Below are 576,716 nucleotides of genomic sequence, written 5' to 3' on the forward strand. Positions count from 1 at the left end.
CTTTTCCTGTCTGGCCAGTTTGAATCTCATTTCCTGTTTGGACATCGTGGCGAGCTCAGCAGCACTGGCAGCGATGCAGAGCTCTCCAGCAGAGGAGTCCATGCAATCTCAGAATAGAAAGAGGGCCCCAGCATGGACTGACCGGGAGGTCTTGGATCTGATCGCTGTGTGGGGCGATGAGTCTGTGCTTTCGGAGCTGCGCTCCAAAAAACGGAATGCAAAGATCTATGAGAAGGTCTCCAAAGCCATGGCAGACAGAGGATACAGCTGGGATACAATGCAGTGCCGCGTGAAAATCAAGGACCTGAGACAAGGCTACCAAAAAATCAAAGCGGCAAACGGACGCTCCGGATCCCAGCCCCAGACATGCCACTTCTACGAGGCACTGCATGCCATTCTCAGTGGGTCTGCTACCACTGCCCCACCAGTGTGCGTGGACTCTGACGATGGGATAGTGTCGACGGCCGGTTCCTCGGCGATGTTCGTGGACGGGGAAGATGAGGAAGGAGATGAGGAGGACAAGGCAGTCGACAGCGCTTACAACACTGATTTCCCCGACAGCCAGGATCTCATCATCACCCTCACGGAGATCCCCTACCAATCCTCCCCGGCCGTTAACCCGGACCCTGAATCAGGGGAAGGATCAGTCGGTAAGTGCTTTAAACATGTAAACATTTATTTTTAATGGAACAGGAATCTGAACTATGTGAAAAGAAGGTCAATATATATGGGGATAGAACAGAAATCCTCTTGGGAGATCTCCACGAAGCTCTCCTGGAGGTAATCGAAAAGCCTACGCATGAGGTTCCTGGGGAGAGCTGCCTTATTGGGTGCTCCGTGGTAAGACACTTTTCCGTGCCAGGCTATCATCAGGTACTCTGGGAGCATTGCCTCCACGAGCATGGCAGCATAGGCCCCTGGTTTGTGCTGGCTTTCACGCAGCATGCGCTCTCTATCTCTGTCAGTGATCCTCCTCAGGGTGATCTCGCTCGGCGACTCCTGCATTGAATTAGGGGAATTAGGGTAATGTTAGTATTGGGAATGCTTCACTGTTCCTTTGCATAACAATAAGCGTCGGTTTACAGCCACGTGGTGGAGGCTGCAGAGGGGCAGCATACAGGGATCTTTCCCGGGGACAGCCGCGAGGGGGTGGAACAGGGGCAGAGTTCATGCTTTCCGGATTGCCTGCAGCAGGAGGGCACTGCTATACATTAAGTTTTAAGCAGCCAAAAGTCTACGGCTTACCATGCCTGCCTGCTCCACGGATTCTGCTGTCCTTCCCCGCTTGTCTGATCTCCAGTGCAAGACCCCAGGCAATGAATGCGAAGGCCGAAAATTCGAACTTGTCCTGAGTGTGCATGAGATAGGTGCTGTGCATGGTCTTGTTCACAGAGACAGACTCACTAGACTATGTTCATTGTTCGCAAAAATGTATCTTTGTAAGGAATTCACTCCCTTTTTCCCATCAGACAGCTTCGACTGTCTCCAGACCTGCCCCAGCATCCCCCTCACAGAGGCTGGCAAAGATTAGGCAGCGAAAGAAAAGGACACGGGACGAGATGTTCGCTGAACTTATGGGCTGCTCCCGAGCCGAGGCGGCCCAGCAGAGCCAGTGAAGGGAGAACCTCTCTCAGTACCAGCGCTCACACAGCGAACGGGAGGACAGGTGGCGTCAAGAGGACCAGCAGGCGACTCAAACGCTGCTTGGACTAATGAGGGAGCAAACGGACAGGCTCCGGCGCCTTGTGGATGTTCTGCAGGACCGCAGGCAGGAGGACAGAGCCCCCCTGCAGTGTATCTGCAACCGCCCTCCCCCGCCACAAAGTCCCATACCCTCCTCACCCAAAGTAACAAGAAGGAGGGGCGCCAGGGGCCGTGAAAACTGTCACTGCACCCCAGCAGAGTGCTCAAGTACCCAAAAGCTCTCATACCCTAAATTTTGAGAAGTCCTTCCCTTCCTGACTCACCCAAGCCCCAATCCCAGTTTCATCCCCTAACTGTCTAGTTGATTATTAAAAATACTTTGCTGTTAATTACTGTTTCCATCATGTTCTTGTACAGAAGACTGTGTTTGAAGGGGGGAGGAAGGGGGTTGGTAATTGCATAGGACAGTCACCTTTACCAGGGTACAGACACGGGGGCAGGATCAGCAGCAGGTCACACACTCAGTGCAGTCAGTAGGCACCCTGGTTGGTCTGGGAGGTGGTTTTCATGTTCTGTGTGGGTGGGGGGTACGTGACTTTGTGGCGGGGGAGGGCGGTTACAGATCTTATGCAGCGGTCCTTGTCCTGGACCAAAGAGCCACGCAGCAGGGGAATCTGTAACCGTCCTCCCCCGCCACAAGGTCACATAGCCCCCGCACACAGAGTCCCAAAAAGGAGGGATGGCAGGCTCCATTGAAACAACCAGTCCAGCACTGCAGACCGCTCTAGGAGCAGGAGCCTGTCATTCCTCGAGTTTAGAAGCGGTCTTTACATCACTACACACCCTACCCAGCACAGTCTGCGTCCCAGTTTCAACCCTTTAACGCGAAGTCATTAATAGAGAAAACGTTGTTAATTAACAATGTTCCATGTATTTTATTTTTAAATGTGTGTTGGAAGGGGGAAACGGGGTGAACGGGGTATGTAACTGCAGAGGATAGTCAACAGTAACTGGGTAAAGAAACAGGGGCAGGCTCAGCTTCTCTGTAAAGAAACTGAATAGTCACAGGTCACACTGCTCGCTGAGGAACCTAGCTTTCAAAGCCTCCCGGATGCACAGCGCTTCCCGCTGGGCTCTTCTAATCGCACGGGTGTCTGGCTGAGCGTAATCAGCAGCCAGGCGATTTGCCTCAACCTCCCATCCCGCCATAAAGGTCTCCCCCTTGCTCTCACAGAGATTGTGGAGCACACAGCAAGCTTCAATAACAATGGGGATATTGGTTTCGCTGAGATCCGAGCGAGTCAGTAAGCTCCTCCATCTCCCCTTGAGACGTCCAAAAGCACACTCCACCACCATTCTGCACTTGCTCAGCCGGTAGTTGAAGAGTTCCTTGTCACTGTCCAAGGCGCCTGTATAGGGCTTCATGAGCCAGGGCATTAGCGGGTAGGCTGGGTCCCCGAGGATCACTGTAGGCATCTGCACATCCCCAACAGTTATTTTGTGGTCTGGGAAAAAACTACCAGCCTGGAGGCGTTTAAACAGACCTGAGTTCCTGAACACACGCGCATCATGAACCTTGCCCGGCCACTCGACGTTGATGTTGGTGAAGCGTCCCCTGTGGTCCACCAGTGCTTGCAGCACCATTGAAAAGTAGCCCTTTCGGTTAATGTACTGGCTGGCCTGGTGGTCCAGTCCCAGGATAGGGATGTGAGTCCCATCTATAGCCCCACCGCAGTTTGGGAATCCCATCGCGGCGAAGCCATCTATGACGACCTGGACGTTTCCGAGAGTCACTACCTTTGAGAGCAGTTGCTCAACGATTGCATGGGCTACTTGAATCACAGCAACTCCCACGGTAGATTTGCCCACGCCAAAGTGGTTCGCTACTGACCGGTAGCTGTCTGGCGTTGCAAGTTTCCAGAGGGCTATGGCCACTTGCTTCTGCACAGTCAGGGCTGCTCGCATCCGGGTGTCCTTGCGCTTCAGGGCAGGGGACAGCAACTCACAGAGTTCAAGGAAAGTGCCCTTACGCATGCGAAAGTTTCGCAGCCACTGTGATTCATCCCAGGCCTGCAGCACTATGCGGTCCCACCAGTCCGTGCTTGTTTCCCGGGCCCAGAATCGCCGTTCCACAGCATGAACATGACCCATTGCCACCATGATGTCCACGGCGCGGAGTCCCGTGCTTTGTGAGAGGTCTGTGCCACTCTCACACTTCATGTCCTCACCGCACTGCCGGAGCCTCCTCGCCCGATTTCTCAGCATCTGACTGTGGAAGAGGTGGACAATAAGGTGCGAGGAGTTGACAACGGCCATAAGTGCAGCGATGATCGCAGTGGGCTCCATGCTCGCAGTGCTGTGGTGTCCGCGCTGTCACTGACCAGAAAAGTGCGCAAACAGATTTCCCGCCGGCGCTTTCAGGGAGGGAGGGCGGGAGTGACGGTTGAATGACGACAGTTACCCAAAACCACCCTCAACGCATTTTTTCCCCCCAGCAGGCATTGGAGGCTCGCCCCAGAATTCCAATGGGCAGTGGGGACTGCGAGAACTGTGGGATAGCTGCCCACAGTGCACCACTTCCAATGTCGACGCTTGCCCCGTTAGTGTGGACTCACAAAGTCGAATTACTGTCCTTAGTGTGGATACACACGTTCGACTTTGTAAGGTCGATTCCACAAATTCGAGTTAAGTTAAATCGAACTACTCTGGTAGTGTAGACATACACTAATTCTTTTGCGTATAGTTCAGAATCTTATGTGGATACCATAACCTTTACACTATAAATATGGCAATCACTTTTGTTTATTTTCCAAATATAATTGTAATGAATGTTGTCTGAGTTGTTTACAGTTACTCCAGATTTATACTCAAGTAAACAAGAACAAAATTTGTCCCCTTTTCTATTAACATAATTAGTCCCCGGTGGGTATGGTTGCATCTTCTGTTTAAAAAAAGGATCAACTGCAACTTTAACATAGTGTCAATAAAAAGAAATAACTAATGAAACCCATAAAAAATTACTGTCCCTGAAATTCAGTGCTTTCTGATCACACAACCACTTCTTGTTCTCAAACAGTTCCTTCTGCAGTGGTTTATTCAGCTGTTGGAGTGGATTCATTAACTTGTCTTGAAGGCTGCTTTACATTACACTGGCTGCCAGCATTCCTTGTCAGGTGTTCTAATAGGTAGGCAGTGCCAGGATGTAGGGATAACCTGACTATACACCCTCCACTGGAAGCAGGACAGTGTAGGAGTTACTATAGCAGCATCCCATCACCTGAGTATTTACCTGCCTAGAGATATAGTGTGAAGGCTGTTTTCACCAAGTGTCCAACTGCTTTGCACTAGGAGGCCAGAGCAAAGCTGACAGTGCATAGGAGGATTGGGACTTACTATTGTATTCCGCAATTCTATCTGGCAGAATTTGTCACATAATTCACCCCTGGTGGAAGAATGATGTACCAGAATCATAAGAACATAAGAATGGCCATACAGGGTCAGACCAAAGGTCCATCCAGCCCAGTATCCTGTCATCTGACAGTGGCCAACTCCAGGTGCCCCAGAGGGAATGAACAGACCAGGTAATCATCAAGTGATGCATCCCCTGTCACCCATTCCCAACTTCTGGCAAACAGAGGCTAGGGAAACCATCCTGCCATCCTGGCTAATAGCCATTGATGAATCTATCCTCCATCAACTTATCTAGTTCTTTTTTGAACCCTGTTATAGTCATGAGCTTCACAATATCCTCTGGCAAGGAGTTACACAGGTTGACTGTGCGTTCTGTGAAAAAATATTTCCTTTTGTTTGTAACCTGCTGCCTATTTCATTTGCTGACCCCTAGTTCTTGTGTTATGAGAAGGAGTTAATAACACTTCCTTATTTACTTTCTCTACACCAGTCATGATTATATAGACCTTTATCATATCCCCCCTTAGTCATCTCTTTTCCAAGCTGACAAGTCCCAGTCTTATTGATCTCTCCTCATATGGCAGCCGTTCCATACCCCTAATAATTTTTGTTGCCCTTTTCTGAACCTTTTCCAATTCCAATATATCTTTTTTGAGATGGGGCGACCACAAAAAAGCGAACAGAATGATGGGAATCATTAAGAAAGGGATAGATAATAAGACAGAATATATCATATTGCCTCTATATAAATCCATGGTACGCCCACATCTGTATGAAGTATTTAAGATGTGGGCATACCATGGACTTATATAGAGGCAATATGATATATTCTGTCTTATTATCTATCCTTTTCTTAATGATTCCCAATATTCTGTTCGCTTTTTTGACTGCCGCTGCATATTGAGTGGATGTTTTCGGAGAACTATCCACAATGATTCCAAGATCTCTTTCTTGAGTGGTAACAGCTAATTTATATGTATATAAATTATTTTATCATTTTATATGTATAGTTGAGATTATGTTTTTCAATGTGCATTACTTTGCATTTATCAACATTGAATTACATCTGCCATTTTGTTGCTCAGACACCCAGTTTTGAGAGATCCTTTTGTAGCTCTTTGCCATCTCCCTGGGACTTAACTATCTTGAGTAGTTTTGTATCATCTTCAAATTTTGCCACCTCACTGTTTACCCCCTTTTCCAGATCATTTATGAATATGTTGAATAGGACTGGTCCCAGTACAGAACCCTGGGGGACATCACTATTTACCTCTCCCCATTCTGAAAATTGACCATTTATTCATACCCGTTGTTTCCTATCTTTCAAACAATTACCAGTCCATATGAGGACCTTCCCTCTTTTCCCATGACCGCTTTCTTTGCTTTAAGATCCTTTGGTGAGGAACCTTGTCAAAGGCTTTCTGAAAATCTTAGTACACTGTATCCTCTGCATTCCCCTTTGTCCACCTGTTTGTTGACCTCCTCAAAGAATTGTAGTAGATTGGTGAGGCATTATTTCTCTTTACAAAAACTATGTTGACTTTTCCCCGACAAATTATGTTAATCTATGTGTCTGACAATTTTGTTCTTTACTATAGTTTCAACCAATTTGCCTGGTACTGCAGTCAGGCTTACCAGCCTGTAATTGCCGGGATCACCTCTGGATCCCTTTTTAAAAATTGACTTCACATTAGCTATCCTCCAGTCATCTGGTACAGAAGCTGATTTAAATGATAGGTTATGGATTATAGTCAAGAGTTGAGGAATTTCATATCTGAGTTCCTTCCGAATTCTTGGGTGAATACCATCAGGTCCTGGAGACTTAATACTGTTTAGTTTATCAATTTGTTCCAAAACCTCCTCTAATGACACCTCAATCTGTGACAATTCCTCAGATTTGTCACCTAAAAAGAATGGCTCAGGTTGGGGAATCTCCCTCATACACTCAGACATGAAGACCGATGCAAAGAATTCATTTAGTTTCTCCGCAATGGCCTTATCGTCCTTGAGTGCTCCTTTAGCATCTCAATCGTTCAGTGGCCCCACTGATAGTTTAGCAGGCTTCCTGCTTCTGATGTACTTAAAAAAATCTTTGCTATTACTTTTTGAGTCTTTGGCTAACTGTTCTTCAAATTCTTTTTTGGCCTTTCTAATTATATTTTTACACTTAATTTGCCAGAGTTTATGATCCTTTTTATTTTCCTCACTAGGATTTAACTTCCACTTTTTAAAGGATGCCTTTTTGCCTCTCACTGCTTCTTTTATTTTGTTTGTTTAGCCATGGCGGCATTTTTTTGTTCCTCTTACTATGTTTTTTAATTTGGGGTACACATTTAAAGTTGAGCATCTATTATGGTGTCTTTAAAAAGTTTCCATGCAGCTTGCAGTGATTTAACTTTTTGTGCTGTACCTTTTAATTTCTGTTTAACTAACTTCCTCATTTTTGTGGTGTCCCCCTTTCTGAAATTAAATGCCAAAATTAAATCTGAACATGTTTCTTTCTTTTTAAAAAAATTAAGCTTTCAGCTGTTCTAGTTATAGAGAGACCATGAAAAAGTGAAGGATTGTAAGCCAGTGCCATGTTGTCTTGCTGAGCTGGCAGAGAGCCTAAAACAAGTTTTAAGAGGTATGAACTGCCCCATTCATGGCCCTTTGGGCTTCATGATTCCACAGCCTCAGAATTCAGCATTTCTGCAATGGAATTTGCCATATGCTGCAGGCATCTCCTTGCCTTGCTGGGACCTGCTTACTGTTCTCCTGCTCTGCAGCTTTCCCCACAAGGTGCAGCTAATTAGATTACTGTGCATGACCTACAATTCCATGGTGCAAGGCAGCATAGGGGGTCATTTGGGAGGCAAAGCGGGAGTTCAGCTTCCAGCCGACCAGCCAGGGAGTGGGTAAGTGTCCAAAGTATAGGCTGGCCATCTAGCCTGACTGAAGAACGCCGCAGCAGCTGTGGGCTGGCAAGCTAAGAAAATGAGCTGTTAAAGTTGGCTAAAGGCTCCCCACTTTCCTTTTCAGGGCTGGGCCACCTAAACAGCCTTGCAACCACCGCAGCCCTTGCTGCTGGGCCTCTGGAGAGCATAACAAACAAATGTCAAACAATCATTGCATCAAGGTATTTTACATCAATAATTAGTTTTCACTATGAGCTACAGTTGCATCTGTGTTTGAGGACGGGAATGGTGGATATTTAGAATAAATTAACCTTCCCGTGGAATTTAGGGGTTCTTGCTGCATAATTTGGTTCCAGTGCATTGTGGAGTAGATGGGACCCTTCCTATATATCTTAAATTGAGTTTAACGTTGGAAATAAGAAAAGCAAAATACCCTAGTCCTTCCTAGCTGCAGCTTTAAAACAGAGGATGAAGAGGGGATCTGACTGGTCATCTTTGAACTCAGGATTTCAAGATTTAGCTTAGAAAAAGAGATCCAGTGCCTCTTTTTAAGTGTGCCCAATTTTCCTCAATTAAATGGGTGTCTAGTAAAGCAAATTCCAGAGATGAAGGTCTGCTTCTGCAAATACCCTGTCTCTGGGTCCTACAAGCATCAGCCTGAGGATACTGAATTCTAGCACTCTGGATGAACACAGGTTCTAGAAAAAGAGGCAATGTTTATGGTAATCTGGACCTAATCCATTTGGGACCTTATATATAATGACCAGAATACTGAATTTCAACCAGTCAATTGGCAGCAGGTGCATCCTACTAAGAAGGCAGCCAGCTGTATTCTGAACTGGCCAATGCTCCTAAGTGGTTTTCGCAGCTAGTCCTTTACAGTAGTCCATTTGAGGATTATAGAGGTGTGAAGAACTGAAGTGAAATCTACATCTGAATTTAACAGTAAATAGTTTATGCTCTTTGCTGTCACAGTGCATGTTTAATTCAGACCAGTTTAGAATGATGTGCTACATTTTAATTTTGTACTAGATTTTATAATATAAATGCTGATGAGGGAAAGAGAAATCTCATGTTTAACATACTCCACAGGAAAATGTGCTAATATGCTACTGTTAACATACATAAGCTATTTTTAGAGTAGTCTGGAGAAAAACATAAATTATTAATGCTAATTTTCTATCACTAGTATGATACCAGTAGAAAACTTTAGATGTGGTGTCTACTGCAGCTGCCATTGAAGATTCACATTTACCACAGTTAAGTCCAGTTCTAAGGGTAAAACAATACTGTGGTATCTTATACAACTGTGAGGTAAATCTTGGCAAATACTGACTTTATAATGGTAACCAAAGTATCTGTGCAAGTTAAAGAATGACACTGAAACACAAGGGCCCATATCCTGGTCTCAGTAACAGTGGTGTAAATCAAGGGTAACTCCATTGAAATAATTGGAATTACATTGGTGTAAATTCAGTAGTACAGAGAAAAGTAGTATTAAAAATATGGGGGACCGAGTCCCCTCTCACTTCCACTGGCTTCACATTCCATTGACCCTTCGTGGAGTCACTCATGCTTTACACCAGTGTAAGTGAAGGGAGAATCAGGCCGCTAAGCTATTACTGGATAAGTGCTGTTTATTCAACATCAGAGCGAAAGATGAAATAGGTCAGCTAAAATGCTGATGATGCAAAGAATATAATAAATAGATGAGGCACCAAGTGTTGCAATAAATAGGTACTTCTTAAGGATGAGCCCAATTCTGCTTCCATTACAGTCAGGAGTGTTGAAGACTTTGTGTATTAGCAGTCATTTATTTGACTAGTGCACTAAGAGTTACAACACTACTCAGAAAGGACTAATGCATAACTGTAGTTTTAAATTACTCATGTATGTGTTTGAAAAGATTATGATTGTCTCGATATCACAGAATGCACCCACTGAGAGATGCCATCACAGACATGAATAATATGATAGATGTCATACTTCAAATTAACAGCAAGTATTTTTATTGCACCTACATGAAACCCAAGAAGTTAATTAGGTTTGTCCTGCTAAGTGCCATTGGCAGCTCATAGCTCTGTCACTATTTTTTAAAAAGATGACAGACGTGATTTGCCAGTAACTTTCAGCTTGCAGGCCACACAGAAATTATTTTTGTTAATTTAAAAGGTTTTTTTTTTAAATATAAAAACGTATAGTTTAAACAGAGTGTGTATCAGTGAAGAGTTGTTAGTACAAGTAGTTTCATTCATTTGGGTTTATTAAAAGCAGATGTTTCTTCCCCTTATGGGTGTCCCAAGATCAATTTAGATCTCAGGACTTATGTGGGTATAGGAGGCAGAAACCACCCTCCCCCATCATTTCCATAAAGGGACAAACCTAGCCCCATTAATCTCTTTAATGAGTGAAGTGAGAGGAAACTCTGTAAGTAAAGTGTGACCTGTGATTTGAAAACATTGGGCCTGATTCTACAGTCCTTACTGAAGCTAAATTCCTATTAATTTCCATAGGATTTTTATCTAAGTAAGCCCTTAAAAAAACAAAACAAAAAAACCCCCAAAACTTCAAGAGGTTAGCACTGATAATAGCCAGGTAGTTCAAGGTTACAACACCCAATATAAGAATAAAATTAAAAGCAACTATTTTAAAATCAACATAGCCAGTCTGACTTCCAAGAACAGTAGGAATGATGTAACTGCCAATGAAGAATTCCTCATAATTAAATTGTTTTATTGTAAAATCCAGAAATAGTTCTTACATACACAGCCCGCTCTTGAATTTCTTTTAACAGATAGGTTAAGAGAAAAAGGGAGGTAGTGGGGAAAAGAAAAATGCATTGTCTCTATTTCAACTAGATCTCATTTTTAAAGAGAGGTTTACCTAGTGCTAGATAAAAATGAGATATTGAGAATCTCAACAATCTCCAAATTATCTACAAAAAGGGGCTATTAAAATTATGATAGCATCTGAAAATACTGAATATCAGTATGAAGGAGGACAAAACCTAGCAAGATAATATAAGTAGAAGGATTTTTAATATATAAGACCGGGCTCCTTAATCAGCACTCACCACTTATTTTACTACTGGTGTGTTTCTGTGCATGAGAGAAAAATGAGAGAAGAAAAGAAATAAAGTTGTTGGGGAAAGATGAAGGCATGACCTTACTAAATAGAATAACAATAATGAGACATTGTTCAAGTATATCAGAAGGGAAGCCTGAAAGAGAGCCAATGCATCTGCTGGACTACCAGGGACTAAAGAAAGCAAATAGAATCTAAGGAGGATGAAGACATTGCAACAAAAATCTTAATTTCTATGCTTCAGCTTTCTTCAAAGGATGCTGGAATGGTACCTACCCGAGTTCTACTCTTTTCAGGTAATAAAGATTAAATACTATCACAGATTGAGGAGTCAAAAGAAGAAGTTTTGGAACAAACTAACAAGTTAAAAGACAAGACACCAGGGTCAACTAATATTTGTAAAGAACATAAGAATGGCCATACTGAGTCACACCAAAGGTCCATCAAGCCCAGTATCCTGTCTTTTGACAGTGGCTAATGCCAGGTTCCCTAGAGGGAATGAACAGGTAATCATCAGGTGATCCATCCCGTCATCTATTCCTAGCTTCCAACACCATCCCTGCCCATCCTGGCTAATAGCCATTGATGGACCTATCCTCCATGAATTTATCTAGTTCTTTTTTGAACCCTGTTATAGTCTTGGCCTTCACAACATCCTCTGGCAAGGAGTTCCAGAAATTGACTGCGTTGTGTGAAAAAATATTTCCTTTCGTTTCTTTTAAACCTGCTGCCTATTAATTTAATTTGCTGACCCCTAGTTCTTGTGTTATGAGAAGGAGTAAATAGCACTTCCTTATTTACTTTCTCCACACCAGTCATGATTTTAGAGACCTCAATCATATCCCCCTGAGTTGTCTCTTTTCCAAGCTGACAAGTCCCAGTCTTACTAATCTCTCCAAATAAGGAAGCTGTTCCATACCCCTAATCATTTTTGTTGCCCTTTTCTGAACCTTTTCCAATTCCAATATATCTTTTTTGAGATGGGGCAACCACATCTGCATGCAATATTCAAGATGTGGGTGTATGAAGGATTTATGATATTTTCTGAGGCAATATGATATTTTCTGCCTTATTATCTATCCCTTTCTTAATGATTCCCAACATTCTGTTCACTTTTTTGACTGCTGCTGCACATTGAGTAGATCTTTCCAGAGAACTATCCACAATGATGCCAAGATCTCTTTCTTGAGTGGTAACAGTTAATTTAGACCCCATCATTTTATATGTATAGTTGGGGTTATGTTTTCCGATATGCATTACTGTCAACATTGAATTTCATCTGCTATTTTGTTGCCTAGTCACCCAATTTTGAGAGATCCTTTTGTAGCTCTTTGCAGTCTAGAGTAGATTTGTATTATCTGCAAATTTTGCCACCTTACTGTTTATCCCTTTTTCCAGATAATTTATAAATATGTTGAATAGGACAGGTCCCAGCACAGAACCCTGGGGGACACCACTATTTACCTCTCTCCATTCTGAAAACTGACCATTTATTCCTACCTGTTGTTTCCTGTCTTTTAACCAGTTACCAAACCATGGGAGAATCTTCCCTCTTATCCCATGACTGCTTTCTTTGCTTAAGAGCCTTTGGTGAGGGACCTTGTCAAAGGCTTTCTGAAAATCTAAGTACACTATATCCCCTGGATCCCCCTTGTCCACATGGTTGTTGACCCCCTCTAAGAATTCTAGTAGATTGGTGAGGCATAATTTCCCTTTACAAAAACCATGTTTACTTTTACCCAACAAATTATGTTCATCTATGTGTCTGACAATTTTGTTCTTTACTACAGTTTCAACCAGTTCTGATGGAATTTAAGAAAGAAATGAGTGAGCAGTTAACAATAATATAAAATCTCTCTTTGGCAAGCTCGATGCAAAAAGGTCCAGTAACATCTTTGGAACTTCTTAATAAGATTTCCTCTGCCTGGGGTATTTATTTAGGCATTATCTAAAAAGACAGCCAAACATGCCCATAGTACAAAAAACTATTCAGGCGTTCTTCAGAGGTGTCTGCTTCAAACGATCATTATCAAAGGAAGGCTTACAAAATAAAATATATACACATACAGAGAGTGGGTTTGCTTTCCTTTCACTTATTTGGAGAACTCATCAACCCAGTCTAACTTCCTCCAAGTCTCTCATCATCTATGGAAAGATAGGCCTTCGATACTAACATTGATTCCCAGCATGTCTTGCTCTAGGCTAAGAATATAGCATAGCTCTTCTGGTGGACTACATTTCCTAGCCTGTTCTGATCACCAGGGTTAGAGAGAGAAAAGAAGAGAACAGGGGAGAGCTGGCTTGCTCCTTTACCATTAAGAGGAAAAGAGGAGTTCTAGCCCATCTTGACCACAGAATACTACACTCAGACCCCAAAACTAAGGTTAGCAGCCTGGACTGCATTATAAACCCCAGATTGTTTTCTCAAGATAATTTTTCTATGAGGCCTGGTCTACACTACGCGTTTAAACCGAATTTAGCAGTGTTATACCGATTTAACCCTGCACCCGTCCACACAATGAGGCCCTTTATATCGATATAAAGGGCTCTTTAAACCGGTTTCTGTACTCCTCCCCGACGACAGGAGTAGCGCTGAAATCGGTATTGCCATGTCGGATTAGGGTTAGTGTGGCCGCAAATCGATGGTATTGGCCTCCGGGAGCTATCCCACAGTGCACCATTGTGACGGCTCTGGAAAGCCATCTGAACTCGGATGCACTGGCCAGGTAGACAGGAAAAGCCCCGCGAACTTTTGAATTTCATTTCCTGTTTGCCCAGCGTGGAGCTCTGATCAGCATGGGTGGCGATGCAGTCCCAAATCCAAAAAGAGCTCCAGCATGGACCGTATGGGAGATACTGGATCTGATCGCTGTATGGGGAGACAAATCTGTTGTATCAGAGCTCAATTACAGAAGACGAAATGACAAAGCATTTGAAAAAAACTCCAGGCTATGATAGACAGAGGCCACAGCAGGGACTCAGCACAGTGCTGCGTGAGAAGCGTAACGGAAAGCCAAAGAATCAAATGGACGCTCATGGAGGGAGGGATGGGGAACTGAGGACTCCAGCTATCCCATAGTCCCCGCAGTCTCCGAAAAGCATTTGCATTCTTGGCTGGGCTCCAAGTGCCTGAAGGGTCAAAAACATTTTCCTGGGTGTTTCAGGGTGTATGTTGTAAATTTATACCCTTCTCCCCGCCAAAAGAAAAGGTAAAAAATCATTTCTCGCCTTTTTTCAATGTTATCCTATGTCTACTACATGCTGCTGGTAGACGGGGTGCTGGAGCGCTAAACAGCAGCATCCTCTCCTCTCCTCTCCTCTCCTCTCCTCGGTGGCAGACAGTACAGTGCAGAAGGGCTGGTATCCGTCCTCGTCATCAGCCCATGAGTGCTCCTGGCTGGCCTCAGTGAGGTCAGCCGGGGGCACCTGGGTAAAAATAGGAATGACTCCTGGTCATTCCCAGCAGATGGTACAGAATGGCTGGTAACCATCCTCATCATAGCAACTGGGGGCTGAGCTCTATCAGCCCCCCTCCCCCGTCATGTCTAAAGAAAAGATTCTGTACTGCCTGGACTATCATAGCAGCTGGAGGCTTCCTCCCCCTCATTTTATCTCACTAAAAAGTCAGTGTTTCTTATTCCTGCATTCTTTATTACTTCATCACACAAATTGGGGGACACTGCCACGGTAGCCCAGGAGGGTTGGGGGAGGAGGGAAGCAATGGGTGGGGTTGTTGGAGGGGCACCCCCTAGAATGGCATGCAGCTCATCATTTCTGCGGGATCTCTGGGGCTCTGACACAGAGCGGCTGTGCTCTCTGGTTCTCTAGTACACTTGCCCCATATTCTAGGCTGGACTGACTATTTTTAGACAAAACATAGGAAAGGAATGACCCAGGGAGTCATTCCCATTTTTGCCTATGCGCCCCCGGCCGACCTCAGCGAGGCCAGCCAGAAGCACCCATGATAGCAGCAGACGGTACAGAACGACTGATAACCGTCATCTCATCGCCAATTTACAATGGCAGATGGTGCAATATGACTGGTAACCGTCTCTGCTATCTTGCAAAGGCAAATGAATGCTGCTGAGTAGCAGTGCAGTACCGCGTCTGTCAGCAGCATCCAGTACACATACGTTGACAGTGACAAAAGGCAAAATGGGCTCCATGATAGCCATGCTATGGCGTCTGCCAGGGCAATCCAGGGAAAAAGGGTGCGAAATGATTGTCTGCCGTTGCTTTCCCGGAGGAAGGATTGAGTGATGACATTTACCCAGAATCACCCGCGACACTGTTTTTGCATTGGGATCTCAACCCAGAATTCCAATGGGCAGGGGAGACTGAGGGAACTATGGGATAGCTACGGGATAGCTACCCACAGTGCAACGCTCCGGAAATCGACACTAGCCTCGGTACATGGACGCACACCGCCGAATTAATGTGCTTAGTGTGGCCGCGTGCACTCGACTTTATACAATCTGTTTTACAAAACCAGTTTAAGTAAAATCGGAATAATCCCATAGTGTAGACATACCCTGAGAGTGCATTTGAGATAAAAGACAAAACACCCTATCAGTCATGGGCAAACACTTTTCACAAAGTGATCACTCCATATCTGGCCTCTCGGTCCTTGTCCTCAAAGAAACCTGCACAACACCTTCATAAGACAAGCCTGGAACTTAAATTCATAGCTCCGTTAAACACTATGTACCTAACAGAGACACAGGATCAGCTCCAGGTTTTCTGCCATCCCAAGCGGGGAAAAAAAAAAGAAAAAAAAAAGCCCCGCAGCAGCACGATCACGCTGCTCCACTCTTCTGCGGCAATTCGGCGGCAGGTCCTTTGCTCCAAGAGGGACTGAGGGACCCGCCGCTGAATTGCCGAAGACTCGGACGTGCCGCCCCAATAGCGGCCGGAGGGCTGCCCCTTGGTATTGGTGCCCCAAGCACCTGCTTCTTTAGTTGGTGCCTGTAGCCGGCCCTGCAGGGACACTGATTTTATGGTCCATGACAACAATATGTAACATACCATACTGCCTGCTAACCCTTAGTTGCCCACTTTGTTTTTAAGTGATCTCCTACAGCATGTGTGTCTTACATTTAACAATCTGTTCCACCTTGCATATAGTTTGGACACTCTTGCTATCTTTTCCAGACCTGAGGAAGAGGTCTGTGAAACTCGAAAGCTTGTCCTTTCCATCAACAGAAGTTGGTCCAATAAAAGATATTACCTCACCCACCTTGTGTCATATTGTGGGACCAATACAGCTACAACAACACTGAAAACATAGATAAAACAAACAGAGGGCAACTGTAAAGAAAAAAGTCAAGTATAAATACACTTACACTAAGTAGGAAGCAGGCACCTTGCTTTTCATTATCTTTATTAGCTTCAACTGCTTCATCTGTATCTTTGTCACCATCAAATACATCAGTATCTCCTTCCTCTTCATCTGATGAATACTGAGTCATCTGTCATTTTCTTCTCTAATCTTAAATTGTGATACATGGTCACCAGCTTCCCAGCAGAGGTGTTCAGTCAATTTCTGTGTTTTGTATGGATGAGTCCCCAAACTGACCACTTTTGTTCCACACATGCGGTAGCACACAGAAGTGTAAAAAGAATGTCTGCCAATGTGAATAGAATACAAGGTGGACACAACCCTTTCCACCATGATGAAGGAGCAAGCTCTCTTGATCCATCTGCTGGAACAGCACTTTACATTGTTTTATGACTGAATGGGCTGCTTCTTGTTTTATAATGTCAGAATTGTTTGCTCGTTTGTATATCCTTTAAAATTTGCAACAGCCACTGAGAGGTCACAAACTGAATCAAATCAATCATTTGGCTCTTGGTCCTGGAAATGTGGATCAAGAAAGTAGGCAGCATTATGTGTGGGAGTGATCACTTGATTTTTCCGTAATATTGTTTTGTCTGTTATTATTTTCTTTTAATCTTTGGAAGTGGATTGTGTTCAATATTCTCACAAATATGTTTCTTAACATTCTGGAACTTGTTCTTGGCATCAGACAATGTAACTATCATTTTATTTGTTCTGAATGGACTGAAGTATTGGTTCAAGCAGTGAAATGAATTTTGAGTTGTGCATCCAAAAGATATCATCATCATCATCATCAAGAATGTCAGCGTAGATTACTCAGAGGCGATGCTGAGCCAACCCTTTTTCAACAGAAGCTAACTGAAGAGCCTTCTTGCATATCTGAAGACCTTTGAGACATTTAATAGAAGATACCTATCAAGTACAACAAGGCTTATCCAGGGGGGATGAAACTGAGTACTGTACTAAATAATTCTGAAACCTGGTTTCTGGTATTTGTTTGTTTTTGAGAACCTTGGCAATGCTTTTTATTATTGACATGTCTTTGAGTCATAGAGTTGAAGGCCAGAAGAGATCACCAGATCATTTTGTCTGACCTCCAGTATATCACAGGCCTGCAACAACATGTTATCAGAGAGTTGTCAGATCTTCAACATCACCAGTGAAAAACGTCATCATATGGGAAGCACACCCATAACACAGAAGGTGTGGATATTCATTAATCAACAAAAGCCAAGCAGCATTCATATTAGCTGTGTTGTCGATCACAGTTCAAATAAACTTCAGTGGACCCAATTCATTGATTATATTTTAAAACTGGTCAGCAATATATTGGGTTGTGTGGTGATGCTCAGTTCTGCAACAGAATGAGTAAGACAGGGGCTGTGGAGTTTTTACTATGAAGTTGATGACACCTCACTGTGAATATTGCTCCATCCATCCAGACACTAAAGACGCGAGGAGCCTGTGTAATAAGAATACGAATTCTCCTTTTCTCATACTCCACTTCAGCATTCAGAAGACTTCCTGCAAGCCATTTCAAACTTTATAAATTGGACACAATTTATGAAGAAATTCTAGAATATAATTATTTTTGACTATATGAAATGGTGTATTGCTGGCACAAATACCTCCAGATAAATGTTTTTCTGGTCATGGGATATTCTATCCAAAACCCTCTTCATACCAGTGTGATGAACATCTGAAGACTTTCTAGGAGGAGTTTTCGATGCTGAAGCAGATGGAGTAGCAAAACTCTTATTTGAAGATGAAGAAATTGAATTTTCACGTTCACTGTCACTCATATCACCATCTCCATCAAAAGACTCCATTCTTCATGATGATTCTTCTTCATAAAGAAGCAGAAGTAGAATGCACAGAAGAAAACAAATTATGACGGAGTCCAGTTTTCCTTTCTTGCTGTTTGACTTCAGTAATCTATATTTGACAGTAGCTGGACACATATTGCAAGAATTCAACATGTTTCTATCTACATGTGTCACATAATCAGGAGAACAGAACTTGTATATAGTTTTAATAGTTTTTTCCATGTTCATGTCTAGAAAAAAAAATTCCATACAAATTATCTTGGCTTTCCTCAACTCTGCATAATTTATTATGTCAGTGTCATTAATGTCTCACTACTACTGGATGGCTCTCTAGATTATGAAGTATCTTTTGTATTTCAAATCAACCAGTAGCCCCATTCTGTTCCATCTCTAACTGCTGCTGTTGCAGAACATTCCAGACAATCAAAATGTTTTTGGCCATGGTGCCCCCTCCCTCCCAGGTCCCTTACAGACTCCCAGATCACATGGAAGGGGAAGGGAGTAGGTGGCCCCTCCTCCATGTAGCAAATACAATGGACTCCTAATCAGCAGCAGGAGGAAAAACAGAGCAGGAAGGGAGGGATCTCTACTGAAATGTGATGTCACATCCCCATTAGTGTAGCACATTTGGTATTTATCAGTGAGGTTTGGGTGAGGATAAGTGTATATGGGGGGGCTACAATGGGGATTTTTGTGGAGAGCAGAGAAGTGGGAGTTTTTTTACACCAACATTTAATGTGGGTTGTTTGCTTGTTCAGGTGAAGAAGGTGTTGTCGTTGTGGGTGCTGGGGGTTAATAGCTATGATATTTTTGTTTAAGGGTGAGGTTTAGTCTTTTTTCTGTGTGTTGGGAAAGATTTAAGGACTGTGAGGCTTCCTGTCTTTCCCCTACTCCCTTCTGTGTTAATTTCTGTATATTTGTATAGTGAGCGTAGACTGTAAGATGGGGCAGGCGAACTTTTTGGCCTGAGGGCCACATTAGGTTTCGTAAATTGTATGGAGGGCCAGTTAGGGGCAGGGATGGCTCCAGGCACCAGCCCAGAAAGCAGGTGCTTGGGGCTGCCAAGGGGAGGGGGCGGCACATTGGGCTCTTCGGCGGCAATTCGGCGGCGGGTCCTTCACTCCGAGAGGGACCTGCCGCTGAATTGCTGCCAAAGAAGAAAGCGGCACGGTGGAACTGCCGCCAATCGCAGCCTTTTTTTTTATGCGCGCGCGCTGCTTGGAGCACCAAAAACCCTGGAGCCGGCCCTGGTTAGGGAAGGGGGTCGTGGCCCGGCTCCCACCTCCTATCTGCCCCCCCAGGACTCCTGCCCCATCCAACCATCCCTGTTCCCTGATGGCCTCTCTGGGACTCCTGTCCTATCCACCCCCCCCCCCCGCTCTCTGTCCCCTGAATGCCCCCGGACTCCCGCTGTCCCATCCAACCCCTCCTCTCATTCCTTACGGCCCCCCCGGACCTCTTCCCCATCAAACCACTCCTTCTCCCTGTCCCTTGACTGCCCCCGGAACCCCTGCCCCTGACTCCCGCTGCCACCTCATCCAACCCCCCGCCGCCCCATCCAACCCCCTCCTTCCTGACTGCCCTCCCGGGACCCCTGTCCCCATTCAACCCTGTTTCCCCCAACCACCCCGACCCCTATCCACAGCCCCACCCCCTGACCACCACCCCGGACTTCCCTGCCCTCTATTCCCCACCCCCCCATGCCTGGAGCACCGGTGACTGGCGGCGCTACAGCTGCGCTGCCCGGCTGGAGCTGGGTCTTGCTACCGCCACCACCACCACCATGCAGGACAGAGACTCGGTCAGGCCAGGCTCTGCAGCTGTGCTGCCCCAGGAGCTCACAGCCCTGCTGCCCAGATCATTGCAGCGGCAACGGAGTGAGTGAGCTGAGGCTGCGGGGGAGGGGGGACAGTAGGGAAGGGGCTGGGCGCTAGCCTCCCAGGCCAGTAGCGTAGGGGCTGGGCAGGACTGTCCAGTGGGCCGGATGTGGCCCGCGGGCCATGGTTTGCCCACCTCTGCTGCAAGATCTTCAGGGCAGGGATCATGTCTCTTAAGGGCTGGTCTACACTGGGGGGGGGGTATCGATGTAAGATACACAACTTCAGCTACGGGAATACCGTAGCTGAAGTAGAAGTATCTTATTCCAACTTACCTCCCATCCTCACCACAGGGGATTGACGTCCACAGCTCCGCCGCCAACTCCGCTACCACCACTCGCTCCAGTGGAGTTCCGGAGTCAACGGGGAGCGCGTTCGGGGATCGATATATCGCATCGCATCTAGACACAATATATCGATCCCTGATAAATCTATCGCTACCCGCCGATACGGTGGGTAGTCTGGATGTACCCTAACTTGTTACTTTGTAAACCTCCATGGCCTGGTATACAAATAAAGATATACATACAGTGTTTGTTCTATCGAATTCCAGCCAATTATGAGTCTCAGCTTTCAAATACTTCACAATTTCCCCGCAACGGGTGGCATTAACATGTAGTAAAATGAGTGATCAAGACTTTTAAGTAAGCTTGCAAACAGATGGCACCACGGTGCAATCAAAAAGCTAGGCCGCCACCTACATCAGGACATTCTTGCTAGAATATTTGACTGTGGTCAAATAATAGGCAGTCAGATGGCATTGACTGCTCAATTAACCAGCTTGCCAAGCCTATTCTAAGGCATCTGGTAGTGGTCATTGTCAAAGGATACTGAACTAGATCAACTATTGGTCTTTTCCAGTATGGCAATTCCTATGTTCCTAAAGAAGCAGAGCTTTGGCGACACAAATACTGATTGGGTGGAAATGGGGGAGAGGGGGAAATGATGTTTCTAATTGAAAGGCCAGGTACAAAAAAAAAAAAAAAGAATGAATAATGTACCAAGACTCTGAATTGTAAAAGTGCTATTTTTCATACATTTAATGTTTTCCCCTCCTGTTACAGGTAAGTGCTTGCACACTTGAGACAAAAGGCTTACAATTTTTCCTTCATTTTTTTCTCCTATAATTGTTTGTGAAGTTACTGTCAGGATAGTGAAACAATGATTTTGAAGATAGTGTAAATAATTATATGGACATGGGACCTAACCTCTGGAAATCAGTCTTTCCACTGAGCTTTGGATCAAGATCATGATGCAGAGAAGCTGGGTTCTCATCCCAGGTGGAGTGGGTATGTACATGCAGTTAGGAACCTTATCTCTTCTCCTCAGCTGCATGGGATTCTCCACACCCCTGAGCTACATAGTTCTACCAACATACATTTGTAATGTAGACCAGGGCTCCTATGATCCAATTTAGGTAACCCCAAGTAACTCTTTTAGAAAACTTAGGCAATGTACTGAGAAATGAGGTTGTTTTCTGCTGTTAAACATGCCATCAGCTCAGGTTATTTTAGGCTTAAGTCAGAAAGTTTTATTTCTAATGCTTTTTTTATGTGACTTGTTCATTAAAACAACTCTTGCCAAAAGGCCCTACAGAGTTCTTAGTTGAGCCAGCCTTGAGATGCCCTCCTCACAAGAAGCCTGAGGCACTCAAAGCTGTGACTGTTGCACAGAGAGGATGTGAAGGAAGTAAAAATGCATCTATTCTTACTGTTGCACTGACTGTTAAAAGCAGAGTAAGCTCATTTGCAATGGGTTTATGATTTCCTTGGCTTCAGCAGTTAAGGGAAACAATCAGAACACATAGACCCTTCAAAGCTGTTTTGCTTCAGAATAACTATTTTCCCTCAGATAAATATCCAGGGAGGGAGAGGTAAATCTTTAGGTTATGTTGTGCTATTAAGAGGCTGCGGATGTATGTCATAGTTAGAGGAAACAACTGGGAACCTGAACAGAATCAGGCTGAGCTATTGTCTCATTGTGTGACTTTGTGGCAGCAGTCACTTGACTTTTGGGGGAGGGAGAAAACTTAGCCAGCACATCTGAAAAACTGAAAATAAATCAGGATTGCTTTGAAAACCAGATGCTGCATTTGACCTGAAATTTTCAAGATAAGTAAGTTACCCATTCCAAACAAAGACCCTTTCAAAACACCACTTTGATTCTGCCCAAATGCATAACTTTCTCTCTCATAGCAAGGTTTCTGTAATGTGGCTTCCAGTTACATTAAACCAGACTTGTACTCTTAATAAGAACTCCCGTTTAATATTACTCAGAATGCCTAATTGACATTATGCACGTCATGTTATAAGCCCTGATGATGGCACTTCCATTGACTTCAATGTATGTAGGATCAAACCTATAAAAAGGGTTGAGTTCTATATTCTTTCCTTTGATTCCTCCAAAATATATTTCTTAAGTGGTTGAAAAACAAGAACTATCACTTAGCCAGAGCTGTTAGCCAATATTTGTGGTCTTGCTGGGTTGTTTCCATGAAAAAAAGAAAATAATATGAGTCAGGTATTCTGGTGCAGTCCTGTTCATTTACAAAGAATGTCCATAAAGTCCTATTTCTCTGAACACATTAGGAATCAAACAGTGGAAGTCAGCTTTCTTACTCACAGTTCCAACCCGGCCTTTTCAGCCATGCCACAAAAGCTCTGTCCCCTGGCTTTCGGCTTCTTCACCCACAGACACACACAGCTCCATCAGTCAGTCCTCAGGCCCTGCCTTTATTCATCCTCAGGGATACTCCTCAGATTGCATGACCCAGCCTCTTCCAGGTCTTGCATGTAGTTTAGTCCTGGGGCAGTGGTTTCCATTGTTTCAGATATCCGCAAACAAAAAGGCAATTAACTGCTGCCTCATTTAGCCAGAATGAAAGGCAGCTAGCATGCCCATCAGCTTCAGCATAGTCTGTGACTTCCCATGGATCAAAGACACACTTACTAGGAATCACCCAATCTCCAATATAGCAATTATTTGAAGGAAAGGTTTATGGATTAGCTGGGAATTATAAATAAATGCAGACTACAGAATTAAGAATGCTGATAATTTACAAAAAGAATGTTGTGAATTCTAAGTACTAATATGCCTCTGACCTCTTCCCCAGAGAAATGCCCATTGCAGGGGGAAAATGACTCATTCCACAGGGACAAGGTGGGTGAGGTCATATCTTTTACTGGACCAAATTCTGTTGGTGAGAGACACAGGGCTTGGCTACACTCGAAACTCCAAAGCACTGCCGCGGGACCGCTCCCGCGGCAGCGCTTTGAAGTGCGAGTGTGGTCACGGCGCCAGCGCTGGGAGAGAGCTCTCCCAGAGCTGCAGGTACTCCACCTCCCCGAGGGGATTAGCTCCCAGCGCTGGGGCACTGTTTACACTGGCGCTTTACAGCGCTGTAACTTGCTGCACTCAGGGGGGTGTCTTTTCACACTCCTGAGCGAGAAAGTTGCAGCGCTGTAAAGCGCCAGTGTAGCCAAGGCCACAAGCTTTTGAGATACACAGAGCTCTTCTTCAGGTCTGGAAAAGTTACTCAGAATGTTACAGCCAACACAAGGTGGTACAGATTGTTTAGCATAAGCAGGTTAACGTATATTCTAAGGGACTATGATGCAATGTTCACCCCCACACTGGCCTGGAGAGCATTAATGAGACTGAGAAGGGGCCAATTAACTGGATAGGCCACACATGAGAGGAATTTGTTGGTCTAAGCAACCCTTGATTGATGATGGCACCCATCTGAAAAGGAACAGGCAGGGCTGGTATAAAACCAGGAGGTTGGCGGTAGAAAGTGGGTGGTGTTGGGCCAGATATGATGCAGATGCTAGCCAGATTGCAGGGTGGCTATGTAGGCTGGCAGAGGCTGAGAGCTTGGGCTTGGGCCTCAGGGATGGTTTGGGCTGGTGGCTGGCTAGCTGTGCAGTGCTATAAATACAGGCAGAGCGAGCGAGCGAGCGAGAGAGAGAGAGGCTGGAAGCTAGGTCGGAAAATGAGAGAGAAGCAGTAAGTGATAAGGAATGGCTTTCAGATTAGGAAGAAGAAAAAAGAATAGAAGTATCTGTATCTGAAGAAGTGGGAAAAGAAAATGATGGGGGGGGAAGTAAGGAAAAGAATCACCATCTTACAATTATCAAAGCTGAAGATGTAAAGCTAGGGGATGTTAATCCCTTGAACACAGTGGAATGGATTAGGTGAAGTATCAGATACGTTAAGAGTTCAAGGAATGCAGGGTGCAGATTTATTAGTAGAATGTACACATTAGGAACAGGCTGAAAAACGTCTTACAACTACTAGGGAAAATAACAGTAATTTGCCAGCTACCTAAATGTATGTCAGAAGGAAGAGGGGTAATGTATGGGGTGCCACTTGGTATGACTGAGAATGAACTTAAACGGGGTATATGTGAGGAACAAGTGCTGTTTGTTAAGTGACTGATTAGCAGGAAAGAGGGAGAATATACACCATCCACTACCATCCAAGTAACGTTTAAAGGTGCAACACTACCTGATAGTATTAATAAAGGATATCAACTCTCTTGGGTTAAACCATATATCCTGGCCCCTTTGAGACATTATTAATCTCAAAGGTTTGGGCACATGGCAGCTATCTGTAAGGGGGAAATGAGTTGTAGCACATGTGAACACTCATGAGAACTGTATGGAAGGAACAGAACTAAAATGAAACAAGTATGTGCATAAGCACAGTGCAGCATACAAAGGCTGTGTGTGGCAGTGGAATGAACTAGAGAGATACAGAAAATTAAAACTATCCATAAAATGCCCTGTGTAGAAGCTAGCAAAAGATATTCACAGCTGAATGTGAAGGAGGAAAATGCCAGTGAGTGAAAAGAGCTACTAGTACAACAACAAGCAGTTCAGGGCAGGAAAGAAAATATAAGGGGAATAGATGACGATGTACTGCTTGCAGGCAAAGAGAAATTTAAAGCATTTATTATAGAAGTGCTTAATTCCATTTTAGAGACAGGGAAGAAGACTAAAAAAATAAAAATTATAACAAAAATGGCAGAAAAATATTTGCATATCAGCAATCTCTTGATAGACTGCATTCATGCCATTTTAAATGAAGGTAATAATGCAGTTTAAAAACCATGGTTCTAGTGGTTGGTTTTTTTTTTTTTTGTTTTTTTTTGCTGAAACATACACAGTTTAATAGCACATGGTCAGGAAAACTGTATTTTGAAATGGAAAACAAACCTGATGTGATGTGTACAGGAAACATGGTTAACGAGAAAACATGTTTAGACTTCCAGGATATGATGTAATCAGATGTGATGGAGAAATAACAATTTACAATAGAAGGTCTTAGTTACACTGACATAGATGTGCGGAACTCAAGTTTTGAGTACAATGCTGTTGAGATTCCTCTGCAGAATAATAGCACCTTTATATGACTTTATGATGTTTACAACCCATGTAAAAAAACCCTAGACAATGTAGAATTAGAAGAGTTAGTTAAAGGTGTCAAAGACCTGTATATTATTTGTGGAGACCTTGATAACCATAATGAAGTATGGGGAAGCCGAAAATCTGATTATAATGGCAAATGCCTGTGTAGTGTGGTGGCTGCCCCACTCCTGCAGAAAAGGGGTTAAAAGCAGCCCTGGAGAGGGCTGCAGCAGGGAAAGGGATTAAGAACAGCTGGGGGAAGCTGACTGGGTAGCTGACCACAGCTGTGGCCAGCTCAATCAGGGCCCAGCTGGCCTTATAAGAGGGCTGTGGGCCCACAAGAGTATCTTTCTAGCTGTAGAGAGAGAAGGGCCTGGCTGCCTGGGAGCTGAGCAGGGTACCTAGAGTGGAGCAGGGCTGGGGGAAAGCCAGAGGAGCTGGGGAGCTCCAGCCTGAAAACCCCCCAGGTTGCAGGTCTTGCTAAAGGCCAGGAGAGGTACTGGGGCTACGGAAGTGTAGCCTGGGAATAGGCAGAGGCAGCTGGTCCAACCCCCCCTTGCTGATGATGAGTGGTTTACAGACTGCTGTCTGCCCCAGTGAGTGGGGGCTAGATGGTGACTGGCAGTAGCCACTGAGGCAAGGTGAGGATAGAGGGTTGGGGGTTCCCCTGGGTGGGGAGACCCAGATGGTGGGTCACTGCTGGGGGCAGAACCCTGATGGCACCGGGGTCTGGGAGGGACACAGGGGCCAGTGGCAGGTGAGACACTGGCCTGCAGAGGGCTCTCCGGGCTGGAAGAGCTATTTCCCGGGATGACCAGCAGGAGGCACCGTGCTGGTGAGTCTTCGCTTTGCTACAGCCTGGAACAGTTCATTGACATGCATAGCTGGTATTGCTTAATACTAGAGCACCTACTAGATTTAATTCAGTGGATGTAACCTTTTCATGTTTAGATTTGGGAATTGCAGCAAGCAATATAGAAGACAAAATGGGGGGAAGAATTTCCCTATGATAATTACATATCAAGAACAAGGTAATGTTGAAAACACTGAAAGAATTCCTACCTGGAACCTTAGAAAAGCAAACTGGAGACTTTAAGAGTAAGTGTGCTGAGTACCTAAATATCTAAATAATCTATAAGAATTTCATGATAATATAATAAAAGGAGTTGTAGCAGCAGCCAACCTAGCTATATCCTATGTGAGACATCAAATTGCCACAAACTCAGAAATTCAGTTCCCTGTGGAATGAAGATTGTAAAACATCTATGAAAGAAAGAAATAAGGCATACAAGCAAGCAAGCAAAAGTACAATGAATAGCAAGGTGAGCTATAAAGGATATAAACAGTGACACAAAGAATTATCAAACAGGCAAAGAGAGAATTGGAGGAAAACATTGTGGGAAAATTAACAAAGATTCCAAGGTTTCAGAGATATATAAATAAGTTAAAAGAATAAATGGGATACAGCGTACAAACAAATTTATACCTGGTCTTATAGCAAATGATAAAGTTGAAAGTTCTAACTTAGGAAAAGCAGACATTTTAGCAAAAGAGTTAAAAAAAATTAGTAATGATACACAACAAAGGGCTTTATGAACAAAGAATGTTCACTGTAGAAAATTGTGAGTGTCTGTTACAGCTCCATTTTGTTTCTTAAAGCTGTCCCCTTACTCCATTTTGTTCTTGTTTTCCTCCTGTGGCCGCCCCTCCCTGGCTGTTAAGTTGTTTACCAGGGCCTCTGCCCTTCTCAAAGGGATGGCCACTTGTGCTAAGTGGGACCACTGCCCTGTTCAAAGGGTTAGTCCTGTTATCACCCTGTTAAAATCTGGGCTTGGTGTAGGGTAGGCAATGTCCAGAGCTGCAAGACCTATTGTGTTTTTAAGATCCCGGGCATGAGTCATAGACCTCATGTGCTTTTGAGTCACCTATTGCACAGGACTCTGCCCAGACATGTACCTGCAGTTTTTCCCTGCCTGCTCTCCTCCCTGTAAGAAGGGGAACCAATCAGAGTTACTGGTGGGAAGCTGCCTAGGTTTGCCTTTATAAACAGACATTTTCTGAACAGACTTCAGAAAGATTCCTGCATTGCTGCCTGGTCTGATCAGCCAGGGGTTCTGGGGGTTCCTTTCTCCGCTCTCATTTTATTTTTGAGCGTACCCCTGTTTTTGAACCCCCCCCCATGAAGAACGAATTGCTGCCTGAGAGATCTCCTGATTATCTAGACTGTACCAAGCCTTCTGATGTTCTTGCTGCTTCTGCCTCTGCTGCTGCCTTGGGGGCGGGTAAGAATCCCTCTGTGTAACTTTCTATACTTTTGTTTTATTATTTTAGCTGCTGGCTCTGTCTCCCCAGCACACAGACTCAAGCTAAACCTTGGTCTGTGGTTTAAAACCTCTCTCTTAAACTCTGTGGCACTCTACCACTAAAGTAAGTTTGTGCTGCTGCTAAGCTCTGCTCCTGTGGGCTTTGCCTTGGACTCACTGTTTTCAGCTGTATCCACTGCTGCAGCCACCTCCCTTGGCTTCCTTGGGGGCTGCCTTGGGAGCTGTATTCTGGGCACATACCACTCTGCCCTCTGTAACTTCCCCATAGCATAAGGTGCACCATAGATTTTTGTTTCTTTAGTTTAATAAATCATAGTTAAGATTATAAAGCTTGTAAGTCTCACCTGCCTTGCTATAGTTCGTTGTTTTGTTGCTCCATATAGCTGCTTGTTGTAGTTTGCTTAGAATTGTGATATTTGTTGTTTTGCCTAGTCATTGGTTAAGATAGATTTAAAAAGTCATTGCCTGATTGTATTCTGTACCTGTTTTGTTACTTTGTAGAAGCTGCTTGTCATTTTATCTAAGTTTAATTAAGTTAGAGGATAGATAAGGTTCTTGCTGCTCCAATCTCCCCCTCTGAACTTCCCAAACCCCTTGCTGCTTTTTTCCCCTGTGTGTTATACCAATAGGAAAACCTGATTTCAGAATGGGTAAATACTTGGGGATTTAAGTTCTCCCCTCAGCACATTTTCAAAAAGTGGTGCCTGCCGGGCCGGCGCTGGGAGCAGCACGGCTGGAGGAGCCATGGGGGTGGGGGGCGGCAGGCGCTGCTGGAAGAGCGAGGGGGCCGGCTCCTCGGCCATCGCGCTCCACACTCAGCACGGCCCCAACATCACTGCAGCCACCTCCTGTGGTGGCGGCTCAGGGCTTGGCGGCCAAGCACTCCCCGCCCCTTGTTAATGCGGTGGGCGGGAGGAGGTGGGGGGAGGTGAAAGGGCCTCTGCGCCTTTAAGGCCGCCTGGCTGGCAAGCCCCGCATGGAGCGCACCAAGCGCTGGGAGCAGGCCGGGGACAGGCAGCGGCGCAGGATGGAAGGTGAGCGGTGGGGGGTCCAGTGCCTTGCACTGGGGAGTCTGGGCAAAGGGCTCCCCGGGGCCAGGCCCGCAGGGCAGGGGTGCAGGCTGCGCTGTCTGGATGGGGGGCCCTGGCGCAGGGCTGGAGCCTGGGGCGGGGGGGGACGGGACCTCACAGGTGGGGCCAGGCGTCACAGCCCAGCGGGGGACACCTGGTCCTGCAGAGCGCACTGGGCAGGAGAGACTCTCCCGGGACCTTGGGAGGACGGGGGTATCTGCACCCTCTGGGAAGCCCTCAGGAGTCCTGAGCCGGCCCCAGGGTTAATCTGGGGAGGAAATGGGAGGAGCCGGGGGGGCATGGCCAGAGGAGGAGCCAAGGGGGGGCACCTTTTTTATGTTTGCTCCCCCCTACACTTAGAACCTCGCTACGCCACTGATTGTTGTTAATAAGACCAGTTGTAGGTTATGAATGCCAAGCCTTTACTTAATCTTCTAAATCAACACTAAAAAAAAAATTAGAGCTGATCCAAGACTAAGTTCTGTGAATCACATGCATATTATCACTCCATTGTGTGTGCTGCAGGTAGCAACTGGAGAAATGCCTATAAATTTAAGGATTAAATTGTTAGATTTAACCTTTTGGGCTAAGGTTAATGGAAATAGGGAAGGTAAGAGTATTAAACGAACACACGGGCGCTGTTGGGAATTAAGTAGACAAAAAGTAACTGGTGCCACAAACTTCCACATGCTAATAGGGTCAAAAGGTGAGTGAAGAACTTGGGTGAAAAGGAAGGACTGGAAGAAATTAAAATATTTAGTCATGGGAAATCAAACTATAGCTGGCTAGTTGTCTCTCCAGTTGTTGATTTCTTGCATCATAAAACATAAAACTCCAAATGTGACAACTATGATTTATGAGTTTATACATGGCAAATGGGATCTGCATTGCCAAATCTATACTGATGGCACCAGAGATAACACAGGTAGAGTGGGAACAGCCTTTTGTATCCCCAAATTTGGAATTGAGAAATCTATGAGATTATATAATTTATTGTGGCTAAATTACGGGGAATACTGTTGGCACTGACCAGGATAAGGGATGTATGCCCAACTATGACTATTATCCTATCTGACTCTTAATCAGGTATAATCATAGTTAGAAAGAGAGTCTCGGAAAGAATGAATGACTTTCTCAGTGATGAAATATTTTTCTTAACTACAGAGCTAGTACTGGGTATACATGCAGTAATAGTATGGATTCCGGTGCATATTGGAATAGCGGGCAATGAAACAGCAGATAAATCAGCAAAAAATACCTTTAAAATGAGGTTGAGATCCCTTTGAGTAAACAAGACTTCAAAAGTATGTTGAGAGAGAACTTAAGAAGAAATGGCAAAAACTATGGACCAAAGAGAAAAAAGGACAAAGGTTCTATGAAACATGTCCTAAACTTGATGATAATGGTATACTTAATAGCTATGACAGAAGTGAAGTAATTATATTTAGAATCCTAACAGGTCACTGTGACCTGAATGGTAATTTATATTTACTAGACAAGCACAAAGACTGGTTGTGTGACACATGCAAAGTCCAAGAAACAGTTGAGCATCTGCTGTGGCAATGCCGGGAGAAATACACAGACAGATTCTTTTGTAGAATTGAGACTCCTCAAGGTGAAAAAATATAGTCTAAAGCAGGGGTAGGCAACCCCTCTGATTTTCAGTGGCACTCACACTGCCCGAGTCCTGGCCACCAGTCCGGGGGGGCTCTGCATTTTAATTTAATTTTAAATGAAGCTTCTTAAACATTTTAAAAACCTTATTTACTTTACATATAACAATAGTTTACTTATATATTATAGACTTATAGAAAGAGACCTTCTAAAAACATTAAAATGTATTACCAGCATGTGAAACCTTAAAGTAAAGTGAATAAATGAAGACTTGGCACAGCACTTCTGAAAGGTTGCCGACCCCTGGTCTAAAGGGATTGGTGAGTGTACCATGAAAGTGGGATGGCATTAAAAAAGGATTAGTTCATTTTTTGTAAGGATACAGGACAGGGTGAGAAGATACAGACTTTTGCTTAAGCAAAAACTGCAGTAGGTGGTTGTCATAGCCTCACATACTGAGACTGCTGCACCATAATTGACAGGAAAAGAAGCAAAGGGGGCTGCAGTGAGGAAGCCTGCATTCACTTTCTGGTCATTAAAGAAGGAGAGTAGAAACCCCCGGGATCCAGGCCCTGAAGGAAGGATGATGGAGTACAAGTGTGAGAATGGTGGAGTAGGCAAAGGCTCAGAGAAACAGCAGCAAGGTGGGACCTAGGTTGCTGATTAGAGGGTCCCTGAGCTGGAACCTGGAATAGAGGGCGGGCCTGGGTTCCCCCTGCCAGCCACTATGGGGAAGTGGCACAATCTGGGCAGTGGATGTGAAGACTGCCTGGGATAGTTCATCCTGTGGGACTTTGATACTCCAGAAGGGGGAAAACCCATAGTAACCTGGCTGGAGGACCGAGCCATGAAGAGAGAGCACCCCAAATCACAAAGAGAGAGCAAGGGTCTGCGGGACATGTGAAAAAGCAACAGAAGGGAGCATTGGGCCTAGAAGGAGCTAATTCGCAGAGCAGCCAGGACAAGGTGCCCTAGTGGTGAAAGTACCTTGTGACAGAGGCCACTCAAGGTGAAGTGGCCCACTAACCCCCCTGCAGTCACAGGACAAAAAAAGGGGGATTAGTAGGTTACAGATTTTTGTAATAAGCCATAAATCCATTATCTTTATAAAGACCATGATTTTTAGTGTCTAGCAAAGTGACACTCATCCTTTGAAGGTGTTGTGCAGGTTTCCTTTGAGTATGAGGACTGAGAGGTCAGATATAGGGTGATTGCTTTGGGAAAAGTGTTCATCCATGAGTAATAGGGTGTTTTGTCTTTCCTGCATGAGTTCATTCAAGAGCATAGTGTTTTCACTGGTCTGGTTTCACCCACGTTGTTGTTGAGGCATTTAGTGCACTGGATAAGATACACCACATGTTGTGGTAGGAATGTGTAGGACCCATGGATCTTGAAAGGTGCGGTGTGTGTGGGGGGGGTTACGTCTGCGGGTTTTGCATCTGTTATTCTGACAAGGTCTGGTGCCACTTTGAGTTGGTGTGTCCTGGTCAGTGTGGAGCTTGCTTCTGACAATGAACTTGGAGAGGTTGAGGAATTTTTTGAAGTCCAGAAGAGGGGTGTAGCAGGGCGGTTACCCTGCTCCTGTGATAAGATGAGTGAGAACAGCTGAGGGAAGCTGACTAGCTGACCACAGGTGTGGCCAGCTCAGTCAGGGCCCAGCTGGCCCTGATAGGAAGGCTGTGCGGGAGGAGCTGGATCAGAGTCTCACTCTAGCCCTGGAGTGGGAAGGGCTAGGTGCTTGGGAGTAAGGTACCTGAAGTGGAGCAGTGCTGGGGAAGGGCAAAGGGAGTTGGGGAGCTTCAGCCTGTGAACCCCCGGGCTGCAGGCCTTGTTGAAGGCCTACAAAAAGTACTGGGGCTGCAGAGGGGCAGCCTGGGGATAGGCAAAGGCAGCAGGTCCTACCCCCTTGCCAATGATGAGTGGCCATTATAGACTGCAGTCTGCCCCAGGGCTAGATGATGACTGGCAGTAGCCACTGAGGCAAGGTGAGCTTAGGGGCTTAGGGGGGTCCTCTGGGAGGGGAGACCAAGAGTGTGGAGGTACTGCTGTGGGCAGAACCCCAAGGAAAAGGGCACCAGGGTCTGGGAGGGACATGGGGCCTGAGGCAGGCAAGACACCAGCCAGAAGGAGGCACTCTGAGGCTGGAAAGAGCTAATTCCCAGGATGACCAGCAGGAGGTGCCATGGCAGTGAGTCTGTGATCTGCTACAAGGGGGTTTGGGAAAGATTTCTCTCAGGATGTGGTCCCCATCAAGTATGGCCTGTAATTGTTTAATGATGCCACGTACAGGTTCCAGTGTGGGGTGGCAGGTGACAACTAGGGGTGTGCGGTCAAAGTTTTTTTTTCTGGTATTGAAGCAGGTTCTCTCAGGGTACTTGAGTGGCCCATTCCATGATACTTGTCTGGTGGAATGTCCTTGTTTGGTGAAGGCATTTTTAAGTGTGTTAAGGTATGTATCCTAGGCTTTCTTCTTGGAGCATATTCTCTGGTATCTGATGGCCTGATTTCTTGGTGTGTTACTAGATCTGTGAAGGTAGGTGTGGTGATCTGTGAGTTTCTTGTATGTAGTTGTCTGTAGGGTTCCATTGTTGAAGATGATCATGGTGTCAGGAAGTTGATGCTGGTGCGGGAGTTTTCTATAGAGAGTTTGATTGATGGGTGATGGTTGTTGAAGTTGTGATGGAAATTTATGAGGGAGTTTAGGTTGTCTATCCAGAAGATGAAAATGGCATCAGTGAATCTCCGGTATATCACTGGTTTTGTCTCAAAGCAGCCCATGAAGAATTTGGCGTATTGGGGAGCCATCCTAGAACCATGGCTGTTCCCATGGTTTGGACAAAGTGTGTGTTGTTGAATGTAAAATTGTTATGGATGAGGATGAAATGGATGAGTGTAGCAATGTGTTTGGGGTGGATATCTGAGTGCTGTCCACTGTCTTGTAGACATTTGAGGCAGATAGCGATGCCATCCTTGTGAGGAATGTTGGTGTATAGAAAAGTGACATCTGTGGTGGCAAGGATGGTGTTCTGAAGTAGGTTGCTACGGTTGTGGAGTTTCTGGAGGAAGTTGGTTGTATCCTGGCAGGAGCTGGCCCTTTGTGTGGTGAGTGGTTTCAGGATGGCCTTATTCCACGGCGTTCACGATATACATTCCCACTATACTAGCTCCTCAGGAGAGAAGGGTTTGCAGCTACTTAGGTGGGGAATGGCATATTGTATCCAAACCACACCCCAGCTGCCCCAAGATCAATGAAAACATCAATTTCCATGCCCATGGATCTCATGGCATCTACTTGAAGTGGCAGCTCATCTTCCTGCTCCACATCACCCTCCTTCTAGAATGTGCTGCCATTAACTCCATGATCTATTGTTGTACCCTACCCCCACTCTCTGAGATGGCATGCAGAGGCAGATGTACTCAGGAGGAGATGTCAGGGATAGATTTACCTGTGTCCTATCCATTTAAGGATTGAAGGTCTGGTGAGGTGGTCAAGAGGAATAGTTCTGGTTGCAGCACCAGAGTTGTGTGTGCTCTAAAAGGAACGAGAAGCAATTTGTTTGGGGCTTTATATTCAGTTCCCAAAAGTCAATGCAGAGTTTTACACTACCATCCCTTTTTCTGGACATACACCACTGATGATGAATAGGATGCCTTTGATTTTGTAATCCATCCCCTGTTTAGGAGATCTTGCAAGTATTTCTTTGCGCGCGTGCGCACGCACTCACACTCGCTCTCTTTTTTTATATATATATATGTGTGTGTGTGTAAATCTTCTGGGCAGGTTGCTGATTGTAGAAATTGATATGCATCTGCAGTTTAGGGATCTATCACATGTCTCCATCTCTAGAAACAACTTTAGACTCTTTCAGTATCTGCTGGGTCATTTCCCTTTGTATCAGATAAATGGGTCAGGTTCACTCTGGGTTCAGAAGATCTTCATCATCCCCACCACTTGGAGGATGTTCTCTTTGTTGGCTTAGTCCTTGATTCTTGGTACCACCTTCTTTCTTTTGACACTGATGCCACCCGTAAGGATTTTATCTGCCGACTATCCACTTGAATTTTAGGTTTAATCTGCTGTGACTTTCCGAGTGGAATTTGTCTTTTTAAAATGTCATGTTTTGATGGGTTACTTACAGGGATATTTATCTGGCTAGAGATGATACTTTAGTTATTTTGAGGCATGTTTCTTCTATGGCCAAACCCTCACACCACTGAACAACAGCACTGTAACAGGGTTATCTGCCACTTTAATAGTATGGGGTGGGAGTGACAAAGAGCAGACAATCCTGCCCCAGAAAGAAGCCCAGCAGAAAAGGTTCTGGAAATCAGCTTACACAGCTGATCAGCACCTTATGATTGGCCCACACTCTCAGTCTGACAATGTAAAGGAGAACTCAGCTCCATGAAGGGAGGGGGAAACCAGGAACATAAGAATGGCTGTACCGGGTCAGACCAAAGGTCCATCTAGCCCAGTATCTGTCTACCGACAGTGGCCAATGCCAGGTGCCCCAGAGGGAGTGAACCTAACAGGCAATGATCAAGTGATCTCTCTCCTGCCATCCATCTCCATCCTCTGACGAACAGAGGCTAGGGACACCATTCTTATCCATCCTGGCTAATAGCCATTTATGGACTTAGCCACCATGAATTTATCCAGTCCCATTTTAAACATTGTTATAGTCCTAGCCTTCACAACCTCCTCAGGTAAGGAGTTCCAGAAGTTGACTGTGCGCTGCGTGAAGAAGCACTTCCTTTTATTTGTTTTAAACCTGCTGGCTATTAATTTCATTTGGTGACCCCTAGTTCTTGTATTATGGGAATAAGTAAATAACTTTTCCTTATCCACTTTCTCAACATCACTCATGATTTTATATACCTCTATCATGTCCCCCCTTAGTCTCCTCTTTTCTAAGCTGAAGAGTCCTAGCCTCTTTAATCTTTCCTCATATGGGACCCTCTCCAAACCCCTAATCATTTTAGTTGCCCGTTTCTGAACCTTTTCTAGTGCTAGACTATCAGGAAGTCTATTCTCTGGTAACCAGAGGAGGAGGCTGCAGGTCCAAGGTTGAGTTAGCTTCTATGTTAGCACCAACCATTCCTGGGGTTTGAGAGGAAACTACCAGGCAGTGCCAGAGGACCCCAGACTGTACCCCTAACCAGACTGATGTTTGTGTTACTTTTTTACACTTTTCTTTCGTTGTTTATGAAGACAATAAATGGAGCCTTGAAGAAAGAGACAGAAATCAAACCTGGGTGTGGCTGCATCTATCTATCCCTAGCTGGTGACTTGGCCACCAGTGTACATGCATCTGGCACAAATATTCTGTTAAACGTTCAGTATCGAGGCCTGCATGAACCCAACATGTTACATTAGTGGTTTTTCCTTTGGGGATAATTACATCCCTTCACCCTGCTTTAAGCAAGCACAGGTAGTCTGAATTGTTTTGGATGATGTACACAAAAGCTTCCTTTTTTGCCATGCCAACATGAGGAAATACACATTTCATATTGTTTATGAGGTTAGGTTCTTGTGCCTCATCAGGTGAATGGCAGCAGTGGTGTTTTACTATCTCCTTGATAGCATTGTAGCCAATGATCAAGTTAATTAATTTGCAAGGACTGACCCTCACAGGAACAGTGAAGGTGCCATCAACTTTGTTTAACTGGAACTGGACTTCAATGGATCCTTTGTAAAGGATTTGGCTTCCACTGGCAGCTTTAAGATCAAGCCATTTTTCTATTTCCAGTAACTCTTCAAGTTTTCCAAGTAGGGCTGTCAAGTGTTTTTTTTATTAATCGCATTGTTAAACAATAATAGAATACCATTTAAATACTTGTGGATGTTTTTTACATTTTCAAATGAATATATTTCAATTACAACACAGAATACAAAGTGTACAGTGCTCATTTTATATTTTTATTACAAATATTTGCACTGTAAAAAACAAAAGAAATAGTATTTTTCAATTCACTTAAAGAGATTGCGCTACAGTACTTGTATTATCATGAAAGCTGAATTTACGAATGTATGTATGTACAAAAAAAAACCCCCGCATTCAAAAACAAAACAATGTAAAACTTTAGAGCCTACAAGTCCACTCAGTCCTATTTCTTGTTCAGCCAATCGCTCAGACAAACAAGTTAGTTTACATTTTCAGGAGATAATGCTGCTTGCTTCTTGTTCACAATGTCACCTGAAAGTGAGAACTGACATTAACATGGCACTGTTACAGTCAGTGTTACAAGATATTTACATGCCAGATGCGCTAAAGATTCGTGTGACTTTATACTTCATTTGCCATTCCATGTAACAAATAAAAATCTAAACTGTATTTGTAAGTTGCATTTTCATGATAAAGAGAATCCACTACAGTACTTGCATGAGGTGAACTGAAAAGTACTATTTATCATTTTTACAGTGTGAATATTTGTAATAAAAATATAGAGTACTGTACACTTTGTATTCTGTAGTGTAATTGATTCAATTACATTTGAAAATATTTACTAAATTTCAGTTGTTCTACTGCTTAACAGTGCGATTAAAACTGCAATTAATCACAATAAATTTTTTTAATCACATGAGTTAACTGCGATGAATTGACCGCCTATTTCTAAGGCATGTCCCCGGAAGATTATCTTTCATCCGGTGACTTGAGTCCATGCACATCTGTGCTCTAGTGTCACATAGGACTTGAGTTTTTACTTTGTCGAGGAAACAACACGCCACATACCTCTTTCCAATTAAAGTTGCTACTTTGGTTTGCTGCTTTGGTGCTAGATGGCAAATGTAGGCTGCTCCTGGTAAATCAGATATAGTGTCAGCTTTGTCTCTGCTCTCTAGTGATTTTCCTGCCTGGCATCCGGATGGGTGGTAATCGTTATTGCCACATCTTGTGATCACCATTTCAGTACTGCCTTTGCCAGATTGTCTGCAGCTGGCACATCCTTTTCTCTGGAGTTGCCTGTCTGCATGACTACTCGTATCATTACCAGTTATTTTTTCAGGTGCCTGGACAGTTTGCTTTAATATGTTAATTTCAGCTTTCACACCTTTGATTTAATCATTACTAGCCTTTAATTCCCTTATTCATCAGTTTGTCTCTTTTGGAGACTCCTTTTCCATTACTCTTTGACAGGGCCCAGGTAAATAAAACCCTGACATTCCCTTATGTGTGCTACACTCCCTCCTTGTAAATGTTATGTTGTTCCAACATTTCTATAAATAAAATATAACATACAGCCTATCCCTTTGACTTAGTAGTAGTAGTAGTAGTAGTCCATGAGTTCCACAAACTGATAACTGTCATTCTCAAGTGAGTTTTGGGGTCTTTTCTTTATCACACGTTCTGGTATTGATAGTTGAAGCGTCTGCATCTCTCTTCAGTGTATTTCACGTTAAGCAAAAAGTTTCTGCCATAATTTTAGTTCCATTATCCAATTACAAATCCAATAACAAACTATCCAGAACTATAAAACCACTGCATTTAGAGCAATATTCAGACCATAAGTCAATATCACTTTATATACTTACATCTTGGAAAGAATGCAGGATAAGATGCAGGAATAGGTATTTGGTATGGCATGTGACAAACATGAGAATAAACCCATGGGGCAGTCACCACTCCAATAGCTGGATTTAGACACTGAGTAGGTGTCCCTGACTTTTATATATTAGTGTCTATGGGGCTCTTCTCTCGAATCAGATGACCTCACACATCAGTGAATTGTCTTGGTGATCTCTCCTCTTGTGCACTACTGGTCCCAGGTCCCATGGTCTCATTTTGGCATTCATGCCATTCTGTGGCAGCTGTAAATACCACATTAGTCTGATCAGCAGTTTCCAAGTTTACAGGATCGGCAACATCCTCATTTCCCAGACATGGATGAAATGTTTCTGCCTCTGGATTCAGAGTCTCTGTAGCATGGGCAGTATCTGGTACCATCACATAATGTAGTTCATCTTCACTCTCATCAGAATCACTGGAGTCTAAATTGCTCTCTTCATTTTGATCTCTTATTGCAATAGTTTCTTGTTCTCTGTTTTCCACTGTGGTGGTTTAGAAGGTGGTGTTATAGCCAAGGGTTAGATGTCACAGGGAAGTCAATATTGAAGAAGTAAAAGAACTTTAACACATCCTTTTCCATCTTCTGCTTTTACTTCATAGACTGGACTATCCACTTTCCTTTCAAGTACTACATGAGTCTAATCTTTCCAGTAGGATCTTAATTTGCCTCATTCCCCTTCTCTGAAAGATTCCAGACAATTTCTGAGTCACCTGCTGTGAAGGCAGCACCATGCACTTTCTTGTCATTTTCAAAGTCTGCCCTTTGGTCATGATGGATTTTTTTGGGAAGCCAAATTTTAAGAGAGTCCTCAAATGTCTTGTCTTCTACAGTCTTGCCTGACCACTTATTGGTTGATTAGGCTTGGATAAACCTAATGAAGTGATTCACTGTGACTAAGATGTATTCACATCCTCCCTTCCTTTTGTCTAGATGCAAGAAGTCTATTGATACAGGCTCCAATGATTCGGCTGTAACTGTTATTCAGTGGAGCTCTAGTAGTTTGGTGAGGTATCTTTTGCTTGAGCATTCTGTCACTAGAGTCTGTACATGAGTCAATGTGTCTCTTCATCTATGGGCAATAAAACCAACCTCTTACAAGACTGATTACTTGTTCTGCTCCTAAATATATGGGATGTCTCTTCATGTACTCCTTGATATACCTGTCTTTTATGTTTTTCAGGTAATGCCAGATGATTTTGTAACTTGGTTTTACAATAAAGTTTTCCATCTGTATCCAAATGCAACAGATACCATCATGCATCAGGGCAGAGTTCTTACCACATCTTCCTGTGTTTGCTTGATTATTTGATTTGTGCTCCAAGGACTTATAATGAAGAATTTTAGCAATAGCTTGATCCTTCTCTGAGCTGCCAAACTGTCTTCTCATGGAATAGGCTTTATAGTGGATTTAATACCCATGGAAAAGTCTTCTATTGCTAAGGGGTTGGTTTCAATAGCAGCTAATCAAGATGCCTTGTCATCTCTTTGGATTACGCCCATCTACCGTCCAGGGCTCTTTAGTTCGAATTCACTACTTAGTTCGCAGCCATCAGCCGACTTCCTTACTCCCCACGCCGCGGTGTGCACTAGCAGGATGCAATTCAGACTTAGTGGAGGCGGGCTAGATTCCGGACACCACTCTGTATGAGGCTAGCAGTCGCAGCAGAGCTTGGACTCTCCCCACTCTGGCACTGACTGCTGTCCCGCGAACATGAATCCACTTTCCTGGCGTGAATGCACCAACTCTGGGCGGTTTAAAAATTTGAATTCATTTTGCATCTGGGCTTCGACGCAGACGGAGGCAGCAGAGCAACGCATTCCCAGCAGCAAGAGAATCCATGCAGAGCAGATACAAAGAGGCAGTCCAGGATCTGATCAGCGGCTGGGGTGAGGAGCATGCTGTTCCCGGATGCTGAAAGTCAAGTCTGTGCAGAAAGCGAGCGCAGAATGGAGTGAGCCAGCTCAGACAAGCTGAACAAGAAGAAAGCCAAAGACAAAGGGATGAAAAGCGGGGGAAGGTGAACAAGAAGGCCAAGCGGAGGTATCAGGGGACATAAGGACGGGGGCAAAACGCGGACAATGCCGCTGCAGCCCGGATCCATGAGGCCCCCAGTGCCGCACCAGTGACTCCAGACCCCACCAGTGACGCCCAGTGAGTCTGCCTCCAGTGTGTTTCAGTTCAGGGAAGATGAGGAAGGGTCGGGGGAGTGGATCCAGGGGAAATGAGGAAGGGGCTCTCTGGGGGCGGGCCAGGATCAGGTCCTGACCCCACAGAGATCTCATCCCTTCCCCACCATCTCTGCCTCTGAGATCAGCTCAACTTCATCACCTCCCAGATCACTCGCTAAGTGAAACAAAGATTAATAAATAAGACTCACAAACAGGAAGGATTATAAATATAAAACCAATACTATATAAAAATTTTTAATAAAAAATATATATAAATAAATATAAAAACATATAAACAAACTTTCTAAAGGGACATATAGGGATGGAGCAAGGCACCTCTGGGGATAGAGAAAATAGTCCTCAGAGAGCAGAGGAAAAGCCTCAGAGAGAGGTTTCTTATTGGCCCCTCCGCTGAAGCACAGAGGTCCGCACTCCGCCTGCCATCACCTCAGGGGGCATCGCGCCGTACAGCACAGCAGCAGGCATGGCAGCTGGTCCTGCTCTGAGGGTCCTGGCTCCTGCAGGGTGTCTTCTCTCTCTGCCGCCTGTGTGCTCCTGACCTGACACGAGTAGTGTGCGTTGTGGAAGTGCTGCATCTAATTAGTGTTAGTGTACTGTTACCATGCAGCATGGTACTTTGCATAACAATGTAAGAAGCCAAGCAGCACGTGTTGCATTGCAGGCCTCCTCAGAGGAAAAGCAGGGTCTTCTGCTCATAATGCCATCTTTTCTGCTTTGCACATTTTTTCTGCTTTGGTATTGCCCTAAGCAAGAGAGCCAGCTAACTACTAACTGTAAGGCTTACCAGACTGGCTGGCTTACCAGGACTTTGTGGAGGCTGGCAGCGCCTCTCTCTCAATCGCGCGCCAATGTGCTGAAATCTCGCGAAATGAGCGTATTCAAATCTCTCTCTCGGACGAGTTCTCTTCTTGTCTCTTCTCTGGTTGGTCTTCTGTTCTTAAATGAAAAAGACTGTGTTTTTCTTTGGCAAAACAAATTTTGTTCAAGGAAATCACTCACTTTTCGCTTCGCACACAGCAGCCTTTCTCCGACTGCCCTGCATCATCCCACGAGAAAAAGGCAAGGATTAGACAGAAGAAAGAAAAAGACAAGGGAGCAGCTCCAGAGGCAGGCCATGGCCAGAGCCAGAGCGGAAGAGAGCAGAGCAGACACAGGGAGAGAGGGAGAGCAGGCGGCAGGCGCCACAGCAACACCAGGATAGGAGGACTGGTGGAAGAAGAGCAGAGGAGACGGGCAAGCGCAGCGCGCTTCTGCTCCAAGACCGCAGGAGGGAAGAAGAGCCCCCTGCTGTTCTGCTGACCGCCAGAGCAAAGGGAGAGCCCCCCCCCCTGCCCTCCACACAACGCCGCCCAAAGCCAAAGGCCTGTCCCCTCACCCAAAGTGGGGCGCGGAGGGGCGGTAGGGGCCGTGAGAACTGTCCCTGCACGTAGCACACATTTCCTTACAGCATCAACATCGCGCTAATCAGTTCAAAGCTCCTCCAAGTTCCAATCCACCTAAAAATTACTCCAAGTTCAAACCCCACTATTTACTTATTAAAAGCGGTTGGTTTAGTTCTACTGTTTCGTGAGGTCTGTCCTGTCAGTGCATTTTCTGTTGTTCTGTGCAGTGGACTTGGCTGCAGGGCTGCACAGCAGACTGTGCATGGGCACACTGCACCTGCAGGTGGCAGGCACCACACACACTGTGTGGTCGGTCATGTGCAGCACATGTTGTGGTGTGTGGTCCTCAATGTCCTGTCTCCTGTTGTGTTGTCCATGCTGTCTCCTCCTGGCCCCTGACATCATGAATGCACAGGCCCCCACTCACATCTGGATCTCACCGATCTCCCCGCTCCTCCCTCCCCCAGAGACCCCACAATCCCCACCCTCACCCCTCTCCCACCCCCACCCTTCCAGCACCCAAACCAACGCCACCCACCACGCACCCTCACCCCCCACCCATCTCCACACTCCTCTGCACACACCCAATAGCACACACCATCGCACAACAGACAGAGCATGCAAAATGCAAAAATGTGAAATAAAAGATTTTAAATAAGAAACAAACATGTTTTTTTTTTAAAAGATCCTTAAAAGCCTTAAAACTTTAACGTATTTGAAGGCTGGTTTAAAGTCTTGGCTTACAACAGGTCTTAACCCTCTCTGAACGAGGAAACTCGCCTCCCTCTGCTTGCTTTGCTCTCGCGTCAGCTCGCTATTCAGCATCTGCCGCTTCTGCTCTCGGGATATTCTCAGGCGCGGGTGTCTCGGCCAGCAGCCAAAAAAGTCGGGCCCAAGCCTTGCTCTCAACCTCCAGAGAGACACAAGGCAGAGATTGTGGAGCACACAGCAATCAGAGCACAGTCCCAGGAGCACACTTATGTCGGATTCTCTCCCTTGAGTCGTCCAGTCTTGAGCACACCACAGCACACCACTGGCTCAGCCGCCACACTCCACCGGTAGTAGTGGAAGAAACTTTAGTTGTGTCCAAGCCTCAATAGGGGGGCGCCTGTCCAGGCATTAGCCGCGAACCAGGGTGGTAGAGGGTAGGCCGGGGCATCTGCGACATCTGCAACCGTTATCACAACCCCCCTGCCTTGTGGTCGGAAAAAAGCCTGCCAAACAGGCCTAAACAGACCTGAACACCTGAACACACCCCACACGCCATGTTGGTTGCCCCCCAGTTGATGTTGTGTAAATTGTCCACACCACCAATGGTCCACCACAGCCTGCAGCACCATTGAAAAGTAGCCCTTTCGGTTAATGTGCTGCTGGCCTGGGTGGGCTATGCCCATATAGGGATGAGTCCTCCCATAGCCCCCCCCACCCAGTTGGGAATCCCATGACCGAAGACATCGACATGATGACCCTGACATTTCCGACAGTCACTACCTTTGAGAGCAGTTGCGATGCGAGCCTACTACTTGAATGATTTGCCCACCCCAATCCCCAGTGGCCGCAGCAAGTCGCTAGCTGGCTGGACCGGGGGCTGTCGGCAAGTTTCCTTCCCCTATGGCCATGGCCTTCTGCACAGTGGGCAGTCTGTCCTCCTGCTTCAGGGCAGCTGGTGGGCAGGGGACAGCAGACAGCAAGTCACACAGTTCAAAGTGCCCCACTCACGCCTCTGAAGTCCTTCATCCCAGACTGTGTCATCAGACCTGCGGCACTATGCGGTCCCACCAGTCTGTGCCGGTTCCTCCCTCGCCGTGCCCACACCCCCACCCACGACCACACCCACCACCACACCCATTGCACGCGCGCGGCGGCACCCTGCTGCGTCTCTGCCTCACCCTCCTCACCTCCGCCCCCTCCTCCCTCCTCCTCGCGCATCTGGCCTGCTCGTGAAGGTGTGCGAACGAAGAGGAGGAACCATACCGAGGCCGCAGGCAGCGATGGCTCGCTGCTCGCATGCTCCGTGTGTGCCGGTGTCGCTGAGGCGTACGCGAAGAAGAGAAGCGCAGCCATTTCGGGCCAGATTTTTCAAAGAAGAGAGGGCGGGCGGACGGAGGGGATTGATTTTTTTTTCCCCAGCATGCATTGGGGGAAATCCAATTGGGGAAATGGGCAGGGCGCAGTGCGGGGGACGGGAACTGTGGGCTTCACAGTGCACCGCCCTCAAAGTCGGCTGTGAATGTGGACTCAGAAGTTTAGTTATGTGTGTATTTAGTAGATACACAAATTCGACATTATTAAGCGAATCCACACAAAATAATTTAAGTAGATTCGAAATAGTCCTGTAGTGTAGACAAGCCCTTTGTATATCTGTCACCCGCTCAATTTAGGACACCCCACCTATACCCTACCGAGGGCTCAAGGCCTGACCAAATCAATTTAGGCACCTCCACCCTTTCCCTTCTGAGGGCTCATGGTGTAAGGCACCTATCCTTACCCAGGGGGCTCAGGAAGAAACCTGGTCAGTTTAAATACTTGCCCTTTCCCTGGGGGCTTGGGGCTCTACAGGTCTGCAGATGCTTTTCCAAGTGAAAGAGCCTTACACAGTTGTGCTTTAAACATCTATTTTTAGCAACACACACAGAATACAAATACCAACCAAATCTCTTATGCTCACCACTCCCAATATACAGACAAAATTTCACCCAAGGGCCAGTCAGGATTCATTCATCAGGGGGTTCCAGGCCATGCCTCTGCACATCCTGGTCATGAAGTGGGATCAGAGTTCCAGCAGCTTGATGCTGAACTGCAGTAATGGTTCCCAACAAGTATTGTGTTTCATTTACATTGTATAGGTAAAACTAGCTCTCTCCTTCAAATTTACTAAACTGATCACATTATCCCACACTCCTAACTAACAAAAATTTTAACCAATTATGCACTGGCACCTGTGTGTCCCCCTTCCTGCCCAAGTTCTTTACATTTTATCTTTCATGCCCACATTGTAACTTAATTGTGACTTCTCAATTTGTGCAGATGGTCAGCATAAAATGCTGGTCAGAGCTTATCTTATCATTTGTTGAATCATAGACGCATAGGACTGGAAGGGACCTTGAGAGGTCATCTAGTCCAGTCCACTGCACTCATGGCAGTACTAAGTATTATCTAGACCATGCTTGACAGGTGTTCTAACCTGCTTTTAAAAATCTCCAATGATGGAGATTCCACAGCCTCCCTAGGCAATTTATTCCAGTGCTTAATCACCCTGACAGTTAAGAAGTTTTTTCTAATGTCCGACCTAAACCTCCCTTGCTGCAATTTAAGCCCATTGCTTCTTGTCCTATTCTCGGAGGTTAAGAAAAACAATTCACCTCCAGGCTGCATCTGTCTCTGCGTGGGCCCCTACCCTTGATCGGAAGGATTGAAGAGAACACCACCTGCACTCCAGACTCCTTCACCCTTACTCCCAGAGCCCTGTAGTCACTTCTGATCTGCTGAGGGTCATACCTTGCAGTATCATTAGGGCCCACGTGGATGAGTAGCATGGGGTAGTAGTCAGAGGGCCAGATGATCCTCGACAATCCCTCTATAACATCTCGGATATGGGCCCCTGGCAGGCAGCATACCTCCCAGGATGCCATGGCAGAGCAACAGATGGATGCCTCCACCCCCCTCATAAGAGAGTTACCAACCACCACTACCCTATGTTTCCTCCTGGATCAGTGGTTGCGATCCTCCCAGCCTTGGGGGTACATGACTTCTCTTCCTTCTGAGTCTTTCTGTCTTCCCTAATTTCCCAGCGTCTTTACAACCTAAGTGGTTATAACTCTCGATAGGGATATTCCTGAGGTGGGGATGCTTTATCAGCAGCATAACATTCCTTTTTTTCAGTCTTAGAGATGAACTCCCTTAGTTTCACCCAAGGCTGGTTTAATATGCGGGGGGTGAGGTGGAGGCGGGGTGGTTGATCTACACATCCAAGGACTGGAAGATAGCATTAACAATGCCTTTGCTTGACTCTTCTGTACATTTTGTCATATTTTTTCCATATTAAGTGGCATTCTGAATAGTCTTGAATTATGTTAATTTAGTATGTTTTTTTCTAAATAGTTTGCCATATGCCCACGTAGAGATACATGGAGATACCATTGATCACATAGGAGATGTGAATATCTTTGGGAATTTAAGGTGTTCAGAACTGACCATTCAGTTGGACAGTGGAACTAAAATTACCACAGAAACTTTCTGCTTTATGTGAAATAAACTGAAGAGAGATGCAGAAGCTTCCACTATCTGTACCAGAATTTGTGATAGAGAAGACATCCAAAGACTCAACTGAGTATGACAGTTATGAGCTTGTGGGACTCATGGACTACTGCCAATATGTTAAATGGATGGACTGCATGTTATAGTTTATTAATAGCAATGTTGAGACAACATTACATTTAAAGGGGAGAGTAGGAGTCATGTTCTGCTGAGGATATCAAAGAATACCTCTGGCTGCAGCACCACTGATGGGTGTGCTGCAAAAAGGACTGAGCAGCCATGGGTCCTCTGTAAGCTGTATTTGTTTTATTATTATTATTATTATTATTGTTTTTTGGGGGGAGAGGAGGGGTTATACCTAGTTTAATAGAACTCCAGATTTACAACTGTCCCTGGTGTGGGAGTGTAACGTTGACCAGAAGTTATTTGGTTCTTCAGCAACAGCTAATACAAATAATGCAACTTTTCCAAGGAATAATACTACATTGAAGCTAACTCAACCTTGTACCTCCCTCCCAAATCTCAAACTGCAGAAGCCGCTCCAAATGAACACCCAGGGCCAGATCTTCAGCTGGTGTAAAGTCCTCCTAGATGTGGTGTTCTGTCCCATCTAGTGGACCCAAGACCACTTAGAGACAGAGACATTAATGAGGTTGCTTTACAGCCTAAGCTACCAGCCAGTTGGCTTTTAGCTCACGCAGTAGAGGCTCGTGCCTCTGGAGCTTAGTGCCCCAGATTCAATCCCACCTGCCAACGACCAGAGTCTTTTGGTGTTACAGTAGCACAAGACTTCTTTGTATGAACCCCTTGAGAGGATGTCCAAACTTAACTGCATTATGGTCACCATTACAGAGTGGCTCAACTGCATTTACTTCTGGAACTAGTTCATGACAAAGTCAAGTGGCTTCTTTCTCAAAAGATGTACATACAGTAGCTGAGGTAGATTTTAAAGTTGTTTTATTGACATTTCCCTAACATTAAACATTTACAATTCAAAAATAATATGTTAAGAAATAAAACAGATTTCTAGCTGAACTGGAAAAAAAAGGAAACATTTATAAAAGCAATGTTAACAAAGTTCATGGCTTTCCTATGTACTATGGCATTCTCTACAAGCTTAATTTCAAAGCTGAAAGGTAATGTTGCATAAACCTAAACATGAAGGTAAATAATATAAGGATCCTCCTTCTTAAAATAGGCTATGAACTATTCTCATCCAATCAGACCAGCAGAAGGACCCCAAATAGTGTTAATGTTTAATTTGTTTGTTTTTATGAGCCGATTATATGATGGGGTATAATCAACAAGCCACATGCTAGTTGTAGTTCATCTGTATGCCAAGAAGTATTTCTATATTCCAGTGTTCAGACTGTTAGAGTGTTTGCATTTCTCTGTTGCACCTTTCCACCTTCTCAGTGCCAATTTAAGAGCTGTTATTCTCAGCTCATACTAATTGTGAGAAAATAAAATCTTATCTGTTTCTGCCAAAAGGAAATGTAATTAGAGAATCAACAGAAAACTCCACTTGCTAGACATCATTTGCTACCACTTATTGCCTTGCTAAAGGAAGTCATGTTCAGGTGAGTTGCACAAAGTAACAACCAGTAAAGATGACAAGTGCCCAGGACTTTGATTTAACATCTCATCTCAAGAGCAACACTTCCAACAGGACAGTGCCATATCCTTTGCACATGTAAACCTCATACATACGAGTTCTATGCACATACAGTGAGGGCAGGACAGGGATCTTAAAGTGAGTTAATAGCATAAAGCACACACTTTTCATTAGGATTTAAAAATAAAGATAGCCAGTGAATAGGCACTGCTCCTACAGTTGCAGAGCATTAACAGCTAAAATCAGACCTAACTTTTGCAATCACTGAGAGCTTGGGATTGGCTCAAAGTAGGGTGACCAGATCACACAGGTGAAATATTGGGACGCGGGGGGGCGTAGCAAAAAAAAAAGGCTCCCTGCACCAGCATGCCTCCGCTCCATCTCCACTTCCTCCCCTCCCTCCAGCGCTTGCGCCACCATACAGCTGATCAGCGCAAGCCTGAGAGGGAGGGGGGGAGGAGGAGGAATGCGGCCTGCTTGGGGAAGAGGTGGGGCCAGGGTGGGAATTTGGGGAGGGATCCAATGGGGGAAGTAGGAGGTGGAGTCAGGGCGGAGGGGGCATGAGCCCCATCCGGGCTCTGCTCCGCCTGTGAGCGGAGGCAAAATATCAGGACAATTCACATCCCGACCGAATGCAGGTCAGGATGCGGGACAAAAGAGCAAATATCGGGAGAGTCTGGATAAAATCAGGACGTCTGGTCACCCTAGCTCAAAGTGAGAAAATTGAGAGGTTTAGCCTGGACAGGCATCAATTGTTAAACAATCTGTAAATAAGAGAACCTTGAAATAAACGTGCAATTCTACCAGATACCAGTGAAGAGATGTATGGGCAAGAGTAACGTGTTAGAAGAGGCTGCCTCAGTGGGAATTCAAATTGTGTCAGTCTGTTTTAATTACAGGCTATAAATAGGGCATTCTGGGACATTTGTAAATAAATTGCAGTAGCAAGCAGAGCCATAAAACCTTTATACCAGTATTTGCAGGACTCTCTCATACAAACATGGCCTCAGTCTGGCAATATTTCCTAGCCCCCTGCAGCACTTGTCTGGCTCCTTATCTGCCTGGCAGAGCCCCAAGGGCTTCTCCCTGTAGCAGTTACCTCTAGAATCTCTGCCAAAGTGCAGAAGGGGAGTTAATACAATATTATGCAATATGTTACACAGGAATAGGAGGAGATGCACATCCTGCTCTGTGCACACCCTATGTATCCCTGCACCACTGAAGACAAGGAAGTTTTACCATTGCCTTTGAGAGCAGGATTAGACCCCATGTGCACATCCTTGGAAGGAAGGGGAGAAACAGTTCAGCTGGGGCAACTGCCTCTCTCTCCAACATAAGCACATAGAGCCAAGAGAGGCAGATCTGCATGCAGAGGGTCTCTTCTAGATTTGTGCCAATAAGTGATTTTTTTGTTTCATTGGACAAACTGAAAAATTGTTAGTGGAAGTAATTTCAGATAAAACCAAACAGTAAAGGTTTGAGCATTGGCCTGCTAAACCCAGGGTTGTCAGTTCAATCCTTGAGGGAGCCATTTAGGGATCTGGGGCAAAAATCTGTCTGGGGATTGGTCCTGCTTTGAGCAGGAGGTTGGACTAGATGGCCTCCTGAGGTCCCTTCCAACCGTGGTATTCTATGATTCAACCCTGTAAATTCTTCAGTTTTCTCACTGAAACAAAATAAAACAAAAAAAATATAGTTTCATATTGAATAAAATTTTGTGTTTTGGTTTTGGGCTTTTTAATCACTATTTTTATTTAATTTTTCAGAAAAATCCTTCACAGGCCTGAAAGAGGAGATGGTGTTGTCCCTACCCTGGCCTGGTATTAGGGCACTCACCTCTAATATGGGACACCTAAGTTCAAATCCTTGTTCTGAATCAGGCTGAGTGGGAACGTGAACCTAGTTCTCCCACATCCCATATAAATACTTCAACTGCAGGACTATAGGGTATTCTGAAGTGGGAATCTCACCTATTGAAGCTGTTTCACTTTGTATAGATACTTAAATATTAATGGGGCCAGAAAGAGAATGATTCCATAGCCTGGGGTTAGGGGACTCAGATGGGAGGGAAAACAGCTGGGGTCTAGTTCCTGCTCTAATTACCATTTAATTATTTATATAAAGTGAAACTGCTTCAACAGGAGCAAGCCCAACCCCAGAATAGCCAATAGGGGTTAGGGCATTAATTTCTAATGTGTTTTGTGGGAGACCCTAGCTCAAATGGCTGCTCTTCCAAAGGCAGAGTGGTGACTTGAACCTTGGTCTCCCACATCCAAGTGAGTGCTGCAATCACAAGGGCATAAAGGGGAGCAGCAGCACCACTGTCCTGCTGCCCCACAAAATGTTGGATCCAAAACTGTTTGATGAATTCGTGAATAGTTTTGACTGACCTGAACATAAAGCTGGGCAAATATCCCATTTTTTTGGTTTGGCCAACAACACCCCCTCCCTCCACAGAAAAAGTTTCATTTCAGATCAAAATTGAAACACAACATTTTTTAATTTCTTGGCAAATGAAAAAAGCAAAAAAAAATCATTTGGGGTCAAACAAAAACATGACTGTTTTGTTTTGGAGTGTTTGTAATTTTTACAAAATAAAATTTAGGGAAATTCCAAAATGAAAAGTCAGAATGTTTCATTACAGAAATGCTGAAATGGTGTTATGCATTTTCCAATTTTTGGTACAAAAACTATTCATTGAAATTCACTCAAGTCCACAAATAGTTTCAGTCACCCCGAATCTGCAGTTTTCAGTGAATAAACTATTTGCATGAAAAATCTGGCCCAGCTCGAGTCTCTTCCCTCCCCCCAGATCTAGGGAGTACAATCAGAATATTGCTCATTAATCATTGGGTTTTAACTTTATTTTGGGGTTTAACATTTTAGATAATGCTTGCTGGGAATAGATAACCCATGATAAAGAAAACCCAATATAAATAAACAATCTAAATACTTCTAATTATCCTTTCAATCTCTTCCTACCTGTTTGTCTGGGCATTTATATCATCAGTACTGTGAAATCTGAGCAACTAATAAAACTGTCAGTCCAATAAAGATCTTATCCTTCCCTTTTGCAATAGATAAACGGAGTTCATTCCCATAATCAAATGGAGGACAGGCTAAAACAAAATCATTGAGAAATAAAAATGCATGCAAACAAGTCACAGAACATTAGTCATTTTTTTTAAATATGGAGACATGTGGATGACTGATGCTCAGTCACCAACTCTATGATCATAGAGCAAACGTTTGCAAAGGTAAAAGTTAAAAAACAAAATAAAACACCTACCTTTATACTGTTCAGGACCGAAAAACACGGAAGACATTAATGGTTCTTCTACTTTCATTCAGTAGATGTCACTGTAGTACAGGGATTTACCACATTACCTTAAAATAGCTTGAAGATAGAGAACCCGCCTCCCCCTGCCCTTCCTCCTCCCAAAAAAAGCCCAACCCACAACAATAGCACCAGCAGGAACTAGAGAGGAATCAAAACTGGCAACTCAAACTTAACACCTTCAGATTTTGAAGGAGGTAGAATTTCAATCTCCAGATCCAAACTACTCCCCGTGTTTTGCTGTTGGTTGGGTCTAAAATCAGTAAGGAACTAAGTTCTGGTTTGGGTTTGATGCAATTGAACAGCTCACTTTATGAGATAAGATGTTTTTAGCTCAAGATGATGGATGAGGGCAGCTTGTGCAATTTCAACACTGGTGAAGCTGAGCCTCAACCGTAGCCCTGATTCAGTCTCAAATCAATACCCCTAACCTAAACCTACTTCAGATCCAGATCTGAATTCCTTCTCCTTAGTCCATCTTTGGTTATACCCATGAAAACTACGTGTTTAGCAGACAGACTTATTTAATTTCCATGTATTTTAAAATGTCCGTAAGCCATGTCCTGAAGGCTTGTACAGGAAAATATACGTGTGTGTGTGTGTGTGTGTGTATATATATATATATATATATATATATATATATATATATATATATATAAATTTAAGAACCATTGTCAATATCTCTTTGGCCCATAATTTAAATAGTTTAAAAACTATAATAAAAAAAGAAATGTTTCCCAAATTCCCAATTAAAACAGTAGTATTTAAACAACACACTTCTTCCCCTGAAATGCCTGAAAGCAAAATATTGTATTACAAAAACCTGAAAGCAAAAACAACATGAGAGTTTCAATTGCCCAAACTTAGAGGTATGCAAGAGGAAATAGCATATTTACATATTTTACAGAGTGTTAAAGATTATTTCACTTTTAATAATTTCAGTTATTAAAAACAGGTGAAGAAGTGTGTGTGTGTGTGTTTTCAATGAGACTTTCAAGGCACCCTCTAACCAATTAAATAACTTTTCAATCCCTCTTTCCACAATCATTCATATAAAATCAGTAGAACTCACTCTCTTAAACTATATAGCGCCTCTTGTCTACTAACCCACTCTCTTCTCAAAAGTCTGAAGATTTGAGATAAGTTTCATAGCAGACTTAACAGGTCAGACTCAGGCTTTGTATGACCAAAGATGGATCCAAATTTCAGAGTCAAGGACCTCTTGTTGGGAAATATTGGATAATTTTTGCCACCCTACACCAGAGGAAAGTCAGTTGAAGAAACCCAGCTCATCTCAACTGCTGGGGTATTATATGAGGAAAGAAGCATATTTCAGGGAGCCAGATCCCAAAGCCAAACCATTATACTGTATGTCAAAACCAACACCTTGAATTTCACATGGCAGTAAGCAGGAAACCAGTGCTAAACACAGAGAACCGATATAATTTTCTTCCTGTGAGACACCCTGCTAAGCAAATGGACTGACACATTCTGCCCTAGGTGAAACTTCTGTGTGGTCTTCAGGCGTGACCATGTACAGTGAGTTGCAGGAATCCAAACATGATGTGATATAGGCATGGAGAAGTGGCAAGGTCTGCATCAAAAAGAAAAGGTTGCTACTTCTAAGCAATGCTCACTTGAAAAGCAAAGTCTTGGTCACTGCTGATGCTTTGACATTCAGAAGCAGCTGGAGTACCAACAAAATTCCTAGGATGAAAACCTGCATCACTATTGACAGTCAGATTCCTCCAATAATGGAGCTGAAATAAAACAGTCCTGACGATTGCTTTCTCCAGTCTACAAGCATCACTTCAGTCTTGTCCAGGTTTAATTTCAGCCCATTCATGCCATAATCTCTGTTAAATGCTGAGTAAGTTCTCAGTTGTACCAACCAAATGTGGTGAGATGGAGATACTATATAAAATTGAATGTTATCTGCATATTGAAAATACTAATTACTACTATTTTATTATTACCTACTAACCCTCCCAAAAGACATTTGCTTTCAAATCAAATACTGATTCTAAGAAATCACTGGAAAATGTTAAGGCTGAATTATGTCTCATATTCTGAGGACCACAAAGGGAGTAGTGCAGGGGCACACTGCCCCAACAGAGTCTCTTTACTGTTATTACCTATGCATGCACAAATTCACGAAGTACTTTAGTTGTTATTTGCTAGAGGGAAGGTGTGGAAATCTGACTGGGATCATGACTAGGAGGTTCTATCTAATCTCTCTCCATACTATGCTCATCACTGGGGTGATGAGCTCATCTGCTACTATGCTCATCTAAGCACTTTGAGAGGTTGGAAGAGGAAGTGATCCAGTAGGCTATAATGGTGCATCTCTAAGGTTATCATATTGTGATAATCTGAGGGCTGCAACTTTGTTGGTCTATGCTGCACTATGAAAAAAGTTGAACTGTGTACGTTTGGTCTGAGGCTATGTCCATTTTGCCAATTCACTTTCAGATGTCACAACCTCCACTAAGTAATGGTTAGAGCTGTTTAGCAGTCTGGCTGGCTAGCACAGATTCCATTTAATGTAACTAAAAAACCACCTCAGTAGCTACATACAACTAAAAATAGTACTCTGTTATTAGGATTGATTATAATGTAACCCAGGTTTGACCTTGTGGAGTTACGTCAACAAAAAGACTCACTGTATTTAATGGACTGGCTGTGTCAGGGAGTAGCGCTGGAACAGGAAGTCTTTTATCTCTCCGGTAGGTCACTGGGTCAAATTCCACAAAAGTCAGTACTAACCAAAAATCATTGTTGGTGGCTGTTCAGTGATCTATGTGAAATGAGTATCTCAATCCAGTTTTTAGTCTAGGTGTCCACACTTAGCAAGAACACCAACAACTTTTACCTTTATTAAAGGTCTTGATCCTTCAAGGTGCTCAGTGGCTGGGGCCCAGGCTATCAGAAAGCTGGACTAGAGTTCTGGGATAAGGACTGGGGCTACAAGGCCTGCTTCATAGGCACAATGGAATGTTCTACCCCCAGAGTAAGACTAGTCTGTATAGGAGGCAGAAATTTCTTGGGGGCTGGTCCCAGACTGAGGAATGAACATCATAAACCTCACCACTTTCTGCTCCAGGTGCACTTCTTTGGCCTAACCTTCTCTAGCAAACACAGAGCACCATAAACACATTTAAAATACCCCCTACCAAACCAGAACACTACACTGCATTTGTGAGAGGATGAAAGAGCCACATGTGACCAATGTTAGTCATCTTTCTTAATGTGCTTAAATATCGTGGTGTTGAAGGTGGTATAAAGACACACATTGAATAGAATGGAATTGTTGCGAAGTCTCAGTAGAGAGGCCAAGGACTTGAATAAGACTGAGCTGTCCTCTCACTCCTCTCACTTTCCAGAAAAATGAAGGGCTGTTGGTAAAACAGCATAGTAAAGCTTGTGTGGGCCACCCCAACGTGAATGTGCTCTATGGATAAAGAGCGGATTTCACTTTCCAAATACTCAGTGCATTTAGAAAGAAATAAACCTGGTTGTACTTACTGAAAAGTACACGATTGATTATTTCAAAAAGGAAGTTCATACATATGAGACATATTCATTGCCTACTCCCCTCACTTCTGCTTGCAGGACTGAGGACACAGGCCTGGAGCAGGAATTCAGTGGTGCTAAATGACTGCAGTGCCCACTCTGCTGGGCTAGGGCTACTACTAACTGTCCTCTGGAGTGAATTTCTTCTTGGGACACAGCTGGCTATTTAGCCACAGAGGATGTATACTACACCCTACTCCAGTGGTTTTCAAACATTTTTTATGGAGACCCAGTTGAAGAAAATTAATTCCCGTGACCCAACAGAGCTGGGGATGAGGGGTTTGGGGTGTGGGAGGGGCTCAGGGCTGGGCAGAGGGTTGGGGTGCAGAGGTGAGCGCTGTGGGATGGGGCCAGGAATGTGTAGTTCAGGGTGTGGGCTCTGGGCTGGGGCAGAGGGTTGGAGTGCAGGAGGGGGTGAGGGCTCTGAGCTGGGGGTGCAGGCTCTGGTGTGGGGCCAGGGACAAGGGGTTTGGGGTGCAGGAAGGGGCTCTGGGTTTGGGGGGGCTCAGGGCTGGGGCAGGGGATTGGGGCATGGAGTTGGGGTGTGGGCTTACCTCGGGCAGCTCCCAGTCAGTGGCGCAGTGGGGGTGCTAAGGCAGGCTTCCTGCCTGTCCTGGCACCATGGACCATGCTGTACTGCGGAAGTGGCCAGCATCAGGTCTGGCTCCTAGGCAGAGGTGCTTGGAGCCGGGGCAGTGCGCAAAGCCCCGTGCCCCCTATCCCCCCGCCTAGGAGCCAGACCTGATGCTGGCTGCTTCTGGGATGCAGCACGGTGTCAGAACAGGTAGGAGCTAGCCTGCTTTAGACAGGCAGCACCACTGATGGGACTTTTAACTGGTACTGGGTCACAACCCACAGCTTGAAAACCACTACCCTACTGGATCTGTAAGAATGAATCAAGTCCATTTCTATAATAACTAACTTTATTTCTAAAATATATATGTGACCAGGGTCCTAGTGGGAGCCAACTATGGTCACTCAATTAGGGTGAACTGCAAAGAATGGGGCAGACAAACCCCAAAAAGCTGGTGGATATTCCAATACTTACGTTTACCAAGCCAGCATAATACAGCTTCTTTATTACCTTACTGGTTACTCAGAAGTCCAAACAACACAGTTCCCTTAAAGTGATCCAGCCTCAGGCCTCCATCCAGGTACCGAAGTCAAATATGATGATTTCTGAAAATCTTATTTCATCATATAAAAGAAAAGGTTCTACCAGTCCTAAATGATCAGACACATTACCTCCCAGGTTAATGAATGTTTCAGATCTTAACCAAATACACGCTACAGCCAATTCTTATTAACTAACTTTTTTTAAAAAACACAAGATAGAGAGGATGGTTAAAAGATCAATATGCATACAGACACGAGTTCAATCCATTGAGGTTCAGTTTCATAGCATAGATGGTGAGCTTTTTAGCTGCAAAGAGTTCTTTCAGAAATGGTTCATAGGCTATAGTCTAATGTCCAAATATCATATTCGGGGCGTACCAGCATAACTGGGACCTCAGTTTTGTGACTCAAACTTTCCCTGATGAAGCTTAAGCAGATCTGAGATGAACAGGCTCAGGACCCAAGGGTCTTTTTATACAGTATTTCAGCATCCACTTGACCACACTGTCCTGGCTAAACAATATGCTTTCGATGTAACCTTTTGCTTTCTAAACACCACCAGTAATTAGTTACACAAATTAACATAGGGCAATTTATCCATTAGGCAGTTTATTACAAACTTCAAAGAGACATATGGACAATGACATTATTTTACTCAACATTCATCCAAATATAACATTCCCTTTAGATCTCGGAATCAATAGTTATAGTGACAGACAGGAACTGTCTGTTTACGGGTAGCATCTAAGATACACATAATTAGTATTACTCCTAACAATACAGGTTTGCATTTCAAAGTTCTAGCCTGTTTAGCATGAATGGCCCTAATTTTCTACCATGACTTTAAAGGTGGGCTTTGGATCATTCAGCTGGCACATTGTTTAACTCTGTCTAGCCATGCGTCACAATATAGCTTTTAGAATTGTCATATTATTTAAGATTACAAAAGAGTCTGGAAACAAATGTTGGAGCTTCATCCCTCAAACTCTTTTCTTCATGAAATTAATATATTGTTTTGCATTCAGAAGCACTAACAGAGCAATCCAATTACTATCTGTATTTCTGTTGGAAATATCAACTTTGGTAGGAGATGATGCAAATTATGACTTACATCCCTGGGTAGTTCTCATCAGATCTCAGTATGATAATATTTCCTAAATACTACACTGTAGTATTACAATAAAAATTATAAATTACAAGAAAAAAAGTAGGTTGAGGTCAGAGTCAATAGAACTACAACTGAACAAAATAAATCAAAATATGAAGGCCCAAATGCTCCTCTATGCTTCTGCAACTCAAAACATACCCACATCCTTAGGGAGATGGTGCAAATCCTGAATGGTGCATGGCCTGGCTCTATGGCATCACAGCTGACGCTTCTTCTATCCTCCTTCTAAAGATTCAAGAAATCTAGATCCATGGATGGGCCAGAAAACAGTCACTCTTCAGAGCAACATTCACTTCCCTTGTCCTACAAGTCCCATAGGACAAACCTGGAAAATACTGTATGGCTGAATGACTCAGCATTATTTTGCAAAAGTTCTTCTTTCATGCTGTGAAACCTTTCCCCACCAATAAGTGCCATCCTGGCTTGGAAGCTTAGCAGTCTGTCAGTGGGCTATAGGGAACATCTGTGCAGAAAACCCTGGCCTCTCTTGGATCCCTTTCAATCCAGTCAGATCTCAGGAATGTGCAGATCCTGTGGGCTGAATCCCTTACCATTTTGCCAAGTGTGGGGGACACCTTCTCCTTACCCATCAGTAAAATAATGAGGAATTAACTAGTTTCTAGACATCTGTGTGGAAATAGCCCCCTTGGGAGACATGAGGCCAAGTTCTTTGATCAGTTCTATCATCACAATAAAATGACTCAATTCAAAGAATATATGCAAATAGTGTATTTTAAAATACGTATTTTGAACAGAAATTTTTAAAAAGCTCAGGGATTTCAGTGGAGCTATGCCACTTTATACAAGCTGAGGATCAGGCTCTCAGTATTAATTGCATATACTACATACATTAAAAGTCTAACAATGGCATGCAAAAAGATGTTGAGTGCTTTTTATAAGAGTGCTTGCCAAATTAAGGGCCTGGGCCCAGTGAAGGCAGCAGTCAGAACATAGAGAATAAGAATAATAAGAATCTGAATTCCCTAGAATATTTACAGAAAATTTTGTGAAGAAGAACAGCAAGGGTTGAAATTACATGAATGATGTATTGTGATCGATTACTAGCTAGTATTCACCACTTCCACTGGGTAAGATCGAAAATTAAAGTCATATTCTGCAACTAAAGCTCATGTCTTAAAAGTCTGTTAGTTCATCAGGGTGCCACTGAATTCTTTGCCGCTTTTATTTATTTTCTTTCACTTCTGTTTCATTCTGTTATATTATTTTGTTCATATTCTTCACAGCAAGACAGTGTAGTGTGACATTTCTAATGATCATAGTGAATAATCCATGTTTTTATTTGATTTTTAGGGATTTTCTTTGTGTTTGATTCTATGTCTTTTTAGGCATTTTTGAAACAATGGAATCATTATGATTGTTCCTGTGAATTGTGGCTCTATACATGTAAAATTTAAAAAAATGCTATTGATATCTAATGCCCCATTCATTGATTCATTGACTAGTTTTGTGCATGGAGGTGCCCTGAGGGTGGAGTGTTTTGCTGCAAGCCTTGGCAAGAAATTGCAAGCCCCGTGTGTGTGTGCCTGCTCGCCCACGTGTGGCAAGGCTGGCCTCGCCCTAGCTACTCAAAAACTGCGCCTATGCCTTTAGTGCGCCCTACTTTGCAAAGACTTAAAAAACTTGACAAGGGCTTGACAAGGGCCCAATGGGCCAGAAACTCCAGTCTGTCAAGGTGACTTTGTACTGATTTTGTGGCACAAAACTTCATGAAGTTGGTGGGAACATTCAGTGGCAAGGGTAGAGCAGTTATTTATTCCTCCTCTAACTCTCCTGGCCCCATTGGCCCCATTGACCATGGCCCCCACTGACAGGGCCCCAGTTTTTCCTTACACCAGCCCTGACACTGGGTCCTTAATGTACACTGGGGCAAGTGGGGGCACTGGGGGCAAGGGAAGGGCAAGGATAAAAGGCAGCAGCCTTTCCCTAGTTTTCTGGTTTTGTGCTGTTTTTTCTGACTTTCTGAGGTCTGCATCTGCATTTCTCCAAATGAAAAAAAAAAAAAAAAAAGACTCAATTTCAAATTCATTTTTCCTCAACTTTCTCAGGAGAAGAGAGAAGAAAAAAAAAAAAGGAAAAAAAGGAAATTCTTCTACTTCTGTATTTTCTACTTCTGTCTGTATTCAGAGTCACTTCTTATTATTGACTAAATTTTGTTTTTACTATATTTTTTTCGCAGGTACTGCTATGAAAGCCATACTCTGTCTGTTCTGGAGCTGTGAGCTTCTTCATATTCACAGTGCTAATAAAAAAAGGTGCAAGTGTAAAAAATGGAAAAAACAAACTGCTGCAGTGAAACTGTATCACACTGCATTTTCAGAGTATAACACAGAAATGAGGAGAATATGCTCTGAAAAAATATTGAAGAAAGCCTAAAAGCCATTCAGTTATAAGCTTAAACCTATGATGCATGGTTTGGTTGATGGCTATTTATGTTATGGCCTGATCTTTTTGGTTTTATGATAGCAGCTTACACTCCAATGACATTGAAGTTTTCATAAAAGCACATTCTCTCTGTAAGTACACATTTTACACTTTATATATATAATATCACACAACACACAAACATTAACTAAAAAAAGTAAAAACACATAAAAAAAATAATTAAATAAAAAAATTATCACAAATAAAAACACAAATAATCAAATAATTGAAAAATTAAATAAAATTTTATTTTATTTATTATTATTTATATAATAAATATTTATTTTAATTTAAATTGTATATTATATTATTTTTGTATAATTAAAATCATTTAGTAAAAAAAAAAATAAAAAAAAAAATTTTTTTTTCAGGTAGTACTGTAATGCAATGCAATAATCTCTTATTTTTTGTGTGTTTGTTATAAAAAGTTTTTTTTTTTTAACAACTGCACTCAAAACAAAACAAAACAAAAAAACTTCAGAGCACCTACCACCACCACCTACTTCTTCTTCTTCAGCTAATCACTAAGACAAACAAGTTTGACAAACATTTACACTCTTATTGGAGGCTCTGATTCACATTTCTTATTCACAACCACAGCAGTGTAGACATGGCATTTCTTGCCATTTTTGCAGCATATATTATAAAGGTATGATATGCTAAACATTCTTATGCTCTTCATGCTTTCTTCATGCCTCCCATGCTTCAATGACATGCATTAATAATGAAAATAATAATTAAAAAAAAATGTTAATTCAATTTAGTTATATGTCCCTGCTCCCTTTTATTGTCCCTCTCACCTATTTCATCTTCTCTGCCACATGGATGTTGATAGTCATGTCTTGGCCCTTGAGGTGGGGTAGGGTGTGGTGCTTTTGGGTTTGAGTCAAAAAGGGGGCCCGTGAGGTGAATCCTTGAGGGGGGACTTTAATCTGGATCTGGCGCAAAAGGCAGGGGCTAGAGGGCTGGACCTTCAAGGGTCTCTTTCTCTTTCTCTTCCTCTTATATCTCCATATATCTATTATTATGTATTTATTTTTTTATACTTCAGTGATTTGACTTACACACACACAGAAGATAACACACACTGAGAAGTCTACCACACACACAAAGCAATTTTAAGAATGTTTACCCAATCCAAAAGAATCTGAGATGCCTTGTGTGGGCATGGAGGAGTGGTCTTGAGCATGCTTTCACAACAAAAAGAGCAACAACAAAAAGAAAAAACCAAAAACCAAAAAAAACAAAAAACTGCTGCATGGCTGCATTTGACTGCAGAAATGAAATGAATGAAAGTCTGTCAGTCCGCACTGCTTTTTGGATTCCCATCATCAGCATCATCATCAGATCCATGGAATGTCCTGGAATGTGGGTTGAAGCATGAAGGACATATGAAACTTCTATAGTGCAAATAAATAAAATATAATAGCTACTGCAGCTACACTGTGCCAAGGAACACAAGAAAAACAAAGCAGGCAGTGTTATTTTCCGCAGAATGCAGAGAGACTTGTTTCTGTTTGTCTGAGCCATGAACAAGAAGAAGAGTGGACTGTTGACTTGCAAAAATTTCTTTTTTTTTTTTTTTTTTTTTTTTTTTTTTTCAATAATTCTACATTATTTGTAAGTTCAGCTTTCATGATGAAGAGAGCACTACTGTTCTTGTATGTATTGAAAAAAAAAAAATATTTTTTTTTTTTTTTTTTACAATGCAAATACTTGTAATAAAAAATAAATATAAATTGAGCACTGTAGACTTTGTATTCTGTGCTGTAATTGAAACCAATATATTTGAAAATGTAGATAACATCCAAAATATTTAAATAAATGGTATTCTATTATTAACAGTGTGAATAATTGCATGATTAATTTTTTTTAATTGCTTGACAGCTCTTATATATATAAACCTATCCAAAACAAGCCAGGGCCCCAATCCTGAATCAGTTTTGTGCAAAGTACTCCCCCTGCCCCCATAGGTCTCCAGAAGACACAAAGTGGTACCTGGGCACAGTTCATTGCAAGATCAGGCAATGTTCATTGCAAGATCAGGTTGGCAATGTTTACTGTAATCATATTTGATCTTTACCCCTAAACATGAAAATTCACTTCCCTTTGAGAAGCATCTGATTCTAAAAATAGAAATTATTATTGTGTAGATAACTAAGCACAACAACAAATAACAGTTCTCCACTCTGTTTTTGGGCCCCAATCCTGAATCAGTTTTGTGCAAAGTACTCCCCCTGCCCCCATAGGTCTCCAGAAGACACAAAGTGGTACCTGGGCACAGTTCATTGCAAGATCAGGCAATGTTCATTGCAAGATCAGGTTGGCAATGTTTACTGTAATCATATTTGATCTTTACCCCTAAACATGAAAATTCACTTCCCTTTGAGAAGCATCTGATTCTAAAAATAGAAATTATTATTGTGTAGATAACTAAGCACAACAACAAATAACAGTTCTCCACTCTGTTTTTGGCTCAGTAGTGTATGGCACTCCATGACTATTTACAAGAATTCACAGTGACTGTGCTATTACACTTATAATCAGGCCTGGTATTAAAGAGAAAATGAAACATAGTAAGACAGAATATTTGTTTTAATTATAAGCATATGTCACAGGAAACTCATTTACTTCTTTTAAGAATTAATGTACATCACATTCATTTATCACCATTTTCAGTGGTGGCAGAAGCATCCTGTATCCTGGAATCTGTAGAGACATTGAGATAATAAGGGTTTATAAATATACACCAATAGAGTCCAGAGTAGCAGATGCTGCAGCATGTGTACAACTCTCTGGGAATTAGTTTCATGTTTTTGCTTGAATTTCAGTTCAGATTATGTTCATGACCATGGATAATGTGATCTATCTCTGATACTGCAATACACTGTATGTTTCAGGGTGGAGGACTGTGTATGATGACGGTTATATCTAGAACTGAACAGTGGCTAATGCTGTTGGATAGGGGATTCCCCTGTTCTTGAACGGTTTCTATTGATTGGTCCATTTAGCTAGGTAATTATAAGGCCCTCATCTCTATAGTATCTGAGTAATTTCCTTTTTGCAAGTGTTTGTAAGTTGCTGTTAAGCAATACCACAAAAAAAAAAAAGATGAATTTCTCTTTATCTGCTATGTTGAATCCGCAAACATAATTCAGTCCCAAGATGACTCTCCACTAATGATCTCTCACTTAGGTAAATACAATTACAAGATACAGTATGAGAGAGGGAACTCAAACTCAAAGATAAACAGCCTTACTCCTCCATGTTGCATCTCCAGGAGAGTACCTGTTGCCAGCCCTTGTAATTTTACCATTATTCTTGTAATACTTTATGAGTTTTTTTTGATAGCCTTGGCTCCTGGAATCATGTGAATCTGTGATTTTCTCAGCTTCAGTGTTTTTAAGAGTACATTTCTAGCTCAGATGGTTTGCAGAGAAAAGCTGGAAAAGGTGAATCAAACAGCAGAAGATATGTTAAAAGGGCTGGGAGTATTATTATTTTAAAGAATCTCATGATTTTTAAAGCCGACTCATGATTTTTTTTGTTTTGAAACCGACTCATGATTTTTGAATGCTAATGGATTGGCAATACTGGTATTTTAGGATGGGTTTTCCCCGTTTGAACCATTTGACAATTGAGCTGAGGAAAAGAGGGGGATTTAACCACAGACTGTGCTGCAAATCCAGAGGGATGGGAATCTCCATCTCAGCCCCCCAGCCTCTCTTCTTGCCTTTCACCACACCAGTGATTCTTGCAGCTCTATGCGTCTCTGTGTTACGCGTGTAATAGTTCGCCTGCAAAAACAGATGTAGTGCAACGATTTCAAGAGAGCGGGGAGAGATTAAAACCCCTTCTGAATTAGACAGCCCTCAGAGAGGGCTCTGCCTCCCCACGAGCAGCTGACAGCCAGCCCCTAGAAACAGTCCTAGACAAACCCACTGCTGCCTCCCCGAAGATCACCGCCCTTGGCCTCCACCTGTCTGTGTCACAGGGATGCTGCATGTTGCATGCTCTTGACAGCAGCTGCTTCCCCCTCTTCGCAATCAGGGTCTCCCTCCCCTCGCCCCCCCTTGTTGCTGCTGCTGCTGCCGCCGCCACCGCCTCCTTCCTGTCACGACCCCCGCTGCTGCTCCTCCCCCTCCCGCTCCGGCTCGGACCCTCCCCCCGCCCCAGGCTCCAGCTGTCAGCCAGCCGCCCGCACCCCGGCTCTGGTTGCTCGGGAACTGCAGAGTCAACCCAGCTTGTCCGCGCGGTGGGCGGGGTCGAGAAAGGAGAGCGAGCGGGCGGAGGGGGTGGGGCCCCCAGCCCCGCCCGTGCGGAGGAATAGCCCGCTCCTATTGGCCGCTTGGTGGGGGGCGTGGCTTCCTGCCAGCTTGCTCCCTCTCCCACTGGTGGGGGGCGGTGTCAATGCAGTCCGCGGGGGCGGGGCGAGGCGGGCAGCGGGCTAGGCTGAGAGCGGAGCGGGGCTAGAGCGAGAGAGGGGGCGGCGAGCGCTGCCGGGTGTAACGAAAACAGCGGCGGAGCCGCAGCTGCCGGAGCCGGGTGAGTGCCGGGACCGCGCGGTGAGGGGGAGCCCCTGCCCCACCTGTCACCTCCCCGGGCTGCCCGGTAACGGCGGGGCCGCGCCCCTGGGCTCCCCCGCCCCGGGCAGTGAGCGGCCGCTGCGCTGCGGGGCGGGCTGGGGCTCCGGGGCGAGGGTGTGTCGGGCTCCCGGTTGCCCCTGAGGTAATCCAGGCCGAGGGCAGTTGGGGGGCGGGGGTCATGGCCCGTCCCCGGCTGGGACGGGTCGGTGCTGGCGGCTGCCTCGGAAATCCTCCGCGCGTCACCCGGGGTAGGTTTGTGGCTTCCCCCGCTAGGGAAATGGACCAGTTCCTCCTAGGCAGGGAGCGCCCCACAGGAGAGATGCGGGCGGGGAGCATCGGGGGGCTCCAGGCGCAGCCCCCCGCCCACCCCCGGCGGGGAGAAAACCCGTCCCCAGTTTCAGCTGCGGGGGGGAAGGCGCAAGGATCCCGGTCGCGGCGGGGCTGTCCCTTGACTCTGCCCCAAGCCTCCATCTTTCAGATCAGCCTCTGGCTAGTGGATGTGCAATTACATATGGATTTCCTTTGCCCCCCGCCCCCGCCCCGGTCCTGGACAGCTGCAAGGGAGAGGGATGTTCTGAGTGGGACGCTTATGGCTCACACTTCTAACCTGCCCTTCAGAGCCTGTTACAGGCTGCAGGGGAGGGGGCTGCGTTACCCTTTTAATTCCTGGTTCCTGGCTTCTGTGTAGAGGATGTGTGGGTGGTGCTGCTGCTTAACTACTTCTCCAGCCTCTGGCTTTTGGATCCTCCTTCTCCTGTCTGCATAGCTCCATTGCCTACTGTTGATGCGGCAGGTAGCTTTTCCAAGCTGTAGCAGGAAACTGCTATAGTGAAACTGACAAGAATCAGTGAATTTCTTCCCACTGTTGCGTGGGGAAAGCTATAAACAACACCAGGAGCATGAGGGGTTCTCTGTAGATTAGAAAGACAATACTACATGGTCTACATTCACATTTGGAAAATTAACTTGATGCTCCACAGATCAGATTGTGAGTTAATACAATATAGAATAGGATTTGGGGGATAAGATAAACTTGTTTACTCAGTACTGGCAAGTGAAAGCTTTCCCTGGAGAGGCCTAAGCCATCAGGTTATGCAGTAACTAAGGCCAACATTTTCAAATAAATTACTGTGTTTTTGTTGTATGTTTGTACAGCACCTTGCACAGTGTAGTCCTTGTCCATGATTTGGGCTCCTGGGTCCTATGATAATTCAAATAATGGCCTGATATAAAAATAAAAAAATTAAGACCTGCTGAGCACCTGCAGCTCATGCTGAATGTGAATGACTAAGTTCTATAGTACCCATTGTAGTAATGGTCTTTTGGCTACAGTGCTTGATTATGGGGTAGCCCAAGTCCGTAAATCCTGCCTCTCCTTATTGATTGTGTGAAACATTTTAAATGAATTGTTTTCATCTGTAATTAAACATAATATGATTGAATTTACATTCCGTAGTGCATTTTGGATTTGCCAAAAACCAAAATAAACAGCTATTTTTTTAAAGTTTCAGTATGCATATTACCTGAATAGCAAAGAAATCTAGTTTTCAACTTTAATGTCTGTTACAATGATGCTTTGTGCTTCTATTCAAGACAAGTACATTTTATAAGAAACTTGCATTTTTTCTGCTGTTGTAATTTTAGCCCTTTTATGGCTTAACATAATTTGAGACTTTTAATCAGATAAACTATTAAAAAGAGAGGGGGAAGGGAAGGTGGTAGCCTTGACGGTTTCAAAAATCAATACTCAGATTGCATGTTAAAGTGATGTTAAAGGTCAAGTTAAACTGATGAAAACAGGAGAATTTAAAGATGGGGTGGAAGACTTTATATGGAATCTGTTTTTTTTGTTTAAAATCCTCTGGGAAATATGATTACATTTCTAATACCTTTATATTACTTAAATTGAACATTTAAAAAAATCACATTTACTTCTCCCTATTTTGTTGTTGTTTGCATTATACTCATTTTGGCAATGAATAGAAATTTGTCACCTGCACTCTTGGCAAGTTGTTCTGTGAGGGCATCTTTTCTGATTATGTGTAACATTTTAAAAACAATCCCAAAGTACTAATTCTTCAAGGTTTTTAGAACATTGTTGTCTCGAACAGGACATTTTTCAGATCACTTTTGTTTGACCTTATTTACTGTAAGAACAATGTCTTACAATGCTGTTAGTATTGCATATAATATTGTACAAGAATCATATATTTTTATCTTCAGCTTAATTGAAATATTCAAAATTTCTTTTGATCACTACTAAAATAATATTTTCACCTTAGTTTTAAAGTAGTGACTATATTTCCTTGTAACGCAGAAGAAAACACACTTTCATATCTTAGTATGTAAATACTAAAAAGTATGTACTGTGATGCTGTATAATCCTAACAGTAAGCCATCAAGGAGTATTCATTTCCATAAATCTTGATGGTTGGCAAAGTCACTGCTACTGTGTCTGTTCACTACATTGACTAGATAACTTGGTGGATATATACTGCTTCATGAGAGAGCTTTATAGATTTTTGAGCTACCATGTCAGATTCTACCACTGGAGCAATGGTGTATTTATCTCTAGCACTAGTGTAGTTTGACAGTCGCAGTGGCTATTTCTGTTAATGCATGGAGTAGAGTGGGTGGGTGGGAGGAGAATCAAAGCTCCAAGTACAGGCGAGTCTCATCTTACGCGGGGGTTCCGTTCCGCGGTTAGTGCGTAAAGCGAAAACCGCGTATAGTCAAAATTACATTGAGTTGAATGGTGGGCGGAATTGCCCACACTATAGATACAGTATTAAAATTGTTATTTTTCTCTTTTTTGTTTTTTGCTGAAAATTGCGCATGTTAAATGCGTGTAAGATGCAACAGACCTGTACAAAGTAAAATAAAAAACATTCCCATCTACAAAAAAGTCTAGTTCGAGGAAAAACAGTTCAACTCTGTGTTTATATTAAAAAAAAGAAATTTAGTTGAGATGCTGTCTACATAGGGATACCATTGAAAATTGTTCAGATGCTTCAGTGCCAGTGCTTCTCTATGAAGCATATTACACACTGCTCTCAGACTTCAGTAGCTATCAGTTTTTCTTGGTGGAATTGCAGTTGTTGCTAAAACTCTATATAACATGGGTTCTGGCTATCTCAGAGACCACTTTCTTCTCACCTTCTGCCATGGTAGTTGGGGATTACCTGTGAAACTTTTCTGAACACTTATCATACTGAATACTGGAGATCTAGAAGCAGAGTATTTTTAATGAAGGATTGTCATCTCTGGAAATTAATTTCCCCAGTGGGCCAAAAAGCCCCTCCCCCCTTTTTTTTGGTTAACATTTACAATGTGCTGTGAAAGTTCCCATTGGTCTTTTCTTGAGAATGGTGGCTTGAGCCGGCAAAGTTCTAGAGTTTTAGGGTATGTGAACATATCACACTGAGCTTGGGCTCTGACTCAGTCCTCCTTTCGTATGCACACGCACGCACACACCCTTACTTGGCTTAGCAAGAGCACAGGATCCAGTTCTTAGGAACCTGCTAGGGGGATGGACTCAGAGTCCAAGTCTCACTGTGGCTCAGGTTCAAGCCTGGTAATTTTGCAGCATGGATGCTGCTCAAGCTGTAGAACGGAGTCAGAAGATCTGTGTAGTGCAGTATGGATGTGTTAGCATAGCTGTGAGCCCTAGGTCCAGCAACTGTAAGCATAGGTTTGCAATGCAGTGTGGATGTCGAGCAAGGGCTTGGAAACAGTGTCAACAAGCCGGGTTTACAGTGCAGTGTAGACATACCCTTAGAGCAGGAGTGGCCAAACTTACTGGCCCTCCGAGCCACATGAGACAATCTTCAGAAGTTTGAGAGCTGGGGCACACCTGCGGGGGGTTGGGGCTTCAGCCCCACTCCTGCTGAAGCCCCGAGCCCTGGCAGGTGATCCTCGCAGGGCAGAAGCCCTGAGACCCTTCCCTCCACACTGGGTAGAAGTCCCCATCACCCCACCCTGCTGCAATCCAGAGGTCCTGAGCTCCCCCCACCACATCTGGTAGGTGGAGAATGAGAGGTGTGTGGGGGTCTGCGAGCTGCACTTTAATAGTAAAAGAGACTCATGTGGCTTGCAAGACACAGTTTGGCCACCCCTACCTTAGAGGCTTATTTGAATTGCTACTTGGACAGTTTTTTGGTTTAGAGGATTTCTTTATATTGGCTATACAAGTTTCCCAGGGTTATATCTTATGCAAATTAAAAAAAAAAGTCAAGAAATAAAAGGACACCTTAGGAGAAGGTTGTGATGGGAAGATAGTCCAGCTCATTCTGTCATTTCACCGTTTAAAAATAACAATAATCTTTCATTTGTAATAATACCTTCCATTTGAGGATTTCAAGGTGCTTTATGAGCAAGCATAGAATCATGGAAATGTATGGTTGGAAGGGACCTCAAGAGGTCATCTAGTCCAACCCCCTGCTCTTCAGGCAAGATCAAGTTTATCTAGATAATCCCCGACAGGCATTTTTCTAACTTGTTCTGCAAAACCTCCAGTGATGGGTATTCTACAACTTCCCTTGGATTCCTATTCCAGTGTTTAACTCTCCTTATAGTTAGAAAGGTTTTCCTAATATGTAATCTAAATCTCCATGGCTATGGTTTAAGCAGATTACTTCTTGTCTTGCCTTCATTGGACATAGAGAAAAATTGATCAGTCCTCGTTATAACAGCTCTTATCATATCTGAAGATTATCATCAGGTCCTCCCTCAGCCTTTTTTCATGACTAAACTTGTCATTTTTTTTATCCTTTCCCCACAGGTCAGTTTTTAAAAAGCCTTTTATCATTTTTGTTGATTTCCTGTGGACTTTCCAATTTGTCCACATATTTCTGAAAGTGTGGCACCCAGAACTGGACACAGTACTCCAGCTGAGGCCTCACACTTGCTAAACAGAGCAGGGCAATTTCCTTCAATGTCTTGCATATGGCACTCCTGTTAATACATTGCAGAAGGCTAGCCTTTTTCTCAATTGCATCAGTTTGTTGACTCATAGTGGATCACAAATGGAATATAACTGCTGGATCCTTTTCATCAGTACCACTGCCTAGCCAGTGATTCTCCATTTTGTATTTGTGCATTTGGTTTTTTCCTTCCTAAGTATAGTACTTTCCATTTATCTTTATTAAATTTTATCTCTTTGATTTCAGACAAATTCTCCCATTTTTCCACGGTCATCTTGAATTCTAATCCTGTCCTCTGAAGTGGTAGAAATCCTTCTGAGTTTGGTATCAAATGCAAATTTTATAAGCATATTTTCCACTCCATTATCCAAGGCTTCAATGAAAATATTGAATAGTACCATACAAGGATAGACCCCCTACAGGACCCCACTAGATACATCACTCCCAGTTGGACAGCGAACCATCAAGAACTACTATTTGAGTGTGATCTTTCTGCCAGTTTTGCACCCACTGTGACAGATATGGCAATGCATGCAGTATCCTGGACAAACTTTACTGAATTAAATTTAAGTATCTTTGGAGTCCATTGTATTAAAAATGCAAAGTTTACGAATTATTGTGGTGTCTTATGTAACTTTTTTAGGGAAGAGACATGGCCAGTGTAAACCTGGGGAAATGTTATAAACTTCAAAGAGCTGTTTTAAATAATGTAATAGAAAAAAGTTAAGTGGGGTTCCTAGGAAATATGTGGGAGGGGGTGAATGCAAATTACCTCCTTCAGTTATGCAAAGACCCAACCTTTTGAATTTTACCTTGAGGAAGGGACGATTGACTGATTACCTATTCATGTATCTGCAGATCAAAGACCCAAACTATATAAAGGAGTGATTCGCAGATTCTTGTGTGTACTTGTTCTTTGGTAACTGCTGTTATCAACTTGTGACCGGGAGGGGGGAACTCTTGGTGGGGTTTGAAGGACGGATCACTTGCTGGAGCCCTTGTTGGAGTTGGCAGGGGGGTGATCACTTATAAGCTTAGTTGCATGGGTGTAGGTTCTTGTATTGTTTTTAATATGGTTTTGCTGTAATGTTTTCACCTTAAGAATAAATATGCTTGATTAGGAAAAGCTGTGTGGTAACTCATATTTGTGGGCAATAATGCTGTTTACAGTCTCTATGGAAAAGGCAAAACAGAGGCCTGCTGAGGCCGTCTGACTTGCTGGGGAATTCACAGTGTAGGCTGGGAACTGTGCAGCCTGGAAAAACCCCGGTCAGAAGGAAGAGAGTTGCAACTCTCTACCCAAGACAGTTGATGGATGAGGATCCTGGAGTCTAGAGTGAATGCCCTCAACTGGACCACAGGGGAGTAGTAGAGGTGCAGTTGCCCTGAACTGTGATACCCATGTTATAGTAATTTCATCAAGATCACACTTCCCTAATTTTCTTATGAGGATGTCATGTGGCACTGCCAAAAGCCTTATTAATATTAAGATACATCACATTTACAGCTTCTCCCCTATCCAGTGGGCCAGGAACCCTTTCAAAGAAGGAAATTAGGTTGGTTTGGTATGAATTGTTCATGACAAATCCATGTTGGCTATTACTTATAACCCTATTATCCTGTAGCTACTTACAAATGGATTGTTTAAACATGAGCTAAGCCTAGCAATACCCCTGTGAGTTAGGTGTTATCTGGATTTTACAGATCGGGAAATCAAGGTACAAAGAAGGTAGGTGACTTGCACAGATATGCAGGAAGTATGTGGAAGTAACTGGGAATAGTCCATATTTCTGACTTCATGTCTTATATTCTAACTGTAATACCACCTTTTCTATCTGCTAAATCTTGCTATCTTTATTACAGCAGCTTATATGGTGTAATCTCTTTCCATCTAAAGTTTTCAGTACATGTGAAACATGGTATATTTTCCTTTTAAAAAGTGGTACGAATCAATTTCATATATTAAAACATAACATAGTAAAAATGATGAGAGAACTATAGATCTAAAATGGTCTACCTACAGAGCCTATTCAGTTTAATAATATTTAAACTATTATATTGACAAATCTAACGTCTTAGAGTTAATAAAAATCTGTTATCATAATAAGCTTTTAGGCACAAGCCATCCTTATGCAAAATTTCATAATATTAATACAATATTTTCCTTCACTAAAATTGTTTTAACTATTTTTGTTAAATAGTAAATATTTTGATTAACTGAACACTGAGAGAATGGAAAATAGAAATTTTAAAATAAAAATCCACCCCCAACAGATTTTTATCTTAATGCCTTTGAAATGTTATACCTATACTTTGTCTTCTAAGTAGACAGTCCGTAACATCTACATGAGTTTTCCAGGGATAAACTAGCCACTTTAGGGCTTCAATACTGTTACATTTGCATTCACGAAATACATTTCAGACCAAAATAAAAATCTGAATATGAGGGCTGTGGAATTGGTACTGCTTTATTCATACCAAGATCTATACACGTACATTACTTCATAATTATGAGACTTAATTTAAACCTTTGCTTTGTCAACAAAAAAAGAGCAACAATATCCTTAGAGTTTAGTTATAAACTTTGTCATATATATATGGCCCCCATTAACATTTTTGTATATAATATTGGAGTTTTTTAGATATCTCTAAAAAGGCTAAAATTTAAAGTGTGTTGTAGGCAGTGTGGGGCATTCCTCTGACCAGCTTAATCCTGTGTAGTGAATGTTAGTGTTTGTTTTCACCTTGGCTTCAAATCTCTAGTGTGACTCTGAATTGGTGCTATTCAGTTTATTGTCTTATGTTGGAATTACCCCTTGATATCTCAAATTAACTCTTTAGTCAATGGTACTTTGAAAACTGAAATAAATGACTTATTTTAACACTATGGCATGTTGTTCTAACTATGTCGGTCTCCAGATATTAGAGAGTCAAGGTGGATGAGATAATATCTTTTATTGGACAAAATCTCTGGTGAGAGAGACGAGCTTTCATGCTTACACAGAATTCTTCTGGAAACTCCCAGACCCGAAGATAGCGTGACCAGAAGGAAATGTGAAAAATCAGGACGGGGGTGGGGGAATAATATGAGCCTATATAAGAAAAAGACCCCAAAATCAAGACTGTCCCTATAAAATCAAGACATCTGGTCACCCTACCCAAAGACGAGCTCTGTGTAAGCTTGGAAGCTTGTGTCTCTCACCAACAGAAATTTTGTATAATAAAAGATTACCTCCCCCATCTTCTCTCTCTTACTTTTAACACTGATGTGAATGTATTTTTGGGGGGAGGGAGAGGAAAACATCTTAAAATTGGTGGCAGGCACACAGATAAAATTTGCTGACACTATGTGAAAGTAATGAATAAATCCTAAGAAGAAATGTGAGTAAAGTTCTAAATATTTTTTTTAATATGCCAGCTAGAGAGAGCTCCTGTGTTTTGGTGAATAGTAGTACTGTCTCCCTTATTTTGTTCTTAATAGTACAGATGACTAGAGAAATACAGATGTTAACACACTGCTTCATTCATTGGTGAAATGAAGGGGGAATGTGACTGTCTGATTACATAGAACCAGATATTCATGAACCTATTTCTGCATGAAAGTATTTGAAACACAAAAAAATAAGTTTGGACCATAAGTGCAAAGTAAAGCTGGCTTTTTTTTTCACCAAAACAACCAATATTTAAAAGCAGTTATCTATTTGCTGAGGTTTTACAAATATTAGAAGTTGAAGAAACGATTATCATTTGGTGTATTTACAAAAGAATTTTTTTTAAGCTAGTTCACTGTCCTCAGTAATTTGCTTCAGTTCATCTCCTCAAATGACATGGTTATTTGTGTACCAATTATATTTGTACTTTAATTCAAAATATCACTTCATTTTCCTGACTCATGCAAAATGATTTAGACATCTTAAAGTGGACTGTGTAATCAAAAACAAGATCTATGGTGGTCTAAAATACAGTGACGTGTAAATCTTCCAAGTATATTGTGTATTTAAATTGAGTTTAGCATTTGTGAAATGAATAGTTTCTCAGCCATGGAGATTGATGTCCTGCGTATTCACAGAATAGGTAGATAACGGCAGTGTATACTTCAGTTCACTGCCTCACTAGTGTATCTCAACTAGCTCTGATCTTGAAAGATTTGTTCGCTCTGCCTGTTCCTTACTTGCCTGTAACATGCTAATTGTGGGGGTTTTTTACATATGGAACAGAAGTCATGTAGGAATTGGACTTACCCAACAGCCTGGCTAAACAGCTGTCAAATGGTAACAGATTTTTATTACTATTGGCTAGGATGACCAGATAGCAACTGTGAAAAAACAGGACGGGGTGGACGGTAACAGGCACCTATATAAGAAAAAATCCCCCAAAACGGGACTGTCCCTATAAAACGGGACATTTGGTCACCCTACTATTGGCCTGCTGTTGAGTTTGTGACCAGGACCTTGAAGTCAGAGTTTCCATATCCTATCATCAATCTCCTGAACCATCAAGCTTTCCTTTCAAAGGCAGCTTTAAGGTATAAAGATGGTTATATCTGTATCATTTTACTAAAATAATCTTATTTTAAAATGCAGGATCTGTTAAGCTCTGTACTGTTAAGGTTAGAGGTCAAGAGATGATACAGATTAAAATGGCTTATTTTTTTAACATCTGAGATGTCCTATGGCCGTTACGTACGTGCATGCTTAGATTAATCGACTTCAGTGAAATTACATGTATGAGTATGGGTTTCAGGATCTGCTCATATAACTGTAGAGGTTGTCTTTAGAAGGCAAACTTATAAGTACTGTTTTGATCCTCTTCACACATCAGGATATTTCCTGTTATGGCATTCTTCTTTCCAAACCTTTGTCTTCACAAAACAACACTTTTATCTCCTTAAAGTAGGTATTTACAGTAGATAAACTCAAGAGAAACTTGCTATAAGGTATCCTGTCATTGTAGCGTTAACAGTAATAGCTACTACAAAGAATTCTTATTAATCTTGCAGTAACTTACTCCTTATACTGGACTATATTAATCGCTAGTTCCTGAGAACAGTTGCCTGAAGGTAGGTATGTGTTTCATACCATACAGCACCTTTATTAGTTGTGTGATGGTGGTGTGTGTGTGTCTGTCTTGCCTACCTGATGTACTAACAATCGAAGAAAATGAAAATCTTGGTTAGCCTTCCTTAAAGGGTCACCTTCAACCCAAAAATCACACTTCTGACTTTTTAAATTAACTATTGTTTTAAGCAACAGTTAAGAATAGAGATGAAATATAGAAAAAAAAATTCCTTTTATGTGTGGTTCTCTTTTTCACTTTGTACCTTTGATAGCACTTTGTGTATAGTCAGTTGTTTCTTTCCTGTCTGTAATCTAATAAATGCCTATTCTTGCAAATAGTTATGCACCTGTGTGGTAGTACTAATGAAACTTACTCATTACTCAGCTTTATGTGTCTGCAGGATTGGGGCCCATGTCAGTTACCCCTAGGGTGACCAGATGTCCCGATTTTATAGGGACAGTCCTGATATTTGGATCTTTTTCTTATATAGAGGCCTATAACCTCCTACCTCCTGTCCTGATTTTTCACACTTGCTATCTGGTCACCTAGTTTCCCCGTTTGGGTGGGTCTTGCGCATAGCAACAGGGGGGAAGGAGAGATTGCAGTGATATTGTGAAACCACAAATTGGCAGGTGGGTTAGTAGCACCTGAAACTGTTTTTGTGGGGTGTTTTTAATTGACTGGATTTCAAAGTGACTGTGGTGCTATAAATGAATTAGTGGAATAAGATTTAGCAATCTGCAGAACTTTTAATTATATTAGAAATATTTTTAGAGAGTGGAAGACTCATTAGGCACAGATTTGTAATGATGTAGAATGAGTATCTTTTGTTCTCAACTGAACACTTGAAATTATTCTATGCTATCTTGCTTATAGGTTGGTTATATATAGAATGCTTTAACTTTTTTTTTTTTTTAGGCTTGATACTTTCTTTAGGTGAAACAAGTTGCTAGTTAAGGAGTGGGCATACAATCCTAGTAATTACACTCAATGTTGTATGTGAATCTTGGAAAGTTAGAATGAATTGATGAACATAAACAGTAATATTCTTTTACTTGCTATGACTGCAATAGATTTTTACTGGAGTGAGGATATATCTATACCAGTGGTCCCCAAACTTTTTCTCTTGTGCCATCCCTTACCTGTAATGGAAGCAGCACATGCTAAGGGGCGGCATTCTGTCTATTCTTGGGGCGGCACGGTCCGAGTGCCCTTTTTTTGCTTGTGGCGGCAAAAATGGTAGAGCTGGCCCTGCCACTGATCTATATAATATGTATAGAACGAACTATATTAGGTTTTTGTGACTTGTCAGTGAGAAAATTAACACATACTGTCTTTTATTTTTAAAAGTTCCAGTTGAGGTGGGATTCTTATGAAGATAAGTTTCCCTGTACTAGTTAGACTCTACTCTGTTTCTACAACTAGACAAATTTAAATTAAACACAACACAAAAATTGTGAACCAGTTCATGCATGCCTTTTGTTTAATTACTTTGAACAATAGCTGCCCCTGGTGATGGTTTTTAAAAAATCCCACTCATATACTAGCTTTAGATGAAAAGACAAGCTTTTGTCGTAACCGTTAATTGAAGATCATTTTAAATGTACATGAAGTGAAAGTCTAATAGGAAGTAGGTATGTAGAAGACACCTTTTTGTCATACGCTTTTGCCATTATCAGCAACTCCCTTCCCTTTGATACTTTCATGACTCCCTGAAATGGTTCTTCTCCAATGACTATCCTCCCTGCCCTTGAAGAAGCCTTCCGGTGGAGCTCCTGCAGACGTGCCTGCGGAGGGTCCGCTGGTCCCGCGGCGCCGCGGGCCCAGCGGACCCTCCGCGGGACCAGCGGACCCTCCGCAGGCACGTCTGCAGGAGGTCCACCGGAGCCGTGGGACCAGCGACCGCCAGAGCGCCCCAGCGGTGCGCCGCCCTGCTTGGGGCGGCGCAATTCCTAGAGCCTCCCCTGGCTGGAGAGCCATGGCTGCTAGCTGGGAGCCCAACTGTGAAGGCAGATCTATCATCACCAGCAGTGCAGAAGTAAGGATGGCATGGTATGGTATTGCCACCCTTAATTCTGTGCTGCTGCTGGTGGTGTGCTGACTTCAGAGTGGGCACCCAACCAACAGCCACTGCTCTCCAGTTGCTCAGCTCTGAAGGCAGCATAGAAGTTAGGGTGGCAATACCATGACCTTACTAAAATAACCTTGTGATTTTCCCCCCCCCCCCCATAACTCCCTTTTGGGTCAGGACCCACAATTTGAGAAACACTAGTCTCCCCTGTGAAATCTGTACAGTATAGGGTAAAAGCGCACACAATATCAGATTTTACAGTCTGACACATTTTTCATGGCCATGAATTTGGTAGGGCCCTTGTCATGACTAAGTGAAGTGTGGCTTATTCTCACCTTTAGTTAAATGTGTCAAAGACCAAACTGCTGCTTTTGGGTTGGAAGAGCATTCTCTGTTGCAACTCTCTCTCATCTTTCTTTTCTTGTCTGGATTATTGCAACTCCTTCCTCTGTGGTGTCCCCAAATCCAAACTCTCTAGAGTTACATATGCAACATACTGCTGCCTACTTTCTCATATGTATATAAAATAGTGGCCAAATAATCCTCGTGCTTAGAACACCTCCTCCCCCATTCGCTTAAAAAATGTGATGTCTTAAACTCCAGCCTACCTTATGGACCTCTTCATACTACCCTGATCCATCTGTTTATCTAATACAGCTTCTTCTCTCTCCCTTTACTCTGTTTTATGGCTGGTGGTATGTGAACATTCTTTGCAGCTCTTTAATCTGGAATAGCCTTCCATTACCTCTCTGTATCTTTTTATATTTCCTTTTTGAAAACTTCTTTCCCCTTGTGTATGCCTCTTAACTCTTTTCCCTCTTTTATTAGATTTATGGTTGACTGTTTTAATTCACATATTATTGTAATATTGTTATGCAACTGTAATCTGTCCGTTTATCTGTGAAACTAGTTTGGATACAGTTTGTATTAGAGAGAACTATTTATGAAGTGCTATTGATGTATAGTGTGTTGATCCAATGAGAGATCATAGACTGAAGGCACAGTTTGGTGCAATACAGTATGTTACAAAACAGAAGAAAACAAAGTAGGGGGCGGTCAATGCAGATGGAAAACTTCACAGAACAGGGTGGTTTTAAAGATATTTCCACCACTCCCCTCTTTGAAGGAGAGGGAAAGGGTTGACTATAACTTGAAAGGGTGTTCCACTCAAAATTGGGCATGGAAAAAACCAAGAGAGCAACCGAGGGCCAGTGGGATCAATCAAGAAGTATGGGTGGTGTGTAAAGCATGTTATGGGCTGTAGTTTGGTAAAAGGCTGTGTAGATCTTCCAAAGTTAGGACCAGGAGCTTGAACTTGGTGAAGAGTGAGAGTGGAAGGCAGTGATGAGAGACCTCCAGGGCCGCCCAGAGGATTCCGGGGGCCTGGGGTCTTCGGCGGGGGGGGCCCTTCCGTTCCGGGACCCGCCGCCAAAGTGCCCTGAAGACCCGCGGCGGGGACCGCCCCGCCGCCGAATTACTGCCGAAGCGGGACCTGCCGCCGAAGCGGAGCCCGGTCTTCGGCGGTAATTCGGAGGCGGGGGGCCCCCGCCGTGGGTCTTCGGGGCACTTCGGCGGCGGGTCCCGGAAGGGAAGGGCCCCCCGCCGCCGAATTACCGCCGAAGACCGAGCTGAACTTCGGCGGCGGGTCCCACTCCGTCTTCGGCGGTAATTCGCCAGCAGGGGGTCCTTCCGCTCTGGGGCGGAAGGACCCCCCGCCAGCGAAGACCGGGAGCGAAGAAGCTCCTGCGCCCGGCCCCGCAAGAGTTTTCCGGGCCCCCCGGAGCGAATGAGGGACCCCGCTCTAGGGACCCCAAAAAACTCTTGTGGGGGGCCCCTATGGAGCTCGGGGCCTGGGGCAAATTGCCCCTCTTGCCCCCCCCTCTGGGCGGCCCTGGAGACCTCTAAGTACAGAGTTGTCTGTAGACTAGAGAAGGGGAGGCCAAAGGTGAAGGATACTGTGGTAACTGAAATGAGAGACTTGAAAGTACTGTATGATGCTTTTCTTAAGACTCATAAAAGATACTCCAGTGTGGGCTAGTTTAGGGTTCCAAGAACTATTATAGTGCCTTTAGCAGTAATGATAAACTAGCCGTGTGTGTGTGTGTTTAAAAAAACCACTAATATTAAAGTGAAGGTATAGGATACACGTAGTAGTAGTAGCAGCAGTAATAATAATTGAGAAGAATCTTCCAAGTCAATCAATGAATCTTGATCCTGTTCTTCCTAATTAGACGTCCTGTGGCTCTACCAGTTGGAAACTGTCATTATATCGCTTTTTTTGTTTGTAGCATATTTTTTACAGATTATGTAACAGGACTCTTTGGGTTGCTCATAACTTGTTTTCAGATGCACTTTTCTGTTCAATGTGTCTTTACTCATGTGATACTAATTTCTTCAGCTGCCTCTGCCAGTTCAAATTAGCTTATTGTATTTCACAAAAATGGTCCATCTGAACTTTTAATTTATTTATTTGAAAAAGTCTTATGCATCAGCTAGAACTCTGAGAGCTATGAGAGATTTGTTCTATTCGGGCTTTTGCTGTTGTCTTTCTTTTACATTTTTGTGCAAACTAATTGAATTTTTAGTGACTCATCTAACCATACTTTACAATGGAAAATATTTTATTAAAATGGTGGTAATAAAAAGTCAATGCTTACTGAGAGACAGCACACAGTGAAAGCCTAGATTGAACAATATTTTCCTATATTTACAACAGCTACTTCCTTTCTTTTCTAAGGTACATTTGTGACAAAGTTGATATGGGTAAGGATCAGAACTAGTACATGGCTTTGGGGACATGGTGGGACATGTACACGTATTCCACTTTCATAAGTTTAGGGCATGATCCTGAAAGATATTGAGCAAATTCTGGAGGTCCTGAGTGCCTCCAATTCTCACTTAGGTCAGTGGGAGTTGAGGGCATTCAGCACCTGGCAGGATCAGCCTAGTCTTCAGATAAGTAATTATTGGGGGAAAATGTTAAGTCCTCATATTATAGTTTAATACAATACAGCAGCTATTTGTGTTTATTGTGCACACTGTGTGCTAGGTATTGTACAAAGAGGAGAGGCATGGTTCCTGAAAACACTGACTTCTGCATTTCTCATTTTGTGTGGGAGAGGAGAAATTCTTCCATAACTAACCTGCTTATAAGAATTACAAGTGCAACTGAACCTAGCTCATGCTATTCTGTTTATATTAAACCCTCCATTACATAAGTGAATAAATGTAACTTTTAGAAGTAGTGGGTCATGTTCAACTGTGTTTTCTTAAAAATAACTTTTTGGATGAAAGATAGTGTTTCAGAATTTTAGATGTAAAACATGTTAATCTTATTCTTTTACAGAATTGGCAGAGATTTTTATTAGTGACATCTGGAAGATTCAGAAAATGAGTGAGATTTTCTTTCAGATGGTCCCAGTTATGTTCTTTTGTAAGAGTTTCACACTTGAAGCTGTTACTGTTAGTTATTTCACTAGTGGTGAAAAGCTAGGATGTGCTAAAAGAACATGGTATTTTTCAGAACAATGAATTGAGGAAAATATACTGTCCGCTTAAATAATTAGATCCTATTACTGCTTTCAGTAACACATTGAAGACAGTAAAGTATGGAGAACATGCAAGTAAGTACAGTAATATTTAAATATAGTTAGGTTTTAAACATTTTTGTATTATAGTAACTGTTTTTAATATCTCAAATTTAAAAAAGTGGTGAAGAATAGTTTTTAATTTTCATTTGGCAAATATTGTGATTTCTTTCTTTAACTTTTTCTAATTATGTTTGAAACTTACATTTTTGTTGTTGTGACCAAACAAGGAATAGAACTAGATTTATAAGGTGTTATATGTGGAAATAGTATTGTGCTACAGGTGAGACACCACAAGGAGCATGGGTTTTTTTATGTACAGTAGCTTACACAGCTGTAAAACTAAGCATATGGATAAATGTTTGCACAGTTAGGGTATGTTTGTGTGTGTGACTGTATGTTTTAAGTACTTCAGGGTAGGGACCATGTCTTTGTATTTTTGTGAAGTGCTTAGCACAGTGGTGCCCCGTCACAGTTATTGCATCACAAATAATTTAGATTTTGTTTATATTTTTGCCTGTTAAGTGGTGAGTTCTTTTTTTAAAAAAAACCAAACTTTAAAATATTCAGTACAAGGAAAAGTATAAGTAATAAGAGTATATTTTAACTATGAGGTGGAAGAAATTGAATTGAGATAGTAATATGGAGAGGAAGAAGGTAACATAATTTCTTGGGTAGTGCCATCCACTCTACTGAGGATATGTAGTGTATGGCTTTGTTATAACTTTAATTTGTGGATCAATATTTACTTAGCCTTTCATTAATCACTTATTTTACAATGAATTTGGCAAAGTATAAGTAATGAGGATTAGGGGTGAGTGAGGATGAAATTCACCCCTCCTCACCAAACCATGGTAAATGTTGGATATGAATAGTGGCACCTGTGCCCTCTTCTCATTCCCTTCCCATCTTCTTCCTCATCTCCTAGTAAAGTTGAGGGCCAAGTGAGCCACTGGTCACATCCCCTGCCCCCATGTCCTCTCATCACTCTGCTCTCAAACCGCTTTCGAACTGCTGCAGAGATTGCACACCACAGCCAAATTCTGAAGTGGCTAAGGGAGATTCTTTCAGGCTGCCATCTTCCTTTTGTGCAGTAGAAAGACCTTCATTATTTTTATACGCTTATTATGGGGACTAGTGGATTTCACTTTTGTTTCTCTCTTATGTAGTGCTTTAACTCTCCCAGATGAAGAGGAATGATAACATATAACCTCTTACTCAGAATCTGTAGGACAGATTAAAAACTTGGAAATTGGTCAAATTGGAAGTTGTAGCCTATACTTCTAGAGTGTCCCTTTATAAAATATATTTTTGGTTAGAAATATTTGACTAGGAGGTTTTCATGTTCATTACATGTAGCTCGCAGTGATGGCAGAACTGCTCTTCACAAAAACCAAAACAAATCTGAAGATGTGTGTATTCATAGATTCTAGGACTGGAAGGGACCCCGAGAGGTCATCTGGTCCAGTCCCCGGCACTCGTGGCAGGGCTACACGACCCTTGCTGCAATTTAAGCCCACTGCTTCTTGTCCTAACCTCAGAGGTTAAGGAGAACAATTTTTCTTCCTCCTTGTAACAATCTTTTATGTACTTGAAAACTTAACATGTCCCCTCTCAGTCTTCTCTTATCCAGACTAAACAAACCCAGTTTTCTTAATCTTCGCTCACAGATCATGTTTTCTAGACCTTTAATCATTTTTGCTGCTCTTCTCTGGGCTTCCTTCAGTTTGTCAACATCTTTCCTGAAATGTGTCACCAAGAACAGGACACAATACTCCAGTTGAGGCCATATCAGCGCAGAGTAGAGCAGAAGAATTATTTCTCGTGTCTTGCTAACAACACTCCTGCTAATACATCCCGGAATGATCTTTGCTTTTTTTGCAGCACTGTTACACTATGGACTCATAGTTAGCTTGTGGTCCACTATAACCCCCAGATTCCTTTCTGCAGTACTCCCTCATTCCTAGGCAGTCATTTCCCATTTTGTATGTGTGCATTTGATTTTCTTCCTAACTAGAGTACTTTGCATTTGTCCTTATTGAATTTCATCCTATTTTCTTCAGACCATTTCTCCAGTTTGTCCAGATCATTTTGAATTTTAATCCTTTCCTCCAAAGCACTCATCCCTTTCTAGCTTGGTATCGTCCACAGACTTTATAAGCGTACTTTCTATACCATTATCTAAATCATTGAGGAAACTATTGAACAGAATTGGACCCAGAACTGATCCCTGTGGGACCACACTCCATATGTCCTTCCAGTAACTTTTAACTTGTTCTTTTCCTATTTTAGTTTCTGATCCTACCTCATTTTCACTGGCATTCACTGTTAGATGTCCATTTGCTACTAACCTTTTTGGTGAAAACTGAAACAGTCATTTAGCACGTCTGCCATTTCCATATTTTCTGTTGGTCTCTTCCCCTTCCCCCTCCTTCGGTAATGGTCCTACCCTACTCTTGCTTCTAAATGTATGTGTAGAATGTTTTCTTGTTACTCTTTGTCTTTAGCTAGTTTAATCTCGTTTGGTGCCTTGGCCTTTCTAATTTTATCCCATAATACTTGTTTGTTTGTATTCATCTTTTGTAATTTGACCTAGTTTCCACTTTTTTTTCCTTTGAGCTTCAGATAATTGAAGATCTCCTGGCTAAGCCGGGGTGATCTCTTGCCATACTTCCTATCTCATACTTATATTCTCATTCTTTATCTATAAACATTTGTCTTAACAATACAGAAGAAAGAAATGCATAATGAATTTGGCAGGTATTACTAACACCAGTTGAGAAATTTTGACTTTGAGTAAATGGTGATGACAAGGTTATGGGGGAAGGCAAGTGTAGACAGCTGGAGATAGAACCCTGTAAGCAGTTATACTGCAATGCAGGAAATCTTACGGGAACCATATACAAGAAGAACAATTCCCAAAATGGTAACCAGTCACTAATGGAAAAATATTGTGCACGTTCTAACCTCATCCATATAGATTAGAGTTCCAATCTTGCAAGTGATGGCACGTGGGCACAGTGCTGTATGAAAGTGGCTATATGTGGATACAGCAGTCTGCCTGTACGCTATCAACTGCAGGATCGATGCTTGGAGAAGTGAGTTTTGATGTATAGCCACTGGAAAAAGTGTATGGACCCAATAAATAAAATATTCCAAAAATTCATATTAAAAATCACTTTCTTCCATTGAGTACATCTTGATTTTGAATTCGGATTAAGCCATGCTATCAAAATGGATCTTCTACCCAAAAAGTCAACTTCAGAAAGGAGTTATTAGGGTTGGTACCAAACTTGATCTTCAATATTTTATTCTGAAAAATATATTAAGATTGCTTGCCTGTCTGTAAGCCTACCTACTAGTGTTCTTTGAGAAAAATCTTTAACTACAGTTACTATAAAATGAAAGACGTGTCTTTCATGGTAGCACCTTTGGGACACAGTTGGTATAAATTTAAAAATTTAGATAATATTTTTTATGTATGTGTTCTTGACTCTCTTGGTACCCATAGCATTACAATAATAGTACTATTTTTAAATTTTGTATAGGGTCTTTGATAATATACTCTAGGTAATAAGACTATATATTACACTATAAATAACTGAAAGCAGTTGTGTAAATACATTGTGTGGGGAGTAAATAAATACTTGATAAAGTAATGACGACTATGAAATTTGAGGCATGGTCCTACAAATCAGGGTTATACAAGGAGTTGTGCTGAGCATGACCAGAAATAATATGCTCAGACAGGAAAGAGATTAAATTGCTTTTATTACATTTCTGTTGACACCACAACAAGTCAGCTCTGACTCTCTAAGGCATTTCAGAAGAAGTCTCTGAAATGCTGGGGAAATACAGGTATCTAAAAAAAAAGTAGTCACAACAAAGCTTTAATGCAAAGGTTATCACTTCTGTCGGTATCTGCTGATTTCTCTAATTGTATCTCAATTACTGTGTGGCTTTCAGCTTCACTGCTCTGTTCTTCAATGAGCAAAGCAGCATCTTTGTTGCTTTCTAATCTACAGCTATTTAAAAGCCAGCCCTTTCCAGTAGATGCAAGTGCTGTACCATATTGTTACCATAGTTTCATATTCTAAATGGAAAAACGGTTATCTTGTTCACCAGTGTGTGTGGTGACAATTTCTAGGTGCAGAATATATAATAGCAATGGTTGAAGTCCTTCATAAAATTACTTTATCGTGATTTTTACCTTCTGTCCTTTCTTTGCACATTGTAGAATGGCTGGTACTGTAAACTACTCTGTACTGTGCTTATTGCAATGAAGCTACAACCTATTTGAGGCCTCTAGGCACAAAGACAATATAGGAAAGACCTATCATTATATAAGTTGTATTCTAAGTAAAGCTTAAGTGAGGGTGAGTTCTTTCCATGAGAATTATTGAAAGGAGGTATGTGGTGTGGAGTATGCCCCTCTGAATAATCAATAACCAAGAGGGAATGTTGTTTTTTTTTTGTGTGTTTCTCCTGGCCAGTAACTCTGTCCTGCATGCTGCACCCTAAAGGTGTGGTAAATTTTTAAGAACTGCGGTGGAGGAAACTTAGAACTAGGAAGTTATGAAGGTTTTTTTCCTCCTTTTTGAAATTCCTTCAACTGCAGACTACCTTTCGGGGGGATGTTGCAGAACAGGTTTATTTTTTTTCCTCTCTGTTCCAGCCCTACAACTTCATCTGTGTGTGTGTGTATTTTTTTATTAATATTTTAAAGAGCTGGAGGGCAGGCAGTGTGTTCCAGGGCTCTTTCTTGTGCCTGGGACTAGTTTTAGATTTGTTCTGAATCTTGCAGCCTTTGTTGTTAATTATGATCATGGAATTTGCCTGACCCCAGCCCTTGCTGAAAAACCACTTGTAATTCGTATGTTCTCTTGCCTGTGCTTAATGATCCATGCTCCTTTTTATCTAGGCTTTTTATATCAAGACTCACCATTGAACTTGAGTATCTTGCAGTTCTCTGGCAGGGTCATGGTACATGTGGAAAAGTTGCAGAACATATAACTAACTTTTTTTTTTTTTTTGCAGGGGGAGGGGAGGAAGTGGGGATGGTAGAAAATCTACTGCACAGCTTCTATTTTTGGTTTTTTCCCATAGAGAGTAGTAGGGAGAGTGTTTTTAGTGATATCAGCTTTTCTCCTTTGCAGATATTTTGGAGTAGATGGGAGATGAAGCTTGCTTACTCATGACAATTTTTAAGTAGAGATAAGGAAGGGTTAAACTCTTTCTGCCCTTCTTCCATTCTTATGGGGTTAATTGTGCTCTTAATATTGGCTGCAAGCAGGACTGAGTCAGTTTGGGGAATGCATTGGTGACAGTGTCTCCCTGGGGAATGAACAGGCATGCAATATTGGTCCCTTGGAGAGAGATGTTTCTATTTATGATAGTTATGTTTGGTTAAGGTGCTTCTGAAAGGTATCTGTGTAGGGGAGGGAGAGAGCCCCTAGAATCATGTATTTTACTCTGGAAGGTGGAACAGTAGACTGCTAGTGGTATTCACACAATTCTCCATCTTCAGAGGAGTGGGGCCACCAGTGGAGATATTTTAAAAAAATCTCTACTATACCCAATCCTGGTGGAAATCATGGTGAGAAGTAGAGATCATCTAGAACCATTTGCTGTTTTATTTGCAATATTTGATTGATAGTGCTGGCTCCTGACCCCCATCCCTGTTTCTCATATACTAGTATCAGAGGGGTAGCCGTGTTAGTCTGGATCTGTAAAAGCAACAAAGAATCCTGTGGCACCTTATAGACTAACAGACGTTTTGCAGCATGAGCTTTCGTGGGTGAATACCCACTTCTTCGGATGCACTTGCAAGTGCATCCGAAGAAGTGGGTATTCACCCACGAAAGCTCATGCTGCAAAACGTCTGTTAGAATCCTGTGGCACCTTATAGACTTTCTCATATACTACTGTATGGTAGATATGTTCACAGAATCAGTAAAATTGACTTCTATGCTTTTTCTAGGACTTAAATCTCAACATTTGCAAAGTATGTGTTTTTTTTCTGATTCCACTGAGCTAATATTTTATGTAGATTGGTTGTTCATTAGTTTTCATTGATTTATTTTTCTTAGTATCATTTAAATTAAATTATACTAACCTTTTGTGCTAAGTCTGAATAGCGTTGTCGCCTACTGATTGGGCCTTACTATAATTTGAAGGAGTCCTTTTTGCCAAATTCATGATTTTATCAGATGTTTTTATTTGAGGCAGGTAGGAATTCTGTGGATGAAAATTTTCTCTTCTTCTTCTAGGAGCTATGTTTGGCATAATACAAAACATTAATGGAGGTGGGGAAACCGGGAGGAGATGGAGTTAGAAATCTGTTCTATGCTCTCTGCTAGCGTCAAGGTAAAATTGCTTTAACAGTTCCAAGTTAAAGTAACGTTGAGTCAGATTTACAAAAGAACTTGTCTCTGGTGCCTCTCTAAAATTATAACTCATTATTAGAGAGGACACACAGTTTTTGTAGTTAAAGAGCACAACAGTTTTGCAAACAGCCAGGTACCCAGTTGGCAGTTAATAAATGAGAGGCTAGAATTCAGATATCCTAATTTCTATTCCCAGACTTCCTGTATCCTTGGGCAAATTATTTAATCTCTTTGCCTCAGTTTTCCCAGTCTGTAGAACGGGAGTAATTTCAACTTCACAGAGGTGTGGGAGTATTAACATTATAAAGTGCTTTGAGATCCTTTCTATAGAAGTGCAGAGCTTTATTTTGTTATGTTGGAACCTGTTACCGATTAGAATATTTTCCTGAAAAGGTGGAAGCATTTCTTCTGTGGTAGAATATGCACTTTTACTAACTTAATTGCTTAATCTGTTTTTCTGTGACATGCAAATTGTTGGACTATTGTAAGTACATGAAGAATGGAGATATCCTTACCATAATGACATTCTCGTGTGTGTGTGTGGTGGGGGGGGGAATCATGATTATGAAACGTGAGTGGTTCCACAATATTAATGCATTTTTATCAGATAGCACAGCTTCGTTCTCATAGTTAGGATAAAAAGAAACATTTCATAAATTTGACAAGTAAGGTTCTGTGTGTGGGAGTTGCTCGCTTTCTCTGAAGCTGAAGTATAATAGGCAGACTTAAAAAAAATATAAGCAAAAAGGTCAGCAGGGCTTAGTTACTAAAATTTTATATTTTAGGCAGCCTGTCCAGAAATAAATATATTTATTTTTAAAAATCTGTTAATTCCTTTGTGTTCCAAACGTCCTATCACTGTGGTTAGAAAATATGTAGACAGAAGTGAAAACTTAACAGCAGTACTTGATTAACTAGACCAGTGGTGGGCAAACTTTTTGGGCCTAGGGCCACATCTGGGGGAGGAAATTGTATGTGGGGCAGGGGGTTGGGGTATGGGAGCGGGTGTGGTGTGCAGGAAGGGGCTCGGCAGGGGATTGGGGCAGAGGAGGGGTGCAGGGTGTGGCTGGGGGCTCAGGGCAAGGGGTTGGGGTACAGGAGGAGTGTGGGGTGCAGCAGGGAGTTGGTGGGCAGGGTGCAGAAGGGGTTTGTGCTCTGGCCCGGCGCCGCTTACCTAAAGGAGCTTCCGGGGTGGCAGTGGCGCGCACCGGCACCAGGGCAGGCTCCCTGCATGCCTGCCCTGTCCCCAGCCCCGCGCCACTCCAGGAAGCGCTGTGGCCCCTGGGGTAGAGGGGCCAGAGGGCTCCACGTGTGCTGCCCTTGCTGTGCCTCCAGATACCACCCCTAATGCTCGTATTGGCTGCAGTTCCCCATTCCTGGCCAATGGGAGCAGTGGGGGGGCGGAGCCTGGAGGCAAGGGCAACACATGGAGCCCTATTTGTGTACTATGGTACTCATTTACAGCATGCTGTAGTCCAGTTATAATGGACATAAGAAAGTCAGACTCTTCCCTGCACTGTACTAATTTTTATCAAAAGGCCACAAACTCAAATTCGATCTCTACCTTCCTCTTTGTGCTTGCCTGCTCTGCTCAACATCCTCATCCATCCTTGCATCTACTGTTAACTAATTTAGCACAATATTGACTGTCATATGTTGGATTGATTATGAGTTTGTTCTGTCTAAGAATTTGTAAGTTATCTCCTTCTACGGTATGTAGGGACCATTACATAGACTTAAAAAGAAAAAAAAGGTAGACATAAACTCCTTCCCTGAAGGATCATGGTTCATTTGTGCTTATAATGGTTGGTATATGACATTTGCTGTCAAAATGTGGTGTTGTAGCCATTTTGCATCAGGGTTGTTAAGGAACACCTTCTGAAAGTGATGATGATCGAAACCTAAAACCAGTTGTAAAAAGGACCTATTAAAGCTAATCAATTAAATATTTTTGTAAACTATCATTTATTTGCTACTTTCCATATATATTTCTTAGAGATTGATATAAAAGCCACAACATCCTTTGTTGTAATAACTTACATTAATTCAGATTCTACATTTCATAGTAAAATATATTTTGATAAATAATGAAGTTAAGGTGAACCACTACAACTAACATTAAAATAATTGTGTTGACTGAAAATAAAACTACCCTTAGTTGACTGTTAAAATTATAGGTATAATATATGGCTTTCATTTTGAAAGGTTCCAAAGCACTTTGCATGCAATATATGTTTGGGGCATCGCTTAGAATCATAGCATATTAGGGTTGGAAGGGACCTCAGGAGGTCATCTAGTCCAACCCCCTGCTCAAAGCAGGACCAATCCCCAGACAGATTTTCACCCCAATTCCCTAAATGGCCCCTTCAAGGATTGAACTGACAACCCTGGGGGCTTGGCTACACTTGAAAGTTGCAGCGCTGGGAGTTACAGCGGTGGTCGTGCAGCTGTGCAGGAACAACGCTGGTGTGTGGCCACATTTGCAGCATTTGCAGCGCTGTTCGGAATGATGCATTATGGGCAGCTATCCTAGCGTTCAAGTGGCAGCAACGTGCTTTTCAAAAGAGGGGGGTGGAGTGGGGTCTAGTGTGACAGGGAGCGGGGGGAGAGAGAGAGAGTGGATTTTTGGAGCCAACACTGTGTGTTATCTTCCTGCCTTGAAAAATCAGAAAATGTTTCCAACCCCTTAGTCTTAACTCTTAATTGCAAACAGCCTGCATCCAACACGATTCCCCGCTGTTTCACTCACTCCCTGCCTGCCTCCCATTTGATTGTTTACAGCCAGGTACAGATTGATCACAGCAAACAGGAGCTGTGTTTGTTTTTTAGATAAGCAGCACTGGCAACGGAGCTCCCCGCGGAGCTCCGAGTTCACAACAAAACAAAGAGTAATTTAGTTAAAAGCATTCTGGGATATCTCCTAATACCCTGGAGGCCAATTAAAGCGCTGGTGTGTGGCCACACTTGATGAACAGCGCTGGATCACCCCAACCAGACCAGGTGTACAGCCGGAGTTGCAGCGCTGGATGTGCCTTGCAGGTGTGGACAGTTACTAATTGCAGCGCTGGAAAGCCTCCACCAGCGCTGCAACTTTCAAGTGTAGCCAAGCCCTGGGTTTAGCAGGCCAACCACTGAGATATATCCCTCCCCCTCAGTCTGCCACTGAACTACCACCATATTTCAGCTGGCAAGTGTCAGCTATTCTGCAACTATACTAAAAATTATCCTTTTAGGGAGGAAATATTAAACTATAATGACTTAATTTGGCATAAAGAATTTTGAGAAACTGTAACTGATAAACTGGAATTTTGGCCAAGACATCAGGATTAACAATCTTACTCTTACCTAAAGAAGCAAATGCTGTTACAGTAGACATGAATGATCAATTCAAATACCATATTCCCCCAAATGCTTGCTTGTAACCAGCAGGAAAATGAAATTTCTGAACTGTTGCAAGTTGCTGGTCAACAAATAAGAAGAGGAATTTGTTGCAATGGTAAACCACCTTTGTATGCAGAAGAGGCATTGCAGCTGTAAAGTATGTATTTTCCTTATCTGGACTACTTAGGGTGACCAGGCAGCAAGGGTGAAAAATCAGGACAGGGGGTGGAGGGGGATAATAGGCAACTATATAAGAAAAAGCCCCAAATATCGGGACTGTCTCTATAAAATCAGAACATCTGTTCACCCTATGACTACTGGCATTTGAGAAACTGATGAGACTAATCTCGTTCCTGGCACCAAGCAACAACTAAGAGAGATTTCAGGGAGGGAGGGTAGGGGAACCCCATGAGTCTGGTGAAGTACAAAAATCTTGTCTCCCACAATCACCAAGCTAATCACACTGAGATTTGAATATTAGCAGCCACTCTGTGGCCCAAACTATAACTATCTACTCGGTTTTGTTGATGCTACTTAATAGCCTGAAGCACCAGGCGTTAGATGTCATGAATCCTGCTTTGATGGCAATTTCCTACTTTAGATACACAAACTGAAATTTTCATTCTCTTGAATTGACTGTGACTTCAATCTTAGCACTGGAGATGACTGTAAATTTGAAATTAAGTTGAAATTTAAACTTGTTCAAAACTTAATGAAACTCCTATTTTCATTTAATTTTGTCTGATAATGAGAACTCATATAGTAGGGTGACTCTTCTTTCTTCCATCCCCTGCTCAGTAGCAGTAACTTTAATGGTCATTTCTGTACTGGAACTATTATGTTGTAGGTCAGTGCAATGACATGCCAGAAAAGTTAATAGTATATGAATACTTGCTTTACATCAAAGCATCATACTTGCTCCATCCCCATGTTTCAAGTAGATACTGTTTACTTCAGACAAAACTTGGTAGTGTGGATTGGCTGTTTTAAAATGCAAAGATGGTTTACCAGTGAGTGTGGGGGGCTGGATTATTGAGTGGTTCTAAGTGGAAAATAAACTGAAATGCAACAATATTTAGACTAGAGAAATTGCTGGAAAATTGCTCTTCGTCTTGCTCTTGTTTACCCAAGAACTTTTTTTTTAAACCATGAATAAATAAACTAGATGGCATTTTATAGAAGAGGAGATAATCTGTTTGTCACATATTTAGCCTACACTGTTTAAATGCAAAGCCCTATGTTCTGGTTCAAATTTATAAAACACCAATTGAGCAATATAGTTTCTGCTATCATTAGAATCATGACTCTGGATTGCTCATGTCTAAACATCACAACCAAAATACTAAATGCAAAACAAAAAAGTCCTAGATTCAGTTTCCTTCCTTCCGTTTAAACTTAGTGAAAGAGGCAAGAGGGGTGCTATGGCCTAACTTGAATATGTGGTGATCAGAATGCCCATTCAAATTTGTGTTCTTATTTGAACGGGTGGTCTAATGATCACCCATTCATATAAACTCATTTTGCAAGAGTTGGCTTTGGAAGCTGCAAGGTGAATATTTGATTTTTCTTCTGCTACCATATTATATTGCAAGCTCCTATCTAGTTCGCATTTCAGTACCAACTTTAGATGTCTTTCAGCATAGGAGCTGGAAGTGTGGGTGCTGCCGCAGCCCCTGGCTTGAAGTAGTTTCCGTTAGATACAGGGTTTACAGTTTGGATCAATGGCTTTCAGCAATTCTACTACAAAAATTGGTCCAGCACCCCTGTCTTTCAACATTACTGATTTCCAAGCTTCTCCCCCAATGAATATGCATTTCAGATTATTATTCTTGTAATTAAGAAAAAGGGGTTTAATTAATGCTCCTCTGCCATGTACATTGGCCATATTGGACAGTCTCTACACAAAAGAATAAATGGACACAAATCTGACATCAGGAATCGTAACATTAAAAAACCAGTGGGAGAACACTTCAACCTCTCTCACCCCTCAGTGACAGACTTGAAAGTGGCAATTTTGCAACAAAAAAACTTCAAAAACATGCCAAAGAGAGACTGCCGAACTCTAATTAATATGCAAATTAGATACAATTAACTTAGGTTTAAACAGAGACTGGGAATGGTTGGGTCATTACACTAATTGAATCTATTTCCCTATGTTAAGTTCTCCTCACACCTTCTATGGGTCATCTTAATTGTCACTTCAAAAGTTTTTTTTTTTTTCTCCTGCTGATGATAGCTCATTTCAATTGATTAGACTCTTCTTGTTGGTATGCATACTTCCACCTTTTCATGTTCTCTGTATGTATAAATATCTCCTGTCTGTGTGTTCCATTCTATGCATCCGAAGAAGTGAGCTGTAGCCCACGAAAGCTTATGCTGAAATAAATTTGTTAGTCTCTAAGGTGTCACAAGTACTCCTGTTCTTTTTGCGGATACAGACTACACGGCTGCTACTCTGAAACCTGACTCTTTTTTTGCATCACAAGTACAAGTGAGACCAAGATTAGGATATTGCATTTAGTTTTGGGTACTTTGGTGCCAGAAAGATGTTGACAAATAGAAGGGAATTCAGAGAAGAGAAACACAAAAATAATCAAGTGTTTGGAAGTACTGTTGAGGAAAGAGTTTAAAAAGTATACCCTGGGCAAAGGACAAGTCTCTAAGAAGTGAAGACTGTAAACACCGAAGAGTAAGAAGAATTGTCTGAGGTGATTTAATAGGACATAACTAAAGTCATTGGTTGAAGGTTAGCAATGGAAGGAGAATATCAGGAAGAATTTCCTGATACTGACATCTGTGAGACTTAAGAAGAATCTTTTAAGTGGAAGTGGTGAAAGCTTTATTTGCTTGATATATATTTACAGTGCTTTGTCTAATCCAGTATATTATATATATAACACACACACACACACACACACACACACACACACACACACACACACACACACACACAAATATATATATAAAAAAATACTGGATTAGACAAAGCACTGTAAACGTATTGTAAAAAAAATACAGGGAGGGGAGATGGAAATGACCTAACACATTTTTCCCATCTATAATTTCCCTGATTCTGCTATTCTAAGGATTACATACACCAGGAAGCAGCAGTGTTTTGAAATGTCAGTGCACTGTGTAACATTTTTTTTGGAGGCAGCAGGCTGTATCTTGTACATAAAACACCCTTGCATGTATTTATTTGGGTGTTCATATCATTAATAGGCTGGTCTTAAGTCAAGATACTATTTGGACAGCCACATTTGCCTTAGAGGAGCTACCTTGGATTAAACATTAAAATAAATGTTCCCTTCTTCTAATACTTAAATATGTGATAATATTCAGTCGCCTCAGGCTGGTGCAAGTACCTGGAGCTTCATGCTTAATGCTAAACTTCTCCTGACAATGTGGTAACTTCTATTAAAAAAATTAATAACTTTTTTGCATTACAAATGTTAATCTAAAAATCAAATTTACATGTTAAAATATAAATACAGTAGGGTCCATTATTAAAGATGACATGCAATTTTTTAAAAGGTATCTATGATTTAAAAGCATGTTGCATGCTCAGGTTGAGTAAGAATCTGCCAATTATGACTTCAGGAATCCAAAACCTCTCATTCATATCTATATAATGAATGAGAGTTTTTGGAGATTTTTATTTACTTACAAAATCCTTGTGGGAAGGATAAATATCTGCATTTACCACAAAATTTATTTAGAGCTAAGTGGGAAGAAAACAAATAAAAGGGGTGAAAAGTATCCATATAGTTTTATATCTTTGTTTCCATCAGTTAACATAGCTGAAAAAACCTGACATAGTTCATAAAATACGCAGTAATTATATTAAAGAATCTTAGTCATTGTTGTGGCTTTATGAGGGAGCTAAGGAAACCAAGGGTATGTCTACACTGGTGGAGTTACTGCGCCGCTTAGAGAGCGCTGAAGGGAAACAGCTGCTCTGTGTTCACGCTGTCAGCTGCCCGCATAATAGCGTGCTCACATTTGTGGCACTTGCAGCAGTATTTGGAGCGGTGCACTCTGGGCAGCTATCCCACAGAGTATCCCTTCCTCTTCTGCCGCTAAGAGCTGTGGAAAGGTGGAGGGGGTCACAGGGCATCCTGAGTCCTGTCTCAATGCCTTGTGTTGCATTGCTTCGCATCCCAGCAATCCCTGTGCTTCCGTCCGCATTGGTGCCATCTTTCAATGGGTTGTGTACTTCGCACTCTTGCCTCTTCGATCTGTTGGAATGGATCCCACACTGTTGACCAGTATGTTGCTCGCTCTGACTAACATGTTGTGAGTGGCAGTGGAGTTATTCCTTAAACTACAAAGGCAAGAGGGGTGCGACATTGATCTTGCCACGCGTAGTAGCTATGACACGAGATTGCCGTGGCATTCTTGCAGGCGCTGACCACTGTGGAATGCCACTTTTGGGCTCTGGGAACAAGCACTGAGTGGTGGGAATCACATAGTCATAGTCTGGGATGATGAGCAGTGGCTGCTGAACTTCTGGATGAGGAAAGCCACATTCATGGGACTGTGTGATGAGCTCACCCCAGCCTTGCGGCGCAAGTACACAAGAATGAGTGAGTAACTGCAGGGGCAGGGGAAATCAGTGTTCCAGGACCATACTGTACACTGGGCATGTGGCTCTGGGGAGAGCCAGCACTGTAATCATTCCTGTCCCCACATTTTCCACAGGCTTTGTTTTATTATGGAAGATATCTTGCTGCTGAGGGTGAGCAGGGAATCAAGGGAGGGTCTTCTCCAAGCCTGTGACTTCCACCCTGGCCCCTATGCGGATTGCCTGTGTGCAGCAGTGGTCTCCCCCCAACCCACCCCTCAGTGATGGCAGAGTGGCACGAGAAAGTTACCCTTAATGGGGCAAGAAACAAAACAGCTCTGCCAAATAACCTGCGGCAGTGGATTTCCTGGTATCTCCATGAGAGTTTCCTGGAGATCTCTGAGGCAGATTGACTCCCTCAGTTCACAGCAATCAACACCCTGTTCCACTGCTCGGACTTGGCATATGGTGGTACATGCATCATACAGACACAAGTCTTCTTTCTGCAACCCTCCTGCCCCCAACATCTTGCTTCAGCAATTCCCAAAATGAAAGTAATTTACCAGGGGTCTCCTCTCCTGATTGTACTCCGCCAAGATCCGACAGCTGTGACTGGCTATCCTACTCTGGGGTAGATAAGAGCTCTGGTCTGCATGCATCTCTTACCTCCGAGTGGTCCTCTGCCTCTGGGTCGTCCCCCTCCCCCCCCACATCCTCTTCCAATATTTCTTCCTCCTGGCTTGGTCCACTCTTGACTGGCACATGAGCCACCGAAGTATCAACAGTGGCCTTTGCAGCAGAGGTGGGGTCGCCACCGAGTATCACATCCAGCTCTTTGTAGAACCGGCAGCTCGTGGGCACAGCACCAGAGCAGCGCTTGGCCTCCTGTACCTTGTGGTAGGCATTATGCAGCTCCTTCACTTTGACCCTGCTTTACAGTGTGCCCCGGTCATGGCCCCTTTCTGTCATGTATTGTGAAATCTGTCTGTAGGTATCATATTTCCTATGATATGGAGCACAGCTGGGACTGGACAGTTTCCTCTCCCCAAATGCTGATGAGGTCCAGCAGCTCGGCATTGCTCCAAGCGGGGGATCACCTGGTGAATGGAGCAGGTGGGTCACTTAGACAGATGTGCTGAGACTACTGCACGTATCAGCGAGCAAACAGGAAGGGGACTGGGACTCCTCCCCGGCTCCGCCTGCCACCCCCTGCACCTCCCCAGAGTGTCCCCCAGCCCCAACTTGCTGCCCCCCGCTCACCTCCGCTGGCCTGGAGCCTGCAGCTCACGCTGACTCTGCTTTGCCAGCCCCTGGCATCAACTGCTGCCGCAGGATCCTAGTGCCCCCCATCCATCTATGGCAGGCAGGCAGGCTGCCCTTACCCTGCCCTTCCACCCTAGCCCTGAGCCTCTCCAATTCCCCAAAACCCTCCCCCCAGCCCCAGACAGAGCCCTCATCCCCCTGCAACCTAATCCTCTGCCCCAGCCCTGAGCCGCCTCCCACACCCCAACCCTTCATCCTGTGCAGCCCTCACCCCTGCACAGCCCCCCACCCCTAAACTCCCTCCCAGAGCCTACACCCCTCACCTCCTCCTGCACCCCTGCCACAGCCCAGAGCCTGTACCCAGCACCTAAACTCTTTCCCAGAGCTTGCACCCTGTACCCCCAGCCCAGGGCTTGCACCTCAGACCTCCTTACCTCACCCAAACTCCCTCCCAGAGCCTTAGGCAGGTGGGGAGGCAGAGTGTGGTGGAGAGGGTTCTGGGCACCGCCAAAATTTCTACAAACCTGCCACCCCTGTACACTGGCACTGCTGTACCCCTGGTGCAGAAAGCTGTACTCCTTGTTGAGGTGGCTTTTTTTGTTTTTGTTGTTGTTGTTGTTGTTACAGTGCTCATTCTTAAAAATGTTGATGAATTGGAACCCTGAACAGTATCAAATGTCTATTGTTTGGAATGGATATTTTACCTTTTTAGCCCTGTTTTGAGAATACAGTAATTATTTTTCCCCCTCCAAAATGGGAAGGAGTTGCAGTATTTTGACATGGCTTACGCTTCAGTGACTGGCACACATACCCAAAACACTGCAACCCTCTACTGGCTTCTTTGGGACCCTAACCTTTTGGTGACAGTGAAATGACTTGACTGATATTCTTGCAAACAAGCTACATGCTTTCTGGTCTTTTTATAACAAGTGACATTTTTAGAAAATATTGTTTTGAAACTATCTGTAGTGGAACATACTTTTTGGATTAGCTGTTGTAATCCTGGTTCGTCTGGATGCAATGCACTTCAGCTATTGCTGTTCCCTGTAAAATGATATTCTTTGTACCATCTGATAAGACTAATAGATTTTAAGGCCAGAAGGAATTAGTGTCAACCATTCTGACCTCTTGTATAGCACAGAATATAGAATTTCACCCACTAATGCCTGTTTTAACATCATAATTTCTGATTTGAGCTAGAGCGTATCCTTTACTAAGACAACCGACTTGTTTTAAAGACGTCTAGTAATGGAAAATCTACCACATTACTCTCCAGTGTTGACGTCCCCTCACTGTTAACACCTTGAATCTGATTTCCAATCTGAATTTGTCTAGCTTACATTTCCAGCTGTTGGACTTGTTATGCCTTGTTTGCTAGACAGGGAATTGAGGGAGCCCATTCTGTATTTGGCAACTTGGCAAAGAACAACATGCTGAAATCTGGCTCCAAGTAAAAGACTAACTGATTTAAACGTTGCAATCGTGGTGTGTGTGTGGTTTTGTTTTTTTTATATCATTAGATCCTTAAGTGAGAACTATGTTGCGGACCAGGGGTAGGCAACCTATGGCACGGGTGCCGAAGGTGGCACGCAAACTGATTTTCAGTGGCACTCACAGTGCCTGGGTCCTGGCCACTGGTCTGGGGGGGGGGGGCAGGCTCTGCATTTTATTTCATTTTAAATGAAGCTTCTTAAACATTTTAAAAATCTTATTTACTTTACATACAACACTAGTTTAGTTTATATATTATAGACTTGTAGAAAGAGGCCTTCTAAGAACGTTAAAATATATTACTGGCACATGAAACCTTAAATTAGAATGAATGAATGAAGATTTGGCACACCACTTCTGAAAGGTTGCTGACTCCTGTTGCAGACAGACAGCATTGTTTAAAATTATTTTACACTACATAGCCCATTCCTCCAATTTACTACTACCTGAAGGTCTGCCTGCTGATATTCACAATAGTAAAATGAGAAATAAGTCACAGGAGCAGATGTGCTTTCCACAAGAGAATTCCCATTTCCAAGGGCATTTCCTTATAATTAGAGTTGGTTGGGAAAGAGATTTTCTGTCCTGTGAAAGTCTTTGAGATTTTAATTTTTTTTCCATCCTGAGCTGAGCTGAAAAGCCAAAACTTCAAAATTTGTCTTAAAATGAAATTTTGTTTTGGGCCAGTTGAAATGCTCCATTTCAGTTCTGACCCTATTTAGTTTTTTTTAATTTTTTAAATATAAACTATTAAATTTCTAAATGAAAAATCAAAATTTTTTATTCTGAGAATTTTGAAATGGGATGTTTTGACACTTTAAATAATTGGGAGAAAACATTTTGAAACAAATTTTCCTCAATCAGTATGATTTTGCAAAATTTGGTGCAGTCAGTGGCATTATCTGATGGAAGAGTGTGTTGCCAAAAAAATTCCAACTAGCTCTATTTACAATGAAAAAATGGAAAACAAATGCTTAAATAAACTCTTAAATACACTTCAGTGTGAGCCTCTTTGTAGGCTACATATGAAAAACTTAGACTCTCCTAATCTTTTAGATATTGAAACTTTGATGTCCTAGATATTTTAATTAGATCACAGGTCCCTAGACATGCATTGTATTAATAGTAATAATGATTTTTCAGTGCTACAAATAGATGTTAAGGTTTTTACTCTTTTCCTTTAAATTGGTGCTTCTGGGTAATCTGTCCACAGGGAGAGGTGTTTTGGGGGTCAGCATTAAAAACAAAACACTAAACCTCCAGTCAGTTGTGCATCAGAATTTTCCGATCTTCCTGCTAATTTCCTCCAAAACCACCTGCATCTCCACCCATGTATACATCTGTGGGTAGGTTTTTTGAACTTGATCAACGGTTAGCCCTTATGGAGAGTGCCCAATTCCATAATGTACAGTAAATAGGAACAATTTGAAGTTCACTTATCAAGGCACTTGTCTTGCATTTTCAGACTTATAACAAAATATTTAATACATTATCAGAGCACTGTAAAGTGATTACTGGGAAAATGGACACTCCATGTGCAGTGATATTTATTTAAAAAATGTAAGAAGTGGTGTTACTAGTTAAGTCTTGTGTTTGGCTTTTAATATTTTATTGTAGTGTGTGTTTTCATTGGGTATTCTGGGACACTTTTCCCCGCCCCGAGAATCCCACCTGGGCTAAGTTGCTGAGCAGCATGATGGCATTAGGACTTAAATAGTTTTGTGCATGCCCAGCAGCAGGACTTTGGTGCTTTGGGGACTTTACTAGCTGAAACTCAGGCACCAAGGGAATTAGGTATGGTTAGGCGGCAGCTGAAAGAGGGCTTTGATGATCTCTGTAGTGCCTAAATCCCTTTGTGGAGCTCATCTTCAGTGCTCTTCTGCTGACACATCCTGATGTAAAGTAACTCTTTCTACAAAATCAGGGGGCACGGGGAGTTCTAGAGCCAACAGACATGCCTTCAACCTCTGAAGTTTAGGGTTTTACAGAAATTTGTGCTGGAGTAAGCTTCTGGAACCATTCCTCTTTCCTTTTCTCCCCCTGTTCCAAATAATCTTACCAAACTGAAACATGGAAACGGGGAAAACAGACTTATCTTGTTTGCTGTTAGTATTCTGAGAGTACAGTAATCCTGTATAAACAGACAGCCTCCCTCTCTCATTGGACTCCTATTTCCATTTTCAATTTAAAACAAGCTGGACAGCAGATGTTAATTAGCATATCTAGTAAAACTACTTTAAAACCGTTAGACCACTCCCCCCTCAGTATCTGTGTTCTGATTAGTTGGGTAGTGGTACTTGCCTTGTAGAGAGAGAACTTCCAGATGAAATATAATAACTGAATTGCCAGGTTCAGTTTTGAAACCAGAAGTTCTTAAACATTAAGATATGAAAACGTGTAGTGTCACAATGAAGCCTTTCCTGGTGGCTATTATTGGAGTAATTGCTGATGGTTAAACCCTACCGGTCCTTACTGGCTGATAACTCAGGTATTGTGATTAATATTAAACATTATTTGAAATTAGGGTGACCAGACCGCAAATGTGAAAAATCGGGACAGGTGGGGGGTAATAGGAGCCTATATAAGAAAAAGACCCAAAATTGAAACTGTCCCTATAAAATCGGGACATCTGGTCACCCTATTTGAAATGAAAAGATGACAAATAGTGAACCTTTTATTTACTGAGGCTTAAGGAATCCAATTTTATTCACTCTAATTTACAGTGCCTATCTAGAAAGCATAATTTGCCAAAATACCCTCAAGGTTGTAAAGTGGCAACATAGTGTTACTGCAAAACGAAATTCAAGGGCTTTGGTAAGAAATGCCCCAAACTCCATTCTCTACAGAACAAGAATAAATACTTTAAATTGTTCTTCCCGGGCTAATTACACCTGTTGTGGTGTTGGAAAATATGCATGTTGTTTGGCCTCTTGAAAAGCCCAAGAAACCAGAGTCTGTGATTAGGACACCCTGCACAATAAAAGGGTTCATGTTTGCTCCAACGATCTCTTTTGAATGAAGATAAAAAATGGTCACTGGTGAAACTCCTCCCTCCTTCAATGTGCTCTAAATGGCAACATTAAGCCAGCTCTCATTACTGGGTTGCTAATTTGATCTTTGTATCAGAGATCTTCTTGCCTCCTATGTATTTTCAAATGAGCTACAGAACTTAAGAAGTGAGGTCCCCATCCTCCCGCTTATTACCTATAGTTAGGGCCCTGCCAAATTCATGACCATGAAAAATGTGTCATGGACCATGAAATCTGGTCACCCCCCGTGAAATCTGGTGTTTTGTATGCTTTTACCCTATACTATACAGATTTCACGGGGGAGACCAGCATTTATCAAATAAGGGGGCCTGACCCAAAAGGCGGTTGCAAGGTTATTTTAGGGGGGTCGTGGTATTGCCACCCTTACTTCTGTGTTGCCTTCAGAGCTGGGTGTCCAAAGAGGGGCGGCTGTTGGCCAGGTGCCCAACCCTGAAGGCAGCATCCTGTCAGCAGCTGCGCAGAAGTAAGGGTGGCAATACTTTACCATGCCACCTTACTTCTTTGCTGCTGCTTTCAGGGCTGGGCACCTGGCCAGCAGCCGCCGCTCTCTGGACACCCAGCTCTGAAGGCAACAAAGAAGTAAGGGTGGCAATACCAGGACTCCCCTAAAATAACTTTGCAATCCCCCTGCAACTCCAAGGGTGGCAATAACATATCATGCCACCCTTACTTCTGCACTGCTGCCTTCAGAGCTGTACAGGACCTGGCTCTGTAGGTAGCAGTGCAGAAGTAAGGGTGGCAATACCATACTATGTCATCCTTCCTTCTGCGCTGCTGCTGGCAGCGGCTCTGCCTTCACAGCTGTGCTCCCAGCCAGCAGCCACCGGTCTGCAGCTGCCCAGCTCTGAAGGCAGTGCCATTGCCAGCAGCAGTGCAGAAATAAGGGTAGCTGTACCGCAAACCCCTTACAATAACCCTGTGACCACCCCAGATCTGCCTTTTTGTGTCAGGAGCCTTACCATTGCAACACTGCGAAATTTCAGATTTAAATATCTGAAATCATGAAATTATGCTTTTTAAAATCCTTTGAACATGAAATTGACCAAAGTGGACTGTTAATTTGGTAGGGCCATGCCACCCTACTTATGGTACTGTTTTCTTTCATCACCACAAACATCCTCCTTCAGCTATAAGTTCTACTTTCTTTTTCCCTTGGTTGTATTTAGCTCTGTTTTTTTTTCTTTCTTTCACCATCTTCTTTGGATTCAGATCCATTAATCCTCTGCTCCCTCTTGGGCAGCCTCTCTTGTATCATTACCACCATCTTCTCTTGGTTTCAGTCTTTCTACCATCTCGAGACTGACTATATCTTGCTCCTGGACCATAATGCTTTTTTGAATTGACCCTGGTCTGCTGGTGGTGCCATTAAGGAAGAACCACTATGCCAGGAACATAAACATGATCTGTAGCTGGTGAGTGATTCTGCATATTTTACTTTTTCTGTGATATAATTCTGTTTGTTAGTCTTCTCACATCCTACAGTTGATCAGTCAGGACATTAGTGGATGTAGTGAGGAAAAGCTCAAGGTGCTAATAGAAAACCTGGTGTCCAAAGGAGACATTCTGGAATGCAGCAACGTCCAGCTGATAATGTATCATTCCAAAGAAATAAACCGTTTACCACTGTACATTCTTCAGAGGTGGAATGTTTCAGACCTCCGTGCCTGGGAAGTAGAAGTTCTCTAGAAGAAAGGCACCTGACAAGCTTGAGACAAGGTCGTCTATTCTGGTCATGTGCTATAATAACGTGATCAATTCTAGCAGAAGTCCACTGGGGACCTTGGATAAGGTAATACAGTCCTACCTTAATTTGCTGTGTAGATGTACTCCAGTGTCTCAAAGGGAAGCTCCATTAAAATCTGTATTCCAGAATTGAGTGCCGCTGGAGGATTATAGGACATATGAACCAGGTCATTTTTTCTGTTACCTGCTATTAGAGAAGTTTTGATATAGGGTTTGCAACTATTTTGTTACAAAGCATATTCCATAATCTGAATGGGATTCTGGCTGTGCACACAGTACTGGGCAGGAAAAAGGGCAATACAAGTAAAACCCTATTTATTGTGTGTGCATACACACCTGGATAATTTTTCCTTCTATGCTATTTTGATCATGTTCTGAATAGTCACTTTATTTTTTATTTGCCAGAGGGATTCTAGAAGACTTGTAAAATTAGTCTGAAACTAAATGTGCCAAAGATGTACTAGTAAAACATAAAATCATTCAGTAAATTACTTTTGAGAAGCCTCCCTAACTCTATTCTCCTACTAATTAGGGAGACCATGTTAGCTGAACAAATATTGCTATTAAGATAAGTACTGTAAGTTCACACTGCATTTAGTACAAAAATACTTGTTGAAGTTTATTAAATCCCCTAGGATCTAATAGTTTGTTCAGTCTCAAGCAGTTAGCAGAAAAATTTAATTTGTGATAATCTGTCCCAAAATCAGGGAAGCATGTATCATGCCATGTGCAGAATTTTTCAGTTCACACACAAATGCTTAATGTATTAACAGGCCCTAAAGTAATTCTGACTCACATTTCCTTTCCAGGATGAGCTGCTCCTAAAACATTCAAAAAAGTACAGGTCAACCTTTCCTGTATCCATGGTGTTTGTTTAATCATACAAAAGATCTGAAAAGTCACGTCTACTTAGAGTAAATGAAACACATCCCCCTCCTTTTTCTTAGAAGTACACCTCTACCTTGATATAACGCTGTCCTTGGGAGCCAAAAAAATCTTACCGTGTTATAGGTTAAACCGTGTTATATTGAACTTGCTTTGATGCACTGGAGTGCGCAGCCCCGCCCCACCCGGAGCACTGCTTTACCCGCGTTGTATCCAAATTCGTGTTATATTGGGTGGTGTTATATCGAGGTAGCAGTATATATAAGAAAACATTCTCTCACAGGCTAAAATTCAAGAGCACTGACATGACATTTAACTAACTCCAAGACAAAAGTTTATAATAAAGCAGACTTGAAAACCCATCATGAAAGTTTACCTGCCCAGGGACAAAAATCTATTTACCCATTCTTCCCAGATTGATGAAGATACTGGGAAATACAAATATTTTATTTTCCTGCCAGAAAGTTACTCAGCGTAGGTGCATAGAGCTTTGGAAGCATGTAATAAGTGTAATTATCCTTTATAAATGCAAGAAAAACTGAATTACATTTACATTTTATAAATGGATCCAGTAAAACCACCTTGATGAGCAGCAGACAGTGTTTTTTGCAGCGTAGATTGAGTGATGCAGTATCAGTGTAGACATGTTGGTTGGTTATGTCACTCTGATTGGCCTCCAGGAGGTGTCTCACAATGCCCATCATGACTGCTTTGATCAGCAGTTTGAACTCCACTGCACTGAAGGTACACAGATATGTGCCCCTCACCCGTTTAAAGGCCTGGGAATTTTTGAAATTCCTCTTTCCCCTTTGCTCGGCGTGCACAGTTCACACAGCATCTTCGCAACTGACCATGCTGGTTTTCCGCAGCAGCAGTGGTGAACTGCAGCCGGTTCCCACCGGTTCGTGAGAACCGGTTGTTAAATTTAGAACCCTGTTTAGAACCGGTTGTCCCTCACGGGACAACTAGTTCCAAAAGGGCTTTTAAATTTAACAAAAGCTCTAGCAGCTCCCTCCCTTTCCCCAGCCCCAGCTCACCTCACTCCGCCTCTGCCTCCTCTTCTGAACACTCCTCGGGCTTATCCTCCCCCTCCCCAGCTTCCCGCGAATCAGCTGTTCGCGCGGGAAGCCTGGGAGGGCTGAGAAGGAAGCAGCGGCTTCCACCAGGTGAGCTGGGGCCAGGGGGCGGGGCGCCAACGGGAGGAGGGCTCCAGGCGCCGCGCCGCCCGACGAGGTCGCGGCTGGACCTGGGGGGCCGGGCGGCGCGGCTCCTGCCTGCCCCCCGGGTCCGGCCCCGACTTCGGCTGGGCGGCGCGGTAAGGGAGCAGGGTAGGGGTTTTGGATAGAGGGCAGGGGAGTTGAGGGGGTGGATTAGTGTCGGAGCGGTCAGAGGGCAGGGAACGGGGATTGAACAGGGGCAAGGGTCCCGGGGGGGCAGTCAGGAAGGTGCAGGGGTTGGATGGGGCGGTGGAGGGCAGTTAGGGGGTAGGGATTCCAGGGACAGTCAGGGGACAGAGAGAAGGGGTGGTTGGATGGGGTAGGGGTCCCGGGGTGCCATCAGGAATGAGAGAAGGGGTTGGATGGGGTGGCAGGAGGCAGTCAGGGGACAGGGAAGGGGGTTGGATGGGGCAGGAGTCACCGGGGGGGGCATGACCCCCTCGTGGGGTGAGGAGGAGGGAACCGGTTGTTAATATTTTGGCAGCTCATCACTGCGCAGCAGACACTCTCCTGCGTGGCGCACACCAGAGCTGTGGGTTCTGTCGAGTATATGGGAAGAGGAGGCAGTGTAGTCGCAGCTTCACACCAGCCATAAGAATTTCGGTGACTGCTGATTGCTAGTGGCATGCATGCAAAGGGGTACAAGAAGAACACGCAGGAGGAGCTGAGCCAGGTGTATCGGGAGGCCAACTGTCACTTTGGTACGGCGCCGAAGACATGCCTCATTTATAAGGAGCTGTATGCAGTCCTTGGCGGCAACCCCACCTCCACTGCCATGAGTCCCGAGGGTACTTTGGGGGGACTGGAGGCAGTGGCCAGCACATTCAACCCAGGTGAGAAAGTGGTGGACGAGGAAGTGTAGCTGAAGGATGATCTAGCGCACACTGAAGGGTCATCAGGTGGCTCGGTGAGTCAGGACCTCTTCTACACTCCGGGGGGGTCTAGCCGGTCCCAGCGCTCTGGTGTGCAGGATGCAGGAGGAGGCAGCTCCAGTAAGTGCTCATTTTGCTTTGATACTGCATGGTTAGAGGAAATTGAGCTCATTTACTCTGTTATATGGTATGGGAGGGATAAGATTCAGAAATTAACAGAGCCTGTCCAGCGGTCCTCTTTGTCATGTCCCCTGTTTGACCAAAAGTTTGTGTTTTATCCTGTTATTAAACTTGAGTCTTTGAAATAAAATGAGTCTCTTTATTTGTGACATACGTACATGCATCACTCAGTGCTTACACAGTGGTTATAGGTAGGAATATAGGCAAGGAACTCTTTGCAATTAATTAATGCTCAGGAAGCTAGCGCTATGGGGTAATTCAAAGCAACAAGTGAACATCGCCTGGCCGAATGCATCACATAAAGACACATTACTGGGAATCATTGTCAAAATGCTCCTTCAAAGCCTCCCTGATTTGAATAGCCTCCTGCTGTGCCCCTCTAATTTCTCTTGTATCTGGCTGCTCAGAAACAGCAGCCAGCTGATCAGCCTCAGCGGGGAAAATTTCCCCCTTCGATTTGCAAATATTATGCAGAGTAAAGCAGATTGCAATGACTATTGAAATATTTTCCTCATTGGGGGTTAACTGGCTAAAAGGACAGCACCAGTGACCTTTTAATCAGCCAAAGGCACATTCAGCAGTCATTCAGCACCTGCTGAGCCTGTTGTTGAAACGCTCCTTGCTGCTGTCCAGGTTCCTGGTGTTAGGGTTTCCTGAGCTATGAGAGCAAAGGGTAGGTGGGGTCACCCACAGTGATCCTTGGAATTTCCAGGGCCGGTGCAACCCATTAGGCGACCTAGGTGGTCGCCTAGGGCGCAACATTTGGGGGGTGGCATTTCGGGGGCGGGACCTTCTGCCGCCTCTGGGGGTGGCATTTCTGGGGCGAGACCTTCCGCCACCTAGGCAGCAAAAAAGCTGGCGGCGCTCCTGGGTGTTTCCACATTCCCCCACTGGAATCTTCTGTTCTGGAAAGAAAATCCCAGTATGCAGCTTGCTATACAATCCAGTGTTCCTAAAGATGGTGCATCATGCACCTTCCCTGATCACCCTACATTTATGGCAGTGAAACAGCTCTGGTGAATCCACCAGCACCTTCAAGACCATGGAGTAGTAGCCCTTTCGGTTGATGTTTTCGGTCACAAGATGGTTGGGAGCCAAAATTGGGGTATGCATTCCATCTATCACCTGACTGTAAGCCAAGTAATATAATTTTGTCCAGTCAGTCAGCCAATAGAAATAGTTTTATTCTTTCAGACTCCTTTCTGTTTCTGATACTTGGTCCTCCATCTTGCTAACAGTACACATTAGAACTAGTAGTATTGGCACTATTGCTTAACATTATATATACAGTATATAACTTTTTTGGCAAGATGGTGGGTATGCACCAAGATCTTACTACTGTTCCAAACCAAACAAAATGAAAGCTAAGAATAACAAGTGTTGTAATAGGGTACCACTCATTTATGGTTTAGGAGGATCACTTTTCTTTAGCCAGTACTACCTCATTGAAGGAACAATACCTGTGGCGTTAGGTGATAGTGTAGGCTTTGGGAAAACTTCAGACTGCAAATCTGCTTTTCGGCCCAAGGCTGGAGTTCAGTATGTGACCTAGAGCTAACCTTACTCCTCATAGGGTGTTGGCTCAGAGTAATTACAGCTAGTGGCTCCCTGAGATCCTGGAGAGCAGGGATTGATCTGAATTATAGTTCTTCCTAAAGCTATCGTGCAACCACAGGGTCTGTGCTATTCCCTGGCTTTTAAGCAGTCTCTTAGAGGTACCCATTCAGTGTGAAGCATGAAGATCTATTTGAAATTACTGGTCAAAACAGAACTGTAGGTTTGGATTAAGAGAGAATACATGTAAGTAGAATTAGAGGAGAGACTGGTGCATAAGGAAAAAGTAATACTTGAAATATAATAAAGGGTTCAGTAACTTTTTTTTTCTTGGATGGGTTTAACCAGTGTGTGTGGAGGTTAGAGGGATTTTTTCACAAATCCTACTCTGCCTTGTTTCTCCCCTGTTCTCCTCCTCCCTGTCCATTTTAGATGTAATGACTTCTGTGGCGAAAAGTACAGACTGAGATAGTGGAGTTGTTAAAATGTTCTAAATACAGTTGTCCTATGGCTTGCTTCTATTCCTGCATGATTGTGGGATTCTGAAAGATTTGACTGAAAAAAAGACAATGTAGAATAAAAAAGTCTGGATGTGCTGTTCACGTGGGGTAAATTTTCCAATCCATGCTTTCAGGGTAAATTTGTTTCTGTTGAGACTTTTGTGTGTTTGTTACATGCACACAAATTTTATTTATTTATATGCTGAATACCTTTCTCCACATATGTTTTGTGCTAGTGATTTGAAAGTATTTATAATTTTTCCATAATACATAATTTATACATGCATAGTATTAATAGTCCAAGAACTAATAAAAAATATCAGCACTGCATCTCCAGATAAAATACCATTTGGTAGTTGAGAAAAATATAAAATCTCTAATAACTTACATTATTGTATGACTCATGTCTAAAAATAAAAACCATATGTCCTGCAAAATATCATTTCTCTTGGAAAAGATATTTTGTCAAGACTTGCTAATTTCTGCTAGTTAAAATACCAACTAATCAAGTTTAATGATGACCATATCTACTTTGCACCATCATCTTCTTGGCTATTGATGCAGTCCTTTAGACACACTTCTTTGAAAACTCTCTCTTGATCTTGTTTTATTTTAAAAATGAATATTAGATCTGAGCTGTATTGCATCTTGTTTTGGTTATTCATTCAAAATATTATAATCAAAATGAAGGTATAATTTCACTAAAGGGTAAAGGATTCTTTTCTTCCATGCTCTTGGATGGTAGGGACCAAGATTTTGAAAGGGCTGTCCTTTTAAAATCTTGACTATGGTATTTCCAAATAGCCCCTCCCCCTTTATTTCTGTGTAAACCTGGACTAATTTTGAGGTAATACTGCAGGTAATAAGCAGTCTGTCAACCTCCATTATTTTTCTGCCACTGATTTGGCATGTGATCTTGGTCAAGTCAGTTTGTCTGGGCCTCAGTATTTTATCTGTAAAATGTATACAACTAATCTTTATAAGTACTTAGCTTCTCTAATGAAAGGAACTATATAAGGGCATGATGTATTTTTGCAGTGCTAGTGTTTGGGATTCTCCCCCTACCTTCCCCTCCTGCATTCTGTCTTGCAGGTTTGGGATGGCTCTTCATACTGTGATAATAAAAGAAAATGTCTCCTAAGGTTTGGGTGCCTTTGGGATAAGGAGGGCTAGGTGCAAAGGTGATGCAAGGGAGCACAGTTAGGACTCATTCCTTAGCTCAGTGGAGGAAAGGGAAATTTTCCTTATTCTCTTCAGATCCTTTCTGGAGAAGCTGGATATCCTCCTTACAAAAGCATTTAAGTTTTTGTTGGGGAGTGGGGAGGGGGGGGAAGAGGAGGGATAAATACAACTTTAATGGATTTCTAGCTGTAACTCTAGTATGGCTTTGAAGCGTGGCTGCTCACACCTGAGCTAGGCTAACCTAGATACTCAGCACTGGGAGCTATCACTCAAGTTAATGCAGGAGAGAAGGTATTCCTAGGAAGAGAACACAAGGGGCAAGGGCCGTTATTGGTTGTGATGGTGTGTGACTAGATAGTCTTATCTCATTTGTTTATCTGTGTGGCTCCCATCACCAGAGTATCTGAATGCGTCTCTAATATTTATTAACAGAAATAACAAAACTGTCTCTTAGCTCATTTTTTAGTTATTTTTCTATTTTGCTCCAAGGCTGAGAAGGATGTGTGAAGTCATGAGAACGTATGTGGGCAGCGGGAGGGGAAGGGAGGAGAATTGCATAGAGTTCTCAAAGCAGTAAGCTCCAAGTTACATATTTATATCTTCTCAGTGCGTGGGTTCCATAATCTAGTCCAGGACCAATGAAGGTTTTGTTTTGTACATATAAGCCCCATTAGCTGATAAGTTTGTGGTTCCACTGAATGTAGGTCCCTCATGGTTGCAGAGGGTGAGGCAGTCTCTCAAGCAGGTAGGGATACTCCCATGTAGGATTTTGAATGTTGGTTCAAACTGGACTCTGTTCAGTGGGGAGGTCAGTGCAGAGCACCAGATTATGTGCTCTAACACCTGTGCTCCTGGACACTTTTATGCAGATGGGACGCTTGTTTTGTACAAGTTGAAGCCTTTTCCAGGTGTAGGGCTTCATTTCTAGATATGAGTTGCAATAATCAAGCCTTGGAAGCTGTGGCCATATGTGAGTCTGATAGAATTGGGTACACTCTTCTGGCAACTTGCAGCTGCAAGTGGGAATTCCCACTGTGAAGCCTGTTTGGACATCCAGTAGCACTGTGGAGTCCAACAATTGTGGGCTGCAAACTGATATAGCAATGTGAGGGAGGATGTTGTTTTCTGGTTCTGTTCTTGGTGTCCGCTTAGGCCTTCCTACATTTGGGCTCTGCATGGCAGTTGTCAAAACATCGCTTTGTTGCAGCATACTGCACAGCTTGCTGGAGATAAGGGGAGTTTGCTGAAGAACACAAACAGGACTGTTTTCTAGATGCAGAGGATAATGCTGGCGTTTTATCAAGTAGCATATACGTTCTGGGGAGGAGGAAAACATAATTTCTCCCAGGGATGATCTAATATTTCACCAGTTGTGAAAAAATGGCTATGGCTGTCCCTTTTGACTTGGCGTACGCCTAGGAAAATGCAAGACAGTGATTCTAAGATTCTCAGAAGAGATGTACCTGTAGATAAGGTGGCAGGATCCATTCAACCCTCTCCTGGACAAGAGGGTGCCGGTATGCTATCTCCCTCATATTACCCCAGTTGTCTAAGGTAGCTTACAGAAATTAAGGCCTGTTTTTTAGTGTACACGCATCTACAAGCCAAAGGTCTTTTAGTGATAGGTTATTTTAAAAATAAAGGGATTTCATCAGTAAGGTTCAAGTGCATCCTCTGAGCAACTTACTTAGCCTTAACTCCCAGCTGCTGGGAAGAGACAGATGCTACTAATCCTGCCTAGATGCAGTACCTGGACCTTGCTTGGGAGGGATGGGATAAGGCTATCTATTTTATATCAGTCTCTGGCTAGTGGGTTTGTCTGATAAATGTGAAGGCACCCCATTCTTCTAGCTTCCAGAAAAAATAAATTCACTTCCCTACTGATTCTCATCTTCCCCCACCCCCAAATAGATCCTTTAGGCTGTGTGTGGGGGGTACTGCCACACTACTATACCTCTTGCCTCTGTGTCCTTTTGTAATATGTAGTAATGCAATGGGTTTTGTACTTTTTTTTTTTTTTTTTTAACATTAAAGACCTATCTGTACCAATAAAGGGTGATCTCTCTTGGTCACAACCAAATTCGTAAATATATGTTTTGAAATAAAATAAAACTGACAGCTGAAGGTGTCTGAAGAAATGCAGTTTTAAGTGGAATCTAGTTCATTTTAAACACTTTTTTAAAGTAGAATTGTAAGTTTAAAAAATCAAATGAAAGATGGTCAATTATTTTTACATTATGTAAAACATATACATTTTAAACAAGGGAGTTACACATGGTCTAACTTATTGGAAAACTTGATTTTATTTTGGTTTCTAATTCTAGATTAATAATCATAATTTTTAAATTATTGTTTGAAATGAGAAGAAATCTGGCAGTTACTAAAAACATTCCCTTTCAATTCTAAATTTAAATTGACACATTGTAAACCTCCACATAAGTTACATAATACCAAATGAGTTCAACTGGATGCAGGGGCGGCTCTAGGCACCAGCGGGCCAAGCGCCCGCTTGGGGCGGCATCCTGGGGAGGGCGTCATTTGGCCCCGGTGGAGCTCCCGCCGGCATGCCTGCGGCAGGTCCACCGGAGCCCGGGACGAGCGGACCTGCCGCAGGCATGACTGCGGCGGGTCCCGTCTTCCCGCGGCTCCGGTTGAGCTCCCGCAGGCATGACTGCGGCAGGTCCGCTCGTCCCGGGCTCCGGTGGACCTGCCGCAGGCAAGCCGGCGGGAGCTCCACCGGAGCCAAATGCCGCCCTCCCCAGGAAGCCGGAGCCGCGGGAAGAGGGGACCCGCCGCGGGACTGGGGAAGGGCGGCGCAGCGCTCCGCGCTGCTTGGGGCAGCCTACTTTGTAGAGCCGCCCCTGACTGGATGAATCCAGAACAAAGTGCAGCCCAGAGTAGTAAAATGAAGCTGGCACTAATTTCTGTATGATTTGGGAATATCCCTTCATTCTGGTTAATATGCAGTGAGCAGAACCTATGCATTATTAAGATGACTAAATTATCCTGTGCACTTGATCTTTGCTTGGATTTTTTGAAAAAATGGTGGCTAAATAGTTGCATTTGTTGAACTGCGTTAATTGTGTGCTTCGGGCACGGTTAGGCTACTGTTGCTTGGATTTTAAGAATAGGTTTGAGGACAAATTTGTATTTAGAAAAACTAAAATAAAATTATACTGTTGGTAGTATTGCCAACCCCAAGTACACCTCTACCCTGTTATAACGCCACCCATTATAACATGAATTCGGATATAACGTGGTAAAGCAGTGCTCCGGGGAGGTTGCGCACTCCGACAGATCAAAGCAAGTTCGCTATAATGCGGTTTCACCTATAGCGCGGTAAGATTTTTTTGGCTCCCGAGGACAAAGTTATATCGAGGTAGAGGTGTATTCAGAAGTCATGAGTCAAGCCCTGCAAAATCCTAAGAAATGAAAAATAAACGGTGGATTCTTTTTATTTACACTCTGATTTTGAGCTTTTTAGGGTTCACGTTTTAAAGCTTTCTTTTGCAACCATGAGTGTTAGAAACTTAGGTTTGTTTTTTTTTAAATGGAAGCAGCGATTTTCACTTAATTGCTTGACTCCAAGAACTTGAATTTAAGAAAAGCAGCAGGTATAACAATAATCACACTACATCATGAAAGTTGGCAACACTGTGATGGCATTTACTGGTTCTTTTTAAGATGACATTAGCTGGGGAGATGAAGAAAAATTTTAATTTTTGGTGCAAATATACTCATTATAAGGTCTTTTGACAGATGTATGATTTTGAACTAGGCACATACACATTTAACTCAAGGCTTTCATATATATTTCATAGAAACACAAGAACTGTAGGTGAAATGTTTGTTTTAATGTACCCTCTGGGAGAAAATTTATAATCTTTTGCTAATGTTTTCTTTCAACAAATTGTGTTTGTCGTCTTCTAGCACTAAGTGGAATTTTCTCCTTAATGGAAGATTATAATGTAGTTTTATCATATTGTACACTTTTTTTTGGTCTGGGTTTTTCTTCTTACACTAATCTGTGGAGAACTATGCTGTTGCTCATATCTTGATTCTAGTCACTTTCGCTGCTGCCAACAGTGTTCTGAATACAGCTGCCTAGAATTCAGAATTTCCAATTTGTGGGAAATTTCAAAATTTGGTTTTGTTCTGATTTAGACCAAAACCAAATATTTCAAAATTTCCCTTGAACTGTAAATTGTGGAAATATATGGTGGTTTTGAAACAAAAAAATCTCTGAAGGGCCTGGCAGCTGCTGAGTGAAATTGACATTGTCACTTTTGCCACTGTCTACCCTTGAGGAGGAGGAGTTTTTTTTTTTCCTTCCCTGGAACAGCTAGGTGTGGCACACCATTTGGCAGTGGGGAACCAGCTGACCGTGGTCTGGAAGCCCTAATCCGTGCCATGAACCCAGGATACCCTAGGCCCCAGCAGCCTGCTAAGTAAGCTGTCAAAAAAAGCAGGTAGGTTTCTGATGGAACTCTGCCTGTGGTTCTACATAAGTTTGTTTGAACTCAGTAGGGTTCTGTGAAACATTTTGGTTTCATATTGGTATTTTCTGATGAAACCCTGTTCTGAATAGCAGCAGTGAAACTAACAAAAATCTGTTTCTCTGTGCTGCTACTTACCAAATATACAGCAGTATCTGAGTCACTAGAACTGCCTGCCTGCAGACCTAGAAAGACTGTACTGCATCACTTTTTGGAAAATGAAGTTAATTTTTTGCAAAAATTTGCACAAAAAAAGCGGGGAGGGATAGCTCAGTGGCTTGAGCATTGGCCTGCTAAACCCAGACTTGTTAGTTCAATCCTTGAGGGGGCCATATAGGGATCTGGGGCAAAATCAGTACTTGGTCCTGCTAGTGAAGGCAGGGGGCTGGACTCAATGACCTTTCAAGGTCTCTTCCAGTTCTATGAGATAGGTATATCTCCATATATTTAAACTAAGCAATAAACTCACCAGGGGAAATTTCTATTAACCACTAGAAGTTGGATTAATATATTTTTCAAGTTAATTGAACTTCTTTAAAACTAAAACTCTTTTTCCAGAGCTCGCATGGTTTTGCATTAGGAGAGATGCCCATACTTTGAGGACATCCTTTTCTTGCAGGGAAGGAAAAGGTAGAAGCCTGCTTTTATGTAAACAAAAGGAAGAGGATTAGTTTTGTGATCAAAAGCTGGGAAAGCTCTCTTTAGATAGGAATGACGACACATTTTTCACTTGACTATCTGATAGAATTACTTGTTTTTAAAATGAAAGTTTATTCTCCTGAGGTATAACAGGCTAATGTTGCACTGTTTCTTCTGTCTTGAGATTACACCTTCTAGTACTGGAGACTGTCACCTTGTAATTGTACTCAGTGTCTGTCTCCAACAATGTTTGACAAAAGTTCTATCTGCAGAACAGTGAGGCAGAGTAGATAGTGCTATGAATATGTATGCCTTACTCTCTGCTGCAAGTGCAGCTTCCTTCTAATCAAGTAGGCTCTTTATGTAGAATCTTGCAAAGCTGTGATGCGTGTGTGAACTCTAATCCAGGCCCTTGTATTAGATTTTACAAGATTGCTATGACCTGAAGTTCTCACAAAGAGGATGTCAATGCTATGCTCTCAATCAGCAGACTTTTCACTGTTTTTTCTTGAGATGAGGGTACATGGACTTTTGTCTCTTCATAGCAACAGGATGATTCATTCTTCTGTTGATTATTTCTGAGCAGGTGTTGAAATCCTACAGGAAGATGCCAAATTGAGCCTTCCTAACTCCATTTGGGAGGCATTGCTCATTAACCTGACCTGGATATAAGGAAGGCAACAGTAGTCCTTTGGTCAGGATAACCTGGTTAAGCAGGCCTATGAGAGGAATAAGAACAGCCAAGTGTGGGGAGGTTTTGGGTTGGAGTCTGTTTTATGGTTGAAACATAAGTGGTAAATTTCAACATCAGGTGATGGCTGTTCTGGAGCAGGGTGGAAATGTGAATATCACTTGGTCATATTCATCCCTTACAAGGTAGTGGAAAGGAGGATTGATTACAGTCTAAATTCTAGGTAGAAAATTTTACTCAAGTTGGAATTTGCCCCTTTCATATATTTTTCTTAATCTCATTTGTCGTTAGTTTGTGCAAGAACCAGTTCAGACACCCTGTTAAACAAATATAGGATGAAGGGTCAAATCCCCAGTTCTTCAAATTGAGTTTAGTGAAACCAAATTATTTGCACAATGGTATCCGTACAAGAGTTTCATTTACTGGTTTGGTAGCAGAGGCAGCTCTGAGCAATTCCCTGCCAAACTCCCTAGCTGTAATTACCTTTGAGGAAAAAGACAAAGAACAGTACATAAATAATGGGGCACTGTCAGAACTGAAAAGCGTAAAATGAGACTTCTCCAACCCCTTTTAAGAACAACTGAATTTAAAGTATTTCATTGATAGCACAATTCCCCCTCTCCCCCCAATCCCTTTACACGTCCAAAATATGGGCTAAAGTGGTCTTCAGTTGTTACTCGATTGTCTGGGTTAGTGTCTCTGTTTCACCATCCTTTGGCTCTTAAGAGCCAGCAGGAGACTGAAGATGATAGATTTCTCATGCTAAGAGCAGGAATCGTGATTATTTCAATTCCTTGCCTTTGGAGAATATAATTGGCAATAAAAGGGGAGAGGTGCTACAAAGTGTTTGTAACTGATACCATCAAACTCATTATCCTTGGCTTTTTGTTTTTGTGGTTGTTCCAGTCTATAAACTGGGCTTGTCAGACTTTTACTTACCTTACTTCGGAGGGCTATGTTTCTCATTTTAAAATACTTCAATGCCTCTTTTGTGAGTAGAGGAAGGGAGAGGGAAGAACACTGTCCATTTAAAACTTCCAAAAAATTAAATTAAAGCATATTGTAAACTTTTTAAAAATTGTCATATTTTCCTATTTGCAGAAAGGGAGATTTTAAGTTTAATGCATGCAAAAACCAACAGCAACAACAACAACAAAATCTTCTGCGCATTCCATCTAATAGGTAGCAAACTAGAATTCTTATAAAGCAATGATAGAGTGCATGCAGGGAATATATGCCTGTTCTTTTTTTACTACTAGCTGTTGTTCACTATTAGCAATGATGAAGAAAAGGTGGCTTCTAAATCTGGGTATTTAATGCAAATAGTATTCTCTTGCATAAGCTGCATAGCTACAGAACATCACACGCTGTCATTAAAACTGTGACTCACAGCATTCAACAGAAGGTGTGTTTCAAGCCTTAAAAGTACAAATAGAATTATTGCAGTCTGATAGCCTGCAGTGGAAAAATACTTCAGCTACCAATACAGTATTTCATACTATCGTGTAACTTGTCATGCATATGTTTTTGCCTTAACCTTCCCTCACTCCCCCCTCCCGCAAAAAATACCCTCATCATATGAGCAAACAGGTGTGTTTTTTTTCTAAACTTACTAGCATTCTGAATAGTTAAAGAAGTGGATGCAAATAAAGAAAACGAAATGTATTTAACATCATGGGTCTTGAAGAGTATCTCAAAGTGAAGCTTTTGGCACAATAAATAAGAGATTTAAGATTTTTTTTCCAATTCAACAAGCTACATATAAAAACAGTTTTTAATTTAAAAAAAACACCACCACCTACTATATTAGGGCTTCCTTTCAATGTATATTTTTATATTCAGAAGGAAACGCTACTCTTTATTTGGTAAGAGGAAAAATACCCACAGTGATTCTCACCTTGAAAGATATTAAAAACCTGAGCAAAGATTTTATTTATATAATATATATAAAATATGGATTTTATGAGGTCTGAGTAGATTTTTATGTATATAATATATATGAAAGCTTATAACAGATCCCAACCCAAAACCTTCTCCCCGTGGTTGGCTGTTCTTGTTCCTCTCATAGCATAGCTTAACCAGACTCTAGGTTATCCTGACGAAAGGACTACTCCTGCCTTCCTTATATGCAGGGCAGGTTAATGAACACCACCTACTAAAGTGAGTTAGGAAGGATTAATTGGCATCTTTTTATAATAATAAAAACCAAATCAACCAACAAAGTTTCTAGCAGTGGCTAAAAGTCCTCAACCATTCTTAAATCAGCGGGTATCTTATCTTGACAAGAAAGATGGCTGTATTATTAGGAAAGAAGATATTCTCAAGTACAATCCAGCAAACCTAATAATAATTCTTCACTATCTTCTTATGGCTTTACTGAGTGAGTAGAATGCTACTAATTGTGCAAGGATAACAGAGGAAACTAGGTATTAGACCCTGCTAGTGATCTATGTTAGGAACAGGAAAGAAATTGTATTTTTAGCCATACTGTGTCACTGAGAAACAATAACAATCTCATGCATAAATTTGTTGTTTTCCTATTTGGTGGCATATCCTTTTTTTTTTTTTTGGTTTTGCATTTTGTTATGCATAATGGGTAGACTCTAACACTGTATAATTACTGTCTTGCATAGATTAGATGAAGCTGCGTGTGTGAATTTTTGCCACTCATAGATTTAGCTTCTTGGTGGCTTTAAGATTTTGATTTTTTTTTTTTACGTATTCTTTGTTTAGCTTAAAATGTAATATTTAACAAATACTTTTTCTGAGGGACCTCCTTTTTAAGGTTCTTGTCTCTGGGCCTAATTATGCAGTCTTTTAATATGTTTAGGACTGATTCTGTTCGCCAATAATAATCTAATTTATAGTGATGTTTATAGGGTAATTTTGTGGGATATATATTAAGCTTTTGTGAAATTCATCTGTCTCTCTCTGCTTTGACTCATTGTTGAGACCATATTGTAGCCACCATGTTTTGCATCCCATTTTGTACAACTTGTGGCCTAGCTTGAATAGGAGAAAGAGAATGGTAGTTGATTCTTGTTTTGAAGTGCAAAAGCCATTCATGATGGAATTTCCAAAGAGAATCCCACCACTTCATGTAAGTAAAGCTTGTGAAATAATCTCTAATCAATTCTTTCCTCCACTCATTTGACAAACACTGCAAACTATTCTTTTCTTCAGCTTCTGGCTTCTCCCCTGGTGTTCATCTGCTGCAGCCTAATGGCTAAACAGCTCCTTCGGTGGTAAGTAAAGGGTTCATATCCCTTGACAGAAATTGATTGGGAGTATAAATTCTATAAACTCTTTAGCCATCAGCACATCTCCTTAGAAGTTATGGTGTTCTCTTTTATTCTCTCGGGAAATTACTTATACAACAGTGACAAGATGTAGTAAGCAAAGGGAAAAGTGAATTAAATGACTTATCTGCATTTATGCTTCTCATAAGCTACACTAGATGGTTACATACTTTATAGCTTCTGTAGCCCCCCTTCCCCTCTCCCTGTGTGCCACCGTCCCAGTCCCCTATATTTCAGGGACTCACTGCAACTCTTCCACCTCCTCCCTCTTTCCAGGAGCTCTGTATATTGATCTCTCTTCCTCCATCCTTCATGCTAGGGGCTCCTAGTAGCCTTGTATTTCACTCTCACTCCCATGCTTTGTAGTCAATTATTTCTTTTCATTCTGTGTGGGAGATAAGTCATTCAGGGGTCAATGTTTTAATATTCATTGGGATGATGGGCAGAACTGATATGGGATGATGGTGGTATATGGTTTACTGGTGTCACCAACCAGTTCTTTGCTTTATAGATAGCAGAATCTGTTAATGAGATGCCAGGGGCTCTGTGTCCCCCATATCCTCCCTCTGTTTTTCCATAGGATTCCACCCATTGATGCCCAGAACATTCCCTGGATTGATAGTTGCTGTGTTCAGAAGTTATTGCATTATATTTCAGCGGACAAGCAGAAAAATGCCAAGTTGAGTGTGGGGCAGGAGCGGCGGAAGTGCCCTGAAAGTGTGTGTTGCGGGGCACAGGTGCCCAAACCATGGCCCTGCAACCCCTGCCCTCATGCTGCCCATTTCCCCCGAGGTCCTGCCCTCGCACCGTCTCTTCTCTCCAAGCCCCTGCTCTCATACTGCCCTTTCCCTGAAGGCCCTGCTCCTGTGCCGCCCCTTCCCCCCAAGGTCCTGCCCCTGTTTGCTCCTCTTTTCCCCCATCACTTGCCCTTACCGCCAGTAAAAATGGGAGGGCCATCGCCCCCCAGCTCCCCTGTTCTATCACCCCTGGTGTGGGGCCTTACTTCTCTTAGACTGAGAATGCCTCATTGAGTTGGCTAATTACAGAGGGATAAAAATAAAAGTGAATAGCTTACATTCCCAAATGCCATCCTTTCCTTTATTTCTCGTTTTGTAATAAGTCTGTCAGCGTTTCTTGCTGTTTACATGCTAACTCCCTTTTTCCAGGACTTGTTTTTCGAGTCTCTCTTCTCAGTAACTTGCATATCTAGCAATGCCTTTCTTGTCATGTGCAGCTCAGGTATTAGAGTCCATGGTTTCATTAATGCTTAGACATAAGTCTTTAATTAGCAGTAATATTTGGGAGGAACACCATATATCTATCTCCTAAATCCATCTGGAAGTTTTCCACAGCTGCCTTGTCTCCCAAGCTGGTATGTCAAAAACCCAAGTAACTTCCATTTTTTAAAATCTGATCTCGCATTGTTCATTTCTATAAGAGCTAGCTCATGCGCTCTAGCTGGATAAAGCCAGGTATGGTCTACATTTGACATTCTGGGTGGTATAGTATTGTCATGTAGAGGGGTGTGTGGTTCTTCTTTAACAACACTTTTTTATACCTGCAAAAAGAGTGCTTTTGCCAGTATACATTCTTTTGTTCAGAGAACTGCTTTATAAGCTCTCTTGCTGTTATAATTTGCATGTACACTTGCAGGGTTTGCTGGTATAGCTACACCAACAAACCCTCTTTGGTGTAGAGAAGGCCTCAGTTTCCATCTCTGATGAATATGCAGATATCTAGGATGTGATCCTTAAATTATGGTGAGAGAAAGTAATAAAAAATAAATAAATGAACTGACAGACCTTAGATCCTCTGTCACAATTCCTTGAAAAGCTATCTTTCTTTTGTCTTAGTCATCCCAGAGGCTGGCATTTGTGTCAGTCCATGATTTAGCCAAAACTCCTCTTTATTACTACAACCCTACCCCTGCAGATGAAGCAAATCGCTTGCCTAATGCTTTCATTTTGGTTCAGCCCCCCGCCCCTCAAATTTTTTTTTACTTCACTTCAAATTCAGGTTTCCCCTACAGCACTTCAATCAATGCAGTGTCACTGGCACAGCAAGTTGATCTCAAACATGACACTCTTGTATTGCAGTAGCACCCAGAGATCTCTAGTGCAGAGCAAAGGAGTGTTCCTGCATGTGATGGGGTGTCCATACAAGGCCTGAAGGGATAAATGAGGCCAATTAATCTTAGGCTGCACCTGGAGGAAACCTAGGAAGTGCTAGGGCCTGATTGCAGGTGAAATCCAGCTGGGGATAGGAGCTGGGCAGGATCTATAAATAGAGGAAGTTGGCAGGCTGGCAGAAGAAACCTGCAGTCACACTCCCTGATGCAAGAGCAGGAAAACCAGGGAGTGGTCCAGGGAAGGAGCAGTAAGGGCTGGGAGAATAAAAGCTCAGAGCTGTTGGGTTGAGGGTCGCTGGACTGGAAGCCAGTGCAGAGGGTGGGTGTGGGTTTCCCTACCAGCCGCTGGGGGAGTGGCACAGGCAGTGGGGAGCGGACTGCTTGGGACAGTTTGCTTCAAAGGACTTGAGATACCTCAGATACCTCAGAAGGAGGGTGAGAACTTTGATATGACTTGGCTGGAGGGCTAAGCTATGAAGAGGAAAGCACTGCAGCTCCAGGAGCATGAGGCTGGGAAGTGAGAGAGTAGAACGATGGACTGAGTAACTGCAGGAAGGGGTGTCCAACCAGATGGCAGAGCTAATTCCCTAGATGAGCCACAAATAGGTGCCATCGAGAGGTGAATAGAGCAGACTGTCACACTGCGCCAAAGGGCTTAAAATCTAATTAAAGACAAACCCCAAGAAGTGTACGTAACAAACAATGGAAAGGAACAGGGAGAGGGAGGATGAGGGTTACAGTGATAACTAGGCATTATAATCATGTGTTTCCTAATGCACAACTAGATCATTTAGAGTCAATTATTCTTGTAAGAAATAAAATACACCTTCTTCTTTGAGTGCTTGCTCTTATCAATTCCAATTAGGTGTGCGCACACTGCGTGCACAATCATCAGAGGATTTTTTACCCTAGCAACACTTGGTGGGTTGGCTGAGACGCCCCCTGGAGTGGCGCCCTTATGGTGCCGATATATGCCCCTGCCGACCCAGTGCCCTCTCAGTTCCTTCTTACCGCCCGTGATGGTTGTTGGAACTGTGGAGCGCGGCTTAGTTGATCGCCACTTCCCTAGCTCTTAGCACGTTTATACTTGTAGATAGTTTTTATAGAGTTGTTAGTAGTTTCTAGTTGTAGTTAATAGTAGTTGTTGTTAGTATACATAGTAATTGGGGGTAAGGGGCTTCTCCCCTTCCCTCCCTCCCGGTACCTGGGCTCATGCCTAGGTCTCCAGGTTTCCAACTGTGCTCAGCCTGCCTTAAGCCGATGTCTATGGGAGACCCCCACGACTCCTGTTTGAGGTGCCTGGAGGAATCCTGTCAATCAGATAGGTGCCGCATTTGTAAGGCATTCAAGCCTCGGACTAAAAAGGAGTGGGACTTTCAGTTGAAGCAGCTCCTTATGGAAGAGGCACTTAGCCCAATGTCCTCAGCTCCGTGTTGAGACCCGGCGCCGACCCCATCGGTCCAAACTGTGCCTCTGGCACCGGAAACAACAGCTTTGTGACCCAGTACCGGCAAAGACGCCCAGCATCGGACGTCTCTGGCACCACTACCAGCACAGCACTGCTCGCTGTCTCCGGTACCCAAGAAGCAGCACAAGCAACCTGCTGCTCCTGTGCAGTTGCCGGCACTGCCTGTGCCTTCCTTGGAGCAGTGTCTCATGCTGGACCACCTTGCGAAGGCTCCAACTCCGGCACTATCAATTCCAGCGCCACAAGTGCCGCTGAGTCCAGTGCACGTAAGCTCCCCGGTGCGTACCACGGTCGAGCTCGGCCTACCTTCCACGCCGGTGACTTTCTCCATGGCATGTGACCTGATTGTGCTCACCAAGCTGGGACCGTCACAACCTTCGGTACTGCCGGTGCGGGCTGTTCCCTTGAAAGGAAAGCCCTCCATGGTGTGCTCTCCGTTGCAAAGTGAGACGGGACGGCGCCGATCCCGGTCCCAATTCTGGTCATGGTCCCAATCCAGACGCTGGTCTCGTCCACGGCACTGCTCGCAGTCCCGGCACCGATCACCATCTCAGCACCAGTTGCACTCGCGGCGCCACCCCACCTCACGAAGATCTTCTTCCTGGTACAGTCGGTACCCGTCCAGCTCTCAGCACCGATCCCGGTGTCGATCTGCTCGGAGTCGATCTCAGCATTGCTCTGCCCGTAGATCTTCATTGAGATCCAGATCTGCCTCCCAGCACTGATACGACAGTCGGTCCTGATCCAGGTCGCGGTACTGCTCAAGACCATGGCACCGATCTCCATCTCTGCAGCGCGGGGCGACAATGCAGGACAGTGTGACCCAGCATGAGCGATCGGCTCCACCTTGGCTGTCCCACCCCAACTCAAGGTTGTCCTAAGCAGAAAGTGGCTACCACGTCCATGACCAGGATGCAGACAGTGTTAGCCAATGGCACGACGAGGGGCAGGATCCTGCTCAGGGACCCCCACAATGGTCCTTTTGGACCCCTTGGGCATACCATCAGGCCCAAGGTGTCCCCTCGGGGCTTCTTGCTCTGCCCACTCAGAACCCTGGGTCCCAGAGGCCACTGTCAGTTGCTTCACCCCCAGGGGGCTCGAAGGCAACGGCCCTACCCTAGCTCAGGCCCATGCCCCTAGCATGGTGGACCTAGGGCAGCCGGACCCCCCCACAGCAAGACTTGCCCCAGGACCCTTTAGTCCTTGGTGTATCCTCCTCGTCTTCACATGAGGAGACAGTGGTGGGTACGTCCTCCTCTGGCCCCCCACCTATAGACCTCCGTGCACACCAAGACTTGCTTCGCAGGGTGACACAAAACATGGACCTCAAGGCGGTGGAGGTCAAGGATCCGGTAATGGACATTTTATCTGCCGATACCCCGACACGTATAGCCCTGCTGTTTATTCGGACCATCCAGGCTAATGCCAATACGATCTGGCAATCTCCGGCGTCTATTCCTCCCACTGCCAAGGGGATGGAGAGGAAGTACTTGGTCCCCTCCAAGGACTGTGAGTACTTGTAATATTCACCCCCAACCGTGCTCCCTCGTTGTACAGTCCGTTAATGAGAGGGAAAGACATGGCCAACAAGCTCCCACTCCTAAATCCGAGGATGCTAGACGCCTGGATTTATTCGGCCGCAAGATCTATTCTGCTGGTGGCCTACAACTCAGAGTGGCTAACCAGCAGGCCCTCTTGAGTCGCTATAATTATAATACCTGGAACTTGATGGGAAAGTTCAGAGCTTATTCCTCAGGAGTCCAGGGAGGAGTTTGGGACCTTACTAGAGGAGGGCAAGAAAGTAGCCAGGACATCTTTGCAGGCCTCAATAGATGGAGCAGACTCGGCAGCTAGGACTCTAGCCTCGGGCATAGCTATGCGCTGCTTTTCGTGGCTGCAGGTCTCCGGTCTCCCACCGGAACTGCAGCAAACTATTCAGGACCTGCCCTTTGATGGCCATGGTCTATTTTCAGACAAAACTGACTCCAGACTCCAGAGTCTGAAGGATAACCGGGCCATCATGCGTTCATTGGGCATGCATACCCCGGTGACGCAACGTAGGCCCTTCTGACCTCAACCACAGCGCACCTACACTAACCCCTGGCCGAGACAGGACTTCTCTAGAAGACGTGGCCGAGGTGGTAGGAGGAGATAATCTGGTCCTCAGATGGGCCAGAACCAGGGTCCCCCCAAACCATCGGCAGGGCCCAAACAAAACTTTTGAAGGTGCGCCCGAGGGTGGAGCACCAGTGTCCTTCCAGGATCCTTCCCCACCTTTCGCCAACTGCCTCTCCTATTTCCTCCCTGCGTGGTCCCACATAACGACAGACCGCTGGGTCCTACGTACAGTGGAAAGTGGATGCCGCCTTCAATTTTTGTCCCCTCCTTCCCACCCTCCCTCCTTGTCCCTCTTCAGGGACCCCTATCACGAGCAACTCCTCCTGCAGGAGGTGCAAACACTCCTAACTATCGGAGCTATAGAGGAGGTTCCAAAGGAACCGAGGGGCAGGGGGTTTTACTCCCGCTACTTTCTAATCCCAAGGCAAAGGGGGGACTATGGCCCATTCTGGACCTGCGTGGACTCAACAAATTCATGGATCCAAGTGTTTCCGTACCTTGACAACTGGCTCATTCGGGGTCACTCCAAGGTCCAGGTGCAATCTCATGTTCAGTTCAACATGAGCTTGTTCAGACAGCTGGGCCTGCTGCTCAATGTCGAAAAGTCCACTTTGCAGCTGACCCAAAGAATAGACTTCATCGGAGCAGTCCTGGATTCAAATTTCACCCGTGCGTGCCTACCGCACGCCTGCTTCCAGTCCATGGTGAGCATTATCCACGGCCTCCAAAGCTTCCTGACCTTGACAGCACGCATGTGCCTCAGTCTACTGGGACACATGGCATCTTGCACCTTCGTGACCAGACATGCCAGACTGCGCCTCCGTCCTCTTCAGGCCTGGCTCTCATCCGTGTACTGCCCAGGCCGGGACAATATAGACACAGTGCTCATGGTACCGACGGAAATCTTAACCCATCTGGTGGCTGAACCCCAACTCTGTATGCGAAGGGATGCCATTCCATGCCCTGCAGCCCTCCCGGGTCCTAACCACGGACGCATCATCTCTGGGCTGGGGCACTCACCTCACGGACCTTCATACACAGGGCCTTTGGTCCACACAAGAGAGATCCCTGCACATCAACGTACGGGAACTGAGAGCAGTACGCCTGGCGTGTCAGGTGTTCTGCAAACACCTTCAGGGCAGTTGTGTTGCAGTTTTCACAGACAAGGCAACCGCTATGTTTTATATCAACAAACAAGGGGGAGCGTGATCATCCCTCCCTCTGTCAGGAAGCCATTCGCCTGTGGGAATTCTGCATAGCCCACTTGATCAACCTGGTGGCATCGTTTCTCCCAGGAGTCCAAAACACCTTGGCAGATCGCCTCAGCAGATCCTTTCTGGCTCACGAGTGGTCGATTTGCCCGGACGTTATCCATTCTGTTTTCCGGAAGTGGGGGTTTCCCCACATAGACCTTTTCACCTCTTGCGAGAATCAGAAGTGCCAGGTCTTCTGCTCTCTCCAGTGGCACTCCCTGGGTTCCCTATTGGACGCCTTTCTGATACCGTGGAAAGACTATCTGTACTACGCCTTTCCTCCATTCCCATTAGTCCACAAGGTCCTTCTCAAGTTGCGCAGAGACAAGGCCCGGGGCTCAGACTCTCCCCCTGTGCAGCCTTCAGGTTTGGCCAGTTTGTCCACTGATCCCCATTCTCTGCATCCCACCAAGAGAAAATTGTCTGTCTCTCTGTTCTGATGAGAAGAAATTGGCTTCCTCCTCACGCTGTGAGGCATAGCCCTCCAGGACTCTATCCGCTGTGAGGTCAGATGCTTCAACATCTTCCGATGGGACGTGGCTTCGTGGCCCATCCAAGAACCTCCAGCTCAAAACAACGATCTAAAGACCCTAACCAGGCTGACCTACAGCCCTCAGTACTGTCCCTTGGTTTTGGAGACCAAGATAAACCGGCTGCAGGAGCTAAGGCACCCACAAAACCATTGGCACCTGCATCCTTTTCAGCACTGAGCAAGTCCTCAGCACCATCTAAACCACTGGCACTGAGCAAATCATCAGAACCGACCAAGTCTCTAGCTCTACCTGCTGGCTGCTCAGGGGAATGCATCTCTCCTTCAGCAATGAATCATACACTGGCACTGATGATGCTTCTTCCTCCTCCACTGGAATTCATATACCCGAAAGACCTGCTTGTATCTGATGCTCCTGAGTCATCTCTTCTCAGGCACGAGCTTCCACCACTCCCACCCTCCTCGGTGGACTCATGACATTCCTCCCTTTCTCCTCTGAGGATGGCACCTCCCTTCCCTAGCAACAAGGAGGGCTCCATCACACCTTCTTATTCAAGATAGGCGCCAAGATTTTATCTATGCATCCTCGCTATTTGGAATCCACATCCAGACCACATTTCTAGTACGGACCACCCTGGATGCAACCACACATTCCACTTCCTCTATAGTGGCCATATTGGGACCCTTGGGCCATGTACAAGGCACAATTTGGGAAACCTCCCATGGAGCAAAGCCGGAGACCTACACCTCTCCCTTCTCCATAGGTCTTTTGCCTGCCAGAAACCAAATCCCCACCAGTACCGGTTGAGGAAGAAGAACAAGAGGCGGAAGCTCCACCAACACAACATTTCTCTTCTTCCCCGATGAAGCTATCATGCCTCCATCTTCTATGGCTGCTGATTAATTCCTGAAAGTGCCTGAAGTCTTCTGCAGGATTGCAGGCTCCCTCTAGATTCCTTTTGGAGGAAGTTTAAATAGCAGCAGCATAAACTAGTTGATACTCTCCGCCCATTCTCTTCCTCCAAAATGTGCTACCTATCAATGAGGTGCTTCTTGAGCCCAAGAAAGTGCACCAGCAGACCCCGGCGTCCATCCCTCTGACCTGCAAACATGCACACACAAAATATTGTTCCAGTGAAGGGTGTGGAATTCCTGTTCTTGCAGCCCACCCCAAATTCTCTGGTAGTTTGTGGTGCAAGAGAGGCTAACAATACCAATCTCGTTCTAATAATCAAGACAGAGACAGGGGATGCTTAGATTTATTCAGAAGCAAGGCTTAGTAATCTGCCATGCTCCAATTTCAAATATCTAATTATGAAGCTCTTATGGCTAAGTATAACTATCTTAACTACTCCAAATTAGAGGAACTCTGCCATAACCTTTCTAAGGCCAAGAAAACAATTTCAGATGCTAATATCTGAGGGACATCTCTTGGCCTGTACTGCCCTACAAACCTTGTTAGACTCTGCGGGCACTGCCGCCTGCTCTATCGCAACTGCTCTGGTCATGAGATGTGCATCATGGAGGTATAAACTACGGTGGAAGACTTACCTTTTGAGGGCCACAAGTGTTCATGGAGCATACGAATGACTCCCTGCATTCTCTAAAAGACTCCTGAAGAACTCTCTGCTCTCTCAACATTTTACATGCAAGTACTGAAGAGATGTCTGGGGAAGTATTATCTCCCCCCACAATCCCAACCACTGAAGTACACTGCTCAATGGCACTATGACACCCAGTGTCGAAGACACAGCCCTCTGTCAAATGTAGACAGCCCACTCCTCCAGGGGCCTCCTCTCATGCACCTCCAGCCAAGCAACAATTTTGAAGGTGTAGTCGAGGCCCTGAGAAGACTCCCGCTCTTCCAGCCATTCCAACCATCTTCAATACTCCACCTGTTTGACTAATTTAGCTCCATTTCATCCATCATGTAGACTAATCACCCTGGACAAGTGGGTTCTAGAGATAGGATACTCCATCCCCTTCCTCTGACTATCCTGCCCTGCCACCCTGTTCCCTGTCCCTCTTCAGGGACCCCCTCACAATTTATTTCTCCCCACAGAGTTTATCTTCTCCAACTGGGTGCCATAGAACTGGTTCCTTTCCAACACGGGGGATGGGATTTCTACTCCCATTATTTCTGATCCAAAGGAAATCCGGCAACCCGGCAATCCTGCACCTTTGAAATCTAAACATGTTCATCAAACTGCAACGCTTCAAGATGATTACCTTCTTCATCTTTATCCTAGCACTTGAACGGGGGGGGAACGACTGTTTCTCAGCCTTCGACCTCCAAGACTTCAACATCACAATACACCCTGCTCAGAGACAGTTTCTCCAGTTTACCATGGGCACTGATTACTCGCAGTGCTGACTCAGTACTCAGACTGTCAGTGGCCCTGCGTGTATTCTCCAAAGTCCTTGCATCATCATCCTTCCATACTTAGATGACTGTCTCCTCAACGCTTAATCTGAAACGGATGCTCTTTGCACTGTCCGGGTGACAATGGACCGTTTCATGAACCTTCCCCTCTGCATGAACTTGAACAAGTCTACTTTAACGCCAGTACAACACCTGGAGTTCATCGGCACACAACTAGGTGCCATACAAGCCAGGGCCTTCTTTCCACCTTACAGATTCTTGACTATCATGGATCTTGTATCCATGATATGACCCTGCCCTCAGATCTCTACCAGAATGTGTATCTAGCTATTAGGCCACATGGCAGCAGACACATTGGTGGTAAATCATGCATGGTTACACGTGCAGTGTCTTCAGGCATGACTTCGTATAGTATATGTCCCTCACAAACATAGCCTCCACAAAATTTTATTCATGATGATGAGGGTTAAGGACTCATTACTATGGTGGATGCAGCCCAAGAATGTCTGCATCGGGGTTGCTTTCCTTCGACCAGTTCTGACAATGATTATCACAACCAATGCCTCATTGATTGGTTGGGGAGTGCACCTTCCCAGTCAGGGCAGGTGGTCCTTAACTGAATCCACCCTACACATCAAATTCCTAGAACTACAAGCAGTTCATAATGCCTGCTGACATTTCCTTCTGCTACTCAAACATTGCACTATCAGAGTCATGGTGGACAATATCGCCTGCATGTTTTGTATCAACAGGCATTGTGGAATGAGGTCCCATTCCTTATGTTTGGAGGCACTGAAACTATGGAACTGGTATATCCGACACAACATCACCATCTCAACCACATACTTTCCTGAACACCATTGCGGACTCATTGAGCCGGAGATTCTCCCACGGCCACAAGTAGTAACTGGATATGTTAATCCTTCTGCTCATTTTCAGCTGATGGGGATTCCCTACCAAAGATCTTTTGCCACTCCACAAAATGCCTACTGCCCTCCATTCTGGCCAAGAGTGGGACTGTGACTTGGATCTCTGGGAGATGCATTCCTCATCATATGGGATGCACCACTTTCTTCTCTCCCTTCCCCCTTCTGTTTTGAATACTCTGCAAGATACAGGAGGACCAAGCTCACGTCATCCTTCTAGTTCTAATATGGCCGTGACAGTTCTGGTATACGTGCAAATGGTGTATGATGGAATGCTGGCTGATCTCTCTCCATCCAATGCTGTGGCTCCTTTCACAGGACATGGGGCGCATCCTCCATCCCAGTCCACAGATACTCCACCTCAAACCCTGGCTTCTCCAGGGTTCTGGGATTCAGAAATAGCCTGTTTGGAAGCAGTTAAACAGATACTTTTGAATAGCAGGCACAACATGACTAGACACACTTACCTTCAGAAATTGATTAGATTCCAGTGCTGGTGCGCCTCCCATCACGTTGAAGCAGTACGTGCTCCACTACCACTTATTCTGGGCTATATATTACACCTTAAACAATTGGGACTATCCACCAGCTCCATTTGGGTGCATTTGACCACAATCACAACTCTTTACTGCTGCAAAGATGGACATTCCATCTTCACACACACTCACAAAACGTTTTCAAAAGGGTTTCCAAATTTTTATCCCAACATACGAGACCTACTTGGGCAGGACTAACCTTTCCAAAAATCACCACCACCACCACCTTTCAATGACCAAAAGATCCAGCGGTGCAGCCATCTGTAAACAGTGCCTTTCTAAAGTATCTAGCAATGCATACATTTGTCCTATGAACTACAAAACAGACAACCTCCTACTAGAATTAGAGCACAGTCTACCTGTTTGATTTCCACCTCCATTGCTTTTCTCAATAATGTTCCCATTACTGACATTTGTAAGCTGCCACGTGGGAATAAAAGACACTTTTGCCCATCACTACGCTATTACTCATGACGCAACAGTGGACTTTCTCCTAGAACATGCTGTCCTATCATCTGTAGTAAATGCTTCTCCAAAGCCCCAGCCTTCCTGTTAGGGGCACTACTTTCCCCTGGAGTGGAGCACCCATGGGGACATCATTTGAAGAAGACAGAGTTACTCACCTTGTGCAGTAACTGAGGTTCTTTGAGATGAGTCCGTATGGGTGTTCCACTACCTGTCCTCGTCCTCTCTGCTTCAGAGCTGAAACATAAAGTTTATGGCAAAGAAGGACGGGGGGCAGTTGGAACACACAGCATTATATATATGTCCCACTCACAGTGTGAGAGGTGGGAGGCGCGCATGTGCAGTCCGACAAACACTGCTGATGTAGATCTTCGATCCCAGGCTCAGGGGATGTTGCCACACCTACAGTGGAGTATCCACAGGGACACACATCTTGAAGAACCTCCGTTACTGCACAAGGCGAGTAATCTTCTTGATCATCATCTTTCTTTTTCTCTCTCTAAAATAATCTCTTGGAAGGTGGAGTCGAAATATTTCTTTATCAAAACCATATTTCTTTCCTATGCTCATGCTGATTTGTTAATGTATGTTTATTCATGAGTGGACTGCTGACTTTTTGTTTTCTTGAGTTGATTTGGAAAAGGTAGGGGACGGGGAGAACACGCATACTTATCAAATAGGTAAAATTAAAGACAGAGACTGGTATTTTGGATCCTGCCAAACTTGAAATATTTTTTTCAAAATCTAATCTCTGTAGTAATGTACTGTGCATAATAATTCTTCAAATGATATCAGCCCTGCTATCAGTTTTATAATGTAATTGAACTCTAACTAATCTTCAGCATCTCCATAGAAATACAAACATAAAATCTATCTTTAAATCAGTTAGAACTTGTTCTAACCCCTCCCCTCTACTACTTCTGAGAAATGCATCTGACTGTGACATGATGCTAATGCAATGCACTTGAGCCTAGCTGTACAGGCATTCTTTTTTCCTTCCCTTTAAATGGAAACTACAATAAAATATAAAATCTTTGGAATTAGCATAGAAATTAAAATAAGACTAAATTCCTTTATTAAATATATCTTACAAAGGGATGCCATCAATTTAAATTTCACTTCCTTGTGGAAATTTTTCTTCCACTTTCCTTATAACTACATTTGCTATAACTAAAGGATATTAGAGAAAAGCTGTTTTCTGCTCTTTCAGTATATTTACCTTGTGCATTTAACAGAACCTTGTATACACTCAATTTCCCTTATTTGTGTGTCTGTTGCAGAGCAAAAGGGCAGGGGACATTTTAAAAAAAATAGGAATATGATTATAAAAACCCCACAAAAATTGGCAAAGAATCTTACAGGGTGATAGTACCTGAATGTTTTAACTCTTTTTTTTTGAAAATGACCCTGACTAAATTTTCAAATTGTTGGTGTCTCTAATTATATTTTACAAAGAGTATTTCATAACTCATCTTTTTCGGAATGAAAATTTAAGGTGGCTTTTAGCATCCTCTCAAAGTAATATGTCCCCAAGAAAAAGTTCAGGCTATTAATTTAGCCATACCACAATTTAAATCTTAGTTTCAAAATTTGAGTAAAATAGTCTTTCTACACAATTCATATTTTAATAAAATACTGTTTTCTCCCTCTTTCCCCTTCTCTTCTTATTCCATTCTGTGTTTTGATGTTTATTAAAATGTATTAATTGCCCAAGTTGTCCTCTGACTTGACTAATTTTTAGAACTTTGTTTTCTCTTCTCTAAAATGTTCCTTTTTTGTCTTTTTTTAACTCTGTGCCAGTGTTGTCCCCACATCATTTCCTTTTCCTTACTTCCCTACAATGTTTCCTGCTCTGTGCTTGCTGATTTTACCTTGGATTGCTTCCCCTCTTTGAAGCTCCTTGGTTCTCCTGCCCCTTTCTTGGTTCTTTCCTCATCTCTCAGCTGTAAATACAGGGAGAAAGTAGAGCAACACATGAGTGAATACTCTTTCCCGCTACTCACATTTCCTGCTGCAGGTGGGCTTTTCTCAAGAGAGTAGTGCTATGAAGGAGGCTGAGAAAGAGGGAAAACAGTATATGAGGGATATAAAAATGGTGCCGTACCAGCGAAGAGCTGGGCTGGTTTCCTCTCCTGATGGTGAGTTGATGGCCCTGGAATTAACAATTGAAGCAGCTGATGTCCTCGTCGAACAAAGTTTGAGAGTCAGGAAGTGCAACCATTGAGTCAGGAGGATTTAAAATTAACCTAAAGAAATGTCTAGTGTAGTAAACTTCGTTACTTTGAAGTGTGTGGAGGATAAGTAATCTTGAGTCAAGTAAGTAAAATATGATACTTTTTTTATCATGACAAATGGCAAGTGAAGCGTCTTTTCTTTTTGGCATGTTCTGGATACATTTTTATGTTTAATTTTTTGAGGTTGGCTGAGAGGGAAGTTTTTAATTTAAAAAACAAAAGGAAAAATTGCTGTGGGTCTGATTTGAAAAAAGCATCAAGAATTAATAGTAGAAACCTGGTAAATACTTCTAAGGGCTAGTTACACATTACATTTTTGTTCACTAATAGCAGTATAGTACCTGATGCTATTAATTTATAATTAGACATTTTGGGCTTTTTTTGGACCTCTTGGTGGTTTATTTTTAGTAGATGCATGCTTTTTTTGTTTAAGAAAGTGATTTCATGGGTTTTATTTAAAAAAATCAATCTGAATAATGAACCAACAATCAGAGTAATAATAGGGTTGAAAATTACATGGGATAGCAGTCATTGTGGTTATTTTGGTCTGTGTTGGAATAACCACAAAGTTTAGTTCCGGCATTCATAGGGTATTAATAAATACTCTGTATGTTCACCTTTTATTTAATACCTTATTTTTCTTGTACTTTAAAGACTAAGAACCAAAAGTTCTTCTCTATCCTGCAGTGTGGAGTGGAGTAAATCCTGTAGATTAATGAAAATTAGGCTCTGCAAGAAAAATGGAGAACAGAAGATCAGTGAGCAAGTGTTTATTTTTCCTTTCTACTTTCTCCTGTTCAGGAGATGTTGGCAATCCTTCTGAGTCACCATGGGCATTTTGGGCTCTGTGATTTGGGAGCAGGCCTGCTCACAGTGAGGGATTTAAAAGTTGTCCTAAGTGACACTGTCTCCTACTGCTGTCTTTTCTTTTGTGTGTGTGATTACTCTTTTATTGATTTATTTTTCCCCTCCCTCCCAATAAAGAAACAGACAATGAAAGGAACAAAAAGTGAATGACTTACAGCTTGTATATGTTCTCAAATACTTGCACACATCATAGGATCTCCAACTGAATTATGCAATTTTACAACTCATCAAAGCTGCAAGACCAGACAGACAATACAAGACGAGAGAATACTACATAGACATAAGATGTTATAGCTGGAGTTTCCATACTAAAATAGGAGAAGACAATACATAAATAGGGAGAGCAGGGAAGGAGAGGACAGGTTCAGGAGGAGGGAATGAGGATAGGAGGGGTTAGGGGGAATGAAGGTCTAGCATTCTTTGGGCGCGTCTAATGTTTTTATCCAAATCTGTCTAGAAACTGGGTCCAGATATCTTCAGATTCATGTAACTGGTCACTAGGGTGATAAGCTGTGTTTATAAAATACGTTAGGCATCCAGTTTTGAAAATTTTGGCCATAGCTGTCTGAGGTGCTCTTAATTCTTTTTCGAGTGCTTGTTCATGTCAATTCCAATCAGGAGTGTGCATGCGCACCTGCACAGTAGCCAGAATATTTTTCCCCTAGCAGCCTCCATGGGGGTTGGCCTGGGTGCTCCCTGGAGTCGTGCCTTTTACGCCCAATAAAGGGCCTTGCTGTCCTGCCACCCTCTCAGTTCTTTCTTACCGCCAGTGACGGTAGCTGGAACTTCCCCTTGCTCTTGCTTCGGCAAGCGGCTTAGTGGTACTTTCGGTTTTTGCTGTAGATAGTTAATTCTAGTTGGTTAGTATAGCATAGTTAGTTCACTTACAAGTTTCAGTTATGAGTGGGTCCCCCCCCCCTTATTTAACACCGGGGCATAGCACAATCCCTTGGCTTCAAGGCTTGCCAGGTCTGTGTGAAGTGCATTCCTAAAACTGACCCCCACTTAAGGTGTCTGAGCGAGGGTCACCAAAAAGACCGCTGCAAGATCTATCAGGAATTCCGACCGAGAACTCTTAGAGGGAGCAGTGGCTTAAAATCCTCCTCATGGAGGCAGCTCTCCAACCTCAGTCAGACCCAGGCGCTGGGGATCCCACTCCCAGTACGTAGTCTTTGGCACAGTGTGTGCCAGAGCCATCTTTGAAAGATCTGGTGTCGAAGAAAGACACTCCCAAGGAGGCTCGGCACCATCATGAATCCTCTCGGGGCACTCCAGCCTTCAGCACCGATCCTAATAGCTGGCGCAGAAGAAGAGAAAGGAAAGAGGCCAATCCCCCTTGGCAAGCTCCAGGGACCAGCCATCAGTGGCACCTCAGTCGGGTCTTGGCTCCAAGGCTCAGAGTGGGGTTACGTTGATTCCTGCCCAAGTGAGGTAGTCAAGTCCAGGCCCATCGCGCTTGCTGAACCCCTCGGAGCACCTGTGGCTCCCATCCACCCTGGAGGCTTTTGAGGTGTCTTAGGACCTGCTGAGTCTCACAGTGTAGTTCTTGCCCCCGAGGCAGGAGAATGCGCTGGCACCGCAGGTTCCATCCCGGTGGTGACTCTCTGGTGGTGGATGCTGCTAACCAGCGGGAGAGGCAAGGCTTTTAGGGCCCTTCCCTCAAGAATAGGGATGCTAAAAAAACCTAGACCTATTCATGCAAAAGGTGTACTTAACGGGGGGACTACAACTCCGAATATCTAACCAGCAGGCCATCGTCAGCAGGTACTCCTACAATACCTGCTCGGTGATTACTAATTTCACTGAGTTGTTCCCCTCGGACTCCCATGCCATATTTTCGGCTTTGGTTGAGGAGGGGAGACTGATCTCCAGGGTGTCCCTGCAGGTGGCACTTGATGGGCCAGATGCTGCCACCAGGGTTACAGCCACAGGAGTAGCCATGAGAAGGGACTCATGGCTCCAGGTTTCTGGTCTCCCCTATGAGGTCCAGCAGACCATACAAGACCTGCCTTTTGAGGGGGAGACTCTTTCTCCGGGGGGGAGGGAGGGGAGATGGACAAGAGGCTAAACAACATAAAACACTCCAGAGCCACACTCAGGTCCTGTGTCTCTGTACGCCATCGACAGAGCGGAGACACTTCCATCCGTGGCCGCCTCAGTGGTTCGGTCACCAGAACCTCCAGGGGATGGGTCCAGAAGGAGAAACAGGACCGGCAGGAGAAGGCTACGTCAACCCTCTGGCCAGGGTTCGGGACAACCCAAGCTGTATTCAGGGCCCAAACTGGCCTTTTGAAGGCATGGTTGAGGACAGTGTACAGTGGATCCACCCCGCCTTACATTCTCGTCCCAACTATCCTCTTTCTACTGTGCATGAGACTGCTGGGTGCTCTGCACGGTAGAGAGGGCATACTCCAATTCTGTGTTCTTCCACCGCCCCTTCCCCGTCCCTCTTCAGTGACCCTTCTCATGTAGAACTCCTTATCCAGGAGGTGCAGTTGCTCTTATCTCTAGGGGCAATGGAGGAGGTTCCTCAGGAGCACTGAGGCGAGGGTTTTTATTCCCAGTATTTCCTAATACTGAAAGCCAAAGGTGGCCACAGGCCCATCCTAGACCTGCAAGTTTGTGAAGAAACCCAAGTTCCATATAAGAACATAAGAACGGCCGTACCGGGTCAGACCAAAGGTCCATCTAGCCCAGTATCTGTCTACCGACAGTGGCCAATGCCAGGTGCCCCTGAGGGAGTGAACCTAACAGGCAATGATCAAATGATCTCTCTCCTGCCATCCATCTCCATCCTCTGACGAACAGAGGCTAGGGACACCATTCTTACCCATCCTGGCTAATAGCCATTTATGGACTTAGCCACCATGAATTTATCCAGTCCCCTTTTAAACATTGTTATAGTCCTAGCCTTCACAACCTCCTCAGGTAAGGAGTTCCACAAGTTGACTGTGCGCTGTGTGAAGAAGAACTTCCTTTTATTTGTTTTAAACCTGCTGCCTATTAATTTCATTTGGTGACCCCTAGTTCTTGTATTATGGGAATAAGTAAATAACTTTTCCTTATCCACTTTCTCAACATCACTCATGATTTTATATACCTCTATCATGTCCCCCCTTAGTCTTCTCTTTTCCAAACTGAAGAGTCCTAGCCTCTTTAATCTTTCCTCATATGGGACCTTCTCTAAACCCCTAATCATTTTAGTTGCTCTTTTCTGAACCTTTTCTAGTGCTAGAAAATCTTTTTTGAGGTGAGGAGACCACATCTGTACACAGTATTCGAGATGTGGGCGTACCATGGATTTATATAAGGGCAATAATATATTCTCAGTCTTATTCTCTATCCCCTTTTTAATGATTCCTAACATCCTGTTTGCTTTTTTGACCGCCTCTGCACACTGCGTGGACATCTTCAGAGAACTGTCCACGATAACTCCAAGATCTTTTTCCTGACTCGTTGTAGCTAAATTAGCCCCCATCATGTTGTATGTATAGTTGGGGTTATTTTTTCCAATGTGCATTATTTTACATTTATCCACATTAAATTTCATTTGCCATTTTGTTGCCCAATCACTTAGTTTTGTGAGATCTTTTTGAAGTTCTTCACAATCTGCTTTGGTCTTAACTATCTTGAGTAGTTTAGTATCATCTGCAAACTTTGCCACCTCACTGTTTACCCCTTTCTCCAGATCATTTATGAATAAATTGAATAGGATTGGTCCTAGGACTGACCCTTGGGGAACACCACTAGTTACCCCTCTCCATTCTGAGAATTTACCATTAATTCCTATATGGTTTTGTTCGCCTCCATCATCCCCTCACGGGATCCAGCAGACTGGTATGCGCCCTCAACTTGAAGGACGCTTACTTTCATATTGCAATTACTCAACCCCACAGGAAGTACCTCAGGTTTGTGGTGAACAATACCCACTACCAATATATAGTCCTTGCGTTCGGCCTGTAAGCAGCACTTTGAGTCTTCACCAAGTGCATGGCTGTTGTTGCTGCATTCCTGCGCAGGTACAGGTGTTTCCGTACCTCAACAACCAGGACCCAAGTGGAAGCTCAAGTCAAATTCATTCGGGCCATCTTTGACAACCTGGATTTCCTTCTAAACAAAGCAAAATCGACTCTGTCCCCTGTTCAAAGGATAGGGTTTATAGGGGCAGTACTGGACTCAACTCAAGCCAGGGAATACCTGCCGGAAGCGAGGTTCTAGACCCTGGCCGGTATCCTTCGAGGTCTGACAATTTCCCACCACCACAGCAAGAAACTGCCTGAAGCTTCTGGGACACAGGGCTGTTTGTAGCTACATGGTGCAACATGCCAGACTGAGGCTCCAACCACTCTAGTCATGGTTAGCATTGGTGTATCAGCCAGCCCGGGACAGCTTGGACAGGATCATGATCCTGCCTTGCCCGGCCCTTAAGTCCCTCCTGTGGTGGCTCGACCCTCCGGAGGTGTGCTTAGGGGTCCCCTTCACCAGTCCACAACTGTCTTTCGCTAGTGATGCACGCATCAGAATTGGGCTGGGGAGCACATCTAGGAGACAACAGGAGTAAGGGTCTCTGGTCTCAGGTGGATCTGGCTCTCCACATCAATATCAGAGAGTTGAGAGTGGTGGCACCTAGCGTGCCAGACCTTTTAGGCATACTTAATGGGACAATGTGCACCAATTATGATGGACAACACCACGGCAATGTTCTATATCAACAAACGGGATGCATGCTCCTCTCCCCTGTGCCAGGAAGTCCTCATGCTGTGAGACTTCCAAATAGAACGTTTTATTACACCTGCAAGTGTCGTACCTCCCCGGGGTTACAAAAGGAGCTGGTGGACCACCTCAGAAGGTCCCTTCACAGCCACGAGTGGTCCCTTCGCCCTCAAGTTGTGAATTCAATTTTCCAGAGGTGGGGATTTCCCCAGATAGACCTCTTTGCTACATGACATAACAGGAAGTGCCAGCAGTTCTGCTCCTTTAAAAAATCGCAGCCTGGTCTCCAGCTGTTGAGGTTGTCTCCTATACGCCTTTCCACCCATACCACTTGTTCATAAGGTACTCCTGAGCTCATTCCCTCCGGATCTTGAGATCATATTGATAGCTCCAGCCTGGCCCTGCCAGCACTGGTACATATCTCTTCTAGATATGTCCATGGAAGCGCCAGTCACCCTGCCGCTCTTCCCGGGCCTTCTGACACAAGATCATGGTAGTCTCCAACATACAGACTTTGGGTCGCTGCACCTTTATGGTATGGAAGCTCCATGGTTGAACCCGGTAGAGCTTTCCTGTTCAGACCAGGTTAGCCAAGTCCTTCTTGGCAGGAGAAACCTTCTACAAGAGATACCTGCCTTGACAAGTGGAAGAGATTTTCAATCTGGTCGGCACAGCACCATTTGTTCCCAATGCTAGCCTCAGTGCCACTTATTCTGGACTGCTTCCTCCATCTGAAGCAGCAGGGGCTTTTGATGTCATCAGTAAGGGTTCGCTTGGCTGCCATCTCGGCCTTCCACCCAGGCATGGAGGGCCGTTCTGTCTTTGCTGACCCCATGGTCAGCCAGTTTCTAAAAGGTCTTGGCAGTATTGGGACCTCAACTTGGTCCATTCTAGACTCGTAGGACCACCCTTTGAACCCTTGGCATCATGCTCCCTGCTCTCTTTTACAAGGTCATGTTCCTGGTAGCAATAACCTTGGGCAGGAGGGTGTCTGAACTTAAGGCCCTAATATCAGAGCTCTGTATTCTATAAGGACAAGGTTCAGCTCAGACCTCATCCTACTTTCCTACCAAAGGTTGTATTGCAGTTTCACATCAACCAGGACATCTTTCTCCTGGTATTCTACACTAAGCTGCATTCCAGCAGCAGGAAGCAAAGACTTCACTCACTGGATGTCCGTAGGGCGTTAGCCTTCTACATTGACAGAATGAAGCTGTTCAGAAAATTGATCCAGTTATTCGTGGCAGTGGCAAACAGAATTAAAGGTCTGCCTGTGTCGTTGCATTGCATTTCATCACGGATCATGCCCTGCATTTGTGAGTGCTACAATCTAGTGGGAGTTCCTGCACCTGCAATCACTGCATACTGCACCATGGTGCAGGCTTCATCAACAGCATTCCTGGCTCAGGTCCCCACTCAGGAAATCCTGCAGAGTGGCAACATGGTCCTCCATTCATACTTTCACCATGCACTATGCAATTATCCAGCAGGCCAGAGACAATGCAGCCTTCGGACGAGCAGTGCTCCAATCAGTGGACAACTCCGATCCCACCTCCTGAACTTGGACTTGAGTCACCTTATTGGAATTGACATGAACAAGCACTCGAAGAAAAAACTGTTAGCTTCTTGTAACTGTTGTTCTTTGAGATGTATTGTTCATGTCCATTCTAATAACCACCCTTCTACCCCTCTGTCGGATTAGCCAGCAAGAAGGAACCTGAAGGGGTGGCGGGTCAGCAGGGCCATTTATTGGGCGCCATAAAGGCGCGACTCCAGGGGGCGCTCAGGCTGACCGCATGGATGCTGCTGGGGAAAAATCTTCTGGCTACGGTGCACGTGTGCGTGCACACACCTAATTGGAATGGACGTGAATAACACATCTTGAAGAACAACAGTTATGAGAACATGACTAATTGTTTTTGTCCTGCATCTTTAGCTAATATTTGAAACTGTTTTTTGTATTCAGGGCAGCTTTGTTTTATATTTGGAGGTGGACTCCCATATAGATGAAGTAGAGGATTAGCAGATCCAAACAAAACACAGAACCTGAATCTTGGCTGATAGTTCAGTCACTAAGCTCATTTAGTCCTTTCCCCTCTCTACAGAGAATCTCAATATGTGTGCCAATTCTGAGTGTGACTTTTTCCAGTGTCCCTTTGTTTGTCTGGATGAGTGAGCTATAGATGGGAACAACTGAAGTTCTAGTGATATAACTGTAAATAGGGGCTTGCTGGATTCACATGTTAGTATGCAGTGGTGTTATAGCAGTGTTTTTTCCCAGGATGTTACAGAGACAAAAGGTGGGTGAGAGAGCCTCTCCCACCAACAGAAGTTGGTCCAATAAGAGATTATGTACACACTACAGTTTAAATGGATATAAATTGTCACTCAAGGATGTGAATAAAACAATTCCCTGAGCAAAGTAAGTTACACTGACCTAAGCGCCAGTGGGGACAGCTCTCCCACTGACATAGCTACTGCCACTTGCTGGGGCTGGAGCAATTAAGTCGCTGGGAAAGCTCGGCTTAGAACATCTGCATTGGTACTTCACAAGCAGTGTTACGGTGCAGCTGAGCTGCTGTAAGCTCTGTAGTTAGCCATAGCCTGAAGCAAGCTTTCGAGATTATACAGAGCTCTTCTTCAGGTTTCCCAGGCCTGAAGATGAGCTCTGTGTAGCTCAAAAGCTTGTTTCCCTCACCAATGGAAGCTGGTCCAATAAAAAAATATTACTGCACCCACCATGTCTCACAAATGTTAGTAGCAGTTTCATGCCATGAGCAGGTTTGAGCAGCCTTGGTATTTGTTCTTAAGCAACTAAGGTTTGGCTGTGTTTAAAATTAGGCTAGTTCCCTTGTTTGCTTTTACAGTAGTACCTTGATAAACAGTGTGTGGACACGTGTTCTCTGCTCAGGTATATTACTAGATCCTAGGTTGCTGCTGGATATTCGAGTTAATGGCTATCGCCTTTTCTTATCTGGATCTTGTAATGATTATCTATGCCTTTGTCACCTCAGTATTAGATTGGTGTACTGCGCTTTTAATGGAGCTACACACTGAGGCTGTCTCTGCATGGTCTCACAGTTTGGACTATGGGGGTTGTGAATAGCAGTGCGCTGAAACTCCCCTGTGTGGAAGCTGTGGGCACAAACTATAAGGTTCCTAGTTTGCATTGATGTATTTTTTTAAACAGAACTACACTAATGCCAACTAGGAACTGTTTACTTTGCACTCAAGGAGTTCATATGGGGAAGAGACAGCTCAGTGGTTTGAGCATTGGCCTGCTAAACCCAGGGATGTGAGTTCAATCCTCGAGGGGGCCATTTAGTGATCTGGGGCAAAAATCTGTGTGGGGATTGGTCCTGCTTTGAGCAGGGGGTTGGACTAGATGACCTGTGGAGGTCCCTTCTAACCCTGATATAAAAAAGAAAAGGGAAAAAAAAAGTTACAGCAGAGCACTTCATCCTGCACTGCTATTCACACCCCCTGTAGTCCAAACTGTGGGGTACTGAAGACAGAGCTTTAGACTGTTCTGAAGCTGAAACTAGTGCAACAAATGGTAGTACACTTACTAGTGAAGTTTCACATCAGGAGCACCTGTGCTTTGTGACCTTTGTTCCTGGCCAATATGTTTTCAGGTGGAATTTGAGGTATTCGTTTTAACTTAGTGTCACAATGTACAAATTACTGGTTGTAATATTAACTGTTGATATGTGCAGGTAGACTGGTAACTTGCTAAGAAACCCCCCCCTCAAACTCTAAAACAGCCTTTCCATATGTTATGCATCCAAGGGTACTAATGTAATTAGCAAATCAACTTACTGTGCCACTTTTTTTTTTTTTTTTTTTTTTTTTTAAGAAAGGTGGTGATAAATTGGAGATGTGTTGAAAGACTGATTTGGGGAAGGAAGCTCGTACTAATTTTTTAAAAGTGACCTTAGCAATGACTCTCTTGCAAATCTAGCCTTTATCCCCAGTAACATGGAACAAATATTGGAAGAGAACCAATCAAGAAAAACGAGTAAAAGAACTGAACCATGAATAATAGGCAGCATGGCTTTAAGAGGAGCAGGTATTGCCAGACTTCAATTGCTGTTTTTATAGATTTTCAGAATTCGTAGATGAAGGGAAATGTGTACATACCTTTAGGGTTCTTAACGATTTAGATATAGAGTCACATGAGATATTATTTTCGCTTCAGTATTCTCATGGCTTCAACATTATCATGTACATTGTAAAACTGGATGAAAAACAAGAGCCGTTAAGAGGGTAATTGTAAACACTAAAGTACCAAGTTTTGTGACTGGATTGTTAGTTATCACAGGGACTGATGTTAGTCTTGTTTAATATCTTCATTAAATGAATTGTTGACTGATACTTAATAGAAAGTTGAAAATAAAATTTATTTTCTGAGTTGATCCTGTTTCTGGCAATTTTTTTCTTGTGTACAGAAGGCAGCTTTGTTTAGTTTAGTCTCATTTATTCTCTAGCATCATTGGTGTTTTCAGCACCAATCTGGCAGTAGTTTAATTACTAATACACAGTCTGCACATCGAAGACTAAGATTTGTTTCTGTGCAAATGCTACAATGGGGTGGACAAAACACAGCCCATTATAGGCTGTAGTACAGGGGCTAACAGATTAGATATCTTTCTGTGGTTTCTTTAGTTTTGTTACTGTTACCTTAGAAATTGAAGGAGCTGCAAAGGGGGGATGAGAGGAAAAAACCCACACATATTGGGGGGAAGAGTGTGGAAGGAAAAGATGAAGGGTACGGGTTGGGAATGGAAAGAAATGCCATCTGTTTAACAGAGACTCAGGTAAGGAAAATGGTTTCTCCTGCCCAACTAAAATAACTAAAAATATTTCAGTGATGAAGGAATAACTTTTTAAGATATTTTCCCCCCTAGCCGTCTAATTTAGGAAGACATTTCTTATCTTCATGTCTTAATCACTTTAAGAGAGAAAAATTGGTTCTAAGATACTGTATTTGATTCTCTCTTTTTTGTATGTAGCTTTTGGTTTCTTTACAAACAAGTTGGTCTTCCAGGTCTTTTGACAAGGCCAGCATTGTGGTGTTTTTGCCCTATCTCATACCTCTCCTCTTCATTACGTTTGACTCACAGCAGCACTCCCGACAACATCCATTGGCAACACTAAAATAGTGATGTAGTTTTGTTTGTGTGTGTGCAGAATCCAGCAGAGTTAGGTCTTCGATCTCTGTGCCATGTGTTGGTTTAATTATATGGATTCATTCCCATCCTGCAGGCTAGTTCCTCATGAGTAGTCCCATTCCTAGGGCATTGAGATGTGAAAACTGTTCCCTTTTACAGTGAATGTATTGGTGGTTTATTTTTCTCTCTAAATGGTGTATGTATTGATGATGATACTATATACAATGGCAGAATAAATCTTGGTACACTTCTCATTCTACTAAAACTATAGGTGACAAATTTTACTTGGAGTAAAAACTAGCTTTCTTTGGGCTAGTCTACACTTACGAGCCGGGTCGACGCGGTGAGTTCGACTTCTTGGAGTTCGAACTATCGCGTCTAATCTGGATGCGATAGTTCGAACTCCGGTACTCCACCACTGCAAAAGGCGGTGGCGGAGTCGACCTTGGAGCCGCGGACTTCGATTCCGCGGCGTCTGGACGGGTGAGTAGTTCGAACTAGGGTACTTCGAATTCAGCTACGCTATTCATGTAGCTGAATTTGCGTACCCTAGTTCGACCCCGCTTCTTAGTGTGGACCAGCCCTTTTTTTGTGTTCGTTACATTTTTTTGTAATTACGACATTTATTGTCTGAAATTGTATAACTTTGCTACAAATAGAACTTTGAAAGGGTATGTGTATTGTACAGTACTAAGTATATTTATTTTTTTTTTTAAATTCTTATATCATAAACATTTTTCAGCATATTCTTTTTAAACAGGCTCCTAATAGATTTAACCATGAAAAGTGTTAGAAATATTTCCAGGTGTAATAAAAGATAGGAAAAAGAGGAGCTGGCATAGTAAGGATTCTTCCAATGACGATTTTCTATCATGGGAGTGAGTGAAGAATAAACTGGCTAATCACAATCAATTTTTCTGTAGCTAGCTGCCAACATAAATGGAAGGGAAAACACTAGCATTTATAGGTGTGTGTTCTGTTCAACTACCCACTGTGGTAGATCACTGCAATTTTTCTCTTCTACCAGCAGGAAACATTTCTTATGTAAGCTGTTTTCTTATTTTAAATGATGTCCTGCGTATGGGATTACAAAACCAGCTGTGCCATATATCAGATATGTAGTCACCTTTGCTGGCTCCCTTTACACATGCTGCAGAGCTCTATTCATTGTAAAACCCAGAAAGGGGATGAGGCAATTTTCTTTATCAAATAACACAGTGCTGATGGTAAATATTGTGAATATATGCCATTGTTTTTCTTTATGTGCTGTAAAGCAAGATCTGCTGATGCAAATTTTACCATTCATTTCTTTCCAGGCATTAAATAGCTTCCTGGAAACTAGGACAAGTATGTAAGAAGTCCAGTCAATCAATGTGGATTTCTCCTGTCAAAAGTTCTCAGTTTTGCCTACCACACACCCTTTAGATACTCTTCTCTGTGCCATGCTCTGTGGCTCTCATCACAAGAGGAATTTGTCTTCATGAAGATTCTTAACATTGGTAATGTGATGAATAAATTTGAGATCCTTGGGGTTGTAGGTGAAGGTAAGTCAGTTCTTCTTAATGAAATATGAATTAGAATTAGTAGAATTCAGAGGCTATTTATATATTATTCTATTATTAAAGAGAAAAAATAAAGCCTGTTCCCATTAGATGAAATTCTGCAAAATGTTATTTCTCAAGATTACTTTAATGTTGGGAGTCATTTGTTCTTAAAAAATAAATTATTGTTATCTAGGCCGCGCAAAAAAAAGTATTTATTGGATTTCTATAACAATTTATATGCTTAACTATGGACATTACGGAGCTAGACAAAATTATTTACATATATGTCAACATATTAAGTAATAAAACCATTGTCTAATTTTTAAGTTGTCAGGATGTCCTAAAAAAATGGAAAAACTATCTTATTACAAATCCAACTGAACTCTGATGTGTCAGGGTGGGGAAAAATCTATACCTTGAGCAGCGAAGTTAAGCTGACCTAAGTCTCCGTGTAGACAGGTAGCGCTAGGTCAACAGAAGAATTCTTATATCAATTTAGCTGCTCTTTCTCGAGGAGATGGATTACCTGTACCAATAGGAGAATGCTGCTACAGCTGTGCTGCTATAGCATTTTCAGTGTAAATAAGCCCTGAGAGATGCCCTAAAAGTAAACAAAAAGTAGAGGTACCAGAATGTACATGAAATCGCAATTTTTTTCTGTTTTGTTGGGTTTTTTAAAAAAACAAGTCCAGTAGTTGGCTGTCTACACTACAGCCACTTATTATAGGAATATACTGTTATTCAAGATTTTCTTGCATATGCATATTTCTAAAAATAAGGAATTCACAGAAGAATTTTAAAATCATATACTTACAATCAGCTTCATTTTTAAATTTTGCTACACAAAAATGCAACAAAGCATTTTAGCTATAAGTGTAAGAAGATAGTATTGGGAACAATGCATCCATAATACATATTAGACAGCTGTGAAATGTAGTGTATTTTGCTTCCTTTTCTCCACAGCATGGTAACTAATCTGTTTTTGTTTTTTTCCCTTTGTTTCAGGAGCCTATGGGGTTGTACTTAAATGCAGACACAAGGTAAATAGAGTGCTTTTAATTGTACATAGATGTTGGTCCATGGATGAAAGCAAGAAAGAAATTTTAAACATGGAGAGTGAGACCTGGGTTGTTAATATATATTAGACATACATTTTACTGCCTTGCTTGGGACAGGCCTTGGCCTGCAATCCAGTTGTTCAAGGTCCTGATTTGACTATATTGTGACAGGAAACAGCTGCATCTAGGGTTAGATAGATAGATTTAAAAAAAAAGACACAGTTTCATTTTATAAATTCTAACACACTAATTGTTGAACAAATTCAGAGAACATATTAAGTGTTACTAGTCTGGTCATGCTTCAGATGTAGTCCTGGGAATTAAAACTGAATTGGATAAAAGAAAAATATTGTCGAATGATTCAAAACATTCTAGTGGAGACTATTGTGTAATTAATCATATCTTGCTAATACGATATATCTGGTTGGTTTCTGTAACGTGGCAACAAATTGTTCAGGACTGATACATGGAATTTCCATGGCTGCTGTTTGATAATCTAACTGCAGTAAAAGAATATTCACTTTAATCTGGCAAAGGACAAATGAAAAACAGAAAAAACGGTTTTGAAAATGCGAATGGAGTTTGAAATTCAGTGTGCCTGAAACAAAATGAATCACTTAATGTATCTGGGAATGTGTGATGGGGTTGCTCATTCCTTATCTTAGTCGCTGTGCTTTTGGACATGATATACTATATTTGAGGTTTGCCAAAAAATATAACTGAGGCACATGTAAATTGGGTTTCTTGCTAACCAGATGGCAAAATTGGAATTTATGCATGTGTATGCATATATAGACTCATAGACTTTAAGGTCAGAAGGGACCATTATGAACATCTAGTCTGACCTCCTGCACAATGCAGGCCACAGAATCCCACCCATCCACTTCTATAGCAAACCCCTAGCCTATGTCTGAGTTATCGAAGTCCCCAAATTGCAGTTTGAAGACCTCAAGCTGCAGAGAATCCTCCAGAAAGTGACCCATGCCCCATGCTGCAGAGGAAGGCGAAAAACCTCCAGGGCCTCTGCCAATCTGCCCTGGAGGAAAATTCCTTCCCGACCCCAAATATATGTGTGTGTATATATATGCTTTCATGGGATCAGTGCAAAGGGAATGAAGAGTGGTGCTGATGTGAAGGAAAGGAAGGATCAAAGCTGACAAAAAGTTAGGAGGAACTTGTCCAAGAAGTAAATACCTCATTCTCCCTTCCAACTTTGCAGTTAAGATACCAAAATGCCTAGTGTAGACTGTCTACTAAAGAGTCTATTTACACTTTCATTTTCTTCTTTTGTGTTCTTATTGCTTTGTCCCTCTTGCCTTTACTTGAAAAGCTATTTAAAATAAAATAAAAATTGTAGAACATGTAATGCCTACCTCCTAAATCTAGTTTCAGATGTTTAAGTTCAACTTGGGATACTTAGTCCTTAGGATTATATGAAATTGCCATTTATAGATTGACTATCTTGACTTTGTATTATAAAATTAGTAGGCCTGTCAAGCGATTAAAAAAACGTAATCACGATTAATTGTGTGATTAATCACACTGTTAAACAATAATACCATTTATTTAAATATTTTTGGATTGTTTTCCACATTTTCTAATCTATTGATTCAATACAAATGTACACTGTTTATATTTTTGATTACAAGTACTAGCACTGTAAAAAACAAAATAAATAGTATTTTTCAATTCACCTAATACAAGTACTGTAGTGCAGTCTCTTTATCATGAAAGTTGAGCTTAAAAATATAGAACTGTGTACAAAAAAACTATCAAAAATAAAAATGTATCATTTTAGAGCCTGCAAGTTCACCCAGTCCTATTGCTTGTTCAGCCAATCGCTCAGACAAACGAGTTTGTTTACATTTGCAGGAGATAATGTTGCCTGCTTCTTGTTTACAATGTCACCTGAAAGTGAGAACAGTTGTTCTCATGGCACTGTTTTAGCCAGTGTCATGAGATATTTATGTGCCAGGTGCACTAAAGATTCATATGCCCCTTCATGCTTCAACCACCATTCCTGAGGACATGTGTCCATGCTGATGTCAGGTCCTGTGTGATAACAATCCAAATCAGTGTGGTCCGGCGCATGTTCATTTTCATTATCTGAGTCAGATGCCACCAGCAAAAGGTTGATTTTCTTTTTTGGTGGTTCAGGTTCTGTATTGTTCTTTTGTTCTGAAAGCATGCTCCACACCTCATCCCGCTCAGATTTTGGAAGGCACTTCAGATTCTGAAACCTTGGGTTGAGAACTGTAACTGTTTTAGAAATCTCACATTGGTACCTTCTTTGTGTTTTGTGAAGTGTTTTTAAAATGAACAACATGTGCTGGGTCATCATCCAAGATTGCTATAACATGAAATATATGACAGAATGCAGGTAAAACAGAGCGGAGGACATACAATTCTCCCCCAAGGAGTTCAGTCACAAATTTAATTATCACATTATTTTTTTAACAAGCATCATCAGCAAGGAAGCATATCCTCTGGAATGGTGGCTGAAGCATGAAGGGGCATATGAATGTATAGCATATCTGGCACATAAATACCTTGCAATGCTGGCTACAAAAGTGCCATGTACGCTTGTTCTCACTTTCTGGTGACATTGTAAATAAGAAGAGGGCAGCATTATCTCCTGTAAATGTAAAGAAACTTGTTTGTCTTAGCATTTTGCTGAACAAGAAGCAGGACAGAATTGACCTGTAGGCTCTGAAGTTTTATATTTTGTTTTTGAGTGCAGTTATGTGATAAACAAAAAATCTACATTTATAAGTTGCATTTTCATGATAAAAGAAATAGTATTTTTCAATTCACCTTATAAAAGTACTGTAGTACAATTTCTTATTTTTACAGTGGAAATATTTGTAATAAAAATACACTTTGATTTCAATTGCAACAGAGAATACAATATATGAAAATGTAGAAAAACATCCAAAATATTTAATACATTTCAATTGGCATTCTATTGGTTAACAGTGCGATTAAACCTGTGATTAATATTTTTTGAGTTAATCGCTTGAGTTAACTGCGATTAACTGACAGTCCCAAAAATTATGAATAAAAATGTTTAAAAGTTTGAAATAGTACAAAAAGATATTAGTACAAAATACCTAATTTTTAAGAAGAGTTCTCTGAAAGGCAAAAATTCTGCTGTAAAACAGTTAAGTTCTTGGACCATCTCTTCCTCCATGATTGTCCAAGCTGGGTATATTTCTCCCATGTTGCAGCTCCAAGTGTGATGACACATTAATACTACTACTACTACTACTACTAATATAAAAGGTAAGATTGAGGTACTAAGCAATGGTATGCTGCTCTTCTGTTTCTGCACAGTTTAAACTTTTTCCTATGTCTGCAAAGAGAACTATAAATCAAGTACATTGTCATTTGAATCAAGTCTACAGGTGGCCTGTAATTAGCTTTAAGGGGCAGGAACTTCTGTCATTATTCTCAGGTTTCAGAGCTGTCATTTCTGTAACAATAACAATTGTAAGAGCTGCCACTTAAAAAAGAAAATCCATTTGCAAGCCAAAAGAAAAAGTGTACAGTTGTGCACTTTGAAGTGTACAAGTAAACAAACACTGAAGTACTGATTTTTATATGCAAATTTCATATTTATTCCAGGAAATGGAGTTTTAAACACTAAATAGCTAGTTTTCATGTACTGTTGCCTGATTCTTCACAAAATTATGGTATTTGTGTATGAATGTGAATGTACACATTCTTGCATACAGAAGTGTGTTCGTCTTTTAAAATGTAGCCCTGCCGTACACGTCAACATTTTTACTACTTCGCTGCTGATTAGTTTGATTTAAAACGTTTATTTTTATGACTGAGTGAAATTTGGAGTTGAGTGGAAAGCAAGTTCCCTACATACACTCACTCAGTTCAAATCCTTGTATAACACTTTACATACTCCTCACTTTGTGTGGTTGGAATAGAAATTGCTTATCTAAAATGAATGGCCGTTCCAGCTTTTTTAAAGTCTATATGTCATGTAGGCCAGTTGAGTGAGAGTCAGGTTAGGCCTGTGTGTCGGCTGTGACAAAAAGCTTCCGTTATGCCATGGTTATCACAGCCTTTCATCTCACTGATAGATGTGACATGCTGCACTAGTTATCTCATATTTTAAATAAGTAATTTTCATTTTCCTTCTGTATAGCTTAAAAAGACAATGGACAGATTTAGTGCTTATGAAAATGATGGACTGATAATGGTGGCCTGACCCACATTTAATGCTGGTAGGGGCTGTGTAGGCTTCCCAACACAGCTGTGTCAACGCAACTCAGTCCTGATCCGCAACATCCACACTATTCCAGTAAAGGAGTCTCTTGGACATAGACTGGAAATCCTACCAAATTGTCAGAAGTTTACCTTCCTCCCCAGTAATGATCCCTCAGTAAATGCAGTTTTCCTTTCTTTCCCGGAAGTAGCAATTTATTCCTAAGAATCAGACTGCAGGAATTTAACTACTCATCTTTAGAGACAGAGTGGTATAATATGCAATGGTCCTGATTCTCTGCTGATGTAAATTTATATCAACTGAGGATCTGGCCCCATAATTGCAAAGTTATCAAAAGATAGAGTGACTTACTATTGGTAAACTTCATATCTATTGTAGTGTGGTGCATGTGTGTGTTTATATGCTTAGATAAGGGGAGAATGGGCTATACAAAATAAAAACCTAATTTTTGACACCTAGCTATTCTGTTCTAAGGGTGTATCATCATGAATGCAAAAGTAAACTCCTCCAGGATGACTAATATTTCTTCATCCTAGAAATGCTAACCAACAGCGCGATGCATCTGTTATTGCTAATAGACATTTTTTGTTAGGATATTTTATTTCTGTGTTCAGCTTTCCCAACAAAGTTAAAACAAACAATGTTTAGATGCATGTGCAACCTTAATTTGGCGCACTTGTGCACAATTATTACAGTAGTCTTAATTTCATGATCACATAGTATCTTTTCCCTACAGGACACCTGTCTGCCTTAATGATCAGCTATTCATTGTTGTTTTATTCTTCTTGTTCAGTATTTTGGTGTAAGGCCCCATGCCTTTATTTACTGTACATGAGTCAAACCTTGTTCTGAAGAGAGAATTATTAATGTCCTCATGGGCTTTTCTCTAGCACTCTAGTATGAGTGCTTCACAAATATTAATTAAATTATTTTTACAAAACCCCTGTGAGGTGAGGGGGCGGTATTATCTCCATTTTATAGATGGGGAATGGAGGCACAGAGATTAGTCAAAAGCATCCACTACCTTTTAGGGACCGATTTGAAATGCCTGTTTTTCCAGAGTACTTAGCACTTCATATGTCAGAACATAGCTTCCTTTGACTTCAGTTACAGCGGTGAGAGCTCAGCATTTCTGCAATTCAGATCCCAGGATCTCAAATCATGTACCCAGAAAATAAAACATGCAGCTAGCGACCACCTATGAAAAGTTTGGTTTAGGTGATTTGCCAGCTCACATAGAAAATCTGTGGCAGAGGCAGCCATCAGCTGCCTGAACCATGAGTTTCCTTTCCCTTCTTTCAGTCTTGTTTCCACACACCTTCCAACTTCTCATCAAATGAAGCAGGGAACAGCTTTCTTCACTACACGAGATTGATTCATCCCAGAGCAGTTCCATTCTGTGGACTGAAGGAGGCAGGGTTCCTGTGGCAAAAACAGTATGTGATCATGTAATTAAAGACTATATCATAATGCATAGAAACAAGGGAGCCAAACTGAGATTGTACAAGCAGCCTTAATTATGGTATTTTCTACCTTTTGAGTGCTAATCTTTGCAACCTTAATGTTCTCTTAATGTAGCATTTTGTGTGGAATTTTTAGGTTTTTTGCTTAAAAAAAAAAATCTAAAAATATACCTGAAATTCCATCATATGGGATCATGATGACACCTACATGGTGCATTAGCAGGGTTGGAACCTTTTAGATCCACTGCATAGACCTCTGCCACTTGAGGAACTGACGGCATCATCGTCTCTGTGGACTAACACTGGTTGGGGTGGGGAAAATAAGTCTTACATTTTGTTGGTATGCTTCACAGATATTTGCAGACATCAGAGCAATGATGACACTCAGTGCTCTTGGGTTCCATTCCAGGCTGGAGAGTGTGCTTCAGTGGACACACTTTTCTTTCCTAGCCACGTCTTCTCTTTGCCCAACAAAACCTAGCCCAGTACTCCTCATTGGATCAGTCTTCCCCCGCCCGCTCCCCGACTTCTCTCCACGGGCTCCTAATCTCCCACCCTAGGTTTCTCATTCAATTTCTATTTTAATGTACCTGGCTCCTTATTCCAGTCTCTTTGTGCTAGACCAAGTTCTGTCCTTGCACCCCAGCTCATTGACACAATTTTTCCTTCCCCTCCCCCCAACTCTCTCTACTAGGTTCTTAGACCCAGTCTCCTGGTCCAGCCAGTTCCAGTTCCCTCCTCCCTCAGCACCTTGTCCAATCTGTGTCCCCTTCTCTTTGCCAAATCAGTTCTAGCCTGTCCTTCCTCTTCCCCTTGGGCTCCCTGTCTTTTTGCCTGGCTAGCTCCAATTGAACCCCCACCCATTCCCCCCATTTCAAGTCCCAGTCTCAGTCTCCTTGTCCCAGTCTATTCCTTTCTTTCCCCGTTTTGTCCAGTTTGTCCCCACTGCATTCAAATCACTCCCTCTTCTGTGCTGCCTTGGTGCCAGCAGGAGGGAGCAGTGCCCAAATCACACGCGTGCACAGCAATTACAGGGAAAGTCCTGCTTCACTCCTGTAGCCCATGACTGGAGGGATCATGCATAGTTGCTTGGTAGGGATAGTGACTTCACAATATTGTCAGTACTGGGAGCTGAGAGGCTCAATCTTCAGAGATTTTTAGCTGTTAAAATCTAAAATCTTAACTGAACTCCAAATTTGGGCAGATTTTTACAGGGAAGGCAAAAGTTAGATCATTGGCAGCGGATGACCTTTTTGTCAGACACCAAAGCATGGATGCACAAGAGCATTTCAGAGAAAAGGTCTCAAGATTTTTTTTAACATAGGGGAAAAATACATTGTTTTGCCAAACTCTGTTTATGGAAATGGTTGAACCATTAAAAGTCTGCAATTTCCCCCCAAGGGGAAAAAGACACACACACACGAAAAACACCCGACAGACATCCAGTATGGAAAATTTCAGTCCAAATGGTTGAGGTTTTGGAAAGTTTAATAATCAATTGAATACAGTGTCTTATAATGGGAAGTGTCAGGTAGCCTTAATAGGCAGTGCTACTAACCAATTATCTATAATAATGCAGTGTATTGTAAACCAGGGGTTCTCAATCTTTTTCTTTGAGCGCCCCCTCCCCCCCAAAAAAACATGCTATAAAAACTCCATGGCCCTCCTGTGCCACAATAACTGGTTTTCTGTATATAAAAAGCCAGGGCTGGCATTAAAGGGTAGCAAGCAGGGCAATTGCTCAGGGCCCCATGGAACTAAGTTGCTCAGGCTTCTGCTTTAGCCCCAGGTGGTGGGGCTCAGGGCCCCACGCTTCAGCCCCATGCAGTGGGACTTTGGCTTTCTGCCCAGCAAGTCTAACACTGGTCCTGCTTAGTGGACCCCCTGAAACCTGCTCGTGACCCCACAGGGGACCCCAGACCTCTGGTTGAGAACCACTGCTGTTAACTGAAGCAGTGAAAAAAGAATCTGTCAGATTGTAGGCCAACCTTGACGTTTAAAATTCTGCACACCATACAGTTGAGCATACTCCACCCCATGATTTGAGAGACATTTCATGTAGTTTTGAGGATAGAGGCATTCACTTTATCGAAGTAGAGTCGTGATTGTTATGTTATAAGCCCATAACTGGATACAATAATAATAAAATAAACCAGAGTAGACAGGCACACTTCTCCCTCCAAATATGGCAAATACACTCTTACAATCTGATGTCTCAGCCAACTACTGACTGAGGAATTCCAGACAGGAGATGTACTGCCAAAGGGAAGTCAAATATCTCTCATTAATGGAAGACCTGAATAAATAGATGGATTTTACTTCCAAATGGAGTGATGTTCAAACTAGAATGGCTTTCAGGATTTGAACCGAGTGAGCCAACGAGATTAATCAGAGAAAGTATGACAACAGTATGAAAGTATGTGTGTACACAAGGAAAGAAGAACTTTCTTAGGCTTGGTCTACACTGGGGCGGGGTGGGGGAAATCGATCTAAGTTAAGCAACTTCAGCTACGTGAATAAGGTAGCTGAAGTTGACGTACTTAGATCAACTTACCTTGGTGTCTTCACCATGGTGAGTCGACTGCTGCCGCTCCCCCGTCGACTCCGCTTGCGCCTCTTGTGGCGGTGGAGTACAGGAGTCGACGGGAGAGCGCTCGGGGATCGATTTATCGTGTCTAAACTGGATGCGATAAATCGACCCCCACTGGATCGATCGCTGCCTGCCGATTTGGTGTGTAGTGTAGACATACCCTTATATCCATTCATACCTACTTTATCAATATCTAGAAGTCTAGATTTTTCCAATGGTAAGTATATTTCAATAAATCTCCCACTCTTGTAATTTCTCTGTTTTTGGGACCAGCATGACTAGTTGTGCCAATATTCACCAGAGGCTCACACATCTTGTTGCATATGAAGGGCAAGCTGGCAGGTGATCGGAGGGGCAAAAACAGTCTCTATCCTTGAACCTATAGCAATTTTACAGGGTACTGCCACTAAACCCAAATTTTAGTATTAAGTAATTTAAAATACTGCTCCTCTTCTCTGTTTCATCCTTTTCATATTAACAGCTTCCTTTTGATACTACCCATTTGGTGGTGCAGGCAGGAGTCTTTGAGCAGCAGCACTGTCACATCATCAGTAACTCTGCCAGTCCTCACTTCCTCCCATCAGTAACCTTAAACCCAAACACTGCTGCCTGCTGTGGTCGACTCTCACTTTGACTGTGCCCAGTTGGAGCTGTAGAATATGTGCCTGTAGCACTGTTTAGCTGAGCTGAAAAACAGTTGACTGGGCAAAGATGAGTCATCTTGCCTGAGCCAGGGATAGTGTGGAGGGAGTCATAACTTATAACTCCAGCCTCACTCCTACTGAGCCAGTATAACTCCTGAGCTGAAGCAGCTCCCACTATTTCAGTCCTGAACCTCTCTACCACACCCCCAGCTCTTGCAAATACTCCAGTCCTAACCTGCAGCATCATTTAGTGTCTCCAACCAATGGGACAGATCTATCCAAATGAACTGGAGGGTTGGAGGGAGGACTGGCTGAGTTAACTGTAACATCATAATGCTCCTCTGCCTACAGAACCAAATGAGTGCTCTTTAAAATTGTCCAGTTATCACCCAAATTAATAGGGTTTTTCCCCACTGAAGGCTAGAAGACTCCCCAAAACTTCGTAAATGACCTTTTGCAGACTGCATCTGATATCTTATGACAAAGTGAGAAATGTGACTAAGTTGAGTGTTACCTGTTTTGCTTGACAAAAAACAGCAAGAATAATGTAAATTCATCCAGATTAGCAGCTAAAAGGTTTCTTAAGGTTACTCTGCTAATTCTGTTTTAACGCCCAACAGACAATGTCCCAGGGTGACACATTCATTTACAGGAATATGTTTAGCTGTTTTATTCTTGCAGAGGAATGAAGTCAGAGAAATAAGTTCAAGACATTTTGGATTTTAAGAGATTTGAGGAGTCAAACTTTACTTACATCATCTCTACACTTTCAAGATAAAAGGATATCTAAATAAAGCTGTCACGGGGTCCACTTATCTTGAGTGGTGCCCCCTGCTGGTCATCCTCAGGATTCGCTCTGACAGCTTGTGTTCTCCCTTCAGTGTTATCTTTCCCCATCTAGTCTCACTCTGCTGCCTGCTCACTCCCGGGTCTGCAGCTTCCTCTCTATGGCTTGGCCATCTGGCCAGGTCACTAAAGTCCTCCTCTTCCAGGGGATTCAGTCTTTCCAGACCTGCTGCCTGACTGGCACCTCCAATGCCCTTGCCACTCCCCAGCGGCTGGTAAGGGAACCCACACCCTCTCTACACTGGGTTCCAGCCCAGGCACCCTGTAAAAAGCAGCCACAGACTACCTCTTGCTGATGTTTCCCTGGGTTTCTTCCTACATGCTCAGCTCCCCCCACCCCCTTCTCAATTTGTCAGCCTCCAGCCAAAGGAGTGACTGTAGCCTAATTCCCTGTATCCTGTCCCTCCCTCTCAGCAGCCAGCTTATCTGGCTTTATACAGGCCCTGCTTGTTCCTGCAGGTGAGTCTGTCCTTAATTAGCTGCCTCCAACCTAAATCTGCCCTGCTTTCAGCCTAAGTAGCTGATTGGGCTCACCTGGCCTAAGTCAGCTCTTGCAGGGCTAGTATGGGGAATCCACCCCAAAACAAAAGGCCGAAAGTTATAGGTATTTATTCCAAAGGTTACTTGCCTGTCCTCCTCATGCATAGCATAAATTTGCATACTAGTCCTGTAATATGACCCCAAATCATCCATTTTATGGGCTATAGGATGAAATTATATCATTGCCTCCATTTTTTAAAAATAAACCATTTCAGGTTTAACAAATCCTATTAGGAATGAAGAAAAAAGATGGGCCAGATCCTCCAGTGTGACCCAGCTGTAGGGAACACATTGCAAGAGTATGTGTGCATACTCAAAGGTGTAGTTATAAGCTCAGCGCTGCACTCCCTTAATCCTGCTGCTGCTCATTACAAGGCCATTTCTACCTGCATCTTGTTTAGAGCACCCCAAGAGTTGCTCTGCTTACACAACCATGCAGTTGCTGACGATCAGCGCAGTATTTAGGTGTCTTGGCAGTGCCCATTGCCCAGTTTTACCATTAGCTTGAAAGATTAATGGCATTAAGGCCCCTGTGTTGTGTCTTACTGTAGGAAGATCTTCCCAGGATCAGTGGCCAGAATGTCAGCAGTGAATTTTCAATATCCTGTTTTGTGCATACAGTCAGTATTCCCATTATCAGTCTTCCACACGTTTCCATTCATTTTAGACATGCTTTCTTTGTATTGCTTTATCTGTCTTTAAGCATTGCCTGTGTGAAGTCCAGACCCTCTGAACTTTTCTGTACAGCATTGTTGTGCTTTATGCCTAGCCCCAGTTACCACTGTTTTACTTCTGACAGCTGGTGATAGCTAGAAAGAACTTGGCATTGTCTGTCATTGCCCCTGCTGGATGCCTCCTGGGAAAGCTTACTGCTTTTTATCTTTTAAAATATTTTTTAAATTAATGATAGTGTAATTAGTGTTCAGTATTCACCCGCATGTTTTGACTCTTTTGGAAGATGCCTTTTTTCATGATGTGATAGTCTTCTGTGGCCAGGCAGCCTGTAAGGTCAGAGGGGGTCATAGGGGGCCCTGGGCACTCCCTCTCTACTAGGTCCCAGCCCAGGGCCCTGTGTAGCTCAACCCCTAAATAGGAGAGATGGATCTCCTTCCCCACTTCCCTGGGCTACTTCCTACAAGTCTCTTCAGTTTTGGGGCATGGCCCCGCTAGCCCAGTTTACCGGGGCTTGCCTAGTCAGTTGCCGCAGGTCCTGGGGTTTATTTGTAGCCTCCCTTTGGCAAGGGAGCCCTTACTTGCCTCAAGTTGCTGCGCTGGTTGACAGGTTGTTGATCCATCCCTTCGAGCAGGCAGACAGAGAGTTCCTGCCTCTTCACCTGTCATGAAGAGACGTTACACATGCAAGACCTTTTGTAAAGTACCTTCATTGAGCTGAAGAGACCTGTATCAAACTTCCACAGCTGGCTGTGGCAATGAAGGCACAATAGTCCCAGTACTGAAGGCTCACAGCAATTGGAACTGAGGTCTCAATCCTAGCTTGTCTGCAACTGGTAACAACATGGCTTCCTATGCCTGAGGAAAGGTGGGGTAGGGATTTAACAGTGTCATTCTGCTGCTGTAGGTCACATTAATCCCTTTTTCATGAGCTCTTTGATCAATCACATTCCATGAATTCTGATTCTAAGTCTGAAGGAATCAGCTCCATCCTGGAGCATCAACTTCAGTACTGAATCCAGGAGTAGGCATATTGGAGCCTTTTTTCCATGAAGCCCTGGAACAGAACCCCACAATGTTGTTATATGTACAGTGGCTTTCATGTTCTTTGTTTGGCAGCAGTGGCAGAAAGCAAACTTGACTAGTGCTGCTAACACTTCAAATTATCATGTTCCTGAACTTAAGAATTGTATGTGCTACCCATACATGTGAACAGATGTAAATGCATTTACCTTGTACGTAAAGTGGTAGTGTTTTGACAGTTTCCTGTGCTTTCCTTTCTAGTTAAATGTTTTTATAGGGTTCTCCCTAGCTGACCGTTCTTCATTGTTGTCCTCTTAGCCCAGATGAACTTCATTGCCCTCTTAATTACACAAGAAGTACTAAGGTGTAATTCCATTGCCTTCAGAGGAGTTATTGCTGATTTACACCAGTGTAACTCACTGGAAAATTGAATCCAGTGTGTTTAACTTCATCCAACAGCAGCTAGGAAAAAAACTAAGCTGTTGATGTCATTATGTCTCTTAAAGTGAACTGGCAGATTGACCCTGCTTCATTGGTTTCACTTTTTTCCAAGTGGGATATAACATCTAGAGCTAGGCTTCCGTTTTTTGTTTGTTTTTTCTCTGATTCATTCTTCACACCAAGGCCACGTCTACACTACAAAGTAAAGTTGACTTACATTATGTTAATAATAATGAACTGGTGTAATTACATTACTTGTGCATGTTCACACAACGCTCCTTGTGTCAGCTCAGTATGTACACAGTTGGTGCTGTAGCATCGACAGAGACCAGTGCACCATGGCTCTAGGGGTGATCCCGGCAATTATAGACCGGTAAGTCTAACGTCGGTACCGGGCAAATTAGTTGAAACAATAGTAAAGAATAAAATTGTCAGACACATAGAAAAACATAAACTCTTGAGCAATAGTCAACATGGTTTCTGTAAAGGGAAATCGTGTCTTACTAATCTATTAGAGTTCTTTGAAGGGGTCAACAAACATGTGGACAAGGGGGATCCGGTGGACATAGTGTACTTAGATTTCCAGAAAGCCTTTGACAAGGTCCCTCACCAAAGGCTCTTACGTAAATTAAGCTGTCATGGGATAAAAGGAAAGGTCCTTTCATGGATTGAGAACTGGTTAAAGGACAGGGAACAAAGGGTAGGAATTAATGGTAAATTCTCAGAATGGAGAGGGGTAACTAGTGGTGTTCCCCAAGGATCAGTCCTAGGACCAATCCTATTCAATTTATTCATAAATGATCTGGAGAAAGGGGTAAACAGTGAGGTGGCAAAGTTTGCAGATGATACTAAACTACTCAAGATAGTTAAGACCAAAGCAGATTGTGAAGAACTTCAAAAAGATCTCACAAAACTAAGGGATTGGGCAACAAAATGGCAAATAAAATTTAATGTGGATAAATGTAAAGTAATGCACATTGGAAAAAATAACCCCAACTATACATACAACATGATGGGGGCTAATTTAGCTACAACGAGTCAGGAAAAAGATCTTGGAGTTATCGTGGATAGTTCTCTGAAGATGTCCACGCAGTGTGCAGAGGCGGTCAAAAAAGCAAACAGGATGTTAGGAATCATTAAAAAGGGGATAGAGAATCAGACTGAGAATATATTATTGCCCTTATATAAATCCATGGTACGCCCACATCTCGAATACTGTGTACAGATGTGGTCTCCTCACCTCAAAAAACATATTCTAGCACTAGAAAAGGTTCAGAAAAGAGCAACTAAAATGATTAGGGGTTTAGAAAGGGTCCCATATGAGGAAAGATTAAAGAGGCTAGGACTCTTCAGTTTGGAAAAGAGAAGACTAAGGGGGGACATGATAGAGGTATATAAAATCATGAGTGATGTTGAGAAAGTGGATAAGGAAAAGTTATTTACTTATTCCCATAATACACGAACTAGGGGCAACCAAATTAAATTAATAGGCAGCAGGTTTAAAACAAATAAAAGGAAGTTCTTCTTCACGCAGCGCACAGTCAACTTGTGGAACTCCTTACCTGAGGAGGTTGTGAAGGCTAGGACTATAACAATGTTTAAAAGGGGACTGGATAAATTCATGGTGGCTAAGTCCATAAATGGCTATTAGCCAGGATGGATAAGAATGGTGTTCCTAGCCTCTGTTCGTCAGAGGATGGAGATGGATGGCAGGAGAGAGATCACTTGATCATTGCCTGTTAGATTCACTCCCTCAGGGGCACCTGGCATTGGCCACTGTCGGTAGACAGATACTGGGCTAGATGGACCTTTGGTCTGACCCGGTAAGGCCTTTCTTATGTTCTTATGTTATGGGTAACTATGCCACTGTGCAACTCACTACCTTCTACCTCTAGGAGCTCTGGGAATAGATCATAATGCATCGTGGGGGGTGGGCTCAGCATCCCATGATGCAGTTTTCTCTGTCCCATTATTCCATGGGCTTCCAACTATGTTTTGTGCTCTTTTTCAATTGCCCCGTAAACTGTGCGTCTGCTCTCTGCCTGAAAGCATGGATCCTGTGCTGCGTGAACACAACACGGCTGATCCTGCAATATTTCATGAGCTGCGAATCTGAACAGGAATCCATAGTGCCTGCCCTGCTGTGTGCCATGGAAAGAAACAGTTCAGAATTGATGTTGGCATTCACAGAGCAGCTGCACATGGTGGACTATCACTTCTGGCCTTGGGAAATATCATTTTGCAGGTATGAGATGATGAGCAGTGGCTGAAGAACTTTCAGATAGGCAAAGCCACCTTCATGGAATTGTGTGTGGAGCTCTCCCCTGCCCTAGAGCACAAGGACACCAAAATGAGAGCTGCCTTCATGGTGGAAAAGCAAATGGCGATTGCTTGTGGAACTTGGCAACTCCAGACTGCTACTGGTCAGTCGTGAGTCAATTTGGAGTTGGGAAGTTTACCGTGGGGGTTGCAGTGATGCAAATGTATAGGGCCATTAACTGCCTCCTGCTACAAAGGACTGACTCTGGGCAATGTGTTGGAAATAGCGGGATGGCTTTGCGGCAATGGGATTCCATAACTGTGGTGGGGAGCAATAGATGCATATCCCAATTTTGGCCCAGACCATCTTGCAACAGAATACATCAACAGAAAGGGGTATTTCTCTGATATTGCAGGTGCTGGTGGATCACCCGGTCATTTCACCGACATCAACATGGGGTGGTCGGGAAAGGTGCATGATACACGCATCTTCAGGAACACTGGCGTGTATAAAAAGCTGCAATCAGGGACTTTCCAGACCAAAAGATTCCAATAGGGGATGTGGAAATGCCCATAGTGATCCTGGGGAATTCTGCCTATTCCTTACTCCCATGGCACATGAAGCCTTACACTGGAAACCTTGGCAGCAGCAGGGAGTGCTTCAACCAGAGGCTCAGTAGGTGCAGAATGACCATAAAACATACTTTTGGCAGATTGAAGTGTTGCTGGTTCCTTTTTGGAAGGTTAGACCTCAATGAGGAAAATGTTCGGATCGTCATAGCAGCCTGCTGTGCTCTACATAACATTTGTGAAGCTAAGGGGGAAACATTTCCCCAGGAGTGGAGAGTTAAGGTTGATCATCTGGCAGCTGATTTTGAGCAGCCAGATACCAGTACTATTAGAGGGGCTCAATGGGGGTGCTATTCATATCAAGGAGGCTCTGAAGCAATATTTTGACAATGAGCCCCAGTAATATCTCTCCGTAATGCATTCATCCAGACATTGTTTACTTGCTGTCTTGAATGAGCCTTGTAATGATTGCTGCCTGCAGTCTGCACAAGCAAGTGACCATTTTTTGTCATTCTTGCCATAGGCATGGCATCTGCTGGAGTAAGCAGACACGCTTGGATGGCAAATTTTTGGTGTTTGAGTTGTTGCTGTTTTCTCAACTGTAACGGTACTTATATAAGTAACGTTTGGCCAGATTGTATAAAGCAGCATGAACTACCTGTTGTCAGAGCGGTACCGGTGTGGTGCTCTGCTGTCTCCTTGTTGATAATCACTCGGCTGCGTGTGTGAGTCCCTCTGTGTGCTGCCCCAGCTCTGCAGAAGCTGACACAGTAGACCCGACGAGAATCCCCAATGACTACAGAGTCCAGTAAGATGCAAAGCCACATCGGGCTAGGTTTATTGCGACCTCGGACACAATTGCAGTTCCCTGTAGGTTTCTTAGCCTAACTCAGGGCATACTACGAGAAAGTGCCTCTTGTCAAGGACCCGGCTTAGTGGCGGGACTTTCCACTCCCCCTACGGCCGGACAAAGGCACCTCCCCAGGGATGCATTCTTATACACAGGTACAAACAAGTTACACATCACACCTGACGTATTAAGGTACAACCTCTCTACGTAGCAAGTTACAACCCTTCTACGTATTAAGGTGCCGCCTTTTACCTTGTACATGTTGGTTCGAACAAAACAACTCTATTCATCATTTTACCCTTTTGCCCCTGTCATTGGGATGGGTCGGCCTGTCCTTTTATTATCTATGGAATGTTTCAGTATAATATGTTCTAATACTGTGTTTATACTTCGGTATGCTAGGTGAATATATGTTTATGCAGCATCAGCCTTTTTTCTTGCCAGCTTCTGTGAACCGGGCCGGCTTCTGGCTCACAGCTTAACTTTGCTTTATGTTAGCAGAGTCTTGTCCATTACTTCAGTTCAGGCCTTAGGCCTCATAATAGGCCTTTATCAGGGCCTGCACTTACTACACTACCCACACCATTTGTTTTGTTTTTATTTGTCTTACATGGAAGATCACAGCTTCATGCCTAAAACAACTGAGATGTACATACTCTGCTGATCTCTAGAGAGTGTGGCTTATTCCTCTGGCAATTTGCTGATCCAAGAGGTTAGCAACCCAGATGAATGTGGGTCCCCTCATATAATGTCTCTCAATAAGTCCCTTCACATCACAGTTTGTGGTAGTGTTCAAATCAGCCTTCTTGTCATTTAATCCTGACTCTTCAATCTCGTCTAAGTGAGGGGTAGGAACCTTTCCTCTCAGAAGACGAAACAGCCTTGTTATAGGAAGAAAACTAGTATTGTCTGGTATGTCAAAATCAAGGCAATGTAATGTTAGAATGACATTGTATTGTTAACTAATTGGGACATCTTGGTGCGTCCCAAGCAAGCAACTGCAATAGGACAATCATTAGACCAAAGTATTGAAGTATGTAACCCTGGTAGTGAAACTGGGGCAAGAGGAATATGATGGCAATCAGAAATTGAAATGAATTGTCAGACACAGCGAAAGATGACAAGAAATGGTAACAGAAAAAAAATAGTTGCTGAGCCCCCATTCTTCCAGCTGCTGCAGTCCTGAACATGACTCCTAAATTGATAGATAATCTAAAGGACATATAATACTGTGTCTGTTTCAGGCATGTCAGAAAAAAGGTCAGCCTCTCTTGTGAAATGGGCAAGAAATGTGTCATGGCCATGTTTTTGACAAATCTGGTTTTGGCTCAAACAGAAGTTTCAATTGATTTTATTATATTGACATTTGAGGGTGAAAGGATAGAAAAAAGAGTTCTGGTAGAGAACTATTTTTGATCATATCAGACAATTTCTTTCCAACTGATTAGAAATTTCTCACTATTTGCCAAATGTATGGTTCTTGATTAATCAAAATCACATGGAACTTGTAGTCCTTTTGTAAAACACGATTTATTTCTGTTCCTTCTTTATGTACATGCTTCATGAGTTCTTGCCAGGTGCTGTGTTATGTTTTTTGGCTGGGTAAGTAAAGAGGCGGCTGCCCATGTAGCAGATAACATTGCTGTTCCTTGGAGGGTTACCAGTAAGTAACTAACTCCTTTGTTATTGGCTGCATGCTTCCAGCTCCTCTGTGAATGAATTGTACATATTGCTATTAATGTAGGAGTCATGTTCAAGACTGCAGCAGAATGCTGTGCAGCTGCCCTAATGGCTTTTAATTGAGTTCTCTGTAGTACCATTGCCTTTTCATACACTTGGATGTAAATATAATTTTAAATGCTTATATGAATGTAAAAAAAAATTCCCAGACAAATCACTTTTCAGTAGAAGTCTGAAAATATTTCCTTTCAAACCCTGACTATAAGTATGAGACTCCATCTTATGAGTAACAGCAGAAAAAGCTTTGAGTAGCGTTTACAGAATTTAAGAAAACTAAAATCTTAGCATTTTGGCTAATTGGTAATGATGAAATGCGATTGATTAGAGCAGTGGTCCCCAACTTTTTTGTCTGGCGGGCGCCAGACGAAGGACCGTGGCAGCGGTTAAGCAGCCGCTGAAATGCCGCCAAATTTCGGTGGCATTTTGGCGGGTGCTCGACCAACGGCCAGGACATGGGCACATTTAGATGCCCCCACAGGCACCATAGCGCCTGAGGGCACCACGTTGGGGACCCCTGGATTAGAGTATTCTTGGCTAGCACATGATTGGTAAAGGAACAGTATTAGTACTTATTTGTATTATCAGAACACTCAAGTGCCCTAGTCATGAACTAGGATCCCATTGGTCTCGGTGCTGTGCCAATACAGAACAAAAAAGGTCCTTGTTCCAAAGAACTTAAAATCTAAGTATTCTTGGTTAATCATGTAGCTACTTTTGTGCTAGTGCATGCCTGTTTGAAGTAGATTGAATATCAGACTAGAACCTTGTCCTGCCACTGACAATTATTCTATAATGGGCTACATGGCATAATTTATGCAAGGGGGGTTTTCATACCTTTTTGAGTGCTCCATGATTCACCTATGAGGATCACAGAATAATAGAAATGTAGGCTGGAAGGGACCTTGAGAGGTATTCTAGACTATCCTGGAGGTTGTCTTGCAAAAAAGTAAAGACAGAAAAAGCCATCTTGGAAAAGTGTTTGTGAAGGAAAGATAGGCCAAGTGATCTTAAACTGCCTATGATTTCATCATTTAAAAGGAAGAATAATGCCCTGCATTTGTAATTACACTCTCCATTTGAGGATTTCAAAATGCATTAATGAGCAACCATAGAATCATAAAAATGTGGGGCTGAAGGGACCTCAGTAGGTCATTAAGTCTCTAGCCCCCTGCTCTGAGGATAGGACCAACTATATCTCTACCATCTCTGACAGGTGTTTGTCTAACTTGTTCTTAAAAACCTCCAGTGACAATGATTCTACTACCTCCCTTGGAAGTCTATTCCTTTGCTCAACTCTCCCTATGGTTAGAAAGCTTTTCTTAATATCTATCCCAAATCTCTCTTGATGCAGATTAAGCCTGTTACTTCTTGTCCTGCCTTCAGTGGACATGGAGAACAATTAATCACAGTCCTCTTTGTAACACCTCCTTAACATATTTGAAGACTGTTAGTAGGTCCTCCCTCAGTTGTCTTTTCTCAAGACTATACGTAGCCAGTTTTTTTTAAAACTTTTCCTCATAGGTTAGGTTTTCTAAACCTTTTATTGTTTTTGTTGCTCTCCTGTGGACTCTCTCCAGTTCGTCCATACCTTTCCTAAAGCGTGGTGCTCGGAACTAGAGTTAGTACTCCAGCTGTGGACTCACCAGTGCTGAGTAGAGTGGAACAGTTACTTCCTGTCTTACATAACACTCCTGTTTATACACTGCAGAAAGATATTAACCTTTTTCTCAACTGTATCACATTGGCTCTTTTAATTTAATATCTAATATAAGCCCCAGATCCTTTTCAGCAGTGTGACTGCCTACCTGGTTATCCCCCATTTTATAGTTGTCCATGTGATTTTTTTCCCTTCCTAAGCAAAGTACTTTGCTCATCTTTACTGAATTTCATCTTATTGATTTCAGACCAATTTTTCTGTTTGTCAGGGTCACTTTTAATTCTAATCTTGTCCTCCAAAGTGCTTACAACCTCTCCCAGCTTGGTGTCATCCAGAGATTTTACAGGCATACTCTTCACTCCATTATCCAAGAAGTCTTTAATAAAATATTGAATAATACCAGACTCCAGTGGGATCCCAGTAGGTATGTCTTCTCAGTTTAATAATGAACCATTGAGAACTACTATTTGAGCATGGTTTTCAACCTGTTATGCATCCATCTTATGGTAATTTCAACTAGAGACCCTCATGGATTCTTGACACACCATTCCTCTGGGTCCTTGGAGGTCTCTGAGTCACTGATGATACCTAAATTATTAGACCCTTGGGGCAGGGACTGTCTTCTTGTTCTGTGTGTTTGGTGTTTAGCACAATGGGGTCCAGGTCCATGACTAGGACTTCTAGGATATACAGTAATACAAATAGAGGAATACAGTTGGAGTATCACTGGGTTAATGCATTAGTCTTTTGACATCTGGACACCTGAAGTCCAAGTGTATCTTGCACTATAAGTGAAAAGAGGGGTTGTATCTTATGGGGGTCGAATCGTGCTCATTTTACTCACAGTAAATCAATGGACTAGTCATGTGTAAATAGAGCAGTTTGGTCCTTAGTCATGAATGAGCATTTCAAAAATGGAACTAATCAGTGTTTTGTCCAGATTATCCACAATATAAATAGATGGATCTGGCAGAGGACTGGAAAACACAGAGGGATTAGTGTGCAAGGAGTGAGTCATGCTGGCAGAGCCATGTGAGTAAGCTTGCATAGTCCTACCACTGCTACCATTTACAAGTACACCATGCCAGAAAGCAATAACACTAGCAAAACCCTAACTTTCAAAATCAAGGCCAGTTGGAAAAAATTTAAATTTACAATGTACAAAACTCAATTTTGACACAAATTATCCCCATTAAGCAAAAGCATATCAGACTTGGGAATTGATAGAAAGTGGTGATCTGAATTTTCCCTCTGGCTTTCAAAGCTTTTACTAAGAACCAAGGAGACCTGATATGAGATCATGCTAGATAAATGTTTCTCAAATTTCTGCATGAAATAGACTTATCTTTCTTATTTGTTTTTGTGAATTTAGAGCTTTCTTACAGCCAGCTATCTTGTGCTGTACAGGTATAACAGGAGAGACTTTCCAGCCGATGTTCTTTATCTGTAAACCAGAGAGACCTCTGATAGGGGCTAGAGTGTAGTACAGTCTCTCTTGTTTGGTCTGTTTGCTCGGTCAACAAGGGCCTCAGTTAATGCCATCATTTTTGTAATGGATAATAAATCTTAACTTCTGAATGTCCTGGGTAAAGTAGCTTTACACAACCATTTAGTCCAAATGTAATTCTAGTGGAACATTCTCTTCAAAATGGTTTCTCTACCCCTCCCTTTCTGGTTAGAAATAACTGGCAAACTTGCTGGATTGGACTCATTTGAGGGGTAATAATTTTGGCTACTTTTAAGAAGCACTAGTATATAGCTTATTTTGAATGTGGCTTTCTAATAGAGCACTAAAATAGAAAGCATTTGTTCTAATCATTTTATAAATGATCTCAGGGATATTTATAAACACTTAAAAACTTTATACAAGGCATTAATAACTAAATGAAATACAATTTATTTCCCTCACCACATGCACCTAACACATTTCAGTCAGGCAAAAGCCTGAGGGAATAGTTGAGCCTTGCATCATACCTTGAAAGTTCAACAGACTCTGGGTCTGATGGATGCACAATCAAATTCCAGAACTGGGGCCAGCCACTGAGAATACACTGCCCCCAATGTTCATATCTAGGGAATTTTAGCAGAATTGCTTCCACTGATATAAATTACTGTGGGAGTACATAAACAGACAAGCATTCTTTCAGGCAGCTTGAATCCGATTCATGTTTTACAAATGCAATTTCCTCCAACTTGGCTCCCTCCATCACAGTTATTGACAAGCACATTGACAATCCAGTTGTGTTTTGGCTTCTGACACTTCAGAAGAATGTTCATTTAAACTGTTGTTTTATTTTAATTAAAAACTCAAATTAATGGAAATGTTTATATTAGTATTAACCTCCTTAACTTTTTTATACTCGTCGTGCTGTGTCCCTTCTCAATCGTAAATTTTTTTTAAAGTGGTAAGGGTTTCAATCTTCTCTCCCCACTGTGAAATATCAGCCATTATCTGAGACTTTATTTTTCAAGATACATTGGTATGTGGGCTATTTGTTGGAAGAGCAGAAATAGCTCCTGAATGAAAGCAACTGTTAACACTATTATCAAACTACCCCTTGGTCTACACTGGGTGGGGGGAAATGTACGTGAATAATATAGCTGAAGTTGACGTACTTAGATCGACTTACTGTGATGTCTTCACTGCGGTGAGTTGACTGCTGCCGCTCCCCCATCGACTCTGTTTGCGGCACTGGAGTACAGGAGTCGACAGGCGAGCCCTCAGGAGTTGATTTATTGTGTCTAGACTAGACGTGATAAATCGATCCCCTCTGGATCAGTTGATCTGGCGGGTAGTGAAGACATACCCTAATAGTGGCTTGAGCCTTACAATAACGTGGATAAGACTTTTACACCTTTTCTTCAAGATGAACAACAAATAATGTATATAACAGTGCAACAGACCTACTGTACAAGCATGAGTGAGCCCTGGGGTTTAGTGCTTCTGAGGCTTTTCATTACTGTACTCTGTAAAGTATTGATTTCTATTACACAGTAAATTAGTGTAGTATTAGGTACAGTAGTCCACAACCTTAAAATGCTTTAAAATATAGATTAATTTTGGTTCTATCTTGTCTCCATGGTGTTTCAAACCACAAATAGCCTTACTTAGTTTATCTCCTTGAGGGTCTCCTTTTGTTAACCATTTAGACTGCAAATTTTAAAATAGTAAATGTTATGCTGTGTTGAGAAGGATTCCAACTTGTGTAAGGCCTTGTCTGAATATGTGGGAGATATGAACCAAAAGAACCATTTTACAAATGTAGTAATAGAAGAACTACCCCAAGTCTTTCCATGTTGAGAACTAAATACAAAATGTCTTAGTCTTGATTTGGACTGAACAAGTTCCCCATCCATTAACATGCATGATAATTCTGCTACAGGCCATAAAGAAAGCTATTCATTTTAGTTATTTCAGGTGTATTCACATATAATAGTGATGGGGGCTGTTTAAGTGCCTAGATGGTATGATACATTCTGAGATGTGCAAGGGAAGAGTCTTACAGGTTCAAAACACACTTAATCAGGATGGAGCAAGTCAATAGTTGGCTCGCTCTCCCAATTTCTTTGACAGCATGCTTCTTGACCAGGCGGTGAGCAATCTTCTTGAAGCCAATTAACATTTACAGCAGATATGGAGTAGTGCCATATTTATGAACAGAAGCACTTTACAAGCAGGCAGCACCATCTGCGGAGTGAAACTGACTAGTTGGTTTTTGCTCTGCAGCCAGTACTATGGATGAAATGTCCTTCATGAATGTTGCAGATTTTTATTTTTTCATGCTGCAGCAGCAGCAACTTGAGAATGGTATCAGAAATATTTGGGGTAACACCTTCTAGGATTATTTTTCCGTGTATAAGACGCCCCCATGTATAAGACGCCCCCCACTTTTCTAACCCCAAATTCAGGTGTTTTGTTTTGTTTTGTTTTTTCCCCCTCCTGCTTTGCCGCTCCAGCCATGCCCCAGGTTTGTTTTGTTTTGTTTTCTTTCCCTGCTTAGCCCCTCCGCTGCAGGTCCCTCCCTCCGGCTGCGCCGCAGGTTTTTTTGTTTGGTTTTTTTCCCTCCTGCTTTGCCGTTCCGACCATGCCACAAGTTTTTTTGTTTTGTTTTCTTTGCCCTCCAGCCGCTCTGCAGCTGTCCCCCCCTGACTTTGCCGCTCAGGCCCAGGAAGAGGACGCGGAGATAGGGGTAGAGGGGACGAGGAGGGCCATGCACCCCAGCTGGTCTCCGGCGGCGGCCCTGCCCGGCTCCTGCCGCGTCCCTCCCCAGCCGCCCGACTCCTGCCGGCTGTCCGGCTCCCCGCTTCCCCAGCCACCCGCTCCCCAGCTGCGCGACTCCTGCCCCGCATCTCCGGCCGCCCGCTCCCCGGCCGGCCGGCTCCTTGGCCCCGCTTCCCTGGCTCCGCTTCCCCGGCCGCCCGGCACGCCGCGGGCCCCGCTTCCCGGCCCGCCGCGGCGGCCGCCGGGCCCCGCTTCCCGGCCCGCTTTGCCGCCGGCCGCTGGCCCGCTTCGCTGCCCGGCCGCCGCGGCCGCCGCCGCGGCCGCCGCCGCTCGCTGCCGCCGCGCCGCGGGCCGCCGCCGCCGGCCGCGCCGCCGCCCCGCTTCGCCCGCCGCCGCCCGGCTGCCGCCGCCCGGCCGCTACCCGCCCGCTTGGCTTTGGCTGCCCAGCTCCGGGTCCCCGTCCATGGCCACCTGGCCCCGCTTCCCCGGTCCCGCTTCGCCGGAGCCGCCAACCACGTGCAGGCAGCGCGGTAAGGGGGCAGGGAGGGGGTGTTGGAGAGAGGGCAGGGGAGTTTGGGGCTGGGGGGGTGGATAGGGGTTGGGGGGGTCAGAAGGCAGGGAACAGGGGGCTTACTTCCGTGTATAAGACTACCCTCAATTTTTAGTCTAAGGATTTTAGGAAAAAGTATAGTCTTATACACGGAAAAATACAGTAGGTGGTGAACGTGCTCTGATTCTGTGAGGAAGCACCGTGACTCCACCACCATAGAGGTGTGGTGTGGCGTGGCGAGCAAGAAATCCAGATAGGCCTGGACAACAGAATTCCACAATAAAAGAAATACATTGCTAGCTAATAATCTGAATTTCCTTCTAACTGCATATGGGGAGGCAGTGAGCATGTGTTGGTGAGTAGTGCCAGCCCCCATGAGCAACGGAATTCTTGAGTAACAGCTGAGAGCAGCAGGGGGCAGAGAAAGGGACCAAACAGCGCTCCCTCCCTTGGATTCCAGCAGGCAAACACCCCACTCTGAGTGCATCTGCCTTCAGAGACACCAAGTTCCAGTGTGGTCCTGGTGGTAGAGACTGCCCCAGTGAACTCTTTGGATTTTCTCAGCAGCGAATCAGTGAAAGGCTAAGCTGATGCCGCCTATTCTCAAACTCTCTCTCCCTCCCAACCCCAGCCTTCACATCTGGATGCCTGTGATGTCAGGACATTGTCTTCTGTTTGTTCAACCTTCCCACTTTTTCTCTGTCTTCCCCCTCCCAGTTCATATTTATGTAACCATCACTAGCTCCATGATAAGAATGAATACGTTGAACTAATGAGGCATTTGCACATTATTATGCTTGTGTATTGTATCCCTTAATGTTTCTGGTTTTGTTTGTATGGTCTTCAGTGTGGGCATATGTTCCTATGTATTTGTACAGTGCCTAGTACAATAGGACCCCAGTCCTGAGAGGGACCATGGGTGCTTGTGCAATATAAATATTGGTGCAGTTGATGGAATTTTATTAACATTGTAGGTCACATTTAAATGATTCGGAACAAATTTTTTTCTTCTTAGAACGCCCTCTTGGAATCTTAGTTTTTTTTTCCAGTGTCTATAAGGATGTTGAATCTTAAACTGTAGCAGTTTTTAGGCCTTTTATTTAAGGATTGAGATGCAACAGTCAGTCTTCTTCTATTTTTGGTAAGCATGAGATAGTGAAGCAATACCAGGCTTCCTACTGCCTCTAAGCAATATATTTTTAAATAATACACCAGTTGGGACATAATATCTGCCATGTCATGCTGATCATTCCTAGACTTATAAATCTGAATATATGTCCATTATACTGTGCAACAGGACTTGTAAAGGTTGACTCTGCTAGCTTGGCAAAAGGGTTGGGAGAAAGTATAAATGCTGAAGCGAAAAACAGTAAAAACCCTTCATGATTATAGGCTTGTGGTAGAGATTCTGTAGTTCTGGCTGAGGGGTGACTTTTTCTTTGTAAGCCCACATTTCAGACACTTTCTGAAAAATTACCCTCTTTGCTGAAATCTTACGGGTTTTTTTTTGTTTTTTTCAGAGGTGACTTTGTATATAGATAAGACAAAATTCTGTTTACCATTTTTGTGGGAGTGTATTTATAGTTTTAAAGTACTTGTGTGTTTGGATAACTCCAGTTTCTAACTTCAAGCTCACCATGAATGCAATTTTCAGTAATGATATATGTCTTTAATATTCCTGAAAATATTTGGCCGAGGACTAAAGTTGCATGAAAATAGTTTGTTCATGCACAGAATTTGATTATTCTATCGAATTAAGTGTAGCAAGTGGCAAAGGTGCAGAAACCATCTACACAGAGTTCTTCATTAGAGTCCTGGATCTTTGGAATCCTCTTCCCCTCTCAGCAATAATGAGACTGAATTTAACATTCAATACACACCACAAGGCCTGCATTTTTCTCCTTTAAGGAGATGAAAGATGGTGGACCTGGGAAGCAGTGGTGTAGAACTCCGGTGGAGGCTGTGTGGGAATGTTGATCAGTTAATTATCTCTAGGCTATTTTATTTTAATTTTAGGTAACTGATGGATCCATCTTGTTAATATTTTGAATATTGTTGATGGGACCCAGAGCTTGAAAAGCACACTACTTTATTGTAGTGTAGTAAAAATTCAGACTAATAAAAACACATACCATGTCTGCAGTACTATATAATGAAATAAACACAGATGCTGTAAATCTCAATGGTTAGATATTCTAATAAACTTAGATTTTATGTTGCCTAAGGTCGACATTATTATTGAATGCCAACAGAATGCTTGGAGCTGTACAGATGTAACTGAAGGCAGTCTTTTCTTGAAGGAACTTTGTCTTTTGGCATCATCTCTGTTTGGTTTAGACTAAGAAATACAGTGAAGTGTAATACTTAACTGGTGCCTTTCTTAATTTTTATATACATATACATAAATTTAAGGATTTTTATTTATATAATATATTAATTACTCTAAAATAATCTGCAGTAACAAAATTATTTTCAATAGTAAGCAATAACAAATTTGCTCAGTATAAATTAAAGGGCTCAAAATCCCTGCTTCCAGAAAGAACTTGCAAGCCTTCCCAAACACCACCTTTGGCTCAAGTGTCTAAATAGTTAAGCCTTGTGGCATGTCTGGAAGAACTCTGGCAGACCAGCATATGGACTGCATTTTAAATCCACAAGACTTCCCTGAAAACCTGTCAGCATAAAGTCACTGAAGTCTAAGGGCTGTTACTACAAACACTTCAGTTGAGCTGAGCTCTGCTCTGCTCTGGAGAGGCCATAAAGAGCTTGAATTGTATGAGGAGAAAGAGCAGAAAGTTCAGGAAGCAGAGTGGGAGCATCCTTTGAAAACACAACCTAAACAGCAGCTATGTTCTGTGCAGGTGTAGCCAAAGTGTATCTCATTACATTTATCCAACCTTGAGGTGATAAAAATGTAAATAGCTGTGGTGAGGCCTGCACCTGACTGGAAAAGTTGTAATTGCCTTATGAGTTGTAGGTGAGTTGAGGGGGATAAAACACTTTAGGCAGCAGTGGTTGCTGCTGTTTTACTCTGAGGTAGCTATCTGACCTGATCCCTAAACTAGGTTTTTTTTAATTAGCTAATGCATGGCAAAAAGCTCTTCTGTTGAAGCTGTTCTGTCAATTTCAAAATCAAGATTGGATGTTTTTCTAAAAGCTATGTTCTAGGAATTATTGTGGGGAAGTTTTATGGTCTGTGTTAAACAGGAGGTCAGATTAGATGATCACAATGGTCCCATCTGGCTTTGGAATCCTATGAAGTGTAGGACATAATTTCCACCTTCTCTAGAGTCTTTGTTCATGGATCCACCATCAAATCTGGGTTGAGCTTCATCTACCTAGCTGTCCTTTTGACCTGATTTGGGAAAGCTAATGTTGCACTGTTGAGATGTGATGAAAAGGAGCTTTTAGAGCTGGCTGTCTATTCCTGCCAGAGTTCAAAAGTGTTGCACTGTTTTGTGATCAAACTTATCTAAAGTAGCCAATTGAAACTAACTGTGATTAACTCCTGGACAGGAGATGTCAGTGGGGATTGAACCTTTGAGCAGTAACTGTAAAAGCATGAGCCAGTACTCTTTTAGCTAAAAGAGTGAGGCCCAGATCTTCAAAGGTATTTCATTTCAATGGGAATTAAGTGCCTAATGTGAGTTAGGCACCTAAATACCTTTCAGGATCTTGGCCTCAGTTCTTTGCCTAGAAGCACTAGCAGACCCTCAAACCTCTTATGTGGTCTAGCCGCTGGGAGAAGGATGGACACACTGTTTCTGGTGTTGGTTATCTAATCATTGATTATACTTTTTCTTGTTCATGACTAGCAAGGAACCCGTGGCCAATATGACCACTGTGGTTTCTGGTGTAGCACCTAGACCTAAGACCAAATTGATAAGGTCCAAGGATTTTGAGAATCCGTATAGTACCTGAATTAACTTACCACAACCTCATCAATCTTCTATTAAAAAATAAAGATTACCAACAAGAAGATAACTGGTGAGATTCTTGGAATTGAAAGAGTTTGAGTAAGGGTTTAACAACTGCTTCCTGAAGGAAAGCTGGCATCTTACTTTTTTGAAAGAAAAAAATTGACAAATTTCTCAAATTATTTTTATTACTATAGCACATGGAAAGTCCCAATTAAGAGCAGGACCTCCATTGTGCTAGGTTATGTACAAACAATATATTACAATTTAAGGCAACAACACCACATGCAGGATGGGGGAAGTGGGGTACAGACATACACATAAAATGTTTACTTTTGTATAATAAAATTCCAGTTCTCCCTCAATCTACACATCATTAATTTAGTTGACTGCGTATAGGTTTGTCACGGTAGTGTGTGTCTTGGAACAGTTAATGGATGATATTCCATCTTTAAGGGAAGGCATGGAGATGTTTATGTGAGAAACTGACAGACGGGTAGAAGAAGGTGATATAAGTAAAGCAGAGGGGAAAAGGGAGTTTTAAAATCCAGTTGAACCAATAGTGGACCCACTGTCTCTTGAATGGATTTTACCAACCAAAAAGGTCATGGGTTCACAGGTGGAAGCCTAAAGCACTTCAAACACTTTCAGATCTTAATTAACACTGGCCAAAACTGAAATAGAGAGAACGTTTATCCCTGTCTCCAGTCCATACCTCCTACATATTGTTTGATTATCTGACAGCTTAGTCCAAATCTGAGTGATCTTATACACGTACTAGTTAGAAAACCACTGCTTCCAAGCAACTCTGCAACTGAGGAAACAATCCAGTGTCACCAGGCTATTTTCCGCTCAGAACAGTTCTATTATTGGCACTTCATTTATTTTTTGCCACCACTAAATATTATCTTATCATTGGTATGTATTTGTTCAACTGTTTAAAAACATATAAAATGGTTTTTTTGATGGGCACCAGTATGGAAAAATACAGCGAGAAGGAGACCCAATAAGTTTAACATGTATTATCTTATCTGTGTAAAACATTCAAGTTCTTAGGGTATGAGCAGTGTGCCTCAAGTGACATGTGACCAGGATTTATCACCAAATTTGGTCCGCTGATTGGATCATTCACTTCCCCAGCCTGAGCTGGGTACTGATGGGAAGTGCAACATGAACGCTAATAGTGCTTACTTGATTCAAAATCATAGAGCTATGTTCATTACAGTGGGAATGTAGCAAATCATCTTAATGCTGCTCTGTGAGACAAACTTTTAGAACCAGTTTAATGTCTTTGTAGGGTGTTGCAACACTTAAGAGAAGATTAGAATTTCTGAAGTCAACCTCTTCTTATGCTAACTGTGGCAGATTGCCTTGTGGGATGTGATAGCAATGTTGACGCTGAACAACTATGTTGGCGAGGTTGATATTCTTTCTTGTTCAGCAGCAAAGATGAGACTATTTTGTTTATTAGTAGCTTTAGTGCTGAGAACACAACCCAGTTGATTTAGAGGACGGTATTAATTGATCTAACAGTGGAACTCGAAACATACCAATAGAGTTTCTATAATGTGTCTGAAATTAAAATAAAAATAGTATTAAAAATGATGTGTATGTCCTACACAGAGCGGAGCTGCTCTGGGATGATTCACGGTTGCATAGTGAATAAGGCTGTTGTCTGTATGACCCCTGGTTCATTTGTTGCAGAAGTTGGAAGGTGTACAGTAAATGAGGCAGGGAGTTGCAGAGATATGGTTAAGACAGTTGAATATTGCCTCGGTGAATTGAATTCTATCCCGGTCTTTGCGATAGCAGTCTTGTGTGACTTTTCAGAGGTGGTCACTAATTGTATGTTCCTCATTGTCTGGTGACTGACTTAATACTGTGAGGTCATATCAGCCAAAGTGCTGAGCACTTAAAGCTGAAACTAAAGTCGGCAGGAGCTGTGCTTAAAATGTGTATGTATAGCACTTCAAGTTCAGAGTACTCTGAAAAATCAGGTCCTCTGTGTCTCAGATTAGGTACATGAAATTAATGGATCCTTTTAAACTTAGCTGACTGTTAATGGGGTTTGGGCACTTTAATGCCTAAATCCCCTTTGAAAATAAAATGTAGGCATTGAAGTATGAATGCAGCAAAGCCTAAATAACTTTAAAAATCTGGACCTCTGTGCTTCCATTTCCCATTTATAAAATGGGGATAATTCCCCATCCCCTCACAGAGGAGTTGTGAATATAATTAATGTGTTTGAAGCACTTAAATACTATAATAACAAGAATTATACTTTGCTCTCATAACACTTTGTCAAAGAGCTTTACCACAGTTAAGTATCATCCTCATTTCCTAGATAGAGAAATTGAGGTACTGAGTTGCGGAATGATTTGCCTGAGGTCACCCACTATGCCAGTGGCAGAGCCAGGCATAGGAAGTGGGTCTCCCAAGTCCAGAGCTTCACCCCCTTAGGGTGACAAGACAGCAAATGTGAAAAATCGGGGTGGTGGTGGGGGGGTAATAGGAGCCTATATAAGAAAAAGACCCCAAAATCGGGATGAACCTATAAAATCAGGATGTCTGGTCCCCCTACACCCCCTGGACCAAACTGCCTCCCCCTGCCTTCACACTGTCTCAGCTCCTGAAGCTAATGAGTTCAGGTATCCAAGCCCTGATCTTATAGGCTCACTTTCCACCCACCTGTTGTAGTGTAGTACCAGATGTGCAGCCCTGCTTTTCCTCCTCCTACACCCGGAGCTGCGATGAGGAGAAACTAAGCATGTGCACCGTGATGGGGTTGTATCTATCTTCCTGTGTTGCTGCTTAGCGCTGAGTCATAATCTGTTCCTTAAACATCCAGAAAGGATCCTATGACTATTCCCAAAAGGAATCCAAGCCTTAAATATTTAGGAAAGTAAAATGGTAGTCTGGCAGCTCAGAGGGATTTGTCCATGAGGCAGACAAGATATTGTGCAGACTGCCTCAGGCAGAGAGGGTATTTTCTTTTTTTTTCCTTCACAAACTGAGATGAATGAACTTCTAACACAGATCAAGGCACTGAGCTGATACTTACCCCAAGATGCTGGTCATAAAAAAGGATGTGGCTGACCTCAGTGAGAGGGTCAGCATAGTTGAAACTGGAGTAGGAAAGAATGATGATGTGATATTGTATCTGTGGCATGATTTCAAGAAGTTAGAGACAGGGACAAGATGGGATCTCTAAAATGATATGAGAATCATGTTAAAAAGGACTAATGGGAAATAAAAGGAGCCCCTCTGAAGGTTGAGGTGCTTTTGCTCTATTAGTACAGCATATCATTAAAGAGCTTTAAAATCTGAGCAAAAAAGATGAAGTAGTAGCAGACTGTGCCCTCAGAGCTTTCTCCCTACCAATTCATGGAATCACCCTAGGGATATAATCATAAAATTGTATTCCTATCAACAACAAAGGCTAGAGAGCAAAATCCAGATATAGAAGCTAATAACTCCTGCAATATGATGAGTGCATAGTGAAATGGAAGAAGGAACTGAAGATATAAAATACAGATGGGATTTCCCACTCAAACTGATCCTCTGCCAGAAAAAATAACCTTTGTTGTTAAAGATCTAAAAAAGGGAAAAAAAGTTCTATGATCCTTCTGTCTACTTGAGGAAAGACGTAATGAGTTGCTAGGGGAGACACCAGAGGAGTAAGGGGAAATTGTGTGGCAGGCCATCAAAGCCGAAGTAGAAAGAGATTCCCAAATAAAACCAAGGAACTGACCCCATCAGCTGCTCTGAGGACTTAAATATATTGGTTGCAGTTAGTGACACAAGGCTAGATTCAGGTCTGGAATAGTATAAACAAGATAGCAGTATACTTCTCTTCCCCCATCTCCAGACCGCAGATAAGAAAGGCAGGTAGAAGAAATTTTATTGTTAAGAATATTTAGTATAGTGTCCATATATTCTCTACATCAAGAGCAGACAGTATTAATCAACAGTTTCTTTTTTGATTCTAGGCAAGTTAAAAAATCATAAAACAAAAACAGATAAGGATAGCTATCACAGATAAAGCATCTGTCCAGATATCATTCAGTAGTGCATTATTATTAGTGGCCTATTTCCCTATTAAACCATGTACAAATATTGCATAAAAACTGCCATACAGGGTCAGACCAATGGTCCATCTAGCCCGATATCCTGCCTCCAACAGAGGGAAGTATTATAGCTTCATGGGGAGTGTACAGAACAGGGCAATTTTGGATTGAGCCGCACCTGTCTTCCCCTCCTGACTTCTGGTTTTGGCTAATAAATTAAAACACTGCTTAAGCATATTCATACAGGTCAGACAGGCTCTCTGTCACAGGCAGATCTGCCTGATCAAAGGCAGACCCATGTAAGTTGCTAGTGTTAAATTTTTAAAGAGCCTTTGATCAAGTAGAGTTGGATTACTGATGGCAGTTTCAGAACAATAGGGAATTGAATACGACCATCTCAGATTAATAAAATCACTATATTTACAGCCTGCTGTAGGGTGAAGATTAATGGATACATGTTAGAAATTTACACTTCTAGAGGTACCATCCAGAAATAGTTTTTCTTCCTGCTTTTTTCATTGGGCATGGATCCACCATACCAAAAGAATATGCTACAATAAGTACAATAAGTAAAAATAATAGCTCATGTCCAAGACACAATTTCAGTATGTGCTGACAGTGTTATTTTGTTACTTGTGAAGCTAAATATATATACATCATCATATAATTATGTAATTAATATAAGGGTATTAGATGGGGTGAAAGTAACTTAAAGGACTTACCGGTATGCCGGAGTCCTGAGTGGGGGCGTGGCCTCAACTGGAAGAGGTGGGGCCTTTAAATCACCCGGAGCTACCAGCTGCAGAGGCGACTGGGAGCCCCGGGGCTCAGGGGCAAATTAAAGGGCCCGGGGCTCCGGCCGTTGCGGAGTTCCAGGCCCTTTAAATCACCGCAGGAGCCCTGTTGCCGGAGCTTCGATTGGGCATTTAAACGGCTGGAGCCCTGGGCCCTTTAAATCACTGCTGCGGAAGCCAGTCCAGTCCAGCATGGCGTACTGGCTGTTGCTGGTACACTGTACTGGCTTACTTTCACCTCTGGTATTAGATTAGATTTGACTTGCAGGTTTAAGTGGTAAAATATGAGAAGGATCACACCAAAGGGATGTGGAACTAAGAAGTATGCAGCACCAATAAGATTGTATTGGGTATATAAGTAATATAAGGCTGTAATACAAGACCTTCAGGTTCTAGGTGTATGATATGTAGCTTGGCCATAGAAGGTCTCAGGCCTGAAACAGGGGTTGGTGTGACTAGCTGACAGCGAGAGAACCCTGTACCAGTAAAATATAAGATTACAGTAAAAGATGTGTTAAAGTACTGATGTTCTGGAAACTATGCAGAAATAAATTGGAAAATATGTTGCAATGGATCAGTTAATACCCAAAGATGACTGGTAGTAACATCAAGGGAAATTCTGTAGTGACGGCATATTACCATAATAATTCATTGACATAAATGCTAATGAGAAACTAAGGAGTTAGCCTAAGAAAACTAAGGCACCCTGAAATTAGTGAGGTGTAAAAGTACAGCTAAAGAAAAAGGGCTGAAACCATTATGCATAAGCATAAGGTACTGGGGGCATCAGTATAACACACTATAAATACTGTATTCTGGCCTCCATGCCTTAGGGGAAGGTGACAGGGAGGACAACCACTGGTGATAAGAATAATGGTTGATATCTCAGGGTCCCTACTAGGAAGTGTAAATAATGCCCATTATTAGGACTAGACATTGTTAGCCCTTTCTTTCCTGTTGTAGTGGAGTGTTTTTGATATTGTTTATCTGCTTAGTAAGAGTCTTAATAAAAGTACTTACAAGTTTTCAAATGTCCATCAGTTACGGTTATTGTTCCTCATGTGCTCCTAGGGTCCCCCCTGACACTCCTAATGATGATTCTCACCCTGCTAATCCTGATACTGTAGTTAACTATGAGGCCAACCTCTTAACCCATGTCACTAATATAAAAACAAGTCTATCAATAATCCTAGATTAATCCAAAAAATTAATAAGGCTACACTTACCAACTCCTTCAGTTCCCTTCAGGAAACAAAGAATTATGGTATGTCTACACTGTAATTAAAAATCTGCAGCTGGCCTGTGTCAGCTGATTCAGGCTCGCTGGGCTGTTTAACAGCAGTGTAGACATTTGGGCTCAGTCTGTTGCCTGAGCTCTGGGACCCTCCCCACTTATGGGGTTGTAGAGCCGTGGCTCCAGCCTGAACCAGAATGTCTACACTGCAGTCAAACAGCCTGAGCCCCCCTAAGTCAGAGTCAGCTGACATGGGCCAGCTGTGGGTGTTTAAATGCAGTGTAGGCATATCCTTAGTTCAGTTAACTTTGGACCCTGACACTATTCCAGACTCTTAAGTCTGAAATGTTGGGTATAAACTTTACAGCGTCAGAAGAACAATTGGTAGGCAGTAAATTTCGTTTCAGTTGACCAAAGGTTCAAATAGATATCTTGGAGTCCAGCAACAAATTAATACTGGTAGTTATATGTTTCCGTGATAAGGTAAAATTAGGATCATTCTGAAAAAGGCTTGGGAGAGATGGAACAACACTAATTTACTGTGACTAGGCAGGATACCCGTAATCAAAATGAACATTCTACTTAAAACTCTCCTTTATGTTCCAAACACTTCTGATTACTGCATTGTACAAATGCTTTATATGGAGGAAACAAAAACCTGGCATGATTAGAGGAATGGCGGTTTCAAATAGTAAAGCACTATTCTTAGTCTGACAGTTAGGAGCTTTATTGATTATCTTCAACTTGACCCGGTGTTTTTTCTGGGTGACATTCAGAGCAATGGGAATGTTCAGAATTAAATATTAACCAATTACCTTGGATTCAAAGAATAGCTCATTCTCACAATGTAAACTGTTGGGTGGAGGTAAAAAGCTCTTCACCTCCTTTTGCAACCCATTCAATCTCACCAACAGAATTCCATTTAACACTATTAAAGGACAAAAAAAAAAAGGTTGCCCACACCATCTTCCCTCTGTTCCCTGGGAGCTGGCAGTAGCCAATGGGAATTCTTTAGATACTCTCCAGGTGCAGTCAGTGTGTTAGGTGTACCTACATTAAATGGTGGAGGCAGTAGTTGGGCGTGCTTGTCTGTGATATGAGGACATGTGTGGATTACTTTGACGTGTGTGACGGAGAAGTGATTGTGATATAAAGAGATCTGTTTTCCACCCTTTTGGGTGTGAAGGAAGGGAGGAATAGGCGCATGTGTACCTTCGGGAGAAGGTATGCATCATTTTTATGCAAAATTTTGTGGGTTATGTCAGCAGCAGGGCACAGGGCTTTTATTACAAAGGATATTGTCATCAGTAAGGTGGAATATGAGAGGGTTCTAATGCTTTAATGATGGTTAAATGTGTAGACTGATATGGTATCCTGTGGGTAAGGGAGTTGTACAAGGCTGTGAAGTTGGTCTAAAACTGTACCGATGTGGTATTCTTTCTGGGGCAATGACTAAGTGTGTGAGTATATACCAGGATCTGGCACCTCCTGAATATTAAAGTGCCACGGGCCAGTGTGCAGTATATGCATTGTGTGTGCATACTGGGGCATTACTCAAAGAGGATAGAGGGAAAGTGTCTTGTGCAACTCCCCCTGCATCCCTTCGCACCTTACTGTCCATTAGTAGTGTTAGATGAAATCCTGTGGATGAGAGGGAATGGGATTACAAGAGGAGGTGAAGAGCTTGTACATTTTAGCAACTGTGGGGTTTGCAAAGTAAAGGTATGTGCATTAAGTGGGCGTATTGGGTCATTGCTGAAAGAGGGCAGAGATAAGGTTTCATGGGCAACCTCTTAACATTGTATTTCCTAGTTTTCAGAAATTTGAGTTTTGCTCAACTCTTTCTGCCACAGGAATGATATACCACCAAGCAACCTCAACTCTGTATTAACGTTGTGTTTTGTCATTTAATGTATAAATATTTGCTCATTAAGGACATAAAGGAAAACTCTGTCTTTCTCAAGAGATGGAGAAAAAACGTACATTGAGGAATGGCTAGTGATTTGGGGTTAGCAATTTTTGAAAGCTGCTGAGGGAGTTAGGATCACAAGTCCTTTGAAAATCCATTGGATTTTTACTCCTAAATCCCTTAATTGTTTTTGGAAAATCTCTTCTCTAGTTTTTGTGAATCCTCTGTTTTAAGATGCTCCAGTGAAACTTAAAAGAATTTTATAAAACAACCAATAACTGAGGTGTTGAGAAAAGATAGGAAGCTTTATTCATATGTGGTATTGTCCAGGGCACAAAGTTATTGAGGCAGGAAAACCAGATCAGATCTGTAAACAGTCTTCCTAAAGACGCATGAGTGATTCATTTAGGTCCAGTTAATGATGTGGCCTTCCAAGAACCTGAATCTTTAGTAACATTTATTATTAGTAGCACTTCTTTTATTAACTGGAAATTGGAAAAAGGAAACACTCCCCTGTATTAGTACTGGTCAGATTATAGTTTGGGATGTAGTGATGATGGAAGGAAAAAGTAATGTATCAAATTAAAACTGTCAAGAAGGGAGGAAAAAAGTGGTAACATGTAGGCAACTGGATTCTGTCTGTTGAATTTTCAGATAAGGTGTATTCACCTTTTTTTGCAAATCTTTTCAAATATCTTTATATTTGCCAAAATTACAGCTTTCATGATGAGCATTTCTTTATAAAGGGTAAATAATTTCATCCCCTTATTGTAATGGTACTGTAGGACTTTGGTGAGGCTCATGTAGGGACACTGGTTAATTTTCATTATTTAAATTTTTCATTAGGTTATTTGTGAGATAATTGACAGGTCAGTCCTGCGCATTTTATTGCTGCAAAAATACAATATTTTTGCATAGGTCAGAAAAATCACATGCAGCACTGGTTTTGTTTAGAAAGGCCATTGGATCAGGAAGATATTTTTGACTGAATTCTGTTGTGGGGGTGAGGGTGGGGAATAGAGGGAAGGGTTTCTTTGTTCATTAATTTTTAATTTTTGGCTATTTTGTGACAAAGTAAATGGGCCATATGTAATCCTAGTTAGTGGAAATTAAGTGAGATTGCAAGCTGTTTTTGTTATGAATTAAATTTTATGGGTAACAAATATGTGTCTTGTGCAATAATTCTGATTGTACTTTTCTTGCAGAAACTAAAAATGTAGTTAATTCTTGACCTGCAAACTCATGCTTCAACACATCCAAGATGTGAATTAATCAACCGCTAATACATGCCATGTCATGTGTTAAATCTATATTTATAACTTTGTGTAAATGTTCAGTGTGATGCATGGAGTATGATTGGTGAAACTCCTATTAACATTGATGGGTGTGTCACAGCTATCTCTCTGTGCAACATGTTAAACATCTACCCATGATAATCTCTATTCCTAATCTTGTCACTCCTTCCATATACAACCTCTTCCCTCAGTTAGTCACTTTAAAGATTCACTCTGTTTAATCAGTATTGAACTCTATCAGTGCTTTCCAATTCCACCCACAATATGTGCAAGTAATTGGAAAGTCAGAGCACACATTGCTTTCTAATTCTGAGGAAAGTGAAATGGATTACCTCTTCTCTTGTTTTCTCATGGCTGCTAGTATAAAAGCCATAGTGTGTGCAGGGGGTGGGGGTGGTGGTAATATGCTTGCAATAATAATATGCAGCTCCTATAGAGCATTTTCTTTCCTTCAGCATTTAATTAATTTATCCTGATATGTGCATAAAAAGAGTGTTCTTGTACCATTTAAAGCAAAAATGCAAAGTTAAGAAAGACCATTGCAGTACAGGGGGAAACACTGAATCCATGCCTATTCTTTAAGGAAAAATGGAACAAACTTGGAGATTTTAGACTTCATGTTTATCTTTCCGGAATACTTTCATGTGTACAGTTATGGTACCTAAGATTTACTGCAGCTTGTTAGCTGCCTCAGAAAATAAATTCATTGCATCATAATTTGACTTGACACTTGTGACATTAATATTTACCTTTTTGACCTACACTATTCTGATTTAAGATTTCTGACCTGAAGCCAGTGGCCTGTATGGCACTGTAAAAAAGATAAGCAGTTTTTAACTAAGGTTTGTTTTATAGCTTAACTGATTACTGTACCATTTTAATTTTGGCTGCTTAACTAAAGAAAAGAACTTGAGGGTTGAATTGAGTTTTATAGAGTTTTATTAAATAACCTTAACAGCAGCAACTAATAGTACAGGAGATAAGACGATAAACTAGTATTGACTATGATTTGGCTAACATAAACGAGAAAATTGGTCGATATAACCATTGAGGTTTTTAGAAACCCCCTTTTTTTGGTCTCTGCTTCTGCCTGATTGCATACTTCCGGTTCCGAATGTGGTGTGTGGCTGACTAGTCAGTTCGTAACTCTGGTGTTCATAACTCTGAGGTTCTACTCAATCACTATGCTGGGAAGGTGAACTGTGTTTACATTTTAGACCATGCGTCCATCAGAATAGGGCCTCACTTGTGCCAATGGGCTATCGACTCCTATATTGCTAACACAATAGGGAGTGAGATGGGGAAAGAAACCAGTCCTAAAATAAAGCATAAAACAATTTGGTCAATTTCTTATGTCAATTCACCAACATCTCCTTCCCAATAATCTAAAGTAGTCAACTCTTTTAACCTACTTCTCCACAAATTATATTAACCCCAGTATCTGACTAACACTCCTAACTACCTAAGATAAACTCCTACTTTTATAACAGACTGTATAGACTGAGTGCCGTTCAAGAAGCATGTGCACTTTGGTCTGTTTTATGTCTGTATACACCTAGAACTTGGAGGGCAGGATGAAACCGTTAACTATGGTAGACATGTGTACAGTGTTCTACAATCTTAGTTAACAACAGTAACTTCTGTCTCAAATCTCCTTTACAACAGTCTTTACAACCTGTCACAAAAGAACAACGCAGTTGTTTTCTCCTGGTGCGCTAGTGGGTAACCCTAAATTACTGGAAAATACAGACCGTTAAAGATGCCTACATCTGAGATAGGTACTTGATGTCACTAGGAAGACTTCCAGGTGGCAGGCCCAGGACTCAGTTTTCTCCCTTTCAGGTGTATTTTGGCTTTCAGGAAGTGATGTGCTGAAGGAGACAGGCTGTTTTATCCCATTTCTGCTAGGCAGTCCAACTTGGTTCCTCCTCTTGAAAGTTCTAGTATGGACCAATCAGATGGCAATCCATCTGTCTTCCGAAGAAGAGTTGTCCCCTCTCACTATCCAGTCATGGAATGAGGCATCACCTTTTGAGTACTGGCAACTGAGGCTGGAATTTTCCAGTCTCTTTGTGCAACATATCTTGTCAGAACAGCTTATATAAGACAAATTGGCCATAGCTGTTGGTCCAACCGTCTTGGGACATACCTTGAACACTATCTGGTTTATTTTGGTCTCTTATCTCCAGAAGTCGGTTTCATTGGGCCCCTCTTCACTGCATTCCTGGGCCAACTTTGCAATTATGCTTGCTCAGGTTGCATTTTCCTCCTCCAACTCTCTGCTAGCTGTGGAAATGTCCAGTTTAAAGTTAATAGAATATGGAAGAACTTTATATAAATTATTTTATTCTCTTTAAACATATTTTAACTGTTAATGATAGAATGCAAAGCCACTTCAAGAACTGTTCTGCAGAACAGCTGTATAAATCTTCCATTTCTGTTGTTCTTGTTTTAACAACAGTGGTAGGTCCCTGGTATTATTGAATGGGCTGAATCTGCGCATTATTAATCACAGTTACCATTTCTGATTATTCCACTCTGTGATCAAGTGTCCTTATAAAGACATAATTTGGTTTTCAGTTCCTTTTATTTTCTGCCTCAGCACAGGTTTATTTCACTTACTTGATAGCATAAGCTTGATTGGATACATTAACCTTACTACTTCAGTTTGTCACTAAACTAAAAGAAATCAATGTGAAAGCAACTTGTTTTTTCCTCCCTAGTGGGATTGCCCTGCCATTAAAGTTTACACTGTTTTGCCCAGACTGTTTCACTGATAGTTGATTTCCCTTAGATACATATAACTTCATTTAATCACTGTATTAGAGTCCATCAAGTTCCCTATTTTTCTCTACTGTATCAGGCAACATCATATATCGTCACGTTTTATATATTGTTTTTAATTCATTCACAGACGGGGGGAAAGGGAAGTTTCTTCAACTGCACCAACAGTACATTCTTTTAAAAAGCTGCAGCAACTCTAAGCTTTATCAGACAGCCAGAAGAAATCTTGCCATTAGCACTTGAGATTTTTTCTCAGCCTTCTGTCCTATATTTTCTAAATAGCCTTTATGTCTGAGTAGTTTTTAAACAGTAATAACTTTGGGGCCGTAGTTACTAAAACACATACTCCGAGGTACTAGCATTATAGCAAAATTAAATTGTTTTCTGAAATACATCATCTTAACTATATTTTTTAAGGACTTGTTTCCTGCTCCGTGCCTGAGGTCGGAGCTAACAGATGGGTCCTTGATACATAGAGAAACTTGTTTTACTCCATTAAAACATGTTTATATTGATTCTTTTTTAATCTAGGACTTTTCTGCCAATCCTGACATGAGACTCAGCTTGGCAGGTGTGACATGTCAGAGAAAGAGACGTTAAGGTGGTAGGATATGTTTCTCTATCCAGACAAAAAATGGCCACAGGTTCTGCCACCCTTTCTTATGTTGAGTAAAACTGTACTCCTTGATTAGTTGCACCATTGACATTAGGGACTTTTCTAGGAACCAGCTGAAGGAAACAAATTAAATTTAAGGTTTCTGACACAATTGAAATTTTACATAATTAGCAGTGAATAAGAAATGAGGTGACACCTGTGCTTTCAGTTGTAATGTTTCGTGATTTGCTTGGGTAGAAGCATACAAATGATTTGGGACTAGGAAATTGATCTAGATCCATAGACTTCAAGGTCAGAAGGGACCATCGTGATCATCTAGTCTGACCTCTTGCACCTTGCAGGCCACAGAACCTCACTCAACCACTCCTGTAATAGACCCCTAAATTCTGGCTGAGTTACTAAAGTTCTCAAATCATGGTTTAAAGACTTCAATCTGACCCTGGGGGAAAACTCCTTCTTGACCCCATATATGGCATTCTGTTAGGCCAGGGTTTCTCAAACAGGGGTCGCTGCTTGTGTAGGGAAAGCTCCTGACAGGCTGGGCTGGTGTGTTTACCTGCCCTGTCCGCAAGTCCAGCTGATCGTGGCTTCCAGTGGCTGCGGATCGCTGCTCCGAGCCAACGGGAGCCGCTGGAGGCGGGGTGGGCTAAGGGACTTACTGGCCGCTGCTTCCAGCAGCTCCCATTGGCCTGGAGCAGCAATCTGCAGCCAGTGGGATCCATGGACGGGGCAGGTAAACACACTGGCCTGGCCCGGCCAGGGGCTTTCCCTACACAAGCGGTGACCCCTGTTTGAGAAACCCTGTGTTAGACCCTAAGCATATGGGAAGACCCACCAGACAGATACCTGGGAAAGAATTCTCAGAACCATCCCCATCTAGTGTCCGATCTCCAGCTGTTGGGGATTTTTGCCACTGGCAGTCACTGATGGGCCACATGCCATTGTAGGCTGTCCTATCATACCAGCCACTCCATAAACTTTCAAGCTCAGTCTTGAAGCCAGTTAGGTTTTTTGCCCTGCCTCACTCCTATTGGAGGGCTGTTCCAGAACTTTACTCCTCTAATAGGGATCCTGCACCAATGATCAGAAAAATGATTTTTGATCATAGATTCCAGGCATGCACCATGTGCAGAACTCAGCAGATGCAATCCTCAGCCTTACTCCCCACCATTGAAGAGGACATGCAGGCACAGAGGTTGATTTAAGCAGCAGGCCACAACTGTATTAACTTAGCCTCCTTGCCCATCGTTATCTGTTCACCCCCTCTGAGGTACCAGAAATTTAATTACGGTCAGTGTGGGATTAACGGGCTCAAACCATGTAACCAATACTTAGTGGAGGACCTTCTTAAACATAACCTAGGACTCGGCTCGCTTTTCAGTTTTCTTCCTTGCCTCTCAGTCTGTGAAGACTTCAGATCTCCCCTTCTCCTTACAGCTGGGTTGCCAATTTTAGTTGGGCGTATTCCTGGAGGTTTCATCAAATGATCTTCAATTAAAGATTATGTCAATCTTTAATTCCTGGAGACTCCAGGACAATCCTGGAGACTTGGCAACCCTATTTACAGGAAGAAGAACCTCTTTCGCCCCCCTTCCAGACATATCCAAGGTCTTGATGGCCCTTTTAGCCTTTATCTGCATTCAACACTGGCTGCAAATTGTAATGAACTAAACATTGCTATATTATGTCCTCACATTAAAATTCCTGTTCTTAGTCCTTCTAACCTAAACTGTGACTGCACAACGCCGCAAGGAAGCCAAAAAGCCCTCCAGACCCCTCTTTATTTGCGGCAACTGGAAAAAATAATTTTCTGATCCCCAAAACAGGCAATTAGTCAGACTCGCACCATCCTAAAAAAACACAGCTCAGTATGCCTCAAGTATAGGGTGGGAGGGCAGCAGTAGCAACAAGATAGTTCTTAGGTGCAGGATTGCTTTACATTCAGAGAGAGAACAGTGAGTACTAGCTGGCTCCACTAATTGCCCCCCCCCGCCACACCTGGCCAGTAGGAGGCAGAGGAGTCCCTCCTTGAGACAAACATTCACATGGAGGCACAAGAAAGAGCTTGGCCACAGTATGTATGAGCATGAGCTCATCCCCCTCCCAGGAGCTGGTCCATTCCTTTGTTTGCCAAACCAAGTTTCTCCCCTTTCTGCTGAGACAGGGAAAGGCAACCCCAGAACTGACAATCTGCCTGCATTGAAGTGGCATTAGAGAGATGTTGGGTGACTGCACTAGAGAGGAAGCATGACTACTCTGTCCTGGTCATGCAGGGTGGAATCCACAAAGCTCCCTGCAGCCCGGACTTAGGTGCCTATCTCCGAGAAAGGGTCAGGGCTTAGCACATACCCCTGATCAGCATCTCCCATTGACTGACTTAGGTGGCTTCCTGCCTAGCGTGCTGGCTTTTGTGAATCCCATTCCTAGGTACCTATCTTTCTCCATTCACAGTATAGGGAGTCTAGGTGCCTAAATTGGCTTTGTGGATCACAGTGTTGCTCCTGTGATGTCCTAGGCACCTAAGAGTTAGGAGCAGGACACTCATCATTGCAAAACCTCAGTCTCCTCATAGATCTCACCCATGGTCTCGTGGCCTATGAGCAGTCAATTCGCATCTGACCTTCACTTTCCTGCAAATAAAAAGTCAAGTGTATTCAGCAGCATTTATCTTTAGTTGCATAATTTATTATAAATTTGTACTTTTCCTGTAGTTTTGTATAATGCTGAATAGTTGCAATTGGATGATATATAGATGTCTGTGTGATAGCTGAAGGCACCACTGATGTTAACAGGAGTTTAAGTACTGCATTATGGTCTATATATATAGGTCAACTATAGCTTTCATGTCCTCATAATGTTATAAAATTAAATACTGTGGCTATATATTTTGACAAATATAGCTAAGATAAGAATGGATGAATGGACTCAAATTTCATGCTTCAAAGTATAAACTGATACTTGTAGAGGTCAAAAAGGTATCCCCGATTCCATTCCCTGCATCACAGCCCTCATTAGGTGTTTTTTTCCCGTCTTGAAAACCTTCGAAGCCCCTGATGTACTAATGCAGCCAGAGGCTGGATACTAGACTAGATTGTCCATTGATTGGATTATGAGGACTTACTATGATAGAAAATACTGCATTTATTCTTGAGGGACTGGGTCTTCTGCAACTTGTGCAGCAAGCTAATACCTAAGGTAGATCACACAGTTCACAATAGAGTAATGGTTCCTAAAAACCTAGATAGATAAAGAAAAGTTAATTCTCAAGGAGAAAAAACATTATCAATACAGTTCTTCAAATATCTTGCTGTTTAGTTCCCATTTCTACTGTGTTCTTGTTTTAAAATTATTTAATTATGAATTGTGTAATAATTCTCTTAAAAATATTTCATCATTTTACTCAAAATCCTAAACAATAAGACAGAGGCAATTTGTTACCTGCTCATTTTTAATTACTTCATCATGATAAAACTAAATTATTTTATAAACAATACAAGTAAAAAGGTTCCCCGGATGAAAATTTGTTAAATGTAACTATAGATTGAACTTCTTAACCTGTTGACATATATTAATAAAATAATTTCCAGATAGTATGCATGAAAAAGTCCCTCATTTGAAAACCAATGTCTTTTGGTGAGCAATGCTGAAAGTGGAATAAAGACCCTGCAAAGAGTCAAGCATGTGCTCTTTGTACTGTGAATAGTCTCATTGAGTGCTATGGGACTACTCTCAGTACATACAGTTAAGCATGTGCAAAAGTCTTTGCTACATTGGAGCCTAAGTACATGTTTACTTTTTTCTCAGAACAGTGCTTTAAATAATTATTCAAAGTGTACATTAACAGTCAGCAGAGAAGTCTCCATGAATAACTTTGGTTTTGCATAAAGATGGCTTTACAAGGTGGATGGATGTATTTGAATTTTGACACTGAGGTCACTCATTGGTGATATTACAACCAGTAAGAACAATTTGCTGAATTTAGGTTAGACTAACTTAACTAATTAATAATTAATTTATAATCAAATGTATGGGCCCGGCTGTATTTGAAGTGAGAGATACAAACTTCTCAGAATGCGGTTCTAGCTACAATTCAGTATTCCGTCCTCAGCTTTGTCATCCCTTTTTTCTGTCATTGGTGAGCAGAGCTCTTCCTTGATCAGTTGTCTTATTTCAGCTGGACTTACGTAACGCATGAGCTTTCAAATTAGGCCAGTATATTTAGGATGGGTTTTGGCAGGACAGTGTATGAGATATGATCAGGAACTAACAGCAAAAATGACTTCCACATGAGTTGCTTTTGTTAAATTAACTTTCCTCAGTGAGGTCATGTAGAGGCCATAGTCAGTCATTAAGATCAATGCACAACATAACACTTGCCAGATTTAGTATAAATGTCATGTATGATGATCACAGAATGAATTTATTGCCACATGATTATTTATTTTGTTTTCACATAGAATGAACAACATGCCTGGTGCTTTCTAGGGTGGCCAGAGCACCCAGTTGAAAAGAGATCCTGGTGGCTCTGGTGAGCACCGCTGACCTGGCTGTTAAAATTCCAGTTGGCAGTGCAGTGGGGTTGGCAGGCTCTCTGCCCGGCTCCGTGCGGCTCCCTGGAAGCAGTGACATGTCCCTCCGACTCCTTGGTGGATGGCTGGCCACAGGGGCTCTGCGTGCTGCCCCTGAGCACTGGCCACAGCTACCAGTGGCTGGCAACCGCAGCCAATGGGAGCTGCAAAGATGGCATCTGTGGGTGGGGGAAGTGTGCAGCAGAGCACCCTGGCCAGCTTTCTGCCTAGGAGTTGGACGGACATGTCACCGCTTTCCAGGAGCTGCTTAAGGTAACTACTTCCCAGAGCCTGCACTCCTGACCCCCTCCCATACACCAGCCTGAGCCCCCTTCTGCACCCAAACACCTTCTCAGAGCCCATACTCCACTCTCTCTCCACTGCATCAGCCTGGAGCCCCTTCCTGCACCCCAATCTCCCACCCCAGCATGGAACTCATCCGCACCCTGAACCCTTTATTTCTGGCTGTACCCTCAAGCTCTCACCCCCAGCTGGAGCCCTCACCCCCTCCTGCACGCCACCCCCCTTCCCCATCCCAGTGAAAATGAGCAAGTGAGCGAGGGTGAGGGAGGGCAGGTTGGAGTGAGCATGGGTAGGGCCTCGAAGAAGGGATGGGGCCTCAGGGCAGTGGTGGGGCAAGGGTGTTCTTTTTCTGCAGTTAAAAAGTTGTCCACTATATGCTTCAAACAAGCATAAAGGCAGAGTTCCCTGAACAGCTGGCTCTGAGCATTTTAATGTTTCCACGCTAACAGCTCTAAAATAAATATGCCATGCTTTTTTATTGAATATTGCTAATATTAATGACTTTCATAAGGATCTCAAAGGACCTGAGTCAATTCCCACTGAAATAAATGTTAGTCTTTTACAGATGGATAAAGTTTTCATTCAGGATCACAGATTGTGGACATTTGGTGACATTGAAGGACAGAGAGCAGATGCTTTATGTTCTGCTTTAATAATTAGTTGTGTGCATGTTTTCACATTTGTAAATATAACAAGTATAAACAAGTTCCAAAATGATTTAACTGTTTTGCTGCTGGCCCCTAATTCAGCCCCTGTACACTGACAGACCTCAGGATTGTGTGAAGTGCTGTTACTTCTCTGGAGTATTGGCATTTTAAAAAGAGATGTACCTCCTACATTTGGTAGCATAGGGACTTTCTTGCAGCATGTTTCCTACACAGACAAATACATGAGACAGCAAGTAAATTTTCTTTTATATTCATATGTGCCCTATGTGAATAGACTGTATATTTATGTTTTGGGGGGTATGGGATGCTCTAGTAGAAATAAACTAGAGGTGTTCAGGAATAAAATGGGTACAATGTGGTGACGATCAGTTTAGATGAGAATCCTTCCTGGGTGCAGAGGCAGGACTAGATTACTCAAGAGGCTCTTTCAAGTACCTGTAGTTCTGAGGTAAGCACACAGGCCAACATTTTCAAAAGTGACTAGTGATTTGGGGTGCCCAAGCTGAGGTACCAAAAACCTTTCTCATCTTCCAGGTGTTTCAAGTTGGGAACCCAAAAGCACTAATCAGTCTTGCAAAAATTGGCCATCAGCTAATATTTTTAAATTTTGATGCACAAATATAGGCACCCAAATCCATATTTTGATTACCTAAATAAGTGACCTGACTTTCAGAGCAGCTGAACAATGGGAGCTGCAGGTGCTCACTCCTTTGAAAACAAGGCCATTCATTTTATGTATCTGAATATGCATTTTTGGTGTCTAACTTAAGAGTTTCATGTTTCAGTGTCTAATCATTGCGTATTTGCTGAATATGCTTGTATATTGCAGTTGGCCTAATCATTTAGATTTTTACTAGATTCTATATTCATTCTTTTTTTTTGCTTTTGAGTGCCTTTTGAAAATGTAAAATGAAAACACTGTATTTAATCTGGATATTTTATTTGATCCATGTGCTCAGAAAAAAAATCTTGCCTTTCTTATCTCCTTCTTTTGGTTTTTGTTTTATAGGAGACACATGAAATTGTGGCCATCAAGAAATTCAAAGACAGTGAAGGTAATTGCTTCCTCTGTGACCATTTGTGTAAATAAACATGTTGCGGATATTTGATTAAAATACAAGACCTCACATATGAGAGATGACTTAAAAATGACAACCTCAGTGATGATGTGTTAGCTGTACTAGTGTCCTGTGCTTTGATACATTAGCTCCTGTGTGAAGGCTAGACTGTGCCCTTAAACTAGGTAGCCACACAAAGGAATAAGCTCCACCTCTCTATCCCCACCTTCCTCTCCTGTGCAGCCATATTAGCTTTTCCTGGATTATGGCACCAGGCAGAGTGGCAAGAGTAGGGACTGGGGTGCGTACAGGATAAGGAAATGAACAGAGCAAAGACTCCACCCACTACTGTCCATGCACTGACCGTCAGAGTTGGTCAGGCATAAGCAGGGGAATAAGTCAAGTGTGACTTTCTTCCCCACTGTAGATCAAAGGGGTAGCAGTTGAGGAATTTTTACCCAAAGAGGCATAATTCCTTCCTGGGATGTTGCAGCTATGTCTGACCACTTATGCTGTGTTGGTCTAATGGCTCATTATAGCCTTCATTATAAAGCTCAAAAATGCCACCCATTAGATTTTGGTAAATATTTTATCTGTGCTGTTTGCCATGGGATGTGGCCAATGAAGATGCAATTGGTTTTCACGGATGTATCAGGGAAGTTAAATTTACCTCTGTGTCACTTCATCCAGTGCAAACTCTGACCAACACCAAGATGCCTGGATAATGTATTCAGCAAGTCTTTTAGCTTTGTCATTTCCAAGTCCTGTTTTTATACCCGAAGCAGAAAATACTGGCTGAAATGAATTGTGATGATCCCTATCAAACAAATCATCACAATATTTTGGAATAGTTTTTCAGAACTGGAGCTGGCCATTGAAGAGAGAAAACAGTCTCTGGCTCTTCATAGGATGCTTTATTCTGCCCAGATTTCAGGAACTACGTTGAGTAGCTTATAGAACATATGATTGTCTGTCTGTAAATGTCACAAATCAACATAAATTTCACCGTACATATAAATCAATAAAAAACAAAAAAGCTTTAAACCAAACATCAATATAATCCACTGAAATTATTCTGAAAAAAACAGAATGTTGTCAAGTCTAACAGTATGGAAAACAATGGCTGGCTGACTGGCTTGCTATATTTATTTTTTTAGTTAACATTTATACTGCATTATTGCCCAGAGGACAGCCAGGTCAGAGCCCCATTGTGCTAACTTATAATAAATGACAGTCCCTGTCTTAAAGAGCTTAAAATCTAAAATAAGTCATCTAAGATTGAAATCCTAGACTCTGTAGAACAACAGGTTCAAATCTTTACTACATCAACTTTAGCCCTTCTGAGATGAATGAATTGAGTGTCTGTATCACTGAACACTATATTGAAAGTATTTTGTGTGAAACCTTTAGAACAGAAATTCTGTGTGTTCTGCTCTGTTTTCCTCTCCATGGCTGGTAGAGATCTATGGTACTTTTCAGAGTGGTATGGGTTTGTCCTTATGGTCATTTTTGGCCAGTGATTTTTCTCCCCACTGTTTGCAGTGTGCTATGCACTGAGTTCCCACTTCATTGATGCTGTCCACTGTGTACACATAATTGGTAACGCATGCTAAGATTCTTCAGGATGAATAGCATGTAAATGCAAACAATTATCAGATAACCAAAAAATTGAAGAGTGGTGGGGTGAGGGATATCAAGTTTGCACATGATTGTACAATATTTTCCCTCTTCTGATGCAGAGCCAGCCAAGCAGCAGAGGGAGCCCAAGTTAAATCATAAATCTTAGTCAGTGGTATCAGAGAGAGAGAAGTGTGCAGTGATTATTCTTTGAATGTTTAAAACTAGAGTGCTTGAAGTTCATTATGACAGTTGTATATGGGGACTGGCAGATTATAGTTATATTTAGTACCCAAATCACTTAAATAGCTTACAGTTTTTAGATTGCTTTTTACTGTGAGTGTCCACTGAGTTTTGTACATTAGTGTACAGATTGTTAACCTTGATTACTAAGGTTATTGTTGCTCTCTGCAAAGTTTTGTTTTACCACACTTACCATTGTTTATCTTCTAGAAAATGAAGAAGTCAAAGAAACCACTTTACGAGAGCTTAAAATGCTTCGCACTTTGAAACAGGAAAACATAGTAGAGCTGAAAGAGGCTTTCAGACGAAGAGGAAAATTATACTTAGTGTTTGAATATGTGGAAAAAGTGAGTTGATCTTTTACATCTCTTTCAGGGCAAAATATCAAGTAATTTATGAACAATAAATACAAGGATTTGAACTCTAAAAATGAAGGTATTTTAATCTAGGAATGGGAAACCAAGAAATTAAATAAAATCTAAACAGAATGTACATATCTTGTCCCTTCTGCTAAAAAAAAAAAATTACCCAAATGACGTAAGTAATAATATTTACATAGTACAGTGAAGCAGAGACACAAAATCAAACAAGCATTATTAGACTGGAATATGTGTCATTTGAGAAAAGGTTGTTTGTTTTTTTGACCAAAGGTCCATAAACCAGTTTAACTTGAAGGTTGATTGTCAAGTGTTTACCTCAAGATTCCTTCTATAGTATGTTTTCCAAAACACGAGGAACATAGATTCCTTGTCCTCGTGTATCTGTTGTTTCTTTCTCTCTCTTTTCTTGTTATTTAAAAATAGGGTGGCTCTTATTTTTTTTTTTCACATAGAAATCTAATCTTTGGAAGAAAGTTTGAAATATTTGAAACCAACTAAATTGTAGGATCCCACAAAATCTCCTTATGACTGACTTTCTTAAATTCCTTCCATCCCTGACCGCATCAGAACCCATTCCACTATTTTTTTTACCTCTATACTAGCACTCCTTACACCTCGATCTGCTTCTCATGAGAGCGCGCCCAGGACAGACTAGTTCTCTGCTATTTCTGTAAGCCCTCTAGGGCAAGAGTAGGCTGTAGCTCTGTATTCTAGACTCTGGTTTCTGTCTCTTTTCATTTGGAAGAAAAAAAAACTTATTTTTCCTGGAACCTTCATCTGCCCTTACTCTCTTTTCTAAAATCATAATTTTATGTCCGTCTGGTGCTGTGTTATCCTCAGTTTAATCCCCCTATATATAGTCCTTCCTGCCCTTAGTATTTGTTGCTAACAAGGTGTGCAGTGCTTGCTGTATGAGTATTCATGAGACTCCTAACCACTACCCGCTTCCCTTACCTGAGATTATAAAATGATCATGTAATGTGATCTGAAACATCTAGGGTGAGGTGACACTAAGTCTATATTGCATATTCTGGTTCTTTTGTCCATAAATTTTGTGATGCACTACCTGGCAATCAGTTAATTCCTACTGCATTAGTTCCTCTGTAGCCTTAATGTCTGTATTCTAACGTTCCTGTTTTAATTAACCTGTGGTCACTATGATCAGTGCAGTCTTCTGTAAGTTAACCGTGTGTGTGTATAAAAATATGGATATGGAAAATGCTGTATATTTAGTTATATTTGTAGTTATTTACTTTATATAGTTTTTATTACTGCTGACAGTGCTAAAACTACTATACCAAAAGTACAGAAGACCAACATAAGGAAGATGAATATTTCAGCTGTGTATTTTAATAATCACATATTTTGAATTATTAATAAATATCAAGAGAATACAGTAGGTTTCACATGTTTCCATTATTCATTTCCTTCCTGTGTTAGGAAGGAAATGTATTTTTGTGACCCAACATTACTTTTTATTAACGTAAAATTATATAATCATGAGGGTAGCTGCTATGCATAATTTTTGCTTGGTATCATTGCTGTTGTAATTATCTCTATTTTCAATTACACTTAGCAGTTTATAAATTATTCTTGCTTTCATAATGTGTTAAATGAATTCCACAGACCCTTACAGATATTCTTCAGGGCCATGATAAATGTGTAGGCAATTCTTATATTTTAAGTGAGGCGGAGGGAGAAGAATGGAAGAAAATGTTGTACAGTTAGCCAATTTCTGCTGGTGGTTGAGCACATTTTGTCCTTTAAAGAGTATTATCTCTGCAATGCTAAAATCCAGATTACACTAATCCGAATTTAACTAGTCTTCTTTTTCCATCATCTCCTTAGCTGATGTTGTCAATAAGCATATAGGATTATGCTTCACCCACTTGATACTGCTATTCTTGTTCAGATTAGAACATTAAGGAATTTACTGTCCTATTTGTCCAGGTTTTTACAGTACCACCAGTGAACAGTACTGTTGTCTTAATAGACATATCTGTAATCATTTGTCCATATTGTAGATATAGATTTAACAAAACCCATACCCCATAGTCTTAAATTACTAAATCTATCAATAGATTGAAAAGCATTCAAATGCCTTTCGAGTACTACCATATTTTAAAAAAAATACTTTGATTTTAGTATATGCTTTGTAATTTGTATATGTATGTTAAGACAGCTTCCAAGAATAACCTCAAAATTAGATTGTAGATTAGGAGATAATGTGCACCAAAGGTGAAGTGAAATGCTTTTGTAAATGTTAAATTCCCAAATCGATAACTGTATACTTTGTGGAAAACAAAATATCCAAAAAAATTTTTTTTTCCGTTTTCCAGCACAGGGATCAGAATTTTGTTTCCCTTACAAGTACCATAAGCAGTGATTAACTACTGGTATATGTTCAAGTAATGGTATTTCAGGCTTTTGAGGCTGATGTTCTCACATCCCCCTTCCTAACTTAATGAAACTCTCTTCTGTACTCTAGAGAGCAGCTGCTGCCCACCACTCATTCAAATGGGATTTAGCATAGACTAATCTCTACTGTACATTTCTGCACACAAAGTTGATTGGGAGGTAGCAGGCCTTTTCCAACATAATTGAAATCTCAGGCCTTAGCTGCACAAGGGTTTTGTACCAATATAACTATTTTGGTTAGGGGGTCTGATTTTTTTTTCTACTTAAATAGTTAAATTGATACAACCATTTAGTGTTGACACAGTTATCAGTGTAAATGTGCTACAGCTTATTTTCCCTTCTCTCTGGGAATAGGTAGCTATACGGGTATAGTTAAAGCAGTGTAATTTTGTGTGTAGACAAGGTCTTAGTATGTGAAACTAGTACTGACTGAAAAGTTTAGGAAGCACTGGCATAAACTATTGCAGGATATTTAGTAAAATGCTTTACTTTTAGAGAAATGTTCATGTTGTCACACCATGCAGGGGAATTCTGTTCTGTTCTAAACAATTATTTGTAAATAAAATGAGCTCATACTGAATATTTTTAGCAGTTTAAATCTGTCTACTAATTATTTGGGGGTTTAAGCAGTTATATTTTAACAAGAGCTTTTTGGTTACCTTTACAGAAGATGGTATTCACTAGGTCTTTGTCTAGAATGAAAGCTGGCTATATATGGCTAGATTATGGCCCTTGGATATTAAACTGCCTGTTTGCAAAGCTAGGTTTACTGGCATAATTATAGTACTTTAGTATGTTAGAATCATATTATGGGTAAAGCTACTTTTAGCAATTAATATCTGTATTTTAAACATTTAGAATATGCTTGAATTGCTAGAAGAAATGCCAAATGGAGTTCCACCGGAAAAAGTAAAAAGCTATATCTACCAATTAATCAAAGCGATTCACTGGTGTCATAAGAATGACATTGTTCATAGAGGTAAGTGTGTATAGCTTTCCACATGGAAATGAACCCCTTGTAGTAATTTTCTTTTTATAGGAAAAGGCGCTACAGCTTGTAAAAAAAATTTCATAAATGTGTTTTGGATTTACTTTAAACAAAAAGTTTCCTTTAAAACAAACTATATTTAAGTGGGTATAGAAAAATTATTTCAATTTAGCTAAGCTCTGAAGTCACCTAAATGACTTCAGATACTACCTATGCAGACAGACTTATCTTCAAACAAGACTGCTAAAGTTTCTCCCTAGAAGCCACCAAAAGCATGGGATCCTAAGACTACTTTAAAATGATGTTCATGAATATAATAGGCTGCTGACTCTTGGGTATCATTAGAGACAAAATTGTACCATTTGCTTAGGCGCTGTAAGCCTGGGAGGCGGGAGAAGTGAAGCAGCCACAGCGTGCTCGGGGAGGAGGTGGGGCAGGGGTGAGCTGGGGCGGAGAGTTCCCCTGCGTGCCGCCCCCCCTCCCTTACTTGCTGCAGGCGGCCCTCTCCGCGTTCCCCTGCTCCAGCTCCCTAAATGCCGGCAGCGACCGGGGCGGCCAAAGATCCGGCCACAGCGGTCGTTGCCGAAGAAAATGCCGCCCCCCCAAATCCTAGTGCCCTAGGCGACCGCCTAGGTCGCCTAAATGGTTGCACCGGCCCTGGCTACCCCCTGATACATGACATACTGTAAGGTGTGACTTTATCTACTTTTATTATGTTCTTACTTTATAAAGCCTTGTTTTCCAGTGTGGTTCCACAAGGTGTTTTTTTTGTTTTTTGGTTTTCCTTAGTGGATGATTTCAATACGTAATGGAATACAAATAGAGAACAAAATGACTTACAAATGAAATTAAACAAAATACAGGGGAGAGAACTTTTCTCAAGTACATTGTAAAAATGTAACTACTCTATACAGGTTGCATGTACTCAATAGGTACTATACAAAATGTATCTGAGTAAACAATATGTTTATAGAATCATAGACTTTAAGGTCAGGAGGGACCATTATGATCATCTAGTCTGACCTCCTGTACAACGCAGGCCACAGAATCTTACCCACCCACTCCTGTATCAAACTTATGTCTGAGCCATTGAAGTCCTCAAATCATGGTTTAAAGACTTCAAGGTGCAGAGAATCTTCCAGCAAGTGACCCGTGCCCCACACTGCAGAGGTAGGCGAAACCCCCCCAGGGCCTCTGCTAATCTGCTCTGGAGGAAAATTCCTTCCCCACCCCAAATTTGACGATCAGCTAAACCCTGAGCATGTGGGCAAGACTCACCAGCCAGACACCCAGGAAAGAATTCTCTGTAAAAGCAGTAATGTATTTGTGCAAGTTTCTTCATGAGGTTGATGGATTTCCACTCCATACGGCTAAATGCAGTGCCTTGTATGGTGTCAAGTATCAGAGGGGTAGCCGTGTTAGTCTGGAGCTGTAAAAGTTCTCTCTAGTAACTCAGATCCCACCCCATCTAACATCCCATCACAGGCCATTGGACATATTTACTGCTAATAGTCAAAGACCAGCTTGGTCTACAACTCCTGCCTATGAAACTAGAGAGCAAAAATATTTCAAGAAGACAGACACAATGAGCCCCAGAAGGTAATTTTCAGTGTACAAATATTGAGTTTACATATCCTATATTTTGCTAATAAACTGGGTAATTAAATGACATTTCCACATGCACAAGTTGATTTTGTGCCTTTGCATAAGTGCAAGTGCAGATTTACTCTTCTCATGTTTCTTCTGAGAAATTTTTAAAAGAAACCACAATACAGAAGCTATGAGTTCTACTTGTTTAGAAAAGTGCAGGATTGTTTGAAAATTAGTTGTACAGATTACAAGTACTTTCTACTATGGTCTGTTTTTGTTATGGAGATATGCCTGTCTCCTAGAACTGGAAGGGACCCTGAAAGGTCATTGAGTCCAGCCCCCTGCCTTCACTAGCAGGACCAAGTACTGATTTTTGCCCCAGATCCTTAAGTGGCCCCCGCAAGGATTGAACTCACAACCCTGGGTTTAGCAGGCCAATGCTCAAACCAATGAGGTATCCCTCCCTCCTAACTGTAATTCTCTTACAATTAAATAAGTTGAAAATTAAAAATGGACGTTAGGAACTGTCTTTCTTTTTTTTTTTTCTCCTTATTCTGATATTTCAGATATCAAACCGGAAAATCTCTTAATAAGCCACTGTGATGTTCTGAAGCTGTGTGACTTTGGTAAGTTGCTTACTTTTTATTTTTTTGAAAGAAGCACTTTTTACCTTAAAAATTCCACATTGTTTATTTGTAAGTTCTCCAGCATGTGTATTTTGAGCACATTTTAGTGGTCAGTATTCATTATGTTCATATTTCTGGGTAGCACATTAATTTGTAAAGATCTCTAACCTTTGATTTGGACCTGTTAAGTATGTTTTTATATATACTCATTCTATAAATAAAATATGGTTCTACTGTAGGATTGCTCTGCTCCATTCCGTCCTCTCTGGCCGCTCCGGCTCCGCGCTGGAGTGGCGCCACAACCCGGGCGCCCGCACCCGCTCCGCGGCGCCTCCGCCGCAGCAGCCTCCTCAGTTGGCTCCTAGCCCCGCTTGTTGTCCGCAGTTTCAGTGTTTGGCCTTAATAGTAACCCTAGTCCAGAATTTTAGTGTTTCTCCTCATCTTTAGTTTAGTAGTTAGTTCAGTTGTTGTTTGTGTATATAGTATTTTGTTAGTGTTGTAGTGTTTATTAGTTTAGTAGTTACGGGAGCTCTTCTTCCGCCTTCGTGTTGGAGCGCCTGGTGGCCAGATGGTTTCTTTATCTGCGCGTGCTTGCGCCGTGCATGCTGCCTGCCTGCGCGCGACCAAAGCGGCTCTGCCTCGCTGCTAGCTCGGCGCCTCACCAGCGGCGCCAGAGAGCATCGGCCAGCTCCAGCTTCTTGAAGCCTGGAGACGAGAGGAGAGAGCGCCAGCGCCAGCGAGCTCTTCCCTCCCCTCCGGCGCCAACGGCGCCCGCCGAGCCCGCCGACCAGCAGCAGCAGCCCGCACACCAGCCCTGCACCGCCCGCCGCACCAAAGACCCGCGCCCGCAGCCGCGCACCGGACCGCGGCGCGCGGAAGCCGCCCGCCGCACGCGGGCGCGCAGCCGGCCAGCGGCCGGGAGCGACGCGAGGGCACCCGGCGGGACCGCTGACTCCGCACGCCTGCGCGGCCGAAACGGCCCCGCATCAGCCCCTCCGCCACCGATGAGGACATGAGAATCCGGCCTCCGCCGAGGAGGCGCGCGACCCGAGGATCGATGGACCTGACTGTGGCCCGGCGAGCACAGAAGACGCCAGGATCCCGGGCCCCGGTCTCCGGCCAGCGCACCCGGTCGTGCGGCCGCGGCGCGGGCGGCAAGCCAGCCGCCGGCGGCGCCTCTCGCCCGCCAGATCCGCCGTGTCTCCGCCGATCAGGGGCGGTCGTGCCTCCCTCTCCCTCCGCCCGCCGCCGCGCCGCGGCGCCGCGCGCCCGCCGCCCGGCACCGCGCCACCGCGCCGCCCGGCCTCGGCGTCAGCCCACCCGCACCGCGCGCCCGCCGCCGCCCCGGTCCCCCGGCGGCCCCGCGCAGGCTCGCCCGCGCCGGGTCCGCGGCCCGCCCGCCGCGAGCCGCACCCGGGACATCGGCTCGGCGCGCAGCCGCGTCGCGTCCAGGCCCGCCGTCCCGAGTCCGCCGCCGGCGCACCGAGCGCCGCCGCCCCCCCCCGCCCCCAGATCCGGCGCCACCTCCCGCCCCGACCCGCCACCGGCCGTCGCGCTCCCGCCGAGATCGGTCCGCTCGCCCGCGCACCCGGCGCGCCCGACCGCATCCCCACGCTCCGGCCCCACCCCACCGCACCGCCTTCTGCCACCGCCACGCGCGCACGCGCTCCCCATCTCGCGCCGCGGCTCCGGACGCCTGCCCCGGGCCCGGCACTGCCCCACACCCAGGGCCTCCTGTGGCCCTGCCGCTCCCCCCCACCCCGGGGATGTCACTGCCGGGGGGCGCCTGGGATCCCGGACCCGCCCATTGGATTCGGACCCCCACCCCACCCAGGCACGGAATGCGGCCATGCGGCGGCCCACCGGCCCGCCAGCAGCACCCGTGCCGCCTGCCGCACCGCCAGGCGAGCCTCGCCCGCCGGGGGCGAGCCTCGCTGCCGCCAAAGGGGGGAGGAGGCACCGCCAGGGAAATCGGGCCGGGCGGCACTCACGGGCCCTCGCCAGGGCCCGCCACTCCAGGGCCAGGGCCAGCAGTCCGCCCCGCGCCACAGGAGGGCATCAGGCCATTGCCCGGCGTGTGGAGAAGGCCCGTGCAACCCCAGTAGGAGTGGGGCAAGCGCAGGGAGACCAGTGGCCAGGTGGTGGAGTGTGGCCGCTCCTGGAGAGGCGGCAGCCGAGCAGCGCCAGTCGCTCTGTCCGCCCCGCCGGCGCCTGAAGAGCCGCGGGAAGGCCCACGTCCCCAATCGGCGGCGGGCGCCGCAGCGCGAGGACCCACCCTCCCAGAAGGAAGCGCCAATCCCGCCACCCACCTACTTGTACGCCCGGCCATTCCCGACTCGCTGGGGGTCCACCCCGCGGCCGCCCCCACCATGCACTGCAATGAGCCGCTCAGATGGCCGCTAGGGCGCGAGGAGGCCCGGCTTATCTGACCGATTGCACAGATGGCCACTCCCACGGCTCGGCGGGGCGCAGATGGCCCAGATACACAAGAATATCTTAATACACCTCAGATATCTTTTCAGCGCTCTCACCCTCAGGCATCAATCCTGGCTGCCTCCCGGAGGCGCCGCCTCAGAGCTGGGCTGGCCAGAGGGGAGACAGCGATCCTGAGGCAGGGCCAACGGGTCCAGTAGCGCCACAGGACCTCCTGCCTCCGCGTCAGGGTCCCACTTCCACCGGTCCACAGGCCCTCATCTCGCACCCCTCCACCTGAGGTCCAGTACACCCAGAGGCCACCGCCCGCAGGCCAGAGGCTATAGAGGCGCCTGCAATCTGGCGCCCGCCGCTTCGGGCCGCGCAGAGCCGCGCTCCGCACACGCAGGCCGCCGCGCCCAGGCCGGCCGCGAGGCGGCCTCTCCGCCAACGGCCCCGCCCGGCCCCGCCCAGGCCGGCGGGCGGAGCCCCGCGCGGAACTCGCGCAAGGCGCCGCCAGCCGCCGCCAAGCGCAGCTGGGACTCCCGCTCCCCAGACGGCCTTCCGCCGTCTCCGGCTTGCCCGCCTGGCACCATCCGCAGCTTTCCACGATCCCATCGCTTCTCCCCCTCCCTATTGCCCACCTCCTTCCGCCCCACTCCGCTCCACGTCCAGACTCAGGGACTCACATCCCCACCTCTGCACCCTCCACGCCCCCCCCAGGCTCCTCCCTCCAGGCCTCCCCTCCCACAGCTCTCCCCCTCCTCATCCTCCTCTCCAGGCCTCAGATATTCATGTGGCAGGCAGGCCTCAGAGTCTCCTCCTCCCAGGTGACCTCTGTCAGGCCTCCTCCAGATATCTCCTCAAGGGAAAGGGGACCTGATCCTTCTCCTTATCAAGCTTTCGGATCTCCATCTTGATGCACATCCTTTCTCCACCCCCTTGATCCGGATTCCTCCCTGATATCCCCGGGGGGGATTTTTACCCCTGACATTGAAGCGATGCCCTCCACATGACCTGGATTACCCCCCATGGCGCTGGCCTGGCGCTTTCTCGGCCTCACCCCCCCCCAGGTGTTCACTATGCCCCGCGGTCGCCGGCAGACCTCCGAGGCGCCGACGCCAACGCTGTGGCGTGTCGGCTGGCTGCTCTCTGTCTTCGACGAATCCCTGGCCCCCGCTCTGTGCGCCTGTGCGATCAGGCGGGCCTCCAGCGTCTGGAGCCTCACTCGCCAATGCCGTCCTCCACTGCACCTCTTTCGTCTCGTCTCGTCTGATCCACTGCCTGCGCCTCGGCCACAGTCCGCTTCCTCCTCGGCACCAGGGACTCCGGCTCTTCCCCTGCCCCCCGCGCGCCGGCTCCTCCTCTCGCCTGCCTCAGCGAGATGGCCGCTTCATTCGCACTTCCACGCACCTTTCGGTCCCTCGGCCCGCACACTGCCCGCTCTGCTGGCACGTGCCTTTTGTGACCCCGCTCTCCGCTGTGCGCACTGTGGCAGATGTGAGGTGGTGGTCGTGCCCACCACCGACTCCGCACCCCGCACCCGTCGGGGACTCCACCCTCTGGTCCCCGGGCTCTCACAGACCCTCTCGCCTGTGCGCACCCTCCTGCTGCCAGACGCCGGGGCCGGTCGCCGGGGGCTCACCGCCCGCGCGTGGGGACCAGGGGGGGGGGCCTGGCCAGGACTGCACCTGGCAGTCAACTGGGGGCCCAGACTCCTCATCCATCTGGCTCAGGCCCAGAGCTTGCACCGGGACTGCTGCGTTCTGACTGCACACCCACCGGAACAGACCGCGCCGTAGCGGTGTAACAGGGACGGGTGGAGGCGCCCCTCTCTATCTGGCCAGGCAGGGCCCATCCTCGGAACACCTGTGCAAGGGCACTGATCTCAGCGTTCTGCTGCGGACCTGCGTGGTGTCTGCTTTTTCTTGGCCCTGCATTCTCTCAGGGCTGGCTTTCCTTCCGCAGTGGCCGGTCCCTTCGCCGGTCCTGGTCCCTTCGCCCCTCACTTCCCACAAGTACCACCACAACCCTTTCCCCTCCTCCCCCTTTCCCCCTCCTGGTGCCACCAGTCCCTTTTGGACACAGGGCGCGGTTCGTTCTCCACCTCAGCCTCCCGGACTCCATCTCCGTCACTCTGCCGCCCTCATGTCCTGGGCGGGTCCTCGCCTCGCCGCTGCCTGCGCCCGCCACCGAGCTCCCGCCGCCCTGGATGCTCGAGCGCTGGCAGCTCCGCGGAGCCTCTCAGGGATCCTCGCCCAGGACCACCACCTCCTCGGCCCGGCTACATCTCATCCCCCCGGATCCCTCATCCCGTTCCGGGATCTCTCCCTACCCCATCTCTGGCAGGCTAGGTCACCGTGGCTGACAGTCACCTGAGGACCTGAACCGTTCCGAGCTGGTGACCTGCCGCGTTGAAGCAGCGGTGAGAGCTTGAAAGCAGGCGACCGCCCCAGCAACCGAGAAGCACCCCCGCACTACCTTGCGCAGGCCTACCGCAGGCTGTCTGGACCGCGCCTGGCACCCCTCGATCCATCTCCTACCTCCCCCTCCCCCGTCCAGCGACTACCTCTGGCCCCTGACCCTGGAGGTCTGCCGATCTGCGGCGCTCCCCCCTCGCGTACACTCCCTGGCCCGCCCCGCCTCGCCGTTTTCCGCCGCTACTGCGCGCCCTCCCCCCGGTTGCGCGCCCGCTCCAAAGTGTGGACCGCCTCTCCTACGCCGCCGCCGCCGCGGGCCTGCAGCATCCGCGCCCGCCTCCCTCTCCCAGGCCCGCCCGCCCCTCGCCCCATCTCACCTGCTCCCTCGTCCATCTCACCTGGGCATATCCACGCCCCGCCAGGCAATATCGCCCTGACGGTAGACGGCGCCTCCAAGTGCCAAAGGCCCCCCATATACCGCCCCAGCTCCCATCCGCCTTCCTCCAAAGGTCAAGGCCTCCTTTCATCTTAAGGTCTTCTTTCTTCATCTCTTCGTCTTTCGCAAGCCTCGCTCTCTCCACTCCTCGCAGCAGCTCATCCCCTCGGCCTTTACCTCCACACACGTCCGTCGTCCTCCCCCCTTCCTCCCCAGCTCTTGGCGCCTTTCGGAGCGCATGAAGCTGCTCGCCTGTTTCATCTTTCGCATGTTTGACATCTGCTCTTCATCATCACGCAGCATGCGACTTCCCGTGCCAACCCCCGCATGCCAACGCACGCCCGCCGCGCCCCGCTCACGCCCGCTCCAGCCGCCTTCCCAGCCGCGTCCCCATCCCCGCCCTGGCATCCGGCATCTCATCCAGCCTGTCCAGCCTCCACCCTCCTGGTCCAGCAGTCTAGCAGCAGCGCACAGCACTGCACAGCAGAGACAGCGCTCTGCTCTCGGCCTGCGCACGCCCACCGCCTCCCCCCACGCCTCACCCACCCAGGTGGAATGGGATGGATGGGAATGGGGAGGAGAAGAAAAAGAAGAAGAAAGACAAGAAGAAAAGACTCACCACTGGTGTTGTTACTTCTGTGTTCTTCCATCCATTCCAAACCCGCTCCTTCCCCACTCCATCCCGGAATAGGAAGAAGGAGGAACTGAAAGGAGCGACGGGGGGGGCTGGGGTATATATGCCGCCGCCCGCCACGGCCACGCCAGGCGCCAGCGGTTGCGCCGTTGCTAGTAAAAAAAAAAGAGAGCGTGCACGCGCGCGCGCGCTACACTATGGAATGGGGATAGGAGCAAACACACTCAAGAACACCAGTTACTACAGGTGAGTAACCGTCTTTTCCCAAAGATAGGTTAACATATTCCTATAATATTCATTTTCTTTTCAACTATTGGCAGAGATTTTCTTATGTGCCGTTCAGAGGATTAATCAAGTATGAGGCATGCTTAACTGTGTGGACCTATTTGGCCCACACATCAGTAATTTTTCATTACTCTTTGTTGTATCATAAATAATTTAGTATGTTGAATAAGTATTGGTTTACTGTGTATATAAATGTTTTTTGTGGATAGCCTGACCTATATGAAATAGTACACCATATTACAAGATTCTACATATGTCTTTAGGCTTGAAAGAAGAAAAAGTATGATATTGTATTATTTGAGAAACCATATGCAAATTAAAGACTGCACTGTAATACATGTGCCAGGAGACAGACTTATGGTCATGTGCAACTTTAAGTATGGCATTTCCTGACTTGTGAGTGCTTAACTATGCCTCTTTAGGCTCTAATTCTGCAAAACCTTAAGCACTTGAGCAACTTTACACACATGAGTAGTCCCTATTGAGCCCCAGTCAAGATCAGGGCCCCGTTTTGCTGGGTGCCTTATTAACACAGAGTAGAACACTGTTATGTCCATAACAAGTTTACAATTTTGTTAACCCAGTCAAACGAAAACCAATTTTACAGGAGTACTCAAGGGCATTTGTTGGTGAGGGCTATTTCCAGGCCAGTTGCCAATAAAACCTCTTTAATTTTGGCCAAGAGGAGGAGCTGTTCAGAAAACAAAACTGCAAAAAAAAACACAAACCATTTTTGCTTAAACATGCTTTCACAGGCAACAAGTCTCTTTTAAAAGGGAGATGGGTCCTAGCCTTATTTATGAAACACAGCTCGCCTCCCTAGGTTGAGAAAATGAATGTCATGTGACAAATGGGTCACGTGGCTAAATCAGGCATCTGGGGTTATAAAAGAGATGTCTGCAGAGAGCCAGAAGAGGCCTTGGGTCCTCCACAGAGAGACTTCAGATAGGGAGTGGCCGCTTGATAGGGATCAGAATGATGGTGCGAGCAGCCCTACGCAAAGGCTCTTCTTAGCTCCTAGGGACAGGGCCTGAGCTGTTCTGAGACCCAACAAGGCTGTTCCAACCAACAAGGCTGAAGTGTAGGAACATTTGGCTGAAGGAAAAGCCAGGGAGGTTTAGGGAGTTTTGTTTTCCCATTTGAATTTTGTGAGTAAACCAGATCTGTAGAGGTGTTGTTGCACACATGAAAGCCGTTGTGAATTACTGAGGAGTCCAAGAGGGGAAATTGGAGCAGCGGCTAGCGTGAGCCAAGACTGGATAGGCAACAGACACTATATGTTCCAACAAATTATGAGCCCAGAAATCTTCAGTCAAAATTGAAGGGTCTCAATTAAGCTCAGTTTACTTTACACCAAAAAGAAATTCATAGCCTTGAAAGGATGGGACAGTTTTGTAGGGAAATGAAAATCCAAGCAAATGTGTTCATATTTTGGTTGATAGCTTTGCCACTAAGTGACTGATAATGATGAAGCCTGGCTTGTCTGAAGCAATTATGTTACTTCATATAGTCTGTAAGCACAGTGATTGATTTTATTCCCCATAAGCAGGGCCAACTCTGGCTTTTTTGCTGCCCCAAGCAAAAAAAAAGGGGGGGGTGGTGGTGGCCGGAGCGGCAAAGCGGGGGGGGAGAGGGAGAACCTGCGGCATAGCCGGAGCAGCAAAGCAGGGGAAAAAAAATAACCCCCCGAGGCTGGAGCAGCAAAGCAGGGGGAAAAAAACAAAACAAAAAAACCCTACAGGGCAGCCGGAGCCAGGGTGCAGGGGGACTCCCTGTGCTGCAGTGTGCGCGCCTGGTCTAATGGGGGGGAGGGGGGAAGAGAGAGAAGGGGAACGGCCAGGGCTTCAGCGGGGCGCTGGCTCCACGGCCCCGACCACCGCACTGCCTGCCAGGAGGGCTCTGCGACGCTTCTGTCGGCTGGGAGGGAAGGACACGGGCTGCCCTGCCGAGTTCGCTGCAGGGCGCTCCCCCCTCCACGCCCTACAGGGCGGCCGGATCAGGGAACCAAAATAAAGAGAACCTGCTGTGCTGCCCTAATATTGGGCGGAATGCTGCCCTGTAGAATCTGCCGCCCTAAGCACGAGCTTGCTTGGCTGGTGCTTGGAGCCGGCCCTGCCCATAAGTAGTGGCCAGACTTTCCCTACATTAAGTAAAAAAGAAAGCCATACCATAATGCACCTACAGTACCTAATACCTTTCATGCTAACTCTTTTTTTTATTTATATAGGTTAACATGCTTGGAATTTTGTTTTATATTTCAGGTTTGGTTGAACTGAAATCACAAAGGAAAGCTTATTTGATTTTGCTTAATTTTGAATTATTGTAGCTTCACTCAGTTTTACTACAAAGTGACAGTGTTAGACTAGGATCAGGGTAGTCAACACATGGACTGCAAGCCAAATCTGGGCAACCAGATGCTTTTGAACAGACCCCAACATCTTTTTATTTACTTATTATTATTATTATCATTATTACTGTTGTTTGTTTTTAGTACTATCTCTGGAGTCTGGATCTTGACTGTGTCTTGGCCAAGAAATTTTGACCTTGACCAAAAAATTTAATTACCCCTGGACTAGATTAACCCATTACTTAATACAACCAATTTCAGTAAGCACGCTTTTATTGCACTTTGTAACCATATAGGTTTCAAGCACATATTGTCCTTCTTTGTCTAGACTAGAATTTAAAGGTGTGATGTTAGATAATACATGCAAATTAATACATAGTAAATATCTAGTGTAGACAAAGCTAAACTGGTCTAGTTAAAGTCTTGTCTACGCTAGACATTTTCAACATATTAATTAGCATATGTTAGCTAACATGTGCCAACATCACACCTTAAATCTTAGCGTAGGCAAAGCCATTGAGAAATGGATAATTAAGATAGTATCTTTTACTGTGAGGTTTTTTAAAGATGGAATTGAGAATATTGAGTCTGGCATGTAAACTATTCATGCCTAAATAGAATTGAATGACAATTATTCCCCTGCACACTGGTAAACACTGGTAATGCTATGTATGAATGGAAACATGGATCATGTAGGATAAAGGGACTGATACAAAAGTGATTAAAATAATAGGTGCCAGGGGCTGGTCCTATTACTTTGTCCAGAAGATGCTTGGTACACTAATCAGAAAAGTGTGGCCAGAGAGAACCACAACTGCATTAGCACACGTGTTCACAAATCCCTGCACGCTGCAAAAATAATAGTCATAGCATATCCTGCCTTCTTTTTCACTAAGGGGGGGAGTGGGGTGAGGACAGAACAGGAATGTTATGTTAATTGTACGCAGATGTTTTGTGGAGTGATGGTTGACTCCTTTATTAAAATGCTGTGAATACCATACCACCTGTGTCACACTACTGAACAAGCTGTCATACGTCAGCATGCTTATGCACCACGTGATGGCCAATACCATGCAGATATTAGGAGACTGTTAGGACAAGTGGCTCTGGCAATGGGGTGGAAATTCTATCAACACAGCTGATGTACCAATTGGAATGCCAAAGTGCTTCCAGCAATAGTCTGTTGCAATCAGTCTACATTCAGTACTGTTCCCTTCTTCATTCCTGTTGGCAGAAACTACTCCCACACAACACATCCAGACAACTATTACACGCAAGCCTAATATTACACACCACCATATGTACAGAACACAGTACCGTGAATTTGTAGAGATGTGTGAGAAGCCACTGGGACAAGAGAAGTGATGTGTTGGTAGATCTTCAGCAACATAATGAGATCATATAGTTTTGTCCTGTTGTCACTGTGTTGGGGCATGCTGTCACTTAAACATCTGCACTGTGGCAGGTACATGAACTTTTTGTTAGCATTTCTTGCTTTCATGTGTGGAATACACTGCTACTTGTGGTGTAATTGTGTGCTAAAGCACTTGGATGCAGTTTTCAGAAAGAGGGTGCAGAAGTGTGCTAGATGCTTTTGTATAGCCCTAAATTTACAAGAAAAAATTACAAAGCAAGTAAAAGACAAAGCCCTTGCCACAAAAATGTTATCAAAATCTTAATTGTGATAAAAGTTAGGGTAACTAGCAAGGGCGGGGTGAGGGCAAGGGTGGTGGTAGAATTACTTTAATAGTTAAACTTTGAAACAACCACACATCTGTTGCCAATTGAGGCCACTTTACAATATAGGCAGTGGGGTACCTCTTAGAAAGGTATCAAGCAGTCAAGGATTTTGTAAGACATCATCCAGTGTAATATGATAGAATCAAGTTGCCATCAAGTGGATTCTCACATAAGCAGTGTACTTATTAAGCCTATAGTATTAATTTTCCTTTCCCATTGCTGTACCATGTCAAAGCTGAGCATTTTTAAAGTCAGTTGCTTATTTTCCTCAGGATTGCATTAGCTGATGATCGATATTCAATGTTTCCAGGCGTCCCTGATTGTGACCAAGTTCCCTTTCAGTTCCTGCAGGCTGGCTTGGGTGGAAGACCCTTCCTTGACTATGATTTGTTGATTTTTTTTTTTCATTCTTTTGCTGTATCAGGATTGTGTTCCTGTCAAACAACCAGCACCCAGCCTGGGGCTGAAAGGAATTTTCTTCTCTTGCTTCTCTTTTCCAAGCATATAATGAAAGGTTTTTCATTTACATGATTAAAATGATGGGCCATGTCACCTTTGACTGAGGCCAGTACTGTCTGTGTATTTATGCAGTTATACATATTTATTTAATTTAGGTTTAGAAAATGACCCAATTCCAACTCTAAGTACATAGACAATAATATAAAAAACTTTCAAAAGTATAAATGAATCCTATATCAATAACAAATTTATCATCCACTCAATCCAACAGAGTAGTAATAATTTCTGCCACCCATCTTCTATTCAAAGATCTATGAGAATGGGTGGAACTTAGTATGTCCTGGAGGACCATGGATTTGAGCTCTGCCAGACTAAGCTGTGAAATGAGATCTGCATCCAGAATAAAGATCACGGCCTTTGCAAACAGAGAAACGGGAGGTAGGGGGGAAGAAGGAGAAAGCGTTGCTGCCGCCACCTGAGCATTCAAAAGCAGAGAGAGAGAGAGCAGTTACTGAGTCCAAAAGTGAAACTCTGCTCTGAGGCTCTCCTGGATTCCAGAGTTTTTATTCTTTCTTCCTCATTTACAAACCAATGGAAGAACTCTGTGGTTTGATTTCAGTGGGCTGTCTCTCAGGCCCTAAAGCCATATCCCAGGAGGAGAGAGTTATGAATATTTTGCCTCTGCATTTCAGTTTGAATGACATAACTAGACTCAAATTTACTCGCTGGTAAGGAGTTCCACATGTGGAGTGTAGTTGCTGAGATCTGTCTGGCCCCAGTCCTGCCTGATTGATTTAGCAATGACAGCATGCTTGGCACTTTATAAAAATGGTGACGGTATATGCCCTAAAGTGTTTATTATTGGCTTTACCAGCTGCAGTTTCCCTGTGATATTCAGCTGACTTGGTGGGTTGTGGACGGGTAACAATATTTAAAAATTCAAAATTATTCCTTGTTTTGGATTTTCTAGTATGACGTCCTCTTTGTCATGCGTCTGATGAAGTGGGTATTCACCCAAGAAAGCTTATGCTCCAATACATCTGTTAGTCTATAAGGTGCCACAGGACTCTTTGTTGCTTTTTACATTCTCTTTGTGTCTGTTTTGGAAACTCTTGCTTACAGGTACCATCTTTGTATAGTTGCAAATATATAGCACGTTGTTGGTGCTAAACAAACACTAATGGCCTCTGAGAGACTCTGATCCTAATCCATTAAGAGCCTTGTATTAAATTTGGTTCTCAAGCAGATAGGAAGCCAATGTTGTGTGCTGAGCATCATATGAAGTGTTTGTCCTGGCCTTTGATGGCTGCTGCATACTATAGGGTTTGTAATTTTTGGGTGGTGGTTATATTCAACCCAGTAAATTGTAGTAGTCTAACATGAAGGTGACCAATGCATGAATTTGTGTGGCAAGATTCTCATGTGAAAGGAGTAGATGGAGTCGTTTGGGCAGTCAAAGACAGAAGACCTTCCTTACTGTATTAGTAATCTGTGTGTCTAGAAGCAGTGAGAACTACTTATTGGTGAGCCCACTACTCACTGAGTATGTTAGAACTCTAACTTTCTTCTACAGATACATATCTTTTCCTGCTGCATATGGGATTCCACAATGAGACTTAGTATCTAAGTTTGAATGTAGCTAGTGCAACCTCCTGAGAGGCTGTTTAACCAATCCAACAATGTTCCATGCTGCTGAAAACCCAAAAGCATAGACCTCTGTGGGACAGATGCTAGTTGAACTTGTCAGTGAAGCAGAAACACGCGTTTTCACCAATACATGAACACAGGCATATGTTTAAGAAGCAATAGGATAACAATGAAATATGTAATACTAATCAGTTACACTTAATACTTATTTAAGGCATTCGTTTTAAATCAGATGATATAAAAATTGATTTGACCTTTTAATACAATAATCAATAGTAGTATGTAAATCTTCATTTAGGTGGAGACATAATCTTTTGTATTATCTCTTTTGCAGGCTTTGCTCGGAATCTGTCAGAAGGAAGCAATGCAAACTATACAGAATATGTGGCCACCAGGTGGTACCGTTCACCTGAACTCTTGCTTGGGTAAGTACACTTTCCAGAAGTAACAGCTCTGAGTTCTAAATCTTGTATGATCCAGTGCATTTACTCAAGTACTTTTGTGAGGATCAACCATTGGATATGGTAGTTGGTTAATAAATTGATTTAATTATGTCGCATTAATTACTTTGGATTATACTTCTTGTAAGGTGGCTTGATGCTATGATAAGATAGCATATTTTGAACAAATTGCTAGCTTGATTCAGGTTTACATATTAGTAAATTATCATAACTATGTTTTAAACCATCTCTTTATTTTTTAAAAAAAGGTATTTAGTGCTTGTGAAAAGTGCTGGATTAACAGACCTGGAGTGTGAAATGTTTTGTTAGCCACAGAATGGATACAGCAGACAGTGCTCCATGCTGCACTGCAAACACTCCTCACCCTTAGAGGGATCCCACCACTCTGGCTTGAGAGTGCACTTCAGTCTCCATTTCATCTTTGCCAGCTCTGCAGAGATGGCTAATAAGCAAGGTGTCAGTTTTAAGGATGTCTTTTTGTTGGCCAGGAGGACATATGTCCATGTGGCAAGCCATCGGTTCATTTCACATAAGGTTCTGTAATGTGATGTGAAAGAGTTAATATGGGCCTGAGAGGTCAATTAACCTGCCTGCTCTCATCTGAAAGATGGGCCAGGATTAATTAGAAATAGCTAGGGGAGACCAGGGCTTGTTTCAATAAAGAGCACATCTGGGGAGAGGAATCCTAGAGGGCACTCCTCCACTCCTCTGTTGTGAGAAGCAGCCTGAAGGAAGGCTGAGAAGGAAAAATGGAAACCAGACAAGCTTCTCCAGGGGTGAGCTGGAGACTGAGCTGGAGCCTGCCTGAGCCCCTGAATAAGGAGAGGAGTGGACCAACCCCTGTATTGTGGGGTAGATTAAGGCACAGAAAGACAGTCTAATGCAGCAGAGACCTGCCTGTGACAAGGTGGCTGCCAGCTGAGCCTAGCTGAGCTGTAGGTTTGGTTTTTGTATATGTTACTGTAGAACTTTAGCAAAGGACTCTCTGGCCCCAGAAGAGGCCAGATTCTACCAATTGGTCTGGCCTGAGGGTCAGAACACTGCTATGGCAGAACAGGTCAAAAGACAGTGGAGAACACTGAGGCAAAAGTTGCTGCCTCATCACAGCCAGTCAGGAGGCCTATTGAGGCAGCAACTTTGCCACAGGCACTGAGCAGCCAGAGCGCAGGTAATAGTTCTTCTTTGAGTTGTTTACACATGTATTCAGCTCAGGTGCATGCAACCGGAGCTGGCAAGTTTTCTGTAGCAGCACCTATTGGGCAGCACGCATGCCCTATGCCTCCTTGTGGCCTCACCCAACCTCCCTCAGTTCCATCTCACCACCTGTGGCCTGAGTTGAAGCTCCCGGTCCGGTTTAACTCGTGGTTACTATTCAATTAGCAATTATTTCCTATATTTGCTTTTGCAGTTCGTTCTTTATAGTTATAGTTTAGCAGTAGTACCCACTAGTTAGTATTAGTTTAACTAGTATTAGGAGAGAAATCAATGGCATGCCTTCACCAGGCTTCAAACATTATTTGTTGTGTGGGGTAGCTATCCCAATCAGTGATACCCAAGTGAGCTACCTCTTATGCCTTGGTGATGGGCATATCAAAGAGAGGTGCGGTATTTGTTTTTGTTTTAAAAAAACCCAGCTCTCTAGAGAGACTCACTTCAAGTAGCACCTCATGGAGTAGGTGGCATGATCTACTTCGGCACCGGGGCCTTCAGCATCCAGCCCCACAACCAGCCTCTGAGGTAGCAATGATCTTGGACAGGCCCTTGAACTCAGACTCATCTTCTCCTGTATGGACTTTCTATGAACGAGAACCCATAAAAACAGACAGGAACCATTCCAAGTCCAAAATAGTCCCCTCTACATCAAGAGGGGACTCCAAACATCAGGGTCATTCTCCTGGTGCCCAGGGTAGAGTGAGGCCTTCATCCCATGGCTCCCTGATACCATGATGGGATGCTACTAGTGCCACTAATTCTGATTAAATTCTTCCCCTCAGCTGATCTGGCTCATAATTGTTTTCAGCTTTGTGAAATTGGCCCTATTAAAGCACCAAATAAATAAATATATATATATATATATATATATAAACAGTCTGGACTTTATTCTGCTTGCACATTATAAGTCATGATCATTTGTATCTAAACTACCTTTAATTTTCAGTTCTGTGGGCAATTCATTTTTATTTGTTAAGACAAGGTCTAATAAAGAATTCCCCTATTTTGGCTGCAACACTTTCTGAGCTAGGAAATTGGCACCTGTAATGTTCAGAAATTCCAAGTCTGGTTTAGAACTGGCAGCATGAGATCACCAGTATCTGTCATGCAGATTGAAGTCCCCCATGATCTCACAGCTTTTTTCCCTACACACTGCAGGTAGGTGTGTAAGGCATCAATCATCCTCTTCCCTAGTGTGATTTGGAGGTCTATAGCAGACACCTACTAGTACCCCATCTTGTACTTTATCTGTTAGGACATTGATCCATAAGCATTCAAGATCATTTTCTTCTGAGTTATCAGTGACCCGGAAACATGTAATGCAATTTTTTACATAGAATGCTACTCCCCAGCCCCTTTTATCCATTCAATCCTTCTTAATCAGGTTATAACCATTGATTGTAATGTTTCAATCATAGGAATCATCCCACCAGGTTTCAGTAATAGCCACCAAATTGGATTTATGCTCATAAATTCCTCTTGTTTGTTACTCAGGCAATTAAAGAATTCCTTCTCTTCATGTCCTTTGGTTCCTTGATTAAGTTTCTTCTGAACATCTCAGTATTGTTCTGAGTGATCATATCTTCTTTCTTTTTACCCTCCACTTTTGCCATTAGTTTAACACCCTCCTGACTACTCCAGCCAACCTGTCCCCAAGGAGATTGGTTCCCCTTCTACAGAGTTGGAGGCCATCTAAACTATACAGCCCTCTCTCCGAATAGATGGACCAATTTCCACAAAGTGAAAACCCTCCACCAGTTAGGTTCACTTCCAGAATCTTCTGCCGTCTGTCTTGCTTTGCTCGTGAGGTAGGAAGGATCTCAGAGAAGATGACTTGGATATTCATGTGGCAGTGCTACCAAGCCACAGGAAGTTCCAGAGATTTGTTGTTTGGACTCAATGTTATCCATACAGGGTGCTTCTCTTCAGAATGGCCTTGGCCTTACATGTATTTACCAAGTGGTGTCTGCCCACGTGGGGAGGAAAGGGATTCACATCTTCCCTTACACAGATGGTTGGTTAGTTTGGGACAAATCAGAAACCAGAGCTCTCAATCACATTCAAGTCATCCCCCATCTCTTTGATCATCTGGGTCTCGCTAAATAGAGAAAATCCATGTTACTTCAGACACAAATCATGTTAATTGGGGTCCTACTTAATTCTACAAAATCAATGGCCTTTTTTCCTCAAGAGACGTTTCAAGTAATTCATCAACTCTGACCCTTAAATTCCACCTAACCACTATTGTCTGGATATGTTTGAGACTCTTGGGCCACATGGCTTAATCTGCTTACGTACTACTACATGGAAGGCTGCATGTGCACATTCTCCATGGTTGGCTAAAGTCTATTGACCAAATTTCCATTTGCTAGACAAGTTGGCCAGGGTTCCCCCAATTGTTCTGAGATCCGTGGAATGGTGGCAGGATCATAACAATGTTTGCAGAAGCATTCCCTTCCCCCCCCATCCCCAGTGATGACCATAGTTATGGGTGCTTCAAAGTCAGGTTGGGAGGCATATTTGGAATCTTTGCAAGTCCAGGAGATATGGACAGAATGAGAGGCACCTCTGAACATCAACATGCTTGAGCTCTGAGCAGTTTTCAGTACCTACCATGCCTTCCTTCCCCAGGTCCGAGGTCTGTCTGGATTCTCATGGACAATAGGACCATGATGTATTATGTGAACAGACAAGGAAGGACTCGGTCCAATCAACTCTGACAAAAGATGATGAAGCTGTGGTACTTTTGCATTGGGGAAAGTATCTCCCCTATGGCTACTACTCACTGGGCTATCAGAATCATTTGGCCAGTCATCTCAGCAGATTCCTTTACTGCAGTGTTTCCCAAACTTGGGATGCCACTTGTGTAGGGAAAGCCCCTTGCAGGCTGGGCTGGTTTGTTTGCCTGCCGTCTGCAGGTCCGGCCGATCGCGGCTCCCACTGGCCGCGGTTCGCTGCTCCAGGCCAATGGGAGCTGCGGGAAGCGGCAGCCAGTAAGTCCCTCAGCCTGTGCCACTTCCAGCAGCTCCCATTGGCCTGGAGCAGTGAACCGTGGCCAGTGGGAGCCGCGATCGGCCAGACCTGTGGATGGGGCAGGTAAACAAACCAGCCTAGCCCACCAGAGGCTTTCCCTACACAAGCGGCATCCCAAGTTTGGAGAACGCTGCTTTACTACAATCACGAGTGGTTCCTCAACAGTAGAGTATAGAGGATCATTTTCAGACTCGGGGTTATCCCATCATTCGATTCAAAAAGAAATGCCATCGGTTTTGTTCTCGGGCAGGTCTCAGTCTGGATTCAACAGCTGATGCTTTCTTGCTGAAGTGTGTCCCGGACCTCATGTATGTGTTTCGTCAGGTCATTCTCAAGTTGAAGCAGGATCAAGCCAGGATAATACTCATTGCTTTGGGTTGGCTGAGACAGTGCTGGTTTTTAGACCTCCACAACCTCGGTCTAATCTCTGCCACCTGTACCAGACCTGTTGTTGCAACTTCACATTTGGATTTGGCACTTGATCCCAAGCAGCCTGAGCCTGTGACATGGCTGTTGAATGGCTAGATCAAATAAATCAGTCTTCTTTGAGTGTAGTCCAACATGTCCTGCTTAGTAGTGGAAGGCAATCTACAAAATCCACTTACTTGGCTAAATATAAGAGATTTTCAGTTTAGTCAACTGGCAGAAGTTTTCAGCCATTGTTTGCTAAAATTCAGGACATTGTGGAGTACTTACTGCGTCTTCAGTTGAGATAGCCGATCATCTTCCAATGGATAGAAAGTCAGTATTTTTTAATCCAATTGTAGTTAGATTTCTCAAAGGTATTATTTGTCTCTAATGCCCCTTTAAAAAATGTAGTTCCTGTTTTGGACTTAACCACAGTGCTGGCAGCCATTTCAGCCTTTAGCTCAGTGGTTTTCAACCTTTTTTCATTTGCGGATCCCTAAAAATTTCAAATGGAGGTGCAGACCCCTTTGGAAATCTTAGACATAGTCTGCGGACCCCCAGGGGTCCACGGACCACAGATTGAAAGCCACTGCTCTAGCTCACCTTTCTCAGAGGATTGCTTTTCTTGTTGCACTATTATCAGCCAGAACAGTGGGAGAACACATACTGATGGCAGGCCCTCCATACATGCAATTAATCAAAGATAAAGTGCCCTTAAGATCACATGCAAAGATTTTGTATGAAAGTGGGCTCCATACATACCTTTATTCAACATTATACTATCACAGCTGCTTCCATATCTGATGCAAGCTTTGGAAAAATTGTTTTGCAGTTGCTGTTCAGGTAGACTCTGAACTTCTTGGTAGTCACTGAATCATGGGCAGTTGGGTGAATGCGCCTTTAGATGCTCAAATACAGTCGTGATGCATTCTCTAGAAAACCCCATATTTAAAAAGGAAAAAGAAATCTTAGGTATCTATTGCAGTCTTTCCTTTACCATCAGTTTCTGCTGAAAGTTTCCTATATTTAAGGTGAATAAAGCACATTAGTATGATCAAATTATGCTATTATCTATATGTGCTGTATGTTCTACAAGTACAGAGATTTGGTCACTATAGGGTCTGATTCTGGGAGTTGCTGAGCATGCACAACTCTCAATAAGCTAAATGAGAGTTGCAAGTATTCAGCACCACTAAAACACAGATCATCTTATTGGAAACATTTGCTGAATGTTTATAAGTAGATAGTAGAAATTTCTTGTATATGTCAAAATTGAAACAAAGTCATTACCCTTTTAATAAATTCATCCCACTATTTCCAGAGCTGGGCTGACATCATTACTATAGGACTTCTGTTACTGGTGCACAATGACAGTGGCATAATAAATCATTTTATGCACAATGGTTGTCATTAAACAAAACTAGAGAAATACCAGTTTGTCAGCTCGTAGAGATACATTATCAAGATTCTATGAAAGTGCAGCGTGTAATAAAAAGTTACAAAAGAGAATAAACAGTGGCTTTTTAGTTATATAACATGAGGACTTGTTTTTTAATAAGTCTTTGTATATTTGTAAGTAGGCTCATAAAGGAAGAGAGTAATGAAGTGTAACTTTTGACAGTAATATACTGTGCATTCTTAATGTAAATTGACCCTTAATTTTCAAAAGTGTTCTGCTATCACAGGAAAATACAGCATAAAGCCTTGGTGCTCAATATAAACATAAACTTTGAATTAGCTTGTACAGAAGAGAGTATCGATTACAAATGTGTTTGACACTGTGATGTCTTTAGCTATGCTGATACTTCATTTTAAAGTTAGGTTTTTATTGGATGCAATGTAACGTGTTCCTCTGCAGCCATATTCTGTGCAGCAATAGTAAATATTTGTACACTTGAAAACGGTGGAGAATATTATAATTTTAAAGAGGCTTATGTGTTCATTTAATCTGTGTGTATAAAAAGTGAAAGTACTTAACGTTTTCATAAGGGGAAGGAAACATTATTGTACAGTATCCAATTATTAATACATTATCAAAATCTACTTACTTTAAAGAGCTTCAGGTCACTTTTAGTGAAGTACATTGTACCTTTTGGGGGTTATAAATTATTGACAAATACTAGTATGTTTAAAGACATACCATCCTGAGAGACCAATTGAATTAGTGTCTGGAAGCATAGTCTGCATTCTGTGCAGTGAGGGACTGCTATACTTCCTTTTTATTCACTGTGGGTAGACCTGTTGGTCTATGTAATGTGTAGGAGTTCTTTCTCTTATACAGGCTTACCATGCCTACATTGTTTCCTCTGTTCTGCAGTTTGAGGAGGCAGGACCTCACCTGTCAGTCAGCAGGTGGAGACTTGACCTATGCTTTTGGAAAATGTCTCAGTTTAATCTGCTGCTTTGCTGCAGATGGGCAGTTCTTCAATCCTTTTGACCTACAGCACACAATGAAAAATCTATTAAACTGCCAGTCTGGGTCCAGAATTTTTCTTCCCGTCGCTCCTGTTTGCAAGGAAGATAAATTGTTACTGACTTACAGGGGGTTTCATTTTCCAGCTGTAGAGGAATCTTGCTCCATAACATGAAGCAGCCTTCCCTACTCCTTCCCTAGCCTAAGGCTTCACATGGGGGACCAGCCTACCGAGGAAAAGCCCCGGGAGAAAAGATGCTTGTTGTGCTCATTTACCCTACAACATTGCGAAACAGGAGAGTTGTACAGTTTTTGCTCTCAGAAGTTGCTCTGCTCCAGGAACTCCACAGCTGCCATATGCCCCCTATGGCAGTGGGTCTCAAACTTTTGTACTGGTGACCCCTTTCACATAGCAAGCCTCTGAGTGCAACCCCCCCTTACAAATTAAAAACACTTTTTAATATATTTAACACCATTATAAATGCAGGAGGAGAAGAGGGGTTTGGGGTGGAGGCTAACCCCCAGTTTGAGAACCCCTGCCCTACGGGAACCAACAGGAGAAGCTTCTTATCTTTGGAACCTGTACCTAGCAATGTGATGCAGATTATAGTGGGGACAAGAGCACTAGCCCTCCTTTGGCTCCCACCCTTCTCCCAGTCTGAATATACTAGCAGCATCACAAAAACAAATGGCATTGAGAAATTTCAGCATCAGGTCTGGGGAGCAGTGATGCATGGGAAGTGTCTCTGCTAGATCAGCAAGAGTAATAAGTGGCCCAGGCAGCTCCAGTAGCTCCATGTATTAAATTTCCAGTAGCACCAAGCCCCGCCAGCACCAGAGACTAGATACCAGCAGAGCCATCCCTCCTGGGCCTTTAAGGATCTTCATCATGGCTCTGCCTTGCCATCCTTGGGCTGCTGCCAACACTCTTCTCCAGCTGGGATAAGTAATTTTTCTTAGTGATACTTCCCTCTCCCCCTAAGTGAAAGCATCACAGTGTCTCATGGCAACTTCTGGTAGGCAACCAGTCCATGCACCTTTGGCTTCCTACTTCATCTTTTCTAGCTCCCCACCCTTGGAGCAGGCTGGGCTCAGTGGGCCTGTTCTCAAGCAAGGCTTCCCTGTGGGACCTGCCCAGGTGGAATCAGGTTATCTCACTCCAGTGTCTCAGGGCCCAAGCTGTCTATGCAAGTAACCCTTTTGAGCCCTCCCCTCACAAAGTGCACCAGAATGAAGTAAATGACTCAGAGCAGCCCATAATGTATGATTCACTCATCAAAGTCAGGAAGAACAAAACATCCATATTGGGTCAGACCAGTGGTCTAGCTAGCTCAGTATCCTGTCAGTGGACAGTGCCAGATGCGTCAGAGGAAGGAACAGAACAGGACAATTTTGAATGAGCCACACTCTGTCATCTAGTCCCAACTTCTGGAAGTTGGCGGTTTAGCAACACCTGGAGCATAGGTGTGCATCCCTGACCACCTTAGCAAATAGTCATTGATGGACCTGTCTTCCAGGAACGTAATTGTTTTTTTTTTGAACCCAGGTATACTTTTGGCCTTCACAACATCCCCTGGCAATGGGTTCCACTGGTTGGCTGTGTTTTATGTGAAGTACTTTCTTTTGTTGGTTTTAAAGCTGCTGCCTATAAATTTCATTCAGTGACTTCTTGTTCTTGTGTTATGTGAGAGAGTAAATAACACTTTTTTTTCCTCCACACCATTCGTGATTTTATAGATCTCTATCATATCACCTCTTAGTCATCTCTTCTAAGATGATCAGTCCCAGTCTTCTTAATGTCTCCTCATATGGAAACGGTTCCATGCCCCTATTATTTTTTGTTGCCCTTCTCTATACCTTTTCCAGTTCTAATGTATCTTGTTTGAGATGAGGTGACCAGAACTGCAGGCAGTATTCAAGGTGTGGGTGTACCATGAATTTATATAGTTGCATTATATTTTCTGTTTTCCTAATTGTTCCTAACATTGTTAGCTTTTTTCCACTGCTGCTGCATGTTGAGCAGATGTTTTAAGAGAGCAATGATTCCGAAATCTTTCTTGAGTGCTAGGACCTAATTTAGAACCCATCATTTTGTATGAATAATTGGGATTATTTTTTCCACTGTGCATTACTTTGTACTTAACAGCATTGACATTCATATGCCATTTTGTCACCTCGTCACCCAGCTTAGTGAAATCCCTTTGTAACTCTTCACAGTCAGATTTGGACTTAACTATCTTGAGTAATTTTGTATTACCTGCAGATGTTGCCACCTCACTGTTCACTCTCTTTTCCAGATCATTTAGCACTGGTCCCAGTGCAGATCCTTGGGAAACACTGCTATTTACTTCTCTATATTGTGAAAACTGACCATTTAATTCTATCCTTTGGTTCCTGTCCTTTAACCAGTTACTGATCCATGAGAAAAGGGAGCAGATTTAGAACAGAAACTGTCAAGGCTCCCAATTCTTAATGACTTCTCAACCGAGAGACAGTCAAGCTAGTCAAGTATAAGATGCCCTTTAAAACAGAATGTGAGCGCTCAGATTCCAGTGCTGAAAAGGAAAAGAGATGACAAAGTAATCTTTCTCAGTTCTGCCTTTATACCAAACATATGTTATTTCAGTGATCTCAGGAGAGTTCTCGTTACAGCCTGCTCAAAACATAAATATCCAAAAGAGAGTTCGTCACATGCTGTATGTCCACAAAGCAATTAAAATCCACCTTGCATGAATTCAAGTACACAGAAAATGAGTCGTTTTGTTTGTTTTGTATCACCAGCACTAACAGGCCAAAAAAAATCTAAAGGGGTTGCTAGATTTCGGAAGTATTGAATTGAAGTAGTAGGTGATACGAAGGACCAAATTCTTAGAAGGAAGATCAAAGACCATCAGATAAGGGATTACCTACATCCAGTGCTGAAAAGTCTTGTCCTCTGAAGAGATCTGCCAGGCAGCAACTTGGTCATCTGCTTGTATGTTTACCAGACATGTATATTAGACTAATGTGCCTTTCTGGAGAGTCCTGTATGCTATGCTACCTGAAATGTTTTCTTAACCATTTTTTTTCAACTTTGAAATAGTTATTGGAGGATTCCTTTTGGGAGTCATTGATATTAAAATTCTTTTGTTGAAGTGCTGAGCCTGGATAAGAGAGAAATTTGATACTTGATAATTTCTGTTCTCTGAGTAGCCAGTTTCACCATTCTCACTCACATTTTTCCACAGAATAAGATGAAAAAAAAAGATTCAATTATATTATATTCAGCTATGCTCTGTAGGCAGGAAAAATCAAGAGAAGTTTGTGTTAGCTTAACTTTGAACATTAGTGTAATGTCTGTTTTTCTGCTTTGAAAATGTTCTTTATTGGTGAGTTTTCCAGAAAAGAAATGAAAGTCCTCAAGGGTAATTTACAAATCTGGTCTTGCCTTCTCAAACTGCAGTACAGTTAGAGAACCCACTCTGTAAATGGAGAGCCTAGAGAAGCAAGTATCAAATTTATTTTCACTGCTACAAGCTTAATGTAGACAAAGTTAGTTAATAAATGCAAATAGATTGTCAAGAAGATATTTTGTTGATTTAGTGTGAACATTATTGTACTTGCTTTCCAGAGCCCCCTATGGGAAGTCTGTGGATATGTGGTCTGTAGGCTGCATTCTTGGGGAACTTAGTGATGGGCAGCCACTATTTCCTGGAGAAAGTGAAATTGACCAGCTTTTTACAATTCAGAAGGTGCTAGGACCACTTCCATCAGAGCAGATGAAGCTTTTCTACAGCAATCCTCGTTTCCATGGGCTGCGGGTAAGGGAGACTGACCAAAAACCTTTTCTTACAGTCTTCTGTTGATGTGGTATTTAAACTATTATCTAGTAGAAAATAAACGTTTTAGACCTTTTTCCCTCAGGTTTTATATATTCTCTTATTTTTTCTGAGCACTTCCATCTAAAAAGGTAAGAGAGAGGTTTAGATTGTGAGGTCATGGATTCATAAATAAAATTGTATTATGGTTACGCTGTTGCATGTGTAGATGTGTCCATTATCACTTAAAAATATTTACATCATTGCTATGACTTTTTTGGCAGGTTAGAGTGTACACTCCAGTTAAGCATTTGTTTAGACTAGGAGACTGAATTTATCTCTAACTCAGACAGTCGGTTCTCTACATGGCAAGATCCCAAAATTGTTTTATATTTGCAGTTACTGTGTTATCTCCAGCAGCTCGTGTCTAGAGGTCTTGTTTGTGGTTTATTACAATTTAGTTTTGGTTGTCTTGACAGCTGCTGCCATTTTGTCAATTTAATATTATTCAGAATGATGAATTTCTGCTCTAATCTGAAGTATTACACATGTTATCACAAAGGTAATACATTAGAAGTTTTCCACAGTGTAAAGTGCTATCCTGCTTCACCTCAGTTCCAGCCATCCAACATAAACTTTGTTGGATTAATGCATTGTAAAATGTTACAATGAGGAATGGAATAAAGTATATTCATTTTGTAGATTTAAAAACTCAAAATTCAGAAAGATGGTATGATGTTAGTAGAGGAGTACTTGTGGCACCTTAGAGACTAACACATTTATTTGAGCATAAGCTTTTGTGGGCTAAAACCCACTTCATCGGATGCATGCAGTGGAAAATACAGTAGTACTCTAACGAGAGTGATCAATTAAGGTGAGCTATTACCAGCAGAGGAGAGAGAAACTTTTTGTAGTGGTAATCAAAATGGTCCATTTGCAGCGGTTGACAAGAAGTTGTGAGGAACAGTGGGGTGGGGGGAAATAAACATGGGGAAATAGTTTTTTACTTTGCGTAATGACCCATCCACTCATCCATCGTTAGTGTGTGTATGGTAACACCCATTGTGTGTGTGTGTCTTCCTACTGTATTTTCCACTGCATGCATCCGATGAAGTGGGCTGTAGCCCACGAAAGCTTATGCTCAAATACATTTGTTAGTCTCTAAGGTGCCACAAGTACTTCTGTTCTTTTTGCGGATACAGACTAACATGGCTGCTACTCTGAAACCTATGATGTTAGTGCAATTAGCATAGGGCTGGGTGTCATGAGGGCCTATGTCATAATCCTGGGCCAGTGATTTACTGGTTGTTCTTGGGCAAGTAACTGCCTCTTTATCCCTGTTTGTTAAATTGGAAGAATAATACTTACTCACCTACCAAATAGGGGTCATGTGAGAATTAATGAGGTAATATCTGTACAGTGCTTTGAGCATGCAAAGTTCTGTAAAAATGTTGATTATTATATTTAGTAATTCAGACATGGGAAGGTTAGATAGTCAAGAGAGCTGGAGTAGCTCTTTCCTGAGTGGGATGTTGACATCTTTTCTAACAACAACTCCAAGTCTCCTTCACCAACTCCATGTTTTATTGTATTCCTCCAGCAGGCCACAGCCTGTAGTGTTGTTTACATATATTTACAATCTATAGGCAGCTTCCCCACTTGCTTCTAAGGAAGGGAACGGTACTAGCAGCATCTAGTCCTGTGTACGTTAGCTGTCCTTCAGGCTCCCTGCTCCTTATCCACACTTCCTTCCTTTCTGTTTTATATAATCCTAGCTGCTGGGGTTGCATCCCCCTTAATTACCCCTCAGCTCTAGCTCTGCTGGTTGGCATTAGAGTGACAGGGTGCTGAGATAGCTCCTGGCTCCAGACACCCTATTATATCTGGGCCTCGAGGAGCAATGGGTGGCCTGTCTACCACCCTGCTCGAGGAAGAAGACAGCTGTTGCATCTTAAAGACCCCAGGAAAGCAGCACAGGGAGCAGAAACAAGTCAAAGCCCACCCTAAAGATGTTAACGAACATCCCAAGATCTAAACAGAAACAGATCCCAAGATCTAAAGCAGAAAACCGGGTTGGCAGTGTAGGGCTCTGTAAACATCATCACATAAGTAGGTTGAGGTACATGCAGGTGATAGAATTAGAAAAATCTCTAATGGGAAATAGAAGGTGACACAGAATCTAGAAACTCTCACAGCTCTGACAACATACATCTCTCTAGTGGCTTCTTATTCAAGAGGCTACTAGATGTCAGTTATTCCGTTTGAAGACAGGAGTACTCTACACCTGGACTCTCCTTTTAAACAAGTTCTTGGAGAGTAGAGTCTGAATGAAATTCAGTCTGTTCGAAAAATGCTCCTTTTTGGCAAAATGGTGGCCCCTTTTGGAGTTCCTCTTGCATCTTGTTAGATTAATGCATTGTAGCCAGGGCTATAGGTCATCTAAGGTGTTCTCTGAGATCACATAGCAGACTTTCTATAAAAATGTAACCCTGTCACTGATAGTAGGCAACCACCAGTCTCGAAAGACGATGTAAGCGCCAGAGCAGTTCAGTTACTGTGGGTTATGTTGCAGTATCACAGTGCCAGACTAGCGCATGAGGTCTGCTGTGGTTTCCTATTTGTTCTCTTCACTTTCCTCTCCTCTCTTCAACCTCTTTGATTCCCTAGTGTAGTGTAGCCCTTCAGTGTGGCCTGTTGCTAGCTGCATCTGCCCAGTTTGTGGTATCAATGCTGAAAAGTTTTCAAGTCCCTCTTCAGCCTTAGTCTCAATTGGCCCGGTGGCCTTGGAGCATCTGCAGGTTCTCCATACATGAGATCCTTTGGAATGCATCCATTGTTCATCCAGTACAGGTGATCAAGCCAGGCAGATGGACAAACCTATCGGTGGTAAACCACTGTAAAATGAAGAAAATACAAATAACTTAAAGATTAGTAGTATTGCGACTGCGAAGATAGTGAACATGTTCTTTTTATTTTCCCTCAAAGTTCATATCATAATGCAATTTGTGAACAATTAATGCTAGTGGAGACAAAGAAGAAACAAGGTAGGTTCTCTTCTATACGCTCAGAATTGCTGATCTCAAATGGAAAAATATTTATAAATTGTCTTTGGATAAAATTGAATTATTTTTAAAAATCTGATACTAATATTTACAGTAAGGAAGCTTTACTAGCGCTCTAGATGTAAGTGAGGGTTGAAGAGTGCATATGAGAAGGTAGTACTTAAAAGTAGCTTTACAAGACTTCCTGCTCAGAGGCTGCTCATACCAAGCACCCAGGGTTAGATTCACAAAAAGGACATGGGCTCCTAACTGCCACTTTAGGTGCCCAGATCTGAGAATCAGGCCCCACTGACATTCACAAAACCCCTGCTTAGCAGTCTCTGGGCCCCGGAGGCATCTAAAATCACTCGGTGCCTAAATTTTTGCAGTAACAGTTCTCTAGGCATCTATGTTTTTGCCTATGAGAATGCACATTGCATCCCCCCTGCCAGGCATCCAGACACTTAAATCCCAAGGCTTGCACAAGGTGATGCACAAACTGAAAGCAGATGAGAATTTCTCCACTTAACTTGCCTGTGGGGTCTGATCTCATAAGCTTCATCACACCCAAGTTTCTTTGTTAATCTAGCCCATAGTTCTCTAGGTCTTTCACTTTTTTGCAGTGACAACTGTGCTGTATTCTAAAATGTTCATCTGTTTTTGTATTTTGCCTTTACTTTTTTGTTGTTGTAGCTTGTTAGGAGATGCATCTTAATCTGTTAACTTAATTTTGTTTCTTTCTGGTATTTTCAAGTTATTTCAGCTCATTAAAATATATTTCAACATTTTATATAAGCATACATTAATCATTGATGTTTTTTGGCAGGTACAGAAAAAGTGTGAGTGGCAAAGAACACCATGTATTCCATATTCACAGGATTTTTACTTTAATGCAGTTGCTCAAGCATTGGTAGAAAACATTTATGACGTAGTTTATGGCAGGTTAAGCTCACAATTACTGCTCATGCTAATGGAGACTTAATGCAAAACTTCCTGCACACTACTTTGGAAATTGTTCAACTATATTCAGCTGATAACAGAATATCTGTGTTTACTTTTACGAAATCCACATAGCTTTGAAAACTTACCGAGATGTGTATACAGTACTTACTGAACCATCACACTGTTCATAGGTTCATTATGTAATTTTGAAAATGTCCTATTTGTACCTCCTTCCCCACCAAGACAAAAAAAGGGATTTCTGCCTCAAAGTTCACTATATGAAAGACCATGTTTCCCATATCGGAACTGAACCCTGACCCCGAGGTAGCAGATTCAGAGTCCATGAGGAGCATCCCTCCCACTGCCCATGATTCAAAGTGCAAGTCTGATGCGAAAGGTCACCCTTCACCCTTACCACTAGCTTCCTTGAAGGGCTCTAAGCATTCTGTTGCTGACAAGTAAGTGCTCTAAGTCTTATTCTCCTTTTAAAAAAAAAAAAAAATCAGGAAGTCTGGTACCAGTTCAAGCCATGACAAATCTAGGTACTCACTAGCTCTTGTATGAGGCAGCACTTTTGATTCCACCTGTTGAGACCAGTGTCTTCCCCCTTACCAGGTCCCTCTTCATCATTCCAGCCGATCAAGTCTATCTCAATACCAATGGACAAATATTTACCCTTTCAGTGCTCTCTATCTGCAGCCCTTCTTGTTGGCAAGAAGGTCCCTATGTCTCCCCACAACTGGTTCTGCTTAAAGCAACTTTGGTGTCTTTGAAATCACTAATGCACTCAGCACCTGTTATGCCAGCATTGGTCACTTTGTCTGCATTCCATCCACCTCGACCCTCAGTTTTGTTGGATCTCGAGGAGTCTCCATTACACAGACCACCTCAAATCCCAGTGGGGACCACTCCTCTCTATTCTGTAGAAATCTACATTTCTTCTTTGGACTCTGACAGGGAGGAATCTGAATCACCTTCAAGGCCTCTTAGATTATTTTATAGATCTCCTACCAGGGTCAAGGGAACTGAGGGACCAAGACTGGTTTCTTTATACTGGCTGGCTCCAGCATGTTGTCCCCCACCATGCATGACTTGAACAGTGCAATATCCTCCATGGCCTTATTGGTCTTGGACTATCCCACATGCCTTTTTGGGTGGTTACAGATGAAGCAAGATCAGAGAGCAATATTAACAATAATAATAAATAATAAAGTGGCCAATCTTAATGATCTAGAAAAGCCCAAATTACATATCCGACTGATGCAGATAGAGGTTCTGAACATATTGGGTGGACTATGCTATCTGAGGTGCTATCTAGTCATTATGACTGAGAAAACCTTTCTTGACAACTTTGCTAGGTCGTGGTGTACATAAACCAATTTATTTTGCCATCTTCTCAGTGTAAAAAGTCCAGGGATGTAACTCTTTCTTGCTGTGATGGGGTGGACGAGGCCCAACGGCCCCCTGATGGAGGCCTCAGCGTTCTGCCATATCCATCTCAGGAAAGGAGGAGTGAAGAAGTCCAAGTGGCCTACAGTGGTTGTGAGGAAGCAACCAGTCAAAGGAGCAGCTGGAACAGCCAATCATGGGTCAGGAGGGCCCTGTGAAAAGGAGCTGCAGAACAAAGCGGTGGTTAGTTGCTGCTTGGAGCTGGAGAAGAAAGGACTGCATGCCTGGGTGGAAGAGCAGCAGGACTATGGACAGCTAAGTCTGCTTTCAGGATCTGCGGGAGCAAGAGGTGTTCCTGGCTGTCAGTTAGGACTAAGCCAAAGAGAGTCTGTGGGAAGGGACCAGAGGAGTAATGAAGGAGCTCCTGGCTGTCTGCAGGGACTGAGTAGGGACTGAGCCTGGGGAGGGCCACAGGAAGATAGTATCTCCAGGGAGAAAGTGCTAGGGATACAGCCCCATAGTAGGGCTGGCTGGACTGGTTTAAAGACCATGGACACACCCAACCGGGCGGTAGGGAGCGCTTGCAAGAGGTGGGTGCCGACCCTGTTACACTTGTCTATAAATATCCCATTTTATACATTTCTGACTGTGCCGCTACTGATATTGAAGGATAGCTTTAGCTCAATCAAAATTAAAGGTTATCAGTCATGGCTTTTTGAGTTCTCCAGAAATTTAAGAGCACTTCAAAAAGGGTGTGTGGAGGGAAATGTTTTTAATCTTTTTTTTTTACTGTTTTCTGCTCATTTTCATGTCCAGCCAAAGAGTTCTTAAGAGGGCCATTCTTGAGTCTTTACACATGCTGAATATTTTTTATATCTGAGAGATGAAATTATTTTTAACCAATGTGGCAAAGTTCCTCCTCTCCTCTAGTAGGTCCTGCGCTTATTGGCGGATTTCTTCCCCTCAGTGGTTTTCCCCTTGGATGAAACCCATAGACTGGATCAACTACTCCTATGTCTGATTAGGAGTAGCGGGGCTAGGGGGGAACCCAGGCCCGCCCTCTACTCCGTGTTCCAGCCCAGGGCCCTGTGAATTGCAGCAGTCTCTATAGTGCTACTTGTAACCACTGCTTGACCGCTACAGCTCCCTGGGCTACTTCCCCATAGCCTCCTTCAAACACCTTCTTTATCCTCACCACAGGATCCTCCTGGTGTCTGATGCTGCTTGATTGTATGGTGTTTTCCTCAATCCTCCAGTAGTACCCCCTCTCAGTTCTTAGTTCCCTGTGTCTCTTGCTCCCAGCTCCTCATGCGCACTTCTTTCCTCTGGCTCCTCCTCCCCAGACTGGCGTGAGCTCCCCTTTTTATACCAGGTGCCTTGATTAGCCTGTCCTGATTGGCTGCAGGTGCTCCAATCAATGTAGCTCTCCGGTGCCTTCTAGAAAGTTCTTAATTGGCCCCAGGTGCCTTGATTAGCCTGGAGCAACTGCCATTTTGGTTCCCATGGTACTAGGGATTTGCTTAGCCTGGAGCTAACATACCTGCTCCTCAGTACTTTCCTGTAGCCATCCGGCCTTGCTCCATCACACCAAGTACCAAATAACGCTCAGTAAGGTGGCCTGTATTATTGGTAATGATTATGTAAATACTGAGGTGCAGAAGTTCAATCATCTAGATCATTTTGGGGGGATACCACTAGGGATAAACATCCCATCTTTCATAGCATCAACTTAGTTCACTGGTGCTCAACTAGTTTTAGCTACTTGACCGCTGCCTTTTCCCTTTTCTTTGCATTTTTCCCACCTCATCCACGCAACTCTTGTCTACTCAAGCTTTCATCATCAATCAGTGAAGACAAGAAATCATGTGTGGTGTTGGTTACATATTGGTTTTTATTTTTAGTACTGGGAATGTTTCAAGTTAAGTAAATTATTCCTGGAAACTCCTGTCCTCCCAGTAATGAAACTCCATACAATTAACATTACCTATTTAGAAGAGTCACTTTCACACTCTCGCATACTATGTCACAACAAGAAAATAACTTTAAAAGTTTTTTGAAACAATCAAAATGTAACCAGTATTCTCTGTGTGAACACTTGTTATTTATCAGATATAATTTTCACACTTCTGGAAAAGAAGTTGAACCTGCAAAAGTTAGCCCAGAGTCTCCTGAGAATTGCCAGGAATTGAGTTTTAGAAAATTAGTTGTGCACATTTTGAAAATCCAAGAAGCATAACCCTAATACCAGGAAAAGATCTTATCCAGAATACTGTAACTTTCATGAAAATTACACCCCTTCTGTTAATTTACCATTTCTGTGTTCATTTTCAGGTCTAACTAAATGCCTCCCATTGGTGAGGTTCACTTTTTAAAATTGTTATTGTTATAGCCCTTTCTTGGATGATGCAATCATATTTTTCACCTCTGTGTTCCCTACGCTGTCATAAAAACCTATAAGGTCCCACTTTCACATTCCAGATAACAGTGATGAGCCTCATATGAGAACCTGTACTTTGCTTTCCCCATCTTCAAAGCATCCATGTGTCTCTTGTCCATTTTTCTGGATAATGGGGGCTGGGCTTGGACACAGCCTTTGATTGACTTTGGCAAGAGCCTAATAGACAAAATTCCCTCAGGGTCTGTGTTTACTGCATCTATATAGTAGCCAACTCTAGCACCAACTAGAATTAAGGGAGTGATATTGAGTCTTAACACATTACTATATGGGAAATTATGCAACCAGTAGCCTGCTGAGATCCAACAAAATTAGTTCCAGAAGGTTCTTTCTAGACTTAATACTTGAAAAGAAAATTGGTTGTTCTAGGTGATCTTTTTCCCCCCAAAATTTCCAAGTAATCTGTTTAATCCTTTATTAATTAATTCAGTACCATTCATGCTCAAAATGAGATTATTTTCAGGTCAATTTTAGAACATTTTGGAATAAAACCTATGTTCAGCTTTCTTGTACTTCTCCCATTATTAGCTTGTTTATACCTTCCATATTTCTATGAATCGTAATACCAGCAACAGTCATTTTGTATATCTAACTGGATTATTTTAGTCATTGATGAGAACATCTGGTTGAATATCTTGTTCATCAAGGATACCTTCCCTTGCTCTGTTTGATTGAATGGACTGTTGTGTATATATGGTATATCAACAGAAAACTGTCTGTTTAATGCTATTGTGTGGTGTTTCAGGTACCACTGTGTCCACTTTAACACACCTATTATTTCATATGGTACCCCTTTTACTTCCTACTCTTGCTACTACCTACTCTCTTTTGGTGTCTACTGGTCTGACAGAATAAGCACTGTCTAAGCCACTTCCCTTTATATAAATGTTGTGGTGATTTACAGACACCGTACATTTATGCTATATTCTTATTTTTACAGTTCCCAGCAGTCAACCATCCTCAATCTTTGGAGAGGAGATATTTAGGAATTTTAAGTGGTGTTTTGCTTGACCTTATGAAGGTAGGAAAAGCTGCATTATTTGTTTGTATATATTATATAGGGGAAGTTCGCAGTGACCACTACATTTATATTTCCCAATACATTCCCTTTTTAAAAAAGAATCTTCTGAACTTGTTCTGATAAACTTTAACAACCTCAGTTGTTTGCAGCAGATCGTTGATATTTCCTGGGGGAAATCCCTGTGGTCAGAAAAATACCTTTTGCTACTGCCATGAAATTCTGTTCAGATTTGGCTGAGTTGTAATCTGCAGAAAATCTTCATTTCCCTGTTCTGTATTACACTGTTACTGCTTGATTTTGGCAACATGCCAGAAACAATGAATATTTCCAAGCTTGGGTCCCACCATCACTGCAGCACCATACACTGCACTCTGAACAGTTAGGAGTCAAAACTCAGCCTGGCTGTTGTTGGAGTAGCTATACTGGCAGGGGTGGAGAGTAAACCATCTTTGCTCCTGTCAGCCACCCTCCCTTCTCAGCATTGTAACTGATGGAACACTACATGAGACCTTTTCCCTTCCCCACCTCCCACCCCCACTTGATGGGAGTGAGATGGGAATTCCTGGAGCAGAGACAAATACTAATAATTCATCATGGGAACCAAGATAGCATGAGTTCTAAACTCATCTTGAATATAGTGGGCCCAAATCTCATCCATTGAGCCATATTGCCTTTCAAAAAATGCTGCTCATAGCTTTATCCTTTTCTGTGTAGTCTAAAATTGGGCTATTTAGGCATAATCCACTCTCTGTATTTTGTGCATCCCCCTTTATTGGCTGCTTCAAAGAGGATAACCGTTTTTCATATTGTTAGCTAATGTAATTAGCAGAAGCTCAATTGGTAGCAGTGTGTGTTGCAGTGCTGAGGACTGAAACACAAAGGTGATGATGCATGATAGGAAGGGCGTTGTTTGTAATAAAATTTGTCTTTACCCTTCCTCTTTCTTGTAACTAGTTTTTTTGTATGTTCTTTCCTAGATTTTTAAGCAATTTGGATTGCAAAATCAAGCACTTGAAAATTAAGAAATGCCAGAATTAAAGTGGTCTATGAAACCTTAATTCTATCTTTCTTGTATGTATTCATGGGAATTATGATATGGTTTTTAATTATATGATCTCATATTATCTTTTGCACCAGACTCTTTCCTCATTCAGTGCACGGGATGGTGGTGCTCAGGGGTTGTTCAGAGAATGAGGTGGTTGTCTGTAGAACCCCTAGAGGTTAGAAATATGTAAAGAATGGGACTGTGGAATGCAAGAAGAGAAATTACGGTTTTGTGGTTAAGACAGGTGAATGCTACACAGGAGAATTCACTGATATCCATGCCTCTACTGCAGACTAATTGGTGCTGGGCGAATCACTTAAAACAGAATTTTGACATGTGGCCCCTATTTGTATGTTTCTAAGTTTCTGCATGCCCAGACACATGGGGCCGGATTGTCAGAACTGTTGAGCATTCTCAACTGTAATTGAAGTCCATTGACACTATGGATTTTCAGCTCCTCTGGAGTACAGGGCTGTGTCTGGAGGAATGAGCACAAGGGTGGGAGTCCAGTGGCCCTGAATTCTAACCCTGGCTTCACCAGTGGTTTTCTGTGTGGCCTCAGGCTCTTTGCCTTACTTTCCCCATCTGTAAAATGGTGGAGAATAATAGTCTCCTCTCATAGGGGACTTTTGAAGAAAATTCATTAGTATTTGTGAGGCAGTCCAATACTGTACTGATGAGAACCATAGAAAAGATCAGAAAAAATTAATAATTCAGTGCATTGTATGGTGTGTAGTACAGGCAAGTCTACGCATTGTATTATGAGGATAAAGAGAAGCCTCATTTCCTGAGCACCATCCATCCTGTGCACTGAATGAAGCAAGGGTCCTGTGGCGGGGAAATAGCATGTGGTCATGTAATTAACAGGGTGTTATCTCACACACACACTGAATTAAGGTTGCACAGGCACTTGATTCTGTCACTTCCTAACTTTTAAGTGGTTGATGATGCAACATGAATAACTTTCTTTTAATATAGGTTTTGTTTTGTGTTTTGTTTTATTTATTCATTTATTTAGAAAGAGGTAAGGGATGCAGAAAGATGAATTATTAATATAATACATTTATCCAAACTGATGATAGTATATGTTCTATTGCGCCAATAATTTCTAAGTGTGGCTCTGATCCTGCAAAGACTTATGCATGTGTTTAGTTTCCATGAGATTACTCACTTTATGTAATGGAACAACTTGACACACTGAGTAATCTGTTTGCTTTCATGTTCCACCATGGTATGTATTTGTTCTAAATATGAAACACAGATAGCCTTAGGATATCTTACAACTTTTTAAAAGCTGTATTTGTATATACATTACCAATAACTGTTGGAGGATAAGAGAGAACATAGAAATAATATGTTCTCTATGTTCAGAGTAGACAAAAATGTCCTATTTTAGTTCAAGCATGAGCATTATGTTTGCTTATCATATTAACTTACCATAGCTATTAATATATTTCTTACAGAACTTGTGCGAATAGCAGTCATACTATGTTGCAAATTAGTCACCCCTGTTAGTTTCTAACTTTATAATTAAATGTTCATTCTCTAAATATCAAAAACATTGTCTGTCTTCAGAAATGGAACAAACATCACAAAATTATAATAGGAATTTCCTTCTGACTATTGTAGATGACTTCCTGTTGAAATCATAGCCCCATGAAATCAATAACAAAACTCCCTACATTTTTGTGTGAGTGAGTTTTAAAGCATATTTTTGTAAATAGCAAAGCTCTTTGAATGAACTTTGTTTATCAAACCTCCTTTTATTATGTATCATTTTTGTGTGTGTTTATTGCTTCTGAAAGCAGAATTATTCTTCACTCTCACACTTCCATGATTTACCTTGCAATTAGAAACAAGGAACTGAATTTCTTAGAGACCTGTGCAGCTCAGTATTGAGATGAGTTCAATACAGTATAAATGGAGTGATGATTTGCTGTTAAATGGTATGTTAATATAACTGTAAATCATTCTTGCAGTTGCACATAATAATCTCACAGAAACTATTGAGATGAGAAGCTCAAAACTATTGAGCTACAAGTTTTGCTGTGACTGGTTTAAATACTAATACTTGTTTAAAACCCAGACTTTGTTTTCCAAAGAACTTGCTGAAGCTGGATCCAGCAGATAGATACTTGACAGAGCAATGTCTGAACCATCCTTCGTTTCAAACTCAGAGACTCTTGGATCGTTCACCTTCACGGTCAGCTAAGAGAAAACCTTACCATGTAGACAGCAACACATTATCTAACAGGTAAATACAGTAACCAGATCCTCATCAGCTTCGTTTGTTGCATTAATGAGTAAGTTCCTTTCAGGTTTAAATATTAAATCATCTTCACAAAAAGAACACAAGTTTTTCTGATAATTTTGTCATATTGGTATACATATTGTTTTCTATGTCTGAGCTTAACGTGAGAGATAAAGCCAGTTCATCCTTAAAACACACTTCTTCCACACTCATTTTTGGTAATTGATTAAAGATAGGTTAAAGGCCCAATTACATAAAACAAAATGAAAGTGTGTGTGTGTGTGTGTGTGTGTAATGTATTTTTTTGTAGCTGTAATAAAAATATGGGACTGATAACACTGCCTGTTAAACTTGCCCAACACTCCCCATTATAAGTCACTATTTTCAGTTGCTTACAAATTTGTCAAACTTCAACCATTCAAGCTGAAACTTTCCTTTCTAGGTGTCTGCCTGTGGCTGATATTTTTTTGAAAAAATCAGCGAATATGGTTCAGCTGTTTCTGAAAATGAGCCTAGGATTTGCCCATGTTAAAAAAATATTGCCTTGGAGCAGGGACTTGAAATTTGGCAGATGGATAGTATTTGTGACAGGGATGTGCCTCTTGTTGTTCCCCTGAAAATCCACCCAAATTTGGCCAACACATAAGCCTCTGAAAAATTGCATTTCACATATATCAAGTATAGATTTCTGAGATTTTAAAGAGACAAGGTGGGTGAGGTAATAGCTTTTATTGCACCAACGTAAAAGGTTGTTACAACGAGGAAGGAGAAAATTATTCTCAATCTCTCAGGGTGGACAAGGAGCTTAAATTTCAGCAAGAGCAGTTTACATTGGACAATAGGAAAAACTTCCTAACTGTCCAGGGTAGTTAAGCACTGAAATAAATTGCCCGGGTAGGTTGTGGACACTCTTAGGTTATGATTCAATTTGTGTGAATATTTTAAGCAAATTCAACTATTAAATTAGAAATCTGAATTATTTTTAAAAAAAGACCTTTTTAAATTATTTTTTGTGAATAAAGGACTCATGTCTACTTTTTTAAATAGCCCTATAATATGATATTGATCAGTCCTTCTCTCTCAAAAGTTTGATCATGTAAATCTAATTTATTTGTAAGTGAAAGAGATTAAAAAATAAACCGCATTATAAGCATTTAATTCCATAAATGCTTCTATCTCTATTGTGGAAGGTGCTAGATAAAAATAGACATCATATACCAATGCGTAAGAATACATGCATAGCATTTTATATTTCAGACCTTTAGACAGATGGGGCAGGTGGATGAGGGAATGAGGGAGCTCCAGTCAAAAGCAGGGTCCTTTGTTGTGATTGACACTAGGAGTTCTAGAGGATAGGCATCTTCCCTAGTGGCACCCCTCCAAAGGTATGCAGAGCAGTGACTGATCTCCTCTGGATCTTAGACCATCTGCAGACACAGGCCTTTTCTCTTGCACGCCTCATATGATCCACTGAAATTGAGCACCTATTATCTTCACTTTGAGATCTGGGACAGCAAAGTTCATCTTCTGTAAATCATCTGCGATGTGCAGGAGAGAAACTCTATTGTTCTTATAGTTGCCTAGGAGATCTCCTCTCCTGTTCTGCTGCTCTTGTGCACCTTTGAAGGCATGATGTGGAAGAGAGAGATCTAGACCCATAAAAAACTTCGTGCCCACTGCACAAAATTTCCCATATCAACCTGATTAAAGTTTTCAGGACTCCTTCTATTTCTTATATTTTAAAAAAAGTTAGTTTAAGGTTGTTGAAGTAATTATTATAACCCTATGTAAAATATATAACTATGTAATGAAAGCATTACCATTAAAATCATAAGCATAAAAAGGATAGAAATAACCTGTTACAATTTTTATGCAAACAATTGTATCACCTTTTCAATCTATCCATTGTTTGACAGTATTGATGTGACACTTCACCTTGTACATTTCAATAACTGTTACATCTGGTATGTAAGATGTACTCAAGAACTGTTTCACCAGAACATAGCTATTCATCTCCCCCTCTCCCATTTACATATATTAGCACTGTAGATATTGAAAGGATTCAAAGCTGCTGTTGAAATGTATAAGTTAAGTTTGAACATGTATTGTCATTAACTAATTGTTCGAATTAGAAGCAAAAATTTGGCTATCAGGACATAATACATTGTTGTTTCTTACCAGCTAACACTTGCAAATTTATTTTGGGATGGTGGAATTCCTGGTGCCTAATGTGCAGTATTTAAATTAGCTCTGTTTTGAATTGAGTACTCCATTTAGAAATGAGTGTATTTTATTGAAGTTGGGCGTTATTAATATGTATGGTACTGTGTTAATCTTTGTTCATATGCTTTTTAATGTAGAAATCAAGCCAGCAAAAGCTCTGCTGTGCAGTCACATCAGAGATCGAATAGCAAGGATATGCAGACTCTAGGAGCTGGACTGCAAAGAGGAGAAGAGGTTCTTCCAGCAAATGAAAGCTTTCTAAATGGAAATCTTCCTGCAGCTGCACACAGTCCAATGCATACAAAAAAAACAAGCAACCCACCTGGATCTGGCAACAAGGATCTAGCCAATAACAACATACCACATCTTCTCAGTCCAAAGGAATCAAAGACAAAAACAGAATTTGATTTTAATTTGGACCCAAAAGCCTCTGATGGTCCAGGTACAAAATATCTGAAGTCAAACACCAGATCTCAGCAGAACCGGCACTCATTTATGGAAACTTCTCAAAGCAAAACTGGCACTCTGCAGCCAAGTGAGAAACATAGTCGACACAGCTATATTGATACTATTCCCCAGTCTTCAAAGAGTCCCTCCTATCGGACAAAGTCAAAGACTCACGGGGTTCTGACAGATTCAAAATCTGTGGGTAATCTTTCTGAGGCCAGGGCTCAAATTGCGGAACCAAACAGCAGTAGGTATTTTCCATCAAGCTGTTTAGACTTGAACTCTCCTACAAGTCCTACTCCTCCCCGGCACAGTGACAATAGAACTTTACTCAGTCCTTCGGGCAGGAATAACCGAAGTGATGGTACCTTGGATTCCCGAAGACCGCCAACAAGACATTCCAAAACCATGGAAGAGTTGAAATTGCCAGATCATATGGATGGAAGCCATTCACATTCATTATCTGCCCCACATGAATCATTTTCATATGGTCTAGGTTACACAAGTCCCTTTTCCTCACAGCAGCGCCCTCATAGACATTCCATGTATGTGAGCCGAGACAGAGTGAGGTCCAAGGGCTCAGAGGGTGGCTTAAGCGTAGGGCAGGGGATGGCAGCCAGAGCAAACAGCCTGCAACTGTTATCTCCACAGGTGCAGCATAGGTCACTCACACGATCTGTTGGCTCTTCACGGGAAGACTGTACAGAAGATACTAATAGGGTTAGTTTGAAATGTTGCCTATTGAAGTTTTTTTTTCCTCTGTATTCCTTGCATGCATGTAGGCTCGCATGGTCAAAAGTGACCTCTAATTTTGTATGGTTTTTTTTTTTTTCTTCAAAAGAAGGGAGGTTGGATTTTCTGGGGTGCTGAGGTATCCACCATTCAAAATAAGGGTATGTCTACACTACAGGATTATTCCGATTTTACAGAAATCGATTTTTGGAAACAGATTGTATAAAGTCGAGTGCACGCGGCCAAACTAAGCACATTAATTCGGCAGTGTGTGTCCCTGTACCAAGGCTAGCATCGACTTCCGGAGCGTTGCGCTGTGGGTAGCTATCCCATAGTTCCCGCAGTCTCCCCCGCCCATTGGAATTCTGGGTTGAGATCCCAATGCCTGATGGGGGCCAAAAATTTGTCACATGTGGTTATGGGTAAATGTCATCAGTCAATCCTCCCTACATGAAAGCAATGGCAGACAATCATTTCGCACCCTTTTCCCTGGATTGCCCGGGCAGACGCCATAGCACGGCAACCATGGAGCCTGTTTAGCCATTTTTCACTGTCACCGTATGTGTACTGGATGCTGCTGACAGACGCGGTACTGCAGTGCTACACAGCAGCATTCCCTTGCCTTTGCAAGTTAGCAAAGACGGTTACCAGCCATACTGTACCATCTGCTGCTGTCATGGTAAGGTGAGGTTGGTTGCGGGGCGCCTGGACAAAAATGAGTGACTCCAGGACATTCTCTTCTTTAAGTTTTGTCTAATGGAGAGTCAGTCCTGCCTAGAATAGTAGGCTTGCCTGATAAAGAACCAGAGAGCAAACGACCGCTCCGGGTCAGAGCCCCAGACATCCTGTAGAAATGATGAGCTGCATGCCATTCTAGGGTGTGCCCCTGCAACAACGCCACCCGTTGGTTCCCTCCTCCCTCACCTCTTCTGGGCTACTGTGGCAGTTATCCCCCCGTTTGTGTGATGAAGTAATAAAGAATGCATGAATAAGAAACACCACTGACTTTATTGCCTCTGCAAGCAGAGCTCAAGGGGGGAGGGGAGGGTGGTTGGCTTACAGCAAAGTACAGTGAACCACCATTCTGCACTTGCTCAGCCTATAGCTGAAAATAGGAATCTGTGATAAGCACTAGGATAGAAGCACAGGCAGGACTGAATCTCCATTTGTGTGTGGGCCTTTGGTTGTCACTGGTAAAATACAAAATGTCCCAGGATATGTATGTTGGGGGACAGTTCTAAATGGCAGCTTAATTTTTTTATTTGCAGCAAAATGTAGAGGTCTAAGTATCTGATTGTGCGCCCTGGTAGCAAGGGGTAGGCGCGACTGCGCAGTGCTGCTGACTGGGAGGGCAGCTTGAGGCAGAAGCCTCCAGCTGCCATGATATTCCAGGCAGGACTGAATCTCCAAGAGCTACAAGAATGATTCAAGGTCTAGAAAATATGCCTTATAGTGAGACACTAAACAAGCTCAATCTATTTAGTTTATCCAAGAGAAGGTTAAGAGGTGACTTGAGCAAGGTCTACAAGAACCTACGTGGGGAAGAGATCTCCAGGCCAATAGAAAAAGCCTAATGAGATCCAGTTGTTAGGAGCTGAAGCTAGACAAATTCAGACTAGAAATCAGGTGCAAACTTTTTAAATAGTGAGGGTAACTAACCATTGGAACAAATAACCTAAGGATATGGTGGATTCTCCATCACTTGAAGTCTTTACATCAAGACTGGATATCTTTCTAAAAGCTATGCTGGAACTCAGACAAAAGTTATGGGCTTGATGCATAAATTGTTGGGGGAGGTTCTTTGGCTTGTGTTATGCAGAAGATCAAACTAGAAGATCATGGTGTTCCCTTCTGAGTTTAAAATATGTGAATCTATGAAATACTTGTAATAGAAAGGTTTAGGAATATATTCAAGGATAGCATGCGATTAGACAAACTTTTTTCGTGCATCTGTGTCAATTCCAATATCTAATGAAAGTACCCTTTCATTCCTGTTTAATCACTGCCATCCTTAGCCATCTGCTGAACTATCAGCTATGGGGACAGTGTAAAGTTTAATTGATATCTGGGCTAGAGCTATTTTTCAAATTCCGTACCATGTAATCATGCATATCCAGCTATTTGAGATGTATTTGGTTGCATGGTTATTCCAAGCTGTGCTTGATTTCCCCATTACACAGTATCTAATAATAGTAGTTGGAATTGATTGACCATTTCACATGATCTGAGCACTTCACAAACATTGACTTATTAGTCCTCGCAGCCCACTTTTCAGGCCGGTACATAAGTAAGATGTAGGAATCCCAGTTTACAGAGGTGGAAAGTGAAACATAAAGGTGACATGAATTCTCTACCGCCACCCAGCAAGACATTGGCCAAGCATGGAACCACCTGATGCTTGTCCCAACATGCCATGATGCTTCCCAGCCATACTACCTCTTCCTGTATCTTTCACTCTTTGCTTGATAAGCAAGGAGCCATCAATTAGGCATTCCTAATGGTCTATAAATTGAATGTTTCTCTGTTCCTGGATGTGTTGGATCTCTCTCAGAGAAATAATATTTGCCAATGTACTAATTCTTAAAGTAATACAACCCTCTTTCTAGAAATAATATTAATACAAGTTTTTTTGTATACTTGCCACATCATCTCAGACATGATTGCAGTAGGAGAAGCCCTTCTTGTCGTCAGGCATGACAACTGTGAACTATTTAAAAAGAAAAGTAACATTTTAGAATGGTGCTGCAGTAGATACTTTGCAAAACTAGGTTTTATTTCTCCCGTGTGTGCTCATTTTCCAGCTTGCAATTCAGTTAAGCTGGTTATTTTCATGATCACGCAGTCAGTATAATGGTTACTGAAACAGAGCAGTAGTTTCCACCATTCTGTGACAGGGTACTTCCTGATGCTAGCTTATATTTTTATTCTGTGATTTAATAGTATCTTTTTACAGTGAGTCTTATTGTAGTGAATGTTAATTCAATAAGTAATTTTAATGGTATTTCACATTGTGTGAAGACATTGAGTGTAATTATCAAATCATTTTTGTCTTTTGACAACTAGTTGACAAATGCATATTTTAGTTAGAAAAAATGTACCTTCCATCTCTATTGCATTGATTCATTTTGGCTTGGTTAGGAATGTCTGTCTGACTTAGCAGTTTCTAATTCATTTTGTATGCGTTTGTCTCTTAAGGCTAACATTTTCAACCCTGAATATCTCAAGTAAGGTTTCTAAATCCATATTTAGGCAAAGTAAAGGTGTAAAGGAATAAAGTGGCTTCGTTTTTCTGAGTTGCTGAGCAATCATAAATCTCCCTGATGCTAATAGAACTTAATGGTGCGCATTACCTTTTGAAAATCTGGCAATTTTTACTTACATGCTTAAATATGGATTTAGGAGCCTAGGTTTGAACATATTGATCCAAACTAAGAGTTAAATACCTTTTATGCTCTCTCCTGCTCTTCCCCCTATATTGAGGTACAATACTACGATAAAGTTAAAATGGATTTGTAAACTGTTATGGTCAGAAAATTGTCATAAGGAAAAAAGATAGTGAATGTCAGGAAGTTTGTAAATTCTCAACTCTCTTAAACTATTGTTTGTTTTCAGAGGGTTGACAAAACTAGTTAGAATTCATAGAGTTTTGACTGTATAAAGTAATTTTTTTCCAAAATGTCAGGAGGGGGGATTAGATGGAGTGGCATGGTCAGGTCAACTGTATTTCTGTTAAAGGAAAGCCTGTGCTCTGTATTAAAATAACTGCTCCCCAAAGCTCTTTGCTCAAAAGCTGAGTTGAGCACAAATTTGTTTTGTATACTTTATCAAATTTTCATTTTTTCTCTTCCCCCACCTTCTCTCTTTCTCTCTGTTTTCTGAATTTCCTTTTAGCAATTTCCTTCCCTCTTCCTGTTAGCTGTACAAGGTCTGTTTAAAGGGAAAATTCCTTGCTTGACTGTCTTTTAGATGTCACTAAGTCCTTTGGTGGGAAGAAAAAAGTCAGGTTTTAGATAGTAGTTTTTGGGTTGTTGTTTAAGTCGACTTTTTGGGTGGGTATTTGTTTTTATTTTGTGTTTTTGTTTTAAAAGATGAACACGAGAGAGCAAAAGAATAGGAAAGATAAATGACATTTTCTGTGTCTCTCACCTGCAGTTTAACTGCTGAAAAATCACAGGTACATCAAACAACAAGCAACTTTATCAGGCATTTTAGCGCCTTGCAAACTTTTAGCAGAATTGCGCTGTAGTTTAAGGCATGTTTTTTAGCTTGCCTTTCTGGTAACAGCAGCATTGCAGGATATACTTATCTGGACTGACTAAACCAGATTTCATTAGCTAGATGGCAGGATAGAAGGAAATAAGCAAGAGGAAAATGAGGTGAGGAAGGAAATTAATAACCTAGGGGGGCGTCAATAGCAGGGACCTTAAATTCACATCCTAAATATTGCTAAGGATCTAACCAACCCACTGGTGATGGGGGTGTCATCTGGTTATCTCTTCTCACAGGGTCTGGCTAGAACATCTTTCCAAATCAGGACTTAATTGGTGGTAAATGTCTGGGTCCAAGCAGATTCTGGCAATTGGAGGCCATAAACACATTATGACACAGGGTTCCCCTGTGGCTCTGTCCCTGTGGCCCCACTCCAAGACTGTGGCTCTTCCTGTGCTTGGAGAAACTGGGGCAGCAGCACAGAGCTTCCTTCTCCCCCAACCAGGAATGGCAACAGGAGGCCCCTCTTCTCCTGTGGAGAGGCAGGGGTGGCAGCAGGATGCCTCCCCCACTTCCACCCCCACCAGTACTTACAGCTTGGCTGCTGAGGTATTTGGGTGAATGAGCAGAGCCCTCTGCACTTTTCTCTCCTGATACACATACAGTCCTCTACTGAAGTTGTCTTGACAGTTCCTCACACCCCACAGCAGCAAGTCTTAGAGTTAATGCCTCCATTGAGATACATTCGTTAGCTCACCTGTCCAAGAGCTATTGTTTCAGGCTGTTAGGCAAACATTGCTCCATTGGTTACACTTGGGTCACGTTATCAAATTTTCTTCACAAGCATAACAGCCAGAGACTTTTTTTTTTCAATGAAAGCTAAGATTCTGGTGTAATCACATAACTCCAGAACCTGGGACCCTAGGCATGAGCCTCTAGTGCCTCTGCCTTAATCCATTCCTGGTGACTGACTGCCATTACTGTGAGGCTGATTGACATGCAACACCATTTGTCATCTGCTCACTCCTTCCTCCCAGCAAGTTGTCCCATAGCCTCAAGAACAGCAATGTATGGAGTGGGGTGGCAGCCTTGCTCTGTCAAAATTAACCAACCAAAACGCCTGTTCGGTGATTGCCTGTATTCCTCTCCATATTTGTAATCACTCCAAAAGTCTTGAAAATTCCTTCCAGTATTTCTTCCCATTAAACACATCTAGTGTATAGCAATCTGGGTTTGCAATTTTGTGTGCTTATTTTATAAAAAGTTTTATAGGACAGATTGAGCAAAAATGTTACTTTTCACCTGCTTTGGACAATTTAAGACTTTAACCTGGTGTGCAGGACTCTGCACAATGCCTCTTCTAAGCAGAATGCAGTGATGTTTTAGTTGATCTCTAGAATCCACAGTGATCAGTGAATTCAAAACTAACTGTAGAAACTGACCCAGCCCTAGTCAGAAATACCTTTTGGTGGTTTTGTGGTTAATTAAAGCACTGGACTGGGACCTGAGAAATCTGGGTTCAGTTCCTGACTCCATCACAGATTTCTTGTGTGATCATGAGCAAGTCACTTAATATCTCTGGCCCCTATTCTAGAAAGCCCTGCAGGCACCTGATTAACTTTAGTCATATGGTTACATCCCAGTGAAGTCAAAGTACATGCATAAGGACTTTCCTAAATAGACCTGGACTTTAAAATGCTTTCCTGAATCAGGATATCTTATCTCATTTCCCTATCCATAGAACAGAAATAACAATACTTTCTTCCACTTTTTCTCATCTTTATTTAGATTGTAAGCTCTTTGGGGCAGGAACCATTGCTTGTTATGTACAGTGCCTAGCACAATGGGGCCTCTAGGCACTACCATAATATACATAATAAGTGCTAACGTTATATAATATTGCACATATCATAAATCACATGGTTTTCCTATTTGCTTTTTTAAATTTGCTATCGTCAGAGTGACCAGATCCCACCAGAGATGAATCTAACAAGATCTGCAGTTAAAGATTCTTCCAGAGACGTTACAACTTCATTTCATTCACAGCAAAAGTCTGAGGTCTGAGTCACTTTCAAATCCAAAATATCATGCCTTTGGGGCAAATATTTTTTTAATGCCAGCTTTCTTTTTATAAACAAAATCCAATCGTTATTGATTGCATAGTGTTGGGTTTCATTATAGCAACGGTTCATAAAACAAAAGGTAAACTGTGGCTGGATTTTATGCTGTGACATCTTCTGGAAGAACAGTACAAGTGTCATCCTTTGTTTTTAATAGATGTTTTTTCTTTGGCTTAGGGTGGAACGTATCATGATCCGCACCCAGAGGATGGAGCCTCTAGTAAAGAAAATAGACTTCTGTATAATGACCCTATTCCCAGAAGAGTTGGCAGCTTTTACAGAGGTAGTTTTGCAATGTGCCCTACACAATTAACCAATGTTTTAACATACAGTAGAATCATAGCACTAAGAAGGATATTCTGAGCTATGCAAGAACAAATAAAAAAGTGACTGGAAAAAAATACACCAAGCTAGTACTAAGTCTATAGAGTCCTTCTGGTTTATCTCTTTTACTACAGTGCATATCTACGAAGTATTTTTTGCAAATACTACCTTTTGCCGATTCACAAGGCATACATAGTATAATACTTTGCAGAGCACAAGACAATTTGCTTACATGGGTATTGGGGGGAAAAATAAACTCAGTGAAATTAAGGAGTTTATCAGGGTTTATATACCGTTTTAATCACCAAGGTATCTGATCACATTTAGCAATATACAACACAAAAGGACATATTTAATGAACTGTCTTTGTGTTCAGAAAACTTTCTTTCCCAGTCTGTACCATGCACATGCTATCGTGTCCATTTTAACTGATAGGAGTGTTCTAAATACAAAATGTTAATTATGGTACATTGCATTGGTATACTAGCCTTTCATCTCTAGAGACCTAGATTCAAATCTGTTGTTTGATTTACTAAAGGACAAAATCCATTCTTTAAATGAAGCACATTTATATACGTAGGTCTCCAGTAGCCATCTAGAGACCTATTTAAAGGTCATTGGAGCCAACGAGCTGTTCTGATGGGTTCTGATTATTGGTATTTCTTGCAGTGCCATCTCCACGTCCAGAGGGCACATTCCTTGAAAACAGTGTGTCAAACAGAGTCAGTGCACTACCAGCAGACAGCAGCACCGTGACAAACCACTCAAAAAGACAAACTACCTTTGATCCATGGTGAGTTGTTGTTTACACAGACATACACAGGGTAATATGGAAAGAAAGACCACTAAAGAGCGGCCTCAATTCGATTTTTCTTAAAAGAAATCATTAACATGATCACCTCGCTGCCTATAGTTGTGTGTGGCATGCAAACATCCTTATATGTTCCCTTTGCCTATGCTGAAATAACACTGTATGATTTCTGCCCCTTCTGGTTCCTCAAGAAGGTTCTTATGAAGTTATTCCAGTAAACACATTTTAAAAAAATATATAAATGTTAATATATTTGTGTATTTTTCTCTGATTTTTCTTCCATTACCCAACATATGTCATCTGTGATTAAAGATAAGAGGGAGTGTGGTATACAAGGGCATTTGTCCCATTTGTGGATTCCAGGATCAGCAAGTGGCAGACCAATGGGAAAAAATGTCCAAATGCATGTCTTCATATACAGTTAGGACTGTATTTACGAAGAATATAGTTATTGTTCTACATGTGGTGATTGCTTCTCTCCTTTTGCTCATACACCACAGAACTACAATAGTTAACACTGCAGAAAGAAATGGATTCTATTGGGAAGACAGGACAAACCTTCTGTGTTAGCTCTGTATATTGTTTTTAAAAGATTTGAGAAACTTTTAGAGGAAAACTGTATACTCAGTTACCCTTAAGTATTTTATGTGCTAGTTTTCTTCAATCCTACTAATAAACATAATCTAACTCCATCATATAACAGAGGAATTAATTATCTGTAATTGCACCAGTAATTTGACAGCCCTGAAATAAAGAAGAAAACATAATTTGGTCATTGACAATTATTTAGCTCTTAAAATCTTGTCATTCTACCGCTTTGTACAAATACAATAATTTACATCAAATAAAAATAAGTATTACTCTTAGAAAGGATCGTGACTCGTTTTACATGATTAAAAATGGTGTTGGTTCTCACTAGTGAACTAACTGTCCTTCAAACTCCATTACATCTTTTGCAAGATTTTAGTAAGATCTTTAATTGTATTAACTATACAGTGGCTACCAAGGGAAATGTAGTGTTTATATAATGGATGAACTCCAAAGTACTGGCACACGTGGTTCTGTATGAGAAATCCTAGCAGTGGTTTAACGATATTTCAAAGTTGTTCTCTGCTGTAAGTGCAACTTAATCACATTCTTCACTAATGTAGAGTCTGTGTTTCTGTACTTTATATCTTTTTGTGGGGGAAATTCTGTAATTGCATGTAAAAATGTTAACTCTCTATTTTAATAGAACATGACTCTGATTGCATCATTTTATGATTAACTACATATTTAATGTTCTAATGGCATACATAATTGATATGTGAAAACTCATCTCAAGTTATGAATGAATGTGTAATCCATCTGAACTTCCTACTACTCTAAGATATTGCTTCTCACTCATCTTATTGCTCTTTGTTACCTCTTTCTCATGTCAAAGATTTTGTAACTGTTTTAGGCTGAACTGACACAGATGTTCCCTTGTCCATGTATGCATTTGTACACCCTAGCTTCGCTGTCCTGCATCTTTAAAATTAAAGACATTATCCTGCTGAACTTGTCTATTGTCATTAGGATTTACTCTTAAATGACTTAAATTATCTCTGCATTTAGGCAGCCCGAGCTAAACAAAAACATATTTTTCATCCTATCGGGAACTTTTCTGTTTACCACACTCACTTTATATTCCTCTAAATTCTTGGGTTTTTCCATTTCCTTCTCTATTTACGAGAGTAGATACTTTGCTCTTTCACTTAATTCTCATGGAACTAATGCAGTTGACAGTAATAGCCTGGCCTTGAGCCAGATGTATATTACCTGCCTGCACTGTGAGATTACCTGCATAGCTCTACCAATGTACTCCAGTCTTGACCTGAAGCCAGCAGTGCACCTGAGGAGAGAGGAAAGGACCCTTTATCTTATTTACAATAGCTTTCCAAAATCCCGTAGGCACTGTGACTTGGAAATAAAGCTAGTGACACACACACGATACCAGTGTGGGGAATTCTGGTCCAGCCACTTTTAAGAGTTTAACAGTTAATTGCACAAAGTGATGCAGTTTCTGTTTTCATAATACTTATTGAGGCTAAGCACTGTCGTCGTCTTGTTGCATTTCATGTATTTCTTGTAGTGACACCTGGTGGTACCATTGTGTGTCTGTTTTTCTACTAGGAAGCCCCTTTTTTCAAATGATTATAACTTGGCAGTAAACATTTGCTGTGTGTTTTTTTTTTTTGTTTGTTTTTTACCCCTATATGCAAAATCTTTGCCTTAGATCTTGGGGGACAAGGGCATTAATTTAAAAAAGTTTTAAAAAATCCTGCTCTTAGGAGAACTGGTATTTAAAATAGTTTGCTAGTTTCAGATGATGTCTTGCCTTCATTTACAGTAACTCAATGACTTTTTTTTTTTTAAAGTTAACTTAAGTCAGTATTTAACTTTGAGAATTTAACTACTGGCCATGTGTGGTAAGCACTTCTCAAAGAAACCTTCATAAAGATTTTAAAAATCTCTTTGATTAGGACAAAATCTAACTCTCTCAGACATGTGAGAGACAGTATGTATGTCTACACCAGGGGCAGGCAAACTTTTTGGCCTGAGGGCCACATCGGGTTTCCGAAATTGTGTGGAGGGCTGGTTAGGGGAGGCTGTGCCTCCCCAAACAGCCAGGCATGTCCCAGCCCCTGCCCCCTATTCCACCCCCGCTGCTTCTCTCTCCCTGATTGCCACACCACCCCCCCCTCAGACTCCTGCCTCATCCACCCTACCCTGTCCCCTGACCGCCTCTGGACCCGCTGCCCTCTGCTGCCCCATCCAACTCCTCCTCCTCCTCATTCCTGACTGCCCCCCTGGAACCCCTGCCCCATCCAACCCTCCCTGTCCCCGACCGCCCCCAGAACCCCTGCCACCCCATCCAATCCCCCTCCTTCCTGACTGCCCCCATTAACGCCCTGTTCCCCTTCCTCTGACCTCCCCGACCCCTATCCACACCCCCGCCCCAACCAGCCCCCTGAACTCCCCTGCCCTCTATCCAACCCCTTGAACTCCCCTGTCCTCTATCCAACTCCCCCTGCCCCCTTACTGCTCTGCCCAGAGCACCAGGACAGGCAGCCGTGCCGCCTGGCTGGAGCCAGCCATGCCACTGCACAGCAGAGAGCACCGGGTCAGGCCACGGCTCTGCAGCTGCGCTGCCCCAGGAGCTCGCAGCACAGTGAACTGAGGCTGCCGGGGAGTAGGAACAGCAGGGGAGGGGCCAGGAACTAGCATCCTGGGCCGAGAGCTCAGGGGCTGAGCAGGATGGTCCCACGGGCCGTAGTTTGCCCACCTCTGGTCTACGCCATGCTGTGAAACCCATGGCAGTGAGTCTCAGAGCTCAGGTCTGCAAGCTCAGGCTCATGGGGCTGATGCTACAGCACTAGTAACAGCTGTGTAGAGGTTTGGGCAGGAGCTCAAGGTTTGAAGCCCAGGGAAGGGGGCAGGGGTTTCAGAGCCCAAACTCCAGCCCAAGCCACAATGTCAAAATTGCTGTTAACACCATAGCACAAGCCCTGTGAACTCAAATCTGTAGACCCGGACTCTGAGACTCGCTGGTATGGGTTCTAAAATGCAGTGTAGAAGTACCATCTGCTTGGAGACGTACCGTCAGTATGAACTCTGCAATGCGTCTGGAGCTGTGAACTACTACTGAGCACCCCAGCCTACTGTGAAAGATGGATGCTGGCCTGTTGATGCATACATGCTTGCTGCACCACCTCCGCTCCAGCTCAGTGCACCTGTACATGACACGTGCCCTTACATCTGAGCAGTAGAGTCTGACTCTGCTCTTTACTTAATTTTAAATTTTTGTATCCACATTCATCTCTTCTGTGAAGCCAAAACACACAAGTTGACCAGTATTGCCAAACCTAAGCATTCAAAAATCATGAGACAAGCATAAAATTGATGTTTATTGCTTTTATTTTTTAAATTGGGTTGTTTTTATTTGCCTTCTTGTTTCTGAGCTGTTAGGATGCACTCAGGTCACATTATCAGGTTTTTCTCTGCAACCATAAGGGCTAGAAAATTACTTTTTTAAAAAAAAATAAAAGCTGTCATTCTCATGTAACTGCTTACCTCCAGGAGCTGGGGTTTTAAGAAAAAACACCAAATATCACAAGACTTGTCATAAACTTGGAAGAGTTGGTAACACTGAGTGACTATACATCCCACTTTTACCAAGCTAATCCTGTTTTTTCTTATTTCACTCTCATCATATAACGAGCATGTGTTTTTATATCAACCATCGTTCACGGCCAAAGCTTGTCAGACCACAGCATATGCAATAAGAGTTTGAGGAGTTGAGCACCAATCTAATCAGTGCAAAGACACTCCATTGGCCCCTTGAGCAAACAGAATGGGGAGTAAGAGGGCGGATACCTACCAGCCTATCTGTACATGACTTTCCTCCTCTTTATGGAGGAGAGGGAAGTGAAGAATAGAGCTCCACCTCCCTTCAGTCTTCTCTGCCGCTACAGGCAGACATTTTCTGACCTGGATGCAGTGAATTAAGGACGGGAGCCAGAACATAGAGCATTTGAATATTTAACTACCCTGAAAAAAATGGTGCAAAAAGTGTTTGGTTTTGATTTTGAAGATGCAATCATCTTAAATGGACAGTGACTTTTCTTTACATGGGACTTGGAGGCAGAAAAGCCATGCGAGGAAATTCTGCATTACCCGGTGTGTTATAGGGTCAACCTCTGTGGCAAGACAGAAGGGTTTGTATATGGGCCAGTGGAGCAGTATAGACCTGGTCACTGGGCTTGCAATTTACACTGGGTCAGTTTTGTTGTTTAACTCCCATGTTTTGAGGAATGGCAGGCAGCAAACTGTCCTGTTTTCTCCCACCCCAGCTCTCTAATAGTAGTAGGTGCACATTAGATACTACAGGGTGAGGCTGAGGATTCCTCAGCACCACTTGCTCAGTTCACAGCCCGGTGGCTTGGACTCTGTACTTTTAGGATTTGGCCTACAAGTTAGGGAAGATGGAACTTTCTCAAACCACATACTTTTATGTCAATAACTTTTGTGTGTATGTTGTCCGTGTTACGTCACCTCTGTGATGGAAGGCATCCGTAAAGCTGTCAGCAGTTTACTCTTGGATTTCCTCAATGCTGCATTAAATGGGTGAATAGTTAGAAGACAGCCTTTCTGCAGTTTTGCTGTATTACCAAATGCAAAAGGCTGGATGGAATTGGGAATCCCTAGTAATTTGATGTCTTTTAAATTTGTATAAGAATCTAGTCATTAAATACTATACTAATGACTTTTCATGGAAGCTAATTATAGCTTTGTAATTTTCTAATGAAAAGCATATTGCTGAAATCTAGAAGGAGCGTTCTAGAGGGTTTTTTAGCGTAGATGTATGTTCCAGAACCATAAATTATGCAAATCTCCACATCTCCTTTCTTCCTACACCTCAGAAACACATCCCACCTCCTCAAAAATTTATTCAGCAAATGCAATTTGTGACAGCCTTTAGACATCTCATGCGTTCGTATTTGGATTCCCATCTGACTTTGCTTTTATATAGTAAATATATAACATTGAGAAATTGAGCTTAACTTCTGATATAATGACCATACTTTGAGTATGGGATATGTCCTAGCCTTTTCATCCATATGATAAATAACATTTGTAGTTGTTTTCCTTACATTTAAAGTAATCTGTTGCTGATCAGCTCTGGATCACAGAGTTTTTGGCAGCCTGAAATTTAAATTTTAGTCTTTGCAATAACTCCAGTTTTCTGTGGCTGTCTTCACTTTGCCAGCACTGTCCCATGATCCAGAGAGAGACCCATCCATAAGAAAGGTTTGAGAGGAGTTGTTAAGTAGAAGTGAACAACTATAGATCTCCACAGCTTCCGCGATGATAAATTTGGAGCCGCCAGCAAAGCTCAAGAATTTTTGTAGACAATCTTTTGTTTCAGCCTCATGATCATTACAGCTCTTCTGACCCTCAAACAAGTGATGGGTGAATTAGAACAGATTTTTATCTGATATAAGTTGTCTGTACATTTGCTCAGATATTACTTTTTTTATATAATATCTTCTGTGTGATGTTTTTGCTCTGAATATAAGATCCCAAGTGAAAAATTAGACAAATTTACAAGATAATCTTTTCCCTAAAGTACTTCACTGGATGTTTTTAGTTAACCATTTTAACCTAACAATGTGTCCTTAGCTTTCCATTTAATTAAGAATGTTTTATCTATTAGTTTTATGTTATTCTTGTGCCATAAATTAATAAAATATTTTGAATGTCTTTGGTTTAAAAAAATCTGCATTCTTTAACATGAAATCCAAAGATATCATATGATGACACAACATCCAAAGATTTTTCTCTGACAATATTTTTTTTCATGTTTAGGAAAAGTCCTGAAAATGTTAACAGTCAGTCGGAGCAACTCAAGGAGAAAGAAAAACAAGGTTTTTTCAGGGCAATAAAAAAGAAAAAGAAGAAATCTCAAACTGTAAGTATATCCTGTAGTTTCTAAAATAGTGTATATTTTCCATTGTTTTGAAGCTGCCACCTTAAAATGGGTTAGACCAATGCTGTATTGTTATATTATGTGTGGGCATACCTGTGTACTTATGGAAGTAGTCTTCTTTTCCTTTCAGGATTTACCTATTTGCCTATTCAAATGTTTTGCTAAGGAGCTATACTTTCTACAATTATTTGCTTACATCTAGGACCCCTAGAATTCTGTTACAAGCAGCAAAGCAAACTGTGGCCTTATATAGACTAACAGATGTTTTGCAGCAGTTTGAGCTTTAGTGGTGCATACCTGTGAGATTGATGCAAGCTTCTGTGCTTGCATTGCATCAAGAAATTCTCATGCTGCAATGCTCCTGTTAGTCTATAAGGTGCCACAGGACTCTTTGCTGCTTCTACAGAACCAGACTAACACGGCTACCCCTCTGATACTATTACACTTGAGGTAGGGTTACCAAGCATCCAGTTTTCAAGTGGCAAAGAGTCCTGTGACACCTTATAGACTAACAGACGTATTGGAGTATGAGCTTTCGTGGGGAAACGCCCGGTTGAAAAGGGACCCTGGCGGCTCTGGTCAGCACCACTGACTCGGCCGCTAAAAGTCCAGTTGGTGGCACAGCAGGGCTAAGGCAGGTTCCCACCTGCTCTGGCTCCGTGTGGCTCCCAGAAGCAGCAGGCATGTCCCTCCAGCTCCTAGGCACAGGGGCAACTATGGGGGCTCCACACGCTGCCCCTGCCCTGAGCGCCGACCCCATAGCTCCTATTCACTGGGAGCCACTCTGCTGCTGTTTGACAAAACAATAGGCAGCATCAGAGATGCTGGAAGATGTCTGTCTGTCTGTCTTCAGATGTAGGCAGATAAGATTGGCTTACACACAACTACACTTAGGTTTTTCTTCACGTCTGCATGGACTGTAAATATGCTCATCAGAGCAAGCTTTACTCCTTTTCAGTGGTGAGTGGAATTTATTTATTTTATTTATTTATTTATTTTGCTGCAGCATTTAAGATCTCTGAATTATTGTTTCTATCGTAGAATCACCAGCTGGCTGTGAAGCTATATTGAAATAATGATCTGATACTGTTTACATACTGTACACCAAGATCTGGATCCAAAGCCCATTGGAAAGACTCCTATTTACATAATTGAACTTAGGATCAGGCCCTAAATGTGCGTAAATTTTAAAAATTAGGGCAGTGTGCTTCACAAAACAGCCTATACTACTGAGGCATAAAATGAATGTGAACAGAAGTTCAGTAATATAGAGTAATTGAATTTTTGTTTACAAACAAAAGTTTACAATGACTACGTTTAAAAAAAAAAAAAGACAAAGAAAAACTTTAATGTTGCCAAATTTTAAGATGGAAAAGTCTAGGGAGATTGGGATGAGAGTATGTATTAGTAAACAGATTGTGAAAAGCAGCACACTTTTTCTACTAGTAAATTACTCATAATGGCTATACTTGGTTTTCGAGGCATTGGTGTTTGGAGAATGTGTAGTTACTGGAGTGTTTGTAAACTGTTAGGATCTGACCCTACCAATTTAATACAAATATCAGGTCGGCAACCTTTCAGAAGTGGTGTGCCGAGTCTTCATTTATTCACTCTAGTTTAAGGTTTCATGTGCCGGTAATACATTCCAACATTTTTAGAAGGTCTCTCTCTATAAGTCTATAAACTATTGTTGTATGTAAAGTAAACACGTTTTTTAAAATGTTTAAGCAGCTTCATTTAAAATTAAATTAAAATGCAGATCTTTTCAGTTTTGTGCAGTGGTTCTTAACCTGGGGTGCACGCATCCCATGGGGTAGGGCCGGTGCAAGGATATTTTGCGCCCTAGGAGAAACTTGCACCCCTCCCTCCCCCCTTCAACATCAGTTCATTGAGGGGCAAATCCTAACGAGCCTTTATAGACCCCAGGGGCCGGCCAGGGGCTGCTCCCCAGACCAGGTTCCTCCCTCCCCGACCCCTGTACTCCCTTGGAGGGTGCACAGTCCCCCCCGTGAGCCCTCCCCACCCCACCCAGGTGGCCCCTGCCTCGAGTCCACTCGCTGGCTTTGCCGTGCTTGGGCCACTGCAGCAGCTCGGCAGGGAGGGAGCCGTCTTCCAGAGGCACCGGAGAGCCAGAGTTGGGAGCAGCCCTGCAAAGGTAGTGGCGCCGCTAGCAGGAAGCAGCTGTGCCCCCCTGCCCCTCCTGCCCAGGCTGCGGCCTGGTGCCCCCACAGGGGCTCCTGCAGGCTGCAGTGGATGTATGCGGGCGCCCGCCCCCATGCGCCCCCCGGCTCTCCTCTCGCCTAGGGTTACCATATTTCAACAATCAAAAAAGAGGGAAGAGCCCTGCCCTAGCCCCGCCCCCATCCACTCCCTCCCACTTCCCACCCTGATTGCCTCGGTCAGAACCCCCAACCCCAGGGCCGGTGTAACCATTTAGGCGACCTAGGCAGTCGCCTAGGGCGCTAGGATTTGAGGGGCAGCATTTTCTTCTGCAGCGACTGCGGCAGCCGGATCTCCAGTTGCCGCTGGCATTTAGGCGGAGGGAGCTGGGGCAGGGGAGCGCGGGGAGGGCTGCCTGCAGCAAGTGGGGGGGGGGCAACACGCAGGGGAACTCCCTGCCCCAGCTCACCCCTGCCCCACCTCCTCCCCAATCACGCTGTGGCTGCTTCACTTCTCCCGCCTCCCAGGCTTGCGGAGCCTAAGCTAATTGGCGCTGCAAGCCTGGGAGGCGGGAGAAGTGAAACAGCGACGGCGTGCTCGTGCGTGGAGCAGGGGTGAGCTGGGGCAGAGGGGGTGCCTCAGGGCGGAGGGTGGGGGATGGGGAGCTGCCACGAGGGGGGTGCCTCAGGGCGGATGGGGAGCTGAGGCGCCTCAGGGGCGGGGCTCGGGACGGGGAGGAAGGTGGAAGTTAGGACACAAAACATCCTTGCACGGGCCCTGCCCAACCCCCCGCCCCGCCCCTTGTCCCCTGACTGCCCCCTCCTGGGACCTCTGCCTCTAACTGCCCCCCAGAACCGCACCCCCTACCTAAGCCTCCCTGCTCCTTGTCCCCTGACTGCCCCCTTCTGAGACCCCCCAACCCTACCTGTCCCCCAGGACCCTATCCCCTACCTGTCCCCTGACTGCCCCAACACTTATCCACACCCCCGCCCCCAGACAGACCCCCAGGGACTCCCACTCCCCGCCCAACCACTCCCCGCCCCCTGACAGGACCCCCAGAACTCCCGACCCATCCAGCCCTCTCCCTGCTCCCTGACTGCTCCCCCGGGTCTCCCCTTACCAGGCCCATGCCAGTCAGACGCTGGCTCCACATGGAGGCAAAACTCCACGTGGAGTGCTGAGGCAGCTGGAAGGGGGGAGCTGCAGGAGGGCAGCGGTGGCGGTGGCTCACACTTCCAGGAGATGCAGATCCCGAGTGTGGTGAGAGGGGAGCCGGGGGAGTGGGGATTCCTGCAGCCGATGGATGTGGGCGGTGGTCCCCGTATCCCCCCTGGCTCCCCTCCTCGCTCCCCCCCTCGCCGCGCTCAGGCTCTGCGGCTCCCGGGAGTGTGAGCCACCGCCCCTCCCGCAGCAGGCTCAGGGCCCCACGCCCCGGCGGCTCACACTCCCGGGAGCCGCAGAACCCCAGCACGGTGAGGAGGGAGCCAGGGGGCGCGCCTGCCACTGGTCTGGGGTCCCAGCCGCCGGCCCCGCTCAGCCTCTGCTGGCCTGGAGTTCCATTCACTCAGCCAGCCGCGCGCTGAGTGGGGCCGGCAGCCGGGACTCCGGCTGGCAGCTGCGTGCCAGGCAAAATTGGCTTGCGTGCCAAAGGTGGTACGCATGCTGTAGATTGCCGACCCCTGTATCAGATGCATGGTGTGAAAGATCATGTATCTAGAAATATCTTCTGCTGTGCTGGTCTGAGAGGAAGGATGGTTTCACTGCTAAGGCAGTAGATTTGGGATTTGAGTTTGATTCCAAGCTCTGGTGAGACCTGCAGTTTGACCGAAGCAAGTCACTAATTTCTCTGTGCCTCATTTTGCCTTTATAAAAATTGGGAGAGTATACCCAACTGGGAGAGTCCTAACCTCACAGGAATATTTTAATAATCAGATACTGGAGCTACAATCATGATAGAAAAGTCTATAAATAAAAACAAATTGCAAGTGTTTTGTGGGTATATTGTATCAGAGGGGTAGCCGTGTTAGTCTGGATCTGTAAAAAGCAACAAAGAGTCCTGTGGCACTTTATAGACTAACAGATGTATTGGAGCATAAGCTTTCATGGGTGAATACCCACTTCGTCAGACGGATTAGAAACTGTCCTTTAATAGTGCCACAACTTGCAACATATCAATCTTCTGTCAGCTTCAATGTTACTGATAGGCCTGATCTAACTCATCAAAAAGAAATTGAAAGACTCCTGCTGACTTCAGTGGGAGTTAGAGCATGTCCTATACAGAAGCAGATATCTCGCCTTTTTTAAATCAGATCTTCACTCTTGTAACACTCCTCAGATCCTTTCCAGAGCCCAGAAGGATTCCAAATGTCTATCTGACAGAACTGATTTTACTCTGTGTTTGGGAAAGTTGTGGGAGAGGAGATTAATCTGGTTCGTAGCCGCAGCTACAGTAATCTTGTATCAGAGTATTTTTCACCACAACCTCTTTCCATCTCTCTTTTGGTTGCAAAATCAGCAGTGCAATGCATAAATAAACCTTTTGAACTGGGCTAATGAAATACAAAGGCTCTGGGTCAGATTTTTCTCTCATGCACATCAATATTTATACTTGTTTAGCACTATTGCCTTCGGTGGAATCATCCTGGTTTACACTGTAATGAATAGAGAAACAGGCCTGTCATCATCATCATCACCACAAAATGGGCCAGAGTTCTACATGATATCATGTGGGAGAAAGGGAAGTGCCCATGATTTTGGCAGCAATATATCAGCTGGCACCACATAATTCTTCCATTTAACTCTGGTTCAGCAGATCACAACTCTTGACAGTGCATTCCTCAGAGAACATAAGTGACTCTTGGGGCTGTGTGCAGCATACACTTCTTATGATCATGGTTCAAGTCTCCTTTTATCTGTTTATCTAGTTTATATGTTAGCAGTAGTTTCAAGACAAAAATTAAAAGTATTTAATCCCCCTTTTATAAATGAATGTTAGTATTGACGAAGGCTAGTTAGATTTATGCTGATGTGTGTTTCCAAGCTATTTGTACATGCTGTTGCATGGGTCTGAAAATATTTGTCTGCTCTGTTGCCCAGCTAAAAATTGGTCTGTTGCATGACAGACCCAGGTAAAATAACTAGATCTAAAAAGTGTGATTATGTGGTGGTAAAATGTTAATGACAGATGAGCACACTGGATGCAAGTGGTGATAAGTGAGAAGAGTATTTCTTAAATTTGCACAGGTTCTACCCTACTCTGGTTCAACCCATCAAGGAAGTGGTGTCTCAATCTCATGTTGATGATAGAGACCTTGAAAACCTAGCAGATAAACACTGACTCCGCCTTTTCCAGACCAAGCTCTGTGCAGGAGTTCATACAGTGTGGATTAGATTATACTGCACACAAAGCATTCAAAAAAATTGAAACAAGCACTTTGATCTAAGAGCACCAAAATAGTCGATGTACATGGGTCTACAAGTGTTATACAGAGTGCTTAGTTCTGCTCTTCTCCATTCTTAACAAGAAGTGGCACAGATTTGGAGCCAGAGTCTGATAAGAACCATAAAACCTGGTCTGGGGACCTGTTGACTCCAACTGGGTCTTTGGATCCAACAGGTAAGCACTGAGGCTACGTCAGTACCAGTATCAGTAGCCTTGACCTCTTGGCATTGTTGACTTGCTCGTATCTGTGTACTCAATCTGTTCTGACAGTGAACTGATGGAGTCAGTGACCAGTGTGCCACTCTGTTTGTTTTAAGGCAGTGGGAAATCATCTGAGGCCGAGCAGACCAGGATCTCTTCCAATTCCTGCTTCTGTATCTCTAACAGGACTGTTCATAGAGATTATCTCAGGTTATGTGTGGACAGTACTCAGTGTGAGGTGCTCCTGTTCGGTTTAGATACAGTTCCTTGAATTTTCACCAAATACCAGGCAGTTGAGGCAGCCCACCTAAAGCATCAGGATGTTCTTTTTACTCATATTTGGATGACTAGCTTTTCAAGGCCCAATGTCGTCTTCTCTGCATATTATCTTCTTCCTACTCTGACAGTCTAGGTCTTGGGAAACCTAGAAAGGCTACTTTCACTTCCATACAGAGATTGGCTTCTGTAGCAGAAACTCTTAACAACACAGTGTTAACTGCTTTTCTACCACAAGAAAAATTCATTGACATTCAAATACACATTGCTCATAAGGATACAGTCTCGTGGCAAATCAAGTCGTTTCTGAGATTCTTAGGTCTCATGGACCCTGGCAAGTACATAAATGCACGTGTCTGCTTCAGAACAAACCCATTGCAGCCAAATGCGGATCAGGGCTTTGAAGCCCCATTTGAGGCACTGATCTAAAATTGTAGTCTGAGAAATCAGTCTGCAAGCAGTGCCTCAGCGAGCTGACAGTGCTTCAGCATGCATTCTGCCTGCTGGGCACTACCAGACTGTCTGTGTGTGTCTTTTTTGGCAAGTTTCATTTTGCCAAAGATCTCCAGTCCTAATCCTGACCCTTTCTCCTGCAGAGAGTTATTCCTGATGATTGTTCTCCCAAGAGCAGGGGTTTCCAGAGGCAATTCTTGAAGGAGTAAGGAAGGTTACTTGCCTATTACTGGAGTTCTCACAGAGGTAATGCCTCTAAAGAGCCATTCCCATCCACTCTCCTTTCCCTCTTGCTTGGAGTCCTTCCTGATGTAGCATAAAGGAATTGAGGATAATTAAAGCCTCTGTGACTCTTTTCATAACCTAGAATCAAACATTTTGAGCCCCATGAGGGATTGTGTGCAGTCTCAACTGTCACTGCTTTCCACATGGATCCAGATCTTGTAGCATTATGGCACATACCTCATGGTGTGGCTCTGAAGAAACATGTAATTGGCTTTCTTAGAGAACATTGCGAGCACCCTTCATGGTGGTCATTTGCTGAGTTACAAATAGTGTGAATCTTCAGACCATAAGATTTTAAAGGAGCTAAGCCAGCTAATGAATCTCTTGTCCTTAATTTATACAATTTTTAGCTAGAAACTAGAAGCTGAGCTGTTTTAAAAACCTTGAATTTCACCAATATGCCTGTCTTTCTGTTAATTAATGTTAGAGTCTAAAATACTGTCAAGTTTTCCTTTATAGACATAATACTGCACATATTTTATAAATTTCCATTGAGAAGGAAGTGTATCCCATTTGTGATATTGACAGTGGATATTTATTGTTTGTTTGTTTGTATACTTGCACCCAGTGCCATGACGTCTGCTTGTATTCTCATACATTAAGAAACAAAATGTCAGCCAGTAATCATGCAACTGTAAATGCCTTTTTCAAAGGTGCTTTATTCAAACCTGTATCTGAGGCCCCAAACTCTTTTCAGCCAAATTAGAAATACTAATGCTTTTGTTTATTTTACAATAATTAAAACATAGTATAATTATTAATCGTACATGTGGAAAATAAATATTACTTCATTTCACAGAACATGCAAACTTCTCTAGTAATATTTCTGCTAGTAAAATATCGCTACAATTATGGGATTGAACCACAGTCCATTGAAGTTAATGAGAGTCTTAAAATTATTAATTTCCATTGATTTCAATAAGATTTGGATCAGGCTCTGTAGATCCAATGAAAGAGCAACCTGAACGTAGACACACATTCATTATTATTTGTACATTCTTTACATATATAGAGCGGTTTAGTGATACCTGGGATTCCTTTCATAGGCATCCTTTTCTTCAGAATAGCAGTCAATTTGAACTTTTCCAGGAAGTATGGGATCTGTTAGTTATTTTTCATATTTAAAAGTACCATTTATGCATGAATATGTCAAGGACAGATCACTTCATTGAAGCACTATTTATGCATTTAGTTTTTATATCTTATATTGCAGATAGAATCAACCAACGGGGAGAATCCAAGCATCAAGAAATCCCTCTTTCCTCTTTTTAATTCAAAGAATCATTTAAAGCATAGTTCTTCTTCTTTGAAAAAGCTTCCTGTAGTCACTCTACCTATGGTATTAATTTTTAAGTACAGTAGCACTGAAAAATGCTCCAGTAAACTTGTTTTACTGACTACAGCAGCATGTATTCTATTTTCATGGGATCACGTTCTCTTTAAGCCAGTTAAGTATCTTGGACCAGTTCCATAAATTCAAATACAATCAGCAGTCCTATCAGAATAAATCTAATAAAAAGGATTCATAATTGAGTAGTCCAAGATATACTCAAAATATAATGTATCCAGTTGCTAAGAGAGGAAGAGCCTGGGACTAAGAGTAAAGAAGGCAAATTCTCCTGAAATCAGTTACACTGTAAAACGGAGTGACTTTCCCCTTTTGTTTGACCAGTACAAATAAACTTGAAAATAATTTGGTTTATAAATTGTATTTATATTTTGTTTACAGATTGTTCTCTTATGTCCAAATTGAATTAATCAACTATTGTAACTGCAGGCTCAGTGAAAGATCAATTTTTATTAGCTTGTGCTGCTGCTGGATTTTTCTTTGTCCTAATTGTTACTGGTGACCTTTTTTTAGTGAGAGCAAATTTTGGTTGTTTTGTTTTTGTCTGTTCCATGGAATTGTGGTATGAGGTAAATCCCCTATATATTAAAAAGCTTTACATTTTCTTCATCCTCACGTCAGGTTTTACAGAGACACAAATATGTTGAACTTGAGGATAGGGTTCCCCTGCATTTGTAGCTGCAAGACTCAGCAATATACCCAATTAAAAACAGCGTTGATCTGTTTTCATCCAGGGCAAAATTTGGCTTTACAGAACTGGCCCACGGTCTTAACTGCAATATGGAATGCTATTGAAATGAGGCTAAGGCACCGCAGGGCTTTCTGTAGGCTTTTTAAAATGCTCTCTCTTCCAGCAACTAACAGCATGGGAATGCTTTAAGGGTTGAGGTTGTAATAAATCTGCATGATATCCACAATAATATGGGGGGAAATATGGAGAGGACATTGCAACTCAGCTGCAGTAGGGGGCTTCACCTGCATTGTGTAATTAACTAGGAGTCGGGGATGATTCCTACACCTATTCTTAAGGACTTACTGAAATCCCCTGTTTATTATTATGTTGCAGATGCCCGGCAGTGATGGTCAGGATCTTTTGGCATTACAGAAAGCCATTCACTCTTCCAATCTCCAGAGCAGCAGGCAGAAGGATTGGCATCCTGAGAAGATGACAGAAATCCAAACTCATGTAAGTGTCATTTTCCGTTCCCAAAACCCTCTCACTGTGGTGTCTTGACAGTGAACAGAAAAATTGCAGGTTTCAGAGTAGCAGCCGTGTTAGTCTGTATCCGCAAAAAAAAAAACAGGAGTACTTGTGGCACCTTAAAGACTAACAAATTTATTTAAGCATGAGCTTTCGTGAGCTACAGCTCACTTCTTTGGATGCATAGAATGGAACACACAGACAGGGGATATTTATACATACAGAGAACATGAAAAGGTGGAAGTATGCATACCAACAGGCAGAGTCTAATCAATTGAGATGAGCTATCGTTAGCAGGAGGAAAAAACTTTTTGAAGTGATAATTGCATTTGCCATTATCCTCCGCTTACTTCTTGGTCCTGTGGCTACCATTCTGCATAATTGAGAAGTAAGGGATATGAGACAGAGAGAAAAACAGTGTATTACAATCCATACAGTAAATATCACCTGCTGGAAGGACATCACAAACCTTCTCCTTTCCCCTCCCCAAGCCTTGGATTCGGGGCAATACCAATAGGACTATAGGAGTGGCAAAAAATCCAGAATGGAAGCCATAATAGTCCCTGTGTCCACCTTTTAGGCTGCAAAAGCTTTGATTATGTTTTTGCATTAGAGACGCTTTCAAACAAAAACAGAAAATTTGGCCACTTACTTTGAGGCAAGCTGCGCTGTAAATCTACCCCCCTACTCTGCCATGCACTATGTGTCTGTATGGACCATGCTGCTTGCTGGGCACTACAAGTTCTCTAGTGCGCTTTGATCCACTCCACTTTGAAACAGGAGCAGATCAAAGCACGCTACAGAAATTTTAGTGCACAGCAGCAGCATCCTTAGTGTGTGGGGTAAGCTTACATCCCAGCTTGCTGTGAACTAAGCGCTCATGTAGACACCCCCCCCCCCCCCGAGCTTCAAAACCAGACAGGAGAACTTCATTGCAGCTGCCATGTTTTCAAAAAATAATTGGTGGAACAAAGTTTTTCTACTGTAGCTATCTCAACTGTTCAGGCAGCAATAGTAGATACTGATCATAACCACCAAGCACTTTATGTATTGCCATATTCCTGTACAGTGGGTCCTAGTCAGTGGATTGAAATTAAATATTCAGAATTAGTAAACAGTAAAAGGGACTAAGTCCTGACATTTTTTACAGTTAAGCTGGTTCCGTTTAAGAGGTGCCCAAGGCAGTTCGTTTTCCTACAGAGAGGCTGGCATGCTAGTGTAACAGCAGGGCATAAGACCAAAAGTTTCCCTCATTCTTTGTCTTGCAGAGCCAACCTTTAAAATCCCTTCGGAAGCTGTTACATCTGTCCTCCTCCTCAAATCATTCTATCCCCTCTGAATCCCGCTTCCAGCCATTACCAAGTCAACCAGCCAAAGCTGCTTTTTCTGAAGTGCGAATTCACCCCATAAGTCAAACTTCCAGTAGCAGCAGCAGCAGCAATGTGCGTCAGGAGCCCCAATCAAAAGGCAGGCCGACACTTCAGATACCAAGCCAGATAGAACCGAGTTGGCATGTGTCTCCGGTGAACAGGAGTGCTAGTGACGGGACTTCCTACTCTGATCAACTGCCTTCCAAGAGTGGACAGAATGGGCCCACGTATAACCGAACAAACCGCTCCCGAATGCCAAATCTGAATGATTTAAAGGAGACGGCCTTGTAATGGCACTCCCGATTGTACGCCAATTAACATGGGAATTTGAGTCGAGGGTTTGATGGTGGTGCTGGTGATAGTAAGACTGTATTTTCAGCTTTATAAAAGTGTGCAATATGTACCTGTGGGGCTATATTGTTTGGCACCACACTGATAGTCAGGGATCATACAGTAAAACAAGATGAATTATTAATTACCAGTCATCAGAAATCTCATTGGCTGATGGTGTGTGCAATTCAGGGAGAAGAAATGTGTTGCTATTTTTTCTCCTTTACATTCCAGCTCAGTGCACATCTCTGTCTGAAAGACGGGAGAGTTTAAGTATGTACTGGCACTTCGAGGGGTGAAAACAATTAATGTCTAGACTTATGCCCTTACTACATATTTTGCTGCCTAGTTAAAACAGTGGGGTTTATGTGATACAAGTATCCCTGTTAAGGGTTAAAGTTGAATTGTACATCTTAAATTTGTTTTTTAAACTTCCACATTTGATAGGATTTGTAATATTTATTTATGATGAACTAATATCGTACTGTTATAATCATCTCTTCTGTTACAATGTAAAGTTATTTTGAGCTGTTTGAAACATTGTGAAGCAGTGCAACAGCTACCGTAGTTTCTATAAAAACTAACAGTAACATTTATATATTGCATCAGGAGTATTTTATTCTCTCGTTCTATATATATATAAAAATATATATATAAATGGTAAATAACTGTCTGATTTTTTAAAATATGCTCATTTAAAAGAAAAGTATTGTTATGACACTATCTGCCATATTTTTATACATTTGTGATATAAAGTGCAGTATTATACTTCTAATAAAAGGGAGTTGAATGTGGATATAAGTGTGACTGTAACAGTATGAATCTTGCTCAGCTATGAGAGCACAGTGCTATAGGCATTACTTTTGATAGCAAACAAAAGTATATTCATTTCAAAACTTTATATTGGCTATTTCGTTGGCGGTATTGGCTGAATGTAAGAGACTACGGAACTGTACAATAATCTGAATGTGGTATATTCTCCCCTAAATGTGCACTTAGCTTTCCCATTAGCGTCAATGGGAGTTATGCATCTGCATCAAGAGAATAGAAACTTGGTATCGCTTATCTTTCTCTAAAGGGAGAAAGTGCCCGTTTGCCACAAGCTAAAGCAGATGCTCTTCCACTTAATAATAGGGTGAAGACCAAAGAAATATAGCATGAGTTGCAAGTGACATGCCAAAGTTGTGACACTTACACACAGCATGGCACTGCAAATCATGGTATAAGCTTTTATGCATATATGTATTTTACATTGGGTTTAAAAGTCTACTAACTAGAAAGATAAATCTTGTATTTAAATTTAAAATGCTCTTGCACTTTTTTTTCTTCCTGTTTCAGGATGTACTTAAAGCTACTAAAATAATGATATTCAGATAGAGGTGGGAATGGTGCCGGGCAGCTTAATTACACCTTGTAACTCGCTATCAGAATATTCCCATTCACAGTCAGTTTCCAGTTTCTGCTAAATATTAGATGTGAGGTTTCAATCTCCTGTAGAATATTATGAAAAGAAAAGGGATTGCCTTTATAACAATGGATTTTAAGTGTAGGGCCTGATTTCCCCTCTCATACTAGTGTAAATTAGGAGCAAATCCACTGAAGTCAAATGAGTTACACTGGTATAAACTTGGTGTAGGTGAGAGGAGCATCAGGCTGTAGTGTCAGAACAATACAATCTTTCCTACATTTAAACTAATTTGTTCAACTCTCGCATCAGTCTGCAGTGTAGCTCACTTTCTGCCTGTTATCTTCATATATCAATTGTACTTACAGATATTCTGTCCTGTCCAAAAAGAAGTCAAGATGAGCATGAATGTCATAATTTAGCCACAGATATAGATGTAAAAATAGCCATTTAGTAACATTTGGAGTTCCTACTTCACTGCAAAAGGAGGTAAAGTCCAAAATAATGCATTTAAGAACCTTAAACAAAATTGACACCAACACTTGCAAAAGCTGGCTATAGGGTACAGTATGTTTCAGGTTTGCACAGTACAAAAAAAAGGTAACAAGTTTGGCAGACTATAAAGCAGGAATTCTTGATTTCTCAGCTGCCTGAAAGAAATGTGCATATGTTGTTTTTTCAGATTTCATCTGATATATGTAATATATAAACACTATATATTATATATAATATACATGTAGTGTGTATGAAACAGTGCTTTTTATGTCTTGATAAGCTCAGTAGACAATAATGCAGTTTCTAGTTTGAGAGTGGGGCTCTAAGCAGTATTATGTGAATGTCTGCAAGACTGGTAGTGTCCGGGTCTGGCTCGTTAGTCTTATAAGAACTTCTTTTTTCATTAAATAATACATCACTTGCATTTTGCCTCTAAAAGTCGTCTTACCTTGCTGTTAAGGCCGTCACACTTGCATAATCACATTGGGCCATTATGCAGATTTATAGGAAGAACAGAAGCCTCCAGTGGATTTCCCCTCAGCATGCAATAAGCTAAATAAGAGAGATTACTAATTGTGCTGTCAGTCCTTTAACATCCTTATTGCAGCTTCAAGTGTGATTCAGAAAACATACAGAATATTTGGTGGTCCAAATTGACGAGATCTCTCTCTATCCTGTACCACAATTTCCTCTTTAGAAACTTCTACAAACCTTGACAAATTAAAACTGATCAGTAAACGGTTTGTTTAATGTATGTAATTCTCTTCCTTTTGTTTGAAAGAGTGAAATTCTCATTTTGCGAACTGGTGTTGGTTTAAATGTTCCCATATATTTAACCCTGCCTAAATTCCCAACCTTTAGTGTATTGCTAATACAATTTGGCTAAGGCTCCCAAAGGAATCTTGTTAGGATGATTGAGATTTGCTAACTCTTGAGTAGAGAAAAGCCTATTACAGAGCAAACAATTTGTCAAGTTTGAGTTTTGCTTTTCACTGAGATTATTGGTCTCTGGGTCTAACTTTGCTATATTATATATTCAGTGGATTTACTAAGAATAAAGCAGCTAAATTAGGGTTTACGTTTCCATTATTTGCCAATTTGTTTTGCCTTATGATGGTGCCACTAATGAGAACATAAAAGAAACAAGTTTGCAGGAATTAATTAGGGTCATTTATATAACTCGAGCTGTCTAAACTTGTCTGAATTTGGCTCTTGTAAACTGAAAAATAGGCACTTTAACCTCTTTTTAATTAAAATGTATACTCTCTACATGGACACAATTGGACTCTCTAGCCTTTCACAATTGTCATGAAAATTTGCTAACCTAGAAACAGATTTTTTTTGCCCTTTTGATGATGATAATGAAAAAACTAATTATATGGTACTCACCGGGCAGCGGGGGAGGTACATATTCTTAGCAAAGGGAATTGTGCAAGGCTGGTTGAAATTGTTAGACACTTTGCTCCACCAGTACATTCAGAGGTTCACTGTTCCCTCTGGAGCACCATCTCTGCTCTGAGTTTTAGTAGAAGTCATGGTCTGAGAAGAACAGTGGGTAGCACTCTCTGCTTCAGGAAGTCAACCTGCTGCCTCTACAAATTCTCCCAACCCACAGAGCTCAGGACCAATCTCAAACTCTGAGTTCTGCTGCCAGATCAGATCCAGGCTTATGAACTGGATGTATAGGTTCTAATGTCTCTGCATTTTAATGCATGTTTACAAACTACCATTCTCTTAGATCAATATAAAGACAGGCCTCAAATTGATTCATCCTCAGATAATTTACAGACCTGTTGCCTTCCTCTCTCGCATAGGTTTCTGGGAGCAAAGGTGGGTTATGCTTTTAAAGGTGGACTGATATTATTGCAGAGGCTTGATATTTTTTGGCCACTATTAAGAATTCCAGTTGAGGGTCTATGCAAGATCATCTGATCAAGGAAGTTTGAAAAGCCACAAAATAAAGACTAGATTTTTATTTTCCCCACAAGTCCTTACAAGTGAGAGTTTACTATACTGCAGTGATCATCCTTAAAAACTTGCCACTTACTGCAGATTATTTGAGGCATTTTAGGCATTTCTTCTAATAGGAGCAATGTAGTTTAGCTAATGTTGGAGATGAAATTATTCTTTATCTGAAGTAAAATTGGCAATCTTTCAAGGGTGACCACCAGCCAAAAAGTCAGTTGGGCTCCTATTCTGGTTACAGTTGTTCATGATCCTAAAGCTATTTGGGAGTCAGGCAGGTTTTAAATTTTTATATATCAAATTAATATAAGAACTATAACTGTGTGTGAGTAGAGCTATGAGAAACATTAGAGTCCCAGTCAGTCCCACAAGGAATATTCTGAATAGCCATAACGATGTACTGCATAATTTGTGTTGGTTGTGAACATTTGTTTAATTTGTTCTGTCTCTTGGCAGACAGCAGACATCCAAAAAGGGGACCACGCTGTGTACCACTCAGCTTTGCTGTTGTAGAATTGATGTATATAGGCCCAGTGTGTGCAGTGAAGGGAGTATGGCACAGGAGACATTAAGAAAGATAGAGTGCCATATTTAACCATTTCTAAAATATCCTTCAAATCAGGATACTATTCTAGGAACAGGTGCCTTTCCCCATGCAACTTCCGTTTTCTGTCTGTGTCAGAATGTTGACCACTTCATAAACTGAGGTTTGCAGTGAATGAGGAGAAAAGCCATTTAACTTCTAGCCTTTGGGATATTTAAGGAGCAATTTGAATAAACTTTTATACATAGTTTGGTGTTTCTAGTGATGCTCCATTACTGGTTCCAGTAATGGAGCATCATCTTTTGGGTCCTTTTGGGTCAGATGTTATGAGAGAACTGCAACATTTTTCTCTCACCAATCAGCCCCCAAATCACAGGAACAATCTTGGGGGTGGGGGGAGACCATCTCTTGATGGAAAAATCCCTTGGCTGAGTGGCCTGCTTTAACACCTTCTGAATGTATAAGATACAAGTTTGATAGATTTAGATTATAGTTTACCTGCACTTAGTTCTACATGGCTGTTGTTCATGATCAAGGGTATCTTGGTGTTCAGGCAATTGGTTGGAGCAAGAGGACCTCTTGGAGACCATGACTAAATGTAAGATGCACAAGATTAGTTGTAGGGGTAGCCATCTCTGTGTTGTCCATTTGGATGCTCTCCCTCCATTAAAACAATGTACTGTGTTACTATCCCAACCCTTCTCGTGAATGTAATTCAAAACACATAGCCAGATGCGCGGGACTTTTGGTGTCTCAGCCCAAGAGACCGAATGTGGAGTTGATGGCTTAAAAGCTAAGAGATCAGGAATGTAGCTCTGGACCTTTCCTGTCCTCTCTAAGGGTTGATCTACCTCCTCACTCTTACAGAATGTGGTCAGGGTTTGCTTTGTTGGCCCTCAGTTTACAATTGACTTATGTTGTAATTTTTACAGGAAAAGATCTATGAAGTATTCCATCTTACACTTTAACATAAGAGAATTATGTGCTCTTAGGAGCCTAATAGCAGAGCTTAAGTTGGCCTTCATCGGGATGTGCTTCTAAAAACCTCTAAGCCAGCTCAGCTACCCTCATGGAATCCTAATGTCATCTTTGCACTGCTTTTCAGTCTTCCCTTTGTGCCCTCCATTTATTTCCATGTAGTTTTCAAATATTGAAGTTGCCTTGTTCTTTGCTATTGCTCTAGCGCAGATTATCAGGGAGATAGAGGCCTTATCTATTACTCCACCCTGGTTTGCTGCTCTACGCAGAGACAGCTATCCTTAGACTTGCTCAGGATTTTCTTCAGTTTAATTTTTCACTTCATCCAAGGAAGAAATTTTATCTCATTGTCCCATTCCCCCCCCACCCCGCCCTCCATCCAGGAAAAAAAAAATCAACCTCTATGATGAGTTAGAACACAGTTCTTAAAAAAAAAAAAAAAGAAAAAAAAAAGCACCCGGACTAAGCTTTCACATGGCCTTGTTTGTCTATGTGCATTCTGAGGAAAGCCTCAGAAATAGAGGGGGGCATCATAAATATACAGGACTGGATATGGCAGCTCACAGTCACTGATTCCATTAAATCTCCAGTTGCCAAAGCCGGTCTGCAGCACAGAATGTGAATTTCTGCAAATCTATTGAATCTGAAGCGCTTTGTGTAAGCTCTTGAGATATAAATCAGATGACAGAGTGTATCACGGTTTAGTAAAAGGCTAAATCCAAAGTATAGGTTGTGTCCTCAGCTTGCTGTCTCTGCAGCAAGGTGTTTTTGTACTCCTATTTTAGGTGCATCATACAAAAGGATACGTCTGATCAAAAGGAGTAATTTCTGACCTATAAATTTGGATTATGTGAAACAATGATCATGAACTGAAATCCTCCCTGAAAGTGTAATGTTATTGGAAACTCCATTGAAGCATTTGTAAATCTGGCTAATCTGTTAAGAAAACCATTCAGGACTGCTTAGATCTCCACTGTCAAATACTGAATTATATGGTCTCAAAGGAAGAGGGATGGCAAAAGAACAAGGCTTGGAGAACTTGATAATATTTTTCACCACCTGGCAGAAAGGGCTATGCCAAAAGTATGAGATTGTGGAGGTAATTTTTCCAAACTTCCAAATTTATTGGTAAAGAATTACCCACTTCCATTAGCAGCTATTAGAAATTCTAAAATGCACAGACTTTTAAATCTACGATGCTTTCTGTTGTGGAAGGGGTGTGATATTGTATTAACCTTTTTAATCCTTGAATACAAACTGATTTTAAAATGTGTTGGATATGTAAAGAAGACTTCACACAAGTTAATAAACCATGTGTAAAGTGTTTATAAACAACTCTTTGTATCATGTCGTTGGTACACCGTATCAATTATTTTGGGGCATGTATTCCATTCTTAACTTCTGTACAATTTCTATTGTTGCTGTAAATATTATAAAAGAGAAAAAAAATATCCTGTGGTAACCTTAATTATCAGCATGGAAATGGTTAATTTTTACTGAGCACAATGTATTTTTGACTGGGCCTTCCAAACTATGTCTTTAATAAAATGCAGGTTTTGCACTAGAAAACTGAGGTTCTCATGGCTAATGTTACTCAGAAAGCATTTCACACCACAGGTATGGAGTTTCCTTTGACATATTAGCTTGTCTCTAACCTTTCATTGTGTCACTACATGCTGGAGGTGTGAATCCAGATCAAAATTGGATGGGAATTTAGAAATGTGCCTCAGTAGACACATTTATTCCTGGATCTTGACCTCTTCCCAGTTTGAGATGTTTGGCTTGCACCAGTCCCCCTGAAAATTCTTGGCCTAGGTGTTCGGAGCTTAAACACACTCCTTCCACCTTTGTGCCAGAGTTTTCTGTGATGGGTGCTGAAGTACTATTCTGTTTGGGCCATGTCTTATCCATTAATATCCCAGCTTGTGTTTCTTATTTTGCAGCAGGGAAAGCAAAATCTTTCCCTCTCCCTCCTCAAGCATCCAAAATTTCTGGGGCTTTGCCCCTTGAAGCGTATCCACCCCAGTCATATTGTCTCCATTTGTTGCCCGCTCACCACTTTTTACAAAAAAAGGCCAAAAGGAGCTCCATCTTGAAGGAGACCTGCTCAGAAGCCACAGAAGAAGAACTCTACCATGAATGCACCAGGCTCAGGAATGCTTGCTAAGCTGGGGGAAGAGGGTTAAAGGCTGGATGGCTTGTTGGGGTCTCCACATTCCCTGACCCTTAGAAAATGATGGCATCCATTTAAGTGGATAAGCTCTCCATGCTTCCTCATCAAAATCATCTCTGCAATTTCTGCGCATTTGAGATGTTAACCTTGCGTCACATTCCAGGTGGGCGTATGGGGGCCAGATTTTCAGAAGTGCCTAGGTGTCTAACTTCCATTGGAATTAATGGGAATTAGGGGCCTAGATGCTTTAAATCCCACTAGGTGCCTATCTGCATCTTTAAACACCTAAGTACTTACATCTGGCCCGTGAGCCTTCATACTCCAGATCAATTTTTAACCAAGGTTAATTTTCTGCCACGCCACAGATACATTACATTGATAGCATGAAAACCAGAATATCACTGGAGTGTCTTTCTCTTTCCAGATTCTTACCTTTTGCCTGTCCTCTTCATGCTTAGTTTTGCCCAGCGCATCCACGTCCATGCCTCTGGCCATATCACTCCCCTCTTCGTATCGCTTCATTGGCTTCCTCCTGCTGTTTTGCCCTTTCCTAAAAGGCCTGGCTCTCCTGTCTATATTTCTCCTCTCATTTCTTCCCCATCTCTCTTCCCTTCATATCTTCCCACATCTCCCTCATGTGCCCCCTTTCTAGCCCCTCAGTCTTGTGGCCCTCAGTGCTTAAATGCCTCCTTATATACATACCAAATCACCTCTATAGGATTTTAAATCCTTCCTTGCAATATGCCTCTTCCACAAAGGCACAATGAACTCTGCAAGATTCCTTAGATCATGGATTCAGTCACCACATGGTCTACAGTAACTTGTTAGCTACTTGTGGCTGGGTTAGTATCCTCTTTATTAGGCCAGCACTGAGCAGGCTGTTGATGCTCAGTAAATTTAAAGAATTCTGGTTTCCATCTACCTTGGGGAGAGTTGTCTGAGCCCTCTAGCCTCTCCCTCCTCTGCGCTTACCAAAGACCCTGTGCCATCGTTCTCACAAAGGATGGTCAAATGCAGGTCTATGGAGGAGTGGAGACCTTTTCTCTCAGCCGTCGGCCTCATTCTGTGGCCTCCAGGAAGTGCGCTGCTTCTGCAATGCTGTCACATCCCAATGGGCTGGAGTGAGTTACCCTCAATACCATCCCCAAATGATAAGTGCTGCTGCCAGGGTAACAAACTGGCTGATGTCTTCGTTTAACTAGGCTTGGTTCACTTTTTAAGCAGGCAAACCACTGCTTTGGTAGCTTTCATTTCATCCAGTACCACAGGCCCGACATCCAGAACTCCCACATAATTGCCGGTGGCCAGAAATCTATTTGAAATTTCTATTTCCTCTAGTTGTCTTGTTTAGCTTTATTCTTACAGCCTTTCCTTGCTGTGTTCCTCGTTTATCGACCTCACAGCCATGACCCCAATGTTCTTGGTGTTCAGCTGTTTTATCTGCTCATTTCCTTTTCCTATATCCCCTACAGAGTCGAGAAACAACCTTTTATCATAAGTGAACTGCTTGGGTTCATTTTTTTTCTCCTGCTGATTGACTTCTCTCTCCAGCTCAGCTGTGCGTGTCCTCCTGGCAACCATAAAGGACTTGGAAAGAGTGGCGCTAACTCTCCTTGAAGAGATTGGAAATATAGGCTCTCCCTCTTTCCCGGGAGCTAGGTAAGGAGGTGATGTCTCCCTCCCAGCAGGTAAGACAGAGAGTGAAGTGTGGTCTCAATCCACTCCCACAGCCAGAAAGGAAAATTCCATCCTGTAGCCATTAGGAGGGAAGGGTCATTGGCTCAGAAAAGTGGTGTACAGCAGTTCGATAGGAAGGCCTCGGGCAGATGCTTATTGCCTAATTTACAGTTGGCAACTCAACGTCCGGGCTGGTTTGACCACTCAACACAATGACCTTGCTTGTCACTTTATAGTCCCTCCAGGCTAAAAACAGATCTAATTAAATTGCAAGCCGTTTCAAGGTCATGGTCTCATTGCTTCTATTTCAAAGTCATTATGATTGACAGGGTTTTTAAAGTTGTCACCAATGCTTACCAGCTGAATTTCCACTCCCAGCAAATTCCTTTTTCAGCACTACCTCACTCCATTTCTCCCCATCTTTCCTGCCGCCGTTCGGTTTGATTGTGCTTGGAGGCACTTGTGTCAGTGAGTAAGAAAGACACTGATATGCTAATAAAAGGCTGTATTAGGAATAGCTTTGGATTTTCATAATTGTATTTCGGTTAATTTTACTGTGCTTTCATCACATTCAGTCACACTCTTACTTTAATGCTTTGCACTCATGTTGAGTTGGAGCAACAAAAGTGCAGTTCTCAAAGTACTTTGTGACCACTTAATTAATTAGGCCTCTCAACACCCAGTGAGGTGTTATCCTTAAGGCTACAATTTTGTCACGGAGATTGGGGAAATCACAGAATCCATGACTTCCAAAGACCTCTCTGACTTCAGCCCATGGTGCCTGGGAGCTGCAGGGGGATCCCCGTAGCTCCAAGCTGCGGTGGAGGGGGGACCCTGAAACTCAGAGCCCCCAAGGGGTGGTGAGGGCCCCCAGCGCTCCGAGCCAATCCCTACAGCTGCCCCGAGCTTCCCATTTTGTCATGGATATTTGTAGTAAAAGTCACGGACAGGTCACAACTTCTGTTAATTTTTCTTTATTGCCCATGACCTGTCCCTGACTTTTACTAAAAATATCCATGACAAAATCCTTAATTAGACTTAATTATCTCTATTTTACAGATGAGACACAGGGATTAAGTGACTTCCTCAAGGTTATGTAGCAAGTCAGCAGCAGAGGTGGGACCAGAACAGTTTCCTCCTCTAGTAATTGTGGTGCTATTATTTACATTTAAATAAGCAAGCCTGTTCCCAGTCCCATAAAATGTCCAAGCTAAAGAGAAAACATGTAGGCAAAGGATAAGGTGCAGCTGGGAAATTTAGCATGTGCCTATTCATTCTACTTTATCAGTATTTCCTTCCCTTCATATAAAATGATAAATAGATGTGTTTTGTGGAGAGATTTAACATAGGGATTCCCTCCCCAGACAGTATCTCTGCACAGCTTTCATTTTAGTATATAGTAGAGCAAGAATCAATTAAATGTCAATGTGCTATTTATTAGGCTCTAATGATGACAATGATCTAATCTGCTAAGAGCATGCTTCATTTATTTTCCATAACCAAGAATTTATTTCACATTATGGTGCTCCCTTCACTTGCTAAAGGTGTGTGACTTGTATAATAACTCCAGTTTTTTTCTCAGTAACCAAACAGCATACAAAGCACTGTACTCTGCCTGAAGGCCATTATTAGCCAATCAGAGCTCAGAGTGTATATATTTCTGTCTCACCTGTTAAGAGGTTATATACATCTTCCTCATTAGTCACTATGAATTCCCCTATGCCAATTGGCTATTTCCTTCAGAACTTCCTATTTACATGCCCACAACAAAAACTGCTGCCCCAACTTCTGCTCCCCATCCCCCTCAGCCTCCTTAGTGACCCATGGAGCTTGACTAGAATTTAAATTAAAAAGGAATTTCTCTTTCTGGGGAAAAGAGAGCCAAGCTTTCCTAAGATGCAAGGAGGAACAGAGGAAGGGAGAGGTCTGAGATTGAGGGCTGGTGATCAGATGCTGAGGAGGACATGTTTGCTGTGGACATGGGATAGGACCATTGGGGAGTAGTAGCTAACAACAGTAAGAGGAATAAAACATTTCAACATGATCATAAGATGAGGATGGAATCTGCTAACTCAGTTTTATAGGTGGGCTATGGTTATTTCAAACAGGGAAACCCCATCAACATTTTATTTTATTTTCAATGTATCCAGTGGCATTTCATTGCGCCAGAAACCAGTCCTGTAAGTGTTGTGCATGTGGAATTCCCTTGGGCTTCAGGGAGAGTTCTGGGAAGGACTGTCTCCGTGCAGCTAGTGTGGTACTTTAGAAACCTCCTTTAACCCAAAAGATGACAAAACAAGACTTTCCAACCTGCTGCTAAAGAATCGAATTTGTCCATATGTTGGGGAAACTTTTATTTTTATTTAAAGGAAGTTGTACGTGAGAGGCAAGAGACCAATGACAACATTATAGGAAACACCCCAAGCCGCTGATGAAAGGTGTTTCCTGTAGCACTGCAACCATTAGCCTATTGTTGCAAAAGAGCAGAAGTCTGCAAACCTGCCAGAGGAGCAAATATTTCTTACATTTCTGATTTATTGTCAGGGGGCTCAAATAAATCATGAACCACTCCCCCTCTGCCACCACGAATGAATAAAACTTGATGAATTACCTGCAGCAAAAGGTGTGCTCCACATTTTTGTCACATCTCACTCCCCCCTCTCCTTAAGTATTAATATCCTGAATAGATGCAGACTTGTAAAGCTGTCATCACTGGTGAGTTGTCAGCCTGGCTTTTGTTGCTGTTCTTTCTCTTTCTTCCTCATTTGTGTTCAATTTCCCTTGAGTCCTTTGAGACCGATATAGAAACTGTAAAAAAACTATTAGCCCTTAAGTAGCTGTCATAATCCCACTTTAGACATGAAGCTGGTTGGGTAATGATTACAATTGCCATAGTAATCTAAGGCCCTGTCTACATTAAGGACATTCTCACTGGTGGATCTATGTAAGTGTTCTGGGCATAAACCTCTCCCGCAAATTGGTCCTTCACTGCTGACTGATTTCTGCAGTCAACTACTTGAGAAACCCACAGAACAGTTGCATGATACGTGGCTGCATTCAAGGAGGCAGGATTGAGCCCGTAGCAAGAGGAGGCAGAGAGCATTGCAATTGGTTCCAATGAGCGTAAGTAGCATGCCAAGGAAAGAGAGAGGGATTTTTTTTTTAAACAAACCAAAAAAACCAAACACCCTGGCTTTGCTGAGGGGCCTGTCCAATGTGTCATACTGCAGAGGCTTCTCCAGAACGGATGAACAATTTCAGTTGTGTTTCTTTACCGGTCTTAACAACAGGTCAAAGTGCAGTGATGAAGTAGGAACCTTTCGGTGCACTTTGGTACAGGGTAACTCTTTCAGAAATGCTGAGGTGCAGGGCCCCAGCTGCTATCACAGGTTTATCTTCAGCTGGAAGGTTTGGATATCCTGACCTGACATGGGTAATGCAAGGTTGTATTAAAATAAATTGGAAACAACTGGAGTGAATGGTTGCACCCCACAGTCAGGGCCGGCTCTAGACCCCAGCGCGCCAAGCGTGCGCTTGGGGCGGCATGCCTCCGGGAGGGCGGCAGGCGGCTGCGGTGGACCTCCCGCAGGCGTGTCTGCGGAGGGTCTGCTGGTCCCGCAGCTTGGGTGGACCTCCCGCAGGCATGCCTGTGGATGCTCCACCGTAGCCGCGGGACCAGCGGACCCTCCACAGGCACGTCTGCAGGAGATCCACCGGAGCCACAGGACCAGCGACGGCCAGAGCGCCTCCCGCAGCGTGCCGCCTTGCTTGGGGTGGCGAAATTGCTAGAGCCGCCCCTGCCCACAGTGGTGAGAGGTTACTCATTGGGTTGCTGCTTACTGAATACACTTGTTACTGATCTGCAGGAGGAAATGATGGGGAGCTGGTGATGCTGGCTGATGAGAGTTCTTTCAGTTCATAAGAACTACAGAGAACTGAGAGTGACCTGATGCTATAAAAAAAAATTGGAGATATACCTATCTCCTAGAACTGGAACAGACGTTGAAAGGTCATTGGGTCCAGCCCCCTGCCTTCACTAGCAGGACCAAGTACTGATTTTGCCACAGATCCCTAAGTGGCCCCCCTGAAGGATTGAACTCACAACCCTGGGTTTAGCAGGCTAAGGCGCAAACCACTGAGCTATCCCTCCCCTCCCATGGTAGGTAAAATTCATCTTGAAAAGGGGAGTGTGTTTAGTGCAGTAGAGCTCTAGTTCAGCCATAGGTTTACTTGGCCCTGTATAAAGCATATTGATATTACGGGTCCCATCCCACTTTCTCCACATTCTCTGCCTCCCCAACAACCACATGTACGACTCCTTCTGGCTGACCTAAAACATACACTGGCCTTTGGTGACTCCCCCTGAGGGACTGGGAAGCCAGGTACTAATGTAATCCACTCATCAGTGTGTTACAAAGTCCCCTATTGGTCCATCCACACACCAGTGCATTCCACTAGAAACAAAGCATCACCACCTATAGTTAATATCTGCACAACCCAGTAGCACCAGAATCCAACAGGCTGCGGAGGTGGAATTGGTTGCTTGGTCTGATGCCTGCATGTGGAACAAGACCTTGTGCAACTTCATGGAGTATATAGGCCTAAGTCCGTCTGCCAGTGCTGCCCTCGCTTGCTGTGTGAGCACGAGCAAGTCCCTGTAGAACGAGTCTAAAAATACTTACCTACGTCACAGGCATAGTGTGGGATTTGTTGAATGCCTGTCAAAGTACTCCAAGTACTTTGCATGTAGATAGTGCTATTCACCCAAAGATTTGATATGAAAAGCATTTGCTTTATTTGTTAAGTCTCTAACAACATTTTGAGTGATGTGCTGGTGGGTTCAAGTCTCACATAATCTGATCGTGACAGGAATCTGGAAAGAATTCCTTCTCCCGGTGCCGCTCACCCCCACCATGTACAGCAGCACTGGTTGTCCTCGGTAGAGGCAAGATCCTGGACCTGATGGAATTATAGGCTGATCTACTCTAGCAAGTCCTGAATAATAAGTTAAGAATAGGCATCAAGGGAAGAAGCCATCCATCTAGGCTGAGAACAGCAGATCCCCAGCCTGATAAAAATGGTATAGACAGTTTTGCTTATTTTGCTAATGTTTTTCCCTCAAAAATCAATAAACTTCTATAATAGCTTTGGCTTTATTATTTTATGTGCTGTTAAAATCCATTTCAATTCCAGAAAGCCCTTTAATTTCCAGGATGAGCATTTACATTGTATATTTGTGGGAGCAATACACACAGATAATGAAGAGTTTGGTTTCATTATTTACTCATAAATGCCTAGATGTTCAAGTCACATTTACAGTTCACCAAATATAATTTTAAGCAAGCCTCTCAACTCTTACTGAATACACTTTAAATCTTTAACACATTTTTAGTAAACATAGAGTAGAATTTATTTTAATGTTACAAAAGAGGAGATTAGTAACTAAACTATAATATAATCAGAAACTGGAGCTGTGTGAAATCATATGCAAAGGTTCCTTAAAAATCTAATTAAGTCTTTGCTGGACTTTAGTTCCCATATGCAAGTCCCATTGGCATCAGTGGAAAGTGAGGACACACTGCAGCCCTTGTGAAAAACACTAGTCTTGAGTGGGAGATTTTTTGGTAAATGTTTTCTTCTGGCCTCTGGAACAAGGGCAGCAGGTTCAACATTTTGCTGAGAGCAGATGAAATTGCCCCAAACCTGTGTTTTCATTGTGACAATTTCAAGACACAAAACCAGGGATCTCCACACAGCTCAGCTCCTGAGATCAGTTTCAACAAAACTAACTGGGGCCAGATTCTGCTCTGACTTCCATCCTTGGGCAGCCCCATTGTGCAGGCTGCGAGTTGTTATGGCAGAATCGAGCCCATCTTTGCTACCCTTGTCATTGTGTTTATTGTCTTTCTACATTTTGCTAGGGACTTTCCTCACACCCCTTTGAAAGCCACGCATGATTGGACTTTAAGCACATTTACTCATGCACTCCAGCAGCTCCATCCTGATGGCAATGCGCACATGCCAGCCTAGAGGTATTAATCGGATGTAGCGGGAAACAATCGGAGGGCGCAGGAGATTCTGGACAATGGATGATCTGTCTGAGTTTCCATAGAAAACCTGCATAACACCAAGAGAGACAAAAAGGCAGGTTAGCATAGAGCAGAGTGGGTTAAGGGCTAGATCTCCCTCTTCCCCAGATCAGGTGACAATCCATTTTCATGCACACCAGTTTGCAAGCCCAGAATGTGAATTGCTGAATGATGTGATGTGAAGTCTTCACCAGGCAGTGCTGATGACGGTATTGGTCATTCGCAACAAACCTCTTCCATTTGGACAGTGAATGGTGTAATTCTGCCTACTGGCTTAAAGTTACTCTAGCACCAAGTCAGCGTAAAGCATCAGGACTGGAGTTACAACAGTGTAAAATGAGTGTAAGTCCAGGGAGATTCAGACCTAGTTGTTCTTCTCCCCCCACAAAAAACCACACGGTTTTAAAAGAAAAGTGACCCAAGAAGGGCAGGGAAGAATTGCAACAAGACTTGTCATTTTTAATTCAAAGGGCCCGACTCTCATTTGTACTAGGGCTCTTTGCCATCCCTCTGGCACAGTAAAGTTGACATAGTGTCAATGAGAGCCAGACCACCTCTGTATTTTGGGAGAATGTGAGACATCTCCTCGTCAGACTGGGGGGTGTAGATCACAGTCTGGGCTTTGTTGGCCGGCTACTGCAGCGCACTGGTCTGGTTCCCCTTGGGAATTTGGCTTGGCTTTGTCAAAGTGCCAGCTCCGGTGAGTGGTGTCACTGACTGTATTTAAACAATGACAGGTCTGAGCTCCACGTTTTTCTCAAAGGCAGTATTTTGAATGAGCGCTGATCTGTGCAGCACTCTGCACGCTCTGCTGCTAGCAGCAAGCTGAACAGGGAATGAGGTTAGCTTCTGTGGTGCTCGGGGTCCAACCCGCATCAGGGTTAACACAGCGGCACAACACCTTTTGAAGATTGTGCCGGCTTCCCTGAACTGCTGTACTTAATTTTGGAATCCAGTACTGCCATTAAAAGAAAACGGTTTGGCCTTCTATAATTGTACCAGATTGCACTAGTTTTCGTCACAAATCCCAAGATGTTAATGGGGAAAGCACAACCTCAGGCTTCTGTGAAATTCCTGATCTTCACTCCCTACAGAGAGCTCATCCTGTGTACACCTGGTTCACACAAGACCCATTCAGACTCCTTTCGATCCCTAGCTCCTATGTCTGACTATGGTTATATTATGGGAGTCACTCTGACAAAAACTCTCAGATGTTATTTGCTGTAGTGCAGTCACTTGCAATCCACCAGCTTTCATCTAATGGTATTGCCCTTATCTAACGCTGACAAAGTATTACTAAATGTTATACGTCCTCCCGAAGAGCATAACGTTGCTGTCGGTTTTCGAAATGAGACTGTGGCTGTGCTTGAAAAGTTCCTTACAGTGCCAAAGATTCTACTGGTTTGCAAACTAGTCTCTGCACTTAAAACAGGGAATACCCAGGGAACTGGTAGTGTCTCTCAATCCAGTAGTAAGGGATCACTGTGTGCAGGGGCGGCTCTAGCCATTTCGCCGCCCCAAGCACAGCGGCATGCCGTGGGGGGTGGGGGCGCTCTGCCGGTCGCCGGTCCCGCGGCTCCGGTGGACCTCCCGCAGGCGTGCCTGCGGATGCTCCACTGAAGCCGCGGCACCAGCGCCCCCCGTGGCATGCCGCCCCAAGCATGCACTTGGCGTGCTAGGGCCTGGAGCCGCCTCTGACTGTGTGGTTTCCTTTTGTTGTAATTAAAGTAAGATCTGCTGCAAGGTGTTCCTGCCCTTGGGGGATACATGCCTTTATGTTTCCCTTCTTTTTACTCTGTTTTGGGTGTTCCTCTGTGTTTTCTTATGCCTCTTTATTTCTATTGGGTCAGTTTGCATATTTATAGCTAAGGCTTTGCTCAACAGAAATTGGTTAGGGGTCAAATTTGTAGAGCTCATGACAAGAGTCAGCATAATCCCAGTCTTTCCTTACCAGGCAATAGATGAGTTGGATTTCTCGGGCTGGATTCTCTATAGCCGTGCAAAGGAAATGACTGCATAAGGCCAGCAGAGAATTGCACTGTAGGAGGAGAACTCCCTGTTGGCATAGATGTGACAGATCTGGGGCCCACTCCTGTGGTAGGCTGGTAGATGGGTTGGGAAAGGACATATCCAGATGTGGTGAAGCAGAGCTCTGCTATGCTAAATCCTCCACGGGTGGGGGTTCATTAAGATATGTCACACCAGAGGCATATCTCAGAGCTTCCTGGCAGCTTCTTCTAGTATTGATGAGGTCTGGAGTGTTACAAACCAGCCACTGGGATCAAGAAATGCAACCTACTAGCGGACACCCTTCCTTCCTGCTTTGAGCAGAGTGCAGGTGCAAGGAAGCCTGGCCCATATTCTCTCTTATAACTTAATTTGATTTAATGGCACAAAGGCTTTGTGCTGGTGTTCTGCATAGGATATCACCCATTGTGAGCCAAAATCTGCATTTAGCTTAAAACTGTTTTCACCAAAATGCTCCTCCCACTGACCCGGTTGTTTCCTGTCTGGTCCTTGTAGTAAATCCAATTCAGATTCTCATCAGTCCTGTACTGCACGCTGTATTTTGTCATCCATTCGTCTGCATCACAGCGCCCCTGTGTGAGTATCCCTGAGATAACTTTGACCTCTTTCATGTCAATCTGCAGCCACTGCCCATTGTCTTGAAATTTGGAGAGCCATGCACACCTGTCAGAAACAGGCAAATCAAAGAAAGCAGTACAGGTGTTAGTCCCAGGGGAATCAGCCAGGAAAGGAAGGAATGCAAAGGAACTGACCTGTTAAGGGTCAAGGACAAGAATTTTTAAAAGTGACTAGTGATCTGTGGTACCTCCATGTTTAAATGCCCAACTGAAAGTGGGCAGGTGCTCAGCGCTTTCTGAAAATAAGGTGTCTCAGGTTAGGCAGCCAGAAACTGAGGAGCCCAATCACTGGTCATGTTTGAAAATCTTAGCCCAAATATTTCGGTCTGTGGCAGAACTCCAGTGACTTCAGGGGTCATAGTCCGGCCCTAAGACTCCACCTTTTTACTGGAAAATTAACTAGGAATAGACTTGGGGATACAACATTCTCTGAACCAGATTCAGCCCTGCTGTAAGCGGCTGGAAATGCCACTGAATATTTAAGGCACAGTTTGTTCCTCCAGCTTTACTTCATTTCCCCCCCCATTTTTTTTGCTTTGTTACGTTAGTATCAAGACTCCTACAACTCTGCATCCTGCTCAGTTGAATCGCTGCACAACACTCATCATTGTAATGCACTTGCAGGGGTGTTTGGCTTACCCAAAACCCTGGCCATTAAGTCGGGCCTTGTTTGCAGTCCATGAAGTATACCAGCCGGTGTACTGCTCGGAATTGGAGCAGCTTATCTGGTCGGAAGGAAGCGCTCCTGACTCAAACCCAAGGGGTTTATGATAGGGACACTCTGCAAGAGAAACAAGCAGTTTAATCCAAGGAAAGGCGGCTGCTTTTATTGACTGGTTTTGTTTGCTCAGCATGTTTGTGGCATGTGGATTCAAGCTGTGTTTTCACACTGTTAGGACAGACCATAAACAGCAATGTGCGGCATGGACACCCATGGAGCTACAGGCTTCATTTCACTCCGCCACTGAGGAGTCTCGGTAACCATAAAAGATGCACTTCAGAACTCATGGGGGGAGGGGAGGTGCCTTCTCTTTATTTCAACTCTCTGGTGCACTGATTTATTTTAACAGCTCTTTCTTAGCCTTGCACAGACATGGTGCAGCATGTCCCCTTTGGGGGAGGGGTACGTTTACACTGCAAAAGAAGACCTGCCGCAGCAAGACTCAGAGCCTGGGCTCAGCTGACTGGGGCTCCCAGGGCTTGCGCTATCGGGCTTCCTGCTCAGGCTGGAGGCCGGCCTCTGAGATCCTTCCCCCCTCTGGGTCTCACAGCCCTTGCTCCAGCCCAGGCCAGAACGCCTACGCTGCTATTGTTAGCCTCGTAGCATGAGCCTGAGTCAGCTGACCCAGGCTCTGAGACTTGCTGCTGCAGGATTTGTGAGCCACACCTAAGGTGTATTCGTGGGGCTTCACTTTCAGGAGATTCTTCCTCTGAGCTTGTGGGCTGTTTGCAAGGCCTCCCGTTTTGAGCTATGTATAATAAGCCTTTCCCCTTTGCCCCCCTTGCTGCTTCTCTACAGCTGCCCTGAGGATCCCCCCGAGGTTGCCTTCATTTTTCCACTGCAGGATCTCATCCTTCTGGCTAAAATTAAAGTCTCTTTGGGACCAGTAAGGGCTACTCCCAGCTGGCGGAAGGGCTTTAGCAAGGCCAGGTGCGAGCTGACCTGCTTGGGCTGCCTCGGTGCCCCTGCCATGTTGAGGGCAATGGGACTATTTGTGTAAGTAGGCGCTAGGGGCTCCCAATCTGATCCTCTGAGAGCAAAGGGCTGCAATTAGAACTCAAACCTGGCTCTCCCAGGTGCCAGCAGAGCTCACACCACGAGGGCATGGATCAGCCCATTTACCGTGGGCAGCAGCACTATCCTCCAGAAGTGGATTACACCAGGTATAACAAGTGGGGTTCGTCAGGAGTCTGTTCTGGGACTGGCTCTGTTCAATATCGTCATCAACGACACAGATATTGGCATAGAACGTACGCTTATTAGGTTTGCAGATGATACCAAACTGGTTTGCAGATGATAGGGATTGCAACTGCTTTGGGGGACAGGGTCATAATTCAAAATGATCTGGTCAAATTGGAGAAATGGTCTGAGGTAAACAGGATGAAGTTTAACAAAGACAAATGCAAAGTGCTCCACTTAGGAAGGAAAAATCAGTTTCACACATACAGAATGGGAAGAGACTGTCTAGGAAGGAGTATGGCAGAAAGGGATCTAGGGGTTATAGTGGACCACAAGCTAAATATGAGTCAACAGTGTGATGCTGTTGCAAAAAAAGCAAACATGATTCTGGGATGCATTAACAGGCATGTTGTGAGCAAGACACAAGAAGTCATTCTTCCGCTCTACTCTGCGCTGGTTAGGCCTCAACTGGAGTATTGTGTCCAGTTCTGGGCACCACATTTCAAGAAAGATGTGGAGAAATTGGAGAGGGTCCAGAGAAGAGCAACAAGAATTATTAAAGGTCTAGAGAACATGACCTATGAAGGAAGGCTGAAAGAATTGGGTTTGTTTAGTTTGGAAAAGAGAAGACTGAGAGGGGACATGATAGCAGTTTTCAGGTATCTAAAAGGGTGTCATAAGGAGGAGGGAGAAAATTTGTTCATCTTAGCCCCCAAGGATAGAACAAGAAGCAATGGGCTTAACCTGCAGCAAGAGAGGTTTAGGTTGGACATTAGGAAAAGGTTCCTAACTGTCAGGGTGGTTAAACACTGGAATAAATTGCCTAGGGAGGTTGTGGAATCTCCATCTCTGGAGATATTTAAGAGTAGGTTAGATAAATGTCTATGCGGGATGGTCTAGACAGTATTTGGTCCTGCCATGATAAATCTGGAAAACTGGAGCATGATGGACACGTTTTTAAAACGAAAAGGCCAGATCCTCAGCTAGTGTCAATGGGAGAGCGCCATTAAGCTGTTAATCATCATTGATGTTTCTGAGTCTTCTGCTGGGTGTGGCCATTTTGTAAACATCCCATGTGACACCATCTGAGCTAATGGTAGGGCCGCATGTGATCCCAGTGCATGAGAATGTGAACTGGTTTTCAGCCTGCTTCCATATGGGGTTAACAACTATACAGGTAATGTATAGTTCTTCATTACATAAAACTATGTAAATATGTAACAGCTGGACATGTTGTTTAAATATAATATAGGAATGATCTTCTCAGGATGATTCAACAAGAATCCAACTGGCTGCCAGAGCCACTAAGGGCAGCAATGCACATTTATTATTAAAACGTTATTTTCAAATGTGTGTCACAGTTTATTGCTGGTGGAACATGCACCTTCCCTTTTGCGATTCCAATCTGCTGGGCTCTGCAAAGTGCCTCAGTTTCCATTAAGCAATTGTTTTGAGAGGTCTAGTTATGTGTCTAGAGAAAACAAAGAAAGATGCTAACAAGCTTCCAATAGGAATTGCCTGAGCAAATTCCTATAACCTAGGCACTTAATTTCCATATTTTATCTCTCCCGCCCCCCTCAGACATTCATATTACACCAGCTAATTTGTCTCCTATGGTAGCTACCAATGCAAATTTCACTGACCTGTTTAAACAAATCTGCTTTCTTGTGTAAAGCTGAGATGGTGGACAGGAAATCTTCCTTTCTGAATGGCGTTTGAAAGCACAGTATAACCCCTTAACAACAAAGCTGTGTCTAACTGTGTAAGGCCTTCCAGAGCAGAATTGGCCTCTAGTCCCTATAGGACTTTTCCTACAGTCACTGTAGAGCAGTGCACACATAAGCTCAGTATCTCATTAACATACTTTGGTAGGTAAATGTCTCATTAACATATTTTTCTGTTAAAAACAAGTAGCTGCCACCCCTCCTTCCTCCAGGCAAGGAAATACCAGCCTAGAAAAGCTTGTGGATAATAACTGAAAACATGAACTGCTTTAAATTCCAAAACTATGTTGTTAAGCATGTTGTGACAGTATTGCCTGCCCTAGCTTTGGGAGCCCTTAGTAAATTGAGGTAAAGGATCTTTGGGATTCACTGTATTAAAGGCATAGTTTTATGTATTGTCATGGGTCGGGGTTGATTGTCGGGGTGGGAGGTTGTGAAGCTGTGGGGACTCAAAGAACTATATTGAAAATGTGACAGACAAGCCCAGACTGTTGGGACAATATGCGTGAAGTGGATTTCCTGGGGAATATCTGGGAAGAGGTGAATGAAATTCCAAGCCTCCAATTATGCAAACAACCCCCAGCCTGCTGAAACTATGCCCTGAGGAGAAGGTAATTGTCTATGAATCACTTGTTACATGTGTGACACACACACACACTGGCAGAAGGCTCCCCCATACTGTAACTGACATCAGGCCTGACACACTCATTGCCCCAACAAGTTATTGTCACAATGTATCTCTCAAAGGAAAAAATCATTGCAGGGTGTTTGTCCAGGCTGTATATAAAAAATTATAGATGTGTGCTGGAAATACGTTCTTAAAATGTATTTGGGAGGCAGTGCATGACCCCAGCCTGCTCTAGACAAAGGAATGTGTATGTACCTGTCTGACCTGCATGGTTACAGGCAAAGGCCAATAGAAAGACATTTCCATGTAAGATGAACAAAGCTAGAGGAGTAGGGAAGACTCTGCACCCAGGAAAACTTCTTGGCTCTTGAAGCAGGGACAACAGACTTTGGGTAATATGGCGGGGGCAGGCAAAGAGACATTTTAGGAACTCATCACTGAGGGGATGACAGGGCGTAGGACCCTTTGAGCTTATGAAAGCTGGACCCTCTTGACCTGAAAAGCAAGATACACTGGTAATTTGACATAAAACTGCTTAAAACATAAGAAAACTGCTTAGGCAAAGATTGTAATGTGCTTAAATGAAGTTTGTCACTAGAAAGGGTGTTGTTTTATTTGTAACCATACCTGTCTTTCATTCGTGCTTAAGTTTCTGTTCTTCATTTGTTTTATTATAAAACCCAGCTTGATGCTGTGTATTAGTGGTAGAGAGTGAGTTCTCAGCTAACCTAACAGGCTGATGCATACGCTGTCCCTTTGGAGGCAGCAAACTTAATAACTTCTGTGTGTGTCCAGCGAGAGGGACTGGGCAGATGCTGGGAGATGTCTCTGGGGAACTCGGGTTCGCTGATTATTACCTGCCAGGCAAGGTGTGGACTGACTGAGTCCTGAGGAGTTTGCTGGCAAGGCAAACAGGTGGGTGTGTCATTGGATTGACACATAGTTTAGCAGCGAAGCTCATTCCTGCTAAGGCAGAGTGGTAACAATGGCTCGCAGTTCTGGGTGTCCTGAGTGGGAAGTCACAGCATGAAGCCAAGATTAAAGGCCCAAGCTGTATAAAGAAAAGGCTGAACTATTCATGGGTGTTCTGGTTCTGAATCTGAGACAGTTATGAACTTGGGGGAAACCCAGTTGAGGGTTTTGAAGGACTGACAGGTACCAGAGCCTGAGGCTGGAGCTGGGGTGATCTCTGGTAAGCTTTTTAGCAGGTGTGTAAGTTCTTTAATTGTTTTCAATATGTTTTCTCTGTAATGATTTCACCATAAGAATGAATGTGTGTACGTGGGAAGAGCTGTGGTAATGTGTAACTGCTGACAATTACACTATTTATAGCCTTTGGCGAGAAAGCCAAGTGCAGAGGCTGGCCTATGTAGTCAATCTGGCTTGCTGGGGATATTACAGTGTAGGCAGGGAGCTGTGCAGCCTGGAAAAACCCTGCTCAGGAAAGAGAGATGCAGGTCTCTACTGAACAGAGGTGATGGCTGAGGAGCTTGCAGCCTAGAGTGGGTGCCCTCAGGGAGCACTGAGGGGGAATATGTATGCAGTTGCCCTGACCAATGATACATATGGTGGCAGCATGTGTGAGCTCTATGGCAGTGTAAATTGCCATTAGTGCCAACTGCAGTGAAAGCAAGTAGCACAGAAGGGGGAAAGCACACAGTAAAGTTTTATAGTCTTCCCAGGGAAAGAATAGCAAAAAAGAGAGAGAGAGAGGTGAAAATGAGTTATGAACAGCTGAAGAAAGGTCAGCTGCTTGAGCTCTGCAGAGAAAGGCAGCTCAGCACTGAGGTGCAGACAAAGACACAGCTAGTCGACTTGCTGGATTCTCAAGCTCAGAAGAGGAACGATGGTCCAGGTTTTCAGGGAACATCTGGCCAGCAGGCCTTGGTGATCTTGGAGCCAACTCCCTGGAGGGAAGCTGGGAAGAGGTTTGCATCACTGCAACTGGGAATTTGGACAGGTCCACAGGAGGACCAAGAGAGGATACAGCTGGAGAGGGACCAGCAGCAACAGTCGCAGCACCAGGAAGAATAGAAGAAGCACCCGTGCCAACATAAGGGGAGTGAGGAGAGGGAAAGAATCAACATCTGCTCAAGATGGAGGTTGTGCCAGCAAAATCCTAATCTGATAGGTGGAGCCAGACCCCATGTACCTGGCTTGGTGTGTGGCACAGACTCCAAATTACTTTAGGGGGAGAGGTAACATAGATGTGTTTCTAGATCATCAGGGTTGGAAGGGACCTCAGCTAGCACAACCCCCCTGCTCAAAGCACGACCAATCCCCAGACAGATTTTTACCCCAGATCCCTAAATGGCCCTCTCAAGGACTGAACTCACAAGCCCGGGCTTAGCTAGCCAATAGCTCAACCCACTGAGCTATCCCTTCCCCTCCCCCAATACTTTTGAAATGGGGTGTAAGTTGAATGGGGGGTGGGGCAGGAGGCCATGGTACGGTATCTGGCTCCACTACTGCCAAGGACAAAGGCTTTGGACATTTTCACCCTGATGGACAGAGGGGTCTCTAGGGATTGTTGCAAAAGTTTAAAGTAACCCCTGACATGTAGACGAGACGATTTCAGGGAGTTCAGAAAAAAGGGGATGTGAACAATGCTGAGTTTTCAACTCAAATTAGTGGTTGTAACCACATGGCTCCTTCCTGGGCACCTCCTGCTGGCCTCAGGGAAGTCCTGCCAGGGGCCCCTCACCTCAGTTTCCCTTTTGAGTCCCCAGTAACTGATACAAATTTATCTTCTAGTCCATCAACATAGTTTATTAACTAAATATAGTGCAAACAGTCTGTAAGAAAACATAGTCCATATCACCCCACTGCATGTAATTCTGACAATCTAGCTTCATTCTCACCATACCCAGTGTCTTCTGCCACACCTCCGTCCCCCTGCCAGGACAGCCATCCCAGCGAGAGTGCAATCCTCCACAGCATCTCTGCTGGGAGATAATCTTTACCCAGGGAGCAGTCCCACACTCCCCCGGCCCTCTCGTGGTTACTCTGGGCCCAGCTGTCTGGCCCTGGAGAGGTCAGCGGGTAAGCCCCTTCGTGACTTCCCTGCCTGGCCCTTGGCTCCGGCTCTCTAGCTTAGAGCCAGCAGGCATCTCCCTCTGCTGCTTCTGATCTTCCTGCCTTTAGCCTTCTCCAGCCTTCCTGCTCTGGCTTTCTGGCTTAGGGACGCCAGCCAGAAAACCTCTCTTGCTGCTCTCCTGCCTTCAGCCTTCTCTCAGGAACCAACACCCATCTCACTCTGGCAGCTTTCCTCTCCTGACTGACTCAGTCTGCTCTGAATCACTAGATAATGCTCACCAGACCTCTTAGGAGATGTCTTATACTGCAATGCAAGCCCAGGCTTAGTAGAACTCGAGCTCACAGACCCTAGGTTTGTTAACCTAGGACTTGAGCATCTACACTCGTTTGTAACCCAAGGTTAGGAATTATTGAACTCTGAATCTCAACCCGCTGCTCCTGCGACTACACTGTGGGTCCTAGTCCAACCACCCATATCCCAGACTTCCAAACATCATCCCAAAATGCAGCCACTGTAGCCCTTAGCCTTTGGTGCAGTGTGGGAAAACTTGACTGTCCCACAAACTTGCCTGTCTGGAGCACTAAGAATGTTGCCTGTGGGACTGTGGGATACTTTTGGTGGACTCCCAGAGCACGAGTCCAGGGGGCTGCATCTACACTGCAAAGCAATAGGGCTTGAACCCAGGGTTCTGGCTTGACTCAGGCTCGGAATCTCTACCCTGTGGTGTGTTGGGAGCCTGGATCCGAGCCCTAGGTTAGCACAATGTGTGTATAGATGGAAGGTGAGTTAGGCTTGAGCCTGAGTGATTACACTGCAGTGTAAACATATCCTTATAGCTCCCAGATACTGTCCTGCCTTCTTAATGGTCCAAATGGGAGCATGTGGACTGGAACAGGAGAACTGAGCCCAATTTCATTTAAAGGGGGAACTGGTTGGGTGATTTCCATGGTCAGTGATGCTTACAATTAATGGGTTTAGAACAATTCCATAAACTCTGTCTGTTTTAGCTCTGATTTGAGCTCAGGGTGGCAAAGATCCTAGAGATGTTACTTTAGCGGGGCAACTGGCAGACCAATATGTGGATAGTCGGCCTGGGTTTGATAGGAAACCTAATAGGGACAGAGGACAGGGATCAGGCCCAAGCCAAAGCCCATGCTAAGGAGGGGAGGGAATCTTCCTCCAAGGAACTCTGGGTTGGGTGGGGAGAAGTGGTGTGGTGAGCCGGGTCACTTTGCCAGGGATTGCCCACTCTGCCCAAAGAGGTCCAGGGCAGGGTTGGAAAGGCCAGGTGCAGCCCAACCTCGCAGTTAACTGTGTGACTGACTCTTCAGAGGGAGGGAATTACACAGCCCATCTGTCAATGACATACACCTCTACCCCGATATAACGCTGTCCATATAACAGGAGCCAAAAAAGCTTACCGTGTTATAGGTGAATCTTGCTTTGATTCTCTGGAGTGCACAGCCCCGCCCCCCCAGAGCACTGCTTTACAGCGTTATATCCGAATTCATGTTATATCAGGTCGCGTTAGATCGAGGTAGAGGTGTATAGTGTTCATGCGGAGCCAGTCACTCCCCAGACCACTGCCTGTGTGTCCTGTGTCACCCGCTGGGTAATGAAGATCCATCTGATCACCAGTGGGAGCGAAAGTGGGTAGTTAACGAGACATTCATTGGATGGAGAGACACTGGAGTTGCTAAAACTATAGTTAGGTCCCATGTGGTGATACCCCATCAAATGCTCCCAGGGTGTGAAAAGTGGGTTACAGTTCCTGCTGTAAAAGCCTTCACTCTGCCTACAGCACAGATTTGTATACAGACCCAGAAAGCGTCGGGGTGCTGGCTATATGGCTGTTGTCAGATACTCCGTATTCTTTACTTTTGAGGCATGATATTCTGGCTTTGAAGGCAGAAGGGGTAAAATCACCCTCCCCCACACCCAGTTAACTCCAGACCTGCAAAGGACTGTGTTAGCCAAAATGCAAATGGGGAAGCTGACAGTGAGGAGGCCTCTGCCAGTATCCAATAGGACTCAAGTTACCTTCCCAGTGTAGGCAGAGAAATACCTGAGGAGAAGGAGGGTGAGACAGCCGTATACTGCAGGGGAGTGACAAGAACCACTGTTTTCCGGGACATTCTCCCAGCACAAAAGCCCTGGCCAGGGAAATAAGCTCTCTGCCTACCCTTACCAAGGATCCAGAGGAAGTACAGAGGCTGGGGATGTCAGGGTCTCCAGCCAAAACAGGGACACTGAGACAGCTGCAGTGCACTGCCAAAGCCTATGACACCCATCCAAGGGTGGGAATGTCCAAGTAAAGTCTATGAGAGCTGCCTGGGAGATGACAAAGGGATCTACAGCCAGGAAGTGGGGGGAGCTTCTTACCACAGTGTCTGACTGCTTGATGGTCTGGGGGGGAGGGGCGAGGAGAGGCAATTCTGCTTGGCTGTGTGTGGGAAACAAAAGCCCCCCTCTCCCCTCACGCACCCCCACTGGGGTGGGGGATTGATAGTCCTTCCCCATATATGGTCCTTCCCCTCCCTTTCCTTCCCTATGACTTGCACAAACTTTTTTATGACATCGAAAGAAAAAAAAATTAGCTTTCATTTCCCTTCAGGGCTGATGTGACCCACTGGCAGGAGTTAAACCATCCAATGGATTTATAGCAGTCTGTCTTCTTGTGATTAGTTCACAACATAACCAGGTTTTCCACAGCATTAAAATAAGTTGTTCCCTTTGTGTAAGAAACCGCAAACTGAGCCTGGACTTAAGTGGCCCCAGACATTTACTACTTGGCAGGCTTATCTTGAACGTGATGGATGGAAGCCAGAACAATTTTACTTTTAGTAACACTAATCCGTAGATCACCCAGCCATAATACAATTAAGGGGTCACCTTCGGCTCTGGAAGACTGTCACAGACAGAGAACTACTCAACAGATGTCTGGAGGCTGCCAGGACCAACCAGTTAATTTATTTAATGCTGTTATCACTGACCTTAAGAAAACTCTTAAAGTGGTTATATTAGAATGGCTACTCCCACGATAGCTAAGCTTGAGAGAGGCAACATTGCAAAGGCATAAAGAGACAGACTGGGATAGCAGCGTGACAGCTCTACTGCTATTTGAGTTTGTTTTGTGTACAAACTGGCACAAGCTAAGTGGTTGCCATTAAAACCTTTAAATTTTGCTTTTGCAAATAGATAGTAAATAGATATGATATAGCTAGGGAATACTGTAGTAATATTCATTACTTGCAGAGTTGTTTGTAAAGACTTTAATGGAGACCACTGTGTATCACTATTGCTCCCTTGAATGCTAGCGCTCATGGGCCTCATTCTCCACTGCCTTGCACATTTTGTGGTCATTTAGAGCTGGGCAAAGTGAGCTGTCTCTGCTGTCTGAGAGGGGAGCGTGTTCCACTCATGTTGAGCACCTTTTGCGCAGGTGAGAATGGCTCCGTGAAGTGCAGCGCATGGAGAATTAGGCTCATTATAAATTCTTATACAAATTCTGTGTTTGTTCCTTTGAACCCAGGCACAATTTTGTTATTTCTACCAGGGAGACGCTCATTTATAGTGAAAGACCCTTCTGGGTAAAATGATGTCATTTTTTATTATTCTGTTCTCCTCAGACATGTAAGTATGTTCTTCATAAGGGCACTGCCTAACTACAGTACTTAATTCCCATTATACCGTCCCCTATAGCCGTCAAACAGCCCTGATTTCATTCTTTGAGATCACACGTTTGGGTGATAAAGGTATCTGTGTAGATACCTAAGCTTTTATAAGTATTATTACCACACAACATTCTCCATATTACCAGCTCTTGCAAGTGACAGGATTTCATGGGTTCTGGAGACCGTCCCATGATGGCATGAGAGGCACCAGCACCCCTGCCAGAAGCCAGCAGAGTCTCTCCCTGCACTCGCCGTTCGCAGAGGAGGGAGCAAAGAGCCCAGCATCTCAGCACAGTTTCTCTCCCTCACCCTCCGGTGAGAAATACAGACAGGACAGTGCCCCTGCTCCGCCCCACCTCTCTGCAGCATCTGGCCTGGGAAGAGGTAGAGGGGTGAAGAGCCCCCTGAAGTTCCACCCCCTCCTAAGCCTGGAAAATGGCAGTGACGAACCCCAGGAGGAGCAGAGGTGAAGCTGTGGGTGGGGGCTGAATTGATGTGGGGACTGAAATGAGGGGGGCTGATGTGGGGTGGCTGGACTGATGGCTGCGCTGAACTGGGGTTGATGGAGGTGGGGGGTGGGGTGACCTGAGGGACAGGATTAATTGCTGGGCATGGGATGGATAGATGTGGGGTGACAGCTTCTGCAGCAGGGGTCAAAATCACCTTATCCAATACATTTGAGAGAGTGGGAAAGACTACTTGTCTCAGACCCACACCCTGGGGGTGGATATGGGAAGTTCAAAAAAAAAAGACATTAAAAATACAATATAGTCTTCTTTTAAATTTTCATTATTTTGGGGCCAATCTGATGATTTTGAGAGGGTTTGACTCATGATTTTTGATCTCTTCAGGCTGGTAATGCTGCATTCTGATTAAAATATTAGAATGATGTAATAGCAAAGCACATGCAAAATGGTATAAGAAATGGCTAACTGATAGAGCTCAAACAGGAGTTGTCAGTGGGGGCTCATCATTGAGAAGAAGAGATTCTACCTGGGATTGGCAGACATCAGTACTAGGCCTGATGCTGTCCAACACTTTCAGTGATACGCTAAAAGGAAATATAAAATCACTGCTGATAAAATTTGCATTTGACAGAAATGTTAGCAGTGTGGTGAGCAATGATGTGGACAGAGCAAACATACAGAGCAATAAGGATCGCTTGATAAACTGGGCGATCATTGAAACATAATACATTTGAATACAGCCAAATAAAGTCCAAACCAGTAATATATGTACTTGGCAGGGCTGCCCAGAGGGGGGGGCAAGTGGGGCAATTTGCCCCAGGCCCCACAGGGCCCCTGCGAGCCCTGGCCCGGCGGCGGTCCAGGTCTTCAGCGGCATTTCGGCGGCAGGAGGCCCTTCAGTGCTGCCGAAGATGTGGAGCGACTGAAGGGGCCCCCGCTGCCAAAATGCCACCGAAGACCCGGACCACTGCCGGGTGAGTACAAGCACCGCAGCTCCCCTGCTTTGCCCCAGACCCCTGAATCCTCTGCCCGGCCCTGGTACTTGGTGCTTTAATAGGGCCAGTTTCACAAAGCTGAAAACAATTATGAGGCAAATTATCTGGGAGGAAGAATTTAATCAGAAAAATGTGAATGATAATTTGGAATCATTTAAGAACACCTTACTAGAGTCCCAAAAACCAATTCCACAATTGACGATGACGGCCATACTGGTTAATAAACACCACCACCCTGGTTTAGAAGGGAAGGGAAGTCAGCTGTTAAAAAACTGCAACAAATAGAAAAATGGGGAAGTTGATAGTAATGAATATAAATCAGAAGTTAGGAATTGTTAGGCAAGGAGGCACACGGAGAAATCTATGGCTAGCAGAGTTAAGGCCAATAAGAAGTTTTTGAAATATATTAAGAACAAAAAAGAGCCCTGACCCCAATATTGGTCCGTTACTAGATGGGAATTGTAGAATTATCAGTAATAATGCAGAAAAGGCAGATGTGTCCAATAAATATTTGTGTTCTGTATTTGGGGAAAAAACAGATGCTATAGCCTCATTATATGGTGATGATAACAATCTTTCCATTCCACTAGTATCTCTGGAGGCTGTTAAAGAGCAGCTCCACATTACACATTTTTAAATCAGCAGGTCCAGATAATTTGCATCAAAGAGTTGGCTGAGGAGCTTACTGAATCATTAATGTTAATTTTCAATAAGTCTTGGAGCACTGGGGAAATTCCAGAAGCTTGGAAGAAAGCTAAAGCTGTGCCAATTTTTAACCAGGGTAGGTGGGATGACCACAATAATTATAGGTCTGTCAGCCTGACATCAATCCCAGGCAAGATAATGGAGTGGTTGATACGGGACTCGATTAATGAAGAATTAAAGGAAAATAATGTAATTAATGCAAATCAACATGGGTTTATGGAAAACAGATCCTGTCAAACTGCTTCATATTTTTTAGATGAGATTACAAGTTTGATAAAGGTAATACAGTTGATGTAATATACTTAGATTTCTGTAATGTGTTTGACTTGGTACTATGCAACATTTTGATTACAAGTATAGAATGATATAAAATTAACATGGCACGCATTAAATGGATTTAAAACTAGCTAACTGATAAGTCTCAAAATATATCTGTAAACAGGGCATTGTCATTGAGCATGTGTCTTTCCAGTGGCATCCCACAATGATTGGTTCTTGGCCCTGTGCTATTTAACATTTTATTAAGGACTTGGAAGAAAACATTAAATTATCACTGATCAAGTTTGCAGATGAAACAAAGATTGGGGCATTGGTAAATAACGAAGATTTAGCTCAATCTGGATCATTTGGTTAACTGGGCACAAGCAAACAATATGCATTTTAATAGAGCTACGTGTGAATGTACAAATCTAGGAACAAAGAATGTAGGCCATACTTACAGGGTGGGGACTCCATCCTAAGAAGCAATGACTCTGAAAAAGATTCGGGGGTTGTGGTAGATAATCAGCTGAACATGAACTCCCAGTGTGATGCTATGACCAAAGGAGTTAATGTGATCCTGGGATGCATAAACAGGGGAAATTTGAATAGGAGTAGAGACATTATTTTACCTCTGTCTTTGGCACGACTGCAACTATTGCTGGAATATTGTGTCCAGTTCTGGTGCCCGCAATTCAAGAAGGTTGTTGATAAATTGGAAAGGGTTCAGAGAAAACCTGCCTTATAGTGATGGACTCAAGGGGCTCAGTCTATTTAGCTTAACCAGGAGAAATCTAAGGAGTGACTTGATTACAGTGTATAAGTACCGACATGGGGAACAAATATTTAATAATGGGCTCTTCAGTCAAGCAGAGCAAGGTATAACACAATCCAAAGGCTGAAAGTTGAAGCTACACACTCAGATTGGAAATAAGGTGTCAATTTTAACAGTGAGAACACTCAACCATTAGAACAATTTACCTATGGTCATAGTGGATTCTCCATCACTGACCATTTTAAATCACGATTGGATGTTTATCTAAAAGATCTGCTCTAGGAATTATTCTGAGAAAGTTCTTTGGCCCATGTTCCACAGGAGGTCAGATTACATGACTACAGTGGTCCCTTCTGGCCTTGGAATCTATGAACCGCTATATATCTGAGGAACACAGGCCATACCAGAATGGGGGCTGAAGTGGACAAGCAACTCAACATGATCTCCCAGAGCAATGCTGCAGCAAAAAAAGGCTAATGCAATCCTTGAATGCATAAACAGGGGAATAGGGAGTTAGAGCAGCCATAGGAAAGTGATTTTACCTCTGTATACAGCATTGGTGAGATCAGTACTGAAGTACTGTGTACAGTTCTGATGTCCACAGTATAAAAAGGATGTTGAAAAATTAGAGAGGGTGTGGGAAAGAGCCACAAAACTTGGAGGGCTGGAGAAAATGCCTTACAGTGAGAGACTTAAAGAGCTCAATCTGTTAAGCTTGTCAAAAACAAGACTAAGAGGTGACTTGATTACTGGGGAGAAAATAGCGGGTACTAAAGGATTAATGATAACCTAGCAGAGAAAGTATAACAAGAACCAGTGGTTGGTAACTGTAGCAGATGCATTTGAATTAGAAATAAGGCCCAATTTTTTTTACAGTGAGGGTGATTAACCACTGTCCACTGGAACAAACTACCAAGGACAGTGGTGGATTTTCCAGCTCTTGAGGTCTTCAAATCAAGCCTAGATGCCTTTGATGCATCTGGGCATCTGGAAGACATGTTAGGCCTTGTCTACACTACGGGGGGGAGATCAGTCTAAGTTATGCAACTTCAGCTACAGGCCTTTTCCTTCATATACCCATTAATTTCCATTCTTAACCGCTTTACAGAGCTACTCCTCAACACCATTGCCCTGTGGAGACACTGGCTGAAAAAAGGCGAGCTTGAAGAATTCTAATTCTTCATGTGAGATATCTTAGACCTCATCTACACTGGCAATTTGCCTCAATTGCAGCATTGAGAGCTGCTGGCAGCTTGGGTGATGTCACCAGTGCCAGCCCCTAAGGAGAAATTCTGGCTCCGATGCCCCGTAGACATCCTGAGCTAGCTTTAATCAACTGCGAGCACCAATAGCAGTGAAGCTAGGCAGCACAGGCTTCCACATGGGCTGAACAAAGCTGCCCAGGACTAGCTCTGTTCTCCAGTGGCTAGATTGGGCTGAAGTCCATGCTGCCGTGGCTTCACTGCTACAGGTACTCATGCTAGCTAAATCTAAGCTTGCTCAGGTATGGCTGCACCTGCTGCAATCACCCCCCCTGACTGCAATGCTGTCAAACCCCCAGAGGGTCAGCATGAGTGCTGCCCTATGACACTAACCACAATAGCACCCACAGCAGTTAGTAACACAGCCAGCTGAGATCTAATACTCTCTTTCTGACCAGTCCCATCATTGATCCAGTACGTTGGGGCTGAGCTGATCACCCAGAATCAGACAGGACCCATTGTGTGCTAAGGGAATAGCAAGATCAGTTCAAAAGCTATAGACCGACAGTCCAGGGCAGCATTTTAGGATGTCAGACAAGTGAAACTAGTGCTGTAGGAAGCTCTAGAGAGAAAGACAGTGAAGTACATAGCTCATAACTTGGAGAGAAATAATCCCTTACCCGGCATGCACACTAAGCTGTTGGTTCCGGTGGCCCATACTGAGTTGGCACTTCCTTGACAATCACATTTGCAAGCTTTACTGTGCCAGTGCTCCAATCGGTCATCCTAATGTAATACAAAAGAGACCAACATAGCTGTCATATGCGGTGAGAGGAGACTGGGCCTGATTCTTCAAAGCCTTGCACCTTGTGTAGTCACTTATCTCTCTCCAGTGTGAGTGCAGAACACTACCATTGTGCTAGGGAAGCTCTTCGCTCCTGCTTTGCACTTACTTTGCATGGGTGTAAAAGATGGCACAAGGCAGTGGAAAAATCAGACCCGCTGTATTTATAGAGATTTGCCAGGAAACTTTATTGTCCTAGGGTCTGCTCACAGTACATGTAAAGCTTTTAGTATGCTACAAAGGCTTGACCCTGCTTCCACTGAAGTCTATAAGAGTTTTATCATTCAATGGAAACAGAAATGGTCCCTAAACAAAGAAGTCACAGGAGCTGAGGATGAAATTCATCTAGGATGACCAGATGAGAGATGTGAAATATCGGGATGCCGGGGGCGGGGGGGCAGTTGCTGGCGGAGGAACAACAACAACAAAACCCCAAGAACCGGCAGCGGAGGAAAAACCAAAAGAAAAGCAAAAAACAAACAAACAAACAAAAAAACCCAACAGTCGCTGGAGCATAGGAAAAATTGGTGGGGGCTGAGCACCCACCAGCAGCTCCACGCCCTGCCCCCCCCACCAGCTCGCATTCTCTCTGCCTCCACCTCCTCGAGCTGGCTGCTGCGTCCTGCTTCTCCCCCCTCCCTCCAGCGCTTGCACTGCCATACAGCTGATTAGCACAAGCCTGGTAGGGAGGGGGGAGGAGGAGGAATGCGGCGCGCTTGGGGAAGAGGCGGGGACAGGGTGGGAATTTGGGGAGGGGGCAGGGCTGGGGGCAGGGCCAGGGTGGGGATTTGGGGACGGATCCAGTGCGGGAGGGTGGGGCGGAGCCAGGGCAGAGTTGGGGGCACAAGCCTCCCCTGCCTGTGTGCCGGAGGACAAAATATCGGGATAATTCGCATCCTGACCAAACATCGGTCAGGACGCGGGACAAACAAGTAAATATCGGGACTATCACAATAAAATTGGGACATCTGGTCACCCTATGTTCATCCCATTACAAAGAGCCAGAGAAGACTCATGCACCAAACTTAAGTTTTATTGTGTAGGTGTGAATTTCACCCTAAATAAATAATTACATCTAATGCTGCAAAGTATTACCGTTGGGGTTCATGAGACTTCCATTAATGTAACCCAAATTTACATATTTTTGTTTATGCATCATGAAAATCTTCCAAACAATCATCTCTGCTAAGGAACCAGTATTCTGAAACTCAGGGCTAGATTGTGCTCTTTATTAAATTGGTATAAATTCAGAGTAACTCAACTGACATCAGTGGAGTTATACTGTTTTGATACATTGGTGCCATTGAGATCTGAATCTAGCCCTAACAGAGTATAAATTAGGACCAATTCTCAAAATTGGATGATATATTATGGCATTGTTGTAAGTCAATGCCTTAAAATTGTGTTAATGTCTTGACCAAGCCTGGGTGAGATCAGAAAATTGTGTTTTTTAGAGAATGTATGGTAAGGATGACTGGACAGAATGAACCATAATTAACACCCCTTCCATTCTTGTTAGAGCACAAATAATTTGTGATATTGTAGCTCTGTATGATATTTACAAAGCTAGCTTTGTGCTCTCCCACTCTGAGAACCTGCCTCTATTGGGGATTTTTAATCCCCCCGTATAAATGTGCACATGGGTGCAAGACTGAGCCTTCACCAATGTGTCACTCTGGTAACCTACTGGAGTAAGTCACACAGATGCAAGCCGTGTTTTGCACTTGTGCAGCATGAGTCTATGTTAGATGTTTGTACCCGTGGAACTGCATCAATGTGGTTACATTGGTGCAAATATCTCCATTCTCGACACGCCCTCAGTGTTGTACTTTTACCAGGAGGTTGCATTCAGATGATCTGGTAACTAGCAAACAAGTGCAGAAGACCTACACCCATAATTCATATTTAGGCAGAATAAACCACAAACACAGAGACTAATCCTGCAGCGTGCTGAGCACCCTCAGCTCCCACTAACTGCAGTGGGAGTTCACTGGCTAAGCACAATGCAGAATTGGTCCCAGAGAGTACTTAGATAATATTCAGATAAGCTTAATGGACTTACCTCACCAGGTGACAATGCCAGCGTGGCTGTGTGGACAAGATAATCAAGCATGGTAGAAAGAATAAAAAGAAAGTTAAGAATCGAAGGTGCTGCAGATAAATCCTGCTGTTCTGAAGAGTTAAATATATTTCACACAAGCTGACTTCCATGTGCTAGCAGAAGGACATGGACTACTGGGCAGATAGAACACACCAATATATGGGTGAAATCCCTGCCTCACTGAAGTCAATGACAAAACTCCAATTGACTTCAGTGAAGTCAGGATTTCACCCTAAGTATTTGTATCACAACCATTTTGTGTGACTAGAATGAAAGAAAATTAAATTGAAACTGAACCCCACCAATCAATATTATACAGCAGACTAATTGTTTTCTAGCAGTGGTACCTCAGACAAGACCACTGTGGCCGATAAAGGGAAGATTTACAGTTCTCTAAAATTCTCTGATCTTGTTTATCTTCTGCCCCCCGTAAACTGTGGCTTCTTCAAGCACTCTTCCTCATTACAGGCCTGCTCCATCTCCCACTGAAATCAACAGGACCGTGTCTATAACTTTAATGGGAGTTCAATAAGGCCCTATCAGATTTGCCCGTCCAATAAGAAATGGAAAAAAACTACCATGTAACTGCTGAAAACCAAACAACACAACTTCAACGTCAAATGTCCAGTGTCCAATACCTGCAGTGAACTGGCAAACTACTGATGATCGAGCCATAGAGTAGAAAAAAAGTGAATAAATTTGAATGAGGAACTGGAAATTTGCAATCTACATGTTCTGTGAGCAATAAAAGAGGCTCTTTCTATCAAATAAATTACTGTCTGTGAATTGTTCACTGAACTCCAGTTACAGGTTTTCATTCCTACACTGGGCCATAGCTGAACCTAGCAAGGTTTAAATAATGCTAATAGTTAATAATGTCTTACATGTATATAGCAACTTTCATCGCATAATATTCTCCAAATGCTTCACAGTCATGATCAATTGAAATACAAACTACACCTCTACCTCGATATAACACTGTCCGTGGGAGCCAAAAAAATCTTACCGCGTTATAGGTGAAACCGTGTTATATTGAACTTGCTTTGATCCACCGGAGTGCGCAGCCCTACCCCCCCAAGCACTGCTTTATCACGTTATATCCAAATTCGTGTTATATCGGGAGGCGTTATATCGAGGTAGTGGTGTATTGACAAGGAGCAATTTATCCACTGCTGAAATGTAGACTCCTCTCACATGTGGCAATGGCTTTGCAAGTATGCATCAGCACTCTCAAATGAAGAACACAATAAAGTACACGACAGAGATGAGAGCTTGAAAACTATACGATGGATTTCTTTTTAAAAATGGCAACATTTGTTTTAACCTCAGTCCCCTGAGTCAGCATTTCTGATGTCAGCAATTTACAACAATAAACGGAGACAACGCCAGATTTATGCAGAATAGAGGTAAATTTGGGTCTAAAATGAATGATGCATCTTACAATCAGGTACAGCTGAGACCTGTGTAGGCCACAGGCCCTACCCTGCTTCCACTAAATTCAATGGCGCAACTTAAACTGACTATAACTGGAATTTGGATGAGCGCAGGCTAAGAAAAAATGACTAAATATCAAGTAGAGACCTCTGGATTTTGGCCCTTTGTAAAGAATAAATTCATGATAAAAAAGCTTAATTATGCAATTCAAATGCTTTAACGTCTTTCAGCATAAATGACTGAAATGTAAGTAAATGATCAAGGTAAGAATCGAACATCGAAGTCCCTTCATATTATGGTTCTAATGATACAGTGTGTTTCGTATCCATTTTGTACTGTACTTTACTGCCTTTAATACTGTGAAAATAAATGCTCAGATCAGGTCATTAGCAGCACAGAACATGTTTACACAAATGCTGAGCAGGTGTATTCAGTTTGATGCACTTTGGATCACTGAATTACAGAAATAGAACCAGGGACACGAAATTCTGTCAGCAAACAGACCACACAGTGATTTTAGTTTTTATTTCATTTGGTGGTTTATGCATTTGGGTAAATCCCAGAGTTCTTACTCCTAACTCAGTAAAAAATATCGTTGATTAGAATGAGTTGCTTTGCCTCAGTAAGGAGTAGAAGGCTCAGTCCTTTCTGCTGCATATGACGTTCATTTTGCTAAGCAATGAGGCATGCCTGCTTTCTATTAATTCTAGAGCTGGGCCTAAATCAAAACCCTAGATTTGAACATCCACAAGCACTGAGGATGTCTGCATTTGATGCCTCACTGGCCACTCTCTAGAATGGGCTAAACCAACCCCCCTGCCAGAGCTAAGAACTCCAAATGTTGGGGGTGTTTAGATCCAGATATAAAGTTGGTGGCTTTGGCCCTATCTATATAACGTAGTGTTGAGTATCTTCTGACTTTATAATTCTCTAATAACTTATACAAATGGATTATTATACAATCTTTCTATTATTATGGGGCAAATCTTGGGCCCTTTGAAGTCAGAGTGAGATTCAGTGAGAACAAGGTTTAGCCTGTGGTGAACAGTTGATCAGTTCACAGGTAATTCAAGGACTGTAAAAGCGAGAGCACAATAAGAAGAAGTTAGGAATTTATTCAAGCTGGTTGGAAATTTTCAAAATTCAAAAGTTTTCAACCAAAATGGGACAATTTTTTTGCCAAAATGTTTGCCAAAAAAATCAAATTCTAAAATTTTTCAATGAAAAAAGGAATTTGCAAAAAAAAATTGTCACTGTTTTTTGACCAGCTATAGAACTTGCTGAAAAATATTGAAGTCCAGCAATTTTCTGTGAAAAGGGGATAATTTTGTTGTGAAAAATGTTCTTGTTTGTTACCAGCTCTAAAATTTACTCTGGAATTAGACACAAAAAAGAAGTGATGCTGGTGTCATATTTCATGTCATATGAATTCTTGTGAAAAGAAGAACCACCGCCAGTTTTCTCTGTCTATACTGGCTTTATTTTGGGGTGCTGGTGGCTTACGGTCAGTTGCTTGTGGGGCCATTTTGTGCCATGGCTTCTTGAAGTGCTGTTGCCCTAGGGCTGAACACTGAGCGAATGGGAGGAGTAGGCATGAAGAGCAGCACCAGGATTGGGTTGGGGCTGGGAGGGGGTGGGGCAGAAAATGAGCAGCCTCACGAAGGAGAGCTTCTCTGACCCTGTCCTCACTCCTGCTGGCTCCAAGTGCCCATGCATTTTGTTGTGAGTTGTTGATAGCACTGGGTAGCCCGCCTTGGGCACTGTCCCTCTGATTGAGCAGTCCTGCTCTCCCCACACTTTTAGCCTTCAGCTTAGGCTAGACTCACTGATCCCTGCTCTCCACCTCCACCCCCTCCCTTTTCTGTACTGATGTCCTGCGTCTTGTCTGGTTTAGGTCTAGATTGTACAGCCTTCAAGGCAAGAACTATGTCTTATTCCATGTTCTGTAAAGCACCATGACCATCTGAGACTTAATCATTACAAATTGATAATCTTCTGTGCACCATAGCTGAGACTCTGCAAAAACTGTTGGCTCAGCTCCAAGTGGGGCTTCATATCACCCTTTCTGCACCTTACCTTATCTGCCCTGACTGTTCTGGATAACTTTCTTTTGTAATTGGGGAAATCACAGTGAGTGGATCTCTGACAAGTACTGTTAATTTGGTGGCAGCAGTTATACTGCAGACCCAACATCTAGCTTTTTAAAAAAATGTACATTGACGATTGTCACATGACTGAAAGCAATTAACTGGAGATCAAGCCAAGTCGGGTGAGGTCAGGTACAAGACAGGTAAACTGCCACGGGTATATAAAAAACCCCAGCACATTTAATGAAAGGAGCAGGAAGCTGCAGCCTCTCATTTTTTTTCTAATAGTTATTAGAAAAAAGAAAGAGTTAGTTGGGAAAGGAAGGCATACAGCTTATTGTGGTCTAAAATGATACTGTTAAGAGGAAACAAATTTTCAGTCAAAGGAAAAGAACAGAATTGATAAAATTTAAAGAGCATGGATACTACTAAGATCACTTGTGGCAGTGCATATTAGATATACGACACTGAAAGGATGCTAGAGCATATTTTCAAGAGTGATTATGTTTTATGACAGATGTAATAACATATGGGAGATCTATTTATGAAACAGTGAACCCATTTTAGATTATATAAAACATGATTAAAATAGATCATGTTATATGACCAAATAAACTCAAGTAAATCAAAATATTGTAAACACAGACATGTGGAGAATGTTTATTTTTGTTTATTTGCTTCTTTAAATGAACATTGTCAAACTAAAAATCACACCTCTGCTTGGAAATATTTTGCCTATCATTTGTGTAGATAACAGCTAAGTATGCCATAAAGAGAGAAATTAGTAAATCGTATTTTCTATTTTTATAGTTTATAGGGCACAATCAATGTAATTGTTTCACCGGTATAATCAAGTAAGTCGGTCAGTTACACCTCTTGTTTGTGTGAGTCATTTCACACAGTAACAGGACAAAGAAAAACATGTTAACATGAAAAAATATGACAGGAAAACTAAAGAAATAGGTGATGTACCTAAAACTACTTCTAATTCATTTTCTGAACCTGACTTGGTTTCAAATTGATAGTGTCTCTTTAATGTCACAATATATATAAAATTATTAAATGGAGTTTTATAATACAACATTTAGCATTTGAAAGGGTTAAGACACTGCACAGATATTTGTTATTTTATCCTCTTAAACCCCACTCTGAGGTACACGGACCACAGGTAAGTACTATCATACCCAGTTTGTAGGTAGGGAAACTGGAATAGAAAGCTGAAGTGAATTACCCAAAGCCACACAAAGCATCTGCGGCAGAGGCAAGATTAGAACTGAGAGTTCCCCAACTCAGTGCTTATTACCCCAGCCCATACTACCTTTTTATAGAGAAGTTAGTAGAAGTCATAATTATGCAGATGGGTAAAAGTCCATCCAAACTTATTCCTTAGTATTCTGCTGTTTGTGTTTCTTGAAAAGAAAATACAACTTTGGGTCTGTTTGCTTTTTGCACACAGTAAACTAAATACTCAGCATCCATGTAACCCTACTGACATCAGTGGGGTAGCACAGGTACAAATGAAAGCAGAATTAGGCCTAAGGCATCTGTATATTTTCCATACTTTTGATGTCTCCAGTCCTTAAATTATAATATTTGAGATGTTCACACATGCTTGGCTGTGTTAGACTTACAAATGAGTTCCTGAAATTATAAAACCTTTGACATGTACGTCAAATTTTGGTCCTAAACTACTTGTCAGTGTCCTTTTCAACAAGATGAGGGAATATCTGGGTTTTAAAAAATAGAAATGTATAATATATTTATGTAGTCGTTTATACAATGAATGTCATAAATAAGATATAATCCAAAATTTAAGACTAATTTGATCTCTGTGGAATAAGTAATACTATAAAAATTCAAATATCTCTGCTGTAATTACAGTATTAAATGCAATTCTTTATAATTTCCCTTCCCCTCATATCTTACAGTGCTGGTTACCTGCTGGCCTCTCTACCAGAGGTGAATTCATTCCATTGGTGCTGTAGAAATCTAATGAACACCTTAGGATCTCTGGAGATAAGTGATGCTATATAAATATATAACATCATACTGATACATATTCAGTGCAATTTACCCCTGTGCAGAGGACCAGCCCGAGCTAGTAAGACCTTTTTAGAGGACATAAGTGGCAGAGGGCAAATGTGCTGGGAGTGAAATCCTGGGTCCGTTGAAATCCATAGTTTTGCCATTGACTTCACTGGGGCCAGGATTTCACCCATAGTATTTAAATTGCATTTAAGTGGTTCATAGGCCTCTTGCTGGCCCTCTGCACAGGTTATCTCACCTTTTGTGTGCACTCCTCTGTCAGCCATTTGTCAAATATTTCAGCCCTTGGACGTTTCAGCTGTAAAATGTGTTCTTTGGGACAGATGCTCAGCTTGTGTAAATTGGACACACTCCATTGATTTCATTCAGTCAGTGAAACGACAGTGATTTACACTACCTAGCAATCTGCTCTTGTGATGAATTGTGTTACGGGGACCCTTCTGTTCAGGTTTAATAACCAGATTCAGCCAGGTTCTCATGTTTTTCCAGGGCTTACTCCTTGGATGTTACAAAAGCAGCACACACACCAACAATGTACGTTTTGTGTGCCTTAGCCCTGAGCTGCAGGGTTCAAATGCTTGCAATATAGTAACTCAGGATAAAAGTTTGAAAACTGCCAACATGATTTAGGAGCTTGCATCCCTTTTTTTTTCAAAAGAGACTTAGGCACTTAGTGGTCAGTCAGGCCAGGATTTTATCTCCTGTCAGAGGGGCCCAGCAAACTTACCGTTGCCACGTAAAACCTCTAAATAGGGCTTTACTGGAACTTAAGTGAAGCAGAGGTCTTGGGCTGTTCCTCCACACAGGGGTGAATTCCACTGAATCTGTATCATGTGTACCTTGTGTATGGGGCAGATTTGAACAAAGTTGATTGCAGTGGGAGTTAGGCACCTAAGTGCTTTTGAAGATCCTACTAGGTGCCTATCGGCATCTTAAAGCACCTAAATACCTTTGAGAATCTGTCCTTAAGAGCCTAGTTTGCTTTTGAAAATGGGACTTCAGCTCTTAAGTTTCAAGGCCCCCTTCAAAATTTGACCTGAAGTCTTCACACCAATGCATCCCTTGGCTGGTCTACAAAGATTGCCAATAGACATCAACAGAGCTGCTGTGGGGCATAAGGGGGACCTGTTCTCCTATCTGCTATCCTGTTGATGTGTCCCCCTCAGTGCAGTTGCAGATCTTGCGCAGTTTCACTCCTGGTCCCCGCTCTAATTTTATTCATGTGTTTTCTCCACAGCCAATAGGGAGCCAGTTGTGATGCAGCTATGTGTGTCTCCTGGGCTGAGGCCACCAGTTCATTTCAGTAACTACCAATCAGGGCAGGATTTGAGCCAGAGACATAAATGATGAAAGGTTAGTATCTCATTAGCCATCTCCTGAACCAGCCACTTCCCCAAGAAGAGACAGATGCTATTTTGTTTTAAACTTCTCTCTGCTCTTTAAATCTGCTAGGAATGTTCCATATCCTTTCCCTTTAATACAAAGTAGAAAATAATGATATAAACATCATGTTTTGTGACCTGGGGTAGGCAAGACATAAATATGTATTTGGAAATTTAGGCATCTGGATTGAAATCCCGGCCCCACTGAAGGCAAAAACTTCAACTGAATTCAGTGGGACAAGGATTTCACCTCAGGCATCTTAATTACAGATGATCAAAAAAGCAAAATTATGAAGACTTCAAAGTTTTCAAATTGTTTCTGTTTCACAACACCCAAACTGGATCCACTTCAGAGTTCTAGTTTTTTTTATTTTTATGTGTGAAAAGTCAATTATTTTTTAATAAAAAATGTTATAAAAAACCACTAACAAAATGATTATTACAATGTTTTGGTAAATGGAAACAATTGCAACAACCATTGTCATAATGTTTTTGATGTTTTCAGTAATGTTTTTGATACATTTTTCAATAAAAAGGTATTGTGAAAAGTATTTGCAAAACCCAAATAATTTCAAAAACGGTTTTTCAAAATGGTTTTTTTTGCTTTTGAAAAAGGCCCTTTTTAATTATTTTTTTCATCTGAGAAATGTTGAGCAGCTCTGATCTTGAGATTCACACCATTCTTCCTTAGTATTGATGGGCATAAGGTATATTGCTGCCATTAGATGTATTGGGGTAGCCTGGGTGTAACTTAAGGTGGTCCTTAATGTGATTTGAATGTCTTGTTAAACCCACAGCTAATATAGAAGAGGCTCATTTTTTTTTTAATTTAGGGATGAGTTCATTTTTCCATGCATATACAGACACTGACAGAAGAATGCGGAATAAACATGTCACATTTAATGCGTTAAAACATATTTGTGTCAATAGAAAGCTCGGTGTGCACTTTATTTCCATATGGATTTGGGACCAACAGCTGCTCAGGCACTAGTCACAAGAGCTTGCCTTAGCACCATCTGCTGCTGCTTTGGCAGGGCCCATTGCAAATATAAGAACCAGCCAAAAGGTGCATGTCAAACTGAAGAGAACAACTAAATTGGTTAGTACAGGATAACTGCTCATAGCTTACGTGACTGACCTGGTGGCACTTTCTTGATGGTGTAAGCTACAGGGAGAAGCTGATGGGAATTCTAAGGGATTGGAATGAAAGACTGGACCGCAGTCATTTTAATGTACAGGAGGTAAATGTGCAGTATAGAAGGCACTTCAGTGAGGAAGGAGAGAAAAACATGAAATACAGAAAGCAAAGTTTGGAAAGTGACGGCGCGAGTAATTTTTTGCAGAAATGTGGGTGCCCAATCAAAACGAAGCAGTGCTGGGATTCATAGGAAAATAGAAACACATCACAATAAAGCCCCTCCACACCCAGTCCAGTAATGCTAAAGGTTTGGCTTAAACCCATAAGTTCCTGGTAGAAGGCTGACAAGTCAGCTACATGCAAACTAAGACAGAGAGATATGGGATATTATAACAGTGTACAAATAGCTGAAAGGAGCTAAATTATTGTGTGAGATACTCTGAGCTACAACAAGGAATAATAGGATGAAATTAAGACAGGACTAATTTGGGAAAACTGGCCTGATCACAAAAAACATTAGGCTAAAATAGTGGACATGGATATGAATAGGTTTGGGACTTTAAAAACTAGACTAGACAAAACAATAAAAAAATATATTGAAAGGAACAATTTCGCATTCTCAGAAGGATGAATTGGATTGTCTATATTCTCTGCCTTGTGAAATTCTGTGATCCTTAATGTGGTTAGATATTAAGGGGTGAAATCCTGCCCACTGACATTAATGGGGGTTTTGCCTTTGATTCGAATGGGGTCAGAATTTCAAACGAGTGTATAAATGTATCTACTTGTAGCTAACGCTGGTAATACCTAGGCACAATGGGGTTAATTAAGGATGGAGGGTAGCTGTGACCCCCTACATTTTCTGGACTTTGACAACTCATATTAAACTCCTATTATTGATGGTTTCCTTAAACTTAAATTTTGGATAGCTTCAAAATCAGTAAATACTTTTCAAGTTTTCTTCAGATATCTATTTTTTATACAGTATAGGAGTTCTTTTGAAACCTTTCCACTACAACTCTGATTTTCCAGTTCTGGAAACCTCTGAAAAATCTTTGGAAACTAAGGATCTGTATAATCTGCAATGTTATGCTGTCAAGGGTCACAACCAACCTTCACTTAATCAAGAGGTTTGATTCATGAGAGACCAGCTCCTTCATATTATACAGTACCTCATTTTTCAAATAACTATTATTTACTCCCTGATTAAGAATCATTACAGTCTCCTGTCCAAATTTATATTTTGGCAAATTATATGTCAATTTTTTAAAACGGCAATTATTTGGTATTCAGAGAACTATGAGAAATCATTTCTCTCGCGCACTCTCTCTCAAATGCAAGTGTACATAAATTACGTCTGCTCTAGAATTTTTCCTTTACACAAATTATTGTGCCTCCAATAGCATTGCAGAAGAGCTCACTCTCTACCCCACAGCCAGTGGCAGAATAAAGAGGGGTGAGTGAAACAAGAAATATAAACACAAACAGCCAAAAGTGCCTACAAGTAGGTACAGTGCATACCTTTGTAGCAGAAAAGAAGAGACAGCAGGATGTTCTCCATCTTGAACTGCATCTCTTCTTTTGTCTTTCGAGAATGGGTACCTAGCGCTCTGCACAGCTTTCTTAGAAGGAGTGAGATTAACTTAAGCAATGCCTCATTAAGCACCTTACTCTCCTTAGCTCTCCTGGTTTTACCAAATACAATCAAGCCAGCCACACACTACTGCAGTCATCAAAGCTCCATCCTAGAGAAGATATCAAGAGGAACAATATTTAAAAGGCATGACGTGTATAGTGTGTACATATATTTCCCCCTTCATTTTTTCCCACCATAACCACTTGGTGATGTTTGTTTTTCTAAAAACTGTCATGCTTAGAAAACAGCCCTGGTTATAATGTTTTCTCAGCCCACAAAGAGCAAAGGATTGAGAGCAGCAATGACTTAATCTAGGAGAAGCAGCACATTTGACCTATGAAGTGATTGATCTGCTGACTACTTCTAAAATCTTGAACCAAAAGATAAACCACCATAAGAAGCCTTCCTTTGCTAAAAGTTCTACCTCATAGTATCCTTCCATTAAAAGTCACTATCAGACAATTTAAATTGCAGACCATTGTAATAACCGTTTTAAATTGAAGACAGTAAGAGCCTTCTCTAAAGTCTATTGAAGTCAGTGGAAAGACTCTCACTTTGGCTCAGAGCCTACAGCCCTATTAACTAGGTATAACTGTTGGGGACTTTAGTGGAAGGATAGTATTGGTGTTTCTACTGAAAAAGAGATTCTGGAGATCTAAGATTTTACAGGTAGCCAGCAGATAAATCACTGCATAGGTCAAATGTGTTGCTGCTATATTAAGCCACGGCTGCTTTCTGCCCTTTGCTTCTTATCGATTAAGAAAATGTTACGTAACCAGGGATGTTGATTTAGCATAGCATTTTAAAGAAAAAGTCATTGAGTGGCTGGAGTGAAAAAAAAGTCACATAAATATAACTTAAAAAGTCAAATATCCTGGACACTCTTTCCAACCCCCAAATAATCTTTCTTTTTCCACTTCACATCACTAGAACTGTGCAGCTTCTGTGGTAATCGTGCCTAAATGTAACCATAATGGGGCAAATTCATCCTGGGTGTAACTCCATCAACTTATACAGAGTTTTACCAAGGAGGACTATGGCCCAATAGGTTACATCTACACTGCAAGAAAAGACTCATGGCTTGGCCATGGATGGCTCAGGTCAGCTCACTTGGACTTGCAGGGCTCAGACTGAGGGGCTAGAAATTTCAGTGTAAATGTCTGGGCTTTGTTTGGAGTCTGGGCTCTGAGACCCTGCAATGTAGCCCAAACTACAGCCCAAACCTAAACATCTCCACTGCCATTTTTAGCACTGCAGCCTGAGTCCCTAGAGCCTGAGTCAAGCTCTCAGACTGGGGGGCTGCGGGTTTTTTTATAGCAGTCTAGCCATACCCATAGTTGCCATAACAGAGCCTGCCTTCTTAAATCCAAACTTAATTATACAGTTAAATAATAACAGTTAATAATTCTAAGGGAGAGGACATTTCCTCCACCCCTGCCTCTCCTTTCCAGGTCACAGGTGAAAGCTGGTCCTTTGTATCTATGTACTATGGTGCTGTTGCGCCTATTCTCTCTCTCTCTCTCATAGCCTCCCATAGCCTGCTAGAAGTTCCCCTGGGGTAGGCACACTCTGAGCAGCCTTCTACGGGGAGGGGAAGCTGTGCCTTAATGGCACAATTGAACTGCTAATGAGTGATGACATATCTCCTTTGAGTGATGACATATCAGCTGACGGGACAACTTTATTTAAAAAGTTCAATATCCTTTTGCAAATAATGTAACAGTTCCAACAGTTAATTGCTCTCCCCTTCAAATCCACAAAGCCCGTACCTTCTGTGGTACAGTAGATTAGAAAGTCCCTCCACTGAATAGTGATGAGGTATATTTTTAATGTTAGAAATTCTTGGTAGCAGGAAGAAACAATCATTTTTCTCCCCCGGAAGATTTGGGATCATGGAACTGCTCTCTCTGAGCCCTGGAATGGATTTTAACATGAGACACACTCTAGTTTTCTTTTGAAGTCCCTTGCACTCACGTATGATGCCATCCCTCATGGGGGTGATACTCAGTGCTATTCAGACAGCCTGCACAAGGCCTATGCACTACCCAAAATGGGACTTGGGTAATGCATAGGCATGTGATGGCTCTATGCACAGAGTGAATTCCATTGTCAGAGAATATACTTGATGGCAGCCTTAGGCCTACGACTATAATCCGCACTAACCCACTAAGAACCTCCCCTTCCAGTGGCTTCCCCACTACTTCCTTTCTGCCCTACAACTGGAGGAGTGTTAACTGGCCACTTCACCTTGAATGGTCCCTTGAAATATGTGTTAACTGCATATGCTAAACAATCTGTTCCACCTTGTATTTAACTGTAACACTGAGTTAGTTTCCCAGACCTGAAGACAAGCTCTGTGTAAACTTGAAAGCTTGTCTCCCTCATCAACAGACAGGGGTGGTGAGTTGTATGGGCCTGTGGTGCCCATGCTCCACCAATACGAGAGCATGGGGGGGCCCGGCTCCACCAAAGTTCGGGGCTGGGTCTCTCCCCTGACTCCGCCTGCTGCCCCTGCGTGCCTCCCCCGGAATGTTCCCCCCAGCCGCCCCTGCGTGATTTAAAAGGGGACGGGGCCCCCGCCGCCTCCACTGGCAGTGCAGCAGGGCTAAGGCAGCTTCCTGCCCGTCCGCTCTGCTTCCGGAAGCGGCTGGCACATACCTGTGGCCCCTGGGGGGGGGGTCTCTGTGTGCTGCCCCCGCCCCAAGCACCGACTCTGCCAACTACAGCCAATGGGAGCTGCGGGGGCGGTGCCTCCAGGCAATGGCGTGCGGTGACCCCTCTTTCCCCCACCAGCTTAGGAGCTGCTGCCAGAGGGGGGGGTCACTTTTGGGAGCTGCCTAAGGTAATCGCTGCACCCGAATCCTCTGCCTCAGCCCAGAGCCTGCACCCAAACTCCCTCCCAGGGTCCACCCCACACACCCCAACCCCCTTCTCCAGACCAGAGCCCACCACCCTGCAACCAAACTCCCTCTCAGAGGCCGCACCCCACACCCCAATCCCTGGCCCCAGCCCAGAGCCCACCCCCCCACACCCAAACTCCCTCCCAAAGACTGACCCCCACACCTCATCCCATACCCCAACTCCCTGCCCCACCCCAGAGCCCACACCCAAACACCCTCCCAGAGCCTGACCCCTCACCCCTCCCACGCCCAACTCCCTCCCAGAGGCCACCCCTTCCCACACCCCAATCCCTGGCCCCAGCCCAGAGCCCACTCCCTGCACCCAAACTCGCTCCCAAAGCCTGACCCCCCACATCCCATCCTGCACCCCGACTCCCTGCCCCACCCCAGAGCCCACACCCAAACTCCTTCCCAGAGCCCGACCCCTCACCCCTCCCACACCCAAACTACCTCCCAGAGCCTTAGGCAGGTGTGTGGGGGGGAGAGACTTGGACCCATTCTGGGCACCACCAAAAATTATACAAACCTGCCACCCCTGCCAACAGAAGTTGGTCCAATAAAAGATATTACCTCACCCACCTTGTCTCTGTAATATCCTGGGGTCACATGGTTGCAACAACACTGCGTACATCATGCAGGAGCATTTTTATAAAGACAGTTAAATACAAAAATATCAGTCCAATGCAATTTGAGATGGCCTAGATTTTAAGTCTCTGTTTCTCTTATTTAATATTGTATTGATTTTGTTGTAGGCAGGTAAAATCAAGGGTAAAAACAATTACATACACACAAAGAAAAATGGATACACAACTTACGACGGGAATTGCATTTTTCCCAAGCATTCAAACAATGAAATATTTGAGAACAAGTGAATTGACATGGATATAAAATCAAAGGTGTTTAAAGCTGTACAAAATAGCTTTATGTCTTGGATAAAATATGCTGACACTTAGCTGAAGTGACACAAGCACAGGAGCATGAACACTGCCCTGCAGTTCTCTGGCGGAGACCTATGTTAGATAATGCAGGTGGGATGAAGCCTTCTTCACATCAGCGATGATATCACCAATTACCTACTGTGCTGACCTCAGTGTTCCCCGCCATGCGTCACAATGAGGCTATTTGTATTCAGCAGCAGAAGTCTGTGCGTGGGTGGCGGAAGCAGCAGCAGAACTGTTATTATCACAGCAGCTATCAGTACTTAGAAACACTCATCCCTCTTCAGATGCTACTTCCTCTGTCTCTTTCCCTCGCTTCCTGATAATGCTGCACACTCCCCATGCTGCATGCATCAGTGTTTCTATTCACTATTGTCTCCTGGGTTATAGAATCAAAATATACTCCATGAAACTGGGAATCTCTCATCAGTTCTGTACTCACCAGTATACACTAACTTTGTAGAGGTCTGAATCACAGAATCATCGGAGACACATTGTGTGGTCCTTTAGTGAGCAAAACTCTCACTGCAGTCCATGAAGTTTTGCTCAGGTAAGGACAAAAGACGATGGCCCATAGAAACCAGTGATGGAAAAGACCTCCTAGGACACATCAGGCCTGATTTACCCTCACACTGGCAATTCCATTGAATCCAGTCCAGATTTACACCGTAAAAAGAGGATCAGACTGAGCTACTCCAGCCATTCTACTCCAGGAGGAGGGAACAGTTAAAGATTGCACTCTCCGATCTGTTCTGTGTTTATTTATCCACATATTGTTTTAGAGTGCTCATTGTCACAGTATCTTCGCACCTTACAAATGTAAATGGATTTAGTTTTATGACACCCCTGTGAGGGAAGTATTCAGTGGTGGTTAAAAAGAAAAGAAAAGAGTAAACTAACCTAAAGTCAACTTCAGATTCCCCAAATGAGAAGATAAATTCCATAGTCCCCAACTAAGAAGTGGGTAACCTCAGTTTGCCTGAGTTCAGCCTTGACTACACTACTGAAAGTATTATTACCCCAGTTTAGAGATAGGGAAACTAAAATGCACAGAGATTAAAGCCCAAAAATTTATAAGCTGGCACTGACTTTGGGTGCTCAATTTGAGTTGCTTTGGAACTGATTTTTCAAAGGTGCTGATCACTTGTAACTTCTGTTTATTTTGGTTGAGTCTGCCTACCTTATTCATGTTGAGTAGCACTTTAATCCACAAATATTCCTGTTGACCTCAATGGGGACCACTCAAGAAATGAGGTGGTACTCAATGTGACTGATATTATCAGAATCTGGCCCTATGTTGAAGCTATCTGTCCTAAGCACTATTAAAAAGCAAAGCCTATGTGTCCTCAGCTGGCCACCCAGAATCCGTAAGCACTTTTGGCCTTACAACCTTACCAGAAGTAATACTCAGTGAATGTCTGTAGAAAAGCTGGGAGTAGAACCCAGACCGCCTAACTCCCATGCCACTGCTTTATCCTTTGTATAGATAGTTATACCTTTAAAGTGCTACCAGATCAGAATGGTTGTGTCTTATATACACTTGGCATAGGTGTAAATGGCACACAAGGTACAAGACAGAGGAGAATCAGGCCCAAGATCTCGCTTCCTCTCATGCTAGGCTTGTTCCCATAGTATATTCCTCAGTTTGGAATAATTCCCTCTGGTATATTCTCCAGGGAAGAATGGTTCACTGGTATATTTTCCAGTGTTAGGATTGCTCCTTATGACACAGAACATAATCTGTGGTCTGTGGATCAGCAGTTGTCCACAAAGCACTTATGCCACAGGCTAATTGGTCATATGATGCTGGCTCTCCTCCATATTACCAGGTGCAAAAGTACACTAACAGACACTAAAATGCATTAAATGCTTTCCTCATATTTCTTTGACATATAAACCCTCGCTGTATGAAGGAAATTTACAAAAGGAAGTCAAATAGGAGGAGATATGAGTCAGTATTAGAGCTGGCCAAAATTTTTTGAATTGTTTATTCAAAGTATCTTTTTTTAAAAAGCCATTTTTTCTGAACAACTGGCATTGTAGCAATTACTTTTTCATTATTATAAATTTGCCTTTTTAAAAAAGAGACTTTTTAATCCAATTTTTTTTAATCTAAAACATTCTTGAAAATGTTGTCAAGCTATCTCCTTTCCCAGAAACCCCGTTTTTGATCAACTAAACAATTTGGTTTCAATTTTTTATTAGAAATGTCTTGCAAAGATTGTTTTAAAGGAAAAATGGGTCAATTTCAAACCGTTTGGAACAAAGCCCGAGGAGAAGTGCTATTAATTTACACAAAGTGTATTCAATAGAATCATAAAACTAGAAGAGAGCTCGAGAGGTCATCTTGGCCAGTCCCCTGCACGCCTGTTGATTTTTCTGGCAAGCTCTCTCTGCATGGCACAGTGTCTCTGGTGAGATAGCAAAGCTAGAGAACCCCTGCAGGGTGGCGAGCCTGCGAGGCACCTTAGTTGCCTTTTCAAGGCAGGAACAGGAGCTGGGCTTGCAAGGCGCAGACGCTGCCCCCTTTGGGTGCACGCTGCTGCAGTGTCACCGGTCACAGACCTCAATCGGGTTTATTTATTTAGAAATTTTACTATAAATTCTCCTTAACAAAACCCCAGACTGGAAAAACGGGAGTAATCTAACTATCCCCTTCCCCAGAAAGAAACCTCACCCAAAACGAAGCCACAGGCTTTGGTTCCACTGGGGCTCGAACCCAGGACCTTCTGCGTGTAAAGCAGACGTGATAACCACTACACTATGGAACCGCCACATGACGAGCGTCTGCCATCGCCTTCCTTATGCAGGACGCTACCGCTCTCCGCCTCCGCCCCGCAGCGGCGCTAACCCCGCCCACGCCGCGAGAACGAGCGGCTGCCGGCCCCCGCGGCTCGAGGCTCCCAGCGCGTGGCGCCTCCGGGGAGCAGACGCAGGAGCCTCAGCGCGCGCGGGGCAGTCCCTGTGCAGCGCGTGTGTCGCCCCCTCCCCCCGGCGGCTGCTGCTGCTGCTGCCCGCAGCCCTGGGAGCGCGTGGCTTGCTCCAGGCCGGCCCGTGCAGCTCCTAGATAAGGCACCGGCCTGGCGTGGAACTAGTGGCACCGGGTAGGTTGTTGGGAAGGTGCCTCCTGCTCCCATGCCACAGGTGCAAGCAGTGAGCGGCTCCCCGTTCTGGAGGCCGGCACAGAGCATGTGCAGAAGGATGTGGTTGAGTTTCTGAGTGGAACAGAAACTCTCCAGTTCATGCCTGTAACTTACCTTAGGGCTGGGTAGAGCACAACAGAAATAGACACGGGCTTTTAATTTCTTCTCCCCTGTAGCATCTCAAAGGTGAGTGTGTGGCTCAAGGTGATTGGAGTTTCTTAGGCGATTGGCCCAGGGATGTGAACCAGAAGGTTCAAGGAAAAAAGAAAATATCAAGCAAGATATTTTGTAGTAATCATTTAGTACCCACAGCGTGCTCCAGGTGCAGAGACTGACTCTTCCTGCCCCAAGGAGCATACAGGCTGAAATGACCATCTTACTACCCCTTGCACTTAGATAAAGCTCTTCATCCAAGGATCTCTGTAAACGCATTTAGAAAGATGGATGTCGCTATCTCTGGGTTTATAGATGAGGAAACTGAGGCCCACAGAGGTGTAATGGCCGCCTCAAGCCGGTGGCTGAACAGAAATAAAATTCTATTGTGTATTTAGAACGTTTGCAATTCAAATGGAATTTCTAGCAACCAAAGGGGTCATGTCCACACTGGGCACTGTGCTGGCTGTTCTAGCTATAGCCATTTTTCAACATGGTTCTGGTCTGGAATCTGCACAACAGGGTAGGTGTTATTTTCTGAGAATCATGCTGGAGTCAATCCCCAAAGCAAATTTAGCGCTGTTTTGTAATGTGGTTCAAAGACCAAACTCCCTTTTATCCATGCTGATCAGGGAAAGTGGTAGACCCCTATGAGCCATATTTTTCACAGGCACTGAAATGCTTTTCTTGAACACACTTTTTTGGGGGAACGTGGGGAGCACTTGATCCTCCAACCATTTTATAAAACTATAATATAATTACCTACACTATTGGGAGAGCATGAGTAGCAGCATGAAACTCCCCTATTCACACTAACCAAGGAGATGGTTGTTGGCCTGGGTTGTAGCACTATTGTATTTTAACACGAATAATTTAGCTCAGTTCTCTAGTATGAACAAAGCCACAGTAGTACTGTGCATGAGTGCTGAGGGTCCTGCAAAGAGTTACATGTGACATTAATTGTAATGGAAGTCAACAAGATTACTCACCTGCATAGAAGTTCAGCATGTATATGACTCTTTGTAACATTGAGGGCCTATGTTGTTTGTGCCTCAATGCAGATTTTCATGACGTGTCTGAAGGAGCAGTTAAGAAGTATTTAACATTTTTAATTAACACATTTTAATGTTTTAATAATTTTTTCAGCCCTGGACTATAAAGGCTTTGAAGGGGCAGTAACAGTAAGTAGGTGGGTGGGGGGAATCAAACTTTGTCTTTTTAAAAATGACACTGTCAGGACTGACAACTTTGTTTTTATTTGCAGCCATAGTTGTATATATCCTGCCAGTCCCCTGCTTTGCTTAGTTGCTCTATTCTTGAGAACAAGAAGAGAACAGATTCTTAAATTGATATATTTCATTTCAGTACCCAGAATGCTGACAGAATGTTTAAGGGGCAGGACGAGCATAGTGAGATGCATACATGCCCTTGCTGTTTCTGGGGAGCGTGGCTGTGTGGATTTGTTATAAATCAGTTATGGGAGAGTATTAATGCAATAATATATTGCAGCTTTTTTAAACCACTTTTTCATTGGAAGGAAAACAGCAGTGATATATTTTCTTTGGTGTAGAGGATAGTTTTTTTTAAAAGGGTAATAAGGAAATGGGTGGAATTTGTTGCTCTTGTGTAGTGCCCCTTGAAGAAGTTGTGAGATAGTCTAGAATGGATCCAAAGTAGTGGTTATTATGATATATCCTAACAATAATTATGTAGTACGTATTAGTGATTGAATTTGCAAGCATTAAGAAAACAAACCAGAGACATTTCCTTTCTAAAATCTGCATAAAAATATTAAGCACTTTCCTTGAAATGACAGAAGTCAAAAAATGTAAAGAGAAGCCTAAAACTGTGTTCTTTAACCCACCCCATTTTGCCTCTTGTTCTAACACATAAGATCTGCCATACCCAGGACACTGGGTGCTAGGGTACCTAAAGGATAAGTTATTGCCTTAACTGTGAGGCATCTGTTTTTTAATTAGATTTTACTTTAATGTGGGTGTGTTTTCAGTGAACACAAACAATACGTTGAAAGAGAGACAAGAGCTTTGGAGGTGCCATTTTCTTACAGTGTAGCTTTGAAGATATGTGTTCTGTCAGTAGAGGGCTCTCAGTGCTCACTTTGATGAATTGCTCGTTCCCTATAGTTCCTGATGCTCTCCTTACCCAACTAACTGTTCCTGATCTTTATGGTCTAACATACGTTTGTGTAGGTATAGTGAAACACAGTCTGTAGGTATTCTGAAATACCCTTTGCAACATTGCACCTTTGCAACATTTTCTAAGTGCTAGTTAACACACCTCAGTAAGAACATGACCCTGGAAACACTTGCACATGCTGGGGCTTCTTCCCATAGTATATGGGCTTGGGCTTCAGCCCTATGTGACGGGGTTTGGGCCTTGGCCCCAGACTCCATCAAGTCTAAGCCAGTCCTGGCAACCCCATTAAAACGGGGGCGTGACCCACTTTGGGCTCCTGACCTACAGTTTGAGAACCGCTGCTTTAGTGATTAACTCTCATAATAAGTATCTTCAGTACCTTAAAAACACTTTAAAAAATATTCATTAGTTCCTGGAGGCCTCAGTAGGGATGAAGGATTGTTTCTCTTCCCTCTCACCCCGCCCCCCAAAGAGTTTACAATCTAAATAGACAAGACAGACAAAAGTTGGGAGGGGAGACTGAGGCACAAAGACAGTTGAAGTGACTTGCCTGTGGTCACATGAGAGATGAATGGGTGAGGTGGGACCAGAATCCACATCTCTGACTCCCAGTCCAGTGTACTATCTAATGCATTATACTACCTAGGATTAGACTTAAAGTTAGATTCAATGGTATTTTATGAGGGGAAACATCAAAGTACTGAAATAAATATTTTCCCAGAGGCTTTTAACATGGGACCCTTTGAAGGTATCCCCTCACCATTTTTTTTTTTTTGGTTACCAAATGTGGTACCAAATTTAAGGCAGAGGAAATCTGAGTTTAATGTACTCAGGGAGGCATGTACTCAATGTCTGTGTGTGGGTGTCTGAACCTCAACATTAGTTTAATTTGTCTCTTTTTTTTAGTTTCCATTTTAAAAAACTTGAATGCAAATTGCTATGTTTGGTATTATCTTGGCAGTGTCACGTGATCTTCAAACTTTGATGGATTTCATCTTTCTAGTGTAATTTTACACTGAAAAGTCAGAGGAATACTTTGATTTTTTGCTTTAGATTATTATCACAATAGTATGTACCTTTCAAGTGAAGAGGGAGTTTATATTAGAGATATGAATGAGTATCTACCGTCTCCCTCAGTAGCTGTTTTTGAAAGTGAATTATTGTGTAAAATCATTGTTAGATCTCTTAATCTATATAAAAGCTACATCTTTTCAAGATACAAAAAGCACCAAGTACCTAAGAAACCTATTATGGGACATTATAAGTAAAGTGGGTGTTTCAGGGTTACAAAATTGTACCTTTGGGTCTCTGTCTGTAGTTTGGAGATAATGTTTTTCTTTTTTACTGAAGACATTCTGCTGTCTTACATGTTTTGGCCCAGTTTCTTTCCAATTTAAAAGCCCAACACCCTTGTGACTGAATGCACCCCTGTATTCACATCCATAAGAACTTAAGAACAGCCATACTGGGTGAGACCAAAGGTCCATCTAGCCCAGTATCCTGTCTTCCAACAGTGGCCAATGTCAGGTGTTCTGGAGGGAATGAACAGAACAGGTAATCATCAAGTGATCCATCCCCTGTCACCCATTCCCAGCTTCTGGCAAACAGAGACTAGAGACACCATCCCTGCCCATCCTGGCTAATAGCTATTGATGGACCTATCTTCCATGAAATTATATAGGGGTTTGGTTTGTTTTTAAACTCTGTTACAGTATTGACCTTGACAGCATCCTCTGGCAAAGAGTTTCCCACGTTGACTGTGCATTGTGTGAAGAAATACTTCCATTTGTTTGTTTTAAACCTGCTGCCTATTAAAAATAAAGTCAGAGGTTTTGGTTTCATTGGGGCATGAACCCAAGACTCTGCATGTAAAGCAAATGTGACAACCACTACACCCTACACACCATTGTAATAATCTTTTTACAAAATGTGCCTTTTGAGGTATCATCCGAAAACTAACAACTCACTGGTCAATAACATCATGAAATGTATGTAGCACGATTATATGTAAAGTTATAAACATAAGCTGAAATTAGGTCTGAAATGTGTTTTACCAGACATGTCTGGGTACACCAGTTTCTCAGAGACAAGCTGATCATAGAATATCAGGGTTGGAAGGGACCTCAGGAGGTCATCTAGTCCAACTCCCTGCTCAAAGCAGGACCAAACCCAACTAAATCATCCCAGCCAGGGCTTTGTCAAGCCTGACCTTAAAAACCTCTAAGGATGGAGATTCCACCACCTCCCTAGGTAATCCATTCCAGTGCTTCACCACCCTCCTAGTGAAAAAGTTTTTCCTAATATCCAACCTAAACCTCCCCCACTGCAACTTGAGGCCATTACTCCTCGTTCTGTCATCTTCTACCACTGAGAACAGTCTAGATCCATCCTCTTTGGAACCCCCTTTCAGGTAGTTGAAAGCAGCTATCAAATCCCCCCTCATCCTTCTCTTCTGCAGACTAAATAATCCCAGTTCCCTCAGCCTCTCCTCGTAAATCACATGCTCCAGCTCCCTAATCATTTTTGTTGCCCTTCACTGGACTCTTTCCATTTTTAACACATCCTTTTGATGCCTCTAGCCTGGTGTCTTCAAAGCTGATGGCAATCGCCTGTCAAATGGCCATTTGGGAAGCAAGAGGGGAAGGAACAAACTGATCTGCATTTTAGCAAACAACAGCATGGAACTTCTTTTACCACCAGCCTCCTTGTCTACATCCTCACAGCAGAAATGAACTTTATCTAGGGATAATCCTCAGGAAAATGCATTTCAAGGGAAGACTGGACTATAGCGGGATAAGCAAAAATAACCCTAGAAATCTCTTCCTATCTCTCTCTCTCTCTTTTCTTTTTCACCTAAGACAACAAAGGAAGCAGCCATTTGACTCTGGGAGAGATCCTGCCCTGAAATTTGGTCAGCCCTGTTGCTGGGGGAATGTGGTTTATCTTGAACCAAGTCTAGTTAGTTAAGCTTTAGCACTAGAAATAGTTTTATCTTTATTTCTCTTGTAACCATTTCTGACTTTAATGCCTTGTACTTGTACTCACTTAAAATCTCTCTCTCTGTAGTTAAATAAACTTGTTTTATTCTTTAATCAAAATGAATCTGGTGTTGTGCTTAAACTTGGCTGTGTGGTAACTCCATTTAAAGCAGCAAACTGTTGGACATTGACCCCTTACAGGGGCAATGGACCTAAAATATCTGAACTGTCTGGGAAAGGGCTGGACAGTGCAGAACACATATTTTGAAGGAATATCTGGGACTGGGAGTGTGTTGGGGTCATCCTGCAAGTGGTAACCAAGGTGGGTGGAAGCCAGAGTGTGACTGGAATGTGCTGGCAAGGGCTGCAGCAATACACAGACACTCAGGGGATATGACATTCTGGGGTGCAATCTGGACTAGTGAGGGCCGCAAGCAGGACATGCAGGTCCGCTCTTCCCTTCTTGTTTTTTTTTCCCTTTTATTGTGTGATTGGATGGCCTCCAAGTGTGCACTGTTAAAAATAATTATTTTCTGAGTTTTGTGGCAAAATGGGATAAGAGGAGGAAGAACTTGGTCAGAGCTCTGAAGGAGCATACTCTTTCTGACTTGCAGTCATAGTCCATCCCTGAAAAATATCAGTTAAATCACTTTGTAACTGGAGCCTCTCAGAAATAAGCCTGTAACTAAATTTGACTTATGTTGGTGCCATTCATGCATGGCACTCTGTTTAAGAACTTAGTTTCGAAACACTATGTGGAACAAAAAAATGTACATTCATGATGACAGCATGTATGTCATATTTCAGGTGGATGCAATTGTAAGAGTTTACCTAACCTTTGCACTAGCAGCATTTATTGATGATTGTTCATGTTACACCGACTCTCTCATTTCAGATATAGGTTTTGCCTACTAGCTGTTTCAAGAATCAGCTCTCAGTATAATTCCTTTCAGTGCTTTAATGGTGCACAGTATACCTTATGTTCAGCAAAAGAGTATATGCCTGGCCCTGCTCATGGAAGTTCTATGTTCTTCCTGCCATGTGTAAAAGGGGAAGCCACTTCGTTAGGTCATAACTTAGGTCAGGGGACTGGAACATAGAAGGGGTTAACTTGGAAACTGCATTCACTTCTGTTTCCTCAAGTTGCATGGTATCATGATCCTGTTTGGTAATTGGAGAGGTGGCACAGACCATTCCCTTTATCAAATTCCCGCTAAGGCTAGTCACACCAAATCACTAAGAGAATGAGGAACTTTTATAAATAGTACTCCTGGAGGGATTCTGTGTGACTATGCACCTGCAGAAAATGCCCTCCCCCTCCCCCTCCCCGCAGAATTCCTGTGCTTCCCTGCAGAAAATGGCCATGAACCAAAGGGAAGCCATGCAGAGGGGGGGAATGACCATGGGTGCATTGGGGGGAGGAATTGCCCCCTCCAAACAGAGGTGAGGCATGGGGGGCACATGGGGTTACCTGCTGCTGCCCCCCACCATTTCTGCAAGCGCAGTGCTGCCCAGCTGAAGGAGGCTGCCTCTCAGCTCCACTGACTCTGCAGCTGAACATGCCCTCCTGGGTCCTAGTGCCAGTCGGGCTCCTCTTCTGTGTGCTGGGAGCCTTCCTTTTTTCTGTGCAACAGTGAGTGCCCGCGGTGGAGCTGGCAAGGACAGGGTGGGAAAATGAGGGAAGAAGGCCACGGGGGTGAAGAGGCAAGGGGAAGGAAGGGGGTGGAACAGGGTAGAGGGAGGGGAATGTGTGAATCAGGGGAATGGAGAAGAAAAGGGAATAGTGGAATTGTGTGGGGAAGCGGGAGCCCGGCATGCGGCGTTCCCTTGGCAGCAGCCGGGGCTCCCCTGTCAAGCAGGTACATCGAACCCTCACCCTGACAAGCCCTACTCCCCTACACCTGGACCCCTCCAACGAGCCCCCAACACCCAGATCCCCAACCCCACTGATCCCCAAGCAGCTGCACCTGGACCCCCGAACCCATCAAACCTCACTCCCCCTGCACCCAGAGCCCCCCATAACCAGTACCCCCTGTTGAGCCCCATATACCCACACCTATACCCCCACCCCCGCTGAGCCCCAACGACCTGCACATGGATCCCCTGCAGAGTCCCATTGCCCCGGCACCTCACAATGAGCCCCTGTGCATCCAGATCTCCCAATGAGCTGCCTGCACCCAGATTGGCCCACACAGAAACCTCTCACCCCACACCTGGATCCCCCCATACTAAGCTCTTCCACACTTGGATCCTGCCTTGCTGAGCCTGCCCACCCACACCTGGTGCACATGATGCAGGGGGGCAGGGCCCTGGAGTGTTTCTGGGGCAGGCCCAGCCCTTGCACTGTGTCAGGGTCAGGTGCAGCCCAGGGCCGGCTTTAGGAACTGCAGGGCCCGATTCGAATACCCAGTGGCAGTCCGGGTCTTCGGCAGCACTTCGGTGCCGGGTCCTTCACTCACTCCGGGTCTTCCACAGCACTGAAGGACCCGCCGCCGAAGACCTGGACTGCCGCTGGGTGAGTAAAAATTAAAAAGTTAGGCGCTCTTCTTTAGGGCGCAGGGCCCTCGTAGGCATGGTGCCCGATTCAGGGCAATCGGCCTAATATCCGCCCTGGTGCAGCCTCACTGCCAAGTCCCTGTACTCGGGGAGGTGGGTGCTTCAGGGTGATCTGCCACCTCATGCAGCCAGTGGCCTGTGCTCCCCACTGCCATGCTGGAACTACACTTATTTATTAATAAATACAATTTGCATAATTTAAAAATATGGTGTGCATAATTTTTAATGTTTTGGCACAGAATTTTTAATATTTGGCGCACAATTCCCTCAGGAATAGAATAGAAAGTGAACACACAATGGATGTTTGTATCCTATGGAAGCTAACAATTAAGGATTTGATCCCACTCCCATTGAAATCAAAGGAAACCTGTCTAAAGACTTCAGTGAAAGTTGGACTAAGCCCTATATCTTCTTATTTTGAAATATTAGAAATTGTTCACATGCATGAATATATCACATAGAGTAAATATTTGATAAATAACATATACCACCAGAGTGTAGTGAAAAGAGGTTGTAATGTATTTTTACTTGCATGTATTTTGGAACAGAATTATCATACATAAAGGAGTAGATACTGTAACTCTGAGGGAAAGTGTATACTGTCAAAAAAAAATTAAAACTTTTTAGGATGACATAAAATCATCATCTCAGGGTGTATGTCTGTGTTTATTTATTACCCAAACTTTATTATGACAGGGAGAGTAACATAAAACAGATTTAGAAAATAGACGTGTGTGCATAGGACATGAGAAAAGCCACAAGAAATCAGCTCAGTAAATTAAGATGTAAACTAATAAATGTACGATATAATTTGCTTCAGTGTTCTGCCACAAAATAATTTTACACTTTAAAAATATATCCATTCTACCACTAGGATTTCACTTTACGTTGTAGGGTCTTGTACATAGGTCTCAAGCAGGGCTGTCCTTAGGCATATGCAAAATATGCAGCTGCATCGGGCACCACGAAATTTGTCGCACCAAATTGCCCCAAATTTCACAGTGTCCTATGCAGCTGCATGCTTGGTATGTGGCAGGACCGTCAGCCAGCCCTATGCCTCAGCTGGCTCTCCTGTGTTTTCCTAGGAGGGTCTGGGGCAGGGGACAACTTCCCCTGCCCCGCCTCTTCCTGCTCCCACCTCACCCCCATTTTCCACCCCTTCTCCGAAGCCCCCTCCCCCAGCGATGGGCGCGGCCCAGGGGATTAGCAGGGGGGCTGGTGCTGGCAGCAGGGGTCAGGCCTATCCCCACACTCACTGGTGGTGGCAGGAAGCAGAGCAATCCAGCCCGCTCCACTCCTCTGGCTCCCTGCTGTGTTGCTCTGTTTCCCGCCACCAGTGCGGGGGGGAGGGAGACCCCTTCCCCAAAACCCCCTCCCCCAGCTGGGGTGGGGGGAGCGGAGCAGGCTGGGACTGAGTCGTTCCACTTCCTGTTGCCGGTGCCAGGCTGCCCGCTAATCCCCCGGGCTGCTCTGGGCCTGTGGGGCCCCCCCAAAGCAGCCCCCCCACAGCTCTTGCCTCTGCAGCCCCGCAGGCCTTGAGCTCAGCCCAGACCCTCCGTGGGGAGGTCAGGCTGCGTAGAGCACTGTAATCGATAGGGACGGGGCTGGTCTCAAGAGGTGGCTTGTTACAGTGTACAAGAAACTTCCTGGGGAGAAAATACCAAGGGAAGTAGTGGATTCTCCATTCTCAGATCAAGACTGGTTGCCTTTCTGGAAACACAAGTTATTGGGCTCAATACAGGGATAACTAGATGAAATACTATGGCCTATGTCATATAGGAGGTCAGACTAGATCAGGGATCGGTAACCTTTGGCATGCAGCTCACCAGGGTAAGCACCCTGGCAGGCCGGGCCGGTTTGTTTACCTGCCGCGTCTGCAGGTTCGGCAGATCACGGCTCCCAGTGGCCGCAGTTTGCTGCTCCAGGCCAATGGGGATGGCGGGAAGCAGCAGCCAGTACATCCCTCAGCCCGTGCCGCTTCCAGCAGCCCCCATTGGCCTGGGACGGTGAACCGCAGCCAGTGGGAGTCGTGATCGGCTGAACCTGTGGATGCAGCAAGTAAATAAACTGGCGCAGCCCGCCAGGGGGCTTACCCTGGCAAGCCGTGTGCCAAAGGTTGCCGATCCCTGGACTAGATGATCTAGTGGTCCCTTCTGGCCTTAAACTCTGTGAATCTACAGATTGACTAAAAAACTAAATTAACTGATTTAGGCACATTTTGATGTATAAACCTAGTTTAATTTAGAGTTTTGCGGCCTGATCGTGAATTCCTTTTTCAGACAAAAGTCTTACTGAAATCAAAGGGAGTTTTGAGAGTCAGGAAGGAGATCAAGATTGAGCTCAGTAAAGCCATGGCTTTAAGAAAGACAGATTTTATTTTATTTTTTTAGACTTGGGGGAAAACCAGCCCTGCAAGAGATTTTAAGTAGGCAGAATGTTGCTATCCAAATAGAAATTTGTTTAAGACCTTGGGTTTGAACCCTGCTGTTCTTAGGGAAAAGTGTCATATAGGTCTTTAATGACCACTAGTTGCCAGGACCTTGGTTTCGCATCTCATCTGAAAAGATTTTAATAGTGGTTTTTGTAAAATCTTTTTAAAAAATTTCTACCATTTGGTTCCCTTTAAAAAAAAATAAATTAAGAGTTTAGATTCCTGACCAAATCGTGGGTATTGGGAAAGGTGCTGTTGATGATCATTTTTCTTACCCAGGAGAGTGAGGAAGTACTGTACATACCTTGCTTTATCCTGTGGGACTAGCTGAGAGCTTTGAGAGGGGTTGGGCGAACTTTTTGTCCCGAGGGCCACATCTGGGTCTGGAAAATGTATGGCGTGCCATGAAATTGGGTGTTGGGGTGAGGGTTCCAGCTAGGCGTGTGGGCTCTGGGGTGAGGCTGAGGATGCGGGGTTGGAGGTGCAGAAGGGTGCTCCAGGCTGGGACCAAGGGGTTTGAAGAGTGGGAGGGGATCAGGGGTGGTGCAGGGGGTTGGGGCACGGGAGGGGGTCAGCGGTGTAGGCTTTGGGGGGTGCTTACCTCAAGAAGCTCCCAGAAGCAGCAGTATGTTCCCCCTCCAGCTCCTATGTGGAGGCACAGCCAGGCAGCTCCGTGCACTGCCATGTCCGCAGGCGCCACCTCTGTAGCTCCCATTGGCCGTGGTTCCCGGCCAATAGGAGCTGCCGGGGTGGCACTTGAGGCGGGGGCAGCATGTGGAGCCTCGTGGCTGCCCCTATGCATAGGAACAGAAGCGGGGACATGCTGCTGCTTTTGGGAGCCTTGCAGAGCAGGGCAAGCCCTGGACCCCACTCCCTGGCAGGAGCTTGAGGGTCAGATTAAAATATCTGGAGGGCTGGATGCGGCCCCTGGGCCGTAGTTTGCCCACCCCTGCCCTAGAGATATAAAGTTTGTTAATAGGTCTGGGTATGTGTGGATTAGGCTCATTAGCCCAAAGCCTGTATTAAATTGTGCTAGGACACTCCAGCGTCAGAGATGTGATATTCACTGAGTAATATTCACACCCTGCTTCTAGCAGCATGTAAAGCTCTGATATCCTTATCCGTGACACCATGCTATGGTTAAACAAAAGCAGAATAATTTTCAATTCATAAAGAATCATGGCATGCAAATTGCATTGTGCTTAGGATCTGAATTAGCCCCCACAGAAGAAGCATTTCTAGACCATGTTCCAAATCATGTGTAACATACCACAAGGGAGAGCAGAATATAGATCTTTGAGCCTAATTCAGTCTTCAATTACTCCAAATTTATGCCAGTGTACTTCACTGAAGCCAGTCTGGATTTACACCAATGTACATGTAAGTCAGATCATGGCCTACACAGGAAAACCTGTGCAGGGGCCAAGAAACCTGCAGAGTTTCCTCTGAATTCCTTATTCAGAACAGGGAAGAGGGTTTGACACCCTTCTCTGGAGGCAGCAGGGGATTTGGCCTCCTGAAATCCTGGCAGACCTTTAGGATCTACCGAATGCAGTGTGCTCCCTCCTAGCCTCCTACAATTCTCTAGGCTGAAAGGGCTTCTTTTGGTGCAGCTGTTTCTGGAATCTCCCAGCATACCTTCCCACACTCTTTAAAGGTGGATTTTTGCAGCCAAGCTTTGCTCAGCTCAGGAGTTAATAAACCTGAGGCTGTTAATAAAGCCTCAGCTTGTAGTAAGTTCATGTAGAATCGGGGATGGTGTGTCCTACCACGCCCCCACTTGCCCCACATATGAATCTCTAACCCTATGAAGTACCTGATTCCCCACTCTCTGCCTGGGTTGGGGAAACCATGCACTGGTCCTCTCTAAGCAGTGCATGTATTTAGCTTACTGGATGTATTTAGTTTATAGACATTTCTATGAAGTTCCTCAGCATAGTCATTGAGTGTCTCACAATAACAAAATAGAATTGTTTTCTAGAATATTCCAGCACTGACTGATAGACACAGTGCTATATTCCTAAATGCAGTTAGCAGTCTGTGTCTCTAGCTGGGATCTTACATTGGAGGACCTAAGCTCCCTGTTATATTTTGTGTACTAGTGCTGCTCAGAGGTAAATTGTTGTTTCATAGTCACTGTGCAATGGCTGTTCTTGAAAGTGATCATGTGACTTCAGATTTGCAGCAGATAACTTCGGCACATCCTTTCTCTGTTTGAGATTCAGGGAGCATAATGACATATAGCTCCAGCAACAGCATCCACACAGTTTAGCTCTGTGTCTGCAGCCCTGTGATCCCACAATAAGCTGGAAGATGGAAAGCAGCTCTTTGGGTTATTGTATTCATTTTTGAAGCGGGGCTTAAAAGATTTCCTCACAGGAAGCTGTATAAGTGAAAGGAGGGCACCAGAACTGCAGTCTGTGAGCCTCAGAGCCCTAGAGAGAACCAGAGTACCTGTTCTTCAGATCTGCACCCCTGTCATGTTGTGTAGTTCCAAAAAGAGACTGCTTTTTTATTCTCCTAAAGACACTTTTGTGGAAGCCCTCTGCATTGCTGCAGCAGAAGAAAACAGGTAATTTCTTTGCAGGGGAGGGGTTAAGATCACTTTTAATTCACTTTTAAGAAAAGCAAATTAACTGCATCAGAGCTTTGTGCAGCGAATGACAGGATGTGTATGGTAATATAGATTATTTTGCTTACTGCTGTGATAAAAATCAGAATGGTTCACCTTAAAAAGTTTAACATTGATTGGACCAGCTATCCAAAAGTTCTGAGTAGATGAGAACAGAGTGCTTTGTGATCTGACGTTTTGGAACATATTACACTTAGTATTTTTGCTAACAAAAATACTATACTTTCCATGATCCATAGGAATTTGGAGTTGACTTTATTGGCTTTCAGATAGCTTACTACATTTGTTCCCTACTGATTCGTGGTGTGGTCTTTCAGAGGCATCACCCATAGCAATGCACAGAAATAGTTCAGTCAATTCAATATTGACCCTAGCTTCCTGTCCCTAAACATGCTCAAGAGATTAACTGTTTCTTACATGCAATACTTATTTTATTTATAATGTATTGAAACAAAGTATTTGATTTCTTCCATTCACATATATAGTCACTGCAAATCACTTAAATAGAGATGCTAATCATGCCTTGTGTAGTAGGCCTTATCAGATAAAGAATCAGTAGATAAAAAATGTATTGCTCTTCATAAGCTATTGTTTACATCCTCTTCTTCTTACCTTAAAAGTTATCATCTTTCTCAGGTACATCACTGTTGATTTTAAGGATGTAATCTTATGAGGCTCTGAGCACCTTCAACTTCCATTAAACCAAAGGGAATTTGAGTGTGTTTAACAACATGCAGCCATAAATGATTTATTGCAGGTTTTCTTCAATCTTGATTATAGATAGGGCCCTACCAAATTCAAGACCATGAAAAACGTGCCACGGACCGGGAAATCTGGTCTCCCCCTGTGAAATCTGTATGCCCTGACCCAAAAGGGAGTTTCAGGGGGGTTGCAAAGTTATTTTAGGGGGCGTCATGGTATTGCCACCCTTACTTCTGTGCTGCCTTCAGAGCTGGGCAGTCAGAGAGCAGCAGCTGTTGGCCGGACACCCAGCTCTGAAGGCAGCACTCTACCATACCACCCTTACTCCTGCGCTGCTGCCTTCAGAGCTGGGCATCCAAAGAGTGGCGGCAGCTGACTGAGGGCCCAGCTCTGCAGGCAGCGCTGCCTCCAGCAGCAACACAGAAATAAGAGTAGCAGTACCGCAACCCCCCCTACAATAACCTTGTGACCCCCCCCAAAAAATCCTTTTTGAGTCAGGACCCCTACAGTTACAACACCATGAAATTTCAGGTTTAAATAGCTGCAATCATGAAATTTACAATTTTGAAAATCCTATGACTGTGAAATTGATCAAAATGGACCAAGAATCGGGTAGGGCCCTAATTATAGCATTCTTCTCTTAAACTATGGCAATATGTTTAGGTTTCTCCAAGGGCAATAGCATCGATAGTGGACACATGAGAGGTTTCTCTTGTGAATATCCCATCACCCAATGCATTTTCTTAACTGTTTTTAAAAGTCCTGTTTGAAAAATGTTAAATGCTTTTTAAAATTACTTGTTCATAACAAGTGGGTTACATGCATAAAATGTGCAAGAGATGGGTCCTGGAGTCTGAAGTTTGGATCCAGATGCTCCTGAAATTCATAGTTGGTCTAATCCCAGGTTTTGGCACTGCATACTACTAGACAAATCTTAGCCACTGACTAGTATAGTGGATGCAAATGCTATACAAAACAATAAAAAGAGGTAACGTTTCAGAGCCAGAAGGCTTAATCGTAGTTACACAGAAAAAACTGAGTAAATTAACGCTGTGCAACACAAATGATTATAGTGATGATTTTCTTTCAGTGAACCACTAGGATTTCATTTTATTCCAATTCTAAAGAAAAATATAATAAAATTGCTCCTAATTTCACCACGTCTATCCCACCAGGCTCTGAGAAATATTACTTAGTAGTATAGTTTGATAAGAAACAATATGTCCATAAACAATATCATTCTACAAGGGTCTCAACAAGAGGTGTTGTACTGCACGGAAGTGGTCAAATGCCACAGTGATGGACGTGGTATAATTTCCTTGATAAACAGGTATTTTTCAGGGGTTAAGGTACAACAGTGATAGGGCCATATACTATAAGTACCTAGACAGATAACATCCTGAATCGCCATTGTCTTATTTAGCCTCTCTTAGAACAGATTTCAGGAAAGGTTTCCAGATGTTATAAATGTTATCCTATCAAGATCAAGCCTATCATTTATGTGTACATAATTCCATGGAAAAAACTTTAACTGAAGTAGTCTTCCACAAGCACTGGTGGAATGTTTAATAAATCAAAATATAAGCAGTGAGAGGTGCCAAAGCCAGACCTCTAATGAGAAATGTACACCCTCAGATGCTCCTAGAAAATCCATCTCCCCTCTCATAATTCATCAAACCACAAATACTTTTCTGACAAATGTTACTGAAGAACATCATAAATGCCTTGTAATAGAAATACAGATAGGAATGGGAGAGAGAGAATAGAGAACTTGCACAATGGGAAATGCCCACTGAAACAACCTGCAGGGGAAGTACAATGTAGCATAAATTCAGCTGCATCCCAGCAGGGATCCTTTCCTGAGAAAAAAGAATACAACTCTTCAATCTTCATTTATGAAAATGAGGAAGAAGCAGAAGGAACACACAGGGCAACAGTGATAGGCAGTGCTTAATTTGTAATGAAAGCTGCTCAGGCTCAAGCAATTAGTGCTGGGGCTGGAGCAATTTTTTTTTTTTATTTTCATAACTGACACATCAAGCCGGGGCTATGAACTGCCAAGCTCTGGCAAAAATTAAGCCCTGGTGATAGGGGAAGAATGAGAGGTAAGAGGCTAGTGGCTTTCATTTGTATGGCCATTGGATCCTCAGGCCTGCTCTGTCTTATATCTGACAGCCCACGGGCTCATCGGCTTATAGCATAACTAATATAGTGCCGCGAATATATGCTGTGTTTTACAAAACAGGTGCACTCCCTGCCCTAAAAGCCTCGCCATCTAATTTCATTAAAAGTCAAACATGAGTTTTCAAATGTGTCCACTAGTTTGGGTGCTTCAATTTTGGTGTATACGCTACAACAGAGTATGCCAGTTACCAGCCAGCCGCCACAAAGCAAATTGCATTTATTCTTAGGGTAAAACAATTACAGAGACAACATAAAAAACAATAACAGAACCGATTTGCATGTTGGATGCTTACTAGAGGCCACGCCAACTCCAGCGTAGGACTTCGGTAGGTGTCAGTCTTTCCACATCCCGACTGGACAGTCCAGCTGTTACACTCTAGGCCTGGGCTCTATAAAGAATCTCCAGGCTCTGGGAATAGGTAATCACCAGTCAGTGGCCCTTTCCTCAGGGCGAAGCTTGAAATGTCTGGGGTTCTGCATAACTGGGGCTGTGCACTTTGCATTAACTGCTCCCCAGAGATTGCAGTTCCTGCTTACCCTTATTGTCCCAAAAGTTGTTCTATCGTCTGCCTTATGGAAGCATGTTTTCTTTAAAAACAGCAGCTGAATGCTAACTACCCTGTGTCCTGCTTTTTCATATGATTTACTGGTATCCTAGAAACTTCTTTTGAAACACCAGGAAAGCCCTAGTTTTTCATTTCATCAGTCAAATTGTTAGGGGTTTATTTTTTGTTTTTTTGTTGTTTGTTTAAGACACATTGCTACACTGGGTAATATTTTCTCAGTATTTATCAGGAGTAAACAGTCCAGTGGGACTCCTTTTCTGTTCTAAATAGGTTGCTACTTCATCACCCTGGTATCTGAGCACCTACCAGCGGCCTGTAAAGTGTTGTGACTAAAGTGTCATATGTGGCTTGTTCTCTCTCATTTTTACCCCTGGGGGATAACTATATGTACAGTGTTGGTAAGATTTTGTGTTTTGGGTTGTTTTTTTAATATACACACTGCTCTGTGGTTATTAGAGAAGTCAGATCAAGTGCCAGGTGCACTTCCTCAGAGCAGAAGGTGGTAAGGTTTGTGATAATCCTTAGTTCCTAGGGGAGCTCGCTCCCAGACTGGTTTCAGACTGGTCTGAGAGAAAGCTGTCTCCTGCACAAACAAACTTTACCCTTATTGTAGAGTGTTCCATTCTGCCAGAGGGGGGGAGTTGTTGACCAGTCTTCATTTTGGAACATTAGGCGATCTTCCAGATACCCAGGCCATTGAGCACCTTGAAAATAAGGATCGAAACCTTGATCTTGACTTGGGAATCCACAGTAGAGAATGGAGCACAGATTAGATGTGCTCACGGTAGCCTTTGTTGCTGAGAAGTGCTGCAGTGTTCTGTATTCGCTGGGGCTTTGTAAGTGATGAAGGATTCATTCCCTGGAATATTGCACTGTGTAGTCTAGTCAAGAGGAGTGTACATGAGTTCACCGGGGCTCGATCCTCTCCGGGGCGGTGGGGAGCCACACCAGCTCACTACACACTGATGGTTCCGGGAGATTAGTCCAGCCAGGGAGGTCTCTCTTGGTAGCCTGTGCTGTAGCCGGCCGAAATGCGGTTAATCTGGCCCTGGCTCAGGTGGGGCAACAACCACTGCGTCAGGCAGCTCAGGCCCTCAGGCAGGGCTGAGCAGTAATAATAGTTTAAGCCTGGCCCTAGGTCAGGGCAGGGCAATAAACGCTGAGTCAAAGGTGCTCAGGCCCTCAGGCAGGGCTGAGCAGTGATAACAGGCTCTGGCCTCCTCAGGCCAGGGAGAGGGGGAGTCTGCCACCCCGGGCGCAGGGTAGGTGATTGGCTGTGCCAGTTGGACCCATAATGGCCTGTGAACATCCTAGGGAGGCAAATTAGGAGATGGTGTTCAGTGCAATGAACGCTGCGTGGAGCAAAGAGAGAAGCTGAATGAGTGCAGACATTAAAGCTGTTTTCCTCAAAGTGAATGTTAACATCACTTGTTCTGTGTTTCACGATAAGCTCATTCAGAACACTGGAGTTACTAGAAAAAACCCTACTCTTTGTGAAATATGCTCTATGTCACTGAAGTAGAAGCTGGGCAGTCACAAGACCGACGTAGATTTTTAAAGCATACTGTTGTCTTTTGTAGGAGTATTTCGGGACTACAAAAAATGTTGCAACAGCAGTGTCCTAGCTTATGGTCTTGCAAATACAGTAACTTTATAGACTGCACTAGTTGTTATAACATTTTTGCCTTTATCTGCCTCTTCATGCCTTTCATCTCGTTTATCATAACAGTAAAATAGAAGCAAAAGAGCACTAGTCAAGCATTTGTTCTATTATTTATGTAGTCACATTTAGGTTGACTGAAGAGAGTGCTTTGCTTTTTGTTTTGAAACCTTTTGAAAGGATATTAAATATAATGGGCACAATAATTTAGCCATGCAGTCTGTGCTACAGATTCATACATAACCATAGGAAAGAGAAGTAAAAGTATGATCAGATAAGGTGTTCAGGCTAAAACAAACCCCAACAATCGTAAAACTCTGTAGAATTGTGTAGTGCTCAAAAAATTTCACCAAATTTATTTTACAGTGAAATTCACTCATTTGAACTCATTGACTAGGAGACACGTTGCAAATTTGTGAATGATGTGAATTAGTGAGTGGATGAACAAACACGAAGAAAAACCCAGAAGACTGCATTGAACAAAGTACATTTTATATTTATTTGACAAAATTAGGTTAGTTTTGTTATCATGATTCATAGTAAATGTGCTGTAGTACATTTAGTAAAAATAAGTGAATTCTTCTTATGAGACACCTCACTACAGCATCGTACCTGCTACTAAAACTTTGCAAGGGGTCACCTTATATTGTGTTCAAGTGAATTTGAGATTTGATATTAACTAAGTGTACATTAAAGAGCTTTTTCTGTACTCAGAAGAACTGGTAAACAGCATTATGGTGTGATGAGACGTTAAGTGCAGTGTACTGGTAAATGGTAGGGTGAGTCATCTTAAAACGTATTTTGTTGGTTGAATAGTTGTAGTATCATTTCCATTTAATTTTAAATTCTTTAAGTTCTGATGCACTACTTTTCAAATCACATTAACAGAAGTAATTTCTCTATAGTTTCCTGTCACTGGTAATAAAGCTTTCAATAGCTCACTGGTACATATTGCTTTTCAGCCAGTATGTAGCATTTTATTCAGAAGAGGAAACTTTATTCATAGATGTTCATCTGACCCTAATGCAGGCAACAACAATAGGAGGCTAGTGCTGCTGAGTTCTGGAAAATAACCCTACACTGTTTGTTAGGTTCAGTTTCCACATCACATGACATGCAGTATTTCATAATGAGCTTTAATGATCTCTGCTGAGTTGCACGGTAGATTCCATGCTATTAACCACTTTCTTTTTTATTACCTCCTCTGCTCCTCTTCCTCATTAGAGCTGATCACAGGAGTGAATCAGCTTGGGGTGGTTCATTGCATCATAAGTGGAACATAAAGGAAATGCTTGTAACACAGTTGGATGAGGAAAACCCATTGCCTATGAAGAGAAATTAAATTGATGGACAGTCTGTACTAGAGCCATGGGATGTGGCACTTCTGTGACTGGGAGTCGGGCAAAAAAGTCAGAGAGAGGTAGGTGCTGCGCCTGTGTCATTTGTTAGCCTTGTTATCCTCTGTTAACAATGAAAGAGAATTAAAGGGTTGCACTTTCCCCCCTCCCCCAATCCTGTTGTCAAGTAGTAGTTTAGATTAAATTCTGTTTTAAATGCTCTCTTTTAGAGGATGTCTGACTTTTAAATATTGGTTAAGGCAGAATGACTCTCTTAGTTAAAAAGAAACTGAAATCAAACAGAGCTACCTCAGTGATGGTCAAATTCAATAATTGCACTACAGAATGATTAGTCTGAAAAACAGTGTTTTCTTTAATTTCTTGCTTAATGTCAGTTAGTCTGTTGGTTGATAAATTGCTTCGGTACTTGGGTAAAAATTCTGTTAAAAGTTAATGCCGGCATTTTCCTTGTTCAAAAGAAATGTCACACACTGCTATGTGCCAGTGGTGTTTGGCATAGAGCTAGAATGTGCCTAGCCTTTGCACAGGGCTCCTGGGGATGGCTCCATTTCCTCTTCACATGCCTTGCACTTGCATTATAATAGTGCTTAAAGACTCAATCAGGAAGCAAAGCTCCATGGTGCTTGGTGCTGTACATACACGTAGTAAGAAACAGTCCCTACCCTGAAGAGCTTGCAGTCTGCAAAACAGAATAAGCATTGGGGGGGGGTGTGTGTGTGGATTTTTCTGCTCATTTTACAGATGAGGAACTGGGTCACAGATTTGAAATGACATGCTCTCCCTCTTTTGCTCACCAGTTTAATACCCTGCACTGAATACTTGTAACACTCAGTGTCTGGTGCTGAATGGGATTAGCCCATTAGTAATAGGGTTACATTTTAACCAGAACTTAGAGTAACATTATCTTTAACCATTAGCTAGACAGTAAGCTCTCTGGGACAGGACTGCCTTTTGTATTTGTACAGTGCCTAAAGGGATCACGGTCCATGACTGGGGCTTTTAGGTGTTATGGTAATACACATAATTCTAACTACTTGATGCAGTCCCTTTAATGATCAGGGGTGGGGATGGGGAGAGGAGAAGGGGAAAAGCTATTGATTGTGGAGACATCCCTCAGCTAAGTATGTGGAAAAAGTCACTGCCCAACCAACATAGCTATGCCGGCAGAAGTTCTAGGCTATGGCTACGCTACAGAGCTTACATCAGCGCAGTGACATCGGAGCAGCTGTACCGCTGCTAGTGCAGATGGTCTAAGCTGATGGGAGACAGCTCTCCCTTCAACTTCATTTCTCCAGCCCCCACAAGTGGCGCTAGCTACGTCAGCAGGAGAAGGTCTCCTGCCAACAGAGCACTATCCACACCGGCGCTTAGGTCAGTGTAACTTACGTCACTCAGGGCGGCGGCTTATTCACACCCCTGAGCGACACAATTTATACCAACCTAAGCTGCAGTGTGTACATAGTCTTAGTGTAGATGCAGTTATTCCAGCAAATAAGTCATTTTGCTGGTCTATCTTATTTTGTTCAGGGAGCTGGTATAAACTATACTGGCAAAAGGACTCTTATGTGTCTCCACTAGTACTCCTGGGGGAATTCTGTGCTATTGCGCAGTGCAGATTTTTTCAGAAATTAATGTTTTTTGTGCAAAATTTCCTTTCTCCCACAAAAGTGGGCTGCAGTGGGTTGCCACTAGGGGCCGCTGGACCCTGCTGAACCCAACTCGCACATAGAAGACATTGCCAGGGAGGAGGGGAAGGAGGAGGAGGAGCTGGAGGGTTTCCAGCAGCTGCAGTTCCTCGCATGCCCCGAGGGAAGGAGAGTGCGGTGTGCCAGACATGGCAACCCCGTGGAAAAAATGCAGAATTTGGGCTTGGTTTTGGCTTAATTGGCTTGCGAGTTGCTTCTTGGCTAGTTTTTGACTTGTAGCTTATTGCTTCTTTTTTTGATTGGCTCCAGGCAAGCAGGGGCAAGGGGGGGCAAGAGGGAGAGAGAGTGTCAGGGGTGCACAGCGGGCCCACCGCAGTCCCAAACTGCACGCTGGTGGGGATCTAGGCACATAGCGTGTTGGGGTTCTCAGGGATTCGCTTGTTTTGGCCTTGTTTTGAAATAGGGTTGGCTTGATTTTTGGCTTATTGTGAAAGTTGGGAGCTTATTTACCGCGTGAAAGTTGGCAGCTGTGCAGTGCGTAGGAAACGCCACCATGCAAGCCTGGGACTGAGCATCAGGCTGTTCTCCCTCTGGATCTGTGGGCTCTGGGGAATAGAGGGCTCGGTGTCCAGGCTGGTGGTGGGGGCATGACTGGACTCTGGGGGAGAGGGGTGCGGGTATCTGGGCTGCAGGGGACCCCACAGCTGGGCTCTGGGGGGAGAGGGGTGTGGATATCTGGACGGGGTTCTGGAGAGGAGGGGGTGTGGAAACTGGACGCCTTTCTGTTTTCAGAGGAGCCGCACAGTAACTTTGTTTCATTGTATTTTTGTGGCTTTGTATTTTGGCAGCAATTAAAGCAGCTATCCTCATTCAGAGGTGGTATCGATGTTACATGGCCCGGCTGGAGATGAGGCGGCAGTACGCTCTTAGCATCTTTCAGTCAATTGAATATGCTGAAGAACAAGCTCAGCTACAGGTCTGTACTCCTGAGTTGTTATGGTGAAACGTGAAGGCCACACTGTCCAGAAATGTATCCCTAAGCTGCACAAACCAAATGGATAACTAGAGGTTTGGGTTGCAACTTCCGAGTTGCGTGCCCACCTGAATTTTGTGTGTGCCCAATTTCCTGATTTACTTAAAAATAGGAATGTGGAAATGGCCATACCAGACTGGATCACTGTTCCATCCAGTGCAGTAACCTGTGTCTGACAGAGGCCAGTATCAGAAGCTTCAAAAGAAGGTGCATGACCCCTGTAATTAAAATTATGGAATAACATGCTTATAGGGGAAGTTTTTTCCTAACCCTCCACGAGTTAGAGGTTACTTTATGCCCTGAAGCAGGAGGGATTATATTACTTGTATGTTTACAAAACACCTAATCCCGTGGATGTTTTGGATGCTTACCAAAAAGTTCAGTTTATTTAGCTTTTTGCCTGTAATCCGTTTGTTAACTGAGGAAGGAGGATGGTTTTGTAATTAAGGCTCTGGACTGTGACTAAGGAAATCTGGATTTTGTTCCTGGCTCTGCCACAGGTTTCCTGTGTGATCTTGGGCAAGTCAAAAATTAAAATAGCAGTAAACGAATGTAAAATATTTCCTTTCTCACACTCTAGTTTGTCAGTGCTTCAGGGCAGATACTGTCTCTCACTATTTGTACAGCATCTAGCCCAATAGGGCTACTGTAATACAAACAAATAATCATCCTCATCAGCATTTTAAAGAGAGTGGTGGCAGTTGTGGATTATCCAATGAGCCCATGGGGCCTGTAACCGGGGCCCTGTACCTGGGGGACCCTGGAAAAATGGGCATCCCAGCAGAAATCCACCATGGGGCAGCAGAAACCCAGAGCCCTAGCAGAAACCGTGGGGCGGGCAGGGGAAGGCCCAGCTGAAGCCCTGGGACTGGAGTAGCTCTCTCTCCCTGCCATCACCTCAGGGACTGGAGTAGCTCTCACTCCCCGCTGCAGGGCTGAGGTAGGGGGGACAGAGCTTCTCCAGTCTTGGGGCCACATTGGTGTGGTGGTGGCAGAAAAGAGCGAACAGGAGGAGGGGTCACAGAGGTGAGTGGAATGGGGGTGGGGCTGCAGGCAGAAAGGGTGGGGCGGGGCCACCGTTCCATCGCTGTGGCCTCCCCACTTGCTCTGGCCAGCCCCCAGGAGACCTTAATCCGCCTCTGGTGTGTTCACTGGCCTGACAGCAAGAACAAGGTGGAAAATTCTTTGCCACACATTTTTCTACATTTCTCACACTTTTTTCTTTAAAAATACAGTTTAATTTTTTGGCAAGCATTTTACATTTTTTAATAGTGTGTGTTTTTAAATGAATTCTTACAAAACATTATAAATGACTACAGTCAATATTATATTTCAACAGGCAGTGCTGGATTTCAAAATTTGGTCCCTTTTTGTCAGTGGTGCAAGTGGAATCCATCTCTTACCGGTATGGGGGGCATGTGACCTGCTCACATGACCCTCCACGTGACTCCTCCCTGCCCCCAGTCCAGGGCCCCCATGCTCTCCCCGTCCCCTCCCCATGATCCACCCCCCTTACCTGGGGAGGTGGGGGTTCTGTCCTCCTCCTGTTGCACCTTCGGAACCGCAGAATGTGGGGCCACTGCCTTATGCTCGCAGCTCCTCCGGGACCTGGGAACCGCAGCGGGGAAAAGAGCAGAACATGGGGCCACCGGATGGCCCTACGCCTGCAGCTCCTCCAGCGCGGCTCTACCGCTCCCATCCCTGCCCCCAGCCCTGCCCTCTGTCGGGGTTGCTGTAAAGATGGAGAAGACCGTGCATGAAAGGGCTGGGGACAGTACAGCTGCGTTGGAGGAACTGCTAGTGTGGGGTTGCCCAGCGGCCACACGTTCTGCTGCTCCTTTCCGGTATGCCGTACCAGCTATAGATATTTTGCTATAGATATTTTGCTAGTATGGCATAACGGACTGTACCGCACTACTTGCGCTGCTGCTTTTTGTTATTGTTTTACATGGTTTAATAAAGCTCAGTTAATGTTCGTTCTATTCTGAAAATGAACAGTATCAACTAGCTTTAAAGGAGTTTTTTGAATTCAATTAGTGATGTTTATGAATCAGCGTGAGCCCACTAGCCTGCAATAAGGAGGAGGGAGAAAGTTGCAACTCCTACAAGAGGACAAGGTTGCATTGTTATCATAAATGAGTGATACAGATCCAAGGTGCCTCTGTATCTTTCCAGCTGAATGTCCCAATTAGAGGGAAAAGAGTAAAGAAAAATGAGAGACCATTAATGTTTGTGTGATCTCCTGAATTGAATTGATCAGTGGATTTTTTTTTTCTTTTTCAGCTGTCCAGTTTTTTTACTTTCATGCTGGATCACTTTACTCATCTCAACGAGACTGATACAGGTAAGGATAAAAAAAAAAGTTTAATATGGAAATTCCAGTTTAAAACCAGACATTAGCCAGTGAGTTGTCTGTGTGATGCCTAGCTACATGCACATGACTGAAGCTTAGCTTGGAGCTTCCCATACACTGTAGTGAAAACTTGATCCTATAGATGCTGATTCTGTTAAATATATATACAGTAGATTGAACTGTGTGAGATTCCTGTCAAACATGTAAGTAGACCCCAAAATGTATACAGTGTTTTATGCTACATTGTCTCTTTGAAGAGCTAGTAAATTGTTCTTGTGTTCTTACTGCTTGCCACCCTCCCACCCCCAATCTCTAGAATTATGTATTTTTCTAATTTGTAATGGAAAAGTCTCAAAAAGAAATATGCATTGACCAATACTGAGCAGATGTAACAAAGCACAGAGGTGTTCTCTATGGCATCATCTGAAAAAGGCAAATATGGAGCACTTTTAGTGTAATTTATTCTGGACTTTTACTGCAGAGCATTTTATGTTGGGCCAGTAGGAAGTTGTCTGCTTACATGAGTTTTTCCACGTTTTTTAGCTAACCAGAGCTGCAATGCAAAATCCAGTCCTTGTGGATATGACATGGATTTTTGACACTCCAGGGGGAATGCTTTGGTTTAATAAAACAATGACTGGATTATGTTTAGTCATAAATTTTAAAAATTTGGGACAGATGCTTATAGATAAAATTATCTTCTTAAAAATAGTTGTAATCACTGAACTCAGCTGGAACAGTCTTGCCAGGGGTACCTTGGATCCCTTTGCCATCCTACTTTTCTGATCCCTGTAGGAATGAGATATTCTGAAATTAAGGGGAGCAGCCAACGAAGGAAGAAGTTGTAGAAGCCAGAGAAGATTCAGGAGGAAAGACCACAACAGGAACATACTGTAATTTCACTTTAGTAGAATCATGGAATTGGAAGGGACCTCAAGAGGTCATCTAGTCCAGTCCTCTGCACTCATGGCAGGACTAAGTATTATCTAGATCATCCCTGACAGATGGTTGGGTTAACCTGCTCTTAAAGATCTCCAGTGATGGAGATCCCATAACCTCGCTAAGCAATTTATTCCAGTGCTTAACAACCCTGACAGGAAGTTTTTCCTAATGTCCAGCCTAAACTGTTCTTTCTGCAATTCCAGTCCATTGCTTCTGGTCCTATCCTCAGAGGTTCAGGAAAATGATTGTTCACCCTCCTCTTTGTAACAACCTTTTATGTACTTGAAAACTATTATCATGCCCACTCTGTCTTCTCTTCTCCAGACTAAACAAACCCATTTTTTTCCCATCTTCCCTCATAGGCAGGGGCGGCTCTAAGAATTTGGCCGCCCCAAGCAGTCATGCCTGCGGGAGGTGCACCGGAGCCACGGGACCAGCGGACCTCCCGCAGGCATGACTGTGGAGGGTCCGCTGGTCCCGCGGCTCCAGTGCACCTCCCGCAGCTGTGGAGGGTTCGCTGGTTCCGCGGCTCCGGTGGAGCATCCGCAGGCATGACTGCAGAAGGTCCGCCGGACCCGCCTGCCGCCCTGCAGGCAAAATGCCGCCCAAGCGCGCGCTTGGCGCGCTGGGGTCTGGAGCCGGCCCTGCTCATAGGTCATGTTTTCTAGAGTTTTAATCATTTTTTATGCTCTTCTCGGGACTTTCTCCAGTTTGTACACATCTTTCCTGAAATGTGGCATCCAGAACTGAACATAATACTCCAGTTGAGACCTAATCAGAGCAGAGTAGAGCAGGAGAATTAGTTCTTGTGCCTTGCTTACAACACTCCTGCTAATACATCCCTCCTGAATGATGTTTGCTTTTTTTGCAATAGTGTTACACTGTTGACTCATATTTAGCTTGTGATCCACTATGACCCCCCAGATCTCTTTCTGCAGTACTCCTTCCTAGGCAGTCATTTCCCATTTTGTATGTGTGCAACTGATTGTTCCTTCCTAAGTGGAGTATTCTGCATTTGTCCTTATTGAATTTCATCCTATATGACTGAAGTGAATAGTGCACAGGATTCCAGGAATACCAAAACCATTCAGAATGTGAACAATTAAAATGATCAAATTAAGATTTATATTAGGCTATGTTACAATGTTTTGCAACCAGCTCTAATAAGGCAACGAAAGACTAGCCTTTGATCTTTAAAGTGTTTTGAGATCCTTGGATAAAAGTAGCCTTTGAAATGCAAGTTCCACACAGAGCTACAGCTTGAAACTGACTTCTGTTAAACAGCAATTTGTTTAGAAGGTCTGAAGAGATATAAGCAAATCTGAACCTAGCTGTGTTAAGAAGGACACAGTCCTTACCTTATTGAGTCATAAAAGAATATGAAATGTCACTTCTCTTTCATCTGGGCCAGCCATTGATTACTTAATTTAAAATGCATACAAGGCACTTTGTTAGCAGAATAAAACCATCAAAAACCATAAGTGGTTCAGTGTTCTAATGGCAACAATTAGAAACCACAGTTCTTCTCTCTTAAACTGTCCAGAGTGCCTAATGTACAGTGCACTCTTCTTGAAGGAGAAAGTACATCTGTGCTCCAGGGCCAAGACAGAGAATAAGGTAGTCCTGCAATTAATTTTTCTACACAGTGCACTATGACAGATAAGTGCGGTCTGCAAATGATCGCTTTTCTTGTGGGGTTTTATAGGAGTAAAGTGGTTAACTCAAAGAAAATCTAATGAAGTTCATATCATCTACCTGGTTGTCTGCGCTAATGGTGTATTTCACTTCACCTTCTGAACCCAACTGAATCCAAAGTTTTTAGGATGATGGGTTAGCTTGGCTATTCAGTTGCTTGTAAATCATGTCTGAGATGTCTCCCCTAACCAGCCTAGATAAATCTATGTATATTGACCTTTCTTAGGTAAAGGTCTGATAAACACTTTAACCACATAGGGTGAAGTCATGGCTCATCTCTTGTGCCCACACAGAAGAGTAAGGGGTGTAAATTGCCCCTTATTTTCCCTGTGTGGTCTACCTGCATTAAGAGCAAATATTAGTTATAGTTAAAGACTGCCTTGGGAGGTTGTGGAAGCTTCTTCACTGGAGGTTCTCAAAAGGAGGCTGGATAGCCATGTGTCTTGGATGGTTTAGATGCAACAAATCTTGCATGTTGGCAGGGGGTTAGACTAGATGACCCTTGCAGTCCCTTCTAACCCTACGGTTCTGTGATTCTTGGTCAAAAAACAAAAAGCTTTCATGATAAAGCTCAATTTTCACTGTCATATAGTTTTGAGAAAGTTGTATCTTTGGGGTTAAATGTTTGAGACTTGGTGTCTGCCCAAAGATAACTCTCTTTCTTGTTGTTTTTTTGAGTGTAAAAAAGTCTACCACTCTTACAATAGAAGAGGCTAAAAAATACAAGCTTCCCATCAAAAAAATCTTTTCGGGCCTACAGCTGAAAAAAATGAGGATTGAAAGTTTCAAGAATGGCATGGAAATAGTTCTCATTGAGAGGCAGCACAAGGCCTTGCACCAAAGGGAATTGGTTTAACTATATGCATGTTATAAGTGCTTGCATACTGAAAATGTGCAGTAGAGTGTTGGTTTGGTTTTTTAAAATACTAAGCTTGTCAAGTATCAGAGGGGTAGCCGTGTTAGTCTGGATCTGTAAAAGCAGCAAAGAATCCTGTGGCACCTTATAGACTAACAGACGTTTTGCAGCATGAGCTTTCGGGGTGAATACCCACTTCATCGGATGCAAGACTAACGTCTGTTAGGCTATAAGGTGCCACAGGATTCTTTGCTGCTTAAGCTTGTCAAATCAACATTTAGGCCTGGGCTGTACTAAAAAGTTAGGTCGACCCAGCTCCATCGCTCGGGGGTGTGAAAAATCCATACCCCGAACAGCGTAATTAGGGCAACCTACGCCTCGGTGTAGACAGTGCTAGGTTGACAGAAGAATTCTTCTTTCAACCTAGCTACCACCAAGGATTCTCCCATCAGTGTAGGTGGTGTCTACACTGAAGCACTACAGCAGTGCAGCTGCAATGCTGCAGCTGTGCTGCTTTAGCATTTGAAGCGTAGACAAGCCCTTAGGCCCTGATTCAGCAAAGCATTTAGGCATGTGCCTAGCTTAAAGCATAGACCTAAGTCCATCTCTATTTAACAAAGCGTTTAAGAACCTGACTTTACTGGGACTTAAGCAGGTATTTAAAATGCTTTTCTGAACAGGGCTATTCTTAAGCAGGTGCTTAAGTTCTTGCTGATTCAAGGCCTTACAGAACTGACCGACTGTGAATGTGAACATAGTCAACAAAAGAAGCTGCAAATCAGCCTGGACAATTGTCCAAATGTTTTAGGAAGCCCAGGATCTGGTAAAAAGAATTCTGCTGCTGCTTTCCGCAACACATGGTCCTTTAACTTAGAGTAATAGAAACAGGGCTAAAAAGTCCCGAGTAGAGCTAAGCAAAACATTTTAGATGATCTTTGCATTTTTCGGGGCTCCAACACTATTTGCAGTTTAAGTCAATTTGACAAATAATTTCCGTAAAAAAAAAAATTACATAAAATATTTTTGTTTCTGCCACGTTGAAACACTTTGTTTCAACTTTTTATATTGAAACAGCGCTCTGTTCTGAAATTTGACCAGGAAAAAAAACTAGAATGAAAAACATCTGAAAAAGACTGAATCAAAATGAAAAAATAAAAAAAAAAGTCTATTTAAGTTGACCAAACCATATCGATCTGAAGTGAAAAACTGGAAAAAAAAAATTAGTTTGGGGCCAATCCGAAACATTTCTGTCAACTCACACAGTTTTGTCAAGTTTTTCAATTTGACAATTTTTCTTTAAAATCTTTTTATTTGAATCTAACTAATGTTTCTGATGGATTTTTCTGGTCGAACCTTGAACTGAAACATGGCTTATTCACTCCACTCTAGCCAAGTTCCTCCCCAAGAACTTTGGTCTTGGACCCTTGTGCGAGCCTCAGTAAAAGCAGAGATTGCCTGTCCTGTTCAATAGTTCTATGTGCAGGAAAGAAGAGAGGGATGAGGATCTTTGAAGGTCTTATAGACCCCGATATAACACGAATTCAGATATAACGCCCTAAAGCAGTGTTCTAGGGGGGCGGGACTTTGCACTCTGGCGGATCAAAGCAAGTTCGATATAATGTGATTTCACCTATAATGCAGTAAGATTTTTTTTGGCTCTCGACACAGCGTTATATTGGAGTAGAGGTGTACTATAATTAAGCCCCTAAGAAATCTTCCTGGCTCATCACAGTGTAAGTTTACGTTCCTTTTTTTTTTAATGTTTTAAAAAAACTGTGATCACTTTCCACTTAATGCAATTGTCCTTTTGATTTGTTTTGCCCACAGCTATTTCTCATCTCCTCCTCCTCTTCCTGATGTCAGTGTAGTTTCAGCATCATGAGCAAGATGCTTCATAACTGTGTAAATTGTTCACTTAGCAGTCTTGTTATTCTGGTGGTGTTTGGAGGTGATTTTCAAAGAGTTCTGTGGGAGGGAGCTGTAAAAGCCCTTTCAGCAGTATTAAAAAAAAAAAAGGGTGGGGGTTGTGAATGTACCTGCCCAGCGTTTCAATCCACCCCCAGGATCTCTACCAGGAGAAAAGAAAATTAATTTTAATCACTTGGCATAGCACATATTCTTGGTAATTTCCATCATTTAAATAAAAAGTAACAGACTGTACTGTATGGGAACACACAAAACGTAGATTGCCTTTGTGTTTTCTCTTAATCTTTTGGTCACATGCAGTGAGGAACTGATTTATTTGGTACAGTATATGAAGAGCTATTCTTTATTTCATGTCACCTTGAAAGAGAGTCCTCCCTACTAGTTGAGAACACAGGATACTATACAATTATTAATCCACGGCTATTCGTGTATCTTTCAGTGTTGCAAATCCCTGCATGCTGGCTTGGGGTGGGGCTCTGATTTACGTAATTAAGAATGCTTATTTCTCAGTATAAACTCAGTAATTCTGCAAATCTCCCTACTCTAGCTCCTATAAATTCCTGCTCTGATTGGCTGCTGTTCTTAGAATTCCTCGTCCATATGCCCACAGCAAACATAGATACCTTGATTTCTGACATAATTCCTTGCCTGTCACCCCATGCAATCCCCAGTGAATCAATAAAAAATAATTTTAAAATGGAATTGCTCTAAAGTGGGGGTAGGGGCTGGGGTAAGCCAGCCCTTTAGAAGGAGCTGAAGGAGACATTGCAAAGCCTGAGATTAAGCATGGAGTCAGAGTGGGCATAGTGGTAAGAAGATGGAATGACTAAGTTTGTCAGAGCCCTGGATGGGGAGCTGTGAGGACAGGAGCCAATCAGAGCATAGAAGCGAGAGACTGGAGAACCTATTTCAGTGTCATATCTTCAAGATACTTCCTGCTAACTTGATAGTAACTATAGCCTGAGCTATTCTCCTCGGGCTTGTCCGTGAGAACTGGTGTGCACACTGGTTGGGATGTTCAGGTCACTGTGCTTTTCATGGCAAAATTGATTCCATGTAGGTAGGCGCCTAGAGTCTGTTTAACCTAGATCTGGTTATTATCCTGTAAAGAGGAAGGCACTCGTAAGGTATTGACTAGTCAGTCAGTTATGGATCATTCTGCAAGATGGTGACGTGCACTCAGCTCCCAGGGCAGTCAGTGGAATTTGGGAGTGGCTCAGCACCTTGTAGGCTAAAGCCCTTAGCATTGCTGCTTGATGCTTTGCTCCAGTTAGATTGACGCAGACGCAGGGTTTGAATGGGGTAAGCATTGAAGAAGGAAACTGTTCCTTTCTGTTCCTTCAGATAACACTTCTTATTTTGAACTTTCTTCAGTTGCTGGCCGAGTTGAACTTCTATCTATATGATGGCATTGTATTCATTATGAATGATATAAAATATGTATGTGAATGCAAGAAGGATTCAGCTGTTGCGAGTTTTATTTTGCATCCAGTTCTTCGGCTATGATGATAAAAAATAAATAAACCCTTTTTTATGAATTTCAGATCAAGTCTAATGAGGGTTATGAAAAAAATTAAGCTCAACTACAAGAAAACAAAAGCTGTTTAAAAATGGGAACCTCACAAAAGCAACACCGTAGGTTGACCTGAGCAACCACTAGAATGTTTTTAATATGGATCCTGCTGCTAGCTGGTTCTCAGTCTGCCCAAGGAATGAGGCAGACCAATGATGTGCAAAAGCAAACACTTCAGTGCCCTACATACTCATGTATAGACGAGTGTCTATAAAAAGAACCCTGAATTGAAGCAATTAGAAATATTTCCACCTTCTCCACACTCCACGAAGAATAGGAGAACAGACTATGGGCTTGGCTACACTTACAAGTTGCAGCGCTGGGAGTTACAGCGCTGCTCATGCAGCTGTGTAAGGGCCAGCGCTGGAGTGTGGCCACACTGACAGCTACCAGCGCTGCAGTGTGGCCACACTTTCCAGCGCTGTATTGAGAGGTGCATTGTGGGCAGCTATCCCACAGAACACCGGCGCTGAGTATTGTGGGAAGGCACATCCCAGCATTCATTCCGGCAGCGTTTGGCGCCATTGTGAGTGTCTTTCTGTTACTCTCTGTGAATCGCGATTTCTGTGGCAAATGGAGCCCGATCTGCTGAGGACTCTGCTGATGAGTGTCACCAGCACAACACGTTTGGCAGTCGAGCTATTCCTTCAGCTCCAAAGTGACAGTGAGGAGTCCGACGATGATATCAATATGGATTTGTCTCATTCACGGAAATGCTCAGCACCGTTGAACGCCGCTGGGCTCGGGAAACAAGCACTGAGTGGTGGGATCACATCGTCATGGAAGTCTGGGATGACGAGCAGTGGCTGCAGAACTTTCGTATGAGAAAAGCCACTTTCATGGGACTGTGTGCTGAAGGACACAAGATTGAGAGCTGCCCTGACGGTGGAAAAGCGGGTGGCTATTGCAATCTGGAAGATGGCAAATCCAGACAGCTACCGGTCGGTCGGGAACCAGTTTGGTGTGGGAAAGTCGACCGTGGGAATCGTTTTGATGCAAGTTTGCAAGGCAATTAATCGCATCCTGCTAAGAAAGACCGTGACTCAGGACATTGTGGATGGCTTTGCACAAATGGGTTTCCTAACTGTGGAGCGATAGATGGAATATTCCTATTCTGGCCCCACCTGGCATCAGAGTACGTTAATCGATGGTTCTCCAGGCGCTGTGGATCACATTGACATTTACACAGGCTGGCCTGGAAAGGTGCATACCCGTTACTGCCTTGGCTCATGAAACCCTATACAGGGAAGCTTGACAGGAGCAAGGACCGGTTCAACTACAGGCTGAGCCGGTGCAGAATGACTGTGGAGTGTGCTTAAAGGCTCGCTGGAGATGTTTGTATGGGAAGCTAGACTTGGGGAAAGCAGCATCCCCGGGTTATAAGCGCTTGCTGTACCCTCCATAATATTTGTGAAGGGAAGGGTGAAACATTCAGTGAGGCATGGACCACCGAGGTTCAAGTCCTGGAGGCTGAATATGCACAGCCAGAGAGCAGGGCTAATAGAGAGGCCCAGCACAGGGCTTCAAGGATTAGGGATGCCTTGAGGGAAGAATTTGAGGCTGAAAGCCAACAGTAATGTTTGCTGCCTTGCATGGGAGTGAATTGCACTGCTTACACTGTTATTCTATTATCAATAATAATAATATGATTTGCAGTTTCTCTTTCTTTACTTTGCTTATTTGTCTTTCACTATCTGCTATAATAAAGACTGTTTTCAAAGCCAAGAATTGTTTTATTGAAAAGAAAAAAACTTCCTTGACAGACAGACAGACAGACACACAACATTTCATTAACACAAGAGGGCAAGGGTGTGGGTTGGTGAACTGTACAGTCACAAGTTTGCATATGCCATGTCTGGACTGCTGTTTAATGAATCCTGCACTTCAGGGTGCATATACTGCATGGTGATGGGGTTGAATGCAGAGGGTAAGGGTGGTGGTAGGTATCAGGGCTGGTTGGGGACAGGTGTTGGAGGCAGCTGGTGGTGGTAAGAGCCTGGATGCTGGGGAAAGGTGGTTGAGCTGACATTGGGGCACAAGGCACAAAGTGCTCTGCTTGCATGGCAACGAGTGACTCTATAGACTCCCAGGATCCTCTTGGCCACTGCATTTCTACTCCTTCAATTCTTTTCTCTCTGTAGCAGAGTGCTGAAGAACAGTTTTCAGCATGTCCTCTTTGCTCTCTCAAATTTTGAAGCCTCTGTGATGTTGAACATCTGGGCAGTCCAGTCAAGGTCACTGTACACACAGAAATGACAACATTTAACACGGGCAGCATTGTATCCACTATCTCCAGACATGAATTGTTACACTGAGGAGTTCTCACTTGCAAGTTCTCACTTGCATTCTTTATCCCAAAAGGAAAACACAACAGAAGCCACGAAATGGTGAGTGAGAATCTGGAGTGCTAGAGGTTGAGTGAAGATGCAGATGCAGGGGTGATCTTATCTCCTATCTCTTCACTAAAGAGTCTCCCAACATTTTTCACAGGACTTAATCCTGGAAGATGTTTCAGAGCAATGTGGATTCCGCCGACCCTATGCGGCGTGCCTGTGTTCAGAAATGGTCCCCGGCCGAAGAGTGGACTGGGACAAGGGACACAGTGGCTCTGCCTATAAACCTGCGCAGGCATATTGCCCACGCTCTGGATGAAGCTTTGCTGAGATAACTGAAGCAGATTACTGATAGACCACATCAACGGGCTATTCCACATCTAGACGCTGCCATGCATGCATCCATAACCCCCTTCCTCTCCAGAAACATTTCCACCCAGAAAATAACCTCTGCTTGTCCTTCTGCAACTGCTGGCTGCTGCGTGCGACTTTCCTCCTGGCTTGAGAAGAGCTCCTGGCTGCATGCCTCCAGGAATCTGCGGTTTCTTCCCCATCCCAGGAGCTTCACTCGCGGTTTCCTCTCCCCCGCAGCCTCCTCCTCCTCCTGTCCCCAGCCTGCTCAGAAGTGTCCATCGTTACCCTGGGATTGATGTTGTCCATCTCGGCTTTGTAATAGGCACTCCGCAGCTCTTTAACTTTCACCCTGCATTGTAGTGATGGCCCCTATCCAGCATGTCCCTTGCTATCTGCTCAAAGATATCTGAACAGACGCCTCACCCCAAACACTGATGAGGTCCTGCAATTCACCTGTGCTCCATGCTGGGGGAGGCATGGTTACCTGTAACCTGTAACTGATTAACTGATTGCACTCCACACCTGGCTGCAGCAAACAGGAAGGAGATTTTTAAATTTCCATTTAAAGGCGGGTCACCTGAGGCAAGAGCAGTAGAGTGCAAACTGATGTGCAGAGTGGCTGAACAGGAATTCTGGGATAGCTCCTTATTCCCTGGAGGACAGGTAAAGCGCTGGTGAGTGTCGAGCAGCGCTGGTGTCACCAGCGCAGCGCTGGAAAGCCTCCACCAGCGCTGCAACTTGTAAGTGTAGCCAAGCCCTATGTTTCTTTCTCCTGCCATACCTATACTTGCTGCAGTTCAGGCAATAGTTTTATGACAGCTGGCCACGTGGGGACATTGTGTCTCAGCTCTAGTGAAAATGGTGATATTGAAACACCATTGTTGGCACACAGCTGTGAGAGAAAAGGGTTTGTTTGATTGAGGCCTGGGCTACACTAGAAAATTAGGTCAGTTTAACAACATCGGTCTGGAAAATCCATACCTCTGAGCTGCATAGTTAAGCCAGCCTAAGTGCTCATGTAGACAGCACTAGGTCGATGTAAGCATTCGTCCGTCGACCTAACTACCGCCTTCCAGGGAGGTGGATTACCTATGTCGGCGGGAGAACCCTCTCATCGGTGTAGGTGGCGTCTGTGCTGAAGCGCTGCAGGGACGCAAATTGTGCTGCTGTAGTATTTTGAGTATAGACAAGCCCTAAATCTTCAGTGAGCATTTGGCATTTCTCGTATATAGAAAAGTAACTACAACAAAACTAATTGGCTTAAAACCCCATTAAAAGTTTAACAGTATGTTGTTGTAAACAGATGAAGGAGCTATTAACAATAAAGAAGGAGCTATCCATCATTAACAATAAACTTCAAATCTATGTTGGGGGAAGGGAGGGCGGATTAGATAGCTAAATTTCTCCTAATCTAGAATTACAGGCTGTGGTTGAAAAATATTTTGCAGCAATGACTTTAGACACTGTGTTTTTTTTTATTTTATAAATCAGAGATAATTGTTGGAAAGTTGTGGTTGATCCACAAACTAATGGCAGGAATTAATTAACCACTTTATTATAGCAGTGTAAATACCAGTGATTATTGTGCGTTCAGAATTTGTGTTGCCTTCCAAGATGAGACTTTCTACATTGTCTTCCTCCCTCCCTTTCTAGATTTGATTTATCATTTTTCAATAGCCCCAGTGATTTTAATACCACAGGTTCGGATGTACAATTACTAGAATATGAGCGGATGATAGAGGTCCCAGACTCCTACCATGGACCTCGGCTGTCATTTCCCCTGACTGTTGCGGACACTAATTCACTTCTTCATGCTTTCAAGGATCAACAGGCAAGTTAGGAGTTGGGACTGTATTGGCGCCTAGGGCGTGAAACTTCCACCTTGCACCACCTCCGCCCCCAGTTAACCCCGCCGGCCACCCTCCCCCGCAGCAGCTAACCATGCCCACCCGCCCCTCACACCAGAGGAGCCCCCCCCCTGCAGCAGCTAACCATGCCCCCCCACCCCTCCACGTAGGGAGCCCCCCCCGGCAGCAGCTACCCCCCCCCGCAGCTAACCCCACCCGGGGAGCCCCCTCCACGGCAGCTAACACCGCTCGGGGAGCCCCCCCACACTCCGCAGCAGCTAACCTGGCCCGGGGAGCCCCCTCCGCGGCAGCTAACCCTGCCCTGGGAGCCCGCCCCAGCACACCTCCGCTCTGCCTCCTCCGCTGAGCATGCTGGCGCTGCTCTAATTCTCCTCCCCTCCCAGGCTTGCGGGGGCTGTGTGCTCAGCAGAGGAGGCAGAGTGGAGGTGATCTGGGGTGGGGAGCAGTTCCCCAGTGCGCCCCCCACCCATTACTGCGGGCGGCCCTACCCGCGCCCCCCAGCCCCAGCTCACCTCCACTCCACCTCCTCGCCTGAGTGGGCTTTTAGGCGCCTTCAACCACTAGGCGCCCTAGGTGGCCACCTAGTTCGCCTAGTGGTTGCACCGGCCCTGTGACTATCATGACTAAACTTAAGTAATGTCAAAAATTGTTATGGAGACTAAATTATAGGGTCATAGAAATTAAGTGAACTAGGTGACCTAATACATCTTTCTACTCTTTCTGCCAATGCAGGATTATTCTCTGCTGTTCATTTACTGATTATTTGTTATGATCTAAAGTACTGAGCATGAGTCAAGGAGCTAGGAAAGCTGAAGTTGGCTCTGCTACTGACTCCCTTGTATGTACTCTTGGGCAAATTCTTTGCCTGTTTGCCTCTGTTTTCCCATCTGTAAAATGATGCTAATATTTACATTGTTGGGTGTTATGGGGAGCGATTAATTTGAAACTTAGCACTGAAACTGCAGTTTAATCTATTAATAGTCCAGCCTAGTTTTAAATTTATTGAGTAAATGGGGCTTCCAATATATATCTCGAGTGATGGCTCTAGGAAGAGGAGCTGTGGTAAATAGAAGAGTAAATGAGCGAGCAAACAGGCTTCACCCTTGAGCACCGGTATTCTTGCTCCCAAGTGGGAGTTAAGGCTCATTCTTTGATCAAAACTTTTTGGAGATGGGGTAATTAGCCTCTGTGAATTTGCCTCTCCCAGTACCACCTTCCAGAGTGGAAGTGGTTGAAAGTCTCAGTAGAATTTCAGGTGGATGGTGCACTGAGATGGCTATTTTTAAATGAAAAGACCTGCAATCATTGGATGATGGGATCATCCTAGACACTACTAACAGAGCAGGAAGTACAAGAAAGAAGGAATCTCAGTGGGGAAGTATTTTTGTAGCTGAGAGGAACAAAGAGATAGAATGGATGAGTTTTAAAGATTGAGACGTTCATTCTCATGCTTGCTTACTTCGGGGGGAATTCTGTACCAAAACATTAAAAATTCTTTGCACAATATTTTAAAATTCTGCATATTTTGTCGAAATAATGTGGGTTTTTTATGCAAAATGATCCACAATTACAGACCATCAGTCATGATTGAGAACAACATTCCAGGATGTGCAAAATAATTTGTCCCCATCTGCATGCAGTTTTGTAGAGAATTCTCCAGCATGAGAAGCTGGTGGAGCCATTTTTGATGCATGTTGTGAAGACTGTTCACATCGTGCAAAAGAACATATATCCCTTTGCCCTTTGGTAACTTCATCTGGACCTGGCTGGGTACTTTGGGAACTGCTTAGTTCTGATTGTCCTGACATTTTATTGACTGCTTGGTAAATGTTTTATTTGCCCTCAGTCTTTTTTTTAATGGGTAAGTAAAATAAATCCTGAGCTGTAATCTAACCCCATTGTGCCACTTTGGCACAGGAAAAAAGTGAGAAAGCACATAGTCTTCCTTGCTGAGGATTCCCTTACTGTCTTTTGTAATAAGGCTCCTTTATATCACCCTGGCAATGTAAAGGAGCCTTAAAACTTTTACAGATTTTATGCTCCTGGCGGAATTTACTGAGAATGGGAACAGTTAACTAACAATGGGAACATTAACAATGTCACTAGCAGGCAGGCTGCTACATTTCTGCCTCAGAGAAGGAGATCAATTAACTATCAATAGCAACATTAACAATGTTTTTTTTTCACATCAAGATCTGTGTTTTATTTCAAACATTGAAACAGTTGTGTAGGAATGCACAGAGCAGACTCTTATTCTTCCACACTTTATCCCCTCTTAAGCAAAAACTGACTGAATTTTCTATCAAACCAATGCTTGATATATGCTCATCTGCTATAAAATGAGCTGCCAGGCAATTTAAGGGATAGCACTGGCTGATTCCAACACTGGCAAAACAGCTGCTTGCTTTGTTGCAATGAAGGAATGTAGGCAGGCAGGCTGCTATATTTCTGCCTCAGGGGACAGAGCCTGCCTCATGCCTAACAACCCGAAGCCCTACCCCTCCACACCGAGTGCTCCACAGTAGCAAAGGTGAAGGACAGAGTCTCTCTTGCTTGTTCACAGGCAGGCATGCCCAGCCCATGATGGTGATTAATGTCTCCCAGGCAGGCATGTATGCCCAGCCCCTCCTCTCCTTCCCGCCCCGTCCCCCCCCATGATTTGTATCTTTGAGGGCTGCTCCAGGTGCTGGAACAGACATGCCACCTGGGCTAATGGGGAAGAGGCACGTGTCTCACTCAAATTTTTTCTGCGCGGGGGCACAGAAATCTGCAGACCATGAGAATTCTGCAACCATGCAGGTGCTCAGAATCCTGTCAGGAGTAGCTTATATAGAAAAAGGCAGATTAACTAGTAACTTTACAGCCCTGACTTTAGTTTTCTCTCTCATGTTTTTTTCCTTTCTTTTGTACTTTACTACTCATTATTAAACTTTCACAGCTAAAAGGAAGTCTGTTTTGTTGTTTAACAATACTTAGCATTTGTATAGCCTTTATCTATTCAAAGAGCTATATTAAGTACCTATTAACCTCATTGTACAAGTGGGAAAACTGAGGCACACAGGTGAAGTGGTTTCCCCAAAGCAATTTACTGGGAAAGCTAGGATTAGAATTTGGGAGTTCTAAGACTCCATGCTCTGGGTATCCTTAAATCTCTGACTGCCAGAAGCTGGGACTGGACAGCAGGGAACAGAGCTCTCAAAAAATTGCCCTGTTCTGTTAATTCCCTTTGAAGCATCTGGCACCAGCCACTGTTGGAAGACAGGATACTGGGCTAGATAAACCATTGGTCTGACCCAGTATGGCCGTTCTTATGAGTTCCTGATTCTTCATCCTAGACCATGCTGCCTGTAATTGTGTTTAGAAAGTAAATGTCTACTGTAAACAATCTTTAAATGGCAGGTACCTATTGCAAACTTGTTGGTAGTAGGTGGGTCTCTGTGTTGGCAGAACTTTTATGGAGTAGTGTGGTCTATGTATATTTATAATATGCCTCCTTTGTCTCACCGCATTCCTTTCACAGCATCTTCATGCCCGCTATGTTCTACAGCTCCTACACGAAACCAAGAAACTCCTTAAACAGATGCCTAACATCATTCATCTGTCAACCTCCTACTCCAAGGAGATAACCATCTGTGGTAAGATGATCGCACATATAGCTGGTTTTGGCCACAGGATGATATGGATATTCCTGACTGCAGCCAAACTGTAATTTTGTAGATGGTTTTAGAAAAGTGAAAATCTCCCCAAACTACTACAACTCGTGCTGTTGAGTCACCACTGGTATATTTTAAGAAAGCCGAAAACCTCCTCTCTTTTTTTCCCCCTGTCAGATGTTGCTTGGTGAGTCAGTGTTAAAACACGGAACCTGCAGTATAGTAGGGATTGTGGTGGGTTTTGGTTTTTTTTGAAAGTTGCACAATCATATATAAAATGCAGAAAGTAAATGTTGACCACACTAGGTGGCATCACTGCTTGACTTTCATGTCCTTGCGAAAGGCAACTTTCCATCACGTCTTGCTCAACAATAATTTCAGTAAGAGTTTCCCTGAGTTAAGGGGTGATGCTTAGATTGTGCTCCTTCTTGGTCTATGCTTTGTATCAAATAAACGAAGAGACTAAAACTCTATGTTCAGTAAATCATGAGGAACTTCCTAGAATTTCATAGTTGATGCATCTGACGAAGTGGGTATTCACCCACAAAAGCTCATGCTCCAAAACGTCTGCTAGTCTGTAAGGTGCCACAAGACTCTCTGCTGCTTTTACAGATCCACACTAACACGGTTACCCCTCTGATAGTTGATGTAAAATTTCCTAATAGAGCTGAAGGGTAGAAATGTTATGAAACTCATTGTGAGGGGGTCCCCAGGGTGCAACCTGGACCGTGGGACTGCTGAGCTCTCCAAAATCCACCAGCCTGGGATGTCTCTCACACTGTGATGCTGATGTCATGCTACCAACCTCTGATAGGCACTGCGCATATACATTCCAGCAGCTTCCCAGCCTTGCACCCCAGAACTGTACCGTTTTACACTGGCCAGAAGCGGAAAGTGAACATGCACAGCCTTTGTAATCTGAACAGATTTCCCAAGCTCTTTAGACAAACTCACTGGTAAGGGTAATACATACAGAAACTAGAATTTAAGTGATTATAAGTGGTAGGCATAAAGGTCAGAGATAGTTAACTTAAGAAAATAAAAATAGAACACACATTCTAAATCCAAAACTTTTACTCTAAGCAAGAGTAGATTAACATCTTTTTTTCCCCCGACAGATGGTACAAGCAGGTTACAGTTCCCCAAAACACAGACTGGAGTCCCTTTCTAGCCTGAGATCAAACTTCACCTATTCAAAAACTTTGTCTCCCAGACATACTTCCAGGTGCTGAGATTGGGGGAGAGGAGAGAGAGGCCAAGTGATGATGTAACTGTCTCTCTACTTTCTTCCAGCTTGCTGGAAAGATCTTTGCTGTGATGTGGGGACCAGGCAGTTCCCATTGATCAAGCAGTTTCCATTACATATGTGCCTTCTCTAAGGAATCTCTGGGATAGTGGATTCTTTCTTGTTGGGTGTTGATGAGCCATTAATACTGTCTGGCTATTGAAGGCTACTCTTTTGTTGTAACTGAAAGGTTGATTATGGGTGTTCCCAACCTCACAACATATTTCAGTAACACACGCATATAGCAATACTTCATAACTCCACATACAATGACAGCGCATACAATCCAACAGGATATTAATGTTCAACAGATCAAGACTTTTAAAATGATACCTCACAAGGCATACTTTGTACAAAACCATCATAATTATATCACTATGGTGAATATGGAGGTTCCAGGGTGCTACTTTGAGGTAGCAAATGGTGCCCCTATATTTCCCAGTTAATAAGATTAGAGTTATGGAGTATATGATAGAAACATCCTGCCATGGGTATAGTCAGTACACTGACATTCACCATGTTTCAGGCCAAGTTCATCCATCTTTATATTTAGTTGTACCTCACTCTGTGACTGCTGCCATTGATGGGGATGGCAGAATGAGGCCCTTGATTGACAACGTGCCTGCCTCTGGAATAGATTATATTGTATGTAACAACATGTGTAATAGCCTATTAAACCTTCTGCCTTCTAAAGGGATTAATGTCATTATAGGGCTTAATCTTTCTTTACACAAGAAGTTAGTTAATCTTCACACAGTGATGTAGTGTGACACAGGGAAGAAGTTTCAGAATGAAAAGTGCCTACCAGCCAGGGGCGGCTCTAGAAAATAGGCTGCCCCAGGCAGCGCGGTGTGCTGCGCCGCCCTTCCTCGGTCCCGCGGCGGGTCTCCTCTTCCCGTGGCTCCGGTTGAGCTCCCGCGGCAGGTCCACCGGAGCCCCGGGACGAGCGGACCTGCCGCAGGCATGACTGCGGGAGCTCCACCGGAGCCGCGGGAACAGCGGACCTCCCGCGGGCACGGCTGCGGATGGTTCGCGGGTCCGGCGGCTCCGCTTGAGCTGCCGCAGTCATGCCTGCGGGAGGTCCAGCCGAGCCGCGGGACGAGCGCCCCCTCCGCAGTCATGCCTGCGGCAGGTCCGGGCGGCCGCGGCTCCGGGGGACCTCCCGCAGGCATGACTGCGGCAGGTCCACCGGCCCAGCCTGCCGCCCCCTAGATTTGGCCGCCCTAGGCAACAGCTTGGTTTGCTGGTGCCTAGAGCCGCCCCTGCTACCAGCCATCCATTTTGATCATGCTGTCATAGATTATAGATAAAAGGACAATCGAGCCTGGGTAGGGAGTTTTAGCTGCAAACCAGAATAGTAATGGCTATAGTAAATGACAACTATAACTTGTCCAAAGTTACTTACAATAATAAATTGCTATTAAGTGTACAATTTTCATAAGAGTTGGTTGAGCATGTAATGCAATTGCAAACAAGGGATTTTACATGCACAGCTGTGCACCTAGATGAGGTCTTTTAGGTAAACTGTTGTTCACTAGACTTAAAAAAACAAAACACAAAAATCTGAACCAAATATGCGTATGTTCACGTTGGTGACTGATCAGTTCTCTCTTGCTAATCAGTATACATGTATCCTCCTATCTGTAGCCTCATTTGCACTATTTAAGCAGCATAAAAGATGTCCCTTCCTGCCATTCAAATAAATAATGGCCTTTGAGACCAAAAAGATGTTTTGTAGCAGATGAAAGCCTAATTTTTACTGATGTTGAGACCAAAATATTAACTTAAAATAAGATTTCCTGCCTCCAGATCCCCTTTGAACTCCATACAGAAACTGAGGATTAAGTATTATTCTGAAATATTTTCCTATCTGAACCCCATAGCCCATCGAAGTCTACGGGAGTGTTTGAATTGACTAAAATTGGCCTTAATTCAGGCTCTAACATAGTAGCATATATGTCCTATGAACAGAGTAAAAATGCCTCTGCTCACCCCATTCTTAATACTAATGGTGAAAGGATGAAATCATTGAGTATATTTATGTAAATGTGGAAGACTTTTTTATTTTTTATGTTTATTTGGATGATGAGATACAAGTTAAGAGCCTGGTTCTGGCTCCCCTTCTCTTCCAGGTGAAATTCACTCTTATGCAGAGGGGACCTATGCACCAGTTAAATTCAACTTAGTCTACTTTGAAGACTTAAAGTAGTGCAGGATCCCTTTACGCAGGGATGAATTCCTCCTGTTGAATAGTACTGTATACTATTCCACGAGACCCCCCGCCCCGCCACGATAGAGCTAAAACTGGGATTATTGGTGCATCTTGTTCTTGGAAAGATTATTTATACTCTCTCTGCCCATCCCCACTCATTACAGCCAAACTCCGGTCCCGAATTAGACAAATAGAACAGATGCTATGTAATATATGTCAGATAAGAAGATGATTTTTTAAAAAAAAAATAGTATTTTAAAATCCCAATAATTTACATGTGAACATACCATTAATTTAGTTGCCCAATTAAGCATGGCCATCTGCTTAAGTGCCAGTGTGCACTTAAGGTTGGATATTAGGAAAAACTTTCTCACTAGAAGAGTGGTGAAGCACTGGAATGGGTTACCTAGGGAGGTGGTAGAATCTCCTTCCTTAGAGGTTTTTAAGGTCAGACTTGACAAAGCCCTGGCTGGGGTGATTTAGTTAGGAATTTGTCCTGCTTTGAGCAGGGGTTTGGACTAGATGACCTCCTGAAGTCCCTTCCAACCCTGATATTCTATGATTCTATGATAGGTATGCTAAACACTTATTTCTAGGTTCCTGTCTTTCTCTCATAAATATTTCTAGGGCACCCTTCACTGATAACAAAGCACAGATATAAGAATTAAGATTCATAATAGGTTTGTCCATAGTGTACCCATCTCTTCAAGTACCTAACTCTTTTCAAGGGTGCAAGTGATCTTCTACCCTCCAACACGCCCACATAAAAAGATTAAAGCTTCATGCAAGGCTATTGTAGGCTCACTTTAGTGTGTGGTTGCCAGATTTAGATGTGCAGCTCAGGCACACCATTTTGAAAATTTAGTCTGTATAATCCAAGTGCAAGGACAGTTCTACAAGGGAAAATGTGATTAAAATCATCTTGACACCTCATTTAATCAGAGTGGTATAACAGACTGTCACAAAACTTTGAATATCCTGTTCTCTCTAGGTGATTTGCATGGAAAACTGGATGATCTTTTGCTGATATTCTACAAGGTAATTAGATGCTTTATTCCTGAGCATTTTCACTCTTTAGGGTGGCACTAGGAAAGCAACTGCATGCCACACAGGTATTGTTAGGTACTGTATATGTGATATATATTCACTGAACAGTAGGTTGTGCTAGTTCTTTAGCTACTGCTGTCTTTTCCCCCTGAGGAACCAAATGGCCATTTTGAAGAGAGAAATCAGGGTGTCTTTGACTGAATGCCAAGCAGAGGGCATAGATTAGTGCAGGGGTGGGCAAACTACGGCCCATGGGTCACATCCGGCCCGCGGGACTGTCCTGCCCGGCCACCGAACCCCTGGCCCCTCCCCCACTGTTTCCCCTCCCCCACAGCCTCAGCTCGCCGTGCCACCGGCACAGTGCTCTGGGTGGCGGGGTTGTGAGCTCCTGGAGCAGCGCAGCTGCAGAGCCCGGCCTGACCCAGTCTCTGTGCTGCGCGGTGGTGGTGACAGCGGCTGGAGCATGGCCCAGCTGTAGCGCCACCAGCCACTGGTGCGCCAGGCAGCACGGTAAGGGGGCAGGGAGCAGGTTGGATAGAGGGCAGGGGAGTTAGGGGTGGTGGTCAGGGGTGTAGATGGTGGTCAGGGGGGAAAAAGGGGGTTGAATGGGAATAGGGGTCCTGGGGGACAGTCAGGAAGGGTGGGGTTGGATGGGGCAGTAGGGGCAGTCAGGGTAGGGGTTCGGGGGCAGTCAGGGGACAGGGAGAAGGGGCGGGGGTCCCAGCGGGGGGTGGGGTGTGAGGAGTGAGAGAAGGGGTTGGATGGGGCGGTGGGGGTTCGGGGCCAATCAGGGGACAGGGAGCGGGGATGTGTGTGGATGAGGTAGGGGTCCCAGAGGGCTGTCAAGGAACGGGGGGGTTGGATGGGGCAGGAGTCCCGGGGGGGGGGCCACCCCCCCCTCCCCTAACCAGCCCTCCGTACAATTTACAAAACCCGATGCGGCCCTCAGGCCAAAAAGTTTGCCCGCCCCTGGACTAGTGTGATAAACCAAAATGAGAGATGGCTTCTTGTACCTTCTACAAAGTCCTGGTGCTACTGTAAAGGCTCAGTTCTTCAAAGAGAAGGAGCCAAATTCATCTCTGGTATAACCCTACATCCTGGCTGGTTTTAGCCATCATGAAGAATGCAGCAGTTTTCTCCAACCTCTCCAAACCCATTTACACTTCCCATCAATATCTACAAAAGTGCTTTTTTAAAAAATTATTTAGAGGAAGTGAAGTGCAGAGCGCTTCTATCTGCTTAAAAGCTTTCCCTTTTTTTGCAACCAGTCATGCAATTTTGCACAAAATGAAAATATCTTGAGCATCCTCTATTTAGCCTGCAGCAGCTGTTCATGTGTTTCATGTTAAATAAAACATAATTATGCTTTGCTAACATGGAAAAAATAAAACTCCAGGCTGTCTTCTCTGCAGTTGTATATTTAGCTGAAGGCATAAGAATTTTCCTACAATAAGTTCCAAATTTCTTTTCTTTTTAGTATGATTCACCACCTTCCAGTTTAACGGATACTCCCTCTGATTTCTTTTTGTGACTGATTATTCTGTATTCATCTGCATTGAACCAAGGCTGGCATGAGTTAATCCAGGTGCTTGAATGATGTAATCCCTCTTTGTTTAATTGGCTCAGTTACACTTTCCACTCATCTGTCAGCTGAAAACTTGAATATTTTGTCCAAGCAGAAACCTAATTAAAAAAATTTAATACAATACTGACCTATGCAGGGGTCAACTTCCCATGTTATTAAGTTACCAATTTTAGCTACTTCTTTGCTTCCCTGCCTTTTAGCTGATAGTTCAATGAGACAACTTTTCTATTTCCAAATTGTATATTAGACCAGCATGATAGAACAGCTGGATTCAGCGTACTTTCAATACTCAAAACACATGGCATGGTAAAACACTCTCTTTTGGGAGCAAATACTGGAATGTTTATAGCTGCAAACAGCCCTGGATATGACGTACCCTTTTAAAATATGACATTGGAGAGTGGGGTTTGTCTCTTAATCAGGATGAAATAATGAAAACAGCCCTCAGTGTGAGACGAAATCATGACTCTGCTGGAATCAGTGGCCAAACTGCCTTTGACATCAATGGGGCCAGGACTTTACCCAAAGCCTTCCATGGTTAGGATGTTATTGACAGGATCCTTTGGTCAAACTACACTAAAAAAAGCAAACATTTTGTCATGACTGCTGAGTGGTCAGGGAATTCAGGGTTGAGAATCTTACTTATGTGCAGAGTAATGAATTGATGCAGATAGGGACAGCTCAGTCCTCAACATAGATTTACGTAGCCTTTAGGCTTAGGAATTTCCCAGTGACACTCTCCTGACATGTCCTTGATGTGCCACCAAGCCCCAGGGGCTCCTGCATGGGGAGGTATATGTACAGGGCCCTACCAAATTCACAGTCCATTTTGGTCAATTTCATGGTCACAGGATTTTTTAAAATAATCAGTTTCATGATTTCAGCTATTTAAATCTGAAATTTCAGTGTTGTAATTGTAACAGGCCTGACCCAAAAAACTGTTGGTTATTATTATAGGGAGGTTATAGGGAGGGTTGCGGTACTGCTAACCTTACTTCTGTGCTCCTGCTGGCAGCGGTGCTGCCTTCGGAGCTGGGCAGCTGGAGAGCAGCAGCTGCCGGCCAGAAGTGCAGCTCTGAAAGCAGAGCTACCACCGGCAGCGCTGAAGTAAGGATGACGTGGTATGTTATTGCCACCCTTACTTCGGTACTGCTGCTGGTGGAGTGCTGCCTGCAAAGCTGGGCGCCCGGCCAACAGCTGCTGCTCTCTGGCTGACCAGCTCTGAAGGCAGCACAGAAGTAAGGGTGACAATACTGCAAGCCCCCTAAAATAACCTTGCGACCCTCCTGCAACTCCCTTTTGGGTCAGGACCCGCTATTAGAGAAATGCTGGTCTCCGCTGCGAAATCTGTATAGTATAGGGGAAAAACACACGAAAGACCAGAGTTCAGAGTGGGAGAACAGATTTCGTGGTCCATGATGTGTTTTTCATGGCTGTAAATTTGGTAGGGCCTTATGTATGTGCAACGGTCTATACTGGCTCTGCACTTCCCAGGGATGCATCATATGTCAGGCATGTTCTTGGGTGGGGGAGGTGGCTTATAGGCCAGGGCTCGTTTGTGGCCACTTTTCATGGGCATAGTCAGCAGAAAAGGGCCGCAGGTCAGGAATGAATTTTCCTTCCTCCCCCTGCCCAATCCTACAATCTCCAGCTCGTCAACTTGTGTAAAGCATAGTTCAGTTGAGGGAAATGGAGCTGCAGTTTACATCAGCTGGGGATCTGGCCAGCACTACATCTGGGATCCATTTGCAACTCTATCAGCACCACGTTTTTAAACTTAAAAGGAATTTCTTCCTTTGAGATAACAAGTGCTATTAGCTCCCCATTAGAGAGACAAATGATACAATTGTCGAAACATCCAGCTGAAGAATTCCATTAACTCAGCTGTCTACTGAGCTTGGTGGATTGGACGTGGCTGCTAACCCCCTTTTCAGTTACAGATGTGGCTTACTATACACTCATTGGTTTGCTATCTGTATAGTTTTTGCCACAATGTATACACATCTCTGAACCATTCATGAATTTAAAAAGGATAGGAATTACATAGGTTTAAAGGAAAAATTTGATGATCAGTTGAAGTATTTTACATAATATTATGCCTGATATGTTTTGCTTTCATTTTTTAAAGAAGATTATCTCACCTTTTCTTAACCGAAGTGTCCAATTTTTAGAAGCTTCATTCCGGTCATGAGTCTTTGTTAAATTACAGTGTTTCCAGTCATTCACCCAAAACCTTGAAATTTTAAATTGTTTATTGCTAAATTAGACTCTCTTAAATTGGTGTGTAGCGATACCCTGAAGCTGAATAGAATGCAGATAACAAAGAGAAGCTAATTAACCACTAACACAAAAGAGACAATAATGATGCCCAGAAGCAAACAGCCTCACAGCACTAGTCTGCAAATCATTAGAGAGCTATTTTTTGTTCTCATCTCTGAAGTGTCTCAAGCTTCTATAGATTTTAATTTTGTTTTGCTCTGGAACTATGACTGTCAGTGAACATTGGAGAAATGGAAATCACTTTAAAACTTGGCAAGAGAACATTGAAAAGCTAAAATACCACTTTGAAGTCGGAATCCAGGTATAATTATGTTTTGAATTCAAAATCTAAACTTGTTTTTAAAAAGTAGGGCTGTCACAAGCTTTTCCAAGAGAGAATTGTTAGAGCTTAGAGAGCTAACACCAGTTGATGTTACTCCAATCAATCAATGTTACTCCAATCAATCCAATCAATCCAACTTCCGCATACTAATATTAGTTCCTTGCCTTTTCCTCCTCTGTGGATGTCCCTGCCCTTTCTGAAGCCTCAAAGATTCCTTCCTTCCTCTTTTTTTTTTCTCATTACTACTTTAGCTCACTTCATCTTCAGACTCTCATAGTTATTGTCCTTTCCCAGCCTGTGCTCTCCAGAGAATTGAGAGACCAGGATCAGAAATCAAATACTGCTCTCTTTGAATAGCAGGGCGAACACCAATCATCAGACGCCTGATCCAAACCCACCGAAATCAATGGAAAGATGTTACTTCATCAGGCCTTAGGCCACCAACTTGCATACGATGGTGGGCCCCATCAGTGTCCCATTTTACTCCCCAGAATGAAGTCAATTGGGAGGCACTTTGTCAAGGAATCTCATAGCTGTCCAAGAAATGCTGAGTAACCTGTGCTGTGCCTTGTAATGCTTTGGATGACTTCACAGTATTGCGGTTGTACTATGTTAACGTGTATGGTGATAATCTGCCCATAATGCATCTGTATGCCAATGTCTAGCAGGTTTCTTTCTGGCAGGGTGATCTCTATAGCAAGTCAGAAGTGGAATAAAAGTTCTAACATTCCTATCCCTTAGAAATGATGGAGATACAAACATTGCCATCATGCTTCCTGTAAGCTGACAGTACCCACTGGTATGTTGACAACCAATGCAGGTAAAACATAGTACAATAGATTCACTAAGGTATATCTCTAAATTGTCATTCATAAAAATGAATTACCTTCTATTTTCTGAACTACAAAGTGTGGATTATTGCTATACCTACAAATCCCAGATCTCTTGTCCCCTGAGTCTGAGAACTTTTCAGATCATAGCTTTCTTTTTGAGTATGCAAACTCCGGGCTTCTCAGACTTTTTCACTGTTAACAGTAAAGTGTCTCATGGGCACCTCGCCTCCCATTCACGATGAACAGACCTCCTCCCTGCCATTTGCAATTGTATCACTTCCTCACAGCAGCGGCATTTATGGGAAAATAATATTACATTAGGAGAGTAATGATTTGATTGCTCCTTTTTAATAGCAGGAAGCAAGGCTTAGAGTTAGCACCACGTGAGGAGTCAAATTTCCATGAGTCATTACCAGCAAGTGCTTTGCAAACCTCCAGTAGTCCAAAGATCACAGTGTGGGCACCTCTGTCCTAAAAAGGAGAGAACAATGTGACAGTACTGTCTCTCTGAATCCATGTGTTATGTAGATGATCTAGCAATATAACCTGTGTTGCTTGCAGCTCCACTTTATCATGTTATAAAAACAACCATAACATGACATACAATCTGAAAACCTCTAGTCTTTGTGTTTGGAAATTAATTTCAAGCTATGCCTATTAAGTACATTGCCTCACTAACTTTGTTTTTGTTTCCTCCTGCAGAATGGCCTGCCTTCAGAAGAAAACCCTTACCTTTTTAATGGAGATTTTGTGGATAGGGGGAAAAATTCCATAGAAATACTTATTATCCTGTTTTCCTTTCTCCTTGTGTACCCCAACCATTTACACTTGAACAGAGGGAACCATGAAGACCATATCGTGAATCTGAGGTAACATTTCTTCTGTTCTTTTTCCATGCAAGTGTCACAGAGGTGAATGCCTTTTTGATCCTTTTGCTAAGGTTATGATGAATCTAGTTGCCACAGGCTTGTCTCATACAGAAACCAATGTTTTATTGGGCACTCAGATGTTAATGGTGCATCTTAATCTAGCAGGGGGAAGGGATATTTCTACTAACCACCTTAAACATGGATCTGATTCATTTCTCACTCAGGGCCCAATTCAAAGCCCACTGAAGTCAGTCAACTTTGCAGAGCTTTCAAGTGTACGAGATTTTGAGGCACAATCCATATTTTGTTTGAATCAGGTTGCCTGTTCCACAGCACTGATAAGGCAGGTGGTGTTCCATCAACAAACAAGTGACACTCCCTGTCCAAATACGTTGTAACACCAGGAGAAATGAACTAAGATAGCCAGGAGACCATGAGCTAAAATCCCACCTCCGCTGGGCTGTTTCTCAGCGTTTATTATTGACCAAGGAGTCCTACCCCAGCCTTAGGAGATAGGTTAGCATCAGACCTCCTTCATTGTACAAATAAGATAATGGAGAGGCTGCACAAAGTGATCTCGGGAAAAGCTAAGGATGTGGGCAGACCCAAGTCGCATCCGTTCAGCCACACTGCATCTCAGAAAAAGATGTGCCAAATCAACGTTATTAGCTATCCTGATTGTACCCACGGGTCTCACCACTGGACAACACTTCTCCCAGGCACAGGAAGAGAATCCAGAAATCCTGATCCCCAACATTCTATCGCTGTCTAGCAAATAGTTGCCTGACCAGATAATTGTGTCCCTCTCTTGTGATCATTACACAGAGGATAAATTGCTCTATTAGCTCAAGTGCTAGAGAGCTATGCAGGGGAGCTCAGGTTCAGAATTCAAACCATGTTGATGTTCCATGGGAGAGGATCCTTATGGTTGCAAATAATGACATTTATTTTCCCAGTATTGTTTTTTTTAAAAACTGGTTTGTTTAATTCACACAGTGAGACAATATCCTTAAAAATGGGGTTTATAGTGAAAAAACATAAATCTGTCAATTATGGTGTGACGTGCAAGAAAGCTAAGGTGTTCCACATTGAGGTCATTTGTCATATATTTTGAGTGGTTGTATCACATTGGCTAATTTGAAGGCTGAGAGGTGTGGGGACTTCATTCCACTGAAATCGGTGGAGTTACAATCATACAAAACCAATGGAAGATCAGAATCCTGCCCTTTGTGAAGCACAGACATGGTGGGCGAGGTTTTGGAAAGAATGTAAATGACTTAAGAGGACAGTTCCCGTTGTCTTTCACTAGGACTTGTGCTCTGAAGTCACTTTGAATTGCATGAAGTTTCTCTTTTGCTAATGGGCAAGAGCCCACCAATTCCTTTTGCTCTGGGTTCTGTTTCTGCCCAGAAAGTTCTGGCTCCATTAACATTGTATAATGGTCAAAACTCATCCTCAACTAAATGAATCAGAGAGTAGAGGAAAGCCATTTGTGTACATGGTTAGATCAGGAAAATGTCTGGAAAAGTTATGGGGGATGGAAGAGGAAAAGAGGGAATGGAAAATTCCTAGAAATTACTGTAGTCCTCATTTTTGTAATGATTATTGTTAATGATTTACAGTGTGTGCACTAGCCATAATGGCAGATGTGTTGAATCATAGAAACTATTGCAGGGTTATAGTGAAAAGTGATCATGCAAAAAGCCAGTTTGTGATGTTGCCCGTTTTTTCAGATATGGCTTCACAAAAGAAGTTATGAAGAAGTACCGGGTAAGATATCCTCTCTCCCCCCTTATTTGCTTCCAACATGTGCAAACTGAAGTGTGTGTCAGCAAGAAGGTTTGCTCTCAGGAATGTAGTGTAAATACAGAATAATTCCATCAAGATCAATGGAATTATTTTGCATTTACACAAGTGTAACCGTGAGATTAGAATTTGAACTGTTAGTTTTATTTATGTCCAGAGATGTATGAGGTGAAATAGGAAAAGTTTATGAAGCCAAACAGTAAACATCAGAAAGAAATGAAACTAAAAGAGCAACAAAATGATCAAGGCAGAATCAAGTAGTCCTGAAGGTAAATTGTGGAATGTATATATTCAGACTATATTTCTGGGTTAAACCAATGGGCAGAATTGTTCATACAGATTATTGAAATCCGAGCAAAACAATGAGGTCAAAAGAAACTTCTACAGTATTTACTTGTTGTGATTAGCACCAAAGGCTTTCTAGAATGATATCTAATAAAATAATACATTTTACAGTCCCATGGCAAAAAAATTTTAAATCTTCTGCAAGATGTTTACAGCTGGCTTCCCCTTGCCACTGTAATTGACAGCAAAGTACTAATCGTACATGGAGGAATATCAGACACCACTGACTTGGATTTCCTGAATTTATTTAAGAGAAATAAGGTAAGAGACCATGCTTCTATACTGTTACCTTTATTCTGTTTAGTATCAGAGGAGTAGCCGTGTTAGTTTGGATCTGTAAAAAGCAACAACGAGTCCTGTGGCACCTTATCGACTAACAGATGTATTGGAGCATAAGCTTTCGTGGTGGTGAATACCCACTTCGCCAGACGCATGTAATGGAAATTTCCAGAGGCAGGTATAAATATGCAAGCAAGAATCAGTCTAGAGATAATGAGGTTAGTTCAGTCAGGGAGGATGAGGCCCTCTTCTAGCAGTCGAGATGTGAACACCAAGGGAGGAGAAACTGCTTTTGTAGTTGGCTAGCCATTCACAGTCTTTGTTTAATCCTTAATTCTTAATCCACCACAATTTCAACAGCTTCCACCCCACGATCAACCTCAGCCTGGACCAATCTACATAGGAGATCCACTTCCTAGACACCACGGTACAAATAAGTGACAGTCACGTTAACACCCTATACCGAAAACCCACCCACCGCTATGCCTCCAGCTTCCATCCCAGACACACAACACAATCCATCTTCTACAGCCAAGCACTGAGGTACAACCGCATTTGCTCCAATCCCTCAGACAGAGACCAACACCTACAAGACCTTCACCAAGCATTCTTAAAACTACGATACCCGCACGAGGAAATAAGGAAACAAATCAGCAGAGCCAGATGTGTACCCAGAAGCCTCCTGCTGCAAGAGAAGCCCAAGAAAGAAACCAACAGGACTCCACTGGGCATCACATACAGTCCCCAGCTAAAACCCCTCCAACGCATCATCAGTGATCTACAACCCATCCTGGACAATGATCCCACACTTTCACAGGCCTTGGGAGGCAGGCCAGTCCTCGCCCACAGACAACCTGCCAACCTTAAGCATATTCTCACCAGCAACCACACACCGCACCATAGTAACTCTAACTCAGGAACCAATCCATGCAACAAACCTCGATGCCAACTCTGCCCACATATCTACACCAGCGACATCATCACAGGACCTAACCAGATCACCTTCAACATCACCGGCCAAACTGGACAGTCCCTACGTAAAAGGATAAATGGACACAAATCAGACATTAGGAATGGCAATATACAAAAACCTGTAGGAGAACACTTCAACCTCCCTGGATACACAATAGCAGATTTAAAGGTGGCCATCCTGCAGCAAAAAAACTTCAGGACCAGACTCCAAAGAGAAACTGCTGAGCTTCAGTTCATTTGCAAATTTGACACCATCAGCTCAGGATTAAACAAAGACTGTGAATGGCTAGCCAGCTACAAAAGCAGTTTCTGCTCCCTTGGTGTTCATACCTCAATTGCTAGAAGAGGGCCTCATCCTTCCTGACTGAACTAACCTCATTATCTCTAGACTGATTCTTGCTTGCATATTTATACCTGCCTCTGGAAATTTCCATTACATGCATCTGACGAAGTGGGTATTCACCCACTAAAGCTCATGCTCCAATACGTTTGTTAGTCTATATGGTGCCATAGACTCTTTGTTGCTTTTTATTCTGTTTGTGATTTCTGAAAGTGTTTACTGGTAAAAATATTAAGGTAAAGTTATCTAAGCATTTTATAGATTTAGAGAAGACAGTAGATATAACCTAAAGAAAATACAGCAAAATAGAGACAATGACTTCTTCAGAAGGAAACATTTGTGGTGAATGGTGCCAATGGACATTTTGCGCTGGTGTAAATGAGTGTAGGTCCATTGAGATCAGTGGAGCTACACCAATTTACACCACCTGAGCATCTGACCCACTATATAGTAAGACCATATGTTTGCCTAGAAAATATGAAAATTACCTTATTTTAACAACTCACGGAAGTTTCAGGAGAACTAGGAAATCCGTCAGTGTGTGAATTTCTTCCTTTTCAGTCCAGTTCAACTTTCCTTTAGTGATAGTTGTGCACTGAGGCCCCAGCCCTACAATCTGATCTGTGCAAGCAGAGCCCCTCCGCCTGCATGGAGCTACTTCGCACCTGGGTGAAATCCCACAGAACTCAAGGTTCTCTGCCTATTTGGATCCTGTTTCGGGATCAGGCCCAGAGGCAGCCAAAATTCCACTTTTCATAATTGAAACAAACTCAGAAGACAAGAGGTCAAATTCAGCCCTGAGATTAAGCAGGTGCAACTCCTGCTGAAAACAGTGGAAGTTACTAACCTCAAGTCTATTATTTGCGGATATTAATGTAGCTTCTATGCAACTCATAATTAACATGTGAAATCACCTCCGCAGGAGAGTATTGAAATACTTCAGTAAGAGTCAGACATTTATGGGCCGGATTCCAGGCTATGCGCTGGCACGTGTGCTATTCCAAACCGATCCCTGGCACAATTTGCTGCCAGAAGCAGTTTCTGATAGCTAGCTATTATTTTTTTGCATGCTACACAGTCCCGACTCGGGCCAGCTCGTATTTGGAGTCAGTGCCTTAGATAGATAACAACTGTTTGGGTGTTGGTCAAGATAATGGGGAAAGACAGCTTCTGCTCAGATATTTAGGACTCTGGGGAAGAAAATTATTGTAGAAGTAGAATCAATTTTCTTTTTCTTTAATAAATTGTTTTATACACACACTTTTTTGGCTAAAAAAATGAGCTAGTACAAGTGAATCTCAAAAAAGAATGCAAGAAGCAGCCTACCTCTTTCAAGAAAAGGTTTGTTTAAAATAAATTGCCATAGCCAACCTATGCAGCTCCAGAAGAGCACTAGCCCTGGTGAACAATCAAGGAGCTTAGATTTATTTAAGGATATAGTGTCTGATTCACTACTGGGTTACTCCAGTTTTATCCTGGTGTTATTCCATTGGTTTCAACTGAGTTAAACCAGAGTAATGCTAGAGTAAAGAGTGGGGAATCAGGTCCATGTTTCTCAGTGAATACCACTTCATCCCCAATATTATTGATAAAGGAGCAGATTTTCAACATAGGTATCTAACTTCCAATGGAATTAGGTATCAAAGTTTCTACCCTGAGTTCAAGAACTGTATTTGGTGAAAATTTAAAACCCAGAGTTTGAATCCAGAGTTGTGATGAGTTAATATTTCCTTAAAGCAGTTGTTGTTGAGATATGGAGCCTATGATGAAATATGGTGCGTTTGACTTTTTTGATTTATATAAGCATCAGTAAATATGCACTGATGAGTCTGTCTTTTAGATGAAGTCTGTGCTGAGACCACCAAGGCAGGATATTGCTGTCAAAGGAATGACCAGGCCTTCATCATCATCTAGCCATAGAAGACAATACACCAGTGATCTGTTGGATGTTGGGAAGCACATGTGGCTACTTCATGATGATGTCAACTCTGGCCCACTCCTAGAGGCACAGTATCTAGTGTCCAGTGTTCGTATGCAGAGTGTGCCTTCAGAATTAACAGCAAAGGAATGGAAACAAGTATGTGAAACCAAATATAGGCTTCTTAAAAAAAACCCTATCTGTATAGACAAATGGAATTTATTTTGTGTAAACAGCATGTTTTGATTCTGAGATGTATAGAGAAAACTTTTAACTTCAGACATCATTCTGGGCAGTCAAGGCGATTTCATTATGGCTGAATCTACCTTCTGCCTCTGGTCATTCAGATGTGTTTAAAGACATGTCACCCTGTTCTACAAATAAATATGTTTTATGTATTCTATTTCCTCTGTGTTCAAAATGTCTCAATAGCAAACATTTCAATCCATTTCAGTAGTATCTGATGCAGTTGAGTGTCCTTGTGTGGTAGGATCTGATAGTACAAAAGGTACTTTTAGTTTAAATGGGCTATAATTTCCCAGTCATCAGTCAAAAACTGCACCTATTTTGTGGTTGCAATGCACACACCAGCAGGCTTGGGGAGCTGGACGCTGACCTGCCCAATAAATCCCAACTCTTCGGATTTCTGGTATGCAGGGCCCGCTGTTTGTCCAGGGAGAAGGGATTTACCTTTGTCATCTTCCCTCCACGGTTGCCTTGTTTACCAAAGAACAAGATTAAGCCCTCAGTGTATAGTAATTTAATAAATTGTGACAACTCTGTGATTTTAATTCACAGAGATGCCTATAATATGAAAATATAATTGTTAGGCAGGGGCATATTTTCTAAATTTCTCTTTGGTCAGCTCCTTTAAGCAGAAGTGGATGGTTATATTGGCTTCTCTGTAAGCAACTCTCTTCTAAAATAGGAAACGTGTCTCCTGCCACTGACCCATGTGACTTAGGAAGGCAGGTCCTTATACCAATACAATGGAGACTGATAAAACTCTAGTGTAGAAATTAGACCATTCTTTTGAAATGTGAGTCTTCCAAAGACAACAGAAAACAAAAAGCAAGTGTTTTGTTCTCTCTTGAGAGTATTAGTTTCTGAAATTGTTTGGAAATACAGGATAAAATCTACCTAGTGATTTACATTTAAAAGCTCAACTCAGATGGCTTTTTTTAAATAAAGGCAAATAAAAAGAAAGGTTTTCCAAGCAAAAGGAATGTACAAGTTTAAGGAAATAAAGAAAATCTGAGAAGACTATACTGGTACTTAGCTGTATCTTATTGTGCCTGGGGACCCTGTAATGGCCATCATTTCTAAATAATCTCCCAGGTTGTTGCCGATGTTGTACTAATTGTCAGTAATCATGTGCGTTGGTTTGCTGTTCGAAGGTGGTTGATATTCTTTGGAGTGACCCAAAAAACCAAAATGGCTGCACACCAAACAAAGTTCGAGGAGGTGGTTGCTACTTTGGACCCGATGTTACCGCCAGGCTGCTTAAACGGTATAATCTGAAGATGCTGATCAGGTCTCATGAATGTAAACAAGAAGGTTATGAAATCAGCCATCATGGGCAGGTAAGATCGTCACTTATAAAATAAAATGCTGCTGTGAACTTCCCAGAAAACCCTGTAGGAGTAACTTCAAACTTATCAACTAAGATGATTGTCGAAAAAGAGTGAGTTCTATAAAATCGGTATTTGGAATATTCACAGTACTCATGTGAGGTTGAATCATGAAGTTCTTTCTTAGGCAAAACTCCCCTTGCCTTTAAGGGGAGATTTGTTAATGACTGCAAGATGGCGCCGTAGCAATCTGTGCTTTGAAGTTGCTAAAAACCTCTGCTCAAGTCGCACCATCTCCTCCTTAGGAAAGTGCATTTTGTCTTTGTGTCTCTGCAAAAGGCTCACTTAAAGGCTCACTGAATGTGAGGACCGGCACTTTGTAATAGAAACATTATAGAGCTTACTGCAAATGCTTCTGCAACTCTTTTTTTAGCACACTGGAAATTTGTCAGCACAAAAGCTAGTTAGAGCTGCACCACTGAAGGTAGGGAAAGAATCTGAGCTACATTTTTATGCCTGAAATCTTACCCTGGGTAAATTCTAGGACTGGGAAATTGATAGGGAAGATGTTTCTCGGTCATTTCCTGTTGCTTAAGCCTAAAATTCCAATAGTCTTTTTGTATCTATGCTAGTCCATTATTATGAATTTCATTCATTATTACATGGGTTTGCGAACTGAGGGTCATGACGAATTTTCCCTCTAATTTTTTACATGTGCGGAATGAATTTTGTTATGTGCACCAATATGGAGGTGATGTGTGGTGGGGGTGGGGCTGAGGGGCTCTGGGCTGGGGCACAGGGTTGGAGTGCAGGGAGGTGAGTTCTCTGGCTGAGGGTGCGGGCTCTGGGGTGGGGCCAGGGCTGGGAGGTTCAAGGTGTGACAGCGGGCTCAGAGCTGGGGCAGAGGATTAGGGTGCAGAGAGGTGAGGGCTCTGGCTGGGGGTGTGGGCTCTGGGGTTGGGCCAGAGATGAGGGGCTTGGAGTACCCTGGGGCTGCAGCAGGGAAAGAGGACTCCCCCCAGGCCTCTCTCACTGCAGCAGCCCGGAGCCGCAGAAGAGGCACCTCTCCCCAGCTGCTGCAGCTCCGAGCCCAGGGCCAGGATGCCTCTTTGCAGCCGTGGCAGCTCCGAGGCCGGGGCCAGGGTCGGGGCGCCTCTTCCCGGCTATGGCAGCTCCGAGGCCAGGACCAGGGTCGGGGCGCCTCATCCCGGCTATGGCAGCTCCGAGGCCAGGGCCAGGGTCGGGGCGCCTCATCCCGGCTATGGCAGCTCCGAGGCCGGGGCCAGGGTCGGGGCGCCTCTTCCCGGCTATGGCAGCTCCAAGGCCAGGGCCAGGGTCGGGGCGCCTCATCCCGGCTATGGCAGCTCCGAGGCCAGGGCCAGGGTCAGGGCGCCTCATCCCGGCTATGGCAGCTCCGAGGCCAGGGCCAGGGTCGGGGCGCCTCTTCCCGGCTGCAGAAGCTCTGAGGCTGGGGCCAGGGGAGGGGCACCTCGCAGCAGCAGCTCCAAGGCTGGGGGAGGGGCAGGGCACCTCTCCCCATCTGCGTGGCCCTGGATAGCCTGGTGCGCAACCATGCAGCTTAGAAGGAACTTAGGTCGTGACCACCCTGTCCTTCTCGTGTTGCTACATGGGAGGTGAGTTCCAGTGAGGGAAAGGTCAAGGCCCACTGTATTAGATGTATGTCAGTGTACATGTTACTTTAATTCCTCCAAGTAATTTCCTTCATCTTTTTGGCCTCTCTCTCTGACACACATGGCTAGAAGGAAGGGAAGGAGATTCAGAACCATTTGGACCCCAGGGAACTGTTGCCTTTGTGGCAAGTTTAGTTATACATTGTTTGTCTTATAAAGTGAAGTCCTTATGGAACAAATAAAAAATGTACTCCTGAAGCAGGACTAGAGTTGATATTTTGTTTAGCTGAGCAGCCATTGGCAGACTTATAGATTTATTAGGGTTTTACACTTGATTTAATTCATTTTGTAACCTCCCAGTTTTCTAAAGCCAGTTTTAAACTTCAGTCCAAAAAGGTGGCAGCTTTAATCAATCTCACTGATTTCTTTTTTCTTTTATCAGGTTATCACTATTTTTTCTGCCTCTAACTACTATGAAGATGGCAGCAATCGTGGTGCTTATCTAAAACTGAATCCTGATTTGATACCTCGCTTTGTGCAGTATCAAGTCAGCAAATGCACACGCAAACAGACTCTTCACCAGAGGTACAGTAAGGACAACACATCTAATAAATAGGTGCTGACCCCGTGGGTGCTCCCACCCCGCTCACCCGCCAGTGGCCCCTGCCAATCAACTCCTCCTGTTCCCTCCCAGCGCCTCCTGAACAGCTGTTCTGCAGCGGGCCAGAGGCACTGGGATGGAGTGGGAGAGGAGCAGGGATGAGGGGTGCTCGGAGGAGGGGGTGAAAAAGGCGGGGCAGGGGTGGAGCAGGGATGGGAAGAGGTGGGGTGGTGATTGGGCCTTGAGGGAAGGGGTGGAGTGGGGGTGAGGCATGGGGCTAAGTGGGGGTTGAGCACCCCCAGGGAAAATTAGAAGCCAGCACCTGTGAATACATGTACAGTGTATCAATATGAACCCAGAATGTATGAATTTTTCACGGTACAAGTTACATGAGAGGTTTAATTGTATTTGCACAGCTCTTTATGTTACTTGGTTTTCTTTTTTTTTAAATGGATTTAAAACAAATGTGATAACAGATAAAAGGGGTTCCAACAGCTCTAATTTGATTGTTCTGAGTTATTTGCAGTACTATAAAGAGATTCAAGGATTTGAATTGTATAAGACAGCAAATGTATAGGATATATGTCGGGCCTGATTCGCCATCGTATGATACCATTTTCACACTGGTGTAATGCCATGGTATAAAACTGGAGGAATACTGGGGTGAATCAAGCCCAAGAATTTTGTCAGCACAATTCTGCCATGCCTGGCGCTAGAGTCAGCTTTGCTAATGTAAAGGACTTATAACTTGACTGTGCAATGTCTGCCATAAATAACTGAGCCACCAGATAAGCTCAGACAATTCTTTTTGGTTTTTTAATGTCACTGTTTTAGGAGGGCTTGTTGCAGGGCTCCTAAACTGAGATCGTTTGTTACAGAGGATTGGTACACAATAAATACTGCATATGGAAACATTTGAAGAGCTAGAGAATTTCAACCCTTTAATTGTCCACTCTGATTATTTTCTTCATAGGGTGAGTGTAGTTGAATGGTCTGCATTAAAGTCATTACGAGAGAAACTTTACTCCCGGAGATCAGAACTCATTGCAGCTTTCAGACAGTACGACCCAAATTACACAGGTAATGAAACCAACCACACTTCTCCTTTCATTTGCAAATGAAAGTAACGAGCTCTTAAAATTAAGTTGCCAGCATTGTCATTGAATAGGACTAAAAATCCACGTTCTCTAAAATGTAGTCAACAGCTATTAAATATCTGGATTTGTATTATTATTTTATTATATTACTAATATAACATTATTTCTTCTGTGTAGTAGGATCATTTCCTGTGTAAAGGCACACAAACACTGCATAGAACAAACTTCCCCCAAACTGGAGTGCATCAAGAGTACCGTTTGTCTTAATACTTGATACGTATCAGGAGCACAACATATTTTTCACATGAATGACACCCACTGAGGCAACTGTAATCTGTAAAATACATGATTAAACAAAGGAAGATCCTAATTCTGTGAGACTGAGTGTCCCCAATTCCCAATGAAGTCAATAAGAGCTAAGGGCCCTCAGCACCTTACACAAGGTGCTCAACACTTCAAAGGGATCAGGCCTTAAATATGCCTGTGAAAAGGTTGCTGTTGGATGCCATTGGAGTAGGTCTAGAAAGCGGTTTCCTGCTTTGCCCTTTGTCACTGGATCTTCGCCAGTGCTTATATAAGTACAAGGCAGAGTAGAAGAATATGCCAGGGAATCAAGGATGCATCATAGTGCACTGCTGGGTGGAGGTCTTGTGAAGAATTTCAGGGTTTTGCTTTTGTGAGGCTTGGCGAATGGACCCAAGTCATGTCGGGTGGGTGTAGGTTTCACGAGCTCCCAGAGTTCCCCATAAGTGAGGTGACAGTCTGAAGAATGTCCCTGGCTCAGGCATCAGCCTCTCCATTTTCTGTCCAAAGAATATGCTGCGCAGTTAGATTCCATACCTTTGAGTGTCAATCTGCCATCCTCCACCAAATAACACACAACAATTTGTACTACCCCACTTAGGCCCAGCGGGTTTCTTGTTCATGGGAATTAGGAACTGCACAAAAGCTTCTTCCAAGTCAGCAGTGTCCAGAGCTGCCTCCCGCTGTATTGCAGCACAAGGTTTCTGAAAATGGGGGATGGAGGTGTGGAGAAACCTGACCAGTTCGCTTATTCATATAGGAGCCTGATAGATTCTGTTGGATCCTGTGTAGTTCTGTTATAGGAGAGCTTTGAAGTATGAAATTGTTTGATTATCCAGCCCAATTTGCTGCCTCAGTGGCTGGGGAGTCTCCAATTACTCTTTGTATGGGAAACCATCTCATGTTTCCCGGGAGGTGGGGTTTAGGTGTGACAGTTAGTCAATGATCAGAGGGGTAGCTTTGTTAGTTTGGATCTGTAAAAAGCGACAAAGAGTCCTGTGGCACCTTATAGACTAACAGACATATTGGAGCATAAGCTTTCGTGGGTGAATTCCCACTTCGTCAGACGCATGCTTCTTTCCAGGTGAAATGAGTGAAGGGGTTGGTATTGAAGTCCAGGCCTCAGGGCCTTAAGCATCATACTGGAAGAGGAATCCAACTAAGAAAAAGTGGGCAGATGAAGAAATCCACAGATAGAAAATGCCTCAACTATGAGAGAGGGTTTGGACGGACACAAGTCTAGCAGTGCTAAGGCAGTCCCTGCCTCGGGAGCATTTCCAAACTCCTCCGTTGCTAGACATCTTCAGAAAGCTATGTCGGTGTGGAACTGAGGTCAAGGGTAAAAAGTCAGAGAGTGAGCACCTCCGCCAGATAGTCTGACAAGTCCCTAGAATAGGTGAAGCTGTCAGGCAATGCACTAGAGAACATAAACACTGAGGTATCAAGTGAAGGTAAATCTGTGGCTGTTTGACATTGGATGGACTATTTGCATAGGAATAGGGATTGAAATCTTGGGGCACCGAAAATCTTTTCCTCATGACAGTACCTCACCCGATGTCCTTTAAAAATGATAACCCAAATGTTAAGGTCGTAAACACCATTTCAGAGCTAAACAGTCAAGTCACATTTTCTAGGTCTTATGTTGCCCTGTCAGCTGTGCATGGTAATATAGCTACAGTACATGTTTGCAGGACCTCAAATCTGTAACATTCCTTTTGAATAAAGTAATTGCTCAGTATACAGTTATTTCAAAAGTACTGAAACACTTCAAATATTGTCTAGTTTTTCTGTGTCAAAGAATATCTGCATTAGACTATTCTGCAACTTGTTAAAAAAACCAGCAACAAAAATGGCTAGCAGTTAGTAAGAGTGTGTTGTTTGGCATGCATCATTTATAACCATGAAATGATCCATTTTGACAGGAAGAATTTCTGCCACTGAATGGGCCGCAGCAATGGAATCTGTTTTACATCTGGATCTCCCGTGGAGGACTCTGCGTTCTCGGTTGGTGCAGCTTGCTCCAGATGGAAGTGTCGAGTATCTTTCATGTTTTAATGATTTGGAAATAGAGCCAGCCATAAAAGAGGTAAGAGGAAAAAGAGTCGTATCCAAATCTTAGAGGAACATTTTCTTGGAGGCTGGCTGCTAAGGGCCAGATTTTCAAAAACGTTCAGCACTCACAATTGAGGCCAGATTTTCAAAACGCTCAATTTCCATATAGGAAGCTAAATAAAATGGTCATATTTTCAAAAAGTGCTAAATCGGATGTGAGCTTTTTTAACATCTCTCCATTTAGTAAAGTGACGTAAGGGGTTTTCTACACTGTTAAGTGAAGGCCGATTGTTGGCTGGATAGACGTTACCTGTACTTGATCCAGCACGAGTGACCGTGGCAGTGAACACATGGTGGCATGAGCTTCTACTTGGGCTAGCCACCTGAGTGCAAGTCTGCTGGGGACCCTGGGTACAGGCGCCGGTTGCAAGGCTGTGCTGAAGCCCGTGCTTCCATTTCCAATGTTAGCTGTGCTAGCTAGATGAAAGCTGCTGTGGGTATGCTACTGTGCTTCAGTCATGATTTCACTTGCAGTGTGAATTTACCTAAACAAAAACAAAGAGGAGCCTGGTGGCACTTTAAAGACTAAGATTTATTTGGGCATAAGCTTTCATGGGTAAAAACCCACTTCAGATGCCTGGAGACCTAAATAGGAGCACTTGGGTGCTGAGCCCTTTTGCAAGTCTGGTCTGTAGTTGAAGTTTCCTTTTTTTTCAAAGTAAGAACAGCCAGGTCACTTTCCATATGCACCTCTAAGTTGTGTGTCTTTGAGTGCATAATATGCAGCACCCCCAATAGGTTATTTGCACTTTCATTAATAATCACTGATCATAGATGTGAAAGGCTCCTTATCCCAGTGACAATTCTCTTATCCATTTCGTGGCAATGTATCTGGCAATTGAAAGACAGACAGGTACTGTCTACTGCTGTTTTTTCAGGGCCGAGGAGAAATCCCCGCTTGGAAGCTGTACTGAAGGAGTCTTTTTAATATTTGAAAATGTATGCTTTGTGTATTTGTTTTGTTTTTTTAGATTGGCACAATGTCTGTCCTGTTTGTTAGTCTAAATCAGATTGAGGTACGATCTGCCCATGGTATGTAATTTGAAAATCTTTTTAGGTTCAACCAGCTTTGGTGGAAACCCTGTACAGATACAGAACTGATCTGGAGATAATCTTTAACATCATTGACAAAGATCATTCAGGTACATGTGGGTAATTTCTGCTTACAACTACACATCTATGAAGCATATATTTGTTGTTGTTGCGTGTAAGTGATGTGTGTCTTAGGCGGCCCTTACATAGCAAATAAATTCAAATGGTGGTAGGTGGCAGATAGCCCTTTTGAGGGGAGACAGGTGAGTTGAACAGTGCACTGCTTCTCTCTTCTGTCTCCTTTAGGTCTGATCTCCATTGAGGAATTTCGCCAGACATGGAAACTCTTCAATTCTCATCTCAAAATTGACATAGATGATGAATCCATTGACAACCTGGCCCGCAGCATTGACTTCAACAAAGATGGCAGCATTGACTTCAATGAATTTTTAGAGGCCTTTCATGTGGTTAATAAATTTGAAAACAAGTAGAACCAGAATTAATTTCAGACGTTCTTGTCCGGAGCTTGACTATCTGCCGGTGATGATATGCTGCACTGAAAAATGTAATGCCTGCCTGAGAAAGAAGGGACTGCATGGTAAACGTATGAGGTGGAGAACCAGAAGCATGATGCTGTTTGGGGAAGTAATTTCTTAGCCAGTTGTAAACTGTGGACGGCTGCTAGACTGGAGAATATTAATGAGAAGAGATGAAAAACTTTAACATGCTTCTTATGAGGTGGTCGCCTGATGGTAGAGCAGGACATGCCATATTAGCAACTTGTTTGATTCCAGTCCTTGTTTCTTTATCACCTGACCATTGGGAACTTTATCACTGCCAGTGTAGCTCCTTTAACCCTGTGGGAAGTTAAGATGAACTTCTTTGTGTGGCTCAACAACAGTCCTCACAGATTAGAAGAATAGATGTACTCTGAAGGAAGTCCTTTCTGATAGGGAAAAGTAGAGAGATCCTTCAGACCAGCTATCCTGCGGTTAAAAACTGAGAGGAGAAACACTCATTTACAGAAATTATTCTACATTTAAGCTAGTATTTTGCATGATGCTAATAAATTAATAATTTCAGCTCACTACTACCTCTTTTACTATTGTTTACATACATAGCCTATCATTTAAATACAGAAAGTGCTTGCTCTTGTTACTGATTCCCCCGTGCGCTAGGGTAGTTAATCAACATTCTTTTGAAAAGCCTGCCCTTATGTTTTTTTTTCTGAATAGGTCTCATTATGATAAGAATGGAGATCCATTAAGTTTAAACTCAAAGTACGTTACTGTCTTGAATGGGCATAAATATATGGTCAATAACAGAATAAAAATCTTAGCTTTCAAAGCAATTAGAAATGTGGTATATTATCCTGCTTCACTGCTCTTGGTACTGTATGGATCACACAGTAGAACGTTGATTTCCTCCATAAATAACTTGGGTATTTTATTAAAGAGGAATTGGTTAAGAAAATGATGGTAATAAGGAAGCTTGGTGGCACTGAGCATGAGATGCTTCAACATAGCAAAGAAAAAGTTCTTGGATTTGAACATCATATGGAATGGGGTCATGGAACACAGCCATACAAGGGGTTTAGATTCCAAGAAAGCAACGTGTGAGATATTAAGAAAATGACTGAGCTTGGTGCAGTGGGAGGAAGTATTTCAATGTATGTTTGGAACAATACTGGAACATTCTGTGCCATCATAAACTGCAACAAATGACACTTCCTCTGAAAGAGAATAAAAGAAAGAAAGAATAATAGGTGGCCAGTGTGACTCTAGAAGGGACTGCTTAGTGATATTAAGGTTAACAGAAGAAATAGTATTTGTGTGTGCAGAGAATTAGCATGCAAAAAAGCAGAATCAACTAGTGTGATACAAAGGGGATAAGTAGAGTAATAAAGGCCTATAGGTGAGCTTGTGAAGTCTTACTTTAACAACAAAATGTTCTGGCCATTGGGGCCTAATCCCACTCTCACTGAAGTCTAAGAATATTTTTCCATTGACTTCATTGGAAGGATCAGTGCCAGTTAGAAGCACTGAAGACCTTGTGAGTACTGCATGAAGAGGTGTCAGTAAGAAGCATGTTTGGATGACACTTGTCTGAGGTTTTATGTGTTTTGTTATTTCTTGGAAGTCTCCAACTATCTGGCAAGTAAGTGGGATTACTCTGTAGTTAGAATTTTCCGCCCAAGCTGCCCTGGTGACCCTGCCAGGAAGGAGCGAGGGGAGTGGAGGCACCGCCAAATAATTTCATAAGAAAACAAGATTCACCCTGCTGAGTGGGTGGCGGGATCCAAAACAACCCAGACCTGTCCATCAGAACCTGTAAGCGGATTGCCATTAAAGGAGGTAATCAGGTGGAGAGGGGCGCTACACTCACAACAGTGTACAGCTGAGCGGGGTCCATGCTTATCGTGCTATATGGCATCTGCCTGGGTAACCCAGGCTTACAAAAAAAGCTGTGAAAAAGGCTTGGTTTGTTTGCTGTTGATTTCAGGGAGTGAGGGAGGCAAGTGCATCATGGGAGGCTAATACTATGTTCCCATAACCACCCGCACCAATGTTTTGGTCCCAAAATTCCACTCGGCTATATGCACTGTGGGCTAGCTACCCCCAGTGCAGCGCTCTGTGCGTCGATGCAATCCCTGCTAGCGCGAATGCACGCTGTCGACACAATGAGCGTAGTGTGGCCACGCAAGATCAACTTCCTTAAATTGGAGGCTTAATGTTGATTTACATGAATTCAACCTAACTTTGTAGTGTGAACCTGGCCTGGGATTATATACATCCTATTGTTTGGGACACTTCCAGAGCATGGGGGCATAAAGTTAGTAGCACTAGAAATCACTGAAAAATACCACACACATTCATACTAGCCTTGCTGTTAGGTATTTTCTACTGAAAGCATGCACACAAAAGATGCTAAAGAGACGAAAGGGCACCTGTTTTGTGCTTTGCAGCTTTAATTACTGACAATTTGTCATGTTTTAACCTCTGAGATTTGTTTGAAAGGCTGGCACTCCTAGTTAGGTTGCTTTCCTGTGCCTTGAGCTTGGTACTGACTGACACGTGAATTAATCTTCATGCCCTGCTAAAATAATTGAATTTTTAAGCGAAAAGAGTTCCTAAGCATCTATGGCTCTGGCACTGTCTGCACAGAATAACATTTGGGGTCCTTCATGGATTCAGACATCCAACCATGGAGCTCAGCTGCAGGATGAGGCCCATAATGGGATATGCACTGGCCTTTTAAGGGAAATTATAAGCAAGCATGTGCCAGTCCTGGTTCAGCCCCAACAATGGCATTCTGGGAGATCTAGCCCTAAAATGGAGTGAGGGGTTGCAGGATCATGTGACTAAAGGAACATGTGACCAAGCTCAGATGACTGCAGGACTATACATATATGGCATGAGCTGCTTGATAAGGAGTGGGGAAAAAGCTGACCTGGCATTCAGGTCTGTGAAGAAAGCCGGGGAAGCAGCCCAGTGAGAGCCTGTGGTGGGGCAGAAACCCCAAAAGGAAGTAATCTGTTCATAACCTGACACAGCTAGATGTGAAAGGAGTCCAGGGAGGAGACATGCACCAAAGCAACAATTTACCGGGCAATATTGCAGTCCTCCAGCCAAAGATGGGGCAACTGACATGACCTGACATCAGGGAGGTACGGGAACCTGTTCCATGAGTTCACTGCTTATTTTGTAATGAAAGAGGTGCCAGGGCTCAAGCAATTTTTTTTTATTTTCACAACTGACACATCACGCCCAGAGGTGCCGTGGCTATGAATTGCCAAGCCTGGAGGTGCTGGGGCTCAGCCCTGGCAAAAATGAAGCACAGCATGAGTCTATATGGTAACCACGAGCAACAGGTAGATAAAGAACCAATCCTATCCGATTAACTTGTGGGGAGGGGGATGGAGGAATTAAAATTAGTGGCTGAAGGGAATGTAGTAGATTATAATATATGTGACTGTATGTGAAATAGTGCAGCATATGGGCCTGCTTGACTTCCATGGGCTTTGGTTTAAGCCCTGCGTGAGCAGACAAGGGAGGAGAACCGAGACTCGAGCTCCCCAGCATGCTGCATACCTCCAATTTACATTACCTTTATTTTCTTAGGCTACTGTTGTCCCTCATGGCACTTCATGATTTAGGGAAGCTTATTTAGAGAATGCTCATTTAAATTGCATTTATTTAAAAGTTCTGTGCCCATTTACCTTTGTAATAACTAAAAGAATACTCACACTTCTAGAAACGTACATACCTCAGAATTAGGCCCACGCCTCCAGTTGCTTGACAAGAATTTGGAAATAAACTTAAAGTATGCTCCAGTGACAGTCTATTCCTTGGCCCTTTCAGCTGCATTGTTTTGGGCTGTTAAGAGCAAATATTGTGCATGTCAATCTTGGGAGCTGTGTTTTTTGTTCCATACGATCGTCTCCTTTGGGTGCAGAAATGCAGTACCTAACTACAAGGAACGCTTTGTTGTGTGACAATTTATGAAATTCAGGCAGATTTCTAAATAATCCCAACTGTGTAGGGTGCTGCGTTATGTGCAGCTGTCAATGACTTTGCTTTCCAAAGTTCGAATTCTATGTTCCTTAGGTTCTTTATAGCATGCCTATATAGCATGCAAAAGGGTTTTGAGACAGTGGAATATGTCTATGAAGCTGTACGTGCCTCTTCTGTATAAGTGGGTATGGATCTAAAGTCCCAACTCTGTGGTATCAAACTGTCACACTGTAATTAATAGGAATTTGTCCAAAAGGGTGCAGTACACTAATAAATGACCTTGCCTATGGAAAAAATGGGCTGTCACTCAGGAGTCACAACAGGCTTTCATTTAAAATAATCAAATGGCAGGTATGTAGCACATAGAAATGTAAACAACTTTAACCAGTACTCCTGCTTGCCAATAGGTTCCCTGAAGTGACTGGATGTTTTGCAGCAGAAGGAATCAACTTCACTCATAGCATTTGGGCATGTCAGTCTGTTGTTATGCTGCACCCATCACTGGAATACAAGGGTTCAAAGGCAGATAACGAATAAAGGGAGTGTACGGGGGAGGGGGATGTTCTGTACATTTCAGATGCTCAAACTGGGTTAGTTTGATGCCAAATATGGATAAGTGTCAAGGTGGAGGCAAGAGAAGTTCTTACATATGCCCATCCCCCCAAATAGTCCCCGGAGACAGCTAGGTAAAGGCAATTCCATTTCCTGAAGGATTTTGAAATTTGGCTTCATTTCAGATTGGAACAAAACCTGAAAACGTAGACATTCTCCTTAGGAGACTTTCTGAATATTGCTTTTTTTATTTCAATGTTGTCTTTGGACAATTTGTATTGTAATACAAAGTGTAATACAAATTGTCCAAAGTAATTTAAAAACAAAAATATCAAATGTTTAATTCCCACCAGGGCCGGCACCAGCGCAGCAAGCAGGTGCCTGGGGTAGCCAAGGGGAAGGGGCAGCACATCCGGCTCTTTGGCAGCGGGTCCCTCAGTCCCTCTCGGATGGAGGGAAGGACCTGCCACCAAATTGCCACCAAAGAATGAAGCGGCAGTGGTAGAGCTGCCGCCAAAGTGCCGCCGACTGCGACCTTTTTCCCCCCCCGCTGCTTGGGGGTGGCAAAAACGCTGGAGCTGGCTCTGATTCCCACCATGTTTTGTCATTGTTGGAACTTTTTCATATTTTCTCCTAAATGCCATGTTGGTGGAATTGCCATGATTTCACAATGCTTTTCAAAAGACCTGCATTTTTTGATGGGAAAATGATTCCCTAAAGGTTTTTCTGATCAGTGCTAGCCCTAAACATTACCCCTATGGTGGTTAAAAACTCTGCCCATGGAAGTTGGAGTTGGCTTAAAAATAGCTTGTGCTCAAAAGTCAGAGGAGCATCTTCCCGTGGAGTGATAAAGGCCAGGGCTGGGGGGGGGGCGGGTGGAGGCAAAGCACATCACCCATTGTGGGAGAAAACAAGCAGGTGCAATGGTACTGGGGAAGCACACTCTAGAACAGTGTTCTCGGTCAGCTGGCTGGAGGTGGTACATGCTACCCCTCACCCCCTTTAGGGTTCCTAGCAGTTTCCCAGAGAAGCTTGCTATGCAAGGGAGCTTCCTGCCACCCAACAGGAGGATTTTGAGGTAGGAGGAGAATGGAGAGCTAATCACCTCATGCTCAGTCACAGGCAATATTGCCCTGAGCCCCTTCCCTGGATAAGCAAAGGTGCTGCTGATGAGAGGGAAAAAATACTCAAGTCCCTTCCCTTCATTGCTGCCAATTTCTGGGTGAGAGGAGCTCTAGCAGGAGTGCTGGAACAATTTGTATAGTGGGGGTGCTGATAGCCATTGAACCAAACTGTAAACCCTGTATATTAGGGATCAGCAACCTTTGGCAGGGGCCAGGCTGGTTTGTTTACCTGCCGCGTCTGCAGGTTTGGCCAGTCGCAGCTCCCCACTGGCTGCGGTTTGCTGTTCAAGGTCAATGGGGGCTGCGGCCAGCGGCACAGGCTGAGGGATATAATGGCGGACCTGCTGTATGTAACGGAAACCACTTCAACGCTATTCCTTCCACAAATCCTGCTGTTCAGAGGAAGAGGAGCCCCCATGTCTCTCTCCCCCCCCACCTCTATATCTGATAGTGGGAAGGGCTGGACCCATATTTTTTCATGCTGTGCATGGAGGTTGATGTTCTGAGTGCACTTTTAAAAGCATTTTGGGGTCCTTTATAATAAGGAAAGAAAGAAAGAAAGAAAAAGAAACCCTACCAAAAACTAATTTTGTAAATAATACCATATGGGGTAAAAACAAAATTAGAAAGTTTCAGCTCATGGATTTGAAAAATACATTTAGCCAGAGTTAATTTTACTGAAGAATAGCTCAGATACTCAAAGCAAAGTTTATTGGTGAGCAGAAGAAAATAACCACATTTAAAGCTTTTAAAATTAATCCCAAAATGTAGTAACATCCTCTGCTGAGCCACCATTTCTAAAGTCTGTTTACAGCTGGAAAATCATGGTGCATTACTGTCCAACTTTACACTTAAAATAGTCCAGTTCATATGAATATAGTTAGTGCAAAGAGAGGCACTGCATTCTAATTTTAGAAAAGTACTGATGATCATAGCACAGACATACACACACGAGGCTATGAGCCACAATGGCTGGATAGCATGCATTTTTTTGCCATCAACATTGATCTACACTCCTACAGTGTATGCTGTATTAATGATATTCGTTGCATGCTATCTACGCCTTCCTCCAGTTCTGGGAGAGAGCTGCACCTATAGGAAAGAAGTATTTAAGCTCTACTTTTAAAATACACTTTTTAAAAGTAAGCCCATGTCACAACTCTGAGCAGGTATTGTTGGGAGGACCTGCTGGGGCATTCTGAATAACATCTTCAGAAAACACATATTCCATCTATATTGTGCATTATGAGCAACAGGGAATGGATCACTGGATGATTACCTGTTTCGTTCATTCCCACTGGGGCACCAGGCATTGACCAATGGGGAAGACAGGATACTGGGCTAGATGCATATTAAGAGATCCATTACTATAACCTCTCAGAGCACTTGTTACTACACTTATTAAAAGTACATCAATTTCTCTTAGTATGTAAAACAAGTTGTTAGTGACAGATGTGTACACTACCACTAGCCCCGATTTTATATGACACTGGTAGCAAGCCCAGCACCCTTGGCTTAACACTCAGTGATCCATAGATATGTGGCTGGCAATATCCAGTGGAGATTTCTGCTGTACTTAAACTGCACAAATGTTTCCATAACAGGTGTACAGATTGCCTCTTTGGCATATTCTCGTGAACTCTCTATGTACGCTAATAGCCAGATTGTTCAAGAGTGCTCAGCTAGCAGCCCAGTGAAGTCAATGGAAGTCTTGCCACTGACTTCAATGTGCAGTGGATGAGGCCCTAAATTAGGCTTGGCCCTGCTGGGGGAAATGGGGCATTAATGAAACGATAGTTTATATTCAGTCCTTGATTTTTTTCTCCATTTATGCTGTAAAGAAGCAAATGGTCCTAGTGACTTCTGTCATGGATTCCTTTGTAACTAATAGCTGAGGTAAACTTCATGATGATGCACAGCCACATATCCTTAGGAAAAGACAGGCTATCTTGGCATTGACATATGCTGTTGCTTTGGACAAGTCACGTAATTGCTCTATTTCAGTTTCCCCAGCTGTAAAGTATGAATAATATTTACCTTCAAGGATGTTGTGAACGACTTCCAAATTCTACTTCCCTGTAACAAGTTGTTTTTTTTTTAAATGAGCAAGTAACTCATAACTAATATGAATAGATTTTTGTGCCTGGCCTCGTAAGTTTTCCTCACTATTTTGTAAGGCTGGCTGAGGACTGATTAGACACAGTGAAAGTGAAGAGTGCTAAGTATAGGCAACAGGTCAGAACCAGTGATTAAACTATAAAAGCTTAACAAAATTCTAACAATGTTAAACCGTTAAGGATTTGATACAATTGGGAGAGGGGAGGAAAGAGTATTGATTCAATGAATGAAGACTGAACCCTAATGCTACTTCATGCAAAAGCTGGACCTAGTACCACTATACCAGGGGTCGGTAACCTTTCAGCAGTGGTGTGCTGAGTCTTCATGTATACACTCTAATTTAAGGCTTCGGTAATGCATTTTAACGTTTTTTTTAGAAGGCCTCTCTATAAGTCTATAATATATAACCAAACTACTGTTATATGTAAAGTAAACAAGGTTTTCAAAATGTTTCAGAAGCATTATTAAAATTCAATTAAAATGCAGATCTTATCAGTTTAGTGTGATCCTTGCCCTTGCTGAGTTTTCCAATGTCTGGCATGTATTTGGATACTTTAAGCGGCACACAGGCTTCTAAGTGATCAGTTGTTAACTGGCTAGAACCCCAGATCGGCAGCTGAGGTGAGTGGAGCTGGCGGCTGGTAGGACTGAGCAGGACCAGAGGCCTGGACCCTGTCTGGCAGGGGCCTGTGCTGGAACTCCTGCCAGAAGCAAGGTGAGTGGGGCTGCAGTGGGGACCCCGGCTGGCAAGGGGCCAGCAGTGGGAACCCCAGAGCAGTGGCGGGCTGAGTGGGTCAGCCCAGCCCGCTCTGGGGTTTCAGCCGCTGGCTCCTGCCAGCCGGGGTCTCAGTCCGCTGCCAGCCTGGGGTTCCTTCACCCAGGCCGGCAGCGGGCGCTGAGTGGGACCGGCGGCAGGACCCCGGCTAGCAGGAGCCAGCAGTGGAAACCCCAGAACGGTGGCGGGCTGAGCGGCTCAGCCTGTGCCACGTGACATTAAAAATCAGCTTGTGTGCCACCTTTGTTTGGCACACATGCCATAGGTTGCCGACCCCTACATTATACAGTAGCCACTGTATGCTAGTACCGTTTTATTATTCTGGTCCCTGCACCATCTCAGACCAATTTTCTGTTTTCAGACATGTCTGATATTTCAAGGAAGCAATGTAGGTGTTTCCTTTGTGACAGCTCCAGTCTGCTCTTACATCAGCACTGCCTGTCAAACTAAAACAGTGGGTCTCAGGTGGTCCATTTTCATTCCATTAATGCCCCCATTTCCAAGACACATGAGGTGTCTGTTTACTCTAGTCTTATTTATTTTCCATAAATTAGTTCCCAGAGTTAGAAGTTGGACATGTCATTCATTTTTCACTCCTTGAGGATGCCTGACAACCAAATCAAGTCTTTGGTAATGAGCTTACCCTAAATAAACTGAAAAAGATTGTGTGTAGGTGGAAACACACACTAGACTCAATAATGGTTGATTCATAAACTCCCTAACACATCTGAATCCTCTCCAGAGAGGTTGCTACAAGACACCTTCATGACCCAGTTAAGTTTGCCCTGTTTCAGGAACAATGATTCCAGCAATGAATGGTACAGATTTTAATATATTCCTTTAAAAAGAAGTTCAGGGAAAAAGGCAACAGATGAGTGAGTCAACCTAGAAGTATAAATGGGTGATTGGTCCAGTCACACTGCAATTCAGAATTCGCTGTACTATCTCTCACCCTTTTGTACTGAACTGTCCCACACTTCTAAATTACATAAAAGTATTTTTCCTATGAATGCACTTCACTGATTGTGTTAGTATCACTTTTAGACAGACTAAAAACCAGTATTTCTAAACCATGGATACCAAGCTAGTTTATATTATGAATGGTAGTATTTTGCTGTGGACCCTAATCTATTTTAAAGCTCTATTTAGCAGCATACAAATGTCAGATTTTAGCAGTCTTGTCTTGTTCTGCAAATTTTAAAACTGTTAATGTCTGACTGAATAAAAAAAAGCACATTAAAAGAGATTTGAGAGATTCTTGCATCTCAATCAAAGAGCTCTGCATGAAAAGGGAAAAATTATTGACATTACCGAAGCTTTATAGGGAACCTAATAAAATAAGAGCTTATATAAGTCCCTCACATATGAACATGCATATACAGTATAAATTACTTTTCAATGTAAGGCTTGGCCTGTTTAAATTGGAGAATTTTTTTTATTTTAATTAGAAAATGAGCTAAAACATTCTCTCAGCACATGTATACAAACTAAGAGCTATGACTAAACAAAAGTACAAATGGGCATATATAAGATACTGACTTCCAAATGCATTTGAGCTACTCATCCCTGCTCCTTACACCATTAACAATTTTTTGCCTTGGTAATAAGCACACATGCACCTGCCTCTTCCCCCATGTACAGTCTATCCAGAAAGGCTGTGCATCCTCTTGCTCTTTGGGAAATTCCTAAGCCTAAGACATTGTAAGGGACAACTCTGACCTATGGCACTCATCTCTCCAGCCTGCACAAAATACTGTCTGAATGTGCATTGCTGTGGCAGAAGTGCGCTGCAGTATCTCACAATATACCCAAGTTTGGGGGGTGAATCTGACTCCTGCCACCTAGCTTGATTGAGATCATGTGGGTTGGGCAGATGATATTGTTTTTCCTTCTCTCAACACATTTTGGAATTAGGAAAACATTTTAAAATGTATGAGATGGAAAAACTATTTCCCTGTAGAAAGACTCAAATAAGTGCTGTTCAAAAGTTCTAATGGCACTAGGACCATTTCTTCATTAGGGTGTTGGTGCTTAAGGAAAGATCCCACTCAAGGTCACTTATTATAAGTAAAAATGAGAGACTGGATGGTATAGTTTCTACTTACCCTTTTACTAATCTGCCACTTGGAATCTACTCCAACCGTCTCTTGTGCACTGGCCAGTAATTTCACCAAATGACTGTACTATTTCACCTCTCTTTAACATGGCTCTAGCTAAGAGCCAGTGGATACTCGTTCAGCCCATTCCACAGGAGCAAGCCTCACCCTTCAGTGGAAGTCAACAAGGGGAAATCATTGTCTTCCTCCACCTTGAGCTCACCTGGGTTAAGCCACAGGAGGGAGCACTGTGGATCTGTATATTTAATCTAAACAAATACAACAAAAAGAGCCTTCACATTAAAAGGTACTAAGTATATCCTGGTGCTGTTTAAAGAGAGTGTTGTTCTCCCTCGTAGAAAAATCTCTAATGGTTCTAGTTACATTTGATGAAGGAGCATCTGTCTAATCAAAGGACATGAAACAAACATCAACTCTTCCTCTAGTAAGTCCACATGGTATTCTGGAAGGACGATGCTTATGTATCTCATCTTCTAGGCCATTTACAGTGGACAAGATATTAAGATTTAGAAAGAGTGCTTGAGTGAAGGAAACATATCTTTTGGATCTACAGGCAGCTAGCTGTTTATTAATCTAGCCAGAACGAATATAAGCATAAAACTATCTTTAAAAGGGGAAGTCAGAGATCAGCTTCTCCAAAGCTGCATTGGTCCAAACGATGTAGGTTTCCCCAAGGCAGATGCTATGTCGTCAGAGAGAGGCTACCAATTTATGAAAGCCATAATTCTGATCTCATGCTTGACTTCATTGGTGTTACTCTTGTATCACCCTGGTGTAATTGAGATCAGAATCCGGCTCAATGTGTATTAAAAATAATGCATGGGTATCACCTGGAAACTAAATAAATCAGAGAAGGATAACACTAAACTGTGCTTTGACTATTCACAACATCAACTTATAGAAGCCATGCTTAAGAGAGAGTTAATTAATTCCAATATACAAAAAAAAATACACTCTCTTTAGTTGGGAAATTTGTGCCAGAGGTGCATCTCCCTATTTATATTTTTTGATCTCTACACTAATTATTTTCCTCTGGGCATAAGTGCATAATTCTTACTTAATTTACTTTAAATTGCACATTGCATTTAGGGCAGAATAGGCCTCACTCATTGTAATTGTTTCTCATAGTTCTGGAATTAGGCCAAATTCCATCTTCATTGTTCAGCTGTCCCCTACAGGTTGGTGCTCACACATGATGAGTGGTGTTTAAATTCTGTGGAGTGACAGATATATGGATAGGGAAGAGAGAGGAGAGGGGGGAAAAGAGCTTCTGAATCATTACTTTTGTTTTTTATCATGAGGCATAGCCTACTGCATCAGGCAGCCTGTGCTAGGCAGGAAATCCTGTAAATAGGTGGCTACAGCTTTCGTTAAGTAGGTCATAGTTCCATATGCCCCACTTGGAGCACTGTCATAGAAAAAGTGGCAAATTCCTGTGGCGAGGTCTCGCTCCAAGAAGTCATCATTTCCTCCAAGTGATTTCTGAGAGGGGGAAAATAAAAAGGAGAGGAGGAGAAAAATCAGATATCCATGTTCAGATCAGAATTACTAAGCTTAAAAAAAAATACTAGATCAGGACTACTATTGTATCCGCACTGAATATGGAAAACAGTTCTCCCTTCACAAATTCCTTTCCAAAGACTGTAGGACAACACAGGTTATTTAGAACCTTTTTCTCTACCTATGCTAATTCAGTTCTCTTAACTTCCCCTTTATGGACCTTATTTTTTGCATTTCTCTGGTAACACATGAGTAGCTATTTTTTCCAACTCTACTTAAACAGTGTCCCATTGGTGTTTAGTATTCTGGTGAAGTAAAAGGTGATTTTAAACAGATATTTAGACTTGAGAGAACATTCCCCTGCTATAACTGTAAAACTGCACCAAAAGAGACTGTATTTTGTTAATTGCAGGAGGTTTTAATCTTCTGAATACATTTTCAAAAGATGCTTACATGACGTGCTTTTTGAGGAGGGAATTTTTTTTCCCCACAAATACCAAAAATGGAGTTAGACAGTTTCAAATGCAATACCTTCCCAACCCCACACTCAGATATTACTGGAAATCTGCTGTACTCACCTGTTCCTGAAGAAACAGATCGTTAGCCACGTGCACTATTCGATCCACATGGATTATGCCCCCAATGCTGGTCACCTCTATGTCCGACAGCAGTGTGAGAACAAGAATAGCTTCCACCAGCAGCTGTCTGTATTCAGGCTGGGGTACATGGTTCAGCACTGACTCCACATGCACAGCAAACTTGATTTCACCAGGGGTCATCTGGAAAGTTAGAGGATAGGTTAGTGGAAAGTAGGGCTGTCGATTAACCACAGTTAACTCATGCAATTAACTCAAAAAATGAATTGCGATTAAAAAAGTTAATCACAATTAATTGTAGGTTTAATCGCACTATTAAACAATAGAATACCAATTGAAATTTATTAAATATTTTGGATGTTTTTCTTCATTTTTATATACACTGTAATCTGTGTTGTAATTTAAATCAAAGCGTGTATCATTTTGATTACAAATATTTGCACTGTAAAAATTATAAACAAGAATATTTTTCAGTTCTTCTCATACAAGTACTGTAGTGTGATCTCTATCGGGAAAGTGTAACTTACAAATATAGATTTTTTTTGGTTACATAACTGCACTCAAAAACAAAACAATGCAAAACTTTAGTGCTTACAAGTCCACTTAATCCTACTTCTTATTCATCCAATTGCTAAGACAAACAAGTTTGTTTATATTTACAGGAGATAAATGTAAACAAACACTTATTTACAATGTCACCTAAAAATGAGAACATGCATTTGCATGGCACTTTTGTAACTGGCATTGCAAGGTATTTATGTGCCAGATATGCTAAACATTTGTATGCCCCTTCATGCTTCAGCTAGCATTCCAGAGGACATGCTGATCATAGATTATTAGGGTTGGAAGAGACCTCAGGAGATCATCTAGTCCAACCCCCTGCTCAAAGCAGGACCCATCCCCAGATCCCTAAATGGCCCCCTCAAGGATTGAACTCACAACCCTGGGTTTAGCAGGCCAATGCTCAAACCACTGAGCTATCCCTCCCCCCGATGCTTGTTAAAAAAATAATGTGTTAATTAAATTTGTGATTGAACTCCTTGGCAGAGAATTGTATGTCCCCTGCTCTGTTCTAGCTGCATTCTGCCATATATTTCATGTTATAGCAGTCTAGGATGATGACCCAGCACAAGTTCATTTTAAGAACACTTTCACTGCAGATTTCACAAAACGCAAACAAAGTATCTGTGACACTCTATACCTTGGGGGAACACCCTACACCCCCATGTTCATCTTTATAAAATGCTTGTGTGGTATCCAATGCAAAGTTTATCATGTTGGGTGTCTTAGGAAGGTTCATGATGCACTGAGCATGGTTGTTATAGTGATGTTATAGTAATTGTTACAGTAATGTTATAGTAAGGTTACAGGTTACAATTTCATGTATATAGTTAAGAGGCTGAAAATGAATCCTCATGGCTTAGGGCTGATCTACACTTGGCGGGGAGGGTGTCGATGTAAGATACGCAACTTTTGCTGCGGGAATAGCGTAGCTGAAGTCGACATATCTTATTTCGACTTACCTCCCGTCCTCACAGCACGGGATTGACGGCCGCGGCTCCCCCGTCAACTCTGCTTCCGCCTCTCACCTTGGTGGAGTTACAGAGTTGATGGCAGTGTGTTCAGGGCTCAATTTATCGCATCTAGACGAGACACGATAAATTGATCCCCGATAGATCGATCACTACCCGCCGATCCGGCGGGTAGTGTGGATGTACCCTTAGAGCAAGCCCAGGCAAAAACATTCCAAGAACAGAGAGGAAGTTCACATCTTATCAGGGCAGGTATGGGACAAACCCAGCCCAGCCTCACAGGAACAAAGGGCACTGGTCTAGGCAGCAACGAAAGGATCTGTTGGACTCTCGAGTAAGGTATTGCTCACCTGACTCTGAAGGGAGGGAACAAAGGACAAGATAAAAGGGAGAGACGTTTGCCATGTTCTCTCTCTTCCACCTACATCTACAGACTCCACACCAAGCGACTGAAGCGCTGATCAAAAGGGAGAGCCTGGCTGAAGAGCAACCAGCCAGGCTGTGGTGAGAAGCATGTAAGTTTATAAGGGCACTGAAAGTGTTAAGATCAGCTTAGAATATGTTGTGATTTTATTTCATTTGACCAAATCTGACTTGTTATGCTTTGACTTATAATCACTTAAAATGTATCTTTGTAGTTAATAAATCTGTTTGCTTATTCTACCTGAAGCAGTGCGTTTGGTTTGAAGCATGACAGAGACTCCCCTTGGGATAACAAGCCTGGTACATATCAATTTCTTTGTTAAATTGACAAACACATATAAGCTTGCAGCATCCAGCAGGCATAACTGGACACTTCAAGACGGAGGTTCCTAGGGGTTGTGTCTGGGGCTGGAGATATTGGCTAGTGTCATTTGGTTGCAAGTAGCTGGGAGCAGCTTACATGCCAGAGGCTGTCCCTGAACAGCCCAGGAGTGGGAGTTCTCACAGCAGAGCAGAATAAGGCTGGCTTCCAGAGTCAAGGATTGGAAGGACCTAGCAAATCACTGGTCCAGGTAACACCAGAGGGGAACGCCACCGTATCAATGTGAGATTTGTAAAGATAGCTACAGCACTGGACCAAAGGTTTAAGAATCTGAAGTGCCGTCCAAAATCTGAGAGAGACAAGGTGTGGAGCATGCTTTCAGAAGTCTTAAAAGAGCAACACTAGAATGCGGAAACTACAGAACCCGAACCACCAGAAAAGGAAATCGACCTTCTGCTGGTGGCATCTGACTGAGATAATGAAAATGAACATTCGTCAGTCTGCACTACTTTGGATTGTTATCGATCAGAACCTGTCATCAGCAAGGACGCATGTCCCCTGGAATGGTGGTTGAAGCATGAATGGATATATGAATCTTTAGCACATCTGGCACGTAAATATCATGTGACGCCGGCTACAACAGTGCCATAAGAATGCTTGTTCTCATTTTCAGGTGATATTGTAATCAAGAAGTGGGCAGCGTTATCTCCTGCAAAAGTAAACAAACTTGTCTGTCAGAGTGATTGGCTGACCAAGAAGTAGGACTGAGTGGACTTGCAGTCCCTAAAATTTTACATTGTTTTATTTGAGTGCATTTTTTTTGTAAATAATTCTACACTTATAAGTTCAACTTCCATGATAAAGAGATTGCACTACAGTACTTGTATTAGGTGAATTGAAAAATAGTATTTCTTTTGTTTTTTTGCAGTACAAATACCTGTAATCAAAAATAAATATAAAGTGAGCACTGTACACTTTGCATTCTGTGTTGTAATTGAAATCAATATATCTGAAAATGTAGAAAACATCCAAAATATTTAAATTAATGGTATTCTATTCTTAACAGTGTGATTAATCGCGTGATTAATCGTGATTAATTTTTTAATCACTTGACAGCCCTAGTGAAAAGATAAACAGATAAATGCAAGGAGATAAGGCCCCAGATCCTTCAGTTAAACATTTACTTAACTTTGCACATGTAAACAGTCCAATAGAAATGAATGGGACTACTTGCATATGTAAAACTAAGCACTTGCGAACTGTTTGCAGACTCAAGGCCTACCAATCCAAAAAAATTCTGTAACTTCCAGAAAAGTCTGTTACACTATTACTATCTGTGAACACACATTGCTTACATATGGGAATGTTGATGCTTATTATCTTGCAAATTAATTCTTTGATCACGACATTAACCTCACATTATTTTGTGTAGGCATCTTTTTGGATCACAGGTTTTGTTTATGAAGCTAAAGATATTGTAGAGATTAAAAAAAAAACCCACATCACCTGCTAAGAGTGAATGTTATCCCAAAGACTGATATCTACATTGCTGGTAGAACAACCTACTTTGCATGGGCAGAGCTGTACAGATGTCACATGAAATGATAGCCTCAGGAAGTTATGCTTATTTAGTTTGATTCCTATTAACAGTGAAGTTAGATATGGTGAAGGTCAGATAGGTCTAAAAATGAATCCTATTTTTTGTAACTAGCCTGATGTTGGAGGAGGATAGGGGGAGGAGGGGAAACTTATCACTTCCACAAAATAAGGACTGCAATACCACAGAAAATTTCATCTTCTTTTGCAGCTGTTACCAGCACCATAACATAGAGTGATGCCTATGTTTCAAACTGGGATATGCACACTGAGCTGTGCCTCCATTCTGCTTGTCTGCTCTATTTTTATGAGCAGACAGGAGTCTGCATTAAATAGGAATTCAGTAGGATTGTTGTGAATTTCAATACTCTACATACTTACAAAAGCGAGGCAGACAGGCAGGATGGCATTGTTTGCATGTATAATACACCTGTAAACTTAAAGCCAGACTGTCTAATTTTAGGCCTACCAATTCTAACCGTATCCTGTTAATTCTGAAAACAGATTTGAAGGAGAGTGAATGCTGTCCAAGTGTTTTAACCAGTTAAATGGCAATAAAGCTTACAAGTTAGAATATGAGACTCATGCAGTATTACACTAAACAAGGCAGACATTACGCTTTAACAAGGGATGGTATTCATTTTAATCAAACAGCAATATTACACTGATATTCATTAATATATACCCATGAGTGAGGTGCCACCTTATAAGTGGTATGGGTGACAGTCACACCATAAGAGGTACTGTCATCGGCATACATGAAATTGTTAAAACACATGGCTTGCTGTACCAAGCGCACTGCAAAAAGATTTTGCATTTCACAAGTGTAATGCCACCTGTGCAAATGCACAATTGAATCATCCATAGCATTTAAGAGCAAGAAAAGAAGGTTTTTTATCATAGTGAACAAAGAGCTGCCTGGAAACTGCTGGAGGAGCAGGTAAGATCTGCTCCCACGGTGAAGAAAAACCATCTGCTCTGGAGACAAAGCAGCCCTTGTGGTAAGCAGCTATCCAAGGAAAGACAATGTTGGGAGTCAAAGATCCCTGAGAGTGGAAACAGGAATGGAGCACTATAGGGTTTCGGTTGGGGGTGGGGTGAAATTCACGTGCTTCTCTTTTCCTGGAGGGAACATACTCAAATATCTTCAATTGACAAGAATGATCACAGTTTGCAATCTGTGAAACAGTTACTCTCCAGATGCTGAGAAACAGGCAAGAGGAAAGGTTTAGAAACAGTAATTTAACCTACTCACTCTACAGCTCGTTAGCCTTATGACTTGGTTCCCTGTTTCACTGGCTCAAAGCATCATTACACTATATCATACTGCGTCAAGGTTCTAACATGCAAGACTGTTTGTGGTTCAGGTGGTGGCAGAGGTGGTAGGTGGGTCTCTTCAAAGTCTAGGATCATGAATGAAAGGGAAAACTAAAATAAAACATCTAGGTGTAGCATAAATGATCTACATTGACAAGGGAATCACTTGGAATCACTGAGTCCTATTGAAGCAACAAAGAATCCTGTGGCACCTTATAGACTAACAGACGTTTTGCAGCATGAGCTTTCGTGGGTGAATACCCACTTCTTCGGCTTGCATCCGAAGAAGTGGGTATTCACCCACGAAAGCTCATGCTGCAAAACATCTGTTAGTCTATAAGGTGCCACAGGATTCTTTGTTGCTTTTACAGATCCAGACTAACACGGCTACCCCTCTGATACTTGAGTCCTATTGATGGATAGTCGCAACACACAAAGGAAGCAAGACTCTAGCACTTGCTCTCTCAGATTGAAACAGCTCAAAAAAATTATATGAAGAAAGAACAAAGGTTTAAAAAGGCAAAATTTGTGTCAGCCACATTTCTGTGATTCGTATTTGTTTTTGTAACCACAGTGCTGAAATATTGTCTGCAGTCACAGAATTCTAAAAAGGTATTTGTCTTTGTTTAATTTCAGCAAACTTTAACCTTTCTTTAGTAAAAAATTAATACTTGAACAGGGAAAATTAAGAGAAAAAGACTGAATGCATATTAGCTACCAAAAAATGTTACATTATTGCAATTTTCCTAGAAAATAGCATTCAGAGGTCAAGGACTGTTTTTAACGTTTTCAAGTGGGAAATCTTGCTTCTAAATTCAGAATGTGCCATCAAGATTAATTATCAATTCACTGCAGGTGCAGAGCTCTGATACTTCATTGCCTGTGGTTAAAAATAACTTCACTTTCTTAAATGCACAGAGGGAAAAGAATATAAGTTAAAAGTGATGTTGAATAAGTGAATGAGGCTCATATTATGGTACATCATAGAAATTATACTAACACATGCAAACCTCAGATGTTCTAAATATAATCTTATGTTGTCATGGGAAAGCCTAGTATTTTCAAGACTTGCATATCTCTGAACATCATGGATCTCAGATTAAAATCTGCCCTATAGCATCCATCACTCAGACATTCAGCAGAACTATTAGTTAAGATTCAAACTGTAAAACTTCCATTGTAAGCTTAGATTTTAAAACAAAGCGTTTTCTCCAATGATCCTGTTACATCGTGTGCTTGAGAGTCATACAACTTGTCATAAAATCATGGAAAAATATTATTATTTACTATACCTCTCTTGTAGTTGAAGAAGGAAGGACATAGCCATCAATGGACAGGCCATGGCACTAAAAAATTTTTTAAAAAAAAATCAATATTGATTAAAAACACAATCCTTAAAAGTATATCTGGAAACTTATATTCCTTTTGAGTTTTAAATTCTTCCTGGAAAAGCTGTTCTGATGTCTGACAAGTTTTAAAAACAGCGAACCCATATAAAATGTTATTTTATTTATCCCAAAAAGTTCATCATATGACAAGAAAAATATTGGAGAGAAAGACTGGATGCTCTAAATAACTCTATGCCACACTTAAGCTGAAACACAACTGTTCAGTGGGAGGGAGGAAAGCAGTAACAGCAGGAGACATCTAAAGGTGAAAGTACAGCAAATTATATATGAGCTTGCAATACGAAAGGACAATTAGAGGAGGGTAAAAAAAAAAAAAAAAAAAAAAAAAAAAAGCAGCCCACCAACAGAGCAGCATTGTTATGGACCAGGAAAGTGAAGCTCCCTCTCTCTTGCTCTAGGGTCAAACACCACTTAGTTTAGGATATGTGACTTGGAGCACCAGAATAGAATATCAGTAAATGAAAAGTGCCATTCAAAATGGCAACAAAAATTATGGAGGAGCTAGACAAATTGGCATATGAGGAAAGAGTTTCAAAAAAATTAAATACATGTAGCTTGGCTAAGGCATGACCAGGGCATGATGTTCATCTAGGCATCTGAAGTCTGAAAACACCAAGGAGGAAGAGGTATTAAGAATTGTCCAAAGGGATTTTAAGAATAATTGGATGATAATGAGCAAAGGAAAATATAGGCTGAGTTTGACTAAATAAAATTCTATTTGATTCTCAAGAAAAAAAAAACCTTATATGTACAGTAGTTCAGGAAAGTGAGCTAATTAAAAGCAAAATGGCGGTGGAAGCCTAATATTGCCAAATCTGCAATTTCCATCATATTGCAAATAAAGTATGACCTCAGTCATTTTACAATTGTAGTTTGCTATCTTTTAAATGCTTTTCCTTTCATGGTCGCTGTGTAGAAGTCACTCAAACAACAAGGGAAACTGACTATTCATGGGAAACTGTGACACTAACTATAAAAAATGCTGTCATCCATAAGGAAAACTTGAACAATTTTTCCTCTGAGCTGTCAGTTTTAGTTAATTTAGGTATTATTTGTAAAAATGGTACATTTCAGACAAAGGCAATTTAAGTTGGCAATTTCCCTTTAATAAACCTAGTGGATGAATTCACAAAAGACTTGTGTCTTTGCTGGCATCAGTTAAGCTTATATTTTAGAGTGTTGCTTTGAATTGCACAACTGAGAGCATATATTCCTACCTCCATTTTAGTACTCAATACGGCTCAATGCTGCTGGGTGCTGAACACTCTGGCCCTAATCCAGCAATACACAAAAGCAGGTGAATAATCTCATTGAAGTCAACTGGAATTCATGTTCCCCTGTTTCTTAAATCATTCTCAAATTCAGCTACTGCACCATACTACTAAACTCAGGAGCAACTTCAGGGATTATTTTCAGTGACAGTAGAGAAAACTAAAAATTGGTTTTAAAAATAGTCTAGCCCTTATGAAATCCAGCAGTAGAACTCAGACATTTTAAAGAAAGATAGCTTTTTATTTAACCCTTCCTATTCTACCGACTTATCTTCTTGAATTGAGGGTGTGCGGATTGTGAGCCCTTCAGTGTTAATGACCATGACCTATTTAAGATGGGTAACAATGTGAAACTGTAGAATTTAATCATTCGTCTGCAGTTTAGTGCTGGTTTCAGAGGAAATACATTGACAAACTGATTCATGAGCACATGTGAATGGAGCTCTTGTGTATTAGTCAGACATATTCCACAAAGTATTATAGTTTTTCCTGACCACAGTAATATTCCATCTGAAATACCAGCCTCCCAAGATACTGTACACACCCTCAACTGCTATTAACTTACCTTCTGAAGGATTTTCCATACTTTTTGATAGAACCCTACAGGAACTCTGTTAATGGCACCATCAAGCCGCCTTCTGCGGAGCCATTGCCCTTGGCGATCACCCCAACTGATGTCGTTTCCAGTAGACCCTGTAGGAGATGATGGAGTACTGCTCCTCTGCAAGAGACAGACCATTTAGTAACTACAACATGTTAACATGAGGGCACCCACTCTTGCATGTTACACCATTCTGTTATAGTTTCAATTCAAAGCAGTTTTTAGTGAATATTGACTGATTTCTTTTGAAGACTTTGGGAGGATAAGGTCAACGTTTTTCTTTCACAACAAATCTCTTCACATTTTACTTATTTGCCTCAATTTCAAAATGAGCCAATGAGCAGTCAGCAAAACAAAATCAGCTTGACTTTGCAGCTCCATCTGACCCAATTAATAAAGTGAGTTTAGAAAAGTCTTCTATCATAGTTGGGGTGGGAGGCGGGGGATGTCTTTACTTGACAGAGCAACCACACAGACTGAATCCTAATTCTAAGTGGCACTGCTGTTAAAGTACTTAAACTTGGGAACAAATGCCTCACTTCTGACTTGGCAGCACCGGCTACTTTCCCCTTGCTCTTCCATTCAAAAACTAAACAGGCTGGAGTCTCCTTAGCTTGAGATCAAAATACATATTGGGGATTTGGCTAAAGGTAAACTTTAGAGCTAAAAGTAGTAGGAAGGAATTGTAACTTTTTTGTAAATATGTTGTAAGCTCAATGGTGGTTTTAAGGTATACTATGAAAAGGTCACAGGCATGCAAAAATGGTTAAACTAAACAGAACACATTAGTAGATTTATTTCCTCACACTGCATAGTATATGTGTATGGAGAGGGATCCAGTCATCCATAGTCAAGGGATGATTGTTAATCTGTCCCTTTGACAAATATCTTGATTGCTTCTCTGCCCCCTCTAGTGCAGTATATGGAGCAACTATCCCAACCTGGGCTTTTTCCATTTTCCTGATACCCAGATACAGATTTCTTTTGCGGCTATCTGCTAGAGCTAGGCAAAGGAATGCCCTTATACCCCATTGAGGAGACCTTCCATTGGACCATCTCAGTAATCTCTGGGAGACACAAGGAGCAGAAATGGCATTTCCCCCATCAGACCTTTCCCGGAATTTTAAAAATTCGACTGGTCTTGCCAGCTGAGTCTTCCTTGAACATGAGTTTATTTGGTTTGTGGAACTTACCAGCTCTGCCAAGCATGTCTGCAGACCTTATAAATTCTTTGCACCACAGCCTTTGGTGTGAAAGACATTACAGGATCTGCAGCTGTGTTTTAAGACAAATGATGGGACCGTAATTTCAGGAAGGCACTTTTGCAAGAAGCTACAGGGGTCAGAATCTATCTTGTAGAAATTATAATTGAAGATATAAGATATTACATCTCTCCACATGTCAGACTTACATCCTGAATGCTGTCATTATTGCTCTTGATTTCACTGTTATTTACTCTTTCAGGCTTGATCACGAGCAAATTGGGCAAACAGATTACTGCTCTTTGTTATCTGTAAAGTTGGGGCATCATCATTAAATTCTTATTTCCAGGGCTAGTGGAAATCACATGTGTTCTGCATTAGAAGCCCTCATTCCTTCTTGCATAAGAATGGCTCTGGCATTCTTCAGCAGCCAGTCCACAGCCTGGGGAAGCAAAAGCCACCCATTTAAAGGAATGCACTGCAAAGGGCATCATAGGTTGAGAGAGACAAGGGCCCATATTTTGATACATGGGACTACTCAATAAATCACACATACACTATCAGTAGATGAAAGCCAGTGCTGTCATATGGGTATGGCATTTAGGCCAAGTAAACCCACCACCTTTGCTCTCTATCTGATTATTTTCCCATAGCATTTTCCTTCTTTTAGCCTCTCTATGGCCAGCATGGGTAGCTTGCTTGCTAGCTGGCATTAGGTGGTAAAACCTCAGAGTGGTCCTGGTAACAGTGCCATCATATTTCAGTACACATGGGAACTGTTTACACTTATGCCCAATTCTGTACAGCTTGGGATCAGATTATTTTAGTACTTGTGGCAGCCTTTCACACCAGTACATCTGTGTACTATTCTGCCGAATACCACACAGGGAAACACACACAAAACACCACAGCAGTAAACATGCTAACACCACAAAGCAGCGTGTATTAGTGAATAGGAAATCAGATAGTGAAGACACGTAGGTAGGTAATATTGAGGGGCTATTGTTTCCATGCACTGGGTGTTGTAACGAGCCATGTTGCTGTTTGTACTTGTTCCCCAAAGCTCGTACACAGAGCTGCCCCGGCTGGAGGCACCACCCCCTTTTTGTTAGTCCATGTAGCTGTTACTTCCACCTCCTCTGCTCAACTGTCACATTCTAACTGCCATAGAACCTTTGGATGCCAACATTCCATCTTTTGTGCTCATGGAACCCAGTGGGGATTGAACCTAGTGACATTCTAAACAACAGCTCTCAACCCTGCTTGTAGTTTCTTCCATCACTTCACACTGACACAGCCTGGCAATCCTGGAATCTTCTTATAATACATGAATCATTCAATCCTCCTAAACTATACAACTCCTGGGCAATGTTCGCATCTTCCTCGGATTTTTACAGAGAAGCAAGCGTCTCTCCCCTTGCTTACAAATATCCTTCATGGTAGTCCATCTGGGGGTTGGTGCCTGTGAGGGTATCCCCTTGTCTTAAAGGGGGAATCAAAGTAACAAAAGCAGTCCCTCCAATTTTTGGGGGAAGGAAGAAGCAACTTTTCATAGCTGGACTTCTGCTGCTAGACCAAGATACTGTATCTGTTGGTGCTTACACAAACATTTTCAAGTCAACCAACTGGACAAATGAGCCGGTTAGAGCAAAAGACAATTATGTAAAATCTAAGATTAATGACTTAAAAGACATCTTCATATTTCAGAGGACTTTTCTTTTGAATCTAACTTGGAAATACTTAAGAGGCAGGCTCTGTTCCATGACCAGAACAGCGTGCATAGATTAAAATGGGATTTCCTGCCTAGTGTGGACAACTTCCACAGTTTATCTGTTTGGACACTCTCAGGGCTAAATTGGTGGGTGCCTTTTAGGGAGCAGTGATGATTGGGAGTGGTGCAGAGACTATTGCAAGAGTTTCTGAATGTATTGTGCCCAAAAAAGAGCATAGAGAGACTATGCTATGACAAGGTGATGCACATGCATATAACCAGCTTTGTTGTCCTGTGCAAAGAAGGAAGAGTCTTGCACTAGCTGTGGCTCTAGACTTGCATAAACCTTCCAGTCAACTAGATTGTGCCCAGTTCTGTATTAAAGTAAAAAAGGCTCCTTGCTCACTCTTGCACACCCATGCAGGGCCAGGCACAACTGCGCCTGGAGTACTGCCTAGAGAGGAGCTCACTGACAACCTGATCCCACCAGTCCTTTCCCAAAGGAAACTGCTACTGAAGTTTGTGGAAGTTTAGCCAGAATAAGGTCTGCAGGATCAGAATGCTAGAAAACTACAGACTTGAATTCTAAAACATGATATACCTATGGCCTTTCCTTCTAATGCAAAACAACAACAACAAAAAAGCCCACCAGCTTACCTTTGCTGGTTTGATGCAGTATGTTCATTTTCTTTGTGCAGCATCTGACTGGTGCACAGTCAAGCTTTTTTTCTCCAGTTCAGCCGAGATGACATTTAAGTAATGAAGGAGTTCAGCAGGAGTGCCTGTGCTGAATTAATTACTGTGTGCATAGTCATTTTTTTCATTTGTCCCTGTTTTGACTAAGCAGTTTAGCCAGATCTCATTTAATAATAACTCACTACAATTGAATCAAGTGCACTGAGAATTTGGGGCCAAATTCTGTCCCTCTTTGCATTGGTGCAGAAGGACTGAAAAGCAACACACCTACTATGCAGGAGTCAGGCAGGCCATGGAGAAACCACAAAGAGGTACACGGCCTGCATCAGAAAAGTGTTTTGAGATGGTACATTGTACAATATCCATGGGGTTTGGGAGGCGTAACATGCACTGTGGATCTGTGTACACATGGATCCACTGGCCAAAACCACAAAGGGTGGGTGAGTGTGAGAATAATGGAGTTTACTGTCCCTTTAAGACAGTGAAGGGACGCTTCCAGGTCTAGCATTGCCCAGTTTCAGGTTTCTGCTGTCAACTGCGGCATGATGGGAATTTGAGGGCCTGAAGCAGAGAGGGCATCTGGGAACTGCAGGTTACTAGAGCAAGGCATGGTGGGAAGGGGACAAGAGCTCCCTTCTCTCTTAAGAGTGAGAGCCTAGTTGGAGCAGAAGTTGCTGAAGACCTCTCCATTAAAGGCCTTGAAGAAAGATGGATGGCTGGAGAAGAAATTCACACTAGTAAAAGCCACGGGTTTAAATTCATCTTCATGTACTGGACCAGGATTTGGACCAGTAATCTTTGTCAATATTCAGAGTGGATGATATTTATCCCAGTCCACAGTGGCCAGCCCAAATCCTATGTACCATTTAACCTCCCAGGTTGTAAATGGTGCCTACATCTGGTGCAAACCCACTGAAAAGGGATGTATTGCACCCAGCGTGTACAACACTTGGTTCAAAGTGCAGCAAGTTATTAAGGATAGTATCAGAGGGGTAGCCATGTTAGTCTGGATCTGCAAAAGCAGCAAAGAATCCTGTGGCACCTTATAGACTAACAGACGTTTTGGAGCATGAAAGTTATTTGGAAATGAAACATTCTATTTTTTGAGTATTAAAACAAACTAAAGATCTTGCAAAGTTATCCTTGAGGATATGAATTAGGAGCCCATAAAAGTGAAACCTTTCAGCTACTAATATTGAAGATTTTAGCTTTACTCGACCAGAGGTGCTGGAACAATTTGTATAGTGGGGGTGCTGAGAGATGTTCAACCAAACTGTAAACCCTGTACAACATGATGGAAACCACTTCAAGCCAGGAGGCGTGGCAGCACCCCCAGCACCCCTAGTTCCGCATCTATGTACTCGCCTTCACAGTGAAGCCAATTGGTCTTTTGGTGTAGTACAGGTAGGCCCTGTGTTAATTGTTATCCTACCACCTAAGATAGCCATACAAGTAAAATGACAAATGTTAGCTATTTGTCCATGCAGACTAGGAGAATTTGGGAGTTAAGGAGGAGCTGGCATAATGAATTAATATGCTTTATCCTTCAGATGAAAAGGCAGGCCTAATTTCAAACTCTTATTTAGATCGAGAAGTAAAAGTGAATTTGAAGGGAATCTCATCCAAGTCCCTAGTAGACAAAATTACTCCTCAGTTTTATCCCAACAGGGGTGGAATAGAAGGGCAAGATATTACAATACCTGGAAACTGGCCCACACTTTGCTCTAACCAGTACTATTATCTCTTTTCTTCTATGAACTCAAAATGTATATAACTACAACCCTCCCTGAGAATAAATTGGGTTAAACTTATATTTCCACATTACCATTAAATGTTCAGGGCTGCACAGGATTTAGCCACACAGCTCCTAGTCAAGTAGCTAAATCCATCATAACTCTGAAAATTTAGAAGAATGTGGAAAATAAGATTTCTGTTATAAAAGACCAGAAATAAGAACTGGCTGTCCATGAAGGTGAATGAAACAAAAAGCTAAGGTTTTAAAAAAATACATACATTTCACATAAAAAAAGCTGCAAGTTATGTTTAGACTCCCTGCAGAGGGAGAAAAGAAACAGACTGCAAATTTCTGAATGGTATTTTACCGTGAACCTGGAAGTGTGCATGCTGCTGAACATGGAATGGCCCCCATAAAAGAACTACAAAACAGAAATAAAAAAAAGTCAGTCATGACAAGACAAACAGATGAAGTGACATGCATGAAAAGGAACAAATGTGCAATAAAAATTAAACTCACTTATTCACTTAAGAGAACCATTCTTTGGGTCAGAATGGGCTCTCACACTGGTACAATTTCATTGAAATCAGGGAAGTTACTCCTGATTTACAGTAAAGTGAAATCACAATTAGACCTTTTATGTTTAAGGATCTTCAGAGGTTTACATTCATCTCTTACTATGCTATCACAAGCTTTCCACAGAATCTACCTCAAATAGCACAAAGACATAAAAACCCAAATGCGATAAAAAAAAAAAATGAAGCTGCCGCCATACGATGCAGGGTCGATATTGCAAGCTTACATTTTCTCTTCAGCATCCCTTACTTTATATTAGTGCTAGAAAGAAAGTTATGCCATGCTATCAAATCATGCAAGTTGCCATCCAGGCCGGTAATGCTTAGCAAAACTAGTGAGGCAGTTTTCCAAGAGAAATGATTAGATGCTGGTTAGCACCTAAGGGAATTCTTAATAGCTTTCTTTTTGATTAAACAATAATGATTCAGATAAGCTATAAAAGTAATGGGACTGATTTTCAGAAGTATGGAGCACCCAAAGAAATCAATAATTGGAGCTGGAGGTGCTAAGCATATTTGAAAATCAGCTCCAATATAGAAACACTCTAAGGTCAAAACAATCAAAATGTTCTCCGTCAACTGATATATTTAAGAGTCAGGTCCCCCTCCACCCCCCACCCCCGCCCTCCCGATACAAAAGGTTGAATATTCCTGATGGCTCAACAAAACCTACTGGCAATCAACATGAATGGAAAAAGGTTCAACTCTCCTCAGCAGGAAAGAAACCACTCAACTCCTTTTCTGTGCAGAAATGGCACCTCTCCTTCTAAAGCGACTAATCTCAGGAAACATTTTCCCACCTTTAAATTTCTACAGAAAGTTGAAGCAGCAAAGAATCCTGTGGCACCTTATAGACTAACAGATGTTTGCAACTGTGCTACATCTCTATGTAGAACAATATAATGCTGCCATCTAATGGCCAGTCAAGTATTCCAAAAGGCAGGACATTATAATGTGTTCTCTACTTGAAAGGAAATTAACTCAGATATTCACAGCTTGCCATGTGACTGATATCCACACTCTAAATTTGATATAAATTGCTAGACCTCTGGAGATACTGGAACATAGGTCATTCTGCTCACAACAACAAACTAGCAGCAGTAACACAGGCAAAACTGCACCATATTAATTAAATCATTTATTATTTGAATGTTAAAGCATTTTGTATTCAGAGCATACAAAAAGCCTCTTAGTTCCCTTAGTTCTAGGACAAGTATACATAATTCAGCAGTGAAGGAGAAAAACATTCATTCTTATGAACATACAGATTAATTTCACCTTTTCATCAGCAGATAATCTCCTATTCATCTGGAATCAAAAATTAATTATGCAATTAATTTAAACAAATGTTTGCCTTCCAACCTACCATTTACTAAAGTAAACAGAGTTCTTTACCTCAGACATTCTTTACCTGAGACATTAAAGATTTGTATGCCAGAAAAAACAGAGGTGTAAAATACAAGAATGAATATTGTTTGAGCCAAATCTTTACTTTGATGCGAATGGAATCTTTACGTAAGTAAGAATGATGGGAACTTGGTCTGTCAAGTGCCCTTAATGCTTCAAACCAGGAGCTGGTTGAAATATGCTAATTTCAGAATTTTAAATTAAAACCAAAAAGGAAAATGGTTTGGAAAAAAAATTGATTTCCTTACCTCCTCCCGGCCCCCTCCCTTTTTTTTAAACAGCCACTACTACTTCAAATAATAAAACAGATTGCAAACTTTTCCTATTTACCATGAATGTAATAGGGACTAGATATATCAAAAAATAATCAGTTTTGTCTCCTAAGTTTAAAAAATAACTTTCATAAATCCTGTGCTGCTTAAAGAATGCACAGAAAAGGAGATCCTCCCACCTGTTTCATTTCACTCTTCAGTCTAGTAATGCCACTTCTTTCTGTTTTAGTTGCTCCAGTGTGCCCCACTTCATGAATAGAAATTGCAGGGCTGGAGGTAGAGGAATCTAGAGGCCGCACTAAAAAAAGAAACAAGGCAGTTTTCTAGATTAAACGTAGCTATGTTTAAGTAATAATAAGAATACAACTTAAAACTGTATGTCAAAATTAAAGGAAAAACACCTTGTAATCTCAGGACTATGCACTTTCCATGATATCTCTTTACTTCCAATAAGATTAAAAGCATAAGTCAAACTTTCAAATCAGAATGGCCTAAAGTTAGGCTTCTAAATCCATATTTAGACATTTAAATATTTTGGCCCAAAATATTTCAAAGCTAGTGTGAATCTGCAGCCAGTTCTAATGCCACTCAGGAATTCCTGGGAACTCTTGATATGTCCTTTGAAGTTTAGACAGGCCAGATGTTTTTGGTCTCAAAACCCTTCAACCCTGGTCACATTAAACATTCTCATTTTAAAAGTCTGTCTGCGTATCACTGAGAATTCGACATGGGCTAATTTTAGTGCATGAAGTTTTCTGGATTCATGTATATGTTAAAACAATTTGATGTGCAGTTACTTGACATGATTTGCAGACCTGTGAAAGGATGAACTTTCAAAAATGGTTGTTAGGTAGGAAGGAGACAGAGCTCTGCTTTGTCAATGTCCATTACATGCCCAGAACAAATGATTGAAGCACTATAGCATCTAGCATCTATAAATATTTGCCATTCACAAGCATCTTCATCAGCTCCCAGTTTCAGACCCACATCTATGTTTTAAGTTTAATAATGAGCCTTAATTATCATTTAACTGTGTGCACATAATTGAAATCAACCAACACTACACATTGTATCTGGTCTTATGTAGGTACACAGCACGAGGAGCTTCTCACTTTTGTGCCCCTACACAGAGACCAGTCACAAGCCTAGTCCTTGTCCTCAGAGTGATCCTGGCTAGTCCTGACAGCAACCCTAGCCTACCCTAAACAGGTGGAGGGGAGAGGGCCATTCCCCTCCTCATCTGTAACATCCTTCACAGCTGGGCCTATACTGAATGGGGAGCACGTATTGTACCCTGTAAAAGGGCGTAAGGCAGGGGCTGCTCTGGTTCACACTTCCAGAGGTTCATTCATTTACACCATCTGGGAATCTGGCCTTCCATGCCTAAATCTAATACGTCTCCCAGAGCTCCCACTGAGACACCATGCATCCGTCCCCCGCACAACAACGTGGCAGGGACTGTATGACCACACACCAAAGCTCAATCCTAGAACAGGTTTCAGAGTGGTAGCCGTATTAGTCTGTATCAGCAAAAAGAACGAGGCGTACTTGTGGCACCTTAGAGACTAAGAAATTTATTTGAGCATAAGCGTTCATGAGCTAAAACCACATCTGATGAAATGGGTTTTAGCTCATGAAAGCTTATGCTCAAATAAATTTGTTAGTCTCTAAGGTGCCACAAGTAATCCTAGAACAGTTTACATTTTAAGGATTACTCTGCGTTCAAAAATGAAGAGATGACATAACAATGAAACTATCTCTGCCATGATAAGGTATGTCACCTGGCTGATGCACATGTTGAGGGGCAAGATAGGTTATAAACAGACCACTCTTTGTACATATAAAAATGCTGGATGCAATCTCACTACAATTCTTATCCTATCCCTCCTGTCTGGAAAGATCACATATTTCCACAGATGCATCCAAAAATGATTAAGTGGTCTTACAATATTGCTGAATTAAAAATTCTATAGTTCAAAATAATACTTGGGGTACTGAAAATAACAGGCATGTTTGTTTTTAGATATTAAACCCTTGTGTTTCATAAATAATCATGATCTCTGCAGCAAACATTTCTAAAGAGGAGACTGCCGCTTATAAAACTTAAAATAAATTCTGCATCTAAATAGCTCTTTCTTAATATATACATGCACAAGTTATAATATATTCAAGCAACCAAATAGACAACTTACTGCTTCTTTCAACGCCAAACTCTTTCCCACTCAAAATATGGTGCAGGAGATTTTTCATATCAAAGGGGCTTAGATTCATTAAACTTTCTGAGGCTTCTTCACCTAGTGAAAAAATACTATACCAGGTCATTCATATTGTAGTTTTTCTAGGAAAACAGGGTAAATTCCTAGTTATGGTCTGTTATGAATACTTACTTTAAAAAAAAAAATAAGCAAAAAATAGCTGACAAACCCTAAAGAGGTAATCTTCATAAAAGGAACCCTAATTATTATTTGTATTAGGGTTTGGGCAAAACCTCACAGAAGCTAGTGGGTATAACAGCTACTCTTCATTAGGATAGATGTAAGAAACAGTTAAGGCTTCTTTATGAAAGGAAATAGCTGAAACAATAGGATCCACCACCCAAAACACAGGCCACATGCAAGGCTACTGGTCAGAAATCTGAACTATGTGGACAGAGGAATTTTCCTGAGGTGTGCCTACATTACAAGTGCTACAGCTACATCATTGTAGTGCTGTAGGGTAGACACTTATTGCAGCTACAGAAAGTAATAACTCCACCCCCTTAAGATGTGGTAGCCAGGTCAATGGAAGAATTCTTTTGTTGACCTAGTGGTGTCTACGGTGGGGTTAGATTGACCTAACTAATTAGCACAGGGCATTAAATTGTTTACAGCCCTGAGCAATTTAGATTGGTCAACCTAAGTTTTAGTTGTAGACCAGGTATCAGTGTGACTTAGTTAGGGCAGCCGAAGGGCTTGACTACACAGCCCAGCAGTTCGGACTTCGGGGTGTGTGAACTGCAGCGCACAGTACTGTACTGTGCTGTAACTCCCCCGCTCCCCATGTGGACACTGCAGGCATGAACTAAAACATATCTAGTTCATGTGAACGTAGCCCTCATATCTAGTTCATGTTAATGTAGCCCTGGACTACGTTAACACACATTAGGGACCTTTCGTACCTGCACCCTCCACATGGCGGAGTTGCAGCATAGCACACCCGTACTGCAGGACGATGAACACATAGTCTAAATGGCTAGGACACTTTTTAAAAAGAGTGTGGGTATTTCTTTATGTCAAAAGGGTGCTAGGAATGCAGATTATTTTTGAAGTTTGTAACTGTGTGTGTTGAATAAAGGATTTAATTAAAAAACAGATTGTGTTTAAGCTGAGCTTTCCTGGGGAAATAAAAGCTAAAACTACACACACAAAATTGGGAGTCTGCTCAAAAATCCTAATACAGTCATTCTATTTTTAAAGCCCCCCTCCCAAGAATGTTTTAAAGCCCCCCCGATTGTCTCTTTACGGTATTTATTGAAGGGAGAATTTTGATAGAGATATTTTAAGAAAAGGGCTATGTTAAAAATAAGCAAATTATTTGTCTTGTCCTATATAACTGAAATGTTGATCATTGGGGGTGGGGAGAGGAGAGATATTTGTTTACTACAGTATTACAGTACAATTGGACTCACCTGAACAGTTCAAACTGCGAAGCAGCTCAGTAGCCATCACCTGAATTATGAGTCCAATGCGTAGTCTGAGCATCTCTGCAAAAAGGCTGGGCTGTGACCTGACGTACATAGCCAAATACACCACTATCTCCTGGCATGAGCAAATGAACAAAGGATATCTATTCAGGGGCCTTCATCATAACTCTGGCCAGCACCAGACAACACAAGAAACAGAAGGTACAGCATGAAAAACCCCCACTCCTTCCACGTGTTTTATACCTGGGTAAGGACTGCAATACTGATGTCTTGCCCACTGGCTTCATAAATAAGCTTGGACAACTCTTCCGGTGGCAGAGAGCTAAGGAAAGTGAACCAGACAGTTAGGAGTGCTTACGATGCTTGTTATTTTCTACATGTGTCAATTGTTTGGATGTAGAGATTTTAATTTGAAGTGTCTAACTTAAAATGCACCAAAACAACTTTGCTTTATAGACCTTACAGACCCGTGATTCCTTCTGAAAATAACAGTTAATAATTTGGAAAGTGTAACGAGGGCCTCCTGTTTCCCCTCGCTCTATGGGACCCCTGCACCCACAAATCAGCCAGACACCTCTTCTGGGTGCAATCACCAGTGCCTTTTATTTACAGTGTCAGCTCCTACCGCCTTTTATTTACAGACCGCTCCAAACTAGCAACCTGGGGGACCACTCGTTTCTCCAGCACACAGGGACACACAGCCCTTGGCTCCTCCCTTTCCTTTCTCCCACTTCGCTTCCTTCCTGCCAGCACGGGTGGCTCCAGGCCGCAGCACGCCAATCGCGTGCTTGGGGCAGCATGCCGCAGGGGGCGCTCTGCCGGTCGCAGGAGGGCGGCAGGCAGGCTGCCTTCGGCGGCATGCCTGCGGAGGGTCCCGGTGGAGCCGCGGGACCAGCGGACTGTCCGCAGGCACGCCTGCGGGAGGTCCACCAAAGCCGCAGGACCAGCGACTGGCAGAGCGCCCCCCGTGGCGTGCTGCCGTGCTGGGGGCGGCGAAATGTCTAGAGCCGCCCCTGCCTGCCAGCTCCTTATAGCCCCCTGGCTAATAAGGCCCACAGGTGCTTCCCTTCTATCAATTAGTCATGGCATACTGAGCTCCAATGAATACTTAATTGGATCTGGGCTAACAGGGGGCTGGCTCAGGCTCAGGCTCTCCTGGCCAGCACCCTGTTACAGAAACACTGTATCAACAGTAGGAACTCTGAAATACAAGACATCCAGACTGACACGAGAATTAACACTTACGCAGTAATAGTTTTTTCACGCGGCTCAGGTGGCAGGCCAACTGTAAGCTGCTTGTGGTGTGACAGAAGGTCTGTGCATGCCTATTATAGTCCAATACAGAAAGCAAGAGAGCCCACTCTTAAGTTATAAGGCAACAATAATAAAAAAATTTTTAATTCTAGAAATAAAGCATTTCTTCAGTAATTCCTCAGTGTATTTGCATCTGCTACTAAATGTACAGTTCAGAGGCAGATCCTCAGCCACTGTAGATTAAATGTACATGAATGTAGATTGTCACAGGTCCACTGAAGCCAATGGAGATATGACAATTTCACATTCAGTGGTGCTAGCTCTGGCCTATGGAATATTCTAACCCTTCCTATATTATTATTACTTTGTTATTTACAAGATAAAATAGATAAAGTTATGAGAAAACTTCATTGGTGTGTGTGGGTGTGAGAGAATGTGTGTATTACAGCCAGAACGCCTCTGAACAATTGCATCCCTTCAAAAAAAGATTCTCTGTATGTAATATACTGTCCTATAGTCAGTTTAGACACTTTAATTCACTTCCAAATAGGCACTGCCTCCCTCCCCCCGCCGCAGTCCTGCTGTAAGTTACCTTCTTTATGTTGGTCTTAGTGCAAAGGTAGGACTGGTGTTTAGTTTAACAGATATAAGGCCCTGAATCAAAGCCCATTGAGAGCAGAGTGGTGTTTCCCAACCCTCCTGAGAACTAATCACACCCTCATCCTCCTCTGCACTCCATTGTCAGAGTCCTAACATCCTAATTTATAAATTTTTCAATGCCCCCATGCCCAGCTAGCCCTTCGTGGCCCCTCTAGGAAGACAGGAAAAGAACATGCTCCACGCTTAGGGAAATGATGCAGTGCAGTTACAACAAATTGCTGACTGTAGCCTTTGTGTGTGTGAGATCAAAGCGCTGCAATACCATTGCACAGGATGAAAAGCAAGCCGAAAAATGGCTAGGAATGATAGCAAGATGCAAATCTCAGGAACTTACTGTAACTAAGTATAAGCACGGCAATTGGATACTTATTTAAGACAGCTGAAAGGAAATAATTTTTTAATGATGAGGATGAAATCAATGCCCAGGTTTACATTACAAACGCACATCAGTATAACTATGTCACTCAGGGATGTGAAAAATCTACACACTTGAGTGACATGGTTATACCAACCTGATCCCCAGTGTAGTCATAGCTACCGCCTCTCACGGAGGTGGATTCACTATGCCAGCTGGAAGATGCTCTCCCATCAGCGTATTAACTTGATCACTAAAGCGCTACAACAGTGCAGACAAGCCTAATGTGTAGGCAACTGACTTCTGCCATTTTCCTTACATAGTTCCAGATGTTTTGTCATTCCTGTATATTTCAATACACTTAGGACTTTAGACTGTAAGCTCTTTGGGAAAGAGACCATTTTTGTGTACTGGCCTATGATTTCCCTGCCATTACAGGGGTCTTGAGCACTGGTGCACCTTGTTCTCTCCTATTCTCTGCCTTTGGCACATACAGCCCACAGGAGACTAGACTGTTAATACTTTGGTCTAATTTTGATTGTTGGGTTTAGTGCATGGGTGCTGATGGCCTGTAATGTACAGGAGGTCAGACTAGATGATCTGGTGGGCCCTTCTGGCCTTAAACTCTATGACTGAGGCGCCAAGGCACTACAGTAACACAAATAAATAATTATTATAATCAAGACACCTTTTTATTTAAAAAAAAAAATCTTCATCTAACCTTCTCCAGTACTGCAGAACCTTTCTAGTCTCACTTCACTAACCTACAACCCTCAAGTCTCCAAATAACCGGGCAACCTCACTCAGATTTTACCTTTCTCAGAGAAGTTCAAAGGCAGAGTTTTATTGTAGGGTTTCATGTTACTAAGCCTTCACTGCTGCTCTAAAATATACTACAGCATTCTCTTTGCTTTAACACACTTGATGGAAGGTAAAACCAGAATGGGGTAAACATAGGCCACATTGTAATTTGCGTGTTGAGTGTTAATAGACAAAACTATTTGAGAACATCTGTTTCTGGGGCACACAGGTGGGAAACTGAAGAAACTGGCAACATTTGTGTTTGTTGTACCTCAGCCAGAACTTCCACTCTCTTTCTGAGTATGCCAGAGATGTAACGAATTAACCCCCACTCTTGGTTCAGGCCTGCCTTGCTGTAGAGCTCATTGAGCAGACAATGAACGGTGACGCCATACTGTCCATTCAGCTCTGTATCCCAGTCTGGGCCTCTGCCGGAAGAAAAAGCAGAAATTACAACTTTGATGCCCAGAAGCAAAGAACGCAGATTTCTAAAGACCATTCATGCAGAGACATGACAGATGGTGAAAGCAGGAAACTGAACTCTCCTATGATCCTGCAAGGTGCCAAGCAGTCTGGCCCTTATCCAACAGATCACTTGGGAAGGAATTTACAAGCACAGAGGGCAATGAGGCATGTAATAGAAGTCAATAGGATTTGGGCACATAAATCTCTTTGGAAATCCCACACTTACATTCTTGCTTAAAGTTAAGCATGTGAGTAGTCTTGCTGAAGTCAACAGAACTGCTCTCAGGCATTAAGTTAAGGATTTGTTTAGATACTTTGTTGGATCAGGACCAAAGTGCTCAGCATCTTGCAGGACAAAGCCAAAAAACAACAGTTTTCACCAACAGTGCTGAAGATTGCATTAGTTTCTTCAATGTGTCACGGGTTCCTCATAGATTTTTTCATGTTGCCTTTTCTCAAGTTGTTAATCAAACTTCCACACTATACCCTATTAGATTTGACGTCTTCTGGACATCAAAAGAAGGTGGTAATGCTGCTGCTGTTCATCATGGTGAAGATGCTGAAAGAGGCAGTGAGTGTATTTTTGCAACTGTGTTTGGGGTTTGAGAATTCTGCACTCTAGCAATAGGTCATAGGAATCCAAACACTCTGGAGAAAACTGCTGGAGATTATACCAATGAAATAATAGTGACATTCTTCTTGGGAAACTACATCTTTCATATTTCTAAATTTCTGGAAGGGGCATGAAGAAGAGGTTCAGATAAAATTTTTGTTCATCTCCTGTGTTTTTAACTCCCTCCAAGAGTGTCATGATGGTGAAGAACTTGGCTCCCTGTTGATTATGCTTCATAATATTACCAGAGTGCCTTCCCCCCAGCCCCAGCTAATTTTGGTGGGAAGCAGTGCATCAAAGGGGGCTTGCCTTTGGAAAGATGATGTTGCTCTGACATTGGCCCAACACAGTGGAAATGTGGGTGGGTTGATATAAAGGGCAAGGGAGAAAAATGAGGCTGCTAGACATATGCTCAGAAAGATCCCAGAGCCCAGAAAGGCCTTGCTGTGAGAAGCAAAACACAGAAGTATACAAAAGATTGTGTATGCTATTAAGAAAACCCAGCCTTGGGTGAAGTGTCCCCCACCCTTAAGCTAACTCTCTGCCAATATCCTGTAGTGTTTCTTCAACATAAAAAGAACAAATTAGTATGTATTAGTAAATACACTCTTACAAGACTGCTGTTGGATTAAATTTGTGTTCTGTTCTCATCAACCCTGTTTAGTCACTGGGCTATTTTACTATGTTTAGCAGCTCCAATTAGACATTCCCAAGAGTATTTTGAGGATTGTTGGATTTTAGCCAATGGTCACTTTAACATGCAAGAAACAAAGAAAAATTCATTAAAACGACATTTGTACTCTATGCAGACAAGCAATATTCTTTTATATACTGAAAAATAACACAGTGAAACCAAATGTCCACATGCCTACCTACCTGTGTATAAAAATTCTACCCAAACTTCTTGTGAACTTATTGGTGCACAATAATATTGTATCATGTACTGTATTTTGCAACTGTAGAAGACTTACGTATTTGATTCCAGTGAGTTTTGTTCCAGGCCTCTAGTGCCAGTGCATATTTTATGCTAAACAATTCCTCATCAAGTCCCTGTGTTCTTACCTGTCTGTACATATATGCATTAGTATACTTAAGGTACCTGTAAATATCCCTATAAAAAACAAACTATCAAAGTAGACTGAAATGTTTACAGTATCTGTGCTTTTGTTTGGGAAACCTGTGATGGAACTTCCAGACAAGCTGAAGAGACAATTCAAAAAACCCTTGATAACCTACTTTATTATATACAAGACGTATAATATATCTGCTTGATCATGTAGAGTTGAGCACTCCTTCAGCTGTTCAACTAACTTCTCACAATCCAAATCACCATGATCATCTTTGGGCAAGTGCAAAACAGATTCAGGATCCTGATGATCAAAGACAGAAGAGATAACCAAAAAAAACAAAAAACAAAAAAAAACACCAACAAAAGTATGAAAGACTAAGTAGATGGAAGACTAACTCATTAGTTCTGGCTACTCACTGGAGAAGACATAATAATGCACAGTAATGGAATTCTTTATTTGAAATTTAGATACACCAAGCAGTTTGCATCAAACTACAGTGGAGATGGTGATTAATCCCAGAAAATACAGCAGTTACTATGGAACATTCCCTCTATGGTCACAAATATTTTTGGTCCACTGAGTCAGCAGAGATATTATAATGCGAGAAAGATTTTTGGCCAAAGAAACTAGACATTTTGTAATAGCAGGAAACAAACTATTCTCATTTCTCTCCTGTCATTTGTTATGCCCTTTATAAATCAGATGTGCATGAGCACTGATCTAATACTTTTTTAAACTAACAAATTTAGTTGAAATCAAGTAAAAAGATTTTCCAACAAGTTCTGTTGGTTTCTTCACCTGTACTTCTAAATGGTTCTTTGCAAGTGAAGATATTGCCATTAGAAATTTTCTAAACAACGTATACAATGAACTGGCAGCAAATGAGTTGAGGGAAAATTGTGGTTAGATGAAAGTGACTCTGTTTAATAAACTGTCGGGTGCTGCATGACTAATGCACTCAGGACCATATCCTTTTTCCACACGCATAAGAGAATATTGGCCTTTGAAGAGAGGAATTCTGCAAGGGGTGGAATCCCATCCTTCCAGGATATGAAACATTTTGCAGCTGACAGTGCAGTAGCTTCTGTTGGAGCTATATCTCCATCCTGGTGGGGTTTGGCCAGTAAAGCCACATAGCCACCAGCCATGCACTGTCCTTTCACAAATCCCCCTACCCACACACTGCTGTGAATTGAACTTCTTGGGAGAACAGCTCAATGGTGGATGGGGAGTGCAGACCACACTAAGTTCCAATATGCTGTCCCTCCATTGCTCTGGTCTCGTGGCCTATCATCCCTATATGGCTATGAAGAGGGTGGGGCAGGATTTGCCTCTAAAAGATAACAGGTTATTTTACTGTTTCGCTAATGTAAAGGAAGCATTTCATTCAATAACACACCATTAACTATAATTTCCAAACAAAAACCCCTTTAATGGCTAAAAAGTCATTCCAAATACAATCTTCCAGAACTTGTATAACCATTCCACTAGCTCACCTTCACTTCAAGAGGATGTGGGGAATCAACGAGATTCAGAGATTTCCGGTGAGTGTTCAAAACTTTAGTTGGCAGAGTCATCGAAACGCCTGAAAAGCAAAACAATCAACATGCAAAGGAAATGCAACATCTGTTAAAAGAATAGTACTGAGTGAAAATGTTAGAAACACCTCTAGCAATCAGAATGCAAGAGCCATGCTGCCTGGGACACGGTACATGTAACTTACACACCAGGCTTCACACTCAGGTTTTTATCTTATCTCCTTAAATAGAGACTGATCCAATGTGATTTATCATATGGTAGCACCCAAAGGCTCAAGCAGAGTCAGTGCTCCATTGTGCTAGATTCTTTACCAACACCTAGTAAAAGACAGTCCATGCGCCAAAGATCTTGCAGTCTAATGATACAATCTAGCACAATACTTAAGAGTGTGATAAACTTTAAGCACAAGAATAGTCTAACTAAGGCAAGTAGCACAACTCATGTACATAAAGTTAAGGATATGCTTTCCTTGATTGAGACCTAAAATGACAAAAGACAGATGAAGATGAATGGCAAACACCTGGTTAATTTCACCTTGTTTTTATTATAGCCTCAGGACAGCCTATTTGGGAAGGACAGGGATAAGGATAACAGGTTTGTACACTACTAATATATATTATTTATATAGGGCCTGATCCCAAGTCCAGTGGAGTCTTTCCATTAACTTCAATGGACACTGGATTTCCATATACATTACATGTCTATTTACAGATGGGGTTAGCTGGTAAATTATCTAATAGCCCTTCAATCTATCCACTATTGTTTACAATGCAGCCCTTCTTTAATTTGTTCTTGTAATTCTGGAGTTTATGTACATCAACTAGCATTTTCTGGTGTTAAAGATGTTTCATTTCCCAATGTCCTTATTAAAAACAAAAGTGTTCAGTTCATTTAAAAATAACAAAATGTAGAAAACCCAATACATCCAATCACATTGTGGTATCCTCGTCTTTATCTGTCTTTTGTTATTGTAGGTTCCTCTCAAAAATAGCACCTGCAAATATGAGTACAAAATAAATGGGTCTAGTTGCAACTGATTTAATCCAAAAATGGACAATATGAAATGTTTAAGTTCCATGGCACGTTAATTGCACAGATACCATGAAATGACATAGGACTGAGGGAATTATGAAGCAATCATTCTGAACACAGAGTAACACACTACCTTGTTACTTTCTAGCAACTGCAATTTACTTGTGTCACCAATTGTAAAATTCTGTTATTTACATTTATCACATTTATCATCCAATAAGAATTAAAAAAATCAGAGAAAACATACATGGAACATCCAAACCCTTTGCCTTGGCCATTATTGACAGTATCTCTCGCATGGAGTGAACAGCACTGAACACATGAGGCTGATTAGCATTCTTTGAAGTTGGAGGCAGGTAGGACTTAAGCGCTGTGCTTTGCAGTATATCATTTATATACTGGTCCAGCTCATCTCGGCTTTCTGGAGAAAGACAGATAGAAAAGGCTTATTAAAACAAGAGATTGGAAATATTGACACGTGCTTCCTTTTAGAGGCACAACATCTATTTTCCACAGAAAGGCAAAAAAGGACAGAGACCAGAGACAACATAGTGAGGACACTGTCAGCTTTATTTTTTTTTAATTGAACAACTTGAACAAAAATCATGTTTCTAGTAGGTTTCTCTTTGAAATAGTATTTCCTGGATTTTTTTTCCCTAAACAGAAAGAAAGAAAGAAAGCAGGGGAGGTGGTTCTCTAGCTGATGTTTAGAAGGGCCTTTTGGCTGGGTCATAGGGCAACACTATTACACATGATCATGCACACACCTAACTTCACTGTCAATTTTGCTGCTGCTATTACTGGTAAATACCCTCTTATGAGGGCTGGGGAAGAATGTGCACATGAGCTCCCCTCTCAAAGAAATATATGAGTATTGTCACCCTACTAATGCCTGAGACACACAGTGACTGATCATCAACTGTCAAATGCACATAAACAGTGAAAATAAAAGCAGCAAAGAGTCCTGTGGCACCTTATAGACTAACAGACATATTGGAGCATGAGCTTTTGTGGGTGAATACCCACTTCGTAAAAGACCTTTTTTTCCCCCCTCTAAATTAGGTATTATAGTAAACTTAGGAGTTAATTATAACAACAGGACACACAATACTTCCAAGTTAAAGATTGTTACCTTTGTCACAGAAATCATCTGGATAAATTTCTAATTCATATCCACTTTCAGGACTATCACAGCCATCATTAGAATCATCAAATAGTTTTCCATCACAGTCTGGATCCAGGAAGCTCAGATGCGTATAGAACGAGGTGGTAAGAAAATCTGATAGTTTGCCTAGCTTTACCCTGCGAACAGGAAAACATGTAAGAAAGAATTAACATCTTTCCATTTTTATATTGGATTGTGCTTCATTGGACAACCCTGGAAACCCCTTCAAAATCCACCCAGGCCCACTGTCTCATCCACATTTGGTAATTAGGCAATAACTGGTACCAGCAAAGAAACAAAATAATAAATGTGCCCAGTAAATAATCACAGATCTGGTGAATGATGATGTAGCTATTATTATTTATTTGTACTATAGTAGTGCCTAGAGGCCCAAATCAAGGTCACAGCTCCATTGTGCAAGGAGCTGTACATACATATAGTAAGAGATAGAATTTTATCTTTTTGGAGCAGGAATGAATTCCCACAGAATGCTACTTGTTTAATGGAAAAGGGTTCAGCACCACTGAGACCATGGGTTCAGCCTCCTTTGACAAAAATTAAAAGCCCCAGGTAGGATGTAAAGCTGATTTAGGGCTCCAAGAGATGCTAATAGTGGGAAGTTTAGTAGAAAACTATTGTGGAAATAATAAACAAATAAGCATTACTTTTATTTATAACCTAATGGGAAGGGGGAGAGAGAGAGAGAGAGAGATGGGGGGAGGGTTTACACACTTACTCATACATACACATATATAATACAACTTTAATTTAAAAAAATGGATAAGTATTTTAATGAAGATCATTGTTTTTTATACCATGTTTCTGAAAACCCACAAATCCCCAACATCCACTACTGATGCTTAATTAAGATTTAATTTCAAGCCTTGGAAATCTCAAAAGAACAATCTGTTAATAAAAACAATGGGATGTTAGATCTGTAGGCCTGGTTCTGCTAAGAACTTTACATTGCTGTTACTTGTAGCTCCAACTAGTGACTAATTCCCATGTAACAATTCAGATTGAAATTCACCCCTATGGAGAGGGCTAGCATAAGGCCTATGAACCACTCAGATCTTCAAAACAGTGGGGGCTTAAATGGGACTTAAACAGTGGAATAATTGCTTTTGGATAGCGACATTACCTTGCCCCTCCAAAATACCCATCGTCTAATTTTCTTATGGTTGCAACCACTGCCGGATCAATGTCAGAGCCATCATTGACTAGAAAGAAACACAAAAGTTTCATTTAGTTTGGGAACAAATGTCTATTTAATATTTTTAAATCACTTGACCATTTTAACATGATCAGTTTACTCATAAGTAACAAAAATAGTTTTGATTTTAAAATGGCTGTTGAGTCACTGATTAGGATCCCAATTGTGTTTACACAGCTGTGTATGATTGAGTCCTTAGCTGAACTGGGGACTAGTTTTAGTGTTTAAGAACATTTTAAAATATGTCCAGCAAGTAGACGGACTAGCTGTCCTCTTCAACACAAACTAGGCATAGGTTCAAGACAGAGGCCAAGAGTGCTATAAAGGCAGCACACAACTCTAACTTATTCAAAAGCATTGATAACAACTTTCAAATAGAATTTATATCAAATGTTCCTTAGACAGAAACAGGACGGGTACAGTGGGAGATGCAAGGATAGAGAGGAGGGGTAAAAAAACCCTTATAAAATTCCTTATAAATCATCATGTTGTCATTCAAATATGGCACAAGCCAGAGGAAGTCAAACCTATTCTTAATGTTTAAAATTCAGAGAAAATAATGATAGACATGCAATCTGCCTGTTCTCAGATTCACCCTCCTACTTCTCCACACTAATCATCTATGGCTGGGATAGTCACAGAGACAAAATCAAATTTACTGAGCATGGTGTGGGTGATGGGAAAAGCAAGGGTTGGTCTTCCAGTCATCCTCCAGCAAGAGGTGAGGTAAGCCAGCTCTGTTCTGAGCATCTCCACAATCATCCGATTGTCTAGAGCCAGGTAGAAGTGGTGATGATCAGTAAACTGGAGAGCAGAAAACATGTAAGTTAAGTCTTTACCAGTGCTTGTATTCTTTCAGGGTTTTTTTTCATTTTCATTCCTTAAGTCATGTATAAAAGCCCTATAGACATTGCTAGGCTGAAAAAAAACAGCTCTAATTAACCTTGCCTTGCATGGTAAGATAATGAAAATTTACTAGCCCAAGTATAACATCTACTTTCCTACCCATTTCTTTCATTATCACCAGTCTGTATGGTAATGATATTTCATTTGTCCATGAAAAAGAAATTATGAGGAGAGCCCTGCAAATCCACAGTTATCAGCTTTATATCCGCGGATGCGATTATCTGTAGACGATTTTTGCAGATCACAGATGGATGCAGATTCAAATTTTATATCCTTGCAGGAGTCTAATTATGAGCTCTGGGGCAAGCACAATTTTCCAGGGATGAATTACAGCAATCTATAATAAGGCTGTACTTAGAAGTGTGTAATATTTTATTAAATGGATAAAAAGGACAATTTATTCTAAAATACAGGCTTTTTCTTACAAACACATATTCAAAAGGACTTTTAACAGAAAACAGAGAGAACACATTTCCTTTCTGTAGCACCGCTGGCCATGGCGATGATATAATGCACAGATCAGATTCCAAGCTCCTGGAGGTTTATAATTCTTGACATGATAAACTGGAACTACACTTTCAACTGAAGTAATTAGTAGAAAGATTTATTAAGCGATCAGCTCTTCAGATAAACTATTTATCTCTCACACACTTTTATTTATTTATTTATTTGTTTTAAAAAACAGCCAGAATTGTGGTGAGGGAGGGCAGTGATTTTGTAGTATTGATCTAGTGTGCTCTTCACTGGATCATGAGCCTATAGCAGCTGGCCTCTGCTTAGAGACAGAAAAGGCTGTATCGGCATTACTATTTGTCTGCCATCCAGCTTCTATAAAAGAGCAAAGCAAAGTACAGCTGCTTTATCAGTCCTGCTGGACCTAGAGTGGAGTCACAAAGAGAATCACTGGACATTAGGTAAGAGGAAGTTTTCCTACTGACTTAACGTGCTCACCTGAGGGGTAAAAGTAAATATTTGATTCCGTATCATGTACAGTTTGGATGTTCCAAGCACTCCAATATGTCGGTAAGGCCGACCACTCAGGTTCATGTTCTTGTTTCGGCCTGTAAAAATAAAAAAGATCTAATTTAATATTTCCTTTTTTTCTCCAAGATCTACAAGTATTTAAATCCTATTACATAATTTTCTGTTAAATGTGAACATCAAATCTTCAGTAAGGGACACCTGTTATGTACAATAAACAGTATTAGAGAATAACTCCAACTGCTGTGGTGTTAGCACCTATCTTAAGTTTTCTACACACCCGCTATCATAGGATCTGATCCTGTAGGAGCCTGATTCAAAGGCCCTCTAAAATCAGGGGAAAGTCTCCCATGGACTTCAATGGGCTTTGGATCAGCTCCTGTAAGAGCTTAGGGCTAGATTTTCAAAAGAACTCAGCAACCAGCAGCTCCCACTGAGTACATGAACTGAGCTCTGAAATCTGGCTCTCGATAGATTACCACAATTGCAGTATTTCACTGTAAAGCATCTGAAGTTCTAGAATTTTTTTAAAAAGTGATGGATCCATGAGAAGAAAGTTATAGCACATGCTAATGTGACACTGATGTTCCTGGTTTCAATTATGTTTTCCTTTTTCAAATTATTTCTGGATAACAATTCTTTGCACTAAAAATTCTGTATTTACAAAAAACCAACACCAAATCAGTCACATTCCACTGAGGAAATTATACATATGTACACATGGAGGAGAAGATGCCTCAATTTCTTTTAAAATCTGAACAAAAAGGAACACAAGCCCTAAAAAGAGTGCAACAAAGACAGAGATCAAACAAGAATTCAGCTGATCCACTGAAGCTATGAAGCTCTAGCTGGCATTTCATGCTGATGCTGGCTAGCCAAATGTTCACGGGTAAAATGCCATATAGATTTCTATGGGAAAATAACAAAAGATATACATGAACAAACACTGATTTGTCAGCAAGTTAAATAAATCCATCTACAGTGAATGACAGGCAGCCCTCTAAACAAAATGAGGTACGTTCGCAAAAAAATGGAGAAAACCTCATGCCATATCAAACATAATAAGTAGCTGGGAATCCCGGTCCCTTTATTATAACAATTTTAATTTTTCTCCTCTGAATTCAACCACGGAACTGAGGGTAGAAGAGAAACGCTGCCTCCTCACAGCTGTGCCCTCTGCTCTTCCCAGTACTGCACACAGCACATTTTTTTTTTTTTTGGCTGAGTCAAACACAAATACAACCAAAGCACATCTGCCGTCTTTAGGAAAAAGCAAATCCCAGCCACTCCTACGAATATAAGAATGGCCATACTTGAGTCAGACCAAAGGTCCATCCAGCCCAGTATCCTGTCTGCTGACAGTTGCCAATGCCAGGTGCCCAGTGGGAGTGAACCTAACAGGTAATGATCAAGTGATCTCTCTCCTGCCATCCATCTCCACCCTCTGACAAACAGAGGTTAGGGACACCATTCCTTACCCATCCTGGCTAATAGCCATTAATAGACTTAATCTCCATGAATTTATCTAGTTCTCTTTTAAACCCTATTATAGTCCTAGCCTTCACAACCTCCTTAGGCAAGGAGTTCCACAGGTTGACTGTGCACTGTGTGAAGAAGAACTTCTTTTTATTTGTTTTAAACCTGCTGCCCATTAATTTCATTTGGTGGCACCTAGTTCTTATATTATGGGAACAAGTAAATAACTTTTCCTTATTCACTTTCTCCACATCACTCATGATTTTATATACCTCTATCAGATCCCCCCTTAGTCTCCTCTTTTCCAAGCTGAAAAGTCCTAGCCTTTTATTCTCAATCCTTTTCTAGTGATTCCTAACATCCTGTTTGCTTTTTTGACTGCCGCCGCACACTGCGTGGACGTCTTCAGAGAACTATCCAGAATGACTCCAAGATCTCCAATGAGAGCTTGACCCTGCAAGGTTCTCTCTGAAGCCCTGAGAGTTGCGAGTGCTCAGTACCTTGCAGAATTAAGCCCTTAAACTGTGCCTCAGGAACAGATACTGTTTCTACTATATCCAGCAGATTACACTACCCACACAGAGGAGGACTCCACCCACTTTGATCATTCTAGAGAAGCCTATGTCATCTAAAAAGTTTTCTAGTTTCAACAGATGGACTCTACCTGCTAGATGACTAAATACATTCTTGAGAAGGAAATAAAAGTTATTATTTTCTGGGCCACATTCACTTCAGAAGTCCAACTCATGCAAGCATCTGGGTGTGGGGCCCCTAGCAGCAGAAAGACCACTGGGGTGTGGAGCAGTGACACAAACCACCCACAACTGCTACCTAGCATCTGAGAGCCAGCTCAGCCCTATAGACCCACCCAACCCTCCAGCTGGAATGAATCCCTATTCTGGCACAGTGCAGAGGGATACACATGGCCACTCTTCCCTTCATCTCAGGCATTTGTCTGGCCCATCATGTGCAGTGACATCAGGGAGGGTATTATTCCTCATTCTAGCCAAGGGACCAAGCTGAAGTCCCCTTTGTATCTTTAAACTCTTTGGCCTCTGCAGCAGGCAAACATAACCCCCACGTTTTTCCCAAACTGACTCCAGGATGGGCGGGATCACCACTGCAGAATGAAGCAGCAGGTTTTGAACTCAGATCTTCAAATCCTTGGGAGGGAAGGGGGTTTGAAGGAGGGATTACCAGGAGGCCAGAACCATCTTCACAAAGCTCTCAACATGAAGCTCTCAGATAACATGGCTCCACTTGAGGGGATCCGCAACTGCCACGTGCTCCTGGTCTAAGGGCTCCCATGAAAGGGGTTTCTGGAGAGCAAAGGGGACCTTCAGCTGTATTACATTTTTCATTTTGGCTTTCCCAAAGATCATGGGGTTGGAGTGATGCATGTCTCATTAAACCCACTGGACCTTGACCTTCCTTCCCCTGCAGTCCCTATCCCGAGGGAGAGCTCTCTACAAGGCAGGAAGGAACTGATGGTGCCAAAATAGTATGCGATTCTCCTTCCACTGGGCAGAGGGTCGATCACATCACAGAGGAAGAATAATCTACAATTGCTGACAAAGCAGTCATTGTTAAAACAACAAAAACATTGCTTCAAGTTAACCTACTCAACTGCCTGCAGATAGAGATGAGAATTAATTTTATCCCTTCCTGCTTATTTCCTCCTAAGCAGTGTGGGTGTAAAATATATACTTTAGGAGATTTATTTAAATCTCTGCTCAAAGCCCAGTATCTTAAGACGAGCATCTGAATTTTGGGTTGCCTCTCTGAGCCACTGAACAACACCTGATGTTTCCTCATGCACTACCTGTAAGCTGGATTCCCACTGGGAATATTGAAAAGGTGGCACTGAATGCTGCCCACTGTGAATTTCCCTGCCTGTGATGGAGAGAATTGCCATTCCTGATCCACTCTCATACTGGACTTAACATTGAAAAATAACATCCATGACAATACCAAGCAAACCTGTGAGTGGTTTGAACCAGGTGAAATATTTGTTCGTGTGTATGTATTATGCTTTACAAAGCCTCCAATCTCCTCTGGAAGGGAATGTAAAAGGAGCCCAAGATTGAAGTTCAAGGGGATTTAGATGCATAACTTCAGGCTCTTTCCAAAAACCCAGCCTGTGTCTACAATTAGCCCCTGCAGAGAACCAGCTTCTGACCATCTGTGAAACTCCATTGGAATAGAGCATGCAGAAACCACTACGTTGGCCGCCAGCTCACAAAGTAAACATATTCTTCTAATAGATCCCTGACCTAAGGCATCAATTCATCTTAGTATATTCATTACTAGTTTTTACTTTAGGTGCTGTATATTTCACCACCACATGTACGCAACATATAAAAAGTTTAAATGATTCTGGAAGCAAACAAAAAGAAACAACGAGGAGTCCAGTGCCTGAAGAAGTGGGTTTTTTACTCACAAAATCTTATGCTCAAATAAATCTGTTAGTCTTTAAGGTGCCACCGGACTCCTTGTTGTTTTTGTGGATACAGACTAACACGGCTACCCCTCTGATAAATAAAAAGAAAGAAATGGGGGCAGGGGAAGTGGAAAAGAAAAAGAAATTAGGTTTCACAACAACCACCATACATTTTCTAAATTCCAGCACCTACCAAGCTTGGCATAAAGGTGACTCAGGATCCGTGCTGGCAGCACTCGGATGGGATGGATGTCTGTAATGCTCTGAACACTGATTCCATGGTGTCTCAAGAGTTCCTTAATTTCATTTGATTCTGCCAAGACAGTTACTGTACAACAGAAAAGAATAGCTGAATCATTTTATCTAGAATCATTCGCCTTTACTCTGACATCACCCATCATTGCTATTTACCCACCACATGGGTGTCCAAAAATGCTAAAGGCCGTACTCTTTTTTGATTTGCCAACCCGTTATACCACTGGAGGTGCAAGAATGTGCAGAACAGCATTTGGCATTTCATTTCCCCAGATTTATCAGCTTCCCTCCTCCTCACAAGATGTCACTGTAAGATACTGTAGTAAGTCAATTTATCTGAGTCATTGAGATACAGATCTATGAATGCTATTTATTTCTATAGCAGCAACATGCAGGCGCCTGATCAGGATCAGAGCCCTGTTGTGATAGGTGTTGCACAAATACAAAGGAAGACGCTACCCCAAGGAATTTACAGTCTAAGGTCCTGATCTTGCAAAATGCTCTGTGGGGTTTTGCCAATGTGGGTCAGTTTGCTGGGTCGGGATCTAACAATTTAATACAGACTTGCTAGTTAATACTATTGCATTCATAAATATTGACAAAAAGTGAATTTTAAATTTGCAACCAGGAATATCTATAGTGGAAGTGAACACTATAAAGTTTTGGCTAAAAGAACAGAAACAGTCCCAGAAAGAGACACCGTCACCAGTAAGAGAACACTCCTCCTCCTAACGTGCCAGTTTGGATGTGCATGCAGGATCTGTGCAACAATCCCACAGCTAGTTCTGGGGGAGAGCTAGAGCTGTAAACCACAGGCTCCGTGGTATCTGCAGAGATAAACTGGACAGATGGCAGCTAGGGTCACACGTGGCAGGGAGGAAGGAGGGATGAAGGCTGCTCTTGACAATCCAGGCTCTTGACTGCTTCTCGAGAGCTGCACAGATGGGCAGTGGAAGAGCCTTTATCCCTTGATCAGCTTCACACTGCTGCCAGGTATCTGCTAATCCCCCTAATCTCACCTTTCTGGCTGCTACTCCCACTGAGGAAAGGGAGCAGGTTCCTGGCAGTGGTACTGGGGACGCTCAGGGGATAAAGTCTCTGTCCCTGCCTCTCTTAAGCAGTGGCTGTAAGCCTGGCCTATCAGCAGCAGCAGCCTGCCTGCCTTATACTAGCTAGTTCATCCAAGACCTCCAATAAGTGACTGGGTTTGGGGATTCCTCCATTAGGAAGGTCTTGGGCTCTCCTTCTGCTCCCACACTTGGTTCCTTAGGGGAAGCACAGAGAGCTTCACATATGTCACAGCAACTGGCATGCTGTCTGCTCAGCTGCCTGCCAGATCTGCCCTGTCATCATCCTGGAGCATGCCCAGACCTGTCTTTTCCCCAGGAATTGGTTGCACGGGCTGGGAATCTGGCAAATTAAATCTTAAACTGCTAATGAAAGAGCTTTAAAAACAATCATAAATTGCAGTAAGCGCCTCCTCATGAAAAAAGCAGTTACGATAAATAAAAAAGTTCCAACTAGTGAAGTGAAGGAGGAGAGGCAGGTCACTATGCAGTGCTACACTGCTGGGGGCATGCTCCATGTTTCTTAATTAGTGCATGGCATGTGGATACCCCGGTGATGATATCTGAGACAGAGAAACTGGGGAAGTGTTTTTTTTTTTTAATTTATTTTCAATTCTGCCTCTCTTTCTTGAGGGGGTAGAACCACCTGTTTGCTCATCTTTTCACCAGAATGTATCAAACATGAAATCACTCACCTTGCACCACAACATCAGGTTTAAAAGCGGTTGAAAATCTCCTACTTAAGGGATCAATTTCGCCAGTAGCTAGAAACCCCTGGGATACAACAGAAAAAGAAAGAACCCAAGTAAGATGCCTTTAACATCTAGTCTAGTTATAGGGGATCCTCATGCTAATTGTCAAACTTCCACAAATGTAACATAAAACATCTCTGTCCCCTATTTTCAGTAAAAAAAAATCGTTCTAAATTAAAAAAAAACAAAACTGTTTATTGTCAGGACCGAAGTCAGTCTGTGAGCCCGCCTTTCACGTGACAGAGCGAGAGCACCTGCACATTATTTGGTTGCTTCTGTCATTTTTTGACACTAGAAAGTTAACCCTTTACTGAGTCTTTATTGGACTCAGTCAAGGACTAATACGGGGTGAATCTCAGAAGACTGGAGGTTCAGTACAGTTGAATAAGCACTTGAAATGCCTATGTAAACCTATGGAAGGGTCTCCCCTGCCTCACACACTCCAGAGTAGTCTCTAGCTCCTTCCTTGTGACCAACCCCTTTCCTATGATCCCTCTCAAGCGCTTGACTTTCCTCATCTCTCTAAGACTGGTGGCAGAGCCCAGCAACAGATGTGGCCAGTCCACTGCTTGGCCCTTTCCACTTCCACAGCAGTTTGGGAGCCTGCCCATTAGTCTGAACCCAGACTGCCTTGCAATGTTCTCTGCCAAGGAAAATCAAGAGTATACAATGTGTGTCACTCACAAGAGGCATGCACACATGGAGACTACACAATGGTTTAACTGACACATTCTTTGTATCCACAGGAGAAACCCAGATAAATCTGTTGCTCCACAAGTTGAAAATTTCCTTACAATGACGACATTTCATGTAGCATAGGAAAACAAGATATACTTTTTCAAAGATACCTTTTTGCTTCGCTCTATGAAAATGTAAGGTAAGAGATGGACTGAAATGAAGTTAGCTGTAGGTCAAAGAGAACAAACACTTTCTAACTAATTTAAGTTGGATAGAGAAACTGACAGAAACACCACTTCTACCGACTCACAGATATGATTCTGCCACAAAATATACTGCATCCAGTTGACACTGAATGAGAGCAGGCTGGACTGGGCAGTACTCAGAGTTCAGTGCATCTCAAAATGAACTGCAAAATTAACTCGCTGGTTTTACAGATAAATTACCTCTGCTAATAGGGAACTGAGGATGTATAAAGACTGGCCCCACAGATGAGGCAACTTTCCACCTGGGAGACGATCCACTGAGTGAGGATTTTCATACTCCTCATCCACCTGCCAACAAACATAAGCAAGAGATGAGCCCTACCTGGTTATAAGAGATACCACAGACCATATGTTTCAAAATACTTTGTGCTGTTAACGATCTGCACTTTTCAGATTTTTAACTTGCCATCATTAGTTATGATGTATTGGTCCTTCCCACCCTGCTTCCACCTTCTATATTGCAAGCTCTTTCAGACTGCACACCGACCTTTGTACAGTGCCTAACCCAGCAGAGCCCCCATGCTGACCAGGACTTTTGGGCATGAATATAATATAATCATTTACACTTCCACGTTTTATTCTTCTCACTCCTATTGCTTCCTTCCCCCGATGGCTCTGAATCGACTTTGGGTCTCCTTTCTGATCCCCTGCCAGGTAACCCTTGTATACTACTGATGCAGGCCCACCTTAGCTTCCTGGAATGAAAGCTGCACATGGAGCCTCAAAGTACACACTATCCTACCATTACTGTGTTTGTAAAGATGCTTCACAAGGAAAGAAATGGGGAAGTCTGTTGTTGTTAAAAAAGCCATTAATTTATTTGCACAGTAATATAATGGTGACTTGATGAGAGAGAGAAAAAGAGAACGAGAAGGGGGAATTTTATTATACAAGAGGCTTTGTAAGATGTGATCTGACACAAAAGAGGTTAGGCAAAGCCCACCCTACCTACTTCTTGAAATCCCTACCAGCTTTACACTGTTTCCAGCTGAAGGCCACGAGAGGTTCAGTCCTGTGCTTGCACATAGCAGGCAGAGAGGTACATCTATACTCTTATTTAGCTTCAGATTTGTAAAGAAGACTGGAGATGTCAAAACTTCATCTTTAAATATTCTGGTCTGCACTGGATTTAATGTCCTTAGTCAATGAGGATTGGGAAGTTTTGGAATAGGAGGGAGAGGCGGGCCTAGCAGGAAGGAATTTGATAGGTTAGTAGCTCAAACTGGCAGAGGGCTAAGGCTGGCTTGGTTTGTTGATCAAGAAATGGATCAGGTGGATCCCTAACTGCAAATGTAAAAAAATCTGATTTATCTGGAATTTATCTCGGACATTCAGGTTTTGAAAAAACACACTGATGATAAACACAATATAAGAGGCAGGGAAGAGTTACTTTATTTCTTTGCAGGGGATCTGTTCTTATTTCAAGGTAGACAGATTTGTTACATTTATCCCCTTGCAATGGTAAAAGAAAAAAAGAAACTAAAACCAACAATGTTGCAAAACAATTGTCCTTGTTTTTTTCTTTTGACAAACTTCTAATCTGGAATTTTTTTGACTAGCTTTAATACGTCCACATGCACTCAGATAAAAATGGACTCCATCATCTTTTTGTGCCTCTTTCATAACCCTCATATTAGACACCTAACCATCTGGAAACATAAAAATTTACCAGAGTCTTACCAATGGGAACTGTGAGATCTTTTTTAATTTAAGAAGTCAAAGCCACTGCACAATCATTTTAGTTAAGTATAGGAAGTGACAAAGGCATTTCTCATACTGCAAACCTATATTTAACTACAGGAAATGATCATGCTGATACTTATTTTGATATCTGCACTTTGAAAGCTACCAGAGGTGCTGCATTGTCACAATACCTTGTCTGGAGGGACAGCATACAACTCTGGCATCAGAAGAATTCCATTCTTTTCTCTAATAATTATTCCCTCAAGGGCCTCTCTGTACTCTTGAACCTGGGAGGGAATAAAATGGTTGAGAAAGCTCATATCACCTTAAAAAGAGAGGACAGAAGCTAATGTTATACAGCCTGAAAAGAACAATCCTGAAATCTTAGAACTAGATAATAAATCCGCTATAATTAATTCTAGGCCTGACTCAAGACAGTACAGGAGTGAAGAGATTATAATGTGCTGCCAAATGGAAGACCTGGATTCAAATTCTAGACTCAGTTTCTGGATTGGTGAGCAAAAAATCCTTATTTTAAAAATAATAATAGTTCAGCATTAGCATAAATTCTCAATCCAGGGAGGGGGGAGAAATCACCTCCAAGAAAGTCACGACTTTGCTCCTTTTCTTTACAGCTTATATGGGAACAAGGATCCTCAAAACTTTTCTCTGCTGTAAGTAGGATGACCAGACGTCCCATTTTTAAAAGGACAGTCCCATTTTATGGGACTTTTTCTTATATAGGTGCCTATTACCCCCCACCCTCTGTCCCATTTTCTCACAGTTGCTATCTGGTAACCCTAGCTGTAACATGGTTCACAATATGGAAAAGCTTGTGGACTGCTAAGGAAGAAATTGTATTTTTTGATTCCCTTTCAATAGGCCAATACAATTTGTCATTCTAAAAAGCATGCCGTGACCTCTTATGTACAAAGAATAACCATGGTTACTTGTTTTAAACATACAGCTGGAATGACAAAATGGTTAGACACTTGTTTCTGACTCATATCTCTCCTGTGTGCCCAAAGCATTCATTTGATTCATTCTCCTCCATTCTTCATTTAAATTCAGGAAATCTATTTTGCCTTTCAGACATCTTCCAGTCTCAGCTGTATCAGGTTTTCCGAGATTTTATGATCCAAAATGCATTTGATTTGAGATTTTATTCACTAGTTTTGTTGAACTTCCCATTTTAAATTAATGATATGTCCCCATTAAGTTGTGGGGAAGAGAGAAAAAAAGGAGCTTTTTCATTGGTTTATTGACTGGCTTTTTCTTTCAAAAATAAGTAAAACAAAAGAAATTTACATTGTACAGCTTTTGACTTTCTCAGAATCCTTTGGTGAGATTTCTACTGTGATTCAGATTCCAGTTATGACCCACCTAAATTCTACAATTCCTGGGGGATAAAAAAGAAACTAAAAACACAAGTAAAAAAATATCTTTGAAAGCAGGGAAAAGCTTTCTTTGGGGATATTCAAATGACTAGGGCTCTGGTAACATAGGTATTGCCATACTGGATAAGGCCAGTGATCCATTACTCTAGTGTCTTCCTGCCAAGATCGGACAACATCAGAAGACACTACAAGAAACCCCGTAATGGATAATTACACAATAACCTGCCTGCAGGGGAAGTTGCTTCTTAACCACAAGTTAGTGGTTGGCTTACGTCCTGAAGCATAAGGGTTTATAACCCTGATAAATGGCTATTCTCTTGATATTCAAATGTGTCTAGTCCTACTTTGAATCCTATTAAGCTTTTAGCCTCAGTGACATCTTGCAGCAATAAACTCCACAGGTTAATTTTGCATTTCCTCTCAAGAAGCTGTGCTGGTGTTTTTCTATTGTACTATAGCCCTCTAGGTGTTTCATAATTCTTTCTCTAGCTATTCTTTCACTCCATTTAGTACAAGGTACTGAAATGAGGCTTGCTGGTCTGTGATTCCCAGCATCACCCCTCGTGCCCTTTTTTAACGAGAGTACATTTGGCCCCCTTTCAGCCACCTGTACACTATGTGATTTTAATCAGACTTGTGTTAGTTCCTCAGCCTCTTAATTCTTGAGTTTCTTCAAAACTCTTGAATTGATACAGCCTGGTCTGGGTGACTTGTTATATAATTTAACAATTTCCTGTAGCACCTCCTTGAAATGATGATCATTAAAAGGCTGGCAACTTGGCACTCGTGGAGAGGGAGTGCTTGAATCAGCAATGAAAGATAATTAAACTACTCATTCCATCAGCAGAAGAGAAGCTCTTCATGGGGGCCAATCCTAAGGCACAGAGGCCTGTAGACACAATAGATCGGGTTTGCAGATGCCAAGCACAGCACTGGGGAAAAAAGGTCATGCTGCTGGGAGCTCACTCTGACAGGGAAGGGGTATCACATGTGGATGGTGAATCCATGCTATGTAGATCCACTTGACACTGCCCCTGGAAAATATCTCCAGGGGTTTTTGCGACCATAAGCAAGCTGCAGAATGGCTCCATTGCTGCTTCACTGCCCATGGTGGGGGGAGAGGATTCCTTCCTCTGACTTCCCACAGCACCTCTCATGCACAGTCCATCTCATCAGGCACTATGGAAGGAATTTCCCTAAAACAGCCAACACCGGGATCTAGTGGGGAAAGTAGTCCAGGGGGATTTACTCAGAAACAAGGAAAAATAACGGACAGTCCAAACAAGCACAACAACAGCCATACTGCTTACTGCTTTTCCATTCCAGCCTAACTCAAGCAGTTTGCTCCTTCCTTACCTGAATTTTGTCCCCATTAAACACTCCATCAATTAGGAAGTACGTCCAGAATACTGGCCACTCACATTCTATATTCTCAAACAGTTTGAGCTCAGCAGGATCATAGTGTAACCTGTTTGGATCCTAAAAATCAAATCATATTAATTTAATATTCTGTACATATGAACAGATGTGTCACACCTAACCCCGGTAAAACCAAAGGAAATACAGGATAAAGCCACACTTCTACATTTATCACCTTTTCTTCTCACATATACGTATCCACACATACTCAACCAAACCCCTATGCAATGCAATCCCAGAAACCTAGATCTTCTCAAGATCACCTTTGCTCTGCCCACTGTTTGATGACTGTGTGCATGGGGAATTAATCTTTATTCCCTGTTGGTTGTGGTTTTGAATGTGCTATTATCTCCCCTTAGGAACCATAACCAGTTATAAAAAATATGTTTGGTTTCGATATTAGAATGGCAAATTATGTTTTCCTGCTGTTAATAATTGTTTTTCTATCATCTAATCTCCTTTGGCCAGGGTTCATTATCAGTGTGTATGTGTTAATCTTTGGATTGTATAACACTGTGTACTCTTCCTGACGATGCAGAATCTTAGTTATGATACAGGCTATCACATTATGCAGCGCAAAATAAACAGAACAGGCGTGAAGTTTTGATAAATTTGGGTTAAAAAAAAATCTTTAAAATGACTACTGAAAATCTGCAGAAGTAGGACCTCTCTTGGTGTTTTATATCCATCTCGAAGGAAGCGAGAGCAGCCATAACGCCCCTGTGGGAAAAAAAATAACATTCCTGAAAAAGTTGACATTGCATAATAGAAGTTCTTTTTTTATTTTCTATTACTTCTGGGGAGGGAAGAGCTACCTCTTCCTCCTACTCACACCCACCGTGCCCTACAATCTTTCAGCTAACTGGCAGGAGAAGACAACTCAATTTATTACCTCCTCTCCCCACAAGCAAACAGACCAAGGAAGAAAAAAAAAAAAAAAAAGAGAGAACTCTTACTTGCAGTTTGGTGAGGATTTCACTTTTCGTTGCATTAACAACGTTCACGTCTTCCACTGCAAAAGCTGGGTAAGAAATAATGGACAAGAGTCCAGCATCAATCTCCTTTGACGTGGATGCCCTTGGCAACATGGAGTATAGAATAGACTGAGCAAAATACAAACACAGAACAAAATATGTCAAACAATCAGCCTCATTCAAGGGATTATGTCAGATGCAAAAAGAGCCCATAATCAGTGTTCAAAACAGCTGGGAACGTATTGAATGAGAACTATTGAAACGGGAATGTTACTCATTAGTGGCACGTAACCTACTCTACATAGGATACACAGTGTATTGCGTGAAATTGTATGCTAAAGTTCTGGTTTCGCTTAATCAACATTTTCTACAAGCAGGGTGCTTGTCACTGACTCGTTTGTGCCCCCTTATAGCAAAGAAACCTTGAAGGCTGCTCTTTACCTGGCAATGTTCAACTTCATCAGGAAGGACGTGAATCACAGACTTGCTCCCCCCATGGGCTCCAAAAAGGTCTAGTTCATCAATTGCTTCCAGTGCAGCCTTCAGAAACACAGACACATGTCAATCCAGATTTGTGCACTTCCCACCTGATCCAATGCCCATTCAAGACAACGGAAAGATGCCAATTGACTTCAATGACTTGTGGATTGGGCTCTTACACACTTGATAAGAAAACGTGGGAACTTCTGACCTCACTCTTTTAGAAAAGAGTCCTATTTATGTATTTAGATTTAAGCAAATGTAAGATGACTCCCCCCACTTTCCATCAGTTAAAAATGCAATGCATAACAATCAACCCATCTCTACTGAATCAAGAAAATATTGCCAATCTCCCCAATTCTCAAATTCTCAAAGAATCCCACACCCCACCACTCCTGAACTGCCCATTCAAAAATATGGGCTTTACAGCATGCCTCGAGGTCAACCGACCAAGGCTATTTCAGTCTAAAGGAGGATTATCATATCCTTCTAGTTCAGCTGCTACAGTCTTAAGAAGGAACAGGGGAGAAGAGGAATATTTCCAATGAGGTGGGCTCCTCTGAGGGAGCTGCAGAAGCATCTCCAAAATTGATGATGGGGACAGAGGGATCGATACCAAAGGGGCTGTGAAATCTGTAACTCTGCTGGGGTGGGGGAGTTTGGACCTGCAATAGGCATGGGACAAAGAGACAGCTGATGCCTGGAGCTCAGGAGCCAGGCTGGCAGACTTCTCACAGAGCTCTCTTCTGGAGCTGACGTCAACGGAATTACACCAGAGGTGAATAGGTCCCCTTTTCTGTTTCATCCTAGATATTCACTGCAGTGCAAATTAATTTCTGACACAAGCAGCATACAAGTAGAGAACATAGCCCTTTCTGTCTTGTTCTTTCTGGAGACACGAATACATAAAATCCTGCAAAGCTAATATGAGGAGTGTTATTGCCAAGCTCTGAAACTATGAATAGCATCTCTCTGTTGGTCTGCTGTATAGATCAGTAGGTCAGTGTTTGCTGACAAGAATTTCCTGTAGGGGAATTTACAGCTGGACCCAAGGGAGACATAAAGGCGAGCAAGCATGTACAGAGCCCATCAAGAAACCATGATCCATCCTGCACTGCTGCCATGGGAATAGTTATCCTCCACTTCATATTTCTCTTCCTTGCCTCTTGTTTTTGTAGTGAAAGAGAGTAAATGAATTGAACAAAGAAAACCAAATTTCCTTTTGTTTAGCAGTGGGTTGCTTTGCTCCCTCACACATGCAAACACAGAAGATTGTTCAGCTAAAAGCAAAACATGCATTTTAACTCCTGCAGTGCAACATCAGCCAGATATCTCACTCCCAGCAAGGATATACTGCACAGTGCTCTCTCCAGTACTGACAGTTGTCAGTACAGATTTTTCAAAGGAAGGCACAAGACAATTATGGAGCAAGCTTAATCCTACTCCCATCAACATTTGGTTGGTCTACAGCGAGAGCATGCAGAATTCTCCCTCTTCCTATATAATGTGTCTGCAGATGTCTCACTATCCATATAAATCCTTTTTTTGAATTCTACTTATAGGGCTTCTTATAATCCATTTTGGAAACCTACTAGGCTCTTGGCCTCAAGTTATTTGGTGGCAGTGAGTTCCACAGATTAATTAGGAACTGTGTAAAAAAGTAGATTGTCAGTTTTAAGTTTGTTGCCTTTCAATTTCACTGAATGTCTCTTTGTCCTTGCACTGTGAGACAGAGGCATTCACAATGCCTGACTTATACCTCTGTTATTCATTTCCTCTCCAAACTATTTTTATTTAACTCCTTAACCATGCATTCTGTTACCTTTCCAGAACTTCCTTCGGACTTAAGAGCACCATGGAAGCAGCATACTTAATACCAAGAGAGAGCAAGCACTTTATGCTGGTACATCTAGCTATATCTCTGAAAGATTCATAGCCCCCTCCAGAAAGAGACATATCCAGGCTTCAGAGACTAGAACTAACGCCACAAAAGGACTAAAATGACATTGAGATTTATGTGCGATCGCCACTAAAATACATATTCTGATGCACTCAATTAGCAACCACAAAGTCAGATGAACCAAAACAGTGAGGCAAACAAACATGTTAGAGAGTCACTGTTCTAATTCTACATATGAAGACCAAATCAATAAAAATATTCTCACCTTGGCCATGCCTACAGAGCTTGCATTCAGTTCAGGGATGCCCTGATTGGTTTTATCACCACGTTCCCATATTCCATAGTCCTGAAAGTAAAAGAAGGATATACACAACCCAACACCACCATTGGAAGGACCTATCTGTTGATGGAGTTAGGATCTGATCCTGCAAAGGCTTACTCATGCTTAACTTTGAATTCAATGGGACCTCGTACATGCTTCAAGTAAATCTCATGCAAGTAAATCTCAGCAGGATTGTGGCCTTAGTCATGTACTAGTTTCCTGGTAGAGGAGGAAAATCAAAGCAAAGAAGGCAACTCCCAACCCATATACCTTCTCCCAATCCCTTCATCTCACTACTCCCGCCTTAAAAACAACTTGGCAATTTTTTTTTATTTTTTTCACAAAGAATGATTTTTTGTTAATGACAAAATTGGGACAGTAAGTATCAAGAAACAAAACCAAATCTTACCTCAAATTTCGATATGATACAGAAATCTCAACTTTCAGAGAACATTGGCCATGGACCCCCATTGGTTTCAGTGATGCTACTCACAAAGAAAAGGGCTACTCCAGAGTGGCAAATCAGGCCCATTAGGAATTCAAGAGTATATGGGAGAGCACAGTTTGGCCTATTAATTTGTACTTCCTTCCAGGTCAGTCTGGGTACTTTTGTGCTTGTATATTTCTCTTTTAAACAATATGGTAGGTTAAATGGTTTATCAGAGCAAATTTGGATATCATCTCAGACAGATGCAATTCTTTCTAATGATGTAATTTCACTCATGTTCACTGAGTGAGATCCAGACTTCAGAGCCTTTCTTAACTCAAGCAAGTTCAGGCTATATATATGTGGTAAATGAAGCTTTTAAATGACTGAACTTGGGTTGAAGAAGTTCTTCTGAAAGAACTTATCCTTAAACTTTAATCATTTCTGGTCCCCACTTCGGCTTGTTTTCCTGCCTATTCAGAGTAGCAAGTTCCAAGCAATGGGAATGATGTTTTAATTACTGTATAAATCAGCTATGAAATCTTATAATCAGATTGCTGCTTCAGCCCCACCCTTCAGTCAGAATATATTCCTTCCCAGCAGAGAAATAAGAAATTCTGTTCAGTCAGTTCCTAGGAAGTACTCAAATCATTTATATATAAACTAAATACTTACAGCGACTTTATAGGCAGCTTCTATGTAAAAAACAAGATTCTGTATAAAGGCAACTTCATCAAGGGTAAATACAATATGCAATCCTGATTAAAAACAGAACAAAAAAATTACATTCCTACACAAAAATTGAAATGTTTGACAGAAAATTAGTTCCAAATTTTCATTTTATTCACTAGCAACCAATGCCTGCTGAAATCAGTGGAAAGATCCCAATAATAGCTGCCATTGAGACAGCACTTTATAGGCCACTAATACATATTCTTTGTTTCAAAGACTCATCAAAATATAAAACTCTCAGGGCCACATTCACACACAGGGTGAGTGCCGGAAGGTTTGACATCCAGTTTTGCAGGGGAAGACAGTTGCAAAGGGCGCTGAGGATAGAAGGTACCAGAGGACCACGTGGTGGGTGGCATCTGCAAAGCACTCAAACAATATGATGCCAGTGAGCAGGGAACCATGGTCAGGACAGCTGGCATTCAGAGAGTTACTAAATGAACACGATTAGGCTACCAACAACTGATCCAAGCTCTCGGCAGGGCAGCAGTGGAACTACCGTCTACCCTTCACAGGCACGATGGACTTATCCGGAGATACGCTATGTTCTTTGCACCTCCATGAGCAGCTTTACTGGTTTAAGTATCAGAGGAGTAGCCATGTTAGTCTGGATCTGTAAAAAGCAACAGTGAGTCCTGTGCCACTTTAAAGACTAACAGATGTATTGGAGCATGAGCTTTCGTGGGTGAATACGCATGACCAAGTGGGTATTCACCGTGAATATCCACTTCATCATGCGTATTCACCCACGAAAGCTTATGCTCCAATATATCTGTTAGTCTTTAAGGTGCCACAGGACTCACTGTTGCTTTTTACTGCTTTACTACTTCAAATGATTGTTTTCTTAATAAACACCTGAGTCTCAACTGATCCAGATCTCTTTTTACAGAGACATTACATCCCCGTAAGTGCAAAGAAGTTTTAAATGTAGTACTCCCTGCTCACATATTCTACCTACCATATTTTATTCCATCCCAGGAGTATGAGATATTTTCCTGCCAGTTATCAAGGAGCCATATGTGTGGCATCAAAAGGAAATAGATATTCCGTTACAGCTCACTGTACCAGCCCCCTCTAAAATATTATGCATGTTGGGAGGGGCGGGGGGTGGACTTCGAGGGAAGGCAGCCATGGGAGGCAAGTTTTCATGTTTGAAGCAACTCCGTACAGAGTGATAGCTCATCTGCTTTCCTACCGGCATGTACCTTCAGGACTCAGACTGGCTTGGACATTTCAGGTTGGGAATCCTACTCTCAATAACTAGACTTGAGGCTCACTGTTGATTGCTGTAAATCACGGCCTTATTTTTTCTGGCATTTTGCCATAGGGCATTTAAATATTTAACTAGGAACAATGTTTAAGCAATAACTGCTTTCATTGCACAGCTAGGTAAATGATACAACTGCCATCTCATTTATGGAAGCTACTCCTCTGCAAATCCTCTCTGGTAATGCACTTAAAGGAAAGTGCTGATATTTGTAAGTGCCCCCATGAAGAAACAGGTGACATGAGGTTCACAAGCAAAAGTAGAGCCAGGGAAACCCATTCAAACCATTATGCAGAGTATGATGCACAAAACCCAATAGGCAGCCCAGGCTTCTCTTTATACTTAAAAGATCTTGTGATAAAACAGAGACAGTGCTCCCACTGTACATAGAGAAGTGGAAAAAACCCTCTGGTCAATAAGTAGCAATGCTAACATACACCCATAGGTAGTCACATCCTGTCCTTTTGAATTTGAAAGAGGGGAGTTCTGATAACAAAGGGCTGCTTCTCCCAAGTACATGTTTTGGTAATTTTTTTAGTATACTCCGTTTTGTAGAAGAAAGGCAGATTTCCACATTATTAAACTTTAATTACTTATTTGTGTTGTTCTGATGGAAGGTACTTACAACGTTTAACTTATCAAAAAAATCTACACCAATGATCATGGCTAAAACATCTTCTGCTTACCTGATGCAGTCATCTGTGCCAGGAAGAGCAGGTAAAGGGAAGTTGCATCTACTTGTAGATGTCCCCACTGGTCATCCCCTACTACTGTGGCACAAGTGGCTGAATTATATTTGGCATGCAAGCAGTCCTTGGTACTCTGTGTGTATTTGAACTTCTCTACTTTGTCCATCTAAAAAGAACATCCAAGATTTTAAAATAAAAAAACTTTGCAAGAGGATTTTTAGTCAAGAACATACATGCTCCAAGAATAGGAAATAATATGTTGGTGCTCTGATTTTTGTTATTTTACTCTTATATGCTCCAATGCGGCAAAGCACTTAAGAATGTGCTTAAGTGCCTTGCTGAGTTGAGGCATTAGTTACAAGCTGTGCAATTTATTTGCACAGATATAAATGCAATTTGTCATAGGTGTGACCAGTCATAAAAGTATAACAGAGCAGAGTTTTGCTCATAGCAATTGCACAGGTTCAAATACTTTTATTACACCCACATATGTACACACAAAAATCAATCAACTGAAGTCTCAGATAAAAGAAAAGACATATCTGCTCTGAAATGAAATGCTTTGTAAATATAACAAGCACTTGTCCTCAGATATGCATGGTATAAATATATTTGCTCATATGCAATACACTTATATGAGCAGTGACTTAAATTTTAATAAAACGTGTATTACCAATTGTTTCAAATCTATGAGGCTAAGGGAGGTGCCAAAGGGATTCATTCTTTATCATACAAAAAGGACTCCAGAGAACCACTTGTCTTGGGAATTTCAATCACTCCTTCAATCTGGGATACCATATTCTCACAATTAATCTCTCCCTTTCATGCACAAATTGATGTTAAAGCACCAGATCTGACCTTGCAACTGAGTAAATACTCCTGGGTTATTAGATTACCTGTCTCATCATACATTGCAAAAGTCCCCGCATCAGTTTCACAACATTCTGTAAGAATAAAAGAGAATAATTAAAGTCTAAAGTCACCAGTTTGCTTACCAGTATTAGACAGTATTTAACAAGGCTCAGGGTCTCTACTACTGGCCTGCCATGAGTGTGAACATGAACATCCTGAAATCATTTTAAAGAAATATATTTGTGTGTGTTTTCTTTTCTAGATTTTTTGCCTTGAATGTGCTTTTTGGGGAAACTGATATGTGGTCACTTGAAAAAATATGGTATTCTCACCTCACTGTTAAATGTATAAGAGTGTATTTGGTGTTTAAACTTCATGAAAACTAGTAGGATGCTACTTGCATTGTTTTCACTTACATGTATCCCGTTATAATGTAATAGCAAACACTACGATTGTGTACACCCCTGCAACTAAATAACCCATCAAAGGAGAAAGATGCCTTGTCGGATGCAAATGAAGAACTTTAACTGAAAATTGCTCATTTCAAAGCAAATGGTCATTGTGTGTGATGATCGGAGGTCAAAGACTCAAAATGCATTCCTCTCTCTTCGTCATCAAAGGAAAAGCCCACGTGGGTAGTGACCCTGTCAGCTTGTTTTTTGTGAGAAGAAGCTATAAGTATGGACTCAAGGAAAGATCCTGAATCTCTGGACTGTTTAGATTCTTACAGGGAAGCAGATGCAAAGCAGAGATCCCCAGAGACAATCTGGGTACCCTGAATCTGGCAGTTTATTACAAAATTGTGAAACTGGCAGTTTACCACATCATTGCCAACATTTGGAATTACAAACTGTGATTCACCAGTTGCATATATTTAACCTGCTTTAACCTCTCAATAACTCTCATTTCCTTTTCTTAGTTAATAAACCTTTAGTTAGTTTATTATAGAACTGGCTGCCAGTGTTTCTTTGGTGCAAGATCTGGAGTACCAATTGATCTGGGGTAAGGGACTAGTCTCTTGGAAAGCAACCTAAATGTGGTGTGATTTTTGGTGTAGGTATCCACTTTATCATAAAGTCCAGTTTGTCTGGGTGGCAAGACAGGCTGGAGAGTGTCAGGGAACTGTCTGTGACTCCATGGTAAGACTGTTAAAGTGAGTTCACATTTGTCACTGGCTTGGTGAAATCTAATTACAGAATACACCACCAGTTTGGGGTGTCTGCCCTGCAGCAGGCACTCACAGTCATGAGCCACCCCAGACAAGTGTGACAGTAGGATTTTTCCCTAAATCCAGTAATTAAGCACCTATTTGTACCTGAAACAAGAATATTTTGAAGTTATGCAATGGCCTCAGAATACAAAGAGACAATACACATTATTGAGTATGGGCTATTTCTCCCATAATAGGTTTCCAAGGCAACCATGGGTTGGTGATTAAAGTCAAGCATTAAATTCACCCAGTGTCTCCAAAATTGCAAGAGAACACTGCAGAAATGCCCACTGGACAAACCCATCCTCCCAACTACATGGAGTGGGAGAGTTGAGCAGGGTCTCCAGGTGGGAAGAATCAACCGTATGGCTCTTCCCCTAACCTCATGCTGCTTCTCTCCCTCACTGTCCTTTCATAGCTAGTCCTGCTCTGCCAGCCCTCTAATTTCCATCCCTTCCTATTCCCCCACCCACCATCCCATTGCTCCTATTAAGCCACTCTTTTTGCCATCCCTTTACCTCAACCCTCCCCATATGAATAATAAAAAAAAAATCATTAATACTGCAATTTTAAGACAATGGAACTAACAGCACATGTGCCAATTATCACTCGCATAGCTTTCCTTGTACATTGCCTCCTCCCCATGGCCACCCTCATGTTTTGCCTTCTTTGATCCTGATCTTGCAATCACTTAGGCGCTTCTGAATGTAATGGGACTGCTTAGAGTTAACCGTGTGGGTGTTCGGAGGACTGGGACCTTAGATTATAAATTGTTTAGAAAGAAAGGCTGGTCCAGTGGCTAGGGCGCTAGCCTGGGACTTGGGAGACCAAGGTTCAACTTCCTGCTGCACTACAGACTTCCTATGTGACCTTGGGAAAGTCCCTTAGTCTCTCTGTGCCTTAGTTCCCCACCTGTACAATGGGGATAACAGCACTTCCCTACCTCACAGGGGTGTTGTGAGGACAAACACATTAGATATTGTGAGCTGCTCAGATACTATTGTAACATGGGCTAGATAAGTACCCAAGAGAAACAGATGGAAAGTGCTAGCACCAGCCCAGACTCTATGTGTCTGGAAACCCTTGTATATCCTGGCCACAAGAGCATTATAAATACAGCATAACATAAAAATCAGCATCACATGAAAGAAAAGCTGAGAGAGGATAAACAATAAATTTACTACGTGTGATATTTAGACATACCTGCTCAAGTTCATAGGCTTTTGCCTTATCCTCATCCCGGTCTGCATTCTTCCGATAAGCCATTCCCAGACCCCATACAGCCAGAATGCTGTAGACATTGTCTCGGACCCAAGCATCCTTTTGCTCCTTGCTGGCCGAAAGCAGTCCAGTAACTGGATTCTAACCGTAAAGAAAAGAAAACCAGAACAGCACACACTATTCACCTGAAAAGTCATCTTATTTAACTGCAGCAGCACTTTCCATATCAAATGCTGATGTAAGAAACACAGGGCCACACAAGACTTCATACTCTTACCTGCACTTAGACAATGGACACTCAAATATTCACAGTGGGATACAAGCTTGATCTACCCACCAGACTGCCAAAACTTGAGGTAAAGGAGAATCTCCTTTGACTGCTAGTAGCATAGGGGCTATGACATACAGCTGAGCGGTTCTCATTGCATCCAAGAGCATACGATTCACCTACTGACCTTTGTATGCAATATTCAGAACAAATAAAAAGAGAAGGTCCCCAGCTCAAAGAACTTATCATGTATTTAGTGCCTGACCCTGCACCATTGATGTCTGTGGTGCAGAACCAAGCCCTAGTGACACAGGGGTTGAAGCTGGTGTGCAGAAGGACAACAGTTACAAATAACAGAATCATACACTGACTCATTACTGGCATATGCTGGTTCAGTTCAATGTTTATATAACCTTGTTTTCTGGGAAGAGGTAGTTTTGCGGGGGAGGAAACATCACCTGTCTTCTCGTAGGCTTTTTAGGAATGATTTGAATGAAGACATGGATGGCAGCCAGGTAAACATTACTGGTATAATCAGCATTTTCATTTATTATTATAATATAGTAGTATTCAGTGGCCTAAATCAGGGATCAGTGCCACACAGCATACTCACATAGACTGTATAAACATCTACATTGTGGAGATGGTCTCTATCCCAAAGAGTTTATAGTTCAAATAATAGAGATTGGATGAGTGCTGAATAATCTCTCTGATGCTATATGGAATATTCCATTCATAAAACTGTCATTTAAATGCCCAAACAGGGATTAACTGCTCAAAGACATTTCCAAATTGGAAAAAAACAAGAGCAGAACAGAAAAAAAAAAAAGTGATTCAGCAGAAGCCATCTGCAGTCTAAGTTAATTAGAATAGGGAGAAAGGTGAGCCTCAAAGGCAAATCTCATATTTCTAGCTATTTTGCACAGTCTTTTTTTGTTCATCCCTCACTTGCAGTACAAAGAAAGTCTATGTAGCTGTAATTCTAGCATTGCAGAGATTGCACAGCAAGCCCCCTAGCAGCTACATTCTGGGCCTGGCGCCAGTTGTGCAATGGAACGGCACTAAGATTGTTCCACCAAAAATGTCAATGTTCACACAAGACACTGGGAGACCCATTAACCACCAGGGACCTGCCTGCTTTCAAAGTTTTAAAAGGTGCCATGTTAAGAAAACATACAAGATCTAGATCAGTGCTTCTCAAAGTCGGGCCTCCGCTTGTTCAGGGAAAGTCCCTGGTGGTCCGGGCTGGTTTGTTTACCTGCTTAGTCTGAAGGTTTGTCCGATCGCGGCTCCCACTGGAGCATTCTGTAGCATTATGGTACCATCAATTCACAGGAAGAAACATTAACTGACTAATATTTTTAAAAGTTTGCTTCATAAAATGCTTACTCTTAAAAATTAGGATTTTTTTTTCAGCTTCTCCCTGCTAGTATACAAAGAGTGCACCCCTGCAAGATACTGAGTATGAACTATGAGGTACTAGGTATGCTCAACTCCCATGGATATCAAAAGAATGCCAGGGTACCGTGTAACATTAGGTCCACCATGTGATTTTAAAATTTAATTCAGTTTGTAGGATGGGGGCCTCCCAATGAGATCTGCATGAGCAAATTTAATTCAGTTTGTAGGATGGGGGCCTCCCAATGAGATCTGCATGACTGAAGTCAATGGGATTCTGCAAGGACAGAAGGCTCTGTTGCAGAGATCTGATTGCCAGACTGAGGCCTTAAATTGTCACTTAATTGCGTGTGCTGTGTCTCTTTCTAGTTAATATATTTGCATTTCACTACATCTATTTGTCTGGAAACAAGAATCTACTAAAAAAGATCAGATTCTGATCTCACTTTCACTGGTGTAAAAATGGAGTAATTTCATTGACCACACTGGAGCTAGTACAGAATTAAATTGAGATAACTGAGATCAGAGTTGCACTCAGAGCATATTTTAGCGAACACATTGGCTTATATAACCTCTGCTTTGACCTAGCAGAGCACTGATATTAAAGTCAGACCTTCACTAAACTCCAGCTGGGTTTGACTGTATGAAGTTGAATGTGATGTATTTTTGTGACCACTAAATGTCAGCTGATAAAAAAATAAGATAGTCAGAAGTGGTTTCTATATTAGCTACATATTCTGTTCTCCTTAAGTACCCCATGTAATACTTTTTTAAAAAAGAAAAACTTAAAAATGTGTCCATAAAATGGACATTGACATTGGATAAAACACAAAAAATGCAAAAAACCCCAACCTAAATCGATGAGTGAAATGAGATAGGTGAGTCATTATTCTTCTGTACATTGGGCTATAGAGGGTATAAATAATATAGTGCAATAATCTTTAAATAAAAATTGTTATAGAAATAAAATAACTGTATCAGAAGAATAATGATATTGCTCATGGAGGAGACATATTGAACATTTTCCCCACTGGATTTTCCTCATCATTAACTAATATATGATCATAGCTACGCCTTCTCCATCATATTAACTCAAATTAAGGTCTTAAATCTAATATATCCACCTGCATTTCTAAAGCACCTATCACGTCTATACACTGCGAGGGTCATATATGTTAGCAGAAAATAGAATGTTCACTATGGCACCAGTCCTGCAAGGAGCTCTAACTTCTATGTGGCTCCATGCAGACACATGGGGTCCCCCTGTGCAGACCTTTGGGTGGGATGACAGCCTGCATTTGGAATTTATGCCTGGCTCTGAACACATATCTTCTAAATTAATTTTGCTTTTAAAAGAGATCTGTCTTTGCATAATATGAATGCAAATAAAAACAACAAACAAACAACACTTGTTTTTCAAAATGCCTAGCATGCTAAATGCCTAGCACTGGATTTTTATCCTAGAAACTAATTCCTGAACATCATGTTTCTCAAAGAAAGCACTGAATCCCCTTAAGTAAGTGAACAACACTTTCTTTTTAAATGAATGTACTGCTGTTATGAAAAAGTGTACTTTTCAAGCCTGTAAAGAAATAATGGAACCCATTTTACAGCACTTCTCTGTTCACGTGCGTACAAGCACTGCTTTGATAACAATTTTCCCTCTGATCAGATGATCAGTGTCTAAAGGGAAATTGGCTTTTCTTTTTAAAGACCAAACTCTTCTCAATATTGACCGTTCCATAGAAAAGAAAGAGTTCTTCACTTATATTTTGTACAAAAAATGTAATGTGTGATTTGAAGATTATAAATCAGCTGGTATAAACTGGAATAAAACCAATAATCTACCCCAGTATACACTAAATACATCATTCCTTCTTATTAGATTTCTATTTTGCTTATAACAAATACTATCCAAATACAGTTATTCACAAATATATGAAATGGCAAAACTCCTATTGACTTCAGCACAAGCAGGTTTGGGTCTGTAACACCCTCCTCCACAGCCTTGCAGCCTCATTCACTGCTTAGTAATAAGTATATTTGGAAACTGACTCATGGAAAAAATTCCTTGCTCTCATCTTTATATGCTGAACTATTTTAATTGAACCACACCATCTCAAAGGACACTATAACTTTTCTGTGCCCTATGTCTGTTCTTAAGGATGAAAATGACGAGCTGAGCAAATGGAGAACACTATGGTAAGTGTTTATGCATGTCCATGAGCGAAAACACATCTAGTAGGTCACATTTTTTGCCTACCAGCCTTGACAGTGTCATTCTTTTACTGTTTATGTATCCAAGCCACACAACAAGAGGTCAGAGTCTGATCTGAGTTACAGTACGATATAAATCTGAAGTCATTCCACTAAAGTTAACATAGTGATTGTAGATTTTCAGTGTAATTGAGAGGAGAATCAGGCCAAAGATTTTGGTATGAAGTGTACTGTTATAGACATGTACTAAACAAATTATGTTTGCTGGCAATTGAACCAGCTCTATTTCGGATTCAGTCTTACTTTCAGATAAATGAAATTCATAGCCACATATCTGAAAGTCACCATTATACCTACGTTCAGCAGTTTCAAAAGATACACAATGATGCAAGCTCACATTCTGAGTGAAGGCAAGCCATTGAACATAAATCTTATTTTAACGTCATTGTGGTTAAGAACTCACTGGGTTTCCACATACAATGGACATGCTTTTTCATGTCTTGTATAATCAGCTACTAAGTATTCTTGTCGAGTTACAGTGACTAATTTTACTTGATGCCCACTCAAAATGAAAAGAAGCCACCAGAGATGATATTTTTCTATGGTTATGAATGCTGCATGTCCAATATCCACATTATAGAATGAATACAGTACAGGATATTTATCTGTAGCACTGCCTCAGTGCACCTTTCTTTGTTCTCTTCCTAAACTAATACTCCACTTACTTTGTACAATAAACTCCACCTCATACCATACCACATTATAAGAAATACTTCATAGCATAACTCTCCACAAACACTCTATTTCCTAGAATAACAGATTGTACAAACATACTCTGCTCACTATTGCAACATGCTGAACCAACACTCCGTACAATTATGAGCTCCACGCACATACTCCAAAAGCACGGGCTGCTCTTGGATCTGCCCCAAACCAGTACTGTCATGTCCACTAAGCAATTAACCAGTCCACTGAATTCATATCAAGAATCCCACAGAGCCGACTGAAATAATGAGTAAGATTTAAAAAAAAACATTAATAAGAGAGAAAAACAACTCCCTCAAAATAAAGGCCCAACAGGGTTGGTGAAGAAGTGTAAGGATCCCACTCTTCTCTGCACTGACTCTGCACTCACCTGGTGACATAAAATGGTCTGTTGAACCAGTCGGGCGTAGCCATCCAAGCGGACTCCAGAGTTGCTTCTGCTTCTCATCTCCCCAAAACCTGGGATTTTTGTGTCTATCTCTTTCTGTGTGTGTGTCTCCCTCCCACACTTCAGAGCAGCAGGAGGAGAAAGCGCGGCTGGGATCCTCTCTCTGAAGCACCTCTTATTCTTCCTGGTTCATTCATGCAGCAAGCTCGCCTGTGACACTTGCTAGCAACTGATGCCCTTGTTCCAAAATAAACAGAGCAGCTGTCAACAAAGCAGGGATTATAGAGAGGGTTTACCCCTTCATCTACATGCAAACCCTGGCCAGACTAACCTAGCCAGCAAGCATACTGCACCATGGACATTATCTACATGCTCCTCACATAATCAGAGGCCACAAATGATTGTTTTTTCTCGATGCTATGTTCACATCACTATGAAAGAAAAAAAAATTCAGGCCAAGAACAGAGTGCACTATTTTAAACACATATATTAACACACATATATTACATATCGCAATATATTACTTCTGTCATATATAATCCTAGTTATCACAAGTCTACATGCTATCATTATGATACATAAGCAAGCAATATTACTCCAGTGTATAAGGAATATATATGACAGAAATAAAATGATATGAAATATATTACAACACCTAAAATGCATGGGCTATTTACTGCCCCATATGAACTGTGTTTATATGGATACAATCATCCTTTGTATGCAATAACTGTAAGCGATTGTTTATAGCTTCTGTGCTGTAACCCTACCCATGGATAGGGGTTCAGTCCAGCAGGTAATACAGCTCTTTAGTTCAATATCTAAGAAACATACAGGGACACAATGAACTGTAAAAACAATGAGGAGTCCTTCTGGCACCTTAGAGACTAACAAATTTATTTGGGCATAAGCTTTCGTGGGCTAGAACCCACTTCATCAGATGCATGGAGTGAAAAATACAGTAAGCAGTATATATATTTTACAGCACATGAAAAGATGGGAGTTGCCTTACCAAGTAGGGGGTCAGTGCTAACGAGGCCAATTCTATTAAGGTGGAAGTGGCCTATTCTCAACAGTTGACAAGAAGGGGCGAATATGAGAGGGAAAATTACTTTTGTAGTGCTAACGAGGCCAATGCAATCAAGGTGGACATCGCCCATTCCCAACAGTTGACAAGAAGGTGTGAGTATCAGCAGAGGGAAAATTACCTCTTTTTGCAGTGACCCATCCACTCCCAGTCTTTATTCAGGACTAATTTGATATTCACCCCTTCTTGTCAAGCCGTTCCCCTGGCCTCTCAAGCCTGGGGAGGAGATGGAGCGGTGGGAAAGAGGCATGGAATGGGGAAAGAGAAGGGGATGGGGTAAGCAGGGGCAGGAGGGAAGCTGGAGCCCAGCATGCGGCATCCTCTTGGCAGAAGTTGGGGCTCCCCTGTTAAGCAGACCCATTGAACCCTCACCCTGACAAGCCCCACCTTCCCTGCATCTGTACCACCCCAATAAGCCCCCCTCCCCATATACCCTCTCCACTGAGCCCCAACCATCAAGACCCAAATGAACACCACCTCCCCTGCACCTAGCCCTCCCACTGAGCCCCAAACACCTTCACCTGGATCCCCTGCAGAGTCCCATTGCCCCTGCACCTGGAACCTCCCAATGAGCTTCTGTGCATCTAGATCTCCCGCTGAGCCACCCACACCCAGATTGCCCCACGGAGAACTCTCTTACCCCCACCTGGATCCCCCCACACTAAGTCCCTCTGCACTTGGATCCTGCTGCTGGGCTGAGCCTGCTCACCCACACCTGGTGTGCCTGGCACAGGGGGGCAGGGCCCCAGGGTGTCTCTGGGGGCAGGCCTGGCCCTTGCACTGTGTCAGGGTCGGGTGCAGCCTCACTGCCGAGTCCCTGTCCCTATCCCAGGGTGGGGTGGGGGGAGGCTGCAGGGTACCACCTCCATGCAACCAGTGGCCTGTGCTCCCCACTGCCATGTTGGAGCCTCCACATTTCTTTATTGACAAAATTTGCAGAATTTTAAAATATTGTGCACAGAATTTTTTAGTTTTTGGTGCAGAATCCCCTCAGGAATATGGGGTGCTGTGCAGCTGTGATGGTGGGACTGTGAGGAAGGTGGTGGGCAGTGGGGAGGTCTATAGGCGGGGGGTGGGGCTGGGCGAGCAGTGTGGTGTGCAGGGCGCTGTGCAGTTGTGGTGGGGGCTGGGCATAGAGCTCTGTGGTGGCGGTCTCTGGGCGAGGGGGCACTGGGCATAAGGGTGGAGCACAGGGGTGGTGTGGGCCTGCTCTCAAGGGGAAGGGGCATGCTGGCAGCACAGGGTTGGGCAGGCCAGTGTATGTCTGGTAGCTGCAGGTTTGTATCCAGTGCCCTCCTGCTGGGCTGCACGGAGGGGGGCTGCTCCCGCAGCACTGTGCCTCATTGCCCCCGGCCTGCCCTTCACTCTGGAGACTGACCATCCTGCCCCCCCGCACCTTGTCCCAGGGGGCCCCACAAATATGTTTGGCGCCGGGCCCACAAAAAGTTCATCCAGCCCTGTCCAAAGCTGCCGCATGCCAGAGGGGGGTGTCACCGCCAGCCCTGGCTTGACTCGCCTCTTCGCCGGCTGATCAGAATTTCACACACAGCCTGGCCCTGGGGGCTGGGGACCGGGGACCGGGGCGGGGGGGACTAATGTGCTGTCATCTCAATATCCGGTCGGGTTTAATAAGGGGACCGGCCGAGGGCTGCTTCGCCTGTTTCCTTTACCACAGCCACTAACACCGGCCCGCAGTCGCCTTTCCCCGCCGCACCCCGACTCGCCTGTCAATGTCCCCGACCAGCGAAGCCCGCCCGGCGGGACGTGCGCAGCTGGGCGCGCTGCAGCCGCTCCCCTGCCGAAGGGCCCCCGGGGAGGGGGGGGGCATCCTCTGCCTGCCCCGCTGCCCCGCGGGGAGGAACCTCTCGCGGCCCCGGCTAGGGGCTGCGGGGGCGGGGAAGGCCGCCCGGGCCCGTGCATCCCCCCCGCGCGCGGGCAGGCCTGGGCCGCGCGCACCCAGCGGCCGAGTGACAGGTGCCGCCGCGGGGAGCGGGCTGCAGGAGCCGGCGCCGCTGCAGGAACCGGGGAAGGGGAACCTGGGCTCTACCCGCCCCGCCCTCCCGCGGCAGCTCGCCGGCGCACAGGCCATGCAAGGACAATAGAGCGGCTGGCACCCACACAGAACCACCGCTTGTTCTTGAGGCACGAGACAAAACCCACCTCGCCACGGAGCTCGTTGGTGCTGCTCACAGGCTGGAGTCGGGAGGGGACTTTCTCCTGCGTGTATTTTTAAAGCCCTTTGGCATCAAGAACGGCGCTACGCTGCTGTTAGGACCCGGGCAGCGGCAGCCTAGTTCTCAGCGAGGGCAGCGCGCGGACTGAGCCTGGCGCTGCGGAGCATCCCCGGGCGCCGCCTTGTTGTGCCGGACCCTGTGCCCGGGCGGGGCGGCCGCGCTGCTGCGGGAAATCTCCCAGCTCCTCGCCGGAGCGCCGCCGCCCGGCCTTCTCTAGCAGCCCCGGCGTCTCATGCACGCCCAGGCAGAGCCTGCGCCGGAGCCCGATCTCCCACCTGGCCGGGTAACGGCGCTGCTCTTGAGCTAGTTGGTGTGTTTGTTTTCTGAAAGCCCCAGCTCCTGGAATCATGTTATTAAGAAAGAATCTGGCATTTCATTTCAAAAAGGTCCTCATGGCAGCTGAGAAAAGTTGGGTACTGGGAACCCTGAAGGATCAAAAAACAGGGGTAACTAAAGAGACACAAGCATTTATTGGTTTGTTGTTGGTTTTTTTTAAGTCTCAGGCTTTTTCATCCAGTTACCTGATTTTGGGGATTGCCTGACTCATGATTTTTGAAAACTGGAGGGGTGGCAAGAGTGAATTCAGTGATATGGAGCGGGTGGCTGGCTCTCTCTAAAGAGATTCCTGGAAGAGCTTAAGAGCAGGCCTGCATTTGCAACCCTTACAAACATGCTTAACTTTACTAGCATGAGCAGTCCGTGTGTCTGAAGTCAAAGGGAGTATTTATGCTAGTAAGGCTAAGCACGTGCATAAATGTTTGCAGGATGCGTGTCTAGGGAGGCTTTCAGATTCAAGGAAAATTTGACTCATTTACCTTTAGCAACGATCAATATGTATAAAGCCTAAGACCAATAGGAATGTTTCCATTAAATAGTTATTTTAAAAGCTCTAATTAACAGGCTGGTAGGAGGGGGGAGTCTAAGAACCAATACACTTTCCCCTACAATATTTGTGACTCAGGCTGTGCACTCACAAGCTATTGCACACAGACCCCTATGCGTACATGGAGCCCTGTTGAAGCCAACGTAATGTTGCGTGAGATAGCTTGCAAGATAAGGATCTTAAAGATCGAACAGTGTGTTAACGCATAAGAAAGTGAAATTAGCTAGAAAGTCATTAGAAACAAAAATGAAAACGAGTAACCTATTCCCATTGTCCAAGCTGAGAAATGCAAAAATAACAATAAAAAGTACAAAGTACATTGGATTTTATGTTTTTTATTTAATATTCTAAGATACCATTAGCAAAAGTAAGGACATTTACTTGAAAATGAACTGTTTTTTAACCTGAAAAACAAATTGGCACTGAAACCAGATTTGAGATTATCACCATCTGTCTGGTGCATTCAACTCTAGTCTTTTATTTTTAAATTAATTAATGAAGATAGAAGATTTACAGTATCCAGTTGTAAATGAAACTGTTTTTCTTATAAGCAGTCATTAGGGATGTAATGGACAGCTGAAATGTGCACTTTTGGCCAGATTTGCCACTGTTACTCTTGTTTTACACTGGTATAACTCTATTAAAATCTGTGGAGTTTCCCAATATGGCACAGAGCTCCATGTCTTGATTTCAAATAAAGATGCCTGACCTGCATGTGCACAACAGACAGTTGCAAAACCTGTAATTCCTTGCCCTTCCACTGGCTCCTTTGCCCCGACCCAAAATAAAAAAGAACCAGAAGTGTGAGTGGCTGTTTAACCCCATAAGCAGCAAAGAATCCTGTGGCACTTTATAGACTAACAGACGTTTTGCAGCATGAGCTTTCGTGGGTGAATACCCACTTCTTCAATTTTCAAAATAGTTGAAGGCACAAAATCTACTCCTAAGCACCTTCAAGGGATTTGCATGTGGAATTAAGAATGTTATTGAAAAGCATTCATTTTGTAATACTCTGTATTTTTGACATGATTCCCAAATTGATTGTGACTGACTGTAAAGGTAGAGAAGATATAAGGAAATGGAGACCAGAGAATTCAGTCTTTGTACTGTGGAAGTAAAGAGAATTACTATGCAGAAGTTCCTTAATCCTCTAGACAGAGCCCTGAAATTGGAATTTAGATAACAATTTAGTGGACGAGGCACAATCCCAGAACAGAATCCAGCTCACTTTCCCATAGCAGGGCCGCCCGGGGGAGGGGGGGAGGAAGAGGGGCAATTTGCCCTGGGTCCCGCCGGGGCCCCCACAAGAGTTTTTCGGGGGCCCTGGAGCGGGGTCCTTCACTCGCTCTGGGGGGCCCGGAAAACTCTTGCGGGGCCCGGGCCTCTGGAACTTCTTCCGCTTCCAGTCTTCGCCGGCGGGGGGTCCTTCCGCTTCGGGGCGGAAGGACCCCCCCCCCGCGCGAATTACCGCCGAAGTGGGACCTGCCACCGAAATGCAGCCGGGTCTTTGGTGGTAATTCGGCGGCGGGGGGCCCTTCCGTTCCGGGACCCGCCGCCGAAGTGCCCCGAAGACCCGCGGCGGGGGCCCCCCGCCGCCGAAGCGGGACCCGCCGCCGAAGACCCGGCTGCACTTCGGCGGCGGGTCCCCGCCGCGGGTCTTCGGGGCACTTCGGCGGCGGGTCCCGGAACGGAAGGGCCCCCCCGCCGCCGAATTACCGCCGAAGTGGGGCCCCCCCGCCGCCGAAGACCCCAGGCTCCCGGAATCCTCTGTCCCATAGCCATATTATCTCTGTAGTGCTAATGGAACGGAGTACAGTACAAATAGTAAACTTTTTTTTTATCGCTAACGTCAACAGATAAGACTATGAATACACACGGGGGCCAGATCTGTCAAGTAAGGTAGTGCCATTTTTTTAGATGATACTTTGCTGTTGTCTTAAGATTTAAGATTCAGACTGAAGGGAGTAGGGAACACTATTTCCCCCTGTTAAAATAGTTAGTTTTGTAAAACATAGAGGAGAAAATGGATGAGAGTTTTCTTTGTTCAACATTCATGATCACAGATTTTTCCTATTCTCAAATCTTTAGAACAGCTCAAGTATGGACTTGATGGCTTTGTTTCTGTTGAAGCAGTACACATATGACCAATGGCTGCTAAGTGTTAAGCAATAACATAACAGCACTGACCTGCCTCAATAGTTAGATGTGTTGACAGGTACAATGTTAAAAGTCTAGCGGAACCTAAAATGTGCAGTTGTTTCTCAATACTTCATCCTGTCTCTCTGCCTGGCTTTGTTGCATGACTCTCTCTGCATTTTAATGTGCCCATCACCATGATTTCTAGAAACCTGATATCTTGTAGGATGTCACATGAATTCCCAACTCAAATTGCATATGTAACAACAGAGAGACAAAGTGGGTGAGGTAATAGCTTTTACAATGTCTGTTGGTGAAAGAGACAAACTTTTGAGCTTAAACAGAGTTCTTCTTCAACTCTCAGGTGACTCATCTTGTCTCTTTAATATCCTGGGACCAACGTGGCTACATTACTGCATGCAACAATATTTACCAATAAGCACAACTCGTCAACTTTGAAGGTCATAACCCTTATCCTTCCAAGTCCCTCCCTTATTCCGTTTTTGTGTTTTTCCAGTATAGGCTGTTAGCTTATTAGCACAAGGACTTGTCTTTTTTTCATCTGTCGGTAATGTCATGCAAACTGTGATACTAAGCACCCCTCTATTCACACCCTGCGTGCTATTGTAATTATCTTTGTACAAAACATGCCTTTCAGGTATCATCTGAAAACTAATAACTCACAGGTCAATAATATTCTTGTGTGTGACGCATGTACGTGATGGGCATTAAGAGTTATGAATATCAGCTGGAATTATAACTAAAGTGTGCATAAACCAGGTATCTCAGGGAAGTTGTTAAATAAGTCTATCCTAAACAGAAGAATGTGTGTTTATCCCAGTTTATATATGATCAGTAAACAGACCCATCAAGCTAACAAAGGGTGGAGGCAAACCTCACATTAACAAATTGGGGACGAGACAGCATGACATCTCTACTCCTCAAAAGACGGAAGCTTGGTCTGAGTTTTACTTTTCAGAAGAATCCACTGCAAAGGTTCACTGGTCTATAAAGACAAGGGGGGGTGGGGGCTGAACCTCAAGTGATAAGCAATTGAATCAAATGATTCTGTACAATATTACTGAATGATCAGAGTGTATCGAGTGAGGTCTTTTCTGAAAGCTAATGACACACTGGTTATTAATATCATTATGAAAAGTATGTATTGGCACCCTGTGGGGGATTGTGGATGCTCATTGATATTGGGCTGTGCAGTCTGCCTAGACAGGAGGGAATGTCATAGCCAGGGGACCCCAGCGCCGCAGGCGCGGCGCAGCAGGCGCGGGGGGGGGGCGGGGGGGCGGGGGGCGGCTCCTCCGCCCCTGCATGCGCGGCAGGAGCCGCAGGAGCCCGAGCGGCCGACCCACAGGCAGGACTGCGGCGGGCCCGCGCGGCCCGCGCTTCGGTTGAGCTCGGCGGCGCGGGCGGCAGCGCAGGTCCCGGCAGGTCCCAGTGGACCTGCGCGGGGAGCAAACCAAGCCCAGAAGAAGGGAAGAGGCCCCCGCCCGGGGGGAGAGGGCGCGCGGCGCGGCGCGCTGCTGGGGGGGCAGCCTACTTTCTAGAGCCGCCCCTGGTCATAGCTATCAACTTCTCTCCTGTCGTGGAATAAAAGCATCGTGGAATAAAAAACAATGGAAGCCCCATTTATGTAGAAATCATTCAGGGGGATGGGAAGCCCACAGGACGAGAAGAACAGCATGAGGCCCCCCTGCCTCTTGAAACAAGTTAATTGAACTTTGGAAGATATAAGTAAGGACAGAAGCCATCTCTGGCATCCATCACTAGACAGACACAAGAGAAGAGAAGGTTACTCACCCTGTGCAGTAACTGAGGAGAATTTGTGATTGGATGGATTATCTCCCTGCTTGCGGAGATGTGCCATCATTACCACAAACATTTTGGAAAATACCAATGGTGCTGTCAAAAGGCCAAAAAGTAGAACTTTGTATTGACAATGTTCTGTTCCCAGAGTAAATCTGAGGAACCTCCCATGAGTGGGATGTATGGTTATGTGAAAATAGGTGTCTTGGAGGTAAAGGGCCAAGGACCAGTCCCCCTGTTCCAGTGCTGGTGTTGTTATTGCTAGAGTGGCCATCCTGAACCATTGGACCCTTACAAATTTGTTGAATTTTCTGAGGTCTAGAATAGGTCTCCATCCTCCATTCTTTTTCTGGATTAAGAAGTAGTGAGAATAAAACAACTTCCCACTGTGTTGTGATGGTACCAGCTCCACAGCACCCAGATTTTGGAGGTGGTTTACTTCCTGCCATAGAAGATGTTTGTGAGAGGGGTTCCTGAAGAGGGACAGGGAGGGAGGGATGGTAGGGGGGATGGAGGTAAATGGTATCGAATAGCCCGTGTGGATTATTTCTAGAACCCATTTGTCTGTGGTGATGGATTTCCACGCCAAATAGAAAGGAGTCAAACAATGTCCAAAATGGAGATGGTCACTGATGGTGTCAGCACTGAGGAATGGGGGAGGTCTCTTAGGCCCTTGACCAAACCCTCAAAATTGTTGTTTTGCAGAGGATTGCTGGGACACCAATGATTTAGCTGGAGGTGATCAATACTTTGGAAGTCTCTGTCTGAGCTTTAGTGTGTCATATTGCCTCTATTGTTGGGCGTATGGGGCAGACCTTGTACGCTGGGTGGGATAGTATTTACCCTGTTTTTTTACTTGATACAGGTGTGTATATTCCAAGGGAATGAAGGGTCATCCAAGTGTACTTCAAGGTGTGGAGGGACTTGTCAGTCTTTGCTGCCAACAGCTTCTGGCCATCAAAAGGGAGGTCTGCCATGGTGGGAACTGGTCAGGTTGAAGCCATGAAACTTGGCACGTACCATGGTATTGGCTGTGGAGTGTACTGCCATGTCTGCTGCATGTAAAGACGCTGTAAGGAAGGCCAGGCTAGGAGATGGCCCTCCGGGATGATGGCTTTAAATTGGTCTCTTTTGTCCTATGGTAGTCAATAAAGTCCATCAGTTTGGAATAATTTGTGTGATCATATTTCGCCATCAGTGTGGCATAACTGGCAATCCAAAATTGAAGAATCGCTGATGAATAGATCCAACTATTTCCACTCTTTGTCATATGGGGTGGATCTGGGTTGGTGTTGTCTGCTTCGTTATTTGACTACATCAACTACTAAGGAGTTTTATGTGGGGTGAGAAAATAAAAAGTCCATCCATCTCCTTTGAGGGGACGTAATATTTTTTTATCCACTCTCTTGCAAGTGGACAGTATTGTTGCCAGGGTCTGCCATATATTTGTAGCCGGCTCCATAAGTGCTTCGTTTATCAGAAGTGCAATTTTCGATGGAGGTGAAGTTTGGAGAATGTCCAGTAATGTGTGTTGGAACTCTCAGACTTCCTCTAGAGGGATCGCTAGGTGATTCTTCTGAAGAGCTCCTAGAAATGTTTGAAATCATCTGCAGGTGTGGTTGGCGGGGGCATTATGGCCTGGTCTGGGGAAAAGGAGGAAATGTTGACTGGTGGTGTCGTTTCTTGTTCCAGGGCCTCCTCTTGTTCTTCAAAGCTTTCCTCAGGGTGCTCTGATGATGCAGCCACTGAAAGTAGTGGGGGAGATCTAATCCTCTCCCTGTAGGAGCTTGGGGGCCAGGGTATTGTTCTCTGTATGCCACTCAGTAGGGCCAATGCATGGGGAATGGCAAAGGCATCCATGGCTGGCCATACCAGGTTTGGGTGTCAACCCTGTGGTGAGATTTAGGCCTAATGCTGAAGTAAGGATGGGAGAAGAATGGTGTGATGAAAAAGAACCCTTGTCCTCATTGTCTTCTTCCTCGCTGGAAAATGAAGGGGCCAGAAGTGAGGTGGGTTGACGTGGTACTGTGCATACGAGAGATACTTCAGTACCGAAGAGTGGTGATTACAGCATCGCTGAGATAAGTAAGGCTGATGCTCTTTTCCTTGCTGCCTTTTTGGAGGAGTGAGCCTTCCTCTGTGAGGAGGGTGAAAGTTGTCTTTCAGAAGGGGTTGTAGGAGACTGTTGTCCGGGGTGTGGGTGTCTACTGTTTGGGATTGAATGCTGATCACAGAGACTTCTCCATCCAGATAAGTTTAAGACCTAGCTCCCTGTCCTTCCTGGCCTGAGACTTTTAGTTGCTTCAGTGAGAGCACTTTTGTGGGACATATGCCTCACCTATAGACTGGATGCACTGCGAGTGTCTGTCTAAGACCAGGATCGCCTCCTGGCAGGAAAGGGAATGCTTGAAGTCCGTCAAATTGTAGTGGTTCAGCCCTAAGGGTGAACACAAATTATTCTAAGGGGTATTCAAACTTGGGTGGGGGGGAAAGGAAGGGAAAAAATTTTGAATGAAAGAAATGGGGAGAAAGAGATAACTAAATCTAACTAGAAAACTAAAAGACTATTCTAATCATAAAGTTAACTATTGATTTTAAAACTGCTGGGAGCTTCGTCTCAGGCCCAGGGTGGTTGAGAAGGAAATGAGAGGAGGGGTCTAGTCACGCTGTGCTAGATAGGCACCAATAACAGTGCGAGATGAGGAGAGCAAATGCACAACTCAGATGAGCTCAGTTGCTGAGATTCTCTGACCAAAGGCGCCAGGACACACATTCACCTGAAGTGGAGCACCCACAGGGACATTCCTTGAAGAAGAACAGCGCTTTTGCAAGCTGAGAAAGACGGGTCCTTCAACCAAGGAGGGGCTGACGTCTCTAGAACGGAATATTGGTGAGAGACTTGCTTACACAAAGATCTTTCACCTAAGAAGACAAGGGAAACGAGCAACTTATACTTCTGTGGAAAGTCCTGATGGAGGGAAAGTCGGCCATAGCTGGGAAGAAGGAATATAGGTGAGAGAAACCATCACAAAGCCTGTGTCTTACTAGGTTAAGTTTTAGACTTTTAGATTATTTTCACTTTTATTTGCTTGTAATCTTTTAAGAATATAAGAAAGGCCGTACTGGGTCAGACCAAAGGTCCATCCCGCCCACTATCCTGTCTACTGGCAATGGCCAATGCCAGGTGCCCCAGGGGGAGTGAACCTAACATGTAATGATCAAGTGATCTCTCTCCTGCCGTCCATCACCACCCTCTGACAAACAGAGGCTAGGGACACCATTCCTTACCTGTCCTGGCTAATAGCCATTAATGGACTTAACCTCCATGAATTTGTCCAGTTCTCTTTTAAACCTTGTTATAGTCCTAGCCTTCACAGCCTCCTCAGGCAAGGAGTTCCAAAGGTTGACTGTGCACTGTGTGAAGAAGAACTTCTTTTTATTTGTTTTAAACCTGCTGCCCATTAATTTCATTTGGTGGCCCCTAGTTCTTATATTATGGGAACAAGTAAATAACTTTTCCTTATTCACTTTCTCCACACCACTCATGATTTTATATACCTCTATCATATCCCCTCTTAGTCACCTCTTTTCCAAGCTGAAAAGTCCTAGCCTCTTTAATCTCTCCTCATATGGGACCCATTCCAAACCCCTAATCATTTTAGTTGCCCTTCTCTGAACTTTTTCTAATGCCAGTATATCTTTTTTGAGATGAGGAGACCACATCTGTACGCAGTATTCAAGATGTGGGCGTACCAGGGATTTATATAAGGGCAATAAGATATTTTCCGTCTCATTCTCTTTTTAATACTTCCTAACATCCTGTTTGCTTTTTTTACTTTTTTTCCTAACTTTATTCCTTCTTACTCAGCATTACTTAACCTCTGCCCTATTGTTAATAAATTTGTTTTATTTTACTATAAACCAACTCAGTGAGGTGTTTTAAGGGAAGAATGTACTCACCCCAGTTAAGTTAATAAGTTGTGTCATGTTTTTGTGTCTTTAGAGGACCAAATGAACCATATTCAGGTATAGCTTAGTGGTTTGAGCATTGGCCTGTTAAACACAGGGTTGTGAGTTCAATCCTTGAGGAAGCCACTTAGGGATCTGGGGCAAAAATTGGTCCTGCTAGTGAAGACAGGGGTCTGGACTTGATGACCTTTCAAGGTCCCTTCCAGTTCTAGGAGATTGGTATATCTCCAATTATTACTTTACTTTATATTATTTCTCTGAACTGTCCAGGACAGGGCCGGACACTTCTAGGCACATGGTTTTGGGAAAATACAGAGTGTGTGTTGGGCTGACCCTGCAAGTAGTAACCAAAGCTGGTTGAAGCCAGTGTGTGGCTATGCCTCTAGACAGGCTGCTGGGGTCAGAGCTGCTGAACCAGGGCTGTTTAGCACACAGACATTTTGGGTTGACCTGCATGCTGGTAGCATTGTGAGCGGCCCAGGTTGGGAGCTACAATAGCAAAGAATTGTGAGGCACCCAACGTTACAGGGAAGATGGTGACACAATCCCTCACTAGTCTGGATTGAATTCCCAAACCCTAATAAGGCCATCACAGTATTTGTCAGTAATAGGTCATGCAAACCCTGTGGCACAGTATAAATAGTATTTTGGCAGCAGCTACCTATCAAGATAGTAGCAGAGACTAAAAGAGTTCTGGGTTTTCTTTCTCTTCCCCTCCCTCTTTTCCTGCTTGCTGCAACTCACCAGCTGTCTGTCTTCAGTTGGGATGCTTTCACCTACACAGCCACCTCTCCCCTACTTGGCAGACTGGCAGCAGAAGCAGGCATTTCTAACTCTTCCCCTCTTTCTTCCCCCGCAGCCACCTGCCCACTTCTATAAAACACAGGCATTGGCAATACAACAAGCAGTGTCTTACTGGGCATTGTAACATGTTTTCTAATCACCTTGACTTCAATAGCAAGCAATTGTTTCTTTGGACTTGTGTAGACATAACAAACAGTCCAAGGAAAGTGTTTCCCTCTGCCAATTCAGTAGACTCCCAGCCAAGCAGCCCTGGTGGACGGCCTTTCATCCCTGTTTAGAAGAAATTCTGATTAGCAGAAGATGCCATTTAAATAGCAGTGCTATTGTTGGGAGAATTGGAGAGTCCAGCATGTTCCTGGACAGGCACACATCTGAAGTGGTTGTATAAGTGCAAATGATTAGTAATTTGTTTTACTTAAAACTTTGATTAATACAGCCCTAAAATGTTTAAGCGATGCACTGGCATTTAACATGCTTTCTGTGAGGCAGTATGAGACATTTCAGATGAAAATTTACACAGAACATCTCTTTACCCACTACCAAATGAATTCTTACAAAGGTGGTTGTACAAGCATTTTTCTCAAGTGGGGTAATAGAGGGAGGTTGTTCACTAAGCTAAAGTGATACAGTATATTGGACAATATTATGTGACAATGGTAGACATTTGAATTCAAGCTATAGATTTTACTTTATCTAACATTATTATCCAAAAGCATTATTATATATGAGAGATATTTACTTATTTTAATAGAGAGGGTTATGTAGGTGACAAGTCCTACAAGCAAGAAATCAAATGAAAAGGATGAAAAATGCAAGGAGGACACACTGGATGCAAAAATAAAACCAAGTTAAGATCCAAACAGTTTAATGGTGGTGTAACAAGCTTTTTTTGCAGGGAATCAGAATACTTGACAGAAACAGCTGTTTGGTACTTCTCATACCATGTTCTCACCTCCAGCAGACTCATAGGGTGGCACTCCCCAGCTCTGGGTGGGTTCATGTTCAAACCTCTATGAAGAGTAGGGCTGCTAAAACCATGAAAGGTGGAACCTAAACAAATATAGAGGGCCTGATAGAATTTCCTCCAATAGGACAGGTAGCGTGGATCATATTATTCTGAGAAATGTAAATAGATAATTTATAATTGCATATTATCTAAATGAAATAAATTTTATAGCTCATGCCCATTACTTACTACAAATTTATTTTTTTTACATTTGAAAATATAAAATTATTTAGTTTTCTTGTATTTATAAGAAACAGTGCAAAGGCCCCTAAGACAAACAGCCAAAGCATTCACTGAAATGCATGCCTAGATTATTAATGTTTGTATTGTGGTACCATGATCATTCTTACATGTGGTTCACATGCAGTTACAACTCTTGTGGGTAAATAGAACAAATGTTTTAAATTTGTCACTATACAAATGTGCTCAGGGCAATCTCAGAAATAGGTGACAAACAGAACCTATGTATTGTATCAATACAGAAGGATTTGACATTTGTAGAATGTTAAGAGTTCAAATTGTTGCATTGCAACAGAGTCCAAAGTAGGAGGCAGTACCAATGCTCACCACTCTAGAACAGTGTTTCCAGGGTTCCCCAGGGAATGCTGCAAGTGCACCAACCTTGAAGGAAGTACAGCATTTGTTCCTCCCCTGTAGGGGGCCAACATAACCCAGCCCCCTAGTAATCTTCTTCACAGGGGCTGGTACTAGTGTGGGTATTAGCTGGTAGCAGTCTTTGCACTCCTGGACCCAAGGACTCCAGCTACACCCAGACTTTGTGCAAGAACATAAGGAGGAAGGCGGCATTCTCTATCTATTATGAGATATTATGCATACAGCACCTAATCCTGCTGTCCTTATTCAGGCAAGCATTAGAATATAATAATGGCCATACTGGGTCAGACCAATGGTCCATCTTGCCCAGCATCCTGTCTTCTGACAATGGCCAGTTCCATATGCTTCAGAGGAAATGAACAGAACAGGGTACTTTATCAAGTGATCCATCCCATCATCCAGTCGCAGCTTCTGGCAGTTAGAGGTTTATGGATACCCACAACATGGGGTTGTGTCCCTGACCATCTCAGCTAATAGCCATTGATGGACCTGTCCTCAATGAATTCTTTTTTGAACCCCATTATAGTTCTGACCTTCACAACATCCCATGACAATGAGTTCCACGGGTTGCCTCTGTGTTGTGTCCTGTTTGTTTTAAACCTGCTGCCTATCAATTTCATTGGGTGACCCATGGTTCTCATGTTATGTGAAGGAGTAAATAACACTTCCTTATTCACTTTCTCCACACCATTTACGATTTTATAGACCTATCATATCCCCGCTTAGTCATCTCTTTTCCAAGCTGAAAAGTCCCAGTCTTTTTAGTCTTTCCTCATAAATGCGCACTGAAGATCATTAGAAGTTTTAGTTGAGTAGGTAACAAGTAAACACTGAGTAAGGACCTCAGGATCTGACAGTCAGCAGAGACCAAAAACAAATAGAAACCTGCGTTATAGCTCAGGATGTGAGAGAAACTGATCTTTTATAAAATTTAATAATGAAACAAACGCTTGGCTACTAAATAATAACAGGTACTGGTTTTTTTAATGATAATTATTTTTCTTTAAATATTGCAGTTGTGAACTGGCTGCGTATTTATTTCTGTTACAACCACTGGGAGTGAAATCATGTCCCCATTGAAATCAATGGCAAAACTCCCATTGACTTCAATGGGGCCAGGATTTCACTCCAAGTATATAGCTAGTAGCCCATTGCCTACTTTATCCATCACTCCCTCCTGCGGAGTTTTATCCCTTGACAAGACACCCATGCACTGTATTCCTGGGTCCCAGTCAGTGGTTCTATAGTGACAGTGTTCATATTTACAGTTCTCTGTCTTGTGAACATCTTCACACTGTAACCACTGTAAATTATTTCACATACTGAACAAATTACCTATAAATATATAATGTAGAATGCTTCAGAAGTTAATTGAAATAATCAACTTTAACTACATTCTAACAATAAAGTTAAAACAAAATATCAATTTTTCTATACAAAGGAATATTTGTAAATTTATATTACAAGAAATAAATATAAAAATGCTTAAAGGTGGATATTGTTTTGCTTATTTACAATGCTATAAAATCTGCAACTATAATCTTAAAAATGTTGTAGTAGACAATTTGAAACTAACATTTTGAAAGATAACTTAGAATCTTGTTTAAGTGTAATTTGTAGTTACCTACATTTACATTTACAATACTATGTATTGTATTCAGATATACTAATTGTAGTTATACTGAGAAAATAAGAGTCTAAAACCAAACCTTCCTTTAAACCTTGCGGGGGGGAAAAGAAAGAATGGAAAATCAAATTGGAAATTGTGCCAATTGTGATGTAGTATCTGAAGTACCTTGTCAAATAGTAGCAATGACTTTTTAAATAATTATAACTCTCCTTATCAACCCAGTATATGACTGCCTCAAGGCTCCGGTACTGTCTATAAAACAAGGATCAGTTTCTGGTCTTCTCACATTATGTAAAATAGTTAAAGTAAAAATCTGTGTTTTACACTGTAAAACAATGTGCTTTGAAAAAAAAATCACATTTGCTTAATAAAATGTAGGCTTCCCCTCTTTGAAGTCCTTCTGAGTGAGACGCGGGTTTTTTTGTGGTCTGCATCATCCTTCTCATGAAATACGAGCTGCTTTCCTGAAAAGTCACGAAGACACACATCGCCATTCTGTACACTGAAAGAAACACCATTCTTCTCACTGGAGACATTACCTGTGAAAATAAAAGCATGGCACAAGTCAGAAATGATTGATAGTGAAAAGTCACCAAAGACATGCATATTTCTTAAAAATTTCAGTGAGTATACCGAGAACATTCATATTTCATTCTTCTTTGCTCCCTGGGATGAGTTTTAAGTAAGGATTTTTCTGTAATTAATTTGTTATTAATTACATATAATATTATTATATAATAATTTTCACATGTGGCCTGAGGACAGAATTTGATCTAAACTGTATAGATCATTACAGACAGGGCCAAATCCTTCTCACCTTACTCATACAATTATCTCCCACTGATATCTTGTCCCCATATTAGTCAAACAATATGTGATATAATTTATATATTGATAGTGTCTAATTCCAATGTACAAACAAAACAAAAGGGAACCAACTGACTTGCACCAAAATGAAAAATATATGTGCTAAATTAGCAGTACATAAAATACAGTATAACAAGAAAATTCAAATAATCAGAATACATCAAATGAGATTAATTACTAGAACTGAACCCAGAAAACAATAATTAAAACAATTTTGAATGAAAACTTAAATTTTTAATTTAATGTTTTTTTTAAGAGTTTATCTGCTTTGCAAGACATCTGGAGCACTGATCTTTTACCTCTTTTAAACATGTCTTGTTTGTGGAATTTGCTTCTTTGAAGCATATGAAATACAGGCCTTGCACAGTGTGCATCCAAACCCACATATGGATAGAAAGTTTGAGTGTTTCTGGTGCCACCACAGCTATGAACAAGTATACTTGCACTCACTGTGACTTATCAGCTCAGTGGAGCTTCGAGAAAACTTAAAGGGTTCCAGAATTCCTGAAATTCTAAGAGTCCTAAATCCTTGGGTCTGGATCTCTTATCTCTATACATTGCATGCTAGATACTTCAGCTGTATTTTAACTCTTACTCTTTCTTTTCAATTTATTTTGTTTTTCTGATAACAAAATCCAGCTGTGTAAACACTTCAAAGTAGAGTTTCTGCAGTTCTTTCTTGTAAAGTAGGCCAACTTGACAGGGCTGTCAGAAGTTAGCCATAGCATACATATGATTGCTAATATTTTATGTAGGCCTTTTAAGGACTGTTATGTGTTGTATTCAAATGATTTTCAAAGTTCTAGGGTATTTCACCACAGTTACTATAATTGATTTAATTAAGTCAAAAGAAAATGACGAATGCATTTTAAAACAATTTTCCTCCATGCATTGTTAGTGAGCCAGAGGACGTGACAAGATATGAAAACAGAACAAAAAAAGGATGTCGGTTGATTGTGATGCAAAAATATGATGTTAAGGGAAACAAAAAATGAACAAACATTTCCTTTGAGACAGAGTGTTTTGTGTTAAGCAAATATTCGGGAATGAGCTCACAAGCAGAAGTTCAGCGCAGTTATTTATGCGGGGAACTGTATTCATTAAAGATAAAAACATTACTATTAGTAAGAGTATTGGCAAAACTTTTTTTAAAAAAATAACACTTACGAATATCTTAATCTGAGGTCATAAATCCAGTGCATGAAAATATCCTTCTGACTAACACAGGAAAAGAAATTCACAGTTCTGTTTATTTAAGAAGACATCAGAGACTGGCGTAGTGGCCACAAGATGTGCTTCCATGTAAGGGTTTGATCCAGCCAAGACCAGAGCTAGATTAAGACCATCCAGGGGCAGAGGCACAACAGAATACAAGACTCCCCCATTGCTCTGCCCCAAAGAGGCAGGGGCAGCACAATAGGGTTGTATTCTATTTCCCAGGAGTGCCAGCAGTGGGGGCCCTGTACTTAACCCAGCAAACAGAGTTTTTCCTGTTTGAGTGGCTGGGTTTGAACTGCTGCTCTCTTCTCTTCCTACCACATGGTCTTCTGTTGGGGGGAGGTTTTATGTGGAGTACGTGTCTCAGAGCTATTGTTCCAGGCTCCCTACAGACTCAAGCAGATGTCAGTGTATCATTTGCACTTGTGTCATATTTTCAAGATTTTCTTTGCAATCAGAAAATGAAACTTATTTTATTAATTTTAATTTAAAGCTCAGATTCTGATGTAAATCACATATCTTCAGGAGCTAGGGCTCTCTTGGTTCAGACCTATAATACCTATGCCTTGATCTGGCTCTGATGAGGACTAGATCTGTTAGTTTTTTTCTCATCATTTTAGAAAATGATGACAGCAAATTATCCAGTGGTAATTCTCAATTCCCTGTAAATCTGCTGGGCTGGTGTTGGATCTGCTAAAGAAAGCTGGAAAAACACACAGGACACAAAACCCAAACATACACAATTTAATGCACAAAACTGTCAATCACTGAAACACTTATACAAATAAACAGATAAGATAAATGGGAGTTTTATTCCTCTTCATGTCTTGTAATAAAATAAAGGCTGCAAAAACAAGCAGAGGTAACAGAAAGACTGAAAAACAAAGATGAGTGATGGGATTTGCATGTTCATCTGGGAGCCACCTATTCTCACAACCTCTGCAAATCTGCAAGAGAAAGGCAGAAGAAGAGACATTAGTGTGAAGTGACAGTATAAAATTGTAAATTAGAGATCCACTAACTAAGCAAAGCCACAGCCTGTATACATCCAAAATTCCAAACTTACCGTCTTGGGTCACTCTATCCACCATCAGCACACTCCTGTCCTTCCATCAGCATATCTCTCTCTCCTCAGGTACAACTGCCAGATGAGTGGAAGGAACTGGTTCACCAAAGGGCTTGCCAGGAGGACCCACTGTCTCCAGATGACCCTCCTCCCCCAAATCCTAAGAGGAAAGAAAAAGGAAGGAAACCATCAGGGCATATGTAATACAGCAGTGGTTCTCAAACTTTTGTACTGGTGACCCTTTCATATAGCAAGCCTCTGAGTGCAACCCCCCTCTTATAAATTAAAAATACTTTTTAATATATTTAACACTATTATAAATGCTGGAGGCAAAGTGGGGTTTGGGGTGGAGACAGATAGCTCACAATTCCCCCATGTAATAACTTTGTGACCCCCTGAGGGGTCACAACCCCCAGTTTGAGAACCTCTGTAATACAGGTTCTAAAGCTTCATCCAACCTCCTCAACAACACTCTTTTTTGGTATGAGTGGAGGCTGCAAGGGCAGGCTCACAGCTTTCAAAACAATCAATTAAAAATTAAGTAAAAATAAGTGGCTTACCTCCATGCATGTGTGGGAGTGTCTATCATAAAAGTCTTTCAAACTTCCAAGTGGGTTAGGAAGTGATGGTCCATCACCTCCACTTGCAATGGTGCATCAGCAGGAAGATGATGTACCAACTCAGGACATATGCTGAGATCCTCAGCCTGAAGAGAACCTCGTTGCAGAAGCAGACCATTGACTCACTGTCATCTGAGAGGCTAGCATTGGGCAGGACAGGAAGATGACCTCAAATCAATGGAATTGCTCACCTATTAAAACCATTGGAGTTTGTCTGTAATTCCAAAATACCACTGAGGACCAAAAATCCTCTGCTCTGGAAAGCTGTGCTGGGATTTGTGGCTTAGTTGCCACAATGCACAAATACAGCAAAACTTAGGTGAGCATTGTAAGTCTTTCTATTTAATGTAGTTGTAGCTGTGTCAGTCCCGGGATATTACACAGACAAGGTGGGTGTGGTAATATCTTTTATTGGACCAACTTCTGTTGGTGAGGGAGACAAGCTTTCGAGCCACACAGACCTCTTCTTCAGGTCTGGGGAAGGTACACCCGAAAAAGAGCTATATGTGGCTCGAAAGCTTGTCTCTCTCAACAACAGAAGTTGGTCCAATGAAAGATGTTACCTCACCCACACTGTCTTAATGGCAGTGAGAATTACTGTTTTGTTTTTTACCTGTGAACTGAATTGTCAGGTACCAAGAGCATTAATCCTGCTAGTATCAAACAGTTGAGGAAGGTTCTAGAGAGGGATGGGGCAAAATGAACTATTTCACAAACTCATTTAATTTGGAAAGCTAATGAGAATATGGCAAAATGCCATTAAGGATTGATCTGAAGTCTCATGATTTCTCCACAACACATTGTTCACCTACATATATGGACAATATGTGAAAATGGTAGAGTAAAATCTATAGCTTGAATTCAAATGTCTATCTAACATTGCATCCGACTTGCATCTGAAGAAGTGGGTATTCACCCACGAAAGCTCATGCTGCAAAACGTCTGTTAGTCTATAAGGTGCCACAGGATTCTTTGCTGCTTTTATCTAACATTATTATTCAAAAGCATTGTTATATCTGAGAGATGTTTACTTATTTTTCTAATATAAGGTGTCAGGATATGAGAACATAAGAACATAAAATAAGAACACAAGAAGGGCCAATGGTCCATGTAGCCCAGTATCCTGTCTTCCAAGAGTGGCCAATGCCTGGTACTTCAGAGAGAATTAACAGAACAGGCAATCACCGAGTGATTCACCACCTGTCATCCACGCCCAGCTTCTGGCTAACAGAAGCTAGGGACACTCAGCATGGTGTTGCATCCCTGCCCATCCTGGCTAATAGTCATTGATGGACTTATTCGCCATGAACTTATCTAGTTCTTTTTTTAACCCTGTTATAGTTTGGCCTTCTCAACATCCTCTGGCAAAGAGTTCCACAGGTTGACTGTGCGTTGTGTGAAGCAATACTTTCATTTGTTTGTTTTAAACCTGCTGCCTATTAATTTCATTAGGTGACCCCTAGTTCTTGTGTTATGTGAAGGAGTGAATAACAATTCCTTGTTCAGTTTCTCCACACCAGTCAAGATTTTATAGACTTGTATCACATCCCCCCCTTAATCATCTCTTTTCCAAGCTGAAAAGTCCCAGTCCTTTTTAATCTCTCCTCATACCCTTAATCATTTTGTTGCCCTTTTCTGAACCTTTTCCAATTCCAATATATCTTTTTTGAGATGGGGCATCCAGATCTGCACACAGTATTCAAGATGTGGGCATGCCATGGATTTATATGGCGGCATTATGAAATTTTCTGCCTTATCTATATCTTTCCTAATGGTTCCTAACATTCTGTTCGCTTTTTTGACTGCCGCTGCACGTTGAGCAGATGTTTTCCGAGAACTTTCCACAATAACTCCAAGATCTCTCTTTCTTGAGTGGTAGCAACTAATTTAGACCCCATAATTTTATATGTATAGTGAGATTATGTTTTCCAATGTGCATTACTTAGCATTTATCAACATTTGATTTCATCTGCCATTTTGTTGCCTGGTCACCCAGTTTTGTGACATTCCTTTGTAACTCTTTGCAGTTTGCTCTGGACTTAACTATTTTAAGTAATTTTGTATCATGTGCAAATTTTGCCACCTTGCTGTTTACCCCCTTTTCCAGATAATTTATGAATATGTTGAACGGTACTGGTCCCAGTACAGACCCCTGGGGGACACCATTTACCTTTCTCCATTCTGAAAACTGACCATTTATTCCTACCCTTTGTTTCCTGTCTTTTAACCAGTTACAGATCCATGAGAGGACCTTCCCAGTTATCCCATGACAGCTTACTTTGCTTAAGTACCTTTAGTGAGGGACCTTGTCAAAGGCTTTCTGAAAGTCTATGTACACGATAGCCATTGGATTCCCCTTGTCCACGTGCTTGTTAACCCCCTCAAAGAATTCTAGTAGATTGGTGAGACATGATTTCCCTTTACAAAAAACCATGTTGACTCTTCCCCAACAAATCATGTTCATCTATGAGTATGACAATTTTGTTCTTTACTATAGTTTCAACCAATTTTCCTGGTACTGAAGTTAGGTTTACTGGCCTATAATGGCCAGGATCGCCTCTGGAGCCTTTTTAAAAAATTGGTGTCACATTAGCTAGCCTCCAGTCATCTGGTACAGAAGTTGATTTAAGTGTTAGGTTCCATTCTGCCGTTTTTAGTTCTGCAATTTCATATCTGAGTTCCTTCAAAATTTGGGGGTGAATACCATCTGGTCCAGGTGACATATTAATGTTTCATTGATCAGCTGGTTCCAAAACCTCCTCTAATGACATTTTGATCTGGGACAGTTCCTCAGATTTGTCACCTAAAGAATAGCTCGGGTATGGGAATCTCCCTCATCCTCTTCAGTGAAGGCTGATGCAAAGAATTCATTTAGTTTCTCCACAATGGCCTTGGCTTCTTTGAGTGCTCCTTTAGCATCTCGATCATTCAATGGCATCACTGGCTGTTTAGCAGGCTTCCTGCTTCAGACGTACTTAAAAAATAACATTTAAAGGACAACTACAGCCATTATCTTAAACATCCCAGTACCAACAATACAGACAAAGTAGCCAGTCTGTGAGGTTCATCAACTGCATATAAAACAATTTGAGCAATAACAATAGTGCTGAGACTCAGCCCTTGACTGAGGGAAAGAAACACTGGCCTTTGGACATCCAGGAGTACAGTATTTATGTCTTATAACATATGATGACCTATGTGCTCCGCAATGTGGGATAGCCTGAATCGTTACTCTTTTATTTTCAACATGGGAAGAGGAAGTGCTGCACCATCAGAGCGCACAACCAGCATGGCCCAAGCATAAGTCAGGGTGGCCAAACTTACTGACCATCTGAGCCATATAAGACAATCTTCAGCAGTTCGAGAGCCGGGGTGCACCTGCCAGGACTTGGAGCTTCAGCCCCGTGGGAGGCACCTGCTGGGGTTCAAGGCTCCTGCCCCACGGGGCACGCCTACTGGGCTCAGCGCTTCAGCCCTGCGGCATGCCTGCACAGGACTGATGCCATGAGACCCCTCCCTGCAGGGCACAAGTCCTTAGCCGCAGCACCCTGCTGCAGGGCTGAAGCCCCAGGCTCCTGCCTCGCCCAGTCTGGTAGGCGGAGAATGGGGAGAAATGTGGGGGGCTCTGCCAGCCACACTTCAGCTGTAAAAGAGCCACATGCAGTTCACAAGCCACGGTTTGGCCACCCCTGGCATAAATCATGCTCTCTTTTTTGTGCTGCCATTAGATAAAGATGCAAAACGTAGATTACTTTCAGCCACAAGATGTTCATTTTTTGTGGGTGCATTCAAATTATGTGCATATCTAATTTTTCTCACTAGCCATTCCAATTTGCATCTGAAATGGAGTGACGTGACATTTGAACACCTGCATTTCCATGAGCCAGGAAAGGGGAGAGATGGATAGGGAACGAGTACGTCCACATTGCTTACAGAGAATAACAACTTCATGGGGAGCATTATGTTTGTCCTAAGTGGAAGCATGCACATTTGTAATGGGGAGATTTAGGTTGGATATTAGGAAAAAAATTTCACTAGGAGGGTGGCAAAGCACTGGAATGGGTTACCTAGGGAGGTGGTGGAATCTCCTTCCTTAGAGGTTTTTAAGGTCAGGCTTGATAAAGCCCTGGCTGGGATGATTTAGCTGGGGATTGGTCCTGCTTTGAGCAGGGGGTTGGACTAGATGACCTTCTGAGGTCCCTTCCAACCCTGATATTCTATGATTCTATGAAGTCATGAAGCATTTTGTCCTTAAGCACCATTTCCTGCAACACAAATACATTTCCATTAGGGAAGACTGGCCATGGAAGTCACAGAAAAAATACTGTAACTGAGCTCCATTACTTACCCAGTAGCCAACAGCTATGCAGCTCTCTGGCTGTGACCTCTTAAGTGAGAAGATTTTATGGCTTCTTGTCCCAGTATCCCTTTCTTACTCTGCTTCCCCAGCCTCATAAGGGGTTTACATGTGGATGTCCTGGTAATGATAGCAGGGGTTCTGCAGATCAAGCCCTCACACACTAATAGCACTCCCAAATGATAGCTTTCACGTTTTTAAAAATTATTTTATTGGATGTCATCACATTTCTTTCATCAGTAAAGTGTGTTTTCTTTAAGAGTTGATAGCTATTTTAAAATGTTCTTAAAAGTTTTCCACTGCTAGTTCTATCTTCAGCTGACAAGTAGGGTATAAATACCACTTCTGCTGGGTATTTGAGTAATGTATATACCATTTACAATTTTGCATATAATCACCAGTTCACGTTAAGTATGAGAAGTGAGTATTTTTTTTTTAAATGTACTACTATATTACCCTCAACTGGATAATTTTAGTATTATTATTTATAAGACCACACTAAAACATTTTGATTCTGTATTCATAAATAATAATTGGTTCACTGCCCTCTTTAAATTGCCATAAGAGAGCCTAAAACTGTTTTAAAATAACAAAAGGATATAGTTTGAGAAGTACTCTTTTGCAACATACATACCATTCCCATTTGCGTGTACTGAATAATCATTATTCATTAGCAGTGTGGTGGAATTAGTAGAGTTACTGTTTGATTGTAAGGAATTGGAAGAACTGGATACTCCTTGGTTTACAGTCTGCTTCTTTAAACCATTAGTAGCAGTTCTACTCCAATCTATAGTAGAATAAGTGTTACAGAAAATAGTGCAGTACATTCAAGCACAAATAAATGCAAGAGTACAGTTAATAATGCAATTTAACTTAAATTCTAGCAAAGATCTTTTCCCAGTATTTCAGATAGAAAACTATTATCATAGGAATTGCATAATTCTAGATGTGTAAGAATTTACATTTTTTCTTTTTAATTTCTTAGTTTTAAAAAGTCACTAATCATACTTTTGTGACTGTATGCCCATTTAGAGATTACCGGTAACTGCAACCGCAGTACTTCACCTTTGAGTTTAGATTGTGTAAGGGTATGTATAACTTTTCAAATACAATTATGGTACAATGAAAGACCCCCCCCAAAATTGTTAGGAAGACATATTATTCTCAAAGCTGCTTCAGACCCTGCTCCCACTGACGTCATTGCTAAGGCTACCATTGACTTTGAGAAAGCAGATCTTTGGGGATTGATTTAGGTCCCAGTCATACAAAGGACTCCACAAGGCTACAGCCTTACACATATGCAGAGTCCCAATCAAAATGAATACTTTATACAGCAGTATTTTGCAATTAAATAAAACGCAATCTTTTTGCATCAGGAAAATAAAACAAAGTAGTAGGTATATCTGGAAATATTGCTATGCTATTTATTGCGTAACAATATTTGCTAAGGGGAATGGGGACTTTACACCTGACAGTAATTATAAAATTTACAAATGTAGAAAACATTGTTCAATATTTACCAGAATTTTCAGCCAGCCTGAATTTTCCACAACACAGATATCGTCTCCACTGTTTGCGGACATTTTCCTTTGCCACACAGTAGAAGATAAAAATGAAGAATCCTGCAAAGTACCAAATGTCAGAATATTACTTCAAGCCATAGAATTTTTGCCGTTTTGTAACTTTTTAAAATGGATGTATTGTTTTTCTTTTGTTTCTTCTCAAGTCAACTGATTCCAATCAAATGCTCTCATACTCTTTTGTTCAGTAGAGACACTGATAATCTAAACAATAGAATGATGCCATTACCTGAAATGCTTTTTCTTATTACACTTGCATGATATGTATTAGATATAAAGAGGATACAGAGTACCAAAAATACAAATACATCAAGTAACTGAGTTTAAAATATGAAGATCTGTGTGGAGCTGCAAGTTTATTAGAACCTTCAGTACAGAAATCAAGACAAGATAACACATCCTCATTATAGCAGTACAATTTCAAATATGAGGTATAATCAACTGAATTTGGCTTTCTCTACATACTTTGTGGAACTTCTCCATATTTTATTTGGAGTTAATATATTTCTGCTGCTGTTTGTGATGGAATCAATAACACCTACAGACCAGTGTTGGTGTTGATAGGCCATTGGGGCAAATTTTATTAAACCTAATACAAATTTAAGGTTACCAGGCAGCTTTTGCTTCCCCCCCCCCCCCGCCGCCCGCCCCGCAGACACAACTAAGTCATAGTGAAAGCCCACATGGGCTAACAGCTCATGCTCAAACAACAGTAATTGTAGCCCTCTTCACCACAAATTCAAAGCCACATCTTTTCCTGGAAGGATGCAAATCACACATGTCGGGTACCTCAAACTGTGCCAGATCACAGATTAGGGTGACCAGACAGCAAGTGTGAAAAATCAGGACAGGAGGTGGGGGGTAATAGGAGCCTATATAAGAAAAAAGACCCAAAAATCGGGACTGTCCCTATAAAATTGGGACATCTGGTCACGCTATCACAGATCCACCCACTTCTCACTGCTTCCCATACAGAGTGGGACTGTACTTGCTTCCAAACTTTCCACTTTTCAAAGAAAGTGTGTCAGAAATATTTACACTGCCTGCCAGCTACAATGTATCAAAGAAGAATGTGGTTGTGCAATTCTTTAAGTTAGATTACAGGGAATGAAAAATAAAGGAGAAGCTACAAGTTTGGACTGGAGAAGACAGAGATTAGCATTTTCTGGACCAATTCTCAGGGTAAGTTAGACACCTAACTCCCATTGTGTTTAACAGGAGTTAGGCACCTAGATGCTTTTGAAAATCTGTATCTTTGGGCACTTCAATTGGGCCCTAATGCTCAGATTTTTAATGGTATTTAGATGTTGCTCTGCTCATTGTTACAAGGCCTAAGGCCCAGATCCTCAAAGATATTTAGACATCTAACTTCCATTGAAATTAGTGGGATTTTCAAATCTGGGCCTAAGTGATTTAGACAGCTAAGTCCCATCTTCAGAAGTGACTTGAGCATAAGCGTAAATCACAATGAAAGCCAATGGGAATCAGCCTTCTAAGTGCCTAAGTAACTTTTGAAAATGGGACTCAACCATCTAAATCACTTATACCTTGCAGTGCTGAGTGGAACAACACCAAATTACATCTCTACCTTGATATAACGCTGTCCTCAGGAGCCAAAAAAATCTTACTGTGTTATAGGTGAAACCGCATTATATCAAACTTGCTTTGATCCACCAGAGTGCACAGCCCCACCCCCCCAGAGCATTGCTTTACCGCGTTATATCCAAATTCGTGTTATATCGGGTCACGTTATATCGGGGTAGAGGTGTACTTTTAAAAATCAGGTCCTAAATGCCTAACTCACATTTGAAAATGCAACATAGGGTAAAAATTTTCAAAAGCAAATAAATTATGTCAGAGCCTAACTGACCCAATAGGTCTTTTGTCCTGTAGCTTTTGTGATTCTATGAATGGACCTTAAGATGACAATTTTCATTACAATGCACTCAAAAAGACAGCATGTCACTTCTGAAAGTGTTTGCTTTGCATTAATTTTCTTTAAATGTAATACAACAATTAAGAAGGGTCATCTTCAAGGTAGTTTTATTTTTCATATTATGTAACAGTACAGATATAATTTTGGTAAACTCTTGTGCATAATAAAGCATTTCTTAGAACTGAATTATTCATTACATTTTTATACAAAAGGCCATAACAAAGCATAAACTTACCTTGTAAAGAGTTAAAGATGGCAAAGAGGTACATAAATATCAGATTTACTGGCCCCCATGCAAAAAAGGCAAATCCCCAAGTAATTCCCAATAAGAATGTGAGGCCTGCAACACTCCTGAGGTCTTGAATACTGGTTTTTCTCTGAGTTCCAAGTTGTTTCTTCTTTTTGATTCGACAAAGCTGAATCAGCACCACTATAAACATGCCGACGTTCAATAGGAATATCATGCAGAAGTATCCCACAACAGTAATATAGAAGACAATGTTATTGTTGATCCAGCAGCTAGAATACAAAAACAAAGGAGGAAAGATCATATTATCAGACATTCATTATTAGTAATAGATATTAGGTAAAAAATAGTATTAGGCATGGCTATATTTTGTTGAAAATACATCATCCTGCAATACTCAAGGGCACATACACTGATTCAAGTTTTCATCTGTCTATCTAGGTGTCTATAACAGTGTCTATCATCATCCTATCTGAGTGAATCCCAAGGGCTAAAGCAAAAAAAATAAAAATAAAAATACACCAATGGATTAGGTTTAGGTTTCCTGTTTCCTTAGGCAATATGGTGGTTTTTGTTTGTTTTGTTTTTTACATTTAGTCTTGCTTTCCTCTACACTCTACTCTTCATCCCCCATCTCCTTTCTTTCTCTCGTCTTGCCTTCACCTTATTTTCATGCGCTAGTTCCATGCCAGTGTTTTGGAGCATACCCTCTTTTGTGACCAGGATCAGAGCCTTGCAAACAGTTTCAGGATGACTTAACTTAATATATCCTGCAGAGATTTATTCACAGAAGTGTCACTTTCAGGAAAGAAGCTCACATACACACTTACACATAACCATTAGATAAAAGCATTCTGTTAGCATTCACTTTAAAAACATGCCTATCTTTTAACTTACAATTCATCTGGTGAGCCATTAGGAAACTTTCCATATGATCCAAGCCCATAGTTATTTGGTGTTATAGCCAATACAATGCCTACCACTAAAAGTGGTACACCTGAAAGATTAGATAATAGTTATAATTCTGAATGAAAGTTTTGTGATGAGATGAAACTACTATATTTTCCTATGAAACCTAGGGCCAGGTTATGAAGGCTGTCGGAGACTGTTATATCAGGATAACTTACTTTGTAAAAAGCAAAATAAACTAGTACACATTTGAAGTTTTAATCTTTCTGAACAAGACTATATATTCTGTGACTTGATCCACTTATATCACTTGCACCTACGTTAAACTAGCAACATGTGTTGCATATGCTCTTTGATATCACAGATTTAAGGACATAAATGGGCTTGATTTTGCCTCTCACATGTGCTTTACACTAGTTTAACTCCATTGTTTTCAGTGCAGTTACTCTTGATTTACAATAATGGGTAAGAGAAGAGAAGGCCTAGGGTTTTCTCATCACTTAAGTCGTAGGCACTGTTTTGCTACCTTTTGTTAGAAACAGTAGCAGTCTAAGAGGTAGAATATGTAGTTGATACTCTGGAGCAATAACATTAATTTCCCCAATGGAAGAGATACCATCTGCTTTGGGAGTTGGAAATGGAAATAGTCAAATGTGTAATTGGTTCTCAGACAGCTGCAACTGTAGTTCCAATAGAAACAATTTATTATTCATTTGAATTGCAATAGCACCCACAATATATAGTGTATGCCCCAAGAGAATTTACAGTCTGAAAAACTTTGCGACAATATGCTGAAGTCACAGAATAGTGAAGTAAATAGAACTCTGTTATTGATAATGCATCTGAGGATTCTGACAGGCAACAGGTATTTGATACTGGCTCTGTTGTTACTTTTAAATGGTCTTCCATCCAAAATTGTTGTAAAGAAACTATATTTATTTTAGATTCCAAACCCAGAAAAATATACATACCCCAGCCAACGATACAAAACTTAAGGATGTATTTCCGTACATAGGTATTAAACACTTTGACAAGGGCAAGATACATGTGGAATGCTTCAAGGCCCATCCAAGTGAAGGAAACCAAGAGGAAATAATGAAGAAATACAGCAACTGTGATGCACAGGCCTCGTATGTTATACAGAGCAATCCATGAATCAAGGAGGAAAACTAGGTTGAGTAGAAGTAATGCAGCACACAGTTGAATAAGGATTTTGGAAGGGTAGTCTCTCCTGATTTTCCTAAAAAGAAAATTAGTGAGATGATATAAGCTTTCATCATTCTATGAGCATTACTGTAGATTCCACACTGATTCTGTGTTCATTGGTCCTTAATGCAGAAGAGACACTAAGATAACACATTTTACATATGGTTAAGAAGTATTTATGAATGAAAAGGTTAATATTTGTGACATCACTATTCTTATTACAACCAGGTTCTAAACTCTTATAAATATAAACATTGTTGCTTGAATTTCAGTTGTCTTGGTTTAATGTTTGTTTAAATATTTCATTACATTTGTCCATATTTTTCTATTTTGTATATTAGGCTTCTTATTGTTGGAGTACTTCACCACAACAACACTCATCACATTCTCTATTATTAGAGGTTAGACTAGGCCTGAAAGTCTTTTTACGGGGTATCTGGAAACCTTGACAGTGGCAAATGATAATCTATAAAAGGATGCTCATAAATCATGCTCAGGGGTTCTCCGTCAAGATGTATAATTAGCCTAATGGACTGAATAACTGAGACTCTAGTAATGTATAGGTTCTGACAACTTACAGGGAAAGCTAGTGTACTGTAACTGCATTTTATTGCACAAGAACCACACAGTCTAACACAGGGGCAGGCAAACTTTTTGGCCTGAGGGCCACATTGGGTTTCTGAAATTGTATGGAGGGCCAGTTAGGGGAGGCTGTGCTTCCCCAAACAGCCAGGCATGGCCCAGACCCCGACCCCTATCCGACCCCCGCCCCTGCTTCTCACCCCCTGATGGCCCCACCCGGGACTCCTGCCCCATCCAACGCCCCCCATTCCCTGATGGCCCCCCCAGGACCCCTGCCCCATCCAACCACCCCTTCACCCATCCCCTGACTGCCCCCAGAACCCCTGCTCCTGACTGCCCCCCACTGCCCCATCTAACCCCCCCTTCCTGAATGCTCCCCCGGGACCCTGCCCCAATTCAACCCCCTGTTCCCCACCCTCTGATCCCCCCGCCTCCTATCCACACCCCACCCCCTGACCACCACCCCGAACTCCCCTGCCCTCTTACTGCGCTGCCTGGAGCACTGGTGGCTGGCGGCACTACAGTCACACTGCCCAGAGCACCAGGACAGGCAGCCATGCCGCCCGGCTGGAGCCAGCCACGCCACCACGCAGCACAGAGCACCGTGTCAGGCCGCAGCTCTGCAAAAACCACGCCACCCAGAGCACTGCACCGGTGGCGCAGCAAGCTGAGGCTGTGGGGGAAGGGAAACAGCGGGGAAAGAGGAACAGCGGGGGAGGGGCTGGGGGCCAGCTTCCCGGGCCAGGAGCTCAGGGGCCGGGCAGAAGAGGTTTGCCCACCTCTGGTCTAACAACATGTTAATATTTTGGAAATGTATTGTGCATATATGTACCTTATTTTTAAAAGATTCCTTGTACATTCCACTTTATTAGGACAATTTGTAGTAACCCCTTCCCAGCTCCTTGGCTTCCAGCTATACAAAACTGCATGGTGAGAATCAAATCTTGATATACCCCCCTTAAAGTCTACCCATTCTGTGTACTACTATTGAGGTAGAAATGAAACCTACCAGAAAAATAGTAACTAATCTCTGCATAACTGTTGTTCGAGATGTGTTACACATGTCCATTCCAAGGTAGGTGTGTGCACGCCCTGAGCACAGTCATGAAATTTTTTTCCCTCAGTGGTAGTGGAACCTGTCAGAGTGGCTCTGGCGCCCTCTGGTGCCGCACGTTCGTAGCACCAGTATGAAGGGCCCAGATGACCACGCATCCCCTCAGTTCCTTCTATCCAGCCAACCCCGGAAAAGAGGGGTAGGACGGTGGGGGTTATGGAATGGATATGTGCAACATATATCAAAGAACAACAGTTACAAAAAGGTTATTAAATGATTTTCCTTCTTTGAGTGATTGCACATGTCCATTCCAATGTAAGGATATAGATGTATCCCAAGCAGTTGCATAGGAGGTGGGATCAGAGTTCATGGACATGCTGACCGTAAAACAGCTTGACCGAAACGGGCATCATCCCTAGCCTGTTGAGTAAAGGTGTAATGACTAGAGAATGTATGCACTGACATCCAAGTCGCCACTCTGCAAATGTCCTGAATAGGGACCTGAGCCAAGAATGCTGATGATGATGCTTGCACTCTTGTGGAATGGGCAGTCAGGATAGCTAGTGGTGGAACACCCACCTGCTTATAACACATACAAATGCACGATATAATCCACGAGAAAAGTCTGTGAGCCGAGATAGGGAGACGTTTCTTTCTTTCTTTCTTTCTTTCTTTCTTTCTTTCTTTCTTTCTTTCTTTCTTTCTTTCTTTCTTTCTTTCAGCAATCGCTACAATGAGTTGGGTGGATCTACAGAACGATTTAGTCCACTCTGTAGAACACTAAGGCAATCTAACATCCAGAGTATGAAGATGTTGCTCCTTCCTACTCGCATGTGGCTTTGAGGAGAAAACAGGTAGGAAGACTGCCTGATTACTATGAAACTGGGAAACCACCTTCAGGAGGAAGCTGGGATGAGGACACAGCTGCACCTTATCCTTAAAGAAAACCATGTATGGAGGCTCCAACATGAGGGTGCAGATCTCCAAGACCTTTCTGGCCAAAGTAATGGCCACTAAGAAAGCCACCTTCCATGAAAGATATGACAAGGGACATGTTGCCAATGGCTCAAATGGGAAACCCATAAGTTTTGTAAGACCAAATTAAGTCCCATGGAGGGACAGGTTCCTGTACAGGGGGGTATAGTATTTCCAGGCCCTTGATGAAATGGATGGACATCTCATGAAAAAACAAACCAGCTTTCCACCGGGGGATGAAATGATGAAAGGACATTAATTGAGGAAATTGTTAAACCTTGCCGTTTCAAGCATAGCAAATAGTTGAGCATGTCCTGCAGAGACAACTGTGTGGGTGAGACTCCCTGCTGGGAAGCCCATATGGAGAATCGCTCTCATTTTGAGAGATGCATAGCCCTGGTGGAGGGCTATGTGCTCCCTAATAGGACCCGGTGAACCTGCTCTGAGCAAGCCAGCTCTCCAGGACATACCCACAGAGCTTCCAGGACATCAGGTGGAGGGAGCTGAGGTTTGAGTGGAGCAGACGACTGTGGTCCAGGGGGATCAGGTCTAGATATAGAGGGAGTGGAATTGGAGCAGCCACTGAAAGGCCTAGCAGTGTGGCGAACCAGTGCTGACGGGGCCAAGGTGAGGCTATAAGAATGACCCACACCTGATCCCGCTTGATTTTTAGCAGAACCTTGTGCACGAACAGGATAGAGGGGAAAGCGTAGAACAGGTGAACTGTCCATGGGAGCAAGAAGGCATCTGTGAGCAAACCTGGGCTGTGGCCTCGCAGGGAGCAAAACTTGAGCCCAGTTGCAGATAGGTCTATCTGGGGAGTCCCCCACCACTGGGAAGCATCCCTCATGATGTCCAGCAAAAGGGACCACTTATGAGGATTGGAGGCTGTTGAGGCAATCTGCCAGTTCGTTCTGCACTCCCGGAAGGTGAGAAGCCTCAAGACAAATTACGTGGGCTATGCAGAACTCCTATAAGTGAATTGCTTCCTGATACAGGGTGTGTGAGGGGAGGAAGAGTGAGTCCTTCCCTGCCTGTTGAGACTGAACACGGCTGCAGTGTTGTCCATAAGCACCAGGACACTCCTGCCCAAAATGTCCGGATCAGGTGCTGCCCGATGGGATGGATGTGCTCTTCTCTCAGAGGCCACCAAGTATGAGCATCTCGAATGGAGCCCCAAGATCAAGGGCAATGCCCATGGGTTCCAAAAGGTCCATTGCATTGGCATAGGTAAGTGACCACTAGGCCAAGCACTCAGTGGCACTCCTGTGCTGTGGTCCACGGCAGGGAAGGGATGACTGGAGGGGTAACAGGGGTGACTCCTCTGCTGAGAGCAGTACAACCCAACCTCCAATTCCAACGATGAGCTTCCTTCTGGGGACCAAGGAGGTGCGGTTCTCACTGGTGCTGGATATCAGTGCCAAGGTGAGGAAGCTTGTGTTGTTTTCCTTCTAGACAGTACCACAGGGTCCAGAACTAAGCGGCCACTGGGGGCTACGTGCTCCCTCCTAGCCACCAGCACCAACAACAATGGTTCCTGTACTGCCGGTGAAAGTGGTATGAAGAGCACTAGCAGACCTCTGGCAGCAGCAAATGCCTCCGGTGTGGACAGCACTTCAGTGGTGCCAGTACTGCATTGTCCCTCGCGTGCTGATGGTTCGTCCAGTACCAGACTCAACAGTACCCACATAAGGCCTACAGTCAACAGTGCTGACTGACACCAAGACAGAGGAGTGGCCTGACTTAGGTTGCACTCTGCTCTGCTTTCCATGCCTGGCCTTCTTAGGAGTCAGGGAACATCCTCTCTTGGCTGGCTGCCCCGTGTGCCTCTTCCTCAGCAACAAGGCTAGCACACAGTGCCGGGACTCCCACACCATAGGAGAAGCGCTCCTTAGTGACGCCGAGGTGCTCGGTGCCGAGTTCGACCATCTCAGCTCAGAGGAAGGTCTCAGTGCTGCCTCTATTAGGCAAAACTTCAATCTAGCCTGCCAGTCCTTCTTGGTACGGGGTTTAAAGTCCCTGCAAATTTGGCACCAGTCCCCAGTGTGAGCCTCACCCAACCACTTCAAACAACTCAGGGTGATTGTCTTATAGCAGGCAACACAGGGCTTGAAGGGTACAGAGAAAACTCTGCTAACTAACTGGAAACAAACTATGTACAATAATCAGAAAGGAAGTCAACTGAAAAGCTTACCGTAGCAAGGGGAACAATTCCAGCGACCATCACAGGTGGTAAGAAGGAACTGAGGGGCACAGGGTCAGTTGGGCCCTTTAAACCAGTACTATGAACACACAGCACCAGACGGCACCAGTGCCACCCTGATGGGTACTACGGAGGAAGAAATTTCTGGCGACTGTTCTTGGGGCACACACACAGCTACATTGGAATGGACATGTGCAATCACTTGAAGAAGAAAGAACTCATCCATTGTCCTTCAGGGCGGTGGTTATGGACAATCATGATCAAGTTTATAATGTAAGTTTAACGCTGCAGGTACTTACTCAAAGGCTACGTAGGTTACAAGAGTAACAGAAAGAAAAATTGCAGAAAAACCACAGCCTATATAGGTGATAAAAGTCAGAACCAGTGTCTGGATGGGTGGTAAAGTAGGATTTCTGGACAGGTCCTAAAAAGAAAACAGAAATTATCTTTAAGCCCGAACATCTATTCTACAGTTAAATATCCCCTTAGCCCAAGCCCGGCGAGCCCAAGTCAGCTGGCACAGTGTAGACATACCCTTAGACTTCAATGGTTCTATTCTATACCCAGTTCAACAGCCTCATTTGCTTAAAGTTAAGCACGTGCATGAGTGCTTTCCTGAATCAGGGATCCAAATGCACCAGTTTGGGATATTATTTATAACTAATTACCAGCAAAACTCCAAAACTTGTGAGGTGGTTGCATGTACAAACGGTTTCATTTTCTCTCCTTTCTTTAACCATGCATCCTTCATATGACCAGCCTCCTTTGCCATCTATTACAGAGAACAAGATTCCATTAAGGATAATATTTACATTATCTCTTAAAACTGTTAACAAAAGTTAAGACAGCTGAGGTGGCATGGCACTTAGAAATGGTGATATCAAATACTTACCATTTTCATTAAAGTCCCAAAATGCACATCTAACTGTTAAATTATCCTGTTTGAAAAAATACACACATTTTACTGAATTATAAGTTGATGAGTAAGGCAGTTATGAGTGTAAAATGGACAGAGAAGTATCTATAGCAATACAACATAATAAGGAAAAGCTATTTCTTCTATGTTAGCATAAGGTGTACCAGACTGTAGATGGATGAGGACATCTACACAAATGTGGATATACACAACAAACTAAACTTGGCTATATGAGTAGATCTATTGCCCTTAGCTTGTGCAGATTGATTATTATTGGTGGTAGGAATAGGGGCTTTTTCTAACTACCTGCTGTTTTGTTGTCTGTATAGACAGTGTAGATTGAATTGAAGGTTTTATTTTAATCTTTCCAAGTTTCTTACATCCTAAATATTATCTTAACCTCTTGGACCATGTGACAGAGTGTGAGTCACCTAAGGCTGACTCATCACTCTGTGCACTTTGCAAGGGTACCTACAAGGGCGAAATTGAGATAATTGATTAAGCACCAGGTAATTAACCAGTTAAGATGATTTAGTTCCTCAGCTGAGGACAGTTACAAAAGAGACAGGCAGAGACAGGAGGGTAAGGCTGAAAGGAAGGGCCAGAGAAGCTTGAGAGGTGAGATCTCTCTTCTCCCTGTGCCTGGGTACTAGGTAAAGGTTTGAGGGACCACTGCCTTATGCTGTGGGGAACAAACCATTGCAGAGCATGTTATAAATAAAGCACATAGTGTTGAGCTAGTTATCAGTGTGTGAGAGGACAGTTTGCATTAAGAAATCCCAGGGGAGAGAGTACTGGCCTGTGACAGACAACCCTGCACATCTTACTTGTGGTTTCAAAGGGATTACTCATCTGAATACAAGCTACTCATAAGTGTCTGCAGAATCAAACTCTTAGTTTGGAGGGAATGGAACTTTTCATTTTAGGATAAGGGCAGAATACGTGATATCTGTAAATTTGCCTCTGGTAAGGAATTAGTTCTTTTTGAAAAGGTTTTTTGGTCATGTTTTAGTATTGCAATGTTAGAGTTTTAAAAGGTGTTGTATTTTTCTTGAGGATCCTAGAACACTGCAGCTAGTAAGTGATATATAATGTTATTATGAACAACAATACTACATTGTTGCATTGGCCTCAACATTTTACCAGTGCAAGTTCTGATTTCAGAGAGCTAGCTTTGGGAAAATCCCGCACAAGGGACTGGAATCTCTGCCAGTTTCAACCCAGAATGTTTCTTGGGAGACGGGGAGATTTTAATCCATCCATGAAGAAGCAGGGGATATCTGCCCCCAAAATGTATAGATTACCTAAATCTGTGTGGATCTAAGGACAACCACACAGGCCAAGCCAAGACTATATGCTAAATGCTGTTTCCTGGCTGCATTGCCTCTGTGAAAGCCATGTTGCCAGTGTTTCGCTATTAGCCGTAACTGTCTAAACCCCACTCATGAGATGCTCATTCATCTGAGGGGGAACAACATAAAATAATGCTGGCTGGGTAGGAATTTGATAGAATAGTGAGAAATCCCTAATAACTGCAACTCAATGGTTTGAATAATGTTAATTAATAAACATTATTGGTTCACATGAGATCTGTTGGAAATTTTGAAGCCAATGAACTTAGATGAGAAAACCACAAAAGAACGACAGAGCAAATGAAGCAGCCTGCATATTCAGCATAGCATAAGTACTAAAACAATTCTAAGTGAGTCAGTAAAATAGAATTTTGTAAACTGCTAAAACCTAAGTCATACCTGAATAGGCCTGGTGTTCTGTAGAGTGACAGTAACATTTGCCTTCAAGTCACTAAGTGTGAGGTTAGCTACACTTGATGATATGACATTGCTGATTAGAGAGAGATTCTCGAGTGAAGAATCCTGAAACAACAAAAAAGTAACTAAGAGTAGAAAAAAATTAAATACAATAGAGCACACACACACAATTTCAGTTATCACAATGATTAGAGCTGGGCAAAAATGTCTGAAATATTAAAATCTTCTGATGAGAAACACAATGATTTTTTGTGAAAATTTATGCTCATTTGCCCCTCTCACCACCCCATTTTTCTAACATGGAGTTAAAGAATATTATGAAGGATCCCTCATGTACAGGGTCCCAAAAAGTTACCTGAAATGGAGTTGTCTTTTCAAAAAAGTTGAATATAATTCTAGAAGCCAGAGGCATATCTTCAGAAGACAAGTTTGTCAGCAATGAGGAAGGCAGTGCAATTGCTCCAATACTATTTATAGGTGCTTGGGTGCCTAGAGTAATCTGAAAATTAAACATAAAAAGGTACAATAATTTTTGTTGCTAACAGAAGATTAGATTGTGCCTTAGGCTCAATCCTGAATATAGGAGCAGCCTATTATACAGCTGTGCCACCCCCGGAGCACCATTGGGAAGGAACCATGACTCAGAATCAAACTATTTCCCCTCAGTGGCAGAGCCAGGTTTTGCAACTTGGGGGTGGGGGCTGATGGACCATTGGTCGTGGGCTGGAGAGCAAGTCTGCCCATGCACTCCCAGCAGCGATGCTTCCTGTCCCACCGGCCTTGGTCCAGTTCCTCACTCTTGGCATTGAGCCCTAGTGCATGTGGTTGCAGGGCCATTCAGGTTTGGCCCAGCCATCCACCTGTTGTGATGGAAGGGTGGCCAAGCCAAATTTGAGTGAATGACATTGTAACCTGGTATGTGGGGTTGCAGCACTACCCCACCCAATGGGTCATGTTGCAATGCCCAGAGCAAGGAGCTGGGCCAAGCCCTGCAGCCCAGGAGCTGCTGCCGCCAGGTGCATGTGGGGCAGGCTCACTCTCCAGCCCCATGTGAAAATTCATGTTGCACACCTTGCCTCCCTATCAGCTGCATCCCCTGCTCTTCTTTAGCTGCAGGGGAGAAATAATTTACCACAGCTCTGAAAAGAGTGTAGCATACTTCAGCTCTTGCACCCAGCTATGGCTCCATCCATTTGCTCATGAGGACAGAGCATCCGCATTGTGGGTAACAGTGCTTTGCAAAGGACCCAAAGCCATACTCTGGGTAGATCTAATATAGGAGCTATGCAGGAGGTGGGGCATTGCACAGCTGTACTGGGGCTAGCAACAATCTAGCTCTTAAGGAGTCATTCCAGGGCTGAGAGAAGAGGGGGCAACAATGTTTGCTTTTATAAGAAACACTAAGATGGTAAGGAGAAGAGAGTTGGGAAACAGACATATAGTTCCGCATATATTTAAGCTTATCCAAAGTTGGTATTTTGTAGCACAGAAATTTACAGAAGTATTTAACTACTTAAATTCCAGACATCAGGAAGGAGGTGGCAGTGATGACAATGTTATTAAAGGTTTACTACAAAATTGTTTTTATTTTTTAAAAGAAATCCCCAAACCCTTTCTGTATGAATCCAAAAGAGCTCTCCATAGCCACTGTTTGTAACTGAAGTTTAATACTGAATCTTAACAAAATTTGAGACAATTATCCCAACTTTAATATCATTTGTTGCCAGACATCTGACACCATAACTAGGAGAGGAGATCAAGCCCTGTAGTTAAAGGTCTGCAGATCAGAATTTTGATTTGGCCTATTATAAAACTAAGGACATTTTGTAAAATTTGGGTTTAAATCTAGGATCATAATTTGAACTCCTTCAAAATTTGGGTGTCTTCAGAGCTAGGATCTTAGTGTGGGCTCATCTTTAATTACGACTATACAAAGCAAAGGTTTGAAATAATTATTCCTTTTTAAACTGCTTATTTTTATTCCCTTGTTTATAGTATTGGTAACGTCATTCATTCTAGCAGATAAACCAGATAAACTGTAGTTCAATTTTCTCAAGACCTTAAAGATATAACATCATACGAACAGGATGTTAACTTTTAGCTAAACTTTTGGGGTATACCTTTAAGATTAAGTATGTTTTAGTCTCGTTAGCCTTCTGAGGTAACTAGTATCGCTAAGATACTGTAGTTGTACAACTTAAAAAAAGAGTAATAGTTTAGAGCTCATGAAAGGTGTTAGAGACTCTCAGAACTCAAGACAGAAGTCATATGTATAATCAAAAGAACAGTCACAGCTGAGAAACAGCAGCGCAAGCTTCCCAGCAGTGCCCTAACAATGTTCATCAGTCCTGCCCTGGAGGTCAGGGAGGGGTAACTTCTAAGTGTGCAAGGGTAATTCAAACTCCAGAACCCAGTCTCTCACCTCTCAGGCTGTTAGCACCGAGACCCCAGTTAAGTTTATGAAGGCATTTCCATCACTCTAATCCAGACTAGATACAAATTTGTTGAAAAGCTCTGCATATCTCATTACCAGTCCCTTATAGTTACATCATGAGATTTACTTAGCAAATTACTACTGAGGGAATTCTGTGCCAAAAAATTAAGAATTATTCACACAATATTCTAAAATTCTGCATATTTTATTGTCCATAAAGAGATATGGAGGCTCCAGCATGGCAGTGGGGAGCACAGGCCACTGGCTGCACAGCGGTGGGAGATCACCCTGCAGTGCTCCCTCACTCCCTGGACACGGACTGGGTAGTGAGGCTGCACCTGACCCTGACACAGTGCAAGGGCTGGGCCTGCCCCAGAAACATCCTGGGCCCCTGCCCCCCTGTGCCAGGTGCACCAAGAGAGCAACAAAGAGGGACAAAGTCTCACACGCCCAGCCTTGGCCCCTGACCCAGGTGCTGGGCAGGCAGGCTCAGCATGGCACAATCTAAGTGTGGAGGGGCTTAATGTGGGGAGAGAGGGTTCTATGTGGGGCAATCTGGGTGCAGATGGCTTGGTGGGTGGTCCGGGTGCGGCGTGGATCTGGATGCACAGGGGCTCATTAAGGGGTTCCAGATGCAGGGGGAATGGGACTCTGCAGGGAGAGTGAAAGTTGTTCAGGCTCAGCAGGGAGTTGGGGGGATGGAGTTTGGTGAGGGAGTCCAGGTGCTGGGGAAGTAGGACTTGGTGGGGTGGGGGTCTGGGTGCAGCTGCTTGGGGCTCGGTGGGTTGGGGATCTGGGTGTGGAGGGCTTATCAGGGTGGTCCAGGTGCAGGGGGATGGGTCCCATCAGGCTGGGAATTCGAGTATGGGGGACTCAGCAGGGGTAGTCTGGGTGCAGAGGGACTCTGGATGCACAGGGGTTGGGCGGACAGGGGAGCAGCTCCCTGTGCAGTGTCCTCTCCCTCCGTGGCTGAGGAGCATTGGGCCAGGAAGCAGGAGGAGGTACAGAGCTTCCTGTAGCCGGGGGTGGGTCTGACGCAGCCTTGGCCACTCCTTGCAGGGAAAGAGGAAGTCCCGTCCTCCCCAGCCCAGCCTGGACTAGCAGCTAAGCCCAGCGCAGGGTAGAAACTACTCGCTGGGGCATCCCAGCTCTGCCCCCCTTTCTGATGATTTACCTCTCCACCCGCTGCTGCAGGCACCCAAAATGGTGCACCTGCGCTGCTGGGGAGGAGCTCATGACCACTCTGGAAGCTTCCCTTTGCTTCCCCATCATTTTCTGTGGGGAAGCAAAAAATGAATTCTGTGTGTGCACAGTGGTACAGAATTCCTCCAGGAGTAGCAAATGTCAAGCTTCCACTTCTACCTCCTTCCTAGTCTCACCACATACTTATACTTCACACATTCTTAGGAAAACAAAACAGAAGTTAGATCTTGCGATTATTTCACATTATTTATAATATTCTAGAAGGGTACAAGCACCCTTATTGCGCAAATCAGACTGTTACGAACTTGCCTGGGAAGACAAACAGTGCTCTGATATTTGTTGAGAACTTTTGATCTCTCACAGAAAAAGCCTTAAAGGTTTGTAGTCTGCCCTTTAGCGTTATCCCAAAATCAGGGGGTGAAAAGGTGAGAAAGTGGTGTTAAACCTTTCCAACCGCTTGTTTCTTGGCAAGGGCAACTGGCTGCAAGTGGCAAACATATATGAAATCCATCAATTAAGCAACTTTTCCAGGCCGCCAATGTAATTCTAATACCACTTCTGACAGGTGAGGCCATCTGGCAAAACTCCTTGAAATTCTTCAATTCTCTGAGGGTGGGTGATAAAACTATTCATGATTTTAGGCTCCTGGAGTAGGGAGATGTTTTGCCAAATCCTTCTGGTGTTCTGGCTGTTCCCTTACTAACAGCTTGTTAGTGAAATATCAGCTTCTGCTAGGACAGTAGCTTACATCCTTCTTATCGATACAGAATTTTTCTCCTATAAGTCTTAGTGGAAGAATAAAAAAAAATCTTCTGAAGACTTCAAAAGCAAAATAGTTAATAAAGACCCTCTGATTACAGCAGACATGCCTAACAAATATCCTACAGCAGATCTGGATTTCAGATTCTCTTGATTAAATCTCTCTCTCTATTTTTCAATATAACAAGTGCACTTTATCCACAAAGAGTCTGCATTTAAATTTTTAAGGATTAAAATCATAGGTGGCTTTACCTGAAGATCTGATGAATCTTGGACAGCGAATGACATTTTGCTGAAGTTGCTGCTGTGGACTTTGGTGACTGCTAGAGCCAAGGCCGGGGAGGTAAAATTAATGGATTCTGTTGAAAAGTTCAGTTTTAAGCCAATGGCATCCACTATTTTTATTATTCTGTTAAGACAAAATATGCGTAGTATTACAATGCGCCTATCATTTTCAAGCAGGTTGTGAAACAGCAAACCAAGCATATTCTGAAATCAATCAGAGCTTTTCTCTGATCTTTCTTATGCCAATGTAAATAAGAAGGAACTCCACTGAAGGCCATGGAGTTACATCAGTGTAAAACCAGTGGAATCAGAATCATGTCTCTGATATAAAATTTCAGTTTGGGTGAGGAAAAAAAGTGCAGGCTGATAGTTTGCCCATCATTTGAGGAGCTACCTATAGTGTATCACTTTACCAAGATGACAAACACAACATTCAGTTCATCTGTTTACAAAAATGCATACCTTTTAGACGCTGGGGATAGTAATGGAACATTTAGGAGATTGCTAATTGTGTTGACCATCTCTCTTGCAACTTTTGGCTCTATTTTCTGGGCTGACAGAGCACTTTCCATTTTGGATATTATGCTGTCAACTTCAGAGGCATTAATCGTGGTAGGTGTGATATTTGATGGATTATCCAAAGTGTTTCCTATGACAGAAGAAAAATAGTGTACATTAATTGAAAACCATCAGAATATTGTGTATGTCAAAGGGACGAAACCTGAGGAGAAAAATGAGCCATTATGTGATGGCTACCATTTAGGCCAGTGGTCACCAACCTGTCGACTGCAATCGACTGGTCGATCCTGGAGACTCTCCCAGTCGATCATGATCTCTAGCCGTGGCAGCATAGTGGGGCTGCCTGCCGCTAAGGCAGGCTCCTTGCCTGCTGTGGCCCCAAGCCACTCCCGGAAGCGGCCAGCATGTCCCAGCAGCCCCTCAGGGCAGAGGGGGCAGGGGTCTCTTCACGCTACTCCTGCCCATAAGCACCACCCCTGCAGCTCCCATTGGCCAGGAATGGGGAGCTGTGGCTAATGGGAGCTGTGGGGGCAATGCCTGCAGAGAGGGGCAGTGCGCAGAGCCATGTGTCCTCTCCAGGGGCCGCAAGAGCGCACTGGTCCCTTCCGGGAGCATCGTGGCCATGTGATGCACTACTGGCTGGCAGGGTGGGATGGTGGCCTGGCTCGTGATGGGAAGGAGGTGCCGACGTGCCGGAGTGAGGCTGGAGCAGGCAGGGAGCCTGCCTTAGCCCCGCTGCACTGCCGATTGGGAGGCACCCAAGGTAAGTGCCCCCTGGTTGGAGCCCATGCCCCAACCCCCAGCCCTGAGCCCCCTCCTGGAGCTAGCAGCCCATACCCCATTCTGCATCCCAAGCCCCTGCCCCAGCCCTGAGCCACCTCCCAGAGCCAGCACTCCATACCCCCTCCTGTACCCCAACTCCCTGCCCCAAGCTCAGTTCAGAGCCCCCTCCCACACCATGAATCCCTCAACCCCAGCCCAGAGCCTGCAGCCCCTCCTGAACCCCAATCCCCTACCCCAGCCCAGTGAAAGTGAGTGAGGGTGGGGGAGAGTGAGTGACAGAGAAAAGGGGGGATGGAGTGAGTGGGGTGGGGTTTCGGGAACGGGGCAGGGCCTCAGGGAAGGGGCAGGATAGATTCTGGGTTGCCCTTAAATTCAAAAAGTGATCTTGGGTGTAAAAAGGTTGGAGATCACTGATCTAGACTGATATACCAGGGATTGAACCCATAGACCTACAGAATTAAAAGCATGAGTTATTAAGCATGAGGCTCCAGAGCTAAGGCTATAACAGATTCCTATTCTCTGCAGACTGGCACAGAGGCAGACTCATAACACACACTTACTGGTGGGTTACTGTGAAGGGGTGGACTACATCTGGAGGCCCCTGCTGGAGGCTGCATAGCCCTGCCTCACCCAGCCCCAGAAAAGAGCAGAAGAGAAGTCCTCTAAGCAGCCTACAATGGCTGCAGGGGAAGCAGCCAGTCAGAGGGGCTGCTGGAGTGGCCAGTCAGAGCCCAGGAGGGCCATATAAAAAGCAGCAGCAGAAACAGAACAGTCAGTTGCTGCCTGGCGTGGGAAGAGATCTGACCATTTTCCTAGCTGGCTGGAAGAGTAGCAGGACCATGGACAGCTCAGTGTGGCAGGGAATGAGGGAAATAGGAAGAAGCTCCTGGCTGGCTGTGGGGACTAAGCAAGTACTGAGATCAGGGAGGGCTCCAGGAAGACAATGTCTTTGGGGAGGAAGCCCAGGGGGTATGCCCCATACCAGGGCCAGGACAATTTAAAGACTGTATACCCTGAAAGGGTTTTTTTCTATTCCACCATGTGTGACTCAGCTGGCTGAGTCATTGAAGACCTGCCGAAGATATTAGAGAGACGAGGCGAATGAGAAAATATTGTTTATTGGACCAACTTCTCTTGGACAAAGAGACAAGCTTCCGAGCTTACACAGAGTTCTTCTTCAGGTCAGAAGGGCAGCTCTGTGTAAGCTCAAAAGCTTGTATCTTTTTCCAACAGAAGTTGGTCCAATTAAAGATATTACCTCACCCAGCTTGTTTTCACACAGCAAGTCTAGCCCAGAAGGTGGACATTCATCACTAATTAAATCATTGTGGAATTACACTATTCACATATATAAAGAAGATGAAAATTCAGCACCAGTGTTAATGGACCCTGTTTTGTTTAAACTAGTCTCTAATTTTCAGCCTGCTAATTCTAATTTTATATCCTTAAATTGAGAGCTATTGTTAGAAAATATGCATTAACTGGTAAAATATTTATAGTTATCATAGAATCATAGAATCTCAGGGTTGGAAGGGACCTCAGGAGGTCATCTAGTCCAACCCCCTGCTCAAAGCAGGACCAAACCCAACTAAATCATCCCAGCCAGGGCTTTGTCAAGCCTGACCTTAAAAACCTCTAAGGAAGGAGATTCCACCACCTCCCTAGGTAACCCATTCCAGTGCTTCACCACCCTACTAGTGAAAAAGTTTTTCCTAATATCCAACCTAAACCTCCCCCTCTGCAACTTGAGACCATTACTCCTTGTTCTGTCATCTTCTACCACTGAGAACAGTCTAGATCCATCCTCTTTGGAACCCCCTTTCAGGTAGTTGAAAGCAGCTATCAAATCCCCCCTCATTCTTCTCTTCTGCAGGCTAAACAATCCCAGTTCCCTCAGCCTCTCAAGATTATGGTATAATCTTGGTTGCCCTACATGTAAGGAGGACTGGCTGGAGAGAAAGAAGACAGGAGGCACTCTGCCTAGTCTGAAGGGCTGACAAACCTCAAACTCACTGGAGCAGTGAGACTACTCAAGGGGAGGATGCTCTTTTGAAAAGATCTGTAACTCTCTTGTGCTTGTTAGGAGTAAAGTGACTATGATTAAGAAATTCCTTGTCTAAGTCTGTGTTCCCTGATTTCCTGCCATGTTGTCCCTGAAGGGGTTAAATTCAGAAGCCACAGTTCCCACAGTTTAGGTGGAATTCTGAGGGAGTGTGTACAAGCAACTTGGGAACTAGGTCTGGAACAGGGTCTGGAGCACCTGGACTGTGGAGTCCCACATCCCAAGAAGGGCTCTGTTAAGAGGATGGAACCTATGTATGTGCCTTAGAGTCCCAGAGCAAGAAACAGTGAGTAGTCCCTGCCCAGCACTTGAGATCCAGCATTTAGGTCCACTCACAACAGACTGGTATCTGTACAGTGTGTGGTACTGGGCCAACCTGTGACAGATGCATTCCTATTTTAAAATGTCAAATTCAAAAAATATTGATTCCATAAAAAGTGTAACGCTGACATTTATCTATTTTTACTCTTCTATTTTTCTTGTATCAATGTGAAGAGGATCTTTCCATTGAATTCAATGGTCTCTACATCTGGCACAGCTGAGCAGAGGTATAAGGATCCAGAAGATAGCATCTTGGTCTGCAGAGCTTTGGGTGGCCTCTGCTATACCACCACCCATCCAGCAATCATAGCAGAACCACGATCAATGTACTATAAACCCCAGGAGACTAAGCACAAAAGGAAGTGCTTTCTACAGAAAACTTGATTGGCTACACCTCTCCATTACCTCAGATTGGTCTAGACTCACTATTTAAGCATAAAGGAAATTCCAGAAAGATGTCTGTGCAACCCTTCAGTACCTGGGATGCTGCTATAACAGACCCCTCTCTCAATTCCCTGCTTCTGACCCTGTCTCTGTTCTTCAGCTCTGCCCCTTTGCTTGACCCTGATCCCTGACTCCAGCTACAGTCTCTGACTCTACCTCTGATTCCTGACTCTGGTTCTGACCTTCAGCTTGACTCCTGGTTTCTGACTCCGGCTCTGACATATGACTCCTGGATCCCAACTCCTGCTCCGCTATCAGGCCCTACTCCTGTGCTGACCACTAGACCAGTCTCCTGGTCCTACCCAGGGCCACCCAGAGGGGGGGCAAGTGGGGCAATTTACCCCAGGCCCCGGGCCCAGCAGGGGCCCCCATGAGAGTTTTTTGGTGCCCCTGGAGCGGGGTCCTTCACTCGCTCCAGGGGCCCCGGAAAACTCTCGCGGGGCCTGGGCCCCCGGAGCTTCTTCGCTCCCGGTCTTCGCTGGCGGGGGGTCCTTCCTCTCCGGGATAGAAGGACCCCCCGCCTCCGAATTACCGCCGAAGCGGGACCCGCCGCCGGAGTGCAGCCGGGTCTTTGGCCGTAATTCGGCCGGGGGGGGTCCTTCCATTCCAGGACCCGCCACCGAAGTGCCCCGAAGACCCGCGGTGGGGGCTGCACTTTGGCGGTGGGTCCCACTTCGGCGGTAATTCGGCGGAGGGGGGTCCCCGCCGTGGGTCTTTGGCTGCGGGTCCCGGAACGGAAGAATCCCCCGCCGCCGACTTACTGCCAAAGTGGGGCCTCCCGCCGCCGAAGACCCTGGGCCCCCGGAATCCTCTGGGCAGCCCTGGTCCTACCCACTAGGCCAGATCGCCCATGTCCTGGTCATAACAAGAGGTGCACTGGTCTGCTCCAATTGTTTTTAAAAGTGGGCATCAGGGAGAGAACCAGCAGAATGGAAAGACTACATCATAGTGTCCCTGTGCAAGGGTAAAGGATCTTGCACTGAGGGTAGCAACTACAGGCCGATCTTACTGCTATCAGTCTCTGGAAAGATCTTTGCTCACATTCTGCTTGGTAGGATGCAGCCACTTCTTAATAGACTTCCACAGCAATCAGGTTTCACTATGGGACTGTCCTTTACCCTCCAGCTGAGATGCACCAAGAATTTAACCACCCACTTCACATGGCATATATTGACATCAATATATGGCTTTTGATCAGGTTGTCAGGTCAACACTTCCAGCACAGGTCAGCTTTTGATCTGGTTGTCAGGTCAGCCCTTTCAGCACAGGTCAGCTTTTGACCTGGTTGACAGGTTCACACTAAAAGGAACTGGAGTTCCAAGTGCACGATCTTCACGCTGGTACCAGTGTGAAAGTGTGCATTGGTTCATGGCTTTCTGCACAACGTCAGCTGTGCAGCAGAGATGTGTTCTCTCCCTGGCAGCCTTCTGCTGAGCTATTGACTGAATACTAGGATTTCCCACTCCAAACATCGGAATCAAGGTTGGTCAAGCCACGTTCATTGACCAATATGCTGCCCTATTCGTGGGGAAGCCAGAGAATTTCCACCCTACCCTTTAAAGTTTCCAAGATGCTGCCGACACCATAGAGTTGAATGTCTCATGACAGAAGACCAATGTCCAGAACCTTGGAGCTGGGTGACCAGAATCCTCAATAAAGGTGGGGTCAAGTGCCATGGAGAGCACCAATGAGTTAATCTACCTGGGCCACAAGCCAAGGTCAAACTGTCACAGCAAACCAGATGTCCTCTGACAAATAGGTCTCACCACCTCCTACGTGACGTCCAAGCCTTGCCTATGGATGCAAAAACATCTCTGGGCTGAGACAAAGTTCAGGATCTATCAAACTTGTGTACTGCCATACTGCTATATGGGTCAGAAACTTGGACTCTCTTACAGGCAGACTTGGAGCACCTAGAGGCAGTCCATATGCACTGTCATCACCAAATCCTGAGCATAAAGTGGTTTGACTTGTGCAAAATGCCATAATCTTGCAGAGATCTGCCCTTCCTCCAGTCATTCACTGCATTCAAAATCAGCATTGCATGCTCCTCTGCCATGTCGCTAGGATGGACAAAAATATCCCAGCACACCAGGCTCTCAAACTCTCCATCAACATACAAAGAGGTGTATGCCTGGATCCTACCTGATGTTGCCTGAGGGGCCACCCCAAAGATTCATGGATTCACAGGACTGAGTCAGATTTGAGAACTTCTATCTACAATGTCTGGTATGATACCATCAGCCATGCTCACTCTGGCTGGCGCAGTGGTCCTCAGTAGACCAGGCACATTTTTGTCTCATCTTTGATGAGATGTCTGGCCTTTAATGACATTCTAATTAACTATTTTCTGGAAGTTTTATCTTTTGACTTCAGTGGGAGTAGGATAAGATCCAGAGAGTAGGGATTTCAGAGACAACATACACACATACACACACAAATGTAAATATCTAAAATCTCAGAGGATAATCCCACCCAGTTACAACTTTTTAAGGAGGATCTAGTATTGATGGATAATTTTGCTTTGTTTCCACAAAGCTCTTTTTTATGACAGCAACTGAGAATTCTTTCCCATTACTCTGAATCTCTTTCTTTTCAGGGAAAAAAAGAAGAGAAATATATGAAAGTAGTTGGTAATTTATCTGAAGAATACATTTATTTTCAATCATGCAACTATATTCTCTTTTCCCCCCTCCCATCCCTCTTCTGTTTTTTTGCTATGTTTTTTCACTGAACATAAAAGCCTCTAAAATCATAAAGACTTATTTTAAATTCAAACTTATTTCAAGACTCTTCTGCCCAGTTCTGTCACTCTCTTATTTGTTTACTGCATTTTGCCTGTCCAATGTGTGGTGCTAGAAACAGATCACATAGAGCAATAACTCCTATTGGGTCTACTTGTAGAGTAAGGCACTAGTCAACATGAGTAAGGGTGGCAGAACCTGTTCCAAAGAGAGTACTGTACTCTATTAGGTTTGTTCTGAAAGAGCACTATGTTACTTAAATCAGTTTTGAAACTTTATTAAACAGGTAAAATCTCAGTTCTGTGAAGGGAAAAAACTCCTTCAGACAAAAGATGCCAATCTATCAGCTTACCATATTTACCTGTTGTACCGTTGGCCCCAGTAGCTTGGCTATCAGTGGTCGAATGAATACCAGGAGGAGAGAGGATGGTAGGTTCAGTGGAAGAAGCAGGAGACACATTTATAGGTTTGGTTGAAGGAATGGCAAAAGGAGCTACAGTTGCAGGTTTGGTTGGAGACATAGGAAGAGAAATTGTGGTAGATTTGGTGAGAGATGTAGTGAAGTATTTGGTGAAAGGCATAGGAAGGGGAATTGTAATGCTAGTTGTAGGAGAAGATGTAGCAGGGGGAATTGTAGTGGTGTGTGTAGGAGAAGGAGTAGCAGGGGAAACTGTGGTAGGTGTGGTGGAATGCATAGCAATATGTTTAGTCAAAAGATTATTTATAGTACTAGATTTGGTTGAAAGATGAGGAGAAAAAACAGTGGTATGTTTGGGGGCATGAATATTAGGAGGAGGTTTGCCAATAGATTTTTTACTGGAAGAAGGAGCAGGAGAAGCTGGAGGGCCACATTTGCTAGGGGCAGCACATACAACTGTGTCTTGTCCATAACTAAAAAAAATAAAAGAATGGTATGAAAGTTGTGGCAAGCTTAACATTGTTTATATATTAAAGAACACCATTTAATAAGGCTTCAGTAAAGGAAACCTTTAAATGACATCATTACAATAGTGCATCCGATCAGATGCCTGTGGTACTCTGGCAACAAATATTGTTAATTTGTCACATTTTGAGGATGGAAATTCTGAATTCTATTTTGTTAAACGCTCACCAGTAATTTAGGTATTGTAATAGCAACACTATGTTGGGTGCCTACTTTGTGGATGATAGCTAGACTTTGAACCTTATAGCATGTGGGAAAACCCATGTGCGAGAGCTAAAAGGAGAGGAAAATTCCAATGGGTTTTACTTATGGAGATTCCCTTCCCAATTGTTATGTTGTGGCTGGGGTGTTTGCTAATGCATCACAGACTAAAAATCAGAATATTCCTTAAATAGGAAAGCAAGTCTTTGCTATTTATACTTACCATTGCAACATTTGTAACTCTTCAGCAGTTGAGGGCCAAGATTGCAGAGCTGAACAGCAGCACAGTTCTATGGTGACAAAGGCACGAAAAAGCATTATCCTGATTTGTCCAGTAGCCATTATATACAATTGTTGAAAATCATATTTTGACCATTTAAATTCCATAAAGCATTTTGAGATAATTTGTGTCAAGCTTTTTTCACATTCATAATCATGTAATAAATTAATATAAATATTAGTACACCATCACATCTTTGTGGAGTGACACAATTTGTCACAGACAGTGGAGATGGCTCTTTTGGAGTGTTGCAAACAAATGGAGTGTAGAATGCACAACTTCATGACTTGTGATTTTAAAAAAGATAGCATGACCCACTACCATAAAAATACCTCTACCTTATCAAGTAGTGTGGCAGTCTGTCCTTCCTTTATTTGTTGTACAAACATAATCAGCAGTTTTTCTAACACAAAATCTCCCCAATAAATACAAACACTAAATATGTTCCATGTCTGAATATCCAAAATAGGAAACATGGCAGAGAAACACTTTACATATACTCTTCCTGCAACTAACTTTAATTAACTCTTTTATTTTAAAAATACATTTGCTTCTTTTCTGTTAAAACATTTACAGGTCATCTTTAAAATTATTATCCTTAGACTGAAGAGGGACACTGTAATAAAAATATATTAAATATTAAAGGCAACTTACCAATTTGTCCTACTTTTGCTCTTTTAAAACGTGCTATTAAACTGCTTATATTAACAGTCTTGGCCAGCTTTACTATAAACTTGCAGACTGATATACTGCAATGAGAAGAAAATGAATTGTAAACAAGAAACAGATTTAACTTTGTATGCTGTATACAGAAATACTGCCAATATCTGAATTCAAGTACCATTTTCCCAACCTATTTTCAAATCTGAGGACTATTATTATGATAACAACCTACCCTTTTCAATTTAAAAATAGAGAGAACAAGAGTATCACTTTGTGTTGGTTTACTCTCTCCTTGTTCCACGGACACCGACTAAGACTTAAGGCCAGATCCTCCACTGCACTCAGTTAAGCCAGACAAGTAGGTGAATGAAGACACAACACAGTGACTGAGTTTAAGTGACAGGCTGAAACTTCTGTTTAACCAAAGTAATACTGATGAGATCAGTACCCCAAATCTTACCACTCAAAATAAGGGGCCAGTGCAAGAGATCATGGCTTTACATCATAAACCCAAACAAGAAATCAGTCAGCCTCTGCCTGACCTCGCTGTCATTTGTGGGATCCAACCAGTTGCTCCCCTCATGCAAATGAAGGTAGAGACTAGGAATTCTTTGATCTGCACTAGATTTAAGAGATTTCCCTTCTAATCCCCAGCAAAATCAGATTACCCCAGGAGCATGACAGTCAGCAACTACCCTACCTCACACTGAGCAACAGTGGAAACAATTCAAATATCCTTCCTCCCAGTCCAGGCCTCCCAGGAGATGTGAAAAAGTCAAAATACCCTCAGGACATCAGCCAGTTCTGCCTGGAGGGAAAAATCCTTCCAGATCCCACAGAGGGGCATTCTGGCTAGGCCCACAATACACCATAAGACAAAATTATGCCACCTTCAAGATATGGTTGCCAACCCTCCAGGATTCTTCTGGAGTCTCCAGAAATTAAAGATTAATCTTTAATTAAAGATTGTCATCTGATTAAATCTCCAGGAATACGTCCAACCAAAGTTGGCAACCCTACTTCAAGACAAATAACTCACAGAGAAGGAGGCTGGAAAGTCATTAAGTGCCAGCAAAGATGGTGCCCATGCCCAGGGAAGAAGCATGATAATCCAGGGCTGGGGATATGTGTGGCTGACCAAAAATGATCAGCTATCCCCCTGCAAACTGGCAAATTGGGCATCGGGGTTGGGGAGAGGGAAAGAGAAATGTCCTGTTCTATCCTCAGTGCCATCCCTTTAGTCTTCCTCCTTCCTGACTTGGCCAAATCCTCTTCTCCACTGAGAAAGGGTGGGCATTTTATGTTGCATGAGCAAAGCTGCAGACGGCGGGGGAACAAAGCTGTCAAGGAGCTAGTTACAGTTCCTTGATCCTCTGCCCTATTACCCACCATGTTGCAGATTAGCCTATCCGGGCAGATATCCTAACCTGCACTAATTGGCAATGGTCCCTAAAGATGTATTCTAGCCAATCTTCCTCCCTTCTCTGACACTTTGGAGTAAATCCAAGCAGGGGCGGCTCTAGCAATTTCGCCGCCCCAAGCTCGGTGGCACTCCGCAGGGGGCACTCTGGCGGTCGCCGGTCCTGTGGCTCCGGTGGACCTCCTGCAGATGTGCCTGCGGGAGGTCCACCAGAGCCGCCTGCCGCCCTCCCGCAGACCGGCGGAGTGCCCCCCGCGGCATGCCACCCCAAGCACACGCTTGGCGTGCTGGGGCCTGGAGCCGGCCCTGAATCCAAAGTGACTTCAGTGGGGACTATGGATAATGATAATGGATTTGATCCAGGGTTTCTCTGTCTGTCCCTGAGTCTGTATACATGGGGCCTCAATCCTGTTTATATTTACTTCATTTGAGGCAGGATCAGCCCCACATTTGATTTCCTAGCTAGTTTGTTTCAGTTCTACTACATATCTGTTTTTTGTACACAATACAGTACAGGGACTTTAGGGGTAAAATTATTATTTAAAACTTTAACATGGCAGACCTTTGGTTTTCTGCAGCACACTCCATGAAAGAAGACTGTAAGGAAAAATAAAATAAAAGTAAAATATTCTTTCAATAGAAAACATGTTTGATCATCAGCTACTGAGAATGTCAGAAATAAATAGGAAGTGCATTTTTCCAAATAGCTATAATAACAAATAAGCACACAAATAAAAGTGCTTACCTCACTTTGTTCTTGCAATGTTTTGTTGAATTCTGAAATTCTTTAAAAGCAAAGGTTAACTATAAATGGTGGATTCTACTTATGTTTATAAAGAAGATATTCACAAAAGTTAAAATGGTAGGAACTAAAGGAATGTTAAGATATATAATATTTCTTCAAATGTTCTTTGAAATTTACTTGGCAATGATTTCCTAACATGCTAACTCAAAATCATATTTTAAAATTGTATAATTACTTTAAAGATGCAAATGTCTAATATTATAGTAAACAGTATTTGTTAACAAAATAATTGGTTGGCATTTTGGATGAAGCCCTGTAATTCCTGTTTGCTACTTGCCAATGTCAGAGGAATTTAACTTTAATCCTCTGTCATCACACCCATATAAACATATTTTATTATCAATTCACTTATTTTAAAGTAATTTAATATTGAGCAATAGACAATTTCTGACTCGTGTTCTGCTAACAAGCAAGTATGTGGAACACAATGAGAACTTGTAATTGAAGCAGGGCATGGGAACAGAGGAGACGTATAGGCTCCCTCAACTATAGAATAAGCACCAACTTGCAAGGTAATTTTCTGAATTCCAATCTATAGTTTACCACTTCAACTTTGCTCAAACCTATGCCACTCCAACTTTGAATTTGATGCAGTGAAACAGGAAGAGACAGCAGAGAGAGTCAAAGGGGCAGCAGCTTACACACGCCAGCGCTGCTGGAGGCCCCATCCACAGCTGCCTGCAGCGCTAAGCGCTGCAACTCCTGCAAGCTAGGGGTCGCACAGAGTGCAGGCAGTGCATGGCAGCATCCAGCCAGCGCTGGATCTCCAGGGGCTCTCAGCGCTACCTGTCACTCACCAGCGCTTTACCTGCCTCCCTCCAGTTCAGGCTCCACTCTGCATCCTGTTCAGCCACTCTGCACCTGTTTGCTGCACTCCAGTAACTGCTCCTCAAAAATTAATGCGTTTTTCCCTCTCTGCCCTGCAGCTCCTGTTTAAAATTGTGTGCCCAGTTACAGAAATCAGTTCTTGTGGCCAGGCAGCGACAGGCCGTGCAAGCAGTTAATCCCAGCTGCACAGCCACCACCAGCACCTGTGCAGCATCTGCAGTGAGTGTCAGGTGACTGGTGGTCAGCAGCGGTGCATGGGTGAGCCGGTATGAGCAGCTATCCAGGATCAAGCCTCAAAGGGCCATCGAGGATGCGCGATATCAGGAGCATGAAGATGCATGGCCATGGAGTGCAAGATAAAAGAGCCGCGGAGCAGGGCTGCGGAGTGCCGGAAGAGCCCAATCGAGCCGCAGAGGAGGGCCCATGATGGAAGGGATGGGCCCAGGAGATACGAGTGACTACAGGTGGACCAGGGGGGACCAGGGAGTGGGAGGGCAGGATGGGGGAGGGGGGGGGGGAGAGAGGGGAGGAGGAGGGGGGAGGAGGGGAGGGGGAGGAGAGAGAAGGGCGGATGGGGGGGCAGGGGAAGATCCTGGCAGATTGCAGGGAGGAAGCAGCCAGAGAGCCAGGAGAAAGTAGGAGCAGAGCAGCCAGGAGAGCAGCAGGTTGCAGCAGGACAGAGGTTTCAGCGGTTGTTGAAGGAGGGCTTTTTAGATGTGGTGATGATGTTTGGGAGAGGAAGGGGGGTGAAATGTGATGGCATAGGATGATGTCTATGTCTGCTTGGATGATATCATCATCATCAATCATGCTTCCGTATATCAGTTATCTCAGAGCAACCTTGTCAGCAGAGCGTCAGTGTCTGTCGCATAGGTGGCGCCGGCGTGTCCCCACTGTCCGCCCAGGTGTCAACCCCGGCCCGCCGCCGTCTCGCCACGACGGGGGGGCGGCGGATTTCTTCACATCTGAACACGGCCCGGCGGAATCCCAGCGAACTTCGCACCGGGAAAGAGCCCCGCCCCCCCCCGCTGGAAGTCTTTAGTGACTGGAGGAAAGAGAGTGGATGATGAAGTGAAGTGAAAGGATTAGTGAAGATGAAGAAGAAGAGCACCCCTGACTGCATCTGCCTCAACCTCTCCTCCCTCCCACCTCCCTCCCACTCTCCTACCCTCCTCCTCTCTCCCTCAAGCTCTTCTCTTCCTCTTAAACACCCACTCTCACTCTCCTCTCTCAGAATTTTGAACTTTTTTTGCAAGTGAGAACTTTAAAGAATGCAATGAGATGAGATAAGCAATGGAACAAGTGTGAGTAATTGTCATTGGATATTGGTTACAGTGAAAATGTGTACTTGACTGTGATGTTGTTGTTTGTCACTACTGCTTATTCATGTTTGACCTTGACCTTGACAACTTCAAAGCAAAAAAAAAAAAAAAAAAGAAAAAAAAAAAGAAAGAAAAAAAGAAAGACTGAGAGAATCACTGAAGAAGAAAGAGAAAAGAGAGAAGAGAGAGAAAGAAAGAAAGGAGAAAAAGCAGAGAGAAGAAAGCAGTGGCCAGCAGAAAGAAGAGTGGCCTGTAAAGGGCTGAGGAGCAGAGCACAGAGGCTCTGAGTCCCTCCCCCCACCCGCCCAGTACACCTACTCCGCCCCCCCCCCCCCCCCCGTCCCCCCTGCCTTGTGCCCCACACCCCAGCCCCCCCCCATCCCCCCAACCACACCACCAGCTCCAACCAGCACTGACCCCCAACCACCCCCTCCCCCCCACCTACCACAACCCTACCCCACTGCCACAACCCCCCTACACCATGCTATGAACCCAATCAGCATGCAGGATTCATTATACAAACAGCAGACAGGGCACATGGCAAAAGCCCTTACAGACATGCCACCCACCACACCCTGCTTGTACCCTCTAATGTTGTGTTGTGTGTCTGTTGTCTGTCTGTGAGTTTTTTTTTTTTTTCAAAAACATTTTCTTTTTGAAAAACAATTCTTTTTATTAAAAACAGTTAAAAATATAGCAGTATAAAGAAAAAGATTACTGCAAAGTATATATATTAATATTGCAAATATATATTAAGCAGTAAATTATTATGCAGCTCATGCTGCAGCAAGCAAACATTGCTGTTGGCTTTCAGCCTCAAATTCTCCCTCTCAGCATCCTAATCTCCCTCCTCTCCTCTCCTGCCCCTCTAAGCCCTGTGCCTCTGCTGCTGTGCATATTGCTCCTCATCTTCAGCCTCTCAGACAAGTGCCTCACTGATCATTTCACCCTGAATTTCACAAATATTATGGAGGGTACAGCAAATTGCTATATACAGCATGCTGCTCTTCCCCCCTGCTTTCTACAGCCATACAAACAAAAGCAAAAGCTTTTAAACATCCAAGCACACTCTCAGCCCACAGTTGCACCGGCTCAGCCTCCCCAAGCTTCGGTCCTTGCTCCTGTCAACCTTGCTGTAGCCAATAGGGGGTTCGAGGCAAGGCAGCCAAAGGGGGGCAGTGGGCATCATGATCAGCCTGTCTTCCTCATCTCTCACATCCCCTCCTCCTCTCCTCTTCCTGATTCCTCTCCTGGCCTTCCTCCTGTATCTCACTGTTCTGTTCCCAGTGCATCCTGCATAATCCTCTGTGCCAGCCTGTATGATGAAGAATCGCAAGGAGCACCAAGAAGGAGCGCCTGGAGAACCATAGAGAAATATGCCTTACGGGCAACACCAGCCAGGCCAGAATGAATATAGGAACTCCCCAATTATCGCCCCACCCATTAGAAGCCAATTCCCACAATGTCCCCCACCACATCCTCCGCCACCTCCCTTCCCACGGTCTTTTCTAGCACCTGCTTGCATTGATGCGCAAACTGATCATCAAAAGCGATTCCCAACGTCGGAAACCACACACTTTCCCTTCCCCGACCGGTGGATCACCGACCCTGGATTTGCCATCTTCCAGATTGCCACAGCCGCTTTTCCAGCCAAGGGCAGCTCCTCAATGCGCTGTCAGTGCGCTCGCCAGAGCAGGGCGAGCTCAGCACACTCTCCATGAAGCTTTTCTTTCTCATCTTTCCCAGCAGCTGCCAGCCTGCCCCCACAGACTTCCATCACGATGTGATCCACCACCACAGTGCTCCAGCCCCAAAGCGGTGTTCAAAGCGGTGTTCAACTGTGGTGTGCAGTGTTACCACATGCCACACTGCCAGTGTCAGGCAATCCATATATATATCATCCGGATCGGACTCTCACTCACTCCTTTGAGCTGAAGGAATAGCTCTCGACTGCCAGTGTGGTTGTGGTGGTGACTCTCATCAGCAGTCTCAGTCCAGAGGGCTCCATTTGCCACAGAAATCACACCACAACACAGAGAGACACACAGAGAGTCACACAATGGCTGCCCAAACGCTGAAGGGAGAATGCTGGGATGTGAAGCAACAATGCGGGCGTTGGCAGGCAAACAGCACAGGATGACCCACACTTCTTTCTCTTTTTCTTCTTCCACAAGCAAAAATGGGAAAGGTGGGTGTGTGGATAAACTGTGCAAATGCACCTCATGCACCTGGCGGCTGCTGAAAGAAGTGTGGCCTGCAGCGCTGCTGGCTGTCAGCTGGGTGTGGCCACACTCCAGCGCTGGCCCTTACACAGCTGCATGACCAGCGCTGTAACTCCCAGCGCTGCAAATTGTAAGTGTAGCCAAGCCCAAAGAGTAATGAGCTAGGAAAATGATCTTATCAGCTTTGTTTTGCTTAACCAAGAGTTTTAGATGTTTGCAAAGAAAGCAAAGTACTTATCTTTGGAATATTATGAAAGAAGAAGTGGCACCAGAGTCCAAAACAGAACAAGGTGAATGTGACAAATGCATGTAGGCAATCATAACCACAATCATATTTAATTTTCTAAGCAGAATGAGACCAAAACTGGGTCAACCATGCTTTCCTGATGAACACCCATATTTGATTTCACAACTGACAACAGATAAGTGATCAGATATTTCCCCTTTAATCAGCCTGCCAGTACACATGGTGAATTTCACACAACTTCAACACACTTTATTTTCTTACTAAGGCCCTGATCCTGCAAAGATAGACCCCTGCATCTGTGTGGAGCCCCACTGAAGTTGCAGGATAAAAGTCTAAATAAGGATAGCAAATAATACTATTTGTAAAATATCAAAACACCAATAAATAAAACTAAAACTAAGAATAGTCTAAGCAATGTAAATTTTACCCATGCTGTGAGAAAATACTGAAATTCCTTATACGTTCCTTAAATATTATTAATTCTAGAATAAATACAGGAATAATGAGAAGTGAAGAACCTGCTGATGACATAACAGTTCTCACTTAATCTTAAATACAACCAGTATTCAGCAGAATTGGAAAAGTCAATTTATGATGATAACTATAAGTTACTTACTGGGATTCTTGTAGAGTAGGTGTTGTAAATGGAATTAATTTTGTAACTTTATGGCTACTGGTTACATCATCAATCTGTTAGAAACACAGATTCAAATAATAATTAAAAATTATAATTCTTATATAATTTAAAAAAATGCACATTTTACTCAACCCAACAGTCTGAAATTGCAAAGGTTAAAAGCACTCATCATGAGCACACCGTAAAACATGTTTTAAGAGAATCTTAACAACTGTGACCCAGGAACCACTGGATGCCAACTGGCAGAGAGCACAGAGGATATATAGGATTTTTCAGGGATCCTCTGGGCCAGATATATGCATGATAGTTCACCAAAGGCTGGCATATGAGGTGTCTACCGAAAACCAGTAACCCACTGGTATTCATAATCATTGTAAAATCTATGTATGGAGAATATTTACGGAATTATATAACTATACTGAAAACAATGTTCTTATGGTCTTGGAGTTAAGGGAGGTGACCAGGTATGGACAGCAGGCGAACCCACTCTTTGGGGAGGCTAGCCCACTGGCCTCATCCCTTCTGCCTGAGGCCCCACCTGCCCGATTCCCTCCTCTCCCTGCAGCTGGAGCCCCAAGCATCCCACATCCCCAGCTGGCCCAACCCCTGCCGGCGGGCCCGATACCTGAGCTGCCCCAGGCCACCCTGGCTGGCCCAACCCCCACTGGCCACCCTGGGCCACACTGGCGAGCCTGATCTCCGGGCTGCCAGAGCCGCCCCGGCCAGCCTGACCCAACCCCTGGGCCAGCCCCAGCTATGCCGATCCAAGCCACCCCAACTGGCCCGACCCCCACTGGCGGACCTGGCCCCTGAGCTGTCCCGGGCCACGCCAGCTCACCCAACTCCCACTGGCTGGCCTGAGCTGCCCTGCACCGTCCTGGCTGGTCCAACCCCCACTGGCCACCCTGGGTCACACTGGTGGGCCCGACCCCTGCCAGCTGGCCTGAGCTGCCCCTGGTTGCCCCAGCCCCTAGCTGCTGTCTGAGCCTGAGCTCCAGGCCACGGCTGGAGCTGAGTCTCTGCTGGCTTTGGGGGGAGCATGGGCAGGGCCACAGCCTGGCCTATGATACCCACTGCCCCTCTCACCAGGAGATGACATACCCCAGAATTTCTCCTTTCAGCAAGGAGCTAACAGACACCTATCTCTCTGTCTGGCCATTTGTCTATTGTACGCTTCCCAGTGTAGGTCTATTTGCATACTGAGCCACAGGCAAAACAACAGACTATGAAATCTAGAGAGGAAATCTACAGGACTAAATAAACAACAGGGGGTCCTGTTTATGAATAAAGATGAATGATAGGACTGATATATCTCAAAAAACCACACTGAATCCTTCACTGCGAAGGCAAGCTGACAGCACACTTGTTTCGTATAAGGAGGGTCATCCAAGCCTGGATCTAAACCATCGAGGAACTTTGGGTGAGCAATACCTGGTTAGTCTAGAATGTGTTATATTTTATTTTATATGTAACTATTTGTTTCCAATACGTCTACTTGCTATTACTTGAATCACTACGCTTTGTTAAATAAACTTATACTTGATTTCACTACAAACTTATCTAACCGCTCTGTACTAAGCGTGGTGGTGTTCTAAAGTGGAAGTGGTAAGCTGGGGTGTACTGTTTCTTTGGAAGCCGTGGACCAGGGCTGGACACTTCAGGGAAACTTAAGGGCTGAGGTGTACCATTTGCTAACCTATAAATTAACAGTGGGGTCTGTGAAGCCTCGTGGGGAGCGCTTGTGCTGCCCATGGTCAGTGGAGAAAGGGAGCTGATACACAACAGGCACAGACAAGACTTCCTCACACTAAGGGCAGGTCATGACAAGGTACATCACAGCCCTGGGTACCCCCGTGAAGCATCACACAAACAACTGATATTTCTATGTTTACTGCACATAGCGGACATTTTGCTGAAATGGACATCGGACATCTAGTACACTGATATGTTACCAAAGGAACCATTAGCGATCATGAAGCAAATTGTGATATAAGAGTTAACAATTTACAAAACATTTAAAAAATCATATTAGGATAAGATTAATTTAAATGGATAGAATGGATAATGGATAAAAAATTCTTAGGACTTACTATTTCAACACTTACTGAAGTATTATTGCTTTTTTCACTGTACTGAAATTTTACATAGCCCAGGTAGAAAACTAAATACAAAAAGACAAACAAAGTTAATAATAATGTTCATGGTTAATTGCTTGATTTAGAACCATTTTGAGAACTATACATTTCACTTGTTTTGTATTATGCGAGAAGATAAATAAAAGTATTCAATCTACCTTCTCTGTACCATTCATTATTCTGTATTCTTTTGCCATGCTTATTCATTTCCTCTCTAAACTAAATATTCCCAATATCTTTAGTTTCTCCAGGTCTCTAATAATTTTTGCTGCCCATCTCTGAACTCCCCCTATTTCTCCTGTATCATTTTCAAGATAGAAAAACTAGACTGCACACACAGTGACCCAGACCTTGATCTGCATAAGGACAGCATTATACTGCTTCCCCAATTTTAATCTGCTCTATATGTTTCAGACTGGTATAGGGGGAATCTTCCGGTGGCATACTGATGATGTAGTGACTCCTATATGACTCCCCCCTTGTGACCAGTCAGGGGGTGTCGCTGAAGGGAATAGAGCAGTCTGGGCACTGGTCCAGTGTCAGTGTAAATTAGAGCAGCCTTTAGGCTACTCTAATTTAAAACCATCAGTCAATGGCTCCAAAGGCTCTTAGATCAGTCATGATTTACTGGGACTGCTCTAGCCAGAGGGAATGTCATATAAGAGTCACTACATCAGCTGTGCACCACTCAAGGCTCACCATATACAGCTTTCTATGTCATCTTTAGGGCAGCTCTATACCAGGGGAATGGCTATGTTTTTTGTTTCCGTCTAATCCATGATGGTACTTTCCCTCTCACTGCATGACTACATAATTTCCTTAACAAAACTTTTTGATTTTTGAAGGTCCAAATATGTGCCAACAAATACTCCTTTATCCATTCTTTTGTTGACACACTCAAAGTAGATTAGAGAAGTACCATGTTGTTTGTCCACTTTCATCTAAGTGTTCTATAAGTATTTTTCTAATCAATCTTTCAACCTCTGTTCCTGGTACTGAAGTAAAGCCTATTGGTCTGCAAATCCAAGATGACCCTTAGATCCTTTTAAAAAAATGAGTACAACATTTGTTAACTTCGCTTGGAGTAGCTAATTTTAATGAGACATTTTATACTTCTAATAGATGCTCAGGTATTTCATTCAGAGCTCTTGGACATACACCAACTGGTCCTTGTCCTTTAATGTATCAGTTTTTCATAGCATCTTCCTTTTTGACTTCACAATCTTTGGAAAAAAGTCACTAAAGGTAATAAAGATATCTTCCCAGCATACTGTGTGTTCTTTGCAGAGAAGCTAAATGATTTCTTTGAATCAGAAATGATACAGACATCATTTAGTTTCTCTGCAAAGTCCTCACCCTCTTTAATTTCTATTTTTACTTCCCAATAGCCCAGCTGACCCATCAAGAGGTTTTCTGTTGCCAATATACCTAACAAATCTCTTATTTGTTTTTATGTCTTTGCTCTTCAAAATCCCCCTTAGCTCTCTTAATTATGAGTCTGTCAATTTTAGTTTCCTTAGTTTTAATTTTCATATCATATTGTATTGTGTAATACATCAAACTTTGATCCTATTACAGTGCTCCCTCAATACTTACATATGCTTTCTACTGTTTCCTTTTTATCCTTATTTTTAAATATAACACTATTTTACTGTTTAAAATAACATTAATGATATTATTATAATACAATTTTAAATGAATTATTTGCATTTCCTAAGCTTGATAATGATAGGTACTAGTAGTATATAAACTTTATATTTACATGTGGATGAGAGAAATTATAAATTTAATATTTTCCTTCAGTATGAAACTTGTGAAATACAAACTCAGAAAATATTTTCTTAGATATTATTTTTAATATTGCACATGATTTTGTAAGAGAAAGTTACATATTTTTTTCTAGGTTGGCAACCAGGATATAAGAATTTCAAACCTAGGATATTTCAGAGATTTTATAAAAGTACAGCATGTATACCTCACTACTCAGAAGAGAGAAATATTTGGAGATGATACATTTAAGGAAAAAAAACCCACTAACCTGAATTATTACATATGGCTGATAAATTATATAAGTTGTTACCAGATAGTTTTGTTTCTGCAAAAAAATATTAATCCAGTTGAATTCAAATGTAATCTTGTTCAATATATGTTTTTAAATGATGAATGTTTGTATAAACTTAAATGTCTTCAGGTTTGCAAAATATTTTACATTCTATCTATGCTTTACTGGTGTTTGTAAGGCACCTGTCACTAGGGTATCTAAGTCCCAGTATTCAGATGTAATGTATATCTATCTAAATTGTTCTGTAACTCTTCCCCCAGCATAAATATATAGTATATCTACACACATATACATAAACATACTCTCTCTAGATATAATAAAAACATATTTTAGTGGTCACCGTTTAAAAAAAGAAAACAAAGCAGCAATTATATTTTCCACAAACTAGTATCTGAGACAATGTGCCACTGTTTCCATATACTTAGAATGGGAAGTTAATTTAGTATCATATTAGATAGACAGACAGACAGATGAAATAAGACTTCATTTCTGTAATTCATATTACAAATTTCCAGGTGCAAAGAGTGAGGAAAAGGGCCATTTATCTGGACAGTTTTGTTGTTGAATATTAAATTAAACAAACATGCATGGTTAAGCTAATAAGGTTAATATACTGTGCACTACCATGTAATATAAATCAGCATATCATGAACAGACTCTTAACATACTGCCATGCTCAACCACTATAAAAATGATCATGTGTTTTTGATGGTATTACTCTGGCTATTTATTTCACGAACACATGAGATTCAAAAACTATTCTGTTTGGTCCATCCCATTATTTTATCCTATTGTGATATGAATTTTTTTTCTTTCACATGGTACAATATGATGTGATAACTGGCTCTCTGGCTGAGGGGAAAGCAGTGGACATGTTATTCTTTGACTTCAGCAAAGCTTTTGATACAATCTCCCACAGTATTCTTTTGTTCAATATCTTCATTAATGATCAGGAGGATGGGATAGATTGCACCCTCAGCAAGTTTGCAGATGACACTAAACTGTAGGAGTGGTAGATATGCTGGAGGATAGGGATAGGATACAGAGGGATCTAGACAAATTAGAGGATTGGGCCAAAATAAATCTGCTAAGGTTCAACAAGGACAAGTGCAGAGTCCTGCACTTAGGACGGAAGAATCCCATGCGCTACTACAGACTAGGGACCGAGTGCCTAGTCAGCTGTTCTGCAGAAAATGACCTACGGGTTACAGTGGATGAGAAGCGGGATATGAGTCAACAGTGTGCCCTTCTTTCCAAGAAGGCTAACAGCATTTTGGGCTGTATAAGTAGAAGCATTGCCAGCAGATCGAGGGACGTGATCATTCCCCTCTATTTGGCATTGGTGAGGCCTCATCTGGAGTACTGTGTCCAGTTTTGGGCCCCACACTACAAGAAGGATGTGGAAAAATTGGAAAGAGTCCAGCGGAGGGCAACAAAAATGATTAGGAGGCTGGAGCACATGATTTATGAGGAGAGGCTGAGGGTACTGGGATTATTTAGTCTGCAGAAGAAAAGAATGAGGCGGGATTTAATAGCTGCTTTCAACTACCTGAAAAGGGGTTCCAAAGAGGATGGATCTAGACCGTTCTCAGTGATAGCAGATGAGAGAACAAGAAGTAATGGTCTCAAGTTGCAGTGAGGGACGTTTAGGTTGGATATTAGGAAAAACTTTTTCACCAGGAAGGTGGTGAAGCATTGGAATGAGTTACCTAGGGAGGTGGTGGAATTTCCATCCTTAGAGGTTTTTAAGGTTAGGCTTGACGAAGCCCTGGCTGGGATGATTTAGTTGGGGATTGGTCCTGCTTTGAGCAAGGGGTTAAACTAGATGAGCTCCTGAGGTCCCTTCCAACCCTGATATTCTATGATTCTATGTTTATATATACAGTAAGTCATATACTTACCATTTTTACAATGACTTAAACCTACAAAGAAAAGTAATGAGCAGAAATAAAGGTTGCAGTACACATGCAGCTCTTTTGCTTAAATCCAATACAGTAGCATTGAAACATACTTCTATTTCATTTGTCCATCAAACAATAATCAGCTCAGCCAATAGCATTGCAAACTTTTACACCTTATTTAGCCAACCCTCCTCAATCCTGTTGTATAGGTACCATTTCTTGGGCTGAGCCAGTAGTTCAGTCTTCATTCCCAATGAATTCCTGATTTCTCTGCTAAGATTTTCATCTCATGCCAAATGTGAAGCATGGTTTATGTTTTTTGTGCTACACAATAAAAAGGGCTAAAATATCAATGCACTTTTTTTTTTTACTTTAGTAGCTGGACAGCCATCAGAAGGCAGTGACTTTAGGTTGTTGGATGATCCAGTTTTGGATCCTATTTTACAAAAGTAAAAGGTTCTAAGCCAGTCCCGTGGGGCATTTTTTAAACATTGTTTGAAGCTCTAATTATTTTATAAACTCACTTCATTATACAGCATTACAAAAATACTAATACATTCAGTTCACTGTTTAAATTAAAATAAGTTTGCCTTACCATTTATGTTGGCAATGGTTGGTAGAGTAACACTGTCAGTTACATTGAAGGTTCTATTTGCAGCTAATTTCTCTAAAAGAAATAAAGGTAACTGAATTTATTAAAATAGTTAACACTGTATTAAAAGCAAGACATTAGAAAGACTCAGTTTTGATTATTTAGATAGTAGCACAAAGCTGACAAGAATGGACTTGTCTCTTTCTCTGTGTTGGTACAGTGCCTTAGTGTTCTCAACCAGGGGTACGCATACCCCTGGGGGTATGCAAAGGTCTTCCAGGGGTTACATCAACTCATCTAGATATTTGCCTAGTTTTACAACAGGCTACATAAAAAGCACTAGTGAAGTCAGTACAAACTTAATTTCACATAGACAAAATGAGAAAGTAAGCAGTTTTTCAGTAAGTGCTTGTGACACTTCTGTATTTTTATGTCTTATTTTGTAAGCAAGTAGTTTTTAAGTAAGGTGAAACTTGGGGATACACAAGACAAATCAGACTCCTGAAGGGGTACAGTAGTCTGAAACGGTTGAGACTAGGTTGAGAAAAGGTTGTGCCATAGTACAATGAGGCCCTGATCTTGTTTAGAGTCTGTAAGTGCTACCACAATGGAAATAATAAATAGTAAGGATACAGTAAATGCCATAGAGCAAGTTTAGGGACTATCTACATGCTTTTATGCCTCAACCCTGCAAAAACTGCTGGCCATCATCATTGTGATTTTCTTGTATTCTGTGTTCACACTGCGATTCAAATTGTGTCTGACTGAATAGTTTAAAGCCAATGCCTATCCCACTCAGGCTAAACCAATCTGTTCGATTCATACATATGTTAGAAGATATTAATTTCCAAACTTGTTTTGAACTCAGTTTTACCTTGTACATTTGATTTGGCCAGTTAACACTATGTTTGAAGAGTCAGTTTCTTGAAAAAAAACCCACCTGTTTTTAAATCGAGGATGTCATCCTCAACCAATTTTAAAACATTTTTTTTTTCAAGAAAGATGGTTCTTGGTCCAACATATCCTACAGTCTTGCCCCTTCACACTCTGATGCTCCAACCACCAGAAATACTTTGTGTGCTGCTACTGCAGGTCTGAGCTGCACACCGTGTTAGAGATGTATGACCCATCATATTGATACTACTCCTTTCATGCATAGGTACAGCAGCACCACACGGGTTCTGTGGCCACACAGCACTCTCTTGTTCTGAAATATTGTTCCATACTTCCTGTTCTACTCTGTGAGATAAATGGATTTATGCTTTACTGAATCATGGCCTCAATTCACGCTCCCATTACCTTATCCTAAAGGCTTCACTGGATAACAGCAGCCAATCAAAACAAACTGTAAGATCTTGACAGATACCATAAACTGAGTCAAACTGGGCCTTGTCAATAGCTGGATTGGAGGCTTTCAGGTATTTAGGAGCCTGTGGATTATCTGTGCAGCAGATAGTAGCTGCTAAAACTACAGAACATTAATGGGAACATTTTAATCAAACAGAAGTTAGGAAATTCAAAGATAGGGTTCACATAGCAATGTTAAATTTATCCCTTTCATTTACTGCATGCTTTGTGATGGGCCCTGTAGGATTAAAATCTCAACTTTAATGTATATGCAATCAAATCATATGAACACGGATACAAAACAAGACTGATTTCTTATATGAAATACCATAATAAAAAAGTCATATTCAAAATACTTGATCATAGGCTCCCAAAGCTCATAAACCAACCACTTCTGCCAATCAAAATAGAGTTTAACAAGGATAAAAACCAATACCTGCTGTGGTGGAGAAGTTAAATTCAGGGATATTAGAAGTTTCTGCAGAAAAAAAATAAATACAAGAATTTCTAATAAAAAGCCTGTGAAATACTGGTTATATAAATGAGCTGCCAAGTCACTTTCTGATTTCTAGTTCAGACTCTCCTCTTGTTTGTACTTTCATGAATCAGTAATAATTTATTTTAAAAGATGAGTGAGTTGCTTCAGAATAAAACTTTTGCAAGTGAACGGAGAATTAGGCCTCTGTCTCTAAATTCAGAGATCAGGAGAGTGAAGCCTGGTCTACACTAGGCGTTTAAACCGGTTTTAGGAGCGTAAAACTGATTTAACGCCACACCCGTCCACACTGAGAGGCCCTTTATATCGATATAAAGGGCTCTTTAAACCGGTTTCTGTACTCCTCCCTAACGAGAGGAGTAGCGCTAGTATCGGTATTACCATATCGGATTAGGTTTAGTGTGGCCGCAAATCAACAGTATTGGCCTCCGGGCGGTATCCCACAGTGCACCACTGACCGCTCTGGACAGCAATCTGAACTCGGATGCAGTGGCCAGGTAGACAGGAAAAGCCCCGCGAACTTTTGAATATTTCCTGTTTGCCCAGCGTGGAGCTCCGATCAGCATGGGTGGCGATGCAGTCCGAAATCAAAATAAAAAAAAGAGCTCCAGCATGGACCATGCGGATGTGACTGCAGTAAGGGCAGGCAAATCTGTTCTATCAGCGCTCCGTTACAGAAGACGAAATTCAAAATCATTTTTAAAAAATCTCCAGACAGACGCCATAGCAGGGACTCAGCGTACTGCTGCGTGACAAGCGTAATGGAAAGCCAAAGAATCAAATGGACGCTCATGGACTGGAGGACTCAAGCTATCCCACAGTTCCTGCAGTATCCGAAAAGCATTTGCATTCTTGGCTGAGCTCCAAATGCTTCTAGGGTCAAAAACAGTGTCCGCGGTGGGTCAGGGCATAGCTCGGCAATTTACGCACCCCCCCACCCACCCCCAGAAGTGAAAGGGAAAACAATCCTCTCTTGACTCTTTTACATGTCACCCTATCTTTACTGAATGCTGCAGATAGACGCGATGCTGCAGCACTCAACACCAACATCCTTGCTCCCCCCCCCGCCATGGGTGGCTGATGGTGCAGTAAGACTGATACCTATCGTCATCATCAGCCTATTGGCACATGGGGCAGTGCAAAAGGACTGGTAACCATGCCGACTAGCATCCGTTAGGTCTATCAAGGGCGCCTGGCCCTAATTTTTCCTGGTAGATGGTGCAGTATGGCTGGTAACCGTCTTCATCATAGCAACAGGGGGCTGAGCTCCATCAGCCCCCACCCTTCATGTGTAAAGAAAAGATTCAATTGCCCCTGGACTAGCAGCGCGATGCTGGGCTCCTCTCCTCCACACTTCTTAATGTCCTGTCTGGACTATCATAGCAGCTGGAGGCTGCCTTCCACTCATTTCTCACTAACAAGTCACTGTGTCTTATTCCTGCATTCTTTATTACTTCATCACGCAAGTGGGGGGACAATGCTACGGTAGCCCAGGAAGGCTGGGGGAAGAATGGAATCAACAGGTGGGGTTGTTGCAGGAGCACCCCCTGTGAATAGCATACAGCTCATAATTTCTGCAGGATCTGACACAGAGCAGCTGTGCTCTCTGGTTCTATGATACAGTGGTTCTCTAGTACACTTGCCCAAATTCTAGACAGGACTGATTCTATTTTTAGATACCAAAAAGGAGGGATTGACTCAGGGAGTCATTCCCAATTTTGACTTTTGCGCCCCTGGCTAAGAGCAGCCAGGGGCACTTATGACAGCAACAGATGGTGCAGTGCAAAAGGACTGGTAACCATGATCATCTTTTTACCAATTTATGGATTGGTAGATGGTACAGTATGGCTGGTAACCATCTCTGCTGTCATGCAAAAGCAAAAGCATGCTGCTGTGTAGCGCTGCTGAATCGCCTCTGTCAGCGGCATCTAGTACACATATGGTGACAGTCACAAAAGGCAAAACAGGCTCCATGATTGCCATGCTATGGCATCTGCCAGGGCAATCCAGGGAAAAAAGGCGCGAAATGCTTGTCTGCCGTTGCTTTCCCAGAGGAAGGAGTGACTGATGACATTTACCCAGAACCACCCGCGACAATGATTTTTGCCCCATCAGGCACTGGGATCTCAACCCGGAAATTCCAAGGGGCGGGGGAGGCTGCGGGAACTATGGGATAGCTACGGAATAGCTACCCACAGTGCAATGCTCCAGAAGTCGATGCTAGCCTTGGACCATGGACGCACACCACCGATTTAATGTGTTTAGTGTGGCCGCGCGCACTCGATTTTATACAATCTGTTTTACAAAACCGGTTTATGCAAATTCGGAATAGTCCCGTAGTGTAGACGTACCCAGAGTTAATTATGCCCCTCTTGTTTATCATAAGATTGACCCAATTTAAACCATTAAACATATTCCCATATTCCACCATGATGGACACCATATAAATGTGTGTAATGAAGGAGGTGGATATTTAAAATTGTTTCAAAAATATTTTGAGTAGTTTTAGCAATTATGACACAGGGCCAAAAAGGGTTAAGTAACTTGCAGGCTAAATTACCCAAATTCATATGGTTCATTAAAGACATATTAGAGAAATCTATAAATGCTAATTAGGGCTATTCCTTATAAATAACTAACATAGCTATGTTAAATACACTAGAGCTTTGAACCACAAACAGGTATTGTTAGAGAATTAGAGGTAGCACTAATTGTATGTGTTTACTTATATCTTGTTAGATGTTAACCATCTAAACAAATGGTTCCTGTCTGTTTCTATATTTACTGATGCACAGATAAAAAGGGAATATTAACATTTAGATGGAACTTGGGTGTAATAATTTCATTGTCTATATTTCTCTTTGAAGCTTGTAGTAATCTGTCTATGAACCGCTTAATGGATAATTACTTTATGCTGATGAATGCGACTAGTTACCTGTGTATACACAGGAAATAGGTAATTCTACTTCAAAGCAAATATTCTTTACCTAAGGACTGCATGCTGTCCGGAAAATATATAAAGGGCTTTTGGGACCTGATCCTTTCACCTCAGATTTGCTTAAGCTTTGTCAGGGGAAGTTTGAGTCGCAAGACTATGGTCTCCAGTGCATTCTGGATCACCCTGATATTGGAAATGGACATTGGACTATAACCTGATAAACTGATTCTGGAAAGGAATCTTTGTAACTTTGAAGCTCACCATCTCTACTATGAAACTGACCTAAGGGCTCAATGCATTTCTGTATGTATAATGATCTTTTAACCAATACTCTCTCTCTCTTTTCTTTTAATAAATCTTAGTTTAGTTAATAAGAATTGGCTGTAAGCGTGTATTTGGGTAAGATCTGAGATATTCATTAACTTGATGGGTAATGTGTCTGATTCTTTGGGACTGGTAGAACTTTTTCATATGATGAACAAGATTTTCAGTAATCCTCATCATATGTGACTTGGTGGTCTGGGTGGTCTGGTTTACTTTAAGGGAACTGTGATTTTGGCTTCTGGGTAACCAGTAAGATACTGTAGAAACTGTTTTGTTGCTGGCTTGGAAAATTTAAGTATCAGAATAACCACCAGTTTGGGGGATTATCTGCCTCATTCTTTGCAGCTTGTCCTAACTGAGCAATCTCAGCGTGGCCCCTAGGACCTTGGTCACAGCAATCTTACTGAATTCACTATTCAACACAGAACCAGCATTCCGACATATTTTCTAAAATACAAAAAAATGGAGAAAAATACTATGTAAAGATAAGCTGGTTTGGCTCCAGCCATACACTTAAAGTTCTATCTAAAAAGGAAAAGTGTTTTGTTTGATTAACAGTATCATACGAATTTCATATTTTCAAAACTCTATCAGTGCAAACTTAATGGAAGAGGGTGGCTATGATAAATATGATAAACATTTTAAGGTTGTGAAAATAATGATCATGAGCCAAATTTAACACTAATTTAAACAAGTACAACCCTACTGAATACAAGAGAGTTTTGTCTCTTACACCAGATCTGAATTTGGCTCTCATTCTAAACTTCATACTTGTGTAAAATAATTCTCACCTTCAGCACTTGTTCTTTCTAGTGAAGTTGTATCTGAGTAATAGAACAAAAATAGAAAAAAGTAAAAATGTACACAATAAAAAGGTAAGACAAAAGCTGAATACATCAAAATATGAGAAATATTAAGAAAATCTTGCCTGAAGCATTAATGGGGTAGGTGATAAAAGTAATGATAGAGGATTCTGCAGCAAAATAAAAAAATAAATAAATAATAGTAGAGAAGCATAACATTAGTGCTTAAATTTTTGTTTGTAAGAAAATGGGGCCAGATTTTAAGCTCATTATGCCCTCAACTGGGGACAGAATTTCAAAAAAGTTAAGACTCCAGTTTAGGCATCTGAAGGAAGTAGCCAGATTTTCAAAAATACTTAGAACCCACAGAGAACAAGAGGTACTGAATACTTTTGAAAATTTGAATAAGTGCTTGAATGGGGACTGCTGGTAACTGAGCTTTTGTGGAAAATTTTGCCCTTGGATATTTGTCCCATGTATAGCAGATTAGTCTGGTGCAGCCTGCCCAGTAGCTATGAACTTCCCCATCATTCTTCTACTGAAGTTGTGACAGCCCTGCCAGTCTAGTCCTGTGACTCTCTTGCAAAGATAACCAGTTGTTCTGAATTGTGGTAATTATGTGTAACATGCTCATATAATTGTCCATTGTGCCTACATACAGCCATTTTTACTAAAAATTGACAAAAGGATGCATATAATTGCTTCAGCTATATACATGAAACAGAAGAAAATGTATCCATAGAAGCAGGAACAGAGCAAACCAATGTTGAGGTGAAAATTTTAATCAAACACAAGTTGGGAAATTCAGACAAAACTGTAACATTAAATCCATTTCTTTCCATTACTGAATGTTTTATGACAGGACCCTGTAGGTTTACAATCTCGGTTCTAATGTATATATACAATGAAATCATCTGAACTTGGCCTACAGTAAGACTGATTGCTAATGTGAAATACAATAGTAAAAAAAAATATTTAAAATATTAGAACATAGATTCCCACAGCTCATAAACCATGCCTTTATGCCATTCAAAATACAACTTAACACAATATAAAGGCTTACCTATTGTTGTGGAGAAGTTAAATTCAGGAATATTAGTAGTTTCTGTAGAAAAAATAAATAATTTAAATGTAAGAATTTCTGATAACAAGCCTATATAATACTGGTCACTTAAATGAGCTGCCAGGTCTCTTTCCCATTTTTATTTCAGACTCTCCTCCTGTTTTCACTAGCATTAATCCATAATAATATGTTATAAAAGATGATTGAGTTACTTCAGAATCAAACTTTTGCAAGTAAAAGGAGAATTAGCTCATCTGTCTCTAAGTTCAGAGATCAGGAGAGTGGGTAAATTATGCGCCTCTTGTCTGGAACATTACTGACATAATTTAAACCACGAAATGTGTGCCCATATACCACAATAGTGGACACAATACAAATGTGAATAATGAATGTGTTGGATATTTAATAATAATTCCGAAATATTTTAAGTGGTTTTAGCAAGCTCACTGAATTCACTTTTCAAATAGAACCAATATCCCTAAATATTTTCTAACGTACAAATTAATTGTAAAAAACCTCCATAAAAATAAGCATGTACCTGTATGGTTTGGCTTTGGCAACACACTTAAAGTTCTGGCTGAAAGGGAAAGGAGTATATTTTGGATAACTGTAAAATATCAATTTAACAGTTTTTTTTTAAAACTCAGCCAATGCAACCTTAACTGTGGAGTGGCTAAACAGCCATTATAATGAACCTTTTTTTCAAAGTTCAAAGTTGGCCAAATTTAGCCCTGGTTTAAACAAGCACAAACCTATTGAACACAGTGGAGTTTTGTTTGCTTATGCCACGTCTGAATTTGGCCTTAATTCTACAATTTTTATTTGTGTAATACATATAATTCTCACCTGCAGTGCTTGTATCTGAACTTGTAGCTGAAAAATACAAGAATATTAAAAAATTATAAAAATGACAAAATAAAAAGTAAAACAAGCTAAATAGATCTAGATATGAGAAATATTAATTTCTTGCCTGAAGCATTAATGGGGTAGGTGATGAAAGTAACAATAGAAGATTCTACTGGAAAGAAAAGAAAAGAAAATAGACAAACATAAAGTTAGCGCTTTATTCATTTATTTTTTTCTAAGAATGTCAGGGCCAGAGTTTCAAACTCTCAAGATTAGTAAATGGGGACAGAATTTCAAAAAGCTAAACCTACAATTTAAGCACCTAAGAAAAGGTGGCTAGGTTTTTAAAAATACTCAGTATAGATTGAGAACAATGGGTGCTGAATACTTTTGAAAATCTGAATGAGTTACTGAATGGGAGATGCTGGTAATTGAGTTATTTTGAAAATTTTGCCCTTGGTGTTTTTAATACTCATGAAAGACAGAGATTAGTCTGGTACTGTCTGGCCAGTAGCAATGAACTTCCTCACCTTTCTTCTGTTTCAACTAAACCTTGAGCTGTGACAGCCCTGCTAGTCTAGTCCTGTGACTTTGCTGAGCAAAGATCACCAATTTTATTGAAATATAGAAAACTGTAAGTAATATGAATTATCTCTTTTGCGTCAAATTAGCTGATTTTGCTAAACATGAAAAAGGATGTAAATAAATGTTTCAACTACATTCATGAAACAAAAGAAAATTATATCAGTAGAAGCAGGAACAAAGATATGCAGGGAAAAAATCAGGAATATGTGCAGCAACTTATTCTTCAATGCACACAGTTAAAATGTCTTTCCCCACATTGCAATACAAGAGTAAATAGTGTTCAAAGGGCAGTGTAGCTCAGAGGACAATGTAGCTCAGGTACAACTTGTGATATCTCAATGATGACTTTGAAGGGCTCTACACAACTGCTTGTCAAAGTGTCAGTAGACACCAGTACTATGATTTTTTCTGAAGGGCTTCCTAACAAGGTGATTTGTCATCACAGAAACAAAACTGATTCCCATCTATTGAACTGTAATACCACTTAATGGGAAGACCCATGAAACTACTACAAGATCTATTACAGAACTATTAACAAATTCAACCTCAAAGCCTGGTGTGGGTATACCACACGGTGGAGAGCATGCTTGAAATTTGCAAGTCAGATTCTATGGCATGTATACATTAATACACACTCTATTTGACTGTGATTTTTTTTAATTTAAAAAGAAAAAAAATCCTCTACAGTTCTTTCCTATCAGTTGGAGATAAAACCAGTGACTGATGATACTTTTGCTTGAATTATGGCCAAAAAAATTCTCACTCTATTACTCATGGCTTTTAACTGTGAATTACAGATGTGAGTCAGGTTTTTTGGTATTGTAACCTGAAATTCAAGGAAGAAAAGGAAATGCCCCTCAATGCTAACAATAAAATGTACATACTCTGTAATACAGCCTTTATAAGAGTCATCTCAACACAATCACAAAGAAAACTTGTTTTGCTCTTTATTTGTCCCTGGTTAACTCTTAATGGGCAGGAATTCTCAGACATTTTTATACTCTTAATAGAGAGATTCTTGCCACTGTTTAGTCTATTTCCCATCCTAGGTATTCTTGGCTTGAATCTCCCTTTACACGTGTAAAACTACAATGAAGACATAGAGTTAAAACAGATGTAATTGGGAGGAAAATCAGGTCCTACATCATCTACATTTAAGGATTACGAAAGAGAGGAAAAACATATATATTTTTTAAGACAAATTAAGAAATGCAAAAAAAAGTTATGCAAAAATGAGCATGAGTCTGTTTGGTTTAACTCAGGCAACTCACTTAACATTCTGGAAGGGAAGTTTTGTTTTGTTTTAATAGAATATTAATTTAATATTACAACAAATGCACTTTCCCAGCCATCTTTGGTACCTTATTTCAAGTGCAGATATTTCATGTTAGGTACAAAAACTTTCTATGGATGATTACAGTAATTTCATAATATGTCATTTCTATAAAATATAATTTTGTACTCTAAATGGGAATTGTTCTGCAATTTGCTTGAAAGGTCAGAATATATCCTTATGCATTAAACTGTTGTTACAAAATGGGTCAAATATTCTTTTTTTGATGTTATATTCTGCTAATTTCTGAGGAAGCTAATCCGACATCTGTACCTAAAGCCACACTTCCCTCCTCAAACAAAGTTTCTTCTAATATAATCTGGCAATGGAGCATAAACGCAAAATACAATAATTCCATAACTCGGGATGGCATATATTTTGTTCCCCATTTTACCTAAAGTATTATTTACAGTATAGAGCCGCCTCCATAAAAACAGTCTTTGTTTCTTCAGCTTCTAATGACTCCTCTAACCAGTGTCAAAAATTTCTGGCATTTATTATCCTCTGGTAAAGTAAAAAAAGAGGCCCAACCCACATTATAAAACATTAGCGAGACAAGGTGGATGAGGCAATATCTTTGACTGGACCACCTTCTGCTAGTGAGAGAGACAAACTTTTGAATTACACAGAGCTCTTCTTCAGGTCTCAAAACATGACAGACATTTGTAAATGACGGAGCAATGTCAAACTAATAGCTTCAGTATATGCAAAAGGCATCTCTCACTGTCAACCAGCTAGGGTAGGTTCTATTAATTACAAGTGTGACTATTTTTACATAGAGATTATTGTTAAATATTGTTGTTATTTTTACATTTGTTTGATACTTGGAAGAATTGTGTGTTGCCAGCCATGGAAAGTGAAATCTTCTCTTTATTCCCTTTATTCTCAGAACAGATACACTGCTACGTTCGTGGGACCACCGGCAGGTGAGCAGAGATGGATTAAGGTTTCCTGGGGCCCCTCCCTACCCCTTCCACCTTCAGCCCTACCATGCCCCCCCCCCCTTTCTGTCCTTTCCCTGGGGCCCACCCCTGTTCCACTCAGGGTCCCCTCCATTGCACCCCCCCACAACCTGTTTGCTACTTTCTGCCCCCTCACTGCAGCCCCAAGACCAGAAAAGCTCTGTCCCCCTGCCTCAGCCCCAGACCACAGCAGGGAGTCAAAGCTCCCCCAGCCCATATGCCATGACAGATAGCAAGAACTTCTCCAGTCGTAGGGCTGCAGCAGGGGTCCCAGTGCTGGGGCTTTTCCTGCTGCCCCCCCGGCTTCTGCCAGGGTTGGGGAATGCTAGGGGATTCTCCCGCTGCCCTCTGGTGTCTGCCAGGGAGTGGGGTCAGAGCACAGGGGCTTTCCCCTCCCTGCCTGCTTGGTGGACAGTTCCGGTACCCCCAGTTGGCCGGGACCCCTGGGCACAGGCCCCATTGTCTCAGTAGCTAATCCGCCACTGCAAGTGAGACAGGCTTGTTCAATCTCTTTACCAGTTCAATCCTTGGCCTACACTGATGCTGTCAAGAAGGATGTCAATCACAGCAAACTGAAGTGATGTTTATGATCTATTTGATTGTCCAGAAAGAAGTCACATAGGCCACGGCATGGCAGTCACATGATAATATTATTTTAACATTACTCAGGTAGGTCAGATCGGAACCAGGGATCTAGAGGTGAAAGGCTCTATATTATTTTATTATTTTACCATCAGTCCTAAGATGTCCATTCCATCTTTCCTATGATGACTTATGTTCATAAGTCACTCAGAGTATATTTACACCACATCTGGGAGCAAACCTCCCAGTTCAGGTCTACAGACTCATGCTAGAACCCTAAAAATAGCTGTGTAGACATTGCTTTGACATGGTGACTTGGGCTGGAGCCCAGGCTATTTTTAGCTCACTAGAGCTAGCCCCGCTAGCACAAATCTGTGCTAGCTCCCAAATGCAGTGTGGACATTACTCAGGAGCTTTTAAAAAGCCAACCCTTCATTCTCACATCTCCAAATTCCAATGTAATCGTAACTACGGAATTGCTAAATTGCTGCTAGGAAAGTGGGGTCCTGGTCCTTGACCCAGGCTCCTAGTGCCATGGTAATACAAATAATAAATAAAATAACAACAAAGTATTTTGAGGTTTTGAAAACATGTCCTAAGGCAAAATTCAGCACTGGTTAAAAACGCACAAAACCTCACTGAACATAATGGAGTTTTGTCTGCTTACATCAGGTCTGAATTTGTCCCTAATTCTACAGTTCATAGTGGGTAGAATAATTCTCACCGGCAGTGCTTGTCTTTTCTAATGAAGTTGTATCTGTGAAAGAAATATAACAATAATAATAAAAAAGTAAAATAAAAAGGCAAAATATAGGGTAGATACATCTAGATATCAGATATGTTAATAAAATCTAAAAAAATATATCAGATATGTTAATAAAATCTTGCCCGAAGCATGTGAGTGGGTAGGTGATAAAAGTACCAATAGTACTGATTCTGCCAAAGGGGAAGAAGGTTGGGGAAGAGGCCTAAAATTAGTGCTTTCATTTTTTTGTAAGAATCTGGGACCAGATTTTCAATTGCTCATCACCTATAACTCAGGACAGAATACAAGAGCTCAGATCCAATTTAAGTACCTAGAGATGGCCACATTTTAAAAAATATTCAGTATCCAGAAGCTGACATTCAGAACAATAGATGTTGAGCACTTTTAAACACCTGGCCACTGATTAAGTGCCTGAATTGAAGTTGTTAGTAGCTGAGCTCTTTTGATAATTTTGTCCTTAGTTTTGTTTAGTACTCATAAAAGAGAGAGATTAATCTGGCCAGTAGCAATTAATTTCCCCACCACTATTTTATTGCAGAATACAGCCCTGCCAGTATAGTCCTGTGACAATTTTGAAAAAAAAGATTCCCAATGATACTGGATTGTGGCAAACTATAGGTAATATGGATTGTTTATTGTACCTTAAATTAGCTGTGTTTGATAACAAATGAAAAAAGATGTAAATAAATACTTCAGCTATATACATGAAACAAAATAAAATTATATTAATACAAGCCATGAAACAAAAATGCAGAAATGTTTGGGTTTTTTTAAAAGTCAGGGATGTATGCAAAAGCTTATTCATGAACACACACATGTTAAAAGTATTTCCATACAATATAGTGTAGAAGTAAATAGTGTTCAGAGGGCAGCATAGCTCAGATGCACCATGTGACACCTCAGTAACAACTTTGAAGAGCTCTATACAACAACTGTTTGTCAATCTGTCAGAAAAGACCAGTACTATGTTTTTCAAAGTGTTGCTAAGAAGGCGATTGTCATCAAAGAAACAAACATGATAAATGTACTAAAAATAATGATTACATCAGTTAAGAGAGAATTGCACACAAGACATAAGCAACCTATTTCATGATGCAAAGGAGGACAAAAAGCTTCTGATTCATAGGTTAGATTATTTTGGAAATAAATTTATTTTGGCCTACCGTTTTACAAAATCCCTTGTACAGTACACCGTTACTCCTTGCTCATGGGATTAACAGCTAGGCACAAATCCTTCAACTTTAAGGATTCTGATGGACTATTATGATTACAAATAATTTTCTAGGACAATTGAGGAACCCAAAAGCAGGGATTAGAATGAGTGTACATTGCTAATAGATTTTGTCTCAGCTGGCAGTGGGACAGGGGATATTCTGTGAGCAACCAATAAATGAGGCATTAGTATGGAAATTGCACCTTGGCCTTACCTACAGCATTTTGTTTAGTATGGGTATTCCGTTAATTGGAAATGTGGCAGACGGGGACCCGTTCTGCACAGCAAGGCTTTTTGTAATAAAAATACAATATACAATTATTTCTATTTAAAAAGTAACAATATGCCAAAAATGTTTCAATAAAGTGTTAAACAGTAAACAGCGAGCTGTGTGCTTGTGTATCAATTTTGTCCACCCACATTCTGCTATAAATAATATTTTTATGGATAATGTTTATCCCCCGAACATCTTGAAATGTGTTTTTGGTGTTTCTACCAGCTGTGTATGTGTGGTGGGAGGAAATCTCCATGGTGTCTTCACCTTCCCTTCTGTCCCCCACGAATTATTCACTATTTAGTGGGCTGTCAAAGGCTATGGGCCAGGCAACTTGAATGTATCATTCCATTCCTGAGAGAGTTACTGCTAAATTGGAGTGATTGCACTAAGAATAGAAGAGTTTGTCTAGATGGTATATACAATTTTATTCGTATGAAAAAATAAAACTAGATTGATGAAATATGGGAACTTATTTACACAGTAGCTTCTTTGCATTACTTCAATTATCATGAGGCAGACACTTATCTGCCATGAATTTGCAATAAATCAGAGTGTTACAGTTAGTGATTTTCTTACCAGATATGGTTTCTGAAGATTTTGCAGCTGATGATCTGGAAGTTACATCATTTGCTGTAGAGAAAAAAAATTAACACAGTTTGTTAGGGGAAGCTGAATCTATTCAGATAAAAATATAACCATCTTTCTTGGTCTTCCATTCAACTGTGTTAACTGGGAGTATTCACCAGTAGAGGGCAATACCTAACTGTTAAAAGGACTTTAGCAGAACCTCTCTGGCTCCAAGAGAAGAGAGAGAGACAAAATCTTAGTAATTTAGAGAGATCACTCTGAGGTTCACATACTATTAAAAAGAGTCTCTTTTCTATGGAAATTAGACAATTTGTATTACAAAATGTAAAGAAACCTCAGTTCATTTTTGCTGGACATGATATGTTGAGCTAAACTAAAAGCAGTAATTATGAAATATATCTAGATGAAAAATATTCTGAGAGATATTAAAGCATCCATCTATGTTTTATGGCAGTTTCCCCCCACATTGCTTGCTAGTTTTAGCTAATATTCTGTCCTATTGATAAATAAAAGGATTTTCTCAAGGAAAAAATCCAACATAAGGGCCAAATCACTTCAGTCTCACAAATACAGTAATCCTATGGAAGTCAAACTGACTTCAGTGGAGACATTGATTTAACTGAAGTTACACCAGGGATTAATTTTGTCTGTAGTGCTATCTGAGTGAGACAACCATGGCCAAGTTGGAGGCAAGAAAAGGGGCATAGTGAAAATTGCCTTGTAAGCCAAATTGTTATGATTCAATATGAAGTATGAATATCTACTATTTATTTACACTAAAATCAAGCAGCCACAATGTTCCTGAGTGCAAAAAAGCAGATATCAGTTTTAAGTCCTATAGAGGATAGGATCAAAGTCAAGTTACAATATTTAATCCCATAAGAAGTGTGTTTTAGAACTTTGTGTTCTAGAGTTGTTCTGTGGAAATGTTTGGGTTTTTAAATATTATTGTGATTAGGCATTATGCCATCTATAAAACTCTTTCTAACTCCACATTGGTCTTTATGGAGGTTCTTTAAGATGTAATATTATTTAAGTAATATGTATAATTAACTTTGTGGAAATAATAATGATGAGATGCTAAACAAAACAGCTGCTTGTGAAGGTGAATGGAATACTATATCAATTATCTTCTTCTACTTATCCCATCAACTGGGGTTGCCTCCATGCAAGCATCCACCATCTTCATCTGTCCAAGGCAGCACTAAAATTCACCTGCTTTCTATCTTCTTTGATGCAATCCAACCATTGCTTCCTTGGCTTTCCTCAGGGTCTTTTTCTACCACCCTCACCTGCCATGCTGTTTTCACCAGGTCCCCTTCATTCATTCTCCGCCTGTGTCCAAACCAGTGAAGTCACACTTCCTGGATTTTGTCAGCCACATCATGGATTTTGACTTCCATCCTAATACTTTCATTCTGAAACGTGTCTCTTCATGTAATTCCTCTTATGGTGCAAAGACATCTAATCTCAAAACAACCATAGGCGTTGACCCTATGATCTATTTATCATCTATCCTTCTGCACCATAAGCATTGCAGGGTGCAACATTGTTCTATATGGTTGGGCTTTTAGTCTCAGTGGCATATGCTTATCATATACAAACCTTGAGCTGTTATTCCACACACTCCCCACTCATGTTCAAACTCATCATCTTCCGTGACCCAGTTGCCAAAGTGCTTGAACTGGTCAGTCTACTCGTTAATCTCTATGTTCATTTCTCTGAGGCACCTCAAATGATCCACAGGTCCTCAGTATTATTCATGTTCATTTTCATGTCATGCCAGTTTAGATGGTCATACAACTGGCTTGTTATTTCTGCTAGGTCTTCTTTGAAGGTGCCCTTCTTGCTGTGTCATCTGCATATAGCAGCTTCTCATCTTTTCCTATTGGGATCTTCCTGCTTATATAGTTCATCAATATGATAAACAGCAGTAGCCTTATAACCAACCACTTTCAAAGGGACTTGTCATTTCAAAAGATTTTTGGATCACTGTTTTAGGTAATCTATATAGGGCATTCACCATAGTTATTAAATCCTCCAACACTGCATATTTCCTCAGAACTGGTGTCAGAATTCTTCTGTCTACTTTATTTCCAATCCTACTTTATTGTGTGAGTTTCCTACATTTATAAAAGCCCAGAAGCTCTCCTGTTGGTACTCTAGCTGCTTCTCTATCCCTTGCCGAACTACAAACACAGGATCTGTAGTTCCTCATTTTTTCCTAAAGCCAAACTGTTCTTGTTCACGGAGGGGTTCCACTATTGCCCTAATCCTAGCATCCAAGATGTGTCCCAGTATCTTCATCTCATGTAACAATAGCTTTATCCCTTGGTAATTTCCACATTCATGGGTGCTTTCCTTCTTGTGTATTGGGACCCAGACAGACCTGCACCAGCCTTTGAGAATTCTCTTGTCTCGCCATGCAGCTTTAACCACTCTGCTCATCCATCTTATGCCTCTCTAATCCAAGACTTTCACCAGGTCCTTTGTCACTGCCTTACCGTTATTCATTTCCTGGGCTGCATTTCTCATCTCCTCTGCTATGTCAAGCTCAGGTACCACATGTTGGCAACTCTGCCCTAAAAAGGTTAGCCTCATTTAAGAGACTCTCAAAGTATTTTTTCCACATCAACTTCACTTGTTCATGTGTTTTCTAGCAGTCTCCCCGATCATCATTTACAAATGGTGTTATAATACCATCCTCCTTCCCTCTGCATCTTATTTTTGCAATGCTATACGTCTTTTTGCCAGCCATCTGGGGATTGTTTACAAGGTTGGCATACAAATCATCTAGGGCACTCTCTTTGATCTTCTTCATTGCCTGCATGGCAGCTCACTTTGCTTCTTTGTATTTATTTCCATTTACTTTCAATGTATTCATTTATTTTTCTTTACATACCATTTTCTTTTTTCAGATTGCTACTTGCATGTCATTAATCCATCACTACTCCTTTCCTTCCCTGCCTTTTCCTGATCTTATTGTCCATAAACCTCTTCCACTACAAAATCCCTGTTCTTTTGAGGTGGTTCCACTTCTTTTCAGCCAGACATTTATCCTGTACTGCTTGCACAAACTTCTCTGACGGACTTCCCTTAACTTCCATACTTTAATCTCATTTCTTTTGAGCTTAGTTCCCTCCTTGTCCAACACTTTGCTGGAATTTTTGCCATAAGAGGTTTGTATTCAGTGCTACCATCTCGTTAGGTATCACTTTGCAGTCCACAACTCAATTCCTCTGAGATTTCCTTACCAACATTATATCAATTTGGCTTTGGTTTCCACCACTGATGTATGTAAACAAATGACTCGCTCTCTTTTGGAACCAAGTATGGGTTATCATCCATTGGTTGAAGATACAAATGTCTAGTAGCACTTTCCCTTCCTTATTTATAGTGCTTAGACGGCATTTTCCTAAACACATTTCACAGCACCATCTGTTTCTGGCTGTGTGTGCATTCAGATCTCCCAGTCTCGGGGGCTGCTGTGTCCACTACTGTCTGCCAGTCTTGGAGGAGACTTTTCTTCCTCATCACATCCTTGTTGGGGTGCATATGCTAATATCACAAACATGACTCACTCTTTAACTTGGACTCATACAGCCATCAGTCTGTCACTTACGCTAGTAATTTTCAAACACCATCTTCTTCAGCTCTCCTCTAACAACCACCCTGATTCCGTTATGCCCTCTTTTGTCACCCACATGGAAAAGTTTTCAATCTAAGCCCAACTCCTTTGCTGTGTTCTCTGGAGAATTATGCTCCAGCGTGCATGCAAGCTAGCACAAAAAGTAAAATCCATCTCCTGCACAGGCTTGCTCACCACACGCCCAATCTTGCTAAGTGCTGAGTACCTCTTGCCAAGATCCTCAGTTCCAATTAAATTAATGGCCATTGACTGTGCTAAGTTCCTTACAGCATCCCACATCTTGAAACGGTCAGCATCTTGCAGGACAGGGCCCATGGAACTCACACCTCTTCTGCCCCCTACAATAGTTTTGCTACCATGAAAACAACTGTGTGAAGGGGACATGCGTGGGAGGAGCAAACAGATGAGCAGCAGCATCCCTTTCATATAAAAACAAAATGCTACTTATTCATATTCTCTAGGACTAAGGCCCCCTACTCAGGTCACACCAACAGAAAACCATATGAACAAATGTCTACTTTCACCTCTCCTCCTCATTCAGCCCACTGTGTGGATTTTTTAGTGTTTATCAGGTCAAGCCCCATTAATCACTGAATGCAATAGAATACATAAAGAGCCAGTTATTCCTGAAGTAATAAACGATAAGCCAGTTGCAGATCTGGAGGCACCACATGCAAGGGGACAGAGCATTTTCTTCTGGATCACAAGCCTGCCTCCACTTCTCCGACAGCAGTGTGAGGAGTATGGGTAGGAATTATTACCGCGAGTGGGGTTTTCTATTTGTCAAAGTGCAAGTTTAGGCCCATTGTTAGTATTTTATATTCTAATTTGCCACATAATCACTAGATGCAAAACCATTTCTTTGTTGATCAGGTTTTTGCCATTTCTCAACAGAAATAAAACAAGCAGATCTTTCTGGATAAACATAAATAATACTTTTTTACATTATCAGATTTGTGAATATCAGTTTAAGACTGTGTAAAAAAATAAAATAAAATCTATGCATTATTCAAACTCTCCTAAAATTTTCAGATCATCTCCCACATTGTTGGACCTAAATTCTAGACAAAGAAGTAGCCAAAGTTTATTTTAAGAAAGCTAAAAAGTAGAGTCTAAGATTTCCCCATGGCTGACACACAAAGTGTTTGATGACAAAATCTGTACTAGTGCCAAGGAGGTAGGATTTTCCTCTCAGGTTATTAATTTGTAGAGCTAGGGAAAGAGAAAATCCTTATATAAATAACTGATGTCATCGTCTCCTCACATCTTTTTCTAGAGTAAAAAAATATAGTCATCTTGAACACCACAATATGAATTTACAATGGTGGATTTTAGTATTTTCAACAAGCAGAGATTGCTACATGAGGCTCTCATCAGCTGTGTGTAGTCTAAAGAGAAAAGAGCGTTCTTCAGACTGGTATGTCTCTCCCTCTGTACAAAAGAAAAAACAGCATATTTCCAGGGGATTTTTTAAGAAGACTCAATATCACAAACTGAGTTAAGATGGAGTTATGGTCAATAACATTCCTTATTAAACAACAAAAGCAGTAACTCCTAGCCTGTGCTGGTACCACTTCACACTGCTCCTGCACAGATAGGCCCTAAAGCCACAGTACCCACTCCAGGAGAATTACCTCCATGTGCAAGAACAGGAAGAAGTCTTTCTGAGGTATAACTCAAGCTTAGCAGTTTTTACACCACTACCCTCCATGCTGCCACTGTATAAGGTTTTCCTGGGGAATAAGATTCCTTGCATCACAACAGCACCCAGTTCCCATAATGCCCCCTTAAAGCAAATGGTAAACAACATAATTTAGAGCAACTCTGAGTTGCAGGGAGGATAAATTTGTTAATACTGGTGACGCATTTAATACAGTAACTCCTCACTTAACATTGTAGTTATGTTCTTGAAAAATGCAACTTTAAGTGAAACGATGTTAAGCGAATCCAATTTCCCCATAAGAATTAATATAAATAGGGAGGGTGGAGTAGGTTCCAGGGAATTTTTTTTTGCTAGACAATAGGCATTATATAAATTTTAAACAATTTTAAACAAGAAATTTAATACAGGTATAAGTTTTAAACAGTTTTAAAGAAACAATTTAATACTACAATCATTGCTGCTGAGTATGAAGCTTGGTTGAGATGATGGAGTCAGAGAGTGGAAGAGGATGGATTGTCCGGCTGCTCCTCTTGCTGTCCTTGCAAGCACAGGCACTGACTGTGCCAGGGCAGGGGGCTCAACCCTCGGCCCTTCCACTCCAACCCTTCCCCACAAGCCTCCATCCTTGACCCACCTCTTCTCCCCCCGCACCTCCTTCCCCTTTACTTCGCATGCTGCGTCTTCGCTCCTCCGCCCTCCCTCCTCTCCCTTCTGAACGTTGATTGCCGTGGGCAGGAGGCAGGGGAGGGAGCGGGGGAGCTGTGCCAAGTCCGCGCTCCTCCCCCCTCCCTTCTGGCTCCTAAATGCTGCAAGCCAGCTGATTGCCATGGGCAGGAGGCGAGAGGAGGAGGGGGAAGGCACTGACCTGCAGGGTCTGCCGGTGAGCGGGAGGCGCAGTGGGGGGGGGGGGCGTAGGGAGGCTGCCAGCTGTGGAGAAAGCAGGCAGCCAAACAACGTAATACTGGAGCATTGCACAACTTTAAACGAGCGTGTTCCCTAATTGATCAGCAACGTAACAACGAAACAGCATTAACCTGGACGACTTCAAGTGAGGAGTTACTGTACCTAGCTAAATAAATAATACTGACTACTAAAGGCTTTTGTCCTGTCTTATTTTGCTTCCTATTCATTTTAATTGAAGAAACTGAAGTCATCTTCATAGCTCTAACCTTCCAAGTTTGACTTTCCAAGTCATAATTTTCTTCTAGCTCCATGCTAAAGTGAAAAATTTCAAATTTCCACTGCAAAAGTCTGTATCCAAAAAGAGAACTACACAAATTTTCTGATTTTGAATAGAGCTTGAATAGAACAGCTTATAATACAACACAGGACTACTTCAGCCACATCACTGTATCCTCTGTTCGTGTCATATTTTACAAACTAGGCTGGGGCAGGATTTGGATGGAAGTTTTCCAAGGTACACCTTGGCAACTGAACAGGGAACACAGTCTTCTGTGATTTATATTTGGCCAATGCCACAGAATGGTGTTAGTGAGTTCGGTGTTGTGTAATACTGAAATCTAGCTGATCAAGACTGTACATTATTTAGATATATATATTCTAATGCCTGAAGGGACATAGACTGTAGAACTTCCCTGAAATAATTTTTGTTTCAGCTAGAGCATACCTTTTGGGAAAAAAAATCTAATCTTGATTTAAAGTTGACAGTGATGGTGAATCCATTATGACCTTGGGAAAGCTAATTATCCTCACTGTTAAAAAAGTACGACTTATTTCCAGTCTGAATTTGTCTAGCCTCAATTTCAAGCCATTTGTTATACTTTTCTGTGCTAGACTGAAGAGCCCAAATATTTGTTCCCCATGTAGATACTTATAGTCTGTGACCAAGACACCCTTAGCCATCTCTTTGTTAAGCTAAATTGATTGAGCTCATCACTGCAAGGCTTGTTTTCCAGTCCTTCAATCATTCTCATGGCAGTTCTCTGAACCCTCTCCAACTTATCAACATCTATCTTGAATTGTGTACACCAGAACTGAACATAGTATTCCAGCAGTGGTTACAACAGTGCCAATTACAGAGGTAGTATAACCTCCCTACTTCTACTCGAGATTCCCCTGTTTATGCATCCAAAGATTGTGTTATACTTTTTGGCCACAGTGTTTCACTGAGATCTCATGTTCTGCTGATTTTCCACCATGAACCCCAAGTTGTTTTCAGATCACTGCTTCCCAGGATAGAGTTTCCCCCATCCTGAAAGGATGGCCTACATTCATTGTTCTTAGATGTATACATTTACATTTGGCCATATTAAAATGCATGTTTGCTTGCACCCAGCTTACCAAGAGATCCAGATTGCTCTATATCACTGACCTGTCCTCTTTATTATTTTCCACTTTCACAATTTTGTGTCATCTGCAAACTTTAACAGTGATGATTTTAGGTTCAGATATCAGGTCGGGAACAGATTAGGGTTTTGAGGGGGCCCTGGCCAGAGCAAGTGGGGGCCCCTCCCCACTCCTTCTGCCTGCTGTCCCTCCCGCATTCCCTGTCGCTCCTGCCAGGGAGCGGGGTCAGGGCACAGGGGCTTGCTGGGCAGGTAGGCGAAGCAGGGCAAGGCCCCGCATCCCAACCCCACTACCCGGCTGGAGCACCAGGCAGGCAGAGCAGGTCAAGCTCCACACCCCGATGCTGCTTCCTGGCTGAAGCATTGGGCAGGCAGAGCAGAGCAAGCCCCCACGCCCTGATCCTGCTCCCCAGCAGGAGTACCAGGTGGGCAGAGCATGGAGAGGGGCATTTTTCTGGAGGCCCCCAATTGGCCGGGCCCCCTAGGCATGGGCCCCGTTAGCCCAGTGGCTAATCCACCACTGTATCAGGTGACTGAGAAAAGATGTTAACCAGTGTAGGGCCAAGAACCAATTCCTGAAGGCAGATCCCTAGTGTTAGAAGGTCATTTAGGCTCTCAGGTATATTATGTTAGGAACACAAATATAGATTGGTCTTAGAAAACAAGATCTGATAAAAAAAATTGTGCTGAAAATCTTTCCACTGAAAAATACAGTTTAATCAAAATTGAATTATTTTTGTGGAGAAATGTCAATTCCAACAAAATAATTCTATCTTCCAGCAAGAACTGTCAAAATGAAAATTTTTATTTCAAATAGAAATAAAATGTCATTTTGGTTTTTTGGCTTTGTATTTGTATTTAATGTTACTATGACACTACCACTGAGTGGAAATTCCTGCCATGACTGAATCTCAGAAGCTTTGTTCATGAACTAAACTGAACAGCTCTAACACAGAAAGACCAATTAAGATACTATTTTAAATGGTTAAAATAGTCACTCCAGCCATATATAGATATAAAACAGGTACACTTAACATCATATTAAATGCTCAGATTCATATTTAAGCCAATTTTTCTGGTAAAAAGGCAAAGTGCTGCTAACAATGAATAAACTACCACAATTTCTGTCAAAGTAAAACATCCTGTCACACAAGATAACAATAATGGTGAGGAGTAAAAACCCAACCCTGAAATTCTTCCACACACATAAATTCCCATTTACTTTCCATGTAGATTGGATCCTCAGGTGCATATGATATTTTCAGAGCAGTTTTAGTTTTACAACTAGGGCTCATAGTGAGTTTACTTTTGTTACTGGCTTGGTATAATCTAATGATAGAATAACCACCAGTTTGGGGTGAGTCTGCCCCGATTTCTCAGCAGTTTGTCCTGAATTGGACATCCTCAGCTGTGACCTACTGAGGCACGGTGACACTTGTCACTGACTGTTGGGGAAAAATCAATGGGAGACAACCGCAAAGGTGCTTGTTCATCAGGGGCCTATTTCTCGTGACAAATTAGCAGTGAAAATGGCCAGCTAATTCAGACACCCTTGAGAGTTGTACCAGGCAAACATGGAAAAAGTAGGCATAATATCTTTACCTCTGCTCTGACATTACATGACCTTTCAAGATTTCCCTGTAAATGCAGGGACTTATCATTTACATAAACCCCATTTGAGTGCACCTCTGATATAGCCTAGGGGCTGTGGTGAAGCTGATTACCTCATTTTTTCTGGCAGGCTGATTTTCAAAGATCACTTTGATATCACAAAAAAGAAAGGACAATGAAAAGCAGGAAGAGAAAGAGAAAGGTCAAATTTAAGCTCTTCTAATGGATACAAAGCACAAGCTATGTGAGTAAGCAAACAGGGACACTAAAGTCACAGAATTTTCCCCATGTTTAGTTATCTGGCTGAAACACAAACGTTTCTATAGGTTTTTAAATTTCTAAATTCAAGAAAAAATAGTAATAGGAATGACGAACTAACTTCTTTTTTCAGTCCCAATCTGGAAAAGACTCTCTGTCTTGCTTGTTTCATGCCCCTTACATCTCCTCCTTCTCTAGAGCGATTACTACAATCATAGCGCTGAAGTAAAGAAGAGGGAGAGGGCTGCACAGAGAAGAGGACACCAGGATACAGTCTTAAGGACTGGACAGGAAAGTCTAGAGGAAGCAAGGTGCCTAGATATAAACTGTGAATTGTGTTAATGTAAAAGAATGCAATTAAAATCAACAATTTTTAGGCTCCTAGTGGTAGTGAAAAATAACATCTTTTTATGACACTGGTTCTATGAGTGAGCCAGAGACTGTAAAGCCATATTTACTTTCCTCCTTCTGGTATAAAAAGTATTTAATTATTTTTTTTTAGATTTATAAAAGCCAACCCATGTTCTCTGTGGTCCTTACATAAATAAAAATATACACTACAATAACAATTCTAATATTTACAATTAGTACATGTAACCTAATGGCTTAATGTTTAAACAGTAAATTTCTTCTGATTGTTAAATCATTAGAGGTGACCTGTAAATACCCCTTAAAAAACCTAACTGTAGAGTTGTGCTAAATGTCTCATATAGGAAAACTAATATAGACTTTCCACATGTATGTAATTTTAAACTCACTATTTTCCCCCTCTTTATATTCAGTGAAGTCACAGATAGCTTTATAACAATTTGTGCCTTCCCCTGCATGCACTATAGTTGTGATGTCACTAGTCTAGTCCATGTTAGAAGCCTATCTGGGACACTGATTACAGATTATTTAAAGTACCCAAATGGGATTATGAAAGGATGGATCTGAGTTTTCAATCTGTGGCACTGCTTCTTTATAAGGCACATGTCACGCTAGTTGTCACTTTTCAGAAATAAGAAAACTGCTAGCAGAAACCTGAAAAATGTAAACTGAAAAGTAGTGGCACAGACTTTATGGCCTTGATTCTCCTTGTGGAGTTATTGACACCTGTGCAAAGTGTATATGTTCTACCATTTTGATTGTCTGCAACAAACTGATGATCCAGGAGTCTGTGTGATTAATCAAAGGCAAGAGTCACATTTATACCTCAGACTTAAAAGTAGTTTGTTGCAAAGCAATACTAGACCAGCAGACGGAAGTACTTCCTGACATCCTGGTCATGATCTTGGAGGCTATGGAAATTCCCTTGAACCCTAATCCTGCAGATATTTAAGCCTGGGGATGAGCCGGACTTTCTCTGCAAATGCTGCTGTGGGCCAGGGTCCAAGCACTGGAACTGAAAGCAGGGAGCCTGTCTCTCCAGTGCTCTCAATGCCCCTGCTCCTGAGCCCAGGCAGCATGGAAGAGAAAACTGCCTCATTCGAATACAGAGGGGACAAGAGACAGACTGGAGGAAAGGATAGATTGGGACAAGAAGCTTGGGGATGGGAAAGACTGAGACAGGTGGCTAGTGGGGGCAAAGGGAAACTAGGACTGGGATTTGGGATGGGAGAGACTGGGATTGACTGGGCAGGAGACTGGGAATGAGAACCAGTGGGGCAGGGAGATGGAGAAGGGGGAATGACACCAATCTGATGGGAAACTGGGGTGCAGGGGAATAACTGTGACTGGCTGGACAAAGAGAATGGGACAAGGGGTTGGGGGGGGCTCTGAGATTACAGGAGGAGCACGGAGTGGAAACTGGGAGCCATTGGGACTGGAGACTGGAGATATGGGACTGGATAACATGGGCTGGGGGACAACTAGATGCTAGAGGTGTTAGCTGAAGTGGCAGAGGGCTGTGCAGTGGATCTAAAGGTTCCAAGCCTGCTGGCAAGTCATGTGGGTGTCAATATGATGCCAAATGATGGAACAGCCCCTGTGAGTTGACGAGGTGGTATTATCTCAATTTTGCAGATGGTGAACTGAGGCACAGAGAGAATAAGGTAAGAAATGTCCACTAATTTTGGGAACTCAATTTGAGGCCCCCAAGAAACTATTTTTGAACTTCCTTACCCATGAAACCATCCTTGCACTTCCTGTAATCCCCTGCCTTATTACAAAAAATTAGGCAGGGGTCCTATAGGCAACATCTTTCTTTATGACGCAACTCTGATTCATCCCCAGAGCAGGTCAATCTTGTGCACTGAATGAAAATGGTATGTGATCATATAATTAAAGACTGTATCAGAAAGCATGCACATGGGGGATGGGCATGTTAAGGTTGCATTTCCTAACTTCTGAATGCTTGACTTTGCAACATTAATAATGTTCTTTTATCATAGTTTGTGTGTATTTTTACAACTATATTACAATGGACAGCTATTCTCGTGCACTATTCTCATGTATATTTACATATATTTCAAGGGAGTAGTTATAATTTTGCAAATAACTGTTACAATGATGGGCTAAAAGGAGTTTTGGGGAGATCCTGGGAGCACCATGTTAAAATTCTGCCACCAAAATTGAAAGTTAGGATGATTTTCCTGCCTCTGACAATGGAAACCTCTCTGGATACTGCTAGACCTTCCCTGCCAGAAATGATTTAGTAATGGACCTCAAACATACTTCTGAAAAACAAATATTTTGTCTTTGAAATGTACCGGTTACACCAAATGGCAGGTATTTTCTAAAAATATCCCAGGGACGGAGACCTTCTATAAGGTCTTCACCTCCATTCCTCCCACCAATAGTAACCCTACACACATACCCCTCCAAATTACACAAGTTGAACACTGTGTTATATTTTCAATATTACTAGTGGATAGGGCCGAAGCTACAGACATTATTTATCTTTAGTAAGGCTTCTGGCAGAGTCCCACATGACATTCTCATAAGCAAACTAGAGAAATGTGGTCTAGATTAAATTATGGTGAAGTGGGTGAACAATTGGTTGAAAAGACATACTCAAAGAGTAGTTATCAATGGTTCGTTGTCATACTAGGAGGGTGTATCTAGTGGGGTTCCACAGGGGTTTGTTCTGGTGAAAAGTACTATTTGATATTTTCACTAATGACTTGGAAAACGGGGTAGAGTGTCTGCTTATAAAATTTGCAGATACCAAGCTGGTAGGGGTTGAAAGGACTTTGGAGGACAGGATTAGAATTCAAAATGACCTTGAAAAATTGGAGAATTGGTCTGAAATCAACAAGATGAAATTCAGTAAAGGCCAGCGCAAAGTATTACACTTAGGAACAAAAAATCAAATGTACAACTACAAAATGGGGAATAACTGGCTAGGTGTAGTACTTTTGAAAAGCATCTGGGGGATATAATGGATCACAGATTGAATATGAGCCAACAGTGTAATGTTGCATATTATTTGTTTAAGCAACCAAGTAGTTTTTCTTTTAAAAGGTACATTATGAAGATTAACAGATTCAAACGTCTCTTCACATAGAACTTTCTCATCAGAATAGTTGAGGTTACACTCTTACTTCTAATATAACTTTATGATGACTATCATAATAGTTTTCACATGCCCATAGCTGTCTTTTTGGACTGAAGCTTTTTATTCTTGGCCTTCATCTCAAAAGTGAACTTTTTGAAAATTGGAAGAAAATCCAGCCAGCCACTTTTCAAATAAGGGATAGTGAAACATATACACTTTAGATTAGAGGGAAATTTAAGACTTATTTTGCTTATTAATAATTCAAAAGTGGCTGAACCAAAAGTTTCCAAATCTGACATATTCTGAAATCCTTCAAGAGGAATGATATCTTTGCTGAATTGTGGCTGCCTTCCTGGCCCAACAGGAAAAAGGATTGCTGCTCTCAAGCTGCTGATGAGACAAGTGGCATGAGAAAGACTTCAAAAATGCCTTATTGAAACACATATAGCAACCATCATTAAAAATCTTCCCTAAAACTGAATAGCAAACTAGATTAGACATTTTTAGAATCATTACATTTCTCTCCCACCCCACCCCTCCCCCACTCGTCTCCAAACAACTTTTTTTCATACTTGGTATTTTTAATATTAGAAACATCAGACTTTCATATCTCCCTCTTTGCTGGAGGAAGTGGGTAGGATCTTTGGAAGACATGAAGAGCGATAAGGTGGAGTGAAGTAATATCTTTGTTTGGACCAACCTCTGTTGGTGAAAGAGATGAGCTTTTGAGCTTACACAGAGCTCTGCTTCAGGTCTCAGAGTACCTTTCCCAGACCAGGAGAAGAGCTCTGTGTAAGACTGAAAGCATGTCTCTTTCACTAACAGAAGTTGGTCCAGTAAAAGATATGACCTCACCCACCTTGTCTCTCTAATATCCCGGGGCCCATGTAGCTACAGTAACATTGCAAACATGAAGAGTGACATCATTTCTAGGCTATAACTTGCATCTCACTTACTTTCTCCCCTCCTATTAGCTGAAGCTGGAGAGGACACCGAGACTGATAAAATCTAAGACTAAGTTTTTATGTATTTTATATATAGAAAATGAAAAAGATAAAGTTCTAATACGTAATATTAACTGTTCTACAATGTGCTTGCTGGGTTAATTCCTTCTTACTGATACATTGTGCAACTCTGCTGAAGTCAAATCCTCATAAAGCCTCAGGATCAAATGCAGACTCACCTTTTGACATAGTTTTCCACCCATAACAGGGTAAGGAGAGAGGTAAAGAAAGATCATACTACCTGATATATAATACTTCTGTAATATGTTCAGATACCACAGTGATGAGCATAGTATATAAACCTAGATAGACAGAACTGAGAAGAAAATATGGTGCCTGGTAACTAGCAATTAAAAATACAGGCCAGATTGTCAGGTGGTATAACTTGTCAATAGGGCAAGTCACACTAGCTGAGGATCTGACACACTTTGTGTGCAAAGCATGGACCTGTTAATGTTACTATTAGCATCCTATCCTTCATTTCCAGTCCTGCATGTGTTTAAATCCACAGTTAACATTAAATTAACATAGGCCCGAATCCTGAACTTTTTTCAGGCAGACCCTGCACCATTTAGAACCCCACTGAAGTCATTGGGATGCTGTGTGGGTATAAAGGTCTGCTAAAGTGAAGCTGTTTGCAGGACTGAGGACATAATTTTACATTTGACATTATACAAATTGGATAAACAGTAAGGCCTACAAACCTTGACACTGCCTTTTTAAATTTTTAACTGAAAACTAATAATTGGAGAATTTTATGGAGAAAAGAATTCAGGAAATTAAAACCAATATCAAAAATACAGAGGTTATGTATCTGTGGTCACACCAGCATTAGGCAAAAATATTGTTTTTAATTGTGACATATGGTACTTTCCACATGGCAAAGTGTTGCTCTCTTCTAATGTATGATTATAGACCCAATTTTTCTTTCTCCAGTCTCTAATATTACCATCTTTGCAGCCAGATATTTTATCTGCTTCATTCCACATTCTGAACACGTACAGCTCATCAACCATACCCATAGCTGAAGATGTGGCTGATGATTGTGAACAGCCAAGTGAAATCTGGCCATTTGCAATAAGGTCTTTTTTTTTAACCAGTTCTTGGCTTCTTTTTTCTGTTCCATTTATAAATAGTTTCATCTCCTTGTATTCTGTTCTCTACTCTATGCTCACTTGGTACCAAGCGTCCACATTAAGTTTCTCCTTTAAGTTTATTTGGGTGCCAAACATCCAAACTGTCAATTTGTCATGATCTCCCATAAGTCAAAGTTCATAGCTTTTTGCAGAAATAGTACTACCAGGTCTTTTTATATTATATATAAAAGCAGTCCAGGGATTACTAGAAATTGCTAGCTTAAGTTACACACAGACTGTGAATTCTTTCAGAGCAAGCACATGAATTCCTGGTGACAGAGACCAAGTATATTCACATACAGTCTTAAAAACAGTTCTTTATTTTCCGAGGAAACCATCCTGAGCTAAATAAAGAAAAGGTAACTTTTAAATAAATTCTTTTATAATGACTTTTGCACAAAAATCCCTTACTGTGCTTTGATAATTTATCTTAATGAATAAGCAGAAAGGTAATTGAATTGTCCCTGTTAAATAGTGATATCTGAGATTACCAGTTTTTCCCTATACTTAAAATCTGTGTAATAATAATGGTTGGTAAAAAATGACTTTTCAATGGCTTCTTCTGTAATAATACTGCACTTGACATCTTTCATGAGTGTGAAGCACTAGCTCTCAATATATTCATCATCTCTAACTGACACAGGAGCTTGGATTCTCAGTATTTTCCCAAACCAGGAATTAGCAATTAAATGTGCTGTACCAAGAACCAATAAAACTATTGGAAACATGCAGATATTTTCAAAGGAAAATATTATTTTAAATGACTTACTAGTTAAGTGAAAAATTGTGTTACATATTAAATACATGTATACTCTTTGTGTTTCCGCACAGATAATCAAGTGCATAATAACTGACATATATAAGCAAATGCAAATATCTATTAGTAAGTAATTAGAAACAACAAACACAGGAGCAGATCCTGTAAATATTTAAGCACCTGAGTTATTTACATTAGTAAGGCTGCAATAGAACTGACTACTCTCATGAGTAAAGTTGATCAAGTGTGTATATGTTGCCGGGATCTGGCATGGAAGTAGCAAGAGAAGTCATTAATTTACCTACAAGTGCTTGTCAATTGTTAACACATCTGACTTACAAGAGCCATTATAACTAATGAAGTCATTGAGCATTGGCCTGCTAAACCTAGGGTTGTGAGTTCAATCCTTGAGGGGGCCATTTGGGGATTTAGTTGGGGATTCGTCCTGCTTTGAGCAGGGGTTTAGACTAGATGACCTCCTAAGGTCCCTCCCAACCCTTATGATATACCTTCTGCATCTTGTAATTTTTCTTCACTGGAGTTTAAAAAGGCAATCAAGGTACTTTTTAAAAATGGTTCACATACATTTTTCTTGAATGACTGGGAAGATTGAAAATAAAATTTGTTTGCTTAAAGTTACTTTTGTCCCTCCTTTTTGCCCCCAGATCTATTTGTATATCTGGGGATAAATTATGCCACCTGGTGTGGGTATTCTAGAAGTCAGAGACAGTGCAAGAAGTCCTTCTCAACCTTCTCTCCTAGTGTATACAGACAGGGAAAAGGCATAATTTGGCACCTTATATTAAGGATGAAATGAGGTAGGGAAGAACGGCTAGTGCTGCTGGCAGTGCTGGCAGCCAAAATGGAAATATTTCCGGGTGGTGTGAAGCTAGGGACATTGATCACCCCATTTGCCAAGTTAGGTGCACTGGAGGGAGCACTGGCTACAGCTGCTGTGTAGGTGTGGGAAGGGAGACACCTCCACCTGCTCCTCCAAAGCTCTAGAAATATTATGTCTTTTATAAAGATAATGGTTCAAGGCACCTCTGCCTGAGTGCGTGAGTAAGAGCCATCTGGAGAATTTCAGTATGTTCAGAACTAGTCCATCATATCATTGTACCAAATTCCACCCCCTGTTATATAACCCACTATAGTCAATGCTAAGTATTAGAGGGGCAGCCGTGTTAGTCTGGATCTGTAAAAAGCGACAAAGAGTCCTGTGGCACCTTATAGACTAACAGACGTATTGGAGGATGAGCTTTCATGGGTGAATACCCACTTCGTCGGATGCGTGTATTCACCCACAAAAGCTTATGGTCCAATACTTCTGTTAGTCTATAAGGTGCCACAGGACTCTTTGTCGCTTTTTATAGTCAATGCTGTCAGACCATATGCTGCATTTGCTAAATGTGTTTAAATTTCTAAAAACTCTTACTTCCTGAAGTGTAAATACATGACACAGCATAGGAATCAGTTTCTAAAATTAAGCATAAGGTGTTATAAAATACATGATGTATGAAACATTTAACCTTTACCTCAAATATATATCACTTTTCATCCTTAGATGTCAAAATGCTTTACAAAGAAACACAAGCATCATTATAAAAGGAAACTGAGGCACAGAGGTGTGAAATCACTAGTCCAAGGTCATACAGTCAGTTAGTGACAGAGCTAGGAATAAAACCCAAATCACTGGTCTCCCATGTCTATTGCACCACATGCACAAAACAATGCTGCTTCCCTTATTTTTATTAGAAACAAAATAACTCTGTGAAGAATATACATAAAATAGTTTATTATTATTACCAGAAGCAACATAAAATTGCCACATTCTGATACATGATTTTGTTCCTCACCTCCTTTCTCTGCGCTATGCCCAATAGCCAAAGAGTGGCACAGAAGCTGTTACACCACCTTTATGGTATATTACTATTAAATAAATTGTATTTTATTTTTCTCACCCATAGCTAATTAGAAATTACTTATACCTGATGTCCTTATTAACAATAAAGAAAGAATGTAGATGTAGGATATTCAAAAATGCTCAGATTTGACCTAACTGTTCCCATTGATGCTATGGAATAATATGGAATATGGGAATATTACCATAGATTTCTATGGGAGTGGAATTTGGCCAATCATGAGCATATGTGAAAAAAATCCCACCCATAAAATTAATAATGATTATATACTCACTCTCTCACACACACACACACACACACACACACACACTCTATCAATGTTGGATGAGTAAGGAAAAAGATATCTTACCTATGTCCGAGGTAGCCAGAAACACGTGAAGTAAAATGATAGCTAGAGAAATCTTGAATTTCAGTAAAAGATCCTGGACTCTGCCAGCATAGCGGTGCTGCACTCCACAGGCAATCATTCTAGAACACACAAGGGGGAAAAAAATCATATTCTATAACAATGATCAGCAAAAGGACAGGATTGTAGATATTACATTAGATGATACTTCCAAGACATGGATGTAAATCTTTTCAGCTCTGGTATTTCTACCCAAACGGGCCTTACATTCTTCCTGTAGAGGGCTAGAATGTGGAATGACCCAGAAATTCTTGTTAAGCTTCTCTTTTTCTGCTATAACCAAAAGTGAAGTTTATAGATGTGCACTTATTGCAATTAGGAGGGATTCTATTACAATTTAAAACAAACTTCAAAGCATTACCTTTAATACATGTAGTATATATATATATATCAGATACTCTACAGACCTTAGGACTCTGTGACAAACCAAAATTATATATATATATATATCCAACAATGTACCATATTTCTGCAATTACTATTTTAGTTTGTGATAGGATCCCTCCTATTTGCAGAAAGTGCACATTTGTAAACTTATCTTTAAGTTAGAGCTGAAAAATAGACCATTGCAAGCATTCAAATTAATGAAAATATTTTATTAATACAAAATGAATAGTTACTACAGATATATTATGACAGACAAGTGCTGGTATCAGGAGATGGGAGCAGTGCAAAGCTATACCAGTCAGTGAGAGCTGCTGAGTGCTCAGCACTTTTGAAAATCAAGAAAATCTATTTAGATATTTAAAAGTTTAGGCACTTGTTTTTGAAAATCTTGGCCAGTGACTTTGCAGGTACTTGCAAGAAGGTGCTGATATTTAAAGGTCTATCAGAATGTGTTAATAGGATTGTGTTATCTGAGAGGGAAAGATCAAATGTATCCACATTGAAAAGGGCCAACTGCACTGCAGAAGGATTGGACCAAACAAAAGAAATGAGCAGGAAAAAAGTGGTTGGAAAAGTGTGGAAGCAATCTGTATGTATCACTCAAATGTATCAAATGTAAATACAGAAAATACACATTAACCCAAAATAAGAGCAATTCGGCATGAACATCAGCCAGGGCTTCCAATAGCTATACAATAACCAAGAAATCCCATAGTAGTTGGCAGGGGCGGCTCTAGGCACCAGCGGGCCAAGCGCCCGCTTGGGGCGGCATCCTGGGGAGGGCGGCATTTGGCTCCGGTGGAGCTCCCGCCGGCATGCCTGCGGCAGGTCCACCGGAGCCCGGGACGAGCGGACCTGCCGCAGGCATGACTGCGGCGGGTCCCGTCTTCCCGCGGCTCCGGTTGAGCTCCCGCAGGCATGCCGGCGGGAGCTCCACCGGAGCCAAATGCCGCCCTCCCCAGGATGCCGGAGCCGCGGGAAGAGGGGACCCGCCGCGGGACTGGGGAAGGGCGGCGCAGCGCTCCGCGCTGCTTGGGGCAGCCTACTTTGTAGAGCCGCCCCTGGTAGTTGGGAACAATGGGTACAGGTAGATTTATTGAGATGATGAAACTAGTATATTATATGTATTTTGGAGATACAGTATGCAGCCTATAATTTGGAATATCATCACCTTCTGAAATAATTCTGAAGGAAGAAATGTACCAATATTTTTTATCAATTGGAAGAAGTTAAGTACTGCATATCATGGGTAATGTTATCATGTGTGCTACAGAAATTAAACACCTCAAAGAAAGGCCCTTTAGAGGAAAACTCAGTTGACCAAAGGATAAAACTGAACAAACAGAAATATCACATTAGAATGGAAGAGTTAGCTAACATAAATCATGAGTCTTAGCAAGGATGAGTTGAAACTAGATAAAAAATAAAGTAATTAAAGAAACACCAGAATCTAAAGACAAACAAGCACCTCAGAGATTCACAGGAAATGTATTCCAAGTCAGTCTTCAGCTCACCTCTGTTCCAATTTCTAAAAATAAAACTATATATTTGCATTTGATTGAACTGCAGAATTACTTTAATTGTCCCAAGACTGATTACGAAGACCCCTGTGCTTAAATGCTTTTATGTATGTAACCTGGGAATATGAGTTGTTAAACTCTCAGGGTCTTGGTGCCATAATATATTTTATCATTGTTTATTTTGATTCATAAATAAATGAGGTGCCCATTCAAAAGGTGTAGGTATGCAGCCATTACCTTGAGATACAGCAAATTTCCCCAGACTACTTCTCCCCCGGACAAAAATCAAGTTGTAAACCAATTCCTCAGTTTTATAGGCAAATTCCTTCCTCTGCAAGGCAAGGGATTTACCCATAGGGATATTCTCAGACAACAAACTCAACACATACAGATTGCACCATCAATCGGCTGTACTACTTAGCACCCAAGAGTTGAATTGTGAACTTCCCTGAACCCTAGGAATGTCTGAAGTAGCATCCAGAAGATTAAAGAGCAAATTTCCTATTATGTCACATACAATACTGATGCACAAGGCTCCTACCTTATCCTCATTTAATTCCCTCCTTGAAAATCATTCCTGATATAATACCTACAAGAAACTAGACAACTAAGATAATGTATTAAGACATGTATTTAAACCAAACCAAACCAAACACCACACTACTGTATAGTAGTATACAAATAGTATTCCAATAGCTATGACTAACTACTGGAATACAATTTGTACCGTATATGATAATTCAGTCATTTGGAAACCATGTTTTCTAGTAATAAGAATACAATAAATTTGCAGCCTGAGAACATATGTGGGTTCTGGCTTGTGCATCATTACTAGTAATAAAGATTCTAAAAGTTAATGAGATTGCAAAGGTATAATTGAGGACATAATCTGGAGGCAGCAGGGTTGCAGGTAATAAGTGAGGACAGAATTTGGCCTACAGTTTAGTATTTGTGATCATGTAGGAGAAGGAAAGAAGTCAGCTTGACTCTCAGTGCCCAGGCTGAATTTGCAGAGTTGGCAGTTAGAACAGCATATTTTCATTTGTAAACGGAGCACATATGATACAGAATCACTAGACCAGGGGTAGGCAACCTATGGCATGGGTGCCGAAGGTGGCACGCGAGCAGATTTTCAGCGGCACTCACACTGCCCGGGTCCTGGCCACCGGTCCGGGGTGCTCTGCATTTTAATTTAATTTTAAATGAAGTTTCTTAAACATTTTAAAAACCTTATTTACTTAGGCACAACAATAGTTTAGTTATATATCATAGACTTATAGAAAGAGACCTTATAAAAATGTTAACATGTATTACTGGCATGCGAAACCTTAAATCAGAGTGAATAAATGAAGACTCGGCACACCACTTCTGAAAGGTTGCCGACCCCTGCACTAGACAGAAGCTTCTTGTGATGGGATCTATAAACTCTACACTGGTTAACCATGGGGTAACAGGAGCCTGAGCTCAATTAGGCCACTGGATGGCACCTGGAGGGGTATTAAGCATAACTGGTGATCAAGCCCAGCTAAGCTGGTGCTGGATCTTTAATAAAAAATGGAGCACAAGATAGTGGGAAAGGAAGGCCATGGAGGAGACCCAGCTTATCAGTAGAGAGGTTTCCTCTCTTAGGCTAAAGGTAGAGAGAGCCCAGGAGGCCTGGAATAAGAACTGGTGGATCCTGCGCCAAGAGAAAACCTGATAGGCTGAGGACAGTGAAACATGGGTCCAGAGGAGCCCTGTCTTGAGCTGAAAGGCAGCTGGAGGCAGTGAAGCCCAAGAGTGATGATAAAGTCTATGGGGCATTTGGACTGAAGTTTGAGAGGTTGCAGGGAGAGAGGGAGGAACTCTGCTGTCACTCTGATGGTAGCAGGGAGTAAAGAGACCTGTAAGGAACAGGAAGGCTCCTGCAGGATGAGAAGAACCCCCAGGGAAAGCCTTGGTAGGAAGAAGTCCAGAGAAGTGGCAGCAGGGAGTCTGGAAGTGTGAACTTTGACTGCCTGTCCTAGAGTCTCTGAACTAGAACCCAGTGTAGAAGATGAGCCTGGATTCCCCTACCAGCCACTGGCAAGGTGGCATAAAGCCCCTGTGAAGGGCATATGGTCTACTGTAAGCCCTAAGAAAAGGGCATATGGACAACTGGGCCCTGAATTGAGGGCAGCAGACTGAACGGAGGGATCGGATGCTTGCTTTTGTTGCATTCTGTTACCAGAAGGGGTGAAACTAAACGTAACATGGTTAGAAGGATGAGGCACAAGAAGAAACAGACCACAGTAGAGGGAGCGGGGGGAACATCTGCTATGCCACATCTAATCTGCAGTGAGTGAACTTCCCTATATTTCTTATGCACAGTTGCACAGCAGCCCAAATGTGTTAGAGAAAACTATACTCTGTAAGTGCTGCAACAACTAGAGCTAAAAAACTCTGGAAGCATCACTATGGATATAGCTGAATATATTTAAATTACAGCTTGCTGGTGTTCTCAAGTAATGACATTTAAGATGATCATTAGTATTATTTACAACATGCAAGTTGTTTGAATTAGAGAACACCTTTATTAGTTATTGCCTTATTATGGTGCAATAGTGCCATCCACTACTTTTTCCAAACCATGTGCCATATTGTGCCAGCACTTTTGAAATAGAATAGCAATTTTCTAAAGAGGATTTGCTTTTTTGATAAAAGTACATTTTGAGTGGGTTTAAGACCAATTCAGTCTCTCTAGATGAAACAGATGGTATTTACAATGAACATTACTGTCCTGCACTGTACTGTACTCTTTGTGAAACTGAATTTTAAAAGTTCCATAAAGCCTCCACAGTTCTTTTTGAATACAACCATAAGCAAAAAGAATATGAAAACCGGTAAGTGTTTCTCTTTTTTGTACTTTTTACACTTTAAAAAATAAACTACTGGGATCTTGTTATACTATGTCCAGCTTTATCCAGAACAACTTTTCACCATTTAAAATCATTGCAAACATTTGAAATTCAGACATTCTTAACTGTCATTCATTCATACCTAACTACCAGGTATGTTGTCTACTGTTGCACTTTACTCTCTTTTGTTCTAATCATGCATCTATTACTTAGAGAGAGCCCCATTAAAGACTTCTGGCTTTAATACAAATATTTTCCTACATTACAGAATTATTTAAAAACTCCATACAGTATTTTGCATACCTTAAAATAGCATTATTGTAATGTTAAAGTTTGTAGCTCCCTCTAGCAAACAACCCTAATACAAATTGGGTTAATCTAATATTTTTATTTATTTTTCTGTTTTAATTGTTCTAATATTAATTTTTGTTAGCTTTTATCTAAAGTTAAAAACATAACTGGAGCAAAAAGAGGCCACATGAAAACAATCATATTATATTAACTCAACGCAGTTTTAAAATAAAAGCAGAACATTAGCAGTGATATGAAAAGGACCTGGAGTGAAATCCTGGCTCCACTGAAGTCACTGTAGCCAGGATTTCACCCTTAGTAACCATACTGTACTTCAGTATGTCTCCAAAAGATCACTCATATATAGACATATTTAGCACTTTCTTACATTGGGGATATTTTTCTCATTCTTCTGGTGTCATGTTGCAATTTGATATATTTTCTTTGTTGAAGTTGGAAGTGTTGGAATAGTAAGCCTTTTCTGTTGCATTTTTGTGACAACAGACAGCCTATATTATGCCAGCTGCAAGAAGTAAGTAAGGAGCAAGACACAGGAAGGATGGCTGGGACTGCGCAGGTATCTCTCTCTCTCTCTCTCTCTCTCTCTCTCTCTCAGTGCTTCCCATTGCTTTCTCCAGGATAAGAATAAGACTATCAGCTTCTTCCATCAGCTCCGCTCCCTTATTTTCCAGATTGGCATCAGAAAGTAGTAAAACTTCTAGTTTATTTTTAAACTTTGGCTGAAGTAAGAGAGATGTAATGGGGAGGATGCTTATGTTGGAAAGTCTTATGTCACTGTTAAATCTGGCACATACAACGTACACTGACTTAACAGCAGAAATAACACCATCCTTCAAAAAAAGTTGTCCTAAGTTTGGGGTGGGGGGAGGAAAGGGGGGAAGAGGCAGTCAGTTTTTTCCAGAAGACAGTAAAAGAATTATTTGAATGATACTGTGTATGTGTTTTCTAACGGGCATGTCTACACTTACCAGGGGATCGACAAATGGTGATCAATGCATTGGCGGTCAATTTAGCGGGTCTAGTTGAAGACCCGCTAAATCGACCGCAGATGATGCTCTCCTGTTGACTCCTGTACTCCACTGGATCGAGAAGAGTAGGGGGAGTCAACAGGAGACAACGGGAGTCAGCGTAGTGTGGACCCCACGGTAAGTAGATCTAAGCTACGTCGATTTGAGTTATGCCAGTCACGTAACTCAAATTGCATAGCTTAGATCGAATTTCACCTGTAGTGTAGACAAGGCCTAAGATTGCAAACTGAGACATACAAGTAGTCTGTAAAAATCAGTCTATCTTCTGATAGAATACCACCTTTTCCTTTGGCTGCCACAAGTGTTTATATGTCCTGAATGTGTGTTTCAGCTAGTCCATCCAACATGTAACAAATAAAGCTTAATTTAATTGATATTTCTTGTTTCAATTTGTCTACAAGTACAATGTATTTTTTTCACTTTTAAGCTTTTGTAGAACAAGTGTTTAATAATCTTCTCCTTCCTCCGCCTCATCCCCATCTGCAGAGTCCCTGCCAACTTCCTCATAGTCCTTCTCTAGAGAAGCCATGTCCTCCCTGGCTTCGGAGAACTCCCCCTCCTCCATCCCCTTTTGTAGGCCTTTTGTGAATGGCTAAAAATGATGCAAGTAATGTTTAATACTTCAAAAGATGTTTAATACTTCATTTTTAAGAAAGCTATATCCTAACACCTCTCAGCTGCTCACAGTGAGCAAAATGTTGTATGTACACCACAGCAAAGCATCTCAAAACATTGGCTCAGCTGCTAGTGGTAATCAGGGGAAAAACCTTGGGAGGGAATATATATTTTGACTTATTCTAGGTTATTGGTATTGGATGGTCTCTTACAAATGCAAAGAAGCCAAGCACAGTGGGCCAAGTTCTGCCCGAGTTACACTCATGTAACTCCGTTGAAGTTTGAGACATAGTATAAACAAACTCATATAAAATTCATATGTGCAGTTCATGAGTGTAATAGCCTACTGGGTGTTTTTCCAATAAGCATCTTCTCAGTGACTAAGACTCTCGTGAACCTAAACTTAGTGTCAACCTGAGTGACTGGTGTCAGACACAATAAAAAAATAATGAAACATAAGGGCTGTTTCATTTGAATCCAAAAGACTGTACATTCAGCCTTAACTTTTGTATTTCCTGACTTTGGGAGCATGTAAATCTTAACCTTAATATGGAACTAATGTTGGATTTTGCATTATTTTGACTTATTTTATATAATACTAGAAGTGCAGCTAGTGCTTTTCCAGAGACAAAGACCCCAATTCTGAGTTCCTGAATTCTTGCATCTAGTACAGAAATGGGGCAGTTTATAGCCTTAAGTCAGCTTTGTGTCTCCTTTTATTCCAAGGCCATTCTGGAAATAGTTCAGTCTATAGTAAGTGAGAGCAGCCGTAAAGCCTCACTCTCTCCCTTCCCCCTAATTTGCATACCCCATATGCTGGAGAAGGAGAAAGGGAGAATCTTACAGCTGTTTCACAAAGATCTACACTGACCAAGAAATCACCTTACACAGGGGCTATCCCCCAGAGAAAGATCTGTTAAGAGTCCTTAAGACTGGATCAACATAAAAGCCTTAAGGCAACATATAATTGGGGCCACAGTCTCTGCTTCAAGGAGTTTACAAACTAAATAGACAAAATATGGATGGAGGATGAGGAGGAAGGATTGCAAAGTATCTATGTTTGCTTTTATGTCTGAGTGCCTCAGGGGTGGGAGGTTGTTAAACTCTACTCTAAGTAGTGCTATAGATTTCATGAAAAGTGTGACTGCATGGCAGACAGTCAGGATGAAAATTCCAAACATATGGGGCCTCATGCAAGTTGTCAAGGAGGTAAGTGGAAGATGGAGACTAGGGAAGTACTTAGGCATGTAGTCTGAGTTCAGTAGAAGGGACAAGAGAAGAAGTGGCAAGTGAGAAAAGCAAAGTTTTACCAAGCCTTGAAATTCAGCTACTGAGCTTGAATTTGATGTGGATGGCAAGAGGAACCATTAAGGGCATGTCTATACTGCAGTGGGGAGTAAGCCACCTTGCCCAGGTAGATGGACTCATGCTAGCCGGACTTGATCTATCATGCCAAAACTAGCAGTCTGGATGTTGTGGCTCAGGCTGAAGTTCAGGCTCCCAAGCCCACCTGACCTCCAAGGCCTTAGGGACTAAGCCGCAATGTCCATGCTGCTATTTTTAGTTCCTAGCTCAAGCCCCACTAGCATGAGTTTGTCTACCCAGGCTGGGAGGCTCACTACCAGCTGCCTTGTAGACATACCCTAAGAGGTTTTGAAGATGGAGATGTACACAGTCAGAACAGTGAGCAAGGCAGATATTTTCACAGTACCATCTTGGAGAAACTGAAGTTAGAGCCACGGATGCCAGAGAGAAGAATACTTAATTAACACTTTTACTTGGCCTTCTCCTGAAAACTCACACTTAAACTTCCTCCATCTTCCTGTGTGTGTGTGCATGCATGCGAGTAGTGAAACAATCTCCCCCACTCTCATTTCCATGCTCTCCTGGCTCATACAGCAGCAGAAGCAGAAGCAAAGAAAGCAAAATGATGATGTGATTTCATCCTACACCTCACTTTATGGATTCAGCAGGTGTCTTATCTCCCATCCTTGCAGCTGTTGGAATTCCTTAGGAGTTGCAAGGTGCAATATTTAGCAGACTTTAAAAAAAATAAAAATCAAAGTTCACTTTTATTGTATCCCAATGGCCAAATGAACAGTAAGCACAGAAGTTAATGCCTCTTCATTTTGAGGGAGTGATTCACTCTTCGTATAGCTTTGGTCTGACGTGAGGGAGAAGCATGGCCTAAGCAACATATTGCACTGGGAACTCCACAAATTTTGGTGTATGTGCTACGGAAGGGGCAGACACATGCTGCTTCTCCCGCACCAAACACTGTCTCAGGAGAGCTCCTGGCCGCACTAGTGCTGCTCCTGGCTGGTGCAGTATGTGGCACATGGAGGGCTCCCTTACAAGGAGAGTTTAACAGCATGTAAAATTGTATTATACTATTCAGCCCCCAAGTGGTGCTGTGTATAATATACTTAAGCTCACAACAGCCATTCTTGGCAGTCTATTAAAGGATCTGAACAGGGAATGCATCTGGTGTATCTCTCTGGGAAGGAAACTCTGTAGCCAGTTCATATTATAGTACAGAAGCCTGATCTGCCAGTAGCAGTCCTGCAAAACTAGGGTGTAGAAGGAATACATGACAGAGAGGCTTGACAAAAAGCTGTCTGAGAAAGGGAAGGGCAAAGGTCAGGCCAAACCAGGTGTTGAGGTTGGGCTAATATAATTGAATTAAGCTAAATCGATATTAGCCACTTTTAAAATCAGTCTGAGTGTCCACACAAGAAGATTAGGCTACTTTAACTAACTCAGTTTAGAACAGTGGTTCTCAACCAGAGGTACGCAAATCCCTGGGGGTACACAGTGGTCTCCCAGGGGTTACATCAACTCATCTAGATATTTGCCTAGTTTTACAACAGGCTACACAAAAAGCGCTAGTGAAGTCAGTACAAACTAAAATTTCATACAATTACTTGTTTATACTGCTCTATATACTATACACTGAAATGTATGTACAATATTTATATTCCAAATGATTTATTTTATAATTATATGGTAGTAATGAGAAAGTAAGAAATTTTTCAGTGATAGTGTGCTATGACACTTTTGTATTTTTATGTCTGATTCTGTAAGCAAGTACTTTTTAAGTGAGGTGAAACTTGAGGTACATAAGACAAATCAGACTCCTGAAAGGGGTACAATAGTCTGGAAAGGCTGAGAGTCACTGTTTTAGAAAAAAAACTTAGTGAAATCCAATTCAATTTCTGTGTGTAGGCCAGGCATAAGTGTCAGCTTGGCAAACTCAGTCTGGAACCTGACACTCAATCTGGGTTCTTTCCTTCTTGCTCATCATCAACAGTTATAAAGTGAGTAGCTTCCTCAGTAATGAGTCACACCGAGGAAAGTACTGACTTAGTTTAACATAAATATAATAACTTCACTTTTTCATGTCATTGTGAAAAAGATGGCATATGCACAGAATAACTATTGTAATGACAGAACAAAAGCTAAAAAATCTCAGATATAATGGGCCAGGTTTATTCTTAACTCCACTGAAATAACAACAATAACACCTGGAATTAATTTAGTGCAAAATCTACATGGAACAATCCAAAATCCAATGGTTGGAAGACAAATTAAAATGGAGAATTTGGCAATATCCATAATCCAGCATGCCCAGAAGTCTCAAATCCAGGCAGAGAGCCAATCTAAACTATTCTCTACAGAGTACAACGTGTGGATTTTTAATATTTAAAATATCCATAGATACCAGTAACCGGATATTGTTTTTTGAATGAGTTCACAATAATATGTTCCTAATCAGTGTATATACATTATTCACTTTTTCTGGTACATGCAGTCTGCACTGCTCCTAAACACTCATGTTTGACCTTGTGTGACAACTTCAGGTTCGCCCATCATAACATCTTGCAGGATTGCTTCTTCAATTAATATCCTCTAAAGAACTCTATAAATGAGAACACGTCTATTGCTACATTTGTGGTTAGTGTTTTGGTGACTAAAAAATTAACTAAAATTATGTCATTCTAATTTTACTTAATATAAATATTAAGTACAAATTCTAGTAACTTCTTCTGAAGGCCATGAAGTAAATAAGTATTTTAACTTGACCAGACTTTTCCAAAACTCTAGTATGTTTTTTTTCTCCATCTGCTCTTTCATCTACATGTGGTTTACTGTCTCTTTTCTTCAAAAACAATTTTTTTAAGTTACAAAATGATCCCAACTACTGTGATGATAGGATTTTTTTTCTGTAATAGTCAGTAGGCTGCAATTGAGCAGTTGTCTACAAAAACACAAGAGGACCATCAAATCAGAAAAGATGACCAGCACTTTAATAAGGCACTATTTTGAGTCCCACCTGTTGGAAAAAAGAGTGAACAACAATGGCACAACTCCACAGAGTTGCTCATATACCAGATACCTGAATTGTCTGTGTAGATACAGCTCACATAACCATTAAGATGTATGGAAAAGCCTGAAGTGGGGACTAAAATAAACACATGAAAAGTCCAATATCTCTCAACCTTTTAAATGCCTACAAATTGTATATAGAGTGAGTGAAAAACTCAGCCCTGATCCCATAGTCCTGATGCAGATTACACTCACACGAAAGTCCTGCAGAATTTCAGAATTGGATCCTTACTTTACATTTGGAGGCAAATTCTGATCAGCCACTCACATGAGTGGTACTGCTCATGAGCACGAAGAACAGGATTTGTCCCTTGGTCTTTGCACAAAGGATATAATCAATCCTGTATTCCTTGAGCACCCAGAATTTAAATTTACTTCAAATTGTTGTAGCTTGTCTTTCTCATCAACAGAAGTTGGTCTGATAAAAGATATTACTTCACCTACCTTGTCTCTAATTTACTTTGAAGGAATTTTTGGCACATAAGAAATGCAGGACTGATTTCCAAATGAACAGAATTAATATATAATTTCATATAAGAGATTTATTACTGTATATTTTATAAAAATCAATCTCTTGATGTGTACACAACATTGATTTTACAAAATAAGCAATATTTTTTGAGTTCATGTGTTTGAGGTAAGAGCGAAACCCTTAGACATATTTCTATACATTAAAATTATTTATTAGGATTTTGCCCTTCAAATACATTCTGGTCTAGCTTTCAGCTGAAAATACAACATTCATAATTCAAATATGGTGTTTAATATTAAAAGCAACTTATGTGTGGAGGCTACTACTCATGTCTCATACATGCTAAAACTGTCAGAACTTAAAGGTAACTCTTCTTCCTATATTTCCTCTCATGCCATTCTATTCTTAGTCAGGCAAAATTACTACTGCATTCAAGGGGAGTTCTGCCAACAACCCCACAACCCCCAGTATAGGTGGCATAAATGAAGCTAATTAATTTAAGAGTGGGAATTGAGCCCCTTCTTCATTCCACTCACCCAACCAGAGCCACATATATTGAGGTATTAAATATTAAATCCTGAAATTATATTTGGAATGTACTTAGGAGGAAAAATTTGCTCACAGGTTCCATTTGACCTATAGAGAGCCAGTTAAAATATTAATATTAGAATCTTACTGCCACTTCATGTATGTGAAAAGATTTTATTGGCTCCAATTCACAGCTAAGCAAACTTGATTTACACATTATTTATAATTATATGACCACTTTCAAATGTTTCACTCTTTAAATGACTTTCAGCCATAAATTACAATATGTGTGCTTTCTTAGCAATGTGTAATATTTGAATTATAACATGGCAAAGTTAGCGGTTTCTGATCTTTGGTTTAGTTCAATGACTGTTTCCAACTCTTTATTGACAAAAAATTTTAAACAAAGAAACAAACAAAAACACCACCAGTGTCACCTTGCATAGAACCAAATCCTGCATACCTTACTCATGCAGATAGTTCCAATGATGTCATTAAAGACAAAAGTAAGACAGGCAGCATTTGGCCCATAATTTTAGGGTATAAAAACAGTAAAGGGAATCTAAGCAGATCTGCCACCTTAAGAATATGCAAGATGACATACAGAAAGCTAAGAAATTAATTTACAATTGTTTTGTTTAATGTTCTTTGCACAAATCAAAACAACATCCCCATACATACAGCAGCCAGCAACTGTAAAAACACAATGAATGTAAAACTGTGCACTATAAAAAGAGTTAAAGAAAAATATTGTATATAAAAACCAGTTATAAATACAGTCTCTGATGAAAGAGAGAAACATTTTCTTTGAATTCAGTGTAATAAAATGACAAAATCAGGGAAATGCAGTGATGTTGTAGCCGTGTTAGTCCCAGGATATTAGAGAGACAAGGTGGGTGAGGTAATGTCTTTCATTGGATGAACTTCTGCCAGTGAAAGAGGCAAGCTTTTGAGCATACACAAAGCTCTTCTTCGGGACCTGTGTAAGTTCAAAAATTTGTACTTCACCCACCTTTTCTCTCTAAATTCAGGGAAAGATGGTTTCAGTAATTATCATGCACATCATTCCTCATGAAAGGCAACATAAGAGGATAGGCTGCAATAGATACAGTTTCAAATTTTTACTCCTGGAGGAATTCTGCGCTACTTGGCATGCACAGAATTTATGTCCCCCACAAATTTCTTTGCTTCCCCACAGAAAAATGACTTTCTGACGGGGAAGCAAAGGGAAGCCACAAGAGCAGTCATGCGACCCTCCCCAGCAGTATGTTTCAGGGGCCCAAGGCACCCATCAGAGAGATAAATCACTGTGGGGCAGTAGGCAGGACTGGCGAAGACCTAGCTGGTGGCTCCTACCCTGTGCCAGGCTCAGCTGCTAGTCCCAGCTGGACTGGGAGGATGGGACTTCCTCTTTCTTTGCATGGCATCTGGGGGTAGGTCAGACCCACTCCCAGTTTTCTCTCCCAGCTGAAGGAAGCTCTGCAAAGGCCCCACCCCCTGCCGCTTTCAGCACCCATCACTGTTCAGCTGCAGGGGAAAGGATCCCTGTACAGGGAGCTGCTCCCCCATCCACCCAACCCCTGTGCATCCAGATCCCCTCATACCCAGACCCTCCTGCTGAGCCTCTTCCCCCACCACTCAGAACCCAGCCAAGCCCCACGCCTGCTGCACCTGGACAACCCCAACAAGCCACCCACACCCAGATCCCCACCCCACCAAGCCTCAACCAGCTGCATCTGGACTCCCCACACACTGAGCCCCTCACACCCATATCCCCCTGCCAAGCTCTTTCTCCCCCAGACAGGGGTGGCTCCAGGCAACAGCGCTCCAAGCGCATGCCTGGGGCGGCAAGCTGCAGGGGGCATTCTCTGCCAGTAGCCGCTAGGGCGGCAGGCAGGGTGCCTTCGGTGGCTTGCCTGCGGAGGGTCCACTGGTCCCGTGGCTTCAGCGGACCCTCCGTGCTTGGGGCAGCAAAATGTCTAGAGCTGCCCCTGCCCCCAGACCCTCCACCCTGCTGAGCCCCAACCACCTTCACCTGATCCCCCCTGCAGAGCCCCATTATCATTGTACCCAGAACTCCCAACAAGCCCCACCCACCCACACCTGGATCCCCCAGTGAGCCGCCCGCACCCAGATTGGCCCACACAGAATCCTCTTAACCCACACCTGGATCCCCTAAAACTAAGCTCTTCCACACTTGGATCCTGCCTTGCTGAGCCTGCCTGCCCACACCTGGTGCACCTGGCACAGAGGGGCAGGGCCCTGAGGTGTTTCTGGGACAGGCCCGGTCCTTGCACTGGGTCAGGGTTGGGTGCAGCCTCAGCACTGAGTCCATGTCTGGGGTGGGGTGCTGCCCAGTGATCTCTCACCTCTTGCAGTCAGTGTTCTGTGTTCCCCAATGCCATGCTGGAACCACCAGATTTATTTGACAAATAAAATTTGCAGAATTTTAAAATACTGTGTGGAGGATTTTTTATTTATTTATTTATTTGGCATAGAATGCCCTCAGGGTATCAAATGACTCACCATACACAGATGACTTTCAAAATATCTGGGCTAAATTCAGCTCTCAGTTACACCCATTCATCCCCATAGAAAACAATGAGCAAGTACAGGTAGAACTGAGAGCAAAACTGGCCTACTGTGATTAATACAGAAACATGGCCATGATGCAGGTATTAAAAAGTATGATCTACCGAAACATTAAAAACCTGTCAGTCAAAACATTACAGAAATAAGGCATTCTCTATTGCAGGGGTTCTCAACCTTTTTCTTCCTGAGCCGTCCCTGCTGCCTCCCTGATACAGGCTATAAAAACTCCACAGCCCACTTGTGCCACAACAACTGGTTTTCTGCATAAAAAAGCCAGGGCCAGCGTTAAGGGGTAGCAAGTAGGGTAATTGCCTGGGGCCCCTGCAAAGCTAAGTTGCTCAGACTTTGGCTTCAGGCCCAGGTGGCAGGGCTCAAGGCCCCAGGCTTCAGCCCCATGTGGTGTGACTTCTGCTTTCTGTCCTGGGCCGCAGCGAGTCTAACGCTGGTCCTGCTTGGTGGACCCCCTGAAACTGGAGCCCCTGGACCGCTGGTTGAGAACCACTGCGCTATTGTGTAACACACTGGCTACTTCAGAGAAGTTAATCATTTTATCACCCTTGATTAGACGGAAAGTCAGAAAGAACCCCTTGCAGCAGCGCCTCTCAAACATGCTCAATTACATGGGGAGCCACTCATTTCAAAACCAATATTTATGTCCACATCATAATGAAACTTGCTGCCATCTCACTGCTTATTCCTGATATCAGAAACACAACCCCGGAGCAGTGGTTAAACCAAACGTGATGCCTATTGGATCAAGTCCTGGTCCCACTGAAGGCATGGGCAAGACATTGTCCGTACTTACACTTGTGCAACCCCACTGAACTCAGGTAGATCAATGGCCCCACACTTTCTGCCTTTGCTATTTCGATTGTTTTTTTCTTATGGGAGGGTAAGTGGCATATTTTAAAGCTGGCTCCTTGGCAGGTTGAGAGCTGTGTTTACACCTTACCAGAGGGGTAGCCGTGTTAGTCTGGATCTGTAAAAAGCGACAAAGAGTCCTGTGGCACCTTATAGACTAACAGACGTATTGGAGGATGAGCTTTCATGGGTGAATACCCACTTCCTCAGACGCATGCAGGTATTCACCCACAAAAGCTTATACTCCAATACATCTGTTAGTCTATAAGGTGCCACAGGACTCTTTGTCAGTGTTTACACCTGTGAGCCCTCTTTCGCAGCAGACTTTCTTTTCCTTTCTTTTCTCAGGGCCAGATCCCCGGGCTCTTATTTAGTTTCTCTTCCTTTAGCCTGGCAAAAGTCACATTTCCCAGGCAATAAGTGAGGGAAACGCTGAAGAGGCGCCTTGGGCTTTGGCCCCAAGGATAATAGCCAGGCTCTTTCCCAGCCCAGGTGAAGAGGTGTACAGTACATCCAGCCTGCTGCCCGCGGGAAGGGCTGCACGTCTCCCCCGTTCACCTAGGACTAGGAGCCGGGCTGCTAAACGTGATCCCCCGCCGCAGCCCGGCCAGCCCCAGACACATCGCACCAGCCTCCTCCTCTTGCAAACACCGGCCTGAGCCGGCAACTTTCCCCCAGGTACTTCTCCGCCGCCCACCCGGCGGGACCCGCTTTCCCCCGCTGCCCTGCCACAGGACGGGGCAAGACGGAGGAAGCCAGGTCCCTTCATCCCCAGCGAGTCCCCCCTCGCCCACCTCAGCCCAGCCGCTCGGGGCGGACCCCGGCGGGAGACTCTCAACTTCGCAGCCCTTGGACAGCCCGTCACCGAGCGCCTGTGCCTCCCCTCCGGCCCCCGGCGACGGGCACTCACCTGGCCCGGCCGGCCGGCGGGGGAGCCCTCGCTGCGCGCTGCGGCCGCTCTGCTGCCCGGGCCGCTTCTGAGCCAGAGGCAGCGGGCGGCGCGGCCAGTCCCGGCAGCTGGAGCAGCCGCCGCCCGTGGGAGGAGGAAACCCAGCAGCGGGCGCCAGAGGCTGCGGCGGTGGCCGCGGGTTCCCCGGGGGCGCTGCTCTTCGGGCCGCTGCACGCTCAGTCCCTGCTGCCCTGACCCCCGCCGAGCCCCCCTCGCCAGGCAGCGCCCGCAGGCTGTGGCCCTTCCGTGTTTCTGTCCCCAGAGCCGCGGGGCCGCCTCTCGCACGGTTAGTCCCGCATCTGGCTGACTTGAAAAGCTGCCGAGGAAACACAAATCATGGGTGTACAGGCGGCTGCCAAACCACCTCAGCTTCCATTCCAGCTGGGGGTGAGGGGTGGGGACCGACGTGAGGGGCAGAGCCAAGACACTGGCTGGCTTTCTCAGCGGGGCTACTCCCCTCAAAGGAGTTTGCGCCTCCGGTCTAAGCACAGCACGGTGCCCATTGGAACAATTCATCAGGATGCGGTGCTCATTCCTTAGGGTCCAACTCTCCTGGGCGCAGCTCAAGGCAGAATCCTGTTTATTTTTTTCTGAGGGAATTTGATCAAGGGTCGCCTAAATCACTGGCAGGTCTTTAGTGACCGCTGCTGCCAAGAAAGAAGCTCTGACAGGAGCATAGCAAGAGAGGTATCTGTATACCCCCTTCCCAGTCTCCCACCAGAAGTGCCTTATATTGGTGGGACAAGGTGGGTGAAAGACAATATCTTTTATTGAATCACCTTGTGTTGGTGAGAGACGAGCTTTGGCGTTTACACCAGTGGTTCTCAAACTTTCACACAGCAAGCCTCTGAGCATGATCCCCTTTATAAATGAAAAATACTTTCTAATATATTTAACACCATTATTAATGCTGGAGGGGAAGCGGCGTTTGGGGTGGAGGCTGACAGCTCGTGACCCCCTGAGGGATCCTGACCCGCAGTTTAAGAACACCTGGTTTACAGAGAGCTCTTCTTCAGGTCTGGGAAACACTCTTTCTAAGCTCCAGAGCTGGTCTCTCTTACCAAGGGAAGTTGGAGCAATAAAAGTTATTACTTCACCCACCTTGTCTGTCTAATATCCTGGGACCCACAGGGCTACAACACTTAAGCTGGCAGGTCAGTTTGCTTGAGGCAGCAATAAAAAGCTCTAGAGCCAGTAAAGTCTTAATGACCCAGTTTAAAATTAGACGCTCATAACTGTAAACGTTGAATTTACGATACTGAAATATCCTTACAAATAAACCACACGGGACACAATACAATATATTAAATGTCTGTGTGATTTAGTGTAGGCTGAAGTAATGAACATGCAAAAATCTTAGCTGTGCAAAAGAACTGGTTTTATACTGGGTTAGGTTATATGCATCATATAAAACATGAATATTAATGTTAATGAACATTTCTAAATAAAGGCAGTCTCCCCTGTAAGCCTTAGTTTTGTTGTTGTTTTAAGGGAAGGAAATTATGTAGGAAAATTTGATACATAAATGTTATTTCATTGAACTGGCAGATGCTTTGACTATATAAAAGTATCCAAACTGGACTCATACATATAATCATATCAGCATTATTAAATAAATGGCTCAGGTTCATATGAAAATGTAAAAAAAATCTAAAGTCGTGAGGAAACATGGTCAGCATGTTAAATCAATGTTTCCATAATTTATTGCATTATGGTATTTTCTATAGCTCAGGAGTTAGATGAAAGGGTAGGGAGAATATTATCTTTGATATACATGGAGGTCAAGAGGTATGTGAGATGTGATTTGGTACAGCCAAAGAGGACCTGGCAATTAGAAAAGGTGCTGAAAAATCCATCCTCCAATATGAGATATTGAAAGATGGTTTTCTCACATGTCATAGAATCATAAAAATGTAGAGTTGAAGGGACCTTGAGAAGTCATCTAGTCAAGCCACCTCATGCTGAGGCAGGACTAAGACTACCTAGACTCACCAATGTACTAGAATTCTTTGAGGGTGTCAACAAGCATGTGGACCAAGGGGAATCCAGTGGATATAGTGTACTTAGATTTTCAGAAAGCCTTTGACAAGGTCCCTCACCAAAGGCTCTTAAGCAAAGTAAGCTGTCATGCGATAAGAGGGAAGGTCCTCTCATGGATTGGTAACTGGTTAAAAGATAGGAAACAAAGGGTAGGAATAAACGGTCAGTTTTCAGAATGGAGAGAGGTAAATAGTGGTGTCCCCCAAGAGACCTGTCCTATTCAACATATTTATAAATGATCTGGAAAAAAGGGTGAACAGTGAGGTGGCAAAATTTGCAGATGATACAAAACTACGCAAGGTAGTTAAGTCCCAGGCAGACTACGAAGAGCTACAAAGGATCTCTCAAAACTTGGTGACTGGGCAACAAAATGGCAGATGAAATTCAATGATAAATGCAAAGTAATGCACATTGGAAAACATAATCCCAACTATACATATAAAATGATGGGGTCTAAATTAGCTGTTACCACTCAAGAAAGAGATCTTGGAGTCATTGTGGAGAGTTCTCTGAAAACATCCACTCAATATGGAGCGGCAGTCAAAAAAGTGAACAGAATGTTGGGAATCATTAAGAAAGGGATAGATAATACAGACGCCCCCCAACTTATGCAATCATTCCATTGCAGAAAGCCTTACATAACTTGAATTTTGCGTAAGTTGGAAACGTATACCCGTACGTTACGCAAAAATTTCCGCAATGCGAAAATCCTATATCTGGCTTAGCGAACTTTTTCCGTAAGTGTGAATTTGCATAAGTCGGGTCTTGCATAACCTGGGAAATATCATACTGCCTCTCTATAAATCCATGGTATGCCCACATTTTGAATACTGCATTCAGATGTGGTCGCCCCATCTCTAAAAAGATATATTGGGATTGGAAAAGGTTCAGAAAAGGGCAACAAAAATTATTAGGGATATGGAATAACTTCCATATGAGAAGAGATTAATAAGATTTAATAAGACTGGGACTTTTAAGCTTGGAAAAGAAACGACTGAGGGGGGATATGATTGAAGTCTATAAGTCATTACTGGTGTGGAGAAAGTAAATAAGGAAGTGTTATTTACTCCTTCTTATAACACAAGAACTAGGGGTCACCAAATGAAATTAATAGGCAGCAGGTTTAAAAAAAAAGGAAAATGTTTCTTCACACAGCGCATTGTCAACCTGTGGAACTCTTTGCCAAGGGATGTTGTGAAGGCCAAGATTATAACAGGGTTCAAAAAAGAACTAGATAAATTCATGGAGGATAGGGCCATCAATGGCTATTAGCCAGGATGGGCAGGGCTGGTGTCCTTTGCCTCTGTTTGCCAGAAGCTGGGAATGAGCGACAGGGAAGGGATCACTTGATGATTATCTGTTCTGTTCATTCTCTCTGGGGCACCTGGCATTGGCTACTGTCGGAAGACAGGATACTGGGCTAAATGGACTATTGGTCTGACCTAGTATGGCCATTCTTATGTTCTTACATGTTTCCCTCAACAGTTCTTAAAAACCTCTAATGATGGGGATTCCACAACACCCCTGGGTAACCTGTTCCATTGCTTATCTATCTTTATCATTAAATTTTTTCCTAATATTTAACCTAAATCTCCCTTGTTGCAAATCAAGCTGATTACTTCTTCTCATACCCTTGGTGGACATGAAGAATAACTGATCACCATCCTCTTTATAGTAGCCATTAATATATTTGAAGATTGTTATGTCTCCCCTCAGCCATCTTTTCTCTAGACTAAACATGTCCAGTTTTTTCAGTTTTTCCTCATAGATCATTTCCATTCAGAGTGGAAGAAAGTTCCCTGAAGTATTTGTTCAGTTCAGTGTTGATGTCTTTTCCCTTTCCCAGTCCATGACCCCCACACTGCTCCATGCAGTTGGATTTGGTAGACTCAGGCGCCCTGAAGTTCCAAAAGTGCCATAATTAGATAATATCTAACAAGTTTGGCCCTGGCAGTCTCAGATTTTTAGAAATTATTCTATCAACCTGATGTTCCAGCCAATGTAATGAGAGAGAAATGAATGACCAATCATATACAGGGACTGGGAAGGGAATTATTTTAATTTTAAAAGTTTTTTTTAATTACTTTTCTTTTTGTAACTTCTGGGCCTCCTGCAGGTGGGTGGAGTTAGTATGCAGGCAGTGGAAGGGGAGCTATGGCACTTTACTGAGGCTGGTGAGGAATTTTGTTGCCAGGGCAGCAGCTCTGTTGCTTCTTTGGATTGCTGCCTGTAACAAGCTTGGGTTTTGTACCAAATAAAACCAGTACATTTAGGGAGAAGGGCAGGGAGTCTATGAATATATGGGATGGGATAATCCCCAAACAACTACAATCCCCAGGAGAGAGACAAACAGGACATAAGTCTGGAAGGCCCCCATGAGATTGATGGAGATGCACTAAGACAAAGGATATCCACCTTTGTATTGGGAATTCAGTTGTGGGCTGGATACCAAGCTGGGGCAAGACATTTAGGAGAAGGGAGAGATTGATTCACTGAGAACTGGAAGGAGTGTCACAGACTCCTAAACAATTCTGTGCAGAGGCTGCCAGGTAGTGAGCACAGATAGAAGTATGACTTTTTCACCTGCTTGGAAGGGGTGTGTGCCTTCATTGTTTCTGAAGGCTTGTCCGCACTAGATCTAACATTGAGCTTGTTGCAACGCCCTGGCGTGCTTATAATGCTTATAAAACGAGCAAGTCTAAGCACCATTATATCACCTTGCACTGTTGCAGGACCAGTTTCCTGTGACGAAGAAATGAAAGTGGTGCAGTTGCAGTGGTACAATTAATCCTGCCAGTGAACAAAAATATGCATTATATGTCACATACATATGCATATATCTTTGGAAGCTGTGCTGGAAATTGTGGGATACATGCAACACTCTACAAACCCTGCAACAATTGCAGGAAGTGCTGTGCATGAACATGGTGAGTTACATCGACATTCAACCACCACTGTAATTAAAACACTTTTGCACCTTCCACACACAACTCCCTGTGACAACAGAATGCGTCCACTGTTGGTGCTCTTACATAAAGAGAGAGAGCAGTGCACCGTGGGTATCTATATTGAGTATTTCATGAGCTTCAAATCTGATGATGACACCATGCTGTCTGCCCTGCTGTGTGCCATGGACATTAACAATTCAAGATTTCCCTTGGCATTCATGGAACAGCTCCACACAGCAGACAGTCCGATGAGGGTAGGATCGCATCATTATGTAGGTATGGGATGATGAGCAGTGGCTGCAGAATTTTTGGATGCACAAAGCCACCTTCTGGAACTGTGTGCAGAGTTCACTCTGCCCTGTGGTGCAAGGACACCAAAATGTGAGCTGCACTCATGGTGGAGAAGTAAGTGGGAATCACTGTGTGGAAGCTGGAAACTCCAGACTGCTACTGGTCAGTCATGAATCAGTTTGGAGTGGGGAAGTCCACCATGGGAGTTGCAGTGATGCATGTGTGCAGGGCCATTAATTGCCTCCTGCTATGAAGGACTGTGACTCTGGGCAATGTGCGGAAAATACTGGATGGCTTTGTGGCAATGGGGTTCCCTAACTGCATCGGAACAATAAATGGCAAGCATATCCCCATTTTGGCCCCAGAGTACCTTGTGATGGAGTACATCAACAGAAAGGACTACTCTTCAATGGTATTGCAAGCACTGGTGGATTACCCAGGTCATTTCACCCAAACCAACACAGGGTGGTCAGGGAAGGTGCATGATGCACGCATCTTCAGGAACACTGACCTGTACTGAAAGCTGCAGGCAGGAACTTTCTTTCCACACCAGAAGATTCCAATTGGGGATGTGGAAATGCCAGTAGTGATCCTTGGAGACCCAGTTTACCCCTTGCTCCCATGGCTCACCAGCAACCTTGACTGTAGCAAGGATCGCTTCAACAACAGGGTCAGCAAGTACAGAGTAACTATTGAATGTGCCGTTGGCTGCTTAAAGGGTAGCTGGTGCCACCTTTTTGGCAGGTTAGACCTCAATGAGGAAAATATTCCCATGGTAATAGCAGCCTGCTGTGATCTGCATAACATTTGTGAAGCGAAGGGGGAGACGTTTCCGCAGGGCTGGAGCACTGAGGTGGATCAGCTGGCTGCTGCTTTTGAGCAGCCAGATACCAGGGCTGCCAGAGAGGCTCAATGGGAAACTATTCAAATCAGGGAGGCCTTAAAGGAGCATTTTGACAATGAGCCTCAGTAATGTGGGTTTCTGTAATGCATTGAGCCAAGCATTGTTTTATTGCATCGAAGTATCAATCTTGTAATGATTACTGTGTGTGCATTAATTTTACAATGCAAATACACCAATTAACACTGTGTATGAATTTCAACAGCAACCACCATATGTAGAAGACAAATAAAGATGCCTTTTCTTTCTATATGTACATTTTATTAAACACCAATGCAAACATTACCATGTTCTGCAAGGGACATGAAAATCAAGAGAACATTTGCCAATGAAGATCTCCAAGCTGGGTGTATGTCCAGCTGTCATTGTGAAACATGTACCTTGGGATGGAGTGCATGGGGTATTGTGATGGGCTGGGAACATGCGAGGAAAATATTCCCATGGTAATATCAGCCTGCTGTGATCAGTATGTCTGTTTGGTTCTGGAGTATCTGTATCTTCCATTCCTGCCCCTGTTTCCTATCCTGGCTCTCCATTCCCAGTCTCTCATTGATAGCCTCTCTCCATACTCTGTACTCACAATCCAAAGCATCAGAGGATTGCAGAACCTCCCAGAACATTTCTTCCTTACTCCTCCTGTTTCGTTTTCTTATCAGATGGAGCCACTCAGACAGTGTGCAGGAGGAGACCCTCCAGGACACATCTGCAGAAGCTAAAGAAACTATTGGGAAGGCACTCACAGCCTTGATCCAAACAAGTTAGAGACATCACTTTCTCACTTTTCCTTGACACACAGCCCAGTGAGAGCCCCAGTCATTGTGAGCTCAGTCCAGGGGGGAAGGGGCAAGATGTGACAAAGGGTGGGATGGTTATCTCTACCAGTGCCTAGGAGCACTATTCTGAATACTGGCTCCATTTTCCACAGGCAGGGGTGATAGTAGCTGATATCTCTCTCCTAATGCAAGGGTGCTGGTGCTGCATGAGTGCAACTGCAGACTAGGTCCTTATGCTGCTCACCTCTGTGCTGCTATGGTGCCTGCAGAAATAATTGCTGATTGGTGCAGAAAAGTTTCGTACCAGGAGGGAAGAAATAAGGCAGCCCTCCTAAGAAACCTTCAGCAGAGGATTACAGAGCACCTCCAGGAAAGTTTCTTAGAGATCTCTATAGAGGATTCCTGGGACATACCGGTGTGCATAAACAGACTTTTCCACAGCTGCAGAAAGGGGAATGAGAAGAAGATACAAACTGTACCTGTGTTGGTTATGTCAATCTCTCTTCTACCTTGATTAAAAAAAGCAGAGCACTACCTCATGTAATCCTGCAGTATCAAAGCACAATGAGTACTTACCGGAGCTTCCCTCTCCTGCATCAGGCATGCCAGAGCTGGAGTGCTAGACCTCTCTGGAGTTAAAGAGGCCTTGCCTCACTGTGCCATGGGATGTTCCTGTTGCCTGTCCCCCATCCTCCTCCAACTCCATTTTCTCATCCACTGCATCCTTCTTGGGGTTCACTCCGCTGGCCAGTGTCTCCAGTCCCCTGAAAGTATCCATGGGTTACTTAGTGGTGGAGGCAGGCTTTCTGCAGAGGATGGTGTGCAGCTCCTTGTAGAAGTGGCATGTCTTCGGTGATGCACCAGACCAATGATTGGCCTCCCTTACCTTCTTGTATGCCAGCTTCAGCTCCTTGATCTTAGCATAGCACTGCTGCATGTCCCTCTCGTGCCCCGTCTCCTCCTTGCCAGGATCCTGGAAGTGGTGGCCCCATGTTCTGCTCCTTTCACCGTTGCGATTCCCAGGAAAGCTCTATGGTTCACCAGATACCGATTTCTATCTGTGGATATCCGCATCCGCAGGTATAAATCTATATCCACACCGGGCTCTACAATTTTATTCTTGAAAATGTATCTTTCGGGTAAGGTATACTGGCAATAAATGTCTTAATGGTATGGCATACCTGACCTTACTGGCTTACTTGCACCACTGCACGGAGGCCACTTAGGGCAACATAAGCACCAATGTCTACCCTGACGCTGCATCACTTTAACTACGTCGCCCTAAGTGCTACGCCTCTTGTCAAGGTGGTTTTATTATGTCAGCGTAACAGAAGAGTTAAATCAGCAGGAGACGCTTTGCAGTGTATACACCTCCACAGTTTGGTCACCATTAGCTGCCTTATATCAATTTACCTGTGTAATGTAGACAGTGTTGCCAACTCCACATAGCAGGAAGTCATCAAACTGTGACAAGTCACTAGATGTAGTTGTTTAAGCACTCAAAAGTAGTCAAAAATGTCACCGAACAAAATTTCCAGAGAATTCAACAGATTATACATACATATATACACACTCATATATATATACACATAAACACACACACACGCAGGCGAGTACAATCCCAAAATCATTCACAAAAAGCTCAGTAGTGTTAATAAAATCCATTCCATGCTCTTCTTACTACATTCTGCTGCGCACCAGAAGCAACTACACCAGTACACTGTCAGTATCAGGAGGGTGCCCTCTGCTCATTGGGAAGGAAACTGCAGCCATCTGCTCCTTGGGAAGGGCATTCTGTACATTGCAGCCCTGGTTGGCTGAGGTTGGTTAATTTCAGCTGAGCCTTCAGTCTGGATTTGAACTGACAGGGTAGTGAAAGGGAGAGTCCAGAACCAGGGGGAAGAGGGCATTCACCTGACCTGAGCTCAGCACTGCAGGGAGCCAAGAAAGAAGATTTAAAAACAAATATCCACTAGCCGGACCCCCTTCCCCACACTTCCAGGGTTTTGTTTCTGAAAACAGCTGGGCAGCTAATCCCAGGCCAAGTCAGGGGAAGGAGTAAAGGGGAACTGAAATCAAGCTAGTCCCACGTTTGATCCTATAGTAAGGGCTTCATTTCTGGAGGCATGGTGCCCCCTCCTGACCCCCTTGGGGCACATGGCCCTGTCTCATCCCACCTGACCTTCCATCTATGTGGCTTGCCTCACTGGCTAACCTGCCTCCCCTGCCCAGCCCGCTTCATTAGCCATCTTTCCCTGATCACCGGGTGTACTACTTAATATGGAACAGCAAGAAAGAACACATTTGGATAAAAACAAGCCTTGGCTAATGTGCTGCTCTCTCCAAAGTGTGGCTGGCTTTAGCAAAGTATTTAATTAGCCCCCACAAACTTATTTTCTTTGCCTGCAGATTATAGTGATCTCAGCCCAAGAAGCCCTGGAATGTGATTCCTTCTGAGGACATGGTCAGTTGAGACATAATGACATTAACTTGGTGTGCAACAAAATGTAGTAAGAAGAGCATGGAATGGATTTTATTAACGCTACTGAGCTGCTTGTGACTATGCATATTGGTGACTTCTTTTTCTGAATGTCACTGTAATTGGCAGTGAAAGTCTCTAGATTTGTCACTGGTCACTTTGATACTTATTTTCTTGCTATGGAAATCAAAACATCACTAAATCTAGTGACAAAGTTGCTAAGTTGCCAATGTCAACATTATGTAGACATGGCCATAGTGAAGCAGCCAAGAACCTGCCCAGTGCCTGGGAGGAACAGAGCGGACGATTGGGGATGCCCCAGGAGAGGAGCCAGGAGGAGCACTGTGCCAGGGTGGAATCCCAGAAGAACAAACTGGAGCTGCACCCAGGATCACTGCTGCCCAGAGCTGTATGGGGCCATGGGTACTGGGGCTTGTGACCTTGCACTGGGAATAAAGAGGGAAGCTGTAGCCAGC

General features: G+C 42.7%; 5 protein-coding genes and 1 non-coding gene across 28 annotated transcripts; 2 read left to right on the top strand and 4 right to left on the bottom strand.

Moving 5' to 3' along the window:
• Positions 1 to 63,597: 63,597 nt before the first annotated feature.
• Positions 63,598 to 264,414, top strand: CDKL5 (cyclin dependent kinase like 5). 7 transcript variants are annotated; one of them, XM_039484243.1, is made up of 21 exons: positions 63,600 to 63,687; positions 116,644 to 116,705; positions 117,340 to 117,438; positions 142,828 to 143,055; positions 144,061 to 144,095; positions 191,588 to 191,633; positions 193,707 to 193,843; positions 197,153 to 197,273; positions 199,439 to 199,498; positions 212,213 to 212,303; positions 223,016 to 223,205; positions 231,970 to 232,050; positions 235,198 to 235,349; positions 237,707 to 238,736; positions 244,917 to 245,015; positions 245,255 to 245,360; positions 246,071 to 246,194; positions 252,603 to 252,705; positions 260,754 to 260,879; positions 261,955 to 262,074; positions 263,358 to 264,414. In XM_039484243.1, the coding sequence occupies exons 4-21, from the start codon at positions 142,992 to 142,994 to the stop codon at positions 263,748 to 263,750; spliced, it is 3,078 nt and encodes a 1,025-aa protein (XP_039340177.1). In that variant the 5' UTR covers positions 63,600 to 63,687; positions 116,644 to 116,705; positions 117,340 to 117,438; positions 142,828 to 142,991; the 3' UTR covers positions 263,751 to 264,414. The 7 variants fall into 7 exon arrangements, with proteins under 7 accessions (XP_039340167.1, XP_039340216.1, XP_039340209.1 ...); XM_039484261.1 differs by lacking the exons at positions 116,644 to 116,705; positions 117,340 to 117,438 and adding an exon at positions 85,636 to 85,732 and having other exon boundaries at positions 63,599 to 63,687; XM_039484251.1 differs by lacking the exon at positions 117,340 to 117,438.
• Positions 264,415 to 278,464: 14,050 nt separating this feature from the next.
• On the bottom strand, positions 278,465 to 309,800 carry RS1 (retinoschisin 1). The gene is made up of 6 exons (XM_039507534.1): positions 309,679 to 309,800; positions 300,032 to 300,057; positions 297,806 to 297,911; positions 282,400 to 282,541; positions 281,611 to 281,806; positions 278,465 to 279,143 (listed from the first exon to the last, which is right to left on the bottom strand). The coding sequence occupies exons 1-6, from the start codon at positions 309,728 to 309,730 to the stop codon at positions 278,991 to 278,993; spliced, it is 675 nt and encodes a 224-aa protein (XP_039363468.1). The 5' UTR covers positions 309,731 to 309,800; the 3' UTR covers positions 278,465 to 278,990.
• A 6,529-nt stretch (positions 309,801 to 316,329) lies between these two features.
• TRNAV-UAC lies at positions 316,330 to 316,402 on the bottom strand. Its single transcript has one exon. It is a non-coding gene; the product is annotated as a tRNA-Val (tRNA).
• Positions 316,403 to 316,543: 141 nt separating this feature from the next.
• PPEF1 (protein phosphatase with EF-hand domain 1) lies at positions 316,544 to 381,910 on the top strand. 9 transcript variants are annotated; one of them, XM_039519250.1, is made up of 19 exons: positions 316,742 to 316,960; positions 321,943 to 322,021; positions 335,160 to 335,277; positions 336,018 to 336,213; positions 338,646 to 338,773; positions 341,114 to 341,174; positions 352,563 to 352,693; positions 356,251 to 356,365; positions 360,872 to 360,918; positions 366,650 to 366,816; positions 368,550 to 368,586; positions 369,079 to 369,228; positions 372,399 to 372,635; positions 373,874 to 374,059; positions 376,121 to 376,263; positions 377,253 to 377,359; positions 379,602 to 379,765; positions 380,849 to 380,933; positions 381,130 to 381,910. In XM_039519250.1, exons 4-19 carry the CDS (start codon positions 336,162 to 336,164, stop codon positions 381,312 to 381,314), a joined length of 1,995 nt encoding a protein of 664 aa, XP_039375184.1. In that variant the 5' UTR covers positions 316,742 to 316,960; positions 321,943 to 322,021; positions 335,160 to 335,277; positions 336,018 to 336,161; the 3' UTR covers positions 381,315 to 381,910. The 9 variants fall into 9 exon arrangements, with proteins under 9 accessions (XP_039375183.1, XP_039375209.1, XP_039375184.1 ...); XM_039519249.1 differs by lacking the exons at positions 316,742 to 316,960; positions 321,943 to 322,021 and adding an exon at positions 316,544 to 316,735; XM_039519251.1 differs by lacking the exon at positions 321,943 to 322,021 and having other exon boundaries at positions 335,160 to 335,307.
• Positions 381,911 to 389,750: 7,840 nt separating this feature from the next.
• Positions 389,751 to 456,001, bottom strand: PHKA2 (phosphorylase kinase regulatory subunit alpha 2). 7 transcript variants are annotated; one of them, XM_039527622.1, is made up of 34 exons: positions 455,715 to 455,997; positions 452,450 to 452,704; positions 447,414 to 447,572; positions 445,045 to 445,092; positions 444,146 to 444,314; positions 442,136 to 442,218; positions 440,977 to 441,057; positions 438,773 to 438,871; positions 438,314 to 438,460; positions 438,024 to 438,077; positions 437,295 to 437,417; positions 434,733 to 434,828; positions 433,039 to 433,146; positions 431,858 to 431,936; positions 430,034 to 430,168; positions 425,895 to 426,004; positions 424,697 to 424,841; positions 423,966 to 424,044; positions 422,792 to 422,961; positions 421,907 to 422,080; positions 420,585 to 420,673; positions 419,255 to 419,388; positions 417,212 to 417,368; positions 415,116 to 415,195; positions 414,114 to 414,192; positions 413,856 to 413,985; positions 412,381 to 412,482; positions 410,368 to 410,486; positions 409,788 to 409,817; positions 408,302 to 408,355; positions 402,555 to 402,710; positions 400,602 to 400,655; positions 394,102 to 394,302; positions 389,751 to 393,505 (listed from the first exon to the last, which is right to left on the bottom strand). In XM_039527622.1, exons 2-34 carry the CDS (start codon positions 452,525 to 452,527, stop codon positions 393,332 to 393,334), a joined length of 3,696 nt encoding a protein of 1,231 aa, XP_039383556.1. In that variant the 5' UTR covers positions 452,528 to 452,704; positions 455,715 to 455,997; the 3' UTR covers positions 389,751 to 393,331. The 7 variants fall into 7 exon arrangements, 6 of the variants coding, with proteins under 6 accessions (XP_039383556.1, XP_039383571.1, XP_039383567.1 ...); XM_039527605.1 differs by having other exon boundaries at positions 393,332 to 393,505; positions 452,450 to 452,728; positions 455,715 to 455,998; XM_039527611.1 differs by lacking the exon at positions 455,715 to 455,997 and adding an exon at positions 454,070 to 454,086 and having other exon boundaries at positions 393,332 to 393,505.
• An 11,733-nt stretch (positions 456,002 to 467,734) lies between these two features.
• On the bottom strand, positions 467,735 to 550,343 carry ADGRG2 (adhesion G protein-coupled receptor G2). 3 transcript variants are annotated; one of them, XM_039520352.1, is made up of 32 exons: positions 550,226 to 550,343; positions 532,081 to 532,134; positions 525,911 to 525,958; positions 525,787 to 525,813; positions 525,479 to 525,517; positions 524,941 to 524,982; positions 524,003 to 524,047; positions 523,866 to 523,898; positions 519,753 to 519,794; positions 517,973 to 518,044; positions 517,378 to 517,398; positions 515,453 to 515,509; positions 513,370 to 513,440; positions 511,259 to 511,332; positions 505,964 to 506,003; positions 505,781 to 505,815; positions 503,790 to 503,884; positions 503,079 to 503,145; positions 502,073 to 502,602; positions 495,301 to 495,487; positions 494,806 to 494,962; positions 490,513 to 490,656; positions 490,140 to 490,262; positions 488,365 to 488,410; positions 488,141 to 488,244; positions 487,772 to 487,896; positions 482,424 to 482,692; positions 481,441 to 481,540; positions 480,532 to 480,815; positions 478,301 to 478,402; positions 477,415 to 477,567; positions 467,735 to 469,191 (listed from the first exon to the last, which is right to left on the bottom strand). In XM_039520352.1, the coding sequence occupies exons 1-32, from the start codon at positions 550,341 to 550,343 to the stop codon at positions 469,007 to 469,009; spliced, it is 3,489 nt and encodes a 1,162-aa protein (XP_039376286.1). In that variant the 3' UTR covers positions 467,735 to 469,006. The 3 variants fall into 3 exon arrangements, with proteins under 3 accessions (XP_039376286.1, XP_039376283.1, XP_039376285.1); XM_039520349.1 differs by lacking the exons at positions 525,911 to 525,958; positions 532,081 to 532,134; positions 550,226 to 550,343 and having other exon boundaries at positions 502,064 to 502,602; positions 513,385 to 513,440; positions 525,787 to 525,810; XM_039520351.1 differs by lacking the exons at positions 524,003 to 524,047; positions 525,479 to 525,517; positions 525,911 to 525,958; positions 532,081 to 532,134; positions 550,226 to 550,343 and adding an exon at positions 529,973 to 529,993 and having other exon boundaries at positions 502,064 to 502,602.
• Between the last annotated feature and the right edge of the window lie 26,373 nt (positions 550,344 to 576,716).

This window comes from Mauremys reevesii, linkage group 1 (genome assembly GCF_016161935.1).
Source record: "Mauremys reevesii isolate NIE-2019 linkage group 1, ASM1616193v1, whole genome shotgun sequence".
Classification (NCBI taxonomy): Eukaryota; Metazoa; Chordata; order Testudines; family Geoemydidae; genus Mauremys; species Mauremys reevesii.

Bases quoted from the DNA above. Each gene is read 5' to 3' on its own strand.
- PPEF1 (XM_039519249.1), top strand. From the start codon at position 336,162: ATGGGATGTGGCACTTCTGTGACTGGGAGTCGGGCAAAAAAGTCAGAG. The intron at 360,919-366,649 runs GTAATTAGATGC...TTCCTCCTGCAG, and splicing joins TTTTGCTGATATTCTACAAG to AATGGCCTGCCTTCAGAAGA. The intron at 377,360-379,601 runs GTAATGAAACCA...CCATTTTGACAG, and splicing joins GTACGACCCAAATTACACAG to GAAGAATTTCTGCCACTGAA.
- CDKL5 (XM_039484233.1), top strand. From the start codon at position 142,992: ATGAAGATTCTTAACATTGGTAATGTGATGAATAAATTTGAGATCCTT. The intron at 232,051-235,197 runs GTAGGAAAAGCT...TGTTTTCCAAAG, and splicing joins TTTTGCTTGACCTTATGAAG to AACTTGCTGAAGCTGGATCC. The intron at 262,075-263,357 runs GTAAGTGTCATT...TTTGTCTTGCAG, and splicing joins TGACAGAAATCCAAACTCAT to AGCCAACCTTTAAAATCCCT.
- PHKA2 (XM_039527622.1), bottom strand. From the start codon at position 452,527: ATGAGAAGCAGAAGCAACTCTGGAGTCCGCTTGGATGGCTACGCCCGA. The intron at 438,461-438,772 runs GTAAAGAGCAGC...TATTTTGCTCAG, and splicing joins ATGAAGTTGAACATTGCCAG to TCTATTCTATACTCCATGTT. The intron at 434,829-437,294 runs GTAAGGAAGGAG...ATTCCCTCCCAG, and splicing joins TTAATGGGGACAAAATTCAG to GTTCAAGAGTACAGAGAGGC.
- ADGRG2 (XM_039520352.1), bottom strand. From the start codon at position 550,343: ATGATTGCCTGTGGAGTGCAGCACCGCTATGCTGGCAGAGTCCAGGAT. The intron at 505,816-505,963 runs GTAAGCACTTTT...TTTTCCTTACAG, and splicing joins CATTGCAAGAACAAAGTGAG to TCTTCTTTCATGGAGTGTGC. The intron at 488,411-490,139 runs GTATGACTTAGG...TTTTTCAAACAG, and splicing joins AGAACACCAGGCCTATTCAG to GATAATTTAACAGTTAGATG.
- RS1 (XM_039507534.1), bottom strand. From the start codon at position 309,730: ATGCAGTTCAAGATGGAGAACATCCTGCTGTCTCTTCTTTTCTGCTAC. The intron at 281,807-282,399 runs GTAAGCCAAACA...TGTTTCTGACAG, and splicing joins CTTAATGGCCAGGGTTTTGG to GTGTGCATGGCTCTCCAAAT. The intron at 279,144-281,610 runs GTCAGTGGGAGG...GGTGTTATGCAG, and splicing joins ACCAGACAGGAAACAACCGG to GTTTTCTATGGAAACTCAGA.